We start from the raw sequence: 576,716 nt of genomic DNA, 5'->3' as shown, positions 1-576,716 counted from the left end.
CTCGGGGGCAACCCCCTACTGAGAATTACCTTAGTTATGCTCAAATACCTCAAACCAGTTTTGGTCAGCCAATTATGCCTTAACCCATCGTTGGAATGCCTTACCCTAGAATGAATACAATTTGGAACCCTTCGTTAAATCAATAGTCAAATCCAGTTGTTTCTGAAGTGCCTTTGTATCAACTTGTTCAACCTATTAGGCAACCTATACAAAAATCACCTTTTCAAGGTATGCCTTTTAAAGTCCAACCAAATGTCCAAGTTAATCCATCAACACCTACCCAACAACCACGTCAGCATCCTGTCCTGAGTACTCCTCAAACCTTGGTATAGTCTACTATACCAATGATTGTTCAGAACCTAGGTTCAGGTTTGCCTCAAACTCCCATTCCAGTAGTATCACAAGTTACTTTCCCACTTATATCATAAGTAACGATGCAACCCTTTGTTCAGTATTTAGCTCAGGTATCTGGTGTTCAATCTGTAGCTACAATTCTATCAATAACCTAAATACCCATTGTATAGCCTAATGTCCCATATATGCAAGTAACATTTCAAGAGTAACCTTTCCAAGGTTTACCCCAGAGTCAGTTTGTTCAAGGTCTGCCTTTTCAAGCTCAATTTCTCCATGGTCAACCTTTGCAAAATCAACAATTTCATGGACAGTTCGTCCAAGGTCAAATGGGTCAGAGTCTCCCTTTTCAGAATCAACGATACCCAGATCATACGTTTCAACAACCTATACAACCACAATACGGTATGGATCATCTTGGATATCCAGGAGGTATGCATATTCCAACTACTTAGACTATTCTGGGATATTGTGGGTATCCTCCTCCCAGCATGGGACTCGTACCTCAACGATATCAGTATTCATCTCAAGATCCTAACCGCTAGTTGCCCTTAATTGCAACATTGGATTTTCCTGACCTCTCTCAGTTAACTAATGATCCACTTCTTTATTTACCATTTTGGCCAGCCATTCCTACTAAGTTGCCTAGTGATATTCCTAAGTTTGAAGGTAAGTGGGGCGAAGATCCATCCAACCATGTTATGACCTATCATCTCTAGTGCGCATCCAACTCATTAATCGATGATTCTATTAGATTATGACTTTTTCAACGAACCTTAAATATATCCAAAAAAAAAATTACCCTTTTACTTGACCTAGATTGACTATATATTTCCCTATTGGATTTAAATGTTTAAATATATTAAAAAGAATTAAATAAATTAATAACCAAATAAATTTTTTTAATAAAATGTTATGGATACCCCTCTACTTAACCTTGATTGACTTTATCTTATCCCTATTGAACTTAAATAATTAAACTAATTAAATAAATTAATTTAATTACCAAATAAGATTTATTAATGAAATAGTATAAGATTCAAATATATAATATATTATAATATATAAATTATTGAATTTTAAAAATAAAATGAAATAGTACAAGATTCAAATATTTAATATATTATATAAATTATTGAATTATTTAGTATGAAGATAATTAGTTACTTTGACTATATATCATTTTACTATTGACCCATAATTAACATTAGAATATTATTTAGCCATTTTTTTTATAGTCGTTAATGGTCGCACCTAGCCATTTGGAAGATCTACTCTCCCTATTTAACTCGCAGCTATGATCTGACTCCTCAACTTGTCCTGACGATGAACCACACTAGTTGGTTTGAAACGTGTCGACAAAGGTTTTCTACATGTGATTTATGCTGAAACTCTTCTTAAGAACCTTAACTAGTTCAACAACCAAATGGTATGTAGAATTGTTGTGTGCTTCCTTCAGCACATTTAATTCCCTTGCTACAACTTTTTTGACCCATTTTTAGTTTCCCGTTCGATATGATAATGAAACTAAACTTGTAACTTCTTTAAATTAGTCAACATAAACCCATATCTTAGATCACATTCATGAATGGAGACGAAGACGTTGCATGGTTAAATTTTACATTCCAAACCCGATTTTGGTTGAATGGTTCATAAAATCTCTTTTACCTATAATAACTAAAGATGTGGCCAAAGGGGGTGTTGTAACTTAGGAGCAAGTAATCACTCGTACTCAATATCTTGATCTTGTTTATACTCAGTCTGGTACTTTGTATGAATAGATCCCAGATTTACCTCAACTTAGTCAAACTAATCCAGCCCTTACAGGATCACATGCCACAGATGGCGTGATTGGTTTTGTGAGCTAAAAATCTAAGAACAAAAAGAAAAACTCTAAGAAAACTCATATTTTGGCTCTATCTAATTCACCTGAAGAAGATCCTTCTCCTGAAATTACTTTGGAAATTAACGCAGTAGAGTCATTTACCAACAAGGGTAAGCAATCCGGAAATAAGAAAAAGGGAAAAGGCAAAGCTAAACAAGACACTCGTTCTAAGGAGAAATCAAACAAGAATGAGTCGTCTGATGAAAAGAAGAAACCTTAGTATCGTTTCCTAATTTGTGATCAAGATCATTACACCAAGGAGTGCCCACATCATGTCGAAGTTTCCAAATTTGTCAATATTTCACCCACTCCCACTATTTTGAAGGATCATTTTCCTCCCAAAGAAAGTAAAATGGTTTCTCATGACCAATCCTCCTCATCCACATCGTAAAATATCATGATGATGTCTTTCAAAATTATGGTAGCAACGAGATCTAAATATTACACATCAAAGAGTCTTGTTGAAGATGGAGATGACTCCAGTCAAGCAGGTCAAACTTCCACATCTACTCCTCCTTCTGAATCATTGCATATTGAAAAACCAAACCTTGATATGACAATTTCTCTACCTCCTAAGGGTATGCTTCGAAAGTCAGCCTTTAATCCTCATGCTAGAGCTCCTCAAAACTATAAGATTGTCAAATATTTGGCTGTCACCTTCGGCAATGTCGGCTCTTGAAGTGCTACAAACTTGTCCAACACAAAGGAAGTTATTATTATCAGCCATAGGAGTAGTATATCCTCATGACTCCAATTTGACTGTTTTCAATCTCAAAAATCATGTCCCGCATCTCTCGCACCAACTGGATTTTCATATACCAATTCATGTCAAAACTCAAAAGTTTTTCAAATAGTGATTGACGAAGGAGCATCAAAATGTATTATGTCCATTACCTATTGGAAATCTTTGGGTTCTCCAACAATCAATCAATCTCCCATGACTTTGAAAGCCTTTGATGGAAGAGGTTTTCGTTCATATGGACTTTTAAATGATTTTCCAATCGAATTAGAGGGCAAAATGGTTGCAATAGATGTTGAGGTTGTTGATGCTCAACTTGAATATAGCATTTTTCTTGGTCAGATCTGGACTTATGTCATGGTGGAAGTAGTCTCGTCATATTTTAGGATGACCATGTTTCCTCACAAAGGAAGAATTATGAAAGTAGACCAATTATCATACTATACCTCAGACCCTAATTCCACTGGTAGTGTGCCTTTTGTTGGATGATCAACGACTCCATGTGAAGAAGTTGGTGTTGGTCTTCTCAAAGGATCATCTTTGATGGGAAATTTCATGATCCCTCCACCAAATTTCCCTCATAATGATGCCCAGCTTAACATGATTACATCAAATACTTTCGAATCTGGAGATCTGTTGTTTGTGGATCATGATTGTTTAGAGGTCCTTGTTTCAGCCGGATGTATACCCCATGAAGTTTGTACACCCCTCCACGTGGGGGTGTGCGGGGGGGATTTTTCCCCCCCGCGAGGGTCCGGGGGAACCGATCCCCCCCCGGCTGGGGGGTCTGGGGGCCAGCAATCCCCCGGCGAGGGCTCGGGGGCAGCACCCCCGAAGCTAAAAATAGATGTAAAATTGCCTTGTAAAAGTATAGTAATTTCTAGTCAATCTAGGCCGTTCACTAGGCGGATGATCTAACGGTAGAACTTATGTTTAGTTTAGGGCCTTTTTCCCTAGAAGGAAATCCCTCTCTTTGTATGAGGGCATTGTATTTGATGTTGTGTAATAGATGTGTATTCTCCGAGCGAGAAGCAGAGAGGTGAGACTATGAGAGAAAAAAGAGGATATTACAATGGATTTGTTGTAGGTTGTGTCTCTTAATTTTGCTGGATAATAGAAAGGAAGGACTGGTTGTTCGAGGTGGAAGTAGCCCAAACTGGGTGAACCACGTATATCTTTGTCTCTCTTGTTTTATGTGTTTTCTGTGTTTATATCTCTACAATATTTTATGTGTTCCATTGCTCCGTAATATATAATTTTCTAACAAATGGTATCAGAGCCTAAGGTCTATTTGGCTGATAAACTCACATGAAAGAAGGGTTCCTCATTCGAGTGGGAGCAATGGCGGAAGATGGTAAGTTTAGGGTCAAGAAATTTAACGTCCAAAACTTCCTGCTGTGGAAGATGCAAATGGAAGATTATCTGTATCAGAAAGATCTATACCTACCATTGGGCGGAAAAACAAAGATGCCGACTGGTATGATAGATGAAGAATAGAACCTTCTCGATAGGAAGGCACTCAGAACAGTACGGTTGTGCCTCGCAGCGTCGGTCGCCTTCAACATTTCAAAGGAAACAATTACAGAGGGTTTGATTAAGGCATTGGAGAAACTATATGGAAAACCCTCGGCCTCAAACAAGGTATTTCTTATGAAACGATTATTTCATATGAAGATGTCAGAAGGTGGATCTATTGCAGACCATTTAAATGATTTTAATACTGTTACAAGTCAGTTATGTTCTGTAGGGGTAAACTTTGATGATGAAGTTAGAGCTCTGTTATTCTTGTGCTCATTACCAGAAAGTTGGAATGGTTTAGTAATGGCTATTAGTAACTCTGTTTCTAGATCTAGTACTTTAAAGTTTGATGATGTTGTCAGTGTTATCCTTAGTGAGGAAATGCAACAGAAAATCTCCGGTGAGACATTGGGTAATGCTTTGAGTGCAGAGTCTAGGGGAAGAAAAATGGAAAGAGGAAAGAGCTCAAGATATCGCAGTAAATCAAGGAAAGGAAGATCCAAGTCTAGATCGGGGATAGTGTGTTGGAAATGCGGAAAGAAAGGACACCTAAAGAAAGACTGTAGATCTCAGAAGGGAAAAGAAGGAGATGCACAACAAGAAAACAATCATGAAGAAAATGTGACAGGTGAGGTGTTACAAGATGCTTTGATTATTTCTTTCAAAAATATTACTGATTCCTGGGTGGTAGATTCAGGGGCCTTATTCCATGCCACACCTGATAAGAAATACTTTCATGACTATGTTCAAGGAGATTTTGGACAAATTCGTTTGGGTGATGATAAACCCTGTAAAATTGTTGGAATGGGTAAGGTTCTTGTAAAACAGTGGAATGGAAACCAATGGCTACTAAAGGAGGTAAGGCATGTTCCAGATCTAAAGAAAAATCTTATTTCAACAGGGCAGTTAGGCAGTGAAGGTTGTGTGAAAACTTTCACAGATAAAGCTTGGAAGATTACCAAAGGAGCCCTGGTAATAGCAAAAGGTGAAAAGGTTGGTACATTGTATTTATGCAATGGTATTTCTAACTATGTTAATGCTTTAACTTCCAAAGGAGTAGATGCAGCATTATGGCATCATAGGCTCGGACACATGAGTGAAAAGGGGATGGAGATTCTTCACTCAAGGAATTTGTTGCCAGGTTTGAAGAATGTTGATTTGGACTTCTGTGAGAATTTCATTTATGGAAAACAGAAGAGAGTCAGATTTCTCAGAGTTTGGAAAGAAAATAAGAGCGAAAAAATAGAGCTTGTGCATACAGATGTATGGGGACCTACTCAAGTATCATCTCTCGGTGGCTCTCATTATTATGTTACTTTTATTGATGATGAAACTACAAAAACTTGGATTTATTGTATTAAGAATAAATTTGATGTATTTGATACTTTCAAGAAATGGAAAGCTTTGTTTGAGATTGAGACAGGAAAGAAATTGAAGTGTCTAATATCAGACAATGGAGGTGAATATTGTAGCAACGAGTTTGATAGGTACTATTCAGAGCATGGAATTCACAAAGAGAAGACAGTTCCAAGAACACCACAAGAAAATGGTGTGTCAGAAAGGATGAACAGAACAATCATGGAGCGTGCAAGGTGCATGAGATTGCATGCAGGATTGCCTTTACAGTTTTGGGCAAATGTTGTAGATACTGTTGTTTATCTAATAAACAGAGGGCCTTCAAGTTCCTTGGATGGTGGTGTTCCAGAGGAAGCATGGATAGGTAAAAAGGTAAACTACTCCTTTTTAAAGCCTTTTGGTTGTGAGGCCTTTGTCCATATTGATAAAGAAAATAGAACAAAGCTTGAGGCAAAGTCAAAGAAATGTACCTTTATTGGATATGGTGTTAATGATTTTGGTTATCGCTTATATGATTACGAAAATCACAAAATCATTAGGAGTAGAGATGTAATATTCAATGAAAAGGTATTGTATAAGAATCAGTTGTAGGAAAAGAAATAGGAAAAAGAAAGCAACGAATACGCAGTCCTTGATGAAATCACTGAAAGAGTAAAGGTACCTGAAAATAATAATAATCAACAACCACAACAACAACAACCACCACAATAGCAACAGGAACCCCAAACACCTGAAAGTGGTGTTAGAAGATCTACCAGGATAAGTAGAACCCCTAAACGATACTCTCCTTCATTATATTATTTATTGTTGACTGATTTTGGTGAACCCAAATGTTATGAAGAAGCAATGCAGGTTGAAAGCAGGAAGAAGTGGGAGGTATCCATGGAAGAAGAGATGGACTCCTTAATGCATAACCAGACTTGGGACTTAGTCAGGTTGCCTGCAGGAAAAACTACATTGAAGAACAAATGGGTTTACAGGTTGAAGGAAGAAGATGGAGGAAAACATAGGTACAAAGCTAGACTTGTGGTGAAGGGGTTTGCACAGAAGAAAGGTATTGATTTCGATGAAATAGTTTCTCCTGTTGTTAAAATGACTTCAATAAGATATTCTAAGTCTAGTAGCAACTGAAGATTTGCATCTTGAGCAGTTAGATGTAAAGACAACCTTTCTCCATGGGGATTTGGAGGAAGAGATATATATGCACCAGCCACAAGGATATGAGGTAAAAGGGAAGGAGAAATTAGTGTGCACATTGAAGAAGAGCTTGTATGGCTTAAAACAGGCTCCAAGGCAGTGGTATCTAAAATTTGACATGTTTATGTCTGAACAAGGTTATACTAGATGTCACTCTGATCATTGTGTTTATCTGAAAAAGCAAAATGATGGCAGCTATATTATATTGTTATTGTATGTAGATGACATGCTTGTTGTAGGGTCTAACATGCAGGAAATAAATGTGCTCAAGAGAAAATTGGCAAATTCATTTGTAATGAAGGATTTGGGAGCTGCAAAACAAATCCTTGGTATGAGAATAACTAGAGACAGGAAAAATCGTAAATTAACATTGTCTCAGAATGAGTACATACAAAAGGTGTTGAAAAGATTTAATATGCACAATGCAAAACCAGTTAGTACACCTTTTGCTAGCCATTTCAAACTTAGTAAGGAAATGTTCCCAAAGACCCAAGAGGACATCGATTATATGTCTAAAGTTCCATATGCATCAGCAATTGGAAGCTTAATGTATGCAATGGTCTGCACAAGGCCTGATATTGCACATGCAGTGGGAGTTGTAAGCAGGCACATGAACAATCCAAGAAAGGAACATTGGATGGCAGTGAAATGGATTCTTAGATATTTGAAAGGTACCACAAATCAAGCATTATGCTTTGGTGGTTCAAACATTTCTCTATAGGGATATGTTGATGTAGATATGGCAAGTGACAGAGATAACAAGAGGAGCACTACAGGATATGTATTTACTGTTGGTGGAACAACTGTCAGTTGGGTTTCAAAAATCCAAAGTGTTGTTGCACTTTCAACAACAGAAGCAGAGTATGTTGCTGCTACAGAGGCTAGTAAAGAAATGATTTGGTTACAAAGGTTTATGGGTGAATTGGGTAAGGAGCATGATATGGGCACATTATACAGTGATAGCCAAAGTGCCATTCATCTTGCAAATAACTCAGCATTTCATTCTAGGACTAAACACATACAGCTCAAGTACCATTTCATATGATCAGTGTTGGAAGATGGAGAGTTGAAGCTAGAAAAGATACACACTAGCCAGAATCCTGCAGATATGCTAACAAAAGTTGTAACAAGGGAGAAACTAAGAATATGCTCAGTTTCAACTGGTCTTCAAGGATGACGATGAAGATGAGAAACAACCAGGTCCAAAGAGGAGTCATTGTCCAGCAAATGAAGCAGCGGTGGAGTTGCTACAATCATTCTCCAAGTGGGAGATTGTTGTGTGTGGAGCATGATTGTTCAGAGGTCTTTGTTTCAGCCGGATGTATACCCCAGGAATTTTGTACACCCCTCCACACAGGGAGGTGTGGGGGGGATTTGTCCCCCCCACGGGGGTCCGAGGCGGCCAATCCCCCCTGGCTAGGGGGTTCGAGGGCAAGTGGTCCCCCGGCAAGGGCTCGGGAGCAGTGCCCCTGAAGCTAAAAACAAATGTAAAAATTGCCTTGTAAAAGTATATTAATTTCTAATCAATCTGGGTTGTTCATTAGGCGGATGATCTTACGGTAGAACTTATGTTTAGTTTAGGGTTTTTTCCCTAAAAGGCAATCCCTCTCTTTTTATGAGGGCATTGTATTTGAGGCTGTGTAATAGATGTGTATTCTCCAAGCGAGAAGAAGAGAGGTGAGACTGTGAGAGAAAACAGAGGATATTACAGTGGATCTGTTGTAGGTTGTGTCTCTTCATTTTGATGGATAATAGAAAGGAAGGACTGGCTGTTCGGGGTGGACGTAGCCCAAACTGGGTGAACCATGTATATCTGTGTCTCTCTTGTTTTATGCGTTTTCTGTGTTTATATCTCTGCAATATTTTATGTGTTCCATTGCTCCGTAATATATAATTTTCTAACAAGATCTGTGGAAAGTGCCTTAAGAATCATAAATTATCTTATATGGCAATGAAATTCCTCGTAGCCCTTTTGAGTTAGCCTATGAGAAAATTCAATCCTTTTCCAACTCACCAACATCTGAAGACTATCAAATGAATACTATTATTGATGAATATTTTCATTTGTCAGGCTTGGAACCAATCTCTATGCCTGAGCCTTTTAACACATATTTTTTAACTAATGAACGGATTATGGAAGTTATGACCTTGGACGAAATGCCATGGAATGATACTTATCATAATTCAACCTTCTTGCCATCCTTTGAGAAAATTGAGAATAATTTCTCATCTATGTTTTCATCTGATACACTTAGTGATCCCCAATGTCCGATATCTACCCTTTCTTCCAATTCTAAACAGAATTTAAGGAACATATCGGCAACAATACTCATAGATATCTCAGTGAAACCCAAGATAACTGAAAATATTCGTATAGGAATTTCTTGTTATTTAGAAGAGATTCAAACTTACAAAGCCCTATTTCAGGAATTTTGCAACATCTTTGCCTGGTCATATGAAGAAATGCCAGGAATCGACCCTAACATAGTTGTACATGCAATAAAAACTTATTCGAATGCTAAGCCCATTAGACAATGATTACATCCTATACATCCATGAAACGCTACTGCTATCAAGACTAAGGTTGAAAAATTGTTGAAAGCAGGATTCATCTACCCCATTCCATTGACTAATTGGGTATCAAATATTGTGCCCGATAATAAAAAACAAGGAACTATTTGAGTATGTGTTGATTACCGAGATATTAATAAATCTTGTCCCAAGGAAAATTATCCAAATCCGTATATCGACCAAATTTTCAATGAATGTGCAAGGAATGAAATTTTTTCATTCATGGATGGAATTTCTCACTACAATCAGATAAACATACTCCCTACCGATCAATACAAAACCGCATTTATATGCCCATGGGGAACTTTTTCTTATCGCAAACTCCCATTTGGCCTGAAAAATACTAGTGCAACTTTTTAGTGAGAAATTTCTCATGCATTCCATGATATCAAGCATATTGTTTAGCCTTATTTAGATGACCTACTCGCTCATTCAATGAAAAGGCAGGATCACCATTGCACTTAAAAGCAATTTTCATTAGGTGTAGGCACTACAATATTCGCTTGAATCCCCACAAATGTGTTTTTTGTGTGCAATCAAGTCAACTTCTAGGTTTCATCATTCTAAAATAAGGCATTCGTGTCAACCCCCTCAAGATAGAGGCAATTTTGAATTTTCCTACTCCTTCTAGACTTAATCAACTCCAAAGTTTGCAGGGGAAAGCAAACATTTTTCATAGATTCATCCACAATTATGTCAAACTAACCCAAGGTTTTACTTGATTGTTGAAAAAGGGCATTCCATTACTCTGGGATGAGCTTGCTGATAAAGATTTTGATGCATTAAAACATGAACTGACCAATGCACCATTATTACATCCACCCGATTAGCATCGAGATTACTTTATGTACTTAGCCACATCCAATGCCACCATTGGCATGGTGTTAGTCCAAGAGGATGATTCTCGTAGTGAACATGTGATTTATTATTTGAGTAAAAGTCTCACTAAAACCGAGATTAAATATGCTCATGTGGAGAAGCTAGCCTTGGAAGTTGTACAAGTTGTTCAACGATTCTGTCACTATATACTTCTCTAAAAAATGATTGTCATTTCAGATTACAACCCTATGATGTTTATTCTCACTAAACAATTTCTCGGGGACAAATAATCCAAGTGGATAGTTATCTTACAAGAGTTTGATTTGGAATTTGAAAAATCCAAATCAAAGAAATCTTTGATTTTCGTCGAACTATTATGTGACTTTCCTCATACTGATATAGAAACTGTAGCAAGCAATTCTTTTGCTAGTGAATCTCTCTTTCTTATTAGTACGTCAGATCTGTGGTATGGAGATATCATTATATATTTCCAGACACAGACTTTTAGGCCTGACTTATCCAAAACTGATCGTCGTCAAATCCGATACCAATCCCAACAATAAAATATTATTGGTGACATCGATTCTATATTCTGACATCGTTTGACTCTCCAAGAGGTCGAAAAAAAATTAAATCGCTGCCACTCTAGAGTGTGTGGTGGTCACATTTTTGGGTATGCTACTGCCCAAAATATATTACGTGCTGGTTATTTTTGGCCGTAAATGTTTACAGATTGCATTACTACAGTCCGCAACTGCCATAATTGCCAAATCTATGATCGCAAAATGCGAGCACCTCTAGCTCCTCTTCACCCTATCATAGTTGTTGGTCCTTTTGCCAAATGGGGCATCGACTTCATCACTTGTAACCCTCACTCGACCGAGGGGCATGGATATAATATCCTTATAGTCGATAACTTTATGAAATGGGCCAAGGTGATACCTACATATAGAGACTATGGAAAAACTGCAACAATTTTCATTTTCAATCGTGTGATTGCTTGATTTGGTGTCCCACAAGCTATTGTTACAAACCATGGTAGTCATTTTCGTAACTTTATGACGGTTGAACTATCCACACAACTTGGTCTACACCATGATAACTCTACTCCATACTATCCACAAACTAATGGTCAGGTCTAAGCAATCAATAAAGTTTTAACCAATATGATTAAACAAATAGTTTGTATTCATAAAGAAAATTGGCAATCTATGCTCTTTTTAGCACTATGGGATTATTTTACTACTGCAAAAACATCGATCATTTTTACTCATTTCCAACTTGTTTATGGTTTGGAAGTAGTATTACCCATTGAATGTGAAATCCCATCCCTAAAAATAGCTATCGAATTATTACATACTACCTCTGTAGACGAAGAACACTTTGTACATTTAGCACATTTAGATGAAAATCGCCATGATGCCACATTGGCTAGAAAGGCTTACAAAAAACATGTCAAATCTCAGTTTGATCAAAACGTTAATCCTCGTTCATATTCAGAAGATGACCTAGTATTCGTTTATGATCAAGCTCATGACAAGTTAGGCATAGGAAAGTTCGAACCCATGTGACATGGCCCTTACATCATAAAACACATATTAGCTAAAGGAGCCTATGATCTAGTTGATTACGATGGAATTCCTTTGGGAAAGCCCAGAAATGGTCTTTACCTAAAGAAATATTATGCATATTTTTTTTTGGTGGATATCTATACATTATTTACCATTTTTTTAGGTATGTGTGATAGTTAATGTTTTTCACATTTTCTACTACTTCTCCTACTTATCTCTGTTTTACACTTGATTTGCAAATGTCGATGCTCTCTCATATTTACATTGGCTTTACTGATGGTGTTAATCTTAGTACTTAGAATTTATCTTTGGCAACCTGGGTTATCTATTCACCGAGTAATGAGCTAGTCTTTATTCATGGAATATGTCTCAATCAAACAACCAACAACATAGTATAATATAGTGCAGTCGTTGAGCTATTAGCTGATGCCATCGCATTTGGTATCTGAAATTTGATTGTTAGGTTAGATTCGCAGCTCCTGGTGTTACATTTAAACAGTGTCTATACAGTAAGGAGTCCAACAATGTTAAGAGTATTTTTAACAGTCCATCTTTTGGAAAGGCTATTTGATTATATCGAATATCAACACATTCTGAGATATTTTAACACATTGACAGATGCGTTGGCGAATCTTGTGTTAAATAGACATTTGCAACTTTGTAAATTGAAAAGAATATTCATTCATACATTGATCAAGATAAATAATAGGAAAAAGTAGTAATTTTTCATTAAAATAGAGTTTGTATAAAAGTGTGTGTCTACAAAATATGTCATCCGAGGACATAAGGCCCCGTGGCCTTTTATTTTCCATATATGCTGACACCAAAAATCAAAATGTTGTCCTAGAAACTAGAATAGCTAAGCATGATGATGGTCATGATAACAAATGATACCACGAGCAACTCGATGCAGCACACATCTAAGGGGCCTTGGAACCCCAACTACATGTCTATGATAGGTGTGAGGAATGTTATCTATCCCAACCTCTGGGATGTTTGAATTCAACCTCTCAAAGTTGTGTTCCATCTCTGTCAAGATATTCTTTGCCTCCGGGTTAGCTGCCACAACTACTATAGATTGCTCGCCTCGTCTATCAAACGTCTGAACCATGTTGGTCAGGTTGGGCCCATGTATACACATGCATTTCAGATAATTAGCCTTTGAAGACAAAAAACACATAAAAATTTAAAAATTTGGAAATATGTCAAAATAAAAAATTCTCACCTAGATCACGCCACTGAGTTCTGGCTGGAAGTGGGATATCAGGATCGCCTCTGTAATCCATCTTGGCTTAGAAAATTCCTCAGTCGGAACAATCTACTGGCCTAACTAGTCAAAAAAATCTGCAGTATACCTCACAACTGGTCCATCACCTCCAAGGCATGCCATCAATGAAACCCACCTCATCATGTGTTAATCCCTGGGACCCCCCTCATCTGCTAGAATTTGTTGTGGCTGGAGAATAGGAATCCTCTTTAGGGCAAAAGAAACAAGAATGGCACCATAGCTGAAATTCTTCAGCTTTCCATTCTTGCATCTAGTCAATTGGCCCTTCATGTTCACCACCATTGCCTCACCAGTTGTACACCATTGATACCCATAATTCCATGGCCATCTACATTTGTGCCCGTGTGGCTAAATGAAGGGTAGCACTGCCACAGAGTTTGCAAACAGTAAAGGTAATGGTCCTCAAGGGAAAAAGCTCGATGGTTTGAACATCAATTCTCCCTTCCTTGGGTGGTGCACCCCTGCAAAAGTGTCATAGATACCCATTAGTGGTTTATCCTCCCGTCCTCTATCTGAATAATGAAATATAGGCTCCCCGATGAGATAGCCCAGTCAAGAAATAAATGTCATCGACATCAATGGTAACACAATGATTCATGATCACAAAACATTGTTCCTAGACATTCCAGGTTCTTACCAGCCATGTCATTAGATCGACCTGAGCTTTCATCCTATGAATGAGCCAGTATTTCAGGACGCCACAGGTTCTAAGAGAGTGCAAGATGGCTGGATCTGCCAAAGCTTCCAAATAATTGGCTTCATGATTTCTTTTCTTCCACTCCATTTTGTGCAATAAAATGACCTGAAAAGACCATTTTAAAAGGATTAGAATCATTTTGGAAACTCATCTCATGTTTTTTTTGGCCCAAAATTTGTTTAAAAATAAACCCTTAGCGCCTGCGTGACTGCCATTTTACGGATAGGGCACAGCTACATGGATTTTTCCAGTAAAATTGCACGCAAGCCATGATTTTTTGTAAGGAAAAATTTATTGGCTTGCACGGTCCTGACTGAAAAGAAACAGCGCAGGGCCGAGGGCGCATTTTTAAACATAGTTTTTCCCCAAAAAATAAGTGAAATCTTAAAATGATATTTTAAGCGAATGAAAAGCTATGTTAAGGAGAGATATTCTAACTAGAAGAAGTTGTGCATGATTTCATCCACTGGTTAGCTCAGAATCAATGCTAGGAGTTTGGTGGTAAAAACTCCTCTCTCTGCTCTCAAATGGTAAAAATGAAAATGGTGAAAATAATTTACCATTCCCACTTTTATAAGTTTTTTGGAGCTAAAAAAAGATTATTTTTTATATATAAAATAGTTTAAGAGGGAAAATGACATTTTTAGCAGTTATGACGAGTTATTGAGTTTAAATGTGTAGGATAGGTTACAGAGTGAGGATGGATCATTTTGACTATTTAGCAGACGTTTATCACTTTTCATGCTCTTAAAAAATTAAGAAAAGAAAAAATCATGGAGTCCTATTTTAAGCTCTTTTCAGACTCTTTCAAGACGAAAAGATTGTTGAGTACTTGCTTGTTCGAACTCGTAAAAGTAAATGAATAATCTTCCACTCAATATAAGTTTACTCTTTTTATGGACTGAGTTAGGACTATTTACGAAAAAGGTATACGTTGACCGAACATGGTCAATAGAGTTCTCTCTTGTATTATTTATCCTTTTTCAGACCTGTGAGACTAAAACTTACGAAAAAGAACCAAATGGAGTCTACTTATGTTTTTCTTTTGACTCTCTAAAATTGAAAAAGATCGAGCTTTACTTTCTCCGGGCTTGCTAAAATTTTATGGTAAAAGAACTGAATGACTTTCCTTTTTGTGTCTCTTTCAAAATCTTAAAAGAAAATGACATCGATTTACTCCTTTATTGGACTCGTAAAAACTTAACTGTATAGGACCCATTAAGCATAACGGGACTGAACCATTCCTTCTTAGGGCTCGTTAAAAATACTTCGATGGACTCATCCGAAGGATGAGCTTACGGTCCTAGCATATTTTATCCTCCTCAAGCTTGTAAAAAATAAAGAGGTACTTGCCAATAATGGTTGAGGAAAATTGGGAAAAGGTGTCCATTTTACATTTTCATTTTTTAAAAAGGTAGCAAGTCTCTCTTGAACACGACACTCCGTCACACTGATGTCTGGGTTGGGAAATCCATTTGTCTTACAATTAATCGAGCCTCATTTAAAAGTATTCATGGTTTTTGGTATTATAGTTAAGTTAAATGCTTCCAAGTCATGTCCTGTTATGTGTTCAAAAGAAGTTCAACCTCTGTTCAAAACCCCTTTGAAACTTCTAGACTTCAATCACATCAACCATCCTTGAGTTAGTCCTTGCAAACTATTTTCAAAACTTGACATTATGTTTTGTGTCGCACGCTTTCCTACGACGGGTCGCTTCCTATCAATTTCAACTCATTATCTAGGAAGTTGAATCGTTGATCTAGAAACCTTTCGTACCTTGAACCCACATGCCTTAATGGCAAGGTTATCACTTTTGATGACGGGTTCTCTTCATTGGCCTTCATTCGAATGATTCTATGAGTGTTTGACTTCAGATCACCTATTCACACTTCCAAGAATGTACTGGAAGTACCTTGAGAAGCATTTTTATTATTGGCAGTTTCTCTCGCGCTTGTTAATGGTTCACATCATTGACTAGTAATCAAGTGGTTTCTGCCATGTTTGACTTTAAAACATTCACTCACATGGTTAGATTCATACTGTGAATCTAGAGATGGAGATCAAGACCCTAGATCTAATTTCATCAATCCAATTTGCAAGGAGATTTTATATTCATGATTATGTAGACATATGGTTGCGTCCAGGCTGTGTCTACCATCTATACCATTTTGGTATTTCCATGCTTGTTGATTGAGTTCGCTTTAATCTGAGTATGGGAATGCCTACCTCAAAGATTATTTTTTGTAATCCTTGAATTTCCTGCACGTTTCCAACCATTGTCTCTAATCCGATCCTTGCAATGATAAAGCACTTCAATATTTTAAACTTATTTTACAAACTTCGCACTTTAGGGGGCAATCTGTTACATGCCAATTTTTCGCCATGACAAGTGATCACTTTATGGGTCTTTTTACCATTTGTGAACATGTTTGAACCAGCTCCCTCAGAAGTCAAGTAAAACAAAATAGCTTGAAGTAGATGACAAATTTGGGGAAAATATGTCACACCTTATTAAGTTCCACATGCACTAATTTTTCTAGAGTTTCCTACACATTCGCTAGAATTAACTCTGAGAACAATGAAGAGCTGCACTCATTTTGCCACTATAAACCAGTGCATGTGAATTCAAGAAAGTAAAAATAAAAAGTACATTCTAGAAACATAGTTGGTCAAATATTTCCCAACTGAAAGCTTCCAGGTGATGACTATTCAAACTATAACCCTCATGTTTCTAGGAAAACTAGTGTCTTGTCAAATGAATAGCCCTCTAGGTTTGGCAGCTACCCTAGAAACAACAGTTTAAAGCAATTCAATGATTTCTTCTATGTGTAATAGATAAGAGAAAGATATTGGAACCAACCTGGAACTTCTACCTAATCCCTTGCTTGTTCTCTCTCCCCTTTGACAGATCCAGTAACTCCTCCCCATACTTAACACGCTTGGAGAGTACCTACACAAGTACAGCAACAAAGAACCGTCAAAGCATCGTGATCTATTACAACATAAACATTACGGAATCATATATATAATGAACAAATGATAACATTCACAATTGCACAATCATATGGAAGAAAACTTGAAGAACTTTATTAATTGAAGGGAGAATTACAACCCAGTTGTTTGATCTAGCATCATCCTCCTAGGATCAATCCCTCTTCACCTCATGAAATAGCAAGATCACACCAACAATACAATGTTCTTTCCTCAATTACAAACTATCAGCACTTCCTTGCAATTCACAACATTCCAGCCTCCAGATCTTTTGAATTGGAGATCCATTTATAGATGTGTGCAAGGGTGTGAGTCATCTATGGGGTTTGATTAGTGTCATTCCACTTGTTACAATTGGTTCCACCTGGAGATTTCTTAGATCTCTTACTCATCCTTGGGCAAATTCAGAGAGGCAAGTAGCACAGGAGAGGTTTCTAGAAGATTCCATGAGAAACCACCTAGCAAACTGTCTCAGACATTTGTCCATCCTCGACCATCGCACCCGATAGAAGGCCTAATCAGTATGCATCGCACCCTAGCAGTGTACCACTCAGTATGCATCACACTTTTCCAGTGGAGCAGTCAGTGTGGTTCAATTTAGACAGTTTCTAGATGGTTTCTTAGATGGAACTTTTGGGGAATGATGTAATCAGATGACTAAGCTATTTTGGGGTATGAAACAACTCTTTTAGGGGTTTATGAGCCCTATTTTATCAACATATATGTTTGGGGTTGATGTGCCCAAATATGTCTATAAGACCTCAGATGATTCATATTAATCCCTTCTCTCATGGTAGCCTAATCCCTCAATGAAGGAGTCTCATCCTCCTCTTTTGGATATGAAACTTCTTCCTCTTGGCCTATAAAATTACTAAAGGGTAGAGGGATTGAAGAGGTGAGAACTCAAAGAAGACAAACTTATGTTGTTGGTTTGATATTGGAAAGCTTATCATCTAAGGATGCGATTGAAGGCATTTGGGAGGGACCTCATGGCATCAAGGTGAAGTTTGTAAGGCTCCTCTTAATCTTTGATTAATACAAATGAACACTTTCTCCCATTGATTTGTCTTATTGGAATAATGAATTGTTTACCATTGTTATAATGTTTATTAAGGAAAATTCAATTCCTAATCTCCTTGATCATTAGGTTAAGTTGTTGGATTATTATATTTCATGTTCTTTTGATTCTTTTATGGTCGATGTTTGCGAGTCTTATCGAGTATTGAAGAGCTACATCGAATCAAAAAAAGGGATCTTCATTGAGCATTTCGTCAAATAGGTAAGAGGCCCATCCAATAGCTTTAATTCTTATCATTCAAACAAGTTCAACTTAGGGAAAGGGTCAGTTCAATTGTCTTGCTTGTTTCTAGTTTTTGTCAAGGATCTAGGGAGATCGCTCTTAGCTGCAAGACGGATTTGTTCAGTGTAACAAAAATATACAAGAAATACAATATAGTATGATTTTGCAGGGGCTCTCCAAAGTGGTTAATTATTGGAAACCTCTAGAAGAGCATTAAAAATAGAGATCATGAATACCAAAAGAGAAATGGAATCACAAAGTTAACAACACAACCTGGGATAATTTTTGGACTAAGCTCATGAGTAGGAAAATAAAAAATTAGCAAGGATCAGATAAGCCTAGATGGGGTTATAAATATATTGTGGAACATAATTTAAAAGAGGCTTATAATATAGAAATGGATGTTGCCTCCATGCCAACAAATTAAAATATGGGATAAGATTTGGACACTACAACTATAATTGGAAGTTTCTCTCTTACTTTGGCTCATGGTGAATGGCAAACTACAACACAAAGGATTTCAAGGTCCTTCCTTCTATCAACTTTTCTCACTTGACTCTAAAAATATTAAACACCGTCATAGTGCATGTCCCTTCCCATCCTTTCTTTAGGATAAAGGAGCTTTTATTTTTCAAAAATAAAATAAATCGAGTTTAAATAATATAAATTAAGCCTTGTATGAATGGAGAACCATAACATTTACTCATCTCATTATCAATAGAGCTTGGTATCTTCTTCCTAAATTCATGTTATTGGAAACTTGAAGGAAAGAAACAAATGTATCTTAAAAAATGCCTCAACCTCTAAAGGAGTAATATGGGAAAGAACCACTAAGAGCATAAAAGAACTAGTTTTGACCTCTAATTGGTCTCCTCAATACTTGGTTTCGGCTCTTAAAAATATTATATTCTAAATTATTTGGGAATATCTCCTTCTTCCCTTTTTCCTTCAGTCATCATTTTTTCTCCAAAATGGAGAAGTTTGAGCAGCTAGATTCCTCCTTCTCTTGGAATTATTAAACTCAAATTTGGTGGGGCCTTAAAGGGTAATTTGGGACTTGCAAGCTATGGAGGAGTATTTTGAGATGAAAAAGGAAACATTCTCAATATCTTTTCTAGCTCAATTGGACTAGACAACAATAAATTAGTAGAATTTTTCACTCTGGAGTATGGCCTACTAATAACAATGATAAGAAACTGCAGAAGTCTTATTATATAGGGAGATTCACCATTGATCAGTCAATTGGATAAAAACTACAACATGGAATTCCTCCTTTTAAACTCTCAAAATGTTGGTAATTGGGAGGGGGTTGGAGAGAATCAAAACCCTCTTCATGGAATTAACAACTATAACTCTTTTACTTGTAAGAGAAATGCGAAATAATATTTCAAATAGATTAGAAAATGAAGGTAAGAACTATGAAAACAATCCTTTATATATGTTTTGGAATGAGACAAAAATAGAGCCTCTAATATTGGAATGCATGAACATTTCCTTGGAGGATCATCCTCCTCCACCGTGGGTGTCCAATCATGAAAGTAATAGAGATCGTTAAGGAAGGGGGAAACCACCCAAAGAGGGGGATTAATGATCCACCCATTTGGAAAATAACTCAAGGCAAGGTGCATGCACTCGACACTATAATTTTCTTCACATGATGTTCATCTAGAGGAAGAGTTTGGTGACCTCTCCCTTAATGAATCGTCATTATGCATGCGAAAGATGCAACAAAAAGGATCTTATGGTGAAGAAGGGGAAATTTTTTGGATAGTTTTCATCATTCATAGACTTTGAGTAAGAGAACATGTAGTCTTTTGGCATTATTACTCTTTTATTAGTCAATATGGTTTTAAGTGGAAAAAAATCAAGCCTTCTCTAGAAGGGTTGCAAAGTTAGAGTCTCTCCAAGTTTATGTTTTTGCGCCTTGGTTCATAAAAGTTGTGACTCTCTTTAGTTTTTTCTTGTTGTCTTGGTTCCCTCTTGGGTCTTTAATTTAAAATTTTGTCTTTGTGGAAAGTTGATAGTAACCATCTTAGCTTTAGCTCGAGCTTCTTCTTTCATATTTCCCTAGCTTAATTCTCTAGGGAGTCTCTAGGTCTCCTTCCTCCCTTTGGTCTTTAGCTTAGCTCTAGTATTCCTACAATATACTCCAATTTACATGGTTCTCATAATATTTAACTTTCTCCTTTGTTTGTAAGCTAAGACCTTTGTTTCACATCACTCCCTCTATTTGTTATTTGACCCAGTTCTCCAACCTTTGTGCCTTAATGTCAATTCTCAATGTGTCATTAGCTCATTGAGTCCATAGGGCCATTGGGAATCGTTGCTTTCCAAGAGAACAACAAATGGAAAAATTGTCTACAATGTAGTATATGGAGAACAATTTTGTAGAGATTTAAAGGGGAATTCAAATTCCATAGCGAGAAGCAAGGGTAGAGAGAAGATTTATTTTAGATGACTCCATTTAAACCATATACCTATATTGGTAGGTAAAACCAATAATGGGAAAAGTGTTGGTTAAATGGTTAGAAAATCAATAGGAGATCTTGCTCAATGTTAACTTAGTGTAAATGTATCTAAGGAAACTTAATGAGAAAGTATCAATGTTGGTTAAGAAGATAGCATATTTGGAATTCTCCAATTCTGAGGAGGATAGAAAGGTGCTTTATACTATTCAGGTGGATTCCCCATCTAGATAAATAGTTTCTCTTATATTTTTTGTTTTACAAAGTAGAAGAAAAAAGGTTGCAATCCTAAGAGATGATAGGAATCGATCTTATAGTAGATTACTAGACTTTTATAACTTTTAAATTTACATGGCTATGTGACTTTGCATAGATTGTTTATGTGGCCAAAAGGAATCCTTTTGTGCAATTGGTTTGGTTTCCCTAATGATAGGCTAGTAACCACATAGAGATTATTGTATAAATTTGTCTTAAATTAATATAAATCTCTACCAAAAAAAAACACATTTAATTCAAAAGCAAAGAACTCAGTTTATTACCAAGATAGATTAATAAAAACAAATTTGTGACTTTTATACATTACAAGTGAACCATATGGCTTATAGTTTTCTTCCATGAAAAATTTTGGATGCTCAAGCCTTGGAAAGTTCCGCGGCCAAGCCAAACACCAAATTGGTGTATGAGACTCTCTATTTATGGGATAGGGAACCTACTTTTGCATTAGAGAATAAAATTTATAAAACTTTGCATACTTTATCTCTTTTTAATTTGATCTTGTGACCTTTTAAGAAACTGGTTAGACAAAACTCCAGGGAAAATCTCTATCAGATTTTGTGGGAAAGGATACTTTACTTTTCATTTTGAAACAAAGGAAGATAAGGACTTGATCTTCTGTAATGGTCCTTACTTCATGGATTCCAGAGGACTATACCTCAATAAGTGGACACCAGACTTTGATCTGGAGCTGGACATTCCTAGTGCTATGCCTGTTTGGGTTCGACTACCTCACCTTCCCCTGCACTACTGGGGAGATGAATCAGTGCATGCTATTGGGAAAACTGTTGGGAAATACATTGATCGGAGCGAACCTAAAGACAACATGCAGGCATGTGCTCACATCTATGTAGAAGTTGATTTGGGAAAAGGATTGGCAAAAACCATCAAGCTTAAGGTTGACAATTGGACTCACATTCAGCAGCTTGACTATGAGCAGATCCCCTTCAAGTGCAAGGTATGTCACGAATATGGTCACTTTGCCAATCGATGCACTAAACTTCTTAATGTTGAAAACTCTCCACAAGAAGAGCAATGGGAAACAGTTAAAAAAAAAAAGGCAGCCCCTAACCCCATCCCATCTCATGATGTTGGCCCTTCCTCTCATCCTCCCCCAATCCCTCTCCCTCATCTCCTCCCCCCTCTTCATCCCACCCTCCCCTTCTTCGCCAGCCTGATCCCCATTCCTCCTCTCCCTCCTCCAACCCCTTTCACATCCTCTCTCTTCTTGAGGATCCCCCTTCTCCAGTGATTCAACCTGTCCCTTCTGACTCTCCCCTTCCCCTGACTATCTCCTCTTCCCTCCCATCTGATCCCCCCCCCTCAGAATCACTAGAAGCAATTCTAAGGAGCATGGTTCCACCCTTGACAACCAAAAGAAGCCTGGAAGAAAATCTGCCAAACAACACAGAGATGAAAATGCGCAAAAAGATATAGCATTGGGTCTTCAAAACCCCATAGAATCCTATATACAAGGGCAAATAGACAAGGACTTAGAAAATAAGGACTAGGGAGGAAGAGCAACTCCTCGCATCCCTCATCTGAAATGATGAAAGTGCTCTCTTGGAATAGCAGGGGATTGGGGCACCCCTCCAAATCAAATGCCTTAAAAGATCTAATTAACCAAGAAAGACCAGAGATTGTTTTACTTCAAGAAACAAAACAAGGACAGTTAGAGATGAATAAAATTATTGAAAAGCATAAGCAATACAAAGGATGTGTGTGTGATTCCAAAGGGGCTTCAGGAGGAATCGCTACGCTTTAGCATCAAGACAAATGGAACAACATAGCAGAAATAGTAGAGAAGCATTGGATAAAGACTGTATTGAAGAACAACATGATCAGTCAACAGCTTGTCATCTACAATGTTTATGTTCCGAATCACTATAGAGACAAGGAAGCTTGCTGGAATCCCTCAGCAACAATATAGCGGAGGAAGAGAACAACAACATAATTTTAGTTGGAGACTTAAATCTCATCTTGTATGCTAACCAAAAATGTGGAGGCAGCTTTACTCCTGATCGTTTTAGAAATCAGCTGGAGAATGTAATGCATCTTGGAGATCTTGTTGATATAATCCCAAAGAATCGTAAATTCACTTGGAGCAATCGCAGGTTGGGGAAAAGAAATATTATGGAAAGGCTTGATCGAATCCTGGTAAATGTGTCCCTGCTCTCCACTTTTACAGCTGTCTATGCTTCTATTCTTCCCTTTGTTGCTTCAGATCATTACCCCACTACTTTAACCCTTGAATCCCACTGCCCCCTGGGCCCTATCCCCTTTAAATACAACCCTTTATGGAATGACATTGCAGCAGCAAAAGATCTAATCCAACAAACTTGGCGTCAGCATGTTGAAGGCTCACCAAGTTTCATATGGGAAAGCAAACTCAGGAACGTAAAGAATGCACTCAAGGATTGGGCAAAAACTCAATATAAAGAACCGGAAGCAAAGAAGCTAGAAGTGAAAGCTAAAATTGAAGATTTACATCATGCAATGGAAAATCAAGAGTACCTTCAGGTAGGGAAAAACCAGGAAGAAAATCTCTATAGTCAATTATACAGTATCAAAAGAGAAGAGGAAGAAAAATGGTGAATAAAATCAAGGCAGGTTTGGTTGAAAAGCGGGGACAGGAATACGACCTTCTTCCACAAGCAAGCAACAGTTAGACAAATCAGAAACAACATAACAACTATCACAGACAACACAGGCACTCATCACAATGATCAAGCTGCTATCAAAAAAGCAGCTTCAGAACACTTCAAAGAGCTCCCATATGAAAAAGGTAAAGAAGAAAACTATGTTGATCTCGTACAGCATATGCCAAATAAATTCACAGCAGAAGCAAATGAAAGATTGATCGAAGAGATAAAGGAGAAAAAAATCAAGGGAGCCATTTGGGGCCTCCAGCCTGACAAAGCTCCAGGACCGGATGGTTTCCCAATCTGCTTCTATAGGGAGCACTGGGAAACTATCAAAAAGGATCTCATCAAGTACTTCAAATGGATACAGAGGAAAAATAAAATGGGAGGCTACACAAATTCAACCCATCTAGCCCTCATTCCCAAAGAGAACCGCCCCTCTAATTTTTCCCATTTTCGTCCCATATCCCTTTGCAATTCTTCATATAAAATCTTCACAAAAATCCTTGCTTCCCATCTCAAGCCTCTCTTGCCAATGCTAATTTCTGAAAATCAAGGCGGCTTCATGACAAATAGGAAAATTTCCAACTCCATCCTATTAGTTCAGGAAGCCATCCACTCAAGCCACTCTAGGAACGAAAAGGGTTTCATTCTGAAATTAGATTTGGCTAATGCTTTTGACAGGGTCTGACACTCCTTTCTATTTGCTACTCTTCAAAAAATGGGCTTCGCTTCTCCATTTATCAACCTCATAAGAGCTTGTATCTCTGGACCTTAGATCGCCCCCCTTATCAATGGAAGGCCCGACCCTACCTTTCAATCTTCAAGAGGATTGAGGCAAGGTTGTCCTCTTTCTCCCTACTTATTCATTTTAATGGCTGAATCCTTCAGTTGCGCCCTTGACCATAAGCGGCAGGCAGGCCTCATTACCGGAATCAAATTTGAAGATGGAGTTAAAAACATTAATCACTCCCAATTTGCTGATGATACCCTACTGATAGGAGGGGCGTCTGCAATAATAGCCCGAAGATTCAAAACTCTTTTAGATAAGTTTATGAGATATTCTGGGGGAATGATAAATCACCCAAAAACTGCATTTTTGGTTGGAATGCTTCAGCTCAAACACTCCAAAACATATCCAACATATTTGGGGTGCAGTGCAAGTTAATTTGGGACGACTTCAGCTATTTGGTAATGCCAGTGAGCATGGGACGTGCTAGAGATGAAATATGGGAAACAATGCTAGACAAATTGAAAAGAGAACTTCAAAAGTGGGGATCCTCCTAGCTCAACCCAGTTGGCTGATTGGTTCTCCTTAAATCAGGCCTTTCTTCTCTCCCTCTATATCAGTTCTCCCTAGTTCAGGCGCCAGCCTCATTTCACCACAAAATGGAGAGTATTCTCAGATATTTCTTATGGCAGGGTGGAAAAAACGAAAAGAAAAAATATAACTTGGTTAATTGGAAACAAGTTATTCAAAGCCAGGAAAAAGGAGGCTTGGAATCAGATCTCCAATGCTCACAAACTTAGCCTTTGGTGGCAAGATAGTTTGGAGATTGCTTGAGGATCAGCAAGCTTGGTGGAAAAAAGTCATTGAGGCCAAATATCTCAACAGCCCAAGGCAGCAACTTCTAACAAGTGAAATACCCGTCAGAAGCAGCACAAGCATTTGGAAACTTTGCAAAAAAGCCATCTCCTTTATGGCACAAAATGTCTCAAAGGTCCCCAAAGGTGGCAGCAAAATCAACATTGGAGTCGATAAGATTATGGGAAACCAAGCAATCAGTAGTCGTCCAGGTATGGAACCAATTCTCCTCTTCCTTCAAAGCAAAGGAATATATCGCTTAAATCAAATTTCTCAATGGGATATAGATACTTATGCTTGGAAGGGTTGGAGCTTCCCTCCCATCCCTGATAATCTCAAAGAGATCTTCAACAATTTGTAGATTCATCTCCACACCATCGCGCCTATAATTAAAAATGGAAATGATGGATTCCGATGGGATCCCACGGGCTCTAACTACTCAATACAAGTAGGTTATCATTATTTGTGTAATAGGGACCACCTGACTCCTCCATGGATGTATTGGAAAGTAGTTTGGAAATATGAAGCCATCCCTAAATTAAAATTCTTCATGTGGACCCTCTTAAAATGGAAGACCCTCACCTCAGAAAATCTGCAAAAGAGAGGTATTTTTGGACCCTCCCGATGTCCAAATTGTCATGAGGCAGAAGATACTATTCATCACCTTTTCATCTCATGCCCCTTCGCTATCTCTTGCTGGGAAAGCATAGCTCCAAATGACACTTTCACCTAGAATTCACAACACTCCATGAGTGAAGCCTTAAGCAACTAGAAGAAAAGCTATCCCTAGCAACCAAAGAAAAATAACATTGCCAAAAGGGTGTGGGATGCCCTCCCATATGCTCTCTTATGGAAAATCTGGATTGCTAGGAACCGCAAGGTTTTCAGAGATCAGGGAATACTAACCAGAAAACTTTGTAGTAAGGCTAAAATCCTTGCGATAGAAACCATTGCTGCCAAAAGTATAAAGAAAATCAATATGGCCAGCCTCTATATCGAAGAGAGACACTTCATCAAGAACCTGATAGACAAGCACAGTATCATTCCTGTTAGTTTCGGTATCTCCATCCCTTTGTCAATGATCAAATTCTCATGTTGCTTTGCATGTTAGGTGTCTCACTCGGTCAGCTGCATTCCGTTAGGAACATGGATCATCTGACGGTAGTGGCTTATTATACATTTTCCCTCATGTCCTTTACCTGCTGGCCCATTTCCATTCATCTAGATCATCTGCAATCATTTTTTGTCATTAAATCTATAAAGTCATTTTTAGGGTTTTCGTCAATAAGGTCTCAAAATGCTCAATGACAGTCAGTAGGTGTTACCTGGAAAAGTGTCTATTTAGAACTGCTCTATCCCACTAAGGTGTGACAGCTGCCTTAGAAACAAACAGAGAAAACTACTTTTGTATTTCCTTTATGAATTAAAGATAGAGGGGGAGAGAAAGAACCGACCTGTGTCTTGCGCTAATCCTTTGATCCAATCCCTCTCTTCTTTTACAGCTTCCAGCTACCTGCTCCCTTACTTGCCTAGCTTCACCAAGTTCCTGTAAGATCACAGAAGAAGAAAACTATACAAAGACATGGATCTATATTCATAAACAGCTTAGGATCAGATTTAAGCTAAACATACAAATGTAACAAGCATCAATGATACACAAGCATGTAGGAGAAACTCAAATAGTTTTTATTGATATACAAGAAGATCTAGGAGGAGTTAAAAGCGATGATTCCTAACCCAGCATCAACCTCCCAGAAAAGAAGCCCCTCTTCACCTCCAACAAAGCATAAATCAGCCAATACTCTGATATCTATCTCAAAACCAACAACAATTCCTTGCAATGTACAAAATTCCAGCCTCCGAATCTCTGGGATGAGGGATCCATATATAGATGTATGCAAGGAGGATGAGTCAGCTTATGATTTGATTAGTGTCTTCTCTCTGTTAGTTCTTGCTTCCACTTGGAGACTGAAAGCCTCTTACTCATCCTTGGTAAATTCAGTGAGGCAAGTGTCATTGGAGAAGATTCTGGAAGCTTCCATTGTCTTTCCACCTCGCGGAATGGTACTGCCATTTGTCATTTCCCGCTCAACGCACCCTCATAGTGCATTTAGGTGCGTTGCAACGCACCTAGCTAGTTTATTTAGGTGCTATGCAACGCAGCTAGCCAGTGGAGCAGCTGAAATGATCCTGATTTGACTGATTCTGAGCAGTTTCTGGTGGAGAACTTCTAGGAGAAGCTATAATTTGTTGACCTTGTTCCCTTAGGGGTTGGAACAACACTTTTAGGGACTTAGGAGCCCTTGGTTTATGGACATTTCATGCTTGGAGCTGCAAGGCACAAAAATGTCTATAACAGTTGCCCCCTAAAGTATGAGGCCGTTAATCGGGTGAAATGCTTGATTATGAGGATCCGAAGTTCTTTCAATGCTGGGAGGAGACCTGTAATAAGATACAATACAATACATTATCTTCATACTATTTTTCATGATATAGCTGAGGCGGGCATTCCCATGCTCACCTTTATAAATTCATTTTCATGTACATAGGACAGACAATCGTCTGAGTGTAGACTGATGATTCTGATAGAGCCATCATCCTTTTGGTAGGATGATTATCTATGCTGCAATGCTGTACATTTAATGTCTTTATTTTCCTGAATATATATCGCAGCCCAGATGGATGAAACTAGATCCGAGGTCTTCAATCTCGTCCGATCTTCACTCGAAGTACAAGTCGATCCATGTGAGAAATGTTCTGAAGTCGAACATGGAAAGACATCGCTTGATTACCAGTCAATGATGTAAACTGTTAACAAGCACGAGAGGAATCACCGATAATGATAATGACCCTCAAGGTACTACAGTACAATTCACGTGGTGTGAATAAAGGACTTGGCGTCAAACACCACGCAAAATCTTTCGGTCGAAGGCCATTGATGTAAACCTGTCGCCGGAAGTGAGAAACTTGCCATTGAGGCATGCAAGCTTCAAAGTACTGAATGGGGTGTTCCTAGACCAACTTCTTGGATAATGAGCTGATGTCGACAAGAAGTGATCCGTCAAAGGAGGGCCTTAATGAATCCCACATCAATGACACGGAACGGAGCAAATGATTTTGATGGAGGTGAAAACGATCTGATGATATACGGTTCAGGATGGCAGTCATGAAAGAATGGAGTATAATGTATGGTAGTGGGTGGGACACAGGTGACTTCTCTGGATGACTTCTCTTGAACATGTCGGCGACACTTATGTGATGGATTGGTAGCATTAACCCCAAATGTGGATGGTATGGCGTGACCATGGCGATGTGACCGGTGAATGAAACAACCCAACCCGACTCGGACACGGAGCGGAAGTGTCATGTTCAAGAGCGACTTGCTACCAATAAAGATTCTTTGAGTTCTCTTCCCAATTTTTCCCCTGTCATTGCTGACCAGTACCTCTTTATTTTTGTCAAGCTTGAGGAGGATAACATATGCTTGTTCTATAATTTGCCCTTCGGGCAAACCCATCGCTATGTTTTAACGAGCCTAGCGATAGTGAAACTTGTTCTCGTCTAAAGACAAGTTTGTCGCTATTAATCTTTTTAACGAGTTTAACGACAAAGATAACTCGGTCCTTTTCATTTTTAGAGAGTCTGAAAATGTACGTAAAGGTAACTCCAAAATTCCTTTTTCGTCATCTAATCCCTTAAGTCCGAAAAATTATAAAACAATACAGAAGGGATGAATTTTCGATAGTTTTAACGAGCTAAACAAAACAAGCGCTCGATCTTTTTGTGCAATAATCCCTCAGGTCCAAAAGATTAAAATCTAAAGGAGGGATAGCACTTCCTGTCCCTTTAACGAGCTGGAAGGCCAAGGACTCGGCAATCTTTTCATATTTTACGAGTCAGTTGAAAAGAGCTTAAAGGAGACTCGTCTTTTGAGGAACGAGTGATAAAATGGGTAGCCGCTGATTCCAGGTAAGGTTTGGAATTTTCCAATCACGGCAGTGTCACAAGGATGGCTAGTGAAATCACTCTTCGCAGCTATTCCTCAAAATGGGTAAACAATCAAATGGAGGTGAATGATTGGCCAATGTAAAAGTGGAGGTGACGGTGCAAACACGACCAAGGCTTTAATGGCTGAAGTGCTACATTCACGGTGGTTATTTACTGGGGAATAGTTCATTTTTTAACGAGCTTAAATGCGGGTGGAAACATTTTCTCGGTGCGGGTTTATTTTTTAACGAGCTTGAACCTTGCAATAACACTGCTCGATGCAGGTTTATTTTTTAATGAGCTTGAACCCTGTAGTAACACTGCTCGTGGCAGGTTTATTTTTTAACGAGCTTGAACCCTGCAGTAACACTGCTCGTGGTGGGTTTATTTTTTAACGAGCTTGAACCCCGCAGTAACACTGCTCGTGATAAGTTTGCATGCCCCCAGCATAATAACGCAAATCGAGGTGCATGCCCCCCAAGCTTCATTGCATTCATCTCTGTGGTTGGAATGAAGGTTTACCTTCGAGATCTTCGAAAGACTCGACTTTGATTTTGCGAGATCGTAATCAAAGACTCGATTTCGAAAGGGAGTCGTTTCATTTTTTTAATGAGGTTGACACAGTAAAAGAACTATCCTCATAATTCCTTGTTTCATTTTTTAACGAGGTTGACACAAAATAAGAACCGTCCTCAAAATCCACCATATTTATAGTATTTGATAGAAAATCAAAAACTGAAGGATAATTAAGGTCATTGGAACTATCTTCCTTACAATTCGGAAGATGGGAGTGATGGTGGTAATCTTCCCATGGTGCCTCCTCTATCATCATTGATTGAATGATTCCTTCGTCTGTAGAATGTACATGCGACCAAGGATCTGAAGAGGTGCCATATTCCTTAGACCTATCTATCCAAACACTCGATGAGCGTTGATTTGGTTTTGCCCCCCCAAGCCAAGAAAATTGATTGCTACAATATTTCTAAAATGGCGATGATCCATGCTGACAAAATGTTTAGGAATCTTCTGAATCCATTAGATATAGAAGATTTCATATTACAGGTTTCCACTGTGGCCACTTCCGCCAAATTTCTCGGAGGTAGTAGGGCAAAAGTACCCATTAAGGCAGGGTCTTTTAGGAGGCCTACTCCAATATTTTGAAGCGAATGATTGCTTCCATGGATCATTGGAATGCTTCCCGTAACTTGTGAACTGTTGGGGAGAAATGTTTGTTGGTCGACGATTGTAATTCTTCCTTGAAAGGGAAATGCAATCTTCCTGAAGTAGGTCGAAACAACTGCGGCCATGGCATATATCCAGGGCCTTCCCAGTAGGATGTTGTAATCGAGGTTTTCATGGATAACCTCAACATCAATTTCTACTATTTTGCCCCCCAGTTCAACTTGCAAGTTACTTAAAATCCCGTATGGAGTGTATGATCGTCCATCAAATGCTTTTAATGTCGTTGACGATCTCAACAAGGGTGGTGAGCCTAAATTTTTCCAGCAACTCATTGACATAATACATGTAGATGCCCCCTCATCAATAATTGTTCGATGAACAGTTTTGTTGAGGGCTTTCACTTGAACAAGGAAAGCTAGTTGAGCCGGTAATTGAGGGTCATAGCCTTTATGATCAAAGGCCACAAGATTGGAATCCATTGGGTCAATCCCACCTATTGCTGATAATAAAGCTTGCTTTTGGGAGGGGCAATTTTGCGGTACCTCAAGTGTCGACATAGCAGACGGCGATTGGGCCAGGTCTTCTACTATATTATAATTCTGTGCTACTTTTACATGAGGATTAAATGTCGATTTGTGTACTACTCCCTTTGGCGACTTTATCATTGGTTCAGGAATGATGGGTGGCACAACTTCGGTCAAAGTTGTTGTTGAACTACTAGGTTGATCTTTATCTTTGTTGTTCGACAGCTATGGATTCTCGTAATATTTATTCCTTGTCAAAGCATCATTTTGCTGCTTTGAGATAGACAACATAAGCACTTGGGATCGGGAAGCATTTTGATTAGCAACCAGTTTGGTTCCCGGGTTTGGAAACGGATCAGTCAATACCACTGAGGTTCTTGAACTCTTAAAGAGTTTCTTAACTTCAGCTTTATTTGGACAATCTCTCGTCCGATGATCCTCATCGCATATATGACACCCCGCAGGGGGTCTCCTTTGCCCAGAAGGGTTTGCAGAAGGTTTTTCAGGAGATGACTCATCCTGCTTTTGTTTTCTCCCTTTCTTTTTCTTCTTGCCCCTTGGTTGCTTCAGTTGTTTGCCCTTGTCGGTTGACACGACATTTACTTCCGAGGCAACAAGTTCCTCATTTGCATTTTGACTAGAAATCTTACGGGCCTTTTTGGATGTAGCCTTTGTCGATTTCATGTCTGTCGTGCCAATCACGCCATCGCTAGCATGAGAGTCATTGTTTGATTTAGGAGGAGGAGGAATTGAGAATTACGGTCTATGGGCGTCAGGTATTTTATCGTAGAGCGTGCCGGACTGAGTGTAAATCAAGTCCAGATATTGTGCATGAGCGATAACTTGCTCTTCTGTTACGACTCCCCCCTTTGCCACATATTCCATGATGGAAGGTAGTAATGACTTGATAAACCATTCAGCTAATAGCTGATCGAGGACGTACGTTTTTACCATCCTATGACGACGTTGCCACTCATGTATATGATCAGATATGTGAGTGGCCGTTGTCTGTTTGAAGTTGGTAAGAAGTTCTGTTCCCGTTTCGTACCTTATTGGTAATTGAAAATGGGTTAAAAAGGTTGTGGCTAAGGCACTGAAGTTGTCAAACGAAGCTCTAGGCAATTCAATGTACCATTTTGCCACTGGACCCGTTAACGTCCTCTGAAAGAGGTGAAGTCTTATCGAATCATCATTTAGGGTGTTTGATGAACACCATAGATGGAAGGTCATCACGTGATTCGATGGATCTTCACCCGAATTTCCATTAAATTTAGGAATATCTGATGGAAGTTTATGCGGAATCGCTGGCCACCAAGGTGCGTAAGCAATTGGATCGTTTGTTAACCGATTTAAATCAGGTAACTCTAAGGTTGCCACAAAGGGTAACTGCTGATTCAGGTTAGGTGAAGCATACCCAGGATAAGATGGGATTGCCTGAGCAGTTGGTCTTCGCATACCAGCATAATGCATTTGATGCTGGTATGTCTGGTAAGGTTGGTGGACATGACCATTGTAAAATGGTTGATTTTGACCGTTTTGAATGTACGGTTGTCCACTGTTCGCAAAGATTTGCTGCTCAGAACCTTGGTATACTTGTTGGAATTGTGGTTGTTGGTATTGCATCAGCCATGGTTGTGAAGCCATGTGCTGTTGTGCTATACTAACCGTTGGACCAAGGTGAGGGGTAATTGTACCCGTCTGGACCTGTGTCGCCCCACTAGTCGGCGATTGTGGTTGAGTCGCAGGGTCAAAGTGCTATTGCATTACAACCTGAGAAACCTGAGGTTGGCATACAACAGGCAGCGTTTGAACTTGTGACACCGTCACAATAGCTGGCGTAGTCGGGATATTCGACATAGGTACGCATTGTTGCATCGAATACATAACTCTTGGTTGTTGAGGTAGTATAGTTACCCAACCACTTGAGGTAATTCCAGTGTAACCTGAATTTTGTTGTGAACTCCCGTATGGATATCCTCTCGGAGGGGATAATGAAAGGGCATACTACCCCCCATATGGTGGTAATCCGGAACTCAAGGGAATTGTTTGCCCTTGGGGACCGGACTGCCCAAATTGACCTCCAAATGGATCAATTTGTTGAGACTCAACATAAGAGTTTCCGGATATTATTCCGGATGAACAAACAGGAACGGACCATACTGTCGTAATAGCCCCTGAGTGGGCTCCTTCTAGCGACTGAGAGCTAGTCGGGACAGATGGTATGCCGGCGAACATTGTAGGAGTGATAGCAGGGAGTTCTGCCGTCGCTGTGTCAGATGAAACAGTCCTAGATGTTGACGGTTGCTCAGGCATTTGTAGTCTATCCAAAAGATGACCTAGCGATTCTACAGGAGCTTCCGCTTGTGGTAGGCTAACTTCTGATGAAGAAGGATATAGAGTGATCCCGACTCCAAAGTGCGTTGGAGTACTTGTTTGAGGATCTTCTACAATTTCTTCAATAGCAATCAGACCAGGTGGAAGGGGAAGACCGTCAGGTCCGTAAAATATTTCTGGTGCCGAAGAAGGTGTGAAATCGGCAGCGACAGATGTTTGAAGAGCAAGACTCTCCGAACCGGTTGTAAATGACACGGGTTCAGTAACACAAGTGTTTACTCTCATACTAGGATCAGTATCACTGTCCCTCTGTGGTTGTTGAACTTCTTCTGTAGAGGCAGGGATTCCAGAAATGTTTGGAGTAACCGAAGTCTCTGATGTCGTCGGAACACTTGTTCTAACTTTAATAGGAGATTTGGAACCGGTTAAACGAGTTCGCTTTGTCCGTACTAGTTTCGATTCCAGAGACAAAGACGGTTGACTCGTAAGCCTCCGCGAACGACGGGGTTTCAATTGACTTTCTTCCACGATTGTGGATTACTCTATCAACTAAAATAAAAAGGGGAAGTATGTTTCCGAATTAAATGAATTTTAGACGCTTTTGACACAACTTGTTTTTTCAGTTTTTAAGAGTCGAGAAAAAACAACAGATGACTCTGGTATCCTTCGATTTTTAATGAGCCTGAAGTGACAAGTGCTCAGATGGACCTTTCCGTTAAGGAGTCTGAAAAGGAACGAAAGGGACTGCTCTGGAGATCTAGGTAGAGAGAGTACCAAACCAATCGCAAAACTGCAGAATACTTTTTAAGGTACGACAGTCAATCTTCCTGAATGTTGTGTTCAGTGCGTTGCGATCGATAGGGTGGCAGACACAGCTTCCTATGGATAAAGGATTTAAGCCTATAGGGGTCTCCCAAAATATACTCGACGGTACGTGGGAGCACAAGTCCGTACTGGCACTTATCGTCTCAAAGTGGAGGAATCACCCAACCATCAGTGAGGACAACAGTTACCAGGCTTTACGACGCCGGAATACGTCTCTAGCCTAGACCTCTAAATTTTGTGCGTTAAGTTCCAAAGCGTTGTTAGATTCATTGAATTTATTTTAAGTTGATCTTTCTTATGAAGTTTGCCTTTTGGGTTCACCACGAGATGTAGATGTAATTCCTAAAATGCAATCTAAAGATGATAAACAAACTTTTATCTCTTTTCAGCAATGAAAATCCTAGCTACTAGGGGGAAAGAAAGACACAATCTTTTCACAAAGAGCAACAAGCACACTGTAAATGCACTTTCCTAAATCAAGCCAAACAGACTGTCAATATGCAAATGCACATGTGCATGTATTTGTTTTCGACTTTCTTAGTATTGATGCTAAAAAGAAATTTGATGTACAAATCTGAATTTGCTTTCAAGCGACAAACACAAACAAGCTTCTTTTCGAAATCAAAAGATAAAGACGATTACGATGCTTTACGATTTTGAAATAAATACTCGTTTTTGACACTAGAAAGTCACAAATTCAGACCAAAGGCAAAAGTAAAAGTATAGTCGATCATCAACAGCAATCAAACTTTCTCCTATGATCGAAATGGACACTTGCAACAGATCTAAATCAAAGGACGACAGTACGACTATTCTACTTTTGCAATGGAAAACTGTAAATGACTCAACAAACACACAAAAACATCTACAGTTCTTTTGTACAAAGGAGGTAGAATAACAGCAAGGAAAAGGGGTTTTTAAACAGACACATACACTGATCACAGGCTGCAAAATTCAGAGACAAAACTGGAAAGAATGAAGCACAAGAACCTCAGCTGCACAGGGCTAGTCTGATCAGCGCACCTGTAACACAGAGAAACTGGATTGCAGCGCAGGTTTCCCTTTCGGGAAGTGCGTTGAAATGCAGGATCTCTTCACAGTACCTGCGCTGGGGCAGAAACAAGAATTCTATCCGGGTTCTGGGTCACGGTTTGCAGTTTAGTCTTTGGTTTTTGGCAGAGTAAAAGCAACCAGTAATGCACAATCAGGGGGTAGATCTAAGGAGGGTCTAAGAGCTATCACAAAGGGCAATCAGATCATTTGTGAATCAGCTGTTCAAATCATAAACAGATCCAGTGAATGGATTGAAGCAGCAGATGTCTACTTTGTATCTGTTATGGCAAATGCAGTTCGAATGCTACTTATAAGTTTATGAAACAAACAACAAAAAGATACACAAAGAAACTAACTAGACAATCGTCCCCAGCGGAGTCGCCATTTTGTTACCAGGAAAAGTGTCTATTTAGAACTGCTCTATCCCACTAAGGTGTGACAGTTGCCTTAGAAACAAATAGAGAAAACTACTTTTGTATTTCCTTTATGAATTAAAGATAGAGGGGGAGAGAAAGAACCGACCTGTGTCTTGCGCTAATCCTTTGATCCAATCCCTCTCTTCTTTGACAGCTTCCAGCTACCTGCTCCCTTACTTTCCCAGCTTCACCAAGTTCCCGTAAGATCACAGAAGAAGAAAAATATACAAATACATGGATCTATATTCATAAACAACTTAGGATCAGATTTAAGCTAAACATACAAATTTAACAAGCATCAATGATACACAAGCATGTAGGAGAAACTCAAATAGTTTTTATTGATATACAATAAGATCCAGGAGGAGTTACAATCGATGATTCCTGACCCAGCATCAACCTCCCAGCAAAGAAGCCCCTCTTCACCTCCAACAAAGCATAAATCACCCAATACTCTGATATCTATCTCAAAACCAACAGCAATTCCTTGCAATGTGTTAGCCTCCTATACCAATAGGGTTTCATATTTCATGATTGACAGTGGAAATGCTAAAAATGATCATCTTTGATGATACAAAGATTCCATTTTCTGTGGACAAAGCCAAAAGTTAAAAAATGTAAAGAGGGTATGCCTTAAAAGAATAATCAAAAGGCAAGAAAATGAAATGGTCAAAAGAAAAAAGAATTGAAATGAACCCCAAAGAAAGACCAGGAAAGTGGCCAATCAAAATGCCACTGCTATCTTGATGGATGGCTCAACAGTTCAAGCTGGGCCATGCCATGCTTTAAATTGCTTGTTTTAGAGTAGGTAATGAGTACCTGTTCAAACAGTTCAAGCTTGACAGATGACTAGCTGGATAGAGAAAGAAAGGAGCCCACTAGCTTAATCTGGGCCCTTGGAAGATATAAGGGTAGATTTAGATAGGAGGGCAGCAAAAAGAAAAGAGCATATGAGGGTCTGCAAGTCTAAATGCACCCTCTGTGAAGTAACAAAAAATTCTAGGTTCTAAGTTGGGTAGGTAGCCAGAAGTTGCAGAATCCTGATCCTATTCAGTTTTGGCCTCGATCAAGAAGGCATGTGTTGGCAGTTGCAAAGGTATCTATGCAGCATTTTGAAGGTAGATATAGAAGCATGTCTAATTTCCCTGATTTCCCCCAAAGACTCCCTTTCTAACATCCCATGGAGGACTTCAGGACTTTCCTAAACAATCCTCCTTGTATTTCTTCTTGTAAATTTCATGATAAGTTGTCACTTTCTTCCTCGAAAAGAAGCCACATTTCTTGTGTAAAATCATTTCCCATCAACTCCTAAAAATCTAAGTTTACTCACTAAACTTAGTTTTCTATCCCACACTTCCAACCTCTCATATCCCCAATTCACATTAACTTCTAACTTTATTATCTAAATCCCTATGTTCCCCTTTTTCCCCTACTACTATATCACTATTGTGAAAAAGGCCCACAAAATATGTAAATACCCCCCTTTTGGCATTATAGCCATATGTTCAACATTTGGAGAATGATATAGAATCAAAAGGTTTTGATAGTTGGTTCACCTTGAAGATTGGGAATTGAGTTAACACTTGGTTAGCTCAATAACCCGTCCCTACCCTGGTTTGCTTTGCAAAACCTACAACAGTGTACTATCCTCGCCATTGTGTAAAACTCTGTTAAAAAACCCACTTTTGATCGATTTTCCAAAGTATCTGTTTCGGCGCGCTCACCGCAAAAAAGAAAAAATATATATTAAATTCCCCACCGGGACCCGCCGTATCCACCCATCACCTCCACAGTCCGTCGACCATCGGATCCGGGCCCTCCCATCCGACGGCCCACAGCAATATCGGACCGCCCCCGACACCTGAACATTACCGCCCGAAATCTGTCAGAGGGTGACGTCAGGGCTCGGATGCGTGTCGCTCCTGGGTTGTGTCGGGCGGCCTCCTGCCAAAACCACACCCGTACTATGAGCGGTCCGAAATTACCGCTTACCGCCCTCGTATTTCCGCCATAGGTCACTCCCACGTCACCCCCACGTCACTGCCACCTCAGCATTATATTGCCGCCCCATCCGCCCTTGCTCTGAGCTGTCTGCTATGTCACCTGTCCACGTGGAGCCACTCACTGGCCGCCACGTCATCACCCCGTACCCGACCCCACCTATGATGTCATGCTGACGTCATCCAACAAAAGGCGCCAAAGGCCGAATTTCCCTATTTTGCCCGAAAAAGTCATTTTTTCGTGTTATTTTCAAAAATACTAACTATTCTCCTGCATGAGCGACAACGTTGCTTGCCCACCAACTCTCAAGACTACTTCCTTGCTGCTGGCGTCGTGAATTCACCGGTATATCGATGCCATTGACGCATTAAACCCAGGTATTTATCAGTTTCCCTCTGCGTACCTTGGTTTTGCATAATTCCCTAAAACAAGCAAGAAAAAGAGAGAAAACATAGTAATTACCAGGAATCCTCACTGACCAGTGTTCCTTTTCCACACCATAAGCCCAAATTCACTTACAGAGGTTCCACATTGTGCCAAGTTACCACAAATTCACAATTTGTTTGCGCATTCGCAAATCTAAACCTCTGCCAGACAAATCCACCGGGAAAGCAACTCTCAAATCCCAGCATTTTCTCATTGAATCTCTCCCAGGAGCATTTCAACTCAGTTTCTCCCCTATTTACCTTGTCCTCTCTGCAAATTGCCCCCCCTCATTTGAAATTCACTGCTCTATATTGCTCTACCTAGAAAATCAAGTTAAAACACAACTTAAAGTATCAGTCAACCATGGAGACCCCTGTGGCATTAAACATTGCCCCATTAAATGCCCCACACAAGAACCTGGAATGGTTAGCCCTGGCTGACAAAGATTATCAGATGAGAGAAACTGTAGAGAGGGGAATCACATACCACATAGAAATAGTTTGTGAGTTGAGAAAGAAGCACAGAGATGGTACAGACCTCCTGGGAATCTGGAAATCCAATTTGCCAATTTACTATCTCCCTCAGGTCAATAAATTCCCTGACTTGATTCGCCAATGCTACACAAACTATGACCCCACTCAAAGAGTTGTTCTGAGTCCTTCAGGCTCTGTCTTAGTCCATATTACTCCTGAAGCCATAAACCAAATGCTGCAGTTCCAACCTACAAGGCCACTGGTTCCTCTTTCCATGCAGCTTTTACTAGAGCAGGGTGCCAAGCTCTCCAACTCACAAATTACAAGGATTGGCCAATTGTTTATGCGCCCAGAGTACCAGCCCCGACAGCCTCCCCCTTATCTGCATGACTGGTTCAATGACATAGAGAGACTGCTGGTAGAAATCATATCTTCCATCCTAGGGTTCAAAACCAGTGAGTTTGTGGATGAGACAACACTGGTGGTGCTATCCATTTTTACCCCTGGACAGCCCCCTGCTGTCCAGTATGACTATGCTGCATTTATAGCCAACAAAATTCATGAACAGTTCATGAACTTGGAGAGAGAGAGGGTATTCAAGTACACCTCCTACATATATCATCTGCTATTATACAATCAGCCTGACAACTTCCCTGTCTTCCTCAAGAAATTAGATGCAAAGGGAAACATAGGATCTGTAATGTTATGGACATCAGTCTGCCATCATATTCATTACTCACCATACAACTACTGTGAATTTATTGACCTATTCATTCATCCAGCCTTTTCATTGCTGCAGAGTTCCCCTCCTCCTAGACTCACTGATGATATGCAGAAAATCCTCCAGCTGTCCAAGAACTATAGCGTTGGGGATTGGTACTTTTACCAAGACCAGACAGTGATCAGGGTATATGGCTGTGAATTAGCACCATACAGCCTACCAAAGTATGTTCCCATGAGACTCTTTGCACTAGAATACTTCAGGCAGTTCGACAATGCAGATATGATTCACTTCCATAGCAAAGAGAAGAAGGCACAGCTGAAAATTAAGCATCAATTGGGTCCGTTCATCTTTAATAAGAGAGAAGAAGCTTGGAATGAGGCAGACCAAATGCTAAGAGCCCTCCAGCTCAAGACAAGCTTCTATTGGGCACCCTATGACCCTAACCATTTCATAAGCCTCAGAAGAATCAAGCATAGGCTTGCCACATATGACCACATTAGCATTCCAGAAGTTGAAAAATATGCTAACCAATTAGAATGGAAAGAAGGCACATTAATGGAAGATTATACTGAAGAAGAAATAGCAGAGAAAGCCATTAAAACTTTAGAAAAGGCAGTTGACTTGGAATATTTTGGACAGGTCCGGTCTTCAGGCTCTCGGCATCTTGGAGAAGCTGCTTCTTCATCTACCGTTCCCCAACAGCCTGCCAAAACAACTGATCCACCAGCAAACATGACTAAAGGCAAATCAGTGCAGTAATAAGTGTCACCTCCAAATGTGGAGCAGCAAGAAGAGCAGCAAGAAGGTACAGCTGAGGCACCTGCCTCCACAGAACAGCAAACACATGAGTCAATCCCTCCAAGGCAGGAGGTAACAGTTGAATCCTCAGTTTTGCAAACACCTGCCAATGAGGAAAGAACAAGGAAAAGGGATAGGCAAGAGGACACTCCTCTTACTACCTCTACGGACCAGCAAGGAGAAAAAAGACATGGGTTGAACCCTTTTTCAGAGGAGGAAGTACCAGAGAGACCAATTGATAATATGCCCCCTCCTAGCATTGAAACATCGGCCAGTTCCTTACAACAAGGACAGGACATCCCACATGGGGCAGAGGTGAGCTCTTCAAGGCAGAAATCTAAGGCGGGATCTAGCATCAAACAACAGTTCATAGACATCAAGAAAAGGAATGAGCCCCTCAAACACCAAATCTACAACCATCTATTGAAAATGGCACCAACTAATCAGCAGAGATTAATGTCTGCTTATGACATTCAAGAACAAAAAATGACTCTTAGTCATTTCAGGCCTACCATGCAGCAACCTCAAACAGCTGCCGATTATATCGGAACTAATCTGGAAATTTTTTCCAAAGACATCCACCCCTTGGATCAGATTGAGTTACACAGGCAAACCGGGGAAATGATATATTCCACATTAGCTGATAATACCCTACTAGCACACCAATTACAAAATTCTCTACACAACACTGTTGCTCAGCTGGAATTGGAGAAGGCATCATCTCAAGCCAAGGACAACAGAATCAAGTCCTTGGAAGAGATCATTATAGAATTGGGTCATGATCCAAAGGACCCCAAGGGGGTGCAAGCACTGTTAAAGAAAAGAGATGAAGATGTAGCAGCTATGAGAAAGCATATCAAGCTGCCAGCTACTCTTCACCCCCAAACTGGAGAGGTGGCAGAGCAAAAGAAGGATCAGGATGTAGTTGCTTTACTCCTAAGTTTATACAAGAGATTGATGGAAACAGAGAGTGCACTAGAGGTGGCACTAAAGTCAAGACAAAGTGAGGCACCAGTGCAGCTAGCACAGACATCTGCATCTACTGAAGGTGTGCCACTTTCTACTACTATAGCAGGTCCTCCCACAGGACAAACATCAGAGGCAGGTCCTTCAGCATCAGCGCCAGCAACAGCACCAGATCAGGGGCCCAGGCTAAGCATGCAGAACATGATGAAGGAGTTGGAAGCCTTAGAAGCACAGATGGCTGAACTGTAGGAAACCAAGGATAAATTGGCTGCCATTGAAGAAAAGTATGATAAATCAAAGCAAAGTGTAGCTGAAAAAACAAGAGAGGTAAGGGCTCTTGAGAAGAAAATAAAAGAACTGGAGAAAGAGCTCTCTCTTGATAAAGTTGTAGTTGAAATTAAGAAGATCCTCTGGGCCAATATTGGTCAATCTATTACAGACCAGTGGCAATATATTGAAACCATCCATGAGCATATGGATCTCATAGGCAGGGCCCAGAAAGAAAGTCAAAGAGCAAGGGCATCTCTAGGCAATATGCCTAAAATAGCCAATAGGATGATCAATGTCCTTAACAATCGCACTGGCCCTCAGCTGGCAGCAATGGGTATCACTAACAGAACTGATACCATTTTACTAGTGAAGAGGGTGCTCACTTTGAGAAATCATGTACAAACATTGGATAGAAGGTGTCAAGAAATGCAAACAGAGGTGAACAAATTCATTGAGAAAATTACAGCATTACATAACAGAGGCCTTCCCAGCTTAGTGACCAGTGCAGGAAGGTTACTATCTCATGAAAACTATGCCAAGAGGGTAAATACATATGCCAAAAATCAGATCACTACAGCAGCAAGTGCCCCAGAGGAAACGGGGCCTCCATCTGGGCAGAGTCTCTATGACAAACTTGAGAATTTGTTTTTTATTGTGAATGAGATTAGACATCTGTTTGAAGTGCCTCCAAACTACTACAAATATACTGAGGCAGATGAAACCTTAGGCATAATCTTAAGACACCAATTGCCTACTCAGGAATGGTGGATGGGCATGATACAAACACTGCTGTGAAGAAACAGGTTGTTCACCATATTTTTGTACTTCTGTCACAAGTCATCATTTTCAGAAAATTGATATATTCGCTCTGACTGACAAAGCAATTGAAAGGGCCAACTCATCAATCAAGTTTGACTACCAAAGCAGATGCTAACTGATGCAGATGACGGGGCTGAGATAGCCGCACCATGAAAAAGCAGTAAAGGGCGTATTACTCAGAATCAATACGAAGCACCTTACCGACCCAGTTGCCTCCAAAAGTCAAAGAATTTCTGACAGAGCTGAAAAGTCATTCATTGTCCATTTAAATCAGCAATAACTATTGTATCTGCTATTTTTGAAAGTTGGTAAATACAGTTATTGAGCAAATGACTCATCGTTAAGATATTTTGTAAAAACGATTGTATATATATCCCCACGCATAAACTTATTGGGGTTGTTGATTTTTCTTCTGGAGAAGCTATGTTGTAATTTCAGACTTTCAATACAGGAAGCTAATGGAATTTCTGAAGTTCTGAGTTGTTTTGAAGTGTTGTGGTGTGCTTGTGTGCTACTACAGGATTCCTACGCTATTTCATGTCACAATAAGTTTTTCTGAACCGTGTTTCTATATATTCCATTCTTTCATAATCCATTTATGTTGTATGTTTCATATGTTTGGCAGTAGAGAAAAAGAATAGTTTTGGATTTGTTCACTGAACACCCTAAACTCAATCTGTGCTGTTATGAATGTTTTCTTCAGAATTAGTTGTGAATGTGTAATTCTTAATTGCTCACTTTCATACTAAATCTTTCATAGTAAATACTTTTCAGGAATTCTAATCTGCTCCTGATTAATGTTTCATTCTTTCACATCACCAACTTAGTGACAGATTCTTAGTTGCCTCTCACTGGCTGGAAATAGTCCATATTCCACAATTTGAAGTTTGTTTCATGAGTAGCCATATGGCCCTGCAGTTTCATCACTCTCACTCAATTCCTCAAACAACACATAATCACAGACTCCATTTCCCAATGGACTGAACCTCCTGAAGATCACATCTCAGCTACTAGAAGACATCATTCAACCAAAACTTTAAACAAAATTCAGTACATCATAGCTAGCCTAAGACCTTATCAAAACAAAGCTAAATCCTAAAGAGAGAGCCCTCTCTGATTGCAGGTAGGCTAGGACCTGTAATCCAAAGATTGGTTTGTGGTTACCTTGGCCGTATTCCCTTGGGAGTCAAAGAGAACAACCTGAGTGTTAACATAACTAGCGACTCCACTGGGGACGAACTAATGTTTCAACTACTGTCTGCTCTAGATAGTGGTTCCAAAATTTAAGAGTTCCCCTGACCATTCTAAAAATATTCTCAAAAATACCAAAAACAAGCTCAGAAGCTGGCTCTTAAAAAGAGAACTAGGCATACCAGGTCAAATCCTTACCCAATCCTCCACCTATTTTCGATAACCCTAATTTGATTCCCAAGACTCTTAGGAACCAAAAGGAACCAGAAGAATCTGCTGAGTCTAGCCCTGAGGCAGTTCAACAAAGTTACATCCCAACCCCTGCTAAACCATCAGTTCACCTTCATATAACCCATTCTTCCCCCTCTGCCTCATCCACTTCCCAAAACATACTGTCTACACCCCCACCCAATACACAAACTGCTATTGTTGTTCCTGTTGTTCCAGTCATTCCCCTTCTACCTGTTGTCCCACTTATCCCTCCAAATATGGCTAATCGTTATGCTCCCCTTCAATTACCTGGTAATCCGGGGGCTATGCCTCAGGACTACCAAAGTAAGATCACTTATTTTGATGGAACCAGTACATACACTGCCTTACAGCATACCAAGAAAATGCAAGATTACTTTGAAAATTATGAGATAGATGATGATGATGTGAGAATGAAAATTTTTGTACAAAGTCTGACAGGTGAAGTAAGAACTTGGTTTAGAGCACTTGCTGCAAATTCTATACCTGATTCAGGCGCTCTTTATCAGTCCTTCCTGAACAGATGGGAAAAGAAAAAGGATCCTCTACACATTTTATCTGAATATGACACCATAAGGAGAGGCCCACAAGAAACTGTTTTGGACTATTGCACTAGATTCAACACTATCTATAATGCCATTCCTCAAAATCTTAGACATCCACCTGATCTTGCCTTAATCAAATTTCCGGATGGGTTTGATGTTGATATGGCATATCAATTAAGAGAAACAGCCCCTGCAACTTTGGCAGACATGCAAAACATAGCTGTCAGCGTAGAGGCAAATCTGATTGCTAAAAGAAACCGGGCAAGAACGGAAAGAAGAACCACTTTTAAGGAAGAACCCTCATCATTTGAGCAAAATTTAGATGCAATCATCAAAGGTATGGATAGACTTGGGGACAGGGTGGAAACCATAGAAAGAAAATCATCATGGGAAGGTCAAACGAGCAATATTAGAAACCCAAACTTTAGGAAGAATCAAAATCCTAATGTTGGAAGGACTGATCCTGACCAGCATGTCAGACCTCCATTCCAAGAAAATTATGCTGAGGCTTCAACATCTAGTGAACCTAATGAGGACCCTCACATCAACCTAATGGGTTTGGACAGTGAACATCAAGTCTTCCTAACACAAGAAGATCAAGAGGTTTATAACGACAATCAATTTCAAACTAAATTAGGAGAATCATTTGATTTCAGAGAAGGTTATGATGCAGCTGTGTATGAGGTACACAAACAGTATAAACTAAGGACTAGAACAATAGATGTACCTGAACCTCTTAAACCAAAGGACAATAAGCAACCAAAAAAGACCAATGATAAGACTACTCTCCCACAATCAGCTGGTAATTCAAACCCACTTACCACAGAAGTCACTGTAGAGGATATCTCAGAACAGCAGACATCTGAAAACCAGCCTACCCCACTTCATCCATCAAAAATAAAGTCAGATAACACCCCGGGTAACAAACATGGTACTAATTCTACTCAAAACCATACCAACCATGAACAAAAGATCATTGATAACCCAGCTGAAAAAGAGAAACCTGATGCACTTAATGCCAAGATGAAAATTGAAAAGCCCTTTAACTTGGAAACAGAAATAAGTAAACTGAAGATATCAGTTCCTCTTTCGGAATTAGCCAAACATGAAATATACAGATAGCAGATTAACAAGTCACTCCAAGTATCAGACAATAAAGATGCTGTGAATGTCCTAGATGACCAACCAGAGTTGTTGTTCGGCCCTGAGGTTAATGGAAAAACAGAAAATGGAGGGGTGCCACCCTTTTATGTCAGTTTAAACATTCATGATAAGGTTCTACACAATGCAATGTTTGATTCCGGGGTCTCACACAACTTAATGCACAAATCCGTAATGGAAAAACTCGACTTAGACATCACAAGACCTTATAAAGATTTATTCTCATTTGATTCAAGCCAAGTCAGGTGCTTAGGATTGATCAAAGATTTATGTGTCTCCCTGGTCCAGTACCCAACCAAAACAATCTTTATGGATGTAGTGGTAGCTGACATACCTCCTAAGTATGGTATGCTCTTGTCCAGATCCTGGGGGGCCAAACTCCAAGGATCTTTACAATTGGATATGTCCTATGCAACCATTTCAGTCTTTGGGCAGCCAAAGAGATTATACCATGAAACATTGATGAAATATGTGGTAAGCAGTCAAGAGAAGCCCCAAAACTTCCCAATCTATTCAATACACTCTGACATGGATTCATTTATTCTCTACAATGCTGACATCTGTAGCAAGGCTTATTCTGAACTATTAATAGCAGCAGAGGCAGAGAAATTGAATGAACAATATGGCCCCCAAGACCAAAGGACTGTAGGCATAACTAAGGTAACAACAGAACACAATGTATCAACTAATTTGCAGGAAACAAATCTGCCCATCATCCAACTTACTAAAAATCTCAATCCAAGTCTTGATCATGAAACCTCATGGTACTTAGAGTTTGATGGCTCTGTAAACAAGTTAGGAGCTGGGGCAGGAGTCTGGATCCATAATATGCACAATGACCAAGCTGAGGGACATGCATACAGGTTAAACTTCCGGTGTACAAACAACATGGCTGAGTATGAGGCCCTTTTGCTAGGTCTTAAACTCATAAAAAATTTGGGTGCAACCAAAGTTTCAATCTTAGGGGATTCAGATCTAATCATACAAAAAATCAAAGGAAACTTTACCACAAATGATCTAAGGTTGAGAGCATATAAGGCAGCAGCTATTCAGGTACTGGATACCTTCTCACAATCACAGTTGACTAAAATTTCCAGAGAACACAATCTACATGCTCACAGCTTGGCAACCTTTGCCAGCACTTGTAAGCTACCCTTCAAACCCAATCATACTTTTACTGCTGAAATCAAACACAGACCTGTAGTTCTAGACAACATCAAAAATTGGCAAGTCTTTGAGAGTGACACTCAGATAAATAATTTCCTCACTCTAAAAGAAGAATTCTCTAGCATTAATATTGACTCAATTACTAGAGATGATCAACAACAAGCACACACAAATACACAGAAAATATCAGCTAAAACAGTTAATCTGGTTTTGCACCCTACCACCTTTAATAACGAAAGTATACAAAAGCTGAGGCCAATAGATGAAGATGAACTGGCTGAAACAGAAGCAGAGGTAATTGAGCTAAAAGATAATTTTCTGCCCACAGGTTTAACCCCTTTGGAGGACTTGTTTGATTCAAATGATATCTCAAGAAAACCAAAAATGCAACCTCTGAGTGCCGAAATTGAAGATTGTAACATTGGGACTACAGAAAATCCCAAAATGATAAAGTTATCCAAAGCATTACTGATGAGCCCCAAAAATGGATAATTATTTGGGCTCATTCAACCTCCTAATTCGACTTAATCCACCATTCTCATTAGTTTATTGCATGTTTTTTATTATATTTATGCTAATAGAGTGAATTGGGTTAGTCATTATGCCAACAAGTCTAATGTGTGCTTTGTGTAGCCTTTTTGGTCAATTTGGAGACAAAATCAATGGTTGAAATGAGCACTTGCCAGCCAAATTCGTGGAGAGTATTTTTAGGAACGTGTTCCCCTCATTTATGGTCCCTTACCTCGAATTCTCCACCATCAGCTCGGAGTTCAAGGGCCACCAAATCAATCAGCACAAGGGCAGCCAAGCAAGTCAAGTAGGACTGCTGTTAACTACAAGTCTTGGGCAGCCGAGTCCCTAAAGTTTAGGAGGACTGTTGCGGTCCTCAATTTGTATAAATAAGAAGGCTTAGGGCCTCATTTTGGTTAGCTAGTGGTTAGTCAATTTGTAGCTAGTAGTTAGTCATTTTATAGTCATTTTGCAGTTCGATTTTTAGGCAATAGATTAGCTTTGCTTTCAGCACATTTTCAAGTTTCCCTTGTGGACAGTTTTGATGTAACTCTTCTTTTCTTGCTCAATAAAGATGAATCCAGCTTTGCACCAGCTCTAAATCACTTTTAGGAGGCTATAGCTCTTGGGGTTGGGCCCATCTCAAGCGCCCAATACCTCCTTTGATTATCTTTATGTGTTTTTGCTGCATTCTTAGAATAAAATCTGCTATTTAGATCTAAATCTTGTTTTGTTATTTAGTTTGTTTTTTTGATGAGTAAAATAGCTTTTCATGCTCAGATTTAGTTGATAAGTTGTTAACAGAAAAAGCTTCAAGAAAAGGGCCAACAAACATCTATGGTTTCACCTCTCCCTTAGTGGGATTGGGAGTTGTGACTAGGATGACTTTGTTGCCCAAAAAAACACTGACTTTGCTTTGCCATGCAATCGTTAGTGTTTGGTTTTCATTTGTAGAAGTTGGTTACATGTTCACATCTTTGAATGCTTCATTGCATAGTTAATATACATGGTTTCCTTGCAGATAAAGTTGTTGTCCATTCTTGTTACTGTTAGCTAGATCATATTAGGGTAGCATAACTAGATCTTTGTTTTCTTGCATGTCTTTGTTGGTTCAGTTGGAAACACAAATTGTAGAGCACCTATACCACTTCTCTATCTGCCCAGACTCTCTCAAACCCATCTTCTCCATCTCCTAACTTGGTTTCTTTCCTCACGTTGCCATACTGCCCTCATAACCCTACCTTTTGTGCAGCATTACTTCAGTCTTCTTGGAACAAGTCCAGCCATCTACACCTTCTCCTCAACTCTATCCATCAGTCCTTAGGTCATTTCAGGCCCCTACCCTGCCTCCCTATCCATTCATGCACCTTACCTCACTCACCCATCCTCCAAAATCCAATTTTTAAACATCCTGTAGAAAAATTACAGAACATCCTGTAGAAATCCTAAACATCCTGTAGAACCCCTGCAGACTTCCTGTAGAAGCTCACGAATGAGGTTTCTTGATAGCCAAACTCTGTGAAACTCTCTGGAAGGGTGTTGGGGACTCCTTAGACCCTCTCTAAACCTTCCCGACCTCTTCCAAGAATTTCTCCTCCTTGATCCACCTCTGCACAGTCAAAAATAGTTAAAATCACATGCATGATAATTCCAACAACTTAATCAAAAATACAAAAAGATGTTTTCTTCAGATAGAGGTAGTCTAGACACATGTATTTTACCTTCATAGAAGTAATGGCATCTCTTTCAGTAGTTTGCATGCTCTCCTTTGCGTCAGTAGGACTAGCTGGTAGAATTAGGGTTTGCTAGGGTTTGCGTTTCTTTTTGGCTTTCAGTTTCTTTTTGCAATTAGATTAGCTTCCTTCGAGTTAGCTTTCATCCATCAATTAAAAAGCTTCTTCTAAGAGCTCATAGAAGTTGGCTTAAGCTCCTAGTCGACTTGTGCCAGCTGACAAAGTGACAGCTGCGGCAAGAGCTAGTACTTGTGCATACAGCATCGTCGCTTCCAAGTTTGTTACAAACTACCGGGTTGATAAAATTAAAGAAGGGAGTTCCAGGAGTTGTAGCATTATTGCTACAATACTGGAGCCCACCATCTTTTTGGTGCCGTTGCCGGGGAAGCGTCAGAGTATTGGTGATTGCTGCTTTTCTTCTATTTTCCACTACAATCTTCTGCTAAGTAGTTTATTTCATTTCCATTATGAAATTTCGTTTCTGCAAAAGTAGATTAGCATTTCCCGCTTTCATAGATTAGCATTTCAATTCCGCATTTTCATTTCACTAAGATAGTTAGTTGCAGTTCAATCTATTTTAGTTTTTGCAGGTACAAGTAGAAAAAAAAGAAAAAAAACAACCAAAAAGATTTCCTTTCATGCCTTGTAGGAGTAGAGATAAGTTAGAAAAATGATTGCACAACGCCCCCACTGCTTCACACAGCCAACATTCTCTCTTCTTCGATGGCTGTGATTAAAGAACCCTTAGGTGGATAGCAAGACATATTTGAAGAACCTCAAGGGAAGAAGAAGAAGAAACCATTCCTCTGGAGCAAATGGCTACAAGCAAAAATGTTGGGAGCAGCACCTTATCCAAAGACGAATTTGAAAATCGGATCGAAGATTTCAAGAGTGATATGAGGCAGTTTCTTGCCATGCAACTGGATACCTTGCAGATCCAAAAGAAGCAAGAAGAAGCCAAGAGGGCTTTGGCCATTTTTTGTCCTAGGTGCACTAGAAAGCATCCTAGGAACGAATGTCTATTGTACTCCATAGGAGTGTGTTTTGTATGTGAAGAATACCATCCTACAGATCAGTGCCCTTCCTTACCCAGAATCAAAGCTGCATATCAGAGAGCCAAAGGAGCCACTGAATCACTCTATTATATGAACCAAAGGAGGCCACATGAACCTAGATCTTATCAACAGGAACTGCAAGGGACATCCGAGACCTATTATGACCCCTATCAAGCCACTTTCATTCCTTCTTGGGGTCCCCCTGCTCATCCTTCCTGGTTCACACCTCCTCCTTGTTCCTTCATAGATCCATATTATGCCCAACCAGCTGCTCATTCGTTTCACTCTTATGCTCAGCCACAGCCTTAGTGGAATGCACGTCATCAGGGGTGGAGGCCCCAGTACAACACTCCTCCCACTTCTTTTCCTCCACCACCTGTTCAACCGCAACTATCACCTCCTCCTCCACCAAGGCAACCCCAAATGCCTACCCAGCCACAACCCCATCCGCATCCATCTCAAATACACACCTCCACTCAACTACCTGTACCACCATTTCCAAAACCACACCATGGAGTAGCTCAACAAAATTGCAATGCTGAGACACAACATGTCCAAATGACTCCTCTTGAGCTCAATTATCTTCACCATAGCTCAGGAAGAGTGTTACAAAGCAGAGATTATCTTGAAAGCATTGAAGGACCACATCCGAAAAAAGAAGATTCAAAAGAGGAGATCAAAGAACCATGGGCTACACTTGATGAAGAGAAGAGATCAGAATCAGAGATCGAGAGAGCTCCCTCATGGTTACCATCAAATCCTCCATGTACTCAAGAGAAAGATCAGCAAAAAGAGGAAGATGAGAAAGTCATGTTAGAAGGTGACATGAAACATGATCCAGATCAGCAAAAGAACCAAGGATATCAGAGCTATATTGAGATATGGTTTCAGACGGTCACTAAGTTGCAGCAGTACTCTCTTCTTCAGCTATGTTTGATCCCTTCAAAGTCAAATCATTTGGTCTCTGAGATCCGGATAGCTGTCAAAGCATGCATTTCAAGCCTCCACATCAGTTAATTTCTAATCTCGATGTGCACATGGCTCCATTGGAAGTATTCTTATACTTGAGAATGATTTTTTTTTTCAAGTAGGGTAGGGTAGAAAAAAGAAAAAAAAGAAAAAAGAAAAAAGAGAAAAAAGAAAAAGAAACAATGAAAAAAAGAGGAAAATAGAAATCTAAGGTGAAAACCTCCTCGGAGGTGCCTTAGATTGGCTCATTGATTGAAAACCTCCATGAGGCGGTCAATGGGTTGGGAAAAAAGAGAAAAGAGAATAAGATCTCTGGGTTAAAACCTCCCTTGGAGGCGCCCAGGGCAGGCAATTAGGGTGAAAACCTCCATGAGGCGCCCTAGTTGTTTTTCAAAAAAAAAAGAGAAAAATAAAAATAAAAATAAACCTAATTTGCATTGAATAATTGCAGGTTGCAGCAAGGAAGTTTCAGGTCAGGAGGATCACTCAAAACAAGGTCAAAGGAATTTTTGTGCCTTCTACAGGAAGTTCTGTATTTCTACAGGAAACATCCTGTAGAACTTTCAAGCGAGCCAGATTCGATTTTGGAAGGGAATCTAAGGCTTGGAATATATTTTTTAGGCTTGCAAGCACCTCTGTGTCCATCCCTCGCCTTTCTCCATCATTTTTCCACCTCATTGTGCTTCTACATTGTGCTTCTACAGGAAGTTCCTGTAGAAATTGTAGGAAGCTAGAAATGGATTTCAAAAAGGTGGTTTGGCGAACATGGTAGCTTCTTCAAGGGTTCATAAGTCCTCCTGCAATCTTCAAACTCCTCCTCCATCATCTCCATACTTGCATCACAACCCAAGCTCAGTTTTTCTTTCCATGCAAAAACTTGCAAAATGCTTTGAAGAGAAAATACATAGAACAAAATTTGTTTTTTCCATAACTTGAAAACCATGCATCCATTTGAAAAACCGTTTTACAGGGAATTGTATAGGGATGATGGAAACTTTCCCGAGCAGTTTCAGCCCATTCTGGTGCATGGTTTCCAAGAAATCAACCTCCATCACCATCAGCAATTTTTGCATTTTCTCCATATTCGTGCATCCGTTTTAAAACCTGTTTCATGGGGAGATGCACATGGGTGATAGTAGCCTACCCAAGTAGTTTCAGCTAATTCCGATGCACGGTTTCCGAGAAATTGATCTCTGAAATATTCAGCCATTTTCCATTTTTCTCGAAATCTGTGCATCCATTGATCACGATTTTTCTATGGGAGGTGCATAATGATGATAGGAATGCGCTCAGCAATCTTTAGATCAATCCGGTTTACTGTTTGGAAGCAATGGCGAAAACAAGTTCTGGTCCAGTGAAAATTCAGCAGCAGCAGCAGCTTGAAGGTGCAAATTTGAACATGGAAACAAATGCCTGCGGCTTAGATCTGGTCAGAGGACACCTGCACAAGGAAAAACAACCAAAAATCATCAGCCAAGCCCTCATGCAACCAAAGGATCCAGGCATGCAGCAGCAGAATATGAGCATGCAGCAGCAAAAATCACTTCACAACAACCATTTGACTTCAGGTACGTGATTAAAACCTGTTCCTCTATTGCATGAATCTAATTAAAGAAATGCATGAACGAATGGAATGGTGAAATTAAGCCACGAATATAGCAAGGTTAACTTGACATCCAGTTCTCTAGCGCTCAAGGAAAAATCACGCAGCATACGTGTATGGTCATTCATGAGAAATTTGAAAAACACAGTTAGTGGTAGATCTGTTGAACTCCAGTGCACAGGACGTCAAATAATTAACAGATAGAGGAGAACATACAATTTATAACATCACTGTAGTTCAAATGAAGACAGCACACGTTTTTGCCACCTCACCACAAATCACGCAGTAATTAAAGGAATGCTCGGCTGAAGACTCACGTTAACTGTTGTTCATTTACACTTGCAAACCTCTTTGGCTGAATCCTTTGCCTCTGAATTCTATTAAACTGACGTCCTTCACCAAGTTTTTCGGCTTGTTCAAAATTCTCCCACATACCAAGATCATCCAGAGGCGCAGGGGCACTCTACAGGCGTTTCTACAGGAAGCTGCGCTACAGGAGACCCAACATACAATGAAGCTTGGAATGTTCACATCGAGGGTGGAAATTCTCAGTGAGGTAGGCCTGAACAGAAATTTCCCATGCAAATAATTCAAAAGGTGGTGAATTCGATGTGTTGAGGGGGTAGGAAAAATGTGAATGCAAGTATATCTATGAATTCAAAAGCCGTTTTCTTATTGCTGCCTGGAATTGTCTTCAGTGCAACATAGCCCATGCTTTGGAGAAGACCAAATATTTAGATTCAGACATATACTGAAAAATATGAAGAAAAATACCATTTCTCTTGCCAGTTTGTTGCAGATCTAATTGCAATGAATCATACAGATTTTATTATCACTAGCACATATCAAGAGATTGTTGGGAGCAAGGATACTGTTGTCCAGTATGACAAGAACTGCTTTCACCCTTGCTGGTCTTTATCGTGTGGTTCATGGAATTGATGTTTTTGATCCCAAGTTCAACATTGTTTCTCCTGGAGCAGACATGCAGAGTTATTTCCCTTATACAGGGAAGCAGCATCGTCTTATTGCTTTACATGGTTCAATTGAAAAAATCTTGTTCAATCCCGAACAGACAGCTGAACACGTGTGTATTTTGAATGACCATAAAAAGCCCATTATCTTTTCTATGGCAAGACTCAATAGAGTGAAAAACATGACAGTACTGGTTGAATGGTTTGCAAAGAAAAAAACATTTGAGGGATACTATCCTCCACATTCTGGGAAGGAAACCATATATAGAATTCCCATTCTGATCAGTGCACAAGCCAAAACAGAGCGTGAGGAAGCAAGACATTGAGGCAGAGAAGAAAACTAAGGGTAAGGAAGCTAGGGGAAAGAAAACCTAGGGTAAAGCATCACAGTGAAAGCATCACAAGGAAAGCAAGAGGAAGAGCAAGAAAGAAAAAGAAGGAAGAAACAGAGTGGAAAAGGAGAAATGGGCCAAATTGCTAAGCCTAAAACTGTGGTAGGAACAATGGCACAAACACCTCGGAAAAAAGATTGCAGACCCAGGCAGAAAAGACTGAAAAAGGCCAAACAAGTAAAGGCACACCCAAGGCAACCACAACAAAATCAAAAGAGAAGGCACCCTCAGCCAAGCAGGCCAAAATAGTGAAGACTGTTTCTACAGGAAGACAGAAAACAGCCACTACAGGACTTTCTACAGGAAGTTTGGGGAAAGGGCAGCAGAAGGAGAAATTGGCCAAGAGTTTTAGCTAGGGAGGCAGCACCTGTGCTAGCCACCCTAAGCACATCCATCCCCTCCATGAACACTCATTTTTTCAAGGTTCAGACACAATTTAGTCATGGTTCAACCTTCTACAGGAAGCTACAGAACTTTCTACAGGAAGTTCTGTATTTTTACCAGAAACATCCTGTAGAAGCCTTTGGGCAGGCTAGAATCAATTATAGAGAGGGATTTGAAGCTAGAAGTCTGTTGAGGAGGCATGCAACCACTCTTTTCTTCCATCCTCCACTGGTTTCATCTCCTTTCACCACCATTGCCACCATCATATTGAATATACTCGCACAATCATACCAAAGTTGAGAATTCTCTAGGAAACGAAGCACAGACAATGAAAAGAAGCAAAGAGAAAAGCATGGTTTCTTGACAGAGAAGAGGATATCACTTCAGAAGCTTGGCATGACAAGGACGCCACCAGGGCCATCAAAGATGAGGAGATAGTTTGGTTGCTCAGAGGATGAGCAACACTTTCAGTAGGGGGGTGATGATGAGCCCCAAAGATGGATAATTATTTGGGCTCATTCAACCTCCTAATTCGACTTAATCCACCATTCTCATTATTTTATTGCATGTTTTTGATTATATTTATGCTAATAGAGTGAATTGGGTTAGTCATTATGCCAACAAGTCTAATGTGTGCTTTGTGTAGCCTTTTTGGTCAATTTGGAGACAAAATCAATGGTTGAAATGAGCACTTGGCAGCCAAATTCGTGGAGAGTATTTTTAGGAACGTGTTCCCCTCATTTATGGGCCCTTACCTCGAATTCTCCACCATCAGCTTGGAGTTCAAGGGCCACCAAATCAATCAGCACAAAGGTAGCCAAGCAAGTCAAGTAGGACTGCTGTTAACTACAAGTCTTGGGCAGCCGAGTCCCTAAAGTTTAGGAGGACTGTTGGGGTCCTCAATTTGTATAAATAAGAAGGCTTAGGGCCTCATTTTGGTTAGCTAGTGGTTAGTCAATTTTTAGCTAGTAGTTAGTCATTTTATAGTCATTTTGCAGTTCGATTTTTAGGCAATAGATTAGCTTTGCTTTCAACACATTTTCAAGTTTCCCTTGTGGACAGTTTTGATGTAACTCTTCTTTTCTTGCTCAATAAAGATGAATCCAGCTTTGCACCAACTCTAAATCACTTTTAGGAGGCTATAGCTCTTGGGGTTGGGCCCATCTCAAGCGCCCAATACCTCCTTTGATTATCTTTATGTTTTTTTGCTGCATTCTTAGAATAAAAATCTGCTATTTAGATCTAAATCTTGTTTTGTTATTTAGTTTTTTTTTTATGAGTAAAATAGCTTTTCATGCTCAGATTTAGTTGATAAGTTGTTAACAGAAAAAGCTTCAAGAAAAGGGCCAACAAACATCTATGGTTTCACCTCTCCCTTAGTGGGATTGGGAGCTGTGACTAGGATGACTTTGCTGCCCACAAAAACACTGACTTTGCTTTGCCATGCAATCGTTAGTGTTTGGTTTTCATTTGCAGAAGTTGGTTACATGTTCAGATCTTTGAATGCTTCATTGCATAGTTAATATACATGTTTTCCTTGCAGATAAAGCTGTTGTCCATTCTTGTTATTGTTAGCTAGATCATATTAGGGTAGCATAACTAGATTTTTGTTTTCTTGCATGTCTTTGTTGGTTCAGTTGGAAACACAAATTGCAGAGCACCTATACCACTTCTCTATCTGCCCAGGCTCTCTCAAACCCATCTTCTCCATCTCCTAACTTGGTTTCTTGCCTCACGTTGCCATACTGCCCTCATAACCCTACCTTTTGTGCAGCATTACTTCAGTCTTCTTGGAACAAGTCCAGCCATCTACACCTTCTCCTCAACTCTATCCATCAGTCCTTGGGTCATTTCAGGCCCTACCCTGCCTCCCTATCCATTCATTCACCTTACCTCACTCACCCATCCTCCAAAATCCAATTTTTAAACATCCTGTAGAAAAATTACAGAACATCCTGTAGAAATCCTAAACATCCTGTAGAACCCCTGCAGACTTCCTGTAGAAGCTCACGAATGAGGTTTCTTGATAGCCAAACTCTGTGAAACTCTCTGGAAGGGTGTTGGGGACTCCTTAGACCCTCTCTGAACCTTCCTGACCTCTTCCAAGCATTTCTCCTCCTTGATCCACCTCTGCATAGTCAAAAATAGTTAAAAGCACATGCATGATAATTCCAACAACTTAATCAAAAATACAAAAAGATGTTTTCTTCAGATAGAGGTAGTCTAGACACATGTATTTTACCTTCATAGAAGTAATGGCATCTCTTTCAGTAGTTTGCATGCTCTCCTTTGCATCAGTAGGACTAGCTGGTAGAATTAGGGTTTGCTAGGATTTGCGTTTCTTTTTGGCTTTCAGTTTCTTTTTACAATTAGATTAGCTTCCTTCGAGTTAGCTTTCATCCATCAATTAAAAAGCTTCTTCTAAGAGCTCATAGAAGTTGGCTTAAGCTCCTAGTGGACTTGTGCCAGCTGACCAAGTGACAGCTGCGGCAAGAGCTAGTACTTGTGCATACAGCACCGTCGCTTCCAAGTTTGTTACGAACTACCGGGTTGATAAAATTAAAGAAGGGAGTTCCAGGAGTTGTAGCATTATTGCTACGATAATGGAGCCCACCAATTACCACCTGAGCAAAAACTGAAATACATTGAGTTATTTAAAGAGTTCCAAGATGTCTTTGCCTGGAGCTATGTGGACCTCAAATCATATGATACCTCAGTCATCCAGCACACTATACCTTTAAAAGAAAACCAAAAGCCTTTTAAACAAAAACTTAGAAGAGTGAACCCTGTGCTCCTTCCCCTCATTGAAAAAGAGGTGAAACGTATGTATCAAGCAGGAATCATTGCTCCAATCAGATTCTCAGAATGGATTTCAAACCTAGTGCCTACTAGGAAAAAGACAGGAGAAATCAAACTGTGTGTTGACCTAAGAAATTTAAACAAAGTCTCTCTCAAAGACCATTACCCCTTGCCAAAAATGGATCATATCCTGCAAAGGGTAGTGGGAGCCTCTAGGATCTCATTATTAGATGGTTTCTCAAGATTCAATCAGATTCTAGTACACCCAGATGACCAAGACAAAACTGCCTTCACAACTCCTTGGGGAACTTTTAAATATGTCAAAGTGCCTTTTGGGCTTAAGAATGCAGGGGAAACCTTCCAAAGAGCAATGGATATAGCCTTTGCCAAAGAAATTCATGACTTTCTAGTGGTCTACCTGGATGATCTAACTGCCTTCTCAAAATCAGACCAAGAACATTTAGAACACTTGAGGCAAGTTTTCACAATTTGTAGAAAATATGGCATATCTTTAAACCCAAAGAAATCACTGTTTGGGCTAGAGGAAGGTAAACTCTTGGGACATATAATTTCAAAAGATGGTATTAGGATCGATCCAGACAGAATTCAAGCCATCCTACAAGTACCACATCCAAGAAACATCAAGGAATTACAAAGCTTTCTGGGAAAAATCAACTTCTTGAGAAGGTTCATTCCTAATTTGGCTGAGCTCACAAGACTGTTAAACAACATGCTAAAAAATGACTCCAAGGTCAAATGGACCATGGAAGCTAGACAAGCCTTTGAGGATATTAAAAGAGCATTGACAAATACACCAGTCCTAACAAGCCCTAGGTTTGATAGAGATTTCATCATTTTTTCTTTTGCTTCTGAGCATACAATTGCTGCTGTTCTATTACAAAAAGATGACCAAGGTTTTGAAAAACCTATTGCATTCTTTAGCAGAGCTCTTAGGGATGCCCCCTTGAAATATCAGATTATGGAAAAACAAGCCTATGCACTGGTAAAAGCAATCAAGGACTTTAGAATCTATATCCTGTACTCCCACATCATTTCCTATGTCCCAAATGCAGTGGTGAAGGACATTTTGACCCAAGAAGGAATTGAAGGGAGGAGGGGCAAATGGATTGACAAAATTTTAGAATATGACATGGAAATCAAGCCTACCAAACTAATAAAAGGACAGGGTCTAGCCAAATTGATGGATGAGACCAATTTCCAAGCCCTTGACATTAATGAACTGGACAGTGAACAGGAGATGGCGACTCCACAGATCAACCAAGCCTTTATGCAATCCCCCTAGTATACTGATATATGTTTTGTATTGTTAAACCTGCAAGCTCCTCCAGGGTTGTCCAAAACTAAGAAAAGGTTCTTGAAAATGAAAGCATCAAAATTTTGTATTATTGACAGTGTTTTGTTTTGGAGAAATCATGAAGGAATCTTACTAAATTGCTTAACATTGCATGAAACTGACAACGTCCTCAAAGAATTTCATGCAGGTGACTGTGGAGGACACTTATACTGGAAATCCACAGCTGATAAAATCCTAAGGGCTGGTTTTTATTGGCCCTCCTTGTTTACTGATGTAAGAAAATTTGTAATGTCTTGTCACAAATGTCAAATCTTTGAAGGGAAAAGAAAGTTGTTGCCTTTACCACTCAAACCTGTTTCAACTGAAAGACCATTCCAACAATGGGGTTTAGACTTTATTGGTGAAATTCACCCCCCATCCTCTGGCCAGCATAGGTGGATTCTGACTGCTACAGATTATTTCACCAAATGGATAGAATCTATCCCTTGTAGGTAGGCCAATGACTCCATTATCATACAATTTCTAGAGACCAACATCTTGTCCAGGTTTGGCTGTCCATACAAAATTATCACAGACAATGCTGCCGCTTTCAAGTCCAAAAAAATGATTAACTTTTGTCACAAATATCATATGACCTTAGGTCATTCCACAGCTTATTATCCTCAAGGCAATGACCTAGCTGAGTCTTCCAATAAAAGCCTAATCAACATCATCAAAAAAGTTTTGGAGGAAAACAAGAAGAATTGGCATAAGAAGTTAGTGAATGCTCTATGGGTAGATAGGCTAACCACCAAGAGATCCATTGGTATAAGCCCATATGAACTGGTTTATGGAATGGAAGAAAGGTTCCCTTCATCTTTAGGTGTTCCTGTAATCAAGTTACTGCAAGAAATGCAAGTTGAGCCCAATGACATTCAAAGAAGGATCAATCAGACAATTCATCTACAGCAAACAAGGGAGGAAGTTTATGAAAGAACCCAAGTGCTGCAAGAAAAGCTCAAAAGAATATTTGACAAAAGAACCAAAGCTGAAGACTTCTCTATAGGAAACAAAGTGCTGAGATGGGATTCCAGGAGGGAGGACAAAGGAAAACATGGGAAATTTGACTTCTTATGGAAGGGACCTTATGTAATTTATGCTGTACAAGGTAACAACACTTATTTTCTAAAGAGCTTGGATGGCTCAAACACTGAGGAAGGCCCAGTCAATGGGAGGATGCTTAAGCATTACTTTGATCCCCTCTGATCAAGCACTGCTCAGATGTATATTGTACATAAATTTGTATTTTCAGTATGTTTATTTTCAGCGGATAGATAGAGCTCCAAATGAAGCAGATTTTGAGAAAAACTAAGGTGCTGCACTATTTTGGTGAATATTATTCACCTTATCATGGGTAAATAAGAGAAGGTACTTGGAAACTATCTGGGAGATGAGAAACAATCAGAGAAGCAAGGCAAAAACAGGGCTGTAATTTCACAGCAGATCAGCTTAAGGAGAATTGCAAGTAAGTTTCATGGATTCAGATGTTCAGTCTTCAACAAAAGGAAAGGTTAAACTGCAGAAGGGTGAAAAGAGAAGGCAATCTGACCTGCTGATCTTGAATTTTCATCTGGAAAAGTCATCCCCAAGTGGAGCCACTATTAGCCTCCTATACCAATAGGGTTTCATATTTCATGATTGACAGTGGAAATGCTAAAAATGATCATCTTTGATGATACAAAGATTCCATTTTTTGTGGACAAAGCCAAAAGTTAAAAAATGTAAAGAGGGTATGCCTTAAAAGAATAATCAAAAGGCAAGAAAATGAAATGGTCAAAAGAAAAAGGAATTGAAATGAACCCCAAAGAAAGACCAGGAAAGTGGCCAATCAAAATGCCACTGCTATCTTGATGGATGGCTCAACAGTTCAAGCTCGGCCATGCCATGCTTTACATTGCTTGTTTTAGAGTAGGTAATGAGTACCTGTTCAAACAGTTCAAGCTTGACAGATGACTAGCTGGATAGAGAAAGAAAGGAGCCCACTAGCTTAATATGGGCCCTTGGAAGATATAAGGGTAGATTTAGATAGGAGGGCAACAAAAAGAAAAGAGCATATGAGGGTCTGCAAGTCTAAATGCACCCTCCCTGAAGTAACAAAAAATGCTAGGTTCTAAGTTGGATAGGTAGCCAGAAGTTGCAGAATCCTGATCCTATTCAGTTTTGGCCTCGATCAAGAAGGCATGTGTTGGCAGTTGCAAAGGTATCTATGTAGCATTTTGAAGGTAAATATAGAAGCATGTCTAATTCCCCTGATTTCGCCCAAAGACTCCCTTTCTAACGTCCCATGGAGGACTTCAGGACTTTCCTAAACAATCCTCCTTGTATTTCTTCTTGGAAATTTCATGATAAGTTGTCACTTTCTTCTTCGAAAAGAAGCCACATTTCTTGTGTAAAATCATTTCCCATCAACTCCTAAAAATCTAAGTTTACTCACTAAACTTAGTTTTCTATCCCACACTTCCAACCTCTCATATCCCCAATTCACATTAACTTCTAACTTTATTATCTAAATCCCTATGTTCCCCTTTTTCCCCTACTACTATATCACTATTGTGAAAAAGGCCCACAAAATATGTAAATACCCCCCTTTTGGCATTATAGCCATATGTTCAACATTTGGAGAATGATATAGAATCAAAAGGTTTTGATAGTTGGTTCACCTTGAAGATTGGGAATTGAGTTAACACTTGGTTAGCTCAATAACCCGTCCCTACCCTGGTCCGCTTTGCAAAACCTACAACAGTGTACTACCCCCGCCATTGTGTAAAACTCTGTTAAAAAATCCACTTTTGATCGATTTTCCAAAGTATCTGTTTCGGCGCGCTCACCGCAAAAAAGAAAAAAATATATATTAAATTCCATGTCGGGACCCGCCGTATCCACCCATCACCTCCGCAGTCCATTGACCGTCGGATCCGGGCCCTCCCATCCGACGGCCCACAGCAATATCGGACCGCCCCCGACGCCTGAACATTAGCGCCCGAAATCTGTCAGAGGGTGACGTCAGGGCTCGGACGCGTGTCGCTCCTGGGTTGTGTCGGGCGGCCTCCTGCCAAAACCACACCCGTACTATGAGCGGTCCGAAATTACCGCTTACCGCCCTCGTATTTCCGCCATACGTCACTCCCACGTCACCCTCACGTCACTGTCGCCTCAGCATTACATTGCCGCCCCATCCGCCCTTGCTCCGAGCTGTCCGCCATGTCACCTGTCCACGTGGAGCCACTCACTGGCCGCCACTTCATCACCCCGTACCCGACCCCACCTATGACGTCATCCAACAAAAGGCGCCAAAGGCCGAATTTCCCTATTTTGCCCGAAAAAGTCATTTTTTCGCGTTATTTTCAAAAATACTAACTATTCTCCTGCATGAGCGACGACGTTGCTTGCCCACCAACTCTCAAGACTACTTCCTTGCTGCTGGCGTCGTGAATTCACCGGTATATCGATGCCATTGACGCATTAAACCCAGGTATTTATCGGTTTCCCTCTGCGTACCTCGGTTTTGCATAATTCCCTAAAACAAGCAAGAAAAAGAGAGAAAACACAGTAATTACCAGGAATCCTCACTGACCAGTGTTCCTTTTCCACACCATAAGCCCAAATTCACTTACAGAGGATCCACATTGTGCCAAGTTACCACAAATTCACAATTTGTTTCGCATTCGCAAATCTAAACCTCTGCCAGACAAATCCACCGGGAAAGCAACTCTCAAATCCCAGCATTTTCTCATTGAATCTCTCCTAGGAGCATTTCAACTCAGTTTCTCCCCTATTTACCTTGTCCTCTCTGCAAATTGCCCCCCCTCATTTGAAATTCACTGCTCTATATTGCTCTGCCCAGAAAATCAAGTTAAAACACAACTTAAAGTATCAGTCAACCATGGAGACCCCTGTGGCATTAAACATTGCCCCATTAAATGCCCCACACAAGAACCTGGAATGGTTAGCCCTGGCTGACAGAGATTATCAGATGAGAGAAACTATAGAGAGGGGAATCACATACCACATAGAAATAGTTTGTGAGTTGAGAAAGAAGCACAGAGATGGTACAGACCTCCTGGGAATCTGGAAATCCAATTTGCCAATTTACTATCTCCCTCAGGTCAATGAATTCCCTGACTTGATTCACCAATGCTGCACAAACTATGACCCCACTCAAAGAGTTGTTCTGAGTCCTTCAGGCTCTGTCTTGTTCCATATTACTCCTGAAGCCATAAACCAAATGCTGCAGTTCCAACCTACAAGGCCACTGGTTCCTCTTTCCATGCAGCTTTTACTAGAGCAGGGTGCCAAGCTCTCCAACTCACAAATTACAAGGATTGGCCAATTGTTTATGCGCCCAGAGTACCAGCCCCGAAACCCTCCCCCTTATCTGCATGACTGGTTCAATGACATAGGGAGACTGCTGGTAGACATCGTATCTTCCATCCTAGGGTTCAAAACCAGTGAGTTTGTGGATGAGACAACACTGGTGGTGCTATCCATTTTTACCCCTGGACAGCCCCCTGCTGTCCAGTATGACTATGCTACATTTATAGCCAACAAAATTCATGAACAGTTCATGAACATGGAGAGAGAGAGGGTATTCAAGTACACCTCGTACATATATCATCTGCTATTATACAATCAGCCTGACAGCCTCCCTGTCTTCCTCAAGAAATTAGATGCAAAGGGAAACAGAAGATCTGTAATGTTCTGGACATCAGTCTGCCATCATATTCATTACTCACCATACAACTACTGTGAATTTTTTGACCTATTCATTCATCCAGCCTTGTCATTGCTGCAGAGTTCCCCTCCTCCTAGACTCACTGACGATATGCAGAAAATCCTCCAGCTGTCCGAGAACTATAGCATTGGGGATTGGTACTTTTACCAAGACCACACAGTGATCAGGATATATGGCTGTGAATTAGCACCATACAGGCTACCAAAGTATGTTCCCATGAGACTCTTTGCACTAGAATACTTCAGGCAGTTCGGCAATGCAGATATGATTCACTTCCATAGCAAAAAGAAGAAGGCACAGCTGAAAATTAAGCATCAATTGGGTCCGTTCATCTTTAATAAGAGAGAAGAAGCTTGGAATGAGGCAGACCAAATGCTAAAAGCCCTCCAGCTCAAGACAAGCTTCTATTGGGCACCCTATGACCCTAACCATTTCATAAGCCTCAGAAGAATCAAGCATAGGCTTGCCACATATGACCACATTAGCATTCCAGAAGTTGAAAAATATGCTAACCAATTAGAATGGAAAGAAGGCACATTAATGGAAGATTATACTGAAGAAGAAATAGCAGAGAAAGCCATTAAAACTTTAGAAAAGGCAGTTGACTTGGAATATTTTGGATAGGTCCGGTCTTCAAGCTCTCGGCATCTTGGAGAAGCTGCTTCTTCATCTACCGTTCCCCAACAGCCTGCCAAAACAACTGATCCACCAGCAAACATGACTAAAGGCAAATCAATGCAGCAAGAAGTGTCACCTCCAAATGTGGAGCAGCAAGAAGAGCAGCAAGAAGGTACAACTGAGGCACCTGCCTCCACAGAACAGCAAACACATGAGTCAATCCCTCCAAGGCAGGAGGTAACAGTTGAATCCTCAGTTTTTCACCTGCCAATGAGGAAAGAACAAGGAAAAGGGATAGGCAAGAGGACACTCCTCTTACTACCTCTACGGACCAGCAAGGAGAAAAAAGACAGAGGTTGAACCCTTTTTCAGAGGAGGAAGTACCAGAGAGACCAATTGATAATATTCCCCCTCCTAGCATTGAAACATTGGCCAGTTCCTTACAACAAGGACAGGACATCCCACATGGGGTAGAGGTGATCTCTTCAAGGCAGAAATCTAAGGCGGACTCTAGCATCAAATAGCAGTTCATAGACATCAAGAAAAGGAATGAGCCCCTCAAACACCAAATCTACAACCATCTATTGAAAATGGCACCAACTAATCAGCAGACATTAATGTCTGCTTATGACATTCAAGAACAAAAAATGACTCTTAGTCATTTCAGGCCTACCATGCAGCAACCTCAAACAGCTGCCGATTATATCAGAACTAATCTGGAAATTTTTGCCAAAGACATCCACCCCTTGGATCAGATTTAGTTACACAGGCAAACCGGGGAAATGATATATTCCACATTAGCTGATAAGACCCTATTGGCACACCAATTACAAAATTCTCTACACAACACTGCTGCTCAGTTGGAATTGGAGAAGGCATCATCTCAAGCCAAGGACAACAGAATCAAGTCCTTGGAAGATATCATTATAGAATCGGGTCATGATCCAAAGGACCCCAAGGGGGTGCAGGCACTGTTAAAGAAAAGAGATGAAGATGTAGCAGCTATGAGAAAGCATATCAAGCTGCCAGCTACTCTTCACCCCCAAACTGGAGAGGTGGCAGAGCAAAAGAAGGATCAGGATGTAGTTGCTTTACTCCTGAGTTTATACAAGAAATTTATGGAAACAGAGAGTGCACTAGAGGTGGCACTAAAGTCAAGACAAAGTGAGGCACCAGTGCAGCTAGCACAGACATCTGCATCTACTGAAGGTGTGCCACTTTCTACTACTATAGCAGGTCCTCCCACAGGACAAACATCAGAGGCAGGTCCTTCAGCATCAGCGCCAGCAACAACACCAGATCAGGGGCCCAGCCTAAGCATGCAGAACATGATGAAGGAGTTGGAAGCCTTAGAAGCACAGATCGCTGAACTACAGGAAACCAAGGATAAACTGGCTACCTTTGAAGAAAAGTATGATAAATCAAAGCAAAGTGTAGCTGAAAAAACAAGAGAGGTAAGGGCTCTTGAGAAGAAAATAAAAGAACTGGAGAAAGAGCTCTCTCTTGATAAAGTTGTAGTTGAAATTAAGAAGATCCTATGGGCCAATATTGGTCAATCTATTACAGACCAGTGGCAATATATTGAAACCATCCATGAGCATATGGATCTCATAGGTAGGGTCCAGAAAGAAAGTCAAAGAGCAAGGGCATCTCTAGGCAATATGCCTGAAATAGCCAATAGGATGATCAATGTCCTTAAAAATCGCACTGGCCCTCAGCTGGCAACAATGGGTATCACTAACAGAACTGATACCATTTTACTAGTGAAGAGGGTGCTCACTTTGAGAAATCATGTACAAACATTGGATAGAAGGTGTCAAGAAATGCAAACAGAGGTGAACAAATTCATTGAGAAAATTACAGCATTACATAACAGAGGCCTTCCCAGCTTAGTGACCAGTGCAGGAAGGTTACTATCTCATGAAAACTATTCCAAGAGGGTAAATACATATGCCACAAATCATATCACTGCAGCAACAAGTGCCCCAAAGGAAACAGGGCCTCCATCTGGGCATAGTCTCTATGACAAACTTGAGAATTTGTTTTTTATTGTGAATGAGATTAGACATCTGTTTGAAGTGCCTCCAAACTACTACAAATATACTAAGGCAGACGAAACCTTAGGCATAATCTTAATACACCAATTGCCTACTCAGGAATGGTGGACGGGCATGATACAAACACTGCTGTGAAGAAACAGGTTGTTCACCATATTTTTGTACTTCTGTCACAAGTTAGCATTTTCAGAAAATTGATATATTCACTCTGACTGACAAAGCAATTGAAATGGCCAACTCAGCAATCAAGTTTGACTACCAAAGCAGATGCCAACTGATGCAGATGACGGGGCTGAGATAGCCGCACCACGACAAAGCAGTAAAGGGCGTATTACTCAGAATCAATACGAAGCACCTAACCGACCCAGTTGCCTCCAAAAGTCAAAGAATTTCTGACAGAGCTGAAAAGTTATTCATTGTCCATTTAAAGCAGCAATAACTATTGTATCTGCTATTCTTGAAAGTTGGTAAAGACAGTTATTGAGCGAATGACTCATCGTTAAGATATTTTGTAAAAACGATTGTATATATATCCCCACGCATAAACTTATTGGGGTTGTTGATTTTTCTTCTAGAGAAGCTATGCTGTAATTTCAGACTTTCAATACAGGAAGCTAATGGAATTTCTGAAGTTCTGAGTTGTTTGAAGTGTTGTGGTGTGCTTGCATGCTACTATAGGATTCCTACGCTATTTCATGTCACAATAAGTTTTTATGAACCGTGTTTCTATATATTCCATTCTTTCATAATCCATTTATGCTGTATGTTTCATATGTTTGGCAGTAGAGAAAAAGAATAGTTCTGGATTTGTTCACTGAACACCCTAAACTCAATCTGTGCTGTTATGAATGTTTTCTTCAGAATTAGTTGTGAATGTGTAATTCTTAATTGCTCACTTTCATACTAAATCTTTCATAGTAAATACTTTTTAGGAATTCTAATCTGCTCCTGATTAATGTTTCATTCTTTCACATCACCAGCTTAGTGACAGATTCTTAGTTGCCTCTCACTGGCTGGAAATAGTCCATATTCCACAATTTGAAGTTTGTTTCATGAGTAGCCATATGGCCCTGCAGTTTCATCACTCTCACTCAATTCCTCAAACAACACATAATCACAGACTCCATTGCCCAATGGACTGAACCTCCTGAAGATCACATCTCAGCTACTAGAAGACATCATTCAACCAAAACTTTAAACAAAATTCAGTACATCATAGCTAGCCTAAAACCTTATCAAAACAAAGCTAAATCCTAAAGAGAGAGCCCTCTCTGATTGCAGGTAGGCTAGGACCTGTAATCCAAAGATTGGTTTGTGGTTACCTCGGCCGTATTCCCTTGGGAGTCAAAGGGAACAACCTGAGTGTTAACACAATGTACAAAATTCCAACCTCCGGATCTCTAGGATGAGGGATCCATATATAGATGTATGCAAGGAGGATGAGTCAGCTTATGATTTGATTAGTGTCTTCTCTCTGTCAGTTCTTGCTTCCACTTGGAGACTGAAAGCCTCTTACTGATCCTTGGTCGAATTCAGTGAGGCAAGTGTCGTTGGAGAAGATTCTGGAAGCTTCCATTTTCTTTCCACCTCACGGAATGGTACTGCCATTTGTCATTTCCCGCTCAACGCACCCTCATAGTGCATTTAGGTGCGTTGCAACGCACCTAGCTAGTCTGTTTAGGTGCTATGCAACGCAGCTAGCCAGTGGAGCAGCTGAAATGATCCTGATTTGACTGATTCTGAGCAGTTTCTGGTGGAGAACTTCTAGGAGAAGCTGTAATTTGTTGACCTTGTTCCTTTAGGGGTTGGAACAACACTTTTAGGGACTTAGGAGCCCTTGGTTTATTGACATTTCATGCTTGGAGCTGCAAGGCACAAAAATGTCTATAATAGTAGGTGCATGAGGAAGTCAAATAAAGTTCCAGTAACAATAAATTCCATAATCACATGCTCAGAGACTAAATTTTCCTCAAAACCCTGTTTTGAGGAAAAACGGAGTTTTTTATGTTTTCATGTATAAATTTGATGTAATTTCAATTTTTTCACATGTAATAGATTCAATGGCAAACCTGGTCACCTTGTCAAGCTTCAGGATCTCCATCACTTGCAAGGCAAGCAAAAAATCAAAGCATTCAGTTCATCAAAGGCAAAAATAAAGAAAACTGCCCAAAAACAGAGTTTGAAAAGCAAGTCAAATGCAAACATTACAAAAGTGGGTTTTTATGAGTGAAAATTTAAATTTTTTTGTATATAAACCATTTTTTATGTTCAAAGAGCTCATTTGCATCTAAAGAAAAAGGAGATAATGAGAGAAAGGTTGTGTTGGAGGAAAAAGAGAAAATTGCAGCAAACTGTGCAATTTTCAGGGGTGCGGCACATTGGGTCGTGGGCGCGACGCATTGGGCCACCTCCACAGTGCAAAAAATACACAGGTGTGACGCATTGAAGTGGCGCGGAGCGTTGGGTTTGTGGCACGGCGCACAACGCCTCAAGCCCGGTTTCACCCACAAACTCATTCAAACAGCCAAATTTGCTCAATTTCCACCTATTCAAGTAAGTCAAGCCTTCTTCCACTGCCAGTGAATGGGTTTCTCTTAGATTTTATGGTGATTTAATGAGATAAAACTAAAACCCTACCTCCTTGCAATTTTTGCTCAAAAACAATTGCCTAGGGTTTACAATTTGTGTTTTTGTTGCCAAGTCCACTCCATCACTCCCTCACTCTTTGATTCCCTCATGTATTTTCCAGTTTCATCAACTCATTCCCAAATCCCCATATCCCTAAATTCACTAACCCTATATCCCTAACTCCCACTATCCCAAACCCTAGTTACAAATTCCTAAACCCTAATTGCTATCCCAAAGCCCAATTACTATCATTAAAACCCTTCTATTGCCCAAAATCCTGTCAACAACATTCCCAAGACCCCTCATACCCTCTCCCTCCACATTCCCTCATACATTCTCATACATTTGGCAGCAGAAAACTAAAGACACCATAAATCTCTTCATACTGATCTAAGAAAGCTCAAACATTAGTAGACATGGAGTCTGATCCTTCCTATGACCGAGATGAGGAGACACACAATGATTCTTCTAGAGAAATGAATGCACCAAGGAGACCTCACAAGGGTGGTAAACATATACGAGAGGAGCCTACTTCACTTGCCGAGCTGCAGGCCTACCCTCTTGCTGTCACATGCTTTCAACATCAATCCTGTTATCAGTTCTGTGAGATGGTAGAGAGAGTCCAGTACCATCATGAGTTAGCCAGGTTGTTTGTGCTCCAGCTTCATAATGGCCAAGTCACTCTAGCAGGTGTGACATTCACCTTGACATCGGAGTCTATTTCTCTAGCAACTAGCATTCCAAATCTCAGTGAGCAATGGAATAAAAGGTAGCAGATTAACAGAGAACATTATGAGCCTTACATCAAGGCTGGTTATTAGAGACATCTCAGTAGAGTTTTTCCCTTCCGGTATCTGAAAGACTCATATGCTCCTTTGATGAAACTCATAATTAAGTATTTCAGCTGTGAGGGTCAGTTTTCTCGCTTGTATGCCTATCATATCAGATTGTTGATGCACTTTACTAGGGTGAGAATGATGAATCTCCCCTACTTTATTTGTTGGAACATTGAGAAGATGACCACCTTAGTGCATAGGAAGACTCCTCAACAGCAATATAACAACATATATCATTTTGCACTAATCAAAATTGTGGTCTTGCATTAGCTTGGTTTATAGAACATCTCATGGGAGGATTTCATTTCACATGAGGTCTTCACAGGTCCTCAAGTACCTCCAGCAGCTTTTCATGAGACAGGTGGACCTTCACATCAGCAGGAGATTCATGAGACACAAACCGCTAGTGTGCCAGTGTTTGTCACCTACCAAAAGGGCACTAGAAGGTTGTTGGTAGCAGCAAAGCGAGTATTATCTCCACCCGGGGTGGAAGGGGTCTCACTTCCTCCATCAGCAGAGTAGTTTTGGGACAAGGGCAAGTGGCCATTACATCATGAGGGGTCTTTAGGAGGTTAGGAGACAGATTTCATTCTCATTCAGGATGATGACACCGTTTTGGGCCCACAAATCTCAAAGCTCAAGGAGATCATTCAGGAGCAACAGGAGGACATTAATGATTTGTCACTCAACCTAGAAAGAGCCAAGTGGATAGTAAAATATCTGGAGCAAAGAAACAAACAACTAGAGGATCAGCAAACCATTAATGAGCTACAAAACATATGAGAAAACCGACAAGCTACCAAGAGGAGGAAAGTGAAGCTCACACCACTTGAACAAGAAATCAATACTGATCGAGAATCTTGGCTTGAGAGAGAAAATATCCACTTAGAAAAGTTGCTAGAGAAGGCCAACAGAGAGAAAACTATGTTGAGGCACATGGCCTACCATTACTTGGCGAGAAACAAAAGTTGCAATGCACGAATCAGGAACTTGAAGGCCAAGTTGAAGAAAGCATCAAGGAAGCGAAAAGAGAAAGATAGACTTCAGATATTGGCTGAGGCTTCCTTGGCCCAACATAGCACTTAATGGAGGACAATCAGCCCAAATTTCAAAAATATTGGGACACTTTTTGCAATTTTGGAATTTTTGGCCCAAAAAACAAGTTTTTCTACCCGATACGCCACGCCACCTAGTGCTCACTTTTGATGGAGGACTCCTTTGAGTAAAACTCAGCATTTTTGGATTTTTCATGGAATAATATGCATTCCTACTGATGGCCAAGAAATTTTGACAGGTTTTGAGCTTCCAAACAAGTCAAAAACACCTCAAAAATGACCTTTCTACCCCTTTTTGGACACACAAGAAGCAGCGTTGGGAGAACTCAGTTTTGGAGGGGCAATTGGAAGCCAAATTAAAAAATTCCACTTGTTCTGGAAAGTAGATAGGTAGAACTTTCCAACAAGCACACTTGGAGCAAATTTTGACACCTGGAAGGCCTCCAAAAGTAGCTGTAAAAAGGTGTTATGCATAGGTAAATCAACGCGGCGCATTGGAGGAATTTTGCTCAATTTGACCAAACATACTCTGTTTTTCGCCTAGTTTCTTGACAGATTGACTTTTCTCCTTCTAATTGTTAAACTCATGATGTAATTTTAGGTGACTTCATGGATTTTGATGTAATTATGCTAAATTTTCACTCATAGAGGTAGATTCATCCATGAAAAGGTAGTTTGCAACTGAAAGAATCAGTTCCCTAGTTTTTAGAGGCAAGTTGTTCCACTGCCTACTTTTTAGTTCTCAGTTTAGAATTTGTTGGAACAACTCCTAAACTCATGAGCTCGACCCCTAGAGGCTAGAATGAGTTGTTGTTTCCCTACATCTTGTAATTTTTCAATCATTAGCATGGTTGGACTTTTGGGAAAGCTTGGAGCTTCACTGTATACACATTTCAGCAGTTTGGCTAAGGAATAAAGTAGGGTTTGTAGCACTTTATGGGATTCATGTGGCATCTTGCTTTGGTATTGTGTTTTCTTTTGTAATTGTAAGTTTACATGTGTTTTATGTATGCCATCATCTCTCTTTGCTTCATCCTAACTAAATCAAACAAGGACAAAAGGTAGAATCTATTGAAATTGCAGTGCTCTACCTAGGGTTTGTTTGGTTATTTATGTTTTCAACTGTTTGAAGAGGATCCCTGAGGTTTTCTTGCCCTCTTCAAATTCTCACCTATATAAATCTCTCCATTTCATTCAATTTGAAGTACCAAATCATTTTCCTACCTTGCCCCATAGAGATCCCTGCAAAACTGAGCCTCATTCCCCAGACCCAAATCTGCCTTTCCATTTGAGCCAAAAAAACATCATCAAATTCAACCAAACTCTTTTGCACACATACCTAGCCTAAAATAAGTTTTCACATCAAGTCATCTCAAGCCTCATTGATCATTTTTTACTGAGATTGACAAGGACAGAGCCCTCTCCCAACCTGGTAGGGCTAGCTACCAGGTTAAGCGTGGTTTGATGCTACCCTAGATCCTGCCTTTCTCAGCTTGAGGCAGATTTAGGCACTAACATAGTGGCAACCTTACTGGGGAAGAAATTTTTTTCTGTTAGTGTTCTTCGTTTTATAAACTACAGAGGGAGCCTGAAGTTATCTCAGGTAGCCTTCGAAACACTTTTGCTTTGCATTAGCGAAAGTAGATAAAAGCTGCTTCAGTCAATCTCCAGTCTAGTCTTATAAATGGAATATCTAACTTGCAATTTACCCAAGTACATCTGATAATTCTAGACTTTTGGATGATGAGTTTAGAATTTGATAGGCTGAAAAAGTTGGTAATATTCATTTGATTTCTTGGAAATAATAACACACTGGCTTCTAGAAGACACACTAGGGCAAATCCAGATCCTGATCCACCTCTTGTGTATGAAAATCCCAATCTTATTCCGAGAATCCTTCGTTAAGAAAGTTCTGTGATTCCTGTGTTCAAATCTCGTTCATGTCCTGTGGTTTTTGAGTATCTTGAAGATCTTGAGTTTGACGAACAGTTTTATTTGTCGTTGTTTGAGACTAAATCTGAAAGCGCTATTGGTTCTACTGTCCTAAATCTAGAGTTTTTCAAAGATCTTGAAACTGAAAAGGCCAATAAATTAATTGACGATTATATCTTGAAACTTCAAACTTCCATTGTGGCTACAAACATTCCCGAATTCTTAGAGTCTGCATCTGCAACTCTTGGGTCATCCGCAATTGCATCTAGTTCAAAAATTCCTACTGAACCTCTTTTCATTCCCACCATTCCCATGTAGCCTTCCATCTCTGATAAAAAATCTGCAGTGGTGTCACCTCCATCTACTCCTTCTACCCCTCAAACATCAAAAATTTCATCACCTCCATCCACACCACATACACCTCATATATCAGCTACACCAACTCCCCCTATATCCCCAAGACCTATTGTAAATCCACCTAGAGCAATGGCTGCCTGATTTTCACCCCTTGTGTTGCCTCAAAATTTGGATGACATGCCCACTGATTATCAAAGAAAAATTCTGTTGTTTGATGGCACTCCTCAAAGTATTACAGCTCGAAAACATGTGGATAGGATGGCGGATTTCTTTGACCTTCATGAGATTGATGCTGAAAATGTGACTATGAGACTGTTTGTACAAACCTTTGGAGGTGAAGTGAGGAAGTGGTTCAGAGCTTTGCTAGCTGCAAGTATCACTACATTGCCTAATCTTCAGAGACAATTCTTGGATCGCTGGGAAGTGAAGAAAAATCCTCTTCATATCCTTTCCGAATATGAGAACATCAAGCGGAACATTGGTGAGTCTGTTCAAGATTATTGTATTAGATTCAATTTTGTTTACAATGAAATTCTTGCTGATATAAAACCACCTATGGGGCTGGATTTGATTAAGTTTCCAGATGGTTTCAATCTTGATATGGCCTATCAATTAAGAGAGTAGAGATCTGGCCACTTTGGAAGACATGCAGAAAATTGTAGTCAGCGTTGAAGCAAATTTGCTTGCCAAGAGACCTAGAACAAAGGCTGAAAAGAAGGTAACAATAAAGGAAGAGGTTTCCACTTCAGATCAAGTGCTCTGTAAGATGGAGAAGATGTTTGACAAATTGACAATTGACAAGGCTGAACCACAAGTCAGAAATCCCAACTTCCGTGGTCAGCAACAACCACAATTTAGAATCAAGCAAAGAGAGAAACGAGCACAAGACCAAGTAGCACAGCAGCAAGTGCAGACACCCTTACAGCAGAATTTTGTACATGGTCAGGAATCAGATGATGAGGAGAATGTAATTTGAGAAGAGAATCATTTATTTACACCTGATGATATGCCAACTTTTATCACTGAAGACGTGGGGTATTCCAAGAACTCAGTTGTACAAAGATATGAAAATTTCATCTTGGCAAATGAAACAGTTCTTGAAGAAGAGTTTGATGAATATTAGAAAGGGTACATGAATGCTTTGACAGCCCAGAAACGACAATATTCACTCAGAAGTAGAGATGTGCCCATAAATCCGATTCAAAAAAGGAAGGAGATGACACCGCCAAAGAATGATCCTCCCATTGTGCAAAAAAAGGGAAAAGAGACATTTGACCCTACCACCAGCAAAATGCCATTATAAAATGAAAGATCCAATCAGCCAAGTGTATCAAAGGAGAAAACTAAAAAGAAGGATGTTTCAGCTAAAGAGGTGGAGAAAACTTTAGTTTTTAACTTAGAAAATGAAATTGCTAAGTTAAAAGCATCTATTCCTTTGACTAAGTTGATGAAGAACAGTAGCTATAAAGGTCAGGTGTCTAAAATTTTGAATTTAGATCCCCTATCTGATATGGTAAACATGGAGGATGATTGATCTTAGTTGATTTTTGGTCCAACATTGGAAGGTCAGTCTCAAGATAGTGATGTAGCTCCTTTTTACATTAGCCTTAGGGTGCATGACTATGTGTTACACAATGCTATGTTCGATTCTGGAGCCTCTCATAATCTCATGCCTAAGGCAATCATGGAGAAATTGGGATTGGATATCACCAAATATTATCATGACCTTTACTCTTTCGATTCTAGTAGAGTAACATGCATTGGTCTTATCAAATATTTGGTGGTCAGTTTGGATCCGATTCCGGCTAAAAATGTTTTGATGGATGTGGTTGTGGCGGATATTCCTCCTAGATTGGGCATACTTCTTTCCAGATCTTAGGGAGAAAAACTTAAAGGGGCATTGCAGCTTGATTTCTCTTATGCTACTATTCCCGTGTTCGTCCAGATGAGGAAATTATACCAGGAACAAAAGATGAAGTACATGATCACTAGAAAGGAGAAACCGGTAAATCATCCAATCAACTATGTACATACTGATTTAGAATCATTTGCTTTGTATTTAGATAGTTTTAATGATGTAAATAGCCAAGTAGTTGAAGTAGAAGACATTCCAGAGATCACTGAAAATTTGAGAGAGGTCTTAAAGCAAGAAAGACAAAGACTTGATAGTACTGTTGAGCAATTAGCCTTCCGACAATAGCAACATATAGATGGACAGCAAGGAAAAGTAATAGAGCAAACAGAATTTCAGCATTTGGAAGAGGACGAGGCTGGCTTGTGGAGCATAGATTTTGATGGCACGATAGGAAGGGAAGGTGCTGGAATTGGCATTTGGATACGCAGCCCTGTTTTCACTCCAAACAAAGTGCCAAGTAATGTAAGGGTCTGTTCTTATAAATTAGCTTTTGACTGTTCAAATAATGAGGCTGAATATGAAGCTTTAATTATTTGTTTGAAAATTCTTGGAAAGTTAAATTCTAAAAGGATTCAGTATATGGCAACTCCGAGTTAGTTATCAAGCAAGTGAAAGGGGAATACCAAGCTAAGCATCCTCAAATGCAGGCCTACCGTAATGCGGTATTAGATATCTTGAGATTGTTTTCAGATTACACTTTGACATGTGTCCCTCGTGTTCAGAATGTCATTGCAGATTCACTTGCAACAGCGGCAAGTAATTTGAAAATTCTAATGAGTTCAAACAACAACTTTGAAATTCATGTGAAACATCGCCCGGCTGTCCCTGACAATCAAAGGTATTGGCAAGTGTTTCAATATGATGAAGAGATCGATGAATTTCTGCAAAATGAGGGTAAATTCAAAGAAACTTCTATCGATGTGGAGTATGATGATGGTGAGGTGGATATAGAATTCAATCAGATGGAAGTTTTGCAGCTGAAGGACAATGTCATTGCTAAAGGTCTAATATCTTTAGAGGAGTTGTTCGATCAAGATGATGTAGCCTGAAAACCAAGCTTGCTGCCAACCGAGAAAGGAGTTGAGGATGTGAACATTGGATCAGCAGAAAATATTAGAATGGTGAAATTATCAAAGGTGTTTCCTCCACAGGTAAAAGCAAAGTATATCAGTTTATTATCTTCATTTACTGATGTATTTGCATGGGATTATTCAAATGTGAAGGCATATGACACAAGCATAATTCAACATATCATCCCGATCAAGCCAAATCAAAAGCCTTTTCGTCAGAAGCTAAGAAGAATAAATCCAAAGTTGTTGCCCTCAATAGAGAAGGAAGTGAATCGGTTGTACAAAGCTGGTATCATCATCCCCATAAGATTTTTAGATTGGATTTCTAATTTGGTGCCCGTGCATAAGAAAACAGGTGAGATTCGATTATGTATTGATTTTATAAATATGAATAAAGTATCTTCGAAGGATAACTATCCATTGTCCAAGATGGATCACATACTTTAAAGAGTAGTTAGAGCATCCCGCATGTCGCTACTTGATGGGTATTCAGGTTATAACCAAATTTTGGTCCATGAGGATGATAGAGATAAAACAGTGTTCACCACTCCGTGGGGAACTTTTCACTATGCAAAGATGCCTTTCGGATTGAAAAATGTTGGTGCGACTTTTCAGCGGGCAATGGATATTGCATTTGCTAATGAAAAAGATGTCTTTTTAGTTGTTTATCTTGATTATTTGACAGTTTTCTCTAATTCAGATGAAGAGCACCTTTATCATTTGAAGATTGTATTTCAGCGGTGTAGGAAGTATGGTATATCTCTCAATCCAAAGAAGAGTCTGTTTGCCATGGATGAAGGCAAGATTCTCCGTCATATTATATCAAAAGAGGGCATCCGCATTGATCCGGCTCGAATGGAAGCTATTCAAAAGATTGATTTTCCACAAAGTAAGAAGGAGATCCAATCATTCAATGGTAAGATGAATTTCTTACGTCGCTTTGTGCCCAATCTTGCAGAACATTTAAGGGAAATCACAAACATGCTCAAGAAAGATAGTGTAGTGAAGTGGACCGAGGAAGCAATTAAGTCTTTCAATTTGGTGAAATTGGCCCTTTCTTCAACTCCAGTTTTGATCAGCCCATATTATACTCAAGATTTCATTTTGTTTTCATTTGCCTCGGATCATACTATGGCAGCGGTCTTGATGCAAAAAAGAGACCAACTCGAGAAGCCAATTGCATTTTTCAGCAGAACCATAAGGGATGAAGCTTTAAAGTATAATATTATTGAAAAACGGGCTCTTTCTTTGGTAAAGGCATTGAAAGATTTTTGAGTCTATATTCTGCATTCTCACATCCTTGCTTATGTCCCTAATGCTATTGTTAAAGATGTCTTAGTGCAAATAGATCCAGAGGGGAGAAGAGGCAAATGGATTGCTGCCTTGTTGGAATATGACGTGAAGATTAAACCAACAAAGCTCATCAAAGGACAGGGGCTGGCCAAACTAATGGATAAGTCAATTTTCATGCCTTCGATATTAATCTCATTGTTGCTATGTCCGAGGAAGATGAAGAAAGTTCGCCCGCTCAGGTATTAGAAATTTTTCTTCTATCTCCTTGGTATTCAGACATTGTTTATGTACTCCAAAATCTATCACCACCACCTGGAATGGCTAAGAACAAAAGTAGGACACTCAAATTGAAGGCTTCCAAGTTTTGTATCATGAATAATGCACTCTATTGGAAATATCCTGGTGGTGTCTTGCTCAATTGTTTAGTTGAAGAAGAGGCAAAACAGGTTATGGAAGACTTTCACAAGGGAGATTGCGGAGGTCATATTTTCTGGAAAACAACAGCCAATAAAATTTTGAGAGCGAGATATTATTGGCCAACTCTTTTTGCTGATGTGTACAGAACTATTGCAAGCTGCCACGAATGTCAGATTTTTCAAGGTAGTAGAAAATTGCACCCTTTAGCGCTCAAGCCCATCGAAGTAAGTGCTCGATTTTAGCAGTGGGGTTTGGACTTCATTGGCAAGATCCATCCTACTTCTTCAACACAACACAAATGGATCCTCACAGTGACAGACTATTTCACCAAATGGATTGAGGCAATTCCACTAGGCAGGCCACTGATTCGGTAATCATTTCTTTTCTTGAAAATAATATTTTGTCTCATTTTGGTTGTCCAACTAAGCTGATCACTGATAAAGCAGCAACTTTTAAATCTAAAAGAATGATTTAATTTTCTAATAAATATCATATCACTTTTGGGCACTCAACGACATATTATCCACAAGGTAATGGATTGGCGGAATCCTCAAATAAATCCTTGGTCAATATTATCAAAAAGCTGCTAGAAATGAACAAGAAAAGTTGGCACAAAAACCTTGTTAATGCACTTTGGGCAGCCAGAGTAAGTCAAAAGAAATCTATAGGCATGTCCTCTTTCAAGCTCATGTATGGTGTGGACACAGTCTTCCCGACCTCTCTCGCAGTCCCGGTGGTTAAACTTCTACAGGAAGCTGGCAGCGAGGACAATCATTTGCAGCAAAGAATCAATCAAATGATCCATTTACAGCAAACTAGAGAGGAGGTTTTTCAGAACACTTTCAGGCTGCAGGAGAGAATCAAGAAGATATATGATCAAAAGGCAAAGGCGGACAAGCTTCAAATAGAAGACATAGTGCTAAAATGGGATGCATGAAACAAAGATAAAGGTAAGCATGGCAAGTTTGAGAATCTTTGGAAAGGACCTTTCAGGATTGCTGCATATCGGGGCCAAAATGCTTTCCTTTTGCAAGAAATGAATGGAGAAGACTATCTAGGTGGGCCAGTCAACGGTCGGCTACTCAAATGGTACTATTTTTGAAATGTTTTCTGCTATCATATGTATCACTGTACATACCGGTTTGTTTAATTTCATTGAAAGTGTGTGCTGTCATCATTCTTTCAGTTTGGGGCCTGAGGTGAAGGCTATAAAACTGAGGTTTTATTTCAGTTTTGGTTTGGTTTGTTTGAGTCAAGTCTTTGAGTTAGATTTCAGTCCTGAAATTGAGTCAAGGGTTTGGTTTTGGTTTGTCGAAGTTATTGACTCCATAGCCCAATGGACAAAGGCACTTTCTGCTTTCCCAGAGATCTATAGTTCTTGGCACCTCCAAGGAGCTACCATCCCCATTGGAGCCAATGTTAGTGTCAATATCTTCATCCCTCCGTCAGTGATCAAATTCTCTTGTTGCATTGCATGTTAGGTGTCTCACTCGGTCAGCGCATTCCATTAGGATCATGGATCATCTGACGATAGTGGCTTATTATAAATTTTCCCTCATGTACTTTACCTGCTAGCCCATTTCCATTCATCTAGATCATCTGCAGTCATTTTTTGTCTTTGAATATGTAAAGTCATTTTTAGGGTTTTCGGTCTCATTAGGTCTAGGGTTTTCGTCAATAAGGTCTCAAAATGCTCAATGATGGTCACCGGGCACATGAGGAAGTCAAATAAAGTTCCAGTGACAATAAATTCCATAATCACATGCTCAGAGACTGATTTTTCCTCAAAACCTTGTTTTGAGGAAAAACAGAGTTTTTTATGTTTTCATGTATAAAGTTGATGTAATTTCATTTTTTTCATATATAATAGCTTTAGTGGCAACCCTGGTCACCTTGTCAAGCTTCAACATCTCCATCACCTGCAAGGCAAATAAAAAATCAAAGCAGTCAATTCATCAAAGTCAAAAATAAAGCAAACTGCCCAAAAACAGAGTTTGAAAAGCAAGTCAAATGCAAACATTACAAAAGTGGGTTTTTATGAGGGAAAAATTAAAAATTTTTGTATATAAACCATTTTTTATGTTCAAAGAGCTCATTTGCATCTAAAGAAAAAGGTGAGAATGAGAGAAAGGTCCTGTTGGAGGAAAAAGAGAAAATTGCAGCAAACTATGCAAGTTTCAGGGGCGCAACGCAGTGGGTCGTGGGCGCGGCACATTGGGCCGCCCTCCACAGTGCAAAAAATACACAAGCGCGATATATTGAAGTGGCGTGGCGCACAAGGCTTCAAGCCTGATTTCACCCACAAACTCATTCAAACTGCCAAATTTTCTCAACTTCCACCTATTCAAGTAAGTCAAGCCTTATTCCACTACCAGTGAATGAGTTTCTCTTAGAGTTTATGGTGATTTAATGAGATAAAACTAAAACCCTACCTCCTTGCAATTTTTGCTCAAAAACAATTGCTTAGGGTTTACAATTTGTGTTTTTGCTGCCAAGTCCACTCCATCACTCCCTCACTCTTTGATTCCCTCATTTATTTTCCAGTTTCATCAACTCATTCCCAAATCCCCATATCCCTAAATTCACTAACCCTATATCCCTAACTCCCACTATCCCAAACCCTAGTTACAAATTCCTAAACCCTAATTTCTATCCCAAAGCCCAATTACTGTCCCTAAAACCCTTCTATTCCCCAAAATCCTGTCAACAACATTCCCAAAACCCCTCATACCCTCTCCCTCCATAGTCTCTCATACATTCTCATACATTTGGTAGCAGAAAACTAAAGACACCATAAATCTCTTCATACTCATCTAAGAAAACTCGAACATTGGTAGACATGGAGTCTGATCCGTCCTATGACTGAGATGAGGAGACACATAGTGTTTCTTCTAGAGAAATGAATGCACCAAGGAGACCTCAGAAGGGTGGTAAACATATACGAGAGAAACCTACTTCACTTGCTAAGCTATAGGCCTGCCCTCTTGCTATCACATGCTTTCAACATCAATCCTGTTATCAGTTCTGTGAGATGGTAGAGAGAGTCTAGTACCATCATGAGTTGGCCAGGTTGTTTGTGCTCTAGCTTCATAATGGCCAAGTCACTCTAGCAGGTGTGACATTCACCTTGACACCAGAGTCTATTTGTCTAGCAACTGGCATTCCAAATGTCGGTGAGCAGTGGAATAAAAGGCAGCAGATTAACAGAGAACATTATGAGCCTTACATCAAGGCTGGTTATCAGAGACATCTTAGCAGAGTTTTTCCCTTCCGGTATCTGAAAGACTCATATGCTCCCTTGATGAAACTCATAATTAAGTATTTCAGCTGTGAGGACCGGTTTTCTTGCCTGTATGCCTATCATATCAAATTGTTGATGCGCTTTACTAGGGTGAGAATGATGAATCTCCCCTACTTTATTTGTCGAAATGTTGAGAAGATTACCACCTTAGTGCATAGGAAGACTCTTCAGCAGCAATATAACAACATATATCATTTTTCACTAATCAAAATTGTGGTCTTGCATTAGCTTGGTTTACAGAACATCTCATGGGAGGATTTCATTTCACCTGAGGTCTTCACAGGTCCTCAAGTACCTCTAGCAGCTTTTCATGAGACAAGTGGACCTTCACATCAGCAGGAGATTCATGAGACACAAACCACTAGTGTGCCAGTGTTTGTCACCTACCAAAAGGGCACTAGAACGTTGTTTGCAGCAGCAAAGCGAGTATTATCTCCACCCAGGTTGGAAGGGGTCTCACTTCCTCCATCAGCAGAGTAGGTTCAGGACAAGGGCAAGTAGCCATTACATGATGAGGGTCCTTGAGGAGGGCAGGAGACAGATTTCATTCTCATTCAGGATGATGACACTGTTTTGGGGCCACAAAGCTCAAAGCTCAAGGAGATAATTCAAGAGCAATAGGCGAACATTAATGATTTGTCCCTCAACCTAGGAAGAGCCAAGTGGATAATAAAATATCTGGTGCAAAGAAACAAACATCTAGAGGATCAGCAAACCATTAATGAGCTATAAAACATACGAGAAAATCGGCAAGCTGCCAAGAGGAGGAAAGTGAAGCTCACACCACTTGAACAAGAAATCAATGTTGATCGAGAATCTTGGCTTGAGAGAGAAAATATCCACTTAGAAAAGTTTCTAGAGAAGGCCAACAGAGAGAAAAATATGTTGAGGCACATGGCCTACCATTACTTGGCGAGAAACAAAAGTTGCAATGCACGAATCAGAAACTTGAAGGCCAAGTTGAAGAAAGCATCAATGAAGCGAAAAGAGAAAGATAGACTTCAGATCTTGGCTAAGGCTTCCTTGGCCCAACATAGCACTTAATGGAGGACACTCAGCCCAAATTTCAAAAAATTTGGGACACTTTTTGCAATTTTGGAATTTTTGGCCCAAAAAATAGGTTTTTCTGCCCGATCGCCATACCACCTGGTGCTCGCTTTTGATGGAGGCCTCCTTTTGAGAAAAACTCAGCATTTTTGGATTTTTCATGGAAAAATATGTGTGCCTATCAATGGCCAAGAAATTTTGATAGGTTTTGAGCTTCCAAACAGGTCAAAAACACCTCAAAAATGACCTTTCTGCCCCCTTTTTGGACACACAGGAAGTAGTGTTGGGAGAAATCCGTTTTGGAGGGGCAAATGGAAGCCAAATTAAAAAATTCCACTTGTTCGAGAAAGTAGATAGGTAGAACTTTCCCAAAAGCACACTTGGAGAAAATTTGGACACTAGAAAGGCCTCCAAAAGCAAATTCAAAAAGGTGCTACGCATAGGGAAATCAGCGCGGTGCATTGGAGGAATTTTGCTCAGTTTGACCAAAAATACTCTGTTTTTGGCCTAGTTTCTTGACAGTTTGACTTTTATCCTTCTAATTTTCAATATCATGATGTAATTTAATGTGAATTGATGGATTTTGATGTAATTATGCTAAATTTTCACTCATAGAGGTAGATTCATCCATGAAAAGGTAGTTTGCAACTGAATGAATCAGTTCCCTAGTTTTTAGAGGCAAGCTGTTCCACTGCCTACTTTTTAGTTCTCAGTTTAGAATTTGTTGGAACAGCTCCTAAACTCATGAGCTTGACCCCTAGAGGCTAGGATGAGTTTTTTTTTGCCTATATCTTGTGATTTTTCAATCATTAGCATGGTTGGACTTTTGGGAAAGCTTGGAGCTTCATTGTATACACATTTCAGCAGTTTGGCTAAGGAATAGACCAGGGTTTGCAGCACTTTATGGGATTCATGTGGCATCTTGCTTTGGTATTGTGTTTTCTTTTGTAATTTTAAGTTTACATGTGTTTTATGTATGCCATCATCTCTCTTTGCTCCATCCTAACTAAATCAAGCAAGGACAAAAGGTAGAATCCACTAAAATTGCAGTGCTCTACCTAGGGTTTGTTTAGTTATTTATGTTTTCAGCTGTTTGAAGAGGATCCCTGAGGTTTTATTGCCCTCTTCAACTTCTCACCTGTCTAAAGCTCTCCATTTCATTCAATTTGAAGTACCAAATCATTTTCCTACCTTGCCCCATAAAGATCTCTGCAAAATTGAGCCTCATTCCCTAGACCCAAATCTTCCTTTCCATTTGAGCCAACAAAACATCATCAAATTCAACCAAACTCTTTTGCACACATACCTAGCCTAAAATTAGTTTTCACATCAAGTCATCTCAAGCCTCATTGATCATTTTTTGCTGAGATTGACAAGGAGAGAGCCCTCTCCCGACCTGGTAGGGCTAGCTACCAAGTTAAGCATGGTTTGATGTTACCCTAGATCTTGCCTTTCTCAACCTGAGGCAGATTTAGGCACTAACACTCCCATTAGAAAACACCTTCAGTGGCTCAATCAACACCCTCAGCCACAATTGGAAAATAATATTAAAGCAGGACGAATTTAATGAATGGCTTTGCAACAGAAACTCTCATACCCTCTTTTTTTATGGTGCCTCCAACTCAAATCCGGGAGCTACGGGGGCAGGGGGGGCTATCTATACACCCAGTGGAGACCCCTTAGTCACCTTTGAGTGGGGACTAGAAAATCTGTCAAATAATAGAGCAGAGGCTCTGGCACTCTACTAAGGCTTACACCAACTTCAAATTCATGGAATCAGGAAAGCGTTGATTTTTGGAGACTCTGCTATTATTATAAGTCTTATGAATAGTAAGTGTAGAGCCTCCAACATTCTCATACAGCAACTCATCAACAGATGTCAAACCATGATCAATCAAACTTGGGAGCTAAAAATTTTCCATATTCTCTGCACCTTAAATCGAGAAGCAGACAAACTCGCCAGTCAAGCGTGTATCCGAACTAAAGGAAATATTCTCTGCAACAATAAGGATTTTTTTCAATACCTCCCCTGATCTTCCTCATGATTCATGACAATCCTGTTGAGCTTGATACTTGCCGAAATTTCAAGGCGTACCCTGACAAAATCCATTGCAATCCCGATGTGGCAAACTCTCTGCCGCCGAAAATCTTGCCTCCCAATCCCACAGTCTTCTCATCTACTTCGATATTTGGTCGCTCATGTGAAATCCGTGAATCCACTACCTCTTACCACGTGACTCTGCCCTCCCTCTCTTGCAGCCCGCTTGCCATAAATACTCGGGCACCCCATCTTCAGGCCTTCATCTCTGTCAGTGATTTTTCTGCTGCTACTGCGCTCATTTTTTATCACAGCTGCTCCTCTGCGATATCTGCTTGCACCAGTTCCCCCTGTAATCCTTCTTTTTCCTCTGTAAATTTTATGACTCCTCTTCGTATCTCCTCCCTTGTTCCTCTAGTCGCTTCTACTCCCATTGTGTTTTGTTGGCCTTCGTTCCCTCACACACCTTCTCTTTTTAATACAGCGCTCCCATTCGTGCTTGAGCTATTAACAGTCGGTTCAATCTTTCTCTTTTCTTAGCGAGCCTGTTCAGCTCTTCCAACTGGCTCTCCCTACTCTGGAAGCTCTCGTCGGCCTTTTCCCTATTCCCTAATCACTAATATTTTCCCCTTCTCTGTTCTTCAAAACTTCTACTCAGACTCTCTTGTTACAGTTGCAACTACTTCTTCTTGGCACAGTAATTTTCAAGTGCACCTTCAGAATAGAGCCAAAGCTTCTCAGATGGCTCGTAATGAGGACTGCCTTCACTGCCGAGATCTCCAGGAAGAACTAGAACAAATCAGGGTGCATCAGCGAGTTTTGGATGAAAAGATTGATTCTTCCACTCAGATAATCAATGCAAAGTATGAGGCAGACTTAAACCTCTTTCTTTATCGTGTCTCTTCCCTGCAGGAACAATTCAATGCTTTATCCAACATCTATTCTCGTATTCAAGAATCTATATATATCCTCAAATATATGATGGAGAAGCTCAATGCTCCAAGCACCAGTTATTCCAGCATCAAAATCGCTGAACAGGAAAGCAAGCCAGAAGAATCTACTGCATATCGCATATCGCTATCGGTGGGGTCCGGGGCTTTTATATAACGCACTCCATTGTCTTCTGAACCCGGCGACAATATTAACCTTATTTTATATATATCAGGTCCAGAGCCCCATCGTATATCACAATCGGCGGGAGTCAAAGCCGAACCATAAGGCCGCTGCGATATACCAGACCCGACAGCGCTATCAACTATGATACATATATTATCAGGTCTGCCCCCCCCCCAATCTCTTATTGCAATCAGCGGAACCCGAGGGTTATATATATGTTGCGCTATGATATACCGGACCCACCGATGATCATGAATTCGGGCATATATTATTTCAAGTCTGGCATTACAGCCGGACGAGGGATTTCCTATATAATCTTGTGTTTTACGAAAAGTGTTATGTTCGGGGCTTCTCAAAGAAAATCATACATTGTGGACCCGCCAAGGCTATTAAGTGCAGTATATATCTATATATATATATATATATATATATATATATATATATATATATATATATATATATCGGGTCTGCCTTCCCCGATTTCTTATTGCAATTAGTGGAGCCCGAGGGTTACGCAGTTAGTGAAGGGGTGATGACCGGACCCGCCAATAATTATAGGCTCGGATATATAAAATTTGAAGTCCAGTTGTATGGCCCGGACGCGGGTTTTCCTGTGTTTCTTGTGTATTCAATAAAATGCTATGGTCGCGGTTTTTAATGGAAAATCCCATATGGCAGATCTAATAGGGTATAGATTCCCGCCTATAGTATTTCAAGTCTAGATTTTCGATTTGGTTCTGTGTTTTACGATGATTTTCAATGTAAATTGAGTTTTCTCTTGCGGGATTTAATCGATGCATGAGTTAAAAAAAGGGGCAATTGTTTCACATTTATTCCTTCTGATGTATTAAACATATAATGAAGGCAAGATTCATGTCTTGTAAGCATGTTTTCCATATTTCTCACAATCATAGCTCATATGAATTATTTCTACAGGCAAATTCGAGTAGACTCGGTGACGTAAAAATGGAAGCTATATCAAGATGACACCTCTGCACCACTGGTGTCAATATTGCAAAAACACACTTTGCAAAAGGGAATACGGACCACCATAGTGCATAATGAAGGCACTCTCTGTGTTCAACAGAAGCACTCATGACAGCGTTGATCCATCAAGATGTCATTACTTCCAAACACACATTCAGTCATGCCAGATGTGGGATGATGAGCACAATGTTTTCAATTTCCTTCAGGAAATAATAAGGGATAACGTCCGTTGTATATAGGTGTGAAGAGATGACATGCAGTCATTCTCTTTCAATCAACATCTATTCATGCCTCAGGAAACGAAGTGCTAGAGTGATAGGAAATGCCCTCTACATGTCAGCAATGACATTGATTGTTCTTCATATGTGTGTTCTAATCTATATATTCAAGAGAACAAGGGGAAGGCGAAAGGAGGAGGGGAAGACCGAGAGTTATTTCCATGTGCATAAGCATTACCTCCGGATAGGAGATCAGGATTTTTATTGGGAGAAAATAGCTTTGATTTATTATGAATAAAGGAGACGGTTTGGTTCAATGAGGAGCCTTTTGTTTCAGATTTAAGATCCTTTGCTTTTCTATGTTTTGAGACAGGGTGTTGTTGCTGGCATAAATACAAATGTGTTTTGTTTTTGTGCATATTGATAACGATACAGTTTGTAATTAGCCTTGGTTTTTTGAATGTAATTATTCATCATAGTTAATTCATAAGAAGTCCCTGATTTGAAACTATGTTGGACATTAGTTGCAAGCTTTACTTCCATAAAAAGGAATGTGTATTCCTGTATGAATGATTGGATTGCAATTAAGAATTGATGCAGCCTTGTTCTTATGTGAACCAGTAATTGATTCATTTAGACTTGGAATTCATATATGATGTTTGACATCTCTTTTTTCATGCTCCTACAGGATAGATTAGGATAGTTAGGACATAGACTAGAGTAGTTAGAAGAAGTGTAGATAGGATTCAATACATAGAGGTTAGTTGTTCTATTTTGTTGATTTAATTGAAGTCTTCTTCCCAGAAGCAATCTTTCAACACATTTAATAGTTTACGAGGTCCCTTAAAACCCATTGGAACTAGCCACTCCAAACGAAAGTAGGTCTAATTGGGGTCTGTGATCGGGTTAGTTCCCCTTGTTGGTATAGCGAAAATTCGCCATGTCAACAAATTGACGCTAGAAGGAGGGCATGAACCACTTTCCACAACTTTTCAAGATTTCATTTGTAAATGCCATGCATGGATTCAAAATGATTAATGCATGGATCGTAGAGGTCGAAAGGATTATTCCATCCATTTGAAAGAGCCTCATTTCAAAGAAAAAGAGACCCTTGTAAGTCCTGTTTCTGGGTCACCCAAGGAAGAGAGACTGTGGGAGTACCCTATCACTCAGGAACAACTAGTCAGAAGACTTACTCGGCTTACGTGGTTCCCTATCACAGCTCTCTATCTTTCAGTCTTTACCTCCGACAGCAAAAAGAAAGCCAAGGGTCTATCACATAAACGAAGAGACATCTGCAACCCCTTCTCTTGAAGATGTTGTGCTTGATTCTTTGCAGAGTATCAACTCTCCTTGGGAAGAAATTCTTGAGGATTCCCTTTCTGAAGGTAATCCCTGGCCTAATTTGGAAAATCCTAATGAAGAAACCCTCGACTAGAACCTCCATATCCATAACATGGCTAACATTCCTCCTCCAGGTGGGAATCAACCTCTACTTCCCCCTCTGAGTGGGAATCAGCCTCCACCTCCTCCAGGAGCACTCTCTCCCTGGCTTGCATAGGATGTCGTAGCAGTACCTAGGCAGCAACATCCCTTACCCAAGAATGCAGAAAGAGTATTCCCTAATTTCGACCCTGAGAGGGGAGACACCGCTGATAACCATATTCACTCTTTATTCCTAGTCGTGCGCATGTTAGGGGTAGCGGATGAGGATGTGGTATGTCGCTTATTCCCTTTCACTTTTATTGGTGTGGCCTCCACATGGTACTTCAGCTCCAAAATAGGATCGATCACCTCATGGGCTGCCTTTCAGCAGGCATTTTTAGAAAAATTTGGCAACGACAAAACACCTGCAGCCTTTGTTTTAGAGCTATCCCATTTGAAAATGGACACTAAAGAAAAGGTCAAGGATTTCAACATCTAGTTTAACACTTTTTTCAATAGAATATTAACTAATGTTAGACCTACTGATGAGGTGCTCATGGAATTTTATATCACCGCTCTCCCTATCCCTACTACGATGTGGGTCAAAAGAAGTAATGCACAAACCTTACAAGGTGCTATCAATGAAGCAATAAAAGTCAAGAATGAAATGATCAATCTCACAACATGTCATCATACAACCAAGGGGAAGAAAGCCTATTAGTCATCCAAGAAGAATAATGGGAGTGATAACAAAGTGGTTGAAGCAAAAGAAAGGGACACCACAGATGTGGAAGGTCTGCATTGGATTATTAAGAAACTAACAGACATAGTTATCGATATGAAAAGGAATGTTGGAGAGAGTGCTAATGGGAATGGAGAAGAGTATTACAATAGAAAATGCTTCAAAACTTTCTATTGTAAGAAGATAGAAGGTGGTCAAGGTCAACTTGCGTTACCTGCTCCACCCAATGAAGGGAATTTAAATATGGAAGAGTTGGCTCTTATCAGATCGCTCCTTAACAAAGAAGAACCTATAGTGGAGCTGGAGCCAGAACAAGAAAACGAGGAAGAATATCAAGTAGAAGAGCCCTTGGACAAAGAATCTCAAATCAATGTATTGTGGGATCTCTATACAAATGAGAATGACGATGACGAAGGAGATAGTATGGCAGAGATCCACACTAATGAAATCCACACACGAAGTAATGGGCCACTTGCAGGTGTGATGAAGGCTATAGACCAAATAAAGAAAGATGTCCACCCTTTGAAGGCACCCGCTCCCAAAGTTCCTATTGAGAAGGGTAGACCAACTGGTCAGTCCAAGAATAACCCGGTTACAAACCATCTAGAGAAAGACAATACAACTCCCACTGCAACAAAGGCGACTCAAAATGGTAAACCCCCACCTAAGAATGGAAACACTGGTATGTTTACTCTGCCCTATCCTGTTTATAACATTGATTACAATATTTTGGACGATCTTAAGAAATCTAGGGCTAATATCACATATTTTGATTTGCTAAAATTAACGCAGCAAAACGATCTGCTCCTAAAAGCCATGAATGAGCGGAAATGCAAAGTTCCCACCATCCCAAGCAACCAAACCAAGAAGTCAGTGTCCAGACCTGTCAACACCTCCATTACAACCCAAATTTCATTAGCTATGGAAGCCACTCTGTCCAAAATGAATTGAAACCCCCAAGATGTCAATGCAACCATGATAGGGAGAAAATCAAAAGCCATGACTCCACCTTTCCTTATCACATTTGAGATCCTCAACATGAACGTATACAATTTCTTGGTAGATTTCGGTGCCTCATCCACTGTGATGCCTTATGCTGTTGCCAAAAGACTACATGCAATACCCGAGAAAACTGGGACTCGAATTATGCAATTAGACAGGACAAATGTGAAAGTGATTGGGGAATTGAAAGATGTGTTGATTCGGATGGCTGCTAAACCACAATACACACAAGTCATTGATATAGTGGTAGTCGATATACCCGAGGCTTATGGAATGTTGCTGAGTAGGGATTGGTCAGCAAAACTCAATGGATATTTCTCAACTGATTGGTCCCATCTCTTGCTACCTCAGAAGGGAAAAGGTGATATGCTGAGAGTTGATCAAGAAAGATACATGAAGTATGTGGTAACGGAACTAAATGGTCCCAATGAACCTGTAATGTTTACCAACTCTATCCTTGGGAGCTATAGTTTCAATGTTTATGGTACAGAAACCTGTTTTAGAGAATTCCATGCAAAAGCAGTTGAAGAAACTTTGACATACACATAGTTGGAAGCTTCCTCCCATAATCCAACTGATGAACTATCCTGTATTATAGTAGATGATAGGACTAATTTCATAGATAGCAGTTCAATTGATGTAACATTAAATTCTATATTTTGGACACTCTATTTTGATGGCTCTAACTGCCTTGAAGGTGCAAGTGTTGGGAGCATTCTCATTGACCCGCAAGGGAACCAACATTTGATGGCCAGCCAGTTGGAGTTTGCATGCACCAACAATACGGCAAAATATGAAGGCTTGTTGCAGGGCCTGAAGAAAGCCATTAATATGAAGGTGAAAAATATTAAAGTTTTTGGTGACTCACAGATAATCATGGATCAGGTAAGGAAAAGGATACACTGCAATTCACCACACCTGGTAAGGTACCAGCATGAGGTATGGAGCTTAATTGACAGTTTTGATTCTTTTAATATCACATACATACCTCGAGGGCAAAACCAAGATGCTGATATGAAGGCTAGTATGGCTACTAAACTTTTTCCTGATTTTAGATTGAAGAAGAATAAATGTTATGTTGAATTGATTTTCAGACCATTTGTGCCTGATAACATCTCAAATTGGCAGTTGTTCGAAGATGACGAGAAAATCCTTAAGTTCTTGCATTGCAAGAAGACATTCAAGAATGCAGTCATTGGTGAGAAAGAGCATGACATGCTTGTGAGCGAGACGATTAGCCCAATGTGATTCCCAAGTCAGTTGTTAAGATGAAGCACTTGTATGACTTGCATGATAAGTTCAAGAAGCCGACTAACTGCAAAACACATAGCTCATCCATGAAGTATGAATCGGTCAACCAGGGAACTAAAGAAGACCCAAAAAACATCAATCTGGGCTTGGGGTGTTCTCCACAAGAAAAGGTTGCATTTTTCAAGCTATTTAAAGAATAAAAGGACATCTTTGCATGGACATATGGAGACCTAAAAACCTTTGATACCAGTGTTATGCAGCATGTAATTCCTTTGGAAAAGGAGGCTAAGCCCTACCAACAAAAGCTTCGTAAGATGCATCCAAGCTTAGAACCGTTGGTGAAGAAAGAATTAAACAAATTGCTGGATGCTAAAATCATCTTTCCTGTCAAACACACATGTTGGGTAGCCAATCTCATGGCAGTGAGAAAGAAAAATGGAGACATCAGGCTGTGTATTGATTTCAAAAACCTGAATAAAGCATCACGAAAGGATAACTATCCTGTCCCTTCTATGGGGCACATTCTTAAGTGCATTTCTCGGTCTGAAATTTTGTCCCTATTAGATGGTTTTTCAGGATATAATCAAGTGTTAGTATCTAATGGGGATCAGCTTAAGACAACCTTCAACACTAAATGGGGCACTTACGCATATCGTAAAATGCCTTTTGGACTTATTAATGTGGGCACCACATTCCAGAGAGCTATGGATATAGATTTCCGAGGATTAATTAATAGATCAGTAGTAGTATACATGGATGACATTAATGTGTATTCATATCACAAAAGGGATCATATTTATCACCTAAAACAAATCTTCAAAAGATGCCAAAGATACGGAATATCATTGAATCCCAAGAAGAGCATCTTCACAGTCACATAAGGGAAACTATTGGGTCATATCCTCTCTAAAGAAGGGATTTTTATTGATCCTAAAAGAATAGAGATCATCATGAGAATACAACCCCCTGCAAACAAAAGGGAAAATGCAATATTTCTTCGAGAAGATCAATTTTGTTAGGAAATTTATCTCAAGTTTTGCAGAAATAGTGCACCCCATGCAGCTAATGATGAAGAAAGACGTTGTGTAAAAGTGGAGCAATGAAGCCAAGAAATTGTTTCAGCGAATCAATGTAGCCATCATGAAAGATCCTACATTGATCAACTCCAATTTCGGTAAGGAATTCTTCTTGTACACTTTTTCTTCTGATATTTCATATGCCGCAATACTCACTCAAAAAAATGATGAAGGAAACGATATCCCTATTTCCTATATGAGCTTTAATCATCAAGGGGCCGAACTGAACTAACCAAACATGGAGAAACAAGGCTTTTCGGTTTTTAAAGCCATAAAACACTTCCTCCCTTATTTATTAAAGGTCGGGACTAAAGTAATCGTTCCCCATCTTGCTGTCAGAGCCCTCTTTGTGTAGAAAGAAATGGGTGAATGGAGAGGAAATTGGATAACCACACTTCAAGAGTTCGACCTCGAGATTAAGCTGGCAAAGATAGTTCGAGGACAGGGACTATGCAAGCTAGCAGCAGAAGCCTTGGCTAATAAAGAAGGGGCATCCAAAAAACCAGAAGCACAAAACATGCAATATGCACAAATGGAATTCAGGGAGGAGCCCCTATGGATTAATGAAGCGCTGATGTGTGAGCACGAAACGTCGGAAGCCATTTTAGATCCTCAGTCGTAGTATTATGACATACGCTTCTATCTAATACATGGATCATGTCTTGAACACATGGACGCATCAAAAAGGGGAGCGCTCAGGTTGAAATCTAATCAGTATCATTTGGCCAATAACACATTATACAGAAAAAATTATGATGGAATCTGGCTGAGGTGTTTGGAAAAGGATGGTTCCGACCATGTCTTGAAGGAAATGCATGATGGCCCAGCAGGTGGTCATTATGGCGGAGAGACTACTGCTCACAAAATATTAAGAGCCGGATATTATTGGCCCACGGTGTTCAGAGACTCGCATACCTACACTCGGAAATGCAAGGTGTGTCAAACCACCACAGGACGAAAATGAAAGCTAGCTGCTCCCCTCAGGCCCGTTATGATTTTTCACCCATTCCAGCAATGGGCCCTAGATGTCATAGGCGAGATCACGCCAAACTCTTCGCAGTAGCATAAGTATATACTCACAGTGATTGACTACTTCACCAGATGGACCAAAGCCATCCTGCTTTGGAAGGTAAACAAAGATGAGGTAATATCATTCATTGAGAAATTCATTATCAACAGGTATGGCATCCCTGACACTCTCATATTTGATAATACTTCTTACTTTTCATCACTGAAACTGACTAAATTTGCTGTTGATAAATCAATTCACATAAGGTATGCATCAAACTATTACCCCCAGGGAAATGGAGTTGTAGAGTCCTCAAATAAGAACCTCATATGCATAATCCATAAGCCTGTCGTAAACTACCAGAGGAACTGACACAACGCTCTAATAAATTCCCTTTGGGCCGATAGGGTCACCCCAAAAGTGGCCTTGGGAAACTCCCCATATTTCCTTGTCTATGGACAAAAAGCCATCCTGGCTCCCAACGTTACCCTTCCCTCTTTACAACTCTCCCAAGCTTCAAGAGGAACCCCCTCTGCCTTACTTCAAGAGAGGATCAACCAACTAATGAGGTTGGAGGAATTGAGAGATAAAGCCAGAAATAAATTCAGGAATCACCAAATGATTGTAAAAATATGGTTTGATCATCATCTGGCAGGAGATAAAGACTTCCAAGTAGGAAAGCTAGTCCTAAAATGGGACAAGTTGAGTGAGCCAAAAGGTAAACATACAAAATTCCAACACTTATGGCTGGGACCATTCCAAGTTGTGGAAAAAATTGGTCAGGGAGCTTACAAGTTGAAAAATTTACAAGGAGAAACTGAAAAACTCCCTATTAATGGCCAACATCTCAAAAGATACTTCCAGTAGCCACCACATGTTGGTTACCTCCTAAGTAGGGTAGGATTCATTTCATTTTTGTTGTTAGTTTAGTTACATTTTCGTCTTTTCCTTTCTTGTTTTTCTGCAAAGTTCATTTTCCTTCTGCTTTGAATTACAGTCCTTTTCAGCCAACTGATTTCAGTCCTCCAATCTTGTTTTACCTTTTTCAGATTTCCCTCATTCGCCACCTTCAACTTTTTCTTCCCTCATTAACTTGCTGATGAGTCCACTGATCCTAAATCCATCATTACCTTGCAAGTCAAACCAATTTTCAATGAGCCCATGAGAACTGGAAAATCAGTTGTAGAACTCAAACTGAAGCCATTCATTGGCATCTGTTGGGAACTAGGTGAGATCTGTTGATAACTTGGATATCTGGAGCATGTAGGGGCATCTTTAAAAAACAAAAAAATGTGTAACTACAGTTGGATTGGCATGGAGGAACACTGCATTTTAACAAATCCCACTCAGACCTAGCCTATACTTTCATATAAGGTTTACAGTCATTCTCCATTGGCCCCATCCACCATAATAAATTGTCCAATACCTATTATCTACAAGTAAACCTCCTTTCATGGGCTAAAATCATTGTCATGTACCCTGTGGCAAATCCAATTGTGCTCTAGTCCTTGTGCCTAAAACTAGAAGGACTTATTTAAAAGAAAATGAAATGTCAAGTCCTTGTACCAATATGGAAGGACAGGTTGTTTGGGAAGCCGGTTAGAGTAGGAACTATTGCTGGGATCAGAGTACCAGTTGACACAGCAAGCCCAACCTTTCTTAAGCAGTTTAAAAATATGGCAAGATCCATGATTGTGCCCCATTCAATCATATGAAAATATAGCATTGAAATTCTTATGTAAAGTGCATATAAACATATTTACATCAAGTTTGATGAACAATAAAGAGCTGAGATACACACCTAAACAGGTATTGACATACTAGTGTTGGCCCTAAAAGGGTTTTTGAAAGTAGGAAATAGTTAAAGGAAGGTCAATAAACCCCATAACACTGCCATTGGAGAATGCCTATCAAAACCCTATCAGTAAGTAGAAGTTATTTGTCTCTATCCCACCTGAAGCAATTAATGTTGAAGTGGAACCCATGCTTGTCCATCTATATAGTTTGCATTTCAAGTTTATCTTAACACCCTGATGTTCTATTGATCCAAGGTTTATTTGGAAACAGAGATAACTGGTTCACCTAGCGGTTCGCCATTTTTTGTGATCACAACCACTGCCCTATCAAAACTTGCCTTGGTAGCAATTTTGAATGGGTCCCCTAAAAGTTGGTCTTCTACCTCTCCGAATGATCTTCTTAGTCCCAGAGACCTTAACTCATTGCCGAGCCAAATTTTCAATTCTTAATGGTCAAGCCCCCCCCCTTTGATAAATCCCTGCTACATGGTCCATTCATCACCCAGCCTAGCCCTCCATCAGAACCTTTTCAGCCCTCAAAACCCCCTATCGCGTCTTCATTCCCATTATAACTCTTTGTAATAGAAATACTCAAAAAATGCCCAACTTACCCCTTTTTTTGCTTAACCGCAATCAACATTAAAACACAAAACATACCTGGCATCCGAACCCAACGATTTTATTAACAAAAATGAATATATTTTGGGTTCGGAGCCCCATCACATATTTCTATCGGTGGGGTCCGGGGCTTTTATATAACGCGCTCCACTATCTTTTAGACTCGACGACATTATTAACTGTATTTTATATATATCGGGTCTGGAGCCCCATCGCATATCACAATCGATGGGAGTCAGAGACGAGACATAAGGCCGATGCGATATAGCGGACCTGACAGGGCTATCAACTACGATACATATATTATCGAGTCTACCCCTCCCAATTGCTTATCGCAATCAGCGGAACCCGGGGGTTATATATATGTTGCGCTATGATATGTCGAACCCGCTGATAATTCAGGAATATATTATTTCAAGTCCGGCCGTAAGTTTCCCGTATAACCATGTGTTTTACGAAAAGTGTTAAGGTCGGGGCTTCTAAAAAAAATCATACATTGCGGACCCACCAGGGCTATTAAGTGCAGTATATATACATTTCAGGTCCACCTTCACAAATTGCTTATCACAATCGGCGGAGCCCGAGGGCTATGCAGTTAGCAAAGTGGGGGACCCGCCAATAATTATAGGCTCAGATATATAAAATTTGAAGTCTGGCTGTATGGCCCAGATGCGGGATTTCCTGTGTTTCTTGTGTATTCGATAAAATTCTATGGTTGTGGTTTTTAATGGAAAATCCCATATGGAGGACCCAATAGGGTATATATTCCTGCCTATAGTATTTCAAGTCTGGATTTTCGATTCAGTTCTGTGTTTTACGATGATTTTCAATGTAAACTGAGTTTTCGCTTGCGGGACTTAATCAATGCATGAGCTAAAAAAAGGGGCCAATTCTTTCACATTTATTCCTTCTGATGTAATAAACGTTTAATGAAGGCAAGATTCTTGTTTTGTAAGAATGTTTGCCATATTTCTCACAATCATAGCTGATATGAATTATTTCTGCAGGCAAATTCGAGTAGACCCGGTGACGTATAAATGGAAGCTATATCAAGATGACACCTTTGCACCACCGGTGTCAATATTGCAAAAACACACTCTGTAAAAGGGAATACAGACTGCCATAGTTCATATTGAAGGAACTCTCTGTGTTTAGCAGAAGCACTCATGATAGTGCTAATCCATCAAGATGTCATTACTTCCAAACACACATTCAGTCATGCCAGATGTGGGATGATGAGCGCAGTGATTTTCAGTTTCCTTCAGGAAATGATAAGCGATAATGTTCATTGTATACAGGTGTGAAGAGATGACACGAAGTCATTCTCTTTCAATCAACATTTATTCATCCCTCAGGAAACGAAGCGCTAAAGTGATAGGAAATGCCCTCTACATGTCAGCAATGACACCGATTGTTTTGCATCTGTGTGTCTTGATCTGTATAATCAAGAGAACAAGGGGAAGGCAAAAGGAGGAGGGGAAGACCAAGAGTCATTTCCATGTGCATAAGTATTACCTCTAGATAGGACATGGGGGATTTTTGTTGGGAGAAAATAGATTTGATTTATTATGAATAAAGGAGATTGTTTGATTCAATGAGGAGCCTTTTGTTTCATATTTAAGATCCTTTTCTTTTTTATGTTTTGAGACAGGGTGTTGTTGCTGGCATAAATACAAATGTGTTTTGTTTTTGTGCATATTGATAATGATACAGTTTATAATTTGCCTTGGTTGTTTGAATGTAATTCTTCATCATAGTTAATTCATAAGCAGTCCCTGATTTGAAACTATGTTGGACATCAGTTGCAAGCTTTACTTCCATAAAAAGGAATGTGTATTCCTGTATGAATGATTGGATTGCAATTAAGAATTGATGCAGCCTTGTTCTTATGTGAACTAGTAATTGATTCATTTAGACTTGGAATTCATATATGATGTTTAACCTCTCTTTTTTCATGCTCATGCAGGATAAATTAGGATAGTTAGGACATAGACTAGAGTAGTTAGAAGAAGTGTAGATAGGATTCAATACATAGAGGTTCGTTGTTCTATTTTGTTGATTTAATTGAAGGCTTCTTCCCAGAAGCAATCTTTCAACGCATTTTAACAGTTTATGGGGTCCCTTAAAACCCGTTGGAACTAGCCATCCCAAACGAAAGCAGGTCTGATTGGGGTCTGTGATCGGGTTAGTTCCCCTTGTTGGTATAGGGAAAATTCGCCATGTCAACACATAGACTGCAAAAATCTAAAATTCCAACCTACAATTCACAATTGTGGAGAGGAATTTACAAGGAGAGAGTTGTAGGAGTTCACATGGAATCAATAATGGGTAGATTTTTTTCCCTTGACCTCATGAATTGGCTTTTGAAGTATCAAAGTTCCATGCTCCTAACTCCTGAGTTGTCTTAGTGTGAACAAAGAAATCATCTTATATATTATTTATGTGTGAAGTCAAAATGATGTTTAGTTTATATACTAACTTTCCCGTTTAATTATGCTTCATGATCCTGATTTAAGATTAATGATCAATTATCATGTAGGGTTATAATTAAATGAGCACGTGAAAGTGATTTCCAAATTTTAACATTTATTTATCTAATAAATGTAAACATTAATTTCATTTAGAAAATTTAATATAGATGAATAATAATTAAATTAGCAATTTAAATATTACATTTAATAATAGAAATTATCAATTTTTTTAAACAAATTTATTAATTATGAGAAAATTTAGGGTAAAAATTATATCAAAGTTGTTTTGTTGATTTTTTAGAACCATGTAGTGTGGTTCATCCTCATATAAGATAGAGAATCACATTTTGGTATTAAATTAAATAAATAACGCACTAGACAATTAATTCTAATGGTTAGAATATAATGATTAATTTTGAATAAAGAAATATTATTTATTAAAAAGAATATTTTAGAATAATATATTAAAAAAACCAAAGCAAAGTTATAAAACTAAATTAGTTAATTAAAATGGAAAGAATGAGGGCCAATTTATTATAGATCAAACAAAAGTTTGGTCGAAATTAAACAATAAGAAATCAAAAGAGATCTTTGGAATAATTCCTTTGTTGTGCGAACCAATGGGAACGCTCATTTTGAGTTACACCAAGTCTAAAACCAAGTAGATTTATTTTCTGCGCCATACATATCCTTTTTTTCAGGATTTCTTGGACCAGCGCCTGCCAGTAACGAGCGATGCAAGTAACGATTGGCGAATCAATGCCTTAACGAATTCAAAGCCAGCAGATGAAAGTTAAGACTTAGTAACTAACTAACAAGAATCTAAAACAAGTTAAAAAAATATAAATACTAAAGAGTAAATCAAGGTCAATATCAATCATTGATTTAAGAAATAACCACTAATACACATTAAATAAAAAGACACAAATAGATATTTAAATAATAATAAAAAAAAAAACAAAAAATTATGAAATAAAAATAAAATATGCCAATGAAAAGTCAAAAAGGGAAAGAGATTAAATTAAAGAGAGAATAATTATAATATGAAACTAAAATATTAAAAATAATCTAAAAAGGATTAAAATAATTAAAGAAAATAAGGTAATTGCCTATTTTATTAATAGTCAAAACCAAGTTTTAAGGTAAAGTTGAAAAAATAGTTATTAAAAAGACTAAACAGTCAAATCCCCGATGGGGGTGCTTTCTTGGTAGTCAATTTCCGGCAAGGGGCATAACCGGTTTTAGTTATGCGTCACACAATCCGGTGATGTAAACACCAAACAAGCGTATTACACGCATGCTATAGGAACGAGCACATTTTTGGTGGTCGTCGAGGATTGAAACAGACTCACAACGGCTCCTGCATGGCACGGCCAAGGTCTCATACGCAGGTTCATCTGTCATGGACATATGAGATTAAATGCCCTCAACCTCAATTCAGGGATTTCATACATCCCAGAACCTCGCGTAGGATCTTTCCTTTTGTCGGCCTAGTAATGGAAAACTCCTTCAATGGCGGATTGGTTACATGGTTTGATCATTCTGACAAGGGTTTTATGCTCATTTATGAGCTCATTATGCAATATTGTAATGGGTTTGTAAGCTCAATATTCATCGAGACACCTGGACAGGGTTGTGAAGGTTTCATGGATTATTATCCTTCTATCATACCAGGTCTCCTATATGTGAATTTTATTATATAATGCCACAAGTGCTTGCAAGGTGGTGGAAATTTGTTTCTCTCATCGTTACAGGAGAGATAATCTACCAAACTTAGGAGTCACCCACCCAACTTAGGTGGAGAAGACACATGACTCTCTTAGTGTATCAAGCTCTGTGTCTAGATATCCACATCTCTCTTCTCTCACCATGTCTCAGTTGCAGTTGTTCTCGTTAAAGAGTTTTTAATCTACCAAACTTAGGAGTCACCCACCCAACTTAGGTGGAGAAGACACATGACTCTCTTAGTGTATCAAGCTCTGTGTCTAGATATCCACATCTCTCTTCTCTCACCATGTCTCAGTTGCAGTTGTTCTCGTTAAAGAGTTTTTATTAGTGTGGCCTCTTTCAGTGGGGTCTTTCCTCAATGTTTTTTGTTATTCTTGCATAATATAGGGACTAGTTCTTCATTCGAACTCGTGGTGGTATTATCACAGGCCTCTTCGCAAGCTTCTAAACCATCTGGTGTTTCTTTTAACTATCGAGTTCTCGTTTGTGGGGTTTGGTATTTGGGCTCCTTCTCTATCTGTTTCTGAATCTCCGCTAGGTCTTCTCCCTCTATTGTTTTTCAATATGCTCACAAGTGTTATACACCTATCCCATTGGGGTTCTACGAAGTTCCAATTATATCCTCCTTACCACTGTGTTCTATTGTCCTGCCACAAACCTAAGTTTTACCTCTACATACAAGTGAGATTTATCTCTTTTTGTTACTACAATTGGGAATTTGTTCGTCTTGTTTTTCTTGTTGGCATGTGTTGTGATTGCAGATATGTCATGGTTCCTAGATGAAGATTACTAGTGTGACAAGGTGGTACATTAGTTGGGTCTTCCTCAATGCACAAACAATTTTTTACATGGGAATCTGTAGCCAATTTTTTTTATGCTGCCCCTCTTGAAGTTAGGAAAGAAATATTCAATTTGGAAGCAAAGGAATTCAAAGACCATAAATATTTTTCCGACTCAAAGATATGTGGAAGCACTGTGAAATGGGTACCAGATCTAGGAAAATTTAGAAGAAGAAGAATTCATTTTCTACATTCCATCACTCATCATCGTCAAATGGAGACACTGCTCAACATGGTGATACGGGATAAGAAAGTGGACAACTACAAGCTCTTTGTTGGCCAAGAGGAGATAAAATGCATACTGAGGGATATCAGATTTAGCCTTGATGATATTGTCGTCAAGTTAACCCGTGTGGAACGTTACAGAATATCTGATTCATAAACTAACTCTGACGCTCAACATGACGAGAAAGTAGTCATCAATGTTATGCCTCTCAATGTTATTTCAGAAAACTCCGAATCACCTCTAAACAACTCTCGTGCTTCATTGCCTCCAAATTTGCCAATCATTATTCTCTACTAAAATTCTCTTCTCTCAAATCGGCTCAATGCTCACATTGCAAGGAATTTGTAGTCTTCAATTTTAGATGTAGTCTTTACTGGCTCTATAGTTTCAATTTCATCCTCATCATAGTGTTTATGGTTGAAGTTTGTGATGACCCCGTAAAAATGTAATTATTTAAAAGTTACTGCAGTAAAACACTGAATTGAAATAATATGAAGAATTTATTTTCTTTTGAGGATATTATGTTAATTTTTCATGTGCACTAAATTGATGATTAAAGGAATTAATCATAAAGATATCTGACTTCCAAAAAAGGGAATTGGAAAAGAAAGGTTAGTTAATATAACTAGAAATAACCACCTTTCCCAACTGGAAGGGTTTCCAGGGAAAAGGGAGGTTGGTTGAGAAACTCTGGGCTGTAGTGACAGGCAGAGGAAGAAAAGGGGAGGAAAAACCCTGGATGGACTAAGTCTGGTAAGGACCAGATAGTCAGGCACAGAGAGTGTTGGCTTACTGAGGATAGTGATCCGGTAAGCGTAAGCTTGGGGGGAGACTCAGGTCTGAAAGGACTGGTCTCACGGTTGGGTGGAAAACAAGTGATACACAGCGATTTGGCAGGAGAAGTGTTCCAGATTCATCTTACCAGAGGGGAACAGGTAAGTAACGGAACCCTCACATGCCTGGTTATCTGAGTAACTGATAGAACAGCTGTGATTATCTGAGCAATAATTATATATAGCTTATAGAGTAAACTATGTTGATAGACAGCCTAGCTGTAAAATCAAGAGATAGCATGACTATGCATAACTATAGACAGCTTAGTTGCAAGATTTAAAGACATTGTATCTGTGTAACTAAGAAGTATCTGTATAAAGTACAGTCAACCTCGATGTAAAAACCAGAAGACTGAAAACATCAGTATATTCGTAAGGCCAAAGGATAATATAGCTGTAACGTTCTGTGCGAAGAAAGAAACGTATACAAAATAGTTGAAACTTCAAGAGCTGAGAACAGCTGAACCTTTGAAACAAATGAAGCGGACTATTAATAATATAAGTCTGTCTTTATCAAATAAATGATTACATAGTCTGGAGAAAACCGAATCATGGAAACTGAAATCTTCATGCAACCAATAACCTGGGTCGATATGATATCAAGACCCTAATGGTCGCAGACGGCCATATAGAAACCATAACACTTCTAAATAAAATGCCAACAGAGGTATTAACAAATAAAGAAAGGCATAAACGGTGCTGAACCCGAACTCAGCATAGCCGTAGCAAATGGGGTTCTTGCAAATCCAAGTGACGAAGAAGAGCTGAGATATTGTCCAAGATTAAAGACCCATGCTGTGGGTAACTGAAGAATACAATATCAACTGTGTAAAACCATACAGAGACGAGCATAGAACAATGCAACAGAACCAAACGATATTTCTTAAAACACAGTGAGACCATTTGTATGCATTAAGGAAAGTATGGAAACATGCATTCACCGAGGCCGCGAATGTAAAGACTGCCAATAATGAACCAGAACTCCAACTATATGATTAACCGAATGTATATGGTCATATATATATATTACAGACCTCAGGGTTCGATTCACGAAGAGCCATTAACCAGTCGGCCATACATCTATGGAATTCAGATGTTGGCACGGCAGAGTGATTCTATACATAAGTCATTCAAAACATTGGCGAAATGAAAGAGAACTATAGATTACACTATTACCATTGGCATGCATACTATAATCTAACCAGCATGATTCCGAGAACGAGGAAAACATTACACATTTGGTAATAGACAAACCCTACTCTGCATTATGGTAAAGTCATTTGTATCCATAAGAGAAAATCAAGTCATTATATAACTGTAATAGAAAGATACAGTAAACCATTAGCCCTCGAGCCATATGAGTACAAAAATAAATAAGCCGCTGGTCCCAACCAGGGTTTGAAGACAGTCATAAATTATGGCTATAGTCACGACAGATTAACCAAACAAAAATACAGATAGCTGTATATAAAATCTCCAGCCTCAGAGAAATACGGGTAAGGACCCAAATCACCGTAGATGAGGAAAGACCCAACTCTTAAAACAGTCCCAGAACTCTTGATCAGTTAAGAGCGTTGGTCCATCAAGACCTGCGGCCAACCGAGCAACAATAAGGTTGGGGTCTCTTTTCTAGCACAGAGGAAACCTCTGGCAAACTGAAACCAAGACAGAGGGGGACCAATCGAGAAGTAAGCCTTCGAACCAGATAAATACCTGGGAAAAACTCGGCGGGCTTCAACGAGATTGACTCTCCTCTAAACTGTAGAAGCTGGAAGCCATTTGCTCGCAACCTGTCATGCCAACGATAGGAATTAGACTTCTGTGCAAAACATTAAAATCAAATAATAACTACAGATCTTTAGCTGAGGAGTAAGGCACCTGGTTGCTTCAATAATGAAGCCTGTGAAGTTGAAGATCTTCCGGATGGTGCCGGTGACTGGAATCGCGGAGGTCGTGGCGCGGAGCTATGAAACAAGTCCATGCAGCGAAGAACAGAGAGCGAGAGAGTATGGAATGACAAGAGGAAAATCTCGAATAATCCAGAGAGCGCCATATATAAACCAGGACTGCCAGCGGTGAAACGTGGAGTCTTTCCAACCCTTGATCTCACCTAACAAATGTGCACCGTGGATGGAGGCGACCTTACCCAAAAACCCGGCGCGGAAAGATCCCAAGCACAGTAACCATGCCCTGTTCACGTGGTCTGTCCGGCAAGATTCAATGCCCTCGCCAGATGTCCAGCGCAGGAGGCGCCAACAGAAGAGCTCAGTACAGCTTCGATAAACTCGAGGAGTAAACATAAGAGTGTCATACCATATAGTTAGCAAATAAACATAGGTATGTATTAATTGCCGAATAATTAACGTTATGTCAAACATGGCTGGCCACATATTCATTGCCTGTCACATATACGATGCCTCGGGTTAGGCATGTATACACAGCGGTGGTGGCCATAAAACATAACCCATACTTAAATAATGTGCAGATGCTAACCAAAGTATGTATGCGTTAGATATATATAAAAAAAAAAAAAATTACGTGTATGTTAAAGCATGTAGGTGCGTGACAAATTGGTATCAGAGCCCAGATTACCCATACTGTGGCCTCTGGGATATGAATAAGTATTAAAAGATGAGAAGGTCATTATGACAATAATAATCTTTTTGGGGTAACAAAATTGTGCAGGTAGCTCACAATGTTATATGTTTCATGATCAGACCAGGCCAGGTACAGGCTAGTCAAGACGAAGGAAAAGAGCAACAAAGGTATCACACGTAATAGTTAGCATGCAGGGGTCGGGCAGCGCACCGCACAGGTCTGCAGCCAATTGGGGGCCTGCAACAAATTTTGGAGACAACCCAGAATTGTGGGTGCAGCTGGGTGAGGAGACCCGCAGCACGAATCTGGCCATACTAGAAACAGTTCAAGAGCTGAAAAATGAAATGGCTCGGCTCCGGGAGGATAATGCACGACTGACAATGGAACAAGAAAGGATTTTGAAAAGTTTGTCTGACAAACAGAACCCGCCACTAGCTAACCCCAGCGCAGAACAGCAGAAAATGACGGAGGAGGAACGTTATCACGCAGAATCTGAAATTCCTGAAGAAGGAGAGGACCAATCTGATAATGCATCAGAACAGCAGACCTCAAAGCGTCAAAAGGTGGAATTGCAAGGAGAATTTCGAAAGATTAAACCCCCACATTACGATGGGGAACAAGAAGAAGCAGCTGAGGCATGGCTAATCAACATGAATAAATATTTTCAGTTATATGAATATGATCATAACTTGAAGGCACGGTTGGCCATCTTCCAGTTACAAGGGAAGGCGACATTGTGGTGGGAGGAAGTGAAAATCGTTAAAGGCGTAACTGAACGAACCATAACATGGGAAAAATTCCAGAAATATTTTAAAGAGAGATACTTGACAGAACGGTTTTATGATGAAAAGGCGAAGGAATTCCATGATCTGCGGTTGGGACAGCAGACTATGGATGAGTTCATCAATCGTTTCACATCCTTGCTCCGCTATGTACCCTACCTTAAAGAAGAAAAAGCCAAGGTGCAGCGGTTTGTCAGCAGTCTACCTATGTATATGAGGGAAAGGATTGAATTTGACAATCCTAGAACCATGGATGAGGCGATTCGCAAGGCCAGAATCTGCTATCAACAGAGCAAACAGAAAGGGGACAGTTCCAACAGAAAATGGAATGAGAAAAAGAATAATAAAGCTGTTGGAAATATTAAGGGGAGTCGAAGCGGCGGAATCAAAGGAAGCAGCAAGGGCCAGAATAGTAGAGCAGCACCAAGAAGTGCATTCAGGTCCAAGTCCATCGGTGAAACCAGAATGAGTGAACAACCCGCCAAGATGGACACTGAGGGAACAACCAGACCCCCAGTGCAGTGCTGGGGTTGTGGTGGACCGCACTATGTCAAAAATTGTCCGCAAAGGAAGGGAACTGACCAGATATCCCAGATTCATGAGGCATCAACCGTGGGTGACGTGGGACGAAGTATGCCAAGAATTAACGCAGCCTTGGACGACCGCCAGGCAGAATACCAGCCCACCATGGTAGAGTTTGAAGGTAAAATTTTAAACCTTTCCATCTCTGTTCTAATAGATCCTGGAGCTACTTTAAGTTACATTAGTCCAAAGATAGTTGAACAGTGTAAATTGCAGCCTGAAAAATTCAGGAATCCTTGGCTGGTACAGCTAGCTACAGGGACCAAAAGACGAGTAATGGCAAAGGTAAAAAGCTGCCCTATAGTGGTAGCAGGACAGCCAGTAGTGGCAGACCTGAATATACTTCCCCTCGGGTCCTATGATGTCCTAATTGGGATGGACTGGCTAGAAAAGCATTGGGCTTTAGTGAACTGCAAAACAAAGGTTATACGGTACAAGGATGATGCTGGAATAGAACAAGAAATGCAGGGAATTAAACGACCAGTTCAGGTCCGACCAATCACTGCATCTCAGCTGGCAAAATGCATCCGGAATAGATGCCAAGTGTATGCGATTCAGGTGGGCTATGCAGAAACCAAGAATAAGGAGAACCCGCTAGAACACCTCCCAGTTATAAAAGAGTTTGCAGATGTATTCCCAGAAGAAATTCCTGGATTACCTCCAAAGAGGGACATAGACTTTACCATTGAGTTAATACCAGGAGCTGCTCCAGTTTCGCGGACACCTTATAGAATGAGTGTGCCAGAGTTGACTGAATTGAAAATGCAACTACAAGAATTGCTGGATAAAAATTATATCCGCCCCAGTGTATCTCCATGGGGAGCTCCGGTGTTATTCGTCAGAAAGAAGGATGGAACTCTTAGAATGTGTATTGATTACCGGCAATTAAACAAGCTCACAATTAAAAATAAATACCCTTTGCCGCGGATCGATGAACTTTTTGATCAAGTCAAGGGAGCGACAGTATTTTCTAAAATTGATCTGCGATCTGGATACCATCAGATCAGGATTAAAGAAGAAGATATCGCTAAAACAGCCTTCCGGACCCGGTATGGACACTACGAGTTTGTAGTGCTGCCTTTTGGATTGACTAATGCACCTGCCACGTTCATGTGTTTAATGAACAGTGTGTTCCATCAATTTCTAGACAAATTTGTACTAATATTCATTGATGATATTTTGATTTATTCTCGCTCTAAGGAGGAGCATGAGGAACATCTTCGGATGGTACTGCAAACTTTGCGAGAACATCAGTTGTATGCTAAGCTCAGCAAATGTGATTTCTATAAAGAGGAAATCCAGTATTTGGGTCATGTGATTTCAAAGGAAGGGATTGCCGTTGATCCTGAGAAAATAAAAACCATACTGGATTGGCCTGTGCCAAAAGACGTGGCGGATATCAGATCCTTCATGGGATTGGCGGGATATTACAGAAGATTCGTGGAAGGTTTTTCAAGGGTGGCATATCCCATCACGTCCTTGCAAAAGAAAGGGAGGACATTCAGATGGAGTTCCGAATGTCAACAAAGTTTTGAGAGGCTTAAGCAATTACTCACATCTGCTCCTGTTTTAAGTATAGCTGATCCGAACAAGGACTATGTGGTATGTACCGATGCTAGCGGAGAAGGCGTTGGAGGTGTGCTAATGCAAGAAGGGAAAGTAATCGCCTATGAATCAAGAAAATTGAAGGAACATGAGCAGAAGTATTCTGCCTATGATCTGGAATTAGCAGCTGTCATACATGCGCTTAAGATGTGGCGACACTACCTTCTGGGAAGGAAATTTTTGCTACTCACAGATCATCACAGCTTAACAAATTATTTTAGTCAGCCCACACTAAACGCAAGACAAGCTCGTTGGGCAGATTTCTTAAGTGGGTTCGACTTTGACATCAGACATCTGAAGGGAAAGGAAAATCGGGTAGCTGACGCACTGAGTCGAAAGGTGCAATGTTTGTATGAAGTCACATTCAGTAGGTGGGAAAATTCCTTGCTGGAAATGATGAAAACAGCAGCAAGTCAAGATGCTGAATACCAACAGATGAAGCGGCAAATGCCACTTTCCAGCGAGGGAAGTCCGCAAGACTATGAGGTTAGCAGGGATGGAATGCTGCTTTACAAAAAGAGATTGTTTGTACCAAATGACAACAGCCTCAAAAATTTAATATTGAATGAGTTTCATACCAGTCACTACGCTGGTCATCCCGGGTACCAGAAAATGCTGACTGCGCTTCGGAAGGAATATTACTGGCCGGGAATGAAAAAGCATGTGGCTGAATATTTAGCGCGATGTTTGGAGTGTCAGCAGATCAAGACGGAGCACCAGCATCCGGCTGGATTATTGCAACCCCTGCCCATCCCAGAATGGAAATGGGAAATTATATCAATGGACTTTATAACTGGGCTGCCTAAAACAAAGAGGAACAATGACTCTATCATGGTAGTGGTGGACAAGTTAAGTAAGGCAGCACACTTCATACCAGTACAATCCACCTACCGGGCAGTGCAAATTGCACACGTCTTTATGCAAAATGTGTTCAGACTTCATGGACTCCCAAAAACCATAATATCAGATCGGGATGTGAAGTTTACATCCGCCTTCTGGAGAGCGCTATTTGCAGAATTGGGTACACAGCTGAATTTTAGCACTGCTTACCATCCCCAGACTGATGGGCAGACGGAGAGAGTAAATCAGATGGTGGAGGACATGTTGAGGGCATGTGTCATGCAAAAACCGACACAATGGGAGGACTATTTACACTTAGTGGAATTCGCTTACAACAATGGATATCACACATCAATTCAGATGTCTCCATTTGAAGTCTTGTATGGACGGAAATGTCGGACACCCTCAAATTGGAGTGGCCCGGAGGACAAATTAAGATTGGGACCAGAAATGCTCAAGGAGATGGAGGACATGGTCAAAAAGGTGCGAGCCAACCTGAAGGCCGCTCAAGATCGGCAGAAAAACTTTGCAGATCGGAAAAGAAGGTTCAAAGAGTATCAGGTGGGCGATCACGTTTATATCAGAATTCAGGCAAGGAAAAGTACTCTGCAGTGGAGCAGCTGCGCTAAACTTGCACCCCGATATTTCGGACCTTTTCAGGTCTTGGCAAGGGTTGGGCCAGTAGCTTATCAGCTAGCCTTACCAAGCCACATTAGAATTCATAATGTCTTTCATGTATCCATGCTTAAGAAGTATATCTATGACCCTAAGCATGTGATCAAGTGGCAAGATATAAGGGTAAGGATTGTTTTTATCTGAACTAGTTGAAAATGTATCTGTAACAAAAGACTGATACTGTTATTGATTGCAGGTCGAACCGGAAGGAGAAGTTCGGGTCAAGCCGCTGAGCATTCTCGACCGGAGAGAAGTGCAGTTGCGGAAGCGGGTTATTACCCAAATTAAAGTGCAATGGCAGCACTATGGGCCTGAAGAGGCTACTTGGGAGGACGAAGAGCTGTTTCGAAAAGCTTATCCGGAATTGTTTGGAGACACTAGACATCGGGACGATGTCCAATCTCAGGAGGGGGAGATGTGATGACCCCGTAAAAATGTAATTATTTAAAAGTTACTGCAGTAAAACACTGAATTGAAATAATATGAAGAATTTATTTTCTTTTGAGGATATTATGTTAATTTTTCATGTGCACTAAATTGATGATTAAAGGAATTAATCATAAAGATATCTGACTTCCAAAAAAGGGAATTGGAAAAGAAAGGTTAGTTAATATAACTAGAAATAACCACCTTTCCCAACTGGAAGGGTTTCCAGGGAAAAGGGAGGTTGGTTGAGAAACTCTGGGCTGTAGTGACAGGCAGAGGAAGAAAAGGGGAGGAAAAACCCTGGATGGACTAAGTCTGGTAAGGACCAGATAGTCAGGCACAGAGAGTGCTGGCTTACTGAGGATAGTGATCCGGTAAGCGTAAGCTTGGGGGGAGACTCAGGTCTGAAAGGACTGGTCTCACGGTTGGGTGGAAAACAAGCGATACACAGCGATTTGGCAGGAGAAGTGTTCCAGATTCATCTTACCAGAGGGGAACAGGTAAGTAACGGAACCCTCACATGCCTGGTTATCTGAGTAACTGATAGAACAGCTGTGATTATCTGAGCAATAATTATATATAGCTTATAGAGTAAACTATGTTGATAGACAGCCTAGCTGTAAAATCAAGAGATAGCATGACTATGCATAACTATAGACAGCTTAGTTGCAAGATTTAAAGACATTGTATCTGTGTAACTAAGAAGTATCTGTATAAAGTACAGTCAACCTCGATGTAAAAACCAGAAGACTGAAAACATCAGTATATTCGTAAGGCCAAAGGATAATATAGCTGTAACATTCTGTGCGAAGAAAGAAACGTATACAGAATAGTTGAAACTTCAAGAGCTGAGAACAGCTGAACCTTTGAAACAAATGAAGCGGACTATTAATAATATAAGTCTGTCTTTATCAAATAAATGATTACATAGTCTGGAGAAAACCGAATCATGGAAACTGAAATCTTCATGCAACCAATAACCTGGGTCGATATGATATCAAGACCCTAATGGTCGCAGACGGCCATATAGAAACCATAACACTTCTAAATAAAATGCCAACAGAGGTATTAACAAATAAAGAAAGGCATAAATGGCGCTGAACCCGAACTCGGCATAGCCGTAGCAAATGGGGTTCTTGCAAATCCAAGTGACGAAGAAGAGCTGAGATATTGTCCAAGATTAAAGACCCATGCTGTGGGTAACTGAAGAATACAATATCAACTGTGTAAAACCATACAGAGACGAGCATAGAACAATGCAACAGAACCAAACGATATTTCTTAAAACACAGTGAGACCATTTGTATGCATTAAGGAAAGTATGGAAACATGCATTCACCGAGGCCGCGAATGTAAGACTGCCAATAATGAACCAGAACTCCAACTATATGATTAACCGAATGTATATGGTCATATATATATATTACAGACCTCAGGGTTCGATTCACGAAGAGCCATTAACCAGTCGGCCATACATCTATGGAATTCAGATGTTGGCACGGCAGAGTGATTCTATACATAAGTCATTCAAAACATTGGCGAAATGAAAGAGAACTATAGATTACACTATTACCATTGGCATGCATACTATAATCTAACCAGCATGATTCCGAGAACGAGGAAAACATTACACATCTGGTAATAGACAAACCCTACTCTGCATTATGGTAAAGTCATTCGTATCCATAAGAGAAAATCAAGTCATTATATAACTGTAACAGAAAGATACAGTAAACCATTAGCCCTCGAGCCATATGAGTACAAAAATAAATAAGCCGCTGGTCCCAACCAGGGTTTGAAGACAGTCATAAATTATGGCTATAGTCACGACAGATTAACCAAACAAAAATACAGATAGCTGTATATAAAAACTCCAGCCTCGGAGAAATACGGGTAAGGACCCAAATCACCGTAGATGAGGAAAGACCCAACTCTTAAAACAGTCCCAGAACTCTTGATCAGTTAAGAGCGTTGGTCCATCAAGACCTGCGGCCAACCGAGCAACAATAAGGTTGGGGTCTCTTTTCTAGCACAGAGGAAACCTCTGGCAAACTGAAACCAAGACAGAGGGGGACCAACCGAGAAGTAAGCCTTCGAACCAGATAAATACCTGGGAAAAACTCGGCGGGCTTCAACGGGATTGACTCTCCTCTAAACTGTAGAAGCCGGAAGCCATTTGCTCGCAACCTGTCATGCCAACGATAGGAATTAGACTTCTGTGCAAAACATTAAAATCAAATAATAACTACAGATCTTTAGCTGAGGAGTAAGGCACCTGGTTGCTTCGATAATGAAGCCTGTGAAGTTGAAGATCTTCCGGATGGCGCCGGTGACTGGAATCGCGGAGGTCGTGGCGCGGAGCTGTGAAACAAGTCCATGCAGCGAAGAACAGAGAGCGAGAGAGTATGGAATGACAAGAGGAAAATCTCGAATAATCCGGAGAGCGCCATATATAAACCAGGACTGCCAGCGGTGAAACGTGGAGTCTTTCCAACCCTTGATCTCACCTAACAAATGTGCACCGTGGATGGAGGCGACCTTACCCAAAAGCCCGGCGCGGAAAGATCCCAAGCACAGTAACCATGCCCTGTTCACGTGGTCTGTCCGGCAAGATTCAATGCCCTCGCCAGATGTCCAGCGCAGGAGGCGCCAACAGAAGAGCTCAGTACAACTTCGATAAACTCGAGGAGTAAACATAAGAGTGTCATACCATATAGTTAGCAAATAAACATAGGTATGTATTAATTGCCGAATAATTAACGTTATGTCAAACATGGCTGGCCACATATTCATTGCCTGTCACATATACGATGCCTCGGGTTAGGCATGTATACACAGCGGTGGTGGCCATAAAACATAACCCATACTTAACTAATGTGCAGATGCTAACCAAAGTATGTATGCGTTAGATATATATAAAAAAAAAAAAAATTACGTGTATGTTAAAGCATGTAGGTGCGTGACAAAGTTGATGACTATATAAATAATCTTACTATGTATAAGTTGTATGTCTAGGCTCTACAACAGTTAGTCAAGGGTGTCCATTCCCGATATGCTATTTTCATGTGGTCACCTATGGTCCATTATGCTAAGTTTTTGACAATTGGTTTCGACTTTTATGGTCTTAGCATGGTGTATACCTAACCAGGTATGATGAATTTTTGGAAACACTTATTTGCTAACTGTTGACACCTAATCATTGGGATTGGGTGAAGACTTGTAAATAATGTAAATAGTAAATAATGGAGAATAAAGATCCATCGAGAGGTGAAGCCCAAGAGTCACTCCCTCATGTATATGACCATGAGTAATATTAATGAATAAACACAATTCATTTGAGGAGTTACCTCTACTTTTAGCTTTCCTGCCCTTTAACTCCCTTCTGTCATTTTTGTGCAGTCTGCCCTATTCTTCATTCCTATACTCTACTCTCTAGAACGATGCACTTTGGATACTCCTTCGACTAGTAGTTTCCACCCATACCAATTGTTTCCTATGGGCATAACGCCCCATACACTCCACACTCCTACGTTTTGTCAGCGCTCACTTTGTTTTCCTTACTCGTTGTCGGTGCCAACAGTCGCTTTGTTTTCCTTATTGTCCTTATTGTTCCATACATGCTTCGGCCTCCATACACTCTCCCTCCACCAGCGTTCTCTGCAATTGTGTTCTCAACTCTTGGCCAGCCTATACCCATCCATTGCGGACAGGGCAGAATCTCTTCTAACTCACTTCCACAGGCATACCTCGCGGCCAGGGTGCATACGTTGCTCCCATACGCATACGCTGTCGACTCCTCCTCCTTTCTGTGCTAATTGCCAAACGTTGTGTAATACATTGGTAAACCATATGTTGGTAACGTTGTGTAATACACTAGCCTCTATCCAAACGTTGTGTAATATGCTAGCCTGACCACGTTGTTTTAATATATAGCACCACGCCGCCTCTGTCATACTGCTGGAAGGTTCTCCGTGATAAGTGGATCCTCTTTGTTCTGTCACTAGTTTAGAGCCCAAGTTGCATTAACACTTCCCAGCAAGGCCTTTCAGGCGGGAGCATACCGAGTGGGAAGCACTGGACTTTCAATCAATACCAACCCGTTTATTTAATCAAAGGGTTGACCTTTTATTCCGAGATGGGCCATGAGGTGCAATATGGGTCTAAATTGTAGGCAATCCGATTGTAGGTTTTTTTTGGGGTAAAAGTCATCGGGTTGTTTTGTTGGTAAATCTCTAGTGTCATTTACCTCTATCCTATATATCCGTGTTCATTTTTTTTACAATTTTACACCAAAATTGTCTCTTTTTTTTTAACCACTAGGAGTGCAAATTTTATATATTGGCAGCAGAAGTATTTTTTTACAGTACATATATTTTAAAATGCACTCATTGATATCTATTATGGGAGTGGTTCTCGACGGGGAGGAGAAGTATTCTAAGTGGTCTCAAAAGATCAAACACACTCTTATTTTCAATGAGTTGTGGAAAGGAGTTTGTGTAGGAGAAGGAGACAATGAACCAACAAAGCCTATCTCAGACAAGGAATTCACAATTTAAGTGTAAATTTTATATTTGTTTAGGTTGGTAATAAATATTAAATTTTGCACTGACACTTGTGAATATTAATAAATTTTCAATCACCTAAAGATATTCAAGATTGAAATCTTTTGCAAGAGTGGGTGAGGACATAACATGAGAAATGGTTATCCTTGTGAATTAATCAAGTTATAGGTTATCTATGTCTAGGTTTTTAGATCCATTTTTTAGTAGGCCATCATAACTTTGTTGGAGTGAATATGTAACTTAGGGTAAAAGGAGATGAAATTCCATCAAGGATCTGTTCATTTTACTAAAGCATATTTAAGGGCATAAATATTTTTAGTGCATGGATAAGTAGTCTAAACAAGAGACAAATGTTGTTCTAGAGGGGTTTTATGGTTGTTATTTTAAATCAAGATAGGGAAGATGGTCATGATAAGAAGAAAAAAGAGTCCATGGTTTTGTGGTAATATTAGTTTGTGATGTGGTGGTATTGCACTTTAGCATCCAAGGTAATTGTGAATGCATGCAATGTGTTTAATGAAATGTTTTATCATCAGCTATCTACAAAAATTCTTGTTGAACATACTTTAGGCTTTAGGCATATTCTTGATCATTTCTCTAGAGTGGACTTGCATCAAGGGAGTCTATATACCTTAACTATATTTTCAGATCATGGTCAAACATTTATCTAGGAAATTAGTCCTCTTGTAGGTGACTACATTAGATTATGTGAAAGAAATCAAGTGGAAATTGGACTATTGTCATGGGATCTCTATGGCTTAGCAACAATACCTTTAAGAGGATAAATAACTATAGGTTCTTTCTAAATCATATTTATAAAATTTGTAAGGCTTCAACTATTATTTTAGTACTATGTCTACATGGAGGGGCAGTGGCACTTGGGGTGCCCACATCTTCAAAACATGTTTCTTTTAAGGATGTGACTATTTCCAAGACCTCTCCTCAAGCAACTCAATTCCCTGCTATGCCTATTCCTTATTTAGTGGAGAAATCTAACGAGGTACCAACATTGGAGGTATCCCACCCAAATGTCACCAATTTTGTATGCTATTATCAAAATTATACAATAATATGTTGCTTAAATGGATTTTGGCCTTGAACAAAGTATTTGTATTAATGGATATTTTCTAATGACGCCAAGGAATGTGAGGTGCATTTTTGTTCCAAAGAGCTATATGTTGTTCAATTTACAAATTATGATTATTATCATTAAGTTCTTAAGGAGGGATCCTCATCCCTAGGCAGAGTTGGTCTATTTAAAACCACATGGTTCCCTAAATTTGACTCCTCCACTATGGTTATTTCTAAAATGTTTGTTTGGATTCACTAAAATTTAGACTTGGAAAGGGCTACCCCAAGATCAAAATGAGTGAACTAATTGGTATAGAATAGGGATACTCATATAAGGTTAGACACCTTGAAAGTATTTTCTCACACACATATCATAAAGAGTGTCACTAGTATTTACGTGGCTAAAACCCCGAAAGAGGTAAAATAATCAATGAGAAGTATTAAAGGTGATTTATTAATGAAAAGATAATTTACATAATAACTTATTTCGTATGGGTCATCAACAAATGATCACCCATGTTCTTTTTAAAAATCATGGACCAATTAAATCATAAGCCACAAGTTAAACCATCTAATATGTTGAACCATGAAAATGAATTCATCTAATATGTTCATGGTCATTATATTATTAAAGTACAAAACCATAAAGAAAGCACACTAGACATAAAATCACATTAAACCAAGTTGTACTTAAACTAGCTCTTCATGTCAAAAAATCACCCCTTAAGAACAACTTGGGATAGGATTGAAGGGTTTACAAAAGTCACAAAAAGAGAAGGAGTAGGGAATTACATCTTATCCCCCTTAATGAAAACTTCATGAACTCTAGTAATTAAAGATGGAATTATCTCTTAGACTCTAGTTATGATGGTTGTTGGGGTTTGCTACTAGATATAATAATCAAAGTCTAACCAATATAGGCATCAATTGCTCTCACAAGAGGAGAAAATCCTTCCATGTTTCTATTATGTCCTAGTTAGGAGAGGCCACCACTAGAGAATAAAATGGGAGGATCCCAAGAAAAAAGATACGAAAACCCCCCATATGAACCAATCTCTACTAGAAATAGTAATTGCATAAAATATATATGTAACATTGTTTTCCAAGAAACATTTTAGTCATCGAGCCCTTTCAGAAAGCCTTATATGGTAGATAAATGATTGATGGAAGCCTAGATAATATGTGGAATTCAATCTTGGCTTTAAAGTCTTCTTCATTTATTATTCACCAACACCAATAATAGATACAGAGCACTTGAAAATGGACCATATTCTACAACTCAATTGGCTTGCATCTAAATATTTAGCCTTGCAAAATAAGACTTACAAATTCCCTAGTCTAGATATGTATGTATTTTACCTCAAGAGTTCTAGGATGAAGAGATCAAAGTGTTCATTGGAAACACATTGGGATCATACACCAAAACATCAAATGTAACCAAAGTAGGTAAGTACACTTCATGCACCCAAATTTGTCTATATGAATGTTTTTAATGATATATTTGACTCCATCCACATTAGCCACTAGGATGAGGAGTGGATATAGAACTTATATTATTAAAATATTCCCTTCGAGTGTCAAAATTATCTTGAACAAAAGAACCTATTTAGGGACAACCCCCTTAATGCAATAATCACCAAAGACAAACCCTCAAAAACGATGGATGAAGAAGAGCTTCAAAAACCCCGTGTGAAACACAAACCCAAAAATAAAACTCTTTATACTCTACTTTAGTTCCCACTCAAAGACAAAAATAACTTCTTCCCTTATAGGCATTTCCATAAAACAACCAAAATATTCAACAAGGGAGGTCATCAAACTAAACTCTGTGTCAAATCTAGAGAGATAAAGGAAGTGGAGCTCAACAAAATGCAACCTTCACCAATACAAGAGCATGTTGAGACCAAACAAAGTAAAATGGATAATCTTCTCTAAAACCGAATGTATCATATCACATAGACTCCAAAATCCCTCTTCAAATTAATGAGGAAATGTCTAAAGAAGGTAACTCCATAAAATACTTATTAAAAGACAAGGAAACTATTCAAAAGGACATAGTGATGATAAAAGCAATTTTACTAGTTCCCAAACGGAAATGCACATAAGAGTTTGTAGAGAATATACACCTCCTCCAACTTCATAGGCATGTTATGAAAGAGAAATCAAAGAAGTGGGATCTACTAATCATATAGGGAAATCAAAAGGTCTAGACATAAAATCCAACAACATTCAAACCTTAAATGGGGGAAACAAGAAAAAATAAAAACCTTGAATAAAAACTACGAAAACAATGATTGAAGAAGACGGATATCTTCTTATTAACTTAGGAAATTATAGGTTGTTCTTAGAGAAGTCATATCCTTCACACAAAAAAATCTTAAATGATGATCATTTCTTGGAATGACAGAGGCTTGAGTGAGAAAGTAAAATAATAAATCCTCACAATTGAGATTTTTCAAGAGAAAAAAGATATGATGATTCCACAATATATCATATGTGATAAATAAAATATGCAATAATAGGCATAAAACATTCGAAAGGAAACATCTCTCTACCCATGAAAGTGGAAGGCCTCTATGGCAAAATTCCCATGTTTTGTAAATTTTCTAGAATCGTCATGGTAAAACTAAATTTGATAAACAACAGTTTCATAAGTCATTTGAATGAAACAAGCTCCAAGGAAAACATGTTACTAATGTGTATGGGCCATCTAACCTAATCCATAAGAGAGATTTCATTAAATCCCTCAAAGTCACAAGGAAGACTATTGTTGGAGATAAATGGTTAAAAAGAAGTGGTTTCAACCTAATAACATCCATAAATGATGAAGAAGGATTCAATATAAAGTTGGAAGAGAATAGTCTATACTTCAAACATATTATCAAAGACTTTAAGTTACTGGACATTCTCATAGCCAATGGCAATTTTAATTGGAATGATAGAAGGGAAGGATTAACCTATATTGATGTTTGATTGGATATGTTTCTACTCTATAAATTGTTCTAAGGTGTTGGAAACCTTGAACAATACTGAGAGGGTGGGGGCATGAATCAATATTGTGCCTTATGACCAATTATACCAATTTTTGCCTTTCTTATTTCAAACCTTATTAATTCATCCATTGGCAACATAACTCATAAATAGATATATGCATAAAAATGAATATAAGTAGCATATTAAATCACATAACCATCAAAGAAAATAACCATGAGAAGAAACTTAAATAATACAACTGAACACAAGGGATAAAACCATTGTTGGATGTTTTGCTTCATTCTTCTTCTATCATTATAAAAATTCTTCTTTTACATTTGCACTGGCCACCAACTATAGGAAGCTGCCACTCCCTCGAATTTGAAATCCACCACATGTTGGAAGCCACCACTCTCAGTAAGTCTTGCCCAACCACCACTGGATAGAAGCCACCACTCCCTAATTCTCAAGACTCTACCTAAAGGATGTTGCTATACCCTGAATGTGCAAGCCACAAATCACCACATTATAGGCCAACCTTCAAGCTCCTTTGGGGACCACGTTTCAAAATATTTCACAATAGATCCATAATCTCTGCAATCAAACACTTATGAGCTTCATTTCTTCCATTTTCATAGTGGACTCACATTGATATCAATCTGCTCATAAACCAACTTTGAGTACATGCTCTCCAATACAATATTTGCAACAAAATTCAATCAATACATCAACACACATAATAAATATGCATAACAAAAAGAAACCCTGCAGCAGTGCACTATAACAATCTGATCCTCACACTCAGCCATAACAAAACTCTGGCAGCCATTAAAAACTCATAAATTGAAGCTAAAACAAAAAATTCTCCAGTAAACCCCTACAACACAAATACATCAACAATCCAAACTTTTATTTTTTGTCTCTACTGCAACAGCTACAATAATATCTCTCCTCTCCATATCAGCAGCAATTGGGACCGACAATATGAAACACAAATTTTCTAAACATATAGATCCAATGTAGCTCCATCATATTCTGAAATATGCTCCAAGTATGAGTTCTTACATGCACTCCAACTCTTCAAAATTGCAACTAACATTCTCTCTCAATCCAACCCTTTCTACATCACACTCTGACATTTTATCAATGAAGAAAGATTCAATCAATACAAAGCACTAATCCTTGTCATTTTTTACTTTATCACCTTCTAGAATGAATATTAACTCAATTCAACTTTATCCACCAAATTCCATGTGCAAATAACATGGAAACTACCCCTGGAATTATCCTGAGTGCACGCATAATTCAGGAAATTTCACTTACTTGTCATAATGCAACCCCAATACGCAAAACCTATGTTATAGTGAACTTAATGCCTTAGAAACTTTATTATTACTGTAATACACTTTATGCCTCCAATCCTACATTATAACACACTTCATGCCTCCAAACCTAATTTTTGTCTTCCAATCATCCCTTCATCTCTCTTCATCCACCAAACTTGTAGGTAACACACTTTTAGGCTCTTTCTTGTGCTATAATACACCTTTCAACTCTTTACCTATGTTATGCATGTTCCTCATCCCAAATATCATGTAAGCTACTCCAAACCTTCCTAAATCTTATCACCTTCCTCTATAAGCATCTCCCAAGCTTGTATATCCTACACCTCAATATCATGTCATCAAGCCTATTATCACCATGACAACTCCTCCAACCTAGTTGACATCAATGCCAACACAATCGACTCCATGGTTGACTCCTTAGGCAAGCATCCTAGGTTGACAAGATACCCTCATAAAACCTATTTTTCCAAACACTTTTGTAAACCAAGAGGATCATGAGGGCCACCACTACTAGGTTGACATCAATGCCAACACCATGAGACAACATTTCCAACATAAGGAAATTGGTTTGGGGTTATAGGGGAAATCTTATTAGGTGTAGGATCGTATTTCTATCCCATCTCACTACAGTGGGACAGCAAAAGAACATTAATAAATACCATGTAGGTTTGAGAAATTATGGTTCTCATGCCCCACTTTTGACACAAGAGGTTGACAAGAACTAGGTGGTAGTATTTAATTAGACTAATGGTTAACTTTATAACCAATCAATTGTGTGCAAACAAGTTTTGTACGTGTTTTTTCCTTCTAAGGGTCCCACTTATCCTAACCAATCACTGTCAGTCCTACCTTGACTTCTCAACAAACCAAGCGCTTTAATCAACACCATTGTTCTCACCTCTCTAGATCCAACGGATATTGTGTCGTCCGCTTGCAAACTAGCTAGACGATCTCCACCGTCGAAGTGACCCGTCCAATTGAATAGGGTTCGCACAATCTCGCACAGATTCTTGCACAGTCAATATCAAATTTAGAGCGCGCATGAAAAGTGGTTTTCCTCGGCTACATGTCGTCCGCTAAGGTTAATCACATGGACTTGGAACAATACCATTTACGGCCTTTTGGGGGCATGAGAAACTGCTTCCCACTTAGCAAATACAACCCACGTGCTTAATGCATAATTTTAATAAAGGCGCTTTAGGGAAAGGTTTAGTGCTTAGCCACAATATTAACCTTTAACACTAATTTATGGTGATTTATGAATAAAGCGTTTAAACAAAGGAAAATACCTGATTAAGTCCAGAACTCCGATACACAGATACGAATGAACTTCTACACTACGATTAACACGCAACACCACACTTAATCATTTATTCAACAAAATGTAAATTACATAGTCTTGGCCCTCTCGGCTCAATCACAACAGTTTATCTAACCTCTGTTCAATCTCAAACCCTATCTCTGTCACTCAAACTCTCGCTGACACACCCTATTCTCAATCATCTAATCTTCTGTCATTACTTTCTTTTCTCTTTTATGAATCAAATCTTATCCTAACTGCATTAACAACTCGATCCTTATTTTTTATCAATGTAACAATCAAATCACTATTTCCAAGATCTAAGACACACCTATACTAACAACTTATCTCTTAGTCCAAAAATAATACATTGATCTAATTATTACAATAATTGAGATAAAGATTAATTCGAGAGATCCAACCCTCTCTACTAAAACTGATTTTTGACCACTCAGGTCAATGAAATTCATCTCTTGTTAGCCACAACATGTGAACGTACAATCACATTGCTGGCTTAGTCCAGATGCTCCTGCATCAGACTCCTGGGCAAGAAAAGAATCATCCCTCAGACTTTCACGGTTTACTCCATACTTCTACAACTCTGTTGTTGTCAACCAACTAGAATCCTCTATTGGTTGTCCCCTCCATTTGACTAGATACTGAAAATAAACATGTCCTCTAGTTCTTTTGGATACTCTTTTCTCCAAAATAGCTTCCACCTCCTTCTTGACTATCTTTGGCATTTGTTCTTCCCAATTTTAAAGTTTGAACTTCATTTCCTGCAGGTTCCTTCTGTAGCTTTGTATCTGTCTCTTTGTATGGATACAGATCTACAACATTGAATATAGGTGATATTCCAATCCCTTCTGGAAATTCAATTTCATAAGCATTAGTTGAAAACTTCCTCACAATTCTACATGGTCCTATCTTTTTCATCTTTAATTTATTATAAGTCCCAACAGGAAACCTTTGTTTTCTCAAGTATACCATCACTAGATCTCCCACTTGGAATTCGTTTTCTCTCCTCGTCATATCAGCTCTCTATTTGTATTTGCCACTGCTTTCCTGCAATCTATCTTTGGCATCTTCTTGTAGTCTCTACATCTGCTCTGCAAACTCTTCAGCTTTTTCACTTCTTTTCTCATGTTTACCCAAATTTCTGAGTTCATACACACCTCTTGGATTCATTCCAAAAACAATCTGAAATAGACTCATTCCAATACTTCAATTTGGAGTGTCATTATAATAAAACTTAGCTTGAGCAAGTGTTGAATCCCACTGCTTAGGATTTTGGTACACTAAACTTCTTAATATGTTTCCCAAGCTTCTATTTACCACTTCGGTCTGTCCATGTATTTCAGGATGGTATGTTGAACTAAAACTAAGGTTGGAACCTAGTTTCTTCCAAAGAGTTCTCCATAAATGCCCAACAAACTTTGTATCCCTATCAAACACATTACTTATAGGCAATCCATGTAACCTTACAACTTATTGAAAAAACAAATTAGCAATATGTGTAGCATCACTAGTCTTTTTACATGCAATGAAATGTGCCATTTTGGAAAATCTATCTACCACAACATAAATGGAATCATTCCCTCTTTTAGTTTTAAGTAACCCCAAAACAAAATTCATACTAACTGCATCCCATGGTCGATCTGGTATTGGCAATGGCTAGTACAATCATGTATTTTGGCTTCTTCCCTTAGCATGCTGACATATCAAACACTTCTCAACAAATCTCTTAACATCAGTTTCTATCTTTGGCCAATAGTAAAAATCATTTACCTGAGCAAAGGTTTTGTCTTGTCCAAAGTGACTAGATAATCCTCCAATGTGTTTCTCCTTGATTATGTTTTCCCTCATAGAACATTTGGGAATGCACAATTTGTTACCTTTAAACAGTAAACCTCCTTGGATAAGATAATCTAACCATTGAATTTTGTTATGAATTATTGGATTTTGTACAACTGCATAAATATCTTTGAATTTTGCATCATCTTTATACATATCAACCATTTCTTCAAATCCTACAATACCAACTTTTAATTCCTATACAATGAAATTTACTCTGCTTAGAGCATCAACAACTTTGTTCAACTTACCACTTGTATGTTTTATCACAAAAGTAAAACTTTGTAAAAACTCTACCCTCTTGGCATGTTTATGGTTCATTTTTGGCTGGTATCAATGAACTGTAATGCATGATTGTCATAATACAATACAAACTCCTTTGGTAGAAAATAATGTCTCCATTTTTTTAAAGCTTGCACAATAGCATAAAATATCATAAGAAGAATACTTCTTCTTAGCTTCATTTAGTTTCTCACTAAAGTAGGCTATTGGTCTCTATTCCTGACTCAAAACTGCTCCTATTGCAACTCCATTAGCATCAATTTCAACTTGGAAAACTTTCCCAAATTAGGTAAAGCTAAAACTGGTTTCTCTGTAATTTTCTTCTTCAACAACTTAAAATTTCTGTCTGTTGCTTCTGTCCACTTGAATGGTTGAATAGTCTCTTTGATTGTTTCAATAATTGGTGCACAAATCTGACTAAAACTTCTCATAAATTTTCTATAAGAACTTGCCAGACCATGAAAGCTTCTTACCTAAAATATGTTTCTTGGAGTAGGTCAATTCCAAATTTCTTGGACTTTCTCTGGATCCATTTTCAAACCTTCTTTAGAAACTAAAAATCCCAAATAGATTAATTCTTATATCATGAGACTACATTTCTTCAGATTTATCAGCAGTTTCTCTTTTTGCAGAGTTCTTAAAACCAACTTAAGATGCTCCAGGTTTTCTTCTTTTCTTCTACTAAAAACTAAAATATCATCAAGGTAAACAATGGCAACATTACCTACATATTCCTTCAAGAATTCATTCATTAAGTTCATGAATGTACTAGGTGCATTACTGAGTCCAAAATGCATCACTAACCATTCATACAACCCACTATTTGTTTTAATTGCAATCTTCCATTCATCTCCTTCTCTAATCCTTATTTGATGATATCCACTCTTCAGATCTATTTTAGAAAAATACTTTGACCCACTCAAACAATCCATCAAATCATCCATGCGTGGTAAAGGAAATCTATACCTGATAGTAATCATGTTTATGGCTCTGGAATCTCTACACATATGCCATTTACCACCTTTCTTTGCACTGAGTACTGTTGGTACATCACATGGACTAAGACTATCTCTGATTAATCCCTTATCCATCAGTTCTTGCACTTGTCTTCCAACTTCTACATTCTCATGAGGAGTTAACCTATATGCTGCTTTGTTTGGCAAACTTGCTCCAAGTATTAGATCAATATGATGACTAATACTCTTGATAGGCGGTAATGCATTTGGTAACTCATCCACAATAATATCAGCACAATCATTCAACATAGTTTTGATTTCTTCAGGTAAATCATCTAAGTATGTGGAAGTTAAAATTACCTTAGGTCTCCCTATGACAATAAAATGCATATGTTCATCCTTCTTGACTTATTGCAGCAATTCTTTCCGACTCATTAGCATAACACTATTTCCAGGCACTTCTTTGCTTGCTTCATCCTTTAATGGCAGCAGTGTATGTTTATTTCCATCCTTCTCAAAAGTGTAAGTATTTATTCTCCCATCATGATAGATTTTCGATAAAACTTCCAAGGTCTTCCTAGCAATATGTGGCATACATCCATTGGCATTACATCACACAAGACCACATCCTTATAAGTACCAATCTGTATCTCTACCTTGCATTGTTCTGTCACAATATGTTGAAATATGGCAACAAGCATATTCCAATTTAATTTGTCCTTGAATTAAATTGTGAATTAAAATCAAATTTAGTCTTAACAACTACTTGGAAATAATTAATTAATTCATTTTGAATTAATTAGTTGGAGAAATTCAAGTTAGAAGTCTTTCTAAAGTCATGCAAGAGTTATCCCTTAAATTAAGGAGATAATCTTGAGTTATATTTAAGTTGAAATTAGTTAATTCAGTTTACTGAGTTAAGTCCAGTTAAATTAGTTCCAAACTGTTTGAGGAACTAATAGAGAGTTAGCAGTCAGTTAATGCATGCATGCACTCAACTAGCGCTACTCTAGTTAACTGAAGATTTCCTCATCAGAAACTCATGCATGTCTATTATGAGAAAGACCTAGTTGAGATTGATAGTGTACTATTAGTTTGATGTGTTTTATTATAATGAAAACTCATGCATGCAGTTAAGGCATCATTTCCTTGAGGATTGCACATTTCTAACAGTGTCTGAGATCAGGAGATCATCCACTTGGTAAATGAGTTTTCCACTTGGTTGAAGGCAGATCATCCTAAAGGAACAGTGCAAGGAAATAGGAGCTTGGAGGGTAGAGAGGAAGGCTTGAGAGAAGCCAAGATTGCTTATGAGCATCTGTGAGGATTGTACTGAGATCTGGCTAGCTGTGAGAGCTAAGGATTTGTATAATTCCTATGTATTTCCACCTTGTATGATAATACAGATAGTGGGATTTTACGCTAAGGCTTTCCCCAAAGTATTTTCATGTGTATTGTTCCATTGATTCTTCTTCTTTTTGTTATATTGTTCAGCTTGATCTTTAATATTACGCAAATTGATAGTAGAACTAGGTTATAGTATTTTGCTTTGATTTTTATTGCATTATCGGGTTAAACTACATCAAATTTTCTACATGATATTAGAGCTGGATTTGTAGAAATTTCCTACATGGTATCGGAGTTGTGAATAGTATACTGAGAAGAGAATTAGAAGTTTGAAGTTTAGGGTTGCAGGTGCAAATCGAATTCATATCATACTTCAAGGTTGGCCAATGGAATTCTATGGCTTGAGACTCGAGTATGCCTTGGAATGTAGCTCGAATTACATAGCATGGAAAGATAGAATGGAAGTTGTATTAGAAGACAATGGCTTGAAGGAGTTCATTGATCAAGAAATCCCAAAGCCAGCTTCAACTAATGCACAAGAGTTGGCTGAGTGGAAGAAGTGTGCAGTGAAGGCGAGACAAATCATCCTTGAGGGAGTTCAAGACCATATTGTCTCGAGTCTCCATGGGAAGGATACTCCATTTTCAATGTGGAAGACATTGAAGGACCTATACCAGAATAGTAGCGACTAGAGGAAATTGGCGCTCAACGATAAGCTTTGAAGAATCAAGATGGAGAAGGGTGATACTATTTCCACATATCTGAACAAGCTCACCACTTGCAGAGATGAGCTTGGCAATGTGGGAATAACTCTTGTTGATGATGATATGGTGAGCCTCACTCTCCTTGGCCTTCCAAAGAGTTGGAATAGCTACTAGGACTTTGTGAATGGAAGGGAGAAAATGTCGGATTGGGAACGACTGTCATCGGATCTTATGTAGGAGCACACGAGATGGTTCTTCATACAAGAATGATGATGAAGAAAATATGGCCTTAGCAAGTAAGACAAGGAAAGGGAAGGGGAAGGCTTCCCATTTTAAATCGAAGTCTTCTCTTGGAGGGAAGAAGGGTGACATGTCTAAAGTAAGATGCTTTAATTGCCACAAGACGGGACATTATGTGACTAATTTCCCATCAAAGAAATCCAAGAAGGGATCCTCAGAAGGATTGAAAGGTGAGGCACTAGCCTCTCAGTTAGAAATGGATTTTACCCTCATCGCATGCATGGTGTCATCGATGATGTGTTGTGTCTAGTATCTTGACAGTGGAGCCTCATTCCACATGATCGGTGATAAAAATTTATTCAGTTCATTGGAGGAGAAAGACCTCAAGATGCGCATAGAGATGGGTGACGACGGAAGGTATAGTGTTTTAGGAGTGGGCACAATTTCTTTTGAGAGGGAACCTGGAGCTCTTATCACCTTGACAGATGTGAAGTATGTGCCTGGACTAAAGAAGAACTTGGTATCGGTTGCTATGTTGGAGTACAAAGGCTACGATGTTGTCTTCAGTAAAGGAAAGGTGTTCATAAGACACATAGCCATGGGTCAGACCAAGAGGATAGGAATTCGGGTGAAGAATCTCTATAAACTAGAGGTAGATGATTGTGCAGCGTTGAGTACAAAAGCAAAATTGGTGCAAAGCCAAGACATTTGTGAGTTGTGGCATAGGCGGTTGGGCCATTTGCATCATGGGGCTTTGAAGATAATGCAGCAGATATCTACAGGACTTCCCAAAGATAAACTTGAGCAAGTTAACACATGCAAAGGTTGTACCTTGGGAAAGTACACCAAGTCTTCCTTTCATGATCGAGAGAGTCGAGCAGAGGCTATCTTGGAGTGAGTTCATACTGATGTGTATGGACCATTCTTGATAGCATCCATAGAAAAGCAAAGGTATTATTTGATTTTCATTGATGATTATTCTCGTAAATGCTGGAATTATGTCATGAAGAGGAAGGACCAAACCTTCACAAAGTTTTGTGAGTTCAAAGCTTTGGTCGAGAAAGAACCAAGGAAAAAGATCAAGGCCTTGAGAAGCGACAATGGTGGAGAATATGTCTCTCAAGAGTTTAAGGACTTCTGTGCAGCGGAAGGAATTAAATGAGAGTTAACGACACCTCATAACCCGCAACAGAATGGGGTGGCCGAGAGGAAGAATATAACTATTGTAGGGGTAGCACGGGAAATGTTGCATGACCAAGGCCTACCACTTCACTTGTGGGATAAGGCATGCAACACATTGGTCTATTTGCAGAATAGAATCCCGCATCGCATACTTGGGATCAAGAAACCAGAGGAAGCTTTCTCTGGTAAGAGACCAGATGTGGATCACTTTAGGATCTTTGGCTCATTGGTATATTTTCATGTGACAAAGGATGCACGAAAGAAGCTTGAGCCGACAACAGAGTTGGGGATATTTGTGGGGTACACTGATATACCTCAAAACTATCAGGTGTACTTGCCTACTAGTCGGAGGACAATTGTTCGCAGAGATCTCAAGTTTGATGAGTAGAAGGCCATGCGAGTTTCCCTTGAGAGGGAGCTCCAACTACATATTGTGGAGGAACTGTTGGTTCCTAAGGAGGAGGAGCCTCAGACTGATGCAAAGCAGCCACATGCAAAGGTTCCAGGAGTGGATACATCCACTCAAGCAGAGTCTTCCAGAGGTGGAAGAAAGCGCACAAGAGAAGCTGACAAATTGTTGAAGGATGCGAGAGAGAATGTGCAAGCACCATCTTCTTAGCACACACAGAGGAGGTCACCTGAGAGGTACACTGGATACATGGCCTTTGCTGGGGAATGTGTTTAGACCGAGCCATCTTCTTTTGAGGAAGTAGTGCAGCATCCAATTTGGGTTGATGCTATGGTGGAGGAGTATGACTCCATAGCTCGTAACAGTGTTTGGGACGTGGTTCCAAGACCAAAGAACAAATGAGTTGTGAGTTCTTGTTGGCTTTACGAGGTAAAGCAAGCTACTGATTGTAGTGTGGAGAAGCATAAGGAAAGATTTGTTGCTTGCAGCTTTTCACAGATCGAGAGAATTATGTTGCTGCAATATATTTCGATAGAGGAGCAAGATGCTAACATTTTGACAAAGGCATTGTCAAAGTGTAAATTCGAGTTCCATAGAGACAGGAACGGGGTGGCAGATAATCCCTTTCTTGTTGAGAGGGAGTGTTGAAACATGGAAGCAAGAATATTCCAATTTAATTTGTCCTTGAATTAAATTGTGAATTAAAATCGAATTTAGTCGTAACAGCTACTTGTAAATAATTAATTAATTCATTTTGAATTAATTAGTTGGAGAAATTCAAGTTAGAAGTCTTTCTGAAGTCATGCAAGAGTTATCCCTTAAATTAAGGAGATAAGATTGAGTTATATTTGAGTTGAAATTAGTTAACTCAGTTTACTGAGTTGAAATTAGTTAACTCAGTTTACTGAGTTAAGTCCAGTTAAATTAGTTCCAAACTGTTTGAGGAACTAATAGAGTTAACAGTCAGTTGATGCATGCATGCACTCAACTAGTGCTACTCTAGTTAACTAAAGATTCCCTCATCAGACACTCATGCATGTCTAATCTGAGAAACACCCAATTGAGATTAAAGTCAAGGACAAGGTACTATCAATTGCATGTGTTTTATTATAAAGAAAAATCATGCATGCAGTCAAGGAATCATTTCCTTGAGGATTGCGTGGTTCTGACAGTGTGTGAGATTAGGAGATCATCCACTTGATAAATGAGCTTTCCACTTCGTTTAAGGCAGATCATCCCAAAGGAATAGTGAAAGGAAATATGAGCTTGCAGGGCAGAGAGGAAGGCTTGATAGAAGCCAAGATTGCCTGTGAGAATATGTGAGGATTGTACTGAGAGCTGGCTAGCTGTGAGAGCCAAGGCTTTGTATAATTCCTATGTATTTCCACCTTGTATGATAATACAAATAGTGGGGTTTTTAGCTGAGGCTTTCCCCAAAGTATTTTCATGTGTATTGTTCCTTTGATTCTTCTTCTTCTGGTTATATTGTTCAACTCAATCTTTAAGCTTCCGTAAATTGATAGTAGAAGTAGGTTATAGTATTCTGCTTTGATTTATATTACATTATCAGGTTAACCTACATCATATTTTATACACAATAAGCCCATGTCCTTTTTGCAACCATGATACTTTGTAAGGAGTAGGGTGTGTTGTTTTCACTAGTCCTAACTTGTCCACCATATCTGTAGAAACAAGGTTATTAGTGCTTCCACTTTCAATTATCACTTTGCAGCGTTTTCCCTTAGACTTGCATGTAGTTCTGAAACAACTCTTCCTCTGAGCTAGTTCTCCTGTCTCTTTCTCTGCCTTAAGCAATACCCTTTTCAACAACAAGGATTCTCCTACTTCAGGTGATTTTTCCTTGTTTGCAATTTGAGGTTTTTCTTCCCTTGCCTCAGCCACATTCACATTTCTCTGATTTGCTGCTTTATTATGAGGACAATCCCATGATCCATGTCCCCATTCTCCACATGTATAACACCAAATTTCTCTTCCTCGGCCTCTTCCTCTAGGTGCAAATATTCCTCTATTAAAGTCTCCTCGTTGTGCTGTTCTACTACTTGAACTTCCTGCTTCACCCTGAGGGTGCTGAAATCTTGGTCTGGTAGTTCCTCTACCTCTTGCTGAACTCTTCCCTCTGTTCCTTTGATTCTGCTTCCTCAACATCTTCTCTTCTTCCTTCAAAGCTACTTGATAGGCATCTTCAATTGTCTTCGAACTCAACAAGATGATTTCATCCTGTATGTCATACCTCAAGCCATTGATGTACTTAGCTACCTTCTCTTCATCATCCTCTACATGTCCTGCTCTAATGTTTAGCTTATAAAACTCTTATGTATATTCTTTGACAGTCATACCTTTTGTCTCAAGTTTTGTAATTGTCTAAAAATATTTAACTGATAATATTTGGCATAAATTTGGCTTTCAATTTACTTACCATTTTATCCCATTTTTTGATCTTGGACTTCCCTTTTCTTGCTCTGGATGTTTGTAATTCATCCCACCAGATAATTGCATGACCCTTCAATCTGGTAGCTGCAAATTTCACCTTCTTTTTGTCATCAACCTCCTCCTCATAGTCAAAATACTTATCCAATGAACTGATCCAGTCCATCAACTCTTCTACATTGAGATTCCTATCATACAAAGGTATTTTCATCTTTGGTATTCCACTTGCTTTGGCCAACACATTGAGAACTTTGGCAGCTTCACTTTCAATTTCTTCTTCTTCCTCAGAAGATTCCTCTATTGCACTGGCATCTCCTTCATCAGTTGCTCTCCTCTGAGCAGTCTCCATTGTCTCCATCATCGTACGCAGACTCCAGATCTCATCCACCAGAAATGCATTCGCTATAGGTCTCCCCGACCTCTACCAGATCCTCTCCTCGGTGGCATGTTTGTTGTAGCAAGATTTAATCTCTATGCTATGATAGCAAAATGACACAGGAGGTTAAGGAGAACTAGGTGGAGTCTTTAATTAGACTAATGGTTAACTTCGTAACCAATCAGCTGCACACAAACAAGTCTTGTACATGTGTTTTCCTTCTAAGGGTACCGCTTATCCTGACCAATCTCCACCAGTCCCACCTTGACTTTTCCATAGACCGAGCACTTTAATCAACACCATTGATCTCACCTCTCCAGATCCAATGGATATCGTGTCGTCCGCTCGCAAACTAGCTGGATGATCTCTGTCGTCGAAGTGACCCATCTAATCGAATAGTGATTGAGCAATCTCACGTAGGTTCTTGCATGGTCGATATCAAATAGAGAGTGAGCGAGGAAAGTGGTTTTCCTCAGCTACGCGTAGACCACTAAGGTTAATCGCGTAAACTTGGAACAATACCATTTACGACCTTTTGGGTGCGCGAGAAACTGCTTCCCACTTAGCAAATACAACCCACGTGCTTAATGCATAATTTTAATAAAGGCGCTTTAGGGAAAGGTTTAGTTCTTAACCACAATATTAAACTTTAACAATAATTTACATTGATTTATGAATAAAGCATTTAAGCAAAGGAAAATACCCGATTAAGTCCAGAATTTCGATACATAGATATGAATGAACTTTTGCACCAGGATTAACATGCAACACGACACTTAATCATTTATTCAATCAAAATGTAAATTACAAAGTCTTAATCATTTATTCAATCAAAATGTAAATTACAGAGTCTTGGCCCTCTCAACTCGATTACAATAGTTTTTCTAACCTCTATTTAATCTCAAACCCTATCTCTGTCACTCAAACTCTCGCTTACACACTCTATTCTCAATAATCTATTCTTTTGTCATTACATTCTTTTCTCTTTTATGAATCAAATCCTATCCTAACTGCATTGACAACTCGATCCCTATTTTTTATCAGTCTAACAATCAATTCCCTATTTCAAGCTCTGAGACACACCTATACTAAGAACTTATCTCTTAGTCCAAAAACAATACAGTGATCTAATTATTACAATAATTGAGATAAATATTAATTCGAGAGATCCAACCCTCCCTACTAAAACTAATTTTTGAACACTCAGGTTAATGAAATTCATCTCTTGTTAGCCACAACATGTGAACATACAATCACATTGTTGGCTTAGTCTGGATGCTCCTGCATCAACTTTCAAACAATAATTCCCAAATGGTGGAATGAGGGAGGAAACATCCAAGTTGATAAAATGTAAATTATTTTGCAAAAATTGGAGTATCTCCAAACCAAACGAAAAAAAAAAAATGGAATCCAATAGAATTTAGAAATATCTTCTGAAATAAATGGCATCATGAGAAACAAGTGGCCATCCTTAAGAGATGAATCATGGAGAATGGAATTTTAAAGGAGGGCCTATCTTTATGAATCATCACTACAAAAAATTAATATACATTAAAAACAAATATGGAAAATTCCTTTAGAAGTGTAAGTACATAATATGATGGTCATTCATAAATGGTGACAAGAACATGCATTTCTTCCATCACACCACCATGAAGGAGTGAAACAACAATAAAAAATTATTCTAAGAGATTCACATGGAAACATACAAGAGTACCATGAAGATACTAAAGAGTGATTATGAGCTAATTTAGTCACCTTTTCATTGAAACAATTAAGGATAGAAGGATATACGTTGATTATAGCACTAACCATATACCTATTATTTTCCTTGAGGATGTACTTCTTTTCTAGTGAACAATATGTCACCATAAAAATTGGAACTTGGAGTCATTAAATGCATGGATGGAGGCGAAGTCCTAGACTTGAACAACTTCATAACCAATGGATTTCTGATGAAAATAGCTTTGAGAAAGAGAAATCCCATCTCCTTAATGTCTTTGTTGAAAACGGTTATAGTAGATACCTGGGTCAGAAGGCTTTCCTCAAAGCTGCCAAAAATTCGGCAATTAAAAGAGAACCTAAAGAAAGAGTCCCTGGGGTCCATCTACCATTTGTTCAAGGGACCACTGATAATATTGCAAGGATTCTTAAGAAACATAATGTTCCCTCGACCTTTATACCTCTTAACACCATTCGTAAGTCCCTCCAATCAGTGAAGGATCCTATCGACCCTAAGGACATGAAGGGTGTCTATATTATTCCTTGTTCCTATGGGACCCCCTATATTGGTGAGACTGGACGCTCCATTAATCAAAGGATTAGTGAGCATGCAGCTGGCTTTAAACATAGAAGAACCAAGTCTTCCGCACTTGCAGAGCATGCGGAGAAGACCAAACACCATGTTTGTTTTGAAGAGGTTAGTGTTATTGCTAGAGTTTCGCAGTTCCATCACCGAAAATTTAGGGAAGCCCTTGAAATTGAAAGAAGTCCTAGCAATCTCAATAGAGATGACGGTTGGAAGATCAGTAGTTGTTGGATCCCGGCCCTCGCTTCCTAGTTGTTTCCTTCCCTTCCTCCCCTCCCTCTTTTAATATCTTGTTCTGGTTTTCTTTTAAATAAAATTTCCCCTTGTTTTCCTTTAACCTGCTCTCTTTAGGCTGGTTCTTTGATCCTCTTTGGTATTATTCCTTGATAAATCTTTTTCTAATAGGTTATATTATATAATATGAGATATTTATTACTAAGTTTTTGTTCCAAGTAGACGACTTGACTAATAATATTAGTTATCTATCCTTTAATTAAATACTATTATAATAATAATATAATGGATCCTTACAATTCCTAATATCCCTTGAACTATTAATATAAGTTCCTTTTAGATCACTAATAAATTGATACCCTAACCATTAATAATAAGAAGAACATTATTACTATAACTAATATTACTTTTAATGAAGGTCGGCAGAGGCGGCTAGTTGTTAAAGTCGGACTCGTAAAGACGGTGAGGTTTTGTGCTCAAACCTGAGCAAGGGCGTTGACTAGTCGCAAGGAGTGACTTGCCTAGGCCAAGACCGCTCACCTTTTACCCATGGGGCTTTGGATTGACGGTGAATGGGTGCACTGTTAAGGCACTCCTTGCGATAGGTCACTGGTTCAAATCCCCCGTGGATGCTTACCTACCAAAAAAAAAAAACTAATATTACTTTTAATGACTAATCTATATGATCTAGTATATATAATATAACAATAATTAATATTATTTATGTTAATATTAAATCCTTACTTTTACTAATATCCTAGATCTATTAATACTTATTCCAATTAAATAGCCTTACTAAACACACACACACACACTATTAGGCCCCTATACTACTAGTGTAACCCCTTATTGTTATCAGTATAACCCACTTATTATATTGATGTACCCATGTAGTGCCCATATTATTGCCATTGTGCCCCATAGAAGCCCACTATTGTTATTATTGTGCCCCTACATTATTATTGTTATGTCGGCTATGATTATGTTATGACACCTTAGACTCCTATATATAAAAAGGAGGTCTTTTCATTTGTATCATCCAAGAATTGTTCATTTATGTAATGTAAAGGAGGTTGCCCCCTCGAAGAGGCTGAATTCTAAGGCGTTGATCTATATTTTCTATCTTTTCTTGAGCTGGTTTCATAACATTTGGTATCAGAGCTTTGGATTCTAGGATTTCGCTGCTCCAAATAGGTCATCGTGGAATTTTAGCTATAACTTTTTTTCTGTGACATTTCAGAAGTCGCAAAAAAAAACCCATTTGAGAAGAAATCGCGCTAAACCTTGGGTCTGAATTTCAGAGCTTTTCGCGTGATATTTGCAGAGATATGATTTGAGGAAGTTGGTTTTTTTGCAGACTCCTGAATTACATTCAAAACAGGTGACCTGGGGAAAATCGTCATAACTTTCTCTCTGGGGATCGGATTGAAATTTCGTAAGAAGCTACAGAAAGAGGACAGCCTGTAGTTTTCTGTATATCTTTTTCAGATCCAAAGGTCGAAATAGTGACACGTGGAACTTCATACAAGTTCGCTCTTCTGGAATGGTCTATAATCAGGTCATCTTGGGAGATTGTGCATAACTCTTTCTTAGAGAATCCAATTTGGATCAGACTGGTGGCATTGGAAAGAGGACACAAAGGGCTACTATAGATCTCAATTTCAGAACTTAAAGATCTGAAAATATAGAGTTACAGTCATTTCAAGGTCGAGCTCCTAAAATCAAGAAAAAGAAAGATGAGGAAGTTTGATGGCCAGGATCCGGTAAATTGGATACTTCAGATGGAGAAATATTTTGATCTACATGGTGTACAACTGTTACAAAAGGTACGTATTGCATCTTCATATTTAGAACCAGATCAATTTTTATGGTACGAAGGGCTTTGTTCTCGTAAACAACTTGTTACGTGGTCAATTTTCACGGAGGAAATGATAGCACATAATGAGGATACAAAGAGCAACACCACAACAATTAGAAAGAGTAAAAGGGCTTTGTGACCTAGTGGAAAGAAAAATTATGGAAACCAGGAAGCGTAACCCTCACAACTATAAAGATGGAAGTGTTGTTTCTCCTAGCCTTCCACAACCTACAAGGGTTACACCACAACAATTGGAAGAAAAACGAGAAAAAGGGCTTTGTTACAATTGTGATAGCAAATGCACTAAAGGTCATAAGTGTGCTGAGAAGAAATTATTTTACATAGAATATGAAGAGGAGGAAGAAAAGGATCAAGACACATCAAAAGAAGAAGATATACACCAGGACCCCACCCCAGAGAAAGAAGAAATGAATCAGACCATATCTTGTAAAGCATTGGCAAGAATTACCACTCCTCAAACTCTCAAGATAGAAGGACATATCAAGAAGAAAAATGTGCAAGGAGTGAAAGATCACATCGAGAAAGAAGAAATGAATCCAACCATATCTTGTAATTCATTGCTCGAAATTACCACTCCTCAAACTATCAAGATAGAAGGACATATCAAGAAGAAAAATGTTCAAGAAGTGAAAGATCACATCGAGCATGAAGAAATGAATCCGACCATATCTTGTAAAGGATTGGAAGAAATTACCACTCCTCAAACTCTAGAGATAGAAGGACATATCAAGAAGAAAAAGGTTCAAGCAGTGAAAGATCACATCGAGCATCAACAACAAGTTCTCCAACTTTTAAAGGATAACGCTACTTCGGTGCAAAATCAAACGAAACAACAGGTAGATAAACATCGTAGTGAAAAATGTTTTGATGTAGGTGATTGGGCTTTTTTACTGCTACATCTCAAGCAAGCTATTTATGAGAATGAAATGTTGGCAATACTACATGCACTTAAAAAATGGCGACCTTATCGAATGGGAAGACTCTTCAAGGATGAGGATGTGGAAGCATTGTTTTGTGCTATTTATATTATCCAACCAGATTGGATAAACGAAGCAAGGGATGAATGGAAGAAGGACGAAGAAGTATGGCCACTGATTCAAAAGTTGCAAAAGATCCCAATTCAAACAATATTGCCAGAAATTGAAGAGGAAGGAAAAATCATATTGGAACCTGGAGCAGTCACAGAAACAAGAACTCGACAGCTACGAAATCGATCAATTTCAGAGTATCTCATCAAGTGGAAGAACTTACCTGCTGAAGATTCCACATGGGAGGACAAGAATTTTATACAGAAGCATCAAGAACTACTCAAGCATTGAGGACAACGCTTTTTGAAGGAGAGGGGCATGTTAGGCCCCTATACTACTAGTGTAACCCCTTATTGTTATTAGTATAACCCACTTATTATATTGATGTACCCATGTAGTGCCCATATTATTGCCATTGTGCCCCATAGAAGCCCACTATTGTTATTATTGTGCCCTTACATTATTATTGTTATGTCGGCTATGATTATGTTATGAAACCTTAGACTCCTATATATAAAAAGGAGGTCTTTTCATTTGTATCATCCAAGAATTGTTCATTTATGTAATGTAAAGGAGGTTGCCCCCTCGAAGAGGCTGAATTCCAAGGCGTTGATCTATATTTTCTATCTTTTCTTGAGCTGGTTTCATAACACACACACACACACACACACACACACACACAGATATATATATATATATATATATATATATATATATATATATATATATATATATTATTAATTAGTTACACAAGACTATAACATTATTATAATAGTAATATAATATTAATTATTATTAGTTATTTTTAAATCCTTTAATAATTACTTTCCCTAGATATATTATTATATGCAATTTTATTATAAACATTCCCTAGTTAACTCAAATATAGTTAATTTTTCACTTAAATAACATATGATAGTTATTAAAATAATGTTTATTTTAGCATAATAAAATTATATAATTATACAACTTAATTAGTCAAATCTAGCCGTTCTTGGTCAATCTTAGCCATTTTTCCAGTATGATATAATATAGCCATTATTCAGTATAACCGTTTTTTCATTCAAACCTAGCCGTTTGATGATCTGCTCTCCCTATTTAATTTGCAGCCATGATCTGATTCTTCAACTTGTCCTGACGATGATCCACACTAGTTGGTTCAAAATGTGTCGACAAATGAAATATCATGTGATTTACACCAAAAAACTTTTCATAAACTTGATATGGATCACAGAAGCCTCAATTCCACAATATCTCTTTATTTCTAGCACATAGTAGATAAAGAGGTATGTGAAGGGGTCGAAGACTCAAGAAGGTCTAGAGGAGTCCTCAAATATGTTGATGTCAATTTTCTTATACTTATCCCCAAATAATGTGAAGCAGCCTTTGAAAAAAAATTTAGGCCCATCTCTCTATGCAACTTCATCTATAAGGTCTAAAAAGCCATGCATCATTTAGTGTGTGACAATCATTTAGAAAATAAAACGAGTCCATGGGCTACATAGATTTTGTTTTTATTTTCAATAATCGTTTGGAGAGAAGGAATCTTATGCATTCAAATATATTTAAGTTAACCTTTGTGAAGATGAATTGCTAGTGCATGGGTGTAGTTCTTTGTGGCTAGGGAAAATCACCTCTATGATTATTGTCATTCTCATGCCCTTAGGTTGGTGGAAGCTTCATTCATGAGCTGCAGGGTATCTCTATGCTAGTGAAATATTTGATTGGAGGGTCCTTCTCACTAGCCTCTCAATGGGTGGCCCTCCCATTTTTTATAAGGAGACCATTGCTTGTTTAATCATTTGTTCTTCTTCTTGTAGTAAGAATGGCCCTAAGAAAATTAGATTTGTTAAAAAAAGAGGATTCCATCCCCAAACTGGGTTTGGGGTCCTTTGTGACATCTCATATTATTATTTTATTAAAGAAGAAAGGATTAATACGAAATTTTTATGGCCTTTGGCCTTTTCCCACCTCTTTCTCTGAATGGATTGTTGAAAATTGGGGTGATCAAGATCCTACAGCTATGTGTTACTGTGGAAAAGGTTTTTAGTTATTCATTTTTTCTAGCGAAGAATATAGGCCATTGATCTTCATACATGGTCCCTATTTCATGGGTTCTAGGGGAATTTCTTTCCCATTAGATTCTTAAATTCATCCCTATGATCGAATTCTCTTCTAATCCTATTTGTATTATAGTGTTGCACATCCCCATTATTTTTTGGAGTGGTTACAATTTCAAAGCTATTGGAGACAAGTTGGGTTGTTATATAACCCATGTAAATGCTTAGGGTAGTATTTGTACTTGTGCGAAAATTTGGGTGGAAATGGAATTTGATAAGGGACTTCCTAAGGAAATTCAAATTGACTTGGGGGGTGTTAGGGTCCTATAATATAAGAATCATAGTTTTTTTTGTCTTACTGTTCGATTGGGGGTCTTGCTGTAAAAATTTAACCTACGAAGGGTCTTTATACAAAAGAATCAAATTGGTCAAAGTCATTGTAAATATTTGTGTCATAAAAGAGTCTATTAACCCTAACTCAAATTTTTAAAGTCATAAAGAGTCCATGAGGGGTCATAATTTGAAGTTTGAGGTCATGGAGGGAAAAGGGTTATTATGAGAGTGAAAAGGGTCATGTCATAAGGAATTTTTTCATTATAAATCATTTCTAGAGGTCACATAATTCATATGAGTCAGTTTAGGTTTAGTTATGAGTTAGTTAGTGTCATTTCCTACTCATGATTGTAAAAATACCCTCTCATGTCACTTCACTTTCATCATTCAAAACCACCATCATGACAAGAAAGAGGTTTTCAATGGCATAAAATTCAATTTTTCTTGAAACCTCTCCCATTCTCCCTCATATGTGTTTCATTCCTAGTGTTGGAGCAGTGTCAAGGTGAAAGAAGGTTTCAGAAGTCGAAGAATAAGATTTAAAGCTTGAGGGAAACATTCGTTGCATAATTGTTGTGCGAGAAACCAGTGTTATGCAACTGTTGCCCAAGGATGTGAAAATGTTCTTAGGTTTCTGAGTAATGATTTTCTCTTTTTTGTTCAATCTTTAGCATTGCTTGAACCTAGTATAATGCATTCCAACCACCCACTAAGTCAGAAAGAAGATTTGTATATGAATTTTTCTTCTGCTACGCATTCACTGCACCTGTGCATTATTTGTCTATGCATGTAGTGCTTTTTCATGTTGTCTTTTTGGTTGGTATTTATTTTAATTATCATCTTTTAAAATTTGAAAGACCCTGCCCATAGTTGAGAGTGAGCCAGGTCCCCCATCTCAAACCCTCCATCACCTTGTTGTGAATTTTCTACACAAAATACCATGTTTCACTAAGACTCTAACTTCCATTTTCTTTTCAACAATTTTGTCTTCGGGGGGTTAAATCCTACACGATCGAGATTGAGACTCCATAAAACAAAAAAAATTCCATGAGAGGAGATTTAGTGCATTATGAACCAAAAAATATTGATCTAGTTAATGCAGACCCAGCCATTCAAATTGCAATACTTTTTGTGAGAGAGTTCAAGCCCGGGTCGTCATTTTCAACTCACCAGACTATTTGCATTCAGTTTCAAGGGTCATGAAGTAAAGGTGGGAGAACTTGAGTTCATTGTTTCATAAGAAACCATCTCACGAGAAACAGATATACCATTGACAGGAGAAAATCGATTTAAGGGCATGGAATTGGATGTATCACATTACAATGACTTCCTCAAACCTCAGTATCAAAACAAATTTGAGTCTACATTTCCAAGAAGCTACCTGTTAGATCATTAGAGCCAACTCCTTAAAGTCATATAGAGTTAATTCACTTGTGATGGACATTTCAGCAGGGTATATCGATATCACATAAGGCTCCTGATGCATTTTACTGGAGAGAGAAGTCTAAATTTGCCTCATTATCTGTTTAAGATCCTGTTTGAGATGGTAGACAAGGTCCAGTCAAACAAAGAAAATCATGTGCCCGACTTATTCCATTTTTATTTAGTCAAATTGTTAGTTTTGAAGGAGCTTGTGAAGAGGAAGAGGACTTGGGATAGTTTCTCAGCAGCCTCAGGCATTTTGGCTCACTACGATAGTCCTAATATATAAAGGGTCACTCCTTCTATGACAACACATGAAGTTTCACCAACAGCAAAAGAACTAGTTAAGAAACCTTTGATGGAAAAAAGGACAGAAGAAAAGAAAAAGGTAAGAAACTGAAGTTTTCACATGAGGAAGAGAAAGTGACTCACAAACTAAGAACCGAATTTGAAAAAAGGAAGATAATTGAGGAGACTACTCCTAAAAATACCATAGAGCCATCAAATGATGTACCTGAGGTGTTTGAAGTGGGTGACCAAGAGGTTGAAATGGAATACAAGGATTTGAGAATCATGGAGTTGCAAGACCAACTTGACAAAGCTCATCTCATGGTGGCATATTTGCGGCAGAAAAACAGAGAACTCAGGCATAAAGTATCCCAAGGAATTGTTCATCCCAGTGAAGGAGAACCATCAGGGAAAACATCGGTACATGCTGCAAAAGGAAAAAGTAAATAGATTATTGATGTTGAAGAGATAAAGGAGACAACTAAAAAACCAAGGAAGCCCAAAAAAAGGTCAAAATATAGAATAGAAGAGAAGATGAAAGGCACTCTCCCTCCAGAGAAAAAAGCAATATTTGATGAGCAGAATGAATATGAGAAGTTATTGGAACAAAGTGCAGGAGTTCAACAACAGGTAGATCATCTTGTAGAAAAGGATCACAGGGATAAGTTGTATTTGTTTAAGTAGTTAGAAGTTGTTGAGCCTATCCTTAACAAGGCTAAATACAAATTGAAGTGGACCTTGCCTCTGCATAGGCAAGTGAAAATTTTGTATGTGCATAATTTGGTATTAAAAAGAAGACTCGGATTGGTTAAGAAAAATCTCATTGAGGTCAAGGAATCTGGAATAAAAAGAAGGAGTAGACTTGATATTCTATCTGAAGTTGCCCAAAAATAATTTTTTGCAACAGGAGAAAAGTTATCAGTTTTTTTCTTTGAAATTTTTCTCATATGCCCTATTTAGTCAAGTTTTTGTTGAAGGTGCACTTACGCAACAAGATCCTGCTACACAAGTTGCATAGTGCCACTTTTTGATGAAGTGATGGAAGTTTTGTATTTTTTAAAGATTCATGAGTTGTTATAAGGACTATGTATGTAGTAAGAGTGTTCCTCAACCATTTTGAAGCAAAAAGGTCATCATAATCCCAAAATGTTGGACTTGCTATGATTCTGCTGCGAAAGTGGAAATCAATGATCTAAGAGGTCTGCAAGCATTGGAAAAACTACTTCAGGGGTTCTACACCATCACACTGCCATTCCAAACATACACATTTTCTTTGTTTCACCAGGAAGCAACAACAACCATATCAACCATGAAGGTTTGCTTCACTTCGTTATGCTTCTGCTACGCAAGTATACATTCAACTCTTTTCTTTGCAAATTCAAATTTTTGAACTTCTAGAAGCAGTTTTGACTAGTTGAATAGGTTTCTAGTAGCATTAAAAAATGTAGTTCAAGTTGTTAAACAAATATTCCTTTTAGTTATTGTTTTGAAAATATATTGGTCATAGTAAAATTGCTCCTATTTTTCAGTTAAGTAAGAATGCATTGTATCTAGCTTAGTTTCACTTCTATGAATAAAATTCGACCAGCTAGGGTGGTAATTTGAATTCTATATTGTATATGATATTGTAAACATGAAAAATGGTGTTCTCGTTGTTAGCGGAAGGAAGCTAGTCTACATTTTCTGCAATTTTGTATCAATCTCCCAAGTGAAAAGAAGAAAGTAGATGCAGTTTTGATAGAGATACCTATGTCAGTGCTTATTGGTATATGTGTTCCTTTGTGTCTGTTTATAATATATATTTCCATGGTGTAAAAATTTCTTCATGCTCAATTGGAAAGGAAATATTTCAGAATTCACTTAGTGCTCTGATTTAAATCAGTTGATCACATGTGTTATCTTTTTCCTCTATGGCAATATGAACTCATCAATGTTTTGATGCTCAATTTGTCCTATTTCATCGCGCTCCACTCACCCATTCAATGCAAGAAATTTGATTCAATATCAACAAGTCTACTTATCTTGCCTCTGTTCGAAATTCATCATATCCCTTTTTCACTTGGATCCAAAACAGTGATATGATCTGGAGTAGATTTACTTTCCTACACTTACCTTCAGACATAAAGCCTAAAACTAACCTTTTATCATCATAGCCAGCCTAAGATCTAGAACCTCTCAGTCATTTAGTTGATTGAGAGAACAACACAATGAAACAAATCTCTCCAAGGCTAGTAGGGTTGGATCCTAGCCTAAAAGTGGTTAGTGGTTACCTTTGGATTTCTCTTTTCGGCCTAAAGAAATTTACAAAGTGCTAACTTGACTTGATAGAAACATGAAATCATTTCTAGGGAAATGTAACAAATGTAATTCCCCACACAACTGCAAATATTTTAAGATCTAATGGAATCATGATGAAGGGATTTTTTGTCGGTGCTCCTATTGCAATATGTTTTCATTTACAAAAAATAGAGATATAATTCATGGGAGGCTCTATTCACTTGATGCCAAACTGTGTTCTCAGGTCAGATTTGTGAAATGTTGAAGACAAGACTTGACGACATAAGATTGATTCGTGTGATCATCACAAAACCTCATCCCCTGTTCCATTTTAATGGAAGTAAGGTGATATGTTTGATGGTCTACAATATAAAATAGGAAGGCGAGATTATCGGAGCCATATCCAGTGCTGGATCGGAAAATTTCCACCGCGCTTGATGAAATCGGTTCAACACCTAAACGCTATGCACCGTGAAAACAGATGCTAGAATGCAAATCCTTCATGGTCCATCTGGGTATTCAAGGGAAACACTGACAATGGCGTAGGATGTGTCCATATTTTGAGGGTATCTCCTGCCCTCGGATGTTAGTAAATTATATATTACAGTGAAATGGAACACATAAAATATATTGCAGAAATATAAACATAGAAAATGCATAACAAGAGAAACACATATCTACGTGGTTCACCCAATTTGGGCTACATCCACGAGAAATAGCCAGTCCTTCCTTTTATATTATCCAAGAAACTGAAGAGATACAACCTACCATAGATCCATTGTAATTCCCTCTTCGCTCTCACACAATCTCCTCTCACTTTCTCACTCAGAATACAGATCTACATAGACGCAATACAATTCCCTCACATATAGCGAGGGGTTGCCTTCTAGGAAAAAAAACCCTAAATTAAACATAACTTCTACCGTCAGATCTTCGCCTAATGAACAACCTAGATTGACTACAAAATTACAACATTTTACAAGGAAATTTTACATCTATTTTTAGCTTTGGGGGTTCTTCCCCCGATCCCTCGCCGGGGGGGGCTCCTAAAGATTTCTTCCACCCCTCCTAGACCCCCCTTGTAGCGCAAATATTACGGGCGGCGTTGCCGCCACATTACGAACTAGGGTCCAATGCGGTGATACCTTTGAATAAAGAAGATAATTAGGCTCCACATCCAACATCAGACACAATTTTTCTACACCCCATTGAGTTGGAATTCGGCTTAGAATTCATGTTGGAAGAATTATTCCATCCATGATGTGACCTATATGTGAATGAAAAACAGTGGATCAAGGCAGTGAAAGAAATCAAATGATTCAAGGGAAGCAACGTAGTAGATATGATATGAGCGTTGACCTACCTTCATGAGTGTATGTAACATCAATCATGAAATATCTAGTTGGATAGATCAATATCCATTACAAATACACCAGGGACCACTCCTACGTGCCTCATGCTGGTGGATCTCAAAACCAGCACCTGTAGTGAATTTGTTTATTTTTTCTTATATGATAGAGGCAATCATAGATATGCAGTATGTCTGGTTTGCGTTTGTGACCAGTTGTAAACTGCAGGAACTATAAAGAGGTGGCAATAGAATTAGATGTTGAGATTGGCAAAGAAGATATTCTCCATATTCATGTCTTGTGGAGAAGGTATCTTTGGGAAATTGTGGAAGATTTGCTTTGAATATGGTGGAATAGTAGTTAATAAAAGAAAAAAATAGCTTGAGTGGTAGTTATATTTATGTTTTTATTTGTAAAAAATTTGAAAAATTAAAGACCATTTAATGAACTGAAAAATATACTTCAAGTTAATGGTTTTCAGCATTCTTCGGTTCCAAGAGTGCACATCATTGACTTGGTTATGTTGAGCCTCTTATATGATAATGTGTCTTGTCATTCTTCGGTGCTTCAAGAAAATTAGTTACAGGTTTTCTTCATATGTATGTAAGTGTATATGTTAAAAGGTCATTTGTATGATGGATTATTGTAAAAGCTTAGTACATAGACAGCTTACCTATATAACTAGAAGTATGTATTTTGATGTCCATAGAGATATTCAGTATCTAGGATATTATTCGAGGTAGTCAATAAGCGTCAATTGTACAAAGTTCGTCAATAATGGTTAGAGGCATTTATGTTTTAAATGGATGTCAAGTGATAGCTTGAAGATGTGGAGGTGAAGAAATAGTGGTGTTTGCAAGATAATAGAAGTAGATGTGAGTGTTGATGAAGACCAGTCAAACAAATATCATATTGTTGTGATTTTTCCATGTAAGCATTAAGGGAGGGTGCTGGAAGTAATTCTTCCATGCCATGTATAGTTGTCATTGTGATTTCCTATGCATCAATCTAGAAGTAGTCAATTTCCTATGTGTGAGTTGTAGTTGTGATCTAGATGTGTCAAAGTTAGTGATTTATATATATATATATATATATATATATATATATATAGATATAACTGATGTGATCAATAAAATCAATTTGTGTGATTTGTGTGTGCACAATCTCTCTTTGCTCTCATCTCTCAATTTCTAATATAAAGTAGTTACATATATAAGAATTAGATCACCAACTTCTAGATAATAAGATCCAAAGAAGGTGGATCTATAACTCATAGACAACTCACACACATAGGAAATAACTACTTCTAGATAGACACCTAGAGAAAATCAATGACACATGGAAGCATTACTTCCAACTTGACTTAGAGGGTTGAAGCCACCTTCAGGCCCTTGACTATCATCAAGTCCGCTTGAAATGTAACAATTTCCATGAGTATGAGAACTTTGCAAAAAATTACAAGTGTCAAAGAAAATTTGTCATCTTCGAAGCCATCTTCAACTTCCCAGAATAATGATGAGAAAGGACTTTTTAAACAAGTCTCAAGAAAGTGAAAGAATCAACAACATAGGGGGACTCATCCTATCATCTACACTCAGCCTGACAATAAGCATTAGACTCACTATTTTACTCCCTTCAACAATAGAATTGGAGCTCTACAAACTCAAGAGGAAGAAGAAGTGGATATGGTTGCAAAATAAATCCAAAAGAATAATTCAGATCCCCATTCTAGGTCTCATCAAAGACTCAATTTTGTCCAACCACTAATGGATCAAGTGAAAATAGAGAATATCTCTTCTCCTAAAGAGGATTCACCGCCCTTTGGGGTAATTTTGGAAACTTCACAAAGTCAAGCCCCATAATGAAAAAAGGAGGATTCGGTAGCTAAAAAGAAGAAGGTGGAGGTGGGTTTTAAGGCCCTCACCTCTCCTTCCTTTATAGAAGTTCTAAAGAAAAAATCACCTTCCATTCCTCCATTAATAAGAGGTAGTAAATATTCCCCCAGGGGTTTCGTTTGATTGGTTATCACTGTGATATGAATACATTGTGCAAATTTGAGGTTTGAGGTTCAAATCCCATAATTTACCATGTGCGTCATGCATGGGGGTGCATATGGGTTTACCTATAGGTTATAGTGGCAAGGTTCATGCAAGTATGAGCCCAACCAAGTTGTCAATTGCTCTAGACACCAAAGAGAAAAACTAATTCCCAGTAAAATCTAGACTCCCTTGGATTTAACAGGGGGTCATAAATATATCTATATATATATATATATATATATATATATATATATATATATATATATATATATATATATATACTGATGTGATCAATAAAATCAGTTTGTGTGATTTGTGTGTGCACAATCTCTCTTTGCTCTCATCTCTCAATTTCTAATATAAAGTAGTTACATATATAAGAATTAGATCACTGACTTCTAGATAATAATATCCAAAGAAGGTGGATCTATGACTCATAGACAACTCACACACATAGGAAATAACTACTTCTAGATAGACACCTAGAGAAAATCAATGACACATGGAAGCATTACTTCCAACTTGACTTAGAGGGTTGAAGCCACCTTCAGGTCCTTGACTATCATCAGGTCCGCTTTAAATGTAACAATTTCCATGAGTATGAGAACTTTGCAGAAATTACAAGTGTCAAAGAAAATTTGTCATCTTCGAAGCCATCTTCAACTTCCCGGAATACTGATGAGAAAGGACTTTTCAAACAAGTCTCAAGAAAGTGAAAGAATCAACAACATAGGGGGACTCATCCTATCATCTACGCTCAACTTGACAATAAGCATTAGACTCACTATTTTACTCCCTTCAAGAATAGAATTGGAGCTCTACAAACTCAAGAGGAAGAAGAAGTGGATATGGTTGCAAAATAAATCCAAAAGAATAATTCAGATCCCCATTCTAGGTCTCATCAAAAACTCAATTTTGTCCAACCACTAATTGATCAAGTGAAAATAGAGAATATCTCTTCTCCTAAAGAGGGTTCACCGCCCTTTGGGGTAATTTTGGAAACTTCACAAAGTCAAGCCCCATAATAAAAAAATGAGGATTCGGTAGCTAAAAATAAGAAGGTGGAGGTGGGTTATAAGGCCCTCACCTCTCCTTCCTTTATAGAAGTTCTAAAGAAAAAATCACCTTCCATTCCTCCATTAATAAGAGGTAGAAAATATTCCCCCAAGGGTGTCATTTGATTGGTTATCACTGTGATATGAATACATTGTGCAAATTTGAGGTTTGAGGTTCAAATCCCATAATTGACCATGTGCGTCATGCATGGGGGTACATATGGGTTTACCTATAGGTTATAGTGGCAAGGTTCATGCAAGTATGAGCCCAACCAAGTTGTCAATTGCTCTAGACACCAAAGAGAAAAACTAATTCCCAGTAAAATATAGACTCCTTTGGATTTAACAGGGGGTCAATATTACTCAAACCTTAATCATGTTTCTCTTTTGTATAATTCTAGGTAGAAAATTTTTACGAATCTACTCTTGTACATAGGAATATATAAGATCAAACTTTGAAAGTTTAGAGTTGGATCTCTCCCTTTTATAATTTTTATGAGAGAGTTCTTTTTTTTGGTCCATTTCTATTGAGATCCTTTGAAGCAGTCCTTCCTTGTATCTTTGTTGATGAATTTTCCTTAAATTTACTAATATAATTCTTCTATTTCTCGTAAAAAAAAAAAAATACATCTATATGATCATCACCAAGGTCATTTCCAACTAACTAAATTCCATCATGAACAAGATCATATCTTGAGAATAGGAAGGATAACTAAAAGTAAGAAGGATCTGGATGGCATCATAATGGTGCATAAGATAATTCACACCCTCAAAACTAGTAAACATCCACAATTAATGGTTAACGTTGAAATTTATAAAGCTTTTGATATATTAAACTGGACCTTTATGATCCTTTATGATTAGAATTCTTGAATCCTATAGCTTCTTAGGTGCTTGTATCAATTGGGTTATAAAACTAATATCATTTTCCTTCTTTTGTTAATTCTAAAACAGAGTCCCATCTACCCCTTTTTGCTCAACAAGGTGATCCTTTTTCACCATGATTCCTATTGTTGACCTAGTCCTCTGGGATTTGGCCAATATATTGTAAATGTATGTGTAAATATAAAATAAGAAGATGAAGAGACATTGAAACGCAAATCGCAAGAGTCTTTCTCTCCTATGTATATATTAATTTTTCTCTTAATAGAAAATTGAATTCATGGAGTTGGCACGGTATTAGAGCACAAGTATCAACTTGGCATTTCTATGCCCTGCAACTCCTATCTATTACCATCTTTTCTGCTCCCACTTAGAATTGTCCCGGCAAACAAACAAAAACCGCTTCACAATCTATGCATCCCATTATAGGTTGTGTGTGTTCCATTGCATAAGTCGATTTGAGGAATCCATCTAAAAAAACCCAAATTTCTCTTAATACAGAACAAAAGCATTTATAAATGAATCGATCTTTCCGTATGCAATGTGTAAGATGAGATCCATGCAGAGTTCATCGTTAGTTTCCCTCACACGTTTAAAGTAACGCGTATGATACTACACCAGCTCGCAACTTGGATTGGCTCTCGGTATGAAACTTGAATGCAACGTTGAATGTATTATATCTACATTGAATATTCTCTAATGAAAATTTGAGGGTCGTTCCCCTCAGGTTTGTTAGTTTATTCTCTGTGCATTGAACGTCATGTTGGTTTGGTCTGGTTCATATGAGTTGGTATATGTTGGTTCGTGTGTTTGGTTATATGTCGGTTTGTGTTCTCTGAGTTATATGTTGGTTCATGTGTTTGGATAATCGTGAGTTATATGTTGAGTGTATGATCTCTGTGTTTGCAATTGCATTGAATGGTTGACGGTGTTGTATTAGAGTCCGCGTTGACCACTCTCCAACAAGTTTATATAATAGATTAGATTTTCCAAGATTCATTAGAATTTTGTTGCTAATGTTTATATAATAGAGCAGTTGTTTATAGAGTTATTGTTTGTATAAAATGTCTATTGTTTTGTTACAGAGTTGTCGTTGCTTATAGGTATGGTGGTTTATATAATATGTGCGAATTGGTTTATCATATACAAGTTAATTTATATGAGATTATTTATGAGTCGTAGTATATACCAATAGTGTCGGTGTGTATTAAAGCAGTTGTTCAAGATAGAGGACGTTAAGCTGTACTTAATCATTCCAACATTTCTTTGAGGGTTTTTTTGTTAATTCTTGGAAACAAAGTTGCATGATGGGTCTCTACTATTTGTAGAGTTATATTAATTTTTTTATGAGAGATAATTTTTGCAAGTATTTTAATTATTTAGGGCTTAACTCAAAAATTTGTAGAGATGCATTCACTCATTTACATAGTTGTAGTTCTTAATGGAAAAGATAACTACCATGAATGATCTAGAAAGGTAAAGCAGACTCTCATTTGCAATGAATTATGGAAAGGATTATATGAAGGAGAAGAAGGGAATCCACCTGTAAAGCCCACATTAGACAAAGAGCTTGTCATATGGGAGAATAAGAATAATAAGGCCTATGCCTTGATTGTTGCATCAGTAAATGAATAGGTGAGTCATCACATTGTGCCAATTACCAATGCCTTTAATGCTTTAAAGAAGTTGAAATATTTATATGACACATACTCAGAGCTTGAGGTAGTCTAGCTAATGATCAAAAGCTTCAGTATATAATTGAAAGATGATGATCCACTTGCCATAGCCTATGCAATTAGAGCTATTATGCATGATGTAGAAGCCAGCAAAGTTAAAATGGATTCTCCTCTCAAAACTTTCATCAAGGAACTATATCCCACACATTCTTACTATCTTGATTCATTACAAAGTAACGACCAACTTAAGGAGATTACTTCTGACTTCCTTTTGGTGAATTTTGTAGAAAGAGAGAGATTTTGGGTAAATGAAGATAGTTTTGCAGTATTATGAAGAAGTTGTGTTCCTTGCACACAAAGAAGAAAATCAAGCACAAGATTTTTTAGAGGAAGAGGTGGTAGAAGGGGACATGGAAAGAAGAATAATAGAGTCAGGCAGGAAAACATTACCAACAAGGAATAACTTTCCTTCATTGTATATGCTGCAACAAAAATTGACATGATGCATACATATGCAATCTCTCTTGGGACATAATCAAGCAAGAAAGAAATGAAGAGAAAGGTAGAACACCATACCTAGGGAAAGGTAAAGCATTTGAATCTGCTCATTATATTGTGGCACATTGCAATATTGAAGTAACTGATGAATTTGTTAATACTTCATTTTCTTCATGGAAAGATACATGGTTGTTTGATATAAGTGCAACTTTCCGTATGACCTTTTAGAAGGATTTATTTGAATATTTTAGTGACAATATAGATGGAGCAGTATACTTTGCATACAAGTCAAAATTCAAGCCATCTAGTCTTGACACCATCAAGCTCAAATTGCCTAGATTCCCTCACTTTATTCTGCATAATGTTCTCGACCTCCCAGAGTTGTGGAGAAACTTTTTTTCCTTGGTTCACATATGCCAGCAAGGACACTCTATCCACATGTTTGGTGGAAAATTTGAGGTGAGAAAAGAATAAAAAACTCATTTTTCATGACGGGAATAGAAGAAGAAAGAATCTTGAAGCTACAAGTAACGTCTGCTCATGCTCAGAACTATGCATACAGTACTCAATTTAATGAAGGTACATTGTCATCCAGTCTCTTATGGTATGCTATATTTGGGCATTTAAACTATGACTTCGTTTATTAAAGAGAAATGGTGTTACTAATTTTTCGACCATTCCTAGGAAATTGAAGCAATGTGATGCTTGTATCTTGGGAAAACATAGCAAACAACCATTTCATGATTCTCTTTCTAGAGCATGTAGAAAGCTTGAACTAATTCATTCTTACTTGTGTGGTCATATGTATGTTCCTTATCCAAATGGAAATAAATATATGATTAATTTTATTGATGAATACACTAGAATGTGTTCAGTATATCCGTTGAAGAATAAATATGAAGCTTTTGAACCTTTCAAAAACTTTCATGCATGAAATCAAAACAATACACAATCTCATATTGTCTCTATTTGTATTGATAATGGAAAAATAATATACTTCATATGAATTTGAAAATTATCTTCACCGTCATGGGATTCAACATCAAACCATAGTTCCTTATAATCCTCAATAGAATGGTGTAGCTGAAAGGATGAACAAAATAATCTTAAACATGGTTTGTTCAATGATGTTTTACAAAAAAGTTAAGTTGATGTTTTGGGTTGATGTAGTTCTATGTGTAGTGTATATTAAAAACAAATGTCCATCTCATTGTCTCAAAAACAAGAGACCTTATGAAATGTGGCATGACCACATTCATTCTCTAAGGTATCTCAGGGTTTTTAGTTCCACCTACTATGCCTTGATTCCTAAGGAATAGAGAAGAAAAATTGGTGCAAGGAGTTGTAAGTGTATCTTCTTTGGGTACTTGTATACCTCCAAGGCGTATCATCTCTATGATAAAGTAAATAAGAAGTGTACATTGTTAAGAGATGTGATTTTTCTTAAATCTTCCAAGGCTAAAAATGTTGTTGAGTGGCAGCTTGATCGCTTATACAAATTCAGGCTAGCAAATTATTTTTAGGAATTTGATAATTAGATTCCACATATTTAAGGTGGGAGCCCTATCATGGATCAATTTGTGGAATCTCCTTCTAAAGCAATCTCTCTCCCTCATGAAGCTCCAACCACTTCTAATTAAGAAGACACTATGAGTGATGTGATTGAGAGAATCAGAAGGATAAATCTTGATTCAACCCCATCTCAGTCAACATAACATCTTGGGCCATCTTAGAAAGGTCCTCCAAAATGGATCACTAAGACACTTGAAAGTGTTAATCCTGATAAGGTTGGAAAGACAAGAACGAGAATTTCTACGAAACATAATGGAGGTGATGTAGATGATTTAGATTCAGATATTGATATGATTGTTTCTTATGATTTTGAATTAAATTTGTCTTCTAATTTTAAAGCAACTTCCTTTAAAGAAGGTGATTCTCATGAAGAATGGAAAGAATCAATGTAGAGAGAGTATGATGCTCTTATAAATAATCAAACTTGGAAGTCGGTGAATCTTCCATTTGGAACCAAACCAATTGGCTGCAAGTGGGTCTCAAGAACAAGTATAAATCATATGGCTCACTTGACAAGAGAAAACCAAGGCTCATGGAAAAACATATTTGCACAAAAATCTTTTCCTTGGCAACTCAAAATGGATGGAAAGTCCATCAAATGGATGTAAAAATTTTCTTGTTGAATGGAGATCTAAAAGAAAAATATCTTATGTATCAAGCATAAGGATTTAGTGTGAAGTGACAAGAGCATATATTATGCAATATTGTCAAATCCTTTTATGCCCTCAAACAAACATCGTGATCTTGGTATGAAAAATCAGTTGAGCATCTTCTGAAACTAAATTTCAAACACTTTGATCTTCATGATGCAACTTTATTTTTCAAGAAATTTGTCAAATCATTTGTCTATCTTGTGGTGTATGTAGATGATCTACTGAGGATAGGGAACAACAAAAATTATATTGCATCCATAAAGAAATAATTGAGGAAAGGATTTGAGATGACAGGTTTGGGATATGTTCCCTATGATTTGGGTATTGAATTAACCCAACATTAGAAATTTATATTCCTCTCTTAAAATAAGTACATTGGAGATTTGTGGAACAAATTTTGCATGGTTGAATTCAATTATTTGTCCACTCCAATGGAACAAAATTTAAATCTCACATCTAAAGAAGGAAATGAATTTAAGGATCCAACTAAGTACAAATAGCTAACAAGAAGTCTTAACTACCTCACTATTACCAAACCAAACATTTCATTTGATGTTGGAATCCTTTCCAGGTTTATGCAAAAAAACTTATGAAGGTTATTGGTTTGATGCAAAAATAATTCTAAGCTACTTAAAGGGGACTCAAGACTTTGGACTAAAATATACAAAGGTGGATGACTTCATCTTTATTGAATAATTTGATTCGGACTTTTATGGAGATAAGGAAGATGGAGTATTTAGTTCAGGCTATGTTATGATTCTTGGATTAGGAGCTATCTCTTCGAGGTCATGTAAACAGTTAGTTCCAACAGAGGCAGAATATGTGGCATTTGTAGAAGAAACCAAGGAGATTGTGTGGCTCAGGAAAATTCTTGAATATTTGTAGGAGAAACAAGTGCATTCTACTCCTTTTTTAATTTACAATACTTCTGCAATAAAATTGTCCAAGAAGGGCGAAAGTTTCATGATCAAACCAAGAATATAAATACAAAGTATCATTTTATTTGACATCATGTTGAGGCCAAGATTATTCGCCTATGCCATTATTCCACAAATGAGCATATTGCGGACATATTCACTAAATCCCTTTGTAGAAAAAGTTTGAAATATTTATAATGATGCTTGGAATTACAAAAACCCCTTCAGAATAATGGGGGGAATGTTGACACCTCATCCTCTTGGATTGGGAAAATAAATCATAAATATGTAAATATAAAATAAGAAGATGAAGAGACATTGGAATGTGAATCCCAAGGGTCTCCCTCTCATATGTATATATTAATGTTTCTCTTAATAGAAAATTGAATTCATGGAGTTACCAAATACTTGTCCTGACACCTATTTATCCTCATATTTGAAGGCCTTAGACACTAGTTAAAATAAGCCACTAATTGAGGCCCAATAAAAGGATTAAATATCTCCCCTCATAATGATCCCCTCTCCCATATCCTTCTTATTGAAAAAAATATATATTGAGGAGCCACCACTTTTGAGGAAGAAAATATTTCAAAAGCATTAAGACATCATTTTCCTAGGATTAGGGTAGCCACAAAATGGGGGTCCTAGGTATTTCGTTTTAATATACATAGACGTATCCAAACTAACATCCTTTGAATATCAATATTCCAAAGTGATTTCCTCCATTCCATGTACTTATGGACTTCCCCCTTGGATAATGTTAGTTGGAATCTCTCATGGGAAGATATCCTTTGGAATCTCAATCACAAACTTAGTTCCCAAACATGTCTCTACATTTCCATAACAATTTTTGTTACTCTCATGAAAGTTATATTACAATCCATACCCCTACACCTCTTATATTATGAGCCCTACCAAAATCATACAAGCCATGAAATCCTTCCAAAGAACCTTTCCCTTGGGGGATCTAACTAAGGACAAAAAAACCACAACGGCTTGGGAATCATAGATCTTTGACTCATGAATAGGGTATCAAGATGAAAGATATGGTGGTGTTGTATTAAAAATAAAATTCCTTACAAGGTAGAGTCTTAAGGGAGAATTATTCTTAAGGAATCAAGGAAGAAGACTTTAATTAGAATGGAGGTCCTCCATGAAGTATCTATCATATGGAATAACACATGGAAGTGATGAGACGTAATGCAGAAATGTAGTTTCTAGGAAGTTAAATATGGCACCTCCACTCTATTATAGGAAGAATCATGTTCAAAACAAATATTAGAGGTATACCAATCCCTCTAATTAACTCATCCCAAATTTTTAGCTACCAGCCTCCACCTAATTAAATGTCTTTTTTTAAATACATTTATTCCTTAGTAAAGGCATCCATATCCTCATTGAAACACCTAGAATCAAAAAGATCTATGGCTAGATGAAATATTAGAAGACAACAACAACAACAAATCTACACAATAATGTATAGTAGTAACATCCACTTCCACATAAGAATGGACATCTTCAAAAACAATAGAGATATTAAGGCAATGGATCCTACAAAGTTAATTAAGCACACTAGCTAGACCTCAATACATGAGAACCAAACCATAAAAATATATGGAAAAATCTCTAGCACCAAACACATTGAAATAAAATTGAAACCTTTGTTTGGCCACTCACATGCAATAAGGTTCTACCTTAGGACAAGTTAACATGTAGATGTATCAAGACACTTTGGGCACTTGATATGTGAAATGGAAAAGGAAATAGTTGAGCACCTCTCTTGAAAAGAGGTCATATATCAACCTTTGTCTCGGATAGAAGTGCTATTGACTTCAAATAACCATATAGAATCAAGAATGACTTTCTAGCTACCTTAGAACATTAGTGATAACCAAATACGAAGCCATTACATCATCCCAATTTAAAGAACCCCTATTTACACTAGATATTGTAGGTATTCATTTTTGCATTAACATTTTTATACCCCTTTATATTTTTTCATTAGCTTTGAGCCCCATTTTTTATACTTTCCAATATAAATACCCTTTACCTGCTAATATATGTTTAATATATTAGGTCATTTTTTACTCAATATATATCCCCCAATATGAACCCACGTGGTATGTATTTCTCCCCTAGTGAAGCCCCTGTGGGATAATCGTAGAAAATAATCTTGAGGAGTTCATTCAAGTCATGATATGGATAAAGGAGGATTAAAAAAATAATACATTAGTTCCAAAAGATAAATCATCACATATTACAACATTGAGAGTGGTCATATCCTCACTTAAAGAGTTGTGGACACTAAAAAAATATGCTCATGTTCTCTAGTAGTCACCCCCACCTTGCTGCAATAAAAACCTGATCAGGATCAACTTCAATAGGGAATCCAAAGGAATCCTTTACCAATTGAGATAGGTAGAGACTTTATAAATGACAAAGGATATTCATATCTATGTGGGCCATAGGGGAAATGAAACCAATAACTCAATTTGAATGTGATCCTTGGAAGAAGGGATTCAAATAGTCATCTAGCTAGGCTTCAAATACCTAAGAGTTGAAGAAGATTAAATTTCTCATCAATGCCATCTCCAAATTCCCTAAATCTATCCCAAGAAAGGTCTCCACTAGTTGTACATGCTCACCAAGTTTGGAAGCCACAACCAAACACAACATGCACATTAAGGTCATTCAACCTTTGCATGTCAAAATATCAATAGTCTAATTAGTCAAATATAATGGACAAAGAAATTTCCCATATAATAGGAGATTCACATTTCAAATCGAAGGACCTAGTGATTAGAAGACTCAAAAGAGACCACCTTAAAATCACTTAAGAGGATGTCACTCTCCTGTATGGGGTGGTAGGATTGGCATGGGAAAACATGAAATGAGGTGGAGGTACTTGAAATATGGAAGGTTGATAGCTAGCCCAAGCCAATATATGTGAAGTGCTTTATATTGGTTTGGGCTGTATGAAATGTCAGCAACATGATTATATGTTCAACATAAAGCACTTCAATGGCTCAAATGTAAATAACTTGTTGAATAAGTGTAGGTCTATTTAGATGTGTTTGTTGTGATGATGTTGGATTAGATACTAGGAATGATAAATGGTACTTCTAATTATTGCACCATATGATGGTAATTTTTTGTTGCTTTAAACTAAACTCCAAATGGATCAGCCCAATCCCTGCTTTCTTATCTATGAAAGTTGTTGCATGATACTTTGTGTCACGTAAAGAAAGAGAAAGGGCATTTTGTTTCTTACATGAATAGGTAATAGTTCATGAACCTAGGTTGGAAGTATAACATACAATGGACTTCCTAACAACGTACTTTTTGACCCAAACTAAATCACTAAAACCAACCAAAATCAGGGATCCCCTTAAATGATATTGTATGCCAACTAAATCACGCTATAAATACCTAAAAAGGTTGTAGACATCCTCTTAATTATGGCTATTTCTTACTTAGCTGTAAATTGGTAAGTTATTTTTCATTATGAGTGAATTTAAGAAATATAAATAAAAATATCCATGTAAATGGCATAACCTAACTAATGGAAGAAATTATTTTTTTGACCAAAATATTAGAATACAATTTGTAATGAGATTGTGATTTCTTATTCTTTAAAATACACTTTTGAATGCATAAATGGATTCATCACCCTAAAAAACCCCAGAAGCACTCGATATTTGGAAATTAAAAAAATTAAATTTATGATTTTAAAAATATATATATCAGATTTTGGGCAAAATTGTCGTCTATTAATTATACTATGTGCATGTAAATTTTATAATAGTAAAGTCACTCAAGAAACTATTAGTAAATACTTATTTTCATTCATTTATTATATACAAACAAAATTCATAAAAATACAAACTTACACCTAAATAAATACCATTAATATTTAAGTTTTAAAATAATAATATATCTTTTCATTGATCTAAATAAGAAATAAAATAGTGAATCATCGTGTTTCAATCAAACATACTCATATCAAAAGACATCTTTTTTGATAAATTAAAAAACTTGTATTGCCTTAGAAATTCTTAAAGACTAAATTACATTGTTCATACATAAAATGTTGATTCTTCTTTCCATGTAGGAGGTTCCACTTGACTCTAGGGAAACCATGGCAGTCATCCAAATACTCATTATAGATAAAATCAAAACCAAAACCAGACATTTTGGTTATATCCAAACAACATAAAACATAACATAAAACCAAGGAAGCTAGCAAACTTGTAGACCATTAAGAATCTAAGGAAATAGGGGATGGATCCATTGCACTCGAATCGAGAGGAGTTAGATCATAATCACATTGTAGATGACCTGATATATGGTTCAAGCTTGCATCCAACCTATCCATAAAGAAACATTGATTTCTCAGTGTTCTCTTGATCTCTTCCAATGAAGAAAACACATTGTATCATTTGACTTGCTTATCCTTTAGTACTATACCATATAGAGTTATCATCTTCCAGTGTAGTGAAATCAAGTTGAGGTATTTCTTCCTATGACCCCTGATATGACCAAGGTTAGGAACCCAATAAGAGACCTCTTCCAGTATCTTAGAGTCTGACAAGGCTTGTCTCTCAGCACTCACCATGGTTTCTGGATTCTGAATTCCTGTTGAGTTTCAAGAAATATAATGTTAAAGTATGTCTAAGTTGAATCTTACATGAATAGACAGGCCCCACAATGGGCCTAGGAACTCTTGCCACCCCCACCCCTCCTATTACACATTCATTTCCCAGGAGGCATGATGTGAAAGAGGAATACTTTTACAATAACTACACAAAATCTCATAGCTTTGAGTCTTAGGTATGCACCACCCTCTAACGAAAAAACTAGCAATATACTAACTAATAACACACAAATCCAGACTCCATACTTACAACTCTAAATAAGACCAAGGATTGAACCTCACCTACCATGCTCGTAGGGGTAATAATCACCTCCAACCTTGAAATGTTGTATCTTTCTCTATCTCTTGTCACACAATTTCTTTAGAATATATAGAACCCTTCTATAGACAGTCATTGGGTTGATAGGAGACCAGTGCCTAGGGCATCCAATAGGAGTGCTTTTGATGATTGTCTAAGGGCATTCTTCTTCACTCCATATGTCATGTATTTGGAAAATGAATAATTCAAGGCTTGGTTCAATAGCCCTTTTCCAAGGTAAACTCAAGAAAACAAACATTGGTAGATATGGTTTATCTCAAAGAGAAATGTCTCATTTCTGGTGGCGGACACACAACAATATGCAGCTTAGCATTATTATTTTAGTATAGATGAACAGAAGAAAGGAAAGGAGAGAAATCGATGCAGAGGGCTAGACATAATGCAGAATCCTAAGAAACAATCTCCGCAGAAATATGGAAGAGTGAGGAGGTGAAAATGCAAAAAACGTGGAGCGTGAATTAAGGTCTCAAACTCTATGCCTCAAGAATATATTTGTCCCAAAACAAAAATAAGTAAATCTTGAGCACATACAGGTACTGTAGGTTATCAAATAACACAAGTAAATCAGTGGTTACACAGGTACTGTAGGCTATCAAATAACATGAGTAAATATGTTGTTACACAGGTACTTTTACTACTTAGCAACAAACATGCAACCATGAATGAGAAACGATCAGAGGAAGAGAGATATATATGAAGTGATATACAAAGGGGAAAAATACTGCACATTTCTCTGATTGGAATCAACAAAACTACTTCATTAATCCTTGAAGATGGAGTCCAAATCACCAATCCATTACATTTAAAAATTGTATTAGCCAAAGAACCTCGTGAACATGCAAATTGAACCAAAGTGGAACCACTTTCTCTGCAAACAGAGAGACTCTAGAATGAAGAATTTGGGAACCCTTGTTAAGTGTTTCTTCCCTCTTTTTATAAGAAGAGGGGGATATTTGAAAGAAGTTACAAAATATCTCAGCCAAGCTCTAGTTTTCTAATCAATTATTTGTCTCAGTGTGTGAAGGTATGATGCTCAAACAATTACAAAGGATTTGATTCATTTCTTTAAAACGCAGAAATTACAGAATAAAAGAAATAAGGAAAATTGAATGATGGTTGAGGAAAATATCTCCCTGCCATTCCCGTGATGGCCTCTGATCAGGCCACATCTCTGCCACAATCTTCCTATTTAGTTATTCGGCCCATTCACCTATCGCTTTCCCCTTAGCAACTTGAATTTCCCACTTTCTACAGCTGGGAGTGATCAATTGTGGTGGCCTTAGTGGTGTCACGTAATCACAGTTTCCAACTCATTCATTTCATAACTCTATGTATTACAATAATAGATCCCAATATGTTTTATATTATTTCAATAGTGTTGTATCATAGATTTTACTCATTGAGACTTTTATTCTTAAAGACATTATGAAAACATAGTTTTGATGTCCTTGGCCCCTTTTGTTTATCCCCTTTCTATTTTCCTCCATGGGACTGGGTGCGATGACCGGAGGCTCAACCTTAAGGCGCTAGAGCATTTTGTTCCTACCGAGGGGCTGTTTTTCCTTTGTTAAGAGCTTGGCACCCTTGGTTCTATAAGTTCTTCTCGGCCATGAGACAACCCTAATATCGAAGCCCCCTTATCGACACTTTTTCAATTACCAATTGTTATAAAGTGCCGACATCCTCAACCTCCGATATGTCAACCTCTAATATGATATCATTACTCCATGTGGCACTTCCTGAGTAGTGACACATGTCACCCAAATTTCCCCCCTTAGGCCCCTCAAAAAGCCACAACTACCTACCACGTGTCTTTATTGGAGCCAACGATATGTTGACAGATGTAGCTTATCATAACCAAACATATGTTTCCACGTGTCCTTCTAGAGGAGAGAGAAAAGGGCTTGCCCATCTTTGGTTTTGTGATAAAATCCTTTATTAATCCTTATCGGTGCTCCTCGATGGTTTTTAACACTATCGAAACTTTTAACAATATTGCAACCTTTTAAAGGTTTACACTTTCAGAAGTTCCAATCCTCCGATTGCTAATGTCCCAATCTCCTTCGAGCTCCAATGCTGCTTGCTCCGACGTATTGGACCTCTGACATTGCAACCATCGATAATACGACCTCTGACATCCTGACCTCCCATATTTCGATGCACTGATATGCCTGATGCTCCGATGTGTGATCACGGATATACCTGACCTCCAATATTAAATCGTCGATATGGCTGATGCTCTAATGTTGCGATCGCTAATTTTCCTGACCTCCGATATGCGATTGTCAATATGCTTGATGCTCTAATGTTTTGATCGCCGATATGGTTGGACCTCCAATATGTGATCTCTAATATATCAGACCTTCTATATTCTCTCCTAAGGCTTTAATCCTTGAACTTCAGCAGACCATATCTTTTGATCCAAGATTCCATTTTTGGACTTACACATATCATTAGAAAGCTTGTTCATAGAACTATCAAATGAAGAGGGTATAATGTAGGAGTTGGGTCCTCTTATGGCTTGGAAGATGACTGCAAGTGTCTCTGCTCATTTACACTTTGGACAACTGGAAACAAATTTTGTAGTAATTGGCAGCATTGGCTCCAATTGGGGACAGTGACTTGCTCGCAAGGTGCTGAGAATCTATAGATTAGTAGCCTTCACCATTGGGCATGGAGTAAAAAATATAATGAACCTGTAAAACCAAAAAACCTCCTTGAAACTATATCTGTTGGGAGTCACCTCCTCATAAAAATTGAAATGCCTTACTACACACTCTAAAAATTGGAAATTAAACACTCACATAGTGAGCTTATTTATATACAACTCCTGCTTATGCATAGGGCTAAATTAACCCAAGTGAGTTCAACCTTCCAATGGTACCAGGTTAGCATTTGTGTGTTGGACCTAATGGCTCCATATTTCTAAAATTTAAAAATCAAAACAAGAATGCACCATGAAAAACATTCAAACAAAAAACTTGATACATACCCCAGAAACCACATATGTTGTTAAGAAAAGAATGTTGTCATGTAGTCAGTCACTGTGTCACATATATGATGAGAGAAAATTGCAGTTGCCTCATTTTCTTGAAAATTCTGTTGACCAATATCTTCTTGGTTAGGGCAGCCACATACACTACTTGTCTCTTTTTCTTTTTGACAGATGGACATAGAAGGGGGAGGTGACTTCTCGTTTTTGAGGAATTCAGGCTTAAAGAAGTTTGGATCTAAGGACTCATTATTTTTTTTAATAATGGGATCAAAAGGCCCCTTCCCCTTGTCAGTTAGCTTAGGAGGTTCTTGGGAGGAAGTGCCTTCATTTTGGTCTTGTCACCTTGATCTCTTTCTAGATGATCGAAGATCATATTTCTTGTGTAGTGGAGCCTGCATGAAATCATCTAACTTCTTACAGTAATCCTCAATCTCACCATCATTTAGCGTTGCATCAAGATCATCCTCCTCTTCTTCATATGTTCTGACTTCTTTTTCTTCATCAGAGAAAGAGGAATATAGGCTCCCTTGAACTTCGTTGGCATCTTATATTTGCTCCTTCGGATCATCTTTTACATATAACGGAGGGTGGATGTGGTTTTTCTGTTCTTTCCTCTCCCTTTGCAATATTTGTAGGGGAGACCTTCTGTATTGGTGATTGAAACCTCGATTAGCAGCCTGGAAGTTCTAGCACAGAAGGTTTTTATTTTCTAGCTCCAATTTTTATCAGTTTATTTAAGAATTTCTTTATTAACCTCTCCATATCCTCCATCTTTTGTTCTTGGGATTATCTTCCATGACTTGAGGAAGTTTCCTCCTCTTTCCCCTTTTTCTTCTCTCTAGGGTCAGTTTTGCTTCTTGAATTCCATGTTGATGTAAAATTTGCTTCTACCTCGAGAGCATAAGTATTGGGTTTTTTCCTTGTAAATCCTTCTGGATATTAGTCTTTCTAGATCAGATACAAAAGGCATTCTTTGCTGAGAGGCATCTGAGCAGGTTTGGGGCCTCTTAAAATCCAGGGTGATGAACTTATGACTTGAGAGTGGAGTCGTCGGGAATTTTACAACAAGATTGAAAAAGTGGAATTTTCAAGGTGAGAGATCTGCAACCCACACTTCCCTTTCTCACTAGAGAGAAGGAATGTAAAAATTGTCGTACCCAAGGAAAAATATTTTGATTCGTTCCCTAGCAATGGTGCCAGAAATATGTTGTATCTTTTTCTATCTCCTGTCACATAATTTCTTCAGAATATATAGAAGCATCCTAGAGATAGCCTCTAGGTTGTTAAAAGACCAGTGCCTAGGGCATCCGAGAGGAGTGCTTTTGAAGATTGTCTAAGGGATTTCTGTTGCACTCCATATGTCACGTAATTGGAAAATGGATATTTCGAGGCTTGGCTCAATAGTCCTTCACCAAGGTAAACCCAAGAAAATAAGCACTGGTAGATATGGTTGATCTCAAAGAGAAATGTCTCGGTTCTGGTGGCCGACACATAACAATATGAAGCTTAACATTGTTGTTGCAGTATAGATGAACAGAAGGAAGGAAAGGACAGAAATCGATGCAGAGGGATAAAAATAATGCATAATCCTAAGCAGAAAAAGTGGAGCAGGAATTAAGGTCTCAAGCTCTATGCCTCGTGAATATATTTGTCCCCAAACAACAATAAGTAAATCTTGAGCACATACAGGTATTGTAGGTTATCAAATAATAAGGGCCTCTAGAATGCAGAATTTGGGAACCCTTGTTAAGTGTTTCTTCCCTCTTTTTATAAGGATAGGGGGAGCTTTGAAAGTAGTTACAAAATATCTCAGTCAAGCTTTAGCTATCTGATCAACTAGTTTTCTTGGCGTGCAAAGTTCTATTGCCCAAATCATTACAAAGGATTTGATTCCTTTCTTTAAAATGTAGAAATTACAGAATAAAACAAATAAGGAAAACCTGAATGATGGTTGACGAAAATATCTCCCTTTCATTCTTGTGATGGCCTCTGATCAGGCCATGTCTCTGCCATAATGTTCCTCTTTAGTTATTCATCCATTTTTCCTGTCACTTTCCCTTTAACAGCTTTAATTTCGCACTTTCTAGATATGGGAGCGATCAGTTGTGGTGGCCTTAGTGGTGTTGCGGAACCATAGCTGTTGATTCACCCATCTCATAACTCTCTATATTACACTATCAAAGCCTAATATGTCCTGTATTATTGCAATAGTGTTATATCATAGCTTTTACTCATCAAGGCTTTTATTCTTAAAGACATTATGAAAACAAAGTTCTGATGTCCTTGGCCCCTTTTGTAAAGCCCCTTTCTATTTTACTCCATGGGACTAGGTGTGGTGAACAGAGGCCTAGCCTTAAGGTGCTAGGGAATTTTGTTCTTGCTTAGGGGTCGTTTTTCCTTTGTTAAGAGCTTAGAACCCTTGGTTCTCTAAGTTATTCTCGACCATGTGCCAGCGCTAATATCAGAGCACCCTTATCAACACTTTTTCAATTGCCAACTATTATAAAGTGTTGACATCCTCAACCTCTGATATGCCGACCTCTAATATGATGTCAGTACTCCACATGGCACTTCTTTAGTGGCGACACGTGTCACCTATATTTTCCCCCTTAGGCCCCTCAAAACGCCAAAATTTCCTGCCACATGTCCTTTCGTACTGCCACGTCATGCTGACATCAGATGCCACTGTAGCTTTATAGGAACCAATCATATGTTGTCACGTGTCTTTATCAGAGCCAATCATATGTTGCCACATGTAGCTTATCATAACTAATCATATAATGTCGCATGTCCTACTAGAGGAGAGAGAAAAGGGCTCGTCCACCTTTGGTTTTGTGATGAAATCCTTTGTTAATCCTTATAGGTGCTCCCCGGCGGTTTTTAACTCTATTGGAACTTTTACCAATATGGCAACTTTTTAAAGGTTTACACTTTCAAAATTTTCGATCCTCCGATTGCCAATGTTCTGATCTCCTCCGAGCTCTGACGCTCCCTGCTCCGATGTATTGGACCTCTAACATTGTGACCGCCAATAATGTGATGTGCCAATCATGTGACCTCTGACATCCTAACCTTCGATATTTCGATGTGCCGATATGCCTGATTCTCTGATATGTGATCACCGATATGCTTGACCTCCGATATGCGATCGTCGATATGCCTGATACTATGATGTTGTGATCGTTGATATGCCTAACCTCCAATATGCAATCATTGATATTCTTGATGCTATGATGTTGCGATCCCCGATATGGCTGGACCTTCGATATGCGATCTCTGATATATCGGAACTCCGATATTCCCTCTTAAGGCTTCAATCCCTGAAATTCAGCAGACCATATATTTTGATCCAGGAGTCTATTTTTGGACTTCCACATATTATTGGAAATATTTTTCAAAGCATATCCAATGGAGAGGGTTTGATGTAGGTTTTGAGTCCTCCTGTGGCTTGGAAGATGACTACAAGCTTCTCTGCTCATTTATACTTTGGAAGCTAGAAACACATTTTGCAGTAAGTGACAATAGAAACCAACAACATTTTAAGCACTAAGAGAATGCCACAAATAGACCCAGAGAAAATACATACCCCAATTATATCCCCCATTTTTAAACCAATTTATCCACACAGGAGAGACCAACATGAGATAACTAGACATAAATTTTAAAATACATAGACCAAATGATAATTCTAGACTCATGAACTAGAGATTACCACAACTAAGACCAGACTTTGTCATAATAGACCCAACTCTTAGAAAACAGATAAAAATTAACATTCTAACCAAATCGAAACTCATGCTACCAGACAATTTGACCGGAAAAAGAAGAGTTACTAAAGAATCCAAGACCTAAGCAGCCAAATTAGAAGTGGTAGAGAGAAGCGTCAATTCTGTGCCACTTATGATAGCAAGCCTTTCCTACAACTTCCCCCTACCTTGTCTTACCACCACCGCTCTCAACTAGCTATCAAATCTTAGTTCGAACTCTTCACAATTAAGACTTAAGCCAAACTTAGATGCCAACTACAAAGAATTTGGCTCCTCAACCCCACTCTGACTCAAGCCTCTCTCCCTCACCACCACCACAAACATAGTTTTAATAACCATCTATACCCTTGCATGCTCTTACATGTCATGGACAAGCCATGCCCCTTGGCCTTTAATTATCATCTCGTCAATAAGGTGTTAGGCTCGCCCCATGAGACCCCCCTTGACCATTGAACCCACCCCCATCACGGAAAAACAAAAGACATTATTTATATTAAATAAAAAAATTAAATATTTGTTTTTTGTACCATTGTTCAAACATAAGAAAATTCAAAATTTAAAAATTTAAAAATGTAATTAATGTTAATTAAATACTATAATACTTATCATTTTTCTACCAAATGCTAGTTATTATAAGAATCCTAGATACTAACTATTTACATAAAGTTAATGAAGTCTTGAAGGGGTGAGTCATTCATAATTTGGAAACTCTAGTAAGGGATGTATATGTTTTTTACTATATTTTAAATATAAAATAATTTAATTAAATATTATGATATTTATTATTTTTAATTAAATACTAATTATTATAAAAACATTCACTCTTCTACTACATTTTTGAGTTAATAAAAATAAAAAATATTAAAAGTTAATAAAAATAAAAAATATTAAAAGTATTTAACTAAAATACAAAAGTTATAAAATTAGAATTTTCTTTTTTCAATTAAAATGGCCCAAATTGTCGTATTCCTCTTCCAATCTAATTATTGTTCTGTCATCACCATAATTGGGAACATTTACATTTACTCAATATAATTGTTGATTCATCATTACCATAAATGGGAACATTTATATTTACTTATGTTATTTATTTTTTGAACTAGGTTGAGACTAGGCTAGGGTCATCATCAATGTTGGATGGAAGAATGATCTACCCACTAGTCAAATGTTATCACTAGGATTGTGTGAATGTTATCACAAGGATTGTGTTATCACCAGGATTGGATGAAGCTCGATTGTCCACTCCTTGGGATAGTTGAATTCCCCCAAAGGTGGCTCCCATCCCCAACCTTTCCCCATGAGATTTGAACATATGACCTAGTGGGGACTAAACCCTACAAAAACCCAATTGTTCTACACCTCATGAGTTACTCTTGTTATTTCAGATTTATCATCACTTAATGTGAATGATAATCATTTTTCTCTCCAAATCCTACTGCAAATCAGAAAATGTAAGTCAAAATATAAGAAGGGTTACAACTCATAGGTGAGACAATCGCTGACACACGAGACTGCACCACTCACATAACACTCGCATGAACCAGGCCAACAAACTCTTACACACATATTATTACAATCTAGATGAATAGATTTTAGAATATATGATTTGAAAACCAACAAATACTAATTAACGAATCAGTCCAAACAAATATATAACAACACATAACAAACACTATTATTAGGAGAATCTTCTGGATTTCTCCATTATTATTCTAACACTCCCCCTTGATGGATAAATGTGTTTTCTATCACACCTAATTGATTCCTACATACTTCAAATTTTTTCTTTACAGGAGGCTTTGTAAATATGCCAACCAAATTTTCATTGGTATTATAATAGACTAAATCAATTTCCTTAAACTACATATTTTCCCTGACAAAATGATAATGTGTCTCAATATGTTTTGATCTTCCATGGTACACAACATTGTTGGCTAGTTTGATGGTGCTTTTATTTTCACCTTAATGGTCGTTGACATTTTTTGTACTTCTCCACTTCAAGAACTTGCCTCAACCAAATTGCTTCACATGTAGCACTGCATAGAGATTTGTACTCAGCTTCAGTCATTGACAAAGAAATAGTTGGTTGTTTCTTATTGCTCCATACCACAATCCCAAATCCAAGGCTAAATGCATATCCTGAAGTTTATTTTCTGTCATCGGGAGTTTTGGCCCCATCTGAATTAAAATAGCATGCAAACTCAACATTAGAATCATTAGCATATTTAATACCAAAGTTAATAGTTCCTTTTAGATACCCAAGAACTCACTTGCTACTTTCCAATGGCTTTCAATAGGTTTTCCAATGAACTAACTTAGGATGCTAACTGAATATGCTATGTCTGGCTTGGTTGGTTGTAGAGAGATAGTTTATACTTCCCACTAACTAACAATACAATGTTCCATCCACTTCTCTTGTCCCGTCATTATTGTAGAGTTCGGAATTTTGTTCTAATGGTATTTATACTGCCATAAATTAGTCCATTTTTAATATTTTGATCATCTCCCTAGTATATATACGTTGTGTAACCAATGTCCATACACCTTCTCTCCATATCTCAATACCTAAGCAATAATGCAAATCGCCAACATCTTTCATTTCAAACTCCTATGGCAATTGTCATTTAACTTCAACAATTAACCTAGAAGCATTAACTTGTTATAATCATATCATCAACATGCAGATAAATCATAACAACATGCCCCTTTTAATCTAACTTTATATATAGATTAGGGTCATTTTTTTATTTTCATAAAGCCTTTCTAAAGAAAGAAAGAATCAATCTTTACATACCAAGATCTTGGTGCATGTTTTAATCCATATAAATATTTCTTTAATTTGCAAACCAAGTGCTCTTGGCCCTTTTTAACAAACCCTTTTGGTTGAACACGATATACTTCTTCTTTTAGTTCCCAATTCAAATAGGAAGACTTCAAATTTGACTAATGTAGTTTCCATTTATGGTTTGTTGCTAAAGAAACCATCACTCTAATTGTATTTAACTTAGCTACAAGTGCAAAAGTTTCTTCATAATCCATTCCTTTTTTTGTGAGTACCCTTTTGCAACTAACCTGCCCTTATACTTATCTATACTTCCATTAGCTTTATATTTAGGTTTGAAAAATCACTTAGATTCTATGGATACTTTATCCTTAGGAAATTTTGTTAATTCCCATGTATCATTTTTCATTATAGGCTCATATTCTTCCTTCATTACATCTCTCCATTATTTATGTTCATTACCTTCTTTGAAGTTCAAAGGTTCTATGACATTCATTACTCTAGTCATTAAAGCATAATCTGTAAATCTTAATGGTGGTTGAGTTTGACCAGATGACCTTCTTGGTACTTCACTACTTTCATCTTCTTTGTGGTGAGTCATCTCTTCTTCTTGTTGTGTTGTGGCTGCTAGAGATGTCCATGTCGCAGGATTTTTCCTCCATTTTACATTCTTTCTTATCATTTTCTTCTTATTTGACAACATCATACTCATAGGAATTATACCATGCATCATACATGTCCTATTTATGGCCTTCATCTACAAGCTCATGAAATACTACATCTATGCTAGGATTTTATGTGTGCAAGGATCAAATAACTTGTAAGTGTTGTGATCAAAATAATAACCAATGAAAATATACTTTATAGATTTCACATCAAGTTGCCTCTTATCTTCTTTTGGAACACGAGAGAATGCGTTACTACTGAAGATTCTCAAATGACTTACTATTGGTTTATAACCATAAAGTGCTTCAAAAGGAGTCTTATGGTATAAAATTTTAGATGGACTTATATATTTCAAGTAAACAACAGTGTTAACAACTTCATCCCAAACAATTGGTAATATTTTTACCTTTTAACATGCTTCATGCACATTCTACCAAGGTTATATTATTCATTTTAGCTACTCCATTCTGCTATGGAGTATATGGTGTTGTGTATTGTTGTACAATTCCATCATATTTGTAGTACTTGATGAATTCATTTGAAATATATTCTCCCCCTTGATCTGATCAGAGGATCTTGATGTATTTTCTTGTTTTCTTTTTAACCATATTTTTGAACTCCTTAAAATATTCAAATACATCACTCTTCTTTCTCATGAAGTATACCCATGTATATTTGTTACAATCATTAATAAATATCAAGAAGTAATATGCTCCACCTAATTATCTAGTCTACATAGGACCACATACATATGTGTGCACAAGCTCTAGAACATTTGTTTTCCTTTTATCTATATGAGTAAGGAATTCTTCTCTATGCATCTTCCCCAATGTAAACCCTTCACATGAAAAATATTCATTATTAAGTATTGAAAGTACTTCCATTCCTCATTTTTGAGGCAGTAATAGATCATGATAATTAATGTGGCCAGAAAAAAAGTTACCAACTTAATGAGAACTATCATCCAAAAACGATAACCCTAGCCTAAAAAACCCCTAGTTTTGTGCAAAAAGTGTGAAAAAGCACCCTGAAAACGAAAAGTGTTGATGTTGCATTAGCGCTTTTTTTTGGGTTAAAATTTCAATTTTTTTAACATTGACATTAAAAACCAAAAAAATTGTGCAATAAACATGAAAAACGCCACAAAAATTAAAAGTGTTGATGTTGCATCAACACTATATTTTTAGGGTTAAAATTCGAAATTTTTTTCAACAATGACATTAAAAACTAATTTTTTTGTGCAACAAACATGAAAAAACACCCTAGAATAAAAAAGCGTTGATGTTGCATCAATATTTTTTGGGTTAAAATTCCAACATTTTTTAACAATGACATTAAAAATAAAATATTATGATCGCGAAAAAAATTAAAATTCCAATAGTTTTTTATGGTAATATTAAAGATAACATGTCATCACTACAAATAACTTAAAAATTCCAACAATTTTCAACCATGGTGTTAAATATAAATATCATGTCTCTGAAAAACCTTAAAATTTTGATATTTTTCAACTGTCGTTTTAAAGATAAAATATCACGACTCAAAAAAGAACTTAAAATTTTGATTTTTTTAGCTCTGAAATTAAAACAAAATATCATAACTAAAAAAACCCTTAAAAATGAATCCCTAAATCAAAGAGTCATTATACCAAGAGTAATTTTTTTTAATGTTAAAAGCATATCTTTTTTAAAATTTTATCTTAAGAAAACTTGACACATTGCAACAAAAATTTACAAATCAACCATCAAATTGACACACGGTGGGGGTGGATTTGACCCATTGTGAAATTGACACAGTGTGGGCGAATTTGATCCGTAACGAAAACTTAAAAATCAACTATCAAATTGACACATAGTGTGGTCGGGTTGTTATTCAAACAACAACACAACCCCTACAGCCTAAAAATAAAGTTAAAAAGGACAGTAGGGGGAAGGGTCATATTTGACCCCGAAGGAAAAACAATGTTGCAATATGTGTGGGGCCTTAGAAAAGACATAAACAACCAAGCAGAGTATCGTTCTCTCTAGAAAGGCTTCAAACTTTCTTAAGAACAAGAAATTAAGCAACTTATAGTCTTTTGGGACTCTCAATTAGTCATTCGCCAATTCTCTTCGACGAAGAAAACTATTAATTCCCTATCTTCTCCCTTGATCCTCAGGATCCAAGCTTCTTTAAAAAAAATTAAGTAGGTGAAATTCTACCACATCTATAGAGATCTAAACTCCAATGCTGATGGACTAGCAAAAAGAGGGGTCAATATGACTTAAGGGATAATAGACGTCAATGTCAATGCAAAATTATGCCCATCTCCATTTCCCTAAATGGGTCCTAATGATTATTTTCTACAGGTTATTAGGGAATGTTATTTAATCTACATTCCCTATCTTTTGAACATGCTCAGATTCTCGAAACGCACCTGCCTTTGTATCACATTGCATTGTCGAGCCCATTTCTGACATCTTCCCTGCATGGTTTTTCATTCGTGGATTTTTTCAAAAATAGGTGGCTCTCGCTCTTAATTATGCTTTCTCTCTACTGTCATTTCTATTTATTTCTTCCTTCACTCGTATTATTGTTATCCCTCGGAGTTGCGATGTCCTCCTTGGAAAGTATGAGGATGGAGTTACTTCCTCCATCCCGCATGAAATTTCAATCACTTCTCTTTTTTCCTAACGAGATTTTCACTGCAATGTTGGATCAATTGCATTAGGTTGGCTTGTGTCATCATTTGATTTTCAATTATATATGGTTTCTCAGAGGTGTTATGCATCATCATAGGGATTCTCAGGTCTCAACAGTTATTTATTGGAATTGAATCTCTATTGGATTTGTCACTCTAGTTTTTCCTTCTACCAATATCAAGGTAATTTAAATACTCACCATACAAGAGCTTCTTCAAAGATAATCTTATTAAAGGAAGCTATGAGTCTACTACTAGAGTTTTGACCAAATAGGATCAACCAGTTTCCATAGGACCTATCAGTGAAATCCCTTTGGAAAGTAATGATCTTGAGTGATAGTTTGAAAATCCTCTATTCTCTTCGTTCTTTCTCTATGGTTAGAATGGATAATAGTGTGGATCTGCATGATGTTGTATGTGCCTCGGAGATTATAGTTAAACTTCTAGACTCCACGCAGACTCTAGTTTCCATAATTAACAGCCTAGAAAATCTCATGGGCATTAGTGTTGTTCTTTTTAGTTGTTTGTGGAAGCCAAGCTCTTGGTCCATCATGCAAACATGAAGGCCTCGTTAGACAGACTCAACAAGGAGCTTTGGAAACTCAATGCTCGAGTGGCAGTTCTAGAAATCTCGTCTGTTCAAGTGGGAAGATTTGGTGAGGAGGATAGCGTCGGTGGGGCTCATGCTCGACGTCATAGGTCTCATTGAGTTCATGACTTTGGAGAAAATGGTTAAGGTCCGTGTTGATACCCCCTCTTGATTGCAAATGCAATTTTTATTTAGCCTGTAGTTTGTTCTATCTTTGTTCGATGTTATAGTGTAAACTTGCAAATTTTTCTTTTTGTTAGCCTCCTTTTATAGAATTTATGGAGAACATAATTTTAGTCTCAAGATAATAATTAGTCATGAAAACAATAAACACTCTATTTACTCTTTTGAGGACCACTCTTTTGTTAATGATACAAGATATAAGAGTACTGGCCCAAAACCCAGACTTTTATTAATGTAAATTTATCTATTTGTTTCATTTAAAATATATATATATATATATATTAAAACAAAAAAATTTGAATATATATATATATATATATAAATTTAAAAAAAAAATATTATTAAAAAAATCAAAATAAAAAAATAAAAACATAATTTAAAACAAATTATAAATTTAACCAATAAAAAATAAAAAAAAACAAATATTATAATTACAATATGTTTCAAATTAACAACTAACTATTATATTATAATTATGCTATGTTTAAAACTTTGGTACCAAATGGTGAAACGTGTGAGACTTACATTTCGTAAATTATTTCCTCGATGTCAACCTCGTCTTCAAGCGATCAGGGTTGTCAGGGCAGTATTCTCAAACACCTAAGCGAAAATTGGTGTTTTTTATGTTTGTTTTCCTGAGACATTTTTTAATTTTGTTTAATTTATTTTATTTTTAAATTTTAAATTATTTTTTTTTCCAGTTTTGTTTTAATTTTTTATAATTTTGCTTTTGTTTGTTTTTAAACTAATTTAGCTAGTATTTATTTTTTTTCAAATCTGTGTTTTAAATGATTTTGATGTATATATAATTTTAAATTAATTTTTTTTAATAATTTTTTTTTTAATTTTAATTTTTTTATTAAAATTGTTTTAATTTTTTTTTGTTATTTTTACTTAAAATGTTATGTGAATCATTATTTTTTGAAAAAAAACTACAGACGTTATTTTTGACATAAAATTCATAAAAATTTCATAAAAGCTAATATTTTTTTTCAATTTTTTTGTTCAGTTTCCTCATAATTTATTTTTATTTGACATATCATTTTTAGTGAAAATGATCCGTAAACTGTTGTTGATATTCCACTAGACAGTTTGTCACAACAAATATGATAATAAAAATATTAACATGTGGAATTTCTACACTATTAGAGTTTTATTAAACGTTAAGATTTGTAAAATTAACTATAATTAGTGCATGCATGTGAATGAAAATTATGTAGAAAAATAGAGAATGATAAAAATAAGCTCACACACACAAATGACACAAAATATGATTCAGGAAACCCTTTCGAGAGAAAACCCAACTAGAAGTTGAAGTCGTTATGCTCTCTTTCTTTGTCTCGAAAATACGGCTGCAGGTACAGAGAAGTAATGATTATGGCTCGTGGGTTACTACAATGCACATATCCTTTCTATGTGCTCTGTCTCCTATCCCTCCTGGCTAACTTTTCTCAACTACGGAACAAATGCTCTCGAAAGAATGGAATGCCTCTTCCTCCTAGTGGTCAGTTATAACACAGCTCGATAGCCTGCTAATCGTTAAGTTTGACTACATCAACTTTAATTAGAGTTACAATATAGACTCTTCTAGAATCTTTTACATCAAAAACACGTGGCTTGTCCATTTTTCATGAATAATTGGAGTTGACGTAGCATCCTCTCAAACTATAGGTGTGAAAATACAAAGGTCAACTTCTGAGTGGCATAACTTTTGCATACAGACTCTTATTGATGTGCTTTTTGCGTCGTTGGAAAGATAGTTGTGTGTAGAACAACATGAAAAGTTGTTACGCTAAAGTGACAAAGTTTTACGCCCCCAAAAAATTAACTTGTTGCCTTAAAACACTCATGGAAGGTTTCAAACCTCGTTTCACCAAACTGGGTCTTGTCAGTAAAAACGGTCTCATGAGTTGATTCCCCCACTTTTCCACTCTTAATGCACTGAGATGGATGAAATAAAATATAATGATCCTATCTGGATAAGAAAAGGTCCTGAAATATGTGTTTTTTTATTATATTTATTTTCAAATTGTGTATTTTTTTTATTGTATTTATTTGCAAAATGTCACCCTTATGTCATGCTACATCATCATGCCACATGGCAATCCTATGTGGTGCTACGTGTCACCCGGATTAGGCCCACTTAGCCACCTAAAAATGTTGAATCTTCATGCCATGTGTCATTGTCATGGACTGCCACGTGTCTTTTTGATGTCATCATATCATACCACTACCATCAATGCACCATGTCATCTTCGTTGACCAATAAAATTGTGCCACTTGTACATGTACCATGTCACCTATATGACTTGGAAGGGTTTCAGAGTTTGGCTCTTCTACCTATGGTTTTTTCCAAAAACACTGAAATTGTTGGAACCATGCGCCCTGGAACCCTGTCAAATTTTTAACTTTAATAACTTTTGATCCCTAAGGAGTCTTTCATGTTGTCATGTACCATTAGAAAAGTATTTCTAAGATCTATCCATCTAAGTAATTTGTAGGAGCATCTGAGCTAATCTTTTGTAGATAAAAATGCTCCAAATATTATGCTCCTTAAACCACCTTTAATCATCAAAGGAAACACGTTTCTGAAAATCTCCTTGAAACCAGCTTTGACAAAAATAATTTTTTCCAACACCTTTGAAATCAATGACAACACTTTTCTACCTACAAGTTGGGTTGTTATATAACCCATGAGGAGGCTAAGAATATAATTTTCAGCTATGCCAAAATTTGTATGGAAATAGAATTTGATAAGGGACTGCTTGAGGCAGTTCAACTTGACCTAGAAGGATGAAGCCACCTTTAGCCCCTTGAATATAATTAAGTCCCCTTCAAATGTACCTCTTTCCAAGAGTATGGAAATTTTGTGAAAAATTGTACAAGTGTCAAAGAAACTTGTTTTCTTCAAATCCGTCTTCAACTTCCTAGAGGAATGATGAGAAAGAACCTTTCAAACAAGTCTCAAGAAAGTGAAAGAATCAACAACATAAAGGTGTCTTAGCCTGTTATCAATCCTCATCCCAACAAAAAGCACTAGCATCACTCTTCTACTCCCCCCAACAATAGATTTGGAGCTTTACAAACTCAAGAGGAACAAGAAGTGGATTCGATTGCAAAACACATTTAAAGGAACAATTCAGAGCCCCATTCTAGGTCTCATCCAAAACTCAATACTGACCGACCACTAGCGAATTAAGTGCAAATAGAGAATACAACTCCTCCTATAGAGGATGCACACACTTTTAGGGTATTTCTAGAAACTTCACAAGTTCAAGTCCCGTAATTGAAAAAATGTGGATTCAAAATATAAAAAGAAGAAAGTGGAGGTGGGTGATAAGTGCCCCACCTCTCCTTCCTTTACAAAAGTTTTGAAGTAAAATTCACATTCCACCATTCCATTAATAAGAGGTATAAAAGATCACACAAAGAGAAACTAATTCCAAACAAACTATATACTCGCTTGGATTTAGCAAGGGGTTAATATAACTAAAGCCTTAATTGTGTTTTTCTTATGTATCATTTCGAGTAAGCAAGTTGTAAGAATATATTCTTGTACTTATCAAGCTATAATATCAAATTTTGGAAGGTTTAGAATTGGATCTCTCCATTTTATCATTTTGATGGGAGAGGTTTTTTTTGTTGTTGTTGTCCATTTCTATTGAGATCTTTTAAAGTAGTCATTCTTTGTATCTTTGGTTCATGCATTTTCCCACTACATGGAAAACACCCTCTAGTGGAGGTTTTTGCAGAAGCCCCTATAAAAATAGCTCAAAAATATGTTTGTAGTGGAGGTCACTAGCAAAGTTGGGAGGGTGGATGTCTTATTAAATGTTTTTTAATAGTGCATCTATAATAAACTAATACACTAGTGTGTTACTATAATTATACACACTGTTGCATTACTATAATTATACACACCAGCGTTTAATAGGATATGTTAGAAATAAAAAAAATAGTCTGCTAAGTATATAATGCACATCATCTACTAGATAGCACTGAAAAAGGGTTAAATTAGAAAAAAAAAAAAAGACAGTCATAAAATTAATTTTGCTAGTCTGGTGCTATACTCTCACGACGCCCTGGTGTTGAACCCGTATACGAACGCCTGATACATAAACTATAAGGTGCACCATTGTAGGGTTTTGATTTAAAAATAGTAGTGTGATGCTTATATTATACGCACTAGTGTCGTTAATTGAATTGAAGGCCTTGATGCTTAATAGAAAATGGTGCACCATTACAAGCTTATTTTTGTATACAAATAAAACAATAGTGCACTACATATATAAGGCGCACCAATGCTTATACTATTCAATAGCACCGGACAATAGTTAAATATTAAAAAAATTGCCAGTCATAAAATTCATTTTCACCATTTTGGTGCTATACTCACATAAAGCATTGGTGCTTTCCCCTTTTACGAAAGCCCCAGTGCATAAAATCATGGTGCAACGTGGAAAGGTTTCTATTTTAAAAAAATCGGTGCACTACTCATATATATGTTAGGTCCCTATACTACTAGTGTATCCCCTTATTGTTATTAGTGCAATCCCCTTCTTGTATTGTTGTGCCCATTTAGTCCCCATATTATTATTATGCCCCATAGAAGCCCACTATTGTTATTGTTGTGCCCTTGCATTATTATTGTTATGTCGGCTCTGATTATATTGTGACCCCTTAGACTCCTATATATAGAAAGGAGGTCTTGTCATTTGTATCATCCACTTATTGTTCATTTGTGTAATGTAAAGGAATTTCCCCCCATGAAGAGGCTAATTTTGAATTCATTGATCTATCTCTTCTTTTATTTTGTGAGCTGGTTGCATAACATACTTACATTATTATTGTTATGTCGGTTCTGATTATATTGTGACCCCTTAGACTCCTATATATAGAAAGGAGGTCTTGTCATTTGTATCATCCACTGATTTTTCAATTGTGTAATGTAAAGGAATTTTCCCCCACGAAGAGGCTAATTTTGAATTCGTTGATCGATCTCTTCTTTTATTTTGTGAGTTGGTTGCATAACATAAGCACCAGTGCCATTAATAGAACTATACATCTCAGTCCTTAATAGACAATGGTGCACCATTCGAGGGTTATTTTTTTTTAAATAAAAAATAATGGTGCAATAAGTAACTCTGGAGCACGATGCGTATACTACTCAATAGTACCATACTAATGTTAAATTTAAAAGAATGTGTCATAAAATTCATTTTCACCATTTTGGTGCTATACTCCCATGAAGCCCCATTATTATTACCTTTTCCGAACATCCCGGTGCATATACAACATGGTGCACCATTGCAAGGTCTTTAATTTAAAAATAGTGGTGTGCTAGGTGAAACAGAAGCACCGGTGCATATACTACTTGATAGCACTGAACAAAGGTTAAATTTAAAAAAAAATGTCGGTCTTAAAATTCATTTGCATCACTTCGGTTCTATACTTCAATGAAGCACTAGTTTTATTCCTATTTTGAAATGTCCCGGTGCGTATATAACATTGTGCACCAAAGTAAGGCTTTTAATTTAAATAATGGTGGTGCACTTCATAAATAATTTGCATCGGTGTGTTGGGTACTCGAGCACACCAGAACAGGGTTAAATAAAAAAAAATGTATCAGCTGTAAAAATCATTTTTACCATTTGCAGTGTTGTAGAGCTCTCAAGCACCTCTGCTACTTTTTCCTTTGTGAAGCACCCTACCATCGGTGTTTTCCTTGCTTACCATCCTTCCGTCTTATGCTCACTGCATACCTTTCAAATTTGTCAAAAAGAGGTCAATTTGTTTTTTTCATTTCTGTGGAAATTATACCTCTCCAACAAGAAAATGTCCAGGTAATGTCTACGTTTCTTACTAACTTATTTTTTTAATGAAGTGGAACTGAAAATTAAGTACAAAAGTGGATTTTTTTTTCATGGTCTGTTCGAGAGGTTCGGCTTGCACCATTCATGGTGAACCCTGTAAATTTAGATGGTGCACCACAAATTAATGTGTAATGTTAACGCACCATAGTTTTTTAATATTATTCAATGTGTTTTTTAAATGGAAACACACCAGGCCATGAATTTCCATGACTCACCACATTAAAAATTATAATTTTACGGTGGTGCGTATGGTAAAGTAATGTTCCGATGTGTTTATTTTTACCAAACACACCGCATAATATTAAAAATTATTGCTCGGTGCATTCGTTAACTTGAATGTTTTGATGTGGTGCATTGACGTAAAATTAACGCACATGGGTAAAATGTTATATCGACGCACTGCATTGAAAAATAAAAAAAATAAACTAATGTTATTCATGTATGTGAACCGAAAGTAGTGCATCAAATCGATGTACGCATCGTGATTGATGCATTCCTATTTTTTTGGTGCACCATGTCTAGTGCATTCCTGTTTTTTGGCACACCATGGTTGACCCTTTTTTTTAATTGAAATTTATATGTCCATATTTATAAACAAAATTTTCATTTAATAATAAAAAGATATTTTTTTATGTATGAAGCTGATGTATTTATATGTCAATCATGCAAATATGTCAATGGAGGGAGGAGCAACATCAACGGGAGCAAAGGGTCGACCAATACAACGTGGTACAATAGTGAAAAGCACGAGGGAGGGAGAGAGATTCGTACCCTCACCCTATTACGGTAGAAACCTAAGGCCTATTGAGGGATGTAGGCCTCCTTAAGTACTATGAGGAGGCTACATCCTTGAAGGTGCATTCTAGATTGTTGGTACAGCTAATCCGTCACTGGGATGTCCACCGACAAGCTTTCTGTGTCGATCCTCACATGTGGTATTAGCCCACGGAAGAGGACATAGATTTTATCACTAGACCATCCAGGAGAGGGGAGGATTTCCCCCAGTTCCCTAATGTAACCCATGGTGTTGCAACAAAGAGTTGCCTTATCTACTCTTAGAGATACGTTGGGGATCACATAATTTCTCCAATGGATTTTCAAGTGTCTGGTACATAGCTATTGTTCGCTTCTTTTGGAGCAGAGGAGGTTAACTACCTCTCACTATTAGTGACTACTGTTGTACTCTCTGCCACTGATGGGTGAGGTATTAATTTCCCTATTTTGTTTTATGTTGATTCTTTGGTATAAAGGCCACAATGTATTAGATGGCCTGTCATTTTTTGTGGCAGTTTTGTATAGCTTTAGATAGATGATGTGCTATGATACATTGGAGGTCGAACTTCCCTTTTGCTTCAGAGTTGTTTTCTTTACTTTTTAAGAGGTTTCCAGAGACAAGGCATAATTTTGACGCTTGCCCTCCTATGTTAATGACTACGTTACGAATGCACATGTGGGGTGAGATGATGACTAAGAAGGGTCAGTCAGAGTATCTGACCATGATTTCCATCGACGTAATGGGGTTACTATCTAGTGAGGCTGACCACATGTTCATCGTGGTGTCGTGTCCTTACATGGGGATGGAGTGGTAATAGTGTCCCAACATCGTCTTCACACATGATGAGTCAGTAGATGATAAAGGTAATATTAGTGTTTTCTTTAAATTAATCTAGTTTCATTTTATTGTCTTAATTAATTAGAATAAAATTTATTCTAGCACGTTATTTAACTTTTTTTATTAAATTGTTTAATGAAATTTTCTAGTTAGTGTTGTGTACCATATATTTTGTAGATATTAGCACATTCGTTGGGGACATTCCTCCTCCCCCATCAAATGTAGATATGGATATGGTCAAGCCCATGACAAGTTAGAGACATCCTCGGATGTAGATACCCATGGGAATGCAGTTATGTAGGCATGATATTAGATTTAGGATGGATTTTGGTGACCAAATATATAGACTTTTGGTTGAGGAGGGATTATGCCTTGCAATGGCTCGAGACATCAGAGTAGATTCTAGGTTGTTGGAGATTTGGAGGGACTTGTCACATGATATGATGAGTCTTATGCATCATATCGTAGTAGATACCAGGGTACTAGCAGCAAGGAGGGATGACCAAGTAGTACATATAGAGTTTTCACCCAGTACTACCCCATCGGATGATGATCATGGTGGTGATCCTTCTAGTAGTACTCCACCTCCTCCTCCCTCACCTCATGATCCACTGCTTGCTTCTCCTCAAAGAGCGCACTAGCCACCTCCTACTTTTACTCTTGAGGCAGATTACTATCCATAGTCTCCCACTACAGATCAGGTCTCCACTAGTACTGTTATACCAGGTATTTTATAGCAGTTATTTGACTTGATCTGGTTATTTGACTCTCTCTTTTTTGTGTGTGTCTATATATATATATATATATTGCATTTTTATGTTCATGTTGATGTACTTAATTTATATGTTGGTGTTGATGTATATATTGTTAAGTCATGTTAGATATGTTCATTTAATGTGACTATAGATAGATGTGTATGTTATAGCAGTTATTTGACATGAGATGTATATCTGAGGATGTGTGTGGTGATGAGGTTATACAATTCTTGTGTTTTGTTAGATTTGATCACGATGATGATGCCTTATTAGATTATTAGCTTTGTGTGCTAGCTAATGGCATTTATATGTGCTAGAGATGTATATAATTAGATGATGTTATTGAATTTGATTGTGTATTTTAGATGATGTTTATGTTCGTTAGATGGTTATCATCATGATGTTTATGTAGTGATATTTATTATAGATTATGTATTGGTGAATTTATATCAAAATTTTATATATGAAATTACATGCAAAACGGCTTACTTTAAATAAAAAATGCAAAAATATTTTTATAAATTACAAAGTTTAATATGGTTGAAACTATAGTTGTAAAATTAACATAGATATTTTTTCATTTCACAGATAGTTCATACATATTCATTCTAACTAAATTCTTATTCAAGCAAGGGTTTTGAGCAACATAGTCCCTACTTATAGAAAACATAGAAATTAAAAATAAATAAATAAGTGTTTATAAAACATGTCTAAAAAATAGTCACTACAAAACAAAATCAATTTTACACACAATTAAATTGTACAAACCTCTAAACAAAACTATCTTTCTAGTCATAGTCAAGTGTAGAAATTAGAAAGTTGTGACATATACTTATAATACAAGAGAAAATATCTAAGTAATCTTTGCAATTAATTTTGAAAACGTATATTGCAACATGTAATCATTAAATAAAAATTTCAGAATATTTATAATTGGTATAAAAAAAAAAAAAATTGTTCATAAAACATTGGATTTTAAAAATAACATTATGGTTAAGTTGATTTTATAAATTTAATAAATTAGAGTTTATTTATTAATAATAATTATGAATGAAGCATCATTAAAAAAATTATTTATTAATTATATTTTTTTTTCTAAATTACGCTAAATTCTATTACTGTAAAATAATAATACACTGAGGCTTTAGCCTTTGCATGTCCTTGACATAGTTTAGGGCAGTCATTAGCAAAACAAGGCCTGGACTGTTGTGGGGAAAAATGCCTATGCAGGACGATCATATCCACCTAAGGTGTGACAGTGCCTTAGCAACAAACAGAGACAGCTATTCTAGTATTCTTCCTTTATGAATTAAGAATGAAGAGAGAGATAGATGGACTAACCGGTGTCTTCCGTTTGTCCCTCGATCCAGCTTCTCTTCTCTTGGAGAGTTCCCAGCTACTTGCCTTCTCGCTCGCCCAGCTTCAAGAGGTTTCTGAAAGATCACAAGAAGAGAACACTACACAAGACATGGATTCATATTCATAACTAGTTCAGGATTAGAAATAAACTAAACATACTAATGCAATCATACATCAAGAATACACCAACATATAGGAGAAACCAAGATAGCTTTATTGATGAATAACAAGGTTCAGGAAGAGATACAACCCAGAGGGCTCCAATCCAGCATCTCCTTCCCAGCAAATGGAATTCCTATCTTCACCCCCTTCAAAGCATTAAGCACCCAATGGTTCCAATCTCAAACCAATAGCAATTCTTTGCAATAACAAAATTCCAGCCTCTAGATCTCATGGAGGAGAGATCCATATATAGATGTTTGGAGAGAGGATGAGTCAGCTTGAGATCTGACTAGTTTCCTCTCCCTCTGTTAGTTCTTGAGTCCACTTGGAGGTTCTTGCTTCCACTTGGAGATTTGGAACCTCTTACTCATCACCAGTCGAATTCCCTGAGGCAAGTGTCATTTTGGAAGCTTCCTGGGTTTTGACACCTTGAGAAATGAGCCTGCCACATGTCCACTCTCGTTCAGCGCAGGTAGCCAGTGTTCCAGTTGACATTCAACGCAGGTAGCCAGTGTTGGCTTTGACATTCAGCGCAAACAGCTAGTGTAGCTACTGAAATGATCCTAAATTGACTTGTTTTGAGCAGTTTTTGGTGGAGAACTTCTGTGAATTGCTATGGTTTGTTAGCCTTGTTCCTCTAGGGGTAGGAACAACATGTTTAGGGACTTTGGATCCCTTAGATTATGGAAATTTTATGCTCAATGTTGTAAGGCACATAAATGTCTATAACAATTGCCCCCTAAAGTATGAGGTTGTTTATCGGGCGAAATGCTTTATCAGGGGGATCCGAAGTTCATCCAATGCTGAGAGGAGACCTGTAATAAGATACAATACAATACATTATTTTTCATACTGCTTTCATGATCTAACTGAGGCGGGCATTCCCATGCTCAGCTTTATAAATTCATTTTTCTGTACATAGAACAGACAATCGTCTGATGGTAGACTGATAATTTTGATGAAATTATCATCCTTTGAGTAGGATGATTATCTGTTGCAATGATGTACATGTCAATGTCTTTATCTTTCCTGAATATATATCGCAGCCCGGATGGATGAAACTAGATCCGGGGTCTTCAAACTCGTTCGATCTTCACTCTAAGTACAAGTCGATCCATGTGAGAATTGTTCTGAAGTCGAACATGGAAAGACATCGCTTGATTACCGGTCAATGATGTAAACCGTTAACAAGCGCGAGAGGAATCACCGATAATGATAATGACCCTCAAGGTACTGCAGTACAATTCACGTGGTGTGAATAAAGGACTTGGCGTCGAACACCACGCAAAATCTTTCGGTCGAAGGTCATTGATGTATACCTGTCGCCGGAAGTGAGAAACTTGCCATTGAGGCATGCAAGCTTCAAAGTACTGAAGGGGTTGTTCCTAGATCAACTTCTTGGATAATGAGCTGATGTCGACAAGAAGCGATCTGTCAAAGGAGGGCCTTAATGAATCCCACATCAGTGACACGGAACGGAGCTAATGATTTTAATGGAGGTGAAAACGATCTATGACATATGATTCAGGGTGGCGGTCATGAAAGGATGAAGGACAATGTATGGCAGTGGATGGGACACGGTTGACTTTTTCTTAACGACTTCTCTTGAACATGTGGCGACACTGATGCGATGGATCGGTAGCATTACCCCAAATATGGATGGTATGGCGAGACCATGGATGTGACCGGTGAATGAGACAACCCAACCCGATTGTGGTACGCAGGAAAAGTGTCATGTTCAAGAGCGACTTGCTACCATCAAAGTTTTCTTTAGTTTCTCCCAATTTTTCCCCAGTCATTGCTGACCAGTACCTCTTTATTTTTGTCAAGCTTGAGGAGGATAACATATGCTTGTTCTATAACCTGCCCTTCGGGCAAGCCCATCGCTATGTTTTAACGAGCCTAGCGATAGTGAAACTCGTTCTCGTCTAAAGACAAGTTTGTCGCTATTTAATGATTTTAACGAGTCTAATGACAAGGATAACTCGGTCCTTTTCATTTTTAGAGAGTCTGAAAAGGTACATAAAGTTAACTCCAAAAGTCCTTTTTCGTCATCTAATCCCTTAAGTCCGAAAAAGTATAAAACAATACAGAAGGGATGAGTTTTCGATAGTTTTAACGAGCCGAACAAAACAAGCGCTCGATCTTTTTGTGCAATAATCCCTCAGGTCCAAAAAGATTAAAATCTAGAGGAGGGATAGCTCTTCCGGTCGCTTTAACGAGCTGGAAGGCCAAAACTCGGCAATCTTTTCATATTTTACGAGTCAGTTGAAAAGAGCTTAAAGAAGACTCGTCTTTTGAGGAACGAGTGATAAACAGGATTAGCAGCTGATTCCAGGTACAGGTTGGAATTTTCCAATCACGGCAGTGTCACAAGGATGGCTAGGTGAAATCACTCTTCGCAGCTGTTCCTCAAAATGGGTAAACAATCATATGGAGGTGAACGATCGGCCAAATGAAAAGTGGAGGTGATGGTGCAAACACGACCAAGGCTTTAATGGCTGATGATATTACATTCACAGTGGTTATTTACCGGGATAGTTCATTTTTTAACGAGCTTAAACGCGGGTGGAAACATTTGCTCAATTTTACGTTTATTTTTTAACGAGCATGAATTACGTGCTAAAACTGCTCGGATCTTGCGTTTATTTTTTAACGAGCATGAACTTTGTGCTAAAACTGCTCGAATACCCAGTCATATGATAAGAGTGTCTCATTGAGATTCTATTTTTTATGGAGCTTCATCTCACTAAGCTTTGCCCCGCATCCTTTCTTTATGCAAGTTAGGAAACGGCTAACCCAAAAAATAGATAAATAACCGCTCTTTGCTTGCACTCCAAAAGGTTTGCATGCCCCCAGGTATAAAACAGAGTTTCAAGGTTACCTCTACTTCACTTCCGCCAAAACATTTGTTTTAACGAGAGAGGCTTACCTCTTTCAGGTTACCCAAAGATTGTCTCGTTAGTAGTTTAAACAAAACACTTCCTCGGCAATGTCTACCGAAATAGACAAAGGTGAGCGACGTAGCCCGCCAACTCACATAACTTTGACAAAAGAATCTTATTCTAGAATAACCCTCTTCCTAGACGGACGGGGTACAGACTAGTCATATTCTCCCGCGGAAACCTACTCTATACCCAAAGTTTTCCTGCCGAAGCAGACCAGGACGCATGCCCCCTGGGTTCCAGTCATATCCTCCCGGATTACTCGCGCTCATCAGGAGGACGGACCGTGGGTTGAGACACTTCTTGCGTGAATGGACCATTTAGGGATGGTATATGACTATTTGCGATACGTGATCCGGGAAATGAAAGTTGGTCCACGAGCTTGACCACTCTTCCTTCATGCGGAAAACACATTACTCTAAAGAGTGAGGAGACGATGGCTCCAATGCAATATATATAGTCTCATCCAAGGAGTAGGTTATAATCCAAGGGTCCCTGGACGACCATCACGTTCATTTGAACGGTCTTCCCTTTCAATGTTATGGGCACATTGGGGAGGATCCCTAAAGGTCGACTGGTTCCTTTATCAAAGCCTGATAGATTTCTCATTTCAAGCAAAAGCACCGGCGAACCAAGCACTTTCCAAGCAATAGAGGAAAGGATACTCACAGATGCCCCCTCATCAATGATAGTGCCAGCCATTACCATTCTGTATATTTGAACGATAATTCTGAATGGTATGCTTGCTGGCAACCGGGGTCTGCCTAGTTGGTTCCAGTCAAAGGACACAACCAGGTTGCTTGGTGATGGGACCGAATAGACGGCCGAATATCGCTCTGACGAACTTCCTTCCTGCGATAAAGGAATGGGTGCATTGCCCCCTTGTTCATCAGAGTCAGTGCTGATGAAGAGAATTTGAACGGTGTCGTCTTTATTCTCCTCTGTGATGGTATCATTCGAAGATAGAGCCTCTGAAGGCAAAACCGGGTCAACTGCCGTCTCAACCTTTTGACTTTCGTCAGGCATGGATCCAGACGGTTCATCTTCAATGATAGGTGCTTCGGCTGACCACCTGGGTGGGCCAGCCGGGTTCTCAACTAGTGAAGGACTTGGCAGGAGTTTTTGATATCCAGGAGGAAGTTGCACTCGTAAAATCGGGCGATCTTACAAAACTCGTTTAGCCTCGTCTAAGAAGGGACAACGGTGGATGGCGTGGTCGCCTTCACAAAGTTTGCAGGGAAATCTAGCTTTCCCTCTCTGTCCTGTGGCTTCACTTTCACTAGTTGACGGTGAGCAATCAACATGGTTATCAGAGGTTGATGCTACCGAATTGTGCAAACGGGGAGACCAGTCCCTTAGTATCCGAGGAATACAGGGACAATCTCTGTGGAAGTGGTCTCCCTTGCATATGACACATGGCAATTTAGGCCTTGTCAGTGCTGTGTGTGGATTTTTGTCAGACGACACTTGTTTGCCCCCAGTCGATTTTGGCTCCTTCTTCTTCTTCTCTTTCTTCTTCTTTTCCTTCTTCTCCTTAGGAACTTGGTTTTTTGTTTTACCAGTTCCATCAAGCGAAGAGGAAGGAGGAGAGGAAGAGTTAGATGAAGTAGAAGGCTGGTTGTCAACTCTGGTCTGGTCTAACTGTTGACTCGACTGTTCAGGAATGGTGGTGTTCTGAACGACATTGGTTGAAAAGAGCCAGACTGGCTGGCCAATTGTCAGTCCTGGAAGCGACAATGTGGCCATATGGGGTGCACCAACATCTCCCCAAGAGGAGAAGGGACTAGGATTTCCACCAAGGGGAATTCCTTGGTTGGTGTGCTCCATTTTTCAACCTAAAGATCAACACAGGAATAAAGGGTGATTGTTCCGTTTAAAATAAATTTTTAACGACGCTTAGACACAACTTGCTTTTTCAGTTTTAAAGAGTCGAGAAAAAGCTAAAGATGACTCTAGTCGCCTTCGATGTTTTAACGAGCCCGAAGTGACAAATGCTCGGATGGACTTTTTCTGTTATAGAGTCTGAAAAAGGCCAAAAGAAACTTCTCTGGAGTTCTAGGCAGAGGGTGTGCCAAACTTTTCGCAAAACCGCAGAATACTTTTTAGGGTACGGGCGCTCAATCTTCCTGAATGCTGTGTTCAGTGCATTGCGATCAGTAGGGCGGCCGACACGGCTTCCTAAGGATAAAGGTTTTATGCCTATAGGGGTCTCCCAATATATACGCGACGGTACATGGGAGCACAATTCGTACTGGCGCTGTCGTCCCTCAGGAGGAATCACCCACCATCCACGAGATCGACAGTCACCAGGCTTTACGACGCCGGAACACGTCTCTAGCCTAGACCTCTATGTTGTGCGTTATGTTACAAAGCGTTGTTAAGTTCATTCAATTTATTTTAGGTTGATCTTTTTAAAGTTTGCCTTTCAAGGTTCACCACGAGATGTATGATACTAATTCCTAAATGCAGTCTAAAGATGATAAGCAAGCTTTATATCTTTTCAACTTTGAAAATCCTAGCTACTAAGGGAAAAGAAAGACACCATCTTTTCTCAAAGAGCAATCAGCACACTCTAATGCACTTTTCCTAAATCAGACATGCAAACTATCAAATGCAAATGCACAATGCAGGTGTTTGTTTTCCGCTTTCTTAGTATTGATGCCTACAAAGAAAGCTTTTTGTACGACTTTGAATTTGCTTTTAAATGAAAAATACAAACAAGTTTACTTTTTCGAAATCAGAGAGGGTAGAAGAGATTACAACACTTAATGATTTTCGAAATGAATACTTGTTTTGACACTTAAAAGAGACAAATTCAAACCAATAAGCAAGAGTAAATGTATAATCAATCTGCAAACAGCCAATGAACTCTCTTCTAAGATCACAATCAACAGATCTGAATCAAGGGCTACAGGATGACTATTTCACTCATGCAAAGGAAAACTGTAAATGACGCCACAAACACATAAAAACACTCACAGTCTTTTTGTACAAAAGGAGGCGGAATCTAAGCAGAGAAAAGGAGTTATCAGACTGGTACCTATGCTGGTTACAGGCTGCAAAAATCAGAGATCAAAACAAGGCAAAACAGAGCAGAGAACCCCAGCTGCACTAGGACAAACTGGTTCAGCGCAACCTCAACACAGGGGTTTTGACATTCAGCGCAGGTAGCCTTCACGGGACCTGCGTTGAAATGCATAATCCCTTCACTGGGTCTGCGCTGAAGGAGAAACTCTCGTTTCCCTCAGGTTCTGGGTCACAGATTGCTATTTAATTCACTGTTTTAGGCCAAATAAAAGCAACAAGCAAGGTACAATCAAAGGGATGCTTTGAGGGAGTACTAAGATCTATCACAAAGGATCATCAAATCATTTGTGAGTCCATTGTTCAGATCATAGACAAGTCCAGTGATTGGATCAAAGCAGCAACTGTCTACTTTGCATCCGGGAAAAGCAGATGCAGTTCGATTGTTGCTGTCAAGTCTATGAAATAAACAATGATAGAAACACAAATAAAATGACTAAACAAATGTCCCCAGCGGAGTCGCCAATTTGTTGTGGGGAAAAATGCCTATGCAGGACGATCCTATCCACCTAAGGTGTGACAGTGCCTTAGCAACAAACAGAGACAGCTATTCTAGTATTCTTCCTTTATGAATTAAGAATGAAGAGAGAGATAAATGGACTAACCGGTGTCTTCCGTTTGTCCCTCGATCCAGCTTCTCTTCTCTTGGAGAGTTCCCAGCTACTTGCCTTCTCGCTCGCCCAGCTTCAAGAGGTTTCTGCAAGATCATAAGAAGAGAACACTACACAAGACATGGATTCATATTTATAACTAGTTCAGGATTAGAATTAAACTAAACATACTAATGCAATCATACATCAAGAATACACCAGCATATAGGAGAAACCAAGATAGCTTTATTGATGAATAACAAGGTTCAGGAAGAGATACAACCCAGAGGGCTCCAATCCAGCATCTCCTTCCCAGCAAATGGAATTCCTATCTTCACCCCCTTCAAAGCATTAAGCACCCAATGATTCCAATCTCAAACCAACAACAATTCTTTGCAATAACAAAATTCCAGCCTCTAGATCTCATGGAGGAGAGATCCATATATAGATGTTTGGAGAGAGGATGAGTCAGCTTGAGATCTGACTAGTGTCCTCTCCCTCTGTCAGTTCTTGAGTCCACTTGGAGGTTCTTGCTTCCACTTGGAGATTTGGAACCTCTTACTCATCACCAGTCGAATTCCCTGAGGCAAGTGTCATTTTGGAAGCTTCCTGGGTTTTGACACCTTGAGAAATGAGCCTGCCACATGTCCACTCTCGTTCAGCGCAGGTAGCCAGTGTTCCAGTTGACATTCAACACAGGTAGCCAGTGTTGGCTTTGACATTCAGTACAAACAGCTAGTGTAGCTACTGAAATGATCCTGAATTGACTTGTTTTGAGCAGTTTTTGGTGGAGAACTTCTGTGAATTGCTGTGGTTTGTTAGCCTTGTTCCTCTAGGTGTAGGAACAACATGTTTAGGGACTTTGGATCCCTTAGATTATGGACATTTCATGCTCAATGTTGTAAGGCACATAAATGTCTATAACATGGACTGCCTAGAATGGGAAACCAGTCTAGTTCAAAAATAAGATTGCATGAGTTATCTTGCTACCCACGCAGGGGAAACCAGCAATTACGCGTAGAAGTTAACCAGTTTTTCAAAAAAAAACACACAAAAAAATCATCCACGTAGCCAAAACTAAAAACCATAGAAAACATAATCCTAATTCCCAGAACCTGAGTCTTGCGGACACGTGGCAAGTTGTATGGTCGATCATGTGTGATGCGGAGGCAACGGGTGTTCCTCAATAATGAAGCATCTGTAATCATCCATATCGTCTTCTGCCGTCTGCGATGTCCTCGTGTCCTCATCCTGCTTGGCCTGGTGTGCTTTCACAACAAAACATATGTCCATGTCTTCGTCAGCTTGATTGTTCTGATTCTTCTATGGAGGAGGAGTGTCTTGCTTCAACCGAGCGCAGAGTGTGCTCTCCTTGACCATGGCTGGTGCAGCGCCGGTTTGGCATCCACCTTCTATGGCCTACTCCCCTTCACTGGAGGTAATGGAATGTGTGTTTCTCTCGGCTCTAGCAGGCGTCATGCTTGAGTGGCAACCACCTTTTGTATTTTGCATCTCCTCGTGAAAGTTGATGGAAATGGTGGCAATGATCATGGGCTGGTTCAAGGAACAACGGTGGACGAATTGAGCTAAGTGGAGGGGCAACTGTGGAATGGAGGGAGTTCCACTGGGAGGTGAAGCAGAGTGCGTCGGATGGAGGCGGAGAGGCCATGAGCGGCCTCTGCTACTATGCGTATTTGGGTAGCGGCCTGAAGTCAAGTGAGTCGTAGAGGAGGTGGTTTCAGAGGCCGAAGACGAAGGAGAGCGAGGCAATCTACCTCTGCTGCCGTCTCTGTGACTACGCATTCTATGGTGAGTTATGGTCATGTTGATACCAGGAGTATGAGACTGTCTGCAGGTGGACGACTCAGAGTGCTGAGAGGGTGCAAAAGGTTTAGGGTTTGGCCCAGAGGAAGGATTAACTATAGATGCCGAATGGAGGATGAGATTGCAGAACAGACTTTGAGTATAATGAAGTCCCGGGCCAATATCAATGCAACAGAGGATACTACATTGCCTACCCGTGGTGGCGCAAGAGCATGGAGCTGCTGCAGCCTGGGGACAATGGCATTGTAGAGGCAGAGGATAAGAGACAGGGGCAGTGGAATTAATTTCACCAAAGGTCACCATTGCATTGAGCCAAGGTAGGTAGATGCAGGCGGGTTGAAGGCAGTGCTAGCTTAAATTCCATTTATGACCGGCATTAATACAGTTTATAGAATGGAGTGCAGGATTACAGAAGGTTGTGTGGCAGGGCCACTTGCCATTCCATTCTGCCTCCCTCTTAATATTTGTTGTGTGCACCCGCATTCAAGATATTAATTATATTTATTATTTAGAATATAATTTTTAAATTAATACGTATTTCGAAATTTTAATTTTAATTATTATTTTTTATTTCTAATGTTTAAATTAACAAATAAGAAAATGAAATCAATAAACTATTATCAATAATATTTATTAAAAAATCTAAAAATATTTTTTAAGTTTATTTATAAAATTAAATATATTGTTAAATTCAAAAAAAAAAAAAAACATAATTCATAATTTCTTATAATTAATTAGATTTAAAAATTTAAAAATTTATATTTTAATAAAATTCAATTTATCACTAAAGTTATAGAGTTTCGAGCAATTTAAATTTAATATTTATAACAACTAAATTTAATATCTTACCAATTATATAAAATGCGAACAAGACGAATAAAAAACAAGATAATTAGCATGGGATATTGTTAGATGTTATCACGATAATGATGTCATGTTAAATTAATAGATTTGTGTGCTAGCTAATGAAGTTTATTGTTAGATGTTATCACGATGATAATGTCCTTTAAATTAATAGATTCGTGTGCTAGCTAATGATATTTATATGTGCTAGAGGTGTATATAATTAAATGATGTTAGTGAATTTGAATGCATATTTTAGATGATGTTTACGTTTTTTTAGATGGTTATCATAATGGTGTTTATTTTTATTAAATTATATATGTGTATTATAGATTATATATTGGAGAACTTATATCGAAATTTTATATATGAAATAACATGCAAAAATACTTTAAATAAAAATGCAAAGATATTTTTAAAATTAGAAAGTTTAATATGGTTGAAACTATAATTGTAAAATTACCATAAATTTTGTATAAATAGTTCATACATATTCATTCTATCTAAATTATTTTTGCAAAAACAATTACATATAAATAAATGTTATTTTCCATTGTCCTATTTACTCTTTTTGATACTCTGAAAAATTGTTAATATAAAAAAGTTATGATCTCCAGTCCTAAGCATTATATTGGCCCTAAATTTTTATGGATGAAAATCTTCCTATATCTATTTTTTTTCTCATTATTTCTTAAGTTGATTGCTAACAAATTTTTAAGTTCATTAATTGTGGCTCTAGTCAACATTGGGGGCGTAATTTAAATATTTCCAAAAGAAATGATAAAAGTATGTAAACTAACAAACATGTAAGTTGAAAACCAAATTATCACAAAATTCAAATTAAGTTCATCACAAACTTAGAATTAAACGAATATGTTAAAATTTTATTTTTTAAATTATAAATTACATAATTCAAAATGCTTAGTTTGAAGTGTAAAAATGTTTCCACCGAAAAAAAAAAAAAAAAAAAACTTAAACTTTTGAAACTTATAATCCGACGGTCACAATATGTTCTAGACATGAAGTGATCTGACGGTTTATTCTCTCCTCGGTATTACCAACACTTGATCCATGGCTTAACACCCAATTGGTCCATGATCTCTATTTAAAGAGCCTCGAGGGTCATTTTTAGGTTAACCGTTCATGAGAGAAGCTTATGTAAGTTTTCATTCTTTTATTAATAAATTGCCTGAACTGGCCGCGTTGGCTCAGGTCGTGAACTGTTTCCCTCTTTGAGGGTTTTAACCACGTCAAAAATACTGATGTATTGATCTGTGATCTGTTTGTGAGCGGTGTCCTTTAGTGCTCTGTCTGAGGAACTTAGCCTGTAAATTCCTACATGGTATCAGAGCTATTTGAGGGCCACATATGTTGGTGATCCAAATCTGAAGCTAGTAGAACTGCATCCAACTGTCATTTCCTAGATATACTGTTACTGACTACTTTCGGGCTGAGAGCACTACTCTATTGTGTTAGGAGCATCTATTCCAGTGAGGAACCCCTTTCGTTTGATGCGAAAAGGTTTCTGGTAGCCCTAGCAACGTCATTTTTAAGATCTAGAGGTATACAGTATTTATTTGTTGTTTTTAGTTATTTTCTCTCTGTTTATTTCGATTTATTTAGCTCTTTGTTCTTTTTTATTACCGGATATATAACTTTCATTTCTATGTATTCTCTTTGCCCCGCGACTCTGTGCGATCTAGGGAAATCTAAAATAGAAAGGAAGGATTTTTCTCATGCATATGCTCTTTTCTGCCACGCCTTAGTGTGATCTTGGAAAATCAAAAACATTGAGGAAAATATTTAATTTTCAGCTAAAGCTAACTTCAAGCCATAAGGTTTGTTTCTTTTGTATGTCCGTGTTGGTTTTTGTGTTTTCTTGTTTTGTAGGAAAATAAAAGAGCTTTATCAAGTAAGCACGCACCCCAAAGCTTCAATGACTTACAAAAAAAAAAAAAAACCCTTCCTCTTTTCCAAAATCTATTAACCATTTAATCTAGCTCACTTGGTCCAAAGCTACTTTATGAGAGTAGAGGTCTTGAGTTCAAGCCTTTCTTTTTATTGAGCTAATTAGATTAAGTTTGGAAAGGGAGCAGATTTTTTTTAAATATAACATTATCATTCATTTCCGCACATTCCCGCACTTCATCGGCATCTTCAACAACTTTTCTTCAAAAAGCCATAACTTCTTCATCCGAAAGTCTTTTTCAGAGCCCTTTTTTTTAATCAGCCTAATTTTTCGAGATCTTTCCATTGGAACACTTAGTTTTAGCATCTATACCTTCAGTTTCTGTTAAAATGGAAAGTCCATGCCAGGTTATTCTTGACAGCACCAACTACTTCCAACGGTGGTCCTACATTATGGATTTACTTCCAAGTAAAGGTCTTTACAGAATAGCCTCAGGCCAAGAAACCAAACCGAAAGATGAAGATAAGGCAGCCAAATGGGAAAATAGGCAAGATCAAGCACGTGGGTTGATAGGGATGTCTATTTCTCCAGACATTAGGTTCCATATCACAGAACTTGACACTCCTAATGAAGCAATGAAACACATCACTAAATTTTTTGGAATTAAAAATGAACTTTGAGCCCCTCAGCTCGAAAATGAGTTGCTTACATTGGACCCCAATAATTTTTCTTCCATTCAAGATTTTTTGTCCAAGTTCAAGACCCTTAGACTTCTCTTAGAAGGTGTTAAGGTTAAGAAAGAAGATGGTAACCTTATCTATTCCATTCTTACTAAGTTGGGACCAGCCTACTCTGTGTTTGTTTCCACCTTCCATTCTACAAGAAAAGCCTTCATTTCTCAAGGACAAGACAACAAGTCTGCTTCCTTTGATGCCTTTTGTGATTCTTTAATAAGAGAACAAGAAAAACTCTTACATCTCAGTCTTCTTAATCTTGGAAACTCTTCTAAGAAGGCCTTAGCTTCTCAGCAGGAACCAAATTCAAAGAATCCTAAGAAGCCGTATCCTAAAAAGAATGGTCCTAAACCAAACAAGGGTCCTAAGAAATTTCAGTTTCAAAATGATAAATCATTTCAACAAAATGATAAGGCAAATAAAAATAAAGGGAAGAAGACTGATAGACGTTGCTACTTTTGTAATCGAGATGGCCACTTAGAATCTAAATGCTTTAAGAAGATGGAAGCCTTGGAAGCAGCAATGAAGAAGCATAACATCCATTTGGAGCACTCTTCAACTTCATCTTCAGGAATATCACTTTCTGCATGTGGTTGTCAAGCATCTCGGTCTGGCTATGCATTAAATGTATCTTCTTCTTCTCATTCTCATGAGTGGCTCATTGATTCTGGAGCTTCTTATCACATGGCCAAAAACAAGGCCGTGTTTTCTTCTTTAAATGATTTTACCACCAAAAATATATATGTTGGTGATGACAGATCTCTTAGTGTTGTAGGGACTGGAACTATTCATATACACAATGGTCAATTTAATGATGTATTATGTGTTCCAACCTTATCCTACAACCTTCTATCTGTATATCAGATAACTCATTCAGGTGAAGGTAAAATCGTTGAATTTTCACCTCACGATGTTGTAATTAAGGACCTAAGAGATCCTAGACAGATTTTAGCTACTGACATTGCTGATGATTCTACAAGGTTGTATAAGTTTAACAACTTTGGGTCATCAAATCTTCCCTCGGTATTTGTTGCTCATAACGATGAAGTGAGCAAAATTTGGCATGAGCGATTTGGTCACTTAAATTATCTCCCTTTAGAATCTATGTAAATAAAATATAGTGACAGGTCTTCCAATGGGATCTTGCAGACATGGTGTTTGTTCCAAATATGTACTCGAAAAACATCATCGAGATAGTTTTGAAAAACGTGCCTCTTAGCATGCCTCGGCCCCTTTACAGCTTGTGCATAATGATTTATGTGGTCCACTTCCAGTTGTTTCATTCTCTGGCTACAAGTATTTCTTAACTTTCATTGATGATTTCTCCAGACGCACTTGGGTATACTTCTTAAAACTCAAGAGTGAAGTATTTAACATGTTCTTGGCCTTTAAGGCCTTTGTTGAAAAACAATTTGGACATCAATTTCTTAAGCTAAGATCTGATAATGGCGAAGAATATGTTAACAACAAATTCATCAACTTTTTCACTGAGAATGGAATTCAAATGCAACATATTGTTCCATATACTCCACAACAAAATGGTGTAGGTATAAGGAAGAATCACACCTTAAAGGAAATGGCTATTTGTATGCTTCAATCTAAAGGACTTAGTCTTAATTTTTGGACAGAAGCAATTAACTGTGCAAATTACATAATAAATCGCACTCCTACTAAGGTTTTAAAGAATATCACTCCAGAAGAAGCATGGAGCTCAATTAAACCAGATGTAAGTCACTTTCGGGTTTTTGGAAGTGAAGCATGGGCCCATGTTCCAGATGAGAAACATAAAGCTTTATAACCTAAGAGTGAAAAATGTATTTTTGTTGGATATTCTGAAGATTTCAAAGGATATAGACTTATTCCACTTAAGTCCAAAAATGTTATCATTAGAAGAGATGTAAAGTTTGCTGAAAATATATCGGCCTACGAGCCTAGTTCGGCGGATGTGCCACCTCTCTCTATCCCTTCTACTTCTGAATTTATTTCTTCTTCAGATGATGACAGTGAGGATGACAATCCTCCCCTACCTTCTAGGATTCTCCTTCAATTCCTCAGCTTCCAAAATGGGTTTGTGCTACTCGAGATGCAGCAGGTGCTCTTGCTAGTGATCCTACAGATCAGCGTCGCACACGTTCTCAGTTCGATAGAGCCTCTTCTTTACTGGCTCAAGCTTCAGTGAATTATGATCCTGACACCTTTGCAAAAGTTTCAGGCCATCCAGATTGGGACGCAGCTATGAATGAAGAATATCGTTAATCATTGGCAAATGATACATGGGATCTTTTTCCTCTTCCAAAGGGACGAAAACTTGTTAGATGCAAATGGGTTTACAAAACCAAGTATGGCCCATATGGAAAAGTTGATAAACATAAAGCTCGTCTTGTTGCTAAGGGCTTTTCACAAGTTGAAGGCATTGACTATACTGAAACCTTCTCCCCTGTTGCCAAAATGAACTCTATTCGCCTTGTTCTTTCCCTTGCTACCTCTTTCAAATGGGAAGTCCATCAGATGGATGTTAAATCTGCCTTCTTGCATGAAGAAATCTATATGGAACAACCTACTAGCTTTATACAAACAAACTCTAGCCTTGTATGTCAGCTTAAGAAATCCCTTTATGGTCTCAAGCAAGCCCCTCGAGCTTGGTATGCCAAAATGGATAGCTTTCTTTTAGAAACTGGCTTTTCTAGGTGTCATTCTGACAATAGTGTCTACACCAAGAAAGCGGGAAAGTCTGTTATCATTCTTGTTCTTTATGTTGATGATCTTATCCTTACTGTTAGTGATCCCAACCTTATAAACCATGTGAAGTCCAGCCTAAAAAAGAATTTTGAAATGACAAACTTAGGACACTTGCATTATTTTCTTAGTTTTCAAGTCTTGCAATCCAAGGAAGGTATTTCCTTTTCCCAGTCCAAGTATGTATGTGATCTTCTACGCAATTTTCACATGGAAGAATGTAAGCCAGCCCCTTCTCCCTTTTAGTCTGGAGCCAAAATTTCGGTCACTTGTACTTCCCCTGAAGTTGATGCTACCTTATACCATCAACTTGTAGGGAAACTTTTGTATCTGACACATACTCATCCTGACCTTTCCTTTGTTGTTGGCCTTATTTCTCGGTTTATGCAAAACCCACTTGAAAATCATTGGAAAGCAACTAAGAGAATACTTTGTTATGTTGAAGGTATAGTTCAGTTTGGGATTCATTATAGTGCAGAAGCATCTCCTCTATTGGTTGGTTTCACTGATTCCGATTGGGTTGGTGACCCTGATGATCGCAAGTCTACTGCAGGTTATGTGTTCACTCTTGGTTTAGGACCTATTACATGGGCTTGCAAGAAACAAAGTGCCATTTCTCTTTCTTTAGCAGAAGCAGAATATCGTGGTGTCATAGAAGCTAGTAAGGAGGCCCTGTGGCTTTGTCAAATCTTGTCAGAGTTTGGCTTTCAGCAGTAGCATCTGACTAAAATTTGGTGTGGTAATCAAAGTGCCATTCAACTATGCAAAAATCCATTCCAACATCAGCGCAACAAACACATTGAACTGCACATGCACTTCATGAGAAAGCTCATTCATGACCATGTTCTTGAAGTGCAATATTTTTCAACAAATGATCAAGTTGCAGACATCTTTACTAAGGCTCTCACAGAGGTGAAGTTTACTAAAATTCGATTTATGGTTGGAGTTCAGGAAGTTGTCACTAAGGGGGGATAGGCTCTAGTGCCTCCTTCCTTCTCCTATTGTGTCATATTTGTACATCCTTCAATCGTATCCCAAGTTGTTCTTAAGGGGGGATGTTAGGATATTCCAACACATAGGAAATAGTTAAGTATAACTTGGTCTAGTGTAGTGTTAGGTAAAGTGTGTTTCTTTACTATGTACTTTTGTAACTTACAATCTGACGGTCATGATATGTCCTAGACATGAAGTGATCCGACGATTCATTCTCTCCTTGATATTACTGACACTTGATATGTGGCTTAACACCCGATTGGTCCATTATCTCTATTTAAAGAGCATGGAGGTTCATTTGTAGGCTAACCGTTCATGAGAGAAGATTACGTAAATTTTCATTCTTTTATTAATAAATTTCCTAAGGTGGCCGCATTGGCTCAGGCCATGGACTGTTTCCCTCTTTGAGGGTTTTAACCATGTCAAAAATACTGGTGTATTGATCTGTGATCTGTTTGTGAGCGGTGTCCTTTGGTGTTCTGTCTGAAGAACTTACCCTGTAAATTCCTACAAAAATATTTGTGAATCTTACCAATTATATAAAATGTCAAAAATACGAATAAAAAACAATATAATTAGCGAAATAAAGAAAACAAAAACATACAACAATAATATAAATGATGAAATAACACAAGTCCATATCACTCTTTATTGTCATCACCCTGATTATATTTCTCGCTTGCCATGATAACACTGTGGTTCTCAAAAATATGTTTTGATCTAGATTCATGTCTTAATACAAACCACCAATCCCTATCCAACGCATCTAGGTAAAAAAACACTTTTTTGCAGTGTTTGGGGAAAACATAAGGCTCCCTAGCTGCATGCCACATCTTTCTATAGTTAATACATATCATCCCACTATTGTGATATTCCCTTACATTATCCTGATCAAAGGTGTCCCACCACTTGCACCTAAAAATAACACAATGGAACAAAGAGAAGTCCACTTTAATGATCTTGTGATTTTCGACGTAACCTAGCATCTCTTATATTAGGTTTTGATTGCGGTGGCTAGCACGACTATATTGGTTGAACTCAACTTCCACTCCATAGTCTTGTGTCATGCATCCATCATTGACATCCTCCGTGCAAAAATGATGTTCATATGCCCACATTTATGGGAACAAATGCACCTATAAAAAAGTGAAAAAATCACAATGTCATGTGTTTAATAACCTAAACATAATTAAAATATAAAATATAAATGTTACAATTCTAAATTGCATTACGAACTTAAAAATGTACAGAAATAGATTGTTACCGATTTGTTGCACCCAATCCCTATACTTAGCGCATCCTCTTCAACACGCAACTAACGACCAGATGCACCATATTTCTCTATGACTTGGTCAATAACATGTTGTCGTTGCAACAACAACCCTCCAATTTTTTTCCTTAGTCAATTTTGGATCCTACATGAACTTTCATTTCAAGTTATCTTGTGTCATCTTGTTGTTTTTTCATGTTTTTCTAAGTGTCGGCCATCCTTGCAATATTCCTAAGTGTCACTTTCCCCCTAGGTAAAAGTTTCTAAGTGTTGTATTATTATCTTTGAAGAGCTTATGTCATATTTCTAATGATAGGAAAAGCACTAGCTTCTTTGACTTAGTGTTAATTTTTCGTCACTTGCATGCATATCACACAAAATAAATAAATCACAACTTTTATTCATAGAGAAAGTGCACTTTCCAAAGATGCCAGTCACAAAAGCACTTATGGAGGAAAGTGTTCCCTTCTAAGCATGAGCGAACTTCAAACTCTCAGTGGAGTACACTTCCTTCACTCAGTGAAGTGAACTTCTTGTCAACAAGGAGAGTGCATTCCTTGTTATCATAAACTGCACCCTCCTTATCTTCAACTCTAGCGCACTCCTTGGCAACAGAGACTGTGCCCTCTTTTTTATCATGCATGTACCCTTATTTCTTTGCATGGTGAGCGCACTACTAGAAAATAGGGGCCCTCTCCACTTCAAGTAACTAACATATTCATCAGTCAACAAGTGGCAATCATGCATGAGCTTGCTTTACATGTGAATTCTTATATAAGTTTCCTGGCTCATTATTCATTCTCACAATCAATTATCACTCTGGGATGAGCGTAGTTTCCCACCACAAGGAGTTTTTCTTCAATCTTGATCACAGGTGATTAAATACTTTGGTAATTTTTTAAAAGTGTCATTCTCGATTTCTTTTATTGTTTCTAGTGGCGATTTTATTTTCCTTAGTGGAATTTCAATATGTTTTCACAAATGAAGTGTCATTTTCTTCCATGACCTTTCACCTTTCATTCATGATTGCGACAGAACCTCTAAACACTTGCAAACTTTCTCTTTCATTATTAATGTGTTCTTGACTTGTTGATGGCCTTCACTTAGCTATTTTTAGCCCATGTCTGAGCATAGCACACTTTTGGAAAGCAATGACCTTCTTTCCACCAAAACTGTACCCAACAAGCAAGCAACTCCTCTCAAGACAATATAGCTCAATTTCAACCCACAGTGAGCCATCCTTTTCCATTGTTACTATGCCCTGCACCCTCACTAGATATTCTAGAGCACACATCGCACTCTCAAGCATTAGTGTGCCCCCTCCTTGTCCCTTGTGACTACGTCTTACACCCAAGTACTCTCTCTCTCTCTCTCTCTCTCTCTCTCTCTCTCTCTCTCTTTGAGCCCTTATCTGTCCACTATTCTCCTGAAATGCACCCTCTTATTTTTCATGGCATAATGCACACTTCATGTAGCTATTTTAGTCACCCTGTCTCACATGTGATAGGCTTTTGCTCCTAGCTTGCCCAAATATTCCTTCGTTATTGTCTTTTGAATAGTTTGCATGTGATAGTTAGGGAATTTCTTAAAACTAATTTTTGTTCACCATGAGTGAATTTCAAGGTACAGGTGCTATATATACAACATAAATCACTCTTTCATCATCTTCCGAGACAATGCCTCCTACCACCCCTCAAGCTACATCAAAAGAAATCTTAGAAGCTAGTATCGAGGAGGCAATGGAAATCATTAAGCCAATTGTCCTTATTCTTTCAAAAACACAGTGCTTCATAGGTAAATCCTTGAATGTCTCATGGAAGGACATCAAAGATGGTTTCATGAAAAATAAATTCCCAAAAATACTTGTAAGATAGGAAGGTGTACTAAACATCAAGAGGTCCAGGATACACATAGTTGCATTTAGATTCCCAATGATGCCTTATGCAAAATCCATCCAACGGAACTTGTTACACATGGATAACAAGAATTTGGTCCTTAACAATGAAATAGGAGATGATATTTCCACTTACCATGTGCATTACATACATTCTTATTACAAGATGGTAATACAAAGGGAGTGTACAAATAAACAACTTTATTCAATATGGGAAAATCTCAATACCAAGGAAGTTATCAAACCTTGGTGCTAACAGCCTGCAAAATTCCACCAGAGACATAGTGTAGTTTATCAAACATAATATTTGAGGAAGGTCTATCATTATCTCATAGAGATTTCTTTTAAACTATATAGATGGAAGAATGCAAAGTAATTCGAGGAGATTTGGATTTTCCTGCTCAACCTGGTTGTCCCAAGAGGTAAATTTTTCAATTGGGAAAATATTCTCTCCCATGAGTTGCAACGTAATATACAACATGCCAAGACAGCTTTACAACCTAAACAAGCACCAGAATTCAACATGTTTTCTTATCTATTGGATGGTATCTACGCCAAGTACATCGAGATGAAATGGAAATGGTCCCCATAGGAGAAGTCACTTGTCTACTTTCATTATAGATTGTTATCCAAAACTAGTTTTTGAAGAGTTTATGACAAAATCGCTAACCACGTCTTCACATTGTTGTACACGATGATCATTGAGACGGAACCTCCTTGCATGACAGATCAGGTGAAGGAGTCACTCTATGACATTGTTGATTGGTTTACCTCGCCATAGGGCACATACATCAAATATTTCGGGTGTCAGACAACCCCTCACCTTATGTCGAGGTATGTGACCAATAAGGTGTTATTGCAAGAGGTAGTCTATTAGTTGAATAATGGATTCTTTACACAATTCCATAGGAGGAAAAAGGGTCCTTGGACCACTCTTCCTTTACGGATTGGAATTTATGAGCTAAATAGCCTTAAGACAATCGACGTTGAAATTGCATAACTCAACTGCCTTCACTTTGGAATGATGAGCTTTCACAGATATTATGTTGGGTCCTTATAATACTATTGATTACCCCATTACTATTGTAGTTATACCCCTTATTAATATTGTTGTGCCCCTATTTCCCCCATATTGTTATTTTTGTGGCTTTATATTATTATTGTTAGGTCGGCTGGATTATATTGTGACTCCTTAGACTCCTATATATAGAAAGGAGGTTTTGTCATTTGAATCATCCAAGAATTGTTCATTTATGTAATGTAAAGGAGGTTGCCCCCTCGAAGAGGCTGAATTTTAAGATGTTGATCTATCTTTTCTATCTTTTCTTGAGCTGGTTTCATAACATTTGGTATCAGAGGTTTGGATTCTAGGGTTTCGCTGCTCCAAATAGGTCATCGTGGCATTTTCGCTATGACTTTTTTTCTGTGACGTTTCAGAAGTCGCAAAAAAAACTTATTTGAGAAGAAATGGCGCTGAACCTTGGGTTTGAATTTCAGAGCTTTTTGCGCGATATTTGCGGAGATATTATCTGAGGAAGTTGGTCTTTTTGCAGACTCCTGAATTACATTCAAAACAGGTGACCTGGGGAAAATCGTCATAACTTTCTCTCTGGGGATCAGATTGAAATTTTGTAAAAAGGTACAAAAAGAGGACGGACTATAGTTTCTTGTATGCATGTTTCAGATCCAAAGGTCGAAACAGTGACTCGTGGCACTTCGTACAAGTTCGCTCTACTGAACTAGTCTATAAGCAAGTCACTGTGGGAGATTTCACATAACTCTTCCTTGGAGAATCCAATTTGGGTCAGACTTGTGGCATTGGAAAGAGGACACAGAGGGCTAATACAGCTCATAAATTCAGAACTAGATGATTGGAAAGTACAGAGATACATCAGAGGCAATATCGAGCTCCTGCAAAGTGAAAAAAGGTGTGTAGATTTTCTTAAATTTTTGCTTAAGCTTGATTTGAAAATATATTTTGAAGGAATTCAAAGGGCATAGTAGAGCATTATTATCGGTAACTGATGCCCCGAGGAAAGAAAATGCAAACACCTAGTAAGGAACCTAAAATCTCTAGCATGACTCATGAAGAAGAGGAAGAAATGCAACATGATATATCAAAATTACAAGACCAAGTGCAACAACTGTCCCTTGCACAAAAAGGAACAGAATCTAAGATGGATGGTTTAAAGAAAGATGTAGTAGCTAATATGGATGGTTTAAAGAAAGGTGTAGAAGCTAAGATGGATTGTTTAAAGAAAGGCGTAGAAGCTAAGATGATTGACGTGGAAGCTAAGATGGATGATTTGAAGATAGATTTGAAGACAGACATGGACGAATTGAAGATAAATATGAATAAGTTGCTACAAGAAATGGTCCCTAAGGGTGAAAGGGTACTAAAGGAAACTCATGATGAGAACAAAAGAAATGTTAATCATGATTCCATAGATGCTAATGTTGGATCGAAGACTCACCATATTCCAAAAATCGATATGAGGAAGTTTGATGGCAAGGATCCTGCCACATGGATATTACAAATGGAGCAATTCTTCGATCTCAATAATGTGCAAAACACACAAAAGATACATATGGCAACTTTATATTTGGAACCAAATCAGTTTGTATGGTATCAATGGCTTTTCTCTCGTAAACCATTTATCACTTGGGCAATTTTTACGGAAGAATTGATAGCACATTATGAGGATACAAAAAGCAACACTTTTTTTAGCCAATTGATAAGTCTCAAACAAAAGGGTTCAATAATGGAGCACATTGAGGAGTTCCAAAAATTGAACATAAGGGTAAAAGATATTCCAGAGGAGCATAGGATTGATGTGTTCATAGGGTCTTTAAAGGATAATATCCAACATGATGTTTGGCTTTGGGAACCTGATTCATTAGAGAAGGCATTCAGGTTAGCAAGAAAAATGGAAAGCAAAATTATGGCAACCAGGAAGCATACCACTCACAACTATAAAGACGGAAGTGTTGTTGCCCCTAGTCTTCCACAACCTATAAGGTTGACACCACAAAAATTGGAAGAAAAAAGAGCAAAAGGGCTTTGTTACAGTTGTGATAGTAAATACACTAAAGGTCATAAGTGTGCTGAGAAGAAATTATTCTACATAGATTGTGAAGAGGAAGAAGAAAAGGAGCAAGAAAGGTCAAACGAAGAGGATGTACTCCAGGAACAAAGCCTAGATGAAGAAAAAATAAATCCGACCATATCTTGTAATGCATTGGCAGGAATTACCACTCCTGAAACCATTAAGATAGAAGGACAAATCAGGAAGAAAAGGTAATAGTGTTGATTGATTCAGAAAGCACCCACAATTTTATTCATTGTAAGGTAGCAAAAGAATTGAATTGCTTCCTATATCCAACACCAGAGTGTCAAGTGATGATTGCAAATGGAGGAACAATATATTGCTCTGGAAAGTGCCATAATATCAAGCTATCCATGGGAGAATATGTATTGACTAGCCCAATGCTTTCCATTCCAATAGGAGGTGCTGATGTTGTTCTAGGAGTCCAATGGCTACAATCCCTGGGTACAATAGCTTTTAATTTTCAAGAACTTTTCATCAAATTTTCTACGGAAGGAAAGGAAGTTGAATTAAGGGGTATTGCAAGGAAACCATGAAATATAATCAGCTCTAATAGTATGACAAATATTCTAAAAAAGGAGCAAAGAGGTGTAATTGCACAATTATGCTCGCTAGATGTGTCCACATCGGAATCATCTATTTCTCCAGATCTCCAAAAAGTCCTGGACAATCATTCCAAGGTATTTGAGACTCCCAAAGGTCTCCCACCTATGCGTGATCATGATCATGCTATTCATCTGATTCCAGGAAGTGTTCCTCCAAACATCAGGCTGTACAGATATCCCTATGTCCAAAAGCGTGAAATTGAATGTATGGTTGCAGAAATGCTAGAGGCTGGTATAATTCAACCGAGTCAAAGTTCTTTCTCTGCTACAGTAGTATTGGTGCACAAGAAGGATGGATCATGGCGCATGTGTCTGAATTATAGGGAGCTCAACAAGCTCACTATTAAAGATAAGTTCCCCACTCCTGTCATTGATGAATTACTGGATGAATTGCATGGATCAATTTACTTCACCAAGTTGGATCTTCGTTCAGGATATCATCAAATCAGAATGAACACTGAAGACATTCTAAAAACAACATTTAGAACTCATGAGGGTCATTATGAATTTTTGGTCATGCCTTTTGGCCTTACAAATGCACCTTCAACATTACAAGGTTTGATGAATTCAATTTTCAAACCATTCCTTAGAAAATTTGTGTTAGTATTTTTTGATGATATACTAATCTACAGCAAGTCTTGGAAGGATCATGTTGAACATGTTGACAAGGTGCTACAACTATTGAAGGAGAAACAATTATATGCAAAAAAAATCCAAATGTTTCTTTGGAGTCCAGGAGGTGGAATATTTGGGTCATATTGTATCTCATGAAGGAGTTAAGGTAGACGCTAGCAAAATTAAAGCCATTAATGAATGGAAAATCCCCACATCCATAAAACATCTGCGAGGATTTCTCGGGTTGACAGGGTATTATCGCAAGTTTGTTAAGAATTATGGGAGAATAGCAGCACCTCTAACAACATTATTGAAGAAAGATGCATTTTCATGGACTCCGGAAGCAACAAAGGCCTTTGAACATCTTAAAGAGGCAATGTGCCAAGCACCAGTCTTAGCTACACCGGACTTCACAAAAACCTTTATTGTGGAATGTGATGCTTCAGGAAATGGAAATGGTGCTGTTCTAATGCAAGATGAAAGACCCATTGCTTTTGAAAGTCGTCCAATCAAGGGAAAGTTTTTAAGAAAATCTATATATGAGAAGGAAATGTTGGCAATACTCCATGCACTTAAGAAATGGCGACCCTACCTAATGGGTAGACACTTCAAGGTAAAAACGGATCATGATAGCCTTAAATACTTTTAACAACAAAGATTATCCTCTGAAGAGCAACAAAAGTGGGTCACAAAGATGTTGGGTTATGACTTTGAAATCATCTACAAAAAGGGGAAGCAAAATGTGGTGGCAGATGCACTCTCAAGAAAGGATGAGGATGTGGAAGCATTGTTGTGCGCCATTTCTATTATCCAACCAAATTGGATAAACGAAGCAAGGGAGGAAGGGAAGAATGACGAAGAAGTCTGGGCACTTATTCGAAAGTTACAACAAGATTCCAGTACGTCTGGTACATTTAGCTGGCAAAATGATTCGTTATGGTACAAAGATTGCTTATACCTCTGTAAGAATTGCCAGCTAAAACAAAAGATTCTTATGGAATTGCACACTTCTCCCTTAGGAGGGCACTCAGGATTTTTAAAAACTTACCACAGGGTTAAGAAGGAATTTTTTTGGGATGGCCTTAAATCAGATATTCAAAAGTTTGTGGCTGAATGTTTGGTTTGCCAACAAAATAAAGTTGAAACAATTAAGACACCGGGTCTATTACAACCTTTATCCATTCCAAGCCAACATTGGGAGGAGGTTTCAATGGATTTTATTACAGGTTTACCCAAGTCTGAGGGAAAGAGTGTCATCATGGTGGTAGTTGACAGACTTACCAAGTATGCACACTTTTGTGCATTATCACATCCATTTAAATCCAGTACAGTTTCTACTGCATTTATGGAAACAATTCAAAAGCTACATGGAAACCCAAAGATTATTGTAAGTGACAGAGATCCCATTTCCACTGGAAATTTTTGGACAGAATTATTTTCTTGTCTTGGTACTCAGTTAGCTCATAGCTCATCTTATCATCCTCAATCTGATGGGCAAACTGAGATAGTAAACAAATTTTTGGAAGAATATCTTCATTTCTTTGTATCTGATAAACAGACACAGTGGGTCAAATGGTTGCCTCTGGCTGAATGGTGGTATAACACTTCCTTCCATACAGCAACAAAAATGACCCCATTTATGGCACTTTATGGGTATCAACCACCATCCATCACATCATATTTAAGATAAAATTCTAAGGTTCATGCAGTGGAACATCACATCGAACATCAACAACAAGTCCTCCAACTCTTAAAGGATAACCTCGTGTTGGCACAGAATAGAATGAAACAACAGGCAGATCAACACCGCAGTGAAAGAAGTTTTGATGTAGGTGATTGGGTATTCCTACGGCTACAACCATATAAGCAAATGTCCCTCAAGCAAGCTAAGAAGGATAATAAATTATCACCAAAGTATTATGGTCCGTACAAGGTGTTGCAAAAGATTGGTACTATGGCATACAAATTGGAGCTTCCTGAAGCTTCTCGATTGCACCCAGTTTTCCATGTTTCATGTTTAAAGAAGGTTATAGGTGACAAGCTCCCAGTTCAAACAATATTTCCAGAACTTGACGAGGAAGGAAAAATTATATTGGAACTGGAAGCAGTCACAGAAACAAGAACTCGACAGCTACGAAATCGTTCAATTTCAGAGTATCTTATCAAGTGGAAGAACTTATCCGCTGAAGATTCCACATGGGAGGATGAGAATTTTATGCAGAAGTATCCAGAACTACTCAAGTGTTGAGGACAACACATTTTTGAAGGAGAGGGGCATGTTGGGTCCCTATAATACTAGTGATTACCCCATTACTATTGTAGTTATACCCCTTATTAATATTGTTGTGCCCCTATTGCCCCCATATTGTTATTTTTGTGGCTTTATATTATTATTGTTAGGTCGGCTGGATTATATTGTGACTCCTTAGACTCCTATTGTTATGAAACCAGCTCAAGAAAATATAGAAAAGATAGATCAACGCCTTAGAATTCAGCCTCTTCGAGGGGGCAACCTCCTTTACATTACATAAATGAACAATTCTTGGATGATTCAAATGAAAAAACCTCCTTTCTATATATAGGATTGTAAGGAGTCACAATATAATCCAGCCAACCTAAAAATAATAATATAAAGCCACAAAAATAACAATAGAGGGATTCTATGGGGCACAGAAATAACAACATGGGGGTAATAGGGGCACAACAATACAAATAAGGGGTATAACTACAATAGTAATTGGGTAATCACTAGTATTATAGGGACCCAACATGCCCCTCTTCTTCAAAAAAGTGTTGTCCTCAACGCTTGAGTAGTTCTGGATACTTCTGCATAAAATTCTCATCCTCCCATGTGGAATCTTCAATGGATAAATTCTTCCACTTGATAAGATACTCTGAAATTGATCGATTTCCTAGCTGTCGAGTTCTTGTTTCTGTGACTGCTTCCAGTTCCAATATAATTTTTCCTTCCTCGTCAAGTTCTGGCAATATTGTTTGAACTGGGAACTTGTCACCTATAACCTTCTTTAAACATGAAACATGGAAAACTGGGTGCAATCAAGAAGCTGCAGGAAGCTCCAATTTGTATGCCATAGTACCAATCTTTTGCAACACCTTGTACGGACCATAATACTTTGGTGATAATTTGTTATCCTTCTTAGCTTGCTTTAGGGACATTTGCTTATATGGTTGTAGCCGTAGGAATACCCAATCACCTACATCAAAACTTCTTTCACTCCGATGTTGATATGCCTGTTGTTTCATTCTATTTTGTGCCAACATGAGGTTATCCTTTAAGAGTTGGAGGACTTGTTGTTGATGTTCAATGTGATGTTCCACTGCGTGAACCTTAGAATTTTCTCTTAAATATGATGTGATGGATGGTGGTTGATACCCATAAAGTGCCATAAATGGGGTCATTTTTGTTGCTGTATGGAAGGAAGTGTTATACCACCATTCAGCCAGAGGCAACCATTTGACCCATTGTGTCTGTTTATCAGAAACAAAGCAGCGAAGATATCCTTCCAAACATTTGTTTACTATCTCAATTTTCCCATCAGATTGAGGATGATAAGATGAGCTATGAGCTAACTGAGTACCAAGACAAGAAAATAATTCTGTCCAAAAATTTCCAGTGAAAATGGGATCTCTATCACTTACAATAATCTTTGGGTTTCCATGTAGCTTTTGAATTGTTTCCATAAATGCAATAGAAACTGTACCGGATTTAAATGGATGTGCTAATGCACAAAAGTGTGCATACTTGGTAAGTCTGTCAACTACCACCATGATTACACTCTTTCCCTCAGACTTGGGTAAACCTGTGATAAAATCCATTGAAACCTCCTCCCAACGTTGGCTTGGAATGGATAAAGGTTGTAATAGACCCGGTGTCTTAATTGTTTCAACTTTATTTTGTTGGCAAACCAAACATTCCGTCACAAACTTTTGAATATTTGATTTAAGGCCATCCCAAAAAAATTCCTTCTTAACCCTATGGTAAGTTTTTAAAAATCCTGAGTGCCCTCCTAAGGGAGAAGTGTGCAATTCCATAAGAATCTTTTGTTTTAGTTGTGAATTCTTACAGAGGTATAAGCGATCTTTGTACCATAACGAATCATTTTGCCAGCTAAATGTATCAGATGTACTGGAATCTTGTTGTAGCTTTCGAATAAGTGCCCACACTTCTTCATCATTCTTCCATTCCTCCCTTGCTTCGTTTATCCAATCTGGTTGGATAATAGAAATGGCGCACAACAATGCTTCCACATCCTCATCCTTTCTTGAGAGTGCATCTGCCACCACATTTTGCTTCCCTTTTTTGTAGATGATTTCAAAGTCATAACCCAACATCTTTGTGACCCACTTTTGTTGCTCTTCAGAGGATAATCTTTGTTCTAAAAAATATTTAAGGCTATCATAATCCGTTTTTACCTTGAAGTGTCTTCCCATTAGGTAGGGTCGCCATTTCTTAAGTGCATGGAGTATTGCCAACATTTCCTTCTCATAAATAGCTTTGCTTAAAAACTTTCCCTTGATTGGACGACTTTCAAAAGCAATGGGTCTTTCATCTTGCATTAGAACAGCACCAATTCCATTTCCTGAAGCATCACATTCCACAATAAAGGTTTTTGTGAAGTCCAGTGTAGCTAAGACCGGTGCTTGGCACATTGCCTCTTTAAGATGTTCAAAGGCCTTTGTTGCTTCCGGAGTCCATGAAAATGCATATTTCTTCAATAATGTTGTTAGAGGTGCTGCTATTCTCCCATAATTCTTAACAAATTTGCGATAATACCCTGTCAACCCAAGAAATCCTCACAGATGCTTTATGGATGTGGGGATTTTCCATTCCTTAATGGCTTTAATTTTGATAGGGTCTACCTTAACTCCTTCATGAGATACAATATGACCCAAATATTCCACCTCCTGGACTCCAAAGAAACATTTGGATCTTTTTGCATATAATTTTTTCTCCTCCAATAGTTGTAGCACCTTGTCAACATGTTCAACATGATCCTTCCAAGACTTGTTGTAGATTAGTATATCATCAAAAAATACTAACACAAATTTTCTAAGGAATGGTTTGAAAATTGAATTCATCAAACCTTGAAATGTTGAAGGTGCATTGGTAAGGCCAAAAGGCATGACCAAAAATTCATAATGACCCTCATGAGTTCTAAATGTCGTTTTCGGAATGTCTTCAATCTTCATTCTGATTTGATGATATCCCGAACGAAGATTCAACTTGGTGAAGTAAATTGATCCATGCAATTCATCCAGTAATTCATCAATGACAGGAATGGGGAACTTATCTTTAATAGTGAGCTTGTTGAGCTCCCTATAATCCGGACACATGCGCCATGATCCATCCTTCTTGTGCACCAATACTACTGGAGCAGAGAAAGAACTTTGACTTGGTTGAATTATACCAGCCTCTAACATTTCTGCAACCATACGTTCAATTTCACTTTTTTGGACATAGGGATATCTATACGGCCTGATGTTTGGAGGAACACTTCCTGGAATCAGATGAATAGCATGATCATGATCACGCATAGGTGGGAGACCTTTGGGAGTCTCAAATACCTTGGAATGATTGTCCAGGACTTTTTGGAGATCTGGAGAAATAGATGATTCCAATGTGGAAACATCTAGCGAACATAATTGTGCAATTACACCTCTTTGCTCCTTTTTTAGAAACTTTGTCATACCATTAGAGCTGATTATCTTTCCTGGTTTCCCTGCAATACCCCTTAATTCAACTTCCTTTCCTTCCGTAGAAAATTTGATGAAAATTTCTTGAAAATTAAAAGCTATTGTACCCAATGATTGTAGCCATTGGACTCCTAATACAACATCAGCACCTCCCATTGGAATGGAAAGCATTGGACTAGTCAATACATATTCTCCCATGGATAACTTGATATTATGGCACCTTCCAGAGCAATTTATTGTTCCTCCATTTGCAATCATCACTTGACACTCTGGTGCTGGATATAGGAAGCAATTCAATTCTTTTGCTACCCTACAATGAATAAAATTGTGGGTGCTTCCTGAATCAATCAACACTATTACCTTTTTCTTCTTGATTTGTCCTTCTATCTTGATGGTTTTAGGAGTGGTAATTCCCGCCAATGCATTACAAGATATGGTCGGATTTATTTGTTCTCCATCTAGGCTTTGTTCCTGGAGTATATCTTCTTCTTTTGACCTTTCTTACTCCTTTTCTTCTTCCTCTTCATAATCTATGTAGAATAATTTCTTCTCAGCACACTTATGACCTTTAGTGTATATGCTATCACAACTGTAACAAAGCCCTTTTGCTCTTTTTTCTTCCAATTGTTTTGGTGTCAACCTTATATGTTGTGGAAGACTAGGGGCAACAACACTTCCGTCTTTATAGTTGTGAGTGGTATGCTTCCTGGTTGCCATAATTTTGCTTTCCATTTTTCTTGCTAACCTGAATGCCTTCTCTAATGAATCAGGTTCCCAAGGCGAACATCATGTTGGATATTATCCTTTAAAGACCCTATGAACACATCAATCCTATGCTCCTCTGGAATATCTTTTACCCTTATGTTCAATTTTTGGAACTCCTCAATGTGCTCCATTACTGAACCCTTTTGTTTGAGACTTATCAATTGGCTAAAAAAAGTGTTGCTTTTTGTATCTTCATAATGTGCTATCAATTCTTCCGTAAAAATTGCCCAAGTAATAAATTTTTTACGAGAGCAAAGCCATTGATACCATACAAACTGATTTGGTTCTAAATATACAGTTGCCATACGTACCTTTTGTGTGTTTTGCACATTATTGAGATCGAAGAACTGCTCCATCTGTAATATCCATGTGGCGGGATCCTTGCCATCAAACTTCCTCATATCGATTTTTGGAATATGGTGGGTCTTCGATCCAACATTAGAGTCTATGGAATCATGATTAACATTAATTTTGTTCACATCATGAGTTTCCTTTACAACCTTTTCACCATTAGTAAGTATTTCTTGTAGAAAATTTGTCAAATCTGTCTTCAAATCTGCCATGTCTGTCTTCAAATCTGTCATGTCTCTCTTCAAATCTGTCTTCGAATCATCCATCTTAGATTCCATGCCCTTTATCTTAGATTCCTCGCCATTTATCTTAGATTCCACGCCATTTATCTTAGCTTCTGTTAGCTTTTGTGAGCGTGACATTTGTTGCACTTGTTCTTGTAATTTTGATATATCATGTAGCATTTCTTCCTCTTCTTCATGAGTAATGCTAGAGATTTCAGGTTCCTTACTAGGTGTTTGCATTTTCTTTCCTCGGGACATCAGTTACCGATAATAATGCTTTACTATGCCCTTTGAATTTCGTTAAACCAAGCTTACGCAAAAATTTAAAAAAAACCTACACACCTTTTTTTCACTTTATAGAAGCCTGATATTGAATCTGATGTATCTCTGTAATTTTGGATCATCCCGTTCTGAAATTGTGATTTGTAGTAGCCTTATGCGTCCTCTTTCCAATGCCACAAGTCTGACCCAAATTGGATTCTCCAAGGAAGAGTTATGTGAAATCTCCCACAGTGACTTGCTTCTAGACTAGTTCAGTAGAGCGAACTTGTACGACGTGCCACGAGTCACTGTTTCAACCTTTGGATCTGAAACATGCACACAATAAACTATAGTCTGTCCTCTTTCTGTAACTTCTTACGAAATTTCAATCCGATCCCCAAAGAGAAAGTTATGACGATTTTCCCCAGGTCACATGTTTTGAATGTAATTCAGGAGTCTGCAAAAAGACAAAATTCCTCAGATCATATCTCTGCAAATATCGCACGAAAAGCTCTGAAATTCGGACCCAAGGTTCAGCGCGATTTCTTCTCAAATGGGTTTTTTTTCGACTTCTGAAACGTCACAGAAAAAAAGGTATAGCGAAAATTCCACGATGACCTGTTTGGAGCAGCGAAACCCTAGAATCCAAAGCTCTGATACCAAATGTTATGAAACCAGCTCAAGAAAAGATAGGAAAGATAGATCAACGCCTTAGAATTCAGCCTCTTCGAGGGGGCAACCTCCTTTACATTACATAAATGAATAATTCTTGGATGATTCAAATGACAAAACCTCCTTTCTATATATAGGAGTCTAAGGAGTCACAATATAATCCAGCCGACCTAACAATAATAATATAAAGCCACAAAAATAACAATAGAGGGATTCTATGGGGCACAGAAATAACAACATGGGGGTAATAGGGGCACAACAATACAAATAAGGGGTATAACTACAATAGTAATGGGGTAATCACTAGTATTATAGGGACCCAACACCTATATATAGAAAGGAGGTTTTGTCATTTGAATCATCCAAGAATTGTTCATTTATGTAATGTAAAGGAGGTTGCCCCCTCAAAGAGGCTGAATTCTAAGGCGTTGATCTATCTTTTCTATCTTTTCTTGAGCTGGTTTCATAATATATTATACTAGGAAAATTTGTAGACAAAATTGTGAAAATAGATAATACAACTGGTCGTATGGACCTATGACCATTCCAGAAGATGAAAATGTTAATAATTGGTATAATACACTGAGACATAATCAACCAGGAGATGAGTCAGGGGCCTCCTAGGTTTCACAGGTACCATATGTACAGATGGGGAAGATTCGACTAGAAGCAACTGCCCAAGTGGACACTATAGCACCTAGGAAGATGCTAAAACATCATCTAGTGGTAGAAAGTAGCAGAAAGTTAAAAATTGATCCAATGTGCAAAGGTGCAATTGAGGAATAACAGTAGAGGAGGTAGAAGGAGGAGAAGAAGAGAATGTTATAAGTATAAAAGCAACTAGAAGAAGAGTGCAAATGAGAGAAGGAGAGCTTACAAAAAGAAGAAGAAGAAAAGAGGAAGCAAGCTGACTTGCTAAATCAGAAGGTAGAGGAGGAAAGGAGAAGGATAGTAGAACAAGAACAATAGAAGTGGTTGTCAGAAGATCAAATTAAGAACTCACATGAGGAAGAATCCACACAAATAATGTAGGAAGAGCATATGACCTATGAATTAGAAGAAGAGTTCGAGGAGCAGGATGTCATTGAACCGATTGCAGTTGAACCAGACACTCAGCCTAAGCCCCCTCTTACTGGTTTTCATCTCCCATTTAGTGAGATGGGAATTTTTTCCTCCACCCGATGATAGGGTTATGGATGTATCCACTTCTACCTTTGACCAGCTAAGAAAAGGATTGCGCAAAAAAGGCGGAGGTACTTTCCCAATAATCTTATTAATCTATTCTCCATATCCACAAAGAAGGTGATAACATCTAATATTAGGATAAATACCTGAAAATTAATGGTGGAAAACATGGCTTTTGTGACAACAACTCAAGATAATACAAAGTATCTTATGAGTGAGAATTCACAATTGAGAAAAGAGCTAGTTGCCGCAAAACAACAAGTTGAGCACCTTGTCGTAGAGAATCAACAATTGTCTTATACTAGTATCAACACGATGGAACTACAATTAGCTATATTTGAAGAATTAAAAACAATCGAAGACACCGTGAGGCATATATATAATGAGATGATTCTCTTTCATTAGGTGGTGGAACCTTTGGTTCAAATTTAGAACAAATATCAAGAGATCCTTAAAGTTCTAAAGGCTATGAGTAGAGTTGTAGATTTGATACATGATTGTGGTGTCAAGTATCTTGATGTTCTTGAGAATTTTTTCAAGAAGGATAGGATAGTTTTCTAGGTGGATAGAGCATAGTTGAGGCTACATACTTAGAACTACACCCACCTTAGTGAACAATTGACCAACATCATAGCTACTTATGTTCGACTGCATAGTGGTTTAGAGTCCCTAGCACAAAAACATAAAGTTCCTTCTATGGCTTCACTTGGAGAGATAAGAGGCAAGGATGCCATCATGCACGAGATAAAAGAAATTATTGAACAAATCAAGAAAGAAACATATGAATAAGGCTTGGAGATCACCAAGAATACTATTCTACAGTGTGCAATTGGGCTAACCAAAGTTCACATGAAGTTATCTTGGATGTATAATAGCATGCAATCTAGCTCCAAATCCATATTATCATATGCTTTAGAGGTGAACATGTGATATGTTGTAGAGATTCTAATCAGAGTTAAATTTATCGTGACAAAGTTTTGAGCATGACACTCCTACATCACAAATGAACTCCATGCTCAAGCTAGTGATTTTTATTTTTCTCCTTCATGAGGAAAGTTTTGTCTTATTAGAGTTTTTTCCTATATAGCCACAATTTTGATGTAATTTTTTATTTTGTGAATAAATTTAATGTAAAACAATTCCAAGAGACACGTGGAATATGAAGAGGCATATGTAGAATATGAAAAGTCAAATAGAAGCCCATAGGTTGTGGAAGTCAAAGAGCCATAAGGAAGCTCAAGAGTCATTAGCATTTGTTATAAATAAGCCCTCATAACTCAAGAAAAGGGCTTGGACCTTTAGATATTTGGCCTTGGCTTCTCTGGTTGTGCAATAGAGAGAAGATCATTCTTTTGGAGAAGAAATTTGTAGTTTCATGTTCCACTATTGGAACTAGTGTTTCATCAATGTAACTGTGTACTAGGATCTTTAATTAATTATCAAAAACTCTTGGAGCCAACACTCTTTCATGCATGTATCGTAAATGTTGTAAGACTATTATTTATATGTTTTTGGTATATGTTGTGTTATGCATACTAAATATAATGAACTATTTCATTGCTTTAGAGATGAATCTTGTTGAATGGGTGTTGTTATGCATTTATATGATCGTTTTTATCTTGTGAACTAATTTGCAAGTTAATCAATAAATATTTTCAATTGATCTTGCATGTCTCTTAGGATAGTACTAATATTTTTCTTTAGAGGCTCGTTATTATCATTCTTGCATGGAAGCTTCTTTTACAACTTACACTTGATGCCTCACAAAGATTACATACTTTCTACCCCAAATTTATGTGTCTAATCTCTTGTGTATCTTTTGCAGCCAGGGCAATTTTTTAAGATCACTTTCAATGGAGGTTGGACGTTATATTTGGATAGGGCTCCTAAACCAAACTGTGTGAGGTCTAATTGGGACTTCACATCAAGGATACCCCCTCCAACATTGTCAACATCCTGGCACTAGAAGGAGAGACAAATGACAAGTTGAGCCCGTAAAGTCTGTCTCAATCTTTATCTTAAATGGATTCATCCCAAACCATAATCTTGAGGTGACTTTAAAAATATTTGGACCTTTATATCCCTGCATTCTACTTACATCACTTGTCACGTTTTAACTTCGATGCAAAGGGTCTAACAACCATTCTTGATTATGTGATCGAATTTGTTTAATTTTTCTTTTCAAGCGGAGTTTATTTTGAAGACATTCTTACTCGGTTGTTCACCCTTACATTAGACAATTGTGCTAAGAAATGGTGTTATTATTTACTTGTTTCTTCTATCATTTCTTTTAAAAAACTAGTTAATGTGCTTCGTCAAGTTTTTGACAAGTATGATTATCAAGATGTTCATAATAAAATTGATCAGCTTAGGATCAAATCAAATGAATCTTTAGCACAATTTGTTGATCAATTTATTCACATTTATTATGAATTTCCATATGAATAAGTGGATTGGGAATATCTGGATGAGAAATTTTGGTACTTGGTTAGAATTTCTAGGGAATATTTTCAATCAGATCCGCCAAATGGTCCTTTCCAAGGAGAACCCCAATATTTTGAGGAAGATTCTATAACTCCCTTTTCCCCTTGTCCTCCACCTTTTCATTTACATTGTGTTGTCCCTATTCAAATTCAGAAATCTAAAAATCAAATCCACACATTTGATTCAACAACTTTTCCTAACGTTGAGGAGTCACATTTATTTTCTTCTCCTCCTCAATATAATGATTCTTCTTGTCTCATTTATCACTCATCTCAGAGTCGTGTTAATCAACCTATCGATCTTGAATCCTTTAATTATGTCGAACCCTTCGACGAAAAATGTTATGATTACTTTATTTCTATGCATCTGAATAATTGTCCAAGTTTTATGGATGAATCTTTGTTTTCATACGAAGACTTAGATTTTCATAACTTTCAAGTGGAGTCAGATGTGAGAATTGAATAATTTATTTTAGTAATATCTATCCCCACCCAAGAAGATGAGATTTAAGTCAATAAATATTTTTGTCAACCATTCCATGAATCTCCTGAGTCGGGAAACTCTAATTTAGTCCCTTTTGTTAATGAAAATAATGATATTTTTTCAGTTGTAGAACTGGACATGTTTTCAATGGGTGAGTTTCCATATTTGAAAATTTTGAGTCTTGTCAGGAAGTTAGGGCACTTCAGCCTACATTGATGGTTATGTTAGGACCTCGCTAATATGATGAAACTTTTGAATTTATTCAGATCAAAATTTTCTCGCGGAAGTCCATTCTTAGCATTTTTACATGGGATGTGGATTCATTCTTAATGGATGTTTGGTATCTTCATCTTGAATTCTTTAACCCTCAAGATAGAATCTATGATCAGATGCATGAACTCCAATTATTGTATCCTCCTTCATGCAAATCTTTGGTATTGAACTTGGAAACAAAGGGTGCGCTTGATGATTGTCAAATTTTATGAGTTGACATCTCTTCTTCTTCATCCATCATAAATCTTAACCCACACACTAGTACTGACCATTTCCAATATTCATATGATTCATAGTTTGATCATGATCTTGCATTTGATGTTAATATATCTATTGTCAACTTGTCTTTGCAAGGATTTCAAGATGGTTGTTTTTACAACCTAATTGCGGATTGGTTAGAGAATTCATACTTGATGAGTTCAATGGATCATAGTACGTACCTTAATGCATCCAATTAGGTTTTGTATGGCTACAAGTTGAAGAAGTTTTTTTGTGGTGTCTTTTGTCAGATAGAACAGTCATTTGCCTTACACTGCTTTGCTTGTACTTCATATCTTTTTTCTTGTGTGCAAATGTTTTGTTGGTCTACTTTTCCTGCTACACATTTTTTTCAATGATGCTACTAGATGATATCTTTCAAATTAAGGGTCAGGAGCAACTTTTATGGATGCAATGGAAATTCCAATTTACATACTCCCGATATTCCTTCTTTTATTTTAGTTTAGTTTAGGTTGCATTTTGTTAGTTTACATTGCATTGTTTTCTTTCGTTTTCATCTGCCATGTTTTCTTGTCTTGTGTACCTTGTTCTTGTCTTGTTTTCATTAATACTATGCATGGAATTTGTTTCATTGGGTTCAAGATGATGTCGCTGAACTTTGGGAAAGGCAAATTGTAGTGTTGTGCAACCCTTGACTAACTTTTTACTTTTCTTCTTTGTTAGGACTTTACAAATCTTGAATAGCCAATGATGTCTCGGTGGAAAATATGAACCATTCGACTTGATAACCATAAGCAGAACCATGATGCTTGCACCTATTTAGGATTTGTATTCCTAGACTCAATTTGTTAGTTGAATGGTGTTCTTCTTGCTAATTCAATCAAGTAGTGAAATGAAAGGGGAAAACTAATAGCAAGAAAATCAATATTAGAGGTATATATAACCTTCTATGAAGTAACAATCTCTCCCGCTCTCAATAATTCATGATCCCTCTTCCACGCCTGCAAATAAATAAGTGCTTAAGAACGTGTGAACATATAAAAAGGATATAAAGGGTGAGAAGAGTGTCAGACCAGGCAGTAACTCCTCAAAAATAATTCATTGCATTTCATTCAGGTTGGTCTTTATTATATACATGAGGGAGAGAGTTTTCATTTCATCTCCTGGTGACTATTCATATTCTTTATCATTTATTTACATCAATTTTAGTTATTCACCCGATCCTGATGATTAGGTGTCAACATTCCCCCCCCTTAATCTGAAGGGATGTTGGTGATTCCAAGCATCGTTCTGAATCTTTCAAGATTTTCTCTTCCAAGCGCTTTGGTGAAGATGTCTGCAATTTGTCATTAGTGGAACAATGGCGGAGATGGATTTTTTTGGCCTCAACATGATGTTGAATCAAATGATATTTAGTATTGATGTGCTTCATTTGATCATGGAACTTTTGGTTCTTGGCCAATTTTATTGCCGAGGTATTGTCAATCATGAGTGGAGTCGATTCTACTTGTTTTACCTGCAAATCTTCAAGAATTTTCCTGAGCCACACAATTTCTTTTGTTGCCTCAGCTGCTACCACATATTCTACCTCTGTTGTGGAATCTGATGGAACTGATTGTTTGTGTGATCTCCAGGAGACAGATCCTGATCCAAGACTCATAGCATAACCTGAAGTAGATACCCCAGTTTCTTTGTCTCCATCGAAGTTTGAATCAGAGTATACAATCAAGCTGAAGTCGTCCACCTATGTATACTTGATTCAAAAGTATTGAGTTCCCTTCAAGTACCTTAGAACTCTTTTTGTAGTAGACCAATTTCCCTCACAAGGCTTTTGCATAAACCTGGAGAGGATTCCAACAACAAACGAAATTTCTGGTCTAGTAGTAGTTAGGTAGTTGAGACTTCCTACAAGCTGTCTATACTTTGTTGCATCCTCAAATTCTTTTCCTTCAATGGATGTGAGCATTAAGTTTTGTTCCATTGGAGTAGTAAGAGGATTGCATTCTGTCATGCCAAACCTGTTCAACAGATCTCCAATGTACTTCTTTTGGGAAAGGAATATGGACTTTGGATGTTGAGTTACTTCAATATCAAGATAGTAATGAACATAGCCCAAATCATTCATTTCAAAACCTTTCTTCATTTCCTTTTTTATGGATGCAATGTAGCTTTCATTTTTCCCTGTCATCAAAATATCATCTACATATACCACAAGATATAAAACTATTTTTCCAACTTTCTTTACAAATAAAGTTGCATCATCAAGATCATAATGTTTGAAATTGAGTTTCAGAAGATGCTCAGTTATTTTTTCATACCAGGCTCGCGGTGCTTGTTTGAGGCCATACAAGGATTTCACAAGTTTGCATACTTTATATTCATGTCCTTTCATAGCAAATCCTTCAGGCTGGGACATAAAAACACTCTCTTTTAGATCTCCATTCAACAAAGAATTTTTTACATCCATTTGATGGACTTTCCAACCGTTCTTAGCTGCCAGGGCAAAGAGTGTCTGGATGGTAGCCCATTTTGTTGTGGGGGAAAAAGTTTCCTCATAATCAACCCCTTCCTTCTATGCAAAACCTTTTGCCACAAGCCTAGCTTTGTGCTTTTCAAGTGAACCATCTGCTTTATACTTGTTCTTGTAGACCCACTTGCAGCCAATTGGTTTGGTTCCTAATGGAGGATCAACCAGCTTCCAAGTGCCATTCTTTATTAGGGCATCATACTCCTTTTGCATCGCTTCTTTCCATTCATCATGAGAAGCAGCTTATTTGAAGGAAGTTGGTTCAAAATCTATAGACAATTTCAATTCACAATCATAGGAAACATCCATATCGACAGGTGAATCAGAGTCATCTACATCACCTCCATTTTGCCGGTTTGAATTTATAGTTCCTGTCTTTCCAACCTCATCAGGATGAACACTTTCAAGTGTCTTTGTCAGCCACTTTGGGGGACCTTTCTCAGATGGTCCAGGCTGTTTCGTTGATTGAGTTGGGACTGAATCAATATTGAGTCTCCCAATTCTATCAATCACATCACATAAAGCATCATCTGTTGTTGGAGTTTCGAGTGGGGGAGAGAGTGCTTCAGAAGAAGATTCCACATGTTGATCTAGTATAGGAATCCCCCCTTCAAGATGTGGAATCTAATTATCAAATTCTTGAAATTATTTTTCATTTACGAATCTATCCAAGCGATCAAGTTGTCGCTCAACAACATTGTCAGTTTTGAATGATTCAAGAAAGATTACATCTCTAGATACAACAAACCTTTTATTAACTTCATCATAGAGACAGTATGCTTTCAAGGTGTTTGAACACCCCAGGAAGATACACTTACAACTTCTTGCACCAAGTTTGTTTCTATGTACCTTTGGTATCAAGGCATAACAGGTGGAACCAAATACCCTGAGATGCTTTACTGAAGGAACGTGCCCATACCACATTTCATAGGGAGTCTTGTTTCTGATAGCATTAGATGGACATATGTTCTTTATATATACATCACATAGAACTGCATCAGTCCAAAACATCAATTTTACATTTTTGAAAAACACCATGGAGTGCACCATATTTAAGATTGTCTTATTCATTCTTTTAGCTACATCGTTCTATTGGGGATTATAAGGCACAGTTGTTTGATGTTTGATCCCATGTTTTCGAAGATAGTTTTAAAATTCATTTCAAGTGTATTCTTTTCCATTATCAGTGTGAATAGAGCCAATATGAGTTTGTGCATCATTTTCAATCCATGTATGAAAGTTCTTGAATGTTTGAAAAGCATCAGATTTGTTCTTCAATAAATAAACCCAACACATTCTGGTGTAGTCATCAATAAATGTCATCATATATTTATTTCCATTTGTAGAAGAAACAGGAATTGGACCACATAAATCTAGATGAATGAGTTCAAATTTTCTATGTGCTCTTGAATGTGAATCATGAAAAGACTGTTTGCTATGCTTTACTAGAATACAAGCATCACATTGCTTAAGTTTCCTAGGAATTGTAGGCAAACCAGCAACACCATTTTTCTTGAACAAGCTAAGGCTGTCACAGTTCAAATGTCCAAATCTAGCGTGCCATAATAAACTTGATGGAAGTGTACCTTCTTCATAATGAGAGTTGTATGAGAAATGTTGTGCACAAGCAGAGGTACCCCGCAGCTTGAGAAGCCTTTCTTCTTCTATCCCCCTCATGACAAGTGAGTGGTCAAATGCTTTTCTCACCTCAAGCTTGCCATCAAACATATGAATGGAGTGACCTTTCTGGTGGATGTGGACCAAGGATAGCAAGTTTCTCTTCAGCTCTGGGAGATATAGAACATGATGCAGAAGAAAGTCTAGAAGACCAGGCAATTTAAGCCTGATTGTGCCAAGCCCTCATGCCTTGATTTTTGATTGATCTCCAAAGCATACTACTCCATCAACATTGTCAGTAAATTATTCAAAAAAATCTTTTCTATGAGTCATGTGGCAAGTTGCTCCTGAATCAAGCAACCAATCATTTTTCCAAGAAGCAAGTGAAGAATTAAATAAGTCTTCATTTACTCCGATATTACATTGTGCCACAACATAATGAGCGGATTCAGGTGCTTTACCTTTGTCTGTGTCATTAGTTTTACCTTTCTGTTGGTTTCTTTGCTGCTCAATTTTGTCCCAAGGTAACTTGCATGTGGAGGCATCATGTGATCCATTTCTTTTGCAGTGTATGTAGTGTAAATATGACTTTTCTCCTTGAGAGTGCCTGCCCCCCCAGCCTTTGAAATATCTTCCTCTTCCTCTTCGACCACCTCTTCCTCTCAAGGAATCTTGGGCAAGATTCTTTTCTTTATGAGCAAGGCACATAGCCTCTTCATAAGATTCAGGGGTTGTCTTCTTTCCAAAAGCTTTCTCTCTTTCAGCAAATTTTTTCACAAGAGAGTCACAGGTAATATCTTTGAGATTTCCATTTGCTTGCAATGACTCAAGATAATTGGAGTAAGTAGGATAAAGTGCCTTGAGAAAAGCGATAAGAGGAATATCCAATTCAACCTTAGTGGCTTTTATATCATGCATTATATATTTTACTTTAGATGCAAGAGAAAGAGGATCATTATTTTGTAATTCAAGGGTGAAGAGTTTAATCATGAGTTGAACAACTTCAAGTGCATAATGTGAGTCATAGAGTTCTTTCAGCTTTTGTAAGGCTTCGAAAGTAGTTGAAAATGGTGAAATATTGCAACTCACCTCTTCACTTACAGATGCTACAATTAATGCATAGGCTTTACTGTTCTTGTTTTCCCAAATGGCAAACTCTTTTTCTGAGGTAGGTTATTTTGGCTCTTTGTCTCGATCTCCAACACACACTCCTTTCCACAACTCATTGAAAATGAGGGTGTGTTTTATCATCCGGGACCACTCAGGATAGTCCTCCTTGCCAATGAGAACTATTCCCAAAATGGATATGATTGAATGCACTGTAAAATTTGTGTATAGTAAAAAAAATACTTCTGGCGATATACTATAAAAAATTGTACTTCTGGTGGCAAACTCTGTTTAAATTTGAAAAAAAATAATGAGGGATAATTAAAACGGCAGTGTATTAAAACAAACAGTCTTAAATCCACCATATGAAGTTTCATCACCAAGGAAATACGCTTATCGCACCATACGCTACTCCCTTCAACGCATATGAACCAGAGGTCATACGCACCAGCAGAGGTAGAATACCAGACTTGGGCTCACATTCCAGCAACAACACCTCAATGTAGAACCTCAGTTATGCAACAAACCTTTTTTTTGGACATAAAACATTTAATATTATAAAACTTCACTTATGAGCCTTTAAATATGCCACCACTTATAATGACCATAAGTCATCTTTAAAAAACTCGATTTTTATATATATGCACCCTTTAAGAACTCAATGGAACACAACTTCACGGCTTGTATAATACACGGTCTTCAAAAATGGTCAATGTGCAGGCATCAAAATGATGTATTAAAAAAAAGGTAGTGTATTAAAACCAAAACCGAAGCAGGCTTACGATATTCAGTTGAGCAGCATTACCAGCAAGTTCCAAAAACCTCACCAGCCAGATATTCAACTGAGCAGCATTACCAGCAAGTTTCAAAAATCTCAGCAGCCAGATATTCAATGGAGAAACATTACCAGCAAGTTCAAAAACCTCAGCAGCCAAACATTCAAGAATAGTGGCAAGGTACACTGGAGCACCAACTCTGATATTCAAACTAGGCCCGGAGTAATCAGCCAATGCAACATGATTCATTCAACCACAAGTCAATAATTAGAACTCAGATTTTAGAAAAATGCAACACTTCATACACTTCATTAGTAGGTGGTTCGTGGACATGGTCTCACGATGGCCTCAACGCAGATCCATTACACGACATTCAACCAATGAATGAATAGTGTAACTATCGACCTTCAAAACATTTTTCAACGCACAACAGCGGGTGAAAACACACCATTTATCTTCATATTGATATATCATATAATATTCAACGCACTCTCAGGGTGTTCCCACACAAAGCCAAAGTTTAACACATAGTTCAGCACACTCTCATGGTGTTCCCACATAGCGCCAAAGTTTCAAACCCATCTCACTCCACAGCACCTCCGGGAAGCAACTAGCTCCAATCGACTCCTTCAATGCAGTAACACACTTCAACAATGAATGAGATTTTGTAGGGATTTGACAGAGATGTCAACCTGCAAAAAATGCAGAACATAGGAAGAATAGGGAGTTACAAAGCAAAGGGAAGCCAAAAATGGTGTTGGCTCTGATACCATGTCAGACCAGGCAGTAACTCCTCAAAAACAATTCGTTGATTTTCATTCAGGTTGGTCTTTGTTATATACATGAGGGAGAGACTGTTCATTTCATCTCTCGCTGACTATTCATATTCTTTATTATTTATTTACATAAATTTTAGTTATTCACCCAATCCTGATGATTAGGTGGTAACACAAAGAAAGGCTTTCCGCGTAATAAGGTGAAGCAAACAACTTCACTGGGGTACTAAACAGGCTCGCTACTAGCAAAGTGATGCTTGTGTTCCTGGAGTACTTTCTCAAGGTACTAAACATGCATGTTGGCAGTGGAGCAACACCAAAGATGAAAAATAAGACTCCAGTTATCTTCAACTCACAACTACTATATTACCCTCTCTTGGATCGAAACAATTGTAATTTGGAAAGTTTTGTAATGTGTTTGACCAAGTAAGGTAATAGAGGAGACTATATCTATAATAAGGTTTAATGGGGAAGTCGAGGCAATCAATCAAGTGAATCAATACTTCTCGATGGACTGAGACTACATGCATAAAGGTAATACATTAAAAGAGAAGTTGCAGCTCACCAAGTGTTGTCGTTGCGACAACAACCCTACAAAATTGTTGCCTTAGGCATATTTCAAGCCTACATGAATTTCCGTTTCAAGTTATCTTGTGCCATCTTGTTGTTTGTTCATGTTTTTCTAAGTGTCGACCATCCTTGAAATATTCCTAAGTTTTGCTTTCCCTCCTAGGTTAAAGTTTTTAAGTGGCGTCTTCTTATCTTTGGAAGTTCTTATGTCATATTTCTAAAGATAGGAAAAGAACTAGCTTTCTTTGACTTAGTGTTAGTTTTTCTTCACTTTACATGCATATCACACAAAATCAAGAAAGCACAACTTTTCCTCATAGAGAAAGTTCACTTTCCAAAGATAGCAGTCACAAAAGAACTAATGGAGGAAATTGTGCCCTCCAAAGTATGAGCACACTTCATACTCTCAATGGAGTGCACTTCCTTCACTCAGTCAAGCATGCTTCTTGTCCACAAGGAGAGTTCAATCCTTGTTATTACTAATTGCTCCATCCTTGTCTTCAACTCTAGAAAACTCCTTGATAGTAGAGACTACAACCTCTTTTTTACCATGCATGCGCCCCTCTTTCTCTACATAGTGAGTGCACTCCTAGAAAATAGGGGCCCTCTCTACTTCCAGTAAATAACTCATTCATCAGTCGACAAGTGGAAATCATGCATGAACTTACTTTGCATATGAATTATTTTATAAGTTTCCCATATCATTATTCATTCTCATAATCATTGTTCACTTTGGTCTGATCACATTTTCTCACCACAAGGAGTTTTGCTTCAATCTTGATCACAAGTGTGTGAATTCTTGGTAAGTTTTGCAAAGTGTCATTCTTGACTGATTTTTTCATTTTTAGTGCCACTTTTGTTTTCCTTAGTGGCGTTTCAATCTATTTTCATACACAAAGTGTCATTTCTGTCCATACTTCCTTTTACAAGTGTCATCTTGCTGTCACATGTAGCATTTCTATAAACTCTTCGCATTTCATGACCTTTCACCTTCTGATAATGATTGCGGCAAAACCTATAAAAACTCACAGACTTTATCTTTCATTGTTAGTGTGTTATTAAATTGTTGATAGCCTTCACTTAATTTTTTTGAGACCATATTTGAGCAAATCACACTTTTGGAAAACAAGGACTCTCTGTCCACCAAAATTATGCCTAGCAAGAAAGCTGCTCCTCTCAAGAGTGCATAGCACACTGTCAAGAAATAGTGAACCATCTGTGTCCATTGTTACTATGCCATGCTCCCTCACTAGATATTCTAGAGCACACAATGCACTTCAAGCATCAGTGTGCCCCCTCCTTTTCCCTTGTGTCTACGCCCAAGCAGTTTCTCTCTCTCTCTCTCTCTTTGAGCACATAAGACACTCTCAAACCTCAGTCATACCTTATCTGTCCACTATTGTCCTGACATGCACCCTCTTCTTTGTCATGGTGAAGTGCACACTTCTTGTAGCTATTTCAATCAACCCATCTCACATGTGATAGGCTTGTGCTCCCAACTTGCCCAGATCTTCCATCGTTATTGTCTTTTGAATAGTTTGCATTTGATAGTTAGGGAATTTCGTGAAACTAATTGATGTTCACCATGAGTGATTTTCAACTTGCAAGTGCTACAGGTATAACATATATCACTCTTTCATCATTTGCCAAGATAATGCCTCCTACCACCTGTCAAGCTACAATAAAATAAATCTTAGAATCTAGTACCAAGGAGGCAATGGAAATCACTAAGCCAACTATCCGCATTCTTTCAAACACACAGTGCTTCATAGATAAATCCTTGAAAGTCTCATGGAAGGATATCAAATATTTTTTCATGAAAAAATGATTCCGAGAAGACTTGGAATAAAAGGAAGTGCATATAAACATCAAGAGGTCCAGGATACACAAATTTGCATGCAAATTCCCGGTGATGCCTTGTGTAGAAGCCATCGAATGGATCTTGTTACACATGGATAGCAAGAATTTGGTCCGTAACAATGAAAGCGGGAATGATATTGCCACTTACCATTTACATGACATACATTCTTATTACAGGATGGTAAGACCAAAGGAGTATGCGAACACACAATTTTATGAAACTTGGGAAAATCTCAATACTAAAGAAGTTATTAAATCTTGGTGTCAAGAGCCTACAAAAATCCGCAAGAGATTGAATGCAGTTTATCTAACCAAATCTTAGAGGAAGGTCTATTATTACTTCATAGCGATGTGTTGCAAACTCTGTGGATGGAGGAAATTTGGGTACTTCGAGGAGAATTTGATTTTCCTGCTCAACCTGGTTGTCTCAAGAGGTAAATTTTTCAATTTGGCAGATATTCTCTCCCATGAGTTTTAGTGTAATATACAGCAAGCCAAGACAAATTTACAAGTTAAACAAGAACCAAAATTCTACATGTCCACTTATCTGTTGGATGGTATCTGCGCTCGTTATGAGTTCACTGAGATGAAATGGCACTAGTACCTATAGAAGAAGTTACTTGTCTACTTTCATTGCAGATTATTATCAAAAGTTATTTTTCAAGGATTTTGTGACAAAATCGTTGAGCACTTCTTCGTAGTGTTGTACATGATGATCTTTGAGACATAACCTCCTTGAATGACATATCAAGTGAATGAGGCACTCTATAAGATGTTTATTGGTTTGCTTCACCACAGGGCACATATATCATATCTTTCAGGTGTCAAACAACCCCTCACCTTATGTCGAGGTATGTGACCAATAACATGGTCTTGCAGGAGGTATCCTATCAATTCAGTAATACATTTTCTACACAAAACCATAGGAGAAAAAGGGATCCTTGGCCCACTCTTCCATTATGGATTGGAATTTATGAGCTAAAGTGCCTTAAGATGATCGATGCTGAAATTAAATAACTCAACTAACTTCACTTTGGAACAATGAGATTTCACATATATGATCCTAGGAAAATTCGCAAATAATATTGTGAAAAAATAAAATATAATTGGTTGTATGGACCTATGGTCGTCCCAAAATATGACAATATTAAGAATTGATATAATGCATTGAGAAAGAATCGACCATGACATGAGACATGGCCCTCTTAGGTTTCATAGGTATTTGATGTACAAATTTTGGAGATTTGACAGGAAGCAACTGCCCAAGTGGACAATGTAGCACCCAAGAAGAGGCTAAAGCATAATCTAGTGGCAGAAAGCAGCATAAATTCCAAAGTTGGTCCAATATGCAAGGGTGAAATTTAGGCAGAGAATTAGAGGAGGCAGAAGGAGGAGGAGAAGATAAGGTTAGAAGCATAAAAGTAGTTATATTAAGAGTGAAAACAAGAGGAGGAGCACTTATAGAAAGAAGAAGAAGAAAAGAGGAAGCAATATGACTTGCTAAAGCAGAAATCATAAGAGGAAAGGAGAAGGACAATAGAACAAGAACAATAGAAGTGGTTGTTGGAAGATCAAATGAAGAACTTACATGGGGAATAATCCACACAAATAATGGAGGAAGAGAAGAAAGCCCCTGAATTAGAAGCAAAGTTGGAGGAGGAGGATGTCATTGAAACAATTGTAGATGAACCAGACATTCAGCCTGAGCCTCCTCTTACTGGTGGTCATCTCCCATTTAGTGATATGGAAATAGTTCCTCCATCCGATGACAAGGTTATGGACATATTTGGTTTTACCTTTGACCAATTAAAGAAGATGATTTTTCAAGAAAGGTGGAGGTACTTTCCTAATGATCCTATTGATATAGTCTCCATATCCATAGATAAGGTGATATCATCTAATACCAAAAGCAACCCTGAAGTATTCATGGTAGAAAGTGTGGCTTTTGCGAAAATAGCTCAAGATAATATAGAGTATCTTGTGAGTGAGAATTCATGATTGAGAAAAGAGTTGGTTACTACAACACAACAAGTTGATCACCTTGTCGGAGATAAATAATGGTTGTCTTCTACTAGTATCAAGATGATGGAGCTACGGGTAGCTATATCTAAGAATTGAAGCCAAAGGAAGACACCATGAGGTAGCTATATAATGAGATGATTCTCTTGCATGATATGGTGGCATGGCTGGTTCAAATTACAAAGAAATATCGAGAGATCCTTAAACTTCTAAAGGTTAAGAGCAGAGCTATATATTTGATATAGTATTGGGGTGTCAAGTATCCTGATGTTCCTGAGAAGTTGATCAAGAAGGAAAAGATAGTTATTGAGCTGGATAGAGCACAATTGAGGCTACATAATCAGAACTACACCCACCTTAGTAAAAATGAAGACAACATCATAGTTGCTTATGTTCGACTGCTTAGTGGTTTAGAGTCCTTGACACAAAAACATAAAGTCTTTTATATGGTTCACTTATAGAGATAAGAGGCAAGGATGTCATCATGTAGGAGATAAAACAATTTATTGAACAGATGAAGAAAAAAATAGATCAACAATGCTTGGAGATTTCCAAGAATACTATAGTATAGTGTGAAATTGGGCTAACTTGCATGTATATTGAGTAAGCCTTCGAAGTATCAATATAGCCAACAAATATACCCTTTTCTATGGAAGATTATAGCTTTTTCCTATTCTCCGAAGGGACACGTGACCATGTCAGGCACCCAAAGATTCAAAAGTGCCCAACCTCAGTCTTCTTCTGAGAGAAAGCCTCCTTGGGAGTTTTCCTCCCCAATGCATGATAAGGACTCATGTTCTAAACATTTACCATAGTGCTAAAAGCCTCAACCCAAAGAAATAATAGTAAACTCTAATCATGTAACATAACTCTAGCTACTCCCACAATGACCCTATCATTCCTTTCAACAACCCCATTCAGTTGTAGGTTGTAAGGAATTTTCAATTCTCTCTCAATGCCTTCCTGTGCACAAAATTTCTTAAAGGAATTATAGGTCTACTCACATCCATTATCTGACCTCAACACCCAAATCTTCCTCCCTGTTTGGTTCTCCACAAGATCTTTGAACTCTTGGAACCTCTTGAAAACCTCATCATTGGTCTTCATGAAACAAATTCAGGTTTTCCTGGAGAATTCATCAATGAATATAACATAATACGCATAACCACTAAGATAAATTGGATACATCAGAACACATACATCAGAATTAACCAAATCAAGTATACTTGTTGTCTTGTTATCATTTCTTGGAAAAAAATTCTTGGTGTACTTCCCTAGAGCACACTCTTTGCACACATCCTCATGCTCCATGTTGTACTCAAGAAATCATGTGATAATATCCCCCAGAATCCTGAGAGATCCGTGATGTAAATGATCCATCCTCCTATTCCATATCTCACATAGATATTTGCTATTGTTGTTGTTGTGAATTAAGGCATGGTTAGGCTAAAACATGAGCCTATACAACTTCCCTTGTTTGATCCCAATCACTTTGTATGAAGTGATGCTAGGCACCTTAGGGTAGATGAGTACTTTTCCATGTCTTAACAACACCTCAAATCCCCTATCCTCTATGGTAGAAACTAATTTCAGGCTCTTCCTCAACCCAGTGACATACAAAACATCCCTCATTGTCATAGGCAATGGAGACTCCCTCTCAAAAGAAGCAGTCCCACGCTCAACTTCCCTGGTCGTGGTCTTATCTCCAAGTACCACCTCACAAAAAACTCCATCCTCTTTGAGACCAATAAAGTACTCTATGACACAAAACATATGGCATGTGGCTCCACTATCAATGTACCAATAAATTGAGGAATCTACACTGGAATCAAGACAATCAATCAACAAGAACTCCTTTTCAAATCATGTGGAAAACTCATCACCTCTGTTGAAGCTGCAACCTTCTTCTTCTTATTATTCTAGCAAGTCACTGCATAATGTCCCATCTTATGACAAACAAATCATTTCACTTTTTTCATGTCCCTCTTCTATTCACCCTTCTTCTGGGCTCCATCCTCGGGCCCCTTCTTGGATTCCTTCATGCCCTTGGTAGCATGTTAGGTCCTGTTGTAGCCAGCAACACGCCCCCTTATTCAATTAAGTATCAGTCATGATACTGGATGAATGGGGACCCTTAGTTAAATTTTTGTTTTGGAAAAACAAGAGTTTCTTTTTGAAATCACAATCATACGCTTGGAAAAATCCTCTTAAAAACCTAAGTCTATGATAAAAGAGAAAACCTTAAGGTCGCATTGCAAAAAGTACGAAACACCTTCATTTCCATTTTTTATGCGCAAGATCCTCATGTTAATAATGGCATCGCGTCGCAAATTGGTAACGCTCAGGAAGAAAATTTAAAGATCCCCCGATCTGCGATAACGCCGATCGCTAAATCGCATATCGCAGAAATGAGCCATGCAAGATTTTGTGAATATCAAATTCCTGCGATCTGCGATATTGCGATCGCTGCGATGCCACATCCATGCGATTTGCGATGACGCGATTAGCGATGGCGCGACATGCGAGGTTAAGTCAGTAAATCATAAACCACTTCAGTACGAATCCTTCAGGCGCGCCATTCAAAGAAAAAGCCACTTTCTATAATCTGACCCGAAATCATGCGCTTTTAATGATAGTAAATGAATTAGTTGTCAGTTATTAAGTGGATTAAAGACGCGTGCCTTGGTAGAGATTTGCTTCACGTAAGGTGGTGTATTTGATTTATCTCTTGCATTTAAAACTCTCCCGTCACCTTTTTGGATCAGTCATTTCCATTTCACTCGTAACTTGCAGGGACAAAACGCGGAGACGACTCAGACAGAAACGCAAAGCGAAATGGGAAAGAAGAACAAAGCTCAAAGCTCCGAAGCAAGGGAGAAGACCAAGGAGATGGCACCCCTGTACACAGACACAGCCTGCAACAAAGACGCAGGGATATCAACATGGGACGGTATGTACAGGCTGCTAGAAGAAGAAAAACCTAGAATAATGAAGGTGACTACTGTCGCGGGCGCCCCACGCTCTTCTGAGTTGACCTTGGAGGACCTAGCATGTCCATTCCTCCACAGAATAGCTGCAAGACCAAAAATTCTACCATACACAGATATGATCAAATGGATATTGGATGATGCAAAATTGAAGGGCAGACAATTCAAAGTTCATGGACATGGGCTTGTAGGATCATTTTCTGCGCAAGATTTGAAACTTATGTATCATCTTCCTTAACCTCAAGCGACCTATAATGCGGAATTCGTTAGGAAGTTCGCAGTGGAGAATCCATATCTATCAGACACCACTAAAGAATGGTCTAGAAGAGATGAGCCGCTAAAGAAGGATAAAAACGGTATGTACAGCACTGGTTCCCTCACCTCCCCATATTGTTTTGCTGCGGCTATGCTCTGTAGGTTATTTCGGATGCCAGACATCAACAAGTTTTCATCTGAATGGCTGCCATTAATTGATGCTGCCACTAATGTCGAAATCCTAGATTGGGCCAAAATCCTTTCTGATACTCTATACACAGCCATTGTCAGTTATCGGTCTAAGAGATCCTTTTCTCAAAGGGTCTATCCTCCTTTTTATCTGTCTCCCTATATTATGGATTATGTTTGTCTTGTATCTAATTTTCCTGTTATGGGTTGGAAATGGACTACCCAAGACCCATTGCCCATCCATGTTTATCACAAGATCTTATGGGATTCCCAGTTTGCCCCTCATTTTTACCAGATTTGCCATGGGGTTATTTTGCCCCTATATAGAATGATATACGATAAAGACCCCCCAAGGTGCTCCCCCGAGGCCCAAATTGACATCATCCCCGTCGCAAGATGGTTTGGGGAAGAATGGTTTACCTACATTAGAGTTTTTGGAAGCACTGTACCTCCACATGTCCTACCCCTATATATCCCTGATAAACTTTTGGCCCGGGAAATCGCTTATCAAACCCGTTCTGAAGGCGGTTTAACCAAGGATCTAAAGGACAAGAAGAAGGCCATTTGGCCTCAATTTCCCGTCACTTGTGGGGCCTTCTCTTTGTTTGATGTAGGACACGCTTTTGGCGAGGTGGAGAATGTGACGTGTCTTCAATTATTTAAGTTCCCAGCGAGGCCATTCAACCCAAATAATGGGGCCCAAGAATTCACAACGAACGTCAAGATAAGAGTGTTCTCTGCAAAGAAATATCTGTTTGATGATCTCTTTCAGAGTAAGAGCTCGCTCAAAGAAATTTTGCAGGAAGCTCAGTCGAGGTTGTCTTCAGGTGACCTCCAGAAATTCACGTTATACAGAGAAAGAAGGCTGGCTAGTATTCCACTAGAGAGGCTGCGAATACCTACTAGAGAACCGACTCCGAGCATCAGCCTGAGTGAAAACACCAGCACTTCCAAGTCTAAGTCCAACGCCGCACAAGAAGTATCTGAGCATCCTGAAGAGTCTGGTCACGAACAAGGAAAAAAACGAAGAAACGACCAAAGACACAGCTCAGTCGAGTGCAATGTCTCAGCAGCAAGTTATCGCCTCACCACCAAGAGATGTCCCCCCTCCTATCATCGAAGCACCCCTTGTCACAACAGAGCTAGATAAAGAGTGGGAAACCTTCAATGACTTAATTAATCTTGAAGGGCAAGTCCCGAAGACACCTGTGAGCAATACACAGGTGGTGCAGGAAGTCGTTTCAACCATGGTCAGTAGCACCACAGAAGCTGAACACCTTCCTATCGCTCCAGCCTCAGAACTTCTACTTAACGTAGAAGAAATTCCCCCATTGGATGTATTCTATAGTCCCCAGCACAAAGCAGTCGTAAGGAGACAGAGAAAGAAGAGAAAGCTTGAGAATACACTGTCTCAAAGTACTGAACATCTGGACGTCTTGTGGAAAGACCCAAATAATAATCCGACCGAAAATCTCACAAAGTTGTCTCAGATTGCAGGAGCGTATGCTTCTGCGACCATTGACAAGGCCTCTGAAGTTCAGCAACTCTTAAAGGAACAAGAAAATCATATACAACTGCTACAACAACAGTTGCAACAAGCCAACGCGAACACTGAAGCTTCCAGACAGCTAGAAAAGCTACAGGAAGACTTTCAACAGATGCAGATAGGCTACCAGAAAAGTCTTGAAGAAAAAGAAAAACAACTGTAGACAGTGCAAGAAATGCATAAAGATGAGCCTAAACTGGCAGAATTTATTTCAGAGTCCATCGGCTTGAATGAGCAACTACTGCAGCAACAGGAAGAGTTGGGACGTAAAATATCACACTGGAGGCACTTTTGTGAGCTGAGCGATAAAATCACCAGTCAGGTGGTGGAATTGCAGAGCGACTATGATCAGAACGACAAGAAGGTGACGGAATATCTAAATTGGCAAGATGATGAGGAAGGGAAAAGAGTAGGAGCACCCAGGATTAATGAAAATCATAAGGAGCTGCTCTTTAATAAATGGGACAAACAAATCACGTAGGCGGAGCAAGCGGCAGAGACAGCGGCGACACATGCGAGCATTCTTATCGACTGTGTAAATAAAAATTTACACAGGGCCAATTTAATTACAGAGACTACCCCGGGGTACCTACCAAGCAAGTTGCAACTGGAGACAGAATGGAGGCAGAAAGCACAGGCAAAAGGGAAGGCAATCCAAGCATTGGCTAGGCTGAATTGGGAAGGTTACTGGACGTACTTGGTTAAACCACACAGCCAATGGATGACGGTGAAGTGCATTACGAACGCAGCCGAGAAGGTAGCGCCAACTCTCATAGATGTAGTTTTCGCAGCCCAGCTCAGCGTAGAAATCAGCCAGCCGACTCTTCTCAAGCCTATGTTGGACACTTGCAACTTCAAAGACCAAGTTCACAAATGATTTCATTTAGAATGTTGCTTTTTCTCTTTTAACTAGATTAGAAAAAGGACGGTCATTTGAAAACCGTATCCTAAAATTTTGTAATGATACTATTATTAGAATTAGGAATTAGTATTTTAACCCTTCTCATTGCATTGGAGAAGGGGCCAAAAATTTGTCAAAAACTTGTCCTCGGAACATGCACTTCTGCACCCTAAGAGGAGGCTTTGATGAATGGAAGGATCGAGATTTACTTATGGTTGCATTTTAATGTCTGCTACTGATGTTGCACTTCTGTACTCTTAGTAGATGATTAGAAGTAAGTAGGGGTAAATCGTTATTGCTTGAAGTTTGTGAGTGAAATCAGTCATAAATGGTACTTTTATCTCTTGATTAATTTCTGCTCATATTCTTAGAGTGATATACAGCTGATTTGTTTATATGTTAATGTATGAATGTTTGGGTTACCATTTGGCACTTCTGTACGATGGAATCATTTGTTTGTGCTTGACATATGAATGATTTATTATGCGATATGCTGTTCACAACTGTTTTGCCTAACTTCTTATGCAGAATGGTTTATCTTAAATGGTTCATATTCTTATGATAACTGAATGATCTTTATTACCAGTTATTGTTCGAAATCTTTTTAGATCGCATAATATAAGAGACATGTCTCGGGTTAGCGTAGATTAGATGTGTTGTTTTCATTATATTGCAATAGTATAGCATCTGTTTACTAGTTAGATTTGAGTCAGCTTTCAAATACTTTCAAAATCAGCATAATCAAAATCTACACACACACACATAACCTTTAGATTGGGAAGCTGGTCCCATTATCCCCAGTCGGACCCGCTACACCAAACGGGCAAGGAGCCGCCAACCAGGTTCCGGACCGGGTGGGTATCCCCCTTGTTGTTGACCCGATCTCGGGGCCCTCAACATATTTGGCGCTAGAAGGAGGGCCTGAGCATAGTGTCCGTTGGAATGTTTTCCAAATTATAAATCTTGAAACAGGATGGCTGCTTATAGAATTCCTATTTGGAGTTGCATCCATGTTCCTACCTCTTCCAACACTCCACCAGATGTGGTAAGGCTCTTGTCTCGGGTAAAATTCAACGGTAAGAATAATTCTTCTGCATTTAATCATGCCCTTCAGTTCATTCAAAGAGTTTCGAGTTCTGACATTCAGAGAATTGATGAAGGCATTTTGTGCAGGATTTTTACTCTTACATTTACAGCGGAAGCTAGAAAATGGTGCAGAACCCTCCCAGTTGCATCAATCCACAGCTGGGACCAATTCGTTAGGACTTTCATCTTGGAATTTGATTGTTCTGACTATGACCAGGTATATGATGAAATTGATTATCTACGGAAACAAGACGAACCCGTAAGGGATTTCAATATGCGATTTCATCTCAAATGTCTACAGTGTGATCTCGAGGATGAGCTCACAGATGAAGAATCTTCAGTTTATGATGAGTATTTCCTGCCTCCTTTATCTGACCAAGCAGGAATTAGCTAGACCTTTGTTTCGTTTTCTTCTAATATAGATGAGCATTTCAAGTCAAATATACAGATCATCCATAATAAAGAAAATCTGCAAAGCCTAGGGGTCATGCATGCTCTAATACCAGAAAATAAAGACGAAAATGCTCAAAGGGAAACTACCTTGAAACCAGAAGATGACTTTGACATAAAGTCAGACAATATCATTTCAAATCAACGAATGCCTATGCCAAGGTTAGATCAACCAACTGTTTCTCTTTCAGAAAGTATCAGCGCACAAAGGTATGATCTAAAGCCCGATGTTTATGATGAATCTGATGAAAAAAAATTTCTTCATGATGTTTTTAAATGCATTATTCCAGATTCACATTTTTCTCTTTATCCCGATGTTTTTAGTGATGACAATGTTTCCCCTCTCAATATTAAGCATATCTCAAAAAACATAGAGGGTTATTCAAACGACTCATCATTAGGTTTTCAAGATAAAGAGACCTCTTTAGCACAACCTCTGATAAATGTCAAACAAGAGCTTCCTGACCTTCCTTGTCTGAAAACATATAATGAAAAAGAGGAGCCTAAGGAAATCTGTAGAGTCTTTTGCGATAGTTACTTTGACGACGATGATATTGTTGAGTTATCTCAAGTAACTCAACTAGGGTCAGATAATAAGGAACATCTTAAATCAGAAATCATATCGGCCGATCCTCATCCCAAAGTAAAAGCTCATTTGAATAACTTTACTATCCAAGGCAATAGCCCGATCTATGATTCATATCATGAGGAAAGCTTCATCCCTGTTCACAATCATAACCCAGTTCCTGATCCACAAAACCTGGCCAGTTCTTGTGAGGAGCAAGAAGTTACAAATAGATCCCAGTGGTGCTGTAACACTATTTCTGTGAATACCCAATCATTTCTTTCTCACTTGCACTCATTTTGTACAAAATCGGATTTCTTTTTAAATTTTCAAACTTTTGATAGATTTTGTTTTAGCGATTTATATATGAAAACTTTCATTTCAAACGAAATCGCTAAAAACTCAGCGTTAGCAAAAAACAAGTTACAAGTCGTTAAAACTAAAAAAACATTTTCTCAATATGACTTGTTATCCTTCCTATTGAGAGATCATCAATTCATAACAGAAATTCATCCTAATTTTTGTGATCCAATAGGAATCCAGTTGGAAAAAGGCTTTCATGAGAAAGGAAAATCAGACAGAATTCCAATTGGGGTTGTATGTTTTTATTCCACAGCCAATATTCATGATCCAAGGAAAGTTTGGTTCTTTTTACTCATGCTTAGAAGATTCATACGGCTAGGAATAAAAATAAATACATGGTTCCATTGGAAATATCATTTCACATAGTTATTTCCTGTATATAGTTAGAATAGGAGTAGGAGTAATTTAGCTAGGTTATTAGGTTTGCTTTTAATAAATCAATAGGCAAAATTATTCATATTCTCTACATAACCCTAGGGAATGTTCGCCTCTCATAATAATGTTTGCTTTGGTTAACGGCATTTGGCATTTACTAAAGACACCTTTTTCTCTATTGAAAATTTTTTGAAACTTCTGCTTCTACGAACAACAAATCTTTTAGGAATTTGATCTTTATTATCAATAGAACTTTAACCCAGATATGAGGATAGCTTCAACTGCAAAGAACTTTAAAGAAAGCTATCTCAGTGGAAAAAAAAAATTTGGTCAGCACAATGAAAGGTATCAATATTAAAATAAAAATTCTCTGTGAAAGCAGCCATTACTAAAAAACAGCCCTATCATTGTCGTCCAGAGCTTTCTTAAGGAAAGAAGTTTGACTTCCTCCCTGCTAAAGGAAAATGCAGCATTCAGAGGAATAATCTAAAAAGACGCTATATCTCAAAGAATGAGAGGTCTCATCACGAGCCGGCTTATCATGATCACAGATATTATAACTTGCTGACTTTGCCAAAACTGTCTACCAAAACAGGGCAATGACTCAAGATTGTTGCAATCAAAAGGCAAGGGGTCTCATCACGAGCCAGCTTGTTCAGCAAAAGTGTAAATCAAGTGAATGACTGTGTCATAATTTGGCCACCAAACCAAGACATTGTTCTTTAGAGAATAAAAAAAGGAAAAAGTGTCAAAAAAGGATTTTTCTCTGAAAAAGTTGTAAATAACCTTAAGCAGGATAAAGGATCATTCTTGGGTAATAGGTAACCCTGTCGAGGCTATGGACTCCTGCTGGCAGCAGAGGCTCTACCTGCGACAAAGGAGCATATTTGAGGAAAAAGAGCTAACACACAGAGAAGACTTTATTTTATGTTTTACAAGACCAAGTAATGACTGGTTTAAATGCAAAGACAAGCTGAAGACGCAAGTAATTGAAATAGAAACAGGTTGAAACGAAACATCATTGACAGTTTAAAGTATTATTTGTTTTATATTTTTATAATAAAGTTCAAGTTTTTCTTTAAGACATTTTTCTCAGGAAGTTTGAAAGCATAAAAGCAAAGATAACTGGTTCTCCCAAGTGAATCGCCAATTGTTGTAGCCAGCAACACCCCCCCTTATTCAATTAAGTATCAGCCATGATACTGGATGAATGGGGACCCTTAGTTAAATTTTTGTTTTGGAAAAACAAGAGTTTCTTTTTGAAATCACAATCATACGCTTGGAAAAATCCTCTTAAAAACCTAAGTCTATGATAAAAGAGAAAACCTTAAGGTCGCATTGCAAAAAGTATGAAACACCTTCATTTCCCTTTTTATGCGCAAGATCCTCATGTTAATAATGGCATCGCGTCGCAAATTGGTAACGCTCAGGAAGAAAATTTAAAGATCCCCCGATCTGCGATAACGCCGATCGCTAAATCGCATATCGCAGAAATGAGCCAGGCAAGATTTTGTGAATATCAAATTCCTGCGATCTGCGATATTGCGATCACTGCGATGCCACATCCATGCGATTTGCGATGACGCGATTAGCGATCGCGCGACATGCGAGGTTATGTTAGTAAATCATAAACCACGGAAGTACGAATCCTTCGGGCGCGCCATTCAAAGAAAAAGCCACTTTCTATAATCTGACCCGAAATCATGCGCTTTTAATGATAGTAAATGAATTAGTTGTCAGTTATTAAGTGGATTAAAGACGCGTGCCTTGGTAGAGATTTGCTTCACGTAAGGTGGTGTATTTGATTTATCTCTTGCATTTAAAACTCTCCCGTCACCTTTTTGGATCAGTCATTTCCATTTCACTCGTAACCTGTAGGGACAAAACGCGAAGACGACTCAGACAGAAACGCAAAGCGAAATGGGAAAGAAGAACAAAGCTCAAAGCTCTGAAGCAAGGGAGAAGACCAAGGAGATGGCACCACTGTACACAGACACAGCCTGCAACAAAGATGCAGGGATATCAACATGGGACGGTATGTACAGGCTGCTAGAAGAAGAAAAGCCTAGAATAATGAAGGTGACTGCTGTCGCGGGCGCTCCACGCTCTTCTGAGTTGACCTTGGAGGACCTAGCATGTTCATTCCTCCACAGAATAGCTGCAAGACCCAAAATTCTACCATACACAGATATGATCAAATGGATATTGGATGATGCAGAATTGAAGGGCAGACAATTCAAAGTTCATGGACATGGGCTTGTAGGATCATTTGCTGCGCAAGATTTGAAACTTATGTATCATCTTCCTGAACCTCAAGCGACCTATAATGCGGAATTTGTTAGGAAGTTCGCAGCGGAGAATCCAGATCTATCAGACACCACTAAAGAATGGTCTAGAAGAAATGAGCCGCTAAAGAAGGATAAAAACGGTATGTACAGCACTGGTTCCCTCACCTCCCCATATTGTTTTGCTGCGGCTATGCTCTGTAGGTTATTTGGGATGCCAGACATCAACAAGTTTTCATCTGAATGGCTGCCATTAATTGATGCTGCCACTAATGCCGAAATCCTAGATTGGGCCAAAATCCTTTCTGATACTCTATACACGGCCGTTGTCAGTTATCGGTCTAAGAGATCCTTTTCTCAAAGGGTCTATCCTCCTTTTTATCTGTCTCCCTATATTATGGATTCTGTTTGTCTTGTATCTAATTTTCCTGTTATGGGTTGGAAATGGACTACCCAAGACCCATTGCCCATCCATGTTTATCACAAGATCTTATGGGATTCCCAGTTTGCCCCTCATTTTTACCAGATTTGCCATGGGGTTATTTTGCCCCTATATAGAATGATATACGATAAAGACCCCCCAAGGTGCTCCCCCGAGGCCCAAATTGACATCATCCCCGTCGCAAGATGGTTTGGGGAAGAATGGTTTACCTACATTAGAGTTTTTGGAAGCACTGTACCTCCACATGTCCTACCCTTATATATCCCTGATAAACTTTTGGCCCGGGAAATCGCTTATCAAACCTGTTCTGAAGGCGGTTTAACCAAGGATCTAAAGGACAAGAAGAAGGCCATTTGGCCTCAATTTCCCGTCACTTGTGGGGCCTTCTCTTTGTTCGATGTAGGACACGCTTTTGGCGAGGTGGAGAATGTGTCGTGTCTTCAATTATTTAAGTTCCCAACGAGGCCATTCGACCCAAATAATGTGGCCCAAGAATTCACAACGAACGTCAAGATAAGAGTGTTCTCCGGAAAGAAAGATATGTTTGATGATCTCTTTCAGAGTAAGAGCTCGCTCAAAGAAATTTTGCAGGAAGCTCAGTCGAGGTTGTCTTCAGGTGACCTCCAGAAATTCACGTTATACAGAGAAAGAAGGCTGGCTAGTATTCCACTAGAGAGGCTGCGCATACCTACTAGAGAACAGACTCCGAGCATCAGCCTGAGTGAAAACACCAGCACTTCCAAGTCTAAGTCCAACGCCGCACAAGAAGTATCTGAGCATCCTGAAGAGTCTGGTCACTAACAAGGAAAAAACGAAGAAACGACCAAAGACACAGCTCAGTCGAGTGCAATGTCTCAGCAGCAAGTTATCGCCTCACCACCAAGAGATGTCCCCCCTCCTGTCATCGAAGCACCCCTTGTCACAACAGAGCTAGATAAAGAGTGGGAAACCTTCAATGACTTAATTAATCTTGAAGGGCAAGTCCCGAAGACACCTGTGAGCAATACACAGGTGGTGCAGGAAGTCGTTTCAACCATGGTCAGTAGCGCCACAGTGTTATAGACATTTTTGTGCCTCGCGACATGGAGCATGAAATGTCAATAATTACAGGGATCCTCAGTCCCTAAACATGTTGTTCTTACCCCTAAAAGAACAAGGTCATCAAACAACAGCACTTCCAATCATTTCTCCACCTGAAAACACTTCAAAACAGGCTAATTTTGGATCATGTCAGCTGCTCCACTGAGCATCTGCGCTGGAATGTAACTGCTCCTCCTTGTACCTGCGCTGGAAGTCAAATCTTATGAAGGCTACCTGCGCTGGGCGAGATTGGACAAGTGGCACAGTCATTCTGCAAGGTGTTAACTGCCCAGGAAGCTTCCAAACTGACACTTGGTTCATGAGATTCGCCCTGTGATGAGTAAGAGGTACTTGATCACCATGTGTAAGCAAGGATCTCCAAGTGGACTCAAGAACTGAAGATTAACTGAAGAGGGAGAGGACACAAGGCAGCTTCATGTCAGTCTCAAGCTGACTCATCCTTTCTTCTTCTCTCCTATATATAGAGCTCTTCTATGAGGTCTAAGGAGGCTGGAATTTTGTGTAAAGCAAGGAGGTGCTGTTGGTTTACAGTTAGAGCTATTGGGTGATTGTTTTACTAGAGGTGAAGAGGATAGTTCTTGCTGCTGGGGAGGTGCTGCTGGATTGGAGCCATCATTGGTTGTAACCTTCTCAGAACCCTGTTACTTCTATCAATAAAGTTTTGCATGTTCTCCTATATACTTGTATTGCATTGATGTATTGTATTTACATGTATATTTGATTCACCCTAATCCATGCTTCAGTTATGAGTACATGTATCTTGTAGTTTCCTCTCTTGTTTTGTGTAGGATCTGTGTGTAGCTGGACCGGCAAAGAGAGCAAGGAGCTGGGAACAAGAGACAAGGAGAGAGGACAAGGATCGACTAAGCGAAAGACACCAGGTTGGTTGGCCTTCTTTTCATTCTCTCTGTACTTTCATAAAGGAAATCATCAAAGCTTTACTTTCAGTTGTTGCTAAAGACTGTCACCTTTAGAGTAGGGATAGGGTCATCCGCATCGGATACTTTTCCCCACAACAAACTGGCGACTCCGCTGGGGAGCCTAGTATCTTGTTGGTGTTTGTAGTATTTTGCTATTCACTTCTTGAAGAAAAGAGTACCAAATCGAAAAGCTTTTGACTATATCAAAAGCGAAGTAGAGGGACTGTTACTCTTGCTCCTTTGCTGAGCAAATTCAAGATTTAAAGAGCTAATCTACAAAAGACTCTTTACTCTTTGTGATAGATCTTCATCCTCTTGATCATCCCTTAGCCTGTACTTGACCTATAGCTTTTTATTTCAGCAAAAACAGTGCATTTTTGAGCTTTTTATGACCCGGAAAACTTTGCAGACGCAACTCTCGTGTGTCAGTGCAGGCTGTCCACAGGCAGTCTGCATTACAGCGCAGGTACTCCCTTCGGGAACTGCGCTGGAAGTCAAACTGACAGACCAGTGCCTGCGCTGGTCCAGTTAGCCATTGTCTTGCTCAGCTTTCCCATTGTGTCTTGGCCCTGTTTTCACTGATTTTCTTGCTGATTGCTTGCTGGTCATTGTACTTGCTGTAGACCACTTTCCTTGACATTATTCCACCTCAGTTGTGTGATGAAACTGTGAATGTTCTTTCAGTATTTCTTGTTTCAGTTACAGTTCCCCATTGTGAAAAGCAAACCAGTATAGCTGTGGCCTCTTAGATCCTGAACTGTAAAAGTTTTTTTGTGTGATCTTAAGAGCTAGTTTTATTACTGTTCATGGCTGTTTGAGTTTGTTTGTTTTTCATATTATGGTTTGAATTCATATATTTTTAGTGTTGAAACAAGTACCTGTAAGGTGTCTTTTCATTTTAGACGAAACTTGTTTGTTTACGCTTCGAATCGGATTCAAAATTATACAACAGTTTCCTTTCTGTCTTACATCAACATTAAGGGAAAAGAAAAGAAATACATGCATCTTGCATTTGCATTTTTGATAAGTTTGTGTGTCTGATCTAGGAGAAAGTGCATTAGTTTGTGCTTTATGCTCTGTGTGGAAAGATATTGTTTTTCTCTCCCCTCAGTAGCTAGGATTTTCAAAGCTAAAAAGATTGTAAAGCTTGCTTATCATTTTAGCTGCATTTAGGAATTTGTACCAATACATCTCGTGGTGATCCTGAAAGACAAACTGTTAAGCAAGATCAACATTAAAATAAACTCAATTTACATAACAACGCTTTGTAACATAACGCAAACATCTAGAGGTCTAGGTAGAGACGTGTTCCGGCGTCGTTAAACGTAGTGACTGTCGATCTCTACGAAGGTGGGTGATTCCTCCTGAGAGTCGGTGGCACTAATACGGACTTGTGCTCCCACGTACCGTCGCGTATATATTGGGAGACCCCTATAGGCATTTATCCTTTATCCTTAGGAAACCGTGTCGGCCGCCCTACTGATCGCGATGCAGTGAACACAGCATTCACGAAGATCGACCACTCGTACCGTAAAACGTATTCTGTGGTTTCGCGAAAGGTTTGGCACACCCTCTGCCTAGATCTCCAGAGCAGTTTCTTTTGGTCTTTTTCAAACTCTATAACTGAAAAAGTCCAACCGAGCATTTGTCACTTCGGGCTCGTTAATACATCGAAGGCGACTAGAGTCATCTTTAGCTTTTTCTCGACTCTTAAAACATGAAAAAGCAAGTTTGTGTCTAAAAGCGTCGTTAATAAAATTTATTTTAAGCGGAATAATCATCACCCTTCCCGCGTTGATCTTCGAAGTTAGTCCACCACGAGTGGAAGTTCCTGTAGAATCTCTAAGAAATCTTTTGGATAGACTAGATATGTCTGAACAACCGTCGACATCTAGGATTGTGTCGTCCGACACAGCAGCAACAGAGGCTTCTACTGCTACTCCAACGATGTTCGTTGGTATACCATCTGTCCCGGCAAGTTGTCAACAACAAGCCGGAGTCCCATCAGGGACGATGACATGGTTAGTTCCTATTTCTTCGTCCGGATTATCATCTGGTATTTCTTATGTTGAAACTCGCCAAATTGATCCATTTGGAGGTCAACCTGGGCAATCGATCCCCTTGAGTTCCGGATTGATACCATATGGGGGGCAGTATGCCTTTTCATTACCTCCTCCGGGAGGATGCCCATCCGTGAGTTCACAACAAAGTTCAGGTCAAACTGGAATTACATCCAACAGTTGGGTACCAATACTGCCTCAACAACCAGGAGTTGTATATTCTATGCAACCAGTCCACCCTGTGTCGAATATTACCACCACACCTGCTATGGCGAATGTGTCGCAAGTACAAGCGTTACCTGTTGTAACACAACAACCTCTTGGCTCAGCGACTCAATCACAATCTCAGGGTAGTGCCTCCTTATCTGGAGCGACTCAGGCCCAAACAAGTACTGTGACTCCTCATCCTGGTCAATCATCCGGTATTGGTCAACAGCAAATGGTCCAACAACCAGAGCTGCTTCAATCTCAACAACCGCCTTTCCAGCAATCATATCAAGGACCTGGGCAACAAGTCTTTGTAAGTAATGGGCAACCATACTATAATGGTTACACCCATCAACCTTGTCAAAGTTGTCAGCATAATGCTGGTCTGTAAAGACCCATTGCTCAGGTGATACCATCTTATCCTGGATATGCTTCGCCTAACCTGAACCAACAGTTGCCCTTTGTAGCAACTCTAGAATTACCAGATCTAAACCGGCTGACGAATGATCCAATTGCTTATGCCCCTTGGTGGCCAGCGATTCCACACAAACTTCCATCAGGCATTCCTAAATTTAATGGAAATCCTGGTGAAGATCCATCGAATCATGTGATGACATTCCATCTATGGTGTTCATCAAACACCCTGAATGATGATTCGATAAGACTTCGCCTCTTCCAGAGGACATTGACAGGTCCAGCGGCTAAATGGTACATTGAATTGCCAAGAGCCTCTTTCGACAATTTCAGCTCCTTAGCCACGACTTTCTTAACCCATTTTCAATTACCGATAAGGTATGAAACAGGAACAGAACTCCTTACCAACTTCAAACAGACAACAGCCACTCACATATCTGATCATATACATGAGTGGCGTCGTCGTCGCAGAATGGTGAAAACTTATGTTCCAGATCAGCTATTAGCTGAGTGGTTTATAAAGTCGCTACTTCCTGCTATAACGGAAGATGTGGCCAAAGGGGGAGTCGTAACAGAGGAGCAAGTCATTGCTCGTGCTCAATATTTAGACTTAGTATATACTCAGTCGGGCACGCTCTACGACAAAATACCTGACGCCCCTAGACCTGAATTTTCAATTCCTCCCCCTCCTGGATCGAATACTAACTCTCACACCAGTAATGGCGTGACTGGCAAACGCAAAATTTCTAGTCAAAATGCAAATGAGCGACTTCTTACCTCAGAAGTAAATGCCATGTCGACCGACAAGGGCAAACAACTGAAACAACCAGGGGGCAAGAAGATAAAGAAAAGGAAAGGGAGACCCCCGACAGGGTGTCATATATGCGATGAGGATCATTGGACGAAAGATTGTCCACATATAGCTGAAGTTAAGAAACTCTTCAAGAGTTCAAAAACCCCAGCAGTACTGACTGATCCGTTTCCTAATCGAAGTCAAAATCTGGTTGCTAATCAAAATGCTTCCGGATCCCAAGTGCTTATGTTGTCTACCTCGAAGCAACAGAATAATGCTTTGACAAGGAGTAAAGATTACGGGAATCCAAAGCTGTCGAACAACAAGGCTAATGAACGACCTAGTAGTTCAACAACAACTTTGACCGAAGTTGTGCCACCCATCGTTCCTGAGCCAATAATAAAGTCGCCAAAGGGAGCAGTACACAAATCGACATTTAATCCTCGTGCCAAAGGAGCATAGAATTATAATATAGTAAAGGACCTGGCCCAATCGCTGTCCACTATGTCGACACTTGAGGAACCACAAAATTACCCCTCCCAAGAGCAAGCTTTATTACCAGCAATAGGTGGGATTGGCCCAATGGATTCCAATCTTGTGGCCTTTGATCATAAAGGATATGACCCTCAGTTACCAGCTCAACTAGCTTTCCTTATTCAAGTGAAAGCCCTCAACAAAACTGTTCATCGAACAATTATTGATGAGGGGGCATCTACATGTCTTATGTCGATGAGTTGCTGGAAAGAATTAGGATCACCACCCTTGTCGAAATCGTCAACGACGTTAAAAGCATTTGATGGACGATCATACACTCCATACGGGATTTTAAGTAACTTGCAAGTTGAACTGGGGGGCAAAACAGTAGGAATTGATGTTGAAGTAATTGATGGAAACCTCGATTACAACATCCTATTAGGAAGGCCCTGGATCTATGCCATGGCCGCGGTTGTGTCGACCTATTTCAGGAGGATTGCATTTCCCTCCCAAGAAGGAATTACAATCGTCGACCAACAAACTTTTCTCCCCAACAGTTCACAAGTTACAGGAAGCATTCCAATGATCCATGCAAGGAATCATTTTTTCCAAAATATCGGAGTAGGTTTCCTAAAAGACCCTGCCTTAATGGGTACTTTCGCCCTACCGCCTCCAAGTAATCTGGCGGAAGTGGCCACAGTGGAAACCTACAAAATGAAATCTAATCCAATCTTCTGGTTGGATTCGGAAGATTCCTAGATATTTTGTTGGCGCCGAGGACGGTTCTTATCTCGTGTCAACCTCGTTAAAAAATGAAACAAGGAGTCATGAGGATAGTTCTTTTATTATGTCAACCTCATTAAAAAATGAAACAAATCCCCTTTTTCAAAATTCAAAGGTAAACCTTCATTCCAATCACCGAGTTGATTGCAATGAAGCTTGGGGGGCACCCTCCTTTGACATGCGTCATTATGATGCTGGGGGCATGCAAAAGATTCGAGCAGTTTTAGCATATAGTTCATGCTCGTTAAAAAATAAACGCAAAATTTGAGCAGTTTTATGACTGAATTTATGCTCGTTAAAAAATAGAAAAGTATGAGCAAAAGTTTCCCCCAGAGTTCAAGCTCATGGAAAAAATGAACCTATCCCGGTAAATAACCTTTTGAGATTGTAAATTCATCAGCCATAAGAACCTTGATCGTGTTTTCATCCATCACCTCCACTGTTCATTTGGCCGATCATTCACTTCCATTTGTGTGTTTACCTCTTTTGAGAAACAGCTGCGAAGAGTGATTTCATCTAGCCATCCTTGTGACACTGCCGTGATTGGAAAATTCCAATTTGTACCTGGAATCTGCTGCTATCCCTGTTTATCACTCGTTCCTCAAAAGACGAGTCTTCTTTGAGCTCTTTTCACTGACTCGTAAAATATGAAAAGTTTGCCGAGTTTTGGCCTTCCAGCTCGTTAAATGACCGGAACGCTATCCCTCCTCTAAATTTTAATCTTTTTGGACCTGAGGGATTATTGCACAAAAGGATCGAGCGCTTGTCTTGTTCGGCTCGTTAAAAGTACCGAACAGCCATCCCTTCTGTATTGTTTTATACTTTTTCGGACTTAAGGGATTAGCTGACGAAAAAGGAATTATGGAGTTAACTTTCTGTACCTTTTCAGACTCTCTAAAAATGAAAAGGACCGAGTTTTCCTTGTCGTTAGACTCGTTAAAATGATTAAATAGCGACAAACTTGTCTTTAGACGAGAACGAGTTTCCCTATCGTTAGGCTCGTTAAATCATAGCGATGGGCTTGCCCGAAGGGCAGGTTATAGAACAAGCATATGTTATCCTCCTCAAGCTTGACAAAAATAAAGAGGTACTGGTCAGAAATGACTGGGAAAAATTGGGAGAACATCAAAAGTTTAATGGTAGCAAGTCACTCTTGAACATGACACTTTTCTTCCGTACCACATCGGGTTGGGTTGTTTCATTCACCGGTCTCATCACCATGGTCTTCGCCAAACCATCCACATTTTGGGGTAATGCTACCGATCCATCGCATCAGTGTCGTTATATGTTCAAGAGAGGTCATTCTGAAACTGTCAACCGTGTCCCATCCACTGCCATACATTATCCTTCATCCATTCGTGATCGCCACCCTGAATCATATGTCACAGTTTGTTTTCACCTCCACTAAAATCATTAGCTCCGTTCCGTGTCATTGATGTGGGATTCATTAAGGCCCTCCTTTGACGGATCGCTTCTTGTCGACTTCAGCTCATTATCCAAGAAGTTGATCTAGGAACAACCCCATCAGGACTTTGAAGCTTGCATGCCTCAATGGCAAGTTTCTCACTTCCGGCAACAGGTATACATCAATGACCTTCGACCAGAAGATTTTGCGTGGCGTTCGACGCCAAGTCCTTTATTCACGCCACGTGAATTGTACTGCAGTACCTTGAGGGTCATCGTCATTATTGGTGATTCCTCTCGCGCTTGTTAACGGTTTTCATTATTGACCGGTAATCAAGCGATGTCTTTCCATGTTCGACTTCAGCGAAATTCTCACATGGATCGACTTGTACTTAGAGTGAAGATCGAACGAGTTTGAAGACCCCGGATATAGTTTCATCCATCCGGGCTGCGATATATATTCAGGAAATATAAAAGCATTTGTCATGTACATCATTGCAGCAGATGATCATCCTACTCAAAGGATGATAATTTCAGCAGAAAATTATCAGTCTACCATCAGACGATCGTCTGTTCTATGTACCAAAATGTATTTATAAAGCTGAGCATGGGAATGCCCGCCTCAGCTAGATCATGAAAACAGAATGAAAAACAATGTATTGTATTGTATTGTATTACAGGGCGCCTCCTCAGCACTGGAATGAACTTCGGACCCTCTAGATAAAGCATTTCACCCGATAAACGGCCTCATACTTTAGGGGGCAACTGTTATAGACATTTTTGTGCCTCGCGACATGGAGCATGAAATGTCAATAATTACAGGGATCCTCAGTCCCTAAACATGTTGTTCTTACCCCTAAAAGAACAAGGTCATCAAACAACAGCACTTCCAATCAGTTCTCCACCTGAAAACACTTCAAAACAGGCTAATTTTGGATCATGTCAGCTGCTCCACTGAGCATCTGCGCTGGAATGCAACTGCTCCTCCTTGTACCTGCGCTGGAAGTCAAATCTTATGAAGGCTACCTGCGCTGGGCGAGATTGGCCAAGTGGCACAGTCATTCTGCAAGGTGTTAACTGCCCAGGAAGCTTCCAAACTGACACTTGGTTCATGAGATTTGCCCTGTGATGAGTAAGAGGTACTTGATCACCATGTGTAAGCAAGGATCTCCAAGTGGACTCAAGAACTGAAGATTAACTGAAGAGGGAGAGGACACAAGGCAGCTTCATGTCAATCTCAAGCTGACTCATCCTTTCTTCTTCTCTCCTATATATAGAGCTCTTCTATGAGGTCTAAGGAGGCTGGAATTTTGTGTAAAGCAAGGAGGTGCTGTTGGTTTACAGTTAGAGCTATTGGGTGATTGTTTTACTAGAGGTGAAGAGGAGAGTTCTTGCTGCTGGGGAGGTGCTGCTGGATTGGAGCCATCATTGGTTGTAACCTTCTCAGAACCCTGTTACTTCTATCAATAAAGTTTTGCATGTTCTCCTATATACTTGTATTGCATTGATGTATTGTATTTACATGTATATTTGATTCACCCTAATCCATGCTTCAGTTATGAGTACATGTATCTTGTAGTTTCCTCTCTTGTTTTGTGCAGGATCTGTGTGTAGCTGGACCGGCAAAGAGAGCAAGGAGCTGGGAACAAGAGACAAGGAGAGAGGACAAGGATCGACTAAGCGAAAGACACCAGGTTGGTTGGCCTTCTTTTCATTCTCTCTGTACTTTCATAAAGGAAATCATCAAAGCTTTACTTTCAGTTGTTGCTAAAGACTGTCACCTTTAGAGTAGGGATAGGGTCATCCGCATCGGATACTTTTCCCCGCAACACACAGAAGCTGAACACCTTCCTATCGCTCCAGCCTCAGAACTTCTACTTAACGTAGAAGAAATTCCCCCACTGGATGTATTCTATAGTCCCCAGCACAAAGCAGTCGTAAGGAGACAGAGAAAGAAGAGAAAGCTTGAGAATACACTGTCTCAAAGTACTAAACATCTGGACGTCTTGTGGAAAGACCCAAATAATAATCCGACCGAAAATCTCACAAAGCTGTCTCAGATTGCAGGAGCGTATGCTTCTGCGACCATTGACAAGGCCTCTGAAGTTCAGCAACTCTTAAAGGAACAAGAAAATCATATACAACTGCTACAACAACAGTTGCAACAAGCCAACGCGAACACTGAAGCTTCCAGACAGCTAGAAAAGCTACAGGAAGACTTTCAACAGATGCAGATAGGCTACCAGAAAAGTCTTGAAGAAAAAGAAAAACAACTGCAGACAGTGCAAGAAATGCATAAAGATGAGCCTAAACTGGCAGAATTTATTTCAGAGTCCATCGGCTTGAATGACCAACTACTGCAGCAACAGGAAGAGTTGGGACGTAAAATATCACAGTGGAGGCACTTTTGTGAGCTGAGCGATAAAATCACCAGTCAGGTGGTGGAATTGCGGAGCGACTATGATCAGAACGACAAGAAGGTGACGGAATATCTAAATTGGCAAGATGATGAGGAAGGGAAAAGAGTAGGAGCACCCAGGATTAATGAAAATCATAAGGAGCTGCTCTTTAATAAATGGGACAAATAAATCACGCAGGCGGAGCAAGCGGCAGAGACAGCGGCGACACATGCGAGCATTCTTATCGACTGTGTAAATGAAAATTTACACAGGGCCAATTTAATTACAGAGACTACCCCGGGGTACGTACCAAGCAAGTTGCAACTGGAGACAGAATGGAGGCAGAAAGCACAGGCAAAAGGGAAGGCAATCCAAGCATTGGCTAGGCTGAATTGGGAAGGTTACTAGACGTACTTGGTTAAACCACACAGCCAATGGATGATGGTGAAGTGCATTACGAACGCAGCCAAGAAGGTAGTGCCAGCTCTCATAGATGTCGTTTTCGCAGCCCAGCTCAGCGCAGAAATCAGCCAGCCGACTCTTCTCAAGCCTATGCTGGACACTTGCAACTTCAAAGACCAAGTTCACAAATGATTTCATTTAGAATGTTGTTTTTTCTCTTTTAACTAGATTAGAAAAAGGACGGTCATTTGAAAACCGTATCCTAAAATTTTGTAATGATACTATTATTAGAATTAGGAATTAGTATTTTAACCCTTCTCATTTCATTGGAGAAGGGTCCAGAAATTTGTCAAAAACTTGTCCTCGAAACATGCACTTCTGCACCCTCAGAGGAGGCTTTGATGAATGGAAGGATCGAGATTTACTTATGGTTGCATTTTAATGTCTACTACTGATGTTGCACTTATGTACTCTTAGTAGATGATTAGAAGTAAGTAGGGGTAAATCGTTATTGCTTGAAGTTTGTGAGTGAAATCAGTCATAAATGGTACTTTTATCTCTTGATTAATTTCTGCTCATATTCTTAGAGTGATATACAGCGGATTTGTTTATATGTTAATGTATGAATGTTTGGGTTACCATTTGGCACTTCTGTACGGTGGAATCATTTGTTTGTGCTTGACATATGAATGATTTATTATGCGATATGTTGTTCGCAACTGTTCTTCCTAACTTCTTATGCAGAATGGTTTATCTTAAATGGTTCATATTCTTATGATAACTGAATGATCTTTATTACCAGTTATTGTTCGAACTCTTTTTAGATCGCATAATATAAGAGACATGTCTCGGGTTAGCGTAGATTAGATGTGTTGTTTTCATTATATTGCAATAGTATAGCATCTGTTTAGTCAGGTTTCAAATACTTTCAAAATCAGCATAATCAAAATCTACACACACACACATAACCTTTAGATTGGGAAGCTGGTCCCATTATCTCCAGTCGGACCCGCTAGACCAAACGGGCAAGGAGCCGCCAACCAGGTTCCGGACCGGGTGGGTATCCCCCTTGTTGTTGACCCGATCTCGGGGCCCTCAACAGGTCCCTATAATACTAGTGATTCCCCCATTACTATTGTCGTTGTATCCCTTATTGTTATTTTTGTGCCCCTGTTGTCCCCATATTATTATTATTGTGCCCCATCGAATCCCACTATTATTATTTTTGTGCCTTTATATTATTATTGTTAGGTCGACTCTAGTTATATTGTGACCCCTTAGACTCCTATATATAGAAAGGAGGTTTTTTCATTTGAATCATCGAAGAATTGTTCATTTGTGTAATGTAAAGGAGGTTTCCCCCTCAAAGAGGCTTATTTCTAAGGCGTTGATATATATTTTCTATATTTTTGTGAGCTGGTTTCATAACATTTGGTATCAAAGCTTTGGATTCTAGGGTTTCGCTGCTCCAAATAGGTCATCGTGGAATTTTCTCTATAACTTTTTTTCTGTGACGTTTCAAAAGCTAAAAAAAACCCATTTGATACGAAATCTCTCTTAATCTCGGGCCCAAATTTCAGAGCTTGTCTCGCTATATTTTTGAAGATATAATCTAAGGAAGTTAGGGTTTTTGCAGACCCCCGAATTACATTCCAAATAGGTGACCTTGGGAAAATCATCATAACTTTCGCTCTGAGCATCAGATTGAATTTTCATATGAAGTTACAAAAAGAGGATGGACTATAGTTTTTTTTGGTATGATTTTCAGAACTTAAGGTTAAAACAGTGACCCGTGGAATGTCGTGAAAGTTCGCTCTACTAAACGAGTCTATACTCAGGTCATCGTGGGAGATTTGGCATAACCCTTCATTGGAGAACCCAATCTTCATCAGACTTGTGGGGATAGAAAGATTACTCATAGGGTTACCATAGGAAGAAATTTCAAACTTTGGAGATCCACAATTACAAAGATACATCAGATTCAATATCAAGCTCCTACAAAGTGAAAAAAGGTGTGTAGTTTTTTTTTAATTTTTGCATAAGCTTGGTTTCAAAAATTAGTTTGAAGGAATTCAAAAGGCATAGTGAAGCATTATTATTGGTAATTGATGCCCCGAAGAAAGAAAATGGAAACACCTAGTAGGCAACCTGAAAACTCTAGCACAACTCATCAAGAAGAGGAAGAAATGCAACATGATATATCAAAATTACAAGACCAAGTGCGACAAATTTCACTCGCACAAAAAGTAACAGAAGCTAATATGGATGGTTTAAAGAAAAATGTAGAAGCTAAGATGTATGGCGTGGAAGATAAGATGGATGGTTTAAAGAAAGGCATAGAAGCTAAGATGAATGACGTGGAAGCTAAGATGGATGGTGTGGACGCTAAGATGGATGGCATGGAAGCTAAGGTGGATGACTTAAAGAAATGCATGGAAGACTTGAAGACAGATTTGAAAAAGTTTCTACAAGAAATTCTTACTAATGGCGAAAGGGTAGTAAAGGAAACTCATGATGAGAACAAAATAAATGTTAATCATGATTGCATAGACTCTAACATTGGATCGAAGAACCACCATGTTCCAAAGATTGATATGAGGAAGTTTGATGGCAAGGATCCCGGAACATGGATACTACAAATGGAGCAATTTTTCAATCTCCATAATGTGAAAACACACAAAAGGTACACATTGCAACTTTATATTTGGGACCAAGGAAAATTTTAAGGATGGAAAAATTTCTTGAAGTTTAAAAACATTGGTGAATCTCACTAATCCCTAATATGCAAACTATAAAATGTTTATTGATATATTTGTAAAATTATTCAAATTTATAATGATTTTATATATAGCCTCTATACAATGTTGGCGATTTTTAAGGTAAAATAATTTTATATTCTAAAATTTGGGCGAATCGTCTTTTATAAAATTGGAAATTGGCGAATCTTTTTTGTGGAAAAATCATGGAAAATTAGCCCACTGGGCGAACATTAGCCCCTAAAATTTTCCATGTTTGGGACCAAATCAATTTGTATGGTAACGATGACTTTTCTCTCATAAACAAATTGTCACTTGGGTTATTTTTACGGATGAAATGATAGCACATTATGAGAATAAAAAAGAAACACTTTTTTAAGCCAATTGATAAATCTCAAACAAAAGGGTTCGATGATGGAGCACATTAAGGACTTCCAAAAATTGAATATAAGGGTAAAAGATATTACGGAGGAGCATAGTATTGATGTGTTCATAGGGACTTTAAAAGATAGCATCCAACATGACGTTCGCCTTTTGGAACCAGATTCATTGGAAAAGGCATTTAGGTTGGCAAGAAAAATGGAAAGCAAAATTATGGCATCAAGGAAGCCTACCACTCACAATCATAAAGATGGAAGTGTTGCTACCCCTAGCCATCCACAACCTACAAGGTTGATACCACAACAATTGGAAGAAAAAGAGAAAAAGGGCTTTGTTACAGTTGTGATAGAAAATACACTAAAGGTCATAAGTGTGCCGAGAAGAAACTATTTTACATAGATTTTGAAGAGGAGGAAGAAAAGGAACAAGAAACGTCAAAAGAAGAGGATATACACCAGGAACAAACCCTAGAAATAAAAGAAATGAATCCGACCATATCTTGTAATGCATTGGCTGGAATTACCACTCCTCAAACTATCAAGATAGAAGGGCATATCAAGAAGAAAAAGGTAATAGTTTTGGTTGATTCAGGAAGTACCCATAATTTTATTCATTGTAAGATAGTTAAGGAATTGAATTGCTTCCTATATCCAGCACCAGACTGTCAAGTGATGGTTGCAAGTGGAGGAACCATAAATTACTCATGAAAGTGCCATAATATCAAGCTATCCATGGGAGAATATGTACTGAATAGCCTAATGCTTTCCATTCCAAAAGGGTGGTGCTGATGTTGTACTAAGAGGCTAATTGCTATAATCCTTGGGTACAATAAATTTTAACTTTCAAGAACTTTTCATGAAATTCTCTTCATAAGGAAAGGAAGTTGAATTAAGCGGTATCGCAGGGAAACCAAGAAATATAATCAGCTCTAATAGAATGACAAAGCTTCTAAAGAAAGAACAATGAGGCATAATTGCACAATTATATTCACTAGAGTTTCCCACATCGAAATCATCCATTTCTCCAGATCTCCAAAAAGTCTTGGAAAATCATTCTAACGTATTTGAGACTCCTAAAGACCTCCCACCTATTCATGATCATGATCATGCTATTAATTTGATTCCGGGAAGTGTTCCTCCAAACATCAAGCCTTACGGATATCCCTATGTCCAAAAGAGTGAAATTGAACGTATGGTTGCAGAAATGCTAGAGGTTGGTATAATTCAACCTAGTCAAAGTTATTTCTTTGCTCCAGTAGTATTGGTTCACAAGAAGGATGGATCATGGCGCATGTGTCCAGATTATATGGAGCTCAACAAGCTCACTATTAAATATAAATTTCACATTCCTGCCATTGATGAATTATTGGATGAATTACATGGATCAATTTACTTCACCAAGTTGGATCTTCATTCAGGATATCATCAAATCAAAATGAAGACTAAAGACATTCCAAAAACAACATTTAGAACTCATGAGGGTCATCATGAATTTTTGGTCATGCCTTTTGGCCTTACTAATGCACCTTCTACATTTCAAGGTTTGATGAACTCCATTTTCAAACCCTTCCTTAGAAAATTTGTGTTAGTATTTTTTGATGATATACTAATCTACAACAAGTCTTGGAAGGATCATGTCCAACATGTTGGCATGGTGCTAAAACTATTGGAGGAGAAACAATTGTATGCAAAAATATCCAAATGTTTCTTTGCAGTGCAAGAGGTGGAATATTTGGGTCATATTGTATCTCATGAAGGTGTTAAGGTAAACCCTAGCAAAATTAAAACCATTAAGGAATGGAAAATCCCCACATCCTTAAAGCATCTACGAGGATTTCTCGGGTTGACAGGGTATTATCGCAAGTTTGTTAAGAATTATTGGAGAATAGGAGCACCTCTAACAACATTATTGAAGAAAGATGCATTTTCATGGACTCCAGAAGCAACAAGGGCCTTTGAATATCTTAAAGAGGCAATGTGCCAAGCACCAGTCTTAGCTACACTGGACTTCATAAAAACCTTTATTGTGGAATGTGATGCCACAGGAAATGGAATTGGTGTTGTTTTAATGCAAGAATAAAGACCCAATGCTTTCAAAAGTCATTCAATCAAAGGAAAGTATTTACACAAAGCTATTTATGAGAAGGAAATGTTGGCAATACTACATGCACTTAAGAAATGGCAACCCTACCCAATGGGAAGACACTTCAAGGTAAAAATAGATCATGATAGTCTTAAATACTTTTTAGAACAAAGATTATATTTAGAAGAGCAGCAAAAATGGGTCACAAAGATGTTGGGTTATGACTTTGAAATCACCTACAAAAACGGGAAGCAAAATGTTGTGGCAGATGCACTCTCAAGAAAGGATGAGGATGTGGAAGCATTTCTTTGTGCCATTTCTATTATCCAACTAGATGTGATAAACAAAGCAAGGGATGAATGGAAGAATGACGAGGAAGTGTGGGCACTCATTCAAAAGATACAACAAGATCCCAGTGCATCTGATACATTTAGATGGAAAAATGATTCGTTATGGTACAAGGATCGGTTATACCTATGTAAGAATTCACAACTCAAACAAAATATTCTTAGGGAATTGCACACCTCTCCCTTAGGAGGGCACTCAGGATTTCTAAAAAGCTACCACAAGGTTAAGAAGGATTTTTTTGGGATGGCCTTAAATTGGATATTCAAAAGTTTGTGGCAAAATGTTTGGTTTTCCAACAAAATAAACTTGAAACAATTAAGACCCCAGGACTATTACAACCTTTATCCATTCCAAGTAAATGTTTGGAGGAGGTTTCAATGGATTTTATCACAGGTTTACCCAAGTCCGAAGGAAAGAGTGTTTTCATGGTGGTATTTGAAAGACTTACCAAGTATGCACACTTTTGTGCATTATCTCATCCATTTAAAGTGAGTACAGTTTCTACTGCATTTATGGAAACAATTCAAAAGCTACATGGAAACCCAAAGATTATTGTAAGTGACAGAGATCCCATTTTCACTAGAAATTTTTGGACAGAATTTTTTTCTTGTCTTGGTACTCAGTTAGCTCATAGCTCATCTTATCATCCTCAATCTGATGGGCAAATTGATATAGTAAACAAATTTTTGGAAGGCTATCTTCGTTGCTTTGTATATAATAAACAGACATAATGGGTCAAATGGTTGCCTCAGGCTAAATGGTGGTATAACACTTCCATACTGCAGCAAAAATGACCCCATTTATGGCACTTTATGGATATCATCCACCATCCATCACATCATATTTAAGAGAAAATTCTAAGTTTCAAGAAGTAGAAGATCACATCGAGTATCAACAACAAGTTTTCCAACTCTTAAAGGATAACCTCACCTTGGCGCAGAATAGAATGAAACAACAGGCAAATCAACATCGCAGCGAAAGAAGTTTTGATGTAGGTGATTAGGTATTCCTACGGTTACAACCATATAAACAAATTTCCCTCAAGCAAGCTAAGAAGGATAATAAATTATCACCAAAGTATTATGGTTTGTACAAGGTGTTGCAAAAGATAGGTACTATGGCATACAAATTGGAGCTTCCTACAACTTCCCGATTGCACACAGTTTTCCATGTCTCATGCTTAAAGAAGATTATAGGTGATAAGCTTCCAATTCAAAAAATATTGCCAAAGCTTGATGAGGAAGGAAAAATCATATTGGAACCTGAAGCAGTCAAAGAAACAAAAATTCAACAACTACAAAATCGATCAATTTCAGAGTATCTCATCAAGTGGAAGAACTTACCCATTGAAGATTCCACATGGGAGGATGAGAATTTTATACAGAAGCATCCATAACTACTCAAGCGTTGAGGACAACACTTTTTTGAAGGAGAGAGGCATGTTAGGTCCCTATAATACTAGTGATTCCCCCATTACTATTGTCGTTGTATCCCTTATTGTTATTGTTGTGCGCTTATTGTCCCCATATTGTTATTATTGTGCCCCATAGAATCCCACTATTATTATTTTTGTGCCTTTATATTATTATTGTTAGGTCGGCTTTGGTTATATTGTGACCCCTTAGACTCTTATATATATAAAGGAGGTTTTGTCATTTGAATCATTGAAGAATTGTTCATTTGTGTAATGTAAAGGAGGTTGCCCCCTCAAAGAGGCTTATTTCTAAGGTGTTGATCTATCTTTTCTATCTTTTTTTGAGCTCATTTCATAACATAGCAAGAGAAACATTCTCCTTGTCCACTCCATGTTGATAGCTATTATAACTCGAGCCAAGTCTCAACTCCTCCTACAAGAAATCATCCCATAATATTTCTCAATTAATAAAATTCTCCCATGCAACAATTCCACATAAAACGTTGTTTAAATAAGGCATTTAATGCTACTCTAAAAAACTTATCATCGTTTATCTTCTCTCCAATAGCCCCCATTTCATCATGAACTTGAGATACTTTGGTGAGGTATGAGGGTGATTATATATGTCTTCAAAATCTTGGTGTTCCTCAATTTCTCTCTCAATGTTAATTTCTAGTTCTAATTTGAACTCTCGTACAATTTGAAAAGAGAATCCCACATCTCCTTTGCATGTGTCTTACTAGTGACATGAGGAATCACATGGTCTTTGATGGCATCAATGATAATTATCTTAGATTTCACATTCTTCCTATTATAAAAAAAACAACATTACCACATATATAGCAATAACATAGTCATGATTAAAAATGTCACACACTTCATGTTCCTCTAGAATAATACTAATACTTGCTTTCCATGGGCAGAAATTACTTGCCCCCTCCAATCTGTCCTCAAACCAGTAGTCATCACAAATACAAAAAAATATTCCTCTAATGAATAGAATTGATTTAATCTGAGAAACCAATATTTGATACCATGTGAGAAAATACACTCACAAATCAACCTATAGTTCATAAATACCCTGTAGGAATTTCATAAAACACTTTGTCTAAACACAGATAATTGTTCTAATAAAAACTACTCAAAAAAGTTGCATAAAACTCAACAGATAGAGGTCTAACTTTTATGAATAAAATCACAGAGACAAATTTGAACTTGAAATCAAAAAATTATGAACAACAAACTCATCAACAAAACTCATAAATTTTGGACAAATTGTCACTAGAAATACCTCAGAGGGAAAACTAGTGAAGGAGAGAGATTTTGTCATTTCTTTGAGCTCTCGGAAAATTCTTTACAGCGAACAAATTCAATATAATTTAACAACAAATTATTCAACCAATTCGAAACCCATTTTCTTGAAATTTGTGCCAAAAATCCTCCTCGATTTTTGTGCCAAAATTTGCCCATAATTTCATACAATTGTATGGCTTGCTTATAGCATTAAATGCAGTAGATCCTCCTTGAATTTTGTGTCTAGAAAAAATAGCTCAATCCACCTCAAAATGCATGCCAAGAAAATTCATCATTTTGCCTCAATTTCTATGCATGAACAATGAAAAAAATGGATTGCACACCTTGTAATAAATGTGACATATGGTCTGATTTAATGGTGTTGTACATTCCTCGCAGGTTGGTACCTCTTCCTCGATTTGCATGCCACTCCTTCTTCTTGGAAATCAGCGCTTATCTACCTTGGAATGTGTGTCTCTAGTTTTCTTCACCTTCTCCTCAACTCGACCTCTCCTCTTAGCCTTTTGTGTCTTTCACGCAATTGAAGAAGGAGCTCTCCTTGGGATTCATGCCAGTTAAGAAGACAAATGGGTTTGATTCTTGACCTTCCAACTAGGCTCCAAGGTTAATTGCTAGGATTTTATCTTAGCCCATCATGATCCAACCACTATGTTTTAATCTTTCATTGACTTGACTTAAAGTTCACTTTATCTCATAACTTTAAATCTCATAAAGTTAATTTATTTCCCAAGTCACTTTAGGATATTATCCCACATGCTAGCCCCAAGCCACTGTGGAAGACACTTATCCTAGTTACTTTAACATACGGAACTATATCTAGCACCCAACACTTTGAAAGAAAACTGAAACCTTTCTTTAGCCACTCACATGCAAGAAGGTACTAGCCTAGGACATGTTAAAATTTAGATCTTACTAAGATTCTTTTGGTGCTTGATATGTGAATTAGAAGAGGAAATAATTGAGCACCTCTTCAAAACAGGTCATGTCGCAACCTTTCTTTGGGATATAAGTTCGATTAAATTCAAATAATTGTATAGAATCGGGAATGACTTTCTAGCTACCTTATAACATTAGTGATATGAACCCTTCACTTGCATTATCATCAGAGACTCTTGATCCTCCTCTCATATTTTCGTTTTTGGAAAATAGAGAGGGAATACAATAATTGAATCTTCCCAAATCAAAAGAGGGGCATCCAAGAGCTTTGGATAATCATAAAAAATAATCTTTAGGATTTTATTCAAGTCATGTGATGGAAAAAGGAGGACCAAAAAACTAATATATTAGGAATGATAAATACTCACATCCTATTGTCATTGGTAGTGGTCATATACTCACTCAAAAAGTGGTGCACACTCAAAAAAAAATCTCACATGTTCTCTAGTAGCTCCCCATGCTTTCCCTCAACCCCCGAATAAAAACAATATCAAACTCAACATCAAAGGGGCCTCCAAAGGAATCCCTGACCAATTGGGATAGGTGGAACCTCTATAAATAACAAACGATCCATCCTTCATATATATGTTGGCTACAAGGGACATGACACCAATAACTCAATTTGGATTGTGAGCCTTGGAAGAAGGGATTCAAATAGACATCTAGTTATGCTATCCCAATTCACTAAATCTATCCCAATAGAAGTCTTCATTAGTTGCAACTTCCCACCAAGCCTAGAAGCCATAGCCAACAACATCATGCACATTGAGGCCACTCAATCTTCACATGTAAAAATATCAACAATCTAATTAGTTTAATATTTTATGGACAAGGCACATTCATATGGAATAAGAGACTCACATTTCGAATGGGAGGATGTAGAGAGTAGAAGATTCAAAAGAGACCACCTTAAAATCAATTAAGAGGATGTCACTCACCTAGATGAGGTGGTAGGATTGATTATCCCCATGGCATGGGAATACATCTAATGAAGTGGAAGCACTTGAAATGTGGAAGATTGATATCTAGCCTAAGCCAACCCATATGATAAGATATTAGGAGGTTTTTGTAAATGGCTTGGTACTCAAGTTGATGGATCATGGCACTAGTATTCACAAAAATAATGAATGATGCATGAATGGAATTAGGGGAGGCATCATGGAAATTATTGGTTCATGTCCTAACATATATGGTTGAGTTTGTTTTCAAAGAATATAGAATGGAGACAAGGGATATCATTGTATATCCCTTGAGAAGATGCTATAGTTTAATCAATAATAAAAGCATGTAGAATGTTGGCTAAACTCCTCCATTACACACAAATTTAAGCCTAGTGACCTTGGTGATCTAAGTGGTGGGAGGAAGGCCACTCTACCTAGAATAATAGGTAAGGGGAGACCACCAAAGCCTTAAGTTAGAAAGGAAAAAAATCCTTAGCCCATCAACATAGAAGGATCTGATTCTAGGCACAAGCTTGTTATTATTCAAAAAGTGAGTGAGCTTGAGGAAGGATATGTTATCATAGGAAAACCACACAATGACATTATGGATAAGGAAATAGAGTTGGTCTTGTACACAAGAATTTCATGCAATAGAATCACCAAATATAATATAACAATGTATTTTTACTAGCACACCATGGAAATGATAACTTGTAATGTGGATAGCCATATAAAGTAACAAAACCACCTCCTAAAAAACATTCTAGACATCCTCTCACTATTGGAAAATATGATTCACTCCGAGAAGAGATACACTACTCACATTGTAGAACTATATGTTGAGACTATAAACATGCTTGGCTACTTAGCAAGAGATAAGGAATTGGCATTCACGACCATAAGCACCTCATAGCATCCCATTTCATTCAATAATGAGGATTGTTAGCCAAGGTATCTTGATAGGATTCTTAGGTCTTTTTGGTCTTAAATTACATTATGGTTGATGGTCATGGTAAGTCTAGTTCTGAGTTTTGAGATTTATTTTTTTAATTTAGGCAGTGTTGGACTAGCCCATACAACCTTCTTATAGGAGAATGTATATTAGTTTGAATTACTATTAGTTTATATATTGTTTCTAAATATAAATAAGACTCTAAGACCTATACTGAAAAGATTTGGGAGATTAACTCGATCTTAATGAACTCTAAACATGTTTGTAACATATTTTTGTATATATAACTAAAATATCTGGCTCATACTTATAAGAATAAAAATCTCTAAAACCTATACTGAAAAGATTTAGGAGATTAACTCAATCTTAATGGCCTCTAAACAGATGTTTGTAACATATTTTTGTATATATAACTAAAATATCTTGCTCATATAAAAATAAATGGCAACTTCATGAACTCCTTACATAAACTTGAGTTTTAAGAACTTGACTCCTTAAATATTTAATTTTTAAATACCATTCTTCAAACATAAAAGAATTCAAAAATATAAAATTTTAAAATTTAACAAAGTTAATTAAATATTATAATACATACCATTCCATCGGATGCTAGAGGGATAGAAGTTATGGTTAAGAACAGAGAGCAATAGGAGTGAGCTGGTAACAATGGAGGGGCAAGGAGGAGGGAGTTCCACTCCCTCCTACAGTAATGTAGTATCAAGCAGAAGCAAGGAGGCGAGTTTGAATGGATTCAGGAAACCTACGGAGGCAGAAAAAAAGAAGGCAAACACAAAAAAGCTAGAAAGCAGCAAATCTGATGAACAGGAAGAGACTCACGGGGCAGTCAGGAGGGAGGAGAGACCAGGAGACAGTAGTCAGAGAAACGAGTACAAATCTGCAACGGGACCCTGTAAACCCAAGTCAACCATTAAACCCCGGGTGGTCCTGAATGATCCTGCACTACAGGTGCACAGAGATCACATGGCGACTTACGCAGTTATATGCAAGTTTATGGGTATATGGCCTACAGAGAAGAATCTGTACACATGGATAAGAAACAACTGGAAACCAAAGGGAGAAATAAATCTACATCTAGGGTCCAAGGGTTTCTTCACAGTGGTTTTCACTAACCTAGAGGACAAAGACAAAGTGTTCGAAGGAGGACCCTACTTCTATGCTACTGCAGGCCTATACATGCGACCTTGGGTGATGAACTTTGTCCCGGAACGAGAAACGTTCACATCGGTCCCGGTATGGATAAGACTATACTCCTTACCTCTAGATTATTGGCTGCCTGAATCCTTAAAAGCTATAGGCAATAAATTAGGGCATTTTCTAAAAATATCAGAGGCAACTCTGCGAGGTAAATATACCTCCTTCACCTGCATATGTGTGGAAATGGATCTATCAGGAGCACTTCCGGATGAAGTTGTTCTAGAAGTCTATGATGAGGAATGGGTACAGGCGGTGGACTATGAACATGTCCCATTCAGATGTCGTAAATGTCATGAACATGGGCACCTCTTTAGAGATTGCCCACAAAACAAAATGGAGAATAATCTGAGAACCAACACAGGCAAAGATTCTGAAGGATTCACCAAGATGGGAGGTAGAGGGAAAGGAGGGGGAAGAAAGTACCAAAAGAAACCTAGTGAGAACAAGCTACCAAGTCGTAATAGTTTCGAGATTTTAGAAGAAGAAGGAGAGAACAATGGAAAGGACAATGCACCAGAGATCAATCCCACAGAGAAGGAAAAAGAGGACAGCATGGAAATCATACATGAAAACAGCGAACAAAAGGAGAATCTACCAAACAATATGGAACTTGGCAGGGACCATGAGATGACCCCAAGTGAAGTTGGGACAGAGGACCATGAACTACAGGAGATTCTTGAGAGGGAGAATCTTGATCTAGAAAAGTTCCTCTACCAGGGAACCAACAAGGGGATTGACTCTCTACCACAAGAGGAGTTTGACAGAGTACAACAGCTCTTCCTCTGGAGATCTCAAACAAAGGCTACTGGAGTCAAAAGGAGCCATGATAGCCAGGAGAACAGAGGGGTCAAATCAATGGAGGAAGCATCAGGACACTCTACCAAGAACCCAGGCAAGAAAAGAGGAAGGAAGAGACAGAATGAGCTGCTGACAGAGTGTGGGAAACTCATGATCAACTCAGGCAAGATGAAATATCTCACCAGTTACTCATTTACAAACCCATCATCATGAAGCTCACAACCTGGAATATTAGGGGTCTAGGAAGTAAAAGAAAACAAAGAAATCTCAGCAATAGAATAAAAGAAGAAAACCCAGATATGGTGTTTATACAGGAAACAAAATGTTCAATAGACAAAATCCGGGAGATACACAGCAAATGGTTTATTAAATATGAGCACCTAGAAGTCAAAGCTAATAATTAAGTGAGTGGGATTCTCACTCTTTGGAATCCTCAGAAATTTGGAATTCTGGATGCTGAAGCATCCAGGAACTACCTCTCAATGGTTATCCAACCTTTGGGTGATAAGGAAATCTATATGATCACAAATGTCTATGGTCCTCAAAAACCTAAAGACAAGCTCAGGCTTCTCACTTCACTGGAGGAACTGAGAGAGAGACACCCGGTAATGCCCTGGATTCTGGGAGGAGACTTCAACATGATCAGATCTCTCACAGAAAAAAAGGAGGGACCAGAACACTAGGCAGAGACTCCATTGCATTCCAGAACTTCCTAATCAACATGAGGCTAGTGGACATGGAAACAGTAAATGGTACCTTCACATGGAACAATAAGAGGGGAGGAGCTTCCCAAGTTGCCTCGAAACTAGATAGATTCATCATCTCGGAGGACCTCTTTCTCTCTGGCCTTAACTTGAATGCTTTTATCCTTCCTTTTGGAGGATCGGACCACTAGCCTGTTCAGCTAGAAGCTTCATTTATTGGCACTCCGAGGAACAAACCTTTCAGGTTCGAGAATGTTTGGCTTACTCACCCTGACTTCATCACCAATATTGGTAAATGGTGGACGGAAGACTTGCCCATTCAAGGCACGAAAATGTTCCTTCTACAACAGAGACTCAAACATATCAAGCTCAGACTTAAAGAATGGAACAAAAATGAGTTTGGCAATATTTTTAAAGCCAAAAGAGAAGTGGAACAAAAATTATAGAAAATTAACCAAATTCTCATCATGGAAGGCTTCACTGAGGATAGGAAAATGCAAGCTGACTCTCTCCAACAGGAATGGGACAATAGATGTCAACAGGAAGAAATCTTCTGGAGACAAAAATCAAGAGTGCAATGGATTAAAGAAGGAGAAATAAATACAAGGTTTTTTCACAAATCTACCATGGAACATAGGGCTCATAATTGGATTACAAAACTCATAGATCCTCAAGGGAAAGAGCTAAGCATGCACAAAGATATGGAATCCATTCTGATACAACATTTTCAAAACATTGCAGGCGAGCCCATCTTAGACAGATCTCTATTTATTAACAGATTCACTCAGAACATTCCAAAACTAGTGACCAGGGAAGATAATTATTATCTCAATAGGCCAGTGATAGAAGAGGAGGTCAATGAAGTAATCAAAGAGATGCACAATGGGCAAGCTCTAGGCCCGGATGGTTTCAATGTAGACTTCTTCAAGGTAGGCTGGGAAATAGTCAAACATGACATCCTTGAGGTGGTGGAGGATTCGAGAAATTAAAAAACAATTCTAAAAGCACTAAATGCCTCCTTCATAGCCCTAATTCCTAAGCATGAAAACACCAGATCGATTCAGGCCCATAGCTTTATGCAATTTTGTTTACAAAATCATCTCTAAAGTAATTGAAAACAGACTCAAGCCCCTTCTTCCAACTCTCGTGTCTGAGGAGCAAACTGGATATGTGGAAGGAAGGAAAATTCTCAATAACATCATTCAAGCTCACGAAGTGGTGCACTCTCTCAAGAATAATAAGCAAGCAGGTATGATCATACAGCTTGACCTAGCGAAAGCTTATGATAAGCTAAGCTGGTCATACATAAGGGAAGTACTAAAAGCGTATGGCTATGACCATAATTGGATAAGATAGGTTATGGCTCTGGTTACCTATGCTAGCTTTTCCATCCTTCTCAATGGCTCTCCTTCTAGATCCTTTCGGCCTTCGAGAGGTCTTAGAAAAGGAGATCCACTCTCTCCCTTTCTTTTTATTCTTATGATGGAAGGATTAGGCAAAGTGATCAATTTAGCCAAGGTGGAAGGAAGAATCCAGGGTCTCAAGCTAACCCAGGACGAAGACTCTTTGACTCATCAACAATTTGTAGATGACACCATGCTACAGGGCACACCCACGGTCAAAGAAGCCAAAGCTTTCAAACAAATTCTGCATGATTTTTCTATGGCTACTGGCACAGAGGTAAGCCTCAAAAAATCAAAAGTTTTCTTTTTCAACACTAATATTTCTATTCAAAGAAATCTCTCCAGAATTCTCGGCTTTCAGAGAGACCATCTTCCCTCCAAATATCTGGGAATACCTCTCACTGACAAACCTCTGAGCAAGGAAGTTTGGGAGACAGTGACTAATAAACTAAAGGGAAAAGTCAGTAAATGGACAAGTATATCTTTGAATTTAGCAGGCATGCTAGTTCTCACTAAGGAGGTCCTGTTCTCACTAAGGAGGTCCTGCAAACCATTCCAATCTACATGTTTTCGGCTCTTCCTATCCCAAAAGGAGTTTTACAACAAATCAGGAATATTCAAAGATATTTTCTTTGGGGAAAAGGGGAAGAAAAAAAGAAATGGGCTCTGGTAGCCTGGGACAAGCTTTGCAAACCCAAAACTCATGGGGGTTTGGGTCTCCATGACCTGAAAACTCTCAGTAAAGTTTTGGGGGCAAAACTTTGGTGGAGATGGCTAAAGGAAACGAGAAATCCATGGGCCAAACTCTAGAAACAAAAATATGAAAAGGATTGGCAGGAAAGGGAACATATTTGAATGACAAGACACATCAACGGCTCCCATATTTGGAACAATGCTTGGGAGAATAGAGCCTTAGTTCAAAAACATAGTTTCTGGGAGATCAGAAATGGGAAATTAGCTTGGTTTTGGGAGGATAACTGGTAGCAGGAACCTAACCTATGCAGAGAAGGACTAGATATTCTCAAAGAAGATACTATCAACGAAGGGCTACAAAAGATCAGTGACTATTGGGATCAGACAAGGAACAATGGGAAATGGAGAAAATGGAAGGTACCAGTTTACAGTGAAGAGACCCCTCTGAAGGCCCAGGCTGAAGCTCTTACAGCGATCCTGGAAAAGAGAAAAATTTTGATCCCAACATCTATTGACCAACTAATATGGGGAAGAAATAGTAAGAGAAATTTTAACCTCAAAGAAGCCAAAGGAATTGCCATTGGACATATCTTTCCAAACCCTGACAAAATATGGAGGACCTATGGCAGAACCCTCATTGGATGAAAATCAAAATGTTTGTGTGGATGGTACAACACAAAAATAATCTGACTTACGAAAATCTTAGAAAGAAAGGTTTTGCTGGACCATCTAGATGCCAGTTATGTGGTCTTCATGAAGAAATGATGGATAGCTTTCTCAACCTCTGCACATTGGAACTAGGTTGCCTCAATCTTCAGGCAAACTGACAAGGATGAAAACAACATCTTTAAAACTTTAAAGAATTGGAGGAAAAACCTATCTGAAAATGAGACAATCAACACAGCTTGGACTCTGATTCCAGGATTTTTGATCTGGAATGTCTGGAAATAATGCAACAACAGAATTTTCGATGATAAATCTGGCACAACCCAAAGCATCATAGCTTAGCTCTTAAGATAGCTCAAAGAAACTGTAAACACCCTTCAGAAGCAACCTCCTGAGAATCCTCCTTCTCACCAGGAGGCCCGCATTCTTTTGCTTTTAGGCCTCCAGAAGCTTTTCCCCGAGGGCACAAACAAGATTACAACACACTCTTTAATGGGGAAGGCTTATTAGCAACCATCCCCCTCCCCTTGGCTTTTTGGAATTCAATATAGATGGAGCCTCAAAAGGAAACCTAGGGGCTACAGGTTACAGTGGAGTTATAAGAGATGACAAGGGAAATATAAAATTCATCTTTCATTGTCATTTAGGGAATGCTACCAACAATATGGCAGAACTAATGGCCATAGAGAATTGCTTAGAGATACTGATGGATCTTAATATGCATAACACAATCATAGAGGCAAACTCTGAATTAACAATTAATTCTGTTAAAAAAATAGTAAATGGCTCAGCACCAGAAAAAGTCTCAAACCACTGGAGACTTTTGTAGGTCTATCATCGTATTCAATCACATCTAAGAATCCTAAGAACCCTAAGTTTTGTTCATGTTCGCAAAAATGCCAACAGATTAGTGGATTGGCTGGCGAATGAGGGGGTGCTCTGTAAAAAAGATAACAGTAAATGCAGGTGGGAGTTAGCACCCACAGGGAAACTGCATGAGGACTGCCACATTCTAGCAAGCGCAGACAGGGAACATTATCACAGTATGAAGGAGAAGCAGCAATTTGGAAATTAAGTTGATGGAGGATAAGGGTTCAACAAGCAGCAGACCTCAGAGTCGACGTGTTTGGGTCTTCCAGATGGATGGAAGGAAGCGGAGAAAGAGTGGTATGCTTTTTCGAGGAAAATAGAGTTTTAGCAGTTTAGTGGTTTTCGAGCGTCCATGCTCCCCTAAACAGTATTTCAAGTTTTTCCCCCAATGTCACTCATCAATCAACATGTGGCGGCGGGAGGAGAGACAAAACCGCCCACATCGGGTTGGTTTTCCTCGTGCTTCTTCTCCGCCCAATATTCTCCTCAACCGTCGGATCCTGCTTGTGAAGATCTACGAACACGGTTCATCGAGCTATTTGGTGGTGTTATCCTCCGAGCTCATTGCGATCTTGGTGGGGTCTCGCCCGCTTCTCATGGGTTTCGGGTGGTAAAATTGCCCGGGAGTTATTTCCCTGGGCGGACTCGTTTGGACTTTTAAGATGGTTTTGAAACCTTTTCAGGTCCGTTGTGTTTGTTAAAAGGTGTGCTAGTTGAGTTCCCGATTTTTCCCCTCAACCGTGTGATCTTTTGATTCAGATCCTATGGTCGTCGGGGGTTGCATAGTTTTGTGGGCCCTAGGCCCGATTTTTGAAGCTTGGAGGGGCCTAGTTGATCTTGTAGGCCTCAGTGCCATGGTTTGTAACATATATTTGTAATTTTTGAATTAATGAATGAGAAGGAAACACTCTTTCTTTAGCAAAGAAAATATAATACATACCATTCTTACCAAATGCTAGTTGTAAGGGTCTTAGATACTAACTATTTAAATAAAGTGGATAAGTCTTTAAAGACTAGGTTATTCATAATTCAAGAACTTTAATAAAGGATGCATATGCTTTTAAAACATGAATCTATTAAGAAAGGGTTTGTTAATTTTTTTAATATTTTTCCCAAATATAAAAAATCAAAAAAATATATTAAAAAAAAATTTTAATTAATATAAAATTAAATATTATAATATTTATAATTTTAAAATTGAATATTAATTATATATTTTTTAAGAAAATTAAATATTAATGTTACACATCTAATGGACAATAATAATAATAAACAATTACTTACACCTCAAAACAATACTACATCTACTATTAGTCTGAGAGCATAATCATTTATATAAATCTTTTAATACATAAATTATTGCACCAATTACAATTATAAACATTGATTAGTGATTACAAACATGATATCGTTCGGACCTTAATCTAAAAGTTCACCACAATTTTAGATTTGTTATGATGATAGTTTTTCGTCCCTCATGGTGGCTCCCTTCCCAAGTCCACTTGCCCTCTCACACTTTTCATTTAATGGATCCTAGTACAAATGTTAATGTCGTCGGTGATGGGAGTGCTAGTTCTGTCCCGCGTTAATCCTCAACTTGTGATTTTTCCAATTTGCATTAACTTGGTTGATCATTGTTCGGCCTAAGTGGTACTTCGCTGGAGTTAATACCACCGAACACCGCTTGTTGTAACGTTGGGATCCACTCTAAATTGACGGCCTTAGCGTTGTTGCTGGAATGGACAGTGGAGAGGAAACCTGGGGTTTCTAACCTCCATTTCGGTATGGTCGCTATTCATTTCACTCGGTTCATGTTTTCGGGCAGCATTTTGGGAAGTTTGTTCCAGGTTTGGGTGTTCACTGCTAAAGTTTTGCAGAACCTCTGAGAGGTTCATGTTTTCTGTGGTGTTTGCTAAGGTCCTAGCTTGTCTAATTGGCCGTTAAGGTCTTCTGGCTTTCATAGCACAGATATATTAACCGAAGATTTGCCCTCACATGTTTACAAGGTAACTAATGGAGGTATTGTTGATTTTTTTATCGTTTCCCGTTGCAAAAGATTATCAGTGATGCTTACTAAATCCTTGTCTTCCCATCCTATCGGAGTGGAGGCTTCTTCCAAGAACAATGTAATGGGCAAGGTGTTGGCCAAGACTGTCGTTCGGCTCTCCCAGCGACCTGAAGACTTGACTACTTTTATTCCAGGTATTTATTCAAAGCATGATTTTCCAACTTATCGACCGGGTCTTTAAATCATTTGTATATTTTCTTATGGAAAAGGGTGAAGAGATTCAAACCCTAGCGAGAGAGATTACAGTTCTGGGTCCTAGGTTTCTAAATATGTTTTTTCACCTCCATTACTAAGAGTTGAATTTTTAGAATGTATGGAATCTTGGCTTCTATTTACATTGGATATAATGCTTTTAAGAGATTCTCTGTTTTCTGTATAATTAGAAAAGACTCTTTGTTCCTTGTTTTATATGAATACTGAGAAAATCCTTAATGAAGCCTTTTGATTTTACTTATGACTGGTAGTCTACACTGAACTCCTCGATTTTGTTCGGGAGATTTTTACAGTAGAGCATTTCTTAGTTATTTAGTCAATTCCTAATTATTTCTAAAAGTAATTACAATTCTATCTATCAAGTTCGTAGGACGAGTTATGGTTTTAGGGTAAATCTGTGGCTGGAGAATCCCTCTTTCCTCTGAGTTTTCTGAAAGGTTTGCTCAGTTGTGTATTTCAAGCAGAATTCATCCTAACAGGTTTTCCTTATAAAGATAGAAAAGAAAAATCTCTTTGTTGCTTTCCCTACAGAAGGTGTAGTACTCTAGACTTAACATTCTTGTAAATTCTATTGTTCAGTTCGGATAATGAAAAGAAGTTTTTGATATGAAATCACTCGTGAATGATCTCAGTTAATTAATGAAGGTATTATAGACCCATATGTTTGGGTGTGCCTATGTTATTTTAAGCAATGGATCGATAAGATTGTGAAATAAATAGGCACTTGGAACAGTAAGAAAAACATAGTAAGCAAATACAAAACACAACAAATTTAATAAGGAGTTCACCTAATCCTCCTGGGCTACGTCTTCGGGTCTAGCCTTCAGCGGTGGCCTTTTCTGTTGTGTCTTAAAGTAGAGTTTTTGCAATAAGGAGCTCAATTTGAGTCACACTTAACAGAGAATGATCAGTAGGATTGTACTTGGATCCCCCAAGTCTCTAGAGTACACAGACTCCCCTTACTGAATCTCGACCTCGACTGATCTCGGTGGTATGAATCCAATTTGGTACTCAATACCTGACAGGTCTACACAGAGGAGTTGCTTGAACCTCTCAAGCCTTCTCTGGAGTTCACAGACTCTCGGAATCTCTCTATTCTAACTGCTCGATGTTGCCTTTGCTCTGCAAGTCAACTCGGCTTCTCTATTCTTTGCAATTCACTTCTTTCTCTCTACTTTTGTTCCCCCTACTCTTTTTATGTTCGTGGCTTAAAGCCAATCTGCTTCCTGACTGTTCATTTCCGCTTCCCGGCTCTCTAGATTGCCTGCCTCTGTCCACTAGAATTCCCCTGCTCTACATCATCATTGTTTTGTAACGCTTCACAGAGATGTGGCCACCTGTTTCCTCATGAACTAAGTGTCAGTTCTCTTTGAATGGTCATTATCTCCGTTCCTCCAAGATTGCCCGCAAAAATGTTCCTCTGCCAACTCATCGGTCATGTCAAAACTCAAATCTCATGTACCTCAGTATATTTCCCCGTCAAATCCGATCTTCCATCGGGTTGATTCTCCGTCGTTGATATGGAGCCTCCAAATCCTATGATCTCCATCTATATCGCGCGAGTAAGTTGGTCGACCTTTACTCACGCGATGTAAGTGGTTTCCCCTCACATCCACTGGACGCGTGTCACCCGGTGTGTGGCATCGCACTGAACTCGGCCAAACCTGCTTACCACTCAAAGTGCACGCGATATCCTGCTAGTTTTGGGCACGGTACCCGCCTTCTCATGGTTTCCACATGGTTTCCTATTTTCCTCATGACCGAGCGCTCAGGGCTTTCCTTCATTAAGAGTTTTTCCCTGCGATACGCTAATCACGTATCAAAAACTGCCTCTGTTTTTGGATCTGGGCTTCTGATTGCCAATTTGCGTCCATGTGTGGTCTCCATGGGCCAATGGTCAGCGTGCTTCGACCGAGGGTCCTCATTGTTCCGTGCTAGCCACAAATTTCCATTATCCAGAGGTCATCTCTGGTAAGCTCGTCATTCATAAGATTTTGAAGCCTGACATAATTTGAAATAGTCATGGAGATGTTTAAGGATCCAATTCGGATCACGGCCTTCCCACTGAAAAAGCTTTTGGACCACCAAAAGTTGGTTTTTAAGCATCGACTAAGTGAGGGTATAGCTATCTCACTTGTCCAATCTCTATCCATTTTTCATTGCTTGGCTTTGAACCCTTGAGTCCAATCCTGAGGTACTCACATCTCTCCTGCACGTCGTCCTCACCTTCCTGTCTAGAACTGTGTCTTCCTGCAATTCATTGAGATATTCAGGTAACAGATCATCAATAGAAGGCAATTGACTCTGCTCTTCGGGATCTTCAATTAATGAAGGTTCAAATAGTCTTAAGCTATCTGCATTAACGACTGAGTAGATGTGCATGTAAGCTGGTAAATCAAGGCGAAAAGCATTCTTACCAATTTTATCAAGTATCCTGAAAGGTCCATACCTTATTGGATTTAGCTTTTTACCTTCACCTTGCATTCTATCTTTGCTGATATACAGCCAGAATTGATCACCAACTTGGAAACTATGCTCCATCTGATGCTTGTCATGCCTTGCATTATATTTGGCTTGGCTCTTTTCCAACTATTCTTGTACTGCCTGGTGAATCTCTTGGATTTGTTCAATGAACTTGGTTGCCTTGTCCACATCATTGTATCCATCAACTGCTATGTCTTTACCAAAGATAAAATCCAAGGGAGACCTTGGTGTGAAACCAAAACAGGTCTCAAGAGGAGATCTTTGTGTAGAAGAATGTTTTGCTCGGTTGTAAGCATGTTGCACATAACACAAATGTTCATCCCAAAGTTTGGGATGCTTGTTGCAATAGCCTCTAAGAAACTGTATCACTGTCATGTTGACTACTTCTATCTCGCCATATGTTTGTGGATGAAAGGTTGTGCTTTTCTTTAGTTTGGTGTCCATCAGTTCCCATAGACTCAACCAAAACTTCCCAACAAATCGGGTGTCTCGATCAGATACAATGGAAGTGGGTAATCCAAAATGAACCCATACATGCTGAAAGAACAACTTTGCAGTTTGTTCAGCTGTAATCTGTTTATTACAAGGTATCAAAATAAACATTTTGTAGAACCTATCCACAACAAACTATAAATAGTCATGACCTTTCCTACATTTAGGCAGTCCTCCAACAAAGTCCATGGAAATACTTCCCCAAGGATGAGAAGGAACTGGTAGTGGAGTGTACAAGCCTAGTTTTCTATTGCTGGGCTTGCTTTTAGCACACATGGTACACCCTCTTACATATCTAGAAATTGTCTCATTCATTTTTTACCAATAACAAAATATTTGCAGTTGTGCAACCGTTTTACTTACCCCAAAGTGACCTGATATTAGAGAAGTGTGTGCTTATCGAATTATCTTTTCTCTTTCAGTTTTTGGAATGCATAGCTTCCCACAATGATACAAGAGTCGGTCCTTAACATGATAATCCAATTCTTCTACTCGTTTGCCTTGACTTAAAGTTGCATATACATCTTTAAAATCTATATCTTGAGCATATTGTTCAATGTAGCTCTCATGCAGTACTTAATTATGCTTAAGTATAGTGGATGCATTCATAATTGGTCTAGATAACATATCTTCAACTTTATTGTGTATGCCCTTTTTATATCTGATGACTAAATGAAACTGTTGTAGAAAACCCATCCATCTATAGTGCCTTGATCGCTACAACTTAGTTTGGGAGTGTAGATATTGAAGTGGTTGATGATCAGTATGTATAACTGTCTCTTTGCCCATTAAGTAATGTTTCCACTTTTTCACACTCTGTACTAAAGCATACAATTCTTTATCATATGTGGGATAGTTAACTACTGCAGAATTAAATGTCTCAGAATGATAACATATGGGTTTACCATTCTATATCAACACTGCTCCCATGGCATAGTCACTGGCATCCATTTTGATCTCAAATGGTCTTTGAAGATCATGCAGTGCTAGTACTAGTGCTGTATTAATCTTTTCTTTCAAGGTGTCGAAGGCTTTCTCCTATTTCCCTCCCCACTGAAACACCTTATTCAATCCTGTTAAAGCATGTAAGGGAGCTGCAATTAAGGAAAAGTTAGAAATGAACTTTCTCCAATATTGTGCTACTCCTAAGAAGCTTCTGACTTCTGTGGCAGATTTGGGCTTAGGCCAGTTTACAATGACCGCAACTTTAGAGGGATCTATCTTCAATTCACCACCCCCTACTATATGACCTAAATAATTCAAATATGTTTTTCCAAATTCACATTGTGAGAGTTTAACATAAAGTTTTTCTCTTTTCAAAACACCTAGTGTCTGCTTAACATGCTTTAAATGTTCTTCACACGTTTTGCTACATATAAGAATGTCATCCAGATAAACAATAACAAAATCATCAAGAAAAGGTCTGAGTACATCATTCATTATTATCATGAAAGTAGCAGGAGCATTAGTTAAGCCAAAAGGCATAACCAGCCACTCATACAATCCCTGCTTTGTTTTGAAAGTAGTCTTCCGTGCATCTTGTTCTGCAACTCTGACCTGATGATATCCACTATGCAAGTCTAACTTGGAAAAATAAATAGCTTCTTTCAATTGATCTAATAGATCATCTATGCGAGGAAGGGGATAACTATTTTTTATTGTTATCTTATTCAGTGCACAGTAATCGATGCACATTCTCCACGAGCCATCTTTCTTTCTTACCAAAATGATTGGAGACCCACATGGTGATGTGCTAGGTCTGATGAACCCCTTCTTGAGCAACTCCTACACCTACTTCTTGATTTCTGCATTCTCTAAAGCAGACAGCCTGTACATTCCAATGTTAGGAAATGAAGCATCTTGCTACAAAATAATATCATGCATTGTTTCCTTTTTGGGTGGCAGACCTTTAGGTTCTTGAAACAAGATATCATATTCAGAAACAACTTTTTCTAAATTAGCTTGTTGTTTAGCATCACAGCCCTCAAATAAATTGGTTTTATTAGGTTTCTTTTTCTTTACAACCATCAGTAAAAATTGTTTGCATGAATTTACAATTCGTTTCATCTGCCCTAAGTTTATGAGAGTATAATTATTCTTGAGCTTATGAGCTCTTACAAAGTATTTGATTCCATCTTTAATGAGTAGATACTTGTTCTCAGCTCTATAGAAAATATCTTTTCTATCATACAAGTAAGGACTTCCTAAAACAATTCCACATATATCCAGAGGAACTATATCTAACTCAACCTCATCTACAAATGCTGACCCAAAATAGAACTTAAGTTTACATTGTCTAGTCACTTGTAGTTGTGCTTTATCACTTAACCAACCTAATGGGTATGGTTTCTTGTGAGGTGTAGTTAGTAATCCCAACTTCTTTACAATTGCTTCAAAAATTAAATTTTCTTGTGAGCCACTATCAAACAAAGTATCAATCTTTTGATGCTTGGAAATAACTCGAATATGGAAAAGCTCATGTCTTTTTCTCTCATTTTCTTCATCATTAATAGATTGTGCAGAATTACTGGTGGATGCTTCAGAATCTTTATCATTTATACCTGTGGTTGTAATGGTTGTTTCATCTCCTAAGTCTGACCCCAAATCTTTATGAATAGTTGCAGCAATCTTCTTCTTCTTTCCCTCGAACTTCTTAGGTCTCAACTCCGGATGCAGAATCCAATAGTGCTCAACATCATGCCCATCCTTCTTATAGTGAGTGCATGAAGACTTTTTTTTGTGCAGTGTTGGCCTTCCTCTCTTTCCATTTCTGTTTTCTTTTATCCTTATTCTTGCTTGCAATAGGCTTGGATGATCCTCCAACTTCTGGGTTCCCATCATTTCCTCTAGCTTCTAGATGTTTAGCTTGAATAGATACCTCATCTATACTAGTGGGATTAAACATGAGGATAGTGTGCCTCATGTAGCTGTGTAGGCCACCTATGTACTTCAACAAAGTCTCAGGTGAGTCTAATGAAATTCCTAGAATCAAAGCTCTTTTCCTAAATTCTTGGGTGTAACCTTGTACACTTTGCCCTTTCAATTGGCGAAGAGTTTGTCAGCTCATCATGGCTTGCTGCATGTAAGTTAGTGGATAGAACTGTTTTTTTATTGCAGAAACAAATTCACTCCAGACAGAAAGAATATTACCATGTTTCTTCATGTCAGCTTGTGTCCTGCCTTCCCAACATACCAAGGCAGTGCCTCCGAGGCATAGACTAGCCAGTTGAATCTTACTCTTGTCTGAGTCGATACTGTGCACTCTGCAATAAACATCAATTTGTCTGATACAATTATCCAGTTTCTCTGCATTCAAATCTCCATCATATATTGGTAAATCAAATTTAACATCTAATTTAATCAAATATGTCTTCTTTTTATGTTCAGGGCTATTAGGAGGTGTGAGAAAGTTTTCTTCTTTCCCTTTTCCTTTTGAGTGGTCATGGAGGAGAGATTCTTCTTCTCCTTTTTCTTTGGAGTGTGATGAATCTTCATCTTTACCTTTCTTAAACTCCCTGTACATTTCCTCTACCATGGACCTCATGGCTAAGAAACTATCTATGAATTGGGGGTCTGGTCCCAAGGGACTTTCTTCTGACATTTTCTTCTTAGGACAGACTCTTCCAATTTCTGGGTTAGTTTCGACCAACTCTCCTTCTCCTAATTTAAGCTTTGATATAGTTAGCATTCAACAAAAAAATCCAACACAAGCTTGTCTAACCTTAAACAACATAGAGCTCTAATAATCACTCGTGAATGATCTCAATTAATTAATGAAGGTATTACAAACCCATGTGCTGGGGTGTGCCTATGTTATTTTAAGCAACGGATCGATAAGATTGTGAAATACAAAGTAACTTGGAACAGTAAGAGAAACACAGTAAGCAAATACAAAACACAACAAATTTAATAAGGAGTTCACCCAATCCTCCTGGGCTACGTCTCCGGATCCAACCTTTAGTGGTGGCCTTTTCTATTGTGTCTTAAAGCAGAGGTTTTACAATAAGGAGCTCAATTTGAGTCTCACTTAACAGAGAATGATCAACTGTAGGATTGTACTTGGATCCCCCAAGACTCTAGAGTACACAGACTCCCCATACTAAATCTCGACCTCAACTGGTCTCAGTGGTATGAGTCTAATTTGGTACTCAATACCTGACAGGTCTACACAGAGGAGTTGCTTAAACCTCTCAAGCCTTCTCTAGAGTTCACAGACTCTCGGACTCTCTCTGTTCTATCTGCTCGATGCTGCCTTTGCTCTGCAAGTCAGCTCGACTTCTCTATTCTCTGCAATTCACTTCTTTCTCTCTACTTTTGTTCCCCCTGCTCTTTGTCTATTCGTGGCTTAAAGCTAATCTGCTCCCTGGCTTTTCATTTCCGCTTCCCAACTCTTTGGATCGCATACCTCTGTCCGCTGGAATTCCCCTTCTCTACGTCATCATCGCTATGTAATGCTTCACAGAGAGGTGGCCACCTATTTCCTCACGAACTGAGTGTCAGTTCTCTTTGAACGATCGTTATTTCTATTGCTCCAAGATTGCCCATGAAATTGTTCCTCTGCCAGCTCATCGGTCATGTTGGACCTCAAATCTCATGTACCACAGTCTATTTCCCCGTCAAATCTGGTCTTCCATCGGGTTTATTCTTCGTCGTTGATTTGGAGCCTCCAGATCCTACGGTCTCTGTCTATATCGCGCAGGTAAGTTGCTCGACCATTACTCACGCGATGTAAGCAGTTTTCTCTCACATCTGTTGGACGCGTGTCACCCAGTGTGTGGCGTCACACTGGACTCGGCCAAACTCGCTTACCGCTCGAAGTGCACGTGATATCCTACTGGTTTTGGGCTTGGGACCCACCTTCTGATAGTTTCCGCACGGTTTCCTATTTTCCTCATGACTGAGCGCTCGGTGCTTTCCTTCACTGAGAGTTCGCTAATCGCGTATTAGAAACTGCCTCTGTTTTTGGATCTGGGCTTCCAATTGCCAATTTACGTCCATGTGCGGTCTCCATGCGCCAATGGTCAGCGCACTTTGACCGAGGGTCCTCGTTGTTCCGTGTTGGCCACAAATTTCCATTGTCCAGAGGTCATCTCTGATAAGCTCGTCATTCATAAGATTTTGAAGCCTAACATAATTTGAAACAGTCATGGAAATGTTTAACGATCCAATTCAGATCAATTTTGTTCTCTGGTTCATAATTATGATTGTTTTCATATCTATGTTTAGCTTACAGCTCAACTCGTATTGGTTTCTATATAAATCATGAATTTTGTTATTCTAAAGGAATTTGTCCTTTGCATGAGTTTATCTATGCACATATTACTGTAATAAATCTACACATCAGTTTATCATATTTAATCATGTTATCTTCTAAATCATTGAAAACGATTAATGCATTCTTAGCATAAACAAAGTAAAATCTATCTTAATAAGCAATGGTAATATCACTTATCTAATCTTTTGTCTAGCTTGAAATACTCCTAATTCAGTCTTGCACTCAGACCTGAGTTTTTCTGTATCTTTGCCTCCCAACCATGAGACTACCTCAATAGTCTCCCCCCGAGCTGTTCCTGTTCATGGGAACTCTCTATTTTATTGAGACTTACAGTCTCAACGCCCTCTAGTCCAAACCAGACATGGCCTTGTATGACTGCCTGACCTTTCATCACAGTGTGTTCCATAGTATTCTTTCTCCTCCTTTCTTCCTTGATATCAGATACCTATATCCTCTTGATCTCTTAATTAAATCCTCAAGAAATTAGTTTAAAGAATTTGGTTAGGAACAGGTAGTTGTTTCCCTAACTGATTATTAAGTAAAATATTATTTATTGATAATTGTTGTCTTTATTCAAAAAAATATTAAATTCCAAATACTATTTTTTTTTAATTAAGAAAAATAAATTGTTGTCCAAACTGCAGTAATTAAAATATTTACATTATCTGGGGGATATCACATCTCCCCCCCTAGGATGTAACATCACCCCGATGTTTTCCTTCTAAAAACAAATTTGGAAATCTCTCCTTCATAGCCTACTCATCTTCCCAGGTGGCCTCTTCAGGCTCATAGTGTTGTCATTGCACTTTAACCTGGGTGATAACTTGTTTTTGCAGCGTTACTTCTCTCTGATCTAGTATACCCATAGGTTCAACCAAGAAATCACCTTCCAGTTCGATCTACATAGCAAAAAATGACTTAAGTAATCAGTCAGCTTCTTTAATAAATCTGCATCTAAAGAAAAAATTTCTTGAAGATTTTACCTGAATGTTTTGCCAATTGATTACGTGTTTAGGATCATAAATATATTTCTTAAGTAGAGAAATGTGGAAGACATTGTGCACACGAATGTGGCTGGGTAAGTCAAGCTAGTAAGCCACTTGCCCGATCCGAGCCAAAATTTGAAATGACCTGCAAAACCGGGGTGCTAGCTTAGCACATCCAGTCCATTGCAATGTTCTTTTCTTAGCTCGGACTCTAATGTAAACATGGTCCCCTAGTTGAAATTCCTAAAAGCTCCTTTTTCGGTCAGCAAAATTTTTTGCTGATCTTGAGTGGCCTTCAAGTTGCTTCGTACTCTTTTTACCATTTCCTCTAGCATATCAAGTCCTAACATCAAATTGTCCTCTGGTCCACTCCAACTCAAGGGTGTTCTACACTTACATCTGTATAATACTTCAAAATGACTTATCTATAGAGATGTGTGGTATCCATTATTATAAAAAAATTCTACCAATTGTAGGTAGTCCTCCCATTTCGATGGTTGTTGCATAACATAAGTTCGCAACATGCCCTCAACCACTTGGTTTACTTTCTCCATCTTTCCATCCATTTGAGGATCGTAGGCAGTGCTAATGTGTAGTTGTGTGCCCAATCCTTTAAAAACGGCCTTCCAGAAGGATAATGTAAATTTCACATCGCGGTCTAAGATGATCATTTTGGGTATTCCATGTAGCTTGAATATGTGTTGCAAGAAAATGTTAGCAACTTGCACCGCTTTAAAAGTTGACTAGACTGGTATAAAATGAGCAGATTTTCTTAGTTTGTCTACCACTACCATGATACAGTCATTTTGCCTTTTTTACTTAGGCAGTCTAGTGATGAAGTCGATGGATATGATTTCCCATTTCCACTCAGGAATAGGTAAGGGGTGGAGTAAACCGGCTGGGTGTTGGTGCTCAACTTTTATTTGTTGGTATTCCAGGCATCTGGCTAAATACTTCGCTACCTCCTTTTTCATACCAGACCAGAAGAATTCCTTTCTTAAAGAAGAAATGATTTTCTAGTATCCGGGATGGCCTACACAAGGAATCCTATGAAATTCATCTAAAATTAAATTTTTTAGGCACATACAACCTCTTCCTATAAATTAGCAATTATACGGAATTTACCTCATATCCTAATTGTTGTTCATGGTTGCTTGGAACCTTTGCTTGTTGCCATAAATTTTTCTATACCAAATCTTGCATGGTTGTTTCACGAATCGGCTCATAAAAAGTTTTTCGTGACTTACTGAAATAAATTTCATATAATTAATTTACCTTTCGACTCAAAGCATTTGCAACCCAATTTTCTTTCCCCTTCAAATGCTTTATTTCAAAATCGAATTCACTTAGAAAATCTGCCCAACGAGCTTGTCTAGCATTTAATGTGGGTTGCTTAAAGTAGCTTGTTAAACTATGATGATCAGTCAATAACATAAATTTATTACCCATTAAGTAGTGTTGCCACATTTTTAAGGCATGAACCATCGTCGTCAGTCCTAAGTCATATTCAGAATATTTTTGTTCGTATTCCTTAAGTTTCCTTGATTCATATGCTATAACCCTACCTTCTTGCATTAATACGCCACCTACACCCTCCTTGCTAGCATCTATACAAATCACATAATCTTTGTTGGGATCTGCAATGCTTAATACAGGTGCAGTGATAAGTAAGTACTTGAGCTGATCAAAGCTCTTCTGGTAGTTAGGGGTCCATCCAAAAGCCTTCCCTTTCTTTTTCAAGGAAGTGATAAGGTGTGCCACCCTAGAAAATCCTTCCACAAATCGCCTATAATATCCATCTATACCCATGAATGACCTTATGTCAGCTACATCTTTTGGTACCATCCATTCCATGATAGTTCTTATTTTCTCTGGATCTACTGTGATGCCATTCTTGGTGATGACATGTCCTAAGTACTGGATTTGTTCCTTAAAGAAGTCCCACTTGTTGTATTTAGAATACAGTTGATGTTCTCTTAAGACTTGTAGAACAATATGAAGGTGTTCCTTATGTTCTTCCATGATTTGTGAGTAGATTAGTATGTCTTCAATAAATATTAATACAAACTTATCTAAATCTTGATGGAGTATGTTGTTCATGAGACACATGAAAGTTATTGGGGCGTTAGTTAGTCCAAAAGGCAGCACTACAAACTCATAATGTCCATAGCGAGTTCTAAATGTTGTCTTTGATACATCCACCTTTATCCGGATCTGATGATACCCAGAGCAAAGATCGATCTTTGAGAAGATCGTTTCATCCTTTACTTGATCTAATAACTCATCAATATGGGGTAAGGGGTATTTATTTTTAATGGTCGGTTTGTTTAACTAACGGTAGTCCATACATATCCTCAATGTTCCATCCTTCTTCTTAACAAAGAGCACTAGGGCTCCCCAACGGGACACATTGGGTCGAATATACCTTTATCAAGCAGCTCTTGTAGCTGCATTTTTAATTCAGTTAGCTCTAGTATGCTCATGTGGTAAGGGGTTCGAAAGACTGGGGCAGCTCCCACAATTAACTCAATGGTAAAATCTATGTCTCTTTTTGGGGATAGGCCTAGGATTTCCACGGGAAATACATCTGGAAAGTTTTGTATCACTCGAATAATTTCTACAGAAACATATTTCTCTTTAGAATCAACATACCCCACTTGTATTGCATAGATTTGGAACCCTTTTCTGATGCATTTTTCTAATTGGGAAACTGTTACAGGTTTTATATGCAGAGGTTTTTGAATACATTGAATTTCCTGCCTTTCTCCTTTCTCATCCTAGTAATTAATGGTTTTGGTATTACAGTTAATAGGGGACCTGTTATGAAACTAGCTCACAAAAAGATAGAAAAGATAGATGAACGCCTTATAAATAAGCCTCTTCGAGGGGGAAACCTCCTTTACATTACACAAATGAACAATTCTTGGATGATTCAAATGACAAAACCTCCTTTCTATATATAGGGGTCTAAGGGGTCATAACATAATCAGAGCCGACATAACAATAATAATGTAAAGGCACAATAATAACAATAATGGGCTTCTATCGGGCACAATAGTAACAATACGGGCACTACATGGGTACATCAATATAATAAGTGGGTTGTACTAATAACAATAAGGGGTTACACTAGTAGTATAGGGGCCTAACATGCCCCTCTGCTTCAAAAAACGTTGTCCTCAATGCTTGAGTAGTTCTTTATGCTTCTGTATAAAATTCTTTTCCTCCCATGTGGAATCTTCAGCGGGTAAGTTCTTCCACTTGATGAGATACTCTGAAATTGATCGATTTCGTAGCTGTCGGGTTCTTGTTTCTGTGACTGCTCCAGGTTCCAATATGATTTTTCCTTCCTCTTCAATTTCTGGCAATATTGTTTGAATTGGGATCTTTTACAACTTTTGAATAAGTGGCCATACTTCTTTGTCCTTCTTCCATTCATCCCTTGCTTCGTTTATCCAATCTGGTTGGATAATAGAAATAGCACAAAACAATGCTTCCACATCCTCATCCTTGAAGAGTCTTCCCATTCGGTAAGGTTGTCATTTTTTACATGCATGTAGTATTGCCAACATTTCCTTCTCATAAATAGCTTGCTTGAGATGTAGCAGTAAAAATACCCAATCACCTACATCAAAACATTTTTCACTACAATGTTGATCTACCTATTGTTTTGTTTGATTTTGCACCGAAGTGGCGTTATCCTTTAAAATTTGGAGAACTTGTTGTTGATGCTCGATGTGATATTTCAGTGCTTGAACCTTTTTCTTCTTGATATGTCCTTCTATCTCTAGAGTTTGAGGAGTGGTAATTTCTTCCAATCCTTTACAAGATATGTTCGGATTCATTTCTTGATGCTCGATGTGATCTTTCACTTCTTGAACATTTTTCTTCTTGATATGTCCTTCTATCTTGATAGTTTGAGGAGTGGTAATTTCGACCAATGAATTACAAGATATGGTTGGATTCATTTCTTCTTTCTCGATGTAATCTTTCACTTCTTGCACCTTTTGCTTCTTGATATGTCCTTCTATCCTGAGAGTTTGAGGAGTGGTAATTCTTTCCAATGCTTTACAAGATATGGTCTGATTTATTTCTTCTTTCTCTAGGGTGGGGTCCTAGTGTATATCTTCTTCTTTTGATGTTTCTTGATCATCTTCTTCCTCCTCTTCATATTCTATGTAAAGTAATTTATTCTCAGCACACTTATGACCTTTAGTGCATTTGCTATCACAATTGTAACAAAGCCCTTTTTCTCTTTTTTCTTCCAATTGTTGTGGTGTAACCCTTGTAGGTTGTGGAAGGCTAGGAGAAACAACACTTCCATCTTTATAGTTGTGAGGGGTATGCTTCCTGGTTTCCATAATTTTTCTTTCCACTATATCACAAAACCCTTTTACTCTTTCCAATTTTTGTGGTGTTGCTCTAAAGAAGGTGTTGCTCTTTGTATCCTCATAATGTGCTATCATTTCCTCCGTGAAAATTGACCACGTAACAAGTTGTTTACGAGAACAAAGCCCTTCATACCATAAAAATTGATCCGGTTCTAAATATGAAGATGCAACACATACCTTTTGTAATAGTGATACACCATGTAGATCAAAATATTGCTCCATCTGAAGTATCCAATTTATCGGATCCTTGCCATCAAAGTTCCTCATCTTGCTTTTTCTTGATTTTAGGAGCTCGATCTTGAAACGACTGTAACTTTGTACTTTCGGATCTTTAAGTTTTGAAATTGTGATCTGTAGTAGCCCTCTGTGTCCTCTTTCCAATGCCACCATTCTGATCCAAATTGGATTCTCCAGGAAAGAGTTATGTACAATCTCCCAAGATGACCTGATTATAGACCTTTCCAGAAGAGCGAACTTGTATGAAGTGCCACGTGTCACTGTTTCAACCTTTGGCTCCGAAAAATATCTACAAGAAACTACATTATGTCCTCTTTCTATACCTTCTTACGAAATTTCAATCCGATGCTCAGAGAGAAAGTTATGACAATTTTCCCTAGGTCACCTGTTTGGAATGTAATTCAAGAGTCTGCAAAAAGACCAACTTCCTCAGATCATATCTCCGCACATATAGTGCGAAAAGCTCTGAATTTTGGATCGGAGGTTCCGTTTGATTTCTTCTCAAATGGGTTTTTTCTTATCTTCTGAAATGTCGCAGAAAAAAGTTATAGGGAAAATGCCACGATGACCTATTTGGAGCAGCGAAACCCTAGAATCCAAAGCTCTAATACCAAATGTTATGAAACCAGCTCACAAAAAGATAGAAAAGATAGATGAATGCCTTAGAAATAAGCCTCTTCAAGGGGGCAACCTCCTTTACATTATACAAATGAACAATTCTTGGATGATTCAAATGACAAAACCTCCTTTCTATATATAGGAGTCTAAGGGGTCATAACATAATCAGAGCCGACATAACAATAATAATGTAAAGGCACAATAATAACAATAATGGGCTTCTATTGGGCACAATAGTAACAATATGGGCACTACATGGGTACATCAATATAATAAGTGGGTTTTACTAATAACAATAAGGGGTTACACTAGTATTATAGGGGCCTAACAGGACCAGTGCTTTTCAAGCCAATCCATACCTATAAGGACATCATAGGACCCCAGGGGTAACACATTAAGATCTGTCATAATAGACTGGTTAACTAAACTTAGAGGGAAAATACTGACCTTGGACAGAACTCTTCTTTTTTCACCTGTGGCTAGTTGTACTAACCATGGATTTTTAAATTTGACTGATTCCAGTTTACGCTGTTCTACAATTTTGGGGCTAATCTAACTCAGCGTAGCCCCTTGATCTATTAAAATAGATACATATCTGTCAAAAACTTTACCTTCAAATTCAACCATGATTGGCTAAAATTCTTCCTGATGGTCTTTAAGGGTGACATTAATTTTAGGAATGCTCCTTGCCACCTCTCCCATAGTAGACGTTTCTTGTATCCTTGATATCCTATCAACTTCTCTGCGTTGTGGGAAGTTTTCGACATAATGCGGGCCTGCTCACCCCCAACATTGTACAGGTGGTCTATTATTTAATTCTATTTCATATCTACCAGCTTGTTCATTCACCCTGTTTTCGCCTGGTACCTTAAATTTGGGCTGAGTTCCATTTGTTTTCTGGTTAATTTGACCTTTAAATGATCCTTTGTTGCTGGTACCCTTGTTCCCCTTATGGCTGGACTCAAATTTACTTCCCTTTCTGTCAACCCACTTCTTGCTCAAATCTCCCTTTGGTTTGTTTTTCTGGTAGAAGATCCGTGCCTTACGAATGACTTCATCCATGGTCTTTGGGTTGTCAAACTCTAGCCATTCTTTCATGAATAGTGGGAGACTGTTGATGAACCGCTACACTTTGGCTTTTTCTTCGCGTATGTAGGGGACATACCGAAGTAGTGACGTAAACTTGGTTATGAACTCATCCATGGTCATCTGACCCAATTGGAGATTGTGAAATTCCTTCGCTTTTTCATCATAAAATATTTCTATTAGATATTTCTCCTTAAAATATCTCTGAAATTTTTCCTAGGTTATATTTTGTTCATTAACTCCTTGGACTGTTTTTACTTCCTCCCACCATAATGTGGCCTTTCCTTGTAACTGAAAAATGGCTAGTCGAGCCTTCAGATTATGGTCATACTCGTACAACTGGAAGTACTTATTCATGTTGATGAGCCATGCCTCTGCTACCTCTTCTTGTTCACCATCGAAGAGAGGAGGTTTTATTTTTCGAAATTCTCCTTGAAGTTCTAATTTCTGTCTTTTCTGTGTCTTGTGATTTGACACGTTATCTGATTCTTCTTCATGGTTTTCTTCACCTCCTTTTGTCTCCATATTCTCAGTTCAATATTCTTGTTCCCCTGTCATATTCCTGTGTTCAGGGCTAGGGGCTAATGGTCGATGGTTCTATCTATCCGACAAACTTTTCATGATTTTCTCTTGCTCCTGCATTAATCGTTCATTATCTGCCCGTAGCCGGGCCATCTCGTATTTTAGTTCTTGCATAGTTTCCAGGATAGTTGTATTAGTATTTCGTGGCTCATCTCCTATACTTCAGGATTACCTTCTTGAAATGATGTTGGTCATGTTCCCATCACTATCCGGTGTGGTGGGTTTCCAACTCTCCTCATGTTGTCTATTACCTGCTTCCTACGTGCATTTCACCAAAGTTGTTATTTCGTTATCCCAAAGGTCTCAGTTCAGCGACCTGAGCGCTCTAATACCATATGTAACACATTTAATGGACAACAATAATAAAAAAAAAATTACTTACACCTCAAAACAATACTACATCTACTATATTAGCTTGAGAGCATACTCATTCATACAAATCTTTTAATACATAAATTATTGCACCAATGAACTTTATTACAATTATAAATATTGATTCGGGATTACAAACATGATACCGTTCGGACCTTAGTCTAAAGGTTCACCACAATTTTAGATTTGTTATGAGGATAGTTGTCTGTCCCTTATGAGGATAATTTTCCAAGTCCACTTTCCCTCTCACACTTTTCATTTAATGGATCCTAGTACAAATGTTAATGCCTCCGGGGATGGGAGTGTCGGTTCCATCCCACATTAATCCTTAACTTGTGATTTTTCGAATCTGCATTAACTTGGTTGATCGTTGTTTGGCCTAGGTGGTACTTCGCTGGAGTTAGTACTACTGAACCTCGCTCGTTGTAACGTTGGGATCCACTCTAAATCGATGGCATTAGCTTTGCTGTTGGAATAGACGGTGGAGAGGAAACCTAGAGTTTCTAACCTCCATTTCAGTATGGTCATCATTAATTTCACTCAGTTAATGTTTTCGGGCAGCATTCTGGGAAATTTGTTCCAAGTTTGGGTGTTTACTACTAGAGTTTTGCAGAACCTCTGAGAGTTCATGTTTTCCGTGGTGTTTACTAAGGCCCTGGCTTCTCTAATCGGTCGTTAAGGTCTTTTGGCTTTCATAGCACAAATATATTAACTGAATATTTTCCCTCACACATTTACCAAGTAACTAATGGAGGTATTGTTGATTTTTTTATCGTTTCTTGTTGTAAAAGATTATCGATCATGCTTACTAAATGCTTGTCTTCCCATCCCATCGAGGTGGAGGCTTCTCACAGGAACAATGTAATGGGCAAGATGCTGGCCAAGACTGCCATTCAGCTCTCCCGGTGACCTGAAGACCTAATTACTTTTATTCCGGGTATTTATTCGAAGCATGATTTTTCGACTTATCGACCTGGTCTTTAAATCATTTGTATATTTTCTTATGGCCGAGGGTGAAGAGATTCAAACCCTGGCGAGAGATATTACAGTTCTGGGTCCTAGGTTCCTATATATGTTTTGTTGCCTCCATTAGTAAGAGTTGGATGTTTAGAATGTATGGAATCTTAGCTTCTATTTGCATTGGATATAATTCTTTTAAGAGATTCTATGTTTTCTGTATATTGAGAAAACACCCTTTGTTCCTTGTTTTATATGAACACTTAGAAAATCTTGATCAAGCCTTTTGATTTTACTTCTGACTGGTAGTCTACACTGAACTCCTCGATTTCGTTCGAGAGATTTTTAAAGTAGAGCATTTCTTACTTATTCAGTCAATTCCTAATTATTTCGAAAAGTAATTACAATTCTATCTATCAGGTTCTTAGCACGAGTTACAGTTTTAGGGTAAATCTGTGGCTGGAGAATCCCTCTTTCCTCTAATTTTTCTGAAAGATTTGCTTAGTTGTGTATTTTAAGCAGAATTCATCCTAACAGGTTTTCTTTATAAAGATAGAAAAGAAAAATTTTCTTTGTTGCTTTCCCTACAAAAAGTGTAGTAGTCTGGACTTAACATTCTTGTAAATTCTATTGTTCAGTTCGGATAATGAAAAGAAGTTTTGATCTTTGGTTCATAATTATGATTGTTTTCATATCTATGTTTAGTTTACAGCTCAACTCGTATTAGTTTCTATATAAATCATAAATTCCATTATTCTAAAAGAACATGTCCTTTGCATGGGTTTATCTATGCACATATTACCGTAATAAATCTAAACATCAGTTTATCATATGTTTATCATATAGCTTATTGTCAATTTTTTATTTTTTCCTTAATTGGTTATATCACCTTTTTTTTCATATTAATTTTATTAATTTTTTTCCGTATTAATTTTATTATTTTAATAATGTGATAATTTGTTATTATTTTTATTATTTAATATTTATTTATTTATATTGTGATTGTTTAATTAATATAATTTTTTATGTTCAAATTTATTTAACGTATTTTTTTTCCAATATTTCTTATCTATTTATTTTATGTTTTATATCGATTTTATATATAAGCTCTGAGAATAAGCCACACTAAAATTTCAATGGGAGTATTCCTCAAATGCAAGATCAAGATTTCTCTTCTCACAAAAGTCTCCAATCTCAAACCCTATATTTTTTATATGAATTACTCCTCAATCTTGAATCATAAACTTCACAAAAACATTGTATCACAACCATTATCAATCAACAAATTTCACAAAAACCTCATATCACGATCATTGTTAATCAAATACTACCCTACTAATTTTAGATTTTATTTTTTTTATTCACGTATTCTAAAATAGAATATAGATGGCTTCAATTTCAAATCAATATCTCTTCCCAATTTAATATACATAATCATTAGTTTTGTAGTGAATTGTTTCTTAAACAAATTAAAATATAAAAAGATAACTTAGTAAAATCGATTAAAAATATGTTTTAAAAAATATAAAAAGGTAAGTTAGTAAAATTGGTTTAAAATATGCTCTTATAATGTTATAAATTTTATTTTTTATTTTTTTATTTTTAATTATTAAATGTTACATAAAGTAATCCCTATTTTTAAAAATATAAATTTAATATATTAATTAATTTATTAGTTAAATTTTATTAGCTTTTATTATTTGTTCTAATATATTTAAATGAGATGTCATTATGTGATTTTATGGAAATTGAAATTAATTAATTATATATATATATATATGAAATTTATTATGGTTTAAATTGAGTTTTTGAATGTATAAATAGATTTAATTTATTAAAAAAAAATCATGTTTGGATTGTGTAATTTACATAGATTAATTTTAATAAATTTGTGTCAAATCTCTAAAAAGGATATTATAGTGAGATTATTTGAAAAGTTTAACCATAAGAATTATTCTTTTCAATCATTTTATATAATATATACATAGATTTTTTAACTAATATTTTAAATGCCACATATTAATTTTATATTAAGAATTTTAATGAATTACACATCTTCATTCTCAGGATCATAGAGCACTGAGAGATGGTGGTGTCTAGAGACAGTTGTTTGATCTCACTAGCCATTAAGACAATTAAACATTATTTTCTCTAGCCCATAAATAAGATGCATTCAGAGATAATACCATGGGAAAAACCATGGGTGTCCATAAACCTAGAGCCCAAAACCACAGGTAACTTGACCGAGTCAAATTGACTTGAACAACCCTAACAATCCTCCCCTTAACTTACTCTAGGAGATCGACTTGGTCCCATTCATAAACCATCTCATCTGAGTTTTCACATTCCTCCCTCAAGCCATGATACTAGTACACCTGCCACCATGGTACCTCTCTAAGTGGTCCATTCCATAGCTTGATGACTCCATGCACCACTTGCATTGCATGTATACCTGAGTAAGCTCTTAACGCCTTCCAACTATATTTTCTCTCATGCAATGTCTACCTAAACATAGGTCTTACAAATTCTTAGGGAAATGCCTTGGACTAAAACACTTTGGGTGTTCACTCATTACACATCACACTCCTTCATTAAACTTCAACACTATTGACTCCATCTATTTTCTTTTCATCCATACAACTACTCTCTCAGTTTCTATATTTTACCTGATGCATGCCTTGATCTGCCATTTCAACACTGGTTTGGTCCACACTATCTCACATTGGCCCAACTTACACGCGTTTTCCACACACAGTGTAGCCTTACTATGCAATTTTTGTTGTCATCTACATATACCCGTATTTTGTTACTGGTGCAGTCCTTCTAACGTTGCCTCACTGCTCTTTTTAATCACTACTACAAGATCTTTTTCTGCAACAAGTTTTATGTCCACATGCACAACCCACACGTTCTTGTTTCTCCTTCACTTTTTAACACAGTTTACTTATGCCCATGTTAACTCTTAATTACTTTTCCTTCACAAAACTAACTCCAAATTCCTTGCTTGAAACCCAACGAGTTGAGAATGGCCTTATCTATGTCTTCATGAATCGCATTTATGGCTTCTTCTCCCCCTGGTATACCAGCCATCAATTCATACAACCTATGAGCTCATCAAAATCTACATGCAAATAAATCCAAAATGAGGTAGATTCATTCACTACTAAGTTAGATATTTTAAAGGGTATGAGAATGCCTTCATCCTGGGATGAAAATGGAAGAATGTTACCTTTTGATGTGTACAACGACTTGTTATTAAAGGTTGCATAAGATGATAGCATGTTTTCTTATATGAGTGGAGCATTGAAAGGATAAGTATTGGTTGATAAACTTTATGAATTATTTTTATATTTAGGTCTAAATATTATTTCCAAATATACCAACATATCAAAAATATTGAGTTGGATGTAGCTTACAGAAAGATGGTATCATATAATTATCCAACCAAATCTAAATGGGAACATTAACTAAGTTTTCTCCATGAATTTCTCAACCTCTGCAACAAAATCAAACTAAAGAGCATAGATGACATTGTCATGATTAGACCTAGGAAGACAATGTCTATTTTAATCTTTAGAGGGTTGGATTTTGGAGAGAAAAAACATGTATTTTGTATTCAAAGACTACTTTCATAATATTTTAATAACAAGATTCTTCTTTTAGCATATGGCAATTTCTCCTCGTGAATGATTGTTTCCTAAAATTTTCATAATCTATTTCATCTGAACATTTTAAATTTATCTGAAAGGATTGAGAGGTTAAGTTTAGATTCATCTTCCCTTATTTCTCCCAGCAAAATTATATTAACACCAATATTTATGATATCATCAAGTTGTTTGTATCAAACCTCTACACCCATCTATTATTGTCTAGATTTCATGTGAGTAAAATATGTTCTATTTTTGAGCCATTGGAATATCATTATGTTTTTCTTCTAGTGTACCAAATAGTTGATGTATTCAGTTGAATATTGAATACATTTGTTATATTTATTTATTCTTCTTTCATTACTCTCAACTCATTTAGTTTTTGTCATAGTCGGAAGTAATCCTTTTTCGTTAAACATCTGAAGGGGGTTGTCCTTTGCATCTAAGTAACTTTTTGAATCCATAGGAGCATCCTTTCAAAAAACACACATCTTGGTGCCTTGACATACTTTGTTAGGGTCCCACCCTAATCCCCTTATTTATGTAGTAGGATCAAGTCATAGTTATAGTTAAGTAAAGAGTCAATAAAGCCCATATTAATAATTGTAAGTGGTTAACCCGCATTTAATGACGGGACCACAGTTAGTTGCAAATGGGCCATGGTATTAGATAGATGGTATTAATAAGAACCATGGTATTGCTCCATGGTATTGCATGTATGAATCATATATAAAGGATAGAGACTCTCTGCGAGAAGCATCGTGTCTTATTTTGTAGTCGAACCCGGCTCTATTGGAGGTTGCCCCCTCGAAGAGGCAAGTGAACATTTCTTTCTGAATAATAAAATACTTGATGTTGTTTCTCACTGTTCTATGTTCTGGGTATATTTCTTTGCATATTTGGTATTCTAGTATTGTCTTGCGGGTTAAGAGCATAACAAGTGGTATCAAAGCGCTTTCCAGGGCCGGTGGAATCTCCATTTTTTAGCAAAAAAAATTTTGGCTAGAGACGTGTTCCGGCGTCTTTAAACCATAGGATCTGTCGTTGAGCGCATAAACCTGCGGATTTGGGGAGGCATGCACGTAAGAAATACAAGACGTGGTCACGCTTGTTGGACTCCCTTGTAACCCCTGTGGGTACCCCTTCGAGTAGTAGCACATTAGACAGAACCGCGCACAGACTGTCTTCCAAGTACCCTCTGGGTATATCGGAACCCCCTAGCTCCTTTGAAACCTCGCCATAGATAAACCGTCGGCCGTCATGCTGCTACAGTACACTGAGAACAGCACTTGGAGAGATTACTTGCCCGTACGATAGGGTAGTCAGGTTGTACGGCTAAGGGTACAGTTGATCCTCCTTAGTTAGTGCCCTGAAACATTGGGCCAAGTACTACTATCACACCCTTATGTATATTGCGATCTGTAGCACCTGACACTCCTCGAGACCATAGTTCCCTTCTCTATCTCTGGATCATGCATAATCTTTGCCAGATCAGATCTCGCAAGTGGGGGTTTTACAGCAGCCGCAATCAGTCCCGCCGTTCAGATTTATCAGAACAACGATTCAGATCTATTAGATCCATCAGATCCATAGCAACAATCTGTTCCGTCGTTCAAGATCTCTCCGGTAAGCCATTCAGATCTCTCAAATCCATCAGATCTGCCATCCAGATCTGAGTAGTTGTGGGGGTTCCTATACTTGGGCGTGATTTTCATAAGACTTTTGGCAGCATGGACATTTCAAAGATTCCTGGGCGTGATTTTCGCAGGAATTTTGGCAGCATTGACATTTCAAAGATTACTTAGCCCATAAGAATCAGGACGACGAGCCGAGCAAGGTGGTACCATTCAATTTTTAGAGCCAAACAAAAATTCGGGCAGTCCCAAATTTCAAGTACATCGAATCAGTGCATGGTAGAAACTAGAGCTCAAGCTATGGCCAATGAGAAGATCGACAAACTTGAACAATCCTTGAAAGACATCCAAGACCAGCTGGCGAAAATAACTACAACACTCTCTACGGGCAAGGCAGAAGCCCGCGAGGAGGCGTATATTGGCAATGAACACAGTGAGGGTGAGTCTAGCCACTCTCTTCACCTCTAGGGCACCCACCAACAATCCCGTCCACGACCACCCAAGCTGGATATGCATAAATTTGATGGCTCTCACCCGGCAGCATGGATAGCACAAATGGAGCAATATTTCAATCTGAATTACATTTTGGATAATGCCACTCAGCTTATGGTGGGGAGCATGTACTTGGACAATGAAAGATGGCAATGGTGGCAATGGCATCAACGTTGCAATGGAAGGCCCTTGACTTGGGACACATTCAAAAAAGCTCTTATGGAGCGCTTTGACCATGACTCTGCTTTTTTGGGTCATCTCACTAAGCTCCAACAGACTGGCACAGTGGATGAATATATTACAGCCTTTGAAGCCTTAGCTTTCCGCACTCTAGGTCTACAAGATGAGTTCTACACGGAATGTTTTATCAGTGGTCTTAAAGAGGCCATACAAGCTCACGTCCGACTACACCACCCTCCCACATGGTCGGAGGCTTGCAAGGTAGCTCGTGAAGTTGAACGTGTGTTAGCAGCCCAGTCCAATCGCCCAAATTTCACCTCCAAGGGTCGCCCCCCATAGGCTCACAGCACTACCCAAACACGTAAGGTTCAAAAGGTGTCATCTGCAGAAATGGCAGAAAGAAGAAAGCAGGGATTATGTTACTACTGTGATGAAAAATACTCCACCGGTCATAAATGCAAGGAGCCCAAATTCTTTCAAAAAGATGCTACTGATCACAGCTCATCGGAGGAAGCCCCACCACTTGAGGAACCAGAGGAGGAAGAAGAGGACAACCAAAAGGACCATGTCCCTGAAGAACCAATTATTTCGCTGCATGCTTTGGCAGGGATTTCTTCGCCTCAAACTCTCAAAATCAGAGGTTTTATTAAGCATCGACCAGCGGTAGTCTTGATTGATAGTGGAAGTACACATAATTTTATCCATCAAAGAGTCGCGGAAGTAGTGCATTGTTTTGTACGAGCAGTTTCTAACTTCCAAGTCCAAATTGTGAATGGGGGAACAATGAAATGTGACGGCTGCTGTGAAAATGTCAAACTTCAAATGGGGGATTATCAGTTAAAGACCCACATGTTTTCCATCGACATGGGAGGGTGCGACATTGTCCTTGGTGTTGAATGGCTTCGCACACTGGGCCCAATCACAATGGATTTCCAAGAGTTATATATGAGCTTTAAGCAGAACAACCACACACATACCCTCCGCAGACTCCAGGCGGGAGCTCCCTCTATCATCAGCTCACATAGTTGTTTAGTCAATTTAGTGTTATCTAAATTGCTAGTATTAATTGTCAACCTGGGGCTCGTAAGCTGATGAAGTGAAGGTGTACTATATGTACTTAAGCAACCTCTTAGAGTTTTTTTTATCGTTGGAGGTGTTGTTTGTGGTTAATTTATCTTCCTAAGATGGAGTGGTGATTTATAAACATATGAGTGATAGTGTGTGTGGAGTGAATCCTAAATGAGTGAGAGTGTGTGATTAGTGATCTCTAACTACTTGCTTGAAAGGAAATGCTTGAAAGAAATAAATAACTTGAAATAACTTGAAAGCAAAGAACCACTTCCAATGGCACTAGACACCATTCATGCTGCTGCAAATAAAAGAAAAGAAAGTCACTTTTAAAACCAAAGATAATGATTATCTCTCCCTAACTCCCTGCTTCAAACACATAGTGTTGTGTAAAGCACGATTAGGAAGTAGCTCAAGTTGAATTAGAAAAGTGATTAAAAATGAGAAAAATCTACTTTAAAGACTAGTGATAACGTTTTGCTCTTTCTAACTCTCTACTTCTGCCATATGTACTATGCAAAGTATGATTAGAAAGTAGTGAAAGATTAGTCTAAAAAGCACTCAAAGCCAACTGCAAGTTAGTGGTATTCTGATCCTTAAAAGATAACAATTTATGATAAAAGATCATTCATGTGTTAGCAGAACTTTGAGAAATAAAACTAAAAATCAGCTATAAAAACAAAGGCAACAACTTGAACCTGTCAACTTCAAATACCATTAGTTTGTAAAGAAAATACACAAACATAAAAACAAATCCCGGGCTAAAAACCTGCAAGGAAATAATACTAATCAGCTTGAAAGAAAAGAAATCAAATAAATCAAACTATACATGTTTAAAGAAATGCTGAATGAGAAAATAAAGAAATGCTGAACATAAAATACTTTACAGAGGCTAACATGAACAGGGGCCCTCCATTCATTCAGCCACAAGAAGACTTAAGGAACTGAAAGCTTCAAAACAGCACTGTTTCTATTGCTCCATTTTCAGAAATGTACAAAACAGAGTGCTAGAACAGCACTATAAAAACAGAGTTTACAAATGCTCTTAAAATTATCACAAGTTCAGAAAGTACAGCAGCTAAAAAGTCAAATAAGCGTACGCAGATGCAAGTATATATATAGGCATCTGAAGGATGGCCTAACACGTACAGCTAATAACTGAAAAACAACTAACTGTAATGCGTATTTAAGGTTCATTGACACATCATAAGGCTGCGTGGATGAGCTGGAGGATCTGTCGTCATGGGCAATGAATCCAGTATTGGATCATGTCCCCTACCACCTGTAAAACGCGGACAAGTCACCGTTTGAGCTGACGTGACCTAACAGCTTACAATCACCATTAAGCTGCCTTTATTTGACCGTAACTTGACCAGTTTTGACCGGAGGTACAGATGACGTGAATGGTTGAACAAATGGCACAGGAACCTCGAGCACGTTGATACCTAAGTGCCCATGTGGCTCATTTGGCAAACTGACACGTGGAACCTTGAGTTTAACAAAAAGGCTGCGGGATCATCAGATGGCTGCGGGATTGCCAGACAGCTGCGGAATTCCTGCAAGTATGTCAAAATCTAAACAAAACAGTCACCCATTAGCAAAACTCACTTGATCATGCTTAATGACACCTAATGTAATGATCTGGGTGGTTTTACAGTGAAAATGAGGCAAAAGTGAAGAAAAGCTGAGGAAAAACTGAGGGAAATGGTAGACAAGTAGGTGTAAAGTAGAGGCTCTACATACCCCCACTACGAGGGTATTGCATGTCCTCATGCAATGAAAACACAGCTCAATCCACCTGCTGGGATGCCTCTGCTAAGACATCCAATCTCCTCTTCTTCCTCTGTGTGGAGACATTGACTTTTGGTCTCTTGAACATGCATCTGAATTTCAAATTGATTAAGGCTCTGTTTAGCCTTCTACATTTCTTCTTGAGTCTCCTGTTTTTCTTCTGCCACATGCCCATGTGAAGCATGGTGTTATCTTGGACCATTTTGTCAATATCAGCTTGCTGCTTCATTTTTTCATTTTCCTGCTTAATGTGGCGATTTAGCACCTCAAGTTCATAGATCTCTTGTTTGAGTATGTCTATTTGCTGCTCATGAGGTATGATATTACTTGGGCCAGCAGTGTTCTACTCCAATGTTTCAAAATAGTTGTACACCTCTTGCTGAGCTGGGTCAACCATTGGTGACTTCCTTGGACTGTGTTCATGCTCATTTTCAGTTTCAAACTCCGGCTGAAATGGACTGTCCTCCCTTGGAGGGGTAGCTTCATCATGTTGTGGACTATCTTCAAAGTCTGGTTTTATAGCACCCTTCTCAGGTGTGCTTAGATCAATGAAAAGTGTCCTTGTGGCTCTCCCTTTATTCTGCAATCTGCTGCTCCTTCTTACATTGGCAACACTCTGTGTTTCTTTTTGTGCCTTTTTCCTTGGTTTCTGCACTTTTACTTTCTTGGAAAGGGCAGTTTTTTCATGGAGTTTGGCCAACCTTTGTGCTAAGGGCTGACTATCTTCCTCACTAGAATTCTCTGGAGTCTGATAAGTTTCTTGAACTATGGATTTTCCCTTGTCTTGCTTTTGTTTCTTCCTATCTTCTTTTCTCTTCTGGGCAGCTTCTTGGGCAAGTTCTGAGAGGGTTTGTGTGATAATCCCTTGAGCTATTGGATCACTGTCCACAGTAGGTTCAGGCTCAATCTCATGTTCAGAATGATGTACTTTAGTTTCCTCTTCAATCTGTCCTTGGACAGTTCCCTCTAAGATATCAGTTTCAGGGGTATCCTCTTTTCTTTTTCTTCTACTTTTTCTAGGCATAGAGGTTTCTCCAGCTTCTTCAAAATGATTTCTCACAAGGAATTTCTCCCAGGTGTCTCGTTTTGCTTTTAATTGTTCCTCCACTAACATCTTAACAAGACTATGATGACAGAGATGTGCTTCAATGTTTCGTGGATTCCTTTGGGCCATGGAACACATTTTTCTAAGGCTTTGGAATAGAAAGTAGGGAAGATTTATATCATGTTCTCCTTGAAATTGCAGCATAACTTTACCATGATAAACATATAAGACCCCAAATCTCCCTTCACAAGTGAAAAATTTTTGCACTAACAACAGTAAAATTTTCCATTCTTCCTTAACATAAGTGACAGGAATTCCTTTTGTGAAGACATTGGTATCCATACCTGGGTTTTTTAAAATCTGCTTCCATTGTTGATCTTGAACTGACCGGTTTTTAAACCACCTTTCTCCGGTTTGTGGGAGAGATGTAGCTTGTGCTATGCTCCCCTCACTAACTGCAAACGTTAAATCACCCACCTCCACTTGACTGTCTTTATCTCTGAATGACCTTGCAAAGGCCTTTGTAACCTCCTTGTGGTAGCCTTTAAATTTCTTGATGCACTGTAGCCAGTTGGCTTTCTGCAATGCCTCCTTAATTTGAGGATATGCTTCCAGGAATTTTGAACCTTCTGGTTCAGCCCTTAAAAGTTTCCCCATTGACTCTACGGCTCTGTTCTAAAACACGACTTCAATGGTGGCTTTACACAGTAAATTCTCGGCTCTGTTCAAAATTTTGTGGAAAAGAGGTTGTATGGTTTCAGCAATAGCCTTAGACACAGTGAATTCACGGCTTGAACATAGTGAAATGGTGGATTAACAGCTTTAACACAGTGGAACGGTGGCTTAGCAGTCGTAATACAACCGTAACATACGTTCACTGGTTATATGTATTCACTGTTTCTCAGAATTAGCAGAGAGGAAAAAAAACAGAGTATGGTTTATGGAGGCAACGTAGTGAGTGGAACGGAATGAAGGAAATGAGAGAATGGAACAGCGTGAAATGCAGTGTTATGAGCATAGGAGGGTTTCGAAATAATGAATGGAAACGGCTAGATCCTTAGATTTCGGCTGTAGGTTTACACATGGCTACGGGATGAGGACTTAGAGAGTCGTAGTACATTAGGCTACGTCACTAGGGTACGAAAGCCTTAATGACAGAAGCAGCCGTAAGTGATTTTCAAAATCGTGGTAATCAAGGACTGATAGACTTGGGAGATACGTGGATATATGGTCGCATGGTAGGGAAAATGGGTAATCATTACAATTAGTGGCAAAAAGACATAACCCAGAAAACTTTGCGTAATGAAATAACTGTAAGTTTAAGATTTAAAACATACCTCAGATCCGCGTTTGGTTTGCCTTTTGATGATTTGCCACTAACCCTTTGTCAACTTATTGCTATTACATGACTCTTTCCTCCTTGTTATTGATGATTTTTGAACTGTAAAAATTTCTCAAACAGACTGTGTTTCTTTGTGCAGGTGCAGAGGGCTGCGGAAAGGCTAAACGGCTGCAGAATTGCCAAATAGCTGCGGGAACTGCAATGGTGTCCTCCAGCTGCACAAAATAACCTTAGTTGCCTAAAAAAAACCTTTATTAATGAAATGAAATGGAATGAATGGATGAATGGGTGGAAAGCAGTGAGGTGAAGTGAGAATGGTTAGATGGAATGAGATGGTGAAATGAAATGGATGAAATGGCGAAATGAGATGAAAGAGAGAGAGATTTTTTTTGGAAAACATGAGGTGTCAGGTGACCCTGATTTTCACCTCAGGTTTTCTGCATGAGACTGCCAATCAGAGATTGGTTTTCAGGCTCATACATTTATTCTTTTTTTTTTTTTTTTTTTTTTTTTTTTTTCTTTTTTTTTTTTTTTTTATTGAAATTGAAAGAAACAGAGATTAGGCTGATGGAGGAGAAGAATTCTTCTCCACCAGCCTCATTTCAGAATCACCTTGGAACAACTTAACAAACTCCTCTTTTGAGAGTGGCTTGTGGTAAACTTTCAACCGGTGGCCATTCACAATAAAGGGAGTTTGAAGTTCATCAATAGTCTTCACTCTAACTGCTCCATTATTAAAGACTTCATCAATCTCATATGGCCCAAGCCAATGAGTTTGAAATTTTCCTTTGAAGTCCTTAAATTTGGAATCAAACAAGAGTGCCCAATCACCCTTTTGAAACTTCTTTTCTTTGATATGTCGATCATGCCATTTGATTCTTTGGTGCTGAACTAGATCGGTCCTTAGAATTGCATCTTGTCTCATTTCATCTAGTTCATTTAACTGGTCCATTCTGTGCTTCTGGGCTTCTGATAAGCTCATCCCCAATTGAACTGCTGTCTTGAAGGTCTTGATTTGGAACTCAATGGGGAACAGGACTTCCTTCCCATAAACAAGTTCATAGGGAGAATGTCCTGTGGTGTTCCTCCATGTAGTTCTATAGGCCCATAAGGCTTCAGGAAGCCTTTCCGCCCAATCTCTTCTATGAAGATGAACAGTCTTTGTGATGATGCTTTCAAGAACTTTATTTGTAGATTCTACTTGACCATTCGCTTGCGGATGGTATGGAGTAGATCTTCTATGCTTGATTTTATACTCCTCCATCAGCTTCTCCATCATCCTTGATGTAAATTGGCTCCCCTGATCTGTTACAATTTCTCTTGGGACACCAAAACGAGTGAAAATATCCTCAAAAAGAAATTGAACAACTGAATTTTCAGTAGCAGAAGTCAATGCTTTAGCTTCTACCCACTTAGTAACATAATCAGTACAAACCAATATATATCTCTTTTGCTTGGATGGCGGATTAATTGGTCCAACAAAATCTAGAGCCCATTTCTCGAAGGGTTCGATGCATACCTGTGGCTGTAGTGGCATTTCATTTGAAAGAGTTGGTCTCCCAACTCTCTGACAACTGCCACACCTTCTAACATATTGCTTTGCATCCTTAAAGAGAGAAGGCCAATAATATCCTAAAGAAAGGATTTTATAGGCTGTCCTCTTATCAGCAAAGTGTCCGCCACAAGGTTCGTCATGACATGCCTTAAGGATGTCAGGCATTTCATCCTCCCGTACACATCTTCTGATCATAAAATCTGGCCCTGTTCTGAACAATTCATTAGAAATCCAAGAATAATGTGAACTCTCCTGAATGATTTTCCTTTTCTCATTAGGAAATAAATGTAAAGGTAGCTTTCCAATAACTAAATAATTAGCAATATCAGCATACCAAGGAGTTTTGGTAGTTACTGCAAACAAATACTCATCTGGAAATTTATCCTCTACAAGAGAATCCTCATTAGTGTTTTGGATTCTAGACAAGAAATCAGCTACTGTGTTCTGTTTACCTGGTCGATCTAACACAGGTATGTTGAATTCTTGTAAAAGCAAAAGCCATCTTGTAACTCTACCATTAGTGACTGGTTTGTTCATGAGGTATCTAATGGCAGAGTGATCAGTGTGGACAAAGGTTTCATAGCCGGTTATATAATGTCTAAACTTGTTTATCGCATGAACAACGGCTAGAAATTCCTTTTCAGTAATAGTGTAATTTAACTCAGTAGGAGTCAAATTCTTACTTGTGTAATAAATGGCATAAGGGATCAAATCCTTTTGTCCCAAAACAGCTCCTAAAGTTGTATCTGAAGCATCAGTAGAAATGTGGAAAGGGAGTTTCCAATTTGGACCCCTTAGAATGGGTGCTTCAGATATTCTAATCTTTAAAGCTTCAAAGGCAGATTGACATTCAGGATCCCACTTAAATTCACAATCTTTAGTAAGGAGTTTGAAAAGAGGGGATGCTATCTTAGTGAAGTTTTCAATAAATCTTCTGTAATAACCAGTAAACCCAAGAAAACTTCTAACATCTCTTTGGCAATTTGGAACAGGTAACTTAGAGATGACTTCGACTTTAGATCTATCAACTTTGATTCCATCTCCTGAAATATGATGTCCTAAAACAATCCCTTCAGTAAACATCATAAAACACATTTCATGACTTAAAGAAAGATTTGTTTCCTTACATCTTACCAGTACTTTTTCCAAATTTGCCAAAGCTTCTTCAAATGTATTACCATAAACTGTGAAATCGTCCATGTATACCTCTACACAATCATGAATCAGATCTGAAAAGATTCCTAGTACAGCCCTTTGAAATGTAGTGGGTGCATTGCACAATCCAAAAGGGAGTACTCGGTAGGCAAAAGTTCCCCAAGGACAAGTAAATGTGGTTTTGTCTTGATCTTCAGGTGCTACCTGAATCTGGTTATAACCACTAAAACCATCCAAGAATGAGAAATACTTTTTACCTGCTAAAGTGTCTAGTACCTGATCAATAAAAGGTAGAGGGAAATGATCCTTTAAGGTTGCCTTGTTCAATTCTCGATAATCAATGCAAACTCTCCATTTACCATTCTTTTTGGGCACTATAACCAAGGGAGAAACCCATTGGCTATCTGAAATTGGGTAAATGAAGTTTACCTTGAGCAATTTCTGAAGTTCTTCTTTCACAATTTCCCTAAGATTTGGATTCATCCGTCTTTGTGGCTGCCTAATAGGTCTGCTGTTTTCTTCAATATAAATGTGATGAATACAAGTCTTAGGGTCGATTCCTTTCATGTCAGTGTATTCCCATGCAAAGGCAGTGGAATGTTTTTGCAACAGTTTAGTTAATTCTTCTTGTTGTGGTCTTTCCAAGTTCTTGTTAATGTTTAATGTTTTTCCTGGAAAGATTTCAACTGTAGAACTACCAAACTCTTCCATTGAGAAGAGAGACATCTGTCTAGAGGAGAGATATTCAATGTCTGCATCTAACTGAAACTGTGTAGAGTCATATTCTAAAGGTGTCTCAAAATTTTCTAATGTATTTAGAATTTGACTGTCCTCACTAATCTCAGAGATGGTTAGAACAGGTTGAAGAGTATCCTCATCATCGATCCACTCATCTTCTCCTATTTCTGTTATTTCCTTTGCGGGAGGATACAAGTTGAATTTCTTGGTATAATTACCATCTGATATATACATGTCCCCAGACCTACAACTTATGAAAGCATCAGCTGTGGCCAGCCAAGGTCTTCCTAAAATAAGAGGATGTCCTCCTAGATTGTTCTTGGGAGTTAAAATCATAAAATCAACTGGATACTCCCAAGAGTCTAGTGAGACTGGAATATCTTCCAATACACCATCAGGTTTGATGATTGATCTATCTGCAAGTTGCAGCAAAGTAGGTGTAAAGAGAAGGTTAGGAAGCTTTAACTGATCCATGGTCTGTCTACTCATGATGTTGATAGCGGCTCCTAAGTCAATCAAGGTATTTGGGATTTCAACCCCATTAATATGAGTTTTAACAATAGGGCTACCGGGATCCACATACTTTTGCATGGTAATCTTACCCATCATAATGTCTGCAATTTTTCCAACTAGATGTATCCTTTTGGTATCTCTGGTTTTCTTTCCTGTTTTTTTCAAACTCAACTCCTTTATTGTCTTTGCTAGGATGGGAATTTCCTTAATGGCTGTTAACAAGGGAATCTTGATACAGACATTTTTCAATTCATCTAGAAAGTTGTAGTCAGGAAACCAAATTTGTTTTTCCACCCCCTGGTCAATTTGTAACCTTTCAGGGAAAGGCGGTGTAGTTGAAGATGTAGGTTGCTCAACTAAGGGAGTTGATTCTTTTTCTTTTTCTTGAATGTTTGGATTTTGAAGGGATGCTTCAGAACCCTTATTAGCTTTAAGAGATTCTTCCTCAAAAATGCTTGGCTGTTGAACACTTGTAGAAGGTTGATCTAGGATTCTACCTGATCTGAGTTGTACTTCATTGAGAGGAACAACCATATAGGTAGGGAATGGTTGACCTTCCATCACATAAGCATTTTGAGGATTCCTATTATTTGGATTGGGTAATGGCTGAGAGGGAAGTTGATTTGGCTTCTGCTGGGAGAGTTGAGAATTTTGATTTTGTGGAGGAGGTTGTTGTTGTTGAGGGTATGGCAATGATAATTGTTGACCTTGATTTGGAAGTTGGGGAGCTTGCTGATTCTGAAATGATGGAGGATATTGATAGAATTGAGCAAGTCTCGCATAAGGATTTTGCATGCTTTGCAACCATGCTTGAAAAGCATTTTGTGGTTGAGGCCAAGGTTGTTGCCAAGGATTCCAATTTGGTTGGGATTGAGAATTCATAGAGTTGTTAAACCCTTGATTCTGTTGTCCTTGCCAAGGTCTCCTTGCAATAAAACAAAGGGATTCAAGCGTACTTGGATCTTCTTGAAAGACTGATTTGAGCCCAGGGATTGAAGGACAATCCTTGGTCTCATGGGTTTCTGAGCAAATTACACATGTTTCCACAACTTGTGCTTCCAAGGGACATTCCCTTAAAGCATGCTTCTTTCTACACTTCGGGCAAAAGATAGTCATAGCCTCAGCTTTTGCTTTTTGTTTATTTTGAATCTTAAGGGTATCAATTTGTTCACTAAGACTCCCTAAGATGTCAGTTTTAAATTCATCAAGCATATTACCGATTTCAGCCCTACTCACTGATCCTGTTGCAGATTTATTTGCCCTAAGGAGAGAAGGATCTCTAGGCCCTTTTTGAGTTTTTGATTTGCCCCTTGAGAGATGGATACAAAGTTCTGCTATATCATTGAGAGAAAGTTGAGAAATATCCCCTTTCCCCATCATGTTTAAGATATCTATCCATTCATCCCTAATGGCTTTTAATAAGAGGGCTTTTAAGGTCTCTTCATCCAAGGTACTCATTTTTGCTCTTTTTAAGTTATATTGAAATCTCTCAAGTAAATCTTCTAAGCTCTCATCTTCTTTTTGCATCATTTTAAAAACCTCGTCCTTGTGATTAGTAGGCATACAATAGTCCAAATACCTATCCAAAAAGGTTTGTTTCATTTCATCCCAAGTCCTAATGGATTGAGTAAGTAACCCCATGAACCATTTTAAAGCTTGATCTTTTAATGTTGATGGGAACAGCTTGAGTTTCTGAGTATCATCCAGATAGTCATAGGTTCGACACACAACTTCAAATTCAAACAAGAATGTTTCAGGGTCTTCAGTTCTTAACCCATGAAAATTTGGGAGGACGGATGGTGATATGTTTTTCATGGTGGCTCGGGAATCCTCATTAACAATGGGAAACCCAAATGAGTTATCCCCATCTCTATTTCCTCCAATGGGACCTCTACCTCCTCCATTATTATTGTTATTTCCTCCTCCTCCTCTACCTCTACCTCTACCACCTCCTTCTTCCTCTGCCATGATGATTCTCCTAGGGATTTCAAAATCTTCTGGTTCCTCTACAAAGGGTGAATGAGAAGAGATTTCTCCTTCTTCTTCAAGTGAGTCTATTTCCTCAATTACAATTGGTTTTCCTGTAGGAGAAAGAGAAGAGTCTCTTCCTGGTTCAAACTCAATAGAAGGTGTAGGAGAGTCAACTCTTGGCTCTTGAATTCCAGGAATTCTAGGACTAGGAGTTTCGGTTGGAGATAAGGGAGGTGTCTCTTGTCTATCTCTTGAAGCAGATGGACTTGTAAAAATTGAACTTCGAGCTCTAGCTAAAAACCTTCCTCTAGAATCTCTAGCTCTATGCATGTCATTTTTTATTTTATCTTCAAGTCAAGTTAATAGTTCTTTTTCTGATCTTCCAGGTCACTCTAGGTGCAAGAAGAGAGCATACTCAAGAAACTATTAAATCAATAACTTTCTCCTTTCTGATCCTCCAGATCACTTTGAAGTGCAAGAGGAGAGCATACTTAGATAGGCTATTAACTTCTTTTCTTGAAATTTTATATTTATTTTTTTTTTAAGAATATGGCTACTTAATTTCACTTCCCCGGCAACGGCACCAAAATATTTAGTCAATTTAGTGTTATCTAAATTGCTAGTATTAATTGTCAACCCGGGGCTCGTAAGCTGATGAAGTGAAGGTGTACAATATGTACTTAAGCAACCTCTTAGAGTTTTTTTTATCGTTGGAGGTGTTGTTTGTGGTTAATTTATCTTCCTAAGATGGAGTGGTGATTTATAAACAGATGAGTGATAGTGTGTGTGGAGTGAATCCTAAATGAGTGAGAGTGTGTGATTAGTGATCTCTAACTACTTGCTTGAAAGGAAATGCTTGAAAGAAATAAATAACTTGAAATAACTTGAAAGCAAAGAACCACTTCCAATGGCACTAGACACCATTCATGCTGCTGCAAATAAAAGAAAAGAAAGTCACTTTTAAAACCAAAGATAATGATTATCTCTCCCTAACTCCCTGCTTCAAACACATAGTGCTGTGTAAAGCACGATTAGGAAGTAGCTCAAGTTGAATTAGAAAAGTGATTAAAAATGAGAAAAATCTACTTTAAAGACTAGTGATAACGTTTTGCTCTTTCTAACTCTCTACTTCTGCCATATGTACTATGAAAAGTATGATTAGAAAGTAGTGAAAGATTAGTCTAAAAAGCACTCAAAGCCAACTGCAAGTTAGTGGTATTCTGATCCTTAAAAGATAACAATTTATGATAAAAGAGCATTCATGTGTTAGCAGAACTTTGAGAAATAAGACTAAAAATCAGCTATAAAAACAAAGGCAACAACTTGAACCTGTCAACTTCAAATACCATTAGTTTGTAAAGCAAATACACAAACATAAAAACAAATCCCGAGCTAAAAACCTGCAAGGAAATAATACTGATCAGCTTGAAAGAAAAGAAATCAAATAAATCAAACTATACATGTTTAAAGAAATGCTGAATGAGAAAATAAAGAAATGCTGAACATAAAATACTTTACAGAGGCTAACATGAACAGGGGCCCTCCATTCATTCAGCCACAAGAAGACTTAAGGAACTGAAAGCTTCAAAACAGCACTGTTTCTATTGCTCCATTTTCAGAAATGTACAAAACAGAGTGCTAGAACAGCACTATAAAAACAGAGTTTACAAATGCTCTTAAAATTATCACAAGTTCAGAAAGTACAGTAGCTAAAAAGTCAAATAAGCGTACGCAGACGCAAGTATATATATAGGCATCTGAAGGATGGCCTAACACGTACAGCTAATAACTGAAAAACAACTAACTGTAATGCGTATTTAAGGTTCATTGACACATCATAAGGCTGCGTGGATGAGCTGGAGGTTCTGTCGTCATGGGCAATGAATCCAGTATTGGATCATGTCCCCTACCACCTGCAAAATGCGGACAAGTCACCGTTTGAGCTGACGTGACCTAACAGCTTACAATCACCGTTAAGCTGCCTTTATTTGACCGTAACTTGACCAGTTTTGACCGGAGGTACAGATGACGTGAATGGTTGAACAAATGGCACAGGAACCTCGAGCACGTTGATACCTAAGTGCCCATGTGGCTCATTTGGAAAACTGACACGTGGAACGTTGAGTTTAACAAAAAGGCTGCGGGATCATCAGATGGCTGCGGGATCGCTGAATGGCTGCGGGATTGCCAGACAGCTGCGGAATTCCTGCAAGTATGTCAAAATCTAAACAAAACAGTCACCCATTAGCAAAACTCACTTGATCATGCTTAATGACACCTAATGTAATGATCTGGGTGGTTTTACAGTGAAAATGAGGCAAAAGTGAAGAAAAGCTGAGGAAAAACTGAGGGAAATGGTAGACAAGTAGGTGTAAAGTAGAGGCTCTACAATAGTATGGAAAAATTGTTAAAAAAGGGCCATCATGGAGTTATAGCTCAACTTAATGCCATCCAGGCCATCGAACCCAATCCTCTTCCGATTCATCCTGAGATGCAACAGATCTTAAATAACCATCTGCCAGTCTTTAACAAGCCTCATGAGCTTCCACCCTCGAGAGGGGAACATGATCATAGCATCACTTTGGTCGGAGGGGCCCAACCACCAAATGTGCACCCATATAGATATTTGTTCACCGAAAAGAATGAAATAGAAATAATAATCAAGGAACTTTTGGAAGCAGGTGTCATTCGTCCCTGCATTAGTCCTTATTCATCACCAGTGGTCATGGTGCTCAAGAAAGATGGGGAATGGCGTATGTGTCTAGACTTCAGGGCTCTTAATAAGTTGACAATCAAAGATAAATTTCCCATCCCGGTTGTTGATGATTCGCTGGATGAACTAAATGGGGCCCAATTCTTCACTAAGCTTGATCTTCGTTCAAGCTACCACCAAATTCGCATGAAAGAAGTCGACATTCCAAGGACTATTTTCCGAACTCATGAAGGCCATTATGAGTTTCTGGTCATGACATTCAGTCTTTGTAATGCCCCATCTACTTTTAAGAGCGTTATGAACCACCTGCTCAAACCATATCTCAGAAAATTTGTCCTTGTTTTCCTCGATGACATCCTCATCTACAGTCGCACTTGGGCCACACATCTTCAACATGTAGATCAGCTCTTGCACATGCTCCGCTAGCATAAATTATTTGTTAAGATGCCCAAGTGTTCTTTTGGCATGGAAGAAGTTGAGTATTTGGGCCACATTGTGGGGCGTGAAGGTGTCAGGGTGGACCCCAAAAAGATCGAGGCAATGCAGGATTGGCCTAAACCTAAGACCTTAAAGAGCCTGATAGGATTTTTGGGTCTCATGGGCTACTATCGCAAATTTGTCCGCAACTATGGTCGCATTGCGAGGCCCTTCACTCAACTCCTCAAGAAAAATTCATTCCTCTGGAATGATGAAGCACAGCAGGCCTTTACAGCTCTCAAAAATGCCATGTGTTCCACTCCAGTCTTAGCACTACTTGACTTCACCAAATCTTTTGTCATTGAATGTGATGCTTCGGGTATGGGTATTGGGGCAGTGTTAATACAGGAAGGTCAACCCTTGGCCTTCACAAGCCAACAACTGAGTGGGAAGAATCTGGGACAATCTACCTATGAGAAGGAGATACTGGCCATCTTACATGCAATAGATACCTAGCGACCTTACTTGTTGGGGCGATGCTTCCAAATCTGCACAGACCATCAAAGTCTTAAACATTTTTTAGAGCAACGCTTATCCTCACCACAACAAAATAAATGGATCGCAAAAATGCTGGGATATGATTATGAGATAATTTACAAGAAAGGGCATGAAAATATTGTAGCAGATGCATTGTCTCTCCAATTTGAGGACAAAAGTACCTTGCTCGCTATTTCCCTTCCCATTCCAGAATGGATTGAAGAGGCTTGTAGAGAATGGTTTTCACATCCCTGGCTCTCCCAAATCATTACTCAGTTGCAGGCGGATCCAAATTCCACCAAGGGCTACTCGTGGAAGGATGAGATTTTGCGCTACAAGGACAGAGTCGTACTATCACCAACGTCCACCCTCAAAAGCAGCATTTTGGCAGAGTTGCACTCATCCCCCATTGCAGGACATTCAGGCTTTCAGAAGACGTATGCTCGCACTCGAAGATCATTTTTTTGGACAGGAATGAAAAAGGACATTCTTACTTTTGTAGCAGAATGCGACGTCTATTAGCGCCACAAAGGAGAGACTGTCAAAGCACCAGGCACATTACAACCATTGCCCATCCCGACATCAATATGGACGGAGGTTTCTATGGATTTCATTACAGGCCTTCCAAAGTCAGGAAACAAGTCAGTCATCATGGTGGTGGTGGACAGACTTTCTAAGTATGCTCATTTTTGCGCCCTACACCACCCTTTTACACTAACTTTGGTCACTCAATCTTCCATGGATCAAATCTTCAAATTGCATGGCATGCTCACTTCCATTGTGTCTGATCGTGACCCGGTCTTCACCAGTAATTTTTGGTAGGAACTCTTCAGGCTACAAGGTACCCAACTAAAGCTCAATACTTCCTATCATCCACAAACTGATGGTCAAACTGAAGCAGTCAACAAATGTCTGGAAACCTACCTTAGGTGTTTCACTTCATAAAAGCAATATCTCTGGGTATAGTGGTTACCTCTAGCTGAATGGTGGTATAACACCAACTATCATGCCACCACCAAAATGACTCCATATGAAGTAGTTTATGGTGAACTCCCTCCTTCCCCTACTTCCTTTATCAAGGGGTGCTCAAAGGTACAAGCAATGGATCAACTCCTACAGAACCGCACAACCATGCTAGCCCATCTTAGAGAGAATCTTCATCAAGCTCAAAACCGCATGAAGCAACAGGTAGATCAACATCGATCAGAACGCCAATTTCAAGAAGGAGATCAGGTATTTTTTAGGCTACAACCATATAAGAAAACATCACTCAAAGACAAGGGGTGTTAGAAACTATCTCCAAAATTCTACGGACCGTATCAAGTACTTCAGCGCATTGGAGAAGTGGCCTACAAGCTAGCTTTGCCACCCACTGCAAAAATCCATCCAGTTTTCCATGTCTCATGCCTCAAGAAAGTGATTAGGAACAATTGTAGAATTCAAACCAGTCTACCTAAACTGGATGAAGAAGGATCAATCTGGCTCCAACCTAAACAGGTCCTAGACAAATGCGAACAGCACCTGCATGGCCGCATGATCAAGGAAGTCCTCGTCAAGTGGAAAGACACGTCTCTGGAATATGCAACCTGGGAACTAGCCACTATTCTTCAGCAGTTTTCGCAGCTTCAGCCTTGAGGACAAGGCTATTCTTATGGGGGAGGGCATGTTAGGGTCTCAACCTAACCCCCTTATTTATGTAGTAGGATCGAGTCATAGTTATAGTTAAGTAAAGAGTCAATAAAGCCCATATTAATAATTGTAAGTGTTTAAACTGCATTTAATGATGGGACCACAGTTAGTTGCAAATGGGCCATGGTATTAGATAGATGGTATTAATAATAACCATGGTATTGCTCCATGGTATTGCATGTATGAATCATATATAAAGGATAGAGACTCCCTGCGACGAGCATCGTGTCTTATTTTGTAATCGAGCTCAGGTCTTTTGGAGGTTTCCCCCTCGAAGAGGCAAGTGAACCTTGCTTCTGAATAATAAAATACTTGTTGTTGTTTCTCACTGTTCTATGTTCTGGGTATATTTCTTCGCATATTTGGTATTCTGGTATCGTCTTGCATTTTGAGAGCATAACATACTTTCCTATCCATAAACTATCTTCAAGGAACAATAATTTCCTTGCAATTTCTCCTTAAATATGGAAGTATAGATTCTGAACTCTGTTAGGGTTTCGTCAACATGCTCGAATGTTGATTCCACCCTGATCACCCTGCCATCGATATGACAAAGCTTGAATCTGACAGGGGTGATGAAAGCCCCGGACTGGGGGGGAGGGTGGAGGGGGGTCGATCCCCTCCTACAAAAGTGTATCCATTGGAGAGTCAAGCGGTAATCCACACAATTAGCTCGGTTCCCTTGAGAACGTCAGCCCTAGCACTGAACCTATTCTCGGAGCATAGTGACAGGCACAATTCGAGGGAAATTCCTCCCTAAAGTAACTAAGAAACCTCAATTTGTGATCCCAACAATTAAATTAGAGAAATATCGTAGCTATATGAAATACCATGCTATGAGCTGCAAGTTTATTGGCATTTGGCCAACGAAAAAAGGACATGATCAAATGGATCTAGAAGAAATGGCAACCAAAAGGCCATATAGAGCTAAATCTTGGAGCCAGAGGTTTTTTTACAGTAATTTTCTCGAATCTGCAAGATAAGGAAATAGTTTACGAACATGGCCCTTATTTCTAACACAATTCAGGTCTCTTCATGAGATACTGAGAGGAATGCTACAACCCAAATGGGAAGAAATTCCTGGTGGCTCCTGTCTAGGTTCGCCTCTTTGCCCTACTAGTCGATTTTTGTGACCTTGAAATCCTGGAAGGTATAGGAAACCCAATCGACATATTTGTGAAAATAGCAGAGTCTACTCATAGGGGAAGATGTATCTGTTATGCCTGCATCTGTGTTTATATGAATATCTCAGAACCCCTCCCAGAATCAGTGGAATTGGAATACCAAGACGAGGTTTGGCAGCAACCTCTAGATTATGAGCACATATCGTTTTGATTTCGCCGATGTCATGAGTATGGTCATCTGTACAAAGCATGCCCACTGAACCAATTTTATTTTGAAAGAGATGAAGCTGTCACAGGAAAAAACCTCACCACAAGACAAGAATGAGGGGTTTAAGTAGGTTCCACACAAAAATAAGAACACAAAGGTGAAACAAAATCAAGGTTCCAACCATCAAAAGAAAAGGGTAAGCTAGAACAGGTTTGAAGTGTTGCAAGAGGAAGGGGAAACCTCAAAAGAGGTAGAACTACCAGAGGACCTGAACCAAGACCGAGAGTCATCCAAATCAATAACCACACCAAAGAGGAAAGCCCAAACGGAACTTTCAAACAAAGAGGAACAGGAACAATCAATTGATCTTACCACAATGGAGGTCGATGTATCCAAGGAGGAGCTGAGCATGGAGGAAGCAGTTCTGAAAAGGCTTCTCAACAAGTGGCGACACCTAGATTAAATATTTCTACTAGAAGACCAGAATAAACTGTATAGAGAAATGTTCTAGCAACACATGGCTAACCAAGGCCAAAGACAGTCAAATCTGGTGGATCAACCTAGGATGCAATTGGGAAGTTCGCAGGAGCAGCAGACCCAAAGTAAAGGAGGGAATAAAAGAGGAAGCAAAAACCTTCAGGATTTAATCCAAATGGTGGGCGAGATGCTAGTTAACTCTCGAAGGGTAATATTGTTGTCAATGGTATTCCGCCAATTACACAAAGTTTCTCAATGATAGTAATCTCCTGGAATGTGATAGGTCTCAATAGTCGAGGTAAGCAGACATACGTACAAGATCACCTACAAAAGGAGAAGCCTCAGATAGTACTCCTCCAGGAAACCAAGGTATCAAGAGAAAAAATAGAGTAAATACTTACATGAATCTGGCCTGAGTATGAAGCAGTAGCAATACATGCAAAAGGAAGTGTAGGAGGTATTTCCATACTCTGGAACCCTACAGAGGTAATGGTGGACTTCTGGATGGGCATGCCCATAATCTTTTCAAGGCACTTTTGGCACATTGAAACCAGGAAATGGGTTATAATCTCGGTGGTCTATGGTTCTCACACTCTAAGAGCGAAGGAAGATTTCCTTTAGAGCATAGGGAAGCTGAGTCAATTTCACACTAAAGAACTCTGGTTGATAAGGGGAGACTTTAACCTGATAGCCTCACTAGCAGAGAAAAAAGGGGGTATAAGAAGAGAGGAACTAGAAATGGAACTGTTCAGGAACATGCAAGAGGATTTGCATCTGGTGGACATTCCAACCATTAACAGAATACACACTTGGAATAACAGGAAGGGAGGAGTTCACTAGGTGGCCTCTTGGCTAGATCAGTTCCTGGCATCTGAAGATCTGATCAGTAGAGAAATTTACTATGAAGCCTCAATTCTTCCATGCTTGGGCTCCGACCATTGGCCCATTCAGCTGGAAGTAGACTTGAAGCAGGGGCATTGAAATTGACCTTTAGGTTTGAATCCTTTTGGCTGTGTGACCCCTCCTTTCTTGATAAAGTAAAGGACTAGTGGAAATCGAGTTTGGAAGAGGGAATAAATTGCATGCACACATTCCAGCATCACTTGAAATATTTAAAGCAGAAGATAAAGAAATGGAACAAACAAGAATTTGGTCATATCCAGCAAGACCAAGAACAAATCCAGACCTGCATGCAACGAGTACAACAACAAATGATAATGAATGGACGCTTGGGTTCCTTAGTTGTGGAAGATGGCAAGGTCTTAACCAATATTGAGGAAAGAAGGAAGAAAGAAGAGATTTTGTGGATGCAAAAATCGCGAGTACAATGGCTCCGGGAAGGAGAAAGGAACACCCACTTTTTTCATAAAGCCATGATACAACATAGACAACATAATTGAATATTATCGCTTCTAGTCCCGGGAGGGAATAGATTGGTACAGGATGAAGACATGGAAAACTTGTTGGTTAACCATTTCCAAAATATCTTGTCAGAGTCGCTCCCTAACTGATCAGAAGTTATTGACCGAATAACCAGACACATACCCAAATTAGTTAGTAGAGTTCAAAACCTAGTACTCATGTGATCTGTTACACTGGAAGAGGTGGAGGATGTGGTCAAAGTTTTGGCCAAAAACAAAGCGTCAGGGCCAAATGGATTCACTGCAGAATTATTCCAGGTAGCCTAGTCAATTCAGGGAAAAGACATCCTGGAAGCGGTAGAAGAACCTAGAAGGTCAAGGAAGGTACATCCAACCCTCAACTCTACTTTTATAGCTTTAATCCCTAAAACTGAACATTCTGAAGAGCCTCGGGTCTTTAGGCTTATATCCTTATGTAATTTTATCTATAAAATCATCTCTACAATCATGGTGAATCAGCTTAACCAATTCTCTCGGCTTTAGTATCCCCAGAGCATACCAACTTTTTCAAGGGTCTCCAAAATCCTAGACGGTATAGTTACGGCCCAAGAATCCATCCACTCCCTCAAAAGCCTCCAATCAAAAGGCATGATGATTAAGCTAGATATATCTAAAGCCTATGATCGTCTGAGTTGTGCTTACCTTCTGCATATCCTTTAAGCCTTTGGCTTCGACCCCAGATGGATTCAGTGGATATCCTCCCTTATATCCTCTATGGTGTTCTCTATCCTCCTCAATGGCTCCCCTACTTAGACCTTCAATGCCTCTCGGGGGCTCAGACAAGGAGACCCAATCTCCCCTTTCCTATTTATCCTGACATTGGAAGATCTAGGGACATATATAAAAGCAAAGGTTTAAGAAGGTCAATTCAAAGGGTTGCACACGTGGGGGAATGATCTCCCCTTAAAAACATCAACAGTTTGTTGATGACATCATTATGTTCTGCCAAGCCACTCTCAAAGAAGCAAGATCCCTTTTGATTATTCTTCAAGACTTCATGCAAGCCTCGAGAACTTAGATTAATAAAGAAAAGTCGAATACTTTTTTCTTTAGCACTACCAGGCTCCCTACCATCAAAATACTTGGGTATTCCCCTCAGCTTCAACTTCCTCGGATTTTCAAGCTAGAAGGATCTTCTTTATCGTTTACAAGCTCACCTTCAAAACTGGTCCTTTTGCACCCTCAACATGGTGAGTAGAGTAATTCTCTTAAAAGAAATGTTGTAATCGATCCCCATCTATCAACTCTCAAGACTTGCTGCACCAAAAACTGCTTGCATTTAAATGACAAATATTTTTCAAGAGATTCCTTTGGCAAGGAGCACAAAAGGCCAAGAAATGGGCCCTCCTATCTTGGAATTGTTTAACCAAACCCAGACCGGTAGGGTATCTAGGTCTCAAAGATCCCTATACTCTAAATTAGGTCATGGGAGCAAAGCTATGGTGGACATGGATTCATGGAGGAAATGACCTGTGGAAGCTGATCTAGGAAAGGAAATACAGAATGCCACAGTTTACGGAAGAGAGGCTAAGAATATATGGTACACCAAGAGGATCTATAATATGGAACCTAGCAGCAAAAAACTGGGAACTAATATATAATCACAGCTTATGGGAAATTAGGGGGGAGCCAAAGCGTTGTTTTGGCAGGATGCATGGAAACAGAGGTAAAATTTGTTCATTCGACAAGACCTTGCTAAGATATTCCTATTCACTAACCGATCTGTAAAACTGACAATGAATAAGTTTTATGACTTAGATGCCATATCAACCTAGCGAGAGTGGAAAAGGAGACAACATTGGCCCAATGCTCTGAATTCTCCCTAATGGGCAGCATATGACAAGGAGGTTAACTCCAGAAGGATAACAATCTCTGAAGGCACGGATACCCTTAGATGGGGATATAAAAATAAAGGAATATTTACAATACATGAAGGATATCAACTGAAAGCAGAACACCAACATCAAAATTTTCCATCCATGTAGGGTAGACTATGGTTGGGGCAACTATGGCCAAAGGTAGCATTCTTCCTCTGGTTAGTTAGTCATGGACGAGCCCTCACATGGGACCAATTACAAAAATGAGGTGTTCAGGGTCCTTCAGCATGTAGCATGTGTGTATCACAAGCAGAAACTATGGAGCATGCTTAAATTCATGCCCCTTTAGCAATCAACTTTGGCAGAATCATGAAAACCTTTTCGGCCATTCAGACCAAGACCGTTCAAGCATGAAGGCTACAATTGAAATTATCTGGAGGAAAAGAGTATATAAAATCCCTATCCTCAATAGAACCTGGGTCATCTCTATTGGATTTCTCCTTTGGGTGGTGTGGAAAGAAAGGAATCAGAGGGTATTCAAAGATCAAAAACAGATTGAGATAGATCTCTGGCAGGTAATCAACCAAAACATCCGAGAAACCATCCTAGCAGAGAAATGGTACCTGGATGATTGGAAAGTCCCTCCTCAGGAAGCCCGTATCCTAACAATGCTCAATTTGTCTCTGCGAATGTTATCGCCTTATTCATGGAAACTAAAACTCCCCCCATCCAATCACCCTCGAAATTTATATGCCCCCCAGAGGAGTTCATAAAAATGAACTTTGATGGCACATCCAAAGGTAACCCTGGAGAGGTGGGATTCAGAGGCATCTTTAGAGACCACCAGGGTCGGGTAGTCTGACTGTTTGCAATGGCCTATGGCATTGCGAGTAACAATGAGGCAGAATTCAATGTAGTTAAACATGGATTGTTAATCACAAGAAGGGAACGAATATAGAAATTGGTCGTTGAAGGAGATTCCACCCTGGTGATAGACACCATAAAAAAGCTTCATCAAGGAACACACTGGGAAAATATAAGTAAGATGTGGAGAATGGCGAGGTTAATCTAGGAAATAGGAGAAATTATCTCAAACATAAAATACATCATTCATGTACATGTGTGCCACTCAGGTAATGTTGCTGCTGATTTTGTGGCTAATTGGGGTGAAACAACCCTATAAAGGATCTATACGTCTCCGGGGATAGGGCAACCCAAGATGAAGGGATGGCGGCCCTATTGGAGATTCTAAACAGAGACGTGAGTGATAATTAGGGCCCCCGATCGGGATGTGATGGTAGGAGAGATCCGTGCAAGGATTGAAGTAATTATTGAACGGTTGTGGGGCAAGGCAAGTGGGTAGCCCACCCAACTCCTCCACACGCTCGACGCATTAAAGGACCTGACAACTCGTAACCAAGTGGCAGATCAAACCTCGGGCGCAGTAACATTCGTTTTACAAGTTGTAAGTCTGGCTTTTTGTATGCAAACATTATTGTGGTTTCACCTCTAGAGTTGTTGTGCAGTGGTAAAGGTTGCTCACGAGATTAGAGAAATGCGACACAGACTTAGCACCCAAGGCGATGTCAATGTTGTGACGGCAAGGCATCGCTACTGGTATGTATCTCAGGCCTTCTTAGTTCATGAAATGGTGGTCTTGCTGCAAGGAATGAAGCTAGAATGTCAAGGTTTGGTGATGTTATTGCATGGGTTAATTGGGATTGGGTTAAGTTTGTCATTGTTAGCATCTGGTATGTTGATTTCAGTCTTTTATGGAAATTTATTGGCCCGAATGGGCATGTATGGGGAGTCGGGGTCTGTAACTAGTACTCTGTTTGTAAATTCTGTTAATGAATCATTTAACTCTAGGCGCCTGAGGCCTGGATGGGTCTGGGGTCAGTTAGAGAGTCTTACATTTTCTGGAAATATTCTGGCCTAGAGGGGCATGTATGGGGAGTCGGGGTCAGCAACTAGCATCTGATCTGTTAATTCTATAAATTCTTCATTTAATTCTTGGTGTCTAAGGCTTGGATGGGCCTAGGGTCGGTTAGAGAGTCTGGGCGGCATAATGTATCTGAGCCATTTCAATGATATGGTGAAATTCAAGTCTTCTGCCAGCCCAAAGGCAAAGGCCGAGGGTGTCGGGGTTCTCTGTGTTTTCATTCCTCAGAACAGGAAATGTGGAACCAAAATTGTCACCCACAGGAAAGAGATGGATGGTAAAGTCTGCATTTGGCTAAAAGATTTTAATCAACCATCTGTGTGCACCACCCTTTCAGGTCTACCTAAACTGCAAACTCCTTCGGCTCCTGCACTGTTGGTTCTCGCTACGGTGAGGGCACGAGAGGTACTATAGTCATTTGGAGACCCAGTGCATGGAAGCATGGTGAAGGCAGAGGTTGGCGTGGGGAAGTGTGGGCGCTACCGCAACAAAAAATCAAAACAATAGGAAATGGAAAGCGTCGTTGGCTTCATCCAGTAAGACCCAATGTAAAAGAAGCAGGAAAACAAGCGAGGAGAACATGCAAAATATCTTGCATGTTTATAGTGTTGGATCCCCAGCACAAGTGAAATCTGAAATTTTGAAATGGGAGGCGGAATTGAATGCCAAGGCGACAATAGAACCGATTCTAATAGAGGACTAGGCATCTTTCGTAATGGACCTTCGACACACCCACGAAAGGCTGACTCTATTCAAACAGTCAATCCAAACATAATGGGTAATGAAGAGCTTACTAGTGAGAGCCATGTTGGAAATCCAGAACTTGGAAGGCCCCCAACAAACCCAACAAGTTGAGTGGGTCTCAAGGACATTCAACGGTAAATACAGTCAGTACAGGTCCAGTTTTCTAGTACGAAAAAAATATTATCCAGATTCTACAAGATGGTCTCCTCCTTTATTCCCCAATGATCCAACCAAAATTGGGTATCCTTATGCCACCCTTGCTTGAGTTGAAGGTGGGGGTTTTGGCTAGAGTTAGAATAAATTTTAGGAAACCTCTTGGTGTGCATGGCATATAATTTATTCTAATACATAAGATACCTAGTCATACAATGAGGGGAAGGATTCCTTCAATCAGGAGGATAAGGTATGGAGTATTTCCTTTAATATTAAGGTTGTAGGTTATAAGTTGCTTCTAGATTTATTCAATCTTCCTCCATGATTCTCTGGATATATTCCAACACAAAATCTCACATCCACATAAAATAACATGAGTGACAAGATTCTCAAAGAGGAGCTTTTTTAATCCCAAATCTAAATATTTGACAACTTTCAAGCCCATAGTAAGCTTTTCAACCTTCATTTATCTTCTTCTCAGTGCTATAATTTTAATTGATCTTATTATGGATGTCGATCCCTAGATATTTGTATGAATTAAATTCCTCCAAGAACATATTGTCATAAATGAAAGTATCATAGGTGATATTTTTGGATCTAATTGTCATGATTTTAGTTTTTTTGGTATTAACACTCATACCCTTCTTGGAATAGAAATCCTGGAGGATTTGAATTTCTTTCCAAGATCATAATGGATCCTTGCCAAGATAATAATATTGTCAACAGAAAGGATACTAGCAAGCATGGAGCCAACACAACCTGCATCTTCCAAACACGCTTCTAGCTTATCAATGTATGTGCCAAAAAGGGTAGGAGATAAGGGACAACCATGCTTGACTCCTATATTACATTTAATTTCTTCTGACCAATGCTAAATGGTCCTAAGCTTGGCAATAACATGTTCATACTTGACCTTGTCGCAACAATCCTCAACTTGAGAGGACCCATTAACTCTTCTTGCCTCTTCCATAAATTTGTTCTAAGAATGGTGTCAAACACTTTTCTAAAATAAATAAAAATAAACGAGATCACTTTTATTATTGTGACATTCCTTTTGAGTTATCCTAAGAGTAACAAGATGGTCCACAGGTAAATTATATCTCCTATTCCTAGATTTTCTTTTAGTGCTTTTACCATGGATCTCAAGCTAAAGGCTAATCTTCTTTTCCTAAACAAGCCTATACAACTTTGCTAAAATGTGGTTGATTATAATGATCTTGTAATTAGAGGGGATGTTTTTATCCACACTGTTAAGGCTTTGCATGAAGGCTTAGGGAAGTATTACTTCATTGCCAAATTAAAGAGCTTGTGTATTTGGAGAATGAGGATAGGTTCCTCCATTTTAAAATTTCATCTTGGTAGCCTTCAATGTCCTTAGTTTTCTCATTAGCGAGCTACTTAACCTCAAATTGAATGTCTTCCAAAGAAAATATATCATCCTCTATCATCCTCTACAGGGAATTTGAACTGGTGTCGAATGTGTTAAGGGATTCATAGAGGTTTTTAAGGTGAATATTCTAGTTCTTCAAGGGAATTAAATTATTTTCTTTAGTCTTACGAGTCATAATTTTCCTCTAAAAAATTCTAGGAACATACTTAGAGAGGTACAGTGACTTTTCTTGTTTTCTACTTATGTATTAATTTTTCTTTCTTTTAACAAGATCTTTGTACATATTTACCTTATCAAATTTTAAGATTTTATTAGGAGCATCCATAATCGCTTTTCTAGCAATTTTACAATCATTATCATACTAACAGTTGGTATTTCTATTATTCCTTTTATATGAGACCTTGGTAAAAAACTTCATAATGGTATAAGAGAGGGTTGTGGTAAAATTCTAATAGAGGTTTTCAATATTATCTTTCTAAGTTAAGAGAAGTGAATCCCTATTTAAATCCTTTAAGAAAAGATACACTTTACTCTGGTTAAAAAGAAAGTGAAATTCACTCTTACAATTCACAAATCTCATTCACCACCAAAATCAGGTGCTCACTGACTCGGGTCTCTAGACTCGAAAGCAAAAAGTGATGGATCAGTAGAGATACTTGAGCAGTTTGAGGGCAGGGCCGCACTAGAAATATTGCGCATATCAGACGACAACATTAAGATAATGGAAGAGGTAGATTTTGCAAATCACTGCAGATTTTTTTTTTTTTAAATGCTGCAAGTTTCTAGTGGCTCTTTTTTTTTTTCAGTGGGGGAAGAATCCCCTCTGAAGAAGCATCATACCACCTTCCAGTGGCTCTTTATCATTGTACGAAGATTCCTTACCACCTTCCAATTTTAATTCTCAATAGAATGAATTTGTTGCATCGTATTTTATAAAATAATACATATTAAAACTTATAAAATTTGGTTGATTGGCTGAAGCGATGCAGTATTTTGAGTTTCAATAAAAATAGTTTGAAATTTTAGTCACTTCTCATGCTTTTTAATTGTTTTTATTTGTGAAATATTACAGAAAGAAAATCTTGCATGGAAAAAGCTATTAGAGTATATTGGACTGGGGATTTTTCATAAACTTGTGAGCCGTCAGCGAAAAAAGGGACTTATAGGATGGCCATTGGTAATTCTCATATTTTCACTGGAATCTAGTAAGTTGACTATTGTTTATTTATCTTGTGTTTCAGTGGAGTATGATTTGCAGGCAGGGGCGTACAGGTATATCCCAACACAAGATGAGGCTTGTGCATGTCTGATTGGAGGGAACTCCGGAGTGCGTCGGGATGGGAGAGCCTGTTACAGTTGAGCAGGTATTTGTCTTAAGCGGTCAACCGGCATAGCCCCAGTCTTCAGCTTAACCCTCAGCCATCCAGCGTGAGCCAATGCTCTTCAACATGCGACCTTTCCTATGCCTTGGGATGTTCCTTTTCTCACAGATGTCTTCTTATCTTTCCATGCATGATTCTCTAAAACATCGACGGGACTCGCGTCTCTTCCCGTGCATGTAGAGTGGATTCTTGCCATGCATGAAGCTCGACATCTGGAGGTGACCAGTCTTGCATCCTTTCGCTATATTAATATAATCCTAGGTGTCATTATGGTTTCCTCCCCTGGCCTCTCAGGCCGGTGGTAACAATGCCGGTGGTGGCTTTCCTAAGCTTACTTCTCTCTGTCATCTTTCATCTATTTTTCCCAAGCGCGGTTGCTCCTGGCTCTCGGTATATCGACATGGCTCTCTGGTTCTGACATGCTCGCGGACTCCTTTTCCAGGTTAGTGATCTTCTTCCTTGTCATTGCTTTCATCTTATTCAAAAAGATTGGAAAGTTTTATGGAAATATATCCATGGTAGTCTGTTAATATTATGAGATTAGTTCTTCCTTAAAAAGGTGGATGTCTGAATAGTGATTGCTGGTTAAATATGTTGAAGTCTTTCTTTAATAAGATTAAGGCCTCCATATACTTCTATAGTCCATGCTCAGATTTCCGTTTTCGTATTGGGAGATGGTGGTGCATTATCCAGGTCTATTGTTGTTGTCTTGACTGTCAAAACCAGCCAGCAGCATAGGTTTTCATCCAGTAGCTACTGGCTTTTGTTTTTGGCATCCCTGGTTCGATTCCTATTTCGAGGGCCTTTAGATCTTCCGGCAAGTTTTCTTTTCCCGGAAACAAGAATTCAAATATTTTTTTCCGGTGGTTCCTAAGGCATTCATTGAGCTTTCTAATCATTCTGAGTTGTTCTCAGATTTTGCTTCCCATCACCCCATGCTTTAGCTATCCCCCTCCCTGAAATTGACATTTTGAAAGTTGGCTAACGTCATCTCATTGCATGTGGGTAGATGTCCTAGAGCTTCGAATTAAATCCTCCCTGTCCTTGAAGCTTCCTTCTCGAGAACTCGGATTTCTATCCTGGTATCTCCTTAATTACTATATCTTGCTTTGTCCTTAGCTCTGACTGGATCCACCGGGAGGGATATAAAATTGTACTTTTCCTTCCTCTCCCCCTGCAGTGTCTTTACTATCCAGGTACTTCTTACTGCCAGAGCTTTTTAGAAGGGATTGGCTCAAGTATCTGTGCGGTACTCTCCTGCTATTTCTGGTCCTTCCCCCTGGTCAAGGATGACGGAAGATAGTGACTCTCCTGCCACGCATGCTCTATTTAGAGCCGCCATCGAGGCCGAATCTGCCCGTGATATTGCCAATCGAGATCGCAGTTGGCATGCCACGGTGGACGAAATGCTCCCTCCTGAATTTCGGGACCAATCCCCCCGTTTGGGCCCGGACATCGAACATCAGAAGATGGGGCCGACATCCTCTAGAAAAGGCAATGCCCGCGACCGGCACTATAATAAATCCAGAGCTCCGGTCAAAACAATTCCCCCTCCAAAAGCCGTTTCTGTGACTAGTGCTACTCTGTCTGAACGGATTGATAGCCTGCAAAAGCATGCTCTGATCGGGAAATGGTATTTTCCGGAAATGAATGAAGATAGCATGAGGAAATGGATAGCAGCTTCATGGGCTCCTTTCATTGGTTATACTCCAATCATATCTCGCCTTATGAAAGATTGGTTCTCCTTCCATTTTCAGAAGGCATCTGACCTGGAATTGACCCTGAGCAGACCTTGGGTGTTCGGTAGAAGTTTTCTCTCCTTGTCGCGGGTGGTATATGGGCTTTGACCCTCTTAAGAATACGCCATCAAATAGCATGATTTGGGTTAAGCTTCCCAACTTGCCCTTAGAATTATGGACGATTGAAACTCTTACCATGATTGGTGACGTTGTTGGCAAATTCATTTATGTTGATCCTTGGGTCAGGGGTGAGAAGGACAAAAGAATCGCATGGATTCTGTTTGAAAAACCTTATAAAGGTGGCTATCCTGATCAGATTGAGTTTAGATGGGAGGGATTCAAAATTTGTCAAAGACTTGACTTTTGGGGCATACCTTTTCGATGTTCTTTCTGTCATCGAACTGGTCATCTCATCAAGAATTGCAGACACCGATCCAATCACAGATCAAAGAGGCACTTTTTTGAAAAGGAAAGAATTTCGAGATCTGACTCTCTTACCGAAGATGTAAGTAAATTTGATAACCATTTTTCCTCTCAAACAGCAGATCTCCGATGCTCTCAGTTTTACTCTCAAAAGCAATCCGAGTCTCCAATTGTAGCGGATTTCAAATGCCCTCCTATCCCTGAGCCGCATGATGAGAATGCGGTGCCTTCTCCACCTGTTGTGAACAAAGCGGATTTTGTTGTGGGGTCTCATCCTATTTTGATTACTTCCTCATCGCCTTCTCCTATTGGGCCATCTACTGTCATGCAAAAAGGAAAGGAACCTTTGACATCCCCGACTCCTTTCAACTCTCCGTCTGATTCCCCTGTGAATAAATATGATAGTGATATTGATCTCCTTCTCCAGAGAAACCCATCGGTTCTCGAACCATTGACAATTCATTAACCTTCCTTCCCATCCATCAGTCCTAATTCTGCTAAAAATATCACCATTAGGAAAAATCAAAAAGGTGGCAGCCGTCATTTCAGAGGTAGAACAATTGCTTCTGATCTCGGGGTTACAAACCTGTCTCTTGTGGAGGTCCCAATCTTGGAACCTTCTGTCTCGCAGCCTCTTAGAGCATGTATGGCTGGTCAGCCCTCTAAATGACCTTCTTAATATCTTTCAATATTAGGGGATTGGGCGCCCTCCCTAAGTTTCGGGCGCTAAAAGAGGTTCTTGTTTCAGCTCATCCTCATATTATATTCATACAGGAAACAATGCATCCAAGTACCGTGTCTCTAGCTTTTTTCAGAAGAATGTTCCCATCTTGGCATATGGTTGCCACCGAAGCTGATGGTATGTCTGGTGGTTTGGCAGTCTTGTGGGACCCAGCATGGATAAAATCAAGGGCCTTTAAATGCTGTGCTGGGATTCTTATCTCGGCTTCAATTAGAGGAAGGCCTCAGAACCTCAACATCTTGAATATTTATGCGCCCTATAGGAACAGATCCCCCTTCTGGGATGAGTTGTTTGCCTCCGAAATTCTAGACATCGAGTCATTATTAATTGCAGGTGATCTAAACATGACCCTAAATTCTGAAGAATGTTGGGGTAGTTGCAGGAAGAAAGACAGAATGGCTGATAAAATGCGACAGGAATTTTTAAACAGGAATTTGGTTGATATTATCCCTGAGAAAATGGTCCCAACATGGGATAACAGCAGGTCTGGTACAGCATTCATTGCAAAAAGAATTGATCGATTTATTATGAACGCTAGCATCATTGAAAAATGGGGAATGCCTGTTGCCAGAACTGGGAATGACTTTACCTCGGACCACAGACCCATCTTCCTGGAATGGAAGGATATGGATTGTAGGATGGGTTATTCCTTCAAATTTAATAGAATCCATCTCGAGGACAAATCTTTCAATGAAGTCATAATAAAAAAATGGAAGGATATCCATCAATCTGAAGGGGCTCTCTTATATACTTTTTGGGAAAAAATTCAATCTTTGAGGGATGTTGCCAAGGATTGGAAAATAAAGAAGAGGAAAAGGGACAAACAGGAGTTGTTCGATATTAAAAAAGAGATATGTTTTCTCTCTAACTCGGTTTATTATAATGGTCTGCCTTTTGATCAAAAAAACCTCATTAGAATCTTGGAAAAAAAGAAACAAGCGTTGCTGTAAAAGGAAGAAGCAACCTGGAGGCTTAAAAGCAGAGCGACATGGCTCAAGGAGGGCGATCGTAATACTAAGTTTTTTCATAATTTTGCCAATGCAAGAAGGAAGAAAAACTCCATTTGGAAGATTGAAGATGGTAAAGGGGGTTTCTTCTCCACTCAACAGGACATTTCGGCCGAAGCCACAAGATTCTTTCAAAATCAATATAAAAGGCAGAGGAGTGAGATAAATGAAATTCTGTGGGCGGTGGATCAGATGCCTGTCATGTTTGATGAGGCTGCAAATGATGAGTTTTTTAAGCCTATTTTGGAAGAGGAACTCCATGATACCATCAAAAAGTTCAAAATGGATAAAAGTCCTGGGCCTGATGGTTGGCCGATTGAGTTCTTCTCTCATTTCTATGATATGTTCAAAGATGATATGCTGCGATTGGTGGAGGCCTCCCGCATATCTGGAAATATAAACAATGTGTTAACTGCCACTTTTTTAGCTCTTATTCCCAAAAAGGATAAATCTGAATCATTTTTGGATTTCAGGCATATTGCCTTGTGCAATACTCTTTTTAAAATCATCTCCAAGATTATAGCGGAAAGGATGAAGATCGTTCTTAACTCCTTTATCACAAGGGAACAGCATGCGTTCTTAAAAGATAGGATCATTCTGGATGCGGTTGCTATGACACAGGAATGCCCTTTTTCAATTATATCCAATAATATTGATGCTGCCATTCTAAAGATAGATCTCAAAAAAGCGTATGACTGTGTAGACTGGGGATTCCTTAGAATCCTTCTTGCCAAAATCGGATTAAGGTCTCAAGGAATTAACTAGATAATGCCGTGTGTTGAAAACGTCAAATACTCAGTTATTATAAATGGCACCCCTTCGTCCTTCTTCCAAGCAGAAAGGGGTCTTCGCCAAGGCTGCCCTCTTTCACCTCTTCTCTTCATACTCGTGATGAATTCTCTTAGCACTCAGATCAACAAGGCAGTTGCTGACCGAAGATGCAAGCCGATTAAGATTTGCAAGGATATCTCCCTATCTCATAACCTTTTTGTAGATGATATTCTTATTTTTGCTATGTTATGTAAATCAACATGGATCTGTCTAAATGTGATCTTTCAGAAATTCCAATCTGCATCTGGTTTGATTATAAACAAGGACAAGTCTATGATGTATCATAACGAAACAAATCTGGACTTAGCTCATTGGACTGTTGCGCTGTTTGGCATCAATCATGCTCCGATTAAGGAAGGTTTTAAATATCTGGGCTTCTATTTGAAAGCGAAGGGATATCGCATTCAGGATTGGCAGTGGCTGATTGATCGTTTTTATAAAAAAATCTCATGCTGGGAGATGAGATTCCTATCCCTGGCGGGCAGATTTATCCTGGTTCAGGTTGTTCTTTCTCAATTGGCGGTTTATTGGGCCCACCTTTTCCTTCTTCCTGCATCTATTTTAAACAAAATGGGTTCATTAGCTGCCAATTTCTTATGGGGTGGCAGATCATATCAGTCCAAGATCCATTTAGTGAAGATGGATTCTATTTCAAAACCGAAGAAGATGGGTGGATGGGGCCTTATGCACATGAGATCTTTCGGCAAAGCCCTTCTCTGCAAATCTCTTCTTAGAGGAATCTATGGCAAGGGTCAGTGGAGTAATATCATCAATCAAAAATATCTTAAAGGCAGGAGCATGGTTTTCTGGTACAGGAGGAAATCATTGGGCATTAGAAGAGGATCTTCCATATGGCTAAGCTTCAGGAAGATTCAGTTCTTCTTCATGGAGAATTTAAGATGGAGACTTTCCTCAGGATCGAATATTTATATAGGTTTTGACTCAACTCTGTATGAGCTGGAATCAATGCTTCCCCCTGCTCTGATCTCTTTTTTCCACTCAAAAGGCTTTTTCACGTGGAATAAGCTAATTAAATCATGGTCCTCTCAGAAGCCAGTTTGGAAGGATGGGGACGACTTATCCTTGCCCCTTTCACTCCGTCCTTTTTGGTTATCGGCTATCACAGGCTTTTCAAGCAAAGGCATCAAACAATCGGGTTCAAAGGATGAACTGATATGGTCACTTGAGAAATCCTCTCAATCTATCTGCGTCAGAGATCTATATGCAGCTTTCTCATCCGGCCAGTCGCCCTCATCCCCCATCTTTCCACTCAAATTCTGGAAATCAACTTGTCCGCTCAAGATGATATTATTTTCATGGTTACTCTTTTCAAACAGGAATCTCACTTGGGAAGTTCTCCAAAGAAAGGGATGGCAGGGTCCGGGAAGATGTCAAATGTGTCAATCTGCAGCTGAAACAAATGCGCACATGTTTTTCCAATGTGCCTCATCTTCCAAAATCTGGTACGACTTGTCATTGATTTATGGTTTTTCTCACCGGGTTTTTTCATCTGTTCAGGATGGCTTCAAATGGTGGAGTGTTCAGCGTCCTATCTGGCGTTCATTATTCATTCTCACTTGCTGGTTTTTATGGAGATGGAGAAATGAACGCATTTTTCAGGACTCCAGGATTCCCCTTGCCTCTGTCCTGGTTTCAATATCGGCCTTCATGCCTTCTCCGGATTAATCTCAGATCTATGGTCTGTTTCTTTTTAGCAGTTCTTTTTGGTCTCATGCGTCTTCTTCTTCGCGGCTTATGTTGATCCTGTCCATTTTAGATCTATCTCGATAGATGGTTTTCACTTTCGCCTTCCCTGGAGGTGTATTATGTGTTGTTCTTCTCTGGTCAATATGTTGTCGGGTTATCGGTGGAAGTTTTTGGTACTATCTGTAATTTTCCGCCCTTGTCCCCAAAACGACAATCATGTATTTAGATCTTTATATTCTCTTAATATAATACATCATGATTTTTCTCTCTGAAAAAAAAAATATCCCAACACAAGATATACAATATGTTCTCTTAAGATGATTAATGAAATGCTAATTTGATGGAAGGTTGGAACGTTGTGTCGATGAGTTCTAGTTTACTGAGATGTAAATACCCTATCTTTCTGGATTGAAACTTGTGAATTTCAAAATTGAGTAAAAAATATCTTTAATGGTTAAACTAGTTACATCTTCACGATTTCAAGTTTGTATCATGTAATTTTCTTTTAGGTTGGAATTAGGAAATATATATTTTTGTTAAAATAAGTTAATTATTCCGGCACGAGGAGTTGACTAAAGTTAAAGAGTCAGTTAATTGAATTGAGCATTGAGTCAAGTTTAAATAATTCATAGTCGAACTGATAGTGTGTGGTTGAATGTCAAGTTGTGTGGTTGCATGTCAAGATATTTTTAGTTGAATGTCAAGCTGTGTGGTTGCATGTCAAGATATTTTAGGCGGGTCGCTAATTGGAAAATGTTAAATACCTTTCAACAGGTTCATTGTAATTATCAAATTTTGTGTTTTGTGTGATCAATAGAAGAGCCCGAGCTCATGTGTTTTGGGTGAATTTTATGTTTTAGCTTCTTTGCTTTTCCAACCCATTGCTATCAGAGCTAAAGAAAGATTACAAGATCCCTGGTGCTTCAGTAAAAAATAAAAAAAAAAGGAGAGAATTTTTTTTAGTTTAAATTAAAATTTGTAAAACTATTAAAAAAACCCCAAATTTCACACTTACTTAGTACAAAAACCCAGCAATTTTCGTTTAACTACGAATCTGTGAAGAATTGCGCGGTTTTGTATGTTTCGGGGGTGGACAAGGCCGTAAAGAATTAACCACCGTGAACAATTCGTAGTCAACGTCTATGTTAAAGAGGTTTTTGTAACCCACGTGGAGTACAATTCGTAGTCAACGTTTGTTGAAGTGTTTAAGGTGAAACGTGGATTATTATGGGAGGTTGTTTTGTTTTATATAAAGAATTTTTTATAAACAAATTTTTTTTATATAAAAACAAATGATTTTTAAGGTTTTTACAAAGGGCGTTTGTTAAAGAGGTTAGATATTAAGGTTTTTATTTATATAAAGTTTATTTTAAAGAGTTTTATATATATATATATATATATATATATATAAATTAAAGGTTTTTTTAAAAGGGTTTTATTATATTTTGTTGAAAAAGGAATTTTGTAAGAATATAAAAAAAGAAATTTAGTGTTTTTAAAAGAAGATGTTTTTGAAGAAAGATGGCTTTCTCCAATTTCTAGTTCCAGTTCTCACCATTTATAGGGAAGTATTATGACGTGTGGGTCATTAAGATGGTGACCATGTTGCAGGCTCATGATGTTTGGAATTATGTCTAGTTTTGCTTTTCAGAACCTAAGAATGAAGTAGAAGAACGAGCTCTCAATAATGCAAAGAGGGTACAATGGAAGAAGGACAAAAATAAGAATGCACAAGCATTGCAGCTTATCCAGCAGGGAGTGGATCGAGCAGTGTTCCAGAAGATTATGATCACCTCTTTCAACAAAGGAAGTATGGGATACTTTGGCGGCAAACTATAAAGGTATGACCAAAGTCAATATTGTTAAGTTGCAGAATACGAGGAGAGATTTTGAAAGTCTGCAGATGAAGGAGACAGAGGACATTGATTCTTTCATGAATCGGGTCATAACTATCGTAAATCAATTAAAAAATTATGGTGAAGAAATTAATGATCAAACAATGGTTGAGAAGGTCCTCATATCTTTGTCTACCAAATTTGATGTTGTGGTAGCATCCATAGAAGAAGCCAAGGATTTGGCATCATTAACAATTGATGCGCTGATGGGATCACTTCTATTGCATGACGAAAGGATAGACTGAAATAAGGATTCCACTTTAGAGACCACTTTCAAAAGTCGGGTTTCTATTTCAAGAGATAGAGGACGAGGCAAAATATATGGTGGTCAGAGAGATGGTTGAGAAGAACATGAACATGAAAGTGGAAGAAACTAGAGAAGCTTCAACAATAATCAAAGAGTTGACAAATCAAAGGTGAGATGTTATTATTGCAATAAATTTGGTCACTATGCTCGTGATTGTAGGAAGAAGATAGCTGATCAAGGGAACTAGAGAGCTAATGTTACTACAAAGAATACTAACTCCATGTTCCTAACTTGCCATACCATGCATGATCCTTCTGCTAGTGTGTGACTATTAGATAGTGGTTACAGTAACCACATGACAGGGAACAAGAAGTTGGTTGCAAATTTGTATCAATCTATGAAAACAGAAGTAAAGTTTGGGACTGACAAGATAGTGGATGTAGATGGCAAAGGAGTGGTCAACATTCTGAACACACAGGGGGAGCCGAAGACAATCTCAAAGGTATATTATGTTCCTAGTCTCAAACATAATCTGATTAGTGTTGGTCAATTGACACAAAAAGGATACATAGTTATCTTTCAAGGACAAGAGTGTGTTATGTATAACAAGCCCCAAAGCAAGTAGCTGATAGCAAAGGTGCAGATGAAGAGGACAAGACTCTTTCCTCTAATTATGAATTACTGTGATTAGGTCAGTTCTTTTACAGTTGCATGTTCTGATGATTATTGGTTATGGCCCTTTCGGTTTGGACACTTGCACTTTTCTGGTTTAAGATTGTTGCAATAGAAAAAAATGGTCATAGGATTACCTCCCATCAAAGAACCTGCTAGTACTTGTGATTGTTTCATCTTGGGAAGGCAACACCATGAAAGTTTTCCAAGGGGTGTTGCATACAGAACAAAGCAACCTCTTGAGCTAGTGCATACAAACTTGTGTGGACCTATGAGGACACAGTCATTTGGTGGAAGTTGTTACTTCCTCACTTTCATTGATGATTACAGTAGAAAGACTTGGGTTTACTTCTTGAAGCAGAAGTCTGAAACTTTTGCAAAGTTCAAGGAATTCAAAGCCTTAGCAGAGATTCAAACAAATTGATCGACAAATCAAGGTATTGAGGTCAGATCATGGTGGAGAATATGATTCAAAGAAATTTCATGATTACTACAACCAACATGGAATCAGAAGACAATTTACAACCAGGTACACACCACAGCAGAATGGTGTAGCAGAGAGAAAGAACGAGACAATTATGAACATGGTAAGAAGCATGTTGAAAGGCAGAAACTTGTTTAATGAGTATTGGGAAGAAGCAATTGCATGTGCTATCTATGTGATTAACAGATCTCCTACAAAGAGTGTGATGAACAGAGTACCCGAACAAGCATGGTCAGGTATATCTTATTGTGTATCTCATCTCATAGTACTTGGATGTGTAGCTTATGCACATGTGCCTAAAGAGTGAAGAGGCAAATTGGATGATAAAAGTGAAAAATGCATATTTATTGGTTATAGTGAGCAATCAAAAGCTTACAAACTGTATAACCCTATCACCAAGAAGACACAAAACAGAGACACACCAACAAGGACTCCAAGATTTTTTGATCAGCATGGATCTTCAAGTAGATAAACAAATCGAGATTCTTCTAACAGTCAATAAGGTGATGAACCAAGCAATGGTAAGAGAAAGATGAGAAGTTTGAAAGATATTATGATGATTTGGATGTTAGTTCAAATTTTGCATTGTTGTCATTCCAACCTTCATCACTTGAAGAAGCAATCAGAGATGAAAATTGGATGCAATTCATGGATGAAGAGAGTGAAGCTATTGAAAACAATGATACATGGGATTTAGTTGATTTACCAAAGGACAAAAATCGCATTGGTGTGAAGTGGGTGTATAAGACAAAGTGGAATGAGAAAGGCGAAATTGACAGATTTAAAGCACAACTTGTAGCAAAAGGATTCTCACAGCAACCGGGAATAGATTTTGGAGAAACATTTGCTTTGGTAGCCATATTGGATATTGTAAGAGCAGTTCTAGCCACAGCAGCTCAGAACAAGTGGAAAGTATATCAAATGGATGTGAAATTATCCTTCCTGAATGGAATTCTAGAAGAAGAAATTTATGTGCAGCAACCTCCAGGTTATGAAGTTGAAGGTAACAAAGATAAAGTTGACAGGTTGAAGAAAGTGCTCTATGGACTGAAGCAAGTGCCTAGAACTTGGTATAGCAGAATCGATAGCTACATGAATAAGAATGGATTTTATAGAAGCAAAATTGAGCCTACCTTGTACACAAAGGTAAATGAGCATGGACAGATTTTGATTGTTTGCTCATATGTAGATGAGATGATTTTTACAGGTGATTTTGAGTTAGATGAATTTAAAGTAGCCATGATGAAAGAATTTGAGATGACAGGTCTTGGTCTCATGAAATATTTTCTTGGCATAGAAGTTGAGAAATCTGAAAAATGAATTTTGTTTATCAAAATAAATATGCCAAAGATTTGTTGAAAAGATTCGGGATGGAAAATTGTAAACATGTCCCTACACTAGTTGCAACAGGTACAAAGTTAAGCAAGAATGATGAAGGATCAGATGTCAATCCAACTCTATTCAAAATATTGGTTGACAGCCTCATGTATCTCACAGCTACAAGACTAGATATCATGCAAGGAGTGAGTTTGATTTCTAGGTTTATGGAGACTCCAAAAGACACACATTGGAGTGCAGGAAAATGAATTTTGAGATACATAGTATGAACTAGAGATTGTGGCATAATGTATGCACGCACAGAAAAGAAGGATTTGATTGGATACACAGATAGTGATTTTGCATGAAGTTTGGATGATAGGAAGAGCACTTTTGGTTTTGTGTTTCATCTTGGTTCAAGTGTGATTTCATGGGCATCTAAGAAGCGGCCCATTGTGACACTTTTGTTAGCAGAAGCAGAATATTTAGCAGCATGTCTAACAGTCTGGTTAAGAAGAGTATTTGATGGAATCAAGCATAAACAACAAGGATCAACAACAATATATTTGTGACAACACCTCAGCGATTGCACTATCCAAGAATAGTGTGTTTCATCAGAAGAGCAAGCATATTGATTACATTGACTCACAAAATAATAGATGGTCATGCATTGTATATGAAATTAAATGGAAATGCAATCACTAGTATACTTCCATTCGCATCATTTATAGAAACAATATTAATAGCTAATTCCATTTCATATTATTATATTCGTATTTTTTATATTTATTTTAAATACTTTTTATGTATTTAAAAAATTATATAATTATTAAATATTTTTTAATTAAAAAATTGATATGTAAATATTTTACGGTCATTATGATTTCATAAGTTTTGAATCAACATCTAAATATTTCCACATCTCATCATCTTTATTAATGATATAAATTGGTAGAAAACATATATAAAAATATTTATTTTATTTTTTAAATAAGTTCAAAATATTAATCAAAAGAGCGAAGAAAAACTAAATTAAATTTAAAATATTTAAAAGATAAATCTGACTTAAATTAATACAATTTGTATGATTGATTGAAATTCATATTTTAAATTTATTGAATTCTAATATGCATTAGTACTTCGGTATTTTGTAAGGGTTGGATTCCTCTATGTTTTGAGATTTTTAAACATATTTTTTATTTTAAACTTAAATAAGATTTTCAATAGAATTTTCAATTGAAATTAAAACAATATATTCTTAAAAATTTATAAGTCTTATTTAAATATTAGAAAAGAATTCATATTTTTACTAATCACAACATGATTTAGGATTTGTAATCTTTTATATTTATTAATTAAATATTATTCTTAAAAATTTATAAGTCTTATTTAAATATTAGAAAAAAATTCATATTTTTATTAATGACAACATGATTTAGGATTTGTAATCTTTTATATTTATTAATTAAATATTATTTTTAATTATAAATATGAAGTTCAAATTTCCTATCTACCAAAACAAAACAAAATAAAAAGATAAAATAAAAGTTATTACTAATCGAAATATGTTTTGGAATTTATAATTTTTTCTATTTGATAATAATTTAGCATATTTCTTGTCTTCTTCAAAATTAGAGCGAAATTATTTTATTAATAACAAATATAATAATAACAAATAATAATGATAATAATTTTAAATTTAAATTAAATAATTGAGGGAACACCAATTAAATAGAAGAAGATAAAATAATAAATACTTTTATTTTTACTAATTTAACTAGATAATTAAATAATAAAAAGCTCACAATAAAATAGAAGAAAGTGCAATTTTCAAATGAAAATTAAATCAATAAAATAACAAAAACTTTTCACTGAAAACCCTAATTACCATAATTAATTTATGAAAATACCATAATAAAAAGTATGAAAAATCATCCTAAAAAGAAAAATGAGATAGAAGTAATAAATACGTCTTAATAGTTATTTAAAAAATATTTTTTAATAGAGTGCATAACCACATTTATTAATGTGGTTGTGCACTCTAAGAAATAGGGTCTATATTACTTATTAATAGGGGTTAAATGTTAAACCACAATTAATTTATATTCTAACATTAATTGTGGTTAATTATAACATAAAACATTATTAACATTTAATATATTAGGGTTTTATATATTGATATATTGACTATGTATAATATTTATATATTAACATCTATTAACTATGGTTAACTATTGTTGATATGTTCAACTCTAGTCAACATTGGCATCATAGTCAATATCAATATATTGACTATGTATAATATTTATATATTAACACATGTTAACTATGGTTGATTATTCTTGAAATGATCAATTATAGTCAACACAGGCATCATGGTCAATCATGGTCCAACGTTGCATTTTGACAAAGACTGCCTCCATATGAAAATCAAGCATGGTTAGCCATGGTCAACCATGGTCCAATGGCACATTGTTACAAAGATTGTCTCATTATGAAAATCAACAATGGTAAACCATGGTTAACCATGTTTGTTTTAGGACTTATAATATTTATCTTAAGGTTTGTATACCTTGGGATTATAATATTAATCCCTTGGGTTTAATACTATTCCCTTGGGTTTTTAGTATTAATCCTTTGGGTTTATAATATCAATCCCTTGGGTTTATTAATCTAAGGGTTCATATGTTTAGGGTATAATATTATTCATAGGGTTTATAATATTCATTTTTGGGTTTATAATCATGGTCAACCATAGTCAACCATGGTCCAACGTCACATTGTGAAAAATATTTTCTCAATATGAAAACCAACCGTGGTCCAATGTCACATCATGAAAAAGATTGTCTCCATATGAAAATAAATCATGGTCAACCATATATCAACCATGGTCCAATGCCACATTATGACAAAGATTGTCTTGATATGAAAAACAATCATGGTCAACCATCGTCTAATGTCACATTATGACGAAGATTGGCTCAATATGAAAATCAACCATGGTCCAACATCGCATCGTGACAAAGATTGTCTCGATATGAAAATCATTCATGGTCAACCATGGTCCAAGCCACATTGTGACAAAGATTGCCTCAATATGAAAATCAACCATGGTTAACCATCTTTATTTTAGGGTTTATACTATTTATCTTAGGGTTTATATATCTTTGGTTTATAATATTAATCCCTTGGGTTTAATATTATTGTCTTCGGTTTATAATACCTTGGGTATTAGAATTAATCCCTTGGGTTTATAATATATAAATCCATCAGGTTTATTAATCTAAGGGTTCATATTCCTAAGATATAATATTATTCATAGGGTTAATAATATTAATCCTAGGATTTAATATAAATCCCTTGGGTTTATAATCATGGTCAACAATGGTCCAATGTCACATTGTGACAAGGATTATCTCAGTATGAAAATCAACCATGGTCCAACATCAGATTGCAACAAACATTATCTCAATATGAAAATCAACCATGGTCAACCATGTTTGTTTTAGGGTTTATATACCTTGGGTTTATAATGTTAATCCCTTGGATTTAATATAATTCCCTTGGGTTTTTAGTATAATCCCTTGGATTTATAGTATCAATACCTTGGGTTTATAAATCTAAGGTTCATATTCCTAGGGTATAATATTATTCATAGGATTTATAGCATTAATCCTTGGGTTCAATGTAAATCCCTTGGTTTTATAATCATGGTCAACCATGGTCCAACATCACATTATGACAAATATTTTCTCAGTATAAAAATCAACAATGGTACTGATCAGGTGCTCAAGTTTATTTTCAAAAATCAAAGTGTCAGAATTCTATTAAACATAGCTTCAGATCGAAGAGCTAGTCATTCTCAATCCAACGGTGTGAACGACACTCAAATCTGAGCTCATATGTAGAAGTTAGAGCAAGTCAAATTTCATCTTTGACTTGTCCACATAGTAGGATTGGATGATGTGGCAAGGTCTTCAGCAAATGAGGAAGCGCCAAATGGCAGGCTTCCATTGGCCCCGCATATCGCAAATCACAAATTGCAGGCGGAAATGTGTTACAAATCGGCCCCTGGTAGGTTCAAGGTTGCAATGTGATTGCACATCGCATATCACAAACAAGTTAGAATCAGCCCTGATAGGTGCCAGGTTTCAATGGGATGGATCGTAGATTGTAATGCAACTCACAAGGAAACACAAGTCCCGCTTTATGACTATCGATGGTTGTCCACCGATTGTGAAATGTGATAAGTTTTGGACGCGAGATGTTATGAATTGTGGTTTAATGTCCCGTCAGGTCTACAATATCGTTATCGCAACAATCATCACTTTGTCCATAAGACCATCCATCGGGTTTTTACGCTGATTGTGATTTGCGATACGACCGACAAGTTATGGCCCACCGTGCGGTGAAATATTCGCCAAGATAGCGGATTTTGGGGCTAATTTGTAGGATCGTGCTGGTTTTGGAGCAATTTGTGGAATGAATATTGGGAAAACTAGGAGAAGCCATAACTTCTTTAGTTTTTCACGAAATTGGATGCAAAAAGAGGCTAGATGGCCATTTTTTAGTATTATGAACTCATTGAGATAGGTTTCGGAGGAATTCGAGCATTGGAAACACACTTTTGTTGTAATTTTGAGCATAATAGAGAGGCCCAAGCATTGGAAGTTGGACCAAGGAGACGTAGCCCAGGAGGGATGAACTCCTCATCAAATATTTGTGTTGTGTGTTGTATTTTGATGTTCTTTGTTGTTATTTTATTGTTGTTCAACATATGTTTTATGTTAAATTGCTGATAACCTTTACATAATAAAATCTCATGGGAATCAGTTAATATATGAAAAAAAATGGTGAATCCTTAAGCACCTGATAAGAAAATGATAAACATATTAGGTTTTATTCTAAATGGGGAATTAGCACAGCATTACTGTTATAGACATTTTTGTGCCTTACAGCTCTAAGCATGAAATGTCCATAAACCAAGGGATCCTAAGTCCCTAAAAGTGTTGTTCCGGCCCCTAAAGGAACAAGGTCAACAAATTATAGCTTCTCCCAGAAGTTCTCCACCAGAAACTGCTCAGAATCAGTCAAATCAGGATCATTTCAGCTGCTCCACTAGCTAGCTGCGTTGCATAGCACCCAAGTACACTAGCTAGGTGCGTTGCAACGCACCCAAATGCACTACCAGGGTGCGTTGAGCAGGAAATGACAAATGGCAGTGTCATTCTGTGAGGTGGACAGACAATGGAAGCTTCCAAAATTTTCCCCAATGACACTTGCATCACTGAGTTCGACCAAGGATGAGTAAGAGGCTCTCAGTCTCCAAGTGGAAGCAAGAACTGACAGAGAGAAGCCACTAGTCAAATCATAAGCTGACTCATCCTCTTTGCATACATCTATATATGGATCCCTCATCCCAGAGATCCAGGGAGGCTGGAATTTTGTACATTGCAGAGAATTGTTGTTGGTTTTGAGATAGATATCAGAGTATTGGGTGATTTATGCTTTGTTGGAGGTGAAGAGGGGATTCCTTTGTTGGGAGGTTGATGCTGGATCAGGAATCATCGGTTGTAACTCCTCCTGGACCTTCTTGTTATATCAATAAAACTATTTGAGTTTCTCCTACATGCTTGTGTATCATTGATGTTTGTTACATTTGTATGTTTAGCTTAAATCTGATCCTAAGCTATTTATGAATATAAATCCATGTCTTTGTGTAGTTTTCTTCTTCTGTGATCTTACAGGAACTTGGTGAAGCTGGGCAAGTAAGGGAGCAGGTAGCTGGAAGCTGTCAAAGAGGAGAGAGATTGGATCAAAGGACTAGCGCAAGACACAGGTTGGTTCATCCTATTCCTCTTCGTTTATAGTTCATAAAGAAGAATACAAAAGTAGTTTTCCCTGTTTGTTTCTAAGGTCACTGTCACATCTTAGTGGGATAGGGTCGTTCTGAATAGACACTTTTCCCATTAACAAAATGGCGACTCCGATGGGGATCGTGTCTAGTTATTTTGTTTGTGTTTCTCTTGTTGTTTGTTTCATAAACATAGAAGTAGCAATCGAACTGCATTTGCCATTAACAAATGCAAAGTAGACATCTGCTACTTCAATCCATTCACTGGATTTGTTTATGATTTGAACAGCTGATTCACAAATGATCTGATTACCCTTTGTGATAGCTCATAGACCTCTTTTAAATCTACCCTCTGATTGTGCATTACTGATTGCTTTTACTCGGCCAAAAACCATAGATTAAACTGCAAACCGTGACCCAGAACCCAGATAGAATTCTTGTTTCTGCCCCAGCGCAGGCTCTGTGAAGAGATTCTGCATTTCAACGCAGCTCCCGAGAGGGCTACCTGCGCTGCAATCCAGTTTCTCTGTGTAACAGGTGCGCTGATCAGCCTAGCCTTGTGCAGCTGAGGTTCTTTGCTTCATTTTTTTTCAGTTTTGTCTCTGATTTTTGCAGCCTGTGATCAGTGTATGTGTCTGTTTAAAAACCCCTTTTCTTTGCCTTAATTCCGCCTCCTTTGTACAAAAAGACTGTAGATGTTCTTTGTGTGTTTGTTACATCATTTACAGTTTTCCATTGAAAAAGTAGAATAGTCATACTGTCGTCCTTTGATTTAGATCTGTCGTAAGTGTCGATTTTGATCTTAGGAGAAAGTTTATTTGCTGTTGACAGTCGATTATGCTTTTACTTTTGCCTTTGGTTTGAGTTTGTGACTTTCTAGTGTTGAAACGAGTATTTATTTCAAAATCATAAAGTGTCGTAATCATCTCTACCTTTTGATTTCGAAAAGAAGCTTGTTTGTGTTTGTCACTTGAAAGCAAATTCAGATTTGTACATCAACTTTCTTTTTAGGCATCAATATTAAGAAAGTGAAAAACAAATACATGCACATGTGCATTTGCATATTGATAATCTGTTTGGCTTGATTTAGGAAAAGTGCATTTACAGTGTGCTCTTTGCTCTTTGAGAAAAGATTGTGTCTTTCTTTTCCCCTTGTAGCTAGGATTTTCATTGCTGAAAAGAGATAAAAGTTTGCTTATCATCTTTAGATTGCATTTTAGGAATTACATCTACATCTCGTGGTGAACCCAAAAGGCAAACTTCATAAGAAAGATCAACTTAAAATAAATTGAATGAATCTAACAACGCTTTGGAACTTAACGCACAACATTTAGAGGTCTAGGCTAGAGACGTATTCCGGCGGCGTAAAGCCTGGTAACTCTTGTCTTCACTGATGGTTGGGTGATTCCTCCACTTTGAGACGATAAGTGCCAGTACGGACTTGTGCTCCCACGTACCGTCGAGTATATATTGGGAGACCCCTATAGGCTTAAAACCTTTTATCCATAGGAAGCCGTGTCGGCCGCCCTACTGATCGCAATGCACCGAACACAGCATTCGGAAAGATTGACTGTTGTACCGTAAAAATTATTCTGCAGTTTTGCGATTGGTTTGGTACTCCCTCTACCTAGATCTCCAGAGCAGTCCCTTTCGTTCCTTTTCAGACTCCTTAACGAAAAAGGTCCATCTGAGCACTTGTCACTTCAGGCTCATTAAAAATCGAAGGAGACTAGAGTCATCTTTTGTTTTTTCTCGACTCTTAAAAAATTGAAAAAACAAGTTGTGTCAAAGCGTCTAAAAATTTATTTTAAACGGAATATTCATACCCTTTTCCTACGTTGATCTTAGGTTGAGAAAATGGAGTCTACCAACCAAGGAATTCCCCTTGGTGGAAATCCTAGTCCCTTCTCCTCTTGGGGAGATGTTGGTGCACCCCATATGGCCACATTGTCGCTTCCAGGACTGACAATTGGCTTGCCAGTATGGCTCTTCTCAACCAATGTCGTTCATAACACCACCATTCCTGAACAATCGAATCAGCAATTAGACGAGTCCAGAGTTGCCCACCAACCTTCTACTTCCTCTAATTCTTCCTCTCCTCCTTCCTCTTCGCTTGATGGGGCTGGCAAAGCCAAAAGTCAAGTTCCTAAGGAGAAGAAGGAGAAGAAGAAGAAAGAGAAGAAGAAGAAGGAGCCAAAGGCGAATGGGGGAAAATGAGTGTCGTCTAACGAAAATCCACACACTGCACCGACCAGGCCTAAATCGCCATGTGTCATTTGCAAAGGAGACCACTTTCACAGAGATTGTCCTTGCATCCCTCGGATACTAAGGGACTGGTCTCCTCGTTTGCACAATCCGGTGTCATCAACCTCTGATGATCATGTTGAAAGCACACCGTCAACTAGCGAAAGTGAAGCCCCAGGACAAAAAGGGAAAGCTAGATTTCCTTGTAAACTGTGTGAAGGCAACCATGTCGTCCACCGTTGTCCCTTCTTAGATGAAGCGAAAAGAGTTTTGGATGATCGTCCGGTTTCACCGTTACGACTTCCTCCTGGATATAAAAAACTCTTGCCGAGTCCGTTGCTAGTTGAGAATCCAGCTGGCCCGCTCAAGTGGTCGGCTGAAGCGCCTGTCATCGAAGATAAACCATCTGAATCCATACCAGACGAAAGTCAAAAGGTCGAGGCGGCAGTTGACCCGGTCTTGCCTTCAGAGGTTCTATCTTCAGATGATACAGTCACTGAAGAGAACAAGGATGACACCGTCCAAATTCTCTTCATCAACACAGACTCCGACGAACATGGGGGCAATCTACCCATTCCCTTACCGCAGGAGGGAAGTTTGTCAGAGCCATACCCGGCTGTCTACTCGGTCCCACCTCCAAGCAACCTAGTTGTCTCCTTCGACTGGAATCAACTAGGTAGACCCCGTTTACCAGCAAGCATACCATTCCGAATTATCGTTCAAATATATAGAATGGTCATGGCTGGTACCATCATAGATGAGGGGGCTTTTGTGAGTATCCTTTCCTCTATTGCTTGGAAAGCGCTTGGTTCACCATTGCTGTTGCCTGAGATGAGAAATCTAACAGGCTTTGATAAAGGAACCAGTCGACCTTTAGGGATCCTTCCCGATGTGCCCATAACATTGAGAAGGAAGACAGTTCAAATGAACGTAATGGTTGTTCAAGGACCCTTGGATTATAACCTACTCCTTGGACGAGACTATATTTATTGCATGGGAGCCATCGTCTCCTCACTCTTTAGAGTAATGTGTTTTCCGCACGAAGGAAGAGTGGTCAAGCTCGTGGACCAGCTTTCATTTCCCGGATCACGCATAGCAAATAGTCATATACCATCTCTAAATGGTCTCTTCACGCAAGAAATGTCTCAATCCCCAGTCCGTCCTCCCGATGAGCGCAAGTAATTCGGAGGGATATGACTGAAACCCAGGGGGCATGCGTCCTGGTCTGCTTCGGCAGGAAAACTTCGGGTATAGGGTAGGTTTCCGCGGGAGAATATGACTAGTCTGTACCCTGTCCGTCGGTGGAAGAGGGGTTATTCTAGAATAAAATTCTCTTGTCAAAGTTATGTGAGTTGGCGGACGTCATCACTCACCTTTGTTTATCTTCGTAGACATCGCCGAAGAAGTGTTTTGTTTGCACCGCGAATAGAACAATCTTTGGGTGACCTGTAAGAGGTAGGCCTTTCCCGATAAAACAAATGTTTTGTCTGCAAATTGAGGGGTAACCTTGAAACCATATTTTATACCTGGGGGCATGCAAACCTTTTGGAGTGCAAGCAAAGAGTGATTATTTATCTGTTTTTTGGATTAGTCGTTTTCTAACTTGCATTAAGAAAGGATGTGGGGAAAAATCTAAAAATTGCCAAATTTATATGAGACATTCTTATCATATGACTGGATTAATCGAGCAGTTTTAGCGCATAGTTCAAGCTCGTTAAAAAATAAACATAATACATGAGCAAATGTTTCCACCCGCGTTTAAGCTCGTTAAAAAATGAACTATTCCCCGGTAAATAACCACCGTGAATGAAGCATTTCAGCCATTAAAGCCTTGGTCGTGTTTGCACCGTCACCTCCACTTTTCCATTGGCCGATCATTCACCTCCATTTGATTTTTTACCCATTTTGAGGAACAGTTGCGAAGAGTGATTTCACTAGCCATCCTTGTGACACTGTCGTGATTGCAAAATTCCAAACCTTACCTGGAATCAGCTGCTACCCATTTTATCACTCGTTCCTCAAAAGACGAGTCTTCTTTAAGCTCTTTTCAACTGACTCGTAAAATATGAAAAGATTACCGAGTTTTGGCCTTCCAGCTCGTTAAAGCGACCGGAAGTGCTATCCCTCCTCTAGATTTTAATCTTTTTGGACCTGAGGGATTGTTGCACAAAAAGATCGAGCGCTTGTTTTGTTCGACTCGTTAAAACTATCGAAAATTCATCCCTTCTGTATTGTTTTATACTTTTTCGGACTTAAGGGATTAGATGACGAAAAAGGAATTTTGGAGTTACCTTTACGTACCTTTTTAGACTCTCTAAAAATGAAAAGGACCGAGTTATCTTTGTCGTTAAACTCGTTAAAAAGATTAATAGCGACAAAGTTGTCTTTAGAAGAGAACGAGTTTCACTATCGCTAGGCTCGTTAAAACATAGCGATGGGTTTGCCCGAAGGGCAAATTATAGAACAAGCATATGTTATCCTCCTCAAGCTTGACAAAAATAAAGAGGTACTGGTCAGCAATGACTGGGGAAAAATTGGGAAGAAAACTCAACGAATCTTTATTGGTAGCAAGTCGCTCTTGAACATGACACTTCCACTCCGTGCCTGAGTCGGGTTGGGCTGTTTCATTCACCGGTCACATCACCATGGTAACGCCATACCATCCACATTTGGGGTAAATTCTACCAATCCATCACATAAGTGTCGCCGACATGTTCAAGAGAAGTCATCCAGAGAAGTCACCCGTGTCCCATCCACTACCATACATTATACTTCATTCTTTCATGACCGCCATCCTGAACCATATATCATCAGATCGTTTTCACCTCCATCAAAATCATTTGCTCTGTTCTGTGTCATTGATGTGGGATTCATTAAGGCCCTCCTTTGACGGGTCACTTCTTGTCGACATCAGCTCATTATCCAAGAAGTTGATCTAGGAACATCCCCTTCAATACTTTGAAGCTTGCATGCCTCAATGGCAAGTTTCTCACTTCCGGCGACAGGTATACATCAATGACCTTCGACCGAAAGATTTTGCGTGGTGTTCGACGCCAAGTCCTTTATTCACACCACGTGAATTGTACTGCAGTACCTTGAGGGTCATCATCATTATCGGTGATTCCTCTCGCGCTTGTTAACAGTTTACATCATTGACTGGTAATCAAGCGATGTCTTTCCATGTTCAACTTCAAAACATTTCTCACATGGATCGACTTGTACTTCGAGTGAAGATCGGACGAGATTGAAGACCCCGGATCTAGTTTCATCCATCCGGGCTGCGATATATATTCAGGAAAATAAAGACATTGAAATGTACAGCATTGCAGCACAGATAATCATCCTACCAAAAGGATGATGGCTCTATCAGAATCATCATTCTACCATCAGATGATTGTCTGTCCTATGTACATGAAAATGAATTTATAAAGTTGAGCATGGGAATGCCCGCCTCAGCTAGATCATGAAAACAGTATGAAGATAATGTATTGTATTGTATCTTATTACAAGTCTCCTCCCAGCATTGAAAGAACTTCGGATCCTCCTAATAAAGCATTTCACCCGATAAACGGCCTCATACTTTAGGGGGCAACTGTTATAGACATTTTTGTGCCTTACAGCTCTAAGCATGAAATGTCCCTAAACCAAGGGATCCTAAGTCCCTAAAAGTGTTGTTCCGACCCCTAAAGGAACAAGGTCAACAAATTACATCTTCTCCTAGAAGTTCTCCACCAGAAACTGCTCAGAATCAGTCAAATCAGGATCATTTCAGCTGCTCCACTAGCTAGCTGTGTTGCATAGCACCCAAGTACACTAGCTAGGTGCGTTGCAACGCACCCAAATGCACTACCAGGGTGCGTTGAGTGGGAAATGACAAATGGCAGTGTCATTCCGTGAGGTGGACAGACAATGGAAGCTTCCAGAATTTTCCCCAATGACACTTGCCTCACTGAGTTCAACCAAGGATGAGTAAGAGGCTCTCAGTCTCCAAGTGGAAGCAAGAACTGACAGAGAGAAGCCACTAGTCAAATCATAAGCTGACTCATCCTCTTTGCATACATCTATATATGGATCCCTCATCCCAGAGATCCAGGGTGGCTGGAATTTTGTACATTGCAGAGAATTGCTATTGGTTTTGAGATAGATATCAGAGTATTGGGTGATTTATGCTTTGTTGGAGGTGAAGAGGGGATTCCTTTGCTGGGAGGTTGATGCTGGATCAGGAATCATCGGTTGTAACTCCTCCTGGACCTTCTTGTTATATCAATAAAACTATTTGAGTTTCTCCTACATGCTTGTGTATCATTGATGTTTGTTACATTTGTATGTTTAGCTTAAATCTGATCCTAAGCTATTTATGAATATAAATCCATGTCTTTGTGTAGTTTTCTTCTTCTGTGATCTTACAGGAACTTGGTGAAGCTGGGCAAGTAAGGGAGCAGGTAGCTGGAAGCTGTCAAAGAGGAGAGAGATTGGATCAAAGGACTAGCGCAAGACACAGGTTGGTTCATCCTATTCCTCTTCGTTTATAGTTCATAAAGAAGAATACAAAAGTAGTTTTCCCTGTTTGTTTCTAAGGTCACTGTCACACCTTAGTGGGATAGGGTGTAGGAATTTACAGGGTAAGTTCCTCAGAAAGAATACCAAGAGGACACCGCTCACAACCAGATCTCAAATCAATACACCAGTATTTTTGACGTGGTTAAAACCCTCAGAGTGCAAGGAGGGAAACAGTCCACGGCCTGTCCCAACGTGGGTACAGACAATTTATTAATCAAAGAATGAAAATTTACATAAGCTTCTCTCATGCACGGATTACCCGAACAATGACCCTCCATGCGCTTTAAATAGAACTCATGGACCAATCGGGTGTCAAGCCACGGATCAAGTGTCGGTAATACCGAGGTGAGAGTGAACCGTCGGATCACTACATATCGTGACCGTCGGATTGTAAGTTACAAAATGTACAACGGTAAAGAAACACACTTTACCTAACTCTAACCTAACTCTATACTAGACCAAGTTGAACTTAACTATATCCTATGTGTCGGAATATCCTAACATCCCCCCTTAAGAACAACTTGGGATAGGATTGAAGGATTTACAAATATGACACAATAGGAGAAGGAAGGAGGCACTAGAGCCTATCCCCCCTTAGTGACAACTTCCTGAACTCCAAGCATATATCGAAGTTTAGTGAACTTCGCCTCTGTGAGAGCCTTTGTGAAGATGTCTGCAACCTGATCATCTGTTGGACAATATTGCACTTCAAGAACATGGTCATGAATGAGCTTTCTGATGAAGTGCATGTGTAGTTCAATGTGTTTGCTGCGCTGATGCTGGACTGGATCTTTGCATAGCTGAATGGCACTTTGATTATCACACCAAAGTGTGGTTGGATGCTGCTGCTCAAAGCCAAACTCTGATAGGATCTGACGAAGCCACAAGGCTTCCTTACTAGCTTCCACGGCACCACGATACTCTGCTTCTGCTGATGAAAGAGAAATGGCAGCCTGTTTCTTACAAGCCCATGTAATAGGTCCTGAACCAAGAGTGAAGACATAACCGGCAGTAGACTTCCGATCATCAAGGTCACCAGCCCAATCAGAATCAGTGAAACCAACTAACAGAGGAGCTGCTTTGGCACTGTAATGAATCCCAAACTGTACTGTACCTCGAACATAACGAAGTATTCTTTTAGCTGCTTTCCAATGACTTTCACGGGGTTTTGCATAAAACGAGCAACAAGGCCAACAGCAAAGGAAAGATCAGGACGAGTATGGGTTAAATACAAGAGTTTTCCGACAAGTTGACGGTATAAGGTAGCATCAACTTCAGGAGAAGTACAAGAGACTGAAAGTTTGACTCCAGACTGAAAGGGAGAAGTGGCTGGCTTACAGTCTTCCATGTGAAAATGACGAAGAATATCACAAGCATACTTGGACTGGGAAAGGAAAATACCCTCTTGGGATTGCAAGACTTGAAGACCGAGAAAATAGTGTAAGTGTCCTAAGTCTGTCATTTCAAATTTCTTTTTAAGGCTGGACTTCACATGGTTTATAAGGTTGGGATCACTACCAGTAAGAATAAGATCATCAACATAAAGAACAAGGATGATGAGAGAGTTGCCCACTTTCTTGGTGTAGACAGTATTGTCAGAATGACACCTAGAAAAGCCAGATTCTAAAAGAAAGCTATCCATTTTGGCATACCAAGCTCGAGGAGCTTGCTTGAGGCCATAAAGGGATTTCTTAAGTCGACAAACGAGGCTGGAGTCTGTTTGTATGAAGCCAATGGGTTGTTCCATATAGATTTCTTCCTGCAAGTCACCATGCAAGAAGGCAGATTTAACATCCATTTGATGGACTTCCCATTTTAAAGAGGCAGCAAGGGAAAGAACAAGGCGGATAGAGTTCATTTTGGCAACTGGAGAGAAGGTTTCAGTGTAGTCAATGCCTTCAACCTGTGAAAAGCCCTTAGCAACTAGACGAGCTTTATGTTTATCAACTTTCCCATCTGGTCCATACTTGGTTCTGTAAACCCATTTGCATCTAACAAGTTTGCGTCCCTTTGGTAGAGGAACAAGATCCCATGTATCATTTGTCATCAATGAATGATATTCTTCATTCATAGCTGTTTCCCAATGTGGATGGCCTGAAGCTTCTGCAAAAGTGTCAGGATCATGATTTACTGGAGCTTGAGCCAGTAAAGAAGAGGCTCTTTCAAACTGAGAACGTGTACGTCGCTGATCTGTAGGATCACCGGCAAGATCACCTGCTGCATCCCGAGTAGCACGGACCCATCTTGGAAGTTGAGGATCCTGAGAAGGTGGGGAAGGATTATCATCCTCGCTTTCATCATCAGAAGAAGAAATGTTTTCAAAGATAGAAGAGATAGGAAGAGGTGGCACATCCGCCGGACTAGGCTCGCAGGCCGATTTATTTTCATCAAATTTTACATCTCTTCTAATGATAACATTTTTGGACTTAAATGGAATAAGTCTATAGCCTTTTACATCTTCAGAATATCCAACAAAAGTACATTTCTCACTCTTAGGTTCTAAGGCTTTATGCTTTTCATATGGAATATGGGCCCATGCTTCACTTCCAAACACACGAAAGTGACTTACATCTGGTTTAATGGAACTCCAGGCTTCTTCTGGAGTGATATTCTCTAGAACCTTAGTAGGAGTGCGATTGATTATATAATTTGCACAATTAATTGCTTCGGCCCAAAAACTAAGACTGAGTCCTTTAGATTGCAGCATACAATTAGCCATTTCCTTTAAGGTGCGATTTTTCCTTTCAGCTACACCATTTTGTTGTGGAGTGTATGGAACAGTATGTTGCATTTGAATTCCATTTTCGGTGCAAAAGTTGATGAATGCATTTTTAACATATTCTCCACCATTATCAGTTCTTAGCTTAAGAATTTGATGTCCAGATTGTTTTTCAACGAATGCTTTGAAGGCCAAAAAGGTGGTAAATACTTCGCTCTTGAGTTTTAAGAAGTATACCCAAGTGCGTCTGGAGAAATCATCAATGAAAGTTAAGAAGTACTTGCAGCCAGAGAATGAAGCAACAGGAAGAGGACCACATAAATCACTGTGCACAAGCTGTAAAGGGGCTGAGGCGTGCCAAGAGGCACGTTTGTCAAAACTGTCCCGATGATGTTTTCCGAGTACACATCCGGAACAAACACCATCTTTGCAAGATACCATAGGAAGACCTGTCACCATGTTTTCTTTACATAGATGCTGAAGGGAGCGATAGTTTAAGTGACCATACCGCTCATGCCAAAGTTTGCTCACTTCATCATTATGAGCAACAAATACTGAGGGAAGATGGGATGACCCAAAGTTGTGAAACTTATACAACCTTTTGGAATCATCAGCAAGACCAGTAGCTAGAATCTGTTTAGGATCTTTTAGATCCTTGATTACAACATCATGAGGTGAAAATTCAACAATTTTACCTTCACCTGAATGAGTTATCTGATAGACAGATAGAAGGTTGCAGGATAAGTTTGGAACACATAATACATCATTGAACTGACCATTGTCTAGATGAACAGTTCCAGTCCCTACAACATTAAGAGATCTATCATCACCAACATATATATTTTTGGTGTTACAATCATTTAAAGAAGAAAACATGGCTTGGTTTTTGGCCATGTGACAAGAGGCTCCAGAATCAATGAGCCACTCATGAGAATGAGAAGAAGAAGAAGATACATTTAATGCATAACCAGACTGAGATGATTGACGATGACATGCAGAAAATGCCGTTCCGGAAGTTGAAGTTGAAGTAGGCTCCAGATGGATGTTATGTTTCTTCATTGCGGCTTCCAAGGCTTCCATCTTCTTAAAGCATTTAGATTCTAAGTGGCCATCTCGATTACAAAAGTTACAATGTCTGTCAGTCTTCTTCCATTTGTTTTTATTGGTCTTGTCATATTGCTGAAATGATCTTTCATCTTGAGGCTGAGTTGGTTTAGGACCATTCCTTTGAGGATAAGACTTCTTAGGATTCTTTGAATTTGGTTGCTGCTGGGCGGCTAACGCTTTCGAGGAAGAGTTTCCAAGATTAAGAAGACCAAGGTGTAAGAGTTTTTCTTGTTCTCTTATTAAGGAATCACAAAAGGAGTCAAAGGAAGGGGGCTTGTAGTCTTTGCCTTGACAAATGAAAGCTTCCCTGGTAGAATGGAAAGTGGAAACAAATACAGAGTAGGCTGGTCCCAACTTAGTAAGGATGGAATAAATAAGGTTACCATCTTCTTTCTTAACTTTAACACCTTCCAAGAGATATCTAAGGGTCTTGAATTTGGACAAGAAATCTTCAATGCAAGAAAAATTATTAGGATCCAAAGTAAGCAACTCATTCTCAAGTTGATGGGCTCTAATTTCATTTTTAATCCCAAAAACTTTAGCAAGTTTTTCTAATGCTTCATGAGGAGTTTCAATTTCTGCAATGTGGAATCTAAGATCAGAAGAAACAGACATTCCTATCAAACCACGTGCTTGATCTTGTCGATTTTCCCATTTTTCGGCCTTGTCTTCATCTTTGGGTTTCTTCTCTTGGTCTGTGGCTATTCTGAAGAGACCTTTACTTCTAAGTAAATCTCCCATGTAGGCTACCCATTGGAAGTAGTTAGTGCTGTCAAGAATGACTTGGCATGGACTTTCCATTTTTTGAAAAACAACTGAAGCTGAAGATGCTGAAAGTAAGTGGTCCAATGGATAGATCTTGAAAAAATAGGCGGTTTTAAAAAAAACGGCTCTGAAAAAGGCTTCCGGATGAAGAAGTTATGGCTTTTTAAAAAAAATTGTTGACGTTGCCAGCAAAGTGCGCGAATGTGCGGGAATGAAAAAATCCGCCCCCACAAAATGGAGACTTGAACCCAAGACCTCTACTCTCTTAAAAGGTTTTGAACCAATTGATCTATACAAAATATTTGAGAGAGAGAGAGAGAGAGAGAGAGAGAGAGAGAGGGGGGGGGGCCTCGATTTGCGTGCTTGCCTTGGGAAGACTCTTTTCCCCTACAAAACACAAAACACAAAACCCAACACGAATATCCAAAGAAAAACGAACCTTACGGCTCGAAGTTAGCTTTAGCCAAAAAACTAGAAATTTAAAAAAAAATCTCAAAGTTAGCTTTTAGCCGAAAAACTAAATATTTTTCTCAATGTTTCTGATTTTCCGAGACCACACTAAGGTGCAGGGAAAAGAGCATACGCATGAGAAAAATCCTTTCTTTTTGTTTCTGATTTGCCCAGATCGCACAGAGTCGCAGGGCAAAGAGCATACGCAGAAATGAAAGGTATAGATCCGGAAAAAAAAGGCTAAATAAACCGAAACCGAAATAAGCAGAGAGAAAATGACAGTAAACTGCAAAAAAAACACTGTATACCTCCCGATCTGAAAAATGACGCAGCTAGGGCTACCGGAAACCTTTTCGCGTGAAACGAAAGGGGTTCCTCACTGAAACAGATGCTCTGAACGCAACAGAGCAGTCCTCTTGGCCCGAAAGCAGTCAGAAACAGTAGATCTAGGAAACGACAGCCGCATGCAGTTCTACCGGCTTCAGATTTGGATCACCAACGGACGCGGCCCTCAAATAGCTCTGATACCATGTAGGAATTTACAGGGTAAGTTCCTCAGAAAGAATACCAAGAGGACACCGCTCACAACCAGATCTCAAATCAATACACCAGTATTTTTGACGTGGTTAAAACCCTCAGAGTGCAAGGAGGGAAACAGTCCACGGCCTGTCCCAACGTGGGTACAGACAATTTATTAATCAAAGAATGAAAATTTACATAAGCTTCTCTCATGCACGGATTACCCGAACAATGACCCTCCATGCGCTTTAAATAGAACTCATGGACCAATCGGGTGTCAAGCCACGGATCAAGTGTCGGTAATACCGAGGTGAGAGTGAACCGTCGGATCACTACATATCGTGACCGTCGGATTGTAAGTTACAAAATGTACAACGGTAAAGAAACACACTTTACCTAACTCTAACCTAACTCTATACTAGACCAAGTTGAACTTAACTATATCCTATGTGTCGGAATATCCTAACATAGGGTCGTTCTGAATAGACACTTTTCCCGTTAACAATTACTAATCTTCTCCATTTCAGATCAAGTTGGTATCAGAGCACTAGTTTTTACTAGATTTTCTTTGTGAAAGAAGGATTTAATTGTTTGCAAGTTTATGTCATGCTTACAAGGTTAAAACTCAAAAGAGGAGAAGGAAAGCTGGTTGAAAGCCTTCTAGTTGGCTCAAGTGGAAGATGAGCAAGGTTACCAAAGTCTTCTACACCAGTACATCCTCAAGTTGCAGTTCAGACTCCAGAGATCATGTCTCATGAAGGAGAACCTACAAACATGACAAAAGATGAGAAGACTTTTATAAAGGCTTTCTTTGATATGACAAAGATGGTGAAAGTCCGCTATGAAGAGAGGAATAACATATTGCAAGGAGAAAGTTCCAAACCTCCCAAAGGAGAAGGCTCTTCAGGACGAAGTAATGGAAGGAGGTAATGGGAATGGAGACAAGCCTCCATCTTCTCCACCATCTTCTTCATATTCTACTTCACAAGCATCTTCACACTCTTCCACTAATATAACCCTTACTCATACTCATCATCATTCTGCAAAATGAACTAGTAAATCACCTTTTCTAAAGCTTGATGTTAAATTCGAGTTGCATATGTACAATGGAGAAGTTAATGCAGAAAAGATGAATAACTGGATTTGTCAGTTGGAGGTGTATATTAGAATTCAGAACCTTCAAGGGGATGATATCAAAATGCAGTTGGCTTCATTGTGAATGGAGGGTGCAACACTCATTTGGTGGGAAGCAAGGACTCAATACGAGATCAAAAAACAAGGTAAGATCTCTATTACTTGGTTTGATTTCATTACTGCTATAAAAAGACAATTGTACCCTTTAGCTCATATGCAAAAAGCTATCATGAATTGGGAAAATTTCAGGTAGTTAAACGGTCAAAATGTGCAAGAGTATACTCAAGAGTTTAAGAGAAGATCTCTTATGCTAGGAGTAGACTTATAGTCACAAGATACTTTGTTGAAAGACATAGGAGGTTTGCATAGTTGACACACCATTCTTATGTTTAATCCCACGAATCTTGATGAGGTTTGTGTTCAAGATACACACCTCGAAGCAAGAGAAAAAAGGTACAAGAAGAAGGTAAGAAGAAGCCATTCCAGAGTGGTGAAAAAGGAAAGAAATCTTAAGGAAAGCAAAAGAAAAATGCTTCTATTAAGAAATAAGGGGAGAAACCCCTATGCAAGAATTGTTCCAATGAGGGACATGATGAAGCACATTGTTGGAAGCTTCATCCTGAACTAAGACCGAAGAAATTTAACAATAAAGGGAAACATAAGTCAAATGTTGTTGTACAACAAGACTTAGGTTCCGACTCACATGATGAAACAAATATTGCAACCACAATCAATAAAAGAAAAGTTGTGGAAAAAACAAGCAAAGAGGAAGCCTTGGCAAGCACCAGCGCAACAAATAACTCCAACAACGTTTCAAATGAAGAAAACAGAATTGACCTGTTCCATATCAGAGTTATTTTCAAACACACCAAGATTGATACGTTGTTTGATAGTGGATCCCAGGAAAATTTAATTTCTACAGACTTGGTCAAGAAGTTGAATCTGGAAATATTGCCTCATCATAAACCATATCCATTGGGTTGGATAACCAAGGATGCAAATCTTTAGGTCACGAGGAAATGTGTTTTCAGGTTTTCTATTACTGCCAACTTCGTTGATGAAGTCGAATTAGATGTAGTGCCACTGGATATTTATGGAATTGTGTTGGGAAGCCCATATCTATATGACCGAAAAGCCATTTTCCATAGATTTGAGAACAGATATCATTTGTTCAGTTAGAGCCCATCGTAGAAAGATTAATTTGTCTTTAGCAAGCGCAGGGCAAATGAAGTGATTGGTCAATTACAACAAGAATCTCGTGCTTCTTATGATCAAGTAGAAGAATGACATGGAGCATGAATCCTTTGCAAGTTGTGACGTGAAGCTAAAATCTGAATTGATTGATGTGGTCAATCAATATGGAGATGTGTTTCAAGAACCAAAGGGATTTCTATCAAAAAGGGGAATTCAACACGAAATTTAACTACAACAAGACTGTCCACTCCCAAATATCGGTATGTATCGAATGTCAATTCTGGAAAGTTTAGAAATTAAGAAACAAGTCCAAGAATTGTTAGATAAAGGTGTAATTCGTCCCTCTACTTCGCCAAGTGTTTCACCAGTTATTTTGGTACCCAAGAAAGATGGAACTTGGTGCATGTGTGTATAATATCGAGCTTTGAATAAAATTACCATAAAGAATCGATACCCACTGCCCAGAATAGATGATTTGCTAGATCAGTTGAAGAATGAAAAATATTTCACTAAATTAGACTTGAGAAGTGGATATCATCAAGTTAGAATAGTTGAGGAGGATATTTGGAAGACTGCTTTTAAAACCAAACAGGGATTGTTTGAGTGGTTGGTTATGCCTTTTGGCTTTTGCAACACTCCAGCTACATTCATGAGAGTTATGAATGATGTTTTAAGATCCTTCTTGATGAGTTTGTAATTGTCTATTTAGATGATATTTTGATATTCAACAAATCATGAGAAGAGCATGTCAAACATGTGAGGAAAGTGTTGGATGTCTTGAAAAAATAACAATTATTTATGAAGATGTCTAAATGTGAATTCGGGAAAACTTCCTTAGTGTATTTGGGCCACATAGTTGGAGCAGGTGAGCTGAAGATTGACCCCTCTAAAGTTTCAATCATTGTGAATTGGCCAATACCCAAATCAGTCACAGAAGTAAGGCTTTTTCTGGGAGCAGCGCAGTACTGGAAGAAGTTCATTTCCAATTTCTCATCTATAGCAGCTCAATTACATGCTTTGACCGGCGTGAAGGTTGTCTTCTAGTGGGGAGGAAAAAAACAAAAAGCATTCGATGCTTTAAAACAAAAGATCAGTTCAACCCCAATTTTAGCATTGTCGGATTTGAAACAACCATTTGAAATACAAACAGATGCAAGTGACTACGCCATGGGTGCAGTTCTTTTACAGCATGGTAAGCCCATTTCATTTCATTCTGAGATTTTTAATGGTGTTGTTATTAACTATCCTACATATGATAAAGAGATTTACGCATTGGTGCAAAGTGTGAAGAAATGGAAGCATTACTTAATGGGAAAAGAAACCATTATTCACACCGATCATCAACCTTTGCAATATCTACAATCTCAAACAAAATTGCAGCAATCAAGGCACTTTCATTGGATGGGATTCTTACAACAATTCCACTTGGTAATCAGGTACAAGAAAGGTATTTATAACAGAGTTATTGATATGCTTTCTAGACCAATTGTTAATGTATCCATTTCACTCAAGAAACATTTTGTTTTTCCTAAAATTTATGTTGAACAATACACAAATGATGTTGAATTTCAAGAGGTATATTCAAACTTGAGTCAAGGCCACCAAGTTGAGGAATTAGACTACCTATTATACAACATTTTGTCACTGTCCCTGTAATCCTCATTCCTCGATCCTGGAGGACCTCTACAGTGACTCTCATATACTTTCCTGCCATGAAGAACATGTCCCTACATCCCTCTTCATCTGCAGAACATTTCCCTCTTACATCATTTCCCAACAATATTCGTTCAAGCTCAGTTTTCAAGACCAGCGCTAGCACTCAGTTTCTTCCCTGCGCCGATTTATAGAGTCTAACACTGGGCCTAGTGCCAAATGACGCTAGTCAGCCATTCATGACCTGCGTCGACCCTCTTTTGGCAAGTTTTTAAAAATAGAGTCAAAGCTTCCATGTCTTGAAGCTTCGTGAACGGAAGTCTCGTAAATGGTTGGGCAAGATAGAGCCGAGAGACTCTGTTTGGGCTCCTTTCCCCTATTAAAATGGAAGAAACCAAAAGGGATAAGGCCTCTCCCACCATAAGAGGATCCATTTCCCCTCTATAAACGCTATATAAACTCCTCATTTTACAACCTTCGCTAGCTAATGAAAGGGCAGGAAATTATCTGCAAAATTAATAGCCATCTTGAGAACCTTAGCCTTCTAGTTTGTGTGTGAAGGGAGAATAAGCTTATAGTGTTTATTTTGGAGCAAAGGGAAATAGGTCTTGAACTTCCATTTTTTTGAGGGTGAATCATGAGATGCTTATAGTGGTGCTAGAACATGGACATGCCAAAGGGAACCTGCAACATCAAGGCTCTAGTTGTATTTCTCTTTGAAGTTTATATTAATACAACTAATGGTTTGTTTCCTATATCGTGTGTAATATTTCATTTGATAGCTTAAAACTCCTTGACATTTTAAGTAGATTGAATTTGATTTTATGCTATCACATTTGTTGTTGTTTCTTGCATGTTTGTTTCAGGTATTTTAATGGAAGGAACAAAAGGAAGTTGGAGCAAGGAAGAAATATCACCCTCAAGTGGACTAGCATTATAATAGGTAGGCCCTCTTATTCGATTCTAATCTAAAGAAATTTACATTAGATTGTCTTGTTTGCAGCTAGACCCACTCTCTTGGGCTAGAGGGATCGTCTCTGTCTGCAGAGAGGATACTCCTACTCCGCAAATTGGCGACGATACTAAGGATCCATTTGTCTCTTTGGATTGTTTTTCATTTCATGATTTGAGACAACTTCTCTTGTTTCACTCTCTCTTTGGTAATCTATACTTCAAGTCATCTGCTGCTTGGATTCTTGAATTTAGAGTGATAGGTCTGGTTCTGATTTGTGAAAAAATATATTTTTTTTAAGAATCCCTTGATTGGCGTTGTTTATTTGACCGGCGCGAGTTCCCTTTGAATAGTCACACAACAACCCCTTCTGGCGCTTGTTGCTAGTTAGGCAGTTGCGCCGATGCCTATAGGTTTAAATCATGGTTTCCCCTAAATAATTACCAGTGTGTCTTGTCCTCATAGGTTCTGATTCTTGGCTTGTTTGCTTGTATTATCCCTGGCTAGAATGCTTTGTTAGCTTGATTTTTTTGCTTAATTGGTTTAAGATTGCCTTACTTTATTTTTTGAGTTTTTGGATGGTTTGTGTCCCTAGGGAATCTATGTCATTGTCCATTCATTTGTTTGCCTGCTCATTAATTCGATTTGTTAGTTTGCTGCTACGTGCATTTCGTTTTTGGTCCTTGCATCTATCTTGATTTGGTTTCAATTGAACAAGTGAAAAGTTTCGTTTGCCCTTCTCTTGTTGAACATCTCTTTTCCAAGCATAGATCACATTGATCAATTTGTTTCAGTTGAACCTTTGCATTTGATTTCAAAGGAGTTATTCTTGTCCTGCTTTGCATTTGATTGATGTTTTGGATGTTTGGAAATATTCATTGAAATGTGTATGTGAAAGATTCATTTTAGCATTCCATTGAAGAAAATACATCATTCTAGCTTGATTAATTGATCTGTTGCATTGATTGGCATCATTGAAAGATAGAATTACATCATCAGGAGCATTTGAAAACGAATGAAATTCTTTTATTGTTAAAAGGGCTAAGTGAAGTGCATCTGGTAGGAAGAGTAGGAAGTGGAAAGGACTTTCATTATTTTGTTTTGAAAAGCAAAATAGTGAAGAGTCATCTTACTTTTGATTGCTTGTTTGCTGCATTGATTGATTTCTCTTCCCTCAATTAGTGTAAGAATTCATCAAATTGAAAGGGTTTTGTCTCATATAGTTGCATATAATAGTTTTTCAGGTGACATCGATAGGGCGTAAAACATGAGACTTAGTTTCAAGATAAAATTCTAAATATATTCAATTAAACTAAGGAACATTTGAAACTAAATGATCACACTTAGAGGTCTAGGGTAGAGATGTGTTCCAGCGTCTTTAAACCTAGTAGCTGTCATTCACTTCAGCATTAGACAACACTAGTATGGACTTGCGTTCCCCATACCGGCATGCATATAAAGGGAGACCCAACTAGGTTTACAATCCTTTATATGTAGGAAGCTAAGTTTTTTGCCTTGTAAATGTGATACACCGAACACAACATTCGAGGAGATTGCCTGCCTATACTTCTCGGTTCGCTGAGAGGTATTCTGCAGATCACGATAACCTGGTAATCCTTTTGCCTAGATTATCCTGAGCAATCATTTTGGTCTTTTTGACTCTTTAAATTTAAAATACCACCAAGAACTTTTCCTTTCAAGCTCGTTCAAACCGAAAGAGACTAGAGTCATCTTTGCCTTTTTCTCGACTCTTAAAACATGAAAAGGCATCAGCCTATTTCAGAGTCTTAAATTTTTTTTCCCACGATCACATCACATTCCTGATAATCGTATTCTGGACCACATCATGAGTATATATGTTATAGACATTTTTGTGCCTTGCAGCTCCAAGCATGAAATGTCCATAAACCAAGGGCTCCTAAGTCCCTAAAAGTGTTTTTCTAACCCCTAAAGGAACAAGGTCAACAAATTACAGCTTCTCCCAGAAGTTCTCCACCAGAAACTGCTTAGAATAAGTCAAAACATGATCATTTCAGTTGCTCCACTGGCTAGCTGCGTTGCATAGCACCTAAACACACTAGCTGGGTGCGTTGCAACGCGCCTAAATGCACTATGAGGGTGCGTTGAGCGAGAAATGACAAATGGCAATGGAAGCTTCCAGAATCTTCTCCTATGACACTTGCCTCACTGAATTCGACCAAGGATGAGTAAGAGGCTTTCAGTCTCCAAGTGGAAGCAAGAACTGACAGAGAGAAGACACTAATCAAATCACAAGCTGACTCATCCTCCTTGCATACATCTATATATGGATCCCTCATCCCAGAGATCCAGAGGCTGGAATTTTGTACATTGCAAAGAATTGTTGTTGGTTTTGAGATAGATATCAGAGTATTGGGTGATTTATGCTTTGTTGGAGGTGAAGAAGGGGCTTCTTTGCTGGGAGGTTGATGCTGGGTCAGGAATCATCGGTTGTAACTCCTCCTGGATCTTCTTGTATATCAATAAAAACTATTTGAGTTTCTCCTACATGCTTGTGTATCATTGATGCTTGTTACATTTGTATGTTTAGCTTAAATCTGATCCTAAGCTGTTTATGAATATAGATCCATGTCTTTGTATAGTTTTCTTCTTCTGTGATCTTACAGGAACTTGGTGAAGCTGGGCAAGTAAGGGAGCACGTAGCTGGAAGCTGTCAAAGAAGAGAGGGATTGGATTAAAGGACTAGCGCAAGACACAGGTCGGTTCTTTCTATCCCCCTCTATCTTTAATTCATAAAGGAAATACAAAAGTAGTTTTCTCTGTTTGTTTCTAAGGTAGCTGTCACACCTTAGTGGGATAGAGCAGTTCTAAATAGACACTTTTCCCGGTAACAATATCCCTAATATATTTTTAAAGCCTTGAAATTAATATCTCTTCTCTTTTGTTTGAGACAAAGTCATTGTGGCTGAACCGTCAAGTTCACCTCATTCCTCTTCCTTGCCTTCATCTGGAAGGTCATCCAGAGAAACTTTCCTTGAACTTCCGCAGTCGCTTGAAGATCAAGCTTTTGTACTTGGAATTGTTCTCAGTATTCAACTTTTTTCTTCTCGTCTGCCTCCATCATATATTGGGTCACCTTACGAATCTGGAACAGAATCCCCTAATAATCCTATTGAGACTCCCGAGATTCCTTAGACTTTTGATAGTTCGCAAGGACTGGTTATAAACCCTTTTCTGGTATCTCCACAGCATCCTTATTGTCTGTACGATCAGCCTGGTGTTTCGTTGGAGCCATCTCCCCATTCATTCTCGGCTCGTTGTTGGTTGTTTCCTATGGAGTCAAAAGGCGAAATTCCAGTCTCCTCTCCGAGTCAGTTAGAAGTTTCAAGCACTCACACTCCTCAAGTGGGTGATGAGCAACCATATGAGTTCCTTTTGGAAGTTTTCCCTTACACAAGAGCTATCTCGTCTAGTATTTATCATGAGTTCAGCAAGCCTTTATTGCCACATGGTTATACCTCTCTAGATCAATTGGTTTCAGGTGCTCCCAGTGCCTCGTCGTTGCATCAGAATCCTATTTGGTCATCTGGCACCATGCCTACATTAGGTTAGTTCGTCCAGAGAACGACCTCTGCACCGATTGTACAAACTGCAGTTACTTCAGTTCCAGTTCAACCTGCCATTCTGTCTCCTCTTTTTTCATCGTTTCAACCAACTCTTCTAATTCAACCGACGATCTCGATAAGTAAGGTCTAGATAAGTTCTTCTACCTGGGGGGCAAGACCCGAATCTCTCTATGATGTCAAGCTAAACCAATGTGAGTGGATCACAGACTCACATGGTTGGAATGAATCAACCTTTCTACAGTGTTATTCCTAACCCTGTTGACCCATTTGGTTAACTAACGTCCCATACCACCAATAATATGTGGCTCAGGGTTCGTTCCAACCAGCTTATGTTCCATATGGTTCATAAGCCTTTGTTTTCCCGCCTTACATTCCTCAAGTTGGGCCTTATGTTTAACCTGGCCAATCCACTGTGCCTGGTGGGTATGGCCAGATTCAATTCGAGAACTGTCCAACTACCTTTGCAGCAACAAGGGGAATCTTTGTTGCAACAAGGGAAAGCATTACAGTAGCAAGGACAACTGCTACATTTGCAAGGGAAACCTTTGCAATAGTCACAACAACCTTTGCAGCCGCAGACGCAGCTTGTTCAGCAATCCTCCCAACCTTCGTCCTCGCAAGGCCATCCTTTGCAGTAGTAGGGGAAATCTTTGCAGAAACCACAAGGTCAACATGTGCAACAACAAAGCCAATCTTTGCAGCAGCAACAAGGTCAACCTTTTTAGCAATAGAGCTAGCCTCTGCAGCAGCAGGTTGTCTATGCATATCAGCAAGGTCAGCCTGTTGAGGGCCAAGGTCAACCTTTGTAGGGTCAAGGTCAACCCCTGCAGCAGCAGACCCAAAATCCTTATGTCCAAGGGCAGCAGGTTCAAAATCCTTATGTCCAGGGGCAGCAAGTGTGAAATCCTTATGTCCAAGGGAAACATGTTCAAAATTCTTATGTCCAGGGTAGCAGGTGCAAAATTCATATGTCCACGGTCAGCAATTTTAAAATCCTTGCATCCAAGGTCAATAGGATCAACAACCTTTTAACCCATATGCCTATCAATGGCCTATGGTAGGACAATATCAATCCTACCCATGACAGAATCCCCCCCTATGGACAAGGTAACCTACAATGGGGGAAAAACCATAATCCATATGGACAAAATCCTCCACTATGGGGGAAAAATCCTTACCAACAAGGAGGGGTTCCATAGTTCGGGTCTGTTCGAAGACCCAAAATGCTTTTTAATAAGCAATTGTCATTCTTGGCCACGTTGGAACTGCCAAATGTTTCAAGGCTCACTAATGATCCTATCCTTCATTCGCCTTAATGGCCTCCAGTTCCAACAAAACTTTTGAGCGATTGCCCAAAATTTGAGGGAAAAGCGAAGGAGGATCCACAAGCCCATGTGATGACATATCACCTCTAGTGCTTCTCCAATTCGTATGTTGATGATTCTATTTGCCTACGAATTTTTCAAAGAACTCTCATAGGGGTTTCATCGAAATGGTACATCAAATTACCTTGAGTTACCTATAGTGACTTCAACACTCTCGCTATGGATTTCCTCACTCATTTCTAGCTATCGGTTCGCTATGAAACGAGAACCTATCTACTCACGTCACTTAAGTAAGACACTACGACCCATATCTCCGATCACATCCACGAATGGAGATGTCGGAGTCACCTGATGAAGTTTGAAATTGTTGATTAGTTGTTGACAAAATGGTCCACCAAATCATTCGTCAGCAAAATTGCTAAGGACATAGCTATGGATGGATGTGTTACTGAGGAGCAAGCCATCACTCATGCCCAGTATTTAGACCTCGTCTACTCACAATCTGGCACACTATATGAGATGTTACCTGATGCTCCATGACCATCATCTGATCTGACAACATCGAAGTCTCTGAATATGCCCCTGTTAATGGAGTGATTGGTTCCGTGTATCAGACCCCCACGAAATATTCTTCCAAGCAGAAATCGATCTCGAACACTGGTTCCAATGATCCCTCTCAAAATTCACCTAGTCCTAGTAAAACCTCTGAGGCTCACATTGTCGAGTCTACCACATCAGACAAATCCTCTAAGGGTAAAAAGAATGGCAAAGGCAAGGCCAAAGTCGATGCCCCGAAATAGGGCCCTCCTAAGTCGTTTGTTGTCGATGCTTCTAAAATAAAGTCGAAGTATCCATACCTCATATGTGAGAAGGATCATTACACTAAAGATTGTCTCTAACGATCTAAAGTTAGTCCCTTGCTTAAAGGGACCCCGACTATCTTAAAAGAACCCTTTCCATCCCAGCAGACCCAAATGGTAGACCAACCTCAGTCTTCCATTCCCTCAAGTTCCCAAGTGTTTATGATGAACACGTCTATAAATGTGGTTACCAGATCTAAATATTATCATACCCCAATGGTAGGTAAAGAGAAAGAAAGTACCCCTTCCTCCTCTATCTCGTCAACCTCTGATCCTCTCCGTATAGAGCAACCTAATCCTAATTCTTATGTTCGACCACCCTGTCGGGGTGTGCTGCGAAAGTCCTCATATGATCCAAACGATCGAGCTACTCAACACTATAATATTGTTGAGGATTTGGCTCAGGCACCATCAGCTATGTCTGCTCTTGAGGTCCTTCAAAGTTGTCCCTCTCAGCGGAAAGCATTATTTTCGGCCATCAGAGGTGTTGGTCCATCTGATTCAAACCTTATTTGCTTTGATCTGGAAAACCATGTTCCATTTTGACCTCATCAAATTTCCTTTCTCATTCATCATTAATGAAAAGACGATTCACAGGACCGTCATTGATGAAGGTGCTTCTATTTGCATCATGTCTCTGTCTTGTTGGAAGGAAATCGGTTCTCCTACCCTAAATCAATCCCCTAACACGTTGCAAGCCTTTTATGGATGTGATTCTCGACCATTCGGTGTCCTTCCTAATCTTTCCATTACCTTGAAAGGAAAGACAGTTAATGTCAAAGTAGAAATTGTTGATGCAAATCTTAACTATAATATTCTACTCGGGTGGAGTTGGAGCCATGCCATGCATGTTGTAGCCTCTTCTCTTTTCCGCGTGCTCTGTTTTCCTCATCAAGGGAAAATCGTCACAGTTGACCAATTATCTTTCTTTGCCTCTTCTTCCTTGGATAACAATGCTCCTTACGTGAAGCATATCGGTGCTCCATATGAGAGTGTGGGGGTTGGACTTTTTAAAGATCCTTCCTTAATGGGTATTTTTCCTCTCCCACCTCCACATATTGCCTCAGTTAACATGATCTTGATTAAGTCTAATCCTTGTGTCATTCCTCCTCCTGATCAAGTTGATGCATGGGGTGATGTCATCCCGTTAAGCCCCACCAAGATTAATTATGTGGAGATTGTTTCAGCTTCGGCTTTAGTATCTACTGATCATGTTGCTTTGGGTACATCTCTCGACGTGTATTCTCAATCTCCTTGGGTTGGTCCTTTGAAATCCTCTGATCCCTTCATCGAGACGTTTCCTACTAATGAAGGTATCATAGAAATTATGTCTCTTGATAAAGCACCTTGGAATGATACTCATCATCGTTCCTCATTCTTACCTAGCTAGGGAGCCATGTCTACCTATCTTGAGAAGTTCTCTTCTCGTTTCCCAACCCAACCACTTCAAACACCTATCATGACTCATAAAGTTTGGTCAGAATGGAACGTGGGTAATATTACCTAAACGATGCCTATTGACATTTATGTTAAGCCTGGTGTCGTTGAAAACGTTCATATTGGGGTAACTTATTCTCCTAATGAGATCAAGACTTATACTTGTCTTTTTCAAGAGTTTCAAGATTTTTTTTGCATGGTCATATGAATAAATGCCTAGAATTGACCCAAGTATAGTCATGCATGAAATTACAACTTATCCTGATGGGAAGCCCATTCGCCAACGGCTTCGTCCAGTGCACCCTAGAAAAGTGGTTGCCATTAAGGGGGAAGTTGAAAAACTTCTTAAATATGGATTTATTTATCCTATTCCTCTGACAGATTAAGTGTCCAATATTGTATTGGCGACTAAGAAGCAAGGCACCATTCGGGTCTGTGTTGATCACCGTGACATTAAGCGTGCCTGTCCAAAGGACAATTACCCCACTCCTTTGATAGACCAGATCATAGATGAATGTGCTAGGAGTGAGATTTTATCCTTTATGGATAATTTCTCTGGTTATAACCAGATAAACATTGTGCTCGTTGATCAACATAAGACTGCCTTTATCTATCTGTGGGGGACTTTTGCATATAAAAAGCTCCCTTTTGGCCTTAAGAATGTTGGGGCTACTTTCTAACGGGTGATGTCTTATGCTTTTCATGACATTAAAAACATCATTCAACCTTATTTGGATGATCTTCCTACTCATTCACGTAAGCGCTGCAACCATCTCGATCACCTTTGACAAATCTTTCTTCGTTGTCGACACTATAACATTCGGCTTAATCCACATAAGTGTGTCTTCTACGTTGAGTCTCGACAACTTCTCGGTTTTATTGTTTCGAAGAATGGTATTCGTCTTGATCATCTCAAATTCGAGGCCATTGTTAATCTACACCCTCCCTCTTCTTTGCATCAATTACAGAGCTTGCAAGGGAAAGAAAATTTCCTTCGTCATTTTGTGCCTAACTATGCTACGGTAGCTTCAGGGTTCACTCGATTACTCAAGCAAGGAACTCCGTTTCTTTGGGATGATACTGCCCTGCCCAACAGTATTTTGATGACTTGAAAGTTGTCCTCATTAATGCTCCTTTATTGCACCCTCCAAACTATCATCGTGATTATTTCCTCTATCTAGCTACAGCTTCTAGCACTATTGCTATGGTTCTGGTACAAGACAACAACGAAGGTCATGAACATTTTATTTATTACCTTAGTCGCAATCTCCTTGATGCTGAGAACTGTTATGCTCATGTCGAGAAGTTGACTTTGGTTGTTTTTCAGGTTATTCAACGCTTTTAGCATTATATTCTCCTCCACACTACAACTGTGATTTTTTACTACAACCCCATGACATATACTCTAACTCGTCAGTTGCTCAGGGGAAAATATTCCAAGTGGATTTTCATCCTCCAAGAATTCGATTTGGTGTTCACTATTGCCAAATTGAAGAAATCACTTGTATTTTCTGAGTTGATTTTCTCTTTTCCCTCTGCTTCTCTCCCTGCTGGTACTGATGAGCAGTTACCCGATGAGACTCTCTTTCTGATTAGCACTCTCGATCATTAGTACAGTGATATCATTGTGTATCTCCAAAATTCTACCTTCCAGTCTGCATTTTCCACAGATGATCGCCAACGCATTCAGCATCAATCCCAACCTTACCGCATCATTGGGGATACTTTATACCGCGTTGGTGTTGATTCAATTCTTCATCGATGTTTAACTCTCGATAAGGCTGAAAGAGTCTTGAATGACTGCCACTTTGGCACATGTGGTGGTCATCTGTCTAGCTATGTCACTGCTCAAAATATCCTCCACTTTGGTTACCCAGGCCCTCCATCTTTAAGGATTGCATTCACGTTGTCTGCAAATGCCACCAGTTCCAGATTTATCAACGGAAAATGCGCACCCTACCAGCTCTCCTTCACCCTATTATTACCATTGGTCCCTTTGCCAAATGGGGCATTTATTTTATGACATGTAACCCTCGTTCGGCCGGGGGGCATGGTTATATTATCATTGTCGTGGATTACTTCACCAAATGGGCCGAAGCAATGCCTACATATTTAGCTGACGGTAAAATGGCGACGCAATTTCTTTTCAATCATGTGATTTCCAAGTTTGGAGTGCCTCAAGCCATTGTCACTAACCATGGCTCCCATTTTTGCAATTACATGATGGCTAAGTTGACTTCAAAATTGGGCTTGCATCACAACAACTTAACTCTGTATTACCCTCAAGCCAATGACCAAGTTGAAGTAGTGAACAAATTTTTAGTTACTATTCTTTAGTGAACCATTGGGATGCAAAAATCCATTTGGTATCTCATGATTTTTTCAGCTTTGTGGGCCTACCAAAACTCGACTAAAGACACAACTAGATTCACACCTTTCCAGATCATCTACGGTATAGAAGCTACCCTACCAATTGAGTGTAAAATTCCCTCACTCAAATTGGTTTTCGAACTACTCCCTAAAACCTCGCCTCAAGAAGAGCTTCTCCTATATTTGGAACAACTAGATGAAACCTGCCGTCTCATTTCTTTAGTCATTGAAGCCGAGAAAAAGTGAGTTAAATCCCATTTTGATCAGTTGGTCTCTCCTCGTGCTTTTTCTGAGGGTGATTTGGTCTTGCTGTATGACCAAGCTAATGATAAGTTGGGGGCAGGTAAATTTGAACCCATGTGACATGGACCCTATATTGTTGAGCGTATATTACAAAAAGGGGCCTATGAGCTAACTGATTATGAGGGTAACCCTTTGAGCAAGCCCCACGATGGGTTGTACCTCAAAAAGTATTATGCATGAGTCATCTATGGTTACTTGTGTACATAAGTGTGTTATTCATTTTTGTGCAGTTTGGTTTCATGTGTTTTTTCAAGCGGCTTTCCTACTTATTATGTCTTCACTTGCTTTGTAGATGTTTGTGACTCCTTACGTCGGTTTCGCTGATGGTGCTTGTTGTAGTACCCAGAATCTATCATCCGCGACATGGGATATTTATGCCCCTCATGGTGAGTTGATTGATATTCAAGGTATTTGTTTGGGTCAAACAACTAATAACATTGTTGAATATAACGCAGTTATCGAACTCTTGTCAGAGGCCATTGCTCTTGACATTCGAGAAATGGTTGTTAACCTTGATTCGCAACTTGTTGTTCTTCAGCTCAATCAACAATATTCTGTCTGAAACCCTTAGATATTGAGAATGTATTTGCATATTCATCTATTGGAAAGAAATTTTGATTATATCACATATCATCACATTCCTAGACATATGAATACATTAACAGATGCATTGGCTAATTATGTTTTGGACATACATTTATGCAATATGTGAAAAAACATTGCACCATAATAAACAAGAAATATAACATATGTGTGTGTGTGTGTGTGTGTGTGTGTGTGTTGATAATGTTTGAGTGTGATACATCAACATCCAAAAAATAATATATGTGTTCTGAATACATCCGTGGCTCGCAGACCTCAAAACTATAAATGCTAAACTATGGACTATTCAATGTGGTGATCATGGTAACATGTTACTATTCATACTACACGAGTTAGTAATCGTCGAATCTAATCTGACACCTCCACTGTGTGCCTCTGATAATGGCGAGGAATATCCTCGATCTGTGCATACTCTGGGATTACTCTGGTTAAGCCCTCAATATTTCGGGCAATCTCCTCTTCATTGTCTACTCCCTCCTGATAAGGAGCAACCTTGAACTCTTGAGCCACACGTCTAGCTATAGGGGACATCCCTATTGGTATTTCCATTCCAACATCTGCAATTACACAATCAATATGTCTCAAATGCATATATATGCAAAAATAATAAAAAACCAAAATTGTTTTTCTTACCTCCATCATCAAAATCCTCTCTCTTTGGGAGAGGCATGTCAGGATCATCATGGAAGTCATTCCCGCTATATGGCCAATCCTCCACAACAATTAGTTAACGCCTCAACCATGTAAAGAAAGCGGGCTTGTATGACATGTGTTGGCCCCCTCCCGTCCTGAGCATCAGCTTGCCCCAACAGACCATCCATGGATATTGTGACATTAGGGTGTTCACCTCTGCTAGCTGATAGTGGAATAATGGGATTCTTTCTAGGAAGAATGTCACCAGAACATATCCATATCCAAATTGCCTCAGGTTCCCTGCCTTGCATTTGGATAATTGGCGTTTCATGTTCACCTTCATGGCTTCCGCCTAGTTGAAGACAATGGGTGTCGTGGGGTCTACAGCATACTAGAACTTGGACTTGTTGGACTCATTTAATTCTTGAGCCCCAGCTACTCTGTTAATGGTTAAGAGCAGCGCCTTCAATATCAGATCGTTTATGGCCATGATGTCGATCTTACCGCTTGTATATTTTAGAGCTCCCAAGCAATGTTCTACAAGGAGCATGTTCATACTCACCCCAATGGGCCTGCCTCCATACCATTGGACTGGTTCCCCTCTGCAGGACAGTCTAGTAATGAAGTAAATGTCTGATGTCTCTAACTTCAGCTCTTGATCATGGATCACAAATACCTCTCTTCCAACGTCCCGCAAACTGATCAGGTATTGTAGTAGCTTAGGTTGAGCCCGTAGACCCGATGTCAGGAAGAATTTGAGGAGCCCACAGTTCCTCACTGCATCGAGATAGTTTGGATCTTCCAATGCCAATGCATCTATTCTTTCATGCTCATGTTCTTTCCATTTGATCACCATATTTCTTGTTGTAATTTGCATGCAAACACCACACATTCAACTTAAAATCAATCCTTGAAGGAGAAATTCTGGCTTTAAGGCAGTGAAATTTGGCGAAAATGGAAAACTTTTAGATCGTTGCGTTGGCGCGACTATTTTTAAAACAGATGTGCCGACCGACGCAAATGCCTGTGCTAAAATCCCCCGATCAGCGCAGTCCTGTGCCTCGATCCCACGTCGACCGAGGGTGATTTTTTTTTCCAAAAGTCCCTTAAGACCCCAAAAAAGACGGTAAATGGATGAAAAACATGCATCAATACAAAGAGTAGGGCCTCAGCTCTTACCTGCAACAAACAGTTCATCAATCAGCCTCCTGAATCCACCACAATCTGCTCTTGAAGATTTAGGGCACAAGTGGGTAAAAATTGCTCCAAATGAGGTAAAAGAGGTAAATGGTAAAAAATGTTTAACTTTTTCCCTTTCTATAAACTTTTAGTCATGTTTTAGGGTTTTAAAAAGCATTTTTTCACCATTTTACCTTAGAAATGGATAATACGTTTGCTTCTTATGTGGTGACAGGTGATGGTTTGTTGTTGGTGATACGGAACTAGAGTCGTATTTAAGCACTTTTCCTGACTCATAAAAAACTGAAATGAAAATATTTCCAAGCATTTTTCCCTTTTTGACTCGTTAAAGAAAATAAAAATGGGGAGTCCGCTTTAAGCGCTTTTTCGACTCTCAAAACACAAAAAGATTGCCGAGTTCTTGTTGTTTTGACACTGTAAATGGCTTCAAAACGTCATTTACCCAGTATACGTTTACCCCTTTTTCGGGTTGGGATAAACTATTTACGAGAAAGGTACTCCTTGGCCAACATGGTAAAGAGGTTCTTTCGAGTATTATTTTATACCTTTTTGGTCTCAATAGATAACTTTACGAAAAGGGAGCTTTTGGAGTTTTATTTTTCGTGTCTTTTTCAAACTCTCTAAACATGTAAAAGATACCGATTTTTCGCTTTGTCGAACTTGTTAAACTTTAAATGACATCAGATTCGTCACCATGACAGACACAATCTTCTCCTTCCTAGGGCTCATTAATCTTAATAGGTCGAATCTATCCGAAGGATGGACTTACATTACAAGCATATGCTATCCCCTTCAAGCTTGTCATAAAAAATAATTGGGTACCTGCCAGAAATGATGGGGGAAAATGGGAAATTTTTACCAGTTGTGTCGGCAGCTTGTCATTCTTGAACATGACACTCTTATGCTTCGTGTCGGGTTGGGACATCCCCACTTCATCATTGAACTTCCTTGGTTTGGACCACCATTTTTTGCTTTTCCATTTGATCTCTGCCACGCCATCATGACCTTCGATCCTATGGATCCAAAATCTGCCAAACTTCAGAGTCATGTCGTCGATATGTTCAAGAGTTAATCCTTCTGTAGTTTACACTCATTCCTGTCACTGTCCCTGTAATCCTCGTTCCTCAATTCTAGACGGCCTCTATAGTGACCCTCATATGTTTTCCTACCATGAAGAACATGTCCTTGCATCCCTCTTCATCTACAGAACATTTCCCTCTTACATCATTTCCCAAGAATATTCCTTCAAGCTCAGTTTTCAAGACCCGTGCTAGCACTCAGTTTCTTCCCTCCGCCTATTTGCAGATTCTAACACTAGGCCTAGAGCTGAATGGTGCTGGTCAGCTATTCATGACCCGAGTCGACCAACTTTTGGAAAGTTTTTAAAAATGGAGTCGAAGCTTCCACGTCTAGAAGCTTCGTGAATGAAAGTCTGGTAAATGGTTGGGCAAGATAGAGTTGAGAGAGACTGTTTGGGCTCCTTTCCCATATTAAAATGGAACAAAACAAAAGGGATAAGGCCTATCCCACCATAAGAGTATCAATTTCCCCTCTATCAAATCTATATAAACTCCTCATTTTACAACCTCAACAAGCTAATGAAAGGGTTGGAAATTATCTGCAAATCTTGATAGCCATCTTAAGAACCTTAGCCTTCTCGTTTGTGTGTGAAGGGAGAATAAGCTTATAGTGTTTGGTTTGGAGCAAAGGGAAATAGGCCTTGAACTTCCATTTTTTTGAGGGTGAATCATGAGATTCTTATAGTGGTGCTGGAACCCGAACATGCCAAAGGGAACCTGCAACGTCAAAGCTCCAGTTGTATTTCTCTTTGAAGTTTATATTAATACAACTAATGGTTTATTTCCTACATTATGTGTAATATTGCATTTGGTAGCTTAAAACTCCTTGACCTTTTAAGCAGATTGAATTTGATTTTATGCTATAACGTTTTTTGTTGTTTCTTGCATGTTTGTTTCAGGTATTTGAACGTAAGGAACAAAAGGAAGTTGGAGCAAGGAAGCAAGACCACCATCAAGTGGATTAGAGTTATAAGAGGTAGGCCCTCTTATTTGATTCTAATCTAAGTAAATTTACATTAGATTGTCTGGCTTGTGGCTAGACCCACTCTCTTGGGCTAGAGGGATCGTCTCTATTCGTAGAGAGGATACTCCTACTCCCCACTACCATGTACATGATAATATGTTGTATCATTTGGGAAAAAATTGTGTTCCATAGGGAGAGAGAGTAAATGGCACAAGGGAAGCGCGCACTTATCTTATTGTTGGACATTTCGGTGTAAGTAAAATAGTGGAAAATATTCAGAGGTATTTTTACTGGAGTTGTATGCTTGAAAGTGTGTCACATTTTATCAGAGGTTATTCATTGTGTGCAGTCAGTAAGCCTAGTAATAAGAAACTACGATTGTACACACCACTTCCAGTGCCTTCACGTCCATGGGAGAGTCTTTCTATGGATTTTTTAGGAGGTCCTCCTTTATCAAGAAAAGGTCATGATTATTTGTACGTAGTTGTGGATAGGTTCAGAAAGATGTGCATATTAATGCCTTGTAAAAAGAAAATTATAGTTGAACAAACAGCTCAACTTTTCTTTCAAAATGTATGGGTTCATTTTGGATTACCTACTTCTATTGTAAGTGATTGTGATTCCCGATTTGTTGGGAATTTTTGGTCAAATTTATGGAACTTGATGGACACCAAGTTGAAGAAAAGTACAGCCTTCCATCCACAAACAGATGGTCAAATTGAAGTGGTTAACAGGACAATTATTCATTTTCTAAGAGGATATTGCAGCAAACATCCTAAGTTGTAGGAAGAACATATGCATTATATTCAGCATGCTTACAGCCGAGCAAAACACTCTTCTACTCTAACTTCACCTTTTGAGGCATGTCTTGGTTATTTGCCTAAATTGCCTTTGGATTTCATCTTTGAGAAAGTTGTAGCTGTAGATGGACATAGCGACATAGAAAAAGACAATAAATTCATTGAGAAAATTCAGTTGATTCACCAAACAGTTCAAGAACAACTAGAAAAGAGTTAAGGCAAGTATAACGCAAGGCATGATAAGCATCGTGTGGATCATTAGTTTCAAGTACGTGATGAAGTTTGGCTTTACACTAGCAAGGAAAGGCTTCAAGGTGAAGTTAAAATGCTAAAACCAATCCGTTATGGTCCATTTAAAATTCTCGAAAAGATTGGTAATAATGCTTTCAAGCTTGATTTACCTTCATATATGAAAATTTATTCTATTTTTAATGTTGAAAATTTGAGATTGTGTGAGCCTACTTTGATTGAAGATCAAGTAGAAAGTGTACAGATTCCATCAATTGAAGACTTTTCTCCAGAATTCCTTGATATGCTTCAGTAAGACACTATACTTGACAGAAGAACAAGGAAAAAAAAGGGGAAACGTTGATTATCTTCTAGCAGGTCTCAAAGGTACAAATCCATAAAAAGGTAAATAGATTGAAGAGGGGAAGGTGAGGGAATAGTACCCTCATCTGTTCAATCACTGAACATAATATTTTGGGGTCCAAAAGGCTTCCAGTGGGGAGGAGTGATCAGGTGCTCAAGTTTATGCTCAAAAATAAAAGTGTCAGAATTCTATTAAACTCAGCTTCAAATCTAAGATCTCATCATTCTAAATCTAATGGTGCGAACATCACTCAAATCCGAGCTCATATGCAGAAGTTAGAGTAAGTCAAAGTTAAGCTTTGACTTGTCCACATGGCAAGATTGGATGATGTGGCAAGGCCTTCAGCGAATGAGGAGGTGCCAAGTGGTAGGATGCCATTAGCCCTCGCATATCACAAATCACAAATCGCAGGCAGAAAGGTGTTACAAATTGGCCCCAGGCAGGTTCAGGGTTGTGATGCGATCACACATCGCATATCACAAACAGGTCAGAATCAGCCCCGACAGGTACCAGGTTGTGATGTGATGGATCGTATATCGCAATAGAAAATCACAAGGAAACATAAGTTCCACTTTATGACTGTCGATGGTTGTCCGCCGATTGTGAAATGCGATAAATTTCGGATGCGAGATGTTATGAATTGCAGTTTAATGTCTCGTCGGGTCCGTGATATCACTATCGCAACAATCATCGCTTTGTCCACAAGACCATCCGTCAGGTTTTTACGCCGATTGCGATTTGCGATACATACGACAGGTTATGGCCTACCGTGCGGCAAAATATTTGCCCAATTAGCGGATTTTTGGGCTAATTTGTACGATCATGCCGATTTTGGAGCAATTTGTGGAACAAATAGTGGGAAAACTAGGAGAAGTCATAACTTCTTCCTCTTTTCACCAAATTGGATGCAAAAAAAGGCTAGATGGCCATTTTTGAGTATTCTGAACTCATTGAGACAGGTTTCAGAGATATTTAAGTATTGTAAACACATGTTTGTTGTAATTTTGAGCATAATATAGAGGCTCAAGCATTGGAAGTTGGACTAAGGAGACATAGCCCAGGAGGGGTGAACTCCTCATCAAATCTTTGTGTTGTGTGTTGTGTGTTGTGTGTTGTGTGTTGCGTGTTGTATTTTACTGTTCTTTGATGTTATTTGTTGTTGCTCAACATATGTTTTATGTTAAATTTGTTGATAACATTTACATAAGAAACTCTCATGGGAATTAGTTAATTAAGCAAGAAAATGGTGAATCCTTAAGCAATTGATAAGCAAATGATAAGCATCTTGGGTTGTATTCTAAATGGGGAATTAGCACAAAATTACTAATGTGCTCCATTTCATATTAGGTACAAAGTTGCATTGTGACAAAGATTGTCTCGATATGAAAATCAATCATGGTCAACCATGGTCCAATGCCACATTGTGACAAAGATTGTCTCGGTATGAAAATCAATCATGGTCAACCATGGTTCAATGTCACATTGTGACAAAGATTGTCTCAAAATGAAAATCAACCATAGCCAATCATGCTCCAATTTCGCATTATGACAAAGATTGTCTCAATATGAAAATCAACCATGGTTAACCATGTTTATTTTAGGGTTTATAAAATTTATCTTTGGGTTTATATACCTTGGAATTATAATATTAATCCCTTGGGTTTATAATCACTTGGGTTTTTACTATTAATCCCTTGGGTTCCTTATTCCCTTGGGTTTATAATATCAATTTATTGGGTTTATTAATATAAGGGTTCATATTCTTAGGGTACAACATTATTCATAAAGTTTATAATATTAATCCTTGTGTTTATAATCATGGTCAACCATGGTCCAACATCTCTTTGTGAAAAAAAAAATCTCAATATAAAACTCAACCATTGTCAAACGTTGCATTGTGACAAAGATTGTCTCCATATGAAAATGAAACATGGTCAACCATGGTCCAATGCCACATTGTGACAAAGATTGTATCGATATGAAAAACAATCATTGTCAACCATGGTTAACCATGGTCCAATGTCTCTTTGTGACAAAGATTGTCTCATATGAAAATCAACTATGGTCAACCATGTTCCAATGTTGCATTGTGACAATGATTGTCTCGATATGAAAATCAATCATGGTCAACCATGGTCCAATGTCACATTATAACAAAGATTGTCACAATATGAAAATCAACCATGGTCATCCATGTTTATTTTAGGGTTTATCATATTTATCTTAGCATTTATATACCTTGGGTTTACAATATTGGTCCCTTGGGTTTATAATACCTTAGGGTTTTAGAATTAATCCCTTGGGTTTATAATATCAATCCCTTGGATTTATTAATCTAAGGGCTCATAGTCCTTGGGTATAATATTATTCATATGGTTTATAATATTAATCCAAGGGTTTGATATAAACTCCTTGGGTTTATAATCATGGTCCAATGTCACATTATGACAAAGAATGCCTCAATATAAAAATCAGTCATGGTCAACCATAGTCCAACATCACATTGTGACAAATATTGTCTCAATATGAAAATCAACCATGGTCAACCATGTTTGTTTTAGGGTTTATAATATTTATCTTAATGTTTATATACCTTGGGTTTATAATATTAATCCTTTGGGTTTAATATTATTCCCTTCGATTTATAGTCCCTTGGTTTTTAGTATTAATCCCTTGGGTTTAATATTAGTCCCTTTGATTTATAATCATGGTCAACCATGGTCCAATGTCATATTGTGACAAAGATTTTCTCAATATGAAAATTAACCATGGTCCAACATCGCATTGTGACAATGATTGTCTCCATATCAAAATAAATCATGGTCAACCATGGTCCAATGCCACATTGTGACAAAGATTGTCTCGATATGAAAAAAATCATGGTCAACCATGCTCCAATGTCACATTGTGACAATGATTGTCTCAATATGAAAATCAACCATGGTCCAACATCGCATTGTGACAAATATTTTCTTGATATGAAAATGAATCATGGTCAACCATGGTCCAACGTCGCATTGTGACAAAAATTGTCTCAATATGAAAATCAACCATGGTCAACCATGTTTATTTTAGGGTTTATAATATTTATCTTAAGGTTTATATACCTTGGGTTTATAATATTAATCCCTTGGGTTTATAGTTCCTTGGGGTTTTAAAATTAATCCCGTGGCTTTATAATATCAATCCCTTAGATTTATAAATCCCTTGGGGTTTATAATCATGGTCAAACATGGTCAACCATGGTCCAATTTCACATTGTGACAAATATTTTCTTAATATGTAAATCAACCATGGTCAACCATGGTCCAACATCACATTGCGACAAAGATTGTCTCAATATGAAAATCAACCATGTTTGTTTTAGGGTTTATAATATTTATCTAAGGGTTTATATAAATTGTTTTTATAATATTAATCCCTTGGGTTGAATATTATTCCCTTGGGTTTATAATCCCTTGGGATTTTACTATCAATCCCTTGGGTTTATTAATCTAAGGGTTCATATTCCTAGGGTATAATATTATTCATAGGGTTTATAATATTAATCCTTAGGTTTAATATAAATCCCTTTTGTTTGTAATAATGGTCAACCATGGTCCAATGTCACATTATGATAAAGATTTTCTCAATATGCAAATCGACCATGTCCAAAGTCTCATTGTGACAAAGATTGTCTCCATATGAAAATCAATCATGGTCTACCATGGTCAACCATGGTCTAATTTCACATTGTGAAAAAAATTGTCTTAATATGAAAATAAATCATGGTGTCCTATGGTCAACCATGGTCCAATGTCACAATGTGAGAAAGATTGTCTCAATATGAAAATAAATCATAATCAACCATGGTCCAACATCGTAGTGTGACAAATATTGTCTTAATATGAAAATCAACCTTGGTAAACCATGGTTAAGCATGTTTATTTTAGGGTTTATAATGTTTCTCTTATGGTTTATATACCTTGGGTTTATAACATTAATTCCTTGAGTTTAATATTATTCCCTTGGGTTTTTAGTATTAATCCCTTGGGTTTACTATTCCCTTAGGTTTGTAAAAAATTCCCTTTGGTTTATTAATCTAAGGGTTCATATTCCTATGGTATAATATTATTCATAGGAATTATAATATTAATACTTTGTTTAATATAAATCCCTTGGGTTTATAATCATGTTCAACCATAGTCCATTGTTGCATTCTAACAAGATTGTCTCCATATGAGAATCAATCATGGTCAACCATGGTCCAATGCCACATTATGACAAATATTATCTCGATGTGAAAATCAATCATGGTCAAACATGGTGCGACATTGCATTGTGACAAAGATTGTCTCAATATGAAAACCAACCATGGTCAACCATGTTTATTTTAGGATTTCTAGTATTTATCTTAGGGTTTATATATCTTGGATTTATAATATTAATCCCTTGGGTTTAATATTATACCCTTGGGTTTATAATATCAATCTCTTGGGTTTATTATAATAAACCCAAGGATTTATTATAATAATCCATTTGTGTTTATAATAATAATCCCTTTGTATTTAATATTATTTCTTGAGGTTTATGATGCCTTGGGTTTATAATAAATTAATGGTCCAACATCAATGTTGGTTTAATTGTTATGGTTTATAATTAATTTGCTATATATATATAATTAACAATAATTAATAATTAATAATAATAATAATATTATTATTATTATTTATATTAATAATATTATTAATTATATTAATTAATTAATCAATCATAATCATAATAACAATAATAATAATATAAATTATTATAATCATAATTTTATTTTTTAAATCAATTTTCTATTCATTCTTCAAAAAAGTGTACATCTTTAGCAAAAACGCAGGTAGTCTCACCCCGACCAGGTTTGTTGACTATTGCTAGTAGCAAGTGACAGTAAAACAAAACAATAGAAACTAACAAAGACCACAACTGAAAGGGCCAGAAGCACCAGAAGACAAGCAAGATACATAAAACACTCGATATCATATCAATCGCCAGAATTGATGGAGGTTGGGTTCTCTAGGGTTGTTCCACTAGGCGAATGAGGGTGGAGGGCGCATTGCACATGCTCTTCGAAATTGGCCCATTAGGGGAATTTTGAGGTCTAAAATGGGCCTCCTAAGAAAAATGTACAACCAAAATAAACTTTATAAGAACCAATAGGATTCAAGATGGTGATGTCAATCATGGGGGATGATTCACCATTTTAGGAGTAAAAAAATTAAAAATTAAAAAAAAATAATAATAAAATAATAAAACTACTTTTTCAACTCGTATTTTCAACTTATCTCCCTAAGGTTTTACTCAAATTTTGAGCAGGTGTACTCGTTGGATGCAAAAAATCGATTCCTCATCCAAGAAGTACACATGTTGCATACTTTCGATTTCCATACTACATGAAAAAGTTGAAATACATGAAAAACGTGATTGCAATCACTTTTTTATGAATTTTTCATTTTTCATGTAGCAAGGTTCATCAAAAGTATGAAACATGGGTTCTCCTTGGATGAGGAATCAAATTTTGCATCCAACGAGTGTTGTTGCTAAAAATTGAGTAAACCCATAGGGAGATAAGTTGAAATCTTATTTTATTATTTCCACTATTATTTTATAATTTCCTTAGGAGACCCATTTTAGACCTCAAAATTCCCCTAATGCATTCAGGCCTTCAGCTTTTCAACTTTCTTGGAGAGTATATTATGGCCACGCCAGACCACCACCACACATTCCCGAGTATGGCACTGAAAATATTGCATCTTGTTAAGTGTCGCGATAAGTTATGCATGTTCCTCTTGCCTCACACGCTCCACAGTAGCCAATGTATCCATAATTGTCTAGATTAGGTCTCGACAACAATCCATGCAACATATTTGTAGTTGCCTCCTTCCTCCATGACGTGCCACCCCTTGACTCTGTCCTCCTCTGCGATGAGCAGACCATCCTCGGTGTCGACCTCCCATGGTGTGGCCACCTTGGCCACCAATTGAAACTCCTGGGCCTCTACCTCCCTGAACCTCTGAACCATCCTTGCAATTGCCACTAGATTTTCCTCCCCCATGGTGTATTGAACCTGAAAAGTGAAGACGACCACCCCTAGATCCACCACATCCTATATGTTTTCCACTGGATGTTGGCACCATCAGGGATAGCCTCTCGCCACCCACAAGGTCTGTTGAATTAGGCTTCAGTCGAGACCACCCGCGCGAAATGTGAGGTTTCAACCTCATTCCAATCCACCAGAAAACACTAACTGAAAGAGCAATGGAGGGCTTCCCTCCTTCCACCACTAGGATCGTCTGCCTATTATCTGAGCCGAGCTGTTGGGCACTCGGTCTCACCACCAACAACACAGAACCACTGACGCGTGAGGGGAAAATGTTGCCTGCCACCCAGTCTTCCACCCATGGTGCACTACGCCACCAGGACGAAATTACCCTAGCTGAAGAACCAGTGAGGGCACCAAGAACAAAGTCTCTCCATGCCCGAACACGCACCTCCCTACCCCAATTGCTCAACAGAAGAATTCCCCACCCTCTGCTAAACCACCGTTGCTCCAGGATAAATGAATTATCCCATCGGCTGCTCCGACCCACTAAATGTATGCGCAAGCTTAACCAATACTTCACTAGGATATACCCTCGCGGGAGCTGGAAGGACCATCAATGGTAAATCCACCACCTTTCCCACACCAGTCGCACTTGCGACTTAGCAATTTCCCTCTCCAACCTCACACACCAAGAGCCGTAATAACACCATTCACCATGCAGGATTTCGAAATTGAGTTAGGCCCTGTCCAGGTTATAATGGGCCTCCTCCCCGACCATGAATGCTCCCCTGACGCCACCACCTGCAACGTACCCTTCGAGTGAATGTTTCACACACTCAAGGTTCAGTGCCCCCAATCTCAAGGTACTTGGAGAAGGCTTGAGGGTAGGCTTTCATACCTGCATCCACATGTCCATCATCAATCCCCACACGGTCCTTGGGGCTTGCAATCACATTGTTCAACACCCCCATTGGGGAAATTATTATAATCATATTAATTAATAAAAATATTTATTATATAATTATTTATTATAATATTATTATTATTAATTATACCAACTAATACTTAATAATCAATTGATAATAATGAGTATAAATTAATAATTATTATTAATAATATCTTTAATAAAATAGTTATTTTGTGATATTATTATTACTTTTTTATTTTATCAATATCAATATGAATATGAATATTATCATTAATATTAAATCTATATTATTAATGTTTAATGGTGTTTTTCAATCACACTTACTAATATAGTGGTAGATATGATTGATATATATCTATAAATTTATATCACCCACATTTATTAATACAATTATGCTAATATTTATCTCATTAACTCATGCTTTAAATTAATTCCTTCACTTTGATATTATTATAATAAAAATATATATATTATGATAAGTTTTAAAATATATATATATATAATATGATATTATATAAATATTGTTATGTGTTATAAGTAAAACCCTACTTACATGTAACTTCAAAGTTACATGTTATGTGTACTATATTTCAGTCGATTATCTATTGGTACCCAGCAAAACAGATAAAAATGAATTTTTGATTAATGGTACATCAAATAATCGATCTGCGCCTGCCTATGATGGTGTTTCTAAATCTCGATCTCTAATTATCTCACCCACAACTTTGCCATAGGTGCGGGATATCGATCTACTGTTACTGTCTTTGCTCCAACTAGAATAGGTTCCGCTTACAGAATTTCCTTCATCCACGGCACCGATTAGCAATGGGTCCAGAATGAATGAGTGATTGGTTCGTGACAGCCATTGGTTCGAAGGAGAATACCTGAAGTTAGTTCCAGGATTTCGGGTTGAATTTGGTTGGGGATGGAACTGAATCATAAGGATGGGCAAAAGAAGAGATTGGGTGGGGAGCGAGGCCTTCCAATGGTGCCTTGGGATGTCTGTATCATGCCCAAGGATTGGTCTGATTGATGTGGCTACTCAAGGGAGCATTCTTGCCACCAAGTGGGTGGTTCGTTGTCTGGAGGGGTATTCTCCGTGGAGGGGAGAATTCTTGCCACCAGTCTTCAAAATTGAACCCTTCCTAGCCCTTCTTTGGGCTCCTGGCCCTTCCTAGAAGGGCTACAAAAAAATTACACTTCGAAAAAAAATTAAAATATCAAAATCACTCGTCAATTACAAAGGTTAGATTAAATTTTTATATTTCAAAAAAAGGGAAATATTTTTAATAACCTGTCAATACTTTTTTAAGTTTACGATAATTTCGAGTTTTTACTAGTGCATAAATCACTCTCACTAGTGATAGTTTCGTAGAAGAGACCAATGAAAGTCCAAATGACCTCATACAATTTAATAGTTATGTCATGATTTGGGGACGTTTCCCTGAGGCCCCCAACTTACACCAACATGATGCAACTTGCAACAATAATACATGCAATAGTCATGGTACTATTACACCTAGCACAGGGCGAAAGATTACATTGAATAACCATTCAACAACTATGCACGTGCTCTCGCTCCTTTGTGATTATCCTTGAGTGCTCTTTCCTTGCATCCAATTTTTCCATTTTCATTTGAATTGCAACCCATCATCCACAGAAGGAAAGTTATCATTCGACGCTAGACTATAAGGTATTTTTCATTATCCTCCTCATATCTTCATTAACATTTGGTTTTTCATTCTATGGATTCTTTAATGCAACACTCTTTGAAGTAATGGCAGCCTTCATGGTCACACAATGTATCCTGGGCACCACAGAATCCACACCCCAAGAAATCAACATTGTGGCTAGATACCCTGAATGCAACTGCTTGTCATCCTTCCATTCTAGGAATGGGTGGTGGAGTTGTTTTCTACATTGTTAATGGTGCAAATTTTTATTGTCATAATTATATGAATCTACCAACTATGAAAATAATATCTATCTTATATCGAGGGTATTGGACTCCACAACTATAACGCTCTCATTCAAACTCTTGCTTATTTTTCTTCGTTGCTTAAATCCATACAAATTTCTTGTCACAGTACGATTTTTCATGAAGTGTTTGTTCTCTATCATAAAGCTACAGGTTTCCTTGAATGTTACAAAACATAATTCAACAAATCAATGAATAACCTATCAAGAAATCTATAGTCAAATCCTATGGAATCTTGCTAAGGTTGAATTTTTTCTATCTCAATCTTGCTAAGGGATTTTTAATTTATGTATTTACTTATTCTATTGTTTTTATTTATTTAATAGGCATAAATCTTGAAAAAATTCTCCTATTGGTCGTCCTAAGAAGGATAAAATGCAATTGTCAATTGTTGAATCATTTGGCCTTACACAACATTCTAATCAACCATGTAATATTCAAAATGAAGTTGATGCTCATCTACATGAATATGGTGAATCAAATAGTGTAGAGCTTGTTGAAATAGAAAACCCATCAAAGAAACACAAAATAATATTCAAATCCAAATGGAATACAAGGTTTCCATGGGCTTATGTTTTAAAACATTTAATGGTAATGAAAGGATGAAATGTTCTTGACATGTTAAATTTAAAAGTGAGACTCCATTTTCAAAAGAGGGAACTACCACTCTTCAAGTTAGTGGTATAAGTGGCCATGCAAAATCAAAAGCTTAATTTTTTTTCAACTTTTGGAGGGAAATAGCGGTTGAAGCAATATTCCAATCACTAAACATGTAGAACTAATGGTAAATGTTAGGAAGGAGAAAATTATATCACTGATTGAAAACATGTATTTTGTTGCTATGCATGATTTATCTTTAGAAATGTATAATTCAATATGTCACTTGAATAGGTATAAATGAACTCCACGCGTGCTTCTAACAGATGAATATTCTACATACACAAATACCACACCAAGAAAAGATTTTCTTCAAGTTTCTAAAGAGGTGTATTGGAACAAACTAAAAGAGAAGATTTTACATAGGTCATTTTACTCAATTTTAGTTGATGAAAGCACTAATATGGAACACCAATTGATTGCTTATATTACATATTTGACGAATGGAGGAAGAGGTCAATGTTTAACAAAGTTTATAAGTTTACTTGAAATAAAGGATGGAATAGCTCAATGTATGTATGATCTAGTGAGAACTCTTTTAGCATAAATGAATTTACATTTGATGAAGTTTTTTGGTTTTGGTTCAGATGGTGCATCTTCCATGAGGGGTATTCATGAGGGTTTATCTCCTAAGCTTTGTATGCTCCTCATTTATTAGTTATCCATTGCATAGCTCACGGGGAAGCATTAACAATCAATGAGGCTTCATCTCATTTTCCAGAGTTGCAATATATTAACAAATTTGAAACAAAGTTTATTCATGGCTTGGAAAATCAACTAAAGGACATGGAAAATTGAGAGAGCTAATGTATACATTTCAAATCACTAAGTTAGTGGTCTTACAAATTCATCAAATTAGGCGACTCTCTAAAGGAAAGGTCATGAAAAGACTTGTTAAACTCATGCATTATGTATTAGGATTGACGCTACTTTACATGTTTCTATTAGCGTTCTTCGTAAATGATTTTTGGAAAGCATTTTTGGTGTAGATGCAGTGCATATGTCTTCTTTTTTAGTTAAAGCATAAAGAAGAACCCTTGAATTTGTAGATAGCACAAGTATGATACATTTACATCCATTGAGGTTTAAAAGTTTTCCACAGATGAAAACATCGGGGCTACTATATGATTGTACTCTTTTGGGAAAATGTTTTATTGTAAAGGTGATTAAATCTTTAGATAGGAGATTCATAGATTTACATGTATTTAATGTGGCTAAGTTTTGCACTTTTCAAAATTATTATGAAGAAATCGGGGCTACTATATGATTGTACTCTTTTGGGAAAATGTTTTATTGTAAAGGTGATTAAATCTTTAGATAGGAGATTCATAGATTTACATGTATTTAATGTGGCTAAGTTTTGCACTTTTCAAAATTATTATGAAGAAGTGAATGATATAGACTGTCCAATAGAAAGATAGTTGAAATGTTTACGTGAAAAATCTATTGTGGATAATTGTGGATATTGCTAGATGTTTGGGTGAAATGAATGAATTTATTTGTGCTATTTGTAAATCATACCCTAAAAAGCATATGTATGGCATGAGACCTATGTTGAGATGAACATGAATGGTTTGAAGACTTTCCATATTTGATGCAATTATGGCAAGCTATTCTTGTTATCCCAACAACCACATCAGTGTGTGAAAGGGGCTTCTGAAAATTAAACACATTAGTGTGTGAAAGAGGCTTCTGAAAATTAAACAGGATAAAAAATGATGATAGATAAAGACTTTCATTGGAGACACTAGATATGTTAATGTTTTTATCTCTAAGTGCACATCATGCTCTAAATGAGGTAGATTGGAATGCTATTTATGATGTAAGGAAATAAATGAAAACTAGAAATCCATTTCCATTGGGAAAATATATTTATATTTTCAATTATGTAAGTCCAAATACTTTTGAAAATCATCTAATGAAACATATGCTTATCTTTTTTAATGGAATTTGAGGATTTTTTTTGTTTATTTACTAGTTATATTGAGATTTTATAGTGTTTTTATTGAAGCTACTCTTTAAATTTTAAAGATTTAGAATGACACTATTTTATCAAGAAATTGTTTTGAAGGGTTTATTTAATATATATTTTTCAGTGAAAGTGAATTCCTTTTATAACCTTTCATGTTTGAAGGGTTAGATGAATATATACCCTTCCAAATAAAATTAAGAACATTACTTGCCACCAAGTAAGTGGTTCGTTGTCTAGAGGGGTATTCTCCGTGGAAGGGAGCATTCTTGCCACCAAGTGGGTGGTTCGTTCTCTGGAGGGGTATTCTCCATAGCGAATTCTGTTAAGACACAAATCGTTTACAACTTAGCATAGCCTTTCCTGACGCATTAGGTTAGGTCGAACCCCTATTCCTAAATGGCGTGCTGTTGCACAGTCAAAACAAAGTCTGTGTGGGCAGTCCCAACTATTGGTATTGTTCACCAAACAAGCTTCTAAAAAAAGCACATCTGACTCTACATCTCGATATCGATCACGAACATCATAGTCTCCATCACAAAGGTCTTACGGTATTCTCAAACTTCAACCTATCTATTTCTCGTACGTACCTAAAGTAAACCTTCGCTCGCTTCCATCCATGAATTCATAATTGAGGTGGGCTAAACTTCCGAACGGCGAAGAAGTATAAAATAATTTTAATTATTATTTTTACTGTAACACATCACCGTGTTGCACATGATGTGATTTGATATTTCAGATAGTATATTAGTGTATTTCACATGATATAATTTATGCAAAATCATTTTATTAATATATTATTAATTTAAAATAGTGTTATTTATGGAAATAATCTGTGATTTTTCTTCAAATAATTTCATCATAGTAATGTTTGAATTTTTTTTAATGATGGAAATAGATACAGCACCATCAAAAACACTTGAAATTTGACAATTGTAACTTAGATTTCCCAACAAAAAAAATACTAGATTTTAATAAAAATTGTGCCTGAATTTCCACTATTTTCAAGGCAATCCTCGTTAGACTACTCTATTTTAAATAATGAATTACTATTTTAAAATATCAAAATAACATAGAATGAAAATAAAATATTTTAATAAAAATATATTTTTTAGGATAAAATTCTACATATTAAAATGGATGTGCGACTTTTTGGACTTTCGGGTGTTGGAATCCTACGGAAAAATTTGAGTTGAAATCTTGATTTGTGTTATTTAAATTGGTTGTTTTACTGTATATATGGATTCAGTGCTCTAAAAAACCATTGGTTTTTTAATGTATATATGGATTTAGCACCCTAAAAAACCCCTAGGGCATTACGTTTGTGCAGGGGTTACCCATCAACCTTGTGATTTTGAGGTGAAATCTTGATTTGTGTTATTTAAATTGGTTTTTTTATTGTATATATGGATTCAACACCCTCAAAAACTCTTAGGGCACTTCGTTTGTTTGTGTAGGGGTTACCCATCAAACCTGTGATTTTAAGGTGAAATCTTGATTTGTGTTATTTAAAATGGTTTTTGTTATTGTAAATATGGATTCAACACCCTAAAATACCCCAAGAGCACTTCGTTTGTGCAGGGATTACCCATCAATTTTGTGATTTCAATAAATTCCTCCGGAATTTTAGAAAAATTAAACTGAAATTCAAAAGAATTTCACTAACATTAATAGAATATAATAAATACTTTTTAAACTATAAAAGCTACTAAATCCACCTATGTCGTCGTCATCAAAATCTATTGTTTCAATTGATTTAAATTCTTTGAAGAGTAGAGTCCCAAAGCTAATTGGAAAAAAAACCCTTATCGTTGACATTCTGCTTTCTCAAATTCAAAATACCATAATCTCAATCACTTTCCCTCGATCTGTAAATAATGTGGTCCAGTCCCACCTGTACCCACACGTCAAAATCCCACGGCACGGCACATCATGTTTTTTGTCCCTGCACTTAATTCTTTTCATTTCTGTTGACAACTGAAAAACTGAGTCCTATTGGAGAAGCCCTGAATCAAAAATCAAAATTTAGATATATATTATAGGTGAAGTAAACTTCACGCAAAATATAGTTGAAAGCGGGGGAGGGTGACCATAATTAGATTCTTTTCAATCTACCTAACACAACTGAATTGACAAAGATCATGTGCATCATCACCCACCCACCCACCTACCTCCAAAGTCAGTCAAATGCCATTCCATTGCTTTGCTAGGTCCCCTTCCCACCTACTTTTCTATTTATTGCTCTGCTTTCCTCAACTCTTCCACCATACACGCTTCAAATTTAGGTTCCACCCTCCTTAACTTTACTGACCAGCTTGCTTCCTTTGAGATGTGGATCCTGTTACCAGGGATTTCGCAGTCACTGGCTGAGCGTGATTTCGAAAAATCCGCGACTGCACGTTTTCTGACCATGGGGTTTCGCTCCGTAGATTTCATGCTTTGGCGTGACCTGTTAACACGCCGGGGCCAGAAGACGATTGGCAAATATTGACCGTCCACGTGTATATCTGAACCTGTTCCTCAATCGAAACTTTCATTGTTCTTTCCTTTCCATCCCCAATGCTATTTATTGGTGCTGCCTTCCACCTCTGCTTAACAACACCAAAAACCAGACTGCCCAGGACGAGGTCGGCGGCTCGAATCCTGCTGCTAATTGTTAATTGATTTGCAAAATCCTTCCAGACTGCCGAGTAAGAGGTCGGCGGGTCGAATCCTGCTGTTAATTGTTAATTGATTTCCAAAATCCTTGTGTGCGTCAGAAGCTGAAAATAAATAGGTGATTATAGTGGAGCATTTCTCTAAATAGGCGGGCAATCCGCTGACGCCTTTCCCGCTCCTAAACAAAAGCTCTCCACTCTTTACAGATGGCAAGGACTGTTGTTTCATGTTCGAATCTGAGGCAGATGATGCCTTTTTTCTTTCAAGTTAATGTTTGTGGAGAGTTCCTAATTCCATTACAGCTTTTCAGGGCATAAGATTCCAATTTCCCTTTACAGGGAGAAGGGGTATGTGTTTTTTAAGTCACACTCAATAATATCTATGTTACCATTCACATCTGTCTTTCCCTCCTCTGGCTGCTCGCCCATATTATTTACTCTGCTGAATACACAACCATTACGAATCAGTTCAGTTGTTTTTAAGAACACTCATCTGATGTTGTTGGATCCATCTATTATAGCACTTGCGTCAAGGGGGGCCATTACACAAAGTCTATTAGGACCTAGATGTCATACTATTTGTGTGTTTCCAGGATTAAAATAAATGTCACATCACGTGTACATTTTTAGGGCGCTGAATTTATATAGTTAAAAAATTAATTTAAAGAACACAAATCAAGATTTCACTGCAAATTTTTCCATTATATTTCGTCACTCGAAAGTCCAAAAAATAATACTAAATAAAGACAACTCCAGTGACACTAAATAAAGGCAACTCCTTTTACAACTAGGGCCTCCGTTTCTTTGAATTCAGTTGAATATGAAAACTCTTCTCAAGATGCGCGCGTCCTGGTCCATTTTACCAAAAATAAATAAATCAAATTTGGGAAAAAGAAGATAAATTATCTTTATGAATTAATTATTTCTTTGTGGTTCAATTTTGTTTAAAATTTGGTATATATTTTAACAAATCATTATTTTAAATTGTACAATTTGTAAAGATCAATTGGTTCTAGTTTTACAAGGTGCTAAATTCATTTATGCATTTAACAATATGTTTTAAACAATAAAAATCACAATTTCTTGCTGAATTTCAACAAAATATCATTTTCATCCATCAATAAAACAATGACAATTATTTTTTAAATAAAATATTTTTTTAATAAAAAAAAAACTAAAAATATATTTAAATAGATTAATAGTTAAAAACATTTATTTTTTTGTTGAATTGAGGCTTTTGTGATCCATATCAAGTTTAAGAGAAATTCTTCGGCGTAAATCACAAGATAAATCATTTGTCGACAGGTTTCGAACCAACTAGTGTGATTCATCGTCAGGACAAGTTGAAGAGACAGATCCAGCGATTTCGACTAAAGGCTCCTACTTTTGACTTTAGAACCAAAGTCAAAATTATTACAATTTAATGAAAATTAACTATATTAGGTGACCAATAAAAAATATATAAAATAATTTAAATGGTGTTTTAAGGTTACTTAAAACTTTTTCCTTTACAAGTCATAAATTTAAAGAAATAAATAAATATATTTTAAAAATCAAATCATCATATCAAAATAAATCCATTCTTGTGCCAACCAGAAATTTTATATCCATTTTATTATATACCATTCAATCCGAGTTTTAATTAAAAATTAAGAAACGTGTTTTTTTAAGTTTTTGTAAATATTACAAAGTTACTCAAAGGGCCGTCGTCCACCCACAATTTACTATAGTGCTAATTTTATTGAAGAAAAAATAAATATAAATTTATTTGGTTATTTGTTATATATATATGATGATGATTTGGATAAATGTTACTTATTAATATGATTTTTGTTATATAATAAAAATATATTTTATTACTGGTTTTAATTTATATTTATATTTATCAAATTTTGAAAGCATCAAATTTTTTAAATTGCAAAAAAAAAAAAAAATCCCTTAGAGTTAAGAGGGATCTAGGCTAGTCTAATTATTAACCTTTAAATATGTTAAAAAATTATAAGTTAAAAAATACCATGAAAACATTACAACATATATGATGTTTTTTTAATCAAGAAAAACTTATATTTAAACTGTTTATCTAAGTTTTGTTTTGATTTTTGTTAATAAGAGGTAGACTATGGCAAAGGCTTAAATAGAGAGCAATGTAGAGACATATTTCAAGTTACGGCTATATTTGAACAATAATGTTTAAATTATAATATTAATATATTAAAGACAAATATTATTAAGTAATGCTATAGTAAACGTCTAGTTTTTGAGAAAAATATTTAAATAATGATATTAATTTATTAAAAATATTAATAGGTAAGCACTATATTAAATGGCTAGTTTTTGTAAAATAATATTTAAATTAATTTATTAAAACTAATTATTACTGAAAAATAATATTTAAATAATGATATTATTTCATTAATTTATTAAAATCAAATATTACTAGTTCTTGAAAACTAATATTTAAATAATGATATTAGTTTATTAATTTATTAATTTATATTAATATGTAACCACTAGTTTTTGAAAAATAATATTTAAATTAATTTATTAAAACCAAATATTACTAGTTTTTGAAAAATAATATTTAAACTGTGATATTAGTTTAATAATTTATTAAAAACAAATATTAATAAGTAACCGCTATATTAAATAGCTAGATTTTAAAATAAATAATCAAAGTCAAACTTTAAAAGAGGGGAGTCAAAAAATTATAAAAACCAGTGAAGACCCTAATCGAGGAAAAATAAATAAAATAAAACAAAAATATACACGAGTCAAAATAAATAAATATATATATATATATCCAAAAAAAATAACCAATAAATAAAACGGGGTCAACAATAAAATATGGGGCAACAAATAACAAAAGTACTAAAAGGAAAGGAGTTAAGAACGAATAGGATGATAAAATACATAAAAAACAAGAATCAAGAAAATAAACTCTAATGAAGAATAAATCAACAACAAATACATAAAAATGATGTCAATACCAACATTAACAAAAAAAAACCTAGGAGAACAAGATAAGGACCCAACTTCTACTAATATTCCAACCACCATCTCTATTCAAATTATTGGGTCTTTTTTCAATTTCTAGGGCCTCCTCAATTTATGATGATGAAAATGACTAACCTTAGCAACAACTTGGGCCTCCTCAATGCAGATGTGATGGTTAGATTTATCTACATGCTCCGTCAAAGCAGAGGAGCGGGTCCTGCCATGCACGATGTCAGCAACATGCTCACGAATCGTTTGATTAATCAAGCGACCAGTGTCACCAATGTAGGGAGTCCCACAAGAGCATGGGATAACGTAAACATTATTTAAATATTATTTTTCAAGAACTAGTAATAATTGGTTTTAAAAAATTAATTTAAATATTATTTTACAAAAACTAGCCTTTTAATATAGTCGTTACTATTAATATTTTTAATAAATTAATGAAATAATATCATTATTTAAATATTTTTTTTCAAAAACTAGTCATTTAATATAGTCGTTACTTAATAATATTTGTTTTTAATATATTAATAAATTAATATTATAATTTAAACATTATTGTTCAAATATAGCCATAACTTGAAATTATGTCTCTACATTGCTCTCAATTTAAGCCTTTGCCATGGTCTGCCTCTTCATCTGTCCTAATGATGAACCACACTTGTTGGTTCGAAACGCATCAACCAAAAAAATTTCTCATGTGATTTCTACCAAAAGACTTTGTTTAATTCATTATGGATCACAGAAGCTTGAATACAGAAATTTTTTTCTTAATATAGTTAAGAAATATGCCATGAATTTTTACTCTAAAATATTTATTTTGCACTAATTAAATTAGCAATTAATTGCAAAACATTAATAGCATTAAAAATATTGTTACTTCTAAGTTCAAAGAAAAAATGTGGTGTGAGAAAGATTTAGCAGCTAAAGGAAAAATAAGATATTATAAGGAGGTCATCAACCCTACCCTAGAAGATTAAAAGTATCTCTCTGTTTTAACTAGCTCAAAGAAGAAAATTAATATAGCTAAGATTAGAACGAACTCTCATGAGCTCCATAGTCAAATGGGTCGTTGGGCAGTTCCTAAAACACCGTGGATGGAAAGAATCTGCCATCTCTGTGAGAATATGAACATCGAGGATGAAAATCACTTCCTCTTAGAGTGCCCCGCATACAACCACATTAGATCTCAGTTTCATAATATTTGTTGCAACACTGACCTTCCTAGCCTTTTACGATGTGAAAATTATAGTGAGCTCGAGAGACTTCTCTCCAAGCTTTTTGAGCATAAGAATAAAATCTAAAATCAAACTAAATAATTCATTTCTTAGATTCGATAAACCAAAGTTTGGTCTCAATGGACGTTAATCATCATCATTATCATCATCAATATATTATTTATCTTATAATATAATATCTATATAAATGGTGGTTCAAGGATATCACATTAACTCTTCTCTTGAAACATTCATTTTGTACTCCTTGAATTGACCCACCAACTATACTTTTTCATCACTTATAATATAACACAAAATTATTTAAGTTCTCAAATATATTTAAATTTATATAATTTATAATCATAATATTTATTATGAAAAATAATGAAGAGAAGAGTATACTTTGAAACATTACATATTTAATATTTTAACAAAAATAAATTTATAAATAATTATTTATAAATATTTAACATAATTGATGATAATAATAATAATTTGAATATTAATAGTTAATGTGAGTTTATATTTGATTTCCTTGGCTCTAGTGCAAGGGTTCCGACAACTATGTCATCCTTAGATAATGATAAGTGAACTGGGGTGGTGGGTGGTGAAATTTGGGTCTCTTCCCAAGTTTTTGGTTTTGTCTATGATGTGCTCATGGATGACTTTTGGATCAACTGATTATTGCGACATAAAAGGGTTGCCACTGTATGTTTTTGTGGGATAGATATGTTTCTCTCCTTCCATCTCTAGTGTTTCCTTTCTTATATGTTGTTTGATGCATAAGGTGGTATATGGCTATTGCGAATTTTCGGGGCAGTCTGCTTATTGTCAGGTTTTCGTTGGTTGTTTCCTCTTTAGTGGGTCGATGGTTTCAGCACGGGCATTTTGGGCTTTGTAGTCATGGTTCATTGGATGGTTTCTATGTATTCTGAGGAGTTTGTTTAGTGTGGGCATTTGTTTGGATGTTCCTACGTGGTGTTTTACTTTACCTTTGGTGTATAACATGTATGGCAAGGAGACCAGGGCCCCTTGTAAGGCCCTAATGTATTGGTATTTTGTTTATGAAGTTCTTAATGGCTCATCTAGGCGACAAGGGTTGAGGGTTGAGTCTCGGTGCTCCCTTTGTGCACATCCATTTTTCATGATAACATAAAGTTTCCTAATTTACAAAAAAAAAAATATGAGTTTATTTTTAAATATAATCTTAATTAATAAGAAAAAGGTTGTCATTCAAATTTGTTGGATGATTATCAATGCACTTTTGTCTATCCAATGTTTCCCTTCTAGCTACCAACCTCTTGCTTCAAGTCATTAGTCATATCCACCACCAATTGTACCCATTATTGTCTACTGCCAGCCATATACATCACCACTACATAATTGATGATACCATATCTTAGGTGGCATGAAGTCCCTAATCGCAGTACGCATTCTCATTAGGTAATGTTTACCAATGGTACTATTGGCAACTTGGAAGAAAAGATGACTTCAAAATTTAACTAAATGCACACTCCAAAATTTCACAATACAAAAGTTGCATTTGCAATGTGTAATGTCTAATAAAATGGAAACATTCCATTGGGTATTCATTACAAACCCTGTGTTTCACCTTTCCTGCAATTTAGTGCAATATGCCTTGTGTCACACCTTTTTAAATTTTGGTGCAATATATCTTAAATCTTGAAAACCTTTATGTATCACATGAAACCAAACTTTGGTGTGACATGCTATTGGACACATATCTCATGTATATTGCATGGAATAAGACTTTGGTGTGGTGGGGTGTGATATATCATAGAGATCAAATGTTTGAGAAGATGCAATATGCCAAGTAGAAAGAAATTTTGACACAATGTGATGTGTCACATGGATGGAATGTTTGATAATGTGCATTGTGGAACATAGCTGGAAAGTTTGGAGTGATGTGACATGATATAGTCAAAGGAATTTTAGGTGTGATGTATCGCATGGAAAGGAAGTTTGAAAATATGCAATATGTCACACAAAAGGAAAGTTTGGGAAAGTGCAATGTGGTATGTTGCAATGAATGAAAGTTTGGAGCAACACGAACTATCACAACCTTTGTTATGATGGAGGAAACTTTGAGAAAGTGTGATGTGTCACACTAAAAGAAACTTTGATAAAGGAAAGTGTGAGGAAATGTGATATGTCACATGAAGAAAAAGCTTGTGGAATATATTGCAAAGGAAGAAAACTTCAAAAGGTGGCATTTGCTTATGAAAATGTCTACTAATGTAGTAGCATTCTATTGGGTAATGTGTATGAATAATTTTATGGCTTGCATGGAAGAAAAGTTGAATTCAAAATTTAACTATGCACACCCTTTAGAGATTTAGAATTCAAAAGATGGCATTTTCATTAGGCAATGTTTAATACCATGGAAACATTCCATTATGTATTTATTATACAGCTTGTGTTACACCCCTCCTAAAATTTAGTGTATTATGCCTTGTGTCACACCTCACTTAAATTTTAATGTGATATACCTTAAACCTTAGAAAACCTTTGTGTATTACATGAAGCCAAACTTTGGTATGGCATGATATTGAAAACCCATTTCATGTGTATTGCATAAAACAAAACTTTGGTTGATGTGATGTTATGTGTCACACAAAAATAAATTTTACTACGATGTGATATGTCACACATAAGGAAATTTGAGAATGTGTGATGTGGGATACATGAATGTTTGGAGCAATATGATATGTCATAGCCTAAGGCATTTTAGGTGTTATATATTTTATGGAAATAAAGTTTGGCGTGATGCAATATGTTTCCTGGAAGGAAATTTTATGAATGTTCAATGTATCTCATGGAAAGAAACTTTGGTGCAAAATGATATGTTGCAATGAATGAAAGTTTGAAGTAATATGATATGCCACAACCCCTTATCACGATGGAGAAAATCTTTAGAAAGTGAAATTTATCACACTAAAAGAAACTTTGGTGTGATGTGATGTGATGTGATATTTTGTGACGAAGGAAACTTTGAGGAGATGCAATATGTTGCATGAAGGAAAAAATTGCGTGATATATCACTAGGAAAGAAGACCTCAACCTCTATGATATGTCAAGCAAGTGGAAATTTTTCCTCATGTGATGAATCACAATTAAAATTTTTCCAAAGTGAATCATAAACATAATCAACCATGTTCAACCATAGCAAGCCAAATTCAACCATAACAAACCTTGGCTAACCAAAATCAACCATGGACAACCAAAGTCAACAACATGAATACATGGTTAACCATAGTCATTCATAATTAACCATGGGCAATTAAATTTAACCACGGTCAATCATGGTTAACCATGTTCAACAATAGAAAATTATAGTAAAACCAAAATTAATCATGGTCACCCAATGACAACAATAGTAAAACATGGTCAACCATAGTCATCCATAGTGGTGTAAAATGGTCAACCTTATTCAACCACAACCAATGTCGCAGTATGAAAAAAATCATTATGGAACATCACAATGTAACTTAACCATCAAGGAACATTACTTTGCAACATATCTATTAAGGAACATGGTAATTAAACATAAGTAAACCAAGATGAATGTTACAATTCTATATAACCATTGTGGAACATTGTGTTCCAACATATCCTTTCAGAAAAAAGAAAAAAATAAAAAAATAAAAATTGCAATGTGGCATAAGCATTCAAGAACATTACAAGTCAACAGGATTCCACCTACATGTATGGAAAAACGTGACATATCCATTAAGTAACATCATAATTTTGGCATAACCCTTGTTGAATGTGACATTTTGGTAAATTCGTTGAATCTATAAAAATTCCATATAATTTGACTAAGATTAATAACACTAGTCATCCTAAACATTTAAGAACATAGTAATTTGACATAGGTCAACTAAGATGAACATTGCAATTCAGCATTACCCAACTATGGTAAATCATAATCAGAATGCTCAACTGTAGTCAACCGTGAAAAACCATGACCAATCATGTCATCACCCAAAGTGAATCTTAATTAACATAAGGAAATGAACATGAATTTTCCAAAGTGACACAACCATTGTGACATAGGGTATGTCACAATTCAACATAATCCTTGAGGAGCATTGCATCAATCATAACCAAACATGGTTTACTATAGAAAACCATTATCAAACATGGCCAGTCAATGTCAATTGTGGTCAATCAATGTCAATCATAGTGAAACTATTATACCAAAGATAACACTGAAAGGGGGATTGGTGAATTAAAGTAATGGCAAATTTATCATTTCAAATCATTTCATCAATAAATAATTAATTATGTAGCAGTGCATCAGATAATAATGTACATCATAATAATGAAAGAAATTGTGCATCAAGAAACCATCGACACATGAGAACACCAGCTTTTACATGGAGACCCTTACGGGAGAAAAAAAGAAATTATTTTTGTCTTCTTCTTCAAGTAATTTACATAGATTTGCAGGCACCAACTTATTGGGTGCACTAACCTACTAGAGGCACCAAACTACTAGGGTCACCAAACCCCAAAATGTGTAAGCACCCACTTATAATAGGCTACAACCTGATTGAGGCACCAACCTCGAAAATGTGCAAGCTTTGACTTGATGTAGGCTTCAATTCGATTGATGCACCAACCTCAAAAATGTGTATGCTTTGACTTGATGTAGGCCCTCAACCTGATTGAGGCACCAACCTCGGTGGAGGAACCCACCTCTTTCTTCAACCTAGTGTGGACCACTTTTCACAATATTTCAGACCAGATCCACAAGCTCAAAACATAACCAAATCAACTTGTCTTCTCTTCATATGTCAAAAACATGTTCACATGCTTATATAGCCAATAACCATGACCTCCTTGTTCTCAAATATTGTTTTTAGCTTCTCTTTATCAAATTGCAAAAGAATCCAACCAAATTCATTTTTCAAAAGTCATTTTGCACTTAATTTGACCCAAAAAAACATTAGAAAACATAAATGTTCAATAGAATGGTTCTTTCTGATGTGTGTTCTACAAAATTCCCAGAGTCTAGAAGTTGTTCTACAAAATGAATACCATCTATTTGGTTAAATGTTTGAAAAATTGGAACTTTGTTGGCACAAATAAAATACAAAATTAATCCACCTTCCCCGAGCTCGAACCTTCAACCTCATGGGGGAAACACTAACACTACATCAATTGTGCTACTGAGTTCCTCATTTGGAATTGAAATAATGTGATTATCAAAATCATCCCCAAATTCCTTTCCATGTTAGATAGCTCCACACCAGGACTACATTCTTTGTGTCAAGCCATGACTATGTAGAAATTTGATAGAAATTGCAACTGCTCAATATTTCAAACTAAAAACAAGAGACACAAATTATAATCTACTAATATGTGGAATGGAAATCCCAATTTAGAAAAATGTGCATAGACATGCAACAAGAAAAACCACAAGTACACGTGACTTCTACGGGAACCCAACTGGGAAAAACTCCTCAAGCCTCTTTGCATTAATCGGTTGAATAGTGAAACTATTACAATTGCATGCTCCAACTTTGAGCACCACCTGCAAAAGTAAAATTGTTCTATCTGTTGAATGAGGGCTTCTAGCCAAAACTTAGCCAATTTATGCCTCCTCCAACCTATTATTTCCTTGCGCAAATCTGAGCTAATTTGAACTCCTAAACAATAGGAAATATCCCTATTTCCTTATGCAATTACCAAGGAATAGATCTCCTGACTCCATTCAAAAATTGTACACTCAACTAGTATACAACTTGTGTTACATTAGCCTTATCTCCTCCACTTCAGCTGAGAAATTCGAATTCCATGCATGCATGAAATATTTTGGGTTGATTGATAAGTAAACTGACATATCTATGAGTTACACTGTTGTCCCACTGCACAACTGACCTTCAACTGACTCTATCAATAGTTAGATGTCAGTTAACTGAATACAACTAAAAATAAATGAACTAGATTGCTAAAATTTAGCAATCACACATGCATGACTGAACTCCAAGCCCGCTAAATTGAATTTACTGAGATAACTAAGTGACAAGAGCCATGTCACACTAGTTAACTGCGTCCAAGTTGTCCTGCTGATGTGGAAATTCGATTTACTCAATTTGACTATGGCTAAAGTCAAATTGAGCCTTTCTTGCTGCACTTTCTAACGGACTAGACACATCAAAGCCAAAATATGTTTCATTTCCATAACCAGGGTCAATCACACGAATAAAACTTCCACTTTAGAGTTGCACTCACACATCAAAACAAAATATGTTAAGTTGCCATGACCAGGGCTAGTACCCACTCAGATGAACAAGACTTCCACGTTAGAACTATGCTCATCAAAAATATTGTTTGTTGCCACAACCAGGGCTGATCATATGGAAAGAACTTCCATGTCAAAACTGTAATCACCAAAATAGAACCAAAGTATGTTTCATTTCCATGACTAGGGCCAATCACAATCACATAAGCAAGACTTCCACGTCAGAACACAAATATGTTTTGTTGCCACGACCAATGCCAATCAAATGGACATAACTTCAAGTTCAGAGATAAATGCACCACAATAGAGAAAAAGTATGTTTCATTATCAAAATTAGGTCCAATCACAGTCACATGAACAAGAATTCCATGTCAGAACAAAAATATGTTTCGTTTCCACAACTAGTGCCAACCATATAAATAGAATTTCCACGTCAGAAATGTGATCACCACAACATAACCAAGCATATATGACAAGTTTTGGACCCCGTAACATTCTGAACTATATTTCCTTATACTGGCCATGAAGGCCACACCTTCACATTATTCTCCATGATCCTTTAATACAATTAAGACTTGAGAAATGCCTCTAACTTATATGCAATTAGAGCCTTATTTCAGGGAAGGGGTTGATCCATGAGGACATTCTAAATAATGGAATCTACAGGTTATTATTCATTTGTGCGTTGATATCACTATGACATCATATCTTCTATGTTCACATTTTAAGTGGCCCACGTGTCACCCAAATATGTGCTAGAAATATTGAAGGGGGGTGAAAGAGTATTTCATGATGATTCAAATTTCACCCAGTCTTCACTCTTCTTTAGTAGCAACACATTATGACAGTAAATATAAGCATGCGAAGATAAAAAAATGTAAACCATGAGAAACATATAATCATAAATTCATGTGAACTATAAGAGAAAAACACATCAAGAAGTCACCATAAACATCATCACATAAATACACTAGATATTATGTGGAAAACCCAACTGGGAAAAACCATCAGTATTGTTGTCCTCGTATTCTTCTTATTAATATTAAGAAAATATTATTTTACATCTTACACTAGCGCATAACTTAACCAGTGCACATGCTCCTACATATTGGAGGCTACCACCTCCAATTATTTCTCCAACTACCACTGGAAGCAAGCTACCACTCCCTTACTGAAGGTTCCAACCCTTAGACTCTTGTGGACCTTGTTTCACAATGTTTCATACTAGATCCACCTGCAACAAACTTAAATTTTGTAGGCCATGTTTCATCTAATTTTCAAATAGGACCCACACACAATATTATGCTGATCAAAATTTCTCATACAATCAGCAACAAAATTACATCAACCAACGAACGCCTCTTTGCAATACAATCAAGAAATTTGTCATTAATACTCCAATGCATACATCAACAATCAGTTTGATATAAATCCATTTATGAACCAAATTCACTATATCCAAAACATCTAATCTATGGTCTCATCAATAGAAAACCCTTATGGACAAAATCAATGATCAATCTACCATAAACCCTAGTAACATCAAATTCTCTACACAAACATCAACAACATGTCATCACAACCAATCTCAATATTGCTCATCCAATCTCTGCTATACATAATATTGTCAACCTTAAAGACTCAATCTCAAATCACTCTCAGCAACAAAGTAAAAATCCCTCTCACACATCAAACACACATATCCAAGCATTCAACACTCGAAACCCAATAACTTATATCAATACTCTTCCCATAAGCCAAGAATCTACACATTACACTCATACCTTAACAACAACATACAATACATCCTCTCATCAACACTCTGGAACCATCTCATTCTGACTCAAGCATTACAAGGAATCTCACTTATACAGCACATACTCTCCTCATGACAACAACAACATTGCATATTCACAAGGCCAATACAAGTAGCATACACTAGAACCATGACAATTCAAGGATGTGTACAATACATTGGATTACTCAAAACCATACCAAGCATATATCAAGGCTACATCCTTATAACAAGACTTCCTTTTACAACTACAAAACAATCAATGTTAGCTCACTAAACATAGAAATCACCCCTGCAAAATATTTGTTATATAAGACTTCATTGTACAACTACAAAACAATCAATGTTAGCTCACTAAACATTGAAATCACCCCTGCAAAATATTTGTTATATATATATATATATATATAACATAAAATCTAATACAACCATTGCAGACAATACATTATTACCCATGATTTGGCATCAATTCTATTTCAAATACACTCCAATGCATATGAACAAACTTCAACACACTCTTAGCAATCATACACTCTCTACAAATTGTCGCATCGCACTACCTTTGATTTGTATCTTATGTGCATGTTATTTGACCTATGTCACATGTTAGTTTTTGTAGCATCAGATGTGTTCTAGCCTTGAAATTTTGTGGAGAGGCTAGAATACATGAGATCTCCAAAAGCTAAAAATTATTTATGGAAATGTTGCCTAGAAATGACTTAATTAGATTATTAGCTAGTTTTTAAATATTTCCCAAGTCTAAACTTAGGGAATATGACTACTTAATCATAACTAATTAAGTTAAGGTGTGAACGTTCTAGAAACTCACACGGATTGACTTCAAGTTAATCCTAGCCACAGATTAAGATCTAATTTTGGTTGTTGAAGTATCAACAGAGGATTATAAAAGGAAGTCAATGGGCACTTGGAGAATTGTTTTCATGAAGATAAATCCAAATCACTAATTAACAATGGTTTATGATGCAAAAGATGTAAAAGAAGAGGCTCCTAACTAAGGAGAACCAGATTGTCCTTCTTCACAAGTCTACTATATCATAATCACCATTGCTTCAAACCAGAAATGTAGAAATAACTTCAAATAAGAAAAGGAGAATGAAATTCAGTTTTAGTTCAAGATCAAATAGAAGGGGAATTTAACTTAAATACCTGTGTGTCCCTTCATATGTAGATTAGAATTAAACCAATATCCATTCAACAATCATCACACATTAATTCAAATAAAAAAATCTGAAACAAAACGAGTAAACAAATATAAAGCAACTAGTTCATGAAAATTAAGCTAGTTTAATAATGAAGTGTACTTAGTTTGGAGTAGGGGCCCTTCACACTTGCCTTGCACACTTGAGGCTGCTATCAAATGCTGAAACTTCAAGCACTCATCCACAGTAATGAACAACAAAATGAAAGTAGAACAAGTTCTTCTAATTAATCTCCAATATTCAAATGTCTCACCATAAAGTTATATAAAAATTACATATCATCAGCCTTCAAAGTCTTGGATTAAATAGAAGTTTATGAAACAATCTGATCTAAAGTCTCTTTAGCAATCATATCTATTCATATCCATCTATCTAATTCGAATTCATTCAATCCATCCCAAGAAATATGGACAATCCCATGAAATCACAAAATTGGCCTATTTCCTAGGGATTTTCTGGGTGACTAGTCATGTTTGACCAGCCTTGACCGGGCCTAATAAAGCTTGTTTTTACCGAATCAAGTGAAATTAGTTCAATCCTAGTTCCCAAGATTTCCATTCATGCATCCAACTCGAGCCCAAGTTTCCTGCAAATATGTCATCCACATAGCTATTAAGAGAATTTCTGATTCTGTCCAAAATTGCGCTTGAAACTCAATTTTCATAAAAACTTCTAGAAATTGCAAAATTAAAATTAAACACCTAAATATGTATAAAATACATCAAAATGAGATGGATGTGATGGAAAATGGATGGAAAATATAAGGATTAAGTAAGTTTCCTTAAGCAAAAATAGACCAAAAATAAGGGCCAACAATGGGTAAGGTAGATTAAGTCTTAATCTCTCTGAAATTCCCTACAAAATCATAACCTTTAGAAAGAGATCAGCTTATTGGATTGTTTGTCCAAGATAACTCTTCTTTGATTGGTTTTTTCTTTATGTTTTATGATAGCCATTAAAAGATATTAGCTTATTGGACTGTCTGTCCAAAATAGCTCCTCTTAGAATTGTTTTCAGTTTGGCATTCAATTTCCTTTGAATATATTTTGTTGGGTTGTAGAAATCTCCTACACGCATCCAAATTTCCCTAGTCGTTAAGAAGTCTATCTGACTAATTAATTATTAGGAATCTCCTTACACTCTTCTATCATAATCCTTGAAAAGCTAAGTCATTATGTTAGGTTAGAAGCTGACACGTTCTGAAGGGATCTTATGAGAAAGGCCTTTAATCATGGATAGGGATTTTCATTGATCACCAACCACCCCCAATTAAAACCATAAATCTGGCCATTGTGCTTCAAAGGTTATTGTTTAGTGACATGTGAACAACATTAGTCAAAGCCTCGTAACAACTGAGGGAGCCCCGTCTGGCCCAAGGGCCAGCTTGAACCTAAAGGCTGGTTGAGTTGACTTCCTGGCATAGTTTCTACAGCCAAAAACTGCCTACGAGAAACAGGTACAACAATTTTGACGACCGAACTCCCCTCTTACAACCAGACCATCACCCCGCCATTGAATCGATCGAATGTCACCCAGAAAAGCGCAAAAGCACCAATCAAGTGATTTCAAGCTGCTCTGTCCACAAAAATCAATCAACCTTCATGTTGGGCAACCAGAGAGTTTGACCCGGCAACCACCCCGGGACTAACTTCCCTCAAAAATTGCATAGAGACTGCAAACCTTACTCGCTCTGCTGACTAATAAAATTGTGCAGACAGGCCGGACAAACACGCAGTGCCCATCCATGTCTCCCTCAGAAAATTGAGCATTTTTTCCAGCCATTCCTCCTGACAGTCGACCGGCTGCTCACCCAGAAAATTGTGCAGTTTTCATAAGCAAGTCCTCTCCTGCCCAACACTCTGCTCAGCTCAGAAAATGCACAGAGGTGACCAATAGGCTAGCCTCCTAGCATCATAGTGGTTTTTCCCACTAGTAGCTCCCGGCAATTGACTGCCAGTTCCCCTCTGGGATTTGCGCAGTTCTTGCTGCTAGTGACCCAACAGCTGACTACCAGTTCCCTCCAGGAATTATGCAGCTTTTGCTGCCAGTGGCCCAACAGCTGACTACTAGTTCCCTCTAGGAATTACACAATTTTTGCTGCCAGGCTCTCGATGCCCACTCATTCCGGAAATTGTGCAAATTTTGCCCGCCTAACCTTCCCGCAGCCCGAACTGTTTCTCCCAAAAATTACGCAGTTTTGTCCCCCAGCTGAGCCAGACCCCGCAGATAGTCATTGTTGATCCGGATTGCCCATATTCATCACCCGATGACTCCTGCACAGTTTTCATCAACGGTGCCTGGAGTCTCCATCCCGTCTCGCAACCTTGTCACCTCTCCTGATCACCTGCAATCGAAATGATCATGCATTATGGTAGACTAGGAGGTTTATGGATTTGATGTCGTCTCGTCATGAGTGACTGTAGATACAAGTACACAAACAAACACGATGCGACGACGGGTGAAATGAACGATGGGAGCACATGCAGAAGGACATGTTCGCCAACGGACGAACAAATGATGCATGCAAAGAGATGTACCCGCGAATGGATGATCATGTAAAGATGTGTTCACGGATGGACAGAAGAGAAAACATGCAAGATGTTTTCATGGACGGACGGACGAGAAAACATGCAAGATGTGTTCACGGACGGATGGACGAACGAGCAAACATGCAAGATGTGTTCACGGACGGACAGACAGACGAACATGCACCTTTCGTGAACGGACAAACTTGTCAAGCTTACCAACATACAAGCAAGGAGCAATGTGTGAATGCAACATCAAGCGAACCAATGACTATCGAAGACTCCGTGCACTTTGCCATGCGGAGGTGAAGCTATGACACACCATGAGGACATCCATCACCCAACAACACAAATGTACCAACACTGTCGTGTCAAGTCATGTCATGAGTCATGTCATCCACATCTCTATTGTGGGTCATACTATCAATCAATGTAATGTAACGTGGAAGTCCAAGAAACCCACTTGTAAAGTCTAAAGGTCATGGAAGTCCAAGAGACCCACTTGTAAAGTCTAAAGGTCATGGAAGTCAAACAGTCATGAGGGTAGTCGAACAACCACAATGGTCAGTGTCACCCTTGGCTATAAATACCCCCTCATTTGTACATGCAAAAGACTTTTCACCTCAGCTCCTCCTACATAGCCTTGAGAGTCTGTAATCCTTTCTTTGAGGAGTAAGTAGTGGATCCAACACCCCACATAGGGTTAGTGATAATGATGTGTCTTGGAACTTTCGCTTAATTCAGGACCCTACTAACAGGCCAGCACATTTTCACACATGTATTGTAGCTGTTGTAAGACTAATCTTGAATGCTTGTAATGCATGTTGCTTTAACCTGTGTTTAACACTCGAACTAATTTACTTGTTGTAATACATATGTATTAATGAAAATGTATTTTATATGTTGTTAACATTTTCTCGTTTGTGTTGACTACTCTCCTGGACATCAGACAAGCCTTTCACATAAAAATTGTTATAACAACCGTTGCACTCACGCGGACTAATCTGTTGAGTGTAAGGAAATTGTTTCTTAAAGTTTAAAAACATTGGCGAATCTCACTAATCCCTAATATGCAAACTATAAAATGTTTATTGATATATTTGTAAAATTATTCAAATTTATAATGATTTTATATATAGTCTCTATATAGTGTTGGTGATTTTTAAGGTAAAATCATTTATATTCTAAAATTTGGGCGAATCATTTTTTATAAAAATTGGAAATTGGCGAATCTTTTGATGAAAAATCATGGAAAATTAGCCCACTAGGCGAGGATTAGCCCCTAAAATTTTTCATGGCTGAGTGTTATACGTTTTATCTTCCCTTGTGTGTTGTGCCTGCCACATCTGTGTGCACTGTTCCGGCGGAAAATGTGCATGTCATGTTGTGTTGTGTATTCTTAACAGAGGTGGAACTTCTCCCAACCGATTTGAGACTCACTCATACCCTCTCCCTCTACGATGAAAGAACCATTGACACAAGTGACACTTACAATCACCAAACACGTGAACCTCACTTCTCGAAAGACAAAGTAGACCACTCCCCTGTGCTGACAAGTAAGAGTTGTAGAAAATCTTTAAGATAATGGCAACCGAACCATCATACCAGATAGGACTCCCACACCAAAGAGTGTAAGGTCTAGTTAAGACTTAATACTAGAGTGATCCCTTGAATGTTGGTGAGTCCATCTCCATCAACAAATCCCAATAAAAAACTTCCGATAAATAAAAATCTCGATGTAAAATTTTCTATATAAAAAAAGTCCTAATAAAAAAAGATCCGATATATAAAAAACCTCTAATAAATAAAAATGGAGATATAACATATCGGAACCTCAGAGTTTTTAGATATCAGAAAATCGTTTCAAACACTTACGATATAAATCCGATATCTGATACTTTTCGCGTGGATGGTTTGGCTCGAGTCTTAAAATACTCCATTATTTCAACGTATGATTCGATGGTCATTCAACACTTAAAATACTTCTCCATTATTTTCAACGTATTATTCATTTCCATTATTTTCAACGTATTATTCATTGGCAAATTATTATAAGGCATTGTTATTAAGTGCTTTGTGTTATAATACTACATGGGGATTTCCTCTTGTAAAGGTTTATATATGAGCCAAAGAGTCACTCATGACCTATTTGTTGGACCAAAAGCCACTTGGGTCTATAGTTTATGGATTAATAGCCACTTGACACATCACCATTTTTAATATTATTTTTAATTAATTTGTTTAAATATTTTAATTTAATATTGTTTTTAAAATTTATTTAATTTAAAAAAATAAAAAGGGGTTAGTCCCTCTTGAAGAAGCTTGATAAACCTTATAATCACAATTTTATACATTATACATATTTACAGAAGCGTGATTGACACGATATGTTGCGGAGTAGCGAAGCGGAATAGGTACAATATGCTGCGGAGCAGCCCAACATGCAGCGAGGGTCGAACCCGGGTGGGGAGGCAATAAGCCGACCGTCCCAACCACTTGGTATAAACGACCAAGTGCAAAAAAATAATAATTATTTAATTAGTTTTGAATTATTTTGTAAATTAATTAACATGCAATTAATTTAATTAATTGTTATAATAATAATTTAATTTAATTTTTAATTAATTTATATATAATTAATTAATTTTATAATTATAGTTAATTAGTTTTAATTGTACAACTAATTAGAATGAGAATTTTTAATTAAAATATCCAATTTTGGTTTAAGTTGAAATTTTTCCAAAATTCTCGCAATTTTGACACTTCAACTTTGTGAGCTCATAAGTGGAGTTTTATTGTGCCAAATTAGACCCAAGGTGACTCTTTAAATAGATAAAATCAAGGAGAATATATCTGAAGTGGTTGCATGACCAGGTTCAGTCATTAAATGAGTCTAAAATTTAGCAGAAAATTAAGCTCCGAATTTGTAACCAAAATTAATTTTCTGAGTTTAATTTTTGAATTTTTTATTTGTTCAAAGTCTCTGTTGATTGCAGATCCATTTGATTATGTTCTATTTGACTAATAAGATCTTTTCAAGGATCAATGGAAAGATCATATTTCCTTTTATTTATTTATTTAATTGAATTTTGATTGGAGATGTTTATTTTCTAGATTTGGTATTTTTTATTTTAATTTAATTTTGATTGGTTTTTTGCAAGAAAATAGTTGAGGAGACGAGAAAGAGAATATTTGAATCAATGGAATTGCTCTAGCAAGAGAGAAAAAAGAATGGTGGCCAATCAAATTTGTGGGAGAAAATTCATTTTCCACAATAGTTCTCTCATTTTGATTTTGATTTGTAATTACAAATATGAGTTTGTAGAAGGATAGAGGGGGGATTTTCTCTTCTGCAATTTTGTAATTCTTAAAGCACTATTGTAATGGCGGTTTCATGTTGTAGGTAGAGAGGATCAATCTCAGATCTTGGAATTATTGGGATTTGTCTATTTTCATTTTGAACTGTGTATGAGAGGCATATCTTGTACTATTGCGGCTCTTGCTTTTAACAACAGAGTTTATGCTTTGGAGGAGATTGTAGGAGATCAGATTTAAAGAACAAAGCAAGGGAACAAGTTCAAATAATTTTTTATTAGAAATACCTTTATTTTTAATGTGAATCCCATTCTTGATGAAAAAATTATGTTAATTGGATTTATATTGTGCATTACTGTCAATATGCATACTTGTCTTACATATTAGCTATCTAATCTGTTTGCATCATGATCTATTGCCAATTCTATCTTTTGCTCTGAAATATTAAAATCAAATTTCTGTGTAACTATTTACTCATAAATTTGTCATCTAATTCTAATTTAATTTCCATTGGCATTATGTGAACTACTTCCTAATGTTATTGGTTCATCATTCATTGTTAATAGATCTATGAAAAGCATGTTTGGTAATTATAATATTAATTAATTGAACTATTTCATTAGCTATATATTCATCTTAAGCGAGACATGTTAAAATCCCAATTATGTTAATATATTGCTCTATGTTGGGTTAGATCTACGTCTTCCTAACCGAGAAAGACTTAGGATTTCTTTCCTTTTGCTTGCATTCTAGGATTAGTTTGCATTAAATTAATCATTACATTTCTATAAGTCCTCTTATTAAAGAGGCAAACTTTAGTTGTGGCTTGGTTGAGCCTTAAATCAGCTTAAGGATTTGCTTCCTTACTCGTGTACATCAGGAAGGCTAATCCGATTACTCTTGCTTTATTGATTGGTTAAAGACATATTTTAAGCCAATAGAGATAGAGAGAATGTAATTGGACCTAGTTTAACCAGTTGGAACCACCATTCCAAATGGAAAAGGAGTTTCTTTAAGTTTTAGACCGGGTGGTCTCCTTTATAATGTTGAACAATCATTTTGGGCCTTCAACAACACCCAATACTAGTGGACTAATAAAACCTAATGGTAGTCCAAAGGGGTGGGTTGAGAAGACAGGTGGAAGTACCACTGAGAGTTGCTAGAGAGTGCGCTCATAACCCTACAAGAGTAACACAACTAATAAAACCTCCTTATTATTATCTATATCTATCTCGCCAATTCTGAATTGAGACTCTTTGTGTTTCAATCCCCATAGATGTTTAGATGTCGTATTATAAGTCCTCTATGTAAATGAGTATGTTTCCTTCATTATGTGTGATCATGTATAGTTGGTGGGTGTAGGGGAGGTAGCCCCGAGACACCCTATTTTAGTTGATAGTATCAGTTTAAAATTCCTATGAAATCACTCTACCTCAAGCTCTCAAATCTAGCTTGGGGGATAACAACTACAAGTAAGCTTGGTTGCAACTTGTCTAAGGCTGGGAGGAGAGTTGAAGTCCCACTTTTTATTTATAGTTTATTTTGCGATACAAGATAAGTATTTACTTGAGTTTCTTATGTATAAATGATGTGTACATTTTATTGTACTGGTTGTATGCTTATGTTAGTAATGAGGAATGTGGAAATTCCTCTATGAAAGAGGGATGTTGATTTCCTATATAAATTTATGAGAAATAGTTGAATTCCTACAGATGTTGAGAATTGGAACCTCAATAAATTCCAGTCAGGAGCAGATGGTGAATCTCTGTGTTTATTTCATTAGATTTGTTGAATATGACTTGCTAGTTCATATTGTTGTTATTCCACTATTTGCTCTGTGTATGTGAGTCATGTTTAATGGAAAGAAATGCACGATTATATTGTGGCTAGGAAACTAGATTGAATTCCATGTGACGTTTAGAAGTAAACTTAGATACACTTTCTTTGTGTATTTTACTAGCCACATTAATGGCCTGAGTTTTGCATTTCTCCCAACAAATTCTGGGAGTAATATGTCTATGTATTTCAATGAAATTTAGTTGATGTTTGAACATGTTGAAATCATGGCTTCCATGGCCATGGTACGCTAGAAGGGAATTGAAACAAGTTTCATCTTCATCCTCGATCTCATTGAAGGCAAGTCAACCTTTAATATGTATTCGAGTGGTGAAGGATTCATGCCTATGTAAAACCAGGGAGAAATAAAGGAAAATTTTCTAACTAAAAAAAATTGCAAATAGGTTGATAATCGCTTGTGGGATCTACCAAGTCGATGGTCGAGTTAGTCGGGTAGGTTGGGTAGGTCGGGACTAGAAGTAAATCATACTCATCGACTAGTTGGGTGGGATCCACCAATCAGGGTCAGGTCAGTCGGGCCTAGGAGTAGGTCGGGTCGGTAACTTAGGCGGGTTGGTTAGCCAGTGAGCCAAGTTGGGGGTTGGGGCTTCACCAATGTCACGCCTTATGTTTAAGAAAAATAAGCTGACTACCGATTGTACACAAGCACACCTGTTCCACATGGATTCATCCATGGTGGCAGAGAAACTACGTAGGTGCCATGCAAGATGCCATCAGGGTGACGTGCAGGGATCCTTGCTGATGTGGAAAGTTTAATTGACTTAACTTTAAATGGATATATTTTCCGATCTGTAATTCACAATGGGGCAAAATGTATATTGTCAAAAAAATCTCATGAGGCAAACATGATGGTAATGTCTATTTATAGTTTTGAAGAAGTTGAAAGATGAGAAAATTTTATGACCCTATTTCGATGACAAGACTATGGAGGTCGGTTCTATGATATTAATGCACCCTTCTACCCTTAATATGGGCTTTGGGTAGTGGAAGGGACGTGTTACACCAACCAACAAGGGTTGGGGACCAAATGGCAATGAATACATGGTTAAGATGAGTTATAAATCCTAGCTTATGAATTTTCCCTTACCTTGTTTGAGAATTTATTGAGATATTTGGATAAGTGATGAATTATCCAAATTCAACATATTCTATTGGATTATATTCATGGGAGATTACTAATAACAAATAATCTTCAAAGGAATGGGATCCAAGGGCCTTCAAGGTGTATCTTGTGTAATTCATAGGCCTGGATTCAATGCTATCTTTTTTATTGTCCCTTCTCTAAACAAGTATAGAGTTTGCATCTGAGGAATTTGAGCACATATTGGTTTTCCCTAGCTCTTGAAATGAAATTTTCACCTCCTAATCTAAAAAATATGTCAAAACATTATTCAGTAGGGCCATGCTAAAAAAAACCTACTGGTAATGCCTAAATTTGTTTACTGGAAAAGGCTTGCAAGAAATAGAATGATTTCCAACAAACAAACATATCTTCCAAGGAAAAAACTACTAGATCTTATGGCCTCTTGATTGAATTGATTCAAGTTAGGGGTGTGGAAGGTCACAGTATTTTGATAATGTAATAAGAAGAAAAGGGTTTGATGCAAGATGTTTTTCTAGGGGATCTCTTAAAACCAAGATACATAAGTTCAAAACCCATGTAGGGTGAGAACTGGAAAATATTATTGGAGGAAGAGGAGTTTCATAAATAGTAGCTTTACTAGAGGAAATTCAATATTTTCTTTGATGAGACCTTGGAAGACAACCTAGGGGTGGAAATTGCAAGGTGGTTTGTTCTTGACCCTGAGGGAAATTAAGAAGTATGTTTTGAATGAGGCCTAATTAGAACTACCATTAATTAGATTAAGGTGTTAGCTATCTGTTAAGGGCTAAATATTCTTGACCCGAGGAAAATAAGGAATTTAATATTCATTGGAGTCTTAACAATGATTATTAGACTCATGAATTTCTCTTTTTCATTTGATGAAAATCTATCAAGGCTCATTTTGCGAATCCCAAAAGTGTCTAGCCACTTTCAATTTATAGATTATTTCTATATTCAAGGAGATTGGAATTGACACATTGATCATTTGGCCAACTATGTCTCTTGCTTAGAAGGTGGAACCCTTAGGTCAAAAAGTGGGGGTAGTTTTCTCTCTAGTTCCTTATTTACATTAGAATGAAATAATCAAGGTTTTGCATGCTACTCACTAACTATGCCAAGTGGCACATCAAATTTAAGTTAGGAGGATGGAAATCGAAGGTCGTCATATCCCTTGTACCATTGCACATACTAATTTCAATGGAGGAGAGATCCTTTCAATTTAGCTTTATTAAGACCTCAAACACATGTGGGATACTAGATCTTGTGTTCCTCAGATCGATTTTAGATGGTTGGTTTTTTATAGGCTTATAATAATTTGACCTTGTCTATGAAACATCTCTCTTTAGCTTGTGTATGGTGTTTACTTGGAGGCATCCCTTCCTAGTCTTGGTAGCATATGAGTTTTGTTGCTTCATTAATTATATAGTTACAATTTTGTTTCCTCATGTTTTCTATTATCAAATTTGTTGTGGAAATATAGTAATTTTGAATGTTGGTAGAGGATTTTAAAAGGAGGTGATAAAACTAGGGAATCTTGAGTGCTTGTCTTGGGGGTTTGGAATGCATGGAAAATCATAATCATCTAGGGCATTTCCCTTTGTTTGAGATGGAAAACATTCATCACGCAATTTGAAGGCAAGTGATTCTTATTGCTAATAAGACTTATATTTTCTTTGCTATAGGAAGAATTCATGCTCAAGTAGAAAATAATAGCAATGGGTTAGTAGAGACAATGAAGATTATTACAACAGAAAATACAAATTAATGATGCAGAGGTTGAGCGTACTGTATTGTACCATCAAGTTTTAGATTCCCTTGGTCAATTATCTCCAATTTCAAAATGTATATTGGCTCAAGTGTTTAAGAAAACAATCAAGAGTAGTCTATCACTAAATGCCCCAAGATACAGACATAGATGATATGAACCAAGATCCCTAGTCTTTTCTTGTGGAACAAAAAAAAAGCATACAACAAACATGCTTTTAATAAAATATAGGCTTTATCATGTTTTGCAAAGTTGGTCTAATTTTAAGTATCTTTGCATGCTTCATACCAAGGAGATATTTTGGACATTCCTCTACAAAGGATAATATTGTCTCTTTTGTAATCAACTTGCAAATTTTTGGACAATTCTTGAACTATAAGCAATCCTTTCTCTTTTGTATTATTACATTGTCTATTGAGGCTACAACAACTTTCTAATGCAAAAGGTAGTTGTTTGAGAGAGAGAAAGAGATGCATCCAAGTTACTTTTAATTCCTTTGGGTGATTAATATATCTAGATTAAGATCATTCTATGCAAGCATCAATGTTGGTGAGTTAATAATTGGAGCAATTCAACTTTTCACTAAGTCCTTATAAAGTGAAGTTCTACCTTAATATCTTATATGGTCAAAGTCTTCCATTAGTTATATGAAACTGTGTCTTCCAACTAAATTCCTAGTAAATTTGGAAGAAAATGTTCACTAAAAAAAAAAGTGGACTTGTCCACTTCTTAACTTACTCCATAATTTAAAAAATCTTTGACTAAATTTAAATATGTCATTTATGGCCCTCCATTAATAACATTCATGTTAAACAAACTAAAAAATATACATTTTTTTAAATTTACTTTAACATTAAAACAATTAAAAAATCATATAAAAAAAATATTGTAATAGACTTAACACGAAAAAACCAATCAACTCCCAAAAAAAACTCCACTTACACGCCTAACACTATAAAACCATAGTTTGAGAATCCACTTACATACCTAACACTATGGACCCATATCTACTATAAACTCATATCTAAAATTATGAAAAAGTGTCACCTTAAAACCCAATACCAATACCATAGGCCAATTTTATTTTATTTTATTTTATTTTATTTTATTTTATTTGCGAGGAATCCACTTAAATACCTAACACTATGGACCCATATCTAAAATTATAAAATAATGTCATCTTAAAAGCCAATACCATAGGACAATACTTTTTTGTGAAAATAAAATATAACTTGTTGAGGGGAAATAACTTCCCAACTTTGAAGATATTTTGAAGATAGGTGTTCCACTCACTCCACATGGATTGAAGTTCTCAATAAGATATGATTCCCTGTAATAAAGTGCCAAAAAATAAAAATGTATAAAAATAATTAAAATAACACCTAAATAAAAAGTGTGACAGAAATAATTAAAATAATACCTTAATAAAAGGTACCAGAAGGGATGAACCAATTTTTCTAAATTAAAAGCACCAACAACAAGACAACCACAACATGAATCATTGCCCAATAATTACTGGAATAAGTGCCTTTGACAACAAGGATTCAGGAGTACAAAAAGGATCACCATGTTGCCAGCATTTGTAAGAGGCATGCGAAATTATAACTGAAGTCTGGTGGTCATGCTCCCTCCGTACGGATCCTCCCTTCATGGCTTTTCCTCTTCAATGAAGCCTCCTCCTCCTTTACCCATGACCCACAAAAAATTTCAACAATCCAAAGTGCTGGATGAATACTATGCTAAATTTAGAAATAACTAACTTCGGCCTACGAGTCTGATCTTAAACAATATCATATGGATGGATCTCTTTGGCCTTCCTCCTAGAAGGATATGGTTGTGCCATAGCTGGAAAAGAGAGATCTGCAACACCTAGAGAACTCAGAAAAAAAGGAAGCTAGAGCACTCAATTTCTCAATACCATCACCTTCCCTTATTTATAACAGAAACCAATGATCTTTCTCTGGGTGAAAGGGTCAAGGTCTGGTGCTCTCTATTGTCGTTGGGCTGAAGTGAATACTCTTGACAGTTACATCTCGTGACAAAACAAATGCCACATACTTTTTATCTCTATTTTTTGGAGTAGGTAGTAGCGTACCTACTCTTAATGTAATGAAATTTTCTAAAAAATATATTCAAGTAAATGGCTAGCACTGTCAAATCCTTTCAAAGTTTTCACCTAAAATTGTATTCAAATTTCTCACCTAAAATTTCGTTTTCATCACAATGATCATCGACCTGTGATACCATGGCCAAGAGATACCCTCTTATTTGTAAAATACCAGGAGTTGGTCTACGTTGAAAAGTGTAGCTTTACCAACTATTGGTTTGGATTTTTGTTTTACTAATCAACCCACTCATTGTAGCTTTACCAACTATTGCTTGAATTTTTGTTTTAGTAATCAACCCACTCATTGTGTAAATCTTCTTCAGTCAACCTTGTAAATGTGTTAGAAAACCTGCACAGATGAATCTAGATAATAAAGGTTGAACACATAGCTTTGCAAAGCAAAAACACTAAAAGAAAATCAAAAGAACAATAGAATGATTCATTAGAAAATAGGTTACAATGCTCATGATATAGCATTACTGGGTGAAGATCCCAAGGTAATGCACCATAGTGGTGATCAATGAGAGGACTCAACACCTACAACAAGTTCCGGAGAGAACTAGTCAGTTGCGGAGTGAAAGGAGGAGCAAATCAGGGAGTAAATCATGCAAAAGAACTAGCCAGTTGCGGAGTTAAAGAAGGAGAAATCACGGAGTAAATCATGCAGAAAAACTAGCCAGTTGCAAAGTTAAAGAAGGAGCAAATCAAGGAGTAAATCATGCAGAAGGAATCTTGCATGTAGTCCCATGCTCTAACTAAGTGTCTGCATGTAGGTGTGTAGTACCTCCAACACCCCCCTGAACACCACTATGAGGAAAAATAGAAAATGGGCCCTCGCAACTAAGGCCAAAGGTCACCCAAAATACAGTGCAACTTGTACTAAAATTGAGGAAAGAGGGAAAACCTTGTGGGAACCCTCCCCTCAAAATACAATGTAATCAAAAGAAAAGAGGAAGAAAAGACAGTTGCTAGGCAACTTTGTCCTTCACTCCAAGACGATCGCGCAGAGAGCAAAACTTCTGCTCAATGAATGTCTTAGTGAAGATGTTTGCAGTTTGTTCTACTAAAGGATAGAACTGAAAATCAATGACCCGATCATGTACTAAGTCTCTGATGTAGTGCATATGGATCTCTATGTGCTTCGTCCACTGCCGCTGTACTGGATCCCTGCAAAATTTGAGAGTTCTCTGGTTGTCACACCAGATGACAATGGGCTAGTGGAACTGGACGCCCAACTCAGTGAGGAAGTGTTGTAGCCACAGAGCCTGAATGGTGATGTTGACTACTCCTCTGTACTCAGCCTCGGCTGAAGAGAGAGCAATAGCAGCCTGCTTCTTGCTTGACCAACAGATAGGGCCAGACCCTAGACTGAGTGAATATCCGGAGGTGGAATTGCGATCAATGTTGTCGCTCGCCCAATCAGAACCAGTGAAGCTAAGGAGATTCAATGCAGTGCTTGCTACATAGTGAATCCTGAAGGTGATGGTGCCCTGCACATATCGGAGGATGCACTTGGCAGAATTCCAATGTAGCTCATGCGGCTCCTGCATGTATCTGGAAACTGCCCCTACTGCATATGAGAGATCTGGTTTGGAGTGGGTGAGGTAAAATAAGCTCCCCACTAGCTGTCGGTAGAGAGTACTATCAACTAATGGAGTGTCACCTCCATCCTCAAGGCGGACCCCAGACAGAAAAGGAGTCGGTGTTGGCTTGCAATCAGTCATGTGAAATCTGTCGAGGAGATCCCGTGCATACTTAGCCTAAGAAATTTTGATGCCTGTGGCATCCTGGCTGATCTCAAGACCAAGAAAGAAGTGTAATGGACCCTTGTCCGTCATCAAGAACCTATCATGCAAGGCCCTCTTGACTGCAGCAATGGCTGAAGTCGAGCTGCTAGTGATCAGGAGATCATCCACATACAAAACTAAGATAAGAAGAGAATCATGTGTCCTGAGCATGTAAACAGTCGAATCAGACTTACACCTTTCAAAGTTTTGTGATAAGAGAAAAGAATCCATTTTCGCATACCAAGCTCTCGGGGCCTGCTTAAGGTCGTAGAGAGATTTCTTCAGTCTGCAAACCAAAGATGAATCATGAATGAAACCATGTGGCTACTCCATGTAGATCTCCTCAGATAGGTCTCCGTGAAGAAAGACATTCTTCACATCCATCTGATGTACTTCCCATCCCTGGGCAGCCGCAATGGCAAGTGCAAGGCATATGGAATCCATCTTTGCTACTGGAGCAAAGGTCTCATCATAATCAATGCCATGCACTTGCTGGAAGCCTTTGGCTACTAGCCTAGCTTTCTATCCGGTGATTTGCCCATCTGCAGCACTCTTGGTCATGTAGACCCATTTGCATCAGACAATTTTCCTTCCTGAAGGAAGGGGGACTAGATCCCAGGTTTGGTTCTCGAGGAGGGAGTTATACTCCTCCTCCATGGCGGAATCCCAAGATGGATGCCCAACAGCCTCATCATAAGACTTCAGATCAAAAGACTGAACCAAATGACAATGCCAGGATGGAGTTGGTTCAGTGGCAGTGAGGGCAAGAGGAGGCTCAATAAACTCTGAGCTAGTCCTCCGCGGATCAGAATTATCCCCCACAAGACCATTTCTAACAGCTGTGTGGTCTTGTGCATATATCTCACATAAGCTCCTTGTTCTCTGATTTATGACTGGGGAAGTTGATTCACTGCTGGAAGCCCGATTTGGGCTTGGATGTGGATCATCATATGCATGCACTGGATTTGTATCTGAAGACTCTGTCTCTGCATCTGCATGCTCTATCGCAGCATCTACATGCTCTGTATCTGCATCTGAGTGTAGTAAGTCATCATCTCGGACATGAAGTAGATAAAAGGTGTCTACATGCGGCAATTGAGGTGCTTGCGAGAGACTTTCCTCAAATTTGACACTTCGCTCAATGATGAGCTTGTCCATAGAGGAAACAAGGATTCGGTATCCCTTCACACCATCAGGGTATCCAACAAAGATGCACTCAATGCTCTGTGGATCAAGAGCTTTCCTCTTTTCAGAGGGGATCTTGGCCCATGCTCGGGAGCCGAAAACACGAAAGTGGGTGACCTCTGGTTTAGTGCCGCTCCAAGCCTCAAAGGGGGTCTGATCCTTCACAGACCTATAAGGAGATCTGTTCTGGATGTAGTTAGCACAATTAAGTGCTTCAGCCCATAGCTTATGAGGCAATGACTTAGCATGCAACATGCAGGAAGCCATCTCTTTGAGAGATCAGTTCTTTCTCTCAGCAACTCCGTTCTGTTGTAGAGTGTATGGAACTGTGTACTGCAACTGTATGCCGGACTCAAGGCAAAGGTTCTAAAGTGTTGTGTTAACATATTTCCCCCCATTGTTTGTACGGAGGGCTTTGATCTTTCTCTCTGACTGTGTCTCAACTAGTGCTTTGAAATCTTCAAAGTGCGCAAAAACTTCAAATTTGTCCCTGAGAAGATACACCCAAGTATACTATGAGAAATCATCAATAAATGTAAGAACATACCTTGCTTTGTTGATGGAAGGATAAGGAAAAGGCCCCATGAGATCACTATGGATCAGATCTAGAGAAGAGGATGCTTTGTGAGTCTTGCCAGTGTCAAACTTTTCTCTAGGATGTTTTCCAATGACACACCCTTCACAAACTCCTTTGGAGAAACTGATATTTGGCAAGCCTTCCACCATCTCATGCTTGCTTAGCTGCTGCATATACCTGTAATTTAAGTGACCAAACCTCTCGTGCCAAAGCCTACTACTATTATCAGCATGTGTAAGCAACAAGGAGGATTCAGATTCAATAAATTCAGAAAATGTATACAGTCTGGCTCCATTGTTTACATCACCAGTTGCAATTTTGGAGTTGTTATGTAGGTCATATCTATTCACTGCATCTGGAGTGAATTCCACTCTCTTTCCTGTGCCAGAATGAGTGATCTGATAAACTGAAAGCAAGTTTACCGAAAGTTTTGGAACATGAAGCACATCGTCAAAGCTTCCGAGTAAAAGTTCCACTCTACCTTTTCCGGTGACCTCAATAGGTGTTATAAATCTAACCCAAGAATATATGATAATAGAAATAAACCCAAGAAATAATAAGATAGAAATAGATAGAAATGCTTCACTTTATTAATATCAAACCCTTAAGGTAGGGCAACACCATACATTCACTCCTTAAGGAAGGAGAGCACTCCACAAGCCATATGCCTGTTCATACAATAATCCTTGACATCTTTCAATGGGGAGTCTCTAACCTCTATATAGGCCTCATAAATACAATACCATGGGTCAATACCATCTATCTAATACCATGGGCCCATTACATTATTACTAACTACTTGTGGTCCCTTACATGATACGGGTTAACCACCTTATTTATTACTATGGCCCATCCCATTGTTACATTATTTTCTTGGGTACCTCCCTTTGTACCCCATATTATCCCCCCAGGTATACTACATTCCACCCCCCTTAACATGTTTTGTCCCCGAAACATGGGAAGAATGCAAATAATAAGATCTACTCAAAAGAGTAGTCCACTGGTACCATGCACATGCATCTAGCCATCCAAGAGAAAGGTGAACCCTTGATCTCGTTGGTGCCTCGCTCGCTTGAGATGGAAGTTGACCGTGGCAGCGCTTCTGTGTTGATGTGTAGTAGGTGGATCTTCACTCCTCACTATCTGTTATGCGGGAGTTGTTGTCCTTGTGGCTAATTCGTTGCCATCTTGTTGGATGTTTTCTTGCGGGGTGATGTGGGTGGCGATATGCTGAAGTGTTAACCGACGATGCATCTTTCTTTAATTCACCACCTAATGGAGCTTGATGGGTATCTGGTACCCGTTGCGGTGCCTATAGTTGTTTCTTATTTTTCAATATTACTTCGACCACTGAGTCCCCCTCTGATGTAACATTTTCTGCTTCCACCTCTACCTGTTTTTCTAGTACCTGGTTTGATGTTTGTGTGTGGTTGTCGACCATCAATGGCTCATCATCTGATATGTCATTCCCTGGAACATCTTCTACTTCAACGTCCGTGGACTCTACCTGTTTATTGATGGAAATATGCTATAATGTAATTTTCTTCTTCTTATACCAGAGCTTCAGGAATTTCTTGTGCACATTAATATTGATAGTACCCACGAATTCCATCCAAGGATATCCCAAAACAACATCCATGTTATCCATATCTGAAGTATAAAAATCACCATGCAACACATATTTATCCATAGAAAGCTTCAAATCCTTATAAAATTGAACATCCTCGTCATCAACCTGTGTGTTTTCAATGTGTTTTGCTGGAACTTGCAATTTTTTTGCCAAATTAACATTGATAAAATTATGTTTGCAACTAGGATTTATAGACACAACAATCTTCTTCTTCTAAATCAATCCATGAACTTGCAATAAGGAGACACCCGTAGGAAATAACCCCTTACATGTCTCATTCTCCTTTTTTCTAGCACGAGACCATTTGTCTAAAAGGACTCTTTTAAATTCTGCATCTGAAAGTTTAGTCAACTGCTTGTTGTCAAGTGAGAACCACCATTTAGTAGCCTCATCTTTGAAACCAAGCCACACTTAATCCTTCCAATTTTTTTGCCCATACTGACTTTTTTTGTTTTATGCATTCTTCAATAGGAGGACCATTATCTTTTCCTGTAAAACATAGAACCGCCATGAAGAGGGTTTTGAAAAAAATTCACTTACTCGGCGAAAATTTGAAATGGCCATAATTCCACCAATATTGCTCAGAATCTCTGTTATGACCTGTTTTCGGAAATGGAACAACCATTCTGCATCTTCTCATGTGGTAGAAATCTTGATCTAGGCACTGGAATTTCCTATTCGCGCTGCAACTGTCCCGTTGGCACAAAAATTTGCTAAAAAAATAGCTGATTTTAAATCAGCGATATCTCCCTCATCCGGACTCCGATTCGACTGATTTTTTTTTGAAATTGGGTATTTTTTCACAAATAATCTAGATATGCAATTAGATTCTGCAGATTTTGCACCTGAACGTACAGATCTATGTCGCAAACTCGCTGCCCCCAAAAAATGTCTGCAACAGCACTGATTTTTAAATCAGCGAGATCTCCTTCATCCGAACTTCGATTCGGCCGATTTGTTTTTTTGAAATCGGGTATTTTTCACAAAAAATCTAGTTCTATAATTAAATTCTGCAGATTTTGCACCAGGACATACAAATATGCGCCGCAAACTCGCTACCCTGAAAAAATGTCTGCAACACCACTGATTTTTAGGTTAGCGATATCTCATTCATCCGGACTCCGATTTGGCCGATTTTTTTTTTGAAATTAGGTATTTTTTCACGAAGAATCCATATATGCAATTAGATTTTGTAGATTTTGCCTCAAAACATACAGATCTGATCTGCAAACTCGCCGCTCCAGAAAGTTCCTGCAAAAATTTAAAATAAAATAAAATTCTCCATTTTTGCCCAAGAAAGTGCTATGATACCACTTGTTATAGATCTAACCCAAGAATATATGATAATATAAATAAACCCAAGAAATAACAAGATAGAAATAAATAGAAATGCTTCACTTTATTAATATCAAACCCTTAAGGTAGGGCAACACCATACATTCACTCCTTAAGGAAGGAGAGCACCCCACAAGCCATATGCATGTTCATACGATAATCCTTGACATCTCTCAATGGGGAGTCTCTAGCGTCTATATAGACCTCATACATACAATACCATGGGTCAATACCATGGTTTCCTCAATACCATCTATCTAATACCATGGGCCCATTACATTCTTACTAACTACTTATGGTCCCTTACATGATATGGGTTAACCACCTTATTTATTACTATGGTCCATCCCATTATTACATTATTCTCTTGGGTACCTCCCTTTGTACCCCATATTATCCCCCCTAGGTATACTACAATAGGTGAGTCATCTCCCATGAGGATGTGAGGTCCTTTGCATGCATCCAAAGAGGAATAGACTTCCTTTGCAGCAACCATATGATGTGATGCACCAGAATCTATAATCCATGCATCAGGGGAAGAATTAATTGCAACTGAAGCATGAAAATTTTTACCTTTCCCGTGTGGTGGATCCTTAGTTTTCTTCTTGGCACCTTGAGGGATGTGGTCCCCAAGGTTGTGCTTCTGAAGGATTTCTACCATTTGGTCAACTTGTTTCTTCATGCAGGAGGATTTTGGATGGAATCCTCGGTGACAGTATGTGCATTTGTCTCCTTTCTTTCCTTTCTCATTTTTGGAGCCGAAGGAGTCATTGAAGGGCTTGGTGTACCCTTCCTTCTTTGGATGGGAATGCGCTTTTTTCTTGTCTTTTTGCTGCTGATTTTTCTGATTTGAATCAGATCTGTGATTTTTATTGTGGCTGCCATCATGCACAACAAGTGCATGCACTTTTGGAGGTTTGATTTTCCCCATGCCAATGAGTTTATCTTGCTCAAAAGTAAGGGACTCCATGAACTCTTTGAGAGAAGGCATAGTGTAGGATTTACCTGTTGCAAGCCTTACTGAATGAAATGTAGACACAAAGACGGAGTATTTCGGTCCAAGCTTTGACATAATAGAGAGAACTTGGTGACTCTCCTCCTTGGATTTGTCAATTCCACAACCCCTGAGTTGTAGCAATAAATCATTATATTTGGTGAAGAAGTTTTGAATTTTGACATAGTTCCGTGGATCTAATGACAACAGCTCCACTTCGAGCTGATGTCCTTTCATCTCATCCTGTTTCCCGTAGAGTTCTTCAACCTTTTTCCAAATTTCATTGGGAGTATTGCAGGCAGATAGATGAAACTGCAACTCTGGGGAGATGCACATGCATATGGATCCGTGGGCCTCATCCATGCGGTTAAGGTACTTGGATTTCTCTATGGCTGAAGTGGGTTCCACTTCTACAGCCATGGTAATCCTGTATAACCCTTTTTGACGAATGTATCGAGCCATTTGGTCCTTCCATTCGTGATAGTTGTACGGTGTTATGATCGATGCTTTGGGAAACTCCATTTTTCTGTCGATCTTCGATCTCCAAGCTGTAATACCTGCAAAATAAGGTACTGGTGCACCTTTTATCTAGCAACCTGCGGGCTCTGATACCATGTAAATGTGTTATAAAACCCGCACAGATGAATCTAGCTAGTAGAGGTTGAACACACAGCTTTGCAGAGCAAAAACATTAAAAGAAAATCGAAAGAACAAAAGAATGATTCATTAGAAAATAGGTTACAATGCTCATGATATAGCATTACTGGGTAAAGGTTCCAAGGTAATGCACCATAGTGGTGATCAATGAGAGGACTCAACACTTACAACAAGTTCTGGAGAGAACTAGCCGGTTGCGGAGTGAAAAGAGGAACAAATCAGGGAGTAAATCATGCAGAAGAACTAGCTAGTTGCGGAGTTAAAGAAGGAGCAAATCAAGGAGTAAATCATGCAGAAGAACTAGCTAGTTGTGGAGTTAAAGAAGGAGCAAATCAGGGAGTAAATCATGCAGAAGGAATCTTGCATGTAATCCTATGCTCTAACTAAGTGTCCGCATGTAGGTGTGTAGTACCTCCAACAAACCTTCGCGAGGAATCAAGTTCTCAATCTTCTCATTTTATTCTATGGCTTCACACAATCAGGACATAGTTTATGTTATTCCAAATTGGAGTGTTTTCCCCATATATTCTCCACTTCGATATTAGCATAATTATTTGTTTCCTCTTGGGATGATCTAGTCATCAGGTTTAAGGAGTAGGTCCCCACCCTTAAGTTAAGGAGTAGGCCCCCACCCTTAAGTTAAGGAGTAGGCAGAGTAGGATCCTTACTTTTAACTTAAAGAGCAAGCTCTCCACTTTTTTGGAGTTTAAGCTCTGATAAATCATAAATTTCTATTATATCTTGTTTATTGGTTATTAGTTATATTTTAAGATTAGATATATTTTTGGGATAATAGTGACCATTTCAAAAATAAATTAAAAAAAATAGTAACATAATTGTCCAATCAATTTCCAATAAAATTTGTTAATCTACGACATGTCAAAATCGGATTTCAACCAAAAAGGCACAAGTACTAACATTAACCTGCACCAACCGTTTATGATATCCATCTCTCAGACTTCACACTCAGCCTTTCCTTTCAAAAGGGTTTATGATATCCATCTCCCAGACTTGACACTCAGCCTTTCCTTTCAAAAGGGTATTGAGTATTCAAGAATTACACCCGATCCCCACTGAGAAAACCAAATCAATGCCTTTGAAGACTGTTAATCGAAAGGGTATTGAGTATTCGAGAATTACACCCGATCCCCAGTGAGAAAGTCAAATCAATGGCTTTGAGGACTGTTAATCGAAAGGGTATTGAGTATTCGAGAATTACACCCGATCCCCATTGAGAAAGTCAAATCAATGGCTTTGAGGACTGTTAATCGAAAGGGTATTGATCCCCAGTGAGAATGTCAAATCAATGCCTTTGAGGACTGTTAATCGAAAGGGTATTTTGTATTCGAGAATTACACCCGATCCCCAGTGAGAAAGTCAAATCAATGGCTTTGAGGACTGTTAATCGAAAGGGTATTGATCCCCAGTGAGAATGTCAAATCAATGCCTTTGAGGACTGTTAATCGAAAGGGTATTGATCCCCAGTGAGAAAGTCAAATCAATGCCTTTGAGGACTGTTAATCTTTCTTTTTCGTCGGTTTTTCTGCTGTAAGAGGCAGAGATTCAGACTTAACAAGCCCTTCTTGGTCCAAGCTGGGGTTTCATCTAGATGCTCCACTAAAGTTCAGTTTTTACCAGCTTTCTTTCTTTAAGCTATTCCTGTTGTTACTTGGGAACCTTCTCCATCAATGATTTGATAATATTTGTCGGGCCAATGAACTTCAACTTCAGATTTAAGTTTTCTTAATTGATCTACGGCTTGCCTTGATGGAAGGCTCTCTTTCAAGTTCATAGTGTCATTGATAGATTCTCTAATCACCCTTTGAGCTTTTAGCCATATCTGGTCCACAGTTAGGTGCTTGTCGTTGATGATTTTAAGATTCTGAGCTTTCATAATGTCCCCATAGTAAAACGAGGGGTTATCTTCCATTGTTTCTTTAAACTTGTGATTTTTCCGGGGATTAGCCCATGAAGTAAGTATTTTATAGATGAGGTCACAGGTTTATTTTGATTTACTGCGTTTCTCCAAGACCCCACATCTTCATTGCTGCAACCTCTAAATTTAGCAGATTATGAGAAACATCCTCAACTTCTAGCAGGTGACCTTTTCCTATCCATATGCCTGAGATCTTCTGCTGACAGGTATTTCTTTTTATTTGCAAGGATTGTGAAGGCTGTTGTCTCCCTCAAATTGTTAGGAACCAAAATCGTTTTCCAATGGACTTGCTTCTGCAAACTTTCATCCTGGTATAAGATATATAAATAACCTTTCTTACACTGAATATACCATTTCTATCACCATGCCAGAGCAGGGTAAATGCTCCTCTATTCAAGATGATCTTCCCTTTGGAGAGGTGATACAGCATTTGGTTCCAGGAAGCCATAGTAACATACCACAATCCCAGGGGTTTCCATTATCTGAAAGCAAATATTTTACTTGCTTCCCAATAATCACCAATTGCGCACCATCCATTTCGTATAAATTCATGGATTATAGCTTCGACCGAGAGTTTAACCTTTAATGAACCATTCCAGGCATCTTTCTATAACTGCTCCCATTCGCCACCATGCACTTCAAAAACAATTTCAGTGGCAATAAATTTGCTCCTGGAAACGTTGTTCCAGATTGAGGAACCTATAGGAATGTTTAAGAATCAAGATCTTGCACCCTAACGAGTTAGGGTTCTGAGTATTTCTCTGGAATAATTTGGTGGGAGGTATTTACTCTTTAGAGCCAATCTCCATAAACTACTTGACCATTTTTGCTTCTGTGTCCCTACTCCATGGCAAAAGATGTCACTTCTCCTCTTTGGCCTTCACAGAAAATGCCTCAATATTCCTTCAATTTCTCCAGTAATGTTGAAAATGCATCTGACATTCTTTCAATTTCTCCAATAGTGTTGAAAAGGAAAAGGTCAGACAAAGAAATGGAGTTGTCTAACAGAGGCGGATGAATTGCCCGGACGGCCAAAAGTGGTTAGAATCGGGGCAAAAAAATTTCAAAAAATCTTGTAGAGTCAATGTTTGAATTGTGTTTTTGATGGTGGAAATGGATGCAGCACCATAAAAAACATCTAAAACACCTAAGACACCTAAAATTTTGAAATTTAACCACTGTAACTTAGATTTACAAAAATTTTGGATTTACAAAAAACCTTGCAAGGTTTTCTCTAAATATGACCGGAATTTCCATAACTTTCCAAGCAACTCCTCCGCTCAATAGCCTACGCGAAAGAACACTGTAATTGCAGAGATGTTAGTTGAATACAGCCTAATGTTCCTAAAAAAAATGCTCTTTTTACCTTTAAAAAAAAAAAAAAAAAACTCTGATTGACTAAAGATTCAAGCTTCGTGTTTAAATTGTCTAACGCCACGTATCAATTCTCAATGCGATGGGTGTCCTAAACCAACGGGAAACATGTAGACCTGGGTCCCACTACGGTTTGAGAAATGCGGCTTTTGGTTTCTGAAAGGTTATTGGTTTTGACAACTGGCTGGTTTTTTTTGGATTTTACCCCTATTAACAAAGTTTTTAAAATTATTAAATAAGAGTGTAGTCTAAACCGATTTTGTTGGTTAAAATTTTTGAAAATCCGGCAGAGAGTTTTCAAATTACTAAATCCTCGAAAACTTATTTTATCAACATGAAAAACAGTATAAGAAAATCCATGCTTAACCTGGGCTGAATCCACGTCGGACGTATACCTGAGAAATAAGGATGGCCCAGTGCCAAGGGATGGAAGGCAGAGGATGGTTAGACGGTCGTACGTACAGAACGATAGAGGAACAGGTAAGGAAGCTAAATTTGCCAATCGTCTTCTGTTAACCCACGGCGTGTTAACAGATCAGATCACACCAAAACATGGATTCAGTCGCTGAAACGCCTTATGGCTGGCGTAAACATGGCATCTACGGAGCGAACACAATGGTCAGAATACAGAAAACGTGCAGTCGGGAATTTTCAAACAAGTAGTGTACCTAATTGTAATCTGGAAAGAGTGGAAATTCTGGCATGATTTTAATGTAAATTTTGGGAAATGTGAGTTATAGTTATCTAGTGTAATTTTGGGATTTGGATTTTTTTTATTGTGCTTGATTTATTTTCATTATTAAAAACTATTCAAAGTCAGATATTTTTAATTTTCTTTCAGCAGATTCCGACCAAAAATAACTTTTTGATAAACAACACCTTTTTTTTGGAAATCTCCTTCAGTCCATAACGGAAGAAGTTTTTTGATGAAATTAATTTCGTGCCTTTTTTGGAAATTCCGGTCAGTGGGTGACTGAATAATTTAATGCCTGACTTTGCAAAATCATGATGACTGTGAATAATTTAATGAGTTCATGGATTCGTGGGTGAATACATAGTCCGCTCAAGTTGGAGCATATTGGCATGATGTGCCATGCCAACAACAACTTGTTTTGGTGCGCAGGGAGTTTGTGTGAATTTGTTAGTTTCCGTTGGGAAATGGTCCTTTTAGGGGTTCTCTGTACTTGTATTCGAGAGGAGGCTGCATGGCGAAGAAGAGTACAATTAATCCGGCAATACCACAACCATTCACATCTCAAAGAAAGAAAGCAAACTGGTGAGTAAAATTAAGAAAGAAGGAACCCTAAATTTGAAGCGTGTATAGAAAAGTAGGTGTGGATGTAGCAAATGTTTGTCCTCGTCACTCAATTTAATTGTGTTGGGTAAATTGAAAATAAAGTAATTTGGTAGGTGTGACATCACGGGACCATAACCCCCTTCAACCTATATTTTGCGTGAAGTTTACCCCTCCTGTAACTAAATTTTGATTCAGGGATTTTCCAATAGGATTGAGATATTCAGTTGTCATCGGCAAATGAAAAGAATTAAGTCCACGGAACGTTTTGCGTGAAAAAAATGAAGTGCCGTGGATTCTGATTTGTGGGGATCATTTTTTAACGCGTAGTTTAAGGAGGTGGAGGAGTTGTCTGGAAAGTTATGGAAATTTCTGTCATATTTAGAGAAAATCTGGTAAGAATTTTTGTAAATCCAAGTTATAATTGTTAAATTTCAAAATTTTAGATATTTTAGATATTTCTGATGGTGCTGAATCCATTTCCATCATCAAAAACACATTCAAACACTGTCTTTACAAGATTTTTTTTTAATCCAAAATCCGACCACGGAATTCGTCAGCCTCATTAGACTCATTAGACTACAGATGTGGGGAAATGATTGAGAATGTTAGGTTATGGTATTTTGAATAAGAGAAAGTGGAGGATAAAAGTCAACGATTAGGGCTTTTTTGCAATTTGCTTTGCGAATGTAATCTTCACTAAATTTAAATCAATTAAAATTATAGATTTTGATGATGATTGTCCATGTCGATTTAATAGCCTTAAATATCATGATTACGGTTTTAAACATATTTAATTAATGATTTTAACATGTCAAATTTTATATTCGGTATAATTTTAATGATGATTGACTATGTCGATTTAATAGCCTTAAATATCATGATTACGGTTTTAAACATATTTAATTAATGATTTTAACATGTCAAATTTTATATTCGGTATAATTTTAATGATGATTGTCCATGTCGATTTAATAGCCTTAAATATCTTGATTACGGTTTTAAACATATTTAATTAATGATTTTAACATGTCAAATTTTATATTAAAACCGAATATGACCAATTTTTTATTAAAAAGAAATATTATTTTGATTTTGTGTAATTTTATTATTTCAAAATATTTATTTATTATTCTAAATTAATGATATTATAATAAAATGAATTTACTTAAATCTGTGAAATATATTGATGTATTAAGTGGAATATCACATCACATCAGATCAGATACAATGGTATTAGGTGAAATATTAAATGAATAATAATAATAATAATTTAATTTATTCAAATTTTGTATTTTTATATTATTAATCAAATTTTGATATTTATCCATTTTATTTAATATTTTAAAGTATGTATAATTAATTAAAAATTTATTTTCAAACGTATTTTATTAAACATTTTGAGTGGGTTTGATGGTTAAGATCCACAGTTTCACATCTTGAATGGTTTTGATGGTTAAGATCTCGAGTTCCCTCGTAAATGGATAATGAATTGAAGTATAGTACACATAAAATATAACTTTGAGGTCACATCTAGGCACTTAAGTTTGAGGTCACACGTAGGTAGGGTTTCACTTATAATGCATAATAATATTTACATAGTATCATACCCGTGTGTGTGTTTAAGCTTGTATTGCTTAAAAAGTTTAAAACATCAACATACATTTGTCATCTAACCATGGTTTTCTAAGTTCAAAGAAGGCAGTCTCAATTTATCACTAGGGAAATCAAATAAAGAAATGTAAAGGAAAATATCTTTGGAGATCATAAAAACATCTTTGGCGCTGGACCCTAGAGGAGTTTGAGGCTTAAGCTCGAACTGGAGGTGGCTCTCTAGGTGAGCTAGTCTAGTGTCTAGGCTTTCTAGGCATAAATGTTGAAATCTCTAAGCACGTTTGATGTCATTCAGGGTTGAAAAAATATCATATTGTTCCTCTTTCAAGGTTGAAAAAAATATCATATTGTTCCTCTTTCAAGGTTGAAAAAAATATCATATTGTTCCTCTTGCTTCTCCTTTAACACTCCGCCAAGAAGAGTTTTGAGTTGTCAATGGGGAGTTATTGAGTAAAGATATTGTTTATGCCTTCCACTAGTGTGACCAAGGTTGGGAACGCAGTGCAAAATATCTTCAATAATGTTTAAGTCCAAAAAAGCATGATGTTCATCGGCAAGTAAAGTCTCAAGATGCCAAATCTTAGCTTGAATCTTCGGTGGAACAACAACATGGTAAACATCTGCAACCTAAGCTTGGGCACGAGTTTTGACCTAGGAACCCCAACCACCCTCTTCTCTGCAACCATCTTGCCCACCTAGGTGACTATGCATGCACTATCGAGGATGGGTGCTCATATTGAAAAAACACTAGGAAAACAATACTATTGCAAGAAAATTGACTAGAAAAGGGTAGCAAGAAGGATAGAACAAAGGCCTGGAAATGTGGGGATTATAAACTAGTCTGCAAAATGAGTGTTAGTAGTGAGAAAAGCCAAAGGGTAGGAGGACAATATCTAGATAAAGCTTCAAGACAGAGAAATTAAGTCGCCCTTCTTGGCCATAGGAAATAACAACAATGAAACAACTAGTCAAAGAAAGACCAACAATTAGCTGCCAAAAATAAAGGGGGACGAGATAGGGAACACAAAGAATATCACCTCGAAGGTTTCTTAACCAAGCCCAAGAGTCAAAATGAGGCAGACAACTAAGGATGTCACATACATAGTAGAAGAGAAAAGTAAGGTCCCGACCAAACCACCATCCAACTGAGGACAGATTGCATTCCTGAAACCTTGTTTTTGCCCGCTCGAAGAAGAATCCTCCACAGGGAGGCCAATTCCATGAATTCTCATAGAAAATTACACTGCAACTGTAGTGCCATAGATGGCTTCAAACTCAACCAAGTCTAGGATTGAAATGATAGGTCGCACTGGAACTATAGGGTAAAGATCTCAAATCAAAACCTTGACATGGAAAGCCTTCGGCCATAGACTTGCCTATACCAAAGATGGGATAACCTCATTGCTAGTTGCCCTCAACCTTGGCCTTCTAGTAGCAATGACAAGGGCAAATATGGAAAAAACCAATTCCTTTCATGTTAAATCCATCACATGCTTGTGCAAGTTGGAGGTAGGCCACGACATTCTCCTCTTAAATGCTACTTGAGGTGGTGGGGTGGTGGGCTCACCCCCTAATGCCCTGCCAATTCACGCTTACCTCCCTGATCGGGGGATTTTTTGTCATCATCCAAAATTCTTTGTAATGAGTTATGATAGCATGATTGTACCTCAAGCAACCAACCAACATCAAAACATATACCTCTTTGTTGGCATCACAAATTTGCCAATAATTCTATGGATTTATTACCTGTTCTCTGAGAATGAGAAGTAATAACATAGTGGATGGGTAGAAGAAAAATTCAAGTGCAGGAGATGAGATGTTCAAGCCTCCAACTCTTGGATAACTTCTCTATTGGAGCTCCATGGGTGATCTTTTGAGTGGCCATTATAGCCAATTAGGAGTCTCTGTCAATCTGAAGCTTAGAGAAACTTGTCGACAGAGCTAAATTCAGACCTCTTTCTAAATCTAGAAATTATGCAATGTTGTTGCTTGTAGTACCGCAATCAGTTGCATAAATTTCTAATACATTATGATCCTAATCACGAAAGAGATTGTTGTACCCAACTAGCTTTGGTTTCCCTTTCGAGGCCCCATCAAAGTTGAGTTTCATAAATCCTTCAGGAGGAGGAAAGTAGAAAGCATGAGTTGATTGGTGAGGGGCTAGGGGTTTAAGAGAGGAAGGTGAAAGCATAGAAGCAAAAATTGACCAATCTTCCTGAGTTCTCCATTCTCTCCAAAATGTAGCATTTGAAGTTGGCCTCCATAAATCTAACACCATTAAACGCTGGTGTTTTGTAGTATGGATTTGCAAGTGTCTCATTTCTGCCCATTCTCTCAGTCATGGAAATTGTTGCCAAGAGTCTTGCCAAGAAAGAGCGATGTGACCATTTCTTACTTCCTAGTTGACATGGTCTTAGATAAGGCTCCAATTTGCATGTGCTAGGTTCTAGGTTGAGGAGCCAAGAGGGAAACTCCTAGGCTACATTTTTTTTAGATCAAGAATATGAAGGTTCGTGCTTCCTATCCTAGATTTGCTTCCAAAGATCCGCTCCTCCCTGGACCCACCACCACCATAAATTTGCTCCAAGCGCTTTGTTAAGAACCTATGGATATCTTATGCTTAACCCTCTAACCAATTTAGGAATACATAGTGGCTCCCATGCCACAAGCACCCAATTTTTCGCTCTTGGTTCCTCTCCTTAGGAAATTCCAGAATATAGAAGTAATAGACTTGCATATTGTTTTAGGAGTTACTAATGCTGAAAATTGATACATTGGGAGAGCCTGTAACATCGATTCGAGTAGGACTAAGCATCCTACTAAATTGAGAGATTTGAATGTTGAACTATCATGTTTACTAGAAATCTTCTGAATAATACCTTGCTAACATGTTGACTTTAATGAATTCTCAATGAGAGGAACTCCCATATATTTCGTCGGAAAACTGCTTATCTGAAATCCAAGAAGACGAGCAAGGTGGCCTTGGACCATAGGATTGGTACTAAAGAAATAAATATTGGATTTGTGACCACTAATCAAAGTACCTAAGGCAATCATAAAATCTGAGAGAATGGATTTTAAAGCTCCAACTTCTCGTAAAGAGGATTGACAAAAGAACATTATATCATCAACAAAATTGCTGATAAGTAATAAGCACAGTCTTCCCCAAAAAGCAGAAGACCTTTAACAATACCCAAACAAGTAGCTTATTTAAGCTATCGGCCAAAGCCTTTAGCTGCTAGGATGGAAATAAATAAGGAGATTGGATCTCCTTGAGAGAAGCCATGAGAAGGGTTGAAAGTCATGGTGGGAGAACCATTCAAGAGAATGGAGTAGAAGGGAGATGAAACGAGAGATTTAATCCATGCGATTCATTGAGAGGAGAAACCAAAAGCATAAGGACATGAAGGAGGTAGTTCCAATTGAGTCTGTCATAGGATTTTGAGAGGTCCAATTTAATAAGCATGTCAGATGTTTTAGTCTTCTTAAGGGAATGAATAACCTTGTGGGCAACCAAAATACCATCAAGAATTCAACGTCCTTCTATAAACCCAGTCTGCTAAAGGGAGATGATGATATTCATCAAAGGCTTAAGATGATTTACAATACCAGAGGAAATACTTTTGTAAATGACATTACATAAAGTTATTAGATGAAACCCATTGGGGTCCTCTGCTTTACCAACTTTAGGAATTAAACTAATAAAGGTAGCATTAAGATTTTGTGCTTTACCAACTTTAGCAATTAAGGTAATAAAGGTAGCATTAAGACCCAACCATACCTGTCGAGATCGTTGAGAATCATCAACTAGGGCATGCACTTCAACTCCAATGAATAACTAGCAAGCTTGAAGAAGTTCGTGACAAAACCATAAACACTGAGTGCTTTGTTTTGGGGTATTGCCATAACCACATCTTTCACTTGGGAAATCACCATTTCCCTCATTAATGCCTCATTTTGATCTTGATTAATAAGATGAGGAACATGTGTTATGTGAAATGATTGCAGCCTTTTGATTAACTTTTGTAATATATACTCCAAAAAAAATCCTAATGCTTTTTGGCGTTAAATATAATGTCAAAATAAAAATTCTAACTTGAATGAGATTGTATATAGGAAAATAAATATAAAACTTCTTATTTTTGGGAGAATAATATGAAATTTCTCATGTGCGGGAGAATGATAAAATGATTTGACTTTTAAAATATTTCATAGGTAATTTTTTTTTTTTGTAAGCTACGGCAAGATCTTTTCTATTATATACAGCCAAAATAAAATATGTACAGTCGCTGGTGACCTCAACCCGCCCCAAAGGGAAACCGGGTCTGTTGGTCACCACGAGTTTGAGAATGTCAACTTATAACCTACGCAAATGCAGAAACATGTTCAAAACTTAAACATCACCCTATCAACATACTATTTCTATATTCCTATCAGCTATTACATTTCAAAAACTTGCCCTCAAAACTGATTCTCCTAGGTCTAACTGAGAATTCATTTGAAAACAGATCATAACAAATCAATCTACCATGAGTTCCGGTTTGATCTCCTTGCGCTGCATGGTGGTTATCTTTTTCAGCATGATTTGGATTTCCTCTAGTCTGCTGTCCTGCTTTAGGAGTGTGAGCTGGAGGTTTTTCATTTCCCTTTTCAAGTTCGGGAATCCTTGAGCTATCTCCGTCATCTCCTCGGCGACCTGTTCCATGGCTTTTGCTAATAGACACTTCACAACCCAATAAACATGCAGTGCCTGCTTATACAGCTATAAGCGCCCCCTTGTGTTCCCAGGGTCCGGAATAAGAATGCTCCAATCCTCCATTTCTGGATCTGAGGCCTCCTCCAGAACTTTATTTTCCAAATCCTCAATAATCCTTCTTATCTCCGAATTGGTCGCTTCATTGTACGCTCGTTCTGCTTCTTGAGCTATCTGCTCCGTGGTTCGACGCCCTATGTTCTGTTGATTTGGAGGTGGTGTCTCAGTTTCATAGCGTTCAGCTTGCCAAATTCTCCCACGACCCCTGCGCCTTCTGCCCTTACCTATTTTGGATGGTCTTCCTCTGGTGTTACCCCGACTTCATTGACCAACCTCGAAAGTCCCCTTCACCATGCATTCTTCCTTCCCGTTCTCCATTTCTCCTTCCCTGTGATTTCCTTCTTCTTCCGTCAGCTCCTGCTCCATCCTCTTGTTCTTAACCTCCCCTTCCTTGGACAATGGATGTTTTTTAGTCTCCTGCAAGCTTTCTTTCTCCTCTGTCCGCTGCTTAACATTCTTTCTCGCATTCCGGACTTCCTGCTTGTTCTTCCCTTGATCTGTCCGTCTGCCATCCTCTCCAATGTTTTTGCTTTCCTTCCTTCCTCCCTCCGCCATAGCCTCCTGCCCTCTTCTGAGATGGTAACTAAGGTTTCTTTGCCAGATAGCTTCAACCTTTGCCACCTTTCTAATCTTCGGTTTATCAGTTGTATTACCTTCACCTGCCCCTGTTGATTTATCGCCACCTATCCTGCAATCCATCGACTGAGCACCGTCGTTCTTCTCCCCTGCCTTCTCCATTATTCTCTTGGTTCCTTGTCTCGGGTTTCGACCTTTCCTGCATGCCATCGTTGCATCCCTTAATATGATTACCCTGAGATGTGGCTTGTGCTACTGCGCACTGCCCACCATCATTTCTCTGTACAGTTCCCTTTTCCCCACCCCAATCTGGGTATTTCATAGGTAAATTTTTTATTTAATATTCTTAATCATTAAATATATTGAAATAAATATTCTTAATTATTAATATCATTTAAATATTTTTTACGTTTATCTGCCCACACTTTTTATTATTAATTTTCCTTCCTATTTTATAAAATGGACAAAAAGGTGTTATATATTCTTTTCTTTTCTATAAAATGGACCAACATGTCCGCATCTTGAGAATGGTCTTCAGTGAACGGTAAAATGGTAAAATATTGGTAGAATGGTCTTCAGTGACCGGAAGATACATGGAGATTGGAGGAGGTACTAAACACACACGTGGCGTAACACCTTGGTCCTTCTGGGTTTTGTGCGATGGCCCTTGAGGCAACTGCTATAATGATCCAACCGACCTAGATGCCTGTTAATATGCTTTTTAAAACCAACCAATTCATGTGTAACTCAGCAATGATGGTGTGTGCACAGAAAAGAATATAGGCTACAGGCTGGCAGCCACATACTTAATTTGAGGATGAAAGAAAGACCTCAATAAATATATATATATATATATATCATTGACTGTCACTTAAACCACGCCCATCCCTTCTCCCTCCCTGTAGGCATATTCAAGAAACATGGAATCTTATGCAAGCAAGGGAAGGAACTCTCCACAAACATAATTTTAACGAAAAAAAATATCATCTTTCCCAGATTCGAACATGAAACCACAGTCACTGCAATCTGTAACGAGGGGAGAGCTACTGCAACAGAAGATTGTCCGCCTATTTGGAGCAATGTTCGACTATAATTAGCTATTTATGTTCAGCTTCAGACACTCACAAGGATTTTGCAAATCAATTATCAATTAACAATTAACAGCAGGATTGGACCCGCCGACCTCGTACTGAGCAGTCTGGTTTTTGGTCGAAGTCACTTTGGAGCAGGATAACATTAAAACTTTCGATTGAGGAAGAGGTTCAGAAATACACGTGGATGGTAAATATTTGGCAATCGTCTTTTGGCCAAAGCATGGACTGATGCTGATGCAATGAAATCTACGGAGCGAATACCCAATGGTCAGAAAATGTGAAATCTACGGCGCGAATACCCGATGGTCAGAAAACGTGAAATCTACGGCGCGAACACCCAATGGTCAGAAAACGTGCAGTCGCGGATTTTTCGAAATCACGCGCAGACGGTGACTCACCGTGAATAATTTAATGAGAGCATGGTTCCACATTTGTCCATGATTTGGAAGACTGTGGAGGGAGGGTGGGTGAATATGTGTGGGACCAACAACTTATTTTGGTAATCGGGGAGTTTCTCTACTTGAGACCAACAACTTATTTTGGTAATCGGGGAGTTTCTCTATGTGTGGGACCAACAACTTATTTTGGTAATCGGGGAGTTTTTCAGGTTGGCTGCCCATGGTAAGACATTAAGCTCGGAATCATTTCGAATGGGACAATTAAAGCGGCAATTGTGAGGCTGAGAACGAAAAGCGTAAGAATGAATGGTAACAACAACAACAAGAAGAAGAGGATTCAGATCTCAAAGAAAGCAAGCGGGTCACTAAATTTCAGGCGTGTAAAGTGGAAGAGTTAAGTAAAAGAGAACAATAAATAGAAATAGAAATAGAAATAGAAATAGAAATAGAAATTGAAATTGTTTGTTTGTTTGTTGGGGGAATAGCTGATGATCCTCAATTGTAGACTGAAAAGAACATGATCACGAGACCATAAGTCCCCTTCACAATACCTCCCTTCCACACTCACTATTATTATTTTGCGGGAAGGGAAGGGAAGGGAAGTTTTTTTTTTTCCAGCACGTATGTATGAAGGGAAGGGAAGGGAAGTTTCTTGTTGTGTAGTTAACTAGGGCTTCTCCAATACAATTGGGTTTCTCAACTGTCAACAGGAAATTAGAAGAATTAAGTGCAAGGAAGGTTTTGCGTGAAGAGATGAAGTGCCGCACAGGTGGGGATCATTATTTAGAGATGGAGAGAAAGTGATTGGGGATCATTATTTAGAGATCGAGATTGAGAGAAAGTGATTGAAATTATAATATTTTGAATAAGGGAAAATGGAGGATAAAGGTCAACGATTAGGAGTTTTCTTTCAATGTGCTTTGGGACTATAATCTTCACTAAATTAAAATCAATCGAAATTATAGATTTTGATGATGATTGTATATGTTGATTTAATAGCTTTAAATATTTTGATTACCATTTTAAAATATATTTATTTATTAATAAGTTGAACATGTACATTCATATTTTAAAATATTAATTTATTATTCTAAATTAATAATGCTTAATAAAATAAATTTAGGTATAATTATATCATGTAAAATACATCGATATATTATGTGGAATATTAAATCACAATCATAATCACAGGTTCAAAATCAGAGGCGTAGAGTATGTATGCCTTCATAGATTTAGCAGTCAAATCGCTGTGTGGAGGTGGGTCCCTTGTCCCACAAACAAAGGGGTCTCATACACCAATTTGGTGTCTGGCTTGGCCATGACCTTAAAAATGGATATTATTATTATTATTATTATGAGAAATATTAAAAAATTAAAATAATAATAATAATTATTTGATTTAAATTAAGTATTTGTGTCTTGTTATTTAAATTTTAATGATTAATTTTATTTAATACTTTAAATTTTAATGTTGATTAATTTTATTTAATACTTTAAAGTATTTCTAGGTAATATCTAAAATTATTAGATGTATCATTAATCAAAAGTAGTGGTGTTAAACACACACATGGCCGCAACAGAATAGGAAAGATAAATAGGAGAGTACTTCTATTATTAACAAATGATATACATTTATAGTACATTGTGTGACCGTTGGGTTCCACATTCCAAGGTCTCTTGGACTTCCTTAGTCTATTCGGCTTCCACACTAACCCATAGAAGATTAGGTGTCCAACATCCCCCCCCTTAATCTGAAGGGTTATGTATGAGTCCAAGAAGAGAGCTGTAATACAAAACGTACAAAAATGCATGGCAACACTAGGCTAAATGTGCTCTCTAAAATGTGGTATAAACGGCGATGGTTTAAGGATGACTACCAACACTGGAACGCTTAGTGCAATTCCCGGAACTCTTCCAATTCTGGCATAAAGCTGAGGTCTTCTGCTAGAGGAAGTGCTCCTAATGTTTTGAAGAGCGAAACCTTCAACCATGAAAGGGAGGTCTCACCCTGCATAAAAGGGAGAATCTCAACCTGAAAAGGGAGGTCTCAACCTGTGATGGTTTAAGGATTACCACCAACTCTGGAATGCTTAATGCAATTCCTGGAATTTTTCCAAAACTGGTAAGAAGATGAAGTCTTCTGCTAGAGGAAGTGTCCCCAATTCTTTGAAGAGGCATTACTGACTAAAGGCATGTTCAAGGGAATCTTTGTCTCTGGCTACAACTCTGAATCTTGTATGGCAGGTTGTGGCTTAGGCTCGCTTAATGTGACTTTGAAGCTTGTAGATGACCATCATTTCACCTCCTGTCAGATACAAGGTGAGATGATGGGGAAAACTCAACTGCAAGATTGTTCAATACTCTAGAACAAGTTCTAACATATAACTGGAATATCTTCTTGGTTGTTGATGCCCATTGCCAAGAAGTGATCCATCCAAGATGAATCTTTGTTCTTGCAGGAGGTTTGTTTATGAAGCATCTGTTTGAAGAATGATTGGTTTTATGACAGTGCTTACATGGATGAAGATCAAAACAATGATCTTTCAAATGGCCAACTCGGTCATAGTGTTGGCATTTCACAATCTGTTGTTGCTGTTGTTGTGGAAGAGGGGGAGAATCTGGAACCATTGGAGGTGAATTGTCATGAAGAAATCCAACACTCTGAAACTGAATGGGCTTTGAGTAGTTTGGAATGTGAAAGGACACGTCCTTGCCATATCCAAGACCAGTTCTGTGCTTGTTGTGGACAAGCTCTTCCCAAGGTTTGATGATGGGCTTGGGAAGTGCAGACTGAATTTCTACTTCAGCATGCAAATCTGCTTTTGAACAAGGCACTGGATGTGATTCAACCTCAACTTTATATTGTTGATGCTGATGGGAGTCTGTCCCAATATTCTGAATAGGTTCAAAATTACTACGCTTCTGCTGAAGCTCATCTTGCTGGAACTGAGATTCTAGTTGCAGAAAATCAATCTTTTCCTGTGCATTCAGTAGACAGTTTATGACATCGGAAAGATTGTCCTTGTTGATGTTTACCATCACATCATCATTGGACTGTATCAAAGTATTTAATAAATCTAATACATCATAAATTAAAGCCATTTTATGGGCTTTAACAATCAATGTTCCAATCAACCAACAACAATCACTATGATGCTAAAAGAACACTACTTTCATGAACCATACATACTTATGTAGTAGTGAATATAACAAGGAATCAACAACTCTGGAATCAACAAGTCAATACCTCTTTTCTTCAAAGATATAATGTCATTATCCTCTCAAGAGCGGGTTCGATCCATATAGAGTTCAGATCAGGGTCTTAGAAGATGTTGAAATCCCATCTCAAGTCAGTCGATGTAGCTGCTGATCTAGAGGCTTTATCAAAGAAGTGGCTGCTGGAGATTAGTCAACACATAATGAATCAACTCATCAACACTGGAGCTTTGGTAAAGCAAAACTTTATGCATATAAACCAAGTGTATACCAGTGCACGAAATAACTTAACGTAGTCACTCGAATTAGAGCATCGAATGCAATGATATTTTCATCCTCAAAATAAAGTTGTTCTGAGTGGTGCGTAGTGCCAATCGGGAGTTCATAGAGCTTGTACATCCCCTAAAGTCATCATATCACATCATTGTTGTCATTGGTTCACTGGTTCACAGGACTGTGAATTTCTTCAAGTGGTAGCGAAGAAGTAGAGTATGGGGCACGATTAACCACATAAAATTGATGCGTAATGCATGTGTCCTGTTGGATTTTATTATGTGTATTAATCTATGAGGAAGCCGGAGCATTAACTGTCATAAAACAACCGAAGAGCTTGCTTCTTACTGTCTTTGATTGGCCGAGATTGTTAATGTCGTTGGAAGACCTGGAGCGAGATTCAATCGCCTGATTCTCTCAAGGCGACCAGCAGGTGAGCTTTATGTATATCGCATATATGAGAGATATCAGGATATAATAGAGATACCTGAATGCCAACATATAACTTTCCCACTGAATCAATTTTTACTCGACATCGAATAAATATTGTGACTGACTTTTGCGCAGGTGGGCAACATACTCTATTTCTTTGGGTCATTTCCTTACACACAGCGTGTTCGATTTTTTTGACATGAGTACCCAAGTCTGGAACAATGGCATTGTTGAAGCTCACTATGGGGGCAGTCTGAATGTTGAGAGAAATGTGGTGCTTGTAGCTTACGATCTCACACATTTCGACATAATGAGATACGATTCATCAAATGAGAGATGGATTAGAGCTGCATGGATGTTACCACCGCCGGGTATTATCATGTGTTGGACTTCAAAAATCGTATTCCATTAATGTAATTAGTGCAACTCATTCTTCTATTCATAAAAACGAAAGAGGCAATATCATGTAATGCAAAACCAACCACCATTATAATCACCAAACAATCTCTATTAATTCCAACCGAAAGGAAGCATAGTCGCTCAACAATTGCACATCTTCTGGGTATGAGGGGAATATGCCCATTTTTCTATATCACAGAGTTTCACACTAGGGTTCATCCACTCTCCCTGCATCATATCACAGTTGGGCCATTCCAATGCATCAACAATCAATGAACATCAACGCACAATCCAACGTTCACTTCATTACAACGCTAGAACAATGTACGCACACACCAAGCTATTCGATGCAGAAAGTAGAGAATAATGACAGGAAAATAGGAGTATGGCAGAGGTGTCAGGACTAAAGGGGAAACAAAGGGTGTTACTATGCATAATAGCACTGACAAGCAGTGAATAGCACTCAAAAGAACTGTTTGGTAACCGACAGGAGGCTTTAGATACAATAATTGATGCTTTCAACTGTGCTATGGCACATACCATTCAACTGAACCACAATTATATTAACGAAATGTCAGCAGGCGTTATTTATGACAACAGTGCGAGGGTTTTTTTTTATGATGGCTATAGAGAGAGCATTTCGAAGGACAGAGAACCAGAGGTAAAAAATGGAGACCTGCGGATTTCTAAGGACAAAGAAATGGCATGTAATAAAGGCCACATAAAACAAGTGGCTCACAGTTGAGTAGGGCAGGAGATCACCTGCTCTGATACCATGTTAAACACACACATGGCAGCAACAGAATAGGAAAGATAAACATGAGAGTACTTCTATTATTAACAAATGATATACATTTATAGTACATTGTGTGATCGTTGGGTTCCACATCCCAAGGTCTCTTAGACTTCCTTAGTCTATTCGGCTTCCACACTAACCCATAGAGGATTAGGTGTCCAACAAGTAGATCTAGAAAAAGTGATTGAAACTATTAGATGTATCAGATCCAGAAAAAGTGATTAAAATTATAGTATTTTGAATCAAAGAAAATGGAGGATAAAGATCAAGGATGGGTAGCTTTCTTTCAATTTTCTTTGGTACTATGATTTTTAATAAACTTTAATAAATTAAAATTATAAATTCCTTTAAATTAATAATGTTATAATAAAATGAATTTATATATAATAAAATATATTAATATATTATGTGGAATATCAAATCACATCATGTGAGATATATTGATGTATTTTGTGAAATATTAAAAAATGAAAATAATAATAATAAACACTTAATTTAAATTAAGTGTTTGTGTTATGTTATTTAAATTTAAATTTTAATGTTGATTAGTTTTATTTAATACTTTAAAATATTTTTAGGCAATATTCAAAATTATTGGATATACCATTAATCAAAATTTCATTTTTATAGATTTACAAAGGTAGTCATGAATAATGGATTGAAGTATGGCATAACATGTAATTTGGAGGTTATATATAGGTAGAGTTTCCCTTGTAACTCATAACAATATTTATATTGGTATAGATCTATCTTAATTATGGATTTAGCAAGGATTGACAGGGATCAATTTTTTTAAGGTGTAAACCTCTTTTAAAGTGCAAAATTTGAAAAAAGGTTTACACCTCAAGAGATTTGATCCCTCTCAATGCTTGCAAGATTTGTGGTTAAGATGCATCTATACTAATTGTGTGTGTATGTAATTTTTCATTATTTAAATTACATTTTTTAATACATAAATGAATTCAAATCTTAAATTGAATTTTTAAATGGATTCAATGCCTTAAAATCCCTTTTGGCATTTGGATTGTGTTGACTACACAATGTAAACTTGCAACTCCACCTAATCTTTACTAGATTTTAAATAAATTTAACTGGAAAATAAGAGGCCAAAATGTAGAATAGTAAGACTACTTGAAATGTTTTTTATTATTTTATATAATATATTCATATTTTTTTTTTATTTTTTTAGCTATACATAATATATACATAGTTGACATTGAAATATTTTACTTAACATGTTGTAAAACCCCTCATAAAATGTGTAAATATTGGAGTTACTTTTTTAAGTTACTTGGAAGACTATGAACATGTTAAAAGGTCTAATGTAAATAAGTTATGAACATGAATGTTTTTATTTTTGTTAATAAAAAGAATTTAAAGAGTCTTCCATAAAGTTAAAGTGGAAAGTAATGTTGAAAGAGTACTTCATATTCTAGACAGTTGAAATACAATTACGGGCAGAGGCACTTTCCTGCCCAAACTCCTCTCCCTAGAGATAAACTATTTCAGTTTGGGAAAAGAAAGCCGAGAGGGGATTGTGGAGAAAACTTGAGGCAACCTTCTTGTCTGAGGAGAAGTAAGTTGTAAGCTAGACACCCTTAGATATGATGTTGTTAAAAAAGGTAGGACACTACCAAGCAAGGAATTATTGAGCTAGTTGGCCAATGGAATTCCAAATGAATCCTGTGTGCTCAGTGAAAGCCCTAAACTAGACTTGTTGGGGTTAGAGTTATTCAGGGTTGGATTTGGTGTGGTCATTTTTTGGAAACTATTCTTGGAATTAAGATGGCTTGGGGGGAGCTTTAGTAGAGCATATTGATTCTCATTGGTTGGGTGGAGCATTTGTCCACTGTAATTTTGTGGCAAACTCGATTGTTTGAAGAACTAAGTGAAAATTTGTTTCTATTTTTGTATGTCAGTCTCTCTTTTTTGCATATGTTATTATGTTGTTATGCAATGTTTGTTCACTATGAGTTCATATTTTTGATAATATGTATTGAATACAAAATCATTAGATTAGGTTAGTTCCAGACTTGAACAGATCTTGGTCTATCAACATGGGAACAATCCCAATCCTGATACTTAATCTGGAAAATCAATAAAAGGTCCCAGAAGTTGATCCTGTCAGACTCCCATATTTGATAAAAAATTACTATTGCTTTATAAATAAATCAAATAATAACGGTAGGAAAACTTAGGGTTTCTAAGAAGATAAAGAGAGATACATTTCTTTATTGTCATAAAAAGAAAATGGGATACATAAAACAATATATATGCACTACCAGTTGAAGGGAACATATACATTCCAAATCTGAACTACAAATTTAAAACTTCCAGAAATAACTAGAAAATAGAAACCGAAGATACTTAATACACCTAAGGCCTTACTCTAGATAGTGATAAACATGACATTCTATATATATATATATATATGTTTCCATACATGTTCAATTGAGATCTCGCCTTAGGGGAAACAACCACATAATAAGAAAAATGGTGGAATTGATAATAATTTATAACCATATATCCTAAACCATTAGGGTTAATAAAAGAATATGACTAAAGAAAGTGCCAAATGACAAGTGCTATCAAACAGTATCAAAACAATTGCACATTGAACAGAGGAAAATTAATAATAATAATGTATGTCAAGAACAATTCCTTATAGCTGAATTAACAAGGATGTAGGTCGTAAATACCAAGTGATTGACAAAGAAACTAGAATCAGCCTGTACATTACACAAACATATCAAAATCCCATTTGACAAGAGTGAGTAAAACCCTAACTAAGTTTAATGCTCAACAAGAATTTAAGGCAGCATGGCTAATGCCCACAAGTTACATAAATTATCACAAGAGAATTATGGTAGACTCATCTCTAGAGAGTAAGTCAATTTTGAATGGCATGTCGAACCTGAAGCCAAACAACAAATGGAGGAAGAATTAAAAACTTGGAAATTGCAAGAGTCGACATCGCTATAATCCCAACCTTATTCCCCATAGTGTGTGAAGGTCACTGCTGCATTTCCATTGTCAAGTCAGTTAGTGAACTGGTAGCTGCAATTGTAACTCCAAAGGAAAAACAAATAATAGAGAGAGATATCAAATTTACCTGTAAGAGCGATGAAAGAAGGCCACCACCTCTGTTTTCCTGCACATATATATAATAACTTAGAGAATGTGCTAAGAAAATCACGGTAGTATATCAAAGATTAAAACCCTCAAACTAAAAATCAAAGTATTGAAATTACCCTGTCAATGCTGAATATGGAAAGCCATAGTCTTGAGTATGTAGAGAGGGATTCCTTCGCCTCACGAGAGAGCATAGGTGTGACATCACGAGACAATAGCTCCCTTCAACTATATTTTGCAGGAAGTTTCTTCTTCTATAACTAAATTTTGATTCAGGGCTTTTCCAATATAATTGAGTTTTTCAGCTGTCAATAGGAAATGAAAAGAATCAAGTGCAAGGAAAGTTTTGCATGAATAGATACTAACTTGTGGGCACAATTGGGGATCATTATTTATAGATTGAGAGAACGTGATTGAAATAATAGTATTTTAAATAAGGGAAAATGGAGGATAATTTCCAACGATTGGGTGTCATTCTCATGGGTCATTTGTTGGCCACTGGACAAATGTTGAAAATAGCAACAAGAAATGCTAAAAATAGAAGTGCTAAAAATAGCACTGCTATAAATAGCATTTCAGGATACATTCCAATTTTAGTTAGTCCCTAAACTAAAATTGAGAATTAAAATTCGAATTTGATCTTAACAATTGTTTGTAAAATAATTAATTAATTCATCTTGAGTTAATTAGTTGTAGAAAATCAAACATGACGTCTATGTGAAGGCATGCAATAGTTTCCCCTTTGATTGAGGAAGTTATCCCTTGATTAAAGGGGATCAAGATGAGTTGTACTTTGAGTTGTAATTAGTTAGCTCAGTTAACTGAGTTAAGTCTAGTTAGATTAGTTCCAACAATTTGTGGAACTGCTTGTGAGTTTAGTTAGTTAATGCATGCATGCATGTAACTGCTGCACTTCAGATAAATAAATATTCTCTCATAAATAACTCATGCATGTCAGTTCAGTCAGAGACCCAGTTGAGATCAGAGGATGGGACAGTGTACTATCAGTTGCAGGAATATTCCATTGAGGATTGTTGAAAATGCAACAATATGATGGAGCTTAGTGGAAAGGAGTTGCCTTCACTAAGTGGGCTCGCAGGCTATTTTTGGCGCAAAGTCTATTTTTAGACATATGGATCATGGTCTATGAGTTGCAGGATGCTATTTGTGGATGATTGGTCATGTTGGTAAAAATAGATGGAATTCTATTTTTAGACATATTGGCGGTTTCTATTTTTAGACTACCAGGCTAAAAATGAAACAGTCGAATATTATTAGCTCTTAATAATATTTGGACTATAAACATTATCTTATCCTCTTGGAGCACTTCAGTTTGAGCTACAGATGTGGCACATGCAGCTGTTAGAAGGAAATACGCTTTTCTTATGGGTCAGTTGAGCTATTGCATGATGGAATTTAGTTAGAACTCAGTTGATTGAGGAGTTGATGGAGTTGTTCAGTTTGACTTAGTTGAACTAGTTGTATTTAGTCTAACTGCAGAATACACTAGTGATGAGTGATGTGAATTAACTATTAATTAATTCACTAATTATTAACTCATAAAGCAACTAAAGAATACATCAGTTAACTCAGTGCATGGACAGTTCAGTGGAGACAGGTGTTAGAGGTTGAGATTGCTATTAGTTGTGACTATATCTGTGCATGAGATTTGCACAATCAATGGATTGAGTATTGCCAATGAGGATTGCGTGGTTCAGCCAAGGGAAATACGATTTTGGATCAGCCATACTCATCCATTCTCATGCAGGATTGCGCAGTGGAGGCAGGCAAGCAGCGGAGGAGATTTGAACCTGTGATTGATTCAGATTTGAGCTAGTTTATGTGTAGCAGGTGGAGATAGTACTGAGTACTTGTGAGGAGTATTGTACTATGTATTGTTACATGTTCTCAATCATTATAATATACAGATAGTGTGGGGTTTTCAACTGTATGCTTTCCCCGGTTACATACTGTGTTAATGTGCGCATGCGATTGATGTTTCATTGTTTTTAATTCCGCAAAATTGATGATCAACGTAGAGGAGGTTATGTATTATGCATGCATTCTGAAAATAGTGTATAATCGGGATAATCTCTGTGAATAAGTGTCATATTATTCAAAATTTCTATATGGTATCAGAGCAGAGTTGATCATCAGATCTATTATTCAGAAAGTGTTTACATTTTATTTCTTCAGGTAGAGTCTGTAATCGGGCTAGGTAGCCTCTGGATTCATCCTTCCTTTGGAAGGTGAGATATCCGGTAAAAGCCCATATAGTCAATCTCTGTACGAGAAATACTTTGTTCTCACGAATTTTAGATCAGAAGCGGTTGAGTTTTGAGTTGGTGGAATTCGAATTTGCAGCAGGGTTTTCTTGGTGTCAAAGTTGAAATGTCTTTCAACGGATTGCGATTGGAGTATGCCCTTGAGGGCAGCTCGAATTATATTGCATGGAAAGACAGGATGGAGGCGGTGTTAGATGACAATCGGTTGAAGGATTTCATAGAGGCTGAGGTCCCAAAGCCTATTGATTCTGCTCATGTTGAGGTTTGGCAAAAGAAGACAGCAAAGTGTCGAAGGATTCTATTGGAGGGCGTGAAGGATCACATTGTGTCCAGCCTGCATGGAAAGGCTTCTCCATATTTGATGTGGAAAGCGTTGACAAATTTATTCCAAACCAAGAGTGACCAGAGGAAGTTGGCGCTCAAGGATAAACTCAGAAACATTAAGTGTGAGAATGGAGACAGTATGCCCAAGTATCTCACGAAGTTCACCCAATGCCGAGATGAGCTGGGAAGTGTGGGGGTGACTGTCGATGATGAGGACTTGGTGAGCTTGGCTCTCCTTGGTCTTTCGAAGAGTTGGAATTCCTATCAGGACTCTATCAATGGTCGAGAGAAAGTGCCAGGATGGGAGAGACTTTGGTCGGATCTTGTGCAAGAGGAGATTAGGCGGAATACCAGGGACGGATCTTCATCAAAGGCATCTGATGAAGAAAATTGCGCTTTGGCTGCCAAAGAAAAGAAGGGGAAGGAGAAGGGTTCTCTTTCCGAATCTAGTTCTTCCAATGATGGGAAGAAGGTTGACAAATCGAAAGTGCGATGCTTTTGTTGTCATGAGGTGGGCCATTATGCTTCAAATTGTCCACGGAGGAAATCCAAGAAGGGATCTGGGGAAGGATCTGAAGGTGAGGCACTTGCTTCACAGTTCGAGTTGGATTTCACACTCTTTGCATGCATGGTTTCATCCATGGTGGGAAGTGGTTGGTTTCTTGACAGTGGAGCTTCTTTCCACATGACCGGTGACAAGAGTTTGTTCAGTACTATGGAGGAGAAAGATCTCCAGATACTCATAGCAATGGGTAATGATGAGAAGTATAGTGTCTCAGGTGTAGGCACGGTTATTTTTCAGAGGGAGCATGGAGCTCGCCTTACCTTGACCGATGTCAAGTATGTACCAGGACTGAAGAGAAACTTGGTGTCGATCGCGATGCTGGAAGACAGAGGCTATGATGTAGTCTTCAGTAAGTGAAAGGTTTTCCTTAGACACATCATCACTAGACAGGTGAAGCAGATTGGTTCACGGGTCAAGAACCTGTATGCTCTTGAGGTTCAAGATGCATGCAAAGCCTTGAGAAGCGAGGAAACTGATGGAGACTTGGTGGTTGAGAGGGAGCGTATATTATCTCTCAACATGCAGAGCCAGAAGAAGTCTCAGACGATTATGGAGGAGCCACGATTGGTGCAGCAGCTTCAGGAGGTTGTGGAGCAGCCACAACAAGGGAAGCTGAGAGGAGATCGAGTAGAGACATCTACTCATGCAAAGACCTCCAATAGGGGGAAACTTCGAGCCAGGTGGGCTGAGGGATCACATGTAGCCATACCTCCAGGTAGGAGGTGGGGCGATATAGAGTGATCGTCCCAAGGAGGAGGGGCAGGATCCTTGAGGTACCCAACCTCTTGGATGAGACCTTGCTATGGGAGCCCCGATGTGGAGTAGCAGGAACTGACTGATTGGGTAGAGACAGATGCAGATGGAGCAGCAGAGAGCAACAGTGTAGGGAATCCCAGGACAACGCATAAGTAGCAGGCTGCAACAATGCGAGAGGCACAAGTGTTTTGCACAGTGCTAGGTGGCAAAGAGAGGTGTGCAATGGTGCGAGATGCATGGAGATGTTGCAGTAGCGCATATGTCAGAGAGGGATCACTTGTAAGCAACAGGTAGAGCTTCAGCATCAGAGTATGTTCCTAGCCCAACAGAGTGGTCAGTTGGGAGTGTTTTTGTTCCAAGTGTTGTTGGAGCAAGTGGACCGGGAAAATGTGTTGCATGCAGAACATTCCAGAGTTGCAGGATAGGGGTTGCAGATAATCCATATCTTGTTGAGAGGGAGTGTTGAAAATGCAACAAGATGATGGAGCTTAGTGGAAAGGAGTTGCCTTCACTAAGTGGGCTCGCAGGCTATTTTTGGCGCAAAGTCTATTTTTAGACATATGGATCATGGTCGATGAGTTGTAGGATGCTATTTGTGGATGATTGGTCATGTTGGTAAAAATAGATGGAATTCTATTTTTAGACATATGGGCGGTTTCTATTTTTAGACTGTTAGGCTAAAAATAGAACAGTCGAATATTATTAGCTCTTAATAATATTTTGACTTAAACATTATCTTATCCTCTTGGAGCACTTCAGTTTGAGCTACAGATGTGGCACATGCAGCTGTCAGAAGGAAATACGCTTTTCTTATGGGTCAGTTGAGCTATTGCATGATGGACTTCAGTTAGAACTCAGTTGATTGAGGAGTTGATGGAGTTGTGTTCAGTTTGACTTAGTTGAACTAGTTGTATTTAGTCTAACTGCAAAATACACTAGTGATGAGTGATGTGAATTAATTATTAATTAATTCACTAATTATTAACTCATAAAGCAACTAAAGAATACATCATTTAACTCAGTGCATGGATAGTTCAGTGGAGACAGGTGTTAGAGGTTGAGATTGCTATCAGTTGTGACTATAGCTGTGCATGAGATTTGCACAATCAATGGATTGAGTATTGCCAATGAGGATTGCGTGGTTCAGGCAAGGGAAATACGAGTTTGGATCAGCCATACTCATCCATTCTCATGCAGGATTGCGCAGTGGAGTCAGGCAAGCAGCGGAGGAGATTTGAACCTGTGATTGATTCAGATCTGAGCTAGTTTGTGTGTAGCAGGTGGAGATAGTACTGAGTACTTGTGAGGAGTATTGTACTATGTATTGTTACATGTTCTCAATCATTATAATATATAGATAGTGTGGGGTTTTCAGCTGTATGCTTTCCCCGGTTACATACTGTGTTAATGTGCGCATGCGATTGATGTTTCATTGTTTTTAATTCCGTAAAATTGATGATCAACGTAGAGGAGGTTATGTATTATGCATGCATTTCGCAAATAGTGTATAATCAGGATAATCTCTGTGAATAAGTGTCATATTATTCAAAATTTCTACAAGGATATCTCTTGCATGCAGAAAGAATTCATTCCTTGGAGATTGCGCAGTTATTTCAGAGGTTAGTGAGCAGTGCGTGAGGTAATTACACACAGGTGGTAGCATTGGACCCCAGGAGAAACTGCGTAAGGAAATAGGAGGCTTGGAGGATTGGAGGAAGGCATATGTTGTGTCTATTCAGTCTATGAGCAACATTGAGGGATTGTACTGAGATCTGGATAGCTTGTGAGCTAAAGCTTTGTGTAATCCGACCATATTTCCACTTGTATGATAATACAAAGATCAGGGTTTTTAGCTGAGGCTTTCCCCAGAGTATTCTTCTGTGTTCATGAGTGATTGATTTCTCATTCTTTGTTATATGTGTTCTATTTGATCTTGCTCAAAATCGATTAAGCTTCCACAAGTTTGTTTGTAGAAGTAGATCAAGTATTTTTCTTTAGTATATTGCATTATCTGGTGATCTACAGTGGGAAATTCTACATGGTATCAGAGCAAAGGTGATCAAAGCGAAGAACAATATACAAAGAAGGGAGAAGTTCGAAGTTTGAAGTTATTGATTATAGAATTTGAATTCTTATCACATCTCAAATTTCACCAATGGCGTTCAACGGTTTAAGACTCGAGTACCCTTGATGGCAGCTCGAATTATATAGCCTGGAAAGATCACATGGAAGCAGCATTATAGGACAACGGTTTGAAGGTCTTCATTGATCAAGAAGTCCCCAAGCCAGCAGCAGATAATGCTTCAAAATTGGTGGAATGGAAGAAATGTGTGGCTAGAGCGAGGAGAATCCTCCTGGAGGGAGTTCGAGACCACATAGTCTCGAGTCTCCATGGGAAGGAGACACCATTATCAATGTGAAAAACATTGAAAGATCTATATCAGAACAACAACGATCAGAGGAAGTTGGCGCTAAAAGACAAGCTTTGGAAAATCAAGTGTGAAAAGGGCGACACGATCTCTACATATCTGAACAAGCTCACCACCTGCAGGGATGATCTTGGAAGTGTAGGGATCACGAATACCGATGATGACATGGTGAGTCTTGCTCTCTCAGTCTTCCTAAGAGTTGGCATAGCTACCAAGACTCGGTAATGGAAGAGAGAAACTGCTAGATTGGGAACAACTTTGGTTGGATCTGATGCAGGAGGAGATAAGAAGAAGCACCAGAGATGGATCTTCATCAAAGCAAGTTGATGAAGAAAATCTAGCCTTAGCGAGTAAGGCGAGGAAAGGGAAAGGGAAGGCGTCCCATCCCAAATCCAGTTCTTCCCATGGTGGGAAGAAGTTTGACAAATCAAAAGTGCGATGCTTTCATTGTCATGAGGTGGGCCATTATGCTATGAATTGTCCACAGAAGAAATCCAAGAAGGGATCCTCGAAGGGATCTGATGGTGAGGCACTGGCCTCACAGTTCGAATTAGATTTCTCTCTCATCGCATGCATGGTTCATCCATGGTGGGATGTGTTTGGTACCTGGACAGTGGAGCCTCTTTCCACATGTTCGGCAACAAGAATCTTTTCAGTACCTTGGAGGAGAAGGATCTCCAGATGCGGATCGAGATGGGCAATGCTGGAAAGTACTGTGTTTCAGGTGAAGGTACGATTGTGTTTCAGAGGGAGCATGGAGCTCCTCTCACCCCGACTGATGTAAAGTATGTATCAGGTCTGAAGAAGAATCTTGTGTCTGTTGTTATGCTAGAAGACAAAGGCTATGATGTAGTCTTTAGTAAAGGAAAGGTATTCCTGAGGCATATCGGCACTGGACAGACCAAGAGGATTGGGATTCGAGTAAAGAATCTCTACAAGCTGGAGGTAGACGACTGTGCTACATTGAGTTCCAAAGCAGAGTTGGTGCAGAGCCAAGATGTTGGTGAGCTATGGCATAGAAGATTGGGCCACTTGCACCATGGGGCCTTGAAGATCATGTAGCAGATTTCTACCGGACTTCCCAAGGGAAAACTGGAGTAGACGGATACATGCAAAGGTTGTACCTTGGGTAAGTATGAGAATTCTTCCTTTTAGGATCGAGATAGTAGAGCTGGAGAAATCCTAGAGTGAGTTCACACAGATGTGTGTGGACCATTCTCTACAGCCTCCGCTGCTAAACAAAGGTACTGTGTTATTTTTATTGATGATTTTTCTCATAGATGTTGGATCTACTTTATGGAAAAGAAGGATCAAACCTTCTTAGGGTTTTGTGAGTTTAAAGCCTTGGCAAAGAAAGAATCTGGAAAGAAAATAAGGGCCTTGCATAGCGACAATGGTGGAGAGTATGTCTCCCAACAATTTAAGGACTTCTGTGCAACAGAAGGAATTAAACGGGAGTTGACGACACCCCATAAACCACAAGAGAATGGGGTCGCCGAAAGGAGGAACAGATCGATTTTGGGAGCAGCTCGAGCAATGTTGCATGACCAAAGCCTACCACTTTATTTATGGGATGAGGCATGCAATACAACAGTATACTTGTAGAACGGAAGCCTGCACCGTATACTGGGGATGAAGACACCAATGGAAGCCTTTTCAGGGAAGCGACCAGATGTGAGTCACTTTAGGATCTTTGGATCATTAGTTTATTTCCATGTGACCAAAGATGGCTGGAAGAAGCTAGATCCAACAAATGAGTTGGGGATACTTGTGGGGTACACTGATACACCCCACAACTATCGGGTGTTCTTGCCTACCAGTCAGAGGACAGTGGTACGCAGAGATTTGAAGTTCGATGATTAGATAGCCATGCGAGTATCACTTGAGAGGGAGCTCAAGTTCCATGCAGAGGATGAAGTTTCAATTCCTAAGGAGGAGGAGCCTCAGACTAATGTGGAGCAGCCGCATGCAGAGGATCCGGGAGTGGAGACATCCACTCATGTTGAGTCTTCCAGAGATGGGCAGAAATGCTCAAGGGAAGGTGACACGTTGATGTTGGATGTGTGAGAGAATGTGGGACAACCATCTTCTTAGCGCAGATAGAGGAGGTCACCCGAGCGGTACACTACTTACATGGCCTTGGTTGGGGAGTGTGTAGAGACAGAACCTTCTTCTTTTGAGGAAGCAGTGCAACAACTAGTCTGGGTTGATGCAATGGTGGAAGAGTACGACTCTATCGTTCAGAACTGTGTTTGGGATGCTGTCCCAAGACCTCAGGACAAGTCAATGGTGAGTTCCCGATGGCTTTACAAGGTAAAGAAGGCAGGTGATGGTGTTGGCATTATGTTTCTGGTATGGCTATATGTTACAGATGTTGTACTTGATGGCAACTCCCGTGGCAAGGCTCTCAATTTGTTGAAAATTAAGAAGGACGCAGGAAATCAGTTCAGAAGGTGCGTACCCGCAGGTACACCATGCAGGGACCGCGTCCAGACACGCAGGCCAGCCGTTCAGGAGGTGCGTCCCCCCAGTGCATACATTTCAAGGTAGAGAAAAGCACACGTGGGGTTTCTTATGTTTTACTCTTGGTATTTAGCCGACGGTATTGGGTTATTATGGTGTCGGCTCGTGGTATTGTTCCATGATTTTAGGAGGAGCTTTCCTATATAAAGCAAAGGAGATCACTTGGCTAAGCATCTTTTGCAATTGAATATCTTTAGATCTGAAATATTGGGTTATGGTCTAAAAAGCTTGATCTATATGAAAGGGAAGTTGAAGGCGAATCTGTGAAGGGTGATCTCTCGAGCACATGATCAGATCTGAGCAACTGTGCCACTTTGGTGGATTGCCTATTCAGCCCTAATCAGAAGGACGCAGGTGTTTAACAGAAGAGCTGCGTGGGTACGCAGTGCAGAAACAGGAGATCTGCGCCGGGACGCAGTGCAGAAACAGGAGATCTGCGTCGGGACGCAGAGTAGAAGAAGGATACCTGCATCGGTACGCAGAGCAAAAGAAGAAGAGCTGCGTGGGGACGCAGAGCGACTGAGGTTCCGGTGCGTCCGCATAGTAACAGTACACGGCGCGATAGTATCTTTGGGTGCGTCCCTGCAATAACAGTACGCAGCGCAGTTCAAGGAACAGTGCGTGGGCACGCAGTGCGGCAGAAGGATCTCTGCGGGTAGACGCAGGAAAGCAGAAGGTGAACTGCGTAGCGACGCAGGCCACAGAAGGGAAAACTGCGTACCTGTCTTAAAAAGTTCTGTTGATTGAATTTTTCTGTTGATAAGGTGTTCTGGGTTAGTTCTGTTATTGCTGACCTGATAACTGTAGAGAACTGTAACTTTCATGTACTTGATGTTCAATTGATGCTTTATGAAAAGAAGTAGGGGGTTGTAGCTCCCTTCCAGGAGAGACTAGAAAACGAGAGAGAGTTGTAGCTCTCTCTGCAGGTTGCAGCCTGCATACTGGTAAAGGACTGCACCAGTAAAAAAAACATTGTAAAAGGAGTTTCTAATTTGAAAGAAGATAGAGACATATTGCAGCAGGTGGTTTTCACCCACATTGGGTTTCCACCTTACATCTTGTGTTCTTTGGTGTGGCTATCTGTTTTTCCTTGTTCATGCTCATTATTTTATGGTACTGACATGCAAAAATAATTCAAAGAACAAATAAGGAAGATTGATTAAAAGAATTAGATAATACTGATTCACCCCCCCTCTCAGTATTATTTCCAACAATTGGTATTAGAGGAGGTCCTTCAGAGAAGCTTGATCGCTTGAAGGTAGATCGTTCATCATGAGCAACTACGAGAGAGAAGCATCAATCAGGCCATCGGTTTTTGATGGGACAAACTTCAATTATTGGAAGGTAAGAGTTACTGCCTATCTTCAATCTCTTGGTACAAAAGTTTGGGACATCGTAGAGACATGTTATGCTTTTCCTTCAGCTACTCCTACAGATACAGCCGAGAAAAAGAAGTATGAAACAAATGCGAAAGCAGTCAGTACTCTATTAGGATGTATATCTCAATCAGAATTCATGAAGGTAATGCACTATAAATCCGCAAAAGAGATATGGGACAAAATTGTCACGAGCTATGAAGGAGATGAACAGGTAAAGCGTGCTAAACTTCAAACTCTCAGAATTCAGTATGAGACTCTCAAAATGTATAATGATGAAAGTGTGGCTAACTATTTTCTTCGGGTAGATGAGGTTGTTAATTGTATGAAAAATTTGGGTGAAGAAATAAAAGAGGCTATTGTGGTTGAAAAGGTTCTAAGATCACTGTCCCCCAAGTTTGAATCTAAAGTATCTGCAATAGAAGAAAAGGAAAATCTACGAATTCTTACTATGTCTCAGCTACATGGAATTCTAACTGCTTATGAAATGAGAAAGGGAGGTCCATCAGACAGAAGAGAAGCTGCTTTCAAGGCATCAGGCAAAGGAGATTATTATGAAGAAAGCCACGTCCCAGAAGAAGAGGAAGAAGAATCAAATTTTGTCAGAAATCTTCAAAGGGGTTCTGGAAGGTTCAGAGGTAAGTTACCTTTTAAATGCTTTGCTTGTGGAAGAGTAGGTCATTATGCTGCAAAATGTCCTTATAAGGATAAAGGAAAGGAACCTGCTAGATGGAACAAGAAACAGAACGCAAATAAGAAAAGCTACTACACTCATGAAGATAGTGATGGTCTATCAAACAGTGATGAAGATGAACAAGTTAATGAATATAAGTTGCTAATGGCATTTGAAGATGATGATTATATGGATGCTGTAGATGTGGATAACCTTTATGATGAAATTACTAGACTCAAGAGATGTATAGAAGAAAAGAACATGATCATTGATACTCTACAATTTCAAATTGATGAAAAGGAAAAACATCTTGAAAAATTAGAAGGTGAAATTGTTGGTCTTAGAAAAGAGATTGAGAAAACAAAAGCTATTAATCTCAAGTTTGTTAAAGGATCTGAAACTTTGGATGAGATTATCAATGTGCAGCGGTCTCCTCTAAACAAGATAGGTCTGGGCTATAATGGAGAAACTTCTCAAGCATCCACCTCAAAAAGTTATCTTGATGCAGCAAGAAGAAATGAGCAAAAGAACAAAGAAGATCAACAGGTAAAGCAGGAACGAATTACAAACAGAAACTATCAAGGGCAATCCATCTTAAGGGTGAACAAAAGCTACAACCAGCGACAGGTAAAATCTTCTCAATTTGGTTCAAGAATAGATGAAAATAGAAACTACAATCAGTTGGCTGGTAGATTCAATAACCGCAGAAGTTTCTTCAATGGACAATGTTTTTCTTGCCATAACTTTGGTCACAAAGCAGCTCAATGTGTTGCATATAAAATGATCATGACTAGGGAAGCTCAAAAGCAAAGAAGTATGACAGGGATTACAAAAAGGACCTATAACAACTTTTCGGTTCTTGAAAATGAAGTTGAATGTTCTATTTGCAATAACTTTGGTCATGAAGACTCTGAATGCAGGAGCAGGTTTCAGCAGAAAAAGGAACAAGCCTCAAGCACCAAAACATGGAGAATAAAGGAACCTCAAACAGAAAGATGTGGGATAGCATTTTATGCAGAGGGACAGGAAAATCTATGGTATATTGACAGTGGATGTTCGAAGCATATGACAGGTGATAAAGAAAAACTCGAGTCTTATTTTGCTCTAGAAAAGGGAAAGAAAGTCTCTTTTGGAAATGATACTCCTGCAACTATAAAAGGAAAGGGCATTGCTCAGTTAAAAGAAAAGGTCAAGGCTGGAAATGTTTTGTATGTTGATGGATTGAAGCATAATCTTCTAAGTGTCAGCCAGATGTGTGATCAAAGAACCGAGGTTATATTCAGATCAAATGGATGTCTTGTTCGTGATCTTGATACAGGTAAAACAGTGATCAAAGGCAAAAGAACTCCAAATAATCTGTACATATTTGAAGAAGGACAACAACAATGCTATCTGAGCAAGGATGATGAGCACTGGTTATGGCATCGGAGGTTGGGGCATCTAAGCTTTTCACAAATAAGGAAAGCATGCAAATATCAGGCAGTTCGTGATCTTCCAGATATCAAAATTCCTGACAATACCATATGCAAATCATGTCAGTTTGGAAAACAAACCAGAACTAACTTTCCAGAGAAGGAAGGATCAGCTAGCATGCCTCTTGAGCTAGTTCATACAGATACATGCGGTCCATTCAGGAAAAGAACACCTAGAGGAGAAGAATACTTGATATTATTCATTGACGATTTCTCCAGGTTTGTCTGGCTAGGACTTATGAAGCACAAAGATGAAGCATTCGAAAAATTCAAATCCTTCAAAGCCTTGGTTGAAAATGAATCAGGTCACAAAATTAAGTGCCTCAGATCCGACAGAGGTGGGGAGTTTACCTCAAATGAATTTTTCGATTTCTGTGAAGAACATGGGATAAGAAGAGAATTCTCTACAGCTAGAACTCCTCAGCAAAATGGAGTTGTGGAAATAATGAACAGAACAGTCCAACAAATGGCTCGTGCTATGCTTGATGAATCAAGAACTCCCGCAACTTTCTGGGGTGAAGCTGCACATGCTGCGGTTGTTATTCTCAACAAAACAAATGTCCGGGTGAACAACACTCAAACTCCTCATGAGCTCTGGAGTGGTAAGACTCCTTCGGTAAAGCACTTCAAAATCTTTGGGAGCAAATGCTATATCAAGAATACTGATGAGCAGCTTGGCAAACTTGAACCTAGAGCAGATGAAGGCATTCTTCTTGGTTACTCTCCACATAGCAAAGCATACAAATGCTACAATAAAAGACTTGGCAGAATTGTTGACAGCATTGATGTAGTGGTTGATGAGAAGGGATACATTCCTAGGCAAGTACATCATGAAGAAGAAGATGAAGGCTACCCCCAACGACAAAATAATGAAGAAGAAGAACCTCAAGAAGAACCTCAAGAAGAACTAGAGAAGCAGACAAGAATAGAAGAAAAGACTCCATCCAGATATGTTCAGAAGAATCATCCAGAATCTCAGATTATGGGGCAGAAAGAAGCAGGTGTACAAACAAGAAGAATAGTTGCAGAAGCTTCAAGCTATTTGGCATTACTCTCCTCTACTGAACCACAAAGTGTGAAAGAGGCATGCAAAGATGAATGTTGGGTGAAAGCAATGGATGAAGAACTTGAGCAAATCGAAAAGAACAACACTTGGGAACTGGTTCCTAGACCAAAGGATAAGAATGTTATCGGAACAAAATGGGTCTTCAAAAACAAATTGAATGAAAATGGAGAAGTAATTAGAAACAAAGCCAGACTCGTTTGTAAAGGGTATGCACAGCAAGAAGGAATAGACTTTGAAGAAACCTTTGCTCCTGTTGGAAGACTTGAGGCCATCCGAATGTTCCTTGCTCTCTCAAGTTTTCAAAATTTCAAAGTATTTCAAATGGACGTGAAATCAGCCTTTCTGAATGGAGATCTGGAAGAAGAAGTATACATTGAACAACCAGATGGGTTCATTCTTGGAAATGATCCAAATCTTGTATGCAGATTGAAAAAGGCTCTCTATGGTCTCAAACAAGCTCCAAGGGCTTGGTACTACCGTTTGGACAAATATCTTCATCAACAAGGATTTTCAAAAGGATCAGCAGATAGCAATCTTTATATAAAAGTTGAAAATGACAAATTGCTAATACTTGTTGTGTATGTAGATGACATTATTTTTGGGAGCAATGAAGAAGCTATGAGTCAAAGCTTTGCCTCGGTCATGCAGAAAGAATTTGAAATGTCTTTGCTAGGAGAACTGACATATTTCCTTGGTTTGCAAATCCAACAAAAGGAAGGAGGAATCTTTTTATCTCAAACCAAGTATCTCAAACAGATTTTGAAGAAATATGGTATGGAAGATGCAAAACCAGTATGTACACCCATGGTCACAGGATGTAGCCTCAGTGCAAATGATGAATCTGCAGCGGTACATCAACCAACCTACAGATCTATGATTGGAAGTTTACTTTATTTGACAGGTACCTGACCGGACATCATGCATGCAGTTGGAATAGTTGGAAGATTTCAGGCAAATCCGAAGGAGACTCATCTTCAGGCAGTGAAGAGAATTTTCAAATATCTTCAAGGGACTCAAAATTATGGCTTATGGTATCCTAGAGATATAGATCTTACACTTCATGCTTATACAGATGCAGATTGGGCCGGAAGCGTGGATGACAGGAAAAGCACAAGTGGTGGTGCGTTCTTTATGGGTTCCAGATTGGTATCTTGGTTCAGCAAGAAACAGAGTTTGATTGCCTTGTCTACAGCTGAAGCGGAATATGTTGCTGCTGCATCTTGTTGCACTCAACTCCTTTGGATGATGCAGACTTTGCAGGATTTTCAAATCACTTGTACACCACCTATCCCCATCTTATGTGATAACAGAAGTGCAATCAGCATCTCAAAAAATCCTGTTATGCATTCAAAAACCAAGCACATACCAATCAAGTATCATTTTCTCCGGGAACAAGTGCTTGAACAGAAGGTCAAGTTGGAATATGTTCCTTCTAAGGAACAAGTTGCTGATATTCTCACCAAACCCTTGCCCAGGGACACTTTTGAATACCTCAGGCAAAAGCTGGGGGTTGTTGATGCATCATCTTATTGTTGAACCTTTTTTGATTGATGGTACAGGTTCAGGGGGAGCATATAATGCATTGTTGGCATTATGGAGGATGGTCAGAAGGAGATCTTGGAAATAGCTGCAATATGTCTCTATCTCTTTCATGGTGGTTTATGGTTCTTTGTTGCAGATCTGGTTCATATTCAGGGGGAGCATACCCCTTTGCCCTTGATGTCAAAGGGGGAGAATGAAGCTGAAGACTGAAGATTGTGAGGTTGCCATCAAGTCCAAAGGGGGAGATTGTTGGCATTATGTTTCTGGTATGGCTATATGTTACAGATGCTGTACTTGATGGCAACTCCCGTGGCAAGGCTCTCAATTTGTTGAAAATTAAGAAGGACGCAGGAAATCAGTTCAGAAGGTGCGTACCCGCAGGTACACCATGCAGGGATCGCGTCCAGACACGCAGGCCAGCCGTTCAAGAGGTGCGTCCCCCCAGTGCACACATTTCAAGGCAGAGAAAAGCACACGTGGGGTTTCTTATGTTTTACTCTTGGTATTTAGCCGACGGTATTGGGTTATTATGGTGTCGGCTCGTGGTATTGTTCCATGATTTTAGGAGGAGCTTGCCTATATAAAGCAAAGGAGATCACTTGGCTAAGCATCTTTTGCAATTGAATATCTTTAGATCTGAAATATTGGGTTATGGTCTAAAAAGCTTGATCTATATGAAAGGGAAGTTGAAGGCGAATCTGTGAAGGGTGATCTCTCGAGCACATGATCAGATCTGAGCAACTGTGCCACTCTGGTGGATTGCCTATTCAGCCCAAATCAGAAGGACGCAGGTGTTTAACAGAAGAGCTGCGTGGGTACGCAGTGCAGAAACAGGAGATCTGCGCCGGGACGCAGTGCAGAAACAGGAGATCTGCGCCGGGACGTAGAGCAGAAGAAGGATACCTGCGTCGGTACGCAGAGCAAAAGAAGAAGAGCTGCGTGGGGACGCAGAGCGACTGAGGTTCAGGTGCGTCCACATAGTAACAGTACGCGGCGCGATAGTATCTTTGGGTGCGTCCCTGCAGTAACAGTACGCAGCGCAGTTCAAGGAACAGTGCGTGGGCACGCAGTGCGGCAGAAGGATCTCTGCGGGTAGACGCAGGAAAGCAGAAGGTGAACTGCGTAGCGACGCAAGCCACAGAAGGGAAAACTGCGTACCTGTCTTAAAAAGTTCTGTTGATTGAATTTTTCTGTTGATAAGGTGTTCTGGGTTAGTTCTGTTATTGCTGACCTGATAACTGTAGAGAACTGGAACTTTCATGTACTTGATGTTCAATTGATGCTTTATGAAAAGAAGTAGGGGGTTGTAGCTCCCTTCCAGGAGAGACTAGAAAACGAGAGAGAGTTGTAGCTCTCTCTGCAGGTTGCAGCCTGCGTACTGGTAAAGGACTGCACCAGTAAAAAAACCATTGTAAAAGGAGTTTCTAATTTGAAAGAAGATAGAGACATATTGCAGCAGGTGGTTTTCACCCACATTGGGTTTCCACCTTACATCTTGTGTTCTTTGGTGTGGCTATCTGTTTTTCCTTGTTCATGCTCATTATTTTATGGTACTGACATGCAAAAATAATTCAAAGAACAAATAAGGAAGATTGATTAAAAGAATTAGATAATACTGATTCACCCCCCCTCTCAGTATTATTTCCAACAGATGGTAGTGTTGAGAAACATAAGGCAAGTTTTGTTGCCCATGGTTTCTCACAGGTCGAGGGATCGACTACAATGAGACTTTTGATCCTATAGCAAGGTACTCATCTATCAGATCCATGTTGGCACTATCACCTCAGATGGGTTGGAAGATCCATCAAATGGATGTGAAGACTGCATTCCTCAATGGGAAGATTGAGGAAAAGGTGTACATTGAGCAGCTAGAAGGTTTTGAGACCTTCGATTGTGAGTTGCATGTGTGCCGACTCAAGAGGGCTTTGTACGGGCTGAAGCAAGAACCTCATGCTTGGTACACGAGGATCAACAACTATTTCACTGGGCTGGGCTTCACCAAGGGTGAAGCAAATGCGAACCTTTACCACATCATGGTAGAAGGTAAGCCATTGATCATTGTTGTTTATGTGGATGATCTAATTTTGACAGGTGATGATCAGTTGATCAAGTCTTGCAAGGAGGACCTTGCAAGAGAGTTCAAGATGAAAGACATGGGCCTTATGCACTACTTTCTAGGCATGGAAGTGTAGCAAAAAGATGGGGAAGTATTTGTGTCTCAAGGCAAGTATGCCAATGAGATACTCAGGCGATTCCACATGGAGAAGTGCAAGCCCATGCAGACTCCTCTAGTTGGTAACTGGAGGAAGGAGGATGCTACTTCAGGTGAGGTAGTAGCTGCTACTGTTTATGGGTTCATTGATGTATCTAGTGAACACACGACTAGATTTTTGCTTTGTAGTGAACCAACTGAGTCAGGCTATGGTTCAGCCTACCTAGCTGTTTTGGAAGGCAGCGAAGGATGTGTTGAGATACCTCAGAGGCACATCTCAGTATGGATTGTGGTACAAATGGACAGAGGGAGTGAAGCTTCAAGGCTTCACAGATGCAGATTGGGCAGGGAATCCATCAGACCGGAAGAGCACTTCTAGAGGAATCTTCAACCTTGGTTCAACTACAGTTTCCTAGTACAACGAGACACAGAGGCCAGTTGCACTTAGTTCAGCAGAGGTTGAATACATGGCTTCTAGTCAGGCAGCATGCGAGGCCATTTGGATGTGGAAGATTCTAGTGGGATTGTTTGGTCAGAGGATGAATCCAAATGTGATCTATTGCGATAATCAGAGTTGTATCAAACTCTCTGATAATCCAGTATTTCATGACAGGTCCAAATACATAGATATCTGGTATCATCATCTTCGAGATTGTGGTGAGGAGGATCATGTTGTTGTTGTATGTTTCGACCGAGGAACAGGATGCAAATATTTTGACTAAGGCATTGTCAAAATGCAAGTTCGAGTTCCACAGAGACAGGATTAGGGTGATTGATAATCCCTTTCTTGTTGAGAGGGAGTGTTGAAAATAGCAACAAGAAATGCTAAAAATAGAAGTGCAAAAAAATAGCACTGCTATAAATAGCATTTCAGGATACATTCCAATTTTAGTTAGTTCCTAAACTAAAATTGAGAATTAAAATTCGAATTTGATCTTAGCAGCTGTTTGTAAAATAATTAATTAATTCATCTTGAGTTAATTAGTTGTAGAAAATCAAACATGAAGTCTATGTGAAGACATGCAACAGTTTCCCCTTTGATTGAGGAAGTTATCCCTTGATTAAAGGAGATCATGATGAGTTGTACTTTGAGTTGTAAATAGTTAGCTCAGTTAACTGAGTTAAGTCCTATTAGAGTAGTTCCAACAGTTTGTGGAACTGATTGTGAGTTCAGTTAGTTAATGCATGCATGCATGTAACTGCTGCACTTCAGATAACTGAATATTCTCTCATAAATAACTCATGCATGTCAGTTTAGTCAGAGACCCAGTTGAGATCAGAGGATGGGACAATGCACTATCAGTTGCAGGAATATTCCATTGAGGATATCTCTTGCATGCAAAAGGAATTCATTCCTTGGAGATTGCGCAGTTATTTCAGAGGTTAGTGAGCAGTGTGTGAGGTAGTTAGACACAGGTGGCAGCATTGGACCCCAGGAGAAACTACGCAAGGAAACAGGAGGCTTGGAGGATTGGAGGAAGACATATATTGTGTCTATTCAGTCTATGAGCAACACTGAGGGATTGTATTAAGAGCTGGATAGCTTGTGGACTAAAGCTTTGTGTAATCCGACCATATTTCCACTTGTATGATAATACAGAGATCAGGGTTTTTAGTTGAGGTTTTCCCCAGAGTATTCTTCTGTGTTCATGAGTGATTGGTTTCTCATTCTCTGTTATATGTGTTCTATTTGATCTTGCTCAAAATCGATTAAGCTTCAACAAGTTTTTTTGTAGAAGTAGATTAAGTATTTTGATTTAGTATATTGCATTATCTGGTGATCTACAGTGGGAAATTCTACAACAAAGGCTTCATATTATTAATACATACACTCCATATAGTGGATGTAGACTCTTTTGTGACCGAGTTGTGGGCTCCAAAATTCTCAAATTGAGTTCTTTGATAGTTGTTGGGGACCTAAATTTCACTATTGGAGAGGAAAAAATATGGGGGGTGAAAGCTAGGAATGATTCATTATCATCCTATTTTAAGGATATGTTAGTGGAGCGGGCCTTGATTAACATTTTTCCAATTCCCCTGGGACCGACATGGAGGAATAATCATGTTGATGTTGATGGAATATCTAAGAGTTTGGATATATTTCTTATCAGTATGTCTTTATTTAACCACTTTATGGGATTACATACTTGCATTTCCCCGATTTTCATTTCTGATCATAGTCCTATTTCTCTCCCTTGGAAAGGAGAGATAAGGAAGATAATTTATCCATATAATTTCAACTCGAAATTGTTACAATCAGCAGAGTTTAATTCATTGTTTCATGAGGTCTGGACTCGGGAGGTATCAATTGTGTCAACTAATCGATGTCAACTATTAGTCAGAAACTTAAAACTCTAAAGGTTAAAGCGAGGTGGTGGATTAATGAGAAGAAGGTGGTTGAATACAAAGATATTATTGACATTGGAACCTCTTTAAAACACTACAATGATCCCTTGTACCCTCTTTATTTCTTTGAAGAATACAAAGCTTAGATTATTGAGTTAAAAGGTAGGAGATATGATTGTAACAACCCTGGTGAAAATTCCATGTAAATATATATATATATATATATACCATGTATGATGGGATGCATATTCCAAGCTAAATGTTGGAAAATACATCCTAGGGGGTGTTCATTTGGTTGTTTATGGCTAAGGAAATTGGCAAAGGCAATGACTAAGGCTTTGAAAATGCATGAGGCATTAATTAGTATTTTATTGATGAAAATAATGGAAATTAGGAGAAAAGGAAGGTGAAAGGTCATAGGTTGCATGTGAGGAGGAAATTGAAGGAAAATAATGGAAAATGAAGAAAATAGAGGCATCATTAATAAAAAGGCTTATGAGGATCAGTGGTGAAGGCTTTTTTCAATTCAGTTTTGGAGCTCTCTCATTATTCTCTCTCTCTCTCTCTCTCTTACTCTTGCTTACATAGAGTTTTCTTGGAGCACTCTTGGAGGGTGTGGCATACTTGGATTCTTGGAGAAAGAAGACAAAGGAAGAGCAGGAAAGGGAAAGAAGGCATCGACATCAACAACTACATCAGATTTTCTTGCAGGTACCAAGTTGCATGTATGATTTCTTCACTAGTTTTGGCATGCATGTGGTTTCTTGGTTATGATCTGTCATTGGCATGGAGGATGGATAGGATTGACAGTGGATTGCCTAGCCTTGCCATTTCCTGGATAACCATGGTGATTGTGGGTTTACTTTCATTGATTTTTTTTGGTTGGTTCTCATGTTTCCATAGCTTGCGTTGAGTTACTAGTCCTGGAAGCCCTGGTTGAACAAACACTCTGGAAGCCCTGTAACATCTTGGGTTGAGTTACTAGTCCTGGAAGCCTTGGTTAGACAAACGCTTTGGAAGCCCTTGGTGGGTTGAGTTACTAGTCCTGGAAGCGTTGGTTAGACAATTGTTCTGGAAGCCCTGTATAAGATGTGGGTTGAGTTACTAGTTCTGGAAGCCTTGGTTGGACAAATGCTCTGGAAGGCTTGGATGGAGACCAATCTGATGATGGTTTTGGTGATGTCTGGCTGTGAGGTGGAATCACTATTTGATGGGTTGAGGTGGATGGCCTCTGTGGTGGGCTCCAGTATTGTAGCAATAATGCTACAACTCCTGGGGCTTCCTATCTCTAATTTTATCAACCCGGTAGTTCGTACAAACTTGGAAGCGACGGTGCTGTATGCACAAGTACTAGCTCTTGTCGCAGCTGTCACTTGGTCAGCTGGCACAAGTCCGCTAGGGCTCAAGCCAACTTCTATATGCTCTCAGAAGAAGCTTTCTAAATGATGGACAAAGGTTATTTCAAAGGAAATTAATCTACTTTGCAAAAATGAACTAAAAGCCAACCAAAACATGGAAACCCTAGTAAACCCTAATCTAACTAGTTTAACCTCTATGATGCAATAGTGAGAGTGCAAATGTCTAAAAATGATGCCATTACTTCTAGTGATGTGAAATGCATGAACTCAAACTACTTCGATTGAAAAGAACATTGTTTTTGTATTTTTGCTTAAGTGGATGGAGTGATTATGATTTTGTTTCTTATTAGGGTTTGGCTGTGCAGAGGTGGTGCGAAGGGAGAGAAAGCTTAGGAAAGGTCAGGAGGGCTAGGAGAGGTCCCAGGGGGTCCCTAGCATCAGTCCATAGAAGTCCACAACGTTCAGGTGCTCGGCAACCGAGTTTGCAGGCTCCTACAGGATGTCTGCAGGGGATCCTACAGGAAACTCAGGAATTCTACAGGAAGTCTGCTAGCTTCTACAGGATGTTCTACCGTGGGAGTTTTGGGTGATGGTGAGGTGATAGAGCGGTATGGGTGGATATGTAAGATGGAGATGGAGCTTGTGATGGCTCAGGAGAAGAGAAATAAGATGGAGAAAGAGTGCATGAAGTGGTTGGTGGATAGAAGGATGGGAGCAACGAAAGGTCAAGGAAATGGAGCTACGTGGGCAATGGAAGAGTTGGAAGGTAAACGAACTAAACAGAGGTCGAGTAGGTGGCCTTAGGCGTGGGTAAGAAGAAGAAGAAGGAAATGGAGTGATACTGAGCAGTGTAAATAAAACAAATTGCTTATGTCTTGCACCAAAAACGAGAATCCATTAACCTGTGCTATTTAACCAATGAACAGCAATGTAAATCGTGAAGAGAAGTCGTGCATGGAGTTAGAATGAAGAAGTATGGCTCTAGAGCAAAATGCATGGAAAGATCTACGATTGCAACGACTGTGTGGCAGCTTGCATGGAAGCATAAGACTGCGTTTTTGGTGGTTGGTACAGCCCACACCCCCAATCTCTAGACAGAGATGGCAGCTGGTGTACTATCAACCTTTTTTGAGCTCTAATGAATTAAAATCCTCCTACTCTAATCTCAGCAGCTGAAAGCACTTGAACTGTAAATGAATCCTACTCAATCACATACAAGAAATCAAATCAGCAGACTGTAAATTCTAAGTGCATATCAAAACAGAGGAAATAAAGTGCTACAAGGAAACGAGTAACAATACAACGAAGAGGAGGTCTATTGCTCTCAGGTTGGGCCCTAACCTGAGAGCTATAGCTCCCTTAAAAGCTCAGAATTAGATCCAAATCTGCTTACCTTTATTCATAATCAAAAGTCTAATGTCATGCCAAAACTGGCTTACAAAAACAAACACCGAGCTGTAGCTCGTGCTCAGAAAGTATAATAATAGTTCAAAGGTTCAAAAAGCTCCTATCAAAGTCTACGACCTTCATATTTATACACAATGAAGATCAAGCTGGCTTCCTCCATTCATGGAGCTTGGCTGTCCAACTGAAAGTCAAACTGCTGATCCTGTAGAATCTGTTGGCTGCCTCTAAGCTCGGTGGGGAGAGCTGTTGGAGCTCGGAGTTAAGGTGAAAATCACGAGGGAGGTTATTTAAGGCTGTAGACAACCTCCCTATAAACTTGCAATGCCACCTTTGCTGTCTCCTTGTCTCCTTCTGCGTGGTCTTTTGCTCTCTTTAATGCCAAAAACCTGAAATCATCATGTATTAGCCACATAGATATAATGCCTGCCCTTCTTCCTACAAATAACATAAATATACTAAGAAATGAATACATAAGTGATAAAAGATGAATGGTTGAGCAAGGTAAGTAGGCCAGATGAGCCCAAATTGTACCAAAAATTGGGGCTCATCATCACCCCCCAGCTAAAATATTTGCTCATCCTTGAGCAACTTAGTCCAAATCTTCATCTTTCATTGCTTTTACTGCTTCCCTTACATCCCAAGCCTCTGTGGTAGTGTCCTCCTTGCTGATATGAAACCCAGCTTTCCTGTTCACCTCTTCCCATTGTTCACTGTCATCCTCCTCTGTATTGCCTTCAGTCAGCCCTAGCAGTAGTGGTGGGCTGAGTTTAAGGCCAATCCAGCTGGCCTGGAGGCTTTGCATGGATTTCTTGTAAAGGTCTACCCTTACCAAAGCTTCTCTCATCCGAGTTGGGGTATGGTACTCTCGGATTTTCAAACTGTGTGCCAAGGTGTTCCATCTGCGTGTGCATGCTTGGGCAGCATTTTCTCCTAGCAGTCTTTCCATGTCTTCAAAATGAGCTATGGCTTGGGCCTGTTGGTCCATAAATCTCAAGGAAGCTATGGGATCAGTAGACAACTGTTGGTGTGCTGAGATGAGTGCAACCGGATCCTCTGGTTCTGCTCGAATGAACAATGGCTCGTTCAATTCTCGGTTCATGACCGATTTTGCTTCAGCTGCTCTTTGATCCTCATGGTTCAACCATGAAGCGAATGCCATCAATTGCATATCACCCAAGGCAGTATTGGGATCCCAGGAGACTTCATTAGGCAAAGCCAAATTGTGGAGGTAGAACTCTGCTAATTTGGCTTTGTCTTCTGACAAACTAGTACTGCACAATTCAGAAAATTGCTGTGGGTTTTGGATATGTGAAATACCTCTTTGTGCCAAGGTATTTATTTGGAACTGCAGCCATTGATCTTTCAAGTACAAACCATAGGATTTTGCAGGTTGTCTGCACTGTATTGCCTCCATGGCCCAACTGGCCATGCAGGCCAATTGTGCTTCCTTTTGCTGCAGCTGTTCTTTTAGAGCTTGCACTTCAATTTGTGCTTGCTGTTCTGCTTCCTGTAGAAGTGTCATTGGCTCCTCAAGACTGGTGGTCAGCTCCTTTTTGCCTTGTTGTTCTTCTGTGGTGTCTTTGGAGGATGTACCTGCCCCTGCCCTTAGCTCCTGTAGCTGCAATCTCAGCTTCTGGTTCTCTTCCTGTAGAAGCACACGTTGGCAATTAGCCACATGTTTAGCCATGGCGAATTCACTCCTGACCTCCTTGAGTTGCTCTTGTAAGGGACCTATGTCCGCCACACCCTTTGACTTGGCGATTTGCATCCATGTGTGGGTTCGGACTCTTTCTTCTTCTAATGCAAAAAATAGGGGTACAGTAAATTTCTGCGGTATGATTTTGCCCGCCTCTAAAAAGGTGTAGTATGAACTCAGACTAGGCTGAGGGCTGGGCTCTGGTATATGTTCTTTTTCTGCCTCTTTAGGTGGCTCTATCTCACCCTCCTTTGGTGGTGATGAGGGTCCTTCTCCTTCCCTCTTCTCGGTTTCCTGTAGCCGGGCCAGAGTGTCCTGTAGAACATTTTCAGCCTCCTGTAACCGAGCTTTTTCAGTCAACAGGTCTAACCTTTCTTGCCACGTATTTTTCTTTGGACTCCCCTTCTCATAGGTGACTGTTATCCTTGATGGGGATTTTTCCTTGGGAGAAGCAGGGGCATCTTCAATGACAATTGGGCTGCTGGACGAAGGCTGTGGCTTGCCCGTCTTTATCCTAACACTTCTTCGAGCTTTAAAGTATAGAGGGGTCTCCCTCTTCCTCTTTTCTTTTGGCTTAGGTGGCGTGCTGAGGCCAGCTAGTACAGCTGTTGCCTCCCTTGCCAGAATGTCCACCTTCTTCTCCTTGGGTTTCACCTTTTCAGGGCTTCCTGTAGAAGACCCTGTTTTAGCCAATTTCGGGCTTCCTGTAGAAGCCCCTGTTTTGGTAATTTTCGGGCTTCCTGTAGAAGACCCTTCCTCTGTTTTCAGGCTTCCTGTAGAAGCCTGTTTCTGCTTTCCTATAGACACAGGTGTCGCCACCTTGGCTTGCTTTGTTGCATGGGTTTTGCTTTTTGGTTTGGTTGTGGGTGCTGATGAGGTGCTTGGGCTGATGTGGACCTTCTCAGCTTTGTCTGTTCTGCTCTGCAACCTCTTTTCTCTTGCTGACAAGATGGGTGTGTCACCTTTTTCTTTGTCATCCTTTTCCTCATGCTTCTTCTTTTGTTCTTTCTTCTGCACTGTGGTCGGGGTCTTCTGGCCTGTTTCCTTCTTTCCCTCGGCCACTGATTCTTTTTCCTCACTGTTGGAGGAACCCGTTTCTTCAATCAACATCCTTATGTCTCCATCTCTTGTCAAATTCCTGAATGATTCCCATGAGAGGGGAACCTTATATGAATGGAGCGCATCCTCCACAAGAAGTTTGATCAACCCATGGTGGGCTACCTGATCTGGTATGCCTTCTTTTAGCTTTGTGGCACACTCAATTAGAGACTGTAGCAGGAAATAAGGAATGCTCAATTTCTGTTCTACAGGAAGATCAATCCTGTGCCTCAATTCAGTGAGCAACCAAAAGTGATACGCGTACACGATGCTAAAACGGCCTTCAGAGGTTATATACTTCATGATTTGCAGGCTAACTTCATTCCATGGTGGCAGCAAACTGGTTCTACGCACCCGATTTTTGTCCTCCGAGAATTCCTCCTCAGGTGGAAAGAATTCTTTCTTGGCCTGCTGGCTCAACTTCCTTTCTTCCTTATCCCATGGAAAACCCATTGGAAGTTCAGTGATTCGACTGATATATTGCGGGGTGAGCTTGAGGCTTAGGCCTCTGAAGTTCACTGTGGCCAGTGTCTTGGATTTCGGCCTCAGAGCCTGCAAAAATTCTTCTGCCACTTCATCGTCGTAACCCTGCAATTTGTCACAAAAAGATATCCATTGAACCCGTGTGAAGAGCTCCACCACCTCCTGGTTTTCCCTTAACTTGGTTGAATCAGTGGGTTCTCGTCTAATAAACCCACCCGGCATGATGAAACAGTTTCTTTAACCAGAGGTGGTGATTGTGGAAGAAATTTGGTCTACTGAGACAGAGCGTAGAATTACGCTTCTGTCATGCACATAATCCACAAAACTTATCCTTGAGGAACTTAACACAATTTAATTACCCTGACATCCTGTAGAATGACAGTATAGGCAAAGCAGACAACAATTTCACCACTTTTCTATGACCAGACTGTGGACGACTATTCTGCCACCTTTAAAAACCAGTTGCATGAAGAGTTCAGGGTTACCTTTTTAATATGCCACCTTTTTACGTGAGGCACCCGCCTTCCTGTAGAAACTGAATTCCTGTAGAAACAGCGTTCCTGTAGAAGCAGCGCGCGATTTTCGGGAAAGACTGCAGTTGGTCTGCGCTCTGGGTGTGCTTCACAAGCGTTCTGATAGCCAAAGGCTCGGCGTATCGAACTGCAGAAAGATCAGGATAGCCACTCGAGTTCAAAACGGTGGTTGATAAATGCATGAGGGCAATCTAGCCGATTAGATTTTGAATCGGCGGAATCCGTGGCGCGGGGGTGAGCTGTCCCCGCCGGACCGTTGGGCGACGTCATCCCATCATTCAACTGCGCGTTCACTTGCTGCCGCATCAATTCCCGCAGATCTGCCGCCGCCTCTTCTGTTAAACTTGTTTTTTTTTTTTTCCCGACGGGATTGCTCTCACGTGCGTGCTGCCCATTCTTTTTGTCATGGTCGCCACCCAAACATCCAACTAGACCATTAACTGGCCGACGTGGCCGGCCAAATGGCCATACGGCCGCTCAACCCATTCACCTTTACACTTTTCAATCAAATCAAAGTAAAATTCATGCAATCTGAGGGAAGGAAGGGTCGAGACACTTACCTGTGCGGCTGCACACGATGTTTCGGTTTTGTGGACGCTGATGAGTGGATTTACCTGCTGCTGGCGAACTTACACAGGCCCGGATGTCCATGTTTACAGGTTGCTGACGATGGATTGGATGCTTTGGTTGCATGCGCCCGCGTTTCATTGCATATGGCCGGTGCTGTGAATGGTATCCACTCTAGCGGGCTTAACTGTTACAGGACTCCCGCGGGATGTCTTGTAACAGTTCTTCCTCCTTGGGTGCATGCTGCACGACGAAGGATCTGGCCTCACGATCACGCTCCCGGAGCTTCTTGATGACTGGAATGAATATGGTGTGAGATCTCCAGAGTTTTTTCATTTAAAATTTGCTTTTTCTTGAGAACTCATCGATCTGCTTTGCTGGTGCAGGTAACTTCGTTGCATGTCGACAAGGATGGTGGAACAAGGTAACAGCAATGTGTAAGGGTGACAACAGTGGCTTGCATGCGTCCAAACCGATCCTTAGCCGTTAGATCTCCTCATGAAATGAATTCTGGGCCGTTCTGAGCTTCTACAGGAAGTTTCCTGTAGAAATACAGAGCTTCCTATAGAAAGGTTGCGTTTCCTGTAGAGAGTCTGCACCTTCCCGTAGAAAATCTGCATCTTCCTGTAGAAAATCTGCGTCTTCCTGTAGAAGACTCAAGCTGTAATAAAATTACACATACCTTGGAGAAAATGAGTATTCTTGGAGGAGGTGTTGGTGAGGTGTCCTGACTGCATGATAAGGACCCTTGGCTTTGAGTTGAGAGGCTTCCTCTCCCCCATAGAACACCTGCAATCTGCATGCAATTTCACATGATAAACTTGTTGTCTTTGTTTTTCTTGTTGTTTTTTCTCTTTTCTCTTTTTTCTTTTTTTTTTTCTCTTTTTTGAAAGATAACAGGGGTGCCTCATTGAGGTTTTCACCCTTGCCATCTGCCTTAAGCGCCTCAAAGAGGTTTTCACTCAAGGATCTTTTCCAATCTCTTTTTTTTTTTTTTTTGAAAGACAATAGGGGCGCCTCAAATGAGGTTTTCACCCCTACCACCTGCCTTGGGCGCCTCAGAGAGGTTTTCACCCAAGGATCTTTATTATTATTATTATTTTTTTTTAGATTCTTCAGGGTATGCCCAAAGCAGAGGCAGAACCCTTCTCTATGACTAACACTGATTTCTCCATAGTTTTGATGAACTCTTGTCTTGAGAGAGGCTTCCTGTAGATCTTCAATCTATGCCCATTGACAAGCATGGGGATGGCTCCCTCATCAATGGTCCGGATAAGCACAGATCCATTGTCATGACATTTTTCCACTGTATATGGTCCTAGCCATCTGGTTCTCAGTTTTCCCTTGAAATCTTTGTATCTGGAGTCATACAACAAAGTCCAATCTCCCGGCTGAAATTGCTTGTCATGGAGATGTTGGTCATGCCACACCTTTCTCTGAAGTTGAACCACTTCTGAGTGAAGGAGGGCCTGCATCCGGTGCTCATCCAGTCCATTCAGCTGCAATAACCTTTCTTGTTGTGCATGGCTGAGATCTAGATCTAGCTGAGCTGCCATCCTCAAAGTGTTGTATTCAAACTCGATGGACAGCAAAGCTTTCTTCCCATAGACCAGCTCATAAGGTGTGAAGCCGGTGGTGGTCTTCCAAGTGGTGTAGTAGCCCATGTGGCTTCAACCAGGTGATCTGCCCAGTCCTTTCTGCTGCTGCTCACCACTTTAGTCAAGATCCCTTCTAATGCTCTATTGGTGACTTCCACCTGCCCATTTGCTTGAGGGTGATAGGGGGTGGAAGTCCTATGCTTGATCTTGTGATGAGCTAGTAGATCTTCAACCAGGTTGGAGGTGAACTGGCTCCCTTGATCGGTGACTAGCTCTCTTGGATAGCCAAACTTATAGAAGATGTTTTCTCTTAGGAACTCGGCCACCTTTTCTTCTGTTGCTGCTTTGATTGCTTTGGTCTCTGCCCACTTTGTCAGGTAGTCAGTGCACACAATGATGTAAGACCTTTGCCTCGAAGGAGGGTTGATTGGGCCCATAAAGTCCATACCCCACTTCTCAAATGGCTCAAGAGTCACCTGAGGTTGGAGAGGCATCTCATCCCTTTGGGTCGGTTTCCCCATTCTTTGGCATTGGTCACACTGGCTGACATATCTTCTGACATCTTGATGAAGTGTGGGCCAATAGTAGCCTGCCTGCAGGATCTTGAAGGCAGTTCTCTTTGCTGCAAAATGTCCCCACAAGGCCCATCATGACAGGTGAGGAGGATATCAAAGACTTCCTCCTCCCTTACACAACGCCTTAAGATTTGATCGGGGCCAAGCTTGAACAGATTGCCCTCGATCCAAGTAAATGAGACACTTTTTCTGATGATTCTTCTCTTCTCTCTTGAAGATAGGTGTGGAGGGAACTGTGCTGAAACAAGGTAGTTTGCTATATCAGCAAACCATGGAGAGAGTGCTGAGATAGCAAACAGATGTTCATCAGGCATCTGGTCATCCACCGTTCCATCCTCATCTGCAGACAAATCCAATCTAGATAAAAAGTCAGCAACAACATTTTCTTTACCTGGTTTGTCAACAATGGTCAAATCAAACTGCTGTAACAAAAGTAACCATCTAATAATACGAGCATTCACATCTGGTTTATTCATTAAATATCTAATGGCAGCATGGTCTGTATGTACAAATGTTTGATAGCCAGTGATATAGTGTCGGAACTTGTTCAGTGCATGGACCACAGCCAAGAATTCCTTCTCGGTTACAGTGTAATTCAGCTCAGCTTTGGACAAGTTTTTACTAACAAAGTAAATGGCATATGGAAGTTTTTGTTCGACTTGTCCTAAAGCTGCACCTATGGCTTTGTTCGAGGCATCAATGTGGATGTGGAAAGGTAGGGCCCAGTTTGGACCTCTCAGGATTGGGGCTGACACCAACTTGTCCTTCAATTCATTCAAAGCCCTCTGACAATCGTCAGTCCATTTAAACTCCACATCTTTTGCCAACAGGCCAAACAATGGCGAGGCTAGCTTGCTGAAGTCTTTAATGAATCTCCAGTAATATCCTGCTAATCCCAATAAACTCCGAACATCCCTTACCTTTTGAGGAGGTGGAACCTTCTTGATGAGAGCAATTTTGTTAGGATCCACCTGTAACCCCTGGCAAGAAATGGTATGGCCTAACATGGTCCCTTCAGTCATCAGGAATTCACATTTTTCAGGAATAAGGGACAGGTTCATCTCAATGCATTTGGTTATGACTTTTCCCAGATTGGACAATGCTTCCTGGAAGTTGGCCCCATAAGGAGTAAAGTCATCCATATAGATTTCCACTGCATCATGGACCAGCTTCGAGAAGATGCTTAAGACAGCTCTCTGGAAGGTAGCAGGATCATTGCATAGCCCAAAGGGAAGAACTCGGTAGGCAAAGGTACCCCAAGGGCAAGTGAAGGTGGTCTTATCTTGGTCTTCCGGGCTGATTTGAATCTGGTTGTACCCGCTAAACCCATCCAGGAAAGAGAAGAACTTCTTTCCTGCCAGTCCATCCAACACTTGATCTATGAAAGGTAGAGGGAAATGGTCTTTCTTGGTAGCTTTGTTCAGTTCTCGGTAGTCCACACAGATTCTCCACTTCCCATTCTTCTTGGGAACCAACACCAGAGGGGACACCCATTCACTATCGGAGATGGGGTAAATGAATCCGGCATCCAACAGTTTTTGCAGTTCTTCCTTGACAATGTCCTTAAGGGCTGGATTCATTCTCCTCTGAGGTTGCCTAACCGGTTTACAACCCTCTTTGATGTATATGTGATGGGTACAGACCGAGGGATGGACTCCTTTCATCTCCTTATAGCTCCAAGCAAAAGCATCTAGGTGACTGGCCAACAGGTTACACAGCTCCTTTTCTTGGGAAGAAGATAGGGAGGAGCTGATCTTTAATGTTCTCTCAGGGCCGAACTCCACATTCTTGACTCTGGGAGTGACAGGGTTGGTCGTACAAAGATCTGCTAGGGTGCTGGCTTGGGCATCCTCCACCAATTTCTCTAAGGATAGTGCACTGGAAGGTGGATTCTGGATCAGGGTCTCAATCAAGTCATCCTCGGTTGGGGGGTCTCTTCTGGTGGTATCTAGGGTGCACAGAGGTGCTGAGTACACCTCGTCTTCCTCTCCTTCCTCCAACCAGAGTGGTAAGTCATGCTCTAAGGAGGGTTGGGCAGGAGGGTATAGGACTAGCTGCTTGGACATAGGACCATTTTTGATGGTCATATTTCCTGCTCGGCAACTTATGTAAGCATTTGCAGTGGCTAACCAAGGCCTTCCCAAAATGAGAGGATATCCAGTAAGCTTTGCCTTGGGTTGCAGAACCAAGAAATCTGCAGGGTATTCCCAAGAGTCGATAGAGACCAAGACATCCTCCACAATCCCTTCGGGAGTCACCGTGGAGCGATCTGCTAATTTTAGTACTGTCGAGGTCTTCCTCAAGGAACCCTGAAGATTGAGTTTGAGCATGGTATCCCTGGTCATCACATTAATGGCAGCCCCCAGATCAATCAAGGTGTGTGGTATGATGGTGCCATTGATGTGGACATCTACTACAGGACCTCCAGGATCTAGGTACTTTGGGCAGATGACTTGTCCTAACATAAGGTCAGACAGTTGTCCTATGACATTGATGGTTGAAGCATCTTTCTTCCGCCTGCCTGGGTGTTTGAAACACTTTTCCTTAACCAGTTTATTGTATATTGGCACATCCTTGATGGCTTGGAGAAGTGGTATTTTTACACACAACTGCTTGAGCTCACCCAGAAGCTCATCCTCCTCTGGGTTGGGTTGTGTGGTGGCTGTTAGTCTCTCAGGAAAGGGTGGAATAGCCTTTGGTTCACTTTCCTGTTTATCTTCCTCATCCTCTGGGGGAGGAGGTTGGCGATATGGAAGAGTCTTGCCAGATCGAAGATTGATCTCCTGGATCTCCACAGCATAGGTAGGGCATGATGTTTCCCCAGCGTATACCTGTTGGGCCTGTATATTGTTGGGGTCCGGGTTCGATTGAGCAGGTATTTGGGGTTGCCTTGGAGGAGCAGGAGGTAATGGTTGAGGTTGAACTGGTGGTGGAGGAAAAATGGCAGGAGGAGTGTTGTATTGGGGCCTCCACCCCGACTGAGGTGCATTCCACTGAGGCTGTGGCTGGGCATGTGAATGATATGAATGAGAAGTAGGTTGAGTAGGGTAGTGAGGTGGATAAGACCATGGAGGAGGCATAGACCAGGGAGGATGAGTAGGGGGACCCCAGGAAGGCATAGGAGTCGATTGGTTGGGGTTGTAATATGCTTGAGGTGCCCCTTGCATCCCCTGTTGGTAAGTTCTAGGTCCTTGTGGCCTCCTTTGGTTGAGGTAATAGAGAGGTTCAGTGGGAGCTTCTGTCCCTTGGTACATGGCTTTAAATCCAGGTAAGGTTGGACATTGGTTTGTGGGATGGTCCTCCTCACAAACGAAACACACTTCAACCGAATGCAATGGGCACTCGTTCTTAGGGTGTCTCCTTGTGCACCTAGGGCAGAAGACAGCCAAGGCTCTCTCAGCTTCTTCTTTCTTCTGCTGGATCCTGAATGTGTCCAGCTGCATGGCAATGGTCTGTCTCACCTCACTCTTAAGATCTTCTAATTGATTTGCAAGCTCATGTTTGGAGAAAGGGACATTCGTTGAGAGGAGGTTTCCTCTACCTCGTTTCCGAGCTGCCCTGGAGTGGTTTCTAAACACAGTCTTGATGTCCTCATAAGGCAGTTGGTAAATGTCCCCCCCAGCTAACATGTGAAGGGTATCTAAGAGGTCTTCAAGGACTCCTCGGAGCAGGACCAACTTGAGGGATTCAGGGTCAAGTGTGCACCTGGCCCGCTTATAGCTAAGTTGGAACCTCTCCTCATAATCCTCTAAGGACTCATCATTTCCCATGGTCATCCGAAAGATTTCTCCCTTGGTTTCCTTAGACCTACAGTAATCCCTGTACTTGCTATTGAAAGCTTGCTGCATCTGAGCCCAAGTGGTGATACTATTCCCAGGTAAGCCCATGAACCAGCGTAATGCTGCATCCTTAAGAGTGGAAGGGAAGAGTTTCAGCTTTTGCTCATCTTCAGTATAGTCATAGGTTCTACAAAGGACATCAAACTCAAACAGGAAGGTATCAGGATCTTCAGTAGTCAGTCCATGGAAGTGAGGTAAGGTGGATGGGCTAATGTTCTTCATTTTCATCTCTCCATTCGTCTCTCGGATGGGGAAGGCACCTTCTATTCTCTCATCTTCTCTTCTATTGTCAGCCATAGTTTCAGATGGGATGGTCTCTAATTCTTCTTCTGCTATAGGATCTTCGTATATCTCAGGAGGTTCACTTATAGGTTCTTCTGGATCACTGTCACCGAAAAAGAGAGAAGGGTGACTCAGTGATGTGGTGGGGGTGTTGGGTAGGAATTTGCCTGATTTATCTCGGTTTCTACGAGGCATGAAATGGAAAAGACTTTTTTTTTTTTTTTTGATTGCTTTTGCTTTTTTCTGTGGTACCTGCAAAACTGAAACAGATTGATCTACAACTAACTATAAAGATGCAGAATTAAACTGAAAGCAGGAAAGAACTAATCTACTTTGCTCAAATGAAATTGCAAGAATGGAAATGCTAGTCCACGCTTGCAGAATTGAAACACTAATCTATGAAAGCAGGAAATGCTAGTCTATGAAAGTAGGAAATGCTAATCTATGAAAGCAGGAAATGCTAATCTATGAAAGCAGGAAATGCTAATCTATGAAAGCAGGAAAGGCTAATCTATGCTACTTTTGCAGAATGGAAATGAAATAAACTACTTAACAAAAGGCAAGAGTAAGAAAATAGAAGAAAAGCAACAATTACTAATACTCTGACGCTTCCCCGGTAACGGCGCCAAAAAGGATGGTGGGCTCCAGTATTGTAGCAATAATGCTACAACTCCTGGGGCTTCCTATCTCTAATTTTATCAACCCGGTAGTTCGTACAAACTTGGAAGCGACGGTGCTGTATGCACAAGTACTAGCTCTTGTCGCAGCTGTCACTTGGTCAGCTGGCACAAGTCTGCTAGGGCTCAAGCCAACTTCTATATGCTCTCAGAAGAAGCTTTCTAAATGATGGACGAAGGCTATTTCAAAGGAAATTAATCTACTTTGCAAAAATGAACTGAAAGCCAACCAAAACATGGAAACCCTAGTAAACCCTAATCTGACTAGTTTAACCTCTATGATGCAATAGTGAGAGTCCAAATGTCTAAAAATGATGCCATTACTTCTAGTGATGTGAAATGCATGAACTCAAACTACTTCCATTGAAAAGAACATTGTTTTTGTATTTTTGCTTAAGTGGATGGAGTGATTATGATTTTGTTTCTTATTAGGGTTTGGCTGTGTAGAGGTGGTGCGAAGGGAGAGAAAGCTTAGGAAAGGTCAGGAGGGCTAGGAGAGGTCCCAGGGGGTCCCTAGCATCAGTCCATAGAAGTCCACAACGTTCAGGTGCTCGGCAACCGAGTTTGTAGGCTCCTACAGGATGTCTGCAGGGGATCCTACAGGAAACTCAGGAATTCTACAGGAACTCTGCTAGCTTCTACAGGATGTTCTACCGTGGGAGTTTTGGGTGATGGTGAGGTTATGAAGCAGTATGGGTGGATATGTAAGATGGAGATGGAGCTTGTGATGGCTCAGGAGTAGAGAAATAAGATGGAGAAAGAGTGCACGAAGTGGTTGGTGGATAGAAGGATGGGAGCAACGAAAGGTCAAGGAAATGGAGCTACGTGGGCAATGGAAGAGTTGGAAGGTAAACGAACTGAACAGAGGTCGAGTAGGTGGCTTTAGGCATGGGTAAGAAGAATAAGAAGGAAATGGAGTGATACTGAGCAGTGTAAATAAAACAAATTGCTTATGTCTTGCACCAAAAACAAGAATCCATTAACATGTGCTACCTGTGCTATTTAACCAATGAACAGCAATGTAAATCGTGAAGAGAAGTCGTGCATGGAGTTAGAATGAAGAAGTATGGCTCTAGAGCAAAATGCATGGAAATATCTACGATTGCAACGACTGTGTGGCAGCTTGCATGGAAGCATAAGACTGCGTTTTTGAGCTCTAATGAATTACAATCCTCCTACTCTAATATCAGCAACTGAAAGCACTTGAACTGTAAATGAATCCTACTCAATCACATACAAGAAATCAAATCAGCAGACTGTAAATTCTAAGTGCATATCAAAACAGAGGAAATAAAGTTCTGCAAGGAAACGAGTAACAATACAACGAAGAGGAGGTCTATTGCTCTCAGATTGGGTCCTAACCTGAGAGCTATAGCTCCCTTAAAAGCTCAGAATTAGATCCAAATCTGCTTGCCTTTATTCATAATCAAAAGTCTAATGTCATGCCAAAACTGGCTTACAAAAACAAACACCGAGCTGTAGCTCGTGCTCAGAAAGTATAATAATAGTTCAAAGGTTCAAAAAGCTCGTATCAAAGGCTACGGCCTTCATATTTATACACAATGAAGATCAAGCTGGCTTCCTCCATTCGTGGAGCTTGGCTGTCCAACTGAAAGTCAAACTACTGATCCTGTAGAATCTGTTGGCTACCTCTAAGCTCGGTGGGGAGAGCTGTTGGAGCTCGGAGTTAAGGTGAAAATCACGAGGGAGGTTATTTAAGGCTGTAGACAACCTCCCTATAAACTTGCAATGCCACCTTTGCTGTCTCCTTGTCTCCTTCTGCGTGGTCTTTTGCTCTCTTTAATGCCAAAAACCTGAAATCATCATGTATTAGCCACATAGATATAATGCCTGCCCTTCTTCCTACAAATAACACAAATATACTAAGAAATGAATGCATAAGTGATAAAAGATGAATGGTTGAGCAAGGTAAGTAGGCCAAATGAGCCCAAATTGTACCAAAAATTGGGGCTCATCACTCTGGAAGCCTTGGATGAGTTTTGATTGATGTGTTTTATGAGATCCCACATTCATGCTTGGAATATGGCACGAGGGTGAATGGCTGAAGAGATATTTGGCTCAGCCATTCTACGGTCAGGTGGAACGCGGTAGTTCCATATCCGTTTGGTTCATTGCATTCATTAATGAGAAATCCATTCCCTTGATTTTCATGTGTAAAGGTATTGATGTATTTATGTATTTGATGGCTAATATATTTATTGTATTTTTGTTCCTATTATGTTGGTTATATGCACATTTCATGACAACAACTATGTATGGCTCTCAACATGTTTTTACTTGTATATGAATGGATAATGTTTTTATGAGTTAATGGAGTATAATGCAGAAAATGGAATGGGGAAACAATGGTTCATAGCGATTCTCAGATAAGTATGATATCCCTACATTTAATTTTGTTATTTACACCTGTAGGTTACATGTTGATGATATGTTTGACGAAATGCATGTCATGGATAGTAGGGGTCTAGTGATGATCTTGTTCATATTATTTCTTTTGCATCATTGTTTCCTTGCATCCTTACTAATTCTAAGTGATCATTCCATTATGGGCAGTGTCCCAAGATCTGGGCCGAAAAAGGTGGCTCAAATCCTGGAATGCTAGCATTATTGCTGAGACTAACTCGCCCAGGCAGTGTTTGGGAAGCGTTATAAAGCACCTGGGCAATGTCTAGGGAGCGTTATGAAGCACCTAGGATGTGTTTGGGGAGCGTTAGTCCTGAAACTAACTCGCCTGGGCAGTGTCTAGGGAGCGTTACTCTACCCTTAAGTCTCTCAAACAGCAGTGGGACCCAAGGATAGGTAGTCTGAGTAGCTAACTTGTCTCCTGAAGGTTATTTGGATGAAGTTGGATGACTGCATGTGATGTTCCTTGAATCCATTTCCTTAAAGTCACCAAGGAGGTTGAATCTTATCATAGTGGCCTCTCGTCGCATGTTTACCTCGGTTGGCTAGTTCCTTGGGTAGATGTGGGAGGAGGGTGTTACAGAGTGGTATCAGAGCGTGGTTGCACTCTCCTTGGGCTATGTGTTTCTCATGCATTCATGTCGGTTGCATGTGTGTCTCTTGTGTTGTAGTCCATGTGCTTGTTTCCATTGCATGATTTTGATCATGGTTTTAGTCATGTAGTCATGTGAAGGTTGAAGGTGTTGTCGTCAAGTATGTAGTCATGTGTATATGATTGATTATGCATTGTTGTGCACATCATTTTTCACATGTTATCAAGTGCACGTGATGTGGTTGTTGTTGTCATGCATGAGGTCATGGTTTGTATAGTTGATATTGTCATGCATTGGTGACTAGACTCTAGCTATAATGATGTGTATATGGTTTGGTACTCATTTGTTATATGTGTATATGTAGTTGTTATGCATGTATTGTCGTAGCTATGATTATGCATGTAGAGTAGGTAAAGCATGCCTTGTAAAGTCATTATATGAAATTTAGGTCATCATGATGCTATTGGTTGTTATAATGCTAATGTTTTGGCTGAAATAGAGCAGGAGATGCAGATCATCATAATGAGGTTGCAGCATTGGACTTTGGGGTAAGAGTGAATCTTCATACAGGTATTGTATGTTCGACATGCAGGCATGTTAGTTAATGGATTGTTATATGCATTAGGGTTATATACATTAGGTTTATGTACATGTCTTTTGATGTTATGATTACATACATGATAGATGATAGTTGATTTGTATAGTTATATGCACATGTGTCGGATAGTCAAGAATGATAGTAACTTGTGGTTGTATGCATTGCTATTGTTGTTTTAGATTAGATAACTTGATGATTATGTTATATGTTGCTGATGAGTATGTTATATGTTAACTTGTTATTGTTAAATGATAGTTAGCTTGATGATTAGAGTTATTTCATTGAGATCTTGTTGTTGTAAATTGGATTGGTCATATGTGTGATGGTTATGTTCATTGCATTGAAGATCTTGATGTTATGTGTATTGTGTTAACCTGGTTTGACCTATGTAGATGGTTATGGTTGCAATATTCAGGTATGAGCTAACATATTGGTGATATGGTGTCGTACTAATCTAGATTGATCATACATATGTGATTGTTATGCATGAACGATAAATGTTTATGAGTTTATGATGTGAACACATTAGTTAGTTAGTGTTATGGATATCGTGCTCTTAATTATGTTTGAGTTGACATGTTGTAAAGTTATACCTTGCTAACTAGATTGATTGTGCAAGAAAGATAGCCTCCCTTGAGGTACACTAAGGTATGAGGTTTCTTATATAGTATACCTGATGCTTCATTCTTGATTATGTTGTCTATTGATGTTGAATGTTTAGTGTCTATTATGTCATCTAGTTAATTTTGGTATGTTGCAAGTTGGTTGAATGTTTGATGAATTGCTTAATATGAGTATGTGTTCAAATGATATGTTTTTAAGATGATTGTACTAACACATATGTGTTGAGACAGTTGATATGTACTTGAGTACAGTAGGTGATAGTTGTAGTATTATGACTGCTGACTATGAGTTGACTATGGATTATGACATGATGGTTAGTCTTGGTAAAGGTTGATTTCAAATTAATAGATATGAATTGTCTTGATATTTGGAACATGTGGTTGACATGTGTGAGCAGTTGTAGGGTAACATGCTTGGTATTAGCATGACAAGGTAATAGTTGATGTGCCTATATAACTAATAGTTGGGTGGTGTGACAACATATAGTAAGCCTCGATTCCAACAAGGTAAAAAGGTAAAAGAGAGGAATTGGGCAAGAATTCCTTTTCCTATGTTTGGAAACCCTAATTTCGAACAAATGAGTGCTTTGCACACATGAAGTCTTCTTAACCTTGATTTTGTCTGACATTATGTGGATATGTGCTATATTCATGAAGCTGTACTTGATAGGTATATTAGCTAGTCTTTAGCTACAGGTGGATCTGTTAAAGGATTGGAGTCCTTTGAGAGATGGCGCGGATGTGTTCAGTTGTAAGCAGCGTGCTTGGAACAACGAGATAAGGTAAATGGTGTATTGTTATGCTTATTTATACATTGACAATTATGTGTTTCTGACAGCATGATGCAGGGAGTTGCATGGAAAGAGAGATTTCCATGAAAGCTTGAAGAAGGCTCAGGTTGATCTTTCCTTTGGAACCATGGGGATTGAGTTATGGTGTTTATTTCTAGTCTTGTGCTTTTGGTATTTTATGATTTGTTGAGCTTGATTTGCAGTTTTGTTTATTTCTGGTGCAAGGCCTTGCCACTTTAGTTATGGTGTCATATTGTTGTCATTGATTTTCATGGTCTTCTTCTTGTTTGTTTCTTGTCTTTCCTTTTATGTTTTGAGTCTTGGGAATTGGTTGGGAAAGAGGAAAGTTGATGGAGCTCAGGGAGAGCTATGTGGTACTCAATAGGTGATGTAAGACTTAGATCAAGCTCTGTGCATGAGTAAGTGCAGCGGAAGGTAAGCATATGACTATTGGTTGGACTGGTTGGGTCCATTGTGGTAAATGGACGATGGTGGTACATACATGAGAAAGGTAACCAAAAGGTTAGAGTAAATGGATTTGAGGTGTCAAATGCCTTGGCTATGTTGGGAATTGTTGTTCTCAATATCATGCATGTTGTGCATGAATAAAGGAAGCTCTCTTAACCTAGATGTTATGTTATCTGACAATTTTGTTGTGATCATGATTATGCTGATATTTATATATGAATACATGGATGTGTGTATGTATGTCATTGTCTGACAGGATCATGATTGTTTTATGCTAACATTTATATATGTATGTATGTATCCATGTATCTATGTTACTATCTAGTAGGGTTATCAGGGATCATTCTTGTGGAGGAATGTTTGCTTATGTAGGAGAACAACATGAAGAGGTTCCTGGTCTACGAGGAATCAATTGGGAAGAGTAGTCACGACAAATATACGAGGTCAGTATCATGTGGATATGAATTGATATTGTATACTTGTATTATTCCTATGTTTATGTTATGACAGGTAATGTTGAAGGATACATAAGCAAAGTGAAAGCAATGTGGTCCGTGACATGCTAGGATAAGCATGTATAAGACACTGGGAACAAGGTTTCTTGGTCGAGGTAGTGTGGTTTTGGATGTGTGGTATTACCGTTGTGCATATGTCATACATGTTGTACATGTTGTATATCTGATGATTGTGCGCATGCAGTATTGTGCATATGTAGTGTGTGTACATGTTGTTTATGCAATGTTATGTACATGGTGTTAGTACAGATAGTGTTGTATGAATGTTACATATTCAATACTGGTATAGATGGTGCTATGTACAAGTTGGATATGCAGTATTGTGTACATATTGTACTGTGTGAATGATGGATATGCAATGTTGTGTGCATATGGTTCTATGCGCATGTTGGATATGTAGTGCTGTGTATAGATGATGCTATGTATGTGTTGGATATGCAGTGCTATGTACAAGTGGTGTTGCGTGCATGTGGTACATTGGTACTATGTACATATGGTGTGGTGTGCATGATTGTACAAGTGGTTCCGTGTGCGTGTGGTGTTGTGTACACAATGTACATGTGGCATTGTGTGTATGTGGTGCTATGTACATGTCGTACATATGGTGCTGTGTACATGTGGTGCCGCGTACATGTTGTACGTGTGGTATTGTGTACACATTTTATAGTGGTGTAGTGTACATGTGGCATAGTGTACACGTTGTGCAGGTGGTGCCATGTACATGTGATGATGTGCACACATTGTGTAGGTGGTGCGGTGTACCGGTGGTACTGTGTACATGTTGTACATATGGTACTGGTGTACGTGTGGTATTGTGTGAATGTCGTCGATGTTGTGTTATGGGCATGCTGTATTATGTATGTGCATCATGTATTCATGGTATTGTGGTGTGTGTACTCGTTGTGTTGTACTATGTGTAGTTACATGTATTGGGTGGTATTGCACATCGGGTATAGATGATGCACTGTGTTGTACACTGGTTGAAGGTGTATGAGTTGTACGTTAGGTGTAGGTGCATGTATTGCATGGTGTTGTGTGTCAGGTGTGGATGTATGTGTATGATGCACACTATGGGTCTATGCACATGGTTGAGGAGAAGGCACTGGGTGTTTGTCGGGTGTAGAAACCGAGTGGAGTGCATATGGAATAAAGACGAAGGTAGAAGTTAAGGATTGATGAAAGGATAAATATCAACATTTTATTTCAGTTTTATTATGCATGTGATTTATGACTATGGTATATGATGATTATATATGATCTATGATTTTGATCTATGATGGTTGTGTTTGAGCTAACCCGATGTAATATATTTATATATGTTGATTTGGTCAAATATGTTAGTTTGACTTGTTGTGACATGAAGCGAACATGATTGCAAATGTACCTTATTGACAAGCTACCAATGAGGTATGATGTGAATTTATTTCAATTTATTTTAAATCTAATGGAAGTTATGTGCTTGCTACATGAATGCATGAAATGTTTGGTTGGGTGGTTGAAATCGACTGCAAGAATTAGCAACATTAGTGAAAGAAATTATAAATGCAACAGTATGCTGGTAGAGCACTTCAGAAGCAAGGCCATTTTGGGACACTGGTACCCAATTGTGTCCATTGATTTCCATGAGCATGTTGTGACCGGTATGATGGTTTTAAGGTAGGGATATTCCTTGGTTGTTGTATCTTTTGATGCGAGGAAGCCTTCTCAAGGGATGGATTGCCTAGGATGGGGGTGCCAACGGAACTTGGAAGGTGAGTGACTGCACAGAAGGGGTGACCAGATTCCCGAGGGATTGTGTAGTAGAGAAGGGAAGGTCACGAATGGATTTGTTTTGGTCATTAGCATTTCTAGATGGAATCAGATGCACATTGGGAGTGTGCCATGGAACAATGGGCCAGTAACTGTTCACTGAGAGGACAAGTGGCGCAGGAGTATAATGCTGGACATTAGATGCAGATTTTAATTTGCAGGGGAATATGGACTTCCTGGGAAGGAGGTGAATCCTAGTATTACTTTGAGGGTGGAGGTGTGAGCCCCTGAATTCCCTTGTTGCAGATGCAGGCATCATATTATTTTATTTTCTGGTTGAGAAAATATTACTTTGTGTATATGTATATGTGGTTTTTGTAAATACTGTAATGAGCTATGCTATAAAGCTTCAGTATGCAGTATGTTGTCATGTTTTCATGATGTTTTGATTTTGAGCAGTTTTTCATTGTATATACTGCAATGAGTTGTGTTATAAAGCTCCATGGGCAATATGTTTTCTTTTTTCAACAGTCATGTTGGTTATATGTGTCATTGAACATCGAGGACGGTGTTCCCCCAAGGGGGAGGATTTTGTAACAACCCTGGTGAAAATTCCATGTATATATATATAATGAAACACATATTCCAAGCTGAATGTTGGGAAACACATCCTAGGGGGTGTTCATTTGGTTGTTTATGGCTAAGGAAATTGGAAAAGGTAATGGCTAAGGTTTTGAAAAGGCATGAGGCATTAATTGACATTTTATTTATGAAAATAATGGAAATTAGGAGAAAAGGAAGGTGAAATGTCACAGGTTACATGTGAGGAGGAAATTGAAGGAAAATAATGGAAAATGAAGAAAATAGAGGCATCATTAATAAAAAGGCTTCTAAGAAATCAGTGGTGAAGGCTTTTTTCAGTTTAGTTTTGGAGCTCTCTCATTATTCTCTCTCTCTCTCTCTCATACTCTTGTTTACTTAGAGTTTTCTTGGAGCACTCTTGGAGGGTGTGGCATACTTGGATTATTGGAGCAAGAAGGCAAAGGAAGAGCAAGAAAGCGCAAGAAGGCATCAACATCAGCAACTACATCATATTTGCTTGCAGGTACCGAGTTGCATGTATGATTTCTTCACTAGTTTTGGCATGCATGGCACATGCATGTGGTTTCTTGGTTATGATCTATCATTGGCATGGAGGATGGTCAGGATTGACAGTGGATTGCCTAGCCTTTCCATTTCCTGGATATCCATGGTAATTGTGGGTTTACTTTCATTGATTTTTTTTGGTTGGTTCTCATGTTTTCATAGCTTGGGTTGAGTTACTAGTCCTGGAAGCCCTAGTTGAAAAAATGCTCTAGAAGCCCTGTAACATCTTGGGTTGAGTTGGAATCCCTGGTTGGACAAATGCTATGGAAGCCCTTGGTGGGTTGAGTTACTGGTCTTCAAAGCCTTGGTTGGACAAATGCTCTAGAATCCCTATATAAGCTGTGGGTTGAGTTACTAGTTTTGGAAGCCTTGGTTGGACAAATGCTCTGGAAGCCCTGGAAGGCTTGGATGGAGACCAATCCGATGATGGTTTTGGTGATGTTCGGCCATGAGGTGGAATCACTATTTGATGGGTTGAGGTGGATGGCCTCTGGAAGCCTTGGATGGGTTTTGATTGATGTGTTCTATGAGATCCCACATTCATGCTTCGAATATGGCACCGGGGTGAATGGCCGAAGAGAGATTTGGATCAGCCATTCTACGGTCGGGTGGAACGTGGTCTATTTGGTTGGTTAATTTCATTCATTAATGAGAAATCTATTCCCTTGATTTTCATGTGTAAAGGTACTGATGTATTTATGGATTTGATGGCTAATATTTTTATTGTATTTCTGTTCCTATTATGGTGGTTATATGCACATTTCATGACAACAACTATGTATGGTTCTCAACATTTTTTTAATTGTATATGAATAGATAATGTTTTTATGAGTTAATGGAGGATAATGTAGCAAATGGCATGAGGGAACAATGGTTCATAGCGATTCTCAGATAAGTATGAGATCCCTACATTTAATTATGTTATTTACACCTGTAGGTTACATGTTGATGATATGTTTGACGAAATGCCTATCATGGCTAGTAGGGGCCTGGTGATGATCTTGTTAATATTATTGCTTTTGCATCATTGTTTCCTTGCATCCTTACTAATTCTAAGTGATCATTCCATTCTGGGAATTGTCTCGGGCTCTGGGCCAAAAAAGGTAGCTCAAATCTTGGAATGCTACATTAGTGCTGAGACTAAGACTCATGGGCAGTGTCTGGGAAGCGTTATAAAGCACCTGGGCAGTGTCTAGGAAGCGTTAGTCCTAAAACTAACTCGCTTTGGGAGTGTATAGGGAGTGTTACCCTGCCTTAAGTCTCTCAAACAATAGTGGGACCCAGGGATAGGCAGCCTGAGTGGCTGACTTGTCTCCTGAAGGTTATTTGGATGAAGTTGGATGAATGTATGTGATTTTCCGTTGATTCCATTTCCTTAAAGTCACCAAGGAGGTTGAATCTTATTATAGTGGCCTCTTGTCACATGTTTACCCCAGTTGGCCGGTTGCTTGGGTAGATGTGGGAGGAGTGTGTTACAATGATATTCTCAAATCTCAAGAAGTGGAGATCAGGATGAAGAGTAGGGCCATTCGGATTAAGGTGGGGCACAAGAATTTGATATTTTTTCATGCATAGTTTAACAATCGTAAAGTGACCAATTCTATTAGGTGAATCACAGATGATTACGGTAATATTTTTAGGACTCAGGAATAAATTGAATAGGCTGTTGTTTGCCATGTTAGATAGCATTTCTCGACACATTCACATATGATTTTGGTACAACTAGGTTTCACCTCCTTGCTCCCTGCGATGTTCTCTATGGCGCATAATGAAGTATTGGGGTGTTCGATTTTTTACAAAGAGATTATAGTAGTGATGAAGGTTTGTGCTAAAGAAAAAATTCTGGGACCGGACAGATGGGGTATGGATTTATTCCTACATTTTCGGGAGTTGATGGTTCCGGATTTGGTTTTGGTTGCAGAGGAGGTGAGGAAAGTTGGTTATGTACATTGGGCTATGAATGTTACATTTATAGTGATGATACTAAAAAAGGAACATCCTGCAATGTTTACTGATTATAGGCCTATATCACTTTGTAACTCAGTTTAAAGGGTGATCTCAAAATTCATTTCTTGCAAGATCAAGCCTATTTGTCTAAATACATTACAAAGGAACAATTTGGGCTCCTTGAAGGGAGGCAGATATAGGATACGATTAGGATTGCACAAGAAATTCTCCATACTATTAAATCTCAGAAACAGAAAGCATGCTTACTCAAGGTGGATCTCATCAAAGGATATGATTATGTTGACTTGAAATTTCTTAAACTTGCACTTATCAAAATTGGTATGTCCATTCATAATACAAATTGGATTATGGGATGCATCAAAACTACCAATTTTGTTGTGATCATCAATGGTATCTTGACTAAATTATTTTAGGTGGGTAGGGTTTTGCGACAGTGATGCGCCCTTTCACTACTACTTTTCGTACTTGCTATTGATTGCTTAAGCAGGAATTTTAGAAGCTTGCGGAAGGTAGAATTAATGGAGTTAGAATCTCTAGACAGATGACCATCGCACACTTAATGTTTGTTGATGATCTATTTTTTGGCGGGAAATATTCTATGGATGAATGGGAAACTAGTAAAAGGAGTATTACTACTTTTAGCCCAGAAACTTGGGATGTGTATGGATGTAAGGAAATTTGTGCTTATTGGGGTTGAAGATGAAGTAGAGAGGAATAAGGAAATTTCAGAACTTATTAGGGTTAACATTATATATATAGATTCAGGTTTTCAGTACCTAGGGTTTTCTTTGAAACCTAATGGATACTATAATAAAGACTAGGAATGGCTGATTGGCAGATTTCAGAAAAATTTGGGAAGTTGGAAACACAGATGGTTGGCGATGGGTGGAAGGATTGTAATGTTGAAATCAGTGCTACAAAAAATGTCAGTTTATTGGATGCATCTGTTTCTTTTTTCGAGAGAGATCACTAATAGGATTGATGCTATTATGGGACACTTTTAATGGGTTGGAACACAGGAGAAAAGGAAATTCCATAAGATAGGTTGGTCAGATATTGATCGACCTATTGAGGACGGTGGCTGGGAAATTATATATACTGTAACATTCAATCGGGAATTAATCATTAAGAATTTGTGGAGAGATGTATCGAGGGATGGTTCATGGGAAAATGTCATTAAAAATAAATATTTGTATGGATTAGACTTTGCTACTTGGTTAGATAGAGGAGCGAGGAAAAAATCTAACAAATCCTATGTATGGAGAAGCATGATGCACAATCTAAATTGGTTGGTGGGATTCATTAGATGGGAGGCCTGTGATGGATCTAGGATCCATATTGGTCTAGATGTGATTAAAGGGATGAATGGGAATCATTCCCTTTCGGTACAATTATTAAACTACATTGATTTGAATGGATTTTATGTATTGGGACATATTTTTAGATAAGAGGTGTGAGTATTGATTGTCAAAGATGGATCGGGGCCACTGAACTTGGATTACTTGATCATCTAGCAGCATAGTGGGAGAGGTACATTAGCAGTATAAGAGGTGTAGGGATCCGTTTACATGTACAGGGGTGTAAGGATCATCTGGTATGGGGAGGTAGAATAAAGAAGGGTATGACGAGTGTCAAGAACATTTATGTGGTGCTACCTAGAACTGAGAAGAAACACGTTAGTCACAATTGGGCAGAAAATATATGGAAAGGCAACATACTGTATAAGATTAGGAGTTTTTTTTTTCTTGCCATCAATGATAGAATTTGGACCTGGATTAATATTCAAAAACGAGGATTTGTGGGGCCAGGCATCTGTGTGATATGCTTGGAGGGACCAGAAAACCCGGATCATCTTCTACTTTCTTGTGGATATGCGAGACATGTATGGGATGGATGTAGGGAGGCGATCCCTCTAGCCCAATGAGTGGGTCTAGAAACAAACCGAACAATCTAATACTCACTTTCCTAGCTTATGCTTGATAAATGAAATAAGAAAGAGGAACCTACCTCATTTTAATGCTAATCTCTCATTTCTCAGAGATGACTTTGAATCTTTCACTCCAAGCCTCACTCCCAAGTCGTTCTTCACGTCCAGAAACCTGCAAGGTAGATCAAAGTACTATACAAGACACAAGAGCATATACAACATAAATCAAGCATTAACTAATTAATAGATCAAGGAACATTAAGCTAATCACATAAATATTTACACAATTATGGAAAGTGAAGATGAGACATATATATTAAGAAACTAAAAAGGGAAGCATACAACCTATGCCTTGATGCTGAGACCTTCCTTTGGGTGGATGTCCAAGTCCAAGAAAAGACACTTCAAGCACTCCTTATCCAAGCTAGAATGGGAAGCATGTAAGCATAATCTCAGGACAGGGATGAAACAATCAATGAACAACCATTTGGGAATGGAAGGGGGTGAATTTATAGGAAGGGAGAGGGAGTTAGGGATCCACAAAAGAGGGAGGAAGGTCCAAATGTCAAGGGGAAATCCCATGATGATAAGATAAATAGGCACAAATGAGAGAGGCCGACCATATCAACAACAACCAATATCCAGCTCACTATTCTTGAAGGTTCTAGTGAGCGAAGCTTCTCATCCAGTTTGGGAAAGCCTGCAAGAAGGAGTTCAACACGAGTTTTCATAGGAAAAATCACGCTGGCAGCGCGAGTGTATAAATGAGCAACCTACCATCAACATAGGCAGGAAGTGGAGAAACACATGTTGATGCCAAAAATTAGGTTTTTAGGCAAATTTATACACAACGATTTAAGGGAAACTTCCCTTTCATTCTTCAGGGTGGTTTGGGTCCATATATCATGATGGATATGTTGCAGAGTAATCAAAGTTTTGGCACTTCAGGATATGGCACAGGAAGTGAACAAGAGACATGAACAAATAATGTGTAACAGATGCTCCCCAAAGAATGAAGGAAGAACAGGGAGTGATGGTTGAGATTCTTTACAAGTCAGTGCAAGGATGAGAACAAAGCACTGAGGAGACCTGCAAATCAAGCATATATATATACATATTTGAAATCTATGATGATCAAGCCTAACAATATAGGAATAAGCATCTAATAATACATGAACCGATGTTATGGATGCAACCATCCGTATAAAAGGGATCATGTGCAAAGATACTCGATATGGTCGCAGCCATCCGAATAGAAAGGATCTTGAATATGTAACCACGATATGGTCACAGACATCCGTCCAGAGGAAACATGTATACAATCATGAATGACTCATAACTCCATGCACCCTGGATTCTATCAGACAAAACCCAAGGTTTTGTGCTCCATCTCGGTCCGATCAATGTACGAATTCTAACATGTGAATAGATGTACCGAAATCGAACATGATAGAAAACCACCTGATTATTGGGAAATGATGTGAATCGTTAACAGACATGAGAGAAACCACAAATAATGACAATATCTCTCAAGGTACAATAAACACGATCCACAAATGTGAGTAATGGAACTGAATTCGAACACTCATAAAATCATTCAATCGAAGGTCAATGATGTAAACCTGTCGTCATGATCCAGGTGGCTGCAGACATAGGTAGAAGTCCCAGAGGACTCAGAAAGGGGCAAAATTCAAAGTGGTCATATTGTTCCCAAACCTGCACCAGATCGAATTGCTCATTGCCTTGATTCCAGTGGTGTGAACGACACTCAAATCCGAGATCGTATGAGGGAGAACGAGCTAGTCAAAGTTTTTGTCAAAGTTGGGCTGTGGGCCAAGTTTAAGTGTCCTACAATTTGATTTTACCCGAGGCATGAAACCTAGCTCCCGAAAGTGGGCGAATTTGTTGGATCATTAATTTGTCTAATATCCCTATATTAGACAAAATCGAAAAATCTATTATTATATAAAAATAAAAATAATAGATATATCTATATATATATACATATATATATGTGTATATATATATATATATATATATATATATATATATATATATATATATATATATATATATATATATATATATATATATATATATATATCTATATATATATATATAGATACACATATATATATGTATATTGGTGGCTCGCCATGACCCCACCACCCCCATCGCACCCAAACCATATAAAACAAATTTTAATTTTAAATTTGGGTCAATGACCATGACCCCGCCGAACCCCCCCAACCAACCTCCAACACATTATAACAACATATATTATATTTGGGGTGGTCGGGCCACCTCTGGTGGATCCAGCCCACACCCCTCCTACCAAAATAGTTAACACAACAGAATGTGAGGCCGATGGGGATTGAACCCGCCCGACCCACATGGGCCGGCTCCCTCCGAGCGGCCCCATGTACCAACCTCCGCAATGTTTAAAACCCAAAACACAACATTACATCAATACTCTATTTAATACATTGAATGCAACGGTTATCAAACCGCATGTTTTGCTGTCGGAGTTAATGCACCCTCACAACGGTTAATCGAAAACAAATATATTGCAAGCTATTTGTAGTGGGAAGGGTTTGAACCCGACCCACCTCCATGCCATCTGCCAACAATACCAATGGCCAACAGGGGTGCTCATTGATACCTCTGCCCATCACATTATATTTAACCCTTCAAATTCATTTTGCACGGGAGAGGGAGAACGAAGGAGGTAAGGATCAAAGGACAGATTTGAGAACGGAGGTGTGGAACGGAGAACAGAACCATGACACAGTTCCAAGGGGCAGAATGTGGCACGAAAATTGAGGCAACATTTTTTAATTAATTTTTGCAGGTGGAACCATGATCCTGGAAAAGAGCAGGCAGAACCATGATTGAGCCAAATTTTCAAGAGGGCGAAATTTTGCTAATGTCCAAATTGGAAAAACATTATGTCTATCCTAAACCTCTTAGCGACACGAACCTGATGGCACAGGCATAATTTTTATTTGAGTAGCAGATCTTCAGATGACCCAAAGGAGGTTATCTTTGAGGAATCTAGGGGGAATCTAAAAGATTCCTGAAGCCCCAGATTTTCACTTTGTCCGAATTCATAAATTTGACTGTCGATTTTACACTATTCGAAGCCACGAATTTGATGGTGCAATCAAATTTTCCATTTGATCATTCTATTTTTAGGCCACTTTTCAAAGTGGAGCGCAAGTGTCACCATACAATGTGTGAGCAGTCATTTCCATGAGATTCGACGCCATGAGATTGATGGTATAGTAGATCCATTAGTTTATCATCCTCTTCTTTAGGTAACTCCTTGATTTGAGGTATATGCAGTGTGATCATGCACTTCTTTATCTCTTTGCTTGAGATGCATTGTGATGTATAGATCCTTGTTTGATGTTTGATGTGGGATCTTGTTTTTTTCTTGATGTGAGATGTACTTATTATCATGGTTTGATTGAGATCCCTTTGTTGTCATGTTGACGGGATACTCATGGGTTGTCATGTATGTTTGAATTGAGATCCTTTTGATGCCATGTTGGCAGGATTCTCATTATTAACATTCATGAAATCATGTCATGCTGATAGGAGTCCTTTTTGAATGAGAGTTCTTGCAGTGGAACATCTATTGGAGCCACTCCTGTGTGAGGGCATATTCCTTGTATGATAGAGAAAACACATGCATGTACATCATCACTCTTTCCAACACTTAATGCAGTGGCCTACACCATCTTGACACCGGGCTCGGAGACGTAGTCCCTCCTGGACGAACTCCATTATCAACATCTTATGTTTTATGTTGTTGATTCTTGTCATGTTATCTCTTCTTTACAACATGCATATAGGTTCCTTTATGCCATTTTAAATTCAATTCTAATCTCATCATGAAAGAAAAATATATTGGTTAAATCCGGGAGTTCAGTCAACTCGGATCAATTTTGATATCAGAGTGGTATTTGAGTGGATGTGAATTGCGAGTGTGAACAATGGAACGTTCAACGATGGAGGATGACAAAGCGATGTATGAGACCATGCTCAAAATTTACCAAAAGGTGGAAATAATGTATGAAGCTCTACAAAAAGAGACAAAGGAAAAGGAGCGATTGCAACTTCAGTTGCGAGCCACGGAAGAGGCCTTAGAAGAACTGAAGCACAACAACTAGAATATTCAAATAGATAACGATGAATTGAAGATGCGTCTACAAGAAGAGAAAGAGGAGAAATAGAGTTTGCGACAACAGCTGCAAGCTAAGGACGAGGCGTTGGAAAAGATATAGCGTGACCATGTGAGGTAAAAAATAATTCTTTGAATTCATGTATGTTTCCTGATGATGATTTCGCTATTTTTGAAAATCATACCACAGGAATCAGCTCCAAGCTGTTGAAGAGAATGGGGTATGAAGGAAAAGGCTTGGGCATTAATAACCAAGGCATTGTCAACCCCATCAAAGTAGAGGAATTACCCAGTCAGGCAGGACTTGGGTATGTTGGAAAGGAAGTTGGGGAATGCGTCGAGACAGATAGCGAACCACCAACAACAAATGATGAGCAGCCCTCATCAGTTCTTTCCAACTCGACAGGGAAGGTAAAAGATGCTGATTTCCTTTCAGTTTCGTCTTCACATAGGATGATTTCTGTTGGGGATGTGGAGATACCAATTACAGGGACAAACATGAGGCTCCTTACCAAGATGAGCTACAAGGAGGAAAAAGAACTTGGTGTTAATAACCAAGGCATAACTCAACCATTGGAGGTTGTACAGAGACCTCAATTTGCAGGCTTTGGATACACCGAAGGAGAATGCTCGAAGGAGTCAGATTCTTCCAAGACATCGTTGAAATCGTCGAGGAAAGTGGTGAGCACCAGTATTGCAGCAATAATGCTGCAACTCTTGGGCTACCTACTTTACTCTTATCAACCCGGTAGTTCATAACAAACTTGGAAGCGACGATGTTGTATGCACAAGTACTAGTTCTTATTGTAGGCTGTCGCTTGGTCAGCTGGTGCAAAATCACTAGGAGCTCAAGCCAACTTCTATGGATTCTAGAAGAAGCTCTATATGTGATGAAAGAAAGGAAAGCTTACTCTACAGAGGCTACTCTAATTGCAGAAAGGAAAAATATTGAAATTTAAAGTAAACCTAGCAAACCCTTCTTAACCAACTAATCCTACTTTTGCAGAAAGCACTATGAAAACCATGAAATGAATGCCATTACTTACTCAAAAAAGTAAACAACATCTACTCAAGCTATTTCTAGAAGTAAATGAGCAAGAAAACATCTTTTCGGATTTTTATGTATTTCTATGTGAAATTGACATGCATGTGTTTTATTGTGTGTGAAGGTGGAAGTGAATAGGTGGTGTTGAAGGGCGAATTTGGGGTTTGAGGAGATGTAGGATGGTGTAGATGGGTCCTAGGAGGTCTTGGGTGGCCTTCTGGAGGCTTTTCCTACACTCGTCCTTCAAAAGAAAGCCTACAGGAAAATCTATAGGAGGACACAAGAGATCTACAGGAGGATGCCGAGAGAAATTTTGAAGGTTTTGAGGGTGTGAGAGTGGGTGGAAAAGGTAGGTGAAGGTTGGGATGATGTGTTAGGGGGCCTAGGGTCCACCAAGGATCACTAGGAGAGGGAGAGATGATTGGGAAAGAGGAAGAAATCCTATGGAAAAATAGAGAAAACTAAGGCAGATTTGAGGTGAACTTTGGGCAACCTGTAGGGCATGTATTAGGGAGAGAATGTGATGGTTGATAGGTTGACCTGCTGTGAGAAGAGATTTTGTTGCAAAAGAACTGACAATCAACCAATGAGATCAAGCAAGCAAGGAAATGAGTACATCAAAAAAACAAAATTTTGCATCAAGCTAGTCTAAGTTATGAGCTATGGAAGTAAATGCTGAAAAAATGTTACAAGGAGAGAGAGCATGGAAGAAGACTTATTGCAAAGACAGAAATGAGCATGGTGGAAAAGATCTAAAGAAAAGCATTAACCTTCTAACAAACTGTAAACACTAGAAATCCAATGGAGAAGGAAAATCTGTGTTTTTGGGGTAGCAAGAGGGTCTTTGCCTCAATTCATGGTCCAAAAGGGAGGAAAAGAGGCCAAGGCACTGTTGCTAGCCTTTTGAATCTTCTTTCTATCACTGCTTAACCTGCTATAGAAAACAAAAATGGAAACAACCTTCTAAATCACCAAAAGAAACCTATTCTTAACCAAGAAAGAAATTCATCTAACAGCAACTAATCCATAAACTGAAACAAAGAATATAAATACAAACAAGAGGAGCTTGGCTACTTGGATTGGGCCCTAACCCAAAAGCTTTAGCACTTTGAGATAACTCAGTGCTAGCTCAAAAATGATCTCATCTTTATTATCAAAATAGTAATAGGATTACATGAAACTGTCACCAAAAGTAAGCTCGAAGTTGAGCAGAGTTTTACAATAGAAAATTACAACAAAAATCCAACAAAAATTCGACCCTAGTGAGGCCCTAGGCCTCTCTACTTATACAATTGAAACTCCCAACAGATTTCCTTAAAATCAGGGAGGCTTGGTTCCCAAAACTCGAGATAAACATAAGTTATCCTCCACTTGCTCGGCTACCTCCTAGTGCATTTATTTGGCTATTTTTATTCTGAGCTGCATGAAGGGGAATTCGAAGTGGGGAGTAAAAAATGAGGGGGATTCCCTCCTATAAATCCTCTCCTTTGTCCACTTCGAATTATTGCTACCAATTGTCCATTGAATCTTTGACTCTGTCTTCAAAATTCAACAAAAATCTGCATTAAACACATATTAGACCTCATGACATGATAACTAACTCAACTCACTCCATAAGCATAAATATAATAAAAAAACATGCAACAAGCTAAGAGAATGGTTGATTTAACTATGTTAGGAGGCAAAATGAGCCTTTTATCACCCCAAGAAACTCTCCTAGGTTGTATCTCAGAGATGCTCGGGAACATTGCAAACTCAACAAAATGTTGGAAATGGATGAGTGGAAGGAATGATGCATATTCAAGCCAGATAACCACTTCTACTATGCTTAACCCCAGACATGGGTGAACACCCCCAGACTACAAGGCTTTAGACCACCAATTACTCACAGTTTGAGGATTAAGTGAACATGGAGAATACTGACCACACCAGCAGATGCACAAGACCATGTGATGGCCAGCTGCAACCAGTAAAGATGTCTGCAATTCTATTTCCTAATGCACAGACAGGATGACAGCTCTTTGGCACTAAGTAAACAGAAACTTGCATAGCACATTCAATGATACATACTAGATTCTGACACAGAGGTGGGATAACAACCCCTCTAATGCTAAACATCAAGAGCACATGAAAAATGTATAACAGGCACAACCTAGAACATAGAAAAAATGGAAAGTGAGCAATTAATAGCAAAAGAAGCTTGTATTAGCTGAAATGAAGACCAGATGCTGCAGGTATCACAGTAGTTACAGTCTCTAGAAGTTGATCGTTACATCAAAGTAACAACCATCAACCCTGATTACATCTGTGTTTTGGGTATATATAGAGTTTGTTTACAAAGACATTCTATTGTTCTATGCGTGGATGGATCATAATGGACCACCAACCACCTTAACTCTCTGATGGAGTTTTTGCTATGATCTGCTAGCTTTAATGGACAAATTGACCTTTTTTGCTGTTCAACAGTCCTTCTCTGAGAAGGTGGCATGTTGCATGAGTGAAGCTCCATAACTGATGAATTCCTTTAACTGCTCGAGGTTGTCCTTTTTCCTTTCGGCCACTCTGCTCTTGAATGCGGTGGTTGAGGATTTGCTGCAAAAGGTACCGAGAACTGGTTATGCTCATCCTTCTCCCTCTCGGGTACACAGAATAGTCAAGGGCACGCAGACCGCATGGCGGAAGCATGAGCAGGTCGGGGATTATGAATTAGCCGTTGGATCGAGTGAATGGGCGGCGGAGATCTATCGGCGGGAGGCATCGGGAGGAAACGAGCGGAGACGAACGTGAGCCATCGGATTGTGGGCAGGCAGATTCGACAGTTATCGGGCAGAGGAGATGCGCTGACGTTAACGAGCGGGGAACGATACGATGGCGGTAAGCGAGATTCCCCGCACCGCTTACGGGAGAGGGCGGAATTCATACAACGGGGAAGCGATGCAATGAGTGCACGACGAGTGGCAGATGTGATGGGTGGGAAACCGCTTTCCCCACGAGTTAATGTGCAGGTGGTTCGTAGGGTAAGGAGGAGTGACTACTGTTGGATCTAACGGTGGAGGAAATAAACGTGCGGGTGGTTCTTTGAATGCGGCAGGGACCGTTAGATCACGCGCTGGGTGTGATCAATGACTGCGACTAAATGACGGCTATGGTAATGAAGGCACATGATCACGTGGTTATGGTGATATGAGGGTTCGGGCTTAAGAGCGAGGGCCCTCTACTATGGGTTTTTTAAACCGATAAGCAGGAGAAATAGAGATCATAGGAGGGAAAGGGGAAAAGAATAGGAGAGGAGGACAACCATTACAGGTCTTTCCCTAAGCATAACCGAGGATTTAGCTTGCCTTCAGCCTTCGAGGATCAATGTATATAGCAGAGCTAACACTAGCTCCTTCTAGGGATGAGATCCTCCCTGTGAGGTCTCAAGGACTGCAGACCAATGCCTTCATACAAAACAAGCTAAAAAACATTTCCTAGTATCCATTGGGCATGGAGTCAAATTAGGTATACACTAAAACCTGTAAAGAAAATGCATACAATCATTAAGGCCTGAGAAATTTAAACAACATAAATCTTCAAAAACTGGCCATCTGCTGGGCCATCAAAACTGTTTCTCCCCTTCTTGGCCGGTTCATGATAGAGCTGCAAACCTGGGTTTATTTGATCATCTACCTCAAAAAGTTTAGGACATTTGAGCTTAAAAGGTAGGTATGGATCAAATTTCATCCTCTTCTGTATACTCTCCTCCTTGGATGTTCTTCATGGGAGCTTATGTACACTTGTTGAATAACCACGGTTGTTGTGTACTTCTCTGTGTCATTTGTGGCCTGCACAATTAGCATGAATGGTGTACCAATGTGTTTATGTGTGGAGGACACAAAGACATCATCTGCTCCTTCATTTTTCTTAGAACAGTCCTCATCCAAGGAGGAGTCCCACAACTGTACACCCTCTTCCTCTGTCATCTGGAAAGCTACCCTTTCAATATGTTTGGAGGCCACCTGAGCAGGTTTCGGAATATCAAGACAAATATTATCCATATTAGCCTTGAGCATTGAATTTTGTCTTGCCTTAATGTTCAGGGGGCAACTTTGAGGGATTTTCTTTTGAGCAGACAAAGAAACATAAGATGATGGGGAGTTTTCTTCTCCCTTTGTGATTACTGGACTGGGGATAACAACAGGCTTGTAAATTTGCAGATCTGCATAGCCATTAGAAGATGGGCTGGCTTCGGGCTCAGATTCTTGGATGATGGTGGGACCTGCTGCTGGCTACTAATCAACTTGTTGTTCTGCAAGTACAAAAAACTGGTGAGCAGTGCCTATAGATAATGACCTCTCATAGGCAGCTCTTGTTAAGAAAGGGGCACTGCCCTTGTCTTCCAAACCATGGACCTCCTCCTCCTCTTCAAACAGCTCTTCCTCCATGACTATACTCAGAAAAAGGGTCCTCACCCTTTTGTCTTCGTTTGTATCTTTGCTTCTTTGCAGAATCTGCAACTGCTCCTCTCCTGAATGCTGCTCAACTCTTAACTTGGAAACTTCAAAGGCCAATGACTCAATTGTTCTAGCCATTTCGTCGATCTTATGATCTGAGGATGATGAGAGCTCTCCTCCCTGTCTTCTCCTATCAGCATTACCTTTGAATCTCTCTGCAGCCAGAATGTTCGATTCTACTTCAAAGGCTGCATCTTGCATATTAGCCAGAAAAGTACATCTTCTTTCTCTTAGCAGCAGGCAAAACTGAGAATCGAAGGCATTGGCATAAGTAAGCATAGCAGAAGTAGGGGTGGGTTTCACCTCACATGGTATTCTGCTGTACATATGGTTGAATCTCTTGTTGAAATTAGACAACAGCTCACCATATTCTCTCTGTAAGTTCCCAAATTTAGTATGATAATAGAGCAGATCTTTATTATCCCCCCAGTGCTTTAGGAACACATCATCTAAGGCCTCAATATCTTCTATAGACCTAGGGGGTAATTCTCTGAACCATTTTCTAGCCTCCCCATCTAGGCTTATGACAAAATCCCTCATCCACACATCCTCTTCATTGATATCTAGGTTATCAGCATAGCTATAAAAATATTCAAGGTGATCTCCAGCTTTTACTCCTCCTGTACCAGTAAACTTAGGCATATATTCTTAATAATCTCCTGCAGGCATGGCATTCAAAGGGATAGTCAAGACCAAGGGTCCATACCTAGTAGCAACAATTCTTTCGATCTTTGTGGGGGCTTGCTGACCTGCATGACTGGGGTATATGAAAGGATACTGGTAGACTGAGTGGAATGGATTAGTGAAAAGGATGACAGAGACAGAAGAATATGATGGACAACATGGATGCTTCTTTGGACTGAGATCCGAAAGGGAAATGAATGAACAAGGAGCCTTATGAATCTCTGAAGGTGATTTTCCTAGCAGAGATACATAGGATTTCTAAGGCTTACTTGGTCCTGATGCTCCTTTCTGCAAAGTTTTCTTCTGCTTAACGATCTTCTTAGGGTCAGGCATTGGTTCAGCTGGTGATTTTTGAATATTTCTCCGAGAATGCCTCACAAACTGAGCCATAAATTCAATGTGGAGTCGCCAAAAGTTGGTCTTCCTCCAGTGGAGTCGCCAAATAGATGATTACAACCAGAATATGTGCCCAGACTTTGTCTATCATCAAAATTTGGAACTGTGTCGTTCTCCCAGGGAAGCTGAGCTTCAATCTACTCTCCCCGGCAACGGCGCCAATTAATGTTATCACCCCAAGAAACTCTCCTAGGTTGTATCTCAGAGATGCTTGAGAACATTAGAAACTCAACAACATGTTGGAAATGGATGAGTGGAAGGAATGATGCATATTCAAGCCAGATAACCACTTCTACTATGCTTAACCCCAGACATGGGTGAACACCCCCAGACTGCAAGGCTTTAGACCACCAATTACTCACAGTTTGAGGATTAAGTGAACATGGAGAATACTGACCACACCAGCAGTTGCAAAAGACCATGTGATGGCCAGATGCAACCAGTAAAGAGGTCTACAAATCTATTTCCTAATGCACAGATAGGATGACAGCTCTCTGGCACTAAGTAAACAGAAACTTGCATAGCACATTCAATGATACATACTAGATTGTAACACAGAGGTGGGATGACAACCCCTCTAATGATAAACATCAAGAGCACATGAAAAATGTATAACAGGCACAACCTAGAATATAGAAAAAATGGAAAGTGAGCAATTAACAGCAAAAGAAGCTTGTATTAGCTGAAAATGAAGACCAGAATCTGCAGGCATCACAGTAGTTACAGTCTCCAGAAGTTGAACCTTACATCAAAGCAACAACCATCAACCTTGATTACATTTGTGTTCTGGGTATATATAGAGTTTGTTTACAAAGATATTCTGTTTTTCTATGCGTGGAGGGGTCATAATGGACCACCAACCACCTTAACTCTCTGATGGAGTTTCTGCTACGATCTCTTGGCTTTAATGAACAAATTGAACTTTTCTGCTGTTCGGAGGTCCTTCTTTGAGTAGGTGGCGTGTTGCATGAGTGAAGCTCCATAACTGATAAATGTCTTTAACTACTCGAGGTTGTCCTTTTTCCTTTCGACCACTCTGCTCTTGAATGCGGTGGTTGAGGATTTGCTGGAAAAGGTATCGGGAACTGGTTATGCTCGTCCTTCTCCCTCTCGGGTACACAGAACAGTCAAGGGCGCGAAGACTGCATGGTGGAAGCATGAGCAGGCCGGGGATTATACATTAGCCATTGGATCGAGTGAATGGGTGACAGAGATCTATCGGTGGGAGGCGTCGGGAGGAAACAAGCAGAGACAATCGTGAGCCGTCGGATCGTGGGCGGGCAGATCCGATGGCTATCGGGCGGAGGAGATGCGTTGACGTTAACGAGAGGGGAACGGTACGATGGCGGTAAGCAGTATTCCCAACACAGCTTACGAGAGAGGGTGGAATTTGTACAACGGGGAAGCAATGCAATGAGCACATGATGTGTGGCAAATGTGACGGGTAGGAAACTGCTTTCCCCGCGAGTTAACGCGTGGGCAGTTCGCAGGGTAAGGAGGAGCTACTACCATTGGATCTGACGGTGGATGCGATCGACGGTGGAGGAAATAAACGTGTGGGTGGTTCTTTGAATGCGGCAGGGACCATTAGATCACGCAATGGGTGCGATCAACGGCTGTGACTAAACGACGGCTATGGCGATGAAGGTACATGATCACGTGGTTATGGTGATATGAGGGTTCGGGCTTAAGAGCGAGGGCCCTCTACTATGGGTTTTTTAAACCGATAAGCAGGAGAAATAGATATCATAGGAGGGCAAGGGGAAAAGAATAGGAGAGGAGGACAACCATTATAGGTCTTTCCCTAAGCATAACCGAGGATTTAGCTTACCTTCAGCCTCCGACGATCAATGTATATAGCAGAGCTAACAGAGCCCATATAATTACCCATTTATGGGGCTCATTATCACCCCCCTACTAAAGGTGTTTCTCATCCTTTGAGCAACTTAGTCCATCTCCCCATCTTTGATGGCCTCTCTAGCATCCCAAGCTTCTGATGTTGTTTCCTCTTCCTTGTCATAGAAGCCTGCTTTTTTATCTATCTCTTCCCACTGCCTCTGCTCTTCTTCTTTGGTTCTCCCTTCTAGCATGCCTAACAGCAGTGGTGGACTCAGTTTGAGGCCAATCCAATTGACCTGTAGCCTCTGCATTGAGTGCTTGTACATTGGCACTCTCCTTAGTGCCTCCTTCATCCTCATTGGGGAATGGTATTCCCTGATCTTCAGACTGCGTGGTAATGTGTTCCATCTCCTCATACATGCATGCACACAGTCATCCCCAAGTAACCTTTCCATGTCCTCAAAATGTGCAATGGCCCATGTTTGATCACTTATATATCTAGGGGCAATTTGAGGATTATTTGCAAGTAGCTGGTGTGTGATGATGAGAGCCATGGGATCTGATGGCTCAGCTCTGATCATTAGTTGCTCATTCTGCTCTCTGATCATCAACCTTTTTACTTAAGTTTCCCTTAACTCCTCATGGTTCATCCATGAAGCCATGGCCATTAGTTGTAGGTACCCTAGCCTAGCATTGGGGTCCCACACATTCATGTCTGTGAGGGCCATATTATGCAGGTAAAATTCTGTCATTTTTGCCTTATCTTCTGCTGTGCTCTGGTCACACAAGTCCATAGATTGTCTGTAATCTTGAAAAGGCATCGTGCCTCTTTATGCCAAAGTCTTGATCTGAAATTGTAGCCATTGGTCCTTGAGGTATAATCCATAGGATTTTGTTGGTGTTCTACATTGCAGTGCCTCCATGGATAAGATAGCCATGCATGCCAGCTGGGTCTCTTTCTCCTTTAGCTTCCTTCTTAGCAATTCATTTTCAGTTTGGAGTTGGCTTCTTGCAATTGCATCCCTATGTTTGACAACACTTAACTCCTTGCCCATTTCTCTAATCTTGTTCTCCATGTGGCCAACATCCTCAACTCCCTTGGATTTGGCTATTTGCATCCACCTATGTGTTCATATTCTTTCCTTCTCTAGTTCAAAGAATAGTCGTATTGCAAATGTTTGTGGAATTATCCTTCTTCCTTCAAGAAGATGGTAATAGGAGGCAAGGCTAGGCTGGGGATCAAGTTCTTGTGGCTCTGTAGCTTCCTCCTTCCCCTTTCGCTGCTCTTCCATTGTTTTCTCAAGCTGTTGGGTCTCCTGTAGCCTTGAGAGTGTCTCCTGTAGAACTGTTTGTGCCTCTTGTAGGACTGTTTTTGGGTCCTGTAGTTGCACTTTTTCCTTCCAGGTGGAAGATCTAGGAGTCCCTCTTTCATAGGTGATAGGGGTTTTAGAGGGAGATTCTTACCCTTTGACAGTGGGTGAATCTTCAATTGTAATGGGCACTGTTGAAGATGGCTAGGGTTTCCCTGATTTGATCCTTGTGCTTTTCCTGGCCTTGAAATACATGGAGGCTTGCCTTTTTATCTTTTCTTTTAGCTTAATTGGTGTGCTCAGGGCTGTGAGGGCAGCTTCTGCCTCCCTTTCCAAGGTCTCAGGGGACTCTTGTCTTTGTTTTTCCTCTTCAGCCTCTTTTTCTCCTCCTCCTGCTTCCTTTCTTATCTCTGGTTACTCTGTTTTTTCCTTTTCTATCTCTTCATCCTTCTCTTCTATGTTAGTTTCTTCCTCCTTTTCTTGTCCTGCTGAGTCATCAGTTTCTTCACCTTCTCCCCCTTTCTGCTCTTCTTCCTCACTACCAGAAGGACTGATGGCATAGGCGAGGGCCTTTATGTCATCTTTTGCTGTCATGTTTATGAAGACTTCCCATGCTATAGGGAGTGTGAATCTATGGAGGGCTTCTTCTACTAAAATTTTGATTAACCCATGGTGAGCTAGCTGATCTAGACTCCCTGCCTTAAACTTAATGCTGGAGTCTATGAGGGACTGCAGGAGGAAATAGGGGATGCTGAGTTTCTAGGGTGTTGCAGTGACCATGCCATATCTCAACTCATGAAGGATTCTAAAATGGTAGCCATAGACTATGCTATACCTCCCCTCATACGAAATATATTTGATGATTTGGTAACTAACTTCATCCCAAGGGTATGGTATGCTTGTCCTTCTAATGCCATTTTTATCTTCTATAGGATGTTCATTGTTTTGGAAGAAGTTTTTCTTGGCAGCCTGTCCAATTGGTTTTTCATCTTTGCTCCAAGGTAATCCAAGAGGAAGGGTAGTAACCCTACTGATAAATTCTGGGGTTATTTCCATGGAAAGACTTCTAAAAGTGACAGTGCCATGGGTTCTTGAGTGAGGGACTAAAGAAAGGGAAAATTCTTGAGCAATTTCCCCATCAAACCCTCAAAAAAGGTCATCCAATTTGCCCTTGTGAATATGGCTACTACTTGGGGATGTTCATGGAGCCTGGTTGAATTAGTGGGCTCCTTCCTCATGAATCCTCCTGTCATTGTGCTTATATCCCTTTTGAGCACCAAATATAGAGATGGAGACAATAATTTTGAAGAATCAGGAAAACAAAGGTAAACTGTGTTTAAAAAAAAAAACAGGCATAATTTTTTATGTAATTCCTCTTCTTCTATGGACTTAATTCCTCCTTAAAATGGTATCATTCCTTGCACATATTGATAATCAAGGTGGGTTTGTATGGAAACTACCTCCTAAAGCTAGAAATTGAGCAAAAACCCTGTGTTTTTTTCTTAAAAATAGCTCACTGCCCATCCTGTAGAACTGCATGTAGGTGCTCCTGTAGAACTTGTAAGTGCCCCTGTAGACAACGCCGAGAGCAGGAGGATGGGTGAGATCGATGGAAAACGATGGTTTCGAGGCTGTGGGGTGACAAAGAGTTTGCTGCAGCTAAGTTTACAAGGAGAGAATGAGAGAAAAGGTGGTGAGAGTGCTCGAGGAGGAGTACTTATTACTTCTTTTAGATATTTCCGGTGATGGGGGTGAGCTGGAAAAAATGTACGTTGGCCATATTTGGACCGTTGGTCCCCACCTGCCTTGTCATCATGGTTTCTTCCCGCAATCACCTCTCATTATTGCATCGGAGTTTGCATACCCTCCACTAATTGTCCTTGGTATCTTTCTCTGAGTTGACTATGCGCACGTGTGGGTGACACCTTCGGATGAGTGTAGTGAACTAGATGAAGGTGGCCAAGTTAACTTGCCACCTTTTCCTCGTTCAAGCTCAAACATCTCATTTGTTCATGCATATCTTTAAATTACACAAATGCAAATAGAGGAGCGGGTTAGTCACTTACCTGTGAGTCGAATGTATGTGATGTGAGGTGTTTTGGCTCCATTTACTACTGCATGCTTGTATTTCCTATGTTGCATGCTTGTATTTCCTTCGCTGCATGCTATCTGCTTTATGATGTGTGGTTGTTTGCCTTATGCAGGTTTCCTTTGGCTGGATCTAAGCTGCAAATTTCTCCTTCAATCCTCATGGCTGCACTTCTTTTACTGCTATAGCTTGATGTTAATGGGATCAGTTGCTACAAGAATTCCTACAGGAGCTCCTGTAGCTGCTTCTCCCTTTGAAATTTGAGCTTATTTCTATGCTGGGAGCTGTGAGGATGGTGCTAAAGATGCAGATGGAGATGGAGAGATACTAGGTAAGCTGCAGGTGAGATTTGAGGTGCTTCTTCCTCTCTTATTTTTGGTTTTTTTTTTTCTTTTACTAGAAACTGGTTTTCTGTGTTTTTCTGTGATGGTGAGAAAAAAATGATGATGATAGCTGTAGGAGGGTTTACATGTCCTTTATGAAGCTTCCCAACCCCTCAAAGTGCTTTTTGGAACCATTTCTGGCTCTCTGTAATTCTTATAGGAGCCTCCTGTAGAAAACACAAAGCCTCCTTCAGAACACACAGTTTCCGGAAAAAAAACACAGTGGGGTGGAAGAAAGGTCAGAAATGATGGAGGAGAGTGTGGAGGAGATGAAATAGGTGCTGGTGTGAATGTCAGGGCTTTGTGGCATCTCCTCTTGCTCTCTATGGTCGTCCTGCAAACCTGCAATGCACATTAAAATTCAGTTTTTTTTTGAAAACAACGAGGGTGCCTCAAGGAGGTTTTCACCCTAATTTCCTGCCCTGGGTGCCTCCAAGGGAGTTTTTTTACCCAGGGATCTTATTCTTTTTTCTTTCTTTCCTTTTTTTTTTGACATCACTAGGCCGCCTCAGGAGAGGTTTTCAACCCAATGATGGGACTTCAAGCACCTCATGGAGGTTTTCACTTGAGTCCTTATTTTTTTCTTTTCCTTCAGCGTGGGGGTGAAGTGGAGGCTAAGACATGCTCCACTACCATCACTGTCTTATTCAAATATTAAATGAACTCTCACTTGGAGAGGGGATTCTTGTAAATTTTCAACTGATGTCCATTGAAAAGCATGGGGATGGCTTCCTCATCAATGGTTTTGATCAAAACTGAACCATTTTAATTGCATTTTTTCACAATGTAGGGTCCCAGCCATCTTGTCCTCAGTTTTCCTTTGAAATATTTATACTTTGAATCATAGAGAAGTGCCCAATCTCCTTCTTGGAATTGCTTCTCCTTGATATTTTTGTCATGTCATATCTTCCTCTAAAGTTGAACTACCTCTGTGTGGAGAAAGGCCTACAATCTTTGTTCATCCAATCCATTGAGTTGGAGTAATCTTCCCTTCTATGCATGGCTGAGGTCTAGGTCTAGCTGAGCTTCCATCCTTATTGTATTGAATTCAAATTCTATTGACAACAAAGCCTTCTCCCCATAGACCAGTTCATAGGGTGTGAACCCTGTGGTGGTCTTCCATGTTATGTTGTAGGCCCAGGTGGCCTCAACTAATCTTTCCACCCAATCTTTTCTGCTGCTACTCACTACCTTGGTCAGAATTCCTTCCAAAGCTCTGTTAGTGTCTTCACCTGCCCATTGGCTTGTGGATGGTAAGGGTTGGAAGTCCTGTGCTTGATTTTATGATGTGTGAGTAGATCTTCGATGAAATTGGAAGTGAACTGACTGCTTTGATCTGTGACCAATTCTCTTGGATACCCGAACTTGTAGAATATGTTTTCTCTCAAACACTCAGCTACTTTTTCCTCTGTTTCTACTTTGATTGCTTTTGTTTCTGCCCACTTTGTTAGGTAAACGGTGCACACGATGATTTATTGCTTTTGTTTTGAAGGAGGGTTGATATGACCCACAAAGTCCATGCCCCACTTCTCAAATGGCTCAAAGGTCACTTGAGGTTGCATGGGCATCTCATCCTTTGGAGTAAGTTTCCCCATTCTTTGACACTGATCACATTGCCTGGTGTATCTCCTCACATCTTGATGAAGAGTGGGCCAATAGTAGCCTGCTTGCAATAATTTGAAGGCATTTCTCTTTGCTACAAAATGACCTCCACAAGGCCCATCATGAAAGGTCAGGAGAATGTCGAAGACTTCCTCCTCCCTGACACATCTTCTCAAGATCTGATCTGGGCCAAGTTTGAAGAGATTACCCCCAATCCATGTGAAAGGGGAACTTTTCCTTACTATCTTTCTCTTCTCTTTTGAGGACAGGTGTGGTGGAAACTATGCTGAAACCAAGGAGTTTGCTATATCAGCAAACCATGGAGAGAGTATTGAAATAGTAAACAGATGTTCATCTGGCATTTGGTGATCCACCATTCCTTCTTCACTTGCAGGCAAATTTACTCTAGACAAAAAGTCAGCAACAACATTTTGTTTGCCAGGCTTATCGATAATGGTCAGATCAAACTGTTGTAATAGAAGCAACCATCTAATAATGCGAGCATTTACATCTGGTTTGTTCATTAAATATCTAATTGCAACATGATCAGTGTGCACGAAGGTTTGATAGCCTGTGATATAATGTCTGAATTTGTTTAAAGAATGCACAACAACTAGGAGTTCCTTCTCAGTCACTATGTAATTTAACTTTGCCTTTGACAAATTTTTGCTTATAAAGTATATGACATAAGGTAACTTTCCATCAATTTGTCCTAAGGCTGCTCCTACTGCTTTGTTCGAGGCATCTGCGTGAATGTGAAAGGGTAGGGCCCAGTTTGGGCCTTTGAGAATTGGGGCAGTTACTAACTTGCTCTTTAGGGTATCTAGGGCTTCTTGACAGTTTTCAGACCATATGAACTCAACATCTTTGCCTAGAAGGCCAAACAAAGGAGAGGCTAGCTTACTAAAATCTTTAATGAATCTTCGGTAATATCCATCTAAGCCTAAGAAACTTCTAACATCTATCACCTTTTGAGGAGGTGGGACCCTTTGGATGATGGCAATCTTGTTGGGGTCCACCTGCAATCCTTGTTGAGATATTGCATGACCTAACACGATCCCTTTAGTCATCAAAAATTCGCATTTTCCTGGACTGAGGGATAGGTTCATCTCAATACACTTGTCTAGAACTTTTCCTAGGTTAGATAAAGCTTCCTGAAAGTCAGAACCATAAGGAGTAAAATGATCCATATATATTTTCACTACATCATGAACCAGTTCAGAAAATATACTCAATACTGCTCTCTGGAAAGTGGCTCGAGTGTTGCACAAACCAAAAGGAAGGACCCGGTATGCAAAGGTACCCCAAGGACAAGTGAAAGTGGTCTATCTTAGTCTTCGAGCTGATTTGACTTTGATTGTACACGCTAAACCCATCTAGGAAGGAGAAAAACTTTTTCCCTGCCAGACCATCTAACACTTGATCTATGAAAGGCAAAGGAAAATGGTCCTTTTTAGTGGCTTTGTTTAATTCCCGATAGTTGACACAGATTCTCCACTTGCAATTTTTCTTTGGCACTAGCACCAAAGGAGAGACCCATTCACTATCAGGTATGGGGTAGATGAATCCTGCATCAAGCAATTTTTGCAATTCTTCCTTAACAATGTATTTAAGTGCTGGATTCATCCTTCTTTGAGGCTGCTAGACTGGTTTGCAATCTTCCTTAATGTATATGTGATGAGTACATATTGAAGGGTGCACTCCCTTCATCTCCTTATAACTCTAGCTGAAGACATCTAAATGCTTTCTCAATAAGCTGCACAGCTCCTTCTCTTAGGAAGTGGATAGGGATGGATTGATTTTCAACGTTCTTTCTGGGCCGAATTCTATATTCTTAACATGAAGAGAGGTCAGGTTGGCTACACAGAGATCATTTGAGGGGTTGTCTTGGATTTCTCTCACTATGTCCTCTAATGGTAAGACACTGGGGGGTGGATTCTGAATCAAATTTTCAATCATATCATCCTCATCTTGCAATTTCCCCCCCATGGTGGTTTCTAATGCACAAAGTGGTGCAGAATAGATCTCATCCTCATCCTCTTCCTCCAACTAGAGAGGTAGATCATGTTCTAGCAAGGGTTGGGTAGGAGGGTATAGGATTAACTGCTTGGACATATGCCTGTTCTTTATGGTCATGTTCCCAGTGCGACAGCTGATGTAGGCATCGACAATAGCTAACCAGGGTCTTCCCAGGTTGAGAGGATACCCAGTGAGCTTTGCCTTAGGCTGGAGAACTAAGAAATCAGCAGGGTACTCCCAAGAATCAATGGAGACCATCATATCTTCCACAATCCCTTCAGGGGTCACGGTGGAGCGGTCTGCTAGCTGCAGTACTATTGTGGTCTTCCTCAAGGAGCCCTGGAGGTTAAGTTTGAGCATTGTGTCCTTTCTCATCACATTAATGGTAGCTTCCAAATCAATCAAGGTATGTGGGATTATGGTGCCATTGATGTGGACATCAACTACTGAGCTTCCAGGGTCCAGATATTTCAGACAGATTACCTGCCCCAACTTCATGTCGGACAATTGTCTTATGACATTGATGATTGGGGCATCTCTCTTGTGCCTTCTTGGATGCCTAAAGAACTTCTCTTTGATCAACCTATTGTAGATAGGCACATCTTTTATGGCTTGGAGAAGTGGTATCTTTACACATAACTGTTTAAATTCTCCCAGAAGTTCAGCTTCTTCTGGGGTAGGCTGTGTTTTCCTAGATAGTCTCTCAGGAAAGGGTGGAATTGCTTTAAGTTCACTTTCCTCTTTATCTTCCTCAACCTCCCTAGGTGGAGGCTGGCTATCTCGGAGAACCTTCCCAGATCGCAGGTTAATATCCTGAATCTCCACCTTATAAGTTGGGCATGATGGTTCCCCACTATATACTTGCTGAGCCTGTTTGTTGTTCGGGTTCGAGTTTGGCTAGGCAGGCATTTGGGGTTGCCTTGGTGGAGCAGAAGGTAATGACTGTGGTTGAGTAGGTGGTGTAGGCAAAAGAGTGGGAGGAGAGTTGTACTGGGGCCTCCACCCCTGATGAGATGCAGTCCACTGAGGTTGCGGCTGAACATAGGATTGAAATGAATGAGCGGCTGGTTGGGCATGATATTGAGATGGGAAGGACCAAGGAGGAGGAGTGGACCAGGAAGGATGAGCAGGAGGGTCCCAATAACGTACGAAAGTGACTTATTTGGGGTTGTAGTATGCCTGAGATGTCCCTTGCATCCCCTGCTGGTATGGTCTAGGTCCATGCGGTCTCCTTTGGTTCATGAAATAGAGTGGTTCGGTGGCTCCTTCAGCCCCTTGGTATACATCTTTAAGGCTGGGCAAGGAAGGGCACTTATTTGTAGAATGATCTTCTTCACAGACTGAACAAAACTTTATAGAGTTCAATGGAAATTCGTTCCTAGGATGCCTTCTGGTGCATCTAGGACAAAAGATGGCCAAATCCCTCTCTGTTTCCTCTTGTTTTCTTTTGATATGCAAGGCATCCATTTCCATGGCAAGAGTCTGCAACATCTCACTTTTGAAGTCTTCCAGCATGTTTCCAATTTTGCCTTTAATGGATGAATTGGAAGAGGAGGTACTGGCTATGGGTTGACTCCCCTTACCTTTATTTTTGGCTGCTCTAGAATGGTTTCTACAAATAGTCTTTATGTCCTCATAAGATAGTTGGTAGATGTCTCCCCTGGCCAGTAGATGGAGGGTTCTAGAAGGTCTTCCAGAATTCCCCTGAGTAAGACCAACTTCAGAGATTCAGGGTCAAGTGTGCACCTGGCCCATTTGTAACTGAGCTGGAACCTCTCTTCATAATCTTCTAAGGATTCATTACTTCCCATGGTCATTTGGAAGATTTCTTCTTTGGTATCTTTTGACCTATAGTAGTCTCGATATTTGTCATTAAAGGCCTGCTGCATCTGAGCCCAAGTTGTGATGCTATTATCAGGTAACCCCATGAACCAGCGCAATGCTGCATCCTTGAGAGTAGAAGGGAATAGTTTTAACTTTTGTTCATCTTCTGCATAGTCATAAGTTCAACAGATGACAAAAAACTCAAACAAGAAGGTGTCAAGATCTTCTGTAGTCAAACCATGGAAGTGAGGTAGGGTTGAAGGACTTATATTCTTCATTTTGGTGTCCCCATTGGTCTCCCGAATGGGAAAGGTACCTTCTATTCTCTCTCCATTTCCCCTAGCATTTCTGTTTTCGGCCATTGGCTCAGGAGGGATGTTTTCTTCTTCTTCTTCTTCCCCTATAGGTTCTTCAAATATTTCTGGTTGTTCACCTAAATGTTCTTCTTGATCACTACCACCGAAGAAGAGCGAAGGTTGGCTGTGTGATGTAGTGGGGGTGTTGGGCAAGAATTTTCCTGAATTATCTCTATTCCTACGAGGCATGAAAGGAAATCTTTTTGGTTGGGTTTTTGGTTTTTTTTCACTGATTGTACTTGCAAAACTGAAATGGATTGAACAAAACAAATTGCAACTAATTGAAATGAACTTGCTGAAATGAAATTTGTAGAATTTAAAAGGAAATCAAGGAAATGTAGAGATGGAAAGAAATGACTAGTCTACTCTTGCTGAAATGAAATTTACAGAATTGAAAAGGAAAGCAAGGAAATGCAGAAACTGAAAGAAACAACTATTCTACTTTTGCTGAAAGAAACTACTTAGCAGAATGTTTGCGATAGAAAATAGAAGAAAGCAGTAATCACAAAATACTCTAATGCTTCCCCGGCAACGGCGCCAAAAAGTGGTGAGCACTAGTGTTACAACAATAATGCTGGAAATCTTGGGCTGCCTAATTTACTCTTATCAACCCGGTAGTTCATAACAAACTTGGAAGCGACGGTGTTGTATGCACAAGTACTAGTTCTTACTGTAGGCTGTCACTTGGTTAGCTGACGCAACATCACTAGGAGCTCAAGCCAACTTCTATGGGTTCCAGAAGAAGCTATATATGTGATGAAAGAAAGGAAAGCTTACTCTACAGAGGCTACTCTAATTGCAGAAAGGAAAAAGACTGAAATGTAAAGTAAACCTAGAAAGCCGTACTTAACCAACTAATCCTACTTTTGCGGAAAGCACTATGAAAACCATGAAATGAATTCCATTACCTACTCAAGGAAGTAAAAAACATCTAACTCAAGCTATTTCTAGAAGTAAATGAGAAAAAAAACATCTTTTTGGATTTTTATGTATTTTTATGTGAAATTGACATGCATGTATTTTATTGTGTGTGAAGGTGGAAGGAAATAGGTGGTGTTGAAGGGCGACTTTAGGGTTTGAGGAGATGTAGGATGGTGTGGATGGGTCCTAGGAGGTCTTGGGTGGCCTTCTGGAGGCTATTCCCACACTTGGCCTTCAAAAGAAAGCCTACAGGAAAATCTACAAGAGGACACAGGGGATCTACAGGAGGTCTATAGGAGGATGTCGAGAGAATTTTTGAAGGTTTTGAGGGTGTGAAAGTGGGTGAAAAAGGTAGGTGAAGGTTGGGATGATGTGTTAGGGGGCCTAGGGTCCACCAAGGATCACTAGGAGAGGGAGAGATGATTGGGAGAGAGGAAGAAATCCTATGGAAAAATGCAGAAAACTAAGGTAGATTTGAGGTGAAATTTGGGAACTGGTAGGGCATGGATCAGGGAGAGAATGTGATGGCTTATAGGTTGACCTTCTATGAGAAGAGATCTGCTACAAAAGAACTGACAATCAACCAATGAGATCAAGCAAGCAAGGAAATGAGTACATCAAAAAAACATAATTTTGCATCAAGCTAGTCTAAATTATGAGCTATGGAAGTAAATTCTGAAAAATGCTACAAGGAGAGAGAGCATGGAAGAAGACTTATTACAAAGACAGAAATGAGCATGGTGAAAAAGAGCTAAAGCAAAGCATTAACCTTCTAATAAACTGCAAACACTAGAAATCCTATGGAGAAGGAAAATCTGTGTTTTTGGGGCAACAAGAGGGTCTTTGCCTCAATTCATGGTCCCAAAGGGAGGAAAAGAGGCCAAGGCACTGTTGCTAGCCTTTTGAATCTTCCTTCTATCACTGCTTAACTTGATATAGAAAACACAAATGGAAACAACCTTCTAAATCACCAAAAGAAACCTATTCTTAAACAAGAAAGAAATTCATCTAATAACAACTAATCCATAAACTGAAACAAAGCATATAAATACAAACAAGAGGAGATTGGCTGCTTGGATTGGGCCCTAACCCAAGAGCTTCATCCCTCTGAGGTAACTCTGTGCTAGCTCAAAAAGGATCTCATCTTTATTATCAAAATAGTAATAGGATTACATGAAACTGTCACCAAAAGTAAGCTCGAAGTTGAGCAGAGTTTTACAATAGCAAAAATTCAACAAAAATCCAATAAACATTCAACGCTACTGAGGCCCTAGGCCTCTTTACTTATACAACTGAAGCTCCCAACATCTTTCCTTAAAATCAGGGAGGCTTGGCTCCCAAAATTCGAGATAAACATAAGTTATCCTCCACTTGCTCGACTGCCTCCTAGTGCATTGGTTTGGCTGTTTGTACTCTGAGCTGCATGAAGGGGAATTCGAAGTGGGGAGTAATAAATGAGGGTGATTCCCTCTTATAAATACTCTCCTTTTTCCACTTCGAATTATTTCTGCCAATTGTCCATTGAATCTTTGACTTTGTCTTCAAAATTCAACAAAAATCTGCATTAAACACATATTAGACCTCATGGCATCATAACTAACTCAACTCACTCCATAAGCATAAATGTAATAAAAAAACATGCAAAAAGCTAAGAGAATGGTTGATTTAACTATGTTAGGAGGCAAAATGAGCCCATATAATTACCCATTTATGGGGCTCATCAAAAGGAGAATGATGGTAACACATCACCATCATCCCATGGCGGTGACCATTGGAGGGAAAGAGTCGAGGAAAGCTCTCATAGCCATAATGACACCAAAGGTAGTAAGGAAAGGTATAACCAATCTCAATATTTGAATGTTCATTTCAATTATAATCATGTTGTTAATGATGGACATAAATCAAGGCATCGAAAAACATGTACCTTTTGTGGATTACATAACCATACATTTTCTAAGTGTTGGAAAAGAATAGAAGCACAAAAAAAATGAGGCATGAAAGACCCTCTCAACATCAAGCAAAGAAGGTAAAGTAGATATGGAGGAAGAAGATGTATTGTAGTCATTGCAACAGAGGTGGCCATCAAAGAGCCACTTCTTGGAGGCTCCATCCACAGTAACGCCTTAAAGACAAAGTGTCTGTGCATGAACCAGATGAAACAATTGTTTGACAAGCAAAACCACCACAGGGGGATGACCCATTCACAACGATAAGTGAAAAATGGTTTCTAGATATGTTAGCTTGTCATGGTCGGGATTTTGTAAATCATTTGTTGCATTTTAAAATGTAAAAGTGATGATGTGTTGTCCATCACTTATTAAGCAACAATGGTGTCTGGACTTATTTTGTGATGCATTTTACACTCTGAAAGTGATGTTGTGTTTCCATCACTTGTCAAAATAAAAATAGTGTTTGGCCTTATTTTTGTAAATCATGTGTTGCAGTGATGATGTGTTTTCCATCACTTGTCGAAGCAATAATGATATGTTGGCCTTGTTTTCATAGCAGGGGTATTGTTTCCATTTTGATGTAAACTTGACCACCGAGTATGTGTTATAAACTCGTGGTAAGTATGGGATGCTTGGGTCATTAGTTGGTCATATGAATTAAGCATGTAATTTGGAAAAAAATGTACCAAAGGTTTGTAAAGGTGGCAGGTGTCAGCTCATTGCTTATGGCTTCGAAGGACAAAGGTGAAGGAGAAGGAAGGGTGATTTATCAGACATTTGTAAGTGCAGACAAGGTACAAAGAAGTTGCAGATTATTTTTCATGCTTTTGGAGGACCAAAAGCTCTTCAGTGGGGAGGATTGATCCAGGTGGATCCAGACACAGGGAGAAGACCCAGAGGACTTAGAAAGGGGCAAAATTAAAAGTGGTTATATTATTCACAAACTAGCACTAGATCGAAGTGCTCTTCGCCCTGATTCCAATGGTGCGAACGACACCAAAATCCAAGCTTGTATGAGGGAGAACGAGCCAGTCAAAGTTTTGGTCAAAGTTGGGCTATGCGCCAGGTTTAAGTGTCCTACAATTTGACTGACCCGAGGCATGAAACCTAGCTCCTGAAAACAAGAAAATTTTTGGATCATTAATTTGTCTAATGTCCTCTATATTAAACAAAATCCAAAAATCTATTATTATATAAAAATAAAAATAAAAAAAATAAATATTTAAAGTGGTGGCGGGCCATGACCCCTACCACCCCCATCGCACCCAAACCATATAAAAAAAATTTTAATTTTAAATTTGGGTTGGCGGCCATGATGCCGCCAAACCCCCCCACCAACCCTCCAACATGTTATAACAACATATATTATGTTTAGGGTGGACAGGCCACCTCCGGTGGACCTGGCCCACACCCCCCCAACCAAAATAGTTAACGCAACAGAATGTGAGACCGATGGGGATTGAACCCGCCCAACCCATGTGGGCTGGCCCCATGTACCAACCTCCGCACTGTTTAAAACCCAAAACACAATATCACATCAACACCATATTTAATACAAATGCAACGGTTATCAAACCGCGTGTTTTGTTGCTGGAGTTAGTGCACCCTCACAACGGTTAACCAAAAACAAATATATTGTATGCTATTTTGGAGTGGGTGGGGTTTGAACCCGAACCACCTCCATGCTATCCTCCAACAATAACAACGGCCCATAGGGGTGCTCGTTGATTCCTCCGCCCATCACATTATATTTAACCCTTCAAATTCATTTTGCACGGGAGAGGGAGAACGAAGGAGGTAAGGACCGAACGACGCATTTGAGAATGGAGGTGTGGAATGGAGAATGGAACCATGACGCAGTTGCAGGGGGCAGAACATGGCATGGAAATCAAGGCAACATTTTTTTATTAATTTTTTCAGGTGGAACCATGATCTTGGAAAAGAGTAGGTGGAACCATGATTGAGCCAAATTTTCAAGAGGGCGAAATTTTGCCAGTGTCCAAATTGGACAAACCGCATGTCTATCCTACAGCTCTTAGCGACACAAACCTGATGGCACAGACAGAATTTTGATTTGAGAAACAGATCTTCAGATGACCCAGAGGAGGGAATCTTTGAGGAATCTAGGGGGAATCTAAAAGATACCTGAAGCCCCAGATTTTCGCTTTGTCAGAATTCAGAAATTTGACAGTGGATTTTACACTATTTGACGCCAAAAATATGATGGTGCAATCAGATTTTCCATTTGATCATTCTATTTTTCAGCCACTTTTCAAAGTGGAGCGCAGGTGTCAGCGCATAATGTGTAAGCAATCATTTCCATGAGATTCAACGCCATGAGATTGATGGTACAACTAGATCCAGCAATTTATCATCCTCTTCTTTAGATAACTCCTTGATGTGAGGTATATGCAGTGTGATCATGTAATTCTTTATCTCTTTGCTTGAGATGCATTTTGCTGTATAGATCCCTGTTTGATGTTTGATGTGGGATCTTGTTTTGTTCTTCATGTGAGATGTAATTATTATCATGTTTTGATTGATATCCATTTGTCGTCATGTTGATGGGATACTCATGGGTCATCATGTATGTTTGATTTGAGATCCCTTTGATGCCATGTTGGCGGGATGCTCATTATTAACATTCATGAAATCATGTCATGCTGATAGGAGTCCTTTTTGAATGAGAGTTCCTACAGCGGAAAATCTCTTGGAGCCACTCCTGTGTGAGGGCATATTCCTTGTATGATAGAGAAAAAACATGCATGTACATCATCACTCTTTCTAGCACTTAATGCAGCGACCTACACCATCTTGACACTGGGCCCAGAGACGTAGTGCTTCCTGGACAAACTCCGTTATCAACGTCTTGTGTTTTATGTTGCTGATTCTTGTCATGTTCTCTCTTCTTTACAACATGCATATATGTTCCTTTATTCTATTTTAAATGCAATTCTAATCACATCATGAAAGCAAAATATCTTGGTTAAATCCAGGAGTTGAGTCAACTCGGATCACGTCGAATGCAAAGAACTTGCCATTGAGGCATGCAAGCTCTAAGGTATTGGAAGGGAGTTTTTAGATCATCTTCCAAGATAATGAACTGAAGTCGACGGGAAGCGATCCATCGAAGGAGGTACATAATGAATCCCACATCATAGACATGAAAAAAAGGATGTAGTAGAGTGAACAAGTACGATTCAAGACTATGGCAGAAAGCCAGACAATGTATAGGCATAAAAGAACTGCAGATAGGACTTCTCTTGAACATATCGATGACATGACTCTAGAGTTTGGTAGCATTTGACTCAGCATAGGATCAAAGGTCATGATGATGGAATGGCATGATCAGATGAGAGGAAAAATGGATTTCCCAAACCCAGGAAGGCAAGTGACCAAGTGAGGATGTCCTAAACCATACACGAGTAACATATGAGTGTAATGTTCAAAAGGGACATGCTCCCTTTACATGATACAAAATATGAACAATTTCACTTTCCCCCCACCATTACTGGCGAGTACCCCATATATTTTTTATCGCAAGATTGAAGGGGATATCATATGCTTTCAATATAAGTTCAACCTTTGGATAAATCTATCCTAGTAAGTTTCACAAGCTCTAGGAATGAGGAACTCGATATCGTCATGGTGATAAGTCCTGTGTCATCTTAAGTTTTACGAGTTCGGTGAAGGTGAAACTCAACACCTTTTTCGTGTATAGAGAGTTTGAAAAAGAAGAGAAAAATAAAACTCGAAAGGCCCCTTTTCATAAATCATCTCTTGAACCCGGAAAGATAGAAACCAATATCCAAGAGAACCTCTTAGCGATGTTCGACTAAGGTATTCCTTTTTCGTACAATAGTCTATGTCAGTTCAGAAAAGGGTTAAACTTATACTAAGTATACATATTTTCATTTACTTTTATGAGTTTGAAAAGACAAGTGCTCGACAATATTTTCATATTTCAAGAGTCAGAAAAGAGATGGAAGAGGACTCCTCTTGGAGGAACGAGTGGTATAAAATGCTAGCAAATGGTTACTGTCTTGATGCTCAAAACATGTAAAGGTGAAGAGGCTGGCTAATAAGACCACTCATCACAGATGTTCCTCAGGGAAGGGTAAAACAACCAAGTGAAAGCGTATGATCGGCCAAAGAGATGGTGATGATGGAATGAAAAAACCAAGACTCATATGGAATAAACATGCTGATAAAAATGGAAATCATGAGAGGTAAAGTGGGAATGGTTTCATTTTTACAAAATCTTGAAACATGGGAAACTATGCTTGAGTATACTTGAAGATGGTTTCATTTTTTCACAAGCTTGAAATGGAAAGAAATTATGTTTGGGTTTGGTTTCATTTTTACACAAGCTTTAAAGAAAGATAAACTATGCTTGAGATAAGTTTGCATGCCCCCAAAATAAAGACTCAATTCAAGGTACATGCCCCCCAAGCTTCATTTCATTCACTTAAGTGCAAGGAATTAAGGTTCACATACAAGATCAAGTGAAAGAATCGACTGAGATTTTACGAGATCTAATCAAAGACTCGAATTGAAGGGGATTTGGTTCATTTTTTAACGAGATTGACACAGGAAAAGAACCATGCTCATGACACCTTGTTTTAGTTTTTAACCGAGCTTGACACAAGTAAAGGAACCATGCTCATAACCTATTTCATTTTTTAATGATGTTGACATATTAAAAGAACTATCCTCATGAGGACCTATTTCATTTTTGAATGAGGTTGACATAGTAAAGAACTATCCTTATGGCCCTTGTTTCATTTTTTAATGAGCTTCACACAAGACAAGGAAATCTGCTCCAAATACTTTTGAACACAGACTAGAAGAGGCCATGGCTTCCAAGAGGTTCTCATCAGATGGGAGAACACCACTCTGGAAGGGATACATGTCCAGGGATCCAAATGAAAAATCAAGCTCCAATGCCCCCAGTACATGATGTACTACATCACCTACTAGATCATCAGTAGATGTGGGAATGAAACATGTAGCCACGTAATTAACTTGTGGCGGTGGTGATACCGCTTGCACATAAGAACCATTTAGGGATGATGGTTGATTTGGGGTTGATTCAGTACCAATGAATGTAAGCTGATCAACAATCACAATTCTTCCTTCATGCGGGAAACACATCACATGCAATAAAGAAGAGACAAGAGCTCCCATGACATAAACATAGTCATGGCCAAGGAGTAGATTAAAATTTAAAGGGCCTTGGAAAACTATCATGTCTATATAGACAATATTCCCTCCCAAAATAATAGGTTACTTAGGAAGGATCCCTAATGGTTGACTAGTTCCTTTGTTAAAAGCTAACATATTTTGGCTGATGGGGACAAGTTGTGGAGAGCCTAAAGCTTTCCAAGAATTTTAGGACATAATGCTAACATATGTGCCCTCGTCTATGACTGTGCTAGGTATGACCATATGGTAAGGCTGTATTGTAATCTAGAAAGGAACATAAGATTGAATACGATATCCTGCTAGTCGACTCCAATCAAAATAAGTGACTAAACTACTCAGAGGGGGTGTCGTAGGAACATGAGAGTTGCCCTCTTGCTCTATGGGAACAAAATAATTTCTCTCATGCACCTTGAAAATAGGAGGGTTTCCCTCTAGTTCATAAGAAACTGAAGAAAATAGAAGAACCTGAGTAATATGAGGTTCACTCTCTACCGAAAACGTACGGTTAACTGAAGGTGGAGCCAAGTCTACCGTTTTATCAACCAATGGTTGGTTGAGAATGGACTCACGAGACTCACTTTCAGAGAGAGCAGGGTTGACCAAAGATGCCTTTTGATCAATCACTTGATCAACTCGCAAAGGATCAGGGTAAATATTTCGATACCCAACTGAAAGACGAGGTTGGGAAGCTGTAAGTTTTTCCACCTCTTTGGAAGCCTCATCCAGAAGAGGACAACGGTGAATGGGACGATTACCTTCACACAACGTACAAGGAAATTTGACTTTTCCCTTTTACCCATGGACCTTATTATTACTAGTTGAAGGTTTATCACCAATATGATCGCTAGAGGCTAATGACAAAGGTTGATGTGAACTTGTGGACTACACTTCTAAGACCTTGGGAATACCAGGAAAATTTCTAAGAAGGTGGCCATCCTTACATAACATGCAAGGGAATTTTACTTTCCAGGGTTGGTTGGAAGATTTTTCTACATCAGTTGCATCAATAGCAATGGATGCTTGGTTGCCACCTTGCTTAATTTTCTTCTTCTTCTTCATCCTCTTCTTCTTCTTCTTAGCTTCCTGGTTACTAGAATCTAGAATTTCACTAGGAGAAGAGGAAGAACGGGGTGAAGAAATAGGTGAAGAAGGTGAGGGGTCAACTTCAGGATCAACATGAGGTTAATTTTGTTCAGGTGGAGGAGAAATCGGTTGAAAAGCAATTTGGACTCTTGGAATCATCGAGGTCAAAAATAACCAAACTAGTAGACTAATGGTCAATCCAGGAAGGGACAACATTGCCATATAGGGAGCACTAGTATTTCCAAAATAAGGAAAATAACTAGGATTCCCGTTAGAGGGGTTTCCTTGACTGGTAGACTTAGGAAATGTTGCCATCAATATCAACCTAATATCTACTAAGGATTATTTCCACAGGAAGGATGTTGTTCCGCGATCAATTAATTGATTTTAGAAATTAGCAAAACAAAATAAAAGAGGGGTAAGCTAAGAAATATGGTTTACTAAGTATCCGTGAACCGTAATATACACCTTAGCCGGAACCAAGAAATTAACGTATGGAGACCAATCTCCTCGAATGCTGTGTTCAATGTGTCACGTCTACAAGGCAACTAACTTAGTTCCATGTGGCTAAAGGATATCAACCTAATGGGGTCTCCCAATATATGCTCGACGGTACAGGGAGCACAAATATGTGTTAGCTTTATCTAATGCATAACTGTTCGGTGAGAGCATTCTGATATACTTACCATACTAGAGTGCCTCCGATATATCATAGAGTACTGGAGAACCTCAGATATACTTCCGTACTGGAATGATATTTCACCCACAGGATACAATGCAGGAGGTTAATGGCAACTGCTAGGTTTATAGACGCCGAAACACGTCTCTAGCATAGACCTCTAAATGTTTGCGTTAAGTTCCAAATGCTCCTTAGGTTAATTTAGTAAATTTTAATGTTATTCTTGAATTATGTTTCAATTTTGAGCTCAAAATGATATCACCTAAATGCCTAAGATGCAACTATATGAGATGTTATCACCAAAAAATTGATCATCTAGCCTAATTTACTAGATGGATCAAAGTACACCATGTAAAGCCAGTTTTACCATAGTAAAATTGCTTTCACTGTGAGAAATTACCTAATAAACCACCTTTATTAAGTAATTTATAGTTAAACCCATGAAGAATAATTAAATAAATAATTATTTATTTGATTTTCTTCTAGGAATAATTAATTTAACCACTATTTTATTATTATTCCTTGTCAAATTTGACCTAATCATGAAAAATAAACAAATAAATCATTATTTATCTTAATTTTCTCTAAGAATAATTAATTAATCACTAATTAATTATTATTCTTTGTTAAATTTGACTAAATCCCTTAGGAATAATTAAATAAATCCCTATTGTTTATTATTCCTTAACTAATTCATTTAGGTAATAAATAAATCATTTCTTTATTTATTATTTCTAAATAAAAGTTTAAATATGTGGTTGTGTTTTTCCCTCCTAAACAAATATAATAAAATATTCAAAGTGGTAATTCCAAGAATGGGATCAATAATATTTTATTATTGCTCATTATTCGAGGATAACTCAATATTTTGTTATAAATAGGAGGGTTTTCCATTAATTATTCACTTTTGATTATTTTCATTGTTGCACTCACTGTTGTTATTCTAATTATTTTCGTTGTTGCACACCATATTTTTGTTGGGTTTATGCATTATAGAGGAGAGAGACTCTATAGAAGCTGAAAGAGTTTGAGGATTGCCAAGAACCCATCCCATAGAGGGGCACTGGTAACATATATTAGTTCCCTTCACAGGTGTTATAATAAAATCATTCTTTACATATCTGGTTTCCATTGGATGTTTTGGGGTTATTATTCTTTATTTCACTATTCAACTATGATTGCAGCATAGATAAGAATTTTTACAGGTTTTGTTTCTACCAATAGCTGCAGATCTACAATGTTTAGCAGTCATTTCTATTGTTGAGATCTTTTATCATCCACGATCTTAAGTGGGTTCTTTTCTTACATCATTGAGAAGAAAACACCACAACATGAGAAAATGAAAACTTTTAGTTTCAATGAAAGCTAGACTAATAAAGGGAAGAAATTTCAATCAATAATGCATAAAACAAAATGCATCATACTTTTTACTAACTTTCACTTTCCTCTTCCAAATGCAATGCAAGAGCGAAAATGATTTTCACTTTTCACTATCCTAAATGCAACTTTTTCGAAAGAAAAATGATTTTACTTTACTAAGATGCACTTATATGAATTATGTTTTTTCTTTTTTTGAATGATTTTATGCACCTAATACAATTTTTAGCTTTCAATCACTGAAAAATGTGATCTATTTTCAATGATGAATCTCAAAAAATAACTTTTCAATGCAACTAATCTAATGTATTTTCATGAAAATTAAATTTTGAAAGACAAGATAAAACAAATGCAAAATGATGTTTTCAATGATTTCCATGGAAAACAACACTCAATCAATAAAGAAAACCAACATCTCAATGACACAAACAAGCAGCAAGTGGTGACTAATTGAATAGAAACCCTAGTACTCAATCAGATTTCACTTCAAAGCCAATGAGATAAATTTTGCAAATTAATCAAGACAATCAATCAAAAACACTGACAAATCCAAGCATACAGGATGGGAAAAGACCTCAGGGGCCAAGACACACTGGATTTTGACAGAGAAACCTTAAAAATTCTCACATTCAAGGATCAACACTACTTTATATAGCAAAAATCGTGTTGACAAGGTCATCGACGCTACTTTTCATAGAAAAACCGTGCCGTCAGCCCTACTTTTCATAGAAAAACGTGTTCTGTCAGCGCTATTTTTCATAGAAAAACCCATGTTGGTCTTCATCGTGGGTAAACAATGGAAGACAAGGTTTTCAAAGTGACTGTACATGTAAAAAAAGGCGTTGTCAGTGTGACTGTCACTGATAAAACTCACCCTGAGCGAGGAATATGGGAAAAACAAAAAATATTTCACAAACACTCCATACTTAGCACTCTAAGGTAGCAATCAATGATTGTGCAGACCTATATAGACTCAAACTAACTAAGAACCCGATGGTCGGTCAAACTGATCAAGGGATCAGATGAGAAAGGAGGATGAAGAGGCTATAGCTTGCCCAATGGAGTCACAATTTTGTTGTGAAGGCAAATCCCCTCTGCGGACAGAGGCGATCCCTCTAGACCAATGGGTGGTTCTAGAAACAAACCGAACAATCTAATACTCACTTTCCTAGCTTATGCTTGATAAATGAAATAAGAAAGAGGAACCTACCTTGTTTTAATGCTAATCACTCATTTCTCAGAGATGGCTTTAAATCTTTCACTCCAAGCCTCACTCCCAAGTCATTCTTCACATCTGGAAACCTGTAAGGAAGATCAAAGTACTATACAAGACATGAGAGCATCTAAAACATACATCAAGCATTAACTAATTAACAGATCAAGTAACATTAAGCTAATCACATAAATATTTACACAATTATGGAAAGTGAACATTAGATGTGCATATTAATAAACTAAAAAGGGAAGCATACAGCCTATGTCTTGATGTTGAGGCCTTCCTTTGGGTGAATGTCCAAGTCCAAGCAAAGACTCTTCAAGAGCTTCTTCTTCAAGATAGAATGGGAAGCATGTAAGCATAATCTCAACAAAGGGATGCAACAATCAATGACCAACCATTTGGAAATGGAGGGGGGTGAATTTATGGGAAGGGAGAGGGAGTTAGGGATCCACAAAAGAGGGAGGAAGGTCCATTTCTAAAGGGGAAATCCCATGATGATAAGATCAAGAGGCCATAATGAGAGAGCTCGACCATATCAATAACAACCAAAATCCATCTCGCTGTTCGCAAAGGTTCTGGTGAGCGAAGCTTCTCCTCCAGTTTGGGAAAGCCTGTGAGAAGGAGTTCAACGCGACTGTATAACTGAGCAACCTTCCATCAACACGGGTAGAAAGTGGAGCATAATGCACTGATGCCAAGAATTAAGTTTTTAGGCAACTTTCTCCAAAATAATTTCAGGGTAGCTTTCCTTTGATTCTTCAGGGAGGTTTTGGTGTGTATATCATGATGGATATGCTGCACAATAATCAATGTTTTGGCACTTCAGGATATGGCATGGGAAGAGAACAAGAGACATGAAAAATACTATGTAACATTATAAAGGCTTAATCTGTGGGGATTGATGTTACTATCATTTCATTTATAATGGCTTGGTATTGCAACAATAAAATGTTCAAGAATCTATCATTTTACATCATGTGGATTATCTGGAAAAACAGGAATGCCCTCATTTTTTAGCAGAAACCTGTACAGATAAGGGAAGACATCAACAAGGCTATTTCCATGTTCAATGAAATGGGATCAGTCGGAAAGAGATATAAAACCGGGGTGTGTAAATATATATAAGTGGATGAGTCATTTCCAGTCGTCTTCTTTGATGGAGCAAGTAAAAGGAGAAGGTGTGGATTTGGGGTTGTTATAGTTTTAGAGGTCGGTAGATACTTCCACTTTTGGTGGGAGGGAGGATTGGGATCAAACAACAACACAAATATTGTAGCACTATGGGGAGTTCTTATAGCAACAAAGTGATTAATAATAGATAAATTGCAAGTATTTGGAGACGCAAAAGGTATCATCGACTGGGTCAAACACCATATCAATTTGTGTCTACCAATTCTTAACAATTGGATGAAGAGGATTAGAGTGCGGATAAGCACATTTCAGAGTATACAATTCCATCATGTTTATCGTTAACAAAATTGGATGGAAGATCTGTTATCTAAGAGAGGGATCTATATGAATCCAAGAAAGTTTTACTTCAATGAATTTGCATAGGGAAAGTTGATAAATGCAGGTAGCATCAATCTTTCTTAGAAGGCAGACCAATAATCTATTTTTGTGACTGAGGGTATTTTTTGATCAATTATGTAAGAATTTTGATGAACATGTACTAATTTTGATGATCATAAATATTGATGAACTGAAAGTGAAAATGTTGTAATAGAAGTAGTGAAAAGGTAGAATAAACAGGCTCTGAACAAGAATTTTTGACTAATTATAAAAGTTGTGAAAAAGAGTACTGTTTTTTTCTCTCCAAAAAAATGTGAACGATTAAGAGCTTTTTTCCAATTTGCTTTGGGATTGTGATTTTCACTCAATTTAAATCAATTGAAATTATAGATTTTATTTATAGTTTGTATATGTAGATTCAATAACCTTAAATATCTTGATTACCATTTTAATATGTATATATATATATATATATATATATATATATATATATATATATTATATTTGATTAATAATTTTATAATATACAATTTTATATTAAAAATGAATTTGACTATTTTGATTTTATGTTATTTTGATATTTTAAAATATTGATTTATTATTCTAAATTAATAATCTTATAATAAAATGAATTTATATACAATCATATCATGCAAAATATATTGAGGTATTATGTGGAATACACTGATGTATTATGTTAATTATTAAATGAAAATAATAATAATAATAATTAACTATTCTAAATTAACTATTTGTATTTTAGTTTTAAAATTTTAATGTTGATTAATTTTATTTAACATTTAAAGTATTTTTAGTTAATAGGAAAAATGATTGAATTTACCATTAATCAAAATTTCAATTTCATAGATTTTACTTAACACTCAAAAGTAGCATGGATAATGGATAAGGTTTTACTATGACATAACATGTAACTTTTAGGTAACATGTAGGTAGGGTTTTTCTTATAATTCATAAGAATATCTGCATTGGTATATATTTATCTCAATCACAAATTTACTAAGCATTGGGAGGGATAAAATCTCTTGAGGTGTAAACCTCTTTTAGAGTGCAAAATTTGAAAAAAAGTTTACACTTCAAAAGATTTGATTATTCTCAACGGTTAAGATGGATATATATTGGTTATGTGTGTGTAATTTTTCATTATTTATATTGCATTTTAGAATTCATAAATGGATTCAAATCTTAAATGAAATTTTTTAATACATAAATGGATTCAATGCCTTGAAAATCCCTTTTGGCGTTTGGATCATATAGACTACACATTGTAACTTGCAATTCCACCTAACCTTTACTAGATTTTAGACAAAATTAATTGGAAAATATACCTAAAAAATGCCAAAATGTTAGCAAGTCTACTTGAAACGTTTTTAATTATTTTATATAATATTCATAATTTTTAAATTTTTTAACTATAACTAACATATACATAGTTGACATTGAAATATTTTACTTAACATTGAAATATTTTATTTATACATCACATTATTTTTTTGAAGGCTCTGATCAGATGTGCTATATGTCTCATTAGTGATGATGTCTTTTTGCCTCAATATGTTTCTATGTATCGCTTCAGCTATGAGGATATGCTGTTTCTCTCTTAAACAATGGCTCTCCCTATCGCGGTCTTGTTTTCTTAAGACCCATCAGTTTTGTGTTGTTAAATATTTCCTTAATATAAATATTTATGCTTTTCTTTCTGAAAATTATGCTATTAAAATATTTTTTGTTAATATATCTCAAATATACATCAATATTATTTAACCAAGTATATTAAAATACTTTAGTTATCACTGAGTTTTTTTGTTTTTATTAATGATTTGCTAACTATTTTTTTTTTTTTAGTGTGGTTCATGAACACTCTGGTCAGTGAGTGGTCGCTACGTCCACAGAAAAATCTAAAAGATTTTTAATTATTTTATATAATATATTCATATTTTTTAAATTTTTTTAACTATAACTAATATATACATAGTTGATATTGAAATATTTTACTTAACATTGAAATATTTTATTTATGCATCATATTATGCGATTAAAATATTTTTTGTTAATATATCTCAAATATACATCAATATTATTTAACCAAGTATATTAAAATACTTTAGTTATCATTGAGTTTTTTTGTTTTTATTAATATTTTGCTAACTATTATTATTATTAATTTTTTTTAGTGTGGTTCACGAACACTCTAGTCAGTGAGTGGTCGCTACGTCCACAGAAAAATCTGAGCTAATCGCCCCTCGGCCTACTAGCAAGACCTAACCCCAAGGGCTTCGGGCAGAATTGACCCTGTGACCTCCCGATGGCGAGGCACGGTTTTTGACCAACTGAGCTAACCCTTGGGGCTTGCTAACTATTAATTTTATATTAAGAATTGAATCAATTAGACATATCCTTCTTATTAAAAAGTCACTATTTTATTTATTGTCTTTTTTTTTTACATTAAAATATTTTATTATGGTAAACATCGTTTTATAACAATGTAAACTTTGAAATGGGAACTATAAAATCAAAATAAGAACTCTAGCAAAAAAAACCCCAAAAAAGCCCAAAAAAACGTGAAAAAAACAAAAAACAAAAAATGTTGATGTTGGAATACTGGAATAATCTAAAATTTTAAAATTTTGACAATTTTTCAAGCATGACATTATGGAAAAATTATGACTAAAAAAACTTTAAAAATGAACACCGGAATGAAAATGTCATTATACCGGGAGTAATTTTTTTTTTAAATGCTAAAAATATGACAACTTTAAAACCTCAGGTTAAGACAATTTGACACATTGCAACAAAAATTTAAAAGTCAACTATCAAATTTACACATAGTGTAAATAAACTCGACCCACTGTAATGGAAACTTAAATACCAACCATGAATTTGATACAGTGTGAGGGCGGACTTGGTACTTTATAACGAAAACTCTAAAATCAAAAATGAAATTGAGATATAATAGGAGTGGGTTACTAGTCGAGAAAGAACAAACAAATTAAAACATTGAAAACAAAACACACAGAAAACTTAAAAGTAAAATTAAATAAATAAAAGTACATATTAAAACATACAAAAAAAAAAAAAAAAGGGAAGGAAAAAGACAAAATAAAAAATTAAACACTAAAAAAACAAAAAAAAAACACAAAAAAAATAAAAAAAAATAATAACAAGTAAATAATGATATATATATTAAAACAAAAAAATAAAATTAAAAAAATAGTATATATATATATATATTTATATATATATATATATATATATATATATATATATATATATATATATATATATATATATATATAAACAAAATTAACGTGTAAAAAATAAATTTAAAGAAAAAAAATAAAATTTTTTAAAACACATAATTTAATTAAAAAAAAGCTAAACAAAAAACAAAACAATTTTAATTAATTAAAAAAAACAAAAAAACAACAAAACAATAAAAAACCATTAAAATTAAAACCATTAAAATTAAATTAGAAAGATTAAAAAAAATAAAAATTAATTACAAAAAAATACAAAGTAATATAAATAAATAAAACACAAATAAAAATTCAACACAATAAAAAAATTTAAACATTAAAAAAACATAATTAATTTTTTTTTAGAAAAAAATAAAATTTATCAACATTATTAAAAATAAAATAAAATTTGAAGCCCTGGGCTTCCAAGGCTGATTCCGAGAATTGGTTAGGGCCCTTGTCAAATTCTTGGAATCGTCCTTGGAAGCCCAGAGCCGCTGGGCTTGGCGGCCTTGGCAGCTGCGCACACAACCACCAAGGTATTCGAGCACAACTACTGAGCGGCCCTGGGTTTCCAAGGTTGATTCCAAGAATTAGCTAGGGGTGCTGGACGAGTCTCAGAATTGGTCTTTGGAAGCCCACAACTTCATTTTTTTTTTTTTTAAATGTTCATAAATTTTATTTTATTTTCAACTTTTATTTTCAATTATGTTTCTTTTAATGTTGTATTTTTTTTTTATTAAGTGTGTTTTTTTTTTTTAGGATTTTTTTTTTATTTTGTTTTGTTTTGTTTTTTGTTTTTTTTTTTTAATCTTTATCTTTATATTTTTTTATAATGTTTTTTTGGTTTGTTTTTTAGTTTTTTTTTTTTTTTTCAAACCGTGCTTTGAAATAGTTTATTTATTTTTTTAAAGTTCTGTTTTTTGTTTTCTTGTTTTTTTTGTCTATCTATCTATCTATATATATATATATATATATATATATATATATATATATATATATATAGTTGTTGTTGTTGTTGTTTTTATATATTTGTAATGTTATTATTTTTCCTTTTTATTTTGCAAAAAAAATTTAAAATTTCATTATAAAAAAGCATTTCGAAGAAAAAAAAATGTTTTGAAAATCCTTTAAAAAACTAACATCCTAGGATGAAAAACAAGTAGAGAAATAAGACAACTTGAAAAATTGTTAAATAATCAACATTTAATTTTTTTTTTGTGCATATTGAGGACATAAGAAAATATAAAGTGCAAAAAATGTCTTTAAAAATAAATTTGAATGCTTATGTTAAATGTTTTTCAAATCTGCATGAAAATCACCAAGATTTTAAAAAAATTGTTCATATTTGATACATAAAAAAATTGAAAGTGTCAAAAATATGGTTAAAAACGAAAATATATATTTTCAATCAACGCTTTTCAAAATCGATTGATTTTTTTGCTGCCTCAAAAAAAGGGTAATCGTATCAATTCTCGTTTCAAAATTTACTTTGTTTTATATAATAATAATAATAATAATGATGATGATGATGTTAAAGTTATGGAATCAATTTAGAGCATGCTAAATTCAAATCTGAAATAGGAAAATATAAATAAATAATCTTATAAGTCATTGACATAAATAATATAGATGTTCTTAATACTCATTTTTTTTTTATTGTTACTTTGTGGTGAATGCTTCTAATACTCTCTGCATGAATTTTTAAAACTTTGTGGTGGATGTATACACGTCTATGGTATTATACACAAGCTTGGTGATGGATTAAAATATATCATACTAAGATTTGCGATGGATTGAAATATATCATACAAGCTATGTGCTCATGATTCCTTTTCGCGGCTTGTATAATCTCCATAGCTTGATAGATTGAAATATTGATTAAAGGATTGATATCTAAGGTCTTGGATCTATAGAACTTTTTAACCTTTTCTCTACGGTCTCAGGTATATCTCTGCATCCTCAATAGTTTCTTTGTCTATTTTCTTCCTTCTTCATTTTTTTTTTTTTAAATTATTAGTACTTCACCACATATGTCAAAACCTCAAACTAGCAAAGGGATGTTGAGAAAACTCACCTATCAAATATTTATGATCATTTTGATTTAGTAGAAAGAATGAGAAAAAAGAAAAATAGAACGTAAAATAAAATTAGTTACAATGCATGTAAACACATTCAAATTGTTAGAAAATAAAATATTAGGATTTGAGACTAATCCAGGTGGATATTGGTGGTCACCCACCTATTCCACTTAGACCCCCAACACTGTCTCTTTCAGTTTTTCAGTTTCCTTAATTTTTAGCACAATTTACTATTTTTGGTAGTTTTTTGGGTCCTGAACTTCCAGAGCTGTTTTGAGGCTCTAAGTGATGTTTTTGGGAAAACCAGGCATACATCAGTACTTAATTGATGATTGCATTAGAGAGTTGTAGTCCTCGGATATATCTTTCTAACGAGGTATTGTGCGCCTCAAACATAGAACGTATGCCAAAGTTACGACCTCGAGAAGTTGATATACCAATTTACCCAAATGGGGCCCATAGTTTTGGTGCTTCATCCCTTAGGGTTAGGTTTTCAGATGTTTAGGGTTTTCCATTGTTTCTCAATAATAAATAGGCCTTCAAGCCTCATTATAAAACATTTCAGAGGGATGTATCCACCACATCTCTTCTCAGAGATAAGCTACCATCGCCCAAGGTAGTTAATTTCCATTTTGTTTGTAAGCATATTTCAGTATTTGATATTAGTGAAATGAAGTATTATTTCTACTGCATCTCTGTATTTATGGTTATATCTATGATTTGTTGTGTTCCTGTTTAAGTTCAAATCAGTGGTATCAGATCGGTCTGCCCTTTCTTTGTTTTTCTTTGCATGTCCGCAATGAGGTCGAGATATAAGGAGTTAGGGCTCGAATTGGTTGAACCTTTGCAAGACCAGCGTCGCAAATCCCGACGGCCTCCCATGGCAGAAGAGAAGAAATATGAGGGGGTAGGAGATCCTTTCAAAATATTTCTCGAATAAGCCCTTGAGCGATAGAGGAACACGATGATGGACAACTTTTCCCAGATCCTTCATCAGCTACCCAAAGATGACACATCTTCTTCTAGGAGTTGCTCTTGAAGCGTCATGCCCTTTAAGGTAAACGTTAAATTTGACATCGCCATATTTGAAGGTTAGATAGATGTAAACATCATAGATAAATGGTTAAATTTGTTAGAAGAATATTTTTCTTCTCATGATTTTTCCAGCTGGGAAAAGTTTACTTTTGCACTCCTCAAAGTCGCCCCCCACGTCAAGGACTGGTGGGAAACCTACTATGAGAAGAAGGACGAAATTACGCCCTCACTAATTTCAGCCTCACCCATTTGGAATTCGTTCCAGGATGCCATCAAGGAGTAGAACTACCCTGTCGGGAGCTATGAGGATAAATAGATAAAGTGGACCATGCTACGACAGGGAAGGTACCAAGACGTGCCAAAGTTTATCAATGTTTTTCATACCCTTTGCATGAAGTTGGATATCAAGGATTTTGAGCGACATTTGGTACTGAAGTACCGCGACTGTCTACACAGATACATTTAGGACAAAATGGAGTTCTTGGACATCTCCTCGCTTGGCACGACATATCGATACACTGTCAAGATTTAGGAGAAGTTTAAATAAAAGAAGAGAGGCTTTGGATCTACGAATCTAAATCAAGATAAAGGTGCCCCCAAACTGCAAAGTAAAGGACAAAGCCAAGACAGGGTGACCCAGGACAACCCGACGAAGCCGCAAGAAAAGAAAAACACCTCGAAGACAGAGAAGGACATGGGAAAATGGTGTGAGTTCCATAAGAACTCCACTCACAACACAAGTGAGTGTTGGGCCAAGAAGTCAGTGGTGGCCGAGCTGAAGGCTTCCAAATAAGATGCATGTTCAGACTCTGAGTCAGAACCTGACAAGGGGAATGATAAAGGGAAGCATTTCATTGATGCAGAACATAGGCCCACTATGGCAACCACCAAGATCTAGAAGAATGAGCCTGAATATCTAGGGAGGGAGAAAACCTCCTCCACTCAGATATGTGGTGAAGGGTTCTCTGCTACAATTCATTATCGATAACGAGAGCCAAAATATCCTAATTATACCAGAGGCCATGAAATGGCTAGGTCTAGTGATTGTAACACATCTACAGCCTGTACACCATCAGGTGGCTTCACCAAGGATGAGATCACCGCGTCAGCCAACAATTTCGCCTTCCCTACAACATCAAGCCCTTCATAGATGAGGTAATGTGTGATTTTTCTCCTCTTGAAATTTGTGACGTATTATTAGGACAACCATACTTATGGAGCGACATGTTGTATATGAGTCTAGACATCGCTCTATACTATTACTTTTGGCAATAAGTTGTATAGGATACCGGAGGTAGCCCTGCCTACCACCACCTCTTTAATCTATACAAAGAAATGCAGTAATATCATTTCACAAACCAAGATTTGTTTTCCCTTATGATTCGCCCTCAGGACAAGAAGATGATTGTGGCCACGCCTTCCAAACAGGGCTCCTCCTCATAACATAACCAAATATATATGATCGTGGAGGAGAACATGAACATTTTTTCCTCACCTATGGGGGTACGTATTCACTATCAGTTTAATCACTCCATCGATCTAACCCCGCGCATGCTGCTACCCAATGGACCGATCTAATGATGCTCTATTCTGGGGAATGATAAGATCAAGAGGCAAATTCAGGAGTTGTTTTAGAAAGGGCACATCAGGCCAAGCTCATCACTTTGTGGGAGCCCGATTGTATTGGTACAGTAGAAGGATGGGACCTAGAGGCTCTGTATTAATTATCGGGCACTGAACAAGATCACTATCCGGAATAAGTAACCAATCCCATGGATTGATGACCTTCTGGACTAGCTCAAGGGGGGCTAAATATTTCATCAAGATTGACTTGATGTCTGGTTATCACTAGGTGCCTATCGAACCCTCTGATGTGTGGAAGACTTCCTTCAAATCCAAGGAGGGCCTTTTTGAATGGTTCGTCATGCCTTTCTGGTTGACAAATGCCCTAGAAACCTTCATGATATTGATGGACGACATCTTGTGACCCTTGACCAATTCATTCGTGGTGGTGTATTTAGATGGCATCTTCATCTTCAGCCAAAGTTGGGAAGAGCACCTCCACCATATTCGTCACATCCTCCAAACCCTGCGAATACACAAGTTGTGTGCCAATTTGGAGAAATGCACTTTTGGCATGACCAAGGTTCAATATCTGGGGTACATCATTGATGAGCAGAGTGTGCATGTGGACCCAGCTAAGGTACAAGTCATTCAGGATTGGCCAACCCCAACCACTCTAATAGAGCTTCGCAACTTTCTAGGCCTTGCCAATTTCTACCGCGGGTTTGTGTTGGGGTTCTCTCATATCACTTTTCCTTTAAGTAAAGTCACCAAGGGCGGAGCAAAAGAAAAGTTCTTTTGTTCAGAAACCTAACATAAAGTATTTGCTGAGTTGAAGTAGTGCCTCTGCTCTGCACCAGTGCTCACATTACCAGACTTGTTGCAACCATTTGAGATTAAGACAGATGCCTCTGAATATGTTATTGGGGTAGTACTTACTCAGCAGGGGAATCCAATGGCTTACTACAGTGAGACACTTTCAGGCACAATCTGAAAGTATCCCACCTATGACAAAGAAATGTATTCCATTGTGCACACTTGCTGTCAATGGAATAATTACATTATGGGGAAGGAAACAATCATCCACACATACCACCGACCCCTATAGTTCATATAGACACAAGGGAAGTTGTAGAATGATCGATATTAGAAATGGTCCACATACCTGCAACAATTCCATTTGAAGATTAAGTACAAGAAGGGTAGCACCAATAATTTTGCAACTTGCCTCAGTGTTGCACTAAAAATTGTCACCTTGACATTCTGCAATCTGTGTGAGTCCATTACCACTAATACTTTCCTCCTTTGCAAGTCTTAAGCCTCATTTCCTCATATCAAGCCTTGAAAATAAGAGAAAGTCCTCAAAAGTCTCTAAAACTCTGGTTCCGCACTTTCTCTTTGTATTACTAGCGGTCCTGCAACTAATGGTCATGTCTCCTACGCACCAGACCGCTCTGTCTCTGTGTTATGGGTGCGAATCCCTATAAAAGTTAAAAAGGCATGAGTATATTCTAAAAAACTCACTTTCAGTCATTTCTAGAAGCTTCTGGAAGGAATCTTGAGGTGGCAAGTTCACTCTCTTAAGGTTCATGCATCCCATACCTTAAGGAGCTAACCCCTTGATGTGAGGAGCTTATCCCTTTGAAGGAGGATTCTATCCCTTCATAGGTGGACCTGTAACCTCCTCCTCTGCACTATAAAATGAAGCATTGGGCTGGTTACTTGGGAGGTTAGAAGCTAAATATTTTTGAGGTGAAATGCTATTGGAACTTAGTCTTCTTAGTTGAGTTTTTATGAGGAGAGATTACATACCTCTATGATCTCATTTGGAAGAGTGAAAGGCTTGTCAAAGTAAAGGAAATTCCTGTTTCAGACCCTAGGAAGAGCTTGTTCAACATCAAGGCTGAAAAGGTTGTAAGGTTCTTCTACTTCAAAGTTAATACAAATAAGTCTATTTTTCTCAATAAGCTGTTGATTCATGGTTTATTTTATGGATTCCTTGAGCACCATAATAGACATGATTTATGATATTTGCTATGCAGGTGCTATTTAATGTTTGCTTGTTTGTGATTGTAGGTTCTCAAAGGTAACTCTTTCGAACGATTGAAGGATGGCTACTACGAACAAGCATTAGATCTAAGGTAGGGTCTTAACACCTTTATAGTATTTATTTATAAATCACATATGTCTAGAGAAAGATAGATTTGTTTGTCTATTTGTTGCTAGACTATCTTCTAATACTAGGGAGATTGGTCTTGTCCACAAGATCGATTTAGCCGGCCAACAAATTTGGCGACTCCACTGGGGAACTGAATTTGGCTTTTGGTTTTCCTCTGTTTTGACTTGAGAAACTTGTTTTCGTTTTTGGTTTTTGATTGACGTATGCTAGCTTGGGTAGTTTTTAGAATCTGGATTATTTTTTGTTTTTGTTTTTGTTGTTTTTGTTTTTTTTTGTTGTTTTTGTTTTTTGTTTTTTTTTTTTAAGTTTTCAGGGGACCGCACTTTTTCTTTATAGACATTGCGGGCATCTCCGCACTTTTCCTTTAGTAAACAGAGCGGAACCGCACCTATTTCTTCTAGAGCCTGCAAACCTTGTAAATTTTTTTGAAAAACCTAAAATGTCTTCTTCCAGTTAAGTTTAGGTTTCATTTAGGATTTTTAGTGTCTACCCAGATTTGTATTTTTCTTGTCAAAAATCTCTTGTGAGTGAGTTCCGATAGTATTTTTGTTTTAAATGATTTTATAGAAGTTTTGCATGCCTAGAGTGACTCAAAGATCAGAAGCTTGAAAAACCTTAGATCACCCTGGTGTCTTTTCATCTTCTTGATGAGTCTGACTTGGTTGTGAAATCTATTATTTGTGAGAAATAGATTTAGTTTTCTCCTTGAAAATCTTTGAACAAACTTCGTTATAAGTTTTGAATTTCATTTTTACAAAAGAAAACATATCTGGATGTTTTTTGATTGATTTGTTATTCTGAACAAATGAATCCTTAGTTTATTGAACAACTAAGTAAAACATCCTCAAAAATAATTGAAGTTTTTATTCAATTAAGTTTTTTAAAAGTTTTTAGATCTCAAAATTAGTTTTTGTAGTTTTGAATGTTTTTCTAGAACTTGTAGATCTCTTTTGAAGCAAATTGTTTTTTGTAGTTTTTAGTTTTGAAAAGGGAAAGGGATTTATTGTGAGCATTAATTAGTAGTCTCATTTTGAGTTCTTATTGAAAAAGACAAAAATATTTTCTTTTCATTTCCATGTTGAAAGAAAGAATTGTTTCTTAGATAATTGCATTCTCGAACTCTTTCTTTTAGCTAGAATTTCATTGAAAGAAAAAAGAATTGCTTATCACTTTAGGTGCAATTTTTTTAGTGTTTTTGGAGTCGAGTCTTCACACCATCAAAGTTTCAATTCCATACCTATTGACTTAAAGAACAACCCATAAAAGAAATGCTTAATTAAAATTGATCTAGTAATCTTTTCTATTTCTAGGGCTCTTATCACCAATACAACTTAGGCTACTATCTTGGAGTAGGGAGTAATTAACTCTCCAAGATAGTTAAAACAAACAAGTAGATACATCTTGCGGTAGGAAATAAATCCAATTGTAATTGATACATTCTAGGAAGCTTCTCTTAAAGGAGTCAATCACGAGATCATGTCCGAACCTTTGAGACAATCAATTCTGTTTCATTGGGAAAGATAGAAGATTTGCGCGTATTATAAACGGTAAACCTCGGATTAACCATTTTCGAGGAGCCTGGGGTCACTTGTTGGTAAACCTCGGATTAACCATGTCGAGGAGCCTTCAAGGGGATTGAGCTTTGTTACTCTGCCCTTGTGCATAGATCAGATTGTAGACTGTTCCCCCAGTTGTATTTGTTGTTGTTGGTAACCTTAGTGTCCATAAATTTAATATTATTTCCTAAGGTGATGGTAAAGGAAGGATCTCACTGTACCTAGAGCAGATGTTGACTAGACTCACTTGGACTCTCTTAGGGGTTCTCTTCACTTGAGATGGTTTTGTGAAGAAACTTGTGCCAGTCTGTTTCATTAACTGTTCCAACTGCCCTTTCTGTATTAAAGTTCTACTACGTTGGATTTCATCACCAACTAGTGTTTTTAGTACGGGAAGTTATTGTTTGTGTGTGGTTTGAACTCTTAGATTTTTTAGGCGTGTGATTCAGCTGTTTGTTTATTTAGAGACATTAGGTGCTTTTATTGAAATTTTCTTTGTTTGCGTGATTATTTTCACCCTACACCAAGAGGTTATTATTCTTCATCGATCATGTCAAGATGGTCATCTATGTTTTCCCAATCACTGGAAACATTTTTATACGACGGTCTTTCTGTTCCTTCGGGTACCAGTCACTCTCTGGTACATTTTCAGGAGCAACTCCTCGACCGACTGAACATCAGTTATCACCTGGTAATAATGGAACTAAAATGTTGCACATAGAGCAAATCCATATGATGTCTAGTAGTATTCCAAATCCTCAACCTCAAGGTAGTCAGTTACCTCCTGGGGGGCAACCTCAAGGTAGTCAGTTACTACCTGGGGGGCAACCTCAAGGTAGTCAGTTACCGCCTGGGGGGCAACCTCAAGGATAGTACATACCTTCAGGACAGTACATACCCCAAGGTCAACCCCAGACTCAGTATACTCCTCAGGATGCTTATCAACCCCAGAATCAGTACGTGCCTCAGGGTTATCAACCTCAAGGTCAGTACCCAACTCAAGGTTTCCAACCACCTTCTGGTCAATCATTTTTACAAGGAGCTGGAAATGTACTGCTTAATTATCAGCCCTATGTTCAACCAGGTTATGGTCCTCCATATGCACAACCTGTTATGAGTCCATACCCTAGAATGAACATGGTGTGGAATCCACCTCAAACTCAACAGACTATGCAACCTAATGTGCAGTTATCTAATCAACCTGGACAACCTTTGGTTTCTGGTCCAACCCAGCAACCTGTCCAACCTACTGTTCAAACCCTTGCACCTGGTTTAGTTCAGCAGCTTGGGCCTAGCTCACCTCAGACTCCGCCTCAAACTGCTGCAACTACTGCAACTTCTGTTCAACCTACCACACTTGTTTCTGGGGCATATGTAGCTCTGGTTTCTACTATCCCTGCATCAATGCAAACTCCTCAAGTCTCTATGCCACATTCATGACCTACAGTTCAGACTTCGGTTCAGATGATTGCAGGACAAGCTGGTCCAACTACGATTGCTACAAGTCAACCGCAATTCACCTATCAACCGTACCAGGGACAGTGTCAATCCGGTCCTACTGTACAAAACCCAGTTTATCAGTATCAACCGTATCCTGGCTATACTTATCAATAGCCTCAACAACCTCAGTTTGGTCCGGTTAATCCTGGTTTTCCAGGAGGTTATAACATTCCTAATGCAAATCCGATTCCAGGTTATCTTGGATATCCTCCTCCTGGAGCTGGTCTCGTTACTCAAGGTTTTCGTGACCCTAACCGTCAGTTACCATTTATTGCAACTTTGGATTTACCTGATTTGTCGCGCCTTACGAACAATGCAATTTACTATCTTTTGTATTGGCCGCCAATGCCTAATAAGCTGCCCAGTGATATCCCAAAATTCAAGGGTAAGTCGAGAGAGGGTCCGTCAAATCACGTTATGAATTATCATCTCTGTTGTGCATCTAATTCAATCATTGATGATTTAGTTCGATTGCGTCTTTTTCAACGAACTCTTATTGGTCTTGCCGCCAAATGGTACATTGAGTTACCACGAGGCTCTTTTTATAATTTCAATCAGTTAGCCACTGCTTTCTTAACTCATTTTCAGTTGCCTGTCAGATACGATAATGGCACGGAACTCTTAACTTCACTGAAACAATCCACGTCCACGTATATTTTTGATCATATTCATGAATGGCAACGTAGAAGGCGTTTAGTGAAAGTTTTCATTCCAGATCAAATTTTAGCAGAATGGTTCACTAAATCATTGTTACCCAAAATCACTGAAGATGTAGCTAAGGGAGGAGTTGTCACTGAAGAGCAAGTCATTTCGCAGGCTCAGTACCTTGATCTAGTCTATACGCAGTCAAGTACTTTACATGAAAAAACCCCTGATCTTCCATAACACGGTCAAATAACTACAGCTCCTTCAAGGTCTCATGTTGCTGATGGTATGATTGGTTTAGTTAGTACTAAAAGCAAGAAGAAATCTTCAAAGAATTCTTCTCCTACAATAACTTTACCTGATTCCTCGAAAGGAGATTCTTCCACTGAAGTTTTTGCCGACGTTCATGTCGTAGATTCATCTACGACCAAATCACAATCCAGTAGTAAAGAGAAGGGGAAGAAGAAAAACAAACAAAATTCAAAAGATAAAATGGATAAAAATGAATCTACTGACAAAAAATGAAAACCTCACTATCCTTGTTTCATTTGCGACGAGGATCATTTTACCAAAGAATGCCCACATCGAGCAGAGTTTTCAAAATTCGTTAAAGGTTCTCAAATGCCTGCTGTCTTGAAGGATCCTTTTCCTACTCAAGATAGTAAGGTGGTTGCTTCTTCCTTGAATACCTTAGAAGAACCCATTATGATGATGTCTCATGTCAGGATTGTGACGCGATCGCAAGATTATGGTAGTAAAAATCTTGTTGATGGTAAAGAAGTAGAATCTTCTAATTCAAACACATCAACTACACCTCCTCCTGGTTCTGATCCACTACAGATCGAGAAACCCAACCCTGACTTAGTAATCAAACTACTGCTAAAGGTATATTTTAGAAATCAGCTTTCAATCCACATGCGAGAGCTGCTCAGAATTATAACATTGTTGAAGAATTAGCTATTTCCCCTTCAGCAATGTCGGCTTTGGAAGTGCTGCAATCATGCCCAACACAACATAAATTACTATTGTCTACTATAGGAGCTGTCGATATTCAGGATTCGAACCTAATAATCTTCGATTTAGGAATAGTACACCTTGCCTGCCTCATCAAATGGCTTTCTAGATTCCAGTTTTAGTCAAAAACATACCTTGCTTTCGGACTGTGATTGATGAAGAGGCTTCTACGTGTATTATGTCGATCTAGTGTTGGAGATTGCTTGGTTCTCCCACACTCAATCAGTCTCCGACAATTATAAAGGCTTTTGATGGCCGAGGGTTCCATCCTTTTGGTATTTTGCAGGATTTACGTATAGGGGTCGAAGGCAAAACCGTCAATCTAGATGTGGAAGTGGTTGATGCCCATTTAGATTACAACCTTATATTGGGTCACAGTTGGTCTTATGCTATGACTGCTATTGTTTCATTGGTCTTTCAGCTTATAAAGTTTCCTCATAATGGAAAGATCATTACGATAGACTAGCTGACCTATTTCTCATCCGACCCAGCCTCTACAGATAGTGTTCAGCACATCGGTAAAATGACTATCCCTTACAAAGATGTTGGCGTAGGTTTGATTAAAGATTCTGGTTTACTGGGAACTTTTTCCTTCCCTCCTCCTAACGTATCGCCTTCTATTGCAAATATTCATATGATTTCATCGAATACTGTTACTTTTGATGATCCTCGAATCGTACCTTTCGATTCTGAGGTGGATTCATTTGATGGCACGATGCCTTTGAGTCCCTTTGAAATTGCATATTAGGCTATACAGTCATTTTCTGATTCCTGATCAAGGTCAAGGATAGTTTTTTCCTGTGTCAACTTCGCTAAAAAAGGAAACCGGGTGTCTGGAGCATAGTTCCTTGTCTTGTGTCAAGCCCATTAAAAAATGAAACTGGATGTCTCGAGGATAATTCCTTGTCCCGTGTCAACCTCGTTAAAAAATGAAACCGGATGTCTTCGAGGATAGTTTGTTCCTGTGTCAACCTCGTTAAAAAATGAAACTGGGTGTGTGGAGCATAGTTCCTTGTCTTGTGTCAAGCTCATTAAAAAATGAATCAAGGGTCATGGAGCATAGTTCCTTGTCTTGTGTCAAGCTCGTTTAAAAAATGAAACAAGGGTTATGAGGATAGTTCTTTTACTGTGTCAACCTCATTAAAAAATGAAACAACTCCCTTTCCAAATCGAGTCTTTGAGTCTTTCCAAGATCTCGAAAGTGAACTTTCATTCCATCCACCTCGTTGAATGCAATGAAGCTTGGGGGGCATGTACCTCGATTTGAGTCATTATGCTGGGGGCATGCAAACTTATAACAAGCATAGTTTTTCGTTTCAAGCTTGTGTAAACATGAAACCGAATCCAAGCAGAGTTCTCTATGGTTCAATCTTGTGTAAAAATGAATCCATACCAGATTTACATCTCGTGATTCCCGTTTTTATCCGCTAAATTTTGCTAGATGAGCCTTGGTTGTTTCATCCCATCGCCACAATCTCTTTGGCTGATCATATGCTTTCACTTGGTTGTTTTTTCTTTCCTGAGGGACCGCAGCGATGAGTGGTTTTATTAGCCAGCCTCTTAACCATTACATGTTTTGAGCAGTTCCACCATTGTCGGAACCAGTTGCTACCCTTTATACCACTCGTTCCTCTAGGATGAGTCTTCTTTAAGCTCTTTTCTGACTCGTAAAATATGAAAAGATTGCCGAGTTTTTCCCTTTTAACTCGTTAAACAAAATAAAAAGGCAGTCCACTTACAGCTCTTTTCTGACCGTATAAACATGAAAAGATCGCCGGACTTTTGTCGTTTCAAGTTTGATACTGGTTATGAAACGACGTGTCTTCGATCACTTTTTTACTTTTTTCGAATCAGAGCCACTAATTATGAAAATTACTCCTTGATCGTAATGGTCAAGCGGTTCTCTCAAGTATTATTTTATACTTTTTTGGGCTCGAGGGACACAAATTTATGAAAAAGGACCCCCTTGGAGTTTTCTTTTCCGTGTCTTTTTCAAACTCTCTAAACATGAAAAAGACTCCAAGTTTTACCTATGTTGGACTCGTTAAACCCTGATGACATTGGACTCGTCACCATGATGAGACTAGAGTCCTCTTTAAACCCTTTTCAGACTCATTAAATATGAAATATTGTCGAGTGCTTGTCCTTTCCAACTCATTAAAGTATTGGAAATGTCATCTCTCGAGTATTATTTTATACTTTTTTCAGGCTCAAGGGACACACATTTATGAAAAAGGACCCCCATGGAGTTTTCTTAAGTTTTTCTTCTGACTCCCTAAAATTGAAAAACACTGAGCTTTTCGTATATTGGACTCGTTAAAATTTAATAGTAAAGGACCTGTTCAATTTTAAACAGGAACAAACCACTCCTTCTTAGGGTTCGAATTTTAAACTAAGTTGGACTCATCCGAAGGATGAGCTTATAAACAAGAAAATGTTATCCTCCTCAAGCTTGTCAAAAATAAAGAGGTACTTGCCAGAAATGGTGGGGGAAAAAAGAGAAAAATGAACGTGTTTGTTACACTTTGTGTTTTAGAAAAGTCGTTAACCACTCTTGAACACGACACATTTTGTCCACTTGGGTTGGGAAATCCTTTGCCTAACAGTTAATCAAACCACATTGAAAGTCTTCAGTCGGTTTCTGGGTATTAGCTTTGGGTCAATTGTCACCAAGACATCTGCAGTGTTGTTATGTGTTCAAGAGAACAATTCAAACAAACCATTCATCTGCAAGATATCTGTCATCCATTTTGACCATCCCTGAGTCAGTCATTGCCAGTGTATTTCTTGAAAACTTGATCTATGATTTCATGTTGTGGGCTTGCCTATGACGAATCGCTTTCTATCGACTTCAGCTCATTATCTAGGAAGTTGATCTATAAATCATCAGTACCTTGAAATCTGCATGCCCTAATGGTAGGTTTCTTGCCTTCGACGATAGGTTGCATCATTGACCTTCGATCGAATGATTCTATGATATGTTCAACTTTAGCTCATTTATTCACATTTCATGGATTGTACTGAGTAATTTGAGAGCCATTGACATTACTGGTGGTTTCTCTCACACTTGTTAACAGTTCACATCATTGACTGGTAATCAAGTGGTTTCTACCATGTTCGACTTCGACACATTCATTCACATGGATAGAATAGTACTAGCTCAGGAAGCGGAAATCAAGACCCTGGATCTAGTTTCTACCATCTAGGCTGCAAGGAATTTTGTTATTCATTATACAGTGGACTATTCATAAACAAATGGCTATGCCCATACTATGTCTACACATGTCTATGCTCTTGATTTATTACAAAATCATTCCTGTATCAGAACAGTTTAGTCAGTTAGTCAGTTTTCTAGTCAGTGTTAATCTGAGCATGGGAATGCCTACCTCAGCGATGATATGTCTGCATATATATATTTTGCATTGAATTTTTTTACAGGTTCCGACTGGGGTGTCCACAGGATGATCCTTGAAATGATAAATTACTTCACTCTTCATAAATGACAGACTCTATCTTCATCTATTACAATCTTCGCACTTTAAGGGGCAATCTGTTGCACTAAAAATTGTCACCTTGACATTCTGCAATCTGTGTGAGTCCATTACCACTCATACTTTCCTCCTTTGCAAGTCTTAAGCCTCAGTTCCTCATATCAAGCCTTGAAAATAAGAGAAAGCCCTCAAAAGTCTCTAAAACTCTGGTTCCACACTTTCTCTTTACAATACCTGCAGTGAGGCACCTAATGGTCATGTCTCCTATGCACCAGATTTCTCTGTCTCTGTGTTATGGGTGCGGACCCTTGTAAAAGTTAAAAAGGGATGAGTATATTCTAAAAAACTCACTTTCAGTCATTTTCTAGAAGCTTCTAGAAGGAACCTTGAGGTGGCAAGTTCACTCTCTTAAGGTTTTGTTGTGCTGTACAACAACCCCCCCATTTCATAAATTTTTTATTTTTAAAACTATAATATGAAATGGGTCCCTTTTAGGATTAAATTGGTATCAACTTATCATTATTCAAAAGGTCCGAAAAAAAATAAAACATTATAAACCTTTTTGAAAAATCACATAATCGGTCCTATAATGAAGAATGAATAATCTTTTATTATTGCGATAAAGCGATCGCAAGATCGCATATTGCAATAACAAAGGATGCATGACATAAGACCCATTGATTTTCCCCGATGCGATAATGCACAAATGACTATCGGATATCGGGAAGGCAAGCGATCATAACAAAAGGCCCCTCTCTGCGCCGATGCGATATCGCTATCGGCGATTGGGGAGTGTAGCATGCATGCATCTAAAGACCTCATTTAAAACTCCCGATGCGAATTGGCGATATCGCTATCGGCAATCGGGGATTTCGAAAGGACACCAATATAACAACTTAAGCATTCCCCCGATCGCCGATTGCGATAAAGCTACGCGCAGATTTCAAAAAAGATTGATAAGGCCGAGATATATTATGGTTATTTAGTATTAAAGGCCTTTCTCTTCCCGATAGTGATTCACTTACGCTCAACTGCCAAAACATCAAAGCCACGCTTAAATGAATATTCGGCCAATAAATGATATGATGAGCATTTAAAGGATTGATAGGTTTAAACAGCCATTTAATGGAACAGTAAGGCCAAAATCTCTTTAGAGATTGTATCCGCGACCACCTTAAGTTAATCCTCCATTATTCATTGATTAAGATATCTCGTTCATATTTGCTTTACGCCACCAATTCTCCTCATTACGTTCATTTTCTCTCCTGTGCAGAGCTCCTCCGAAGCAGCAAATTCAATCCAAATGGGGAAGAAATCTAAGAAAACTAGAACAGCTTCCGCTTCCGTAGCAACAGGACAACACATTGTCGATCCAGGACCAAGCAAAAAGGGACTGATCTCGGACACCACATGTCTAGGACTCGGTAAAACTACTTGGCTGAGCATCTACAATCTGATTGAGGCCGAAGAGCCTGAGGTAACAACAGTGCAAGCCACAACAGACTTGACCCGGAAGTCTGATGCTACTCTAAAGGATTTATCCGACTCTTACCTTCATCGGATAACAGCCAGAGAGAAAATTCTCCCATATACAAACGTGGTAAGATGGGCAATTGAAGAAATCCCAATCACCAACAGAACATTTTGCACCATCGACAGGAGAGTGTTCGGCTCATTTCAACCTGATTATTTGAGGCAAATGTACCATTTGCATGCACCGGAGAAGAAGTACAACAAAGAATTTCTGGAGAAGTTCAAAAATGAAAATGACATTGAATCAAAACCCATACGGGATTGGAGGCAAAGACCAGCAAAACACAAGCATGAGTCTTCGGGTAAGTACTCTGTCGATTCCTTGTGTTCTCCTTATTGTTATGCCGGAGTAATGATGTGTAGGATTTGGGGTTTACATGATTCCTCAAATTTCACTATAGAAATGGTACCTTTAATGGAAGCAACATGCAATAGTGAAATAATGGATTGGGGAAATATACTGTCTGATAAGTTAGCAACAACGATTCTTGAATTCAGAAACAAATCCCGCATTACTGAAAGGTTTATTCCCCCATTTTACTATAGTGCCTACATCTTGGATACCCTCTGTTTTAATTCTGAATTTCCTGTGCTGGGGTGGAGATGGACTCCACAGGACCCCATGCCCATTCATATATACCATCAGAAGTTGTGGAAAGCCCACTATAAACACCACCTATATCAAGTTTGCAATGGATTTATGTTACCCATTCACTATGCCATTTTCGACAAACCTGCTCCTAAGATTTCCTCACAAGCAGAGATTGACTTGACAGCCATAGGAAGATGGTTCGGAGAAGGAAAAATCAGCTATGTAAGAGTTCTCGGCAGCCATGCCAAGCCTCATGTCCTCCCTTTGTATACACCCGACAAACTGTTAACTCGAGAGGTAGCATATCAGCTTACATCCGAAGGAGTTCATAGACTCTAAGGAATAAAAAGAAGTGGGTTTGACCTCATTTTCCTCTAAGGTGTGGCGTTTATGCTTTGCATGACTATAAACATGCAGAGAAAGAAGCAGATAAGATTAATGCACTGAATCTCGCTACTCTTCCTAACAGGCGATTTGATCCAAACAAAGTCGCCTACAATGCACTTGAACAGGCAAAACTCACTAAATTTGAACATAAAGATGACGAGTTTGATGACCTGTTCTCCTCAGCCGAGTTGCTATTTCAGGTTCAAGCACTAGCCAGAATGAGATATCATGACGATGAGTTAGTTGAATTTAATAGACTTAGAGAGTAAAGGTTGCAAACTCTGCCCCTAGATCTGTTAGCAACGACCCCGATGACATAGTCAAGCGAGCCTGAGCAGCGACTTACCAATGAACCTCCTGCTACATCATAAATTGCCAGAGAAATCCAAACAAAAGAGCAGGAGGAAGTGCAGAGGAAAAAGCAAGAGGAAGTGCAGAGGAAAGAGCAGGAGCAGAGCAGCACGGATGTGAATGTTAATGCCCAGATTGACCCGAAGTTTCTCCAGGAATGGCAGCGATTCGATTCAATCATAAGCAATCTTGAGAGCTCAAAGGAAGCCGATACATCCAAAGTGGCTGATACACATGATACAACATCAAAAGAGGTTCCAAGTGGAACCAGTGGCTTACCCCCTTCTACAGAAATAGAGATAATTCCCAAAGATCCTTCGGATCAGATCATTTTGCAGGTGGAGGATATACCTCCATTGGATGTCTTTTACAGCCTAAAGCACAGGGTTGTAGTAAAACGACAGTGGAAAAGGAGAAGGATTGATCAACCTTCCCTATTCCCTGAACAAACAGTTACAGCCAATGTGGTTTGGAAAGAGGAGTTTGATCCTTCTGATGACCTAACAAAATTGTCCCAATATGCTGGAGCCTATTCGGCGGCTACCATGGACAAGGCATCAGAAGTGACTAATTTGTTAAGAGAAAAGGACCAAGCAATCGCCTCGCTACAAACACAGTTATCAGAGGCACAACAGAAAGCAGAGCAACTCGAACAGCAGTTGTCTACACAGCAACAAATTAATAATCAATTGAATAAACAATTGCAGGAAGAGAAACAAAGGATTGATTCAAGTGCAATTCAGAAGCAGAAAGAGCTGTCGGAAGCATTGGCAAAATTGAAAGCAGTGAATGAACAGATGGTGAAGTCAAAAGATGAGCAAATTGCTCAATTATCAGGCCAAATAGAAAAGTCCAAGAATCTTCCACAGCCTGCCGAGTTCATAGCAGAAGCAATACAAATTAACAAAGCATTGGTAACACAAATAAGACTATTATGTCAGAAAACCGCTCAAGCAGAACCCCTATGTGACATAACAACATCAATAATCGATAAATCAGTTGATGCTAGAACAAACATTGGAGCAGTCATGTTATCAAGAGCTGGAAAAGAATGGTAGATTGATCGCAGGTATTAACAGTTTGACTTGGGACACCTATTGGTTGTTCATAGTAAAACCATACAGCCAGAGAGCCACCCTCAAGTGCCTAACCGATGCAATCGGGTGTATCATTCCCGATATACAAGTTGCCACCTATGCTGCTCAGCTCAATTCTCGTCTCGGCCGCCCTCCAGAAGTGGAACCAATGCTAGCAATATGCCAACTCAGGTCGAAAGGCAAACAGCCAGAGTGATGAATCATGCTGCTGACTGCCAGATTACTATGGGGAAGATACTCCAAATCAAGTTGTACCAATTAAGTAGCATTTTAATTTTATAGTTAGTTAGTTTTAATCAAGTATTTATAGACCCTTTCAATGCATTGGAAAGGGTCGTAAGTTTTTGTATATGACTTAAACCTGAAGTTGCACTATTGTACTTCAGGCATATTTTTTTATAAAGACTGGGCCAATTATTCCAATTTTGATAACGAAGCTTTTATGTGGATGTGCACTACTGCCTTTATTTAAAAGTATTTCTGAGTCGGAAGAAGGAATTCAAATAACGATTAATGTTGGGAATGATTTGAAGCTCATATGGTACTACTATCTATGTCTGAGTTCATTCTTTTTACGTGAATTGTTGTTTGATCTCTCTTGCTATTATCGGATATATGCGTGTGTTTTTAACAACATTCTCTATAATTTCCACTACTGGATGTTTACAACATGATTTTCTTTTATCATCCATGTATCGGTAATATAAAAGTATAAGTGTAACAACATTTTGTTAATCACTTTGTTCAACTATTTGAACAAAACAATCATTAAGTGAATGAATGCCTATGTTTATTGTGTAGAGTCATCTATATGCCTATCAATGAACAAAGATCATCAAGCGTTGCACTTAAAAGGATAGAAACCTCCCGGGATAGAATAGTCATTTATGTTTCCACTGTTAGATTAAGTCATCCACTCATTATCATTCATTAGAAAACCAATCACTCATCCATCCCCTTTTATTTATTATTGGGAAACTGGTCCCATTATATCCAGTCGGAGCCACCATCCCAAACAGAAAAGGAGCTGTATTAAGGTCCGGACCGGGTGGTTATCCCCTAGTGTTGATACAACGATTTTCAGGGCATCAACATTTTTGGCGCTAGAAGGAGGGCCTAACTATGAATGGCGAGCAAATCTAAATCTACAGACCATTCTGAGAGTAAATCTCCCTCCACATCACCTCGTACTTCCCAATTGCATGCTGGTTCTCCAGTATCCAAGCAAGAAGAAGAGGAATCAACTACCATTGGTCAAACCCACAACACTCCAGAACGATTAAGTCCTGAGTCCCCTGAAGTTCAGTTACTCATCCATAAACTTAAAAGCTTCTCGATATGACCATAGAAATCTGAAGTATCTCAAAGCAGTGAGACTTCGCAATTCAATCTACCTCATCCTCTCACTAGACTTCAGAGTGGAAAGCTCGGTATTGAACCCACTGAGCTGCCCTTACCTAAAAGGAAAAGGGCAAAGAAGAACACTGAAGGATCTGACAGTGAAGGATTTTCATCCACATCCTCCATCTCATCTTCCCTAGTGCGAAGTCAACCATCCATTCCCTCATTACACATTGTTGTTCATCAGGGATTAGGAACTTCAACATCCCAACATGCTCAATCCTCAACATCAAGTCCTTCCCAAACATTTGGAATTTCATCAGCCATCTCATCCCCTACTGGTGTTTCAGTGGCAAATCCATGGAATAGACCTGGTGCGGTCAATATGCCTGCACCATTACATGCATTACCTGATGCTCCTGAAAAATGGCTACCCAAGTTTAACCCAGATGATGGAATACAAGCTGAGGAACATATTAATAACTTCATGTTATCAGTTAATTTGAAAGGAGTAACAGAGGAAGATGTTGTCGTTAGGCTTTTCCCTTATACTTTGCAAGGATCAACAGGATCCTGGTATTTTTCCTTGCCTTCTGGATCCATTACCAGTTGGACCACTTGCCAAGAACAGTTTCTCACTAAGTATGGTGATGATAGATCTTTAGCCACATTAATCAATGATCTCTCCAATCTTAGGATAGAGCATAGGGAACCGATTAAAGAATTCAATGCGCGATTCAATAAACTCTTGAATAAAATCCCAACGGCCTCCAAACCAAGTGAGAAAATCAGAAGCGAATGGTATATAACTGCCCTACCTGCCAATATAGCTATTTTCGTAGACAGGGCCGGAAAACCAACTTTAGCTGAAAACATGAAAGAAGCACTTGCTGTGGAGAAACGTATTAATGCTCTAGAAAAGAAAGCTGCTCTTGAAGATAGAAAATCCAAAAAAGTTTCTTTTAAAGATGATTCAAAGAAGAAAACCCCTAAAGATCCATATGATATGGAGGGTCTGCAAAAAGTCCTCAAGACTTTGTCGAATGAAATGGTTGAAATAAAAAAACAAGTAGCAGAAACCTCAACAAAAAGGCCCTTTAGAAATTTCAAGAAAACCGAATCAAAACCACCAAATGTTATATCTAATGCAGATTCAGATCCTGAAGAAGAAGAAGAAGAGGAAACAATTTCACCAATTGATGAAGAAGAGGAAGTTGTTGAATGCCATGGAATGTGGGATTTCATACTGCCCAACTCCGATACAGAAAATGAACAAGAAGCCTTTCCTGTCACTACTAGGAGTAAAGGTGCCCCTGAACTCGTCCAGGCAAGTTCAAAGAAAAGAAGTGCAGGTGCTACTACTACAAAGGAAAAGGTATCCACAAAGAAGCCAGCTGCAATAGTTCCGCAAAACCAACCTTCATCCTCGAATATACCTTCAACATCTAAAACATTGGTAGTATCCGATTCAATGGATTACAATATTGTTGATGATATGGAGAAGACTAAGGCAAACATTACCATGTTTGAACTTAGTAAACTAAAACATCAGCAGAAATTGCTTCTCAAGGAATTGAATGCTGTTCCTTCTTCACCTCTTCCCAGTGCTAGAGCTGCAAATGATTCAGGTCAACCACCTTCTAGCAGGATTGAAGCTACTGATATGATTCTGATTGGAGACAGATCAAATTCCCATACTCCTCCTTTCCTCTTAACCTATGAGATTTATAATCGAAACCTACACAATTGTTTGATTGACTCAGGGGCATCCTCAAATATAATGCCAGCTTCGGTTTGTTCCAAATTGAACATTGAGCCCCAAAAGTCCGCAATTCACATTGTTCAGTTAGATAGAACCAAGGTCCAGGTTTTAGGAGAAATTAATTCTGTAACTATCAAGTTATCGACCGATCCACGAGTAGTTCAAAGAATAGATATCTTAATTGCCGATATACCTGAATTTTATGGTTTAATTTTGAGTAGGGATTGGTCTGAGAAGCTCCATGGGTATATTTCTACCGATTGGTCCCACATGTGGCTACCCTACAAGGGAAAGCCAAATCAAATAAAAATCAATCGGGAGAAACACATGACCCATACTGTTACAGAATTTGAACAGGAAAATCAACCAATAGCATTTAATAACAATATCTTGGGGAATTATTCATCTGAATCATTCTTTGGCAACTTCACAGCCCAACCATCTCCTTTCTCAGTAAACAATTTTACATCTCAGATCAAAAATTATTCACAAACAGATAGATCAAGATGTTTTAACAATACTGAGGAAACTGTAAATAAAATTGTTGATAATTCTTTATTTTGGTCACTATATTTTGATGGGTCTAAGTCTAGCGAAGGCTCAGGAGCAGGATGTATCTTGGTTAGCCCTTAGGGAGAAAAAATGATGCTATCCTGTAGGTTGGAGTTTGAATGCACAAATAATACAACTGAGTACGAAGCCTTAGTCCAAAGACTATACAAAGTGATTGGCCTCAAGGTTCAATATTTGAAAGTGTTTGGTGATTCAGAAATTATTATTAAACAGGTGAGAAATACGATTCATTTTTTTTCTAGCCACCTCAAACATTATCAGTCGCTGGTACAATAACTCACCTCTCAATTTTTAGCATTCAATATTTCTTCCATCCCCAGGTCTCAAAATTCAGCAGCTGACTTGCTAGCCAATGTTGCTTCCAAACTCCTACCTTCCGAAGATTATAGCCCAGATAGATTTTCAGTAGAGTTACTTTTTAGGCCATCAATTCCTGAAAATGTCACTAATTGGAGAGTCTTCAATCATGATGAAGACAACTTACAATTTTTGACTTCCCAAAAGTCCTACGATGATCAGATCATTGAGGAAAGTGAGCATGATCTTCAGATGAAAGAAAAGCTCGAGGAAAACTCAATACCAAAGCTTGTGGTGAAGCTTGAAGATCTTTACGATATTAAAGACATGTTTAAACCTGTGACCAATACAAAGCTCCAAAGTTCCACCTTAAGATTTGAATTGATAAATCTTGGCACTTTGCAGAATCCTCAAAACATTAATTTGGGATTAGGACTTTCTGTGGAAGAAAAGATAGCATTCATTAGATTATTAAGAAAAAATAAACATGTCTTAACTTGGAAATATGACGATTTAAAAACATATGATGCATCTATCATCCAACATACCATTCCAATGCTTTCCGAACAAAAACCAGTTCAACAAAAGTTGAGGAAAATACATCCGAACTTAGAGAGTCAAATAAAATAAGAACTCAATAAACTCTTGAAAGCTAAGATTATTTTTCCTGTTCGGCACTCAAACTGGGTCTCCAATATGGTGCCTGTTAGGAAGAAAAATGGCGATATCAGGATTTGTATAGATTTCAGAAATCTGAATAAGGCAAGCCAAAAGGATAATTTCCCATTACCGACTATGGAGCAGATACTCCATTCAGTAGCAGGTTCTGAATTAATGTCCTTTTTAGATGGTTTTTCAGGATATAACCAAGTTTTGGTCCATCCTGATGACAGACTCAAAACTACCTTCAGAACCAAATGGGGAACTTATGCTTATTAGAAAATGCCTTTTGGACTTATTAATGCAGGATCCACGTTCCAAAGAGCGATGGATATATCAACAAAACAGTAGTTGTCTACTTAGATGATATTACTGTATTTTCTAAGAAGAGATCCAGTCATTTGCATGATTTAAATCAAATCTTTGAACGCTGCAGAAGGTATGGTATTTCACTCAATCCCAAAAAATCCTTCTTCGCTCTTAATCAAGGAAAGCTTTTGGGCTTTATTGTTTCCAAAGATGGCATTTATATTGATCCGGATAGGATTAAAGAAATATCTGAAATTCCTTTTCCTCATAATAAAAAATCCATGCAGTCATTTTTAGGCCAAATCAATTTTGTCAAAATATTTGTTCCGGACTTTTCTCACATCATTTTACCACTACAAACCATGATTAAGAAAAATTCAGTGTTTAGACGGGGATCAGCAGAAAAGGAAGCATTTGATTCGATCAAACAATTAATAATCAATGCCCCCGCCTTAAATACTCCTAATTTTTCTAATCATTTCACATTGTATACTATCGCATCCGATTCATCTTATGCAGCAATACTCACTCAGATTAATGATCACAACTTGGAAGCACTGATTTCATTTTATAGTTCAAACCTGCAGGGTGCTGAACTGAATTATTACGAAGTAGAAAAACAAGCCTTTGCTGTGTATAAAGCTGTCAAACATTACAGACCCTTCCTTTTAAAAGCCCATACAAAAGTTATAGTTCCTTTTCCTACAGTAAGGCAATTACTAATTCAAAGGGAATTAGGTGAAAAAAGGGCAAACTGGGTTACAGCACTTCAAGAATATGACTTGGAAATCAAGCCAGCAAAGATTGTTAGAGGCCAAGGTTTTTGCAGGTTATTAGCAGGAGCATCCAACATTCAACAACCAGGTGATACAGAACATACTGAAGAAATCAACCAGATAAGTATTACTGATTCTGAATTACAATATGCAGACTTGATCTTTTATTTCAAAAATGGATATGCACCTCCTAACCTGTCTTATAAAAACAAAAGGGCCATTAGATTAAAAGGTAGAAACTTCACAATCATTGATGATGTACTTTTTAGGAAAAATTATGACTCAATTTTATTGAGATGCCTAGAAAAACCTGAAGCACAAAAGGTTTTGCAGGAACTACATGATGGGCCAACGGGAGGACATTTTGGAGTTGACACGATAGCTCACAAAATCATTCATGCTGGATACTATTGGCCCACCCTGTTCAGAGATGCTCATGAATATGTAAGGAAATGTCGAAGTTTTCAAAATTCTAGTGGAAGACAAAGAAAGCCAGCGTTCCCTTTGCAACCAGTCAACATTGAACAACCATTTGAGCAATGGGGATTGGACATCATTGGAGAAATCACTCCACATTCATCCAAACAACATAAGTATATCCTTACTGCCACTGATTATTTTACTAAGTGGGTTGAAGCGATTCCTCTAAAGACAACAAATTCTGAGGCAATTATGGAATTCATAGATCAATTCATCATTACCAGGTTTGGTGTCCCAAATGCTCTTGTTTTCGATAATGCATCTTATTTTTCTGGAAATGCTATGGTTGAGTTTGCTATTAAAAGAGGGTTTAAATTGAAATATTCTACAAATTACTATCCCCAGGGTAATGGTTTAGCAGAATCTACCAATAAAAATCTAGTTAAAATTATTAAGCGAACTATCGAACAGAATCATAAAAATTGGCTCAAATCTTTAATATTCGCACTATGGGCTGATAGGATAACACAGAAGGTTTCCATAGGTTCTTCTCCATTCAATCTTGTATATGGGAAAGAAGCAGTACTACCAACGAATCTTGTCCTTCCTTCTCTAGCCCTAGTTCAGTTTATTGAAGAAAGCCCCTCTTCTTCTATTCAACTTAGACATGATCAAATCTTAAAATTAGAAGAAGAAAGAGATAAGGCCAAAATTACTCATGCAAAACATCAGCAAATTATCAAGTCATCTTTTGATTCAGCTTCATCCAGTTCAAAACAGTTGCAAGTTGGTGATCTAGTTCTGAAATGGGACAAAGCCCATGAGGATAAAGGAAAACACACCAAGTTCCAAAAAATGTGGCTTGGACCATTTCAGATCTGTAAGAAGATAGGCCATTCGACATTCATATTACAAGATTTATCAAGTAAGAGAGATTCTCTTCCTATTAATGGCCTCATCTTAAAGAAATTCTTCAAATGAGGAGGTAACCCCTTCTCCCTTTTTAGTTCAGTAGAATTTGTAGTTTGTAGGACCATTAGGAAAGAAAGTTGTAAGGTATCTTCCATTGGCCTTTGCTGTATTAAAAAGTTGCTCAAAGAAGTAGTTTTTATATTTACTTTTAAATGATAGAAGCCTTAAACAAAAGGGATAATTTCTAGGAAATTAGGTATATTCACATCCTGAAACCCCATTTAAATTTTTGTGAAAACTTCTCAAGATTTAGAGGTATTGTAAATCATTTTATGGTTTTTAAATTGGTCACAAAAAGGTTATCAATATCAAAACAGAAATTAATTCAACTTCAGCATCTTCAACTCTTACCCTGTCATCCATTAGCTCTTAAGGAGAAAATTGTCCATCCCATTCATCAAAGTTTGTGATTACTCAGAGTGTATTTCTAAAATATTTGATATAAAAGATAAGGGGTCTTATTACAAGCCTGCTTACCATGATCATCGGGAAATAGTTTAACCGACATTACCAACACTGCATACCAAAACAGGGTAATGGCTTAGAATCATAAGACAAGGGGTCTCATCATGAGCCAGCTTGTTCGGTTAGACTACTACTAGTGAATGGCATTGTCAATCAACTAGCCACCAAACCAGGACAATGGCTTTTTATCTTACAAAATAATAGAAAAGAGATACAAAATATGAAAGCATGTTTTGAATTCATTCTTTTAATCATACTCTGAAATGGATGGGATAATGGACAATGAAATGGTTAAAAGGTATCCCTATCAAAACTATGAACGTTTGCTGGCAGCAGAGGCTCTACCTATGACAAAGGAGTCAATTAAAAAGGCTGAGTTGGAAAGATTTTCCGTTTTATCATTATCAACCAATAGAGGCCAATTTAAAACTTAGAATGTATCTAATTTTAACCAGAGGAGAAATTAGCAAAAATAGCTTTTATTTTATTCAGAACGTATATATACCTAGTTATATTAGAATTTTCCTCTTTGATAACATTCCTATTTAAAGAAAGTCTAAGTATTTCAATATTTCTTAGAGATAACTGTTTCTCCCAGCGAATCGCCAATTGTTGTGCTGTACAACAACCCCCCCATTTCATAAAATTTTTATTTTTAAAACTATAATATGAAATGGGTCCCTTTTAGTATTAAATTGGTATCAACTTATCATTATTCAAAAGGTCCGAAAAGAAATAAAACATTATAAACCTTTTTTAAAAATCACATAATCGGTCTTATAATGAAGAATGAATAATCTTTTATTATTGCAATAAAGCGATCGCAATAACAAAGGATGCATGACATAAGACCCATTGATTTTCCCCGATGCGACAATACACAAATGACTATCGGATATCGGGAAGGCAAGCGATCATAACAAAAGGCCCCTCTCTGCTCCGATGCGATATCGCTATCGGCGATCGGGGAGTGTAGCATGCATGCATATAAAGCCCTCATTTAAAACTCCCGATGCGAATTGGCGATATCGAATCGGCGATTGGGGATTCCGAAAGGACACCAATATAACAACTTAAGCATTCCCTCGATCGCCGATTACGATAAAGCTAGGCGCAGATTTCAAAAAATATTGATAAGACCGGGATATATTATGGTTATTTAGTATTAAAGGCCTTTCTCTTCCCGATAGTGATTCACTTATGCTCAACCGCCAAAACATCAAAGCCACGCTTAAATGAATATTCGGCCAATAAACGATATGATGAGCATTTAAAGGATTGACAGGTTTAAACGACCATTTAATGGAACAGTAAGACCAAAATCTCTTTAGAGATTGTATCCGCGGCCACCTTAAGTTAATCCTCCATTATTCATTGATTGAGATATCTCGTTCATATTTGGTTTACGCCACCAATTCTCCGCATTACGTTCATTTTCTCTCCTGTGCAGAGCTCCTCCGAAGCAGCAAATTCAAGCCAAATGGGGAAGAATTCTAAGAAAACTGGAACAGCTTCCGCTTCCGCAGTAACAGGACAACACATTGCCGATCCAGGACCAAGTAAAAAGGGACTGATCTTGGACACCACATGTCTAGGGCTCGGTAAAACTACTTGGCTGAGCATCTACAATCTGATTGAGGCTGAAGAGCCTAAGGTAACAACAGTGCAAGCCACATCAGACCCGACCCGGAAGTCTAATGCTACTCTAAAGGATTTAGCCGACTTTACCTTCATCGGATAGCAGCCCGAGAGCAAATTCTCCCATATACAGACGTGGTAAGATGGGTAATTAAAGAAATCCCAATCACAAACAGAACATTTTGCACCATCGACGGGAGAGTGTTCGGCTCATTTCAACTTGATGATTTGAGGCAAATGTACTATTTGCCTGCACCGGAGAAGAAGTACAACAAAGCATTTCTGGAGAGGTTCAGAAATGAAAATGGCATTGAATCAGAACCCATACGGGATTGGAGGAAAAACCCAGCAAAACACAAGCATGAGTCTTCGGGTAAGTACTCATAGCAGCAGATGTCCAGTGAGATATCCAAGCCCAGGGTAAGAAGAAAGGTGGCGTTACGAGATGATAGAGAGTCTGGTGGTCTTCTGATAACTAGTAAATTGGGGAATGTCGATTCCTTGTGTTCTCCTTATTGTTATGCCGGAGTAATGATGTGTAGGATTTAGGGGTTACATGATTCCTCAAATTTCACTATAGAAATGGTACCTTTAATGGAAGCAGCATACAATAGTGAAATAATGGATTGGGGAAATATACTGTCTGATAAGTTAGCAACAGTGGTTCTTGAATTCAGAAACAAATCCCGCATTACTGAAAGGTTTATTCCCCCATTTTACTATAGTGCCTACATCTTGGATACCCTCTATTTTAATTCTGAATTTCCTGTGCTGGGGTGGATATGGACTCCAGAGGAGCCCATGCCCATTCATATATACCATCAGAAGTTGTGGAAAGCCCACTATAAACACCACTATATCAAGTTTGCAATGGATTTATGTTACCCATTCACTATGCCATTTTCGACAAACCTGCTCCTAAGATTTCCTCACAAGCAGAGATTGACTTAACAACCATAGGAAGATGGTTCGGAGAAGAAAAATTCACCTATGTAAGAGTTTTCGGCAGCCATGCCAAGCCTCATGTCCTCCCTTTGTATACACCCGCCAAATTGTTAGCTCGAGAGGTAGCATATCACCTTACATCCGAAGGAGTTACACAGACTCTAAGGAATAAAAAGAAGCAGGTTTGGCCTCCTTTTCCTCTAAGGTGTGGCTTTTACGCTCTGCATGACTATAAACATGTAGAGAAAGAAGCAAATAAGATTAATGCACTGAATCTTGCCACTCTTCCTAACAGGCGATTTGATCCAAACAAAGTCGCCTACAATGCACTTGAACAGGAAAAACTCACTAAATTTGAACATAAAGATGACGAGTTTGATGACCTGTTCTCCTCAGCCGAGTCACTACTTCAGGTTCAAGCACTAGCCAGAATGAGATATCATGACGACGGGTTAGTTGAATTTAACAGACTTAGAGAGTAGAGGTTGCAAACTCTGCCCCTAGATCTGTTAGCAACGACCCCGATGACATAGTCAAGCGAGCCTGAGCAGTGACTTACCAATGAACCTCCTGCTACATCAGAAATTGTCGGAGAAATCCAAACAAAAGAGCAGGAGGAAGTGCAGTGGAAAGAGCAGGAGGAAGTGCAGAGGAAAGAGCAGGAGCAGAGCAGAACGGATGTGATTGTCGATGCCCAGATTGACCCGAAGTTGCTTCAAGAATGGCAGCAATTCGATTCAATCATAAGCAATCTTGAGAGCTCAAAGGAAGCCGATACATCCAAAGCGGCTGATACACAGGATACATCATCAAAAGAGGTTCCAAGTGGAACCAACGGCCTACCCCCTTCTACAGAAATAAAGATAATTCCCAAAGATCCTTCGGATCAGATCATTTTGCAGGTGGAGGATATACTTCCATTGGATGTCTTTTATAGCCCAAAGAACAGGGCTGTAGTAAAATGACAGTGGAAAAGGAGAAGGATTGATCAGCCTTCCCTATTCCCTGAACAAACAGCGACAACCAATGTGGTTTGGAAAGAGGAGTTTGATCCTTCTGATGACCTAACAAAATTGTCCCAATATGCTGGAGCCTATTCGGTGGCCACCATGGACAAGGCATCAAAAGTGACTAATCTGTTAAGAGAAAAGGACCAAGCAATCGCCTCACTACAAACACAGTTATCGGAGGCACAGCAGAAAGTAGAGAAAGTCGAACAACAATTGTCTACGCAGCAAAAAAATTAATAATCAATTGAATAAACAATTGCAGGAAGAGAAACAAAGGATTGATTCAAGTGCAATTCAGAAGCACAAAGAGCTGTTGGAAGCATTGGAAAAATTGAAAGTAGTGAATGAACATATGGTGAAGTCAAAAGATGAGCAAATTGCTCAATTATCAGGCCAAATAGAAAAGTCCAAGAATCTTCCACAGCCTGCTGAGTTCGGAGCAGAAGCACTACAAATTAACAAAGCATTGGTAACACAAATAAGACTATTATGTCAGAAAATCGCTCAAGCAGAACCCGTATGTGACATAACAGCATCAATAATTGATAAATCAGTTGATGCTAGAACAAACATTGGAGCAGTCATGTTATCAAGAGCTGGAAAAGAATGGTAGATTGATCGCAGGTATTAACAGTTTGACTTGGGACACCTATTGGTTGTTCCTAGTAAAACCATACAGCCAGAGAGCCGCCCTCAAGTGCCTAACCGATGCAATCGGGTGTATCATTCCAGATATACAAGATGCCACCTATGCTGCTCAGCTCAATTCTCGTCTCAGCCGCCCTCCAGAAGTGGAACCAATGCTAGCAATATGCCAACTCAGGTCGAAAGGCAAATAGCCAGAGTGATGAATCATGTTGCCGACTGCCAGATTGCTATGGGGAAGATACTCCAAATCAAGTTGTACCAATTAAGTAGCATTTTAATTTTATAGTTAGTTAGTTTTAATCAAGTATTTATAGACCCTTTCAATGCATTGGAAAGGGTCGTAAGTTTTTGTATATGACTTAAACCTGAAGTTGCACTATTGTACTTCAGGCATATTCTTTTATAAAGACTGGGCCAATTATTCCAATTTTGATAACGAAGCTTTTATGTGGATGTGCACTACTGCCTTTATTTAAAAGTATTTCTGAGTCGGAAGAAGGAATTCAAATAACGATTAATGTCGGGAATGATTTGAAGCTCATATGGTACTACTATCTATGTCTGAGTTCATTCTTTTTACGTGAATTGTTGTTTGATCGCTCTTGCTATTATCGGATATATGCGTGTGTTTTTAACAGCATTCTCTATAATTTCCACTACTGGATGTTTACAACATGCTTTTCTTTTATCATACATGTATCGATAATATAAAAGGATAAGTGTAACAACATTTTGTTAATCACTTTGTTCAACTATTTGAACAAAGCAATCATTAAGTGAATGAATGCCTATGTTTATTATGTAGAGTCATCTATATGCCTATCAATGAACAGAGATCATCAAGCGTTGCACTTAAAAGGATAGAAACCTCCCGGGATAGAATAGTCCTTTATGTTTCCACTGTTAGATTAAGTCATCCACTCATTATCATTCATTAGAAAACCAATCACTCATCCATCCCCTTTTATTCATTATTGGGAAACTGGTCCCATTATATCCAGTCAGAGCCACCATCCCAAACGGAAAAGGAGCTGTATTAGGGTCCGGACCGGGTGGTTGTGGAGCTATAAAAAGGGTCTCTTTCACCTCTAATTATCTCACATTAATATATCAATCCGGGAGCGTTTGGTTATTACAAAGAGTGACTCAATCCGAGGCTATTTGTCAGAGTAATGCTAGTAGTACAGCGTTCTACGAAAATACAAGAGTAAACGGGTGCTTCCTATAACTAAGTTACTTCAAATGACTAAAGCACACACTCTTAAAGATAGGCAACTGATCAGTCAAGGGTTCGGTGACGATAACCCATCCCTTTGGAAACTGAAAGAAAGGAAATAAAAGCAGGGAAAATCACACATTCAGAAAACCAGGTAACTTACCAGTCAAGGGTTCGGCAGCAATAGCCCATCCCTTTGGAAACTGATGAAAGGGAAATTAGAGCATGGATCACGGGTCTGGGAGCGAGGCAGTGAATGTCGAAGCTCACTACAGCCTTGGATCGTCTCTCACACCAAAATAACAAATGCAAGTAAATGGAACGACAAATAGCAAAATGGAACAGCAAATAAAGAATTGAACGGCAAATCTGAAATGGAACAGCAATAATAAAATGGAACATCAATTGAACAACTAAGTCTCGCGAGTCATAACCAAACTTAATCTATTAACCCAAATGCACTATTCACAACCAAATATCAATCTCTCATTCTTAAAACAAATCAAGCAGAATTCATTAATGGAACAACAATAATAGATCACACGTAACACACTGGAATAGTAATATGATCAATCTTAATTTAACGACTTTATTTCTAAATACAACTTCGAATGAATCTATGACGTAAATGTTCAATACAAAAGCTCTGTAACGAGACAGTAATAATATTCGGCCAAGACTGATAATCATTCAATCAACTCTGAAAGGATTAGGAATGTAATGCAGAGTCAATACACAATTCTATCTGTAAAAACCTTAATGAATTAATCTTAACAAAGCATGTAATGGCGATTCATAAAGCATATCAAATTACCAGATAACAATAATAAGCAAACCACGCAGTAATCAAATTGTAGTGGTACAGAAGCAAGTGTCCTCTGGGGCCGGGCCCTTAGCCTCAAGGGTACACTACTTTGAGTTAATCCAGATGCAGAGATACGGTAATCACCAAGTTTATATTAATGCATCAGACAAAAGTACAATGAACCAATTCTCAACGAGACTCGATGATCAAAGTTGATCTCTTACAGAAAATTACATAAAAGTATCTCCCTTTGGTTAACAGTGCTGTCCCTGTATATAAAGGTGACGGTGGAGATGTCTAAGTAACAAAATAAATAAAGCAGCAATCCCTCAGGATCAAAGATCCTGAGGGATTCGCCAAACTATCAATCCTTAATCTTTTCTTTTCTTTTTCCACCGACCTGGTGTCTTCTCCTCCTTTTCCGGGCCGATTTGCTCTGATCTGCTTAGACTTGTTTGCATTCGGTTTCCCTTCAAAGGGACAACAGTTATCTTATCTTTATCTTTTCCTTCGGAACGGCTACTCTTCGTTTTTACCCCTTCCTTCGCAGAAGAATAACAACTATCAGTGATTAAGTCTTGCATATAATTCACATGTTTTATTATAATTATTTATTGTTTTCCGGATTCATGATGCAAAAAGGTTTACAAATCTTACTGAAAAGCTATTGAAATGATCATCAAAAGCATACCTTTTTGGTACTCCACACACCCCCCTGCTTACCCTGTTTCATGCCCTCATGAAAACATTGTAGTTGACATGCAAGGTAGAGAGAGAATAGGTTGGAGAAGGAATGTCATGCGGAGGCCTACAGCCATGATGAGTGACTAGATAGTCAAAGAACTGACCTGTTTGACCCTCGGGCATCTCATACAGGGTTTGATATCCGGGTGCAGGATGCCAAATAATGGGACTGCGAAATCTATATCCTAACTAGGATGGCCCTGCCTTCAAAATGCTCTTGCCATAGAGGTTCAAACGGTTGGTAGCTAATTCAAAATTCTCATACTTAAACGGTTCCCTGAGCTGGATGTTTGGATTAGAGATTCGGTACCAAAATTTGGCTGCATCAATGGCGAGGTCTTTGATGGAAAGAAAATACTCTAAACTTTGTCGAATGAGTGCCTCATGCATAGGTCCTAACGTTTCAATGACACCCGGAGTTCTCATAAGGTTTCTATGTGCTTTCCATAACCGCACTGGGTCCCTAGGTTCAGCCCTTACCCATAAGTCTAGGCCATTTTCCTGCCTCTGGAAAGTGTTATAGGCTTTGAGCCATTTAATCTGATTAACCCCGAATGAGATGAATGCTTGCAACTGAATGTCCCCAACAAAAGGACCAGGGTTCAATTCAGTCTCCTGATCTAGCACGAGGTTATGAAAATAAAATTCACACAGCAATCTCTGGACCTTCACCCCATAATGTTTACAACAGTCTATAAAGTCATTGACAGTGTTGATTTGTATAGGGGCGCCTGCTTTAACAGCTTTTATTTTTAATTGTAAATATCATTCTAGTAAAAACAAAGCATAGTTTTTGGCAGGGGCCCTACATGCTAAAACGTCATTGTATAAAGAACACAAGGTATCCATCTGCTTGATAACAGTATCTAGCCTACGGGTTACCTTTGCAGCTTTCTCTTGTTCCTTTCGCCACCCTTCAAAGGCCTGGCTTTCGGATTGATTGATGTTCCTTAGTTGCTGCTGTAACTCTTCATATTTCTCACGGGGGACCGTTTGCTCTCTAAGTTGTTCAGCTTCTTGCTGGGCTTGCTTCATCATCTTATGCAAGGTTCTTGTCTTCGGATCTTTTTTCCATAGGTCAGTGGAGGCCGGGAGTTTTACTTGAACTTTCTTATTACGCTGTTTGGAGTTCAGAACCCTTATTACCCCTGAGGGTGGTGCCTCTGTCTAGATTTCCTTATTCTCCTTTTCTTTTTTAACACGAATATCAGCTTGCTGCTGTTCCTTTTCAAATGGAACATCAGTCTGTTCCTCAACATCATTTGGAACAACAGTCTGTTCTTCGGCAGGGTTTGGCACAGCAGGGTGATCGTTGGTCCTTCGCCTTTTTTCCTTGCGGGATTTTACTGCAATGGCCCTCTTTTTCTTCCCTGTGGTCTTCCTTACCTTCTAGTTTGCTTTCAGAACTCTAATTTGCTGTCAGAGCTGGACTATTGTATTCAATAATTTATGCCGTTCCTTTCGCAATTTCTTAATTTCCAGCGTTTCATTAGAAGGGACAACAGGTTGTCTACTGCGGTCTAGACTAGTCTCTGAATCTTTCTCCTGGGTGCTTCCTCGCTGTTCTGCTCTGGCTGTTCTGGGGTAGGAACCTTAGCTGGTCCCGTCTCTTCCTGGACAATTGCTTGTTCTGCTCCTACTCCCTCCGGAATTTCTTCTGGTGACTTGGGAACAGATTGTTCCTGTTCAGTATCTCTTATCTCTGCTTCATCAGGCAGCTTTCCTCCTTCTGCCTCTACTGCATGTGATTTTTCAGATGCATTTTCTTCTTGGGGTTTGTCGTGGAGGTCTGCTGGACTAGAAGGTTGGTCATACTCACCCATATTGGCCAAAACTGCGGCCAATTCATCTTCTCCCACTGGGTCTTGTGGTGGGCTACCTTCCTGTTGTCCCATTTCCTCCTCCTGCTTGGATTGCTCATTTTCCTCCTCGGAATGCTCAGCTTCTATTTCTGTCTCCAAACGCCCAGCTGCTTCCTCATTTTCTTCTTCGGAGTGCTCAGCTCTCTCTTCAGATTGCTCAGCCTCCTTTTCAGATTGTTCTATCTCTACTTATAGTTGTGAGGGTTGCTCGTCCTCAATTACCACTGGCTGGCTGGTGCTTTGCTGAAGCTTTTCTAGCCTTCCTCTTATTCGAGCTAACCGGACTGATTTTCTGGGCCTTTCTGGCTGCTCGGGTGTATCGGTGGCATGCTTACGCTTTGCCGATTTCTGGTGGTTTAGATGCACTAGCAACATGTTTTTGTTTTACCAATTCTCTGCGTTTTTCCGGACGCTCTGGTGTGCTTGTAGAATGTTTACGTTTTGGGGATGGTGCTGTCACTCCCCCCCCAATCATTGCAATCAGTTCATCCCAACTGCTCTGCTGCTGGGTAAGACTATCACTAACTACTAATCGAATTAGTCCATGGTGACTGACGACTGACTCTACATGCTGTGCCTTTTTTAGGCTTCGTGCAGCATCATGCAGTAATGAATTCAGAAGTGCAGGTAGATTTACAGAGCATTTTTGTTTTAAAACAGCTAAGAGTTTAAGATGTCGTGGCCTTACCACGTCTTTCCTCCCCTCGCAGGTAATGTAACTCTGAACTGTCTTTGCTAATTCGATCCAGGGTTCTCCAAGGGTTGCTGGCAAAACTCCCTTCCCCTTGATTGTCAAGCTCTGGCCTTCGTCCTGGAACATTTCGATGATCTTCTGTAATCTTTCCTTCTTTAGTGTCCATACTGGTTCGGTAGCTGGTAGTCCTGAGACTTCTGCAATTATATCGTCGGTGACTGCTATCCGCTTCCCCCTTACTGTGGAGTGGTTCTCCTGCAGGTTTTGCAAAAATTCCATCGCTACTGTTTCATTAGACTCCTGCAGGCGACTAAGATAATTCAGCCACCCTGCTTTTTCCAGGATCTCCCGGGCAGCAGCGGAGACTGTCAACTTCTGAGGTTCGCTTCTAATTGCCCTTCCTCCCATGGTTTCACTGTGGATCCTCAATGGAACAACAACTACTTGTGCTGTTTGAAACACAGAGAGGGTGCTAATCACAAGCTTCGGAAAAAAACACAGAGTATGCAACAGAAATGGATTGCGTAAAAATAGAAATGCATGCCGTTAAGCCATGCCATACCGTCGTACGCTATCTTTCCCGAATAGTGAGCCAACACGTAGTTCAAGGAATAATGAGGTTAACCTCCCCCCCGCAATGTGATAGGTTATCCCAGCCGTCAAATAAAGGAGTAGCACCCGATCTGCAACCAAGTCATAAAGGAACAACGTATGAAATTATGCCATGTTTAGAAAGACAACGAATTACCGAAATCGAGGCGAAGAGTTGATTGCATATTACGTAAGAGGCTGCTGTGATATGATATGAGGCTGGGGGATAGGACGTCTGTCGTACTTGCCAAATCTCAAGTGGTCATTGTCACTTCCTTTGCCATGATTGGTGGTAATAAATGTTCATGCGATGTATAAATCGGGAAATAATATATGATTAGTTCCTTAGGATATAAGAAACAAAAAAGTATTAATACCTTACCCATTGGAATAACTAATGTAACTTCAATACCATTAACAGTGCTCTGCTGCCGATAGGTGTCCATAACCTTGGCAGAGTTGTTTTTTCACCCCTGGAACCATGATCCTTTATGTATACTTTTAGGAATGTTGCTATGTCAAAGTATAGGCCATTATGTTGGCTTGATGACCAGTTAACCATAATGCCATTCACGAGGAAGGAGTGAAACGTGGGCAGGCCGGCTCGTGATGAGACCTCCTGTTCCAAGGTTCGATTATTTGATATACCTTTTGGACCATATCCCTGGTGTGGTGGCCATAGTGGGAATGCCACTTCACTTCCATCCTCATGATCATGGTAGGCTGACTCTTGATGAGACCCCCTATCCTGCATTTGACATTTCATAAATCATGTTCACACATTTTTTTTTCTTTTTCATAGAGTACTTTTCCTTATTAAACACAAAGGGTGGTTCAACACTCCTTAAGAGTAGGAATGGTGGAAGAAGTCTTATCATCTCAATAGGAAGATATAAGCCCTTTGCTCTTATTCCTAAATAATAATCAAAGAGGGTTAAAGGGATCATCATGATAAAGATAACCAATCAGAACAAAATTAGTAAAACCATGACAACAAAAGATAAGACATAAGTATATCCTTCCTTTTGTCCTCTTACTAATGCAGAGCCTTATAAATATAGCGATTTATGATTTGCAGATTTTGGTATGTTTGTGATTTTATATTCATTGCATAAGTGCATAGCTATATTTTAAAGACTTGAAAGAATATGGGCAAGAAGCATCCTCTTATTGAGATTAGCAAAAGGAGCAAGCTGTTTCACAAGGAGAGCAAAAGTATGCTAACGGTGTTCCTCTTGGAAAAAGACGAAGAATGCGAATGCAAATGCCGTTCCTTTTAAAAAAAGGAACATCAAAAATAAAAATGCTATGAAAAACACTCAAAATGCCGTTCCTTTGAAAAAGGAACAACAGCGACCAAAAGTGCTGTTCCTTCGGAAAAGGAATAGCAAAAGAGGCAAAAATGCCGTTCCTTTGGAAAAGGAACAGCAGAAATCAAAATATGTTGTGCCTTTAGAAAAGGGACAACAAACACACCGCAACGCTGTTCCTTTTGAAAAAGGAACAACAAAAATCTAAAATGCTGTTCCTTTAGAAAAGGAACAGCAGAACAAGCAAAATCGTTCCTTTTAGAAAAGGAACAGCAGAAATCAAAGATGCTGTTCCTTTGGAAAAGGAACAACAGAAAATCAAAAATGCTGTTCCTTTGGAAAAGGAACAGCAGAAAATCAAAAATGCTGTTCCTTTGGAAAAGGAACAGCAGAAAATCAAAAATGCTGTTCCTTTGGAAAAGGAACAGCAGAAAATCAAGAATGCTGTTCCTTTTCCAAAGGAACAACAGAAAATAAAAAATGTTGTTCCTTTGGAAAAGGAACAGCAGAAATCAGAAAGTGCTATTCCTTTTGAAAAGGAACAGCAGAAAATCCAGAATGTTGTTCCTTTTGAAAAGGAATAGCAAAACACGCAAACGTCGTTCGAAAATCAAAATTTTGAGAAAGAAAAAATCATTGAGTTCAAACATATATACAAGAACGTCTTGAAAAAAAAACTTATGTACAAACTGTAAAGAAAAGAATGAATTCCTTAATGAATTACAGGTGAGGAAGATTTCTCTTCCTTTCCTAAAATCTCCATATCAGTGTCTTGACGTAGCTGCTGGCAGAAGGACTGCTGAGTAAGTGGTTTGCGATAGAGACGAACTCGGTGGCCGTTCACTTTGAAGGTGTATCCAGAACCGTCAATGGTGATTAACGTGATGGTCCCATTGTCATGCACCTTCTGGATTTCATATGGTCCCAACCAACGAGTCTGGGGTTTCCCAGGGAAGTCCTGAAATCGATAGTCGTATAACAGAGCCCAGTCTCCCTCGTGAAAGACTTTGTTTTTGATGAGTGCATCATGCCATTTAGCCCGCTGCTGTTGAACTAGTGCTGTATTTTGTAGTGCAGAGAGTCTAATTTCATCCAATTCGTTGATCTGCTTTAGTCGATTAATTTGTGCCTCGCTTAGATCTAGGCCAACTTCCTGTGCAGTTCGTAAGGTCTGGATTTCAAATTCTATGGGAAAAATAGGTTGTTTTCCAAACACTAATTGATAAGGTGAGTAACCAGTGGTGCTTGTCCATGTTGTTCTGTATGCCCACAGTGCTTCGGGTAGTCTAGCAGCCCAATCACGCCTATGTGATGCAATAGTTTTCGTTAGGATTGATTCTATTATCTTATTGCTGCTTTCTACCTGCCCATTGGCCTGTGGGTGATATGGAGTAGTAATTTTATGCTGGACGTGATAATTATTGAGTGTTGCAGCTAATTTATTTCCAACAAATTGTGGTCCTCCATCTGTAATTATTTCCCTTGGAAGGCCATAACGTACAAATAGATGGAACAGGAACTGTATTACAAAATCCTCTGTGGCTCTTGGTAGTGCTTCTGCCTCAACCCATTTGGTGACATATTTTGTTGCCACCAAGATATATGCTTTCTGATTTGATGATGGGTTTATGGGGCCAACGAAATCAAGAGCCCATCGCTCGAATGGTTCAATGACTAATTGTGGCTTCAGAGGCATCTCGTCAGCTTGACCAGGTCGTCCTGCTCGCTGACAGCTGTCACAGGCTTGGACAAATTTCTTTGCATCTTTGAAAATTGTGGGCCAGTAGTATCATGTCTGCAATACTTTATGTCCAGTTGTACGCTCAGCAAAGTTTCCACCACACGGTCCATCATGACAGGCTTTTAGGATGTCGAAGATTTCATCTTCTCGAACACATGTCCTGATATGCATGTCTGCCCCTGTGTGAAACAAATAGCCCCCAATCCATGAAAATCGAGTACTCTTCTGAACAATCTGCTTGAGCTCATTAGGGGTTAAATGTTCTGGTAGCTTACCTACTGCAAGGTAATTGGCAACATCAGCATACCAGGGTGTTTGAACAGCAACAGCAAACAGGTGCTCGTCTGGAAATTGATCTTCAACTGCTGCTGCATCGATTGGCTTTGGTATTCTTGAGAGAAAATGAGCTACAGGGTTTTCTTTGCCAGGCCGGTCCTTGATTGTGATATCGAATTCCTGCAATAAGATCAACCATCTAGTTACTCTAGCATTTGTGACAGGCTTATTTGCTAAATATTTGATGGCAGAATGATCTGTATATAAAATAACAGAATAGCCTGTAATATAATGTCTAAACTTATTGACAGCATGTATCACAGCTAGGAATTCTTTTTCAGTAACATTATAATTTAATTCAGCAGGGGATAAATTTTTGCTGATGTAATAGATGTCATATGGTTTTTTATCCTCTTCCTGGCCAAGGACTGCGCCAATGGCTGTATCTGAAGCATCAGATGATATCTGGAATGGTAAATCCCAGTTTGGTCCTCGAAGGACTGGGGCTGTGGATACCAGCATCTTTAGATTCTCAAAAGCACGGTCACATTTCTCTGTCCAAAGAAAATCAACGTTACCAGTTAGTGCATATAAAGGTGCAGCAATGTGCGAATAATGTTCTATAAATCGTCTATAATAACCAGAAAATCCAAGAAAGTTGCGTACCTCTGTTTGAGTAATAGGAGTGGGAATAAGCAAAAGTATTTGAATTTTAGCCGGGTCTACTTGAATGCCATCTGCTGAAACATAGTGTCCTAGGATAAGTCCTTCGGTCATCATCATGTAGCATTTTTCGTGGCTTAAACAAAGCCTGGTAGCAATGCAGCGCTGTAGGACTTTTTCTAGGGTGTCTAGTGCTGGGTCAAAATCATCTCCATAAGGTGTAAAATCATCCATATATACTTCAAGTCCATCATTTATTAAATCTACAAAAATGCTAAGGATAGCCCTTTGGAATGTGGCAGGAGCATTACATACGCCAAAGGGTAGAACTCGATAGGAAAATGTTCCCCAAGGACAAGTAAAAGTAGTTTTGTCCTGGTCTTCAGGGGCAATCTGAATCTGATTGTATCCACTGAAGCCATCCAGGAAAGAAAAGAATTTCTTTCCTGCTAAAGTATCTAATGCTTTATTTAATTCCTTGTAATCCACACAAATTCTCCATTTTCCATTCTTTTTTGGTACCACCACAAGAGGAGAGACCCATTTACTCTCAGAAATAGGATAGATAAAATTGACATCTAAAAGTTTCTGAAGTTCAGCTTTTACCACATCCTTCAGATGAGGATTAAGTCTTCTTTGCGGCTGATGAACAGGTCTGGCATCTTTCTCTATATAAATGTGGTGCGTACATAATTGGGGATCAATTCCTTTCATATCAGGGTAATCCCATGAAAATGCTTCTTGATATTTTGTTAACAGATGGATGTGCTTCGTTTCTTGTTCAGGTGTGAGGTTGGCATTAATGTTTAAAGTTTTTCCCGGTTCAATTTCCACGATTTTAGTATTTATAACAGAAGTAACGGGCATCGTTTGGTCATGTGTATCTTTCAGAGGATATTCTTCTAATTCATTATCAAATGCTTCTTCTATCATGTGACACTGTGCGTGGGATCTAGATTTAGTTTGACTGACAAAATTATTAATGGCATCATCTTCTGTTTGATCTTTAAAATCAAGTGCCTCTTGTATAGTCAATGGAGATCTAATGTTATCAGTAAGGTATGATACAGGGTGTTTATTAGTTTTAATTACTGTGACACTTGGCTGCGCTGGAGGATATAAAACTAAGTTTTTGGTATTCGGTCCTCTGGTTATAATCATATTTCCCTGCCGGCAGCCAATGTAAGCATCCGCAGTGGCGAGCCAAGATCTACCTAGAATTAGCGGGTGTCCATCCAGTCGGGTTTTTGGATTGATTACCAGGAAATCAGTTGGATATTCCCAGGAGTTTACAGAGACCATGACATCATGTAGAGTTCCCTCTGGTCTCACCACAGATCGGTCAGCTAATTCTAACAGAGTAGAAGTGGGTTCTACAGATGTAATGCCAAGCTTTTGGCAAGTAGCAGTTGTTAAAATATTAATTGCAGCTCCTAGATCAACTAAGGCATTAGACAGAGTCTGACCATAAATTTGAACAGTTACAATTGGATTTCCCGGGTCTTCGTATTTAATAGGTGTTTCTTTCCCGGACAGTAAATCAGATAAAGTACCGACTACTTGGACCCTTGGATTAGTTGTTATATTCCTCCTTGGTTTCTTGATGCAAAATTCTTTGATAGTTTTTGCATATATAGGAATGTCTTGAATGGCTTGGAGGAATCGGATTTTTATGTACAGATTTTGTAATTCTCCCAGAATGTCAAAGTCTGGATATTGTATGGGTCGAGGTATGACTAATTGTTCTGGGAAAGGAGGAGAGAATGTGGTTACCTGATTATAAGTTTGCTGCTTGTTTACATCCTCTTGTTGTGACTGTTGTTCTCTAGGTAACTGATCTTCAATATGAACTGTTTTATCTCCCTCAGTTCCAATTATACGTCCAAATCTTAATTGAAGATCATTGCACTCCCTCAGGTCGGGTCCTATTTCTGGTGATTTGATGATTTGGAGAAATTGGACCGGTCTGTTATTTGGATTGGGATTGGGTTGAGCTGGGAGTTGCGGTCTTAAATTAGACTGGGGATTTTGTTGTAAGGCTGGCAGAGTAGGTTGAGGGAGCAGAATAGTTCCTGCTGGTTGGTGCATCGGTCTTTGCCAGTTTGTCTGCCAGGGTGAACTTTGTGAAGTAGGGGGAGTCCATTGTGGAGGATATGGGCCATTTTTCCAGTATGGTGGAGTGTAAGGAAAATTCGGCCAACCAGATTGGCTTGTCTGATTCAGCCAAGGGTTTGAAAAAGGAAACAGTTGTGGTGACCAGTTTGAAAATGGGGGTTGAGATTGGTTTTGCCAGATACCATATTGTTGAGCATTATACTGTGGAGGCGGAAAAGAAGAGGTTGGGTCTCGAAACATACCAGATTGTTTCGGCTGCCACTAGCGACGCTGGTTGATCAAGTACACTGATTCCGGTTCTTCTTCTGCTTCCTTATATACCGCTTTCAATCTAGGAAGTGAGGGGCAGCTCTGTGTAAGGTGATATTTTGTATAGATGGCGCATGTTTGAACTGTATCCAACGAACATTCTTTGTGGCTATGTTTTTTTTCTGCATCGGGGACAGAAGATTGCCAAATTCTGTTCTGCCTCCATCTGCTTCTGTCTAGCCTGCACAATATCAAGTTGTGTAGTTAGTGTCCCCAGAATATCAGTTTTAAAATTTTCTAATAAATTTCCAATTTCTACACGTGTTACTCCTTTTGTTGATACTTTGTTATCTCTTGCAAACCGATCATATTCTGCTGGTTTTATTCTTGTGCTGCCTCTCGAACTCGTGATACATAAGTCAATGATGTCAGCAAAATTCTCTTGATAAATATCCCCTTTTCCCATGATGTTTAATGTTTCTATCCATTGTTCCTTCATACCCCTTATCAATGCAGTTTTTAATACATTATCAGGTAAAGGTAGTGATGCATAAGGAGATCTTTGTAGATTGTACTGAAAGCGTTCCACATATTCCTCTAATGTCTCATTCGGTTTGGCTGTTATCTGAAATATTTCGTCTTTTAATTCTCTGGACCTACAATAATCCTGATATTTCCTTAGGAAGGATTCTTTCATTTGATCCCAATTGTTGATAACCCCACCACCTAGTCCCATGAACCATCTTAAAGCAGCTCCTTTTAATGTAGATGGAAATAGTTTCAATTTCTGGGGATCGGTGGTGTAATCATATCCCCTACATAACACATCAAATTCGAATAAAAATGCATCTGGATCTTCTGATGTGAGACCATGAAAGGTAGGGATATGCTGAAGAGGAATAGCTTTCATGGGCACATTTGCTGCGGAATCCACTATAGGATATTGTAATGTAGAGGTTTGAGCATTTGGCTGATTCTGAGCCATAGGATCGAATATATGCCAATAACCTTCTGGGATATCTAGGAGGGTGTTCTTAGGTTGAGAGGGAACGGTTTTGACAGGGGTAGTTTTAATAGCACTTCCTTTATCTGGGATAATGAGAATACCTGATGTCTGAGGAGATTGGATTCCTTCAACAATGATTTTTGCAGCACTCCCCTTATCTGGGCTATTTAATGGCTGATTTGTTTCAATAGGAGATTTTGGTTCCTCAGTTTCCCCTGTTTCTCCTTCTCCTTCACAAAAGTTACTGAAATTCCCTTCCTGCAATAGTTCTGGAGTAGAATTTTCAATTTCTTGAAAGTCCTGCTCTTCAGTTTGACTATGCACCTCAGCAAAGGCTACAGATGGTGATCCTGTGGCCTGAAGGGAACTAGTAGGCTGTTTAGAAATGATTTTCCTAGGGCCTACTGATGGCTGAGATTCTATTTTCCTATAGATTTCGTCTATGAAGGTCGTCCGGCCAAGGGTCACCGGCCCCTTAGCTTTTTTGGGTTTGGATGGAGGTTTGATATTCTTTTCTATTTTTTTTGCTTAGTCATGCACTCAAATAAACTACCAAATTATATTCAAACAAAGCAAAAAAAACAAATCTGTTAGGAAAGCGGAAAGTGGACCAGGGCTTTTACATGCTCTGTACGCAGGTTCTTACCTTCCGTTTTTAAAATCCAACTCTCCCCTAGCAGGTTCGTACACTACTCTGAAAAAAAACAAATGGCTACATTCTTTCCCTGGCAATGGCACTAAAATGTGGAGCTATAAAAAGGGTCTCTTTCACCTCTAATTATCTCACATTAATATATCAATCCAGGAGCGTTTGATTATTACAAAGAGTGACTCAATCCGAGGCTATTTGTCAGAGTAATGCTAGTAGTACAGCGTTCTACGAAAATACAAGAGTAAACGGGTGCTTCCTATAAATAAGTTACTTCAAATGACTAAAGCACACACTCTTAAAGCTAGGAAACTGATCAGTCAAGGGTTTGGTGACGATAACCCATCCCTTTGGAAACTGACAGAAAGGAAATAAAAGCAGGGAAAATCACACATTCAGAAAACCAGGTAACTTACCAGTCAAGGGTTCGGCAGCAATAGCCCATCCCTTTGGAAACTGATGAAAGGGAAATTAGAGCATGGATCACGGGTCTGGGAGCGAGGCAGTGAATGTCGAAGCTCACTACAGCCTTGGATCGTCTCTCACACCAAAATAACAAATGTAAGTAAATGGAACGGCAAATGGCAAAATGGAACAACAAATAAAGAATTGAACGGCAAATCTAAAATGGAACAACAATAATAAAATGGAACAGCAATTGAACAACTAAGTCTCGCGAGTCATAACCAAACTTAATCTATTAACCCAAATGCACACTTCACAACCAAATATCAATCTCTCATTCTTAAAACAAATCAAGCAGAATTCACTAATGGAACAACGATAATAGATTACACGTAACACACTGGAATAGTAATATGACCAATCTTAATTTAACGGTTTTATTTCTAAATACAACTTCGAATGAATCTATGACGTAAATGTTCAATACAAAAGCTCTGTAACGAGACAGTAATAATATTCGGCCAAGACTGATAATCATTCAATCAACTCTGAAAGGATTAGGAACGTAATGCAGAGTCAATACACAATTCTATCTGTAAAAACCTTAATGAATTAATCTTAACAGAGCATGTAATGGAGATTCATAAAGCATATCAGATTACCAGATAACAATAATAAGCAAACCACGCAGTAATCAAATTGTAGTGGTACAGAAGCAAGTGTCCTCCGGGGCCGGGCCCTTAGCCTCAAGGGTACACCGCTTTGAGTTAATCCAGATGCAGAGATACGGTAATCACCAAGTTTATATTAATGCATCAGACAAAAGTACAATGAACCAATTCTCAACGAGACTCGATGATCAAAGTTGATCTCTTACAGAAAATTACATAAAAGTATCTCCCTTTGGTTAATAGTGCTGTCCCCTTATATAAAGGTGACGGCGGAGATGTCTAAGTAACAAAATAGATAAAGCAGCGATCCCTCAGGATCAAAGATCCTGAGGGATTCGCCAAACTATCAATCCTTAATCTTTTCTTTTCTTTTTTCGCCAACCTGGTGTCTTCTCCTCCTTTTTCGGGCCGATTTGCTCTGATCTGCTTAGACTTGTTTGCATTCGGTTTCCCTTCAAAGGGACAACAGTTATCTTGTCTTTATCTTTTCCTTCGGAACGGCTACTCTTCGTTTTTACCCCTTCCTGCACAGAAGAATAACAATTATCAGTGATTAAGTCTTGCATATAATTCACATGTTTTATTATAATTCTTTATTGTTTTCCGGATTCATGATGCAAAAAGGTTTACAAATCTTACTGAAAAGCTATTGAAATGATCATCAAAAGCATACCTTTTTGGTACTCCACAGTGGTTATCCCCCAGTGTTGATACAATGATTTTCGGGGCATCAAAAGGTTCATGCATCCCATACCTTAAGGAGCTAACCCCTTGATGTGAGGAGCTTATCCCTTTGAAGGAGGATTCTATCCCTTCATAGGTGGATCTGTAACCTCCCCCTCTGCACTATAAAATGAAGCATTGGGTTGGTTACTTGGGAGGTTAGACGCTGAATATTTTTGAGGTAAAATGCTATTGGAACTTAGTCTTCTTAGTTGAGTTTTTATGAGGAGAGATTACATACCTCTATGATCTCATTTGGAAGAGTGCAAGGCTTGTCAAAGTAAAGGAAATTCTTGTTTCGGACCCCAGGAAGAGCTTGTTCAACATCAAGGCTGAAAAGGTTGTAAGGTTCTTCTACTTCAAAGTTAATACAAATAAGTTTGTTTTTCTCAATAAGCTGTTGATTCATGGTTTATTTTATGGATTCCTTGATCACCATAATAGACATGATTTATGATATTTGCTATTCAGGTGCTATTTAATGTTTGCTTGTTTGTGATTGCAGGTTCTCAAAGGTAACTCTTTCAAACGATTGAAGGATGGCTACTATGAATAAGCATTGGATCTAAGGTAGGGTCTTAACACCCTTATAGTATTTATTTATAAATTGCATATGTATAGAGAAGGATAGATTTGTTTGTTTGTTTATTGCTAGACTATCTTCTGATACTAGGGAGATCGGTCTTGTCCGCAAGATCGATTTATCTGGCCAACACTCAGCCGACCACCTGTTATGGCATTGATCATTGTGATAAAATCTTATGGGGACAAGACTTTAGGGTGTCCACGTCTTTATGAGAGTGATCTATAATTCAGAAGCACATCCCATATGCTCTTAGAAGTTAATAAAGTTCCAATTTTTCACCTCCAGGATGCACTGTTATGCCACCCGTGACGTATCTATGTTCGTTCAAGAGAGCATGAAAATGTGATTTGGGAAGCGCACTACAGTCAGGTTGCTGGACATTTCAGAGCAAGGTAAACAGTTGCAGTAGTGCAGAAGTATTTTTATTGGCCGAACCTTCATCAGGATGTTTGGAGGTACATTAAATACTGCACTGCTTGTGTTATCTCCAAACCAATCATCAAGAAGCAAGGCCTATATACTCCTCTACCTACTCCTAGTTGAGCTTGGGAATCCATCTCCATGGATTACATGTCAAGCCTTCCTTCTACTAAGCACGACAACGGCTGCATTTTCTTTGTCATCGATAGATTATCTAATATGACCATTATGGCGGCCTACAAGAAGAGTATCACAGTAGAGACCACTGCTAATATCTTTTTTGAGAGAGTGTAGGTACAATTTTGGATCCCACAGTCCATTGTATCAAATCGAGACAACAAATTCCTAAGTGCATTTTGGTCAAGTCTCTGTTTGATGCTCAATACCAAACTCACTAAGTCCACGAATTTCCATCCCCAAACTAATGGCCAAACAAAGGTCAACAACAGGATGATCATACACATTTTGCGCATGTACAACTCGAAGCATCCATGCACATGGGATGCAAGCGTCCCTTATGTCTAGCACAACTACAACATATCTCTGCACATCTTCGGGTCACAAACCCTTTAAGGTAGGGATGGGATTTCAGCCATTATGTTCCATTGATGTGGTCATACCATTTGTAGCTACTCAAGTAGATTTGGCTAATGTCTAGTCCGAAGCCAACAAGGCTAAGAAATTCATTGAGCACATTTAACACATCCGCTAGTAGGTCCTTGATATATTAGACAGATCCAATGCTAAGTACAAGAAGTGCCATGATCAACATTGGGTTCCGCACAAGTTCTAGGTGGGCTACTGTTGTGGTCACCAACAACCCCCCTCTTTGTTTGATATTAGTAATAACATCAAGCAAAGGGGGACCCTTAACCAAAAATCCAAAAAATATTTTGTTTGAAAAATCTTTTGTATTAACTCCCTAAGAGCTATATCGCGTCGCAAAGGTAGAGAGAAACGTTTTCCCAAAGCGCATAAATACACTGAAAAAGAGAGACACGAGAACCCATCGCATCGCGTGCATTAAAAGCGCTCAAAAGGGGAAAACCTAAGGAATCGCCGACGGCTGATATGTGACGTCGCACGTCGCAATGTCGCATAAGCAACACAGAGTGATAAAGCGAAAACCTTGTGATCTTGCGATCTTGCGATCTGCGATCTGCGATCATACAAAATTGTGATCTGCGATCATGCGAAACTGCGATCTGCGATATTGGCAATTTGCGATAACACTTAATGACGTCGCAGTCCTCGATACTGCGATTCCAATCGCAGAAAGGACCCATCGCAAGAATTTTCCGACATAAACGGTAAACCCAAAATTGAGCGCGCACCTTAAGGGAAATTAATGATCGCATGCTTCAGTATCCAAGAATGATTGTATCGCGTTTTTCGAAGAGTCAAATCATCATGAGTGTCAGAATTACACATTCATTAGAACTTAATGCTTTCATGTCAATCTTTTCGTCATTTCTCTTCTTCTTTGCGTAAACTGCAAGACATGTAACTGATATAAATCTATATGCAGGAAACATCTAAGGAAAAGAGGAAAGTGCCAATGGGGTAACAGAGAGAAGATGCCTCCGCAAATGGATGCTGCATGCAGCAGGACCGCCGATTCCAGAGTATCACCCAACAGGCGCTGATGAAAATAGACTATCTAAGACTCAGAGTCAAAGGCGCACAAAAGCAGTGTGTTTGCAAAAGATCTTGAAGCTCAGACTGGGTAAAGCAGAAAGAGAAACGCAAAAGAAGGAGGATGCTCCAGAAAAGCCTGGAACAAAGAACGGAAGCAATTCTCGATACAGGGGATTGTCCATACAACGCGACTCCTAACTCATTGAGTCATTCGCACGACCAGAAACCGAAATAGCAACAGCAAAATCAGTTCGAAAGGAACCTGGGTTGTACTAAGTATACTCATAACGAATACACCCAGCTAGAGAAAGGTTTTCGAAAATATCTTCTAGTCTGTCAGAAAGAGGTGCCAGCTCTTGTTGTTTCTAATTTTCAAGCCCGAACAAAAGGAAAGGACAACCAGCCGACTCTTTCACGGCGAACAGCGCATTGCTTACAGCACTAAGGAGCAGATACAGAAATGGTTAGAAATTAGATTTGATTTTTAGAAATAAATTTGCTTTTAGTAAAAGGGCGGTCATTTGAAGCCGTTCCCTAAATTTGTGTAATTAAGATTAATTAGTTAGTAGTATTTAACCCTTCTCATGGCATTTGGAGAAGGGTTCGGAAATTTGTCAAAAAACTTGTCCTCAGAACATGCACTTTTGCACCCTCGGAGGGGGTTTTTGATGAATGGATGGATCGATATTTATTTATGTTTGCATTTTAATGTCTGCTACTGATGTTGCACTTTTGTACTCTTAGTAGATGTTAGAAGTAAGTAGAGATAAATCATTATTGCTTGAAGTTTGTGAGTAAAATCAGTCATAAATGGTACTTTTATCTCTTGATTAATTTTTGCTCATATTCTTAGAGTGATATACAATTGATTTGTTTATATGTTAATGTATGAATGTCTGGATTACCATTTGGCACTTTTGTACGGTGGAATCATTTGTTTATGCTTAACATATGAATAACTGATTATGCGATATGCTGTTCACAACTGTTTTGCCTAACTTCTTATGCAGAACGGTTCATCTTAAATTGATTTATATTCTTATGATAGCTGAATGATCTTTATTACCAGTTGTTGTATGAAATCTTTTTAGATCGCATAATGAAAGAATTATTACCCAGGTTAGTATAGATTAGATGTGCTGTTTTTGTTAGATTACAGTAGCATAGAGTCAGTTTAGAGTCTAGAATTAAATTAGTTTAAAACTACCTTTAGATTAGTGTCTTCAAAATCTACACACACACACACATCTTTTAGATTGGGAAGCTGGTCCCATCATCCCCAGTCGGACCCGCTACACCAAACGGGCAAGGAGCCGCCAACCAGGTTCCCGACCGGGTGGGTATCCCCCTTGTTGTTGACCCGATTTCGGGGCCCTCAACAGCTACAAAGTTTGGCTACAATTGCAGAAGGAGCGCTTCGTTGGACCCCACTGCAAGCATCACCCACTATGATATGGGCCATACACCATGACCAAGGCTGTAGGGGACAATTCCTTCGAGTTCAACATTCCATTGTTCCTTGTTCTGCACCCAGTGTTCAATGTAGACTGCCTTCGGCCATACTTACCACCATTGTTGGACACATCCGACATTGCAAAACAACTCAAACCAACAGAGCTAAACTCAGACTGCATGGAACATGGAAACACATATCAATAATACTCACTATCAAAAGATCC

The sequence above is a fragment of the Pinus tabuliformis genome, chromosome 1_2 (assembly GCF_031772625.1).
Source record: "Pinus tabuliformis cultivar Carrire ecotype Pingquan chromosome 1_2, CPIR1, whole genome shotgun sequence".
NCBI classification, from domain to species: domain Eukaryota; kingdom Viridiplantae; phylum Streptophyta; class Pinopsida; order Pinales; family Pinaceae; genus Pinus; species Pinus tabuliformis.
The sequence above is the reverse complement of the archived record's forward strand: the minus strand, read 5'-3'. Positions refer to the sequence as shown.